Below are 434,594 nucleotides of genomic sequence, written 5' to 3' on the forward strand. Positions count from 1 at the left end.
AAGTTATGTTTTAAGTAGGATTTGTTCTGAAATTAGTTTTTGTATTTTGGCTGTGCATACATGATCAATTATTTGTCAATTCATATTTCAAGATATGGCCTAAAGGCTTTAGAGTTTCAGAATACAGAATATTAGGGGGGGGGGGGAAGAACAGTTAACAATATTCATAGAGTTTAGTAGATCAGATTGGAACATTACAGTACTTGCATTCTTAAAAGGTTTATATATTAATATATTACATAAATTCTGAATATTTATATTACACGGTAGAAATAAAAAAATAAGCTCAAGTGTTCAAATGAGGAAGTACTGTATTTACTTGGGTAATTTTCTCAATCGTGCAATACACATTCACCTGTTTTTTCATTAATTATTGAATTTTTAATTTTGCTTGTAATATTCCAGTTCATTTTACTGATATAAGGCTGTTATGAGAAGTAATGAATTTCTGCAATCCTTTCTTTGAATATAGACTTCAGCAGGCATCATCATATAGTTGATCAGGGCCTTGCAGTTACAAAACATCTCTACTGGGTCCTTTTCCTTGCTCTCTCCCACCATTTGTTTCCAATTTCCAATGCCGATCTGTCTCAGATCTTCAAATTTTTCTTGGGCTGTCCAGTGGCTTCTTCTTGCAAGAGTCAAAATACATCAGTTTCACAAGCTATCTGTGTGTACATTCTAGTGCACAAAAATTGGCTGGTGCAAAATATTTAATTTTATACATTCTGAAAGGAGTTGCCAATGGCCGTAGCTGTGTTGAAACACCGGATCCCATGAGATCTCCGAAGTTAAGCAACATTGAACGTGGTCAAGATTTTAAGGGTTGCCACGCGCTGCTGGTGGGGGGTAAGGGAATGGAGGAACGGAAAGGAACTGGCCACCCTACCGTACGTAAACTCCGGCCCAGGCACACCTCTGCGGAGGTTCGGACCTGCCTTTGGGCAGAATACACCCTTAACTTTTGAAAGGAGTGCGGCAGACTTCAGCAGCCAGCACATTTCCTATCCTCGCTGCTAGATTTTTTTCACATTCTGGAAATGTGAGGATATTCATAAGCAGTAGGTAACCCGTAGGAAAGGAGATAATGTGGAATCTTGACACCTGCAGAATATGTTAATCTCATTTCAAAGAAGAGAATTTTGAAAGGAAGCCATTTTTTGCAATGGCCAGTTTTGCAGTCACACCTTGTTATTTGCAGGCCTTCGAGCTGAGCAGCGGTCGCTTGGTAGGCCAAGGCCTTTCAAGGGTTGTAGTGCCATGGGGTTTGGTTTTTTTAGTTTTTGCAGTCAAGCATACTGTACCTGTTTTTGTGACATGGCCTGCCCACACAGGAGATCTACTTTGGCAGGTTTGATTCTGGTTCAGTCCAGTTGTATTTGAAGGTGCTCAGATATGTCAGCCTCATGTCGGTCGACTTACTGGCATGTAAAAGAACACCTGCAGGACTAATTCCGGCACCTCGTCGTGTCCGTAAACCGTAAATGTAGTTAGTGGGACGTAAAGCCAATAACCTTAAAAACTGTATTAAGACTTTTACTTCTCATGCGGCTAACATGATGCAGCTCATGATTGTATTGTATCCACCACTCCCCAGTTGTTGCATCCTTTATAGCTCTGAAGGTCTCCCTCAAAACTTCCCTTTCAAAAATGGGGTGACAGTTATAATTCTGTTTCTAGACACTCCAGGTCTGACACCTGTACAATGCAGTAGACATAATTAGTGTCCATGCAGCAGAAATGAGGATGTTATGTTGGTCTCTAGATCATACCAGACTTGACTGTATAAGAAACAGATCAGGGAAAAAATTTCTATAGCCCCCATAATGGACAAAATGCGAGAAAATCAACTACAACACTGTGACAGTGTAATTCGGAGTGCTGACATTTTTGTGTTAAAACTACACTGAACATCTCTCCCCCAGGCCTCCGAAGAAACGTGGATGAATGTTGTCAAAGAGGATATGATCAGAGTGACAGATGATGATGCTGAAGATCGTGTGAAGTGGCAAATCATGCTGCGTACGACGAATGATAAGATGGAAACAAGAACGCTTCATATAGCTTGTGTTTGACCTGTCTCAGCGCACTGTGCAACTTCAGAATTGACTGAGGCTGTGGAGGCTTGTTCCATAAAAGCTGTTCCCAAGTATTTGAATTTTTTTTCTTTAAAAAAACTGCTCCTGAGTGACTTTAGTAACGAGAAATTCCTAGTGACCTGTTTGAAGGAAAAGGTTCAGCTTATTCTAGAGTGTTGAGTGTTCTCCTATGCAGTTTACAAGTTTGGAACTTCTTCCGAGCTAGGGCTACTTACTTTGTGGTAGCGAGTTTGGCTTTGTTGCTGGCCCTGCTGTCCTGGAATAGCATGCCTGTTTCTTACGTAGAGGCCCCATGTTCGATTCTTGGCCAGTCTGGGGACTTAACCTATGTTGTGGTAGGTTTAAGGCCCGCTTGAGAACAGTTGAGGAGCTATCTGAGAGTGAGATAGCAAGCCCACTTTAGATAGCCAAGATTAACGGCCAAGGGGATTTGTCACGTCATAATCTGTAGGCTTGACAGTTCTTTGACTTCACAGCAATATCTCCTCTTTAATATCTGAAGCCATCTCTTTTCAGTTTTAACTCAGTTAATGTATAATTGTTACGTTTTATAGTCTGCCGAAACTAATTTTTAATAAATAAGTGTGTAAACTACCTCAAGAAAAAAGAAAACATATGGTAACAGTATTATACGTAAAAAAGAAACAAACTTCGTAAAAATGGAATGACGTTTCATTCCTGAAAGAACATCATCAGATTCTATCAAACCACGCTCAAATAGTTAGAAAAGTATAAATATATCTCTTTAAATACTTATGAACATAAAATCTGAACTTATCGTAATGAATTCTGTGCTAAAGTGGAGAGAAAACAGGAATTTGTTAAGTTCTATATTTCAAGTTGTATTTAAATAGAAAATAAACATAGGTGTAAAAGGGTTGATGATATAGATGTTGATTCCCATAGGGAACCTATATTGGTATTGTAAAAGTTTTGGCAACTGTTTTATTTAATAATTAATGTTATTGGCTCTACGTCCCACTAACTACTTTTACGGCTTTCTGAGATGCCGAGGTGCCGGAATTTAGTCCCGCAGGAGTTCTTTTACGTGCCAGTAAATCTACCGACATGAGGCTGATGTATTTGAGCACCTTCAAATACCACCAGACAGCCAGGATCGAATCTGCCAAGTTGGGGTCAGAAGGCCAGCGCCTCAATCGTCTGAGCCACTCAGCCTGGCGTTTTTTTACTGATACATAGCATACATACATGATTCTAAGTTCCATTGCCCTTCGATATAGTCACCAGCGTTGCATATGTGTTCCCAGCGACTCAAAACCGGTTGGCACTGCCCAGTTTGTCGATGGTGCGAAGAAAGCCGTAGGTGGCCTCCAAAATGTCTTCATTTGTAAGGAAGCACTTCCCACACAGTGGCTCCTTCATCTTAGGGATTAAGTCGAAGTCACAGGGTGGGTTATCAATGAAGTGTTGCTGTTTTCTCCTCAGAGCTGCTCGCAGATTGTTTGGCAAAACTGAACAATAGTATGCTGCATTAACGGTCTGCCGTGGGGGAACCATATGCGTTAAGATCACATCCGATGCATCTCCACTAATGTGGACACAGTCTGTACATGTTCATCACTTACTGGTGGGTGACCAGATCGAGACATGTCCGACACACATTTACATCCTCAGCGCAACCTCTAGCACACTGGATTTTTAACCATCTTCTCTGTTTATGCGTGGAAAATGTGGCAACTGTCTTTTGCAAGCGCTTGCTCACAACTGCTCATCTTCACCTGGCCACTGTAAACCTATGTAGAGGGGGAAGGGTGAGGTCATGTGGCCTGAGGAAGGGGACGCAGGTCAGCAAACTTTGGTAAGAATAACAGAGCCAGGCACTGTTGTGCTGGAGCATGGTTGCGAAAACTTAAAAACCGCCCTATGTATATACTTTTCTTCTAAATATTTGAGTGTGATTTGATAGAATCTGATAATGATCTTGCGGGAATGAAACATGTCATGCTATTTTAATTAAGTTGTTTCTTTTTCAAGTATAATACTCTTACCATATGTTTCTGGTTGTTTATAAATTTGTTACTCAAAATTAGTTTTGACAAACTGAAAAACCAAACATTTTAAGTGTTTCCTTTGAAGCCACTGAAGAAATGTGATCTTGGTTCTTTCAAGTTCCTCTTTGCCATTCACCATTCCAATCCTGACATCCTTTTCCAGGGAGATAATTCTCAATATTTGGCCAAAGTAGGATAACTCTTAGATTTCTAACCCCCCAAGATTGGGCCAAGAAACGTGTAAATTATGCGAGTAAATACAGTATATTAACAAAGAAAAATTCAAGATGATGTAAGATGAACCAGAAAGTAACAAGAATTATATTACTTGTTTGTTGGAAGTGCAACTGCAGTTGAGAAGTTAAGCCTCTGTTTGTATTTCACATTCATGGCCTGGTAGTTCCTTTCAGGTTTTAATATAAAATTTTCACCGTGTTCTAGAAACAAGGATTATCTGATGCACTGCTAGGATCATCCAGCAAAGCTGGAAATTTTCGTAGTGTTTGTTATTGTAGACTTGAAAACAATCTTGCAAATGTCAAATTTTAGATCATAAATCCACTCGCACTTTCTTTTAACAGCCAAGCTGAGGAAATGGAATCGGTTTTGATAGAGTTCATTAGTGAGAAATTCTGCCTTTAACACATGCATTGTGAAAAATTGGCTTTCATAAAAAATTTAAATTTTTTACCTGGGCTGATAATTGTAATCCTTGTTATTTTCTGTTATCAGTAGAGATGTCTTTGGAGGAGTGGAACGCTGTTTATCCAGACTGATTATGTAGGTAATATTTCTACATTAAACCCAAACAATAATTGTTTTAAAGCTGATTTATGAGGATACCATTGAATTAATTTCGAGATGATTATAATGAAGTAATATTCAGTTATATATTGAAATGAATATTCTTACAGGAGTTTTGTTTGTCAATGAACTTACTCACTCTTAATGTAAAACAGTTGTTTTAAGAGTGCGTATTTGTTACGCTTTTCTATGATAAATAGATGTAGGTATGTGATCTGATTCCAGTTGAGCTGGATAAACTGAGTTCTAATGCATTTACATTACTAATTTTTTAAAAATATCACATTTCAGTCGTAATTCATCTGGAAGCAAAACGTTTCATGCACAAAAGGGTCTTTAATTAACTATCTTATCTATATTTTGAAATCTTTTCAAAGGTGCTTTTTTCTGCTTCTAGCAACACTCTTGGTGGTCAGTATTGCATATTGTGGTGCTCACTTATTGTTTCAAGGGTAGGGAAGTGTCATGAATAGTATCTAGAAAAAGGATAAAATTAGAATGATCTCTTGTTAGTTTGTGATCCGTGGCCTAAAGTGACAGGGGAGAAAGGAAAGGACTCGCTGTATTTGTGTGGTGCTTAAGCATCCTTCATTTTTCACCTGTTCAACTTTTTTCCTTCAGCCCTTTCCTGGATATCATCCTGTTAGTGTTGTAATCTACTGGTGATTATTCAGTTATCATTACCTTTTTAGGCGCTCCTCCTTAATAGCACTCGCATTGCGAGAATGTCTGTGGAATGACCACTCTGAGATGACTTTATCTCGTGCCATTTTGAATGCTTTGTCCTTATCTTGGTAGTCATGCAGTATTGGAACTAAATTAATTATATGTACATATTGTGTAATATTTGTCTAACACACTAATGGAAATTCTAGAAGTACAGGTTTCCACCCCAAAGTTGGAACGCAGGAACGAAATGGTATGTTATTGAAACATAAAGGCTGTGGGACATACAGAATATCAAATGCAGCACGTACATCGTACACCTTATTGTTCGTGCAGACATGGGGGACCATAGTGACCTGTGGTTGCTGTCAGGGGTGGCCCAAATGATTTTTCTGTCCAGGTGCTCATTAGTGCACCACTGAAGACACAACCCAAGTAATTGGCAATTCTGTGGGAAGTTGCAAATTTACTCCGTGACACAGACGGAATGGAATCGCACAGCTAACTGCACTTGTGTTATTAGACAACCTGCAAAAAGACATTTTGTCTCTGGTGGAGGCGAGTGTTGCACTTCCTCATACAATCCGTGTCCCCGCTACACATGAACAGTTTGTGTTCTGAAACGCGTTTGGCTTGGATGATGTTTACTACTTGTTCCTCAGTGCTTTTCCACTAGTGTATTATGTAATAATCTAAACAGTATCTTTCTCTGTGATGTTAAATAAGTGAAACTGTTGATGAAGTTCAGTAGCAAAATTATCAAGTGTTGTGTGAAAACAAAATCAACATGCATATGATAGAGGGACATTACAATTAAATTAATAATATATTGTGTTCCACCTATTAGCCAGTGAATTTTTACCTTGAACCTTCTGAACGACAGGCTGAAGATGACCCTGACTAAAGGTCGAAACCTGTCCCAATTGTGATTGACTTATAATGTGACCTTGCATTATTAAGTTTTCTTGTATTGAATAGGTGGAACCACAATATATTATCAGTTGTAATCTCGGTTCAATATGGACCAAATGAAATTCTTATCATCAGTGGGACATGGTTCAGAAACTTTTTGATGCTTCAACACTTACAGGGATGGACAAAAATATCGCCATAATAAACATCTATGGTAGCATTCTCAATGTCCACTAGACAGAACTTAATACTACTTATCCTGAGAATCAGTCCAGGAGTTCAGGGAGTTGCATTTTGTGTTATTATTGCTGGCCCTGCAGTCTAGACCCTAATTTTGATTCCTAGCCAGATCGGGGTTTTTTACCTATGGCTGAGGGCTGGTTCAAAGTCCAGTCAGGCTATATGAGAATAATTGAGGGACTAAATAATAATAATAATAATAATAATAATAATAATAATAATAATAATAATAATAATAATAATATGGCCTCAGCTACCATGTGCAGACATTTCAATTTGACGCCATCTGGCTGTCTTCTCGTCAGTTTCGACGTTCTGTTTTACTCTAGGCCCACTAGATGGCAGACCGAGTAAACCAAACCCCAGTTTAGAAAACCAAGAATAATGGCCAGTAGGAACTGCCGAGCTGAGCAGTGGTCACTTGGCTGGCAAAGGCCTGTCAGAGCCGTAGCACAATGTGATTTGCATGTCAGGCCAGCCAGGCCGAGTAGTTCAGGCAAAGAGCACTGGCCTTCCGAGCTCATATTGAAATACAGACACTCTACTCAGCTGATACAATGAACGTTCAGAAACAACTGTGATATGGTGAAATTATTTGAAGGGAAACAAGAATCAAATTCAGTGGTCAACAGGGTCTCTCTTATAAACCCAGATCGTCCAGCGGTGTTTCTACTCTTGGAAACCTAAACAGTTGTACGGGAGTCGCGCGCATAGTTCTTGACCTTGCAAGAAGCATGCACGTGTTCGACCTAGCATCCATAGCCAGTCTCAGTCTCAGCTGTTAACATGGTGAGACAGTTATCACTGCAGCACCGTATTTACGTAAGTAAAAGTTATTTTAAGTACGAGTCGGCGCGACGGGTACTCGATGCATTTGTTCAGCAATTACCTGAAGAAGTCCCACCTCCATGAGCACAGATTCACGTAATTGTAAATTAATTTGAAACTACTGGCTTAGTGCTCAATAAAAATTAAAAAAATGCGTGTACACGAACAGTTTTAACAGAGGAAAAGCTAGAAGACATTGGTGCGAATTTTGAACGGTCACCGAATAAATCACTCACAAAATTAGCACAAGTAGGGGTTTCGGTTTCTTCTGCTCACAGCGCTACAAAGCTGTTACACATAAAACCTTTCAGGTTTACACGGGCCCATTGTTTAAAACCTGCTGATCCAGCCACAAGAGTGAGATACTGTGAGTGGTATCTTGCATCTTTGAATGGCCGTTTGTATTCTGGAGATAGTGGGTTCGAACCCCACTCTCGGCAGCCCTGAAGATGGTTTTCCGTGGTTTCCCATTTTCACACCAAGCAAATGCTGGGCTGTACCTTCATTAAGGCCCCGGGCGCTTCCTTCCCACTCCTAGCCCTTTCCTGTCCCATCGTCGCCATAAGACCTATCTGTGTCGGTGCAACGTAAAGCCACTAGCAAAAAAAAAATTTTTTTTTTAAATAAATGGCCGTTTATTCGACCCACAGCTTGTGTTCTTTTCTGATGAGGCTTGGTTTCATCTTAATGGCTGTGTGAACAGTTATAACTCTCGCTATTGGTGTTTATAAAGTCCCTCATTATGAACGACAACACTTCCAGCATCTTTTATAAAATGATTTCATATAACATTGTATACGCACTTAAAGCAGGGCGGCCGCACCTGATGCAAGTTCAGCTGAGGCGGCTGCTGTAGTGCGAAGTACAAACAGTGTGCGCTCAGTCTGGGTTTATAAGAGAGAAGAAGACTCCTGTAGTTGAAGGATTTGATTCATTTCCCTAAGTGGTTTTTATTTTTTTCTAGAAAGCTGTTGTTTTTCTATTCAACACTTGACAATCTTGTTGCTAATCATCCTTAAATCACAAAGGAACTTACTTGTTTTGGACAGAGCAAATATATTGTTAGTTAAATGGTGTCTGATCACAGGACTTAACCATTGTTTAGTGAAGTATTATGCACTGTGTTACTGATAGTTCAGTTTGTAGTGAAACTTTGAAACTGAAATTATCCGACACTGCAGAGAAGGACGGAACCTTGTATATTTTGAAGTCAGACTGGTTCCTTCAGCTGGCAACAGTGTACTTACTCTTTTTGGATGTGACTGGAAGATCAGTCTCCTACTTTTGACAGGTTAGTGTACGTCTAAAAGATTTTTACCGTCAAGGACGAATGTAATATTTTGATTTTTCCTCGACATGTAAATGTGACTCTGGCAGGCACATCTTACACAGCAGTGGGCGGAGAGAAACAGAGGAAGCTCATCAAACACAGCCACCCTGTATAAAGACAGGAAATGCTGGAAGAAGTGTTTGAATAGTTGCACAGTTTTGAAAGTTAGGCATTTGCCCTGTTACACGCAAACTGTAGAATGGAGCACTGGCATTGCAGAGCTACTGTTTATATTCTCTGTATGTGTATAATTCACTTGTTATTACACAACAAGAAACGAAATAGACACGAGTGTTTATTTCTTTTAAATACATGCATATAGCCAGGTATCAGAAGGTTAGTACATAGGTATTATGTTAAATTATTGTCACAGTCATGAAAACCTTTATTTTATAGAAAGGAGTAATTTTGTAATTCATTGCTAATTCAAAGCAGCAAAGTTTATGGAAATGACAAGGCTTGACATAGTGTTTTGGACTTGTTTTGGATTTATTCTTTTTCTTCTTGTCCTTATTTGCTCCGCATGTAGGCAACCGTTGTAGCTGTGTCTTTCGTGTCGACCACTAACCTGTGTAACTTGTAGACAAGCACTACTTGTAAAACCTTTGTATCACATTTACTGCAAATGGTGAAATTCTTGTACTCTTTGTTCATTTCATTAACTTTTGCCAGGCTGGGTAGTTCAGGCGGTAGAGCAATGGCCTTCTGAGCTGAAGTTGGTGGGTTCGAACCTGGCTCAGTCTGGTGGTGTTTGAAGATGTTGAAATACATCAGCCCCATGTTGGTAGATTTACCGTCACATAAAAGAACTCCTGTGAGACAAAATTCAAGCACGTTGAGATCCCTGAAAACCGTAAAAATAGTTAGTGGGATGTGAAAAACATTATTCATTTCATCTTCAGTAGCTCCTCAACTGAAGTGGGCATCTGGCCATAAAACAGGTCATATACATTCATTTTGCCTCATCCCAGACACCATAACAAGAAATGAGACTAAGGGTAGACAAACAACATTGTTGTTATTGTTATTTCAAAAATTAAATTCCCGAAGGAAACCATAATTTAATTTCATCAATTGCGAATTCAAGCTCTTTCTGCCTTTTCAATTGTGAAATTACCAGTGTTTTGCCCCAGTGTAACAGTTGACTCATCAGTTGGATTGCTACACCTTTCCAAGATGCTGGTGACTAGTGTGCCTTAAGACATCACTGCAAGCCTCCTATGTAGGATTACTATTACTATTTAGCTTTATATTTTGTAGTACCAAGCAAATTGGCTACACATTTTGGAACAAGTAACTGTTAGTTTGCTTTTAGGAGATTGTACGTTCGAATCACACTGTTGGCAGCCCCGAACTACACTTTTGGCAGTCCTGTAAATGGTTTTCTCTGGCTTCCCATTTTCACACCAGCCTAATGCTGACGTAACTGTATTAATTAGAGCAAACAAAATCTAAACTGCATGTATAAATGCAAAGCACAAGAAAGTGGATTTCAGTTTGAAATATTCTAGAATGTATCGCTAACGACCTGTCTAAATTTTATATCCTGAGATGGTAATTGTCAGCTATAAATGCAGTAATACTGTACAGAACTAACCTCTGGACTCTTTAACTACTGAGAAAAAAAAAAGCTGTACACTCACCAGGCAATATGGACATTAATTTGCACCCAGATGGCACTGTAATTAAGATACTCAGCTATGTTTTAACTTCCATGGAAGAACAAACAAATCTCGCACAGTGCACACACTGTCTTAAGGATACTGTGGAAACTGCAGAGAAGCAGTACTGACAAGTGCCATCAGACTTCAAAGCCTGAGTTGCATTCGTGGTGTACTTCCTTGGTACTTTCAGGTACCATCAGTAGGGAAGGGGTTCCAGTGAGTTTTGAATCACAGGTCACCGTCGAACGTAAGATGTTCTAATTTCAGAAAAACGCTGCAATGCCAGTTCTGGTTTTAGTACGTAAAGGATAAATTGTAAATTTCCAGAAAACAAGTCCTGTGATCAGTAAATGATAATTTATTGTAGAGATGTATATATTTTATCCATACTTATAATATACTTTTATTTTGAAATGGTTTACATTAATAGGGCATTTATGGTTTAAATGACCATTGAAGTTGTACACAAGATAGAATCAAGCTTTGCTTGATGCATATCTTAAGCCTTCTCCATTCTTCCAGAATAAAAGAGAAATAAGAGAGAATGTTGATGTGCGTGTGCATGTTTATCCTAGATAAATGTTTGTGATAAAAGACGAGTGCCATGTCGTCGGGTTTTTTTTTTTTTTTCTGCTTCCTCATCATATTTGGAAAGAGAGTAATTTTTGTGTATTAATGAAAGTGTGCCAGTGGAGATTTTCTGCCTTTAGTTTGAATTGTTTCAGATAATACTAACATCGCTACAAAAGGAGGATTAAGAGCTTCTCTTATTTGCATGTTTCAAATTAAAGAAGATAGGAAAATTAGTAGTCTTTTGCTTCACAAATCTGTTTCATTTGCAGGAAGCTTTCAGCTGATAAAAAAAAATGTTATCTAAACAAATTACATTATTTGCATTAACTATCTCCATCGTCAACTAAATCTATTAAACAGACTAATTAATTTGTTGCAGTAGGAGCTGCTAAACTAATTCATTCATTGCTGAAGGAGCATAGGAGCTGAGTGACATTGTAATTGGCTTGTCACCAAAGCGACTGCTGTTTGGATCGTGGCCAGGAAATTTGGGCTTTTTGAAATGTTGTGCCCCTGTAGTGGAGATCTCGTGACTGTGACACAGTATCAACAGTCCTATAAAACTACAACTTTGCTCTTTTTTTTTTTTTTTTACATTGGTCATAAAAACATTCTTGTTCGTGAAATTTGTCAGAAATACAATTTGACCTGCAATTACCTTGATCAAATAATGAGAAAAATTGTATTTATTTTTATTAGAGGCTACATTCCAGCTGCAGGTGAAGAAACTGTCTATTGTATTATGGCATAACTAGCCCTGAGAATTATATACCCTATGTATGCAAATATGTTCTAAAAAGCCTTGAAATATGAAATTAAACCTAGAACTTTCCAGTGCAACATTGAATTACTTTGCACTGTATAATTATATATTTATTTTACTAATGTAACATTGCATTGCTACTTCTTATACTTGAAACAGTAATGGTATATAGGAAAAAATATTTACAAAGATTATTTTTATCTGCAAACATCCAACATGAATTAAATACTGTTGAGAAATATGAAAATATTTATAAAGAAATAAGTAGGCCCTTGTACTTGGCCAAAAACACAAAAAAAAAAACCTTTATCATCATTTGCAAGGCAGGTGTATCCTGAAATCCACTGTGAAATGAGCGTTTTTCAATTATACAACGTATCTTTTGACATCTTCACTTCACTTCTTGAGTGATGTGGTAAGTTTGCAGGTATCGCAAGCTGGTAGCCTGAACGACAATGATGCATTCTTAAATGTGGCTTTTCCTTTATTCTCTGAATGATGTAATGGGAGGGTTGGGGGCATTTAATGAGGAAGGAACTATAGTATAATGAGGAAGGAACTATAGTATTTGTCAGTATGGCTCCTGTAGGAACACTACAGATATCTCTGGCCTTTCCAAACTTGGCTTGCTCTATATCAGAAGTGCTCAGCTGGGTGCCCGTTGAGGCTAGCCTGATGTAAATGCGGGCAGCCTACGCAGCAAGCGTACGTCACAGTGAAGCGAGAGAGCGAACACACTTCACAGAAAACTGGAACAGTAATGTTCGATTGTGACTACGAAGCTCTCCTTCTCTACGCAGCGAAATGTTGATTCGGGTACAGCATTGTTTTTTTAAAAAGACACTATAATCCCAGAAAACAAACCTTTTCACGATATTCTGGTTTGATTTATACTTCACTAGACATAAACAGTCGGTTTTATTTTCTTATATTTATTCATTCAAAAAAACTGACATATTATAATTTTTGTGATACAGTTTACTAAGATACAGGGTTAAGCATACAAGCTGTGATTTACAATCCTTTGGATGGGATTGACAGTATTTCCATTTAAAAAAGTAAAAATTCATGTTATTCATTAAGCAAAAAGTAATATATTTACTTAAATCAAACACGTTTACTACTTGATTTTGTACAGTGTTTCATCACATAGATATTTGCTATCCAATATTAAAGTAAAACATTGTAAATGCATCTACCAGATAGATGTACAAATAAATAACCTAACTGATGTTATTCCCAGTAAGCTGAATTGGATTATTGATGAGTTCATCAGCTAATTTAAACCCAAACAACCACAAGCCACAGCTTATCCACCTTAACTCCATATTATATTAGAGATGTTTCTAAAGCACCTCTTAAAATATTATAGTGAAAATAGTAATTCATTACATACAGTACAAAAATATTTGAAGTTGTAGGTTTAACTCTTAGTCAAAATATATGAACTGCAATGAAAAGAAATAACTTACTTCTTACAGCGTAAATTGAAAATGACGTGTTTCTGCCCTCTTTCTTTCATTATTTCTGCCATCATTTCAAACTCGGGCATCGCCACGGTGATTGACACAGACTGGGAGAACTTTGCTCAACCTTCACGGCCTGTGATGGTCACTGTGGCTGAATAGCATACGCTCATCGCCTGCCTTCCAGCCCAGTGTGAACACCTCTGCTCTATATGGATCAAAAATAAAAAGAATGCAAATAAGATAGATGTGCACAAGTATTCACCAAGGTCATCCAGATATTATCAGTTTGTACTACAACCTTCTGCCTTATACTTTTCATTCCATGAGATTTGTCAAATCCCAACATTTAGTTGAGATATACTACCTCAGCAAAGACATGCATTTGCATACTATTCTCAGGTCTAGTCATGCTTGAAAGGATATAGATTGATAAAAAATTTTGTTATAAGTTTTGCATTGCAAATATAAGTTCAGTTGATCTCTTCAAGAAAACGTATAGTTTGCATGCTGCAAATGTGTTAAATGGCAATGTGCACTCGGCTTTATATGTCAGAAATGAAACTTCACCCTCATTATATATTTTTTTTCTCTGTGTTTCTGTTGAACATGATCATCATTTGCTGGATAGGTCACTGTTAAAGTACGATGTGAAAATATGAGATACAGAACTTTTGGAGCACCATTTAAAATATCTGTTATTTTAAATATTTTTGTTTTGATAAAAATTTTAAACAAACTACTGCTATAGTTCTTTTATTACAGCATTTTAGTTCATAACGTCATATACATTAAGAGCAACAACTTGGTGTAATTTGAAAATTAGTTTTTAAAGTTGATTCCTGGTAGAAATAACTACCCTAATTGTGCGTTATAGAAATCTTATTTTATATGTTTACGCATAGGAAATAGATGAAGAGCAGAAAATCATAAGTTAGCATACAAGAAAGATAAAAAGTCCAAAATTTTCAGCTGCAGACTTCAACAATGGAGGAGTTAGAATGGAGGTGATCATTGTTAACTTTTCAAAAAATATATTTTTACTTTTCTTTTATGGACTTCTTATGTATTCTCTACCTACGTGTGCTTACCTATTTAAATTCCTCCTTTACTCTTGTTACCTTTCTCACCTGAATATTTATATTTTCAAATACGAGGCCTGTTCAAAAAATTACAGAACTTTGAAGATAACTCTTTAGGAGACTTTTTCGAAGCACTCCCCTCCTATATTAATGCAATGTTCCCAGCGCCGTTTCCTCTTTTAGAAGCAGTCCTGGTAGGCAATGAGGAGGATCACGCATATCATTTCAGTTCAGATTTCAGGTTAACGACTGAAACCTTCAACCTTACTGGATGAAATTGGGGAGTAGAAAAAATGTTCTCACTTCTCCAGGAGAATTTCTCCACATGTTTAATATTTTCCCCCCAATATATGAGGGTAATTAAGTATCTGCAATTTTGCTCTAATTGTCTTTAGGTTGGTTCTATGGCGTTGTGTGTTCACCAGCCACTAGATGGCATCATTGTCTACATCTGTGGTAGGTTTCAGTGTTATCAGATCAGTACAGCTTGCGTTGTTATGATGTAAAGATGGCCGCGCCACACTCTGTTTGCACCAAGGAAGAACAGTGTTCCATAATCCGTTTTTTTGTGGACTGAGGGTGTACCACAAGTGGAAATTCATAGAACAGTCACTCGTCTGTTATTCAGGGCATCAGTTACGCCTGCAGATGGACGCCCAGATCTTTCCTCATCCTTCACGCTCGTGCGACCCCTTTTGAACTGTTCAGTCCACTGGTAAGCACTTCACTGTGGCAAAACATTGTCCCTGTATTGATGTCAAAAAAAGACTTGGCATTGCTTTTATGTTTGAACTGACCTGCTGCACTTTCTTCGGTCTTGATGAACTTTCTGTACACCCTGTGTGTCTCAAAAGTTTTCCCTAGTTTGAAGCAGAAGCATACGTTGATATATTGGTCGTACCATTCAGAAATCCGACTCGTTGGCTGAATGGTCAGCGTACTGGCCTTCGGTTCAGAGGGTCCCGAGTTCGATTCCCGGCCGGGTCGGAGATTTTAACCTTCCTTGGTTAATTCTAATGGCTCGGGGGCTGGGTGTTTGTGCTGTCCCCAACATCCCTGCAACTCACACACCACACACAACACTATGCTCCACCACAATAACACGCAGCTACCTACACATGGCAGATGCTGCCCACCCTCATCGGAGGGTCTGCCTTACAAGGGCTGCACCCGGCTAGAAATAGCCACATGAAATTTATTATTTTTATCCCTATAATTCCAGCTTATACTCAACACATTTGCGAACGGAGAGCTGCTGCTGAGTTACAGCTAATTCTTTCAGAAATATGCAGGAAATGGCTCCACTTACTGAAAACTGGTAACACTTTGCAAGTGGGTGATATTTTCAAAATTCAGTTATTTTCTGAACATGCCTCAAACATGTATGTTACAAAAAGTTCTTTGAGAATATTAATACATCCCTTAAGGGATGGAAGTTAAATTTATAAGTTTCATTACATTTTTGTGTATGGAATGCTTGTACGGTCTGTAGATTGAGATAAGTGAAAAGAATGACAATATTTAAATGTTTACAAAATGTTATGAATGTTATGAATGTTACACAAGTTAGTTTCCAATCTGAAAATGAAATACAATGTTATTATGGTTTAGAAGTATTTGATGATGTTACAAGAGAAATATCTATATTGAGAATGGTGGACAGGTTATATAAAACAGCAATCGTAAGCTTCTCCTCTTAGCATTTTTTCTTGTACTGCTCAGTAGTAGTGTATCTTTAGAGAGCTACATTACATTCTGATAATTTTTAATGGAACGCTTATACTGGCATTGCCATAAATCAACTCATTTGTGATATTTTTGTTTGTTTATAATGATTTTTTTTGGTGAATCACGGAAGTGTATATTTCAATATTGTTCTAATGTAATTTACAACAAATAATAATGATATATTTAAAGACTTTTTCCATCAGTGATGTGTACCCTCTGCCATTGTACGTTCCTCGTTCATCAGATACGACAAAAACAATGACAGGTCAGCATGGGAACAGGGAGTAATACAAAGGAAAAGCCGGACAAGGATAATCTCCATACACTGTAGTGATGGGTACATCGTGAATTGAGTCATTCAGAATGGTCATAGGTAATAAGTTTCATATTAATCCGTATTGAAGAGCAATATCGTGTAAAACAAAGCTAAAGGTTTCCATCTATTAATACTATTTGTTGTAACCTTAAAAAAAAAAAAAATAGTTACATGTATTTGTTGAAACTAGTCAAAATCAAAGTTAAGGCAAAATAATAATATAGATAAAATTTATGAATCAAGCATGAAAATCATCATCATTCTGTTCACACTTGTTTCAGCTGAGCTGAGTTCTAAAAGATTCTTGAAATGCTGGTATTTTAAGTGTTTTACTGGTCTTCTGTGAGGTGCATTCTTCGAATTGGAGGAAGGCTGAGAGCTTGAACAGGACATGTGATAGCGATGCGTGTTTTTAAAATCTTTACTTGTCTCTAGTATTGAATAGGTGGAAAACTTTATTAAAAAAAAAAAAAATGTTATTACACTATCGTTTAGAATGAATGCTTCACTCCTGTGAACGGTGAACTAACCACTCAATTTCAATGAACTGGTAATTCAAACACTTCATAACATTCACAACTCATTCGATTCGTCTGTCGCTTGCTCGCTTCCCTCCTCCATTATCTGCATCATTCATTACTCCTTCACTCCCAGGCCCACCCTACCTGTCAACTGTGTTCTTACATGTATTTCCGTCTTTATATGAGACAGGCTTCTCTGTTTATCTTTTCCTTGTCCCTATCAACCATCATCTAGATGCTGTAAGCGGGTAAGCTACTGGGTGTCCATAATTACAGTAGGTATATAGCTCCGCCATCTGTTGGTAATATTATTAAGTATTATGAAGCTTCATTAAGTGAGACACTGTGAACGAAGTCGCTGCTGAATGATATAGCGAGCAGCTTCGTCAGGCTTCATTACTTCATTTGAACGATTCACAGTAAAGAGTGTGAATGAGTGAAGTAGTTCATACAAATGAACTGGTTCGACCAATCGCTAAAACACTGCCATTGTCAAATAGACTTTTCTCCTCATCGAACCCACATTGTCCTCACTCCTTAGTGTTTGTCCTCGTAGTCGCTTTTGATTGCTTCCTCTTTCCACAGTGACCTTTCTTTTTGATTTTTCCTATTGTGTATTTCTTTTCATGTTCTTTCTATGTATGATTTAACACTTGTTTGTTCCTTTCCAGTTACTCTTATTGCCCCATGTGGATCCTTTTTTATCATGTGTATTCATCCAGATTTCTTCTTACCCTACACTCCTCACATCAAGATTGAAAATATGGCAAGATGGCCCTTTAACAAGTGTTGGATAAGAACTGGTTCTACCATCTACTAGTAGAGGAGCAGGTAGCTTACTTGCCAAATAAAAGGTTACAGCATTTCCATTCGGCAAATTTCCAGGAGCTTAAACCTCAGTTATCGGACGGTCACCTTGAGGGTCATATAAAACTTTATCCACTAACACCCTTGAACAGTGGTGCCAGTTAGAGCCCCCCCCCCCGCCACTTCGTGGAGAAATAATTAAATTTGTATTTTATTTTTATTCCATTTTAGCCGCCTGAAACTATGAATTATAAAAAAAAGCCATTTGTATAAACACTGTTATCTTTTCAGCTAATTCTTTTCTTTCATCGCCATCATAATCATTTTACAGTTCCAGTTTCCCAGGTACCGTTGGCGAGCCTCTTGTTGAGATACATTCTCTTATTAATGACGTCCTCCAGTGTCTTTCCCCGATCTGCAATGTCCATCCAGTGGGTTCTTGGTCTTTCCACCATCCGGTTTCCTGCCACGTCTCTCCAAGTTAACATAAGCTGTCCTTGATGGCTCCATCCTCTATCTGGACACGCTGATCCGATCTAACAATGATGTCTCAATCACAGCTTCCTTTCTAACCACATCATTTCTTAACTTATCCAGTTTTTTTTTTTTTTTTGAATACTTTTGTTTAATTATTAAGAAAAATACTTAAGAGGAAATACACAAAAAATGTTGTTCGTCGTGGCTAACCCAACTTAACAGAGCCACAGCAAGTAATGGAGACATACAAAGCAATCTGTAGCATGTTCTGCGACGAAGGGTATAATTTTTCCAATGTCACCCGTTTGTCGCATGCATTCGTCAGTCTCACTCAGTCAATGTGTCTGTGTAGTTCTATTTAGTGTGTTACTTTTTTAGTGTGCAGCCGAATACTAAATGACTTTTTAATTGTACTATCACGCCATACTTCAATATAATTCTAATACGTGCGTAATTATTGTTCCTTTGGCGAATATTTTATTGGATAGTACTGTTATTACCGCACTTAAGTTGGTAGAGTGTCAACCTTTACGCCTCTATCGTAATTCACTCAGAGAGCATCAAAAACTTACCATTTTAGAGCTAATTTTTTTCAATTTCAATTCTCTTCGGCCATTTTCTCGTGATACACGTACGTACATACTGACAGACAGCAAAAGAAATTGCATAAGAAATGTCTAAGAATGATTTTCAGGAAGACATTAGCCTTATTTACAAAATAGCGATAAGTAACGGTTATACAAAAAATTACATTGATAGATTAATATACAAAATAAAAAATAAACCTCAAACACAGCTGAAAAGAGAGCATAAAAAGAAAAACTTTGCCAGCTTCACCTATAATAACGGAAATATTTATCAGATCACTAACATCTTCAAGAGAATTTCAATATAGCCTTTCGTACCAGTAATAATAACAGTCTAATATTTAACTACCAAAGTGTTGCGAGTAATAATGCATGTTTAAATTCAGGGATATAATAACGGAAATATTTATCAGATAACTAACATCTTCAAGAGACTTAATTTCAATATAGCCTTTCGTAGCAGTAATAATAACCGTCTAATATTTAACCACCAAAGTGTTGTGAGTAATAATAGATTTTTAAATTCAGGTATACATAAACTCGAGTGTGTAAACTGTGCCATTTCTTATGTTAGGCAAATAGGACGAAATTTCCTAGTGAGATACAAGGAACATGTAAATGCCGAAAAATACAAGAGAGATTTGGCCATGAGTTTACACATGACCGAATATAATCTTAGTTTTACTGCAATAGAAAGAGACTTAACAGTTTTAAATAAGGGTAAATTGATGAGTATTTTAGAAAACATTTATATTGAGATTGATCAAAAACAAAACCCTAATCAGAGTGTAAACGAAATAACCGATAATATAAATATGCTGTTGGAAGAGGCTTCCAGCCTAGATTGATGTAGGAAGGCCATCAAAAAGGATCCGGAGAAACGTCCCTCCCATCGGCTTCACTCCCCACAATTCCCCTACTTTCCCCACTTTTGCTTCATGCCCCTCGCGCAGCCATACACATACACATACACATTCAGTCAGCTGACTGCGTAAGGGAAGAAGTAAACATAGCGGGATCGGCTGGGAGGTAAGCATGTTCGTTGTTCCTTAGACACTTCACCACTGTATATTTACAAGGTTTTTTCTTTATTTCCTTTTTAAAAACAAATTTTCATTTCTTTCGTTACAGGCTCCCTTCAACATATTAAAACTTTAAAACAAAAAAATCAGCCTCAACTTAGGTTATTCTTTAGGAGTTTCCCCCCAATCATCGTATTTTAAAATTTTATATTTTAAGTCTATATCCTCAAGATATTGAAAATACATACTTCTTCAGCTTTTGAAGAACAAAGATCCCTTACGTCAGAATTTTTATCTCAAACTCGAACATTGACTTGTTGAGGTTTTAACCTGACATGAAGGAATATTTTATCTTATTATCATCATCGTCATCATAAGTGTTTTTTATTTCAATTTTTGTATCTCTTTTAGCTGAAGATGTTCCACATTGGGAATAAAACATGTACTTTTTAAATAATGTAATTAGATTTTAAGCTGGATTATGTTACATAATTGCATAGAATAGCAGTAAAATACAAACAAGTATTGGAAGGTGGGATTCTCCATTCAACCTAACCTTGGTTGAGTTGATACCAATACGGGACAAAAAATGAGATTTATAAACCAGAATACCTTGAAGCAAATACAGTGTTCGGAGATCTAGTTTGTAGTTTATTTTTAGAGGGGGTAAAGAAAGATATTGATGCGATTGCTATTCTTCTGTCCCTGAAATCAGAATATGGGCATCCTGTGGCAACTGGTGTGGAGGCATTGTAAATCCGGGTCAATTGACAGTGAGAGGTCATTTTCAACGTATCGTCATAACATTTCTGACAAGGGAACAGTTCTGACTCCCTGTAATATGGAACTTAGGGTATCTCTTGTCTTTTACTGACTGATGTGAAAATTATATACGTAGGCCAGGCCCTACTTGTCAAAGTGTCAGGATGAATCGGTAATCACTGTTGATGGTTTATGGAATACCTTCTCTGTCAGCAACAGAATTGGGTACATACATAATTTGCTGGGTGCATCCAACTTTTTAAGAAAATGAGGTGTAATAGGTCTCATTAGTAGTTCATTTTTCTAAATATCCGTGCTTTGATATATGCTATCAACTATGTTTTGGTTTAGCTTTTACTGCTGAAAAGTGGAAATAAAATTTAGCAAAATTAATAATAAAATAAAAATAGCAAAAAATATACTGAAATAACTTTTTTTTAAATGATGAAATTAGGCATAAATTTTCACCACAATCAGATGTATCCACTTAAGGCATATGTACATATAACATATTTGCTTGTGGATTACTACAGCGTGATTTCACTTCAGTCTAACAAGTAATAACAAATTTCAAGAAGAGAGCCGAATTATTTACACCATGTATAATAATAACTATTTATAATAGTTTATTTAAATCCGCCTTGATCAATACACTCATTAAATGAAAGAAACATTATTAATTAAACCATACATGTTTCGGGAAATCTCAACCGTTCCCTTCATCAGTGGTTAGATCAAAGAATAACACAATATGACACTGATGAAGGGAATAGTTGAGATTTCCCGAAACATGTATGGTTTAATTAATAATGTTTCTTTCATTTAATGAGTGTATTGATCAAGGCGGATTTAAATAAACTATTATAAATAGTTATATTATACATTCAGACCAGTCAATACGGACCAAACACAATATTAACCTATCATGGTTAAGTTTATTATTTACACCACGCAAACACCGAAGAATACAGTTATAGTAATATCAAAATAAAGACAGTAATATACATCATATTGAGTGAGGGTGAGATTGTTTATTTCCTTAATTCTTCATTGAGCTAGAAAACCGGCTTAATTATGAATATCACCGAGCTCGATAGCTGCAATAGCTTAAGTGCGGCCAGTATCCAGTAATCGGGAGATAGTGGGTTCGAGTCCCACTGTCGGCAGCCTTGAAGATGGTTTTCCGTGGTTTCCCATTTTCACACCAGGCAAATGCCGGGGCTGTACCATAATTAAGGCCACGGCCGCTTTCTTCCTTCCGTCTCCTAGGCCTTTCCTATCCCATCGTCGCCATAAGACCTATCTGTGTCAGTGCGACATAAAGCAAATAGCAAAAAAAAATAATAATTTAAAAAAATGAATATCTTGACTGATCATTTACCTGGGTAAGGGAACCTCCATTATTTTCACTTCCATTGGGGTTAGTTTGTTGATGGTTATGTCTCGTGATTTCAACATGTAACTAGTCAAGCTGGTAGCAATGATGAGCCATTCAAAAAAAGACAATAGGGTGGCGATATTTGCTCTTTAGTGTATAGCCTTACATGCTGAGTATATTTTAGAATGTTTTATTTCACGTGTGTCATCTTCAGCTAAAAAAATGCATACAAAAAATGACACAGACGATGAAAATGACTTGAAGCAATTTGAGATCCTTGCTCCGAGCCACTCAGCTGCTTTTCAGCAATTAATTATAACTAGAGCCCGATTTCCATGCACTATCAAATCTCAAAATATGCATGCATTCATGCGCTATCAAATGACGGAACATGCACAATAAACTGGAAAATATGCACTACGAAAATTCAGTTCAACATTGTTATATTTTCACTTCCTTTTGAAACATTGTACAACAAATTATTTCTCCACATTTTCTTCATTTAAGTTCATTCATTTATCTGACAGAACATTCCTGAACACAGAAAATAATCTTTTTACATCACAAGAAGCAACAGGTTCATACTTAGTGAAGACATTTGGGACAATGTATATCTGAAGCTATCTCTTTTCAAAAATTAACTTAGAAATTCCTTTCCTCAATCCATTTAGACAAGAGGTCTCTTCGTAGACTTTTAATAGGTGCATGACACCAACACATCACACCACAGTCCAACACTAAATTACAATTTGAAGCGTGCAAGCGTGCTACTTTCTAACTACATTCTTTTCTCAATTATTTTGGCCTCAGATGTGTGAACAGTGAGAGTTTGGAGTAGGAAATTCCAGGAAAACTAAACAGGATTCAGGGCAAAACCAAGGTTTGTAAGCTGCTATCTCAATAACGCGGCGTCACAGTAGTGTGATTCAAGTTTTGATTTCTACGTCTAACATAGACGAAAAAAATAGGCAAAATTTAGGGTTCAGTTTTTACTGGAACACCATATTTCTAAGGATTAGAGCGGTTGACGCGGGGTTTTCCCGCTTATGTCAATGTTTACTCCAGCAACAGACAAGAAAATACTTGGCTAACTGGATTTCAGGACCTCTATGCATCTAACTTTGGTTGCCGAGTAAGTATACCAGAAATACACTTTCTTTCTCTCTCAGTAATAGACAAATAACGTGGATGTACGGTCCCAAATTCTACAAACCCATGTTAAAAAAAAGGCACAATCATGCAAGTTAATATAATATATGCATCAAAGTCAGAAGAAATGTCATATATTTCAAAATAATAGTCCAATTATTTGCTAATAAATCCAAAATTTTCAAATTATTACACATGAATTTTCTCCAAAAAGGCCTAAACATGCACGGTAAAAGTATGTTTGTTTGGAACTGATTAGTCATGAAACGAATATTTGCAAAGTTTCAGAAGTGTAACCAGCTTGTTTAGGAACATGCATTTGTATGGAAATCCGGGCTCTAATAATAACACTACGATTGGTTTTACTTAAGTCAGCCTGGTCCAACCCGAACAGTTTTCCTGCAAGAGAAATCTCATTAACAGTTGTTAGACTGACAGATGTGCAAGCTACTAACTAATCCATTAGCAGCAAAAGAGCATCAGGCCTGCAGTGCAAAGAGTGCAGTTCTCCCTAGGGCTGGTTTCACAGACTGCCTGGCTAACATAACCAAGATATGTGCTAGTTACATAATATTATAGGCCTACTATATATTGAGTCAATGGATGCTCCAAATTAAAATGTAAATACTTAAAATTGTTTATTTAACACTAGAACCGCCGGAGCAGTCAAAATGACCGCTACACATTTTCCATACTCAATTTTGACTACAGTTTTTATTGTAGGATATTGAGCTGCATTGAATTTTCCTGATTAGGAATCAAATGATTGTTGGAAACACCTGGTTTAGGAAGAAGAACAGTCAGAAGATTACAAGGTATGGCTGGGGAGACAGACGAACAAAGACCATGATTGATTATATAATCATAGAGAAAGAACACCGGAAGAACCTTGTAGATGTAACAGCCATGCCTGAAGAAGCCTTTGGTGGAGATCATAGAGTTGTGATAGGAAAATTGAAAGTTGGAAAGATTGAAAAACCCCAATTAAGAAGAGAGAGAAGAATTAAAGTATGGAAGTTGAAGGAGAAAAGCGTACAAGAAGAATTTCAAAGGGAAATAATACCCTTGGTACCCAGGACAGAGGTGGGGAATGTTGAAGAGGAATGGAAAAGATTTAAGGAAGCACTAGTTGGATGTGCAGAAAAGGTGTGTGGTAGAACATCAGGAAATGTGAAAGACAAAGAAACACACTGGTGGAATGATAGGGTAAAGATTAAAGTGAAGGAAAAGAAAATGGCATGGAAGGCATGGAAAACATCTAAGACTGAAGAAAGTAGAAGAAAATATGTGGAGGCAAAGAATTTGGCCAAGAAAGTAGTGGAGGAAGAAAAGAGGAAAAGCTGGGCCTTATTCACACAGAAATTGAGAGATGATACGCAGGGCAGCAAGAAATTACTGTATGGTATCTTAAGAAACAAAAAGAGAGATCAAGTAAACACCAGATTTGTGAAGGATGAAGGTGGCATAATTTTAACAAAGCCAGAAGAAATAAGAAATAGATGGAGAGAGTATTTTCAGAAGCTGCTGAACATAAGAACGGATGACAGTCATTCAATGGACGACCAGGAAAGACAATTAGTTGACGAAGAAATGGATAAAGAAATTACAATGAATGAAATTGAAATGGCAGTAAGAAAGATGAAGAATGGAAAAACTGCTGGAATAGATGAAATTTCAGTGGAGATGATAAAGGCAGCTGGAGCTGTAGGCCTGCAGTGGACATATCGGGTTCTCAGGAATGTCTGGGAGAATAAGGAGGTCCCTGAGGATTGGCAAAAAGGAATAATCATCCCAATTTTCAAGAAAGGTGATAAGAAAGTTTTGAAGAACTACAGGGGAATTACTCTAATATCCCATGTTGCTAAGATAATGGAAAGAATACTGGAAAGTAGAATAAGGTTGAGGGTTGAGAAGCAGATACAGGAAAATCAGTTTGGTTTCAGAAGTGGAAGATCAACAATAGAGCCCATTTTCATTATGAGACAACTAATGGAAAAGCATTGGGAGTACGGGAATGATATGGTGATGACATTCATTGATATTGAAAAGGCATATGACAGTGTCCCTAGGACAAAAGTTTGGGACAGTCTGGTGCAAAAAGGAATTGGACAGGGATTAATAAAAATGATCATGGCATTGTATAAGGAATGTTGTAGTTGCGTGCAAACACAAGTTGGCAGGACAAGTTGGTTCAAAATAACTAGTGGGCTGAGACAGGGAAGCGTTCTATCACCAATCCTGTTTACAATAGTAATGGATGACATCATGAGAACAGCAAAAGCAGCATATGGAGGAAGAGAAATGAACACGATGTTATTTGCAGATGATATTGTGATTTGGGGAGAAGACGACAGGAAGGTTCAAGAACAGTTGAATGTGGTGAATGGGAAGATTGAAGAATGTGGATTGAAAATAAGTGTAGAAAAGAGTAAAACCCTTGTTATGACGAGAGGGGAGAAAGAAGGGAAAGGTCAGATTAGACTTGCAGACAAGCCCCTGGAAGTAGTGGAAACTTTTAAATACCTGGGGAGTGAATTAATGGAGAATGCTCGACTGGATGCTGAGATTAGTAAAAGGATTCAAGCTGGAAGTTGTTTCTATCATAGTGTAAGAAATATGTTATGGGACAAAGATGTGCCAATGGAAGCAAAGGATACTATGTACAAAATGTATTACGTACCCATAACAACTTACGGAGCAGAAACTTGGACAATGACAAAGAAGGATGAGAGTCGAATACAGGCAGCTGAAATGAAATTCTTGAGGAGTATGATACAGAAGAGTAGACGAGACAAAATAAGGAATGAGAAAATCCGGGAAGAAATTGGAGTGGAAAAAATGAATGATAGAATAGAGAAGAGCCGACTAAGATGGTTTGGGCACATAAAGCGAATGAGCGACGAAAGAATGCCAAAAAAGGTGATGGAAATGCAAGTCCAAGGAAGGAGAGGCCGTGGACGACCACGATTGAGATGGAAGGATACCATCCAACGCAGCATTATAGAAAGAAACCTGGACTGGGACACAGTGTTGGAGGAGGAGTGGTGGAAAGACCGAAGAAAGTGGAGAGGAACCATATTTGCCCCTACCCGGCTACAGCTGGATAAAGGGAAATGATGATGATGATGATGAGTGGTCAAGAAAATCCATATTAAATATAATTAATTTTGCATCAATGGATGGGGCGTTAGTAACGGGTATACCTACTACCGCCAGAGCGGACATTTTGACCGCTGCATTCATTATCGTAATGTATTGTAACACATACATATCGTTGAGATATAATCATCTGCTCATAATTATGCTATCAACAACGGTAATATTCAAAAAATAAAAAATGGAACTGGGATATATTACAAATTGTACGAATATTATTTTTGCGGCGTCCCCGGTAGGGTTGTCTTTCGTCAGCTTGTCACAGTACAGTAACAAAGTCTCGTAAACCATCAGTTGCCGAGTCTATTCCATGAAATTTCTGAAGATATGTCTGATGTAAAATGTGGTCCAGATATAAAGGACCTAAGAAGAGAAAATGCATACGAAGATTACTACCAATCAAATGGAAACTGGGAAAGGGAACTCCACTTATGGCTGTGACGGTGTGGAAGCTGCGGAATAATGACGTTCGGAGACCGACTGACTAGTGTGTCTGGGTATTATGAAAGGTGCTATTCAACCGGCCAGTATTGCTACAATAGCACTTTCTGGTCCAATGATTAAAACAATGGAAAACAATTTCACTCCCCATCATGCCTTCCGTTCTTCAAATCACGCTGAAAACCGGATTTTTCAGACCGAAGGTAAGTTGATATTAGTGTTATTATAACTATCAGCATAACTTTGGGGAAATTCCTTGATTTGTACCGTACTCAAATTATAATATTGCCTCACATCGGCTGAGTACTGACGAGTTTTCAATTATTGTATTACAGCCGTAGAAACAGTAACCCACGGCCTCCCAAACGCCCAAAATCTCACGCATGCAAACTGAGGCGCAGAGGTCCTGTGCACAGTGCATCAGTCCCATTCGGCTTGGACCAGCGCGTTGTCTTGGGGCGACTCGCGTAAGCTTGGCTCGGATTTGGAGCGCTACGAAGCAATTGAGGAAGAGGGAGACAGGCGGGGCGAGCGGGACAGGCGTGGGGAAAGAGGGAAAGAGCGCGCTATTGCTCCAAATCGAGGAGTGAGGGTCTGCCACTCTGGTCAACCAAGCGAAGTTGTCTTTTGCACCATGAACTGCGCAATGCACCCTGAGAGGCCCTGCAGTAACCTGTAAAGCATGGTATCATAGGGGATGCGACAACCAAGGTAAAAGCCTCCCATGGCCAGATAATGTGTCATTAGGTAGTGACGGCATCACGGAGTGGATTGTAGCAGACTTTGGGAAGTCTACACCAGGCAGAATTGCTCATCCCCTCGAAAGAAAAACCAGGACTTCCAAAACGGTATGTTTCTGAAGACAGTGTAACGAGTGCGTGGCGTCTTTTTATTGATAAATCAATATTGAAACTCGTAAATCAATGTACAGCAACAGAGGCAAAATGATAATAATGAGAAACTGTGCGTACCGAGAACGAAAATATAATAATTTCAGTAACTGTCAAAATGACCGGATCGGCGGTTCAAGGTATATATTCCGGCGGTTCTAGTGTTAAATGATAAATTTTCGTTATGTGAGAACTCTATTCCCCACAATGTCACAAACCTGTACAGCACTCCACAGCAACCGACCGGTAAACCCTGGTGTTACACGATTATGAATGAGCAATAGAACACTCGAAGTTCAAAATACTCCGTTACGTCTTGTTTGTGATAACACTGAACTATTGAAATTTTATCATGTTCATTTCTTTACATAGTATATCTCGTCCGGCTACTCGTTCCTGCCACCCGGCTGATGAAAATTCCTGGGGAGAACACTGTAAAACTAAATACTTCTGGAGTAAAAGACTGTTATTGCATCACTTGTTAAATAACAAAGCTCCAGTTGTTGAAGCTTGGAAATAATACTTTATTTTATTCACAAGAGAATAGTGTTCAAAATTACATCTTTTACTAATCATAATATCCTAAAATTTTTACTAGCATTTCATATTTTCATCCAACACTGTGATGGTGGTTACTGTTTTAAAGTGAGCTACAACTGGTCAACCATTCTCTATCACTGAGTACAATATTGTTTGTTAGGTCAATGTCTTTCCACTAAAATCAACCAACTCAGCAGAATCATGGGTTTAGACAAATTCTTTTTCAACATCTGGTGATCTTGTGCCAATTGTCCTCTTTTGCCATCAATCATCCACAGAAGTACAACAGTGTCTAAGAGTTGTTCACACATATATCTGCAAACAGAATGAAAACAATTATACTGATCTATCTTGCAAGTAATTTCTGTTATATCACTTTGCACTACCTGATGCAAGAAATGGGTAGATTGAAAGTAAAATTTAAAACAGAAAGAAAAATCTATTAAAATAAACAAGTAATCGGGCATGTAAAGCCGAGAGCAAACGTAATAAGAGGAATAATGATGGAGTAAAAACATAACACTTGTGAGATGCGGAAAAATGACATGAATCTAAGCAGTCAATCCACACAAATGCATGCACAGCGTAGAGACCAGAATGTGCAAGACCAAATAGGTAGTGGTTGTCAAGACATGTTACGAGACAATCCGTACAGCATGACGAGCAAAATCACAGGCTTGCGAGCTTGATTCAAATATCCAGATCGTAACCCTGGATCACCACATAGTAGGCCAGGCTCATACAGTTACAATCGTGACCGTCAAACAGTATGCACGCTATACGACATATTCATATCGCCTCGCCCAAGGCGAACAAGAAATGCATAGCATTAGTGTTAAACAATATCATTACCAAACAAGCTTGGCCAGTAGTAGACACGAAGAAAAATAATAAAAAGGTCTCAAATCAAAACCACAGGCAAGCAACTCATTCACACAGATCGATGTTATCCTCCGCCCTCACGTATGAATAAATGTACAAAAAACAGACGCACAAAACGAAAGACATATCATGACCTTTGAATAACAAGGTTCTATCTGCCATTTCTATTATTTGGAGAAACTTGCATTTGAAAATTCAAACCATCATAATTTTGTTCAGTTTTAACAAAAACACTTCAAATTGCATTGTGTCAGAAAATCAATATCGTTTCAATTTTACCATAAATTGAAAGCGTATAAATGCAGTTAGAACCTTGTCTGCTCAAGATAACGTTAAATCGTAAGTTGACAGGGTTCTATGTGCTCTTAGAACCTTGTCTTGTTACATTTCACAGGATTAATACCTTATAATGCCTTGTTTGCTATCGTATACAATGGAATATTTCAGATAAAATTTGCATCTTTACCTGTTATTACATTTTATACGTTAAATATTTCAATTTTTCATTGGGATGAAGTAATTAAAACGAGAAAACTGGTTAATTAATGTCAGAAATTTCAACTTATTATATTTATTACAAAAACTATACAATATACCCATGTTGTTGTTGTTGTTGTTTGAGTCATCAGTCCACAGACTGGTTTGATCCAGCTCTCCATGCCACCCTATTGTGTGCTAACCTTTTCATTTCAGCGTAACTATTGCATCCTACATCTGCTCTAATCTGCTTGTCATATTCATACCTTGGTCTACCCCTACCTTTCTTACCGCCTACACTTCCTACAAAAACCAAGTGAACAAGTCCTGGGTGTCTTAATTAAGATGTGTCCTACCATTCTATCTCTTCTTCTCGTCAAATTTAGCCAAATCGATCTCCTCTCACCGATTCAATTCAGTATCTCTTCATTCGTGATTCGATCTATCCATCTCACCTTCAGCATTCTTCTGTAACACCACATTTCAGAAATATCTTTCTCATTCCTATATCAATGTTTGAAATAAGCAAATTGCTTTTCTTAAGGAAGCTCTTCCTTGCTTGTGTTAGTCTGCATTTTATGTCCTCGTTACTTCTGCCATCATTAGTTATTTTACTACCCAAGTAACAATATTCATTTCCTTTAAGACTTCATTTCCTAATCTAATATTTCCTGCATCACTTGCCTTCGTTTGACTGCACTCCATTACTTCTGTTTTGGACTTATTTATTTTCATCTTGTACTCCTTACACAAGACTTCGTCCGTACCATTCAGCAGCTTCTCGAGATCTTCTGCAGTCTCAGATAAAATAACAATATCATCGGCAAATCTCAAGGTTTTGATTTCCTCTCCTTGGATTGTGATTCCCTTTCAAATTCCTTTTTGATTTCCTTTACTGCCTGTTTTATGTAAACACTGAAAAGGAGGGGGGACAAACTACAGCCTTGCATCACTCCTTTCTGTATTGCTGCTTCTTTTTCAAAGCCCTCGATTCTTATGACTGCAGACTGAGTTTTATACAGATTGTAGATAATTCTTCGTTCTCGGTATCTGATCCCAATCACCTTCAGGATCTTAAATAGTTTGGTCCAATCAACATTATCTAATGCAAACACTGAATGCCTCTTGAGTTGAGTGCATTAAATTATGTATGGTAACTGTTGTTATCCATTCGTGTGGTATTTCTTTCGATTCTAAGGCAAAAATATTCTGCACGTATACAACAGGAGTGATGTTCTTAGCTACTCTTAACTAGTTTACAGATAACCCATGCAACTATATAGTACAAAGTGGTGGTGGTGATTATTGTTTTAAGAGGAAGTACAACTGGACAACCATCCTCTATAAACACTAATCAGAATAAAACAAATGGAAGGGGACCAAAACTTCGAAAAATGAAGGTATCGGCAAAAGAAAGATGAAGGCTACAAAGTGCGTGGAAATGAAAAAACTTCCTAGGCCTCGAATGTGCTAATGCCGTCGAGGTCGGAAAAGAACAAGTGTTGACCAGGGGAGGTCGGATGGGCTAGAATAGTGAAAGCAATATCAAGACTCAGCTAAGGGCCTCGTAGTCACAACCCAAAATAGATTTCCCCCGTGGGTGGGGGCAGTAGAACAACAACCACGGTATCCCCTGCCTGTCATAAGAGGCGACTGAAAGGGGCGTCAGGCTCTTCTAACCAGGGACCGTGAGTTGGCGACCACGGGGCTCTTAGCTGAGTCCTAATATCCGTACATATAATAATAATAATAATAATAATAATAATAATGGTTAAGAAATTTAAAGCCATTGGTAGACATGATTTCATAAGAAATAGGAATTCAATCACTGTTAAGTTGCGTTAACCTAGGTTAGGCTATTTTAGGGATTACATTAGGATATTATGTTAGGCTACGGTACATTAAATTACAGAAGTTGGTTAGTGCGAGTGTTGTGATCTTTAAGTACTTGTCCAGCCATATAATGTACTCTATAAAGCATTTAAGATGAATGAAATTTAGCTGTAAATAATAACTGCAGTACAGTGTAAAACCGCTATTATCAATACAATAGGGGCTGCCTGGCCGAGGCGGTAAAGGCGTGCTCGGTTCGCCCGGAAGGACGTGGGTTCGAATCCCCGTCAGGAAATCGACAATTTAAGAAACGAGATTTCCACTTCCGGAGGTGCATATGGCCTTGAGGTTCACTCAGCCTACACCAAAAATGAGAACCAGGTTAATTCCTGGGGGCAAAGGCGGCCGGGCGTAGAGCTAACCACTCTACCCCATTACGTACCGCGGTTAACAATGGTGGAAGCCTTTACCTTGCACTCCTCCAAGGGCGTTCATGGCCTGTACGGAGGTGTCTTTGTCTTTTATTATCAATAAAACGTATCAATACGATCGTTGTAATGATGGCCAGCTGGACATAAATTGTTGTTTTGAAGTGATAGGCCTATTGTTTGTTGTGATTATAATTGGTAACTGAACAGGAACACGCATTTCAAATATCTGTGAAACATTTCTACGTTGCATGTAGGGTTAGAATGATACTGTCTCTAGTTTACATGAAAAGGAATGGAATGAAATGGCGTTTGGCTTTTAGTGCCAGGAGCGTCTGAGGACAAGTTCGGCTCGCCAGGTGCAGGTCTTTTGATCTGACTCCCGTAGGCGACCTGCGCGTCGTGATGAGGATGAAATGAAGATGAAAACGACACATACACCCAGCTCCCGTGCCAGCGAAATTGACCAATTATCGTTAAAATTCCTGAACCTCCCGAGAATCGAACCTGGGACCCCTGTGACTAAAGGCCAGCACACTAACCATTTAGCCATGGAGCCAGACACATGAAAAGGAAATTTTCATAAACATCAATACCACTATTTTACATTTCCTGTTACTTTTCTTGCTTGTTATGAAAGACAATTCCCTTTCTTTGGGAGGTTTCCTATTATATGTCAAAGACTTAGGTGGATTAGGGACTTTGAAAATTGTTGGGATGGAATTCCACTTGAGTAGTTTCCGTCCATCTACCCTCTAGTTCAAATTGCGATTCCTCAAAATGATGCTAGAAGAAAATACACCGGGCAAGTTGGCCGTGCGGTTAGAGGCGCGCGGCTGTGAGCTTGCATCCTGGAGTTAGTGGGTTCGAACCCCACTGTCGGCAGCCTTGAATATAGTTTTCCGTGGTTTCCCCATTTTCACACCAGGTAAATGCTGGGGCTGTACTTTTAATTAAGGTCACGGCCGCTTACTTCCAACTCCTAAGCCTTCCCTCTCCCATCGTCGCCATAAGACCTATCTGTGTCGGTGCGACGTAAAGCCACTAGCAAAAAAAGAAGTATATATACATAATAAGACCTATAAATATAAAACATCGTTTTCATATAAACATACTGTTATTCAGGAATAATACGAATGTATAATTTCACTAACCTCACACAAGAAGCAATTATCTGTAAGTTGCCATTTGTCACGCCTACAGTTTTGTACCCACTGAGCTCTCCTTTGTTTATCTCTCGGGAAGCGAAACACTCTAATTCCGTCAGTTGTCTTATTTTGACAATTTGGTGCGGCACAGTATCCCGTTTTCCTTCAAAACACAAGTAATAACTCACATTATTACATCGGGCACACCCACGTAAAGGGTCCCATACACGCGCAGACTTCTGGAATACTTACCTGCACAGACTTGCCTCTGGGAGGTAAGTCGGAAGTATGCAATTGCCCACACACGCTCAGACTAAATGATTATTTACCGAGGAGGTTGAATCAACACCTCCTAGGTGTTGCCGTAACAAAGATACGCCTATACAAGCTCTGCTTCGTGGATTGCGATTTTGCAGATGTGATTGGATGAGAATATTATAAACTGTGTTTCTATTGGATAGCTGGCTAACGAACAGCCAATCACTTAGTGATGGGTCGAACTGGATTTACTGCACATGAACAGGAAGTTCAGTTACGTGTTGGAACAAAACATATTATAATTGCGTTTGCTTACAGTTCCGTAGGAACTTCAAAAATTATGGAAACCAGTGTGGTCTCATATCACCCGTTACACGAGCAACATGCGAACCTGCACTGGTCAACGTTCAACGAACGATCCACCCCTGAGATTAAGGTTCTGTGGGCATCCCATTCAGAATTTAAAACATACTATTTGTTATAATACTAGGTGTGTGTGCTATGTTTATGGGGCAATTCCGTAAAAATGTGTATCTGAAATCCAACATTTGTACACTTGGCTGCATAGAAAGAAATTTTCTTCATCAACTAATATGTTCAATAGTGAATTTAGTTCAATCTGGTCGAAGAACGTATAGATATTTTAAAATGCCACATCAGGAGGGTTTTTGGTACTTCCATGGAATCACGTAACGTAGTCGTTGTCACTTGTTGCAAATACAGTAGAGACCTCTACTGTATTTGCTTGTTGAAACACTCTGAAGGTCGCTAGTAGACTTCACAACGTGCAGATAGTTGAAGACAAGTTCTATAGATGACAAGCAAGTAGGAGAGGAGAGATTTGAGAGATTTGCGAGATTTGTAATGAGAGGCTATTGATTCTAAGTAGCGTATTTCAAAGTCGAACCTCAGCTGATAGGGTCTTCTGTCGAAGAACTGGGCATATACGTTAAGTCAAAGCCTCCGTGGCTCATGCGGCGCGCCGGCCTCTCACCGCTGGGTTCCGTGGTTCAAATCCCGGTTACTCCATGTGAGATTTGTGCTGGAAGAAGCGGAGGCGGGACAGGTTTTTTCTCCGGGTACTCCGGTTTTCCCTGTCATATCTCATTCCAGCAACACTCCAATTTCATCTGTCATTAACCATTGCCACAGAGGAGTGCGATAGTCTTCGGCAGCCGGCACAATCCCTAGATGGGGGCTTCATTCATCCATTCCTGGCCCGGTCAAATGACTGGAAACAGGCTATGGATTTTCATTCATTCACGTTAAGCCACTTCAACAAGTGTAAAGAAAGAACTAAATCACTCCTGAAATTTAGTAAAAATTAGATTAAGCCGATCATACTTGTGTCATTTTATGCCCTTTCGGCTGAAATAAATTATTATTATATAACATTAAGCCAGGGGCTGGGAACTAAATGATTCTATTTCTGACTATATTTCTCTGTTCCAATGATTTGTAATTTTGCCGGCCAGATCAGGAATTTTTACCTGAACCTGAGGGCTGGTTCGAGGTCCACTCAGCCTACGTGATTAGAATTGAGGAGCTATCTGACGGTGAGATAGCGGCCCCGGGCCAGAAAGCCAAGAATAACGCCCGAGAGGATTCGTCATGCTGACCACGCGACACCTCGTAATCTGCAGGCCTTCGGGCTGAGCAGCGGTCGCTTGGTAGGCCAAGGCCCTTCAAGGGCTGTAGTGCCATGGGGTTTGATTTGTAATTTTGTAATTTTTATGCTCATGTATAAAATATGGGTATTGGATATTGATGAGATACCCGTTATCTTGTGTGTGCTGTGTTCCGCTGTCTTGCTTGTAAAGAGTGTATTATTTCTCATATCAACTTTTTGCTAATGTTTCCAGTTCATTTTAACGTAAACATACTTTATGCTATAAGGTTGTGGTTGAGCGTAGCTTTTAAAAGTAGGAAGGATCATAATATGAAGATAAAATTGGAATTCAAGAGGACAAATTGGGACAAATATTCATTTGTAGGACGAGGAGTAAGGGATTGGAATAACTTAGGCCTATGTAGGGAAATGTTTGATAAATGTCCAAGTACTTTGAAAACATATAAGAAAAGGCTTGGTAAACAACTGTTAGTGAATCTGCCACTACTACTACTGAAATGTTTCCATTCTTACCCTGAAAGGGGAGGCGGGTCTCTTAGACGGTGACACCGTCTCTCAGGCCGGGAGATTTGTTACAGTGAAGGAGGTGCTTGGAGAAGGCGAGGGGGTTGGTAGCCTTGGCCTATACTAGGAACTGTCCCGGCATTCGCTTTAGTGCAGGAGAGTGGAAAACCACGAAAAATCATTCTCAGGACAGCTGACGGTTGGGGCCAGTCGTGAGGTCCAGCCCTGTCCTGTCTCCCTAATGCAGAGGTGTAGAGCCATGGTAGAGTCATGGCCACCCCTCCTCTGCTTGGTTGGCCGGTCAGAGTGCACAGCTGTTGGACCACGAACCAGCCGGGGCCACGTGTGGGCCAAGACCCACTCTGCATCTATTGACCCTGCCACCAATTCCAGTTGAGAGGTTTTCATTCCCCTCCTCGATGGGGGACGAGGGGCGTGCCACTCAGAAGGTGACGCCTTCTCTCTGGCCGGGAGATTTGTGAGGATTTGGTGGTTGTGGGAGTAGGTTGCAGAGGGGTGTAGATTGACTTTGTTGAGGAGGGAAGGGAGGGAATTTTTACCTCATTTATTTTCTCATTCGTTATTTACAGTTGATAGTACACAGTTTAAATTGGTATCGGAGAGGTACATCAGTAGGTTAACAAAACGTTATTACAATATATTACAGTACAGTGTGCTATTATCATATTTACAATACAATTACAATTAATAGTACACAGTTTAAATTGGTGTTTGGGGGGTTCATTATAGCAGGAACAAAATGCTATTACAATATTTATGGACTGATATAAAATTAGTACGGTACTTAATTGTTTAAAGGGTAGATAAATAAAGTGATTACGTGGAAATTAAATACAATACTATGTGATCATAAGGGTTCATTATAATACATATTAAACTATGTACAGATGTTGGTTGTTTTTATTACAGATTAATACAAAATCAATACTTAATGGTTTATAGGTTAGAAAAATAAAATGATTACATAGACACAGGGTTTTTTCTTTTGTTACAGTGTGGTAAATCAAATAAAATAAATAGATAGGTAACAAATATTTAGCTATGATGTGGATTCTGCACACAGGGCAGGAGGACATCGGATTAAAGGAGTGGTGAGGACACGTGTGCGTGCTCCCCAGTGTGTCATGTATTGTATTATTACTATTGGGGGATGGGGGTTATTTTGGTTGGTGAGGTGGGGTTGGAGAGTAGGATGTGGTGTAGTGTGGTCACAGTCCTCAGGGTGGGGGCAGGGAGCGGTACAAGTGGAAAGGTGTTTGGATGAAATGTGGGGAGAGGGGAGGTGGGCCATTGAACAGATGGTTTAGGAAGGGGTGGTCGCGGTTGAGGGCGCTGGAATTGGGTGAGGACGTAGGAGTCAAGTTTGGGGAATGGGAATATGTCGTAGAGGTCCGAGGTGGGATAGCGGAATGGGAGACGGAGGGCGTGGCGTACAGTGTGTCGTTCTATGGAAAGGAGGTTAGGTTTGGATTTAGCTATGGCTGCCCAGGTGGTGAGTCCGTAGGTAATGGGAGGTCGGACAAATGTCTTGTATGTGTGGAGGAGGAGGGAAGATTGGAGACCCTACCGTGTGCCGGCCAGGCGGCGCACCAGTTGGGCACAGGAGGCCGTCTTAGCCTTGAGGTGTTGGAAGTGGAGGCGAAAGGTTAGGTGCTGGTCAAAGAGGATGCCGAGGTATCTTAAGGTGGGTTCGGATGCGGGTGTCCTGGACTTTGAGGTTAAGGTGGTCGGGTTTGCGAGTGGTGCTGGATTTGCCACAGTTGCAGCAGAAGAGGATGGCTTGGGTTTTATCGGGGTTTATTTTAAGGTGCCACCGGTTGCACCAGGAGATGAAATTGTCAAGGTAAGTTTGGATGGTCTGCAAATTGTAGGAGTTGGGTGGGGGCGTGGGGTTACGGGATATCAGCTGCAAAGAGGATAAAGAGTAATGGGGAGAGGGGCAATCATTAGGGGTCTCCTAGAGTGAGAGGAAAGGGTGGGGAGAGTTGTTTGTTTATGGATATCTGGGTAATGCTGTTGGTTAGGTATGAGGATATCAGACGGATGTAGGAGATGGGGAAGGCGAAGAACCTTAGTTTAAAGAGGAGCACGGGGTGCCAGACAGAGTCAAAAGCCAATTGGAAGTCAAAGGAGCTTGGGAAAACCTCGGTTAAAGTTTTTGGATGTAGTTTGGATGAGACGGAAGAGTTGGTCTTCAGTGGAAAGTTTGGGTTGGAAACCGAATTGTGATGGGGGTAGGAGATGGTTGGATTGCAGGTGGGAGTGGAGGCGGTGGACTAGGGTTTTGTCCAGGATTTTTGGCTAGGACTGTGATCAAAGTAATTGGGCGGTAGGAATCAAGTTCGGAGGGGGGTTTACCAGATTTAGGGAACAGGAGCATTGTGGTATGTTTCCAGGGAGTGGGATAGAATCCTGTGGGAAGGATGAAGGTGTAGAGGTCGGCCATTAGGGTGAGGATGGATAGTGGGGCATGTCGGATGTGGAGGTAGCAGGTTTTGTCGGGTCCGGGGGCTGTGTTCCGGGATTTGGACAGGACTGATTGGATTTTGGTAGATGGGTATCAAGGGCATTGGGGGAGAGGGTGTGGTTGTTCGAAGGGATGAGTGAGGGGAGGAGGCAGGGAAAGATATAGTGGGGTATCGGTTTTGTCGAAGTTGGAGTCGAGGTGGGTATTAAAGTGGTGGGAGAAATGCTCAGCGATGATTTCCAGTTTCTCCTGGGTGTTGGCTGGAGCTGCTCCAAAATGGGTCATGGGGATTGAGGGATGGATTTAGCCCCGAGGAGGCTATTGAGGTTTCGCCAGAATTTGGTGGGATGGACGTGGAGGGAGATAAGTTTAATGCGGCGGGAGTGGGCTGTGAGGTAGTTTTTGATGGTTCTAAGGGTTTTTTGGTGTAGGCGAAAGAAGTATCGGTCACAGCGGTGGTGAATTCTCGAAGGTAGGATTGGGAGAGTTTCTGTAGGTAGAGAAAGCGGGGGGCAGTCGGGGCTGTGAAAGGGAATGTAGGGTGGTGGGGATGCTGGATTCTGAGGCGGAGTTTATGGCAGAGAGGATGAACGTGTTGAGGGTATTGATGGAAGTTTGGTCAGTGAGAGGTAGAGGAGGGTTCTCTAGGGCTTTGTTTAGGACAGTTTGGTTGGAGGACCAGTCGGCTTTGGAGAAATTAGCAATGGGGATTGGGGGAAGGGGTGTTGGCTGGGTGTTTGAGGATGGAATTTGGAGAAGGACTGGGAGGTGGTCGCTTCCTATGCTAGGGAGTAGTTGGATGTTGAGGATGTGGGCTAGGGAGTTGTGGGCTATTATAGCATCTGGAGTGGTATTGGGGGTGAGATGGGTGTGGCCAGGTATAGGGATTAGGGAGCAGTCTCTATCACTTAGGAGGGTTAAGAGATTATTCATTTCACTGCGGTTTCTAAAAGTGAGGTTTGGCTAGTAGTAGGAAGTGGGGAAAGGTATCACTCAGGTAGGTTACGAAGTCTAGGGGAAGGGGGACATGAGACCGGTGGTATATGGTGACTAGGTGTAGGATCCGGGAACGGAAGTAGACTGTGATGGCTAGGGATTTGGGGAAAGAGAGCAGGTGGGGTTGTGTGGGATGTGGATGCGGATGGGGAGAGATGTGTCGGTGGCTATTGCGGCTCCTGCTTGGCCCATGTCAAGGGGGTGGTCTGCTCTCTGAACAGTGAAGCCGGGAAGGTGGGCAGACTGGTGGGGGTGTAACATGGTTTTGTTGAAGAGGATTACGTGGGAGGGATATTGAGTGGTGAGGGCTTTGAGGTGTAGGCGTTTGGACTGGAAGGACTGGATATTAAGGAAGATGTTGGAGATGGGTTCTGGAGGCTGGGATCTTCTTGTAGGGATAGGGTCCATGGTTAAATGAGGGTTTCAAGGTGGGTGAAGTGGAAGTGGGTGTTGAGGCCTGAGTGGGAGGTCTGGAAGTGGACGTTTAGGGTTTGGTTGGCGGCATCCTGCAGTTGGGATAGGACTAGGGGGCGGTGGTAGGGATGAATATTGAGGAGGGAGATAGTTAGGAATCGGATAATATCTTCAAGGGTAGGGGGTGTAAAGAGGGATTGAGAGGGTTGTGTTGGGGCATCGATGGTTCGGACAGGGGCGACCAGTTCAGAGCGGTTCTCGGGTGGTTGGGGGTGGGCTTTGCACTTAAAGTAGTAGGTGGGGTGAGATTCTCCGCAGGTGTTGCATTTGGGCGGGAGCTGGCCATTGGAGCATCAGGAGGTGGTTGGGACTGCGAGCAGTGGCTGCACACTGGATGTTCGGCGGTACAGTGCGCAGTATAATGTTTGTTATAAGATAGGCAGTGCTCTCATCGAATAGGTTGGGGGTGGGGGCACGGGAGGGTTCCACCCGGTGGTGATGCATGAATACAGATACCCTGCTTTCCAGGACACGATCCACGTCCTGGGAGGTGGGGAGGAGGATTCAGTGGGGCCTGAGTTGTTTCTTAATCCGGAAGGCCTTCCTTACCAGAATGCCCTCCGCTTTTAATTCTTGGATTATAGTTTCCTCAGAAATGTCAGGGTCTACCCCATGGATAACACAGCTTAAGAGGCTGTGTCGCGGGGGTGGGGGTCGGGGTTTTGGTTGCGGGGGTGAGTAAGAGGGGTTTTAAGTGGGAAGCTGAGCCGAGTTGGGAAGCGCCGACTGAGTTGGTAAGTCGACAGGCTGCGTCCTCACCATTAATCTTACTAACTACCCCAGTATCAATGGGGCGAATATCTGCAATGTCTTCCCGCTTGAAGTTGAATTGTAATAATTTTGTGAAAATTGTCCTGGGATTGCGATATTTGGGGGCTGGTTGGAGGAGTAGGAAAGAATGGGTCCCGAGGGGGACTTTCTGGAGGGTTTCGGGGTTGGAAATGGTTCTTCAGGCTCCTGAGAAGGGGGCGAGGAATTCAGTGGTGGAGGAGGTGTTAGGTGTGGGGGGATGGGGGTTGTCTGGTCCAGCAAAGGCAGGTGTCTGTTCAGTTGCTGGGATCTTCATCCTGTGAGTATTATTCTCTGCAAGGCAGGTGATGGATCGCTTAGGTACCACTCGTGAGGAATCCCGAGTTGGTGCTTGGGGTTACTAGCAGTTGATGTGAGGTTCGTGAGGTTTGTGTGGGCTCGGTGTTGGTGCACATCACTGACCTGAAGTGGGCCATGCTATATAGCATGAAGTCTGTATTGGCCAGGGTTGCTGAGGTGGTAGTGGTGGTAGTAGTGGAGCTGGTGTTAGCAGCTCTTATGGGGTACATTGTGGTCCAGGTGTCACGTCACTATTTTGGGCACTAGCACTTCACTATACTACACTACTCCAATGTTCACTTTAACTTGTGAAATTATATAGGGGTTGGTTCCCCCGAAAGTCCAGGAGTCAGCCCAAGCGATTTCCTTGTCTTGCCCACAATACACACACGCGCACAGATAGAGAAAACAGTCCAGGAGTGAAACCCCATGCGGAGCACTCCGTCCACCTACCTGTATACCTTTTCAAGCAACCTTCAATTTCCGTGGCAGCTTGTGGTGTAGGGCTCCCGTTGGACATGACAAAATAAAAACAAGCATTACTCACCGGTCGATGAAGTTCCTCTAGCAGGCCAGCAGACGATAATCGATGCCCTGCCACGTGGGCAACAGTCCTATATGCAGATCATTGATGATTGATTGCAGTTGGTGGTTGTGATTATTGTTTTATGAGGAAGTACAACAAGGCAACCATCCTCTATTAACACTGATTGGAAGGAAAAATTGGAAGGGATCTGACGCTTCAAAAACATGAAGGTACAGGCCGAAGAAAGACAAGGGTATGAAAATGAAAGAATCCCTAGACCACCATACGTAATACTGTTGGGGACGGAAAAGAACAAGAGTTGACCAGGGGTGGTTGGACAGAATAGATGAAAGTGAGGTGCCTGGCACAAGTAACTAGAAGCAAATTCAGGACTCTACCAAGGGCCCTGTGGTCGCCAGCACCCCTCCAAAGTTAAAGAGCCCCAGGGGTCTCTTTTAGTCACCTCTTATCACGGGCAAGGGAAATCGCGGGTAATATTCCACCACCCCCACTCCTAGGGAGATAATGCTGTTAGATTGAATCAGATATCGACCACTCCATGAACTTTGTTTAGACTCATTCGTATCAATTTCAAGTGATAGTTCTCATTATGCCGTTCATGTTGATTTCATTCCATACTCTTTGATTCCATGCAGCCACATGCTAAAGGTTATTTAAATCTTGACAATTTCAGTAAAGTTTTACCTTGTGGTACACAATGTTAGTACCATGAGTCATCACTTGCAATCTACGTGCAGTATCACTATCGTTCGTTACTTCTTTTAAGTGTCTTACATTCCACTTTGTCTTATTTTACAGTGCCTACCCCCGTCATTTTTATATTGCCTCTTCAAACTGATATTGTGTGGACTTGACCATTAACCTCTTTCTTACTTATGCATTGTTTTTCGAGTTATAATCGGCTGATGATGACCCAGACTGAGGTCGAAACCGGTACCATTTCCACTTTTAATTAAATAAGAATGTAATCCCTACATCTCTTATTTACTTGTATTGAATAGGTTGAACTACCATATTTATTATTTCAATTTAACTGTGATACTTTTCAATATGGCAGGTAGCAGGTAGGGACCCTCTTTGGAGGCAGCCCTACCCAGGGAGTGGCACCCCTGCCTATGTGAGTCCCAGAGCACACTGACCCGGTGTGTAACATCTGGTATGGGTCCCAGCTCAGGGTTACGAGTGAAGACCTCAACGGCATCTACGGCAGAGAAGGTGGACTTCGGTACGGCGGAGATGGCGGAAGGGGCATACCTGTAGCGTCTGTACTCCAGAGGACCGGCTACGAAAGGCGTCTGTCTCCATGTTAGGGGCGGCCTAATTTTGAACCTGGCAGTAGGTATAAGATGCCTTTGGGTGTGGCGAGCCCATCGTAACAATAGCCTACATGGACAAAGCAGATATGGTGCCTCGGAAAAGGTTAGGGCGTCCCCTGCTAAAAGCAACGCGCAGCTCTTCAGGTGCTGGGGGAACTGTGAAAAATGGGCAACCAGTACCAAACTACATCAAAATTGCAACAGTAAATGTACTGACACTGACGGGAAAGACAGAAGAACTAGTTGACTTCATGATAGAAAAAGATGTAGCCATACTTGGACTGTGCAAGACCAAGAAGAGGGGTACAGGGGAGATCCCTCTGAGAGAAGGATACAGGCTGTATTACAGCGGAGGACCTGAAGCAAAAAGTGGAGTGGCCATCATACTTAGAAGAGAAATCCAAGAATATGTGGAATATACTAAGTACGTCAGCGATAGGATGATGACGATGAGACTCCAGTTTGAAAATGGCGTGAAAGATCTATTTCAGTTGTATGCCCCACAAACTGGTTGCATAGATTAACATGTAGAGGACTTCTTAGAGGAAGTGGAGAGATAGAAGATAAGGAAGTACTATTGATGGGAGATCTAAATGCACAAGTTGGAATGGAAAGACAAGGAAAGGAAGATGTTGTAGGGCCCTTTGGATATGGAAATGTAAATCCAGACGGCGAGTTGTTGGTGGATTTTTGCATGAGGAATCAAATGATTGTTGGAAACACCTGGTTTAGGAAGAAGAACAGTCAGAAGATTACAAGGTATGGCTGGGGAGACAGACGAACAAAGACCATGATTGATTATATAATCATAGAGAAAGAACACCGGAAGAACCTTGTAGATGTAACAGCCATGCCTGAAGAAGCCTTTGGTGGAGATCATAGAGTTGTGATAGGAAAATTGAAAGTTGGAAAGATTGAAAAACCCCAATTAAGAAGATAGAAAAGAATTAAAGTATGGAAGTTGAAGGAGAAAATTATACAAGAAGAATTTCAAAGGGAAATAACACCCTTGGTACCCAGGACAGAGGTGGGGAATGTTGAAGAGAAATGGAAAAGATTTAAGGAAGCACTGGTTGGATGTGCAGAAAAGGTGTGTGGTAGAACATCAGGAAATGTGAAAGACAAAGAAACACACTGGTGGAATGATAGGGTAGAGATTAAAGTGAAGGAAAAGAAAATGGCATGGAAAGCATGGAAAACATCTAAGACTGAAGAAAGTAGAAGAAAATATGTGGAGGCAAAGAATTTGGCCAAGAAATTAGTGGAGGAAGAAAAGCTGGGCCTTATTCACACAGAAATTGAGAGATGATACGCAGGGCAGCAAGAAATTAGTGTATGGTATCTTAAGAAACAAAAAGAGAGATCAAGTAAACACCAGATTTGTGAAGGATGAAGGTGGCATAATTTTAACAAAGCCAGAAGAAATAAGAAATAGATGGAGAGAGTATTTTCAGAAGCTGCTGAACATAAGAACGGATGATAGTCATTCAATGGACGACCAGGAAAGGCAATTAGTTGATGAAGAAATGGATAAAGAAATTACAATGAATTAAATTGAAATGGCAGTAAGAAAGATGAAGAATGGAAAAACTGCTGGAATAGATGAAATTTCAGTGGAGATGATAAAGGCAGCTGGAGCTGTAGGCCTGCAGTGGACATATCGGGTTCTCAGGAATGTCTGGGAGAATAAGGAGGTCCCTGAGGATTGGCAAAAAGGAATAATCATCCCAATTTTCAAGAAAGGTGATAAGAAAGTTTTGAAGAACTACAGGGGAATTACTCTAATATCCCATGTTGCTGAGATAATGGAAAGGATACTGGAAAGTAGAATAAGGTTGAGGGTTGAGAATCAGATACAGGAAAATCAGTTTGGTTTCAGAAGTGGAAGGTCAACAATAGAGCCCATTTTCATTATGAGACAACTAATGGAAAAGCATTGGGAGTACGGTAATGATATGGTGATGACATTCATTGATATTGAAAAGGCATATGACAGTGTCCCCAGGACGAAAGTTTGGGACAGTCTGGTGCAAAAAGGAATTGGACAGGAATTAATAAAAATGATCATGGCATTGTATAAGGAATGTTGTAGTTGCGTGCAAACACAAGTTGACAGGACAAGTTGGTTCAAAATAACTAGTGGGTTGAGACAGGGAAGTGTTCTATCACCAATCCTGTTTACAATAGTAATGGATGACATCATGAGAACAGCAAAAGCAGCATATGGAGGAAGAGAAATGAACATGATGTTATTTGCAGATGATATTGTGATTTGGGGAGAAGATGGCAGGAAGGTTCAAGAACAGTTGAATGTGGTGAATGGGAAGATTGAAGAATGTGGATTGAAAATAAGTGTAGAAAAGAGTAAAACTTTTTATAATAAAATTCTTCCGGGCTGTTATGCCGTGGTCCACTCCTCTCGCTTCTCCCAGACGTTTCGACTACTGCTGCGGTAGTCATCTTCTGTGGCGTCGTGTAGATACGCTCTCCTGTATCCCGCTGGCGACTGCAAAAGTTGTTTGGGAAGCAGCTGTATTTATATGTAAGTGTGTGGCCTCCAATTGGTTCGCGCTGTGCAAACCGACATCTGATATAAACAGCTCCACAGCTATATTGGCACGACTCGCAGAAGTGTCAATACTCGCCTGACGGAGCACAAAAGGAATTGTCGCTTGGGACAATACGACAAATCAGCAGTAGCGGAGCATGCACTGCTTGACGGAAATCATGAGATCCGTTACGAGGATACTGACATACTGGCCACAACATCCCACTTTCACGCCCGTCTCTACAGGGAAGCAATCGAAATACATAAACATCCGGATAACTTTAATAGAAAGGAGGAAGGAATGAAACTCAGCAAGGCCTGGTACACCCCTTTATATAACGTACGGCCGAAGTTTACTAAGATCAGGGACATTACAGTCAACCAACCAGAGGTTCCATTGCTGGGCACGACCCAATCGGAGGTCGTGCACTCCGAGATCCAATCAGACGACAGACTTCTCGGAGCGACCCAGTCAGAATCCATGCCCGGCGCGAACCATTCAGAGGTCGCGTGCTTAGATAGCCAACCAAACGTCAAGCTGCTCGGCGCGACCCAATCGGAGGTCGTGCTTTCAGATAGTCAATCAGATGTCGGTTTGCACAGCGCGAACCAATTGGAGGCCACACACTTACATATAAATACAGCTGCTTCCCAAACAACTTTTGCAGTCGCCAGCGGGATACAGGAGAGCGTATATACACGATGCCACAGAAGATGACTACCGCAGCAGTAGTCGAAACGTCTGGGAGAAGCGAGAGGAGTGGACCACGGCATAACAGCCTGGAAGAATTTTATTATATTGACACCGGCCGTGAAAGCCTTCATACTTTAATTAGTAAAACTCTTGTTATGACTAGAGGGAAGAAAGAAGGGAAAGGTCAGATTAGACTTGCATACAAGCCCCTGGAAGTAGTGGAAACGTTAAAATACCTGGGGAGTGAATTAATGGAGAATGCTCGACTGGATGCTGAGATTAGTAAAAGGATTCAAGCTGGAAGTTGTTTCTATCATAGTGTAAGAAACATGTTATGGGACAAAGATGTGCCAACGGAAGCAAAGGATAGTATGTACAAGATGTATTATGTACCCATAACAACTTACGGAGCAGAAACTTGGACAATGACAAAGAAGGATGAGAGTCGAATACAGGCAGCCGAAATGAAGTTCTTTAGGAGTATGATACAGAAGAGTAAAAGAGACAAAATAAGGAATGAGAAAATCCGGGAAGAAATTGGAGTGGAAAAAATGAATGATAGAATAGAGAAGAGCCGACTAAGATGGTTTGGGCACATAAAGCGAATGAGCGACGAAAGAATGCCAAAAAAGGTGATGGAAATGCAAATCCAAGGAAGGAGAGGCCGTGGACGACCACAATTGAGATGGAAGGATACTATCCAACGCAGCATTATAGAAAGAAACCTGGACTGGGACACAGTGATGGAGGAGGAGTGGTGGAAAGACCGAAGAAAGTGGAGAGGAACCATATTTGCCCCTACCCGGCTACAGCTGGATAAAGGGAAATGATGATGATGAATGATGATGATAATGATGACAAAAGTTGAAAACTAGAAAATTAGCTGGAATTGATAAGGTTTTGGGGGATATACTAAAGACAATGGGTTAGGATGTAGTACCATATCTGAAGTACTTATTTGATTATTGTTTGCATGAAGGAGCTATACCAAATGAATGGAGAGTTGCTGTAGTAGCCTCTGTGTATGAAGGAAAGGGTGATAGACATAAAACTGAAAATTACAGGCCAGTCAGTTTGACATGCATTGCATGTAAACATTGGGAAAGCATTCTTTCTGATTATATAAGATATGTTTGTGAAATTATTAACTGGTTCGATAGAAGGCAGTTTGGGTTTAGGAAAGGTCATTCCACTGAAGCTCAACTTGTAGGATTACAGCAAGATATACCGAGCTCGATAGCTGCAGTCGCTTAAGTGCGGCCAGTATCCAGTAATCGGGAGATAGTGGGTTCGAACCCCACTGTTGGCAGCCCTGAAGATGGTTTTCCGTGTTTTCCCATTTTCACACCAGGCAAATGCTGGGGCTGTACCTTAATTAAGGCCACGGCCAATTCCTACCGATTCCTAGGCCTTTCCTATCCCGTCGTCGCCATAAGACATATCTGTGTCAGTGCGACGTAAAGCAAAAAAAAAAAAAAACAGGAAATATAACAGATATCCTGGATTCAGGGGGTCAGTTGGACTGTATCGCAATTGACCTATCTGAAACATTTTATAGGGTAGATCATGGGTGACTACTGGCAAAAATGAGTGCAATTGGACTTGACAAAAGAGTGACTGAATGGGTCGCTATGTTTCTAGAAAATAGATCTCAGAGAATTAGAGAAGGCAAAGCTTTATCTGTCCTTGTAATAATTAAGAGGGAAATTCCTCAAGGCAGTATTATTGGACCTTTATGTTTTCTTATATATATCAATGATATTTGTAAAGAAGTGGAATCAGAGATGAGGCTGTTTGCAGATGATGTTATTCTGTACAGAGTAATAAATAAGTTACAAGATTGTGAGCAATTGCAAAATAACCTCGATAATATTGTGAGATGGACAGTATGCAATGGTATGATGATAAACAGTGTTAAAAGTTAGGTTGTGAGTTTCACAAATAGGAAAAGTCCTCTCAGTTTTAATTACTGCGTTGATGGGGTGGAAGTTCCCTTTGGGGATCATTGTAAATACCTAGGTGTTTATATAAGGAAAGATCTTCATTGGGGTAATCACATAAATGTGATTGTAAATAGAGGGTACAGATCTCTGCACATGGTTATGAGGGTATTTGGGGGTTGTAGTAAGGGTGTAAAGGAGAGGGCATATAAGTCTCTGGTAAGACCCTAACTAGAGTATGGTTCCAGTGTATGGGACCCTCACCAGGATTTCCTGATTCAAGAACTGGAAAAATTATAAAGAAAAGCAGCTCGATTTGTTCTGGGTGATATCCAACAAAAGAGCAGCGTTACAAAAATGCTGCGAAGTTTGGGCTGGGAAGACTTTGGAGAAAGGAGATGAGCTGCTCGACTAAGTGGTATCTTACATGTGATAAATATAATTTTTGATCCGTATTGATGATATTTGATTGGAATAATAATAATAAGTTAATTTATTAATTTGACCTCGTAATCAATACAGTAAGTCTTGTCTTTGTTGATTTATATTGACATGTTAACTAATGGTACATGTTTCGCCTTGTATATAGGCATCATCAGCCATTGCCTTAACCTTGAAATAAAATCAGGCACCTGATTTACATATAAATAAAATAAAACTAATTTATAAAAAGCCTTGAAGAGACTTGAACTACAATTAACATATGCTAAAATATTAGTACAATGTTGGTTTTAAAGATATTACAATGAGTGAGGAGTTTACAATTGGTGAAAGTATTTGCAATATTGACATTAGAAGGCTACTATTATAAGCAAAATGAACAAAGCACAGTCTGTTATAAACAAGTGGTAAGATTGCTATAAAATTAAGTTGATCGACCAGCGGTTACAATTAGACAATGACGAGAATGACGATCAAAATCGTTTTTATTCAAAAAATAATGTTAATTTTAGTTATATGTAAATCAGGTGCCTGATGTTATTTCAAGGTTAAGGCAATGGCTGATGATGCCTATATACAAGGCGAAACATGTACCATTAGTTAACATGTCAATGTAAATCAACAAAGACAAGACTTATTGTATTGATTACGTGGTCAAATTAATAAATTAACTTATTGTTATTATTTCAGTTAAGTGGTATGTTCCGAGCTGTCAGTGGAGAGATGCTGTGGGAGGACATCAGTAGACAAATAAGTTTGAGTGGTGTCTTTAAAAGTAGGAAAGATCACAATATGAAGATAAAGTTGTAATTCAAGAGGACAAATTGGGGCAAATATTCGTTTGTAGGAAGGGGAGTTAGGGATTAGAATAACTTACCAAGGGAGATATTCAATAAATTTCCAATTTCTTTGCAATCGTTTAAGAAAAGGCTAGGAAAACAACAGATAGAGGATCTGCCACCTGGGTAACTGCCCTAAATGCAGATCAGTAGTGATTGACAATGAAATGGATAAAGAATGTTGGCAGCAATCAGCTCAAATTTAATGGTATGGCAACAGAAAGAGGATGGACTTTGTTTTTAACATCACATCATCAAAATGCGATTATTAGCACTTTTTTTAAAATTGTGATGCCTTCTCATGTGATAACCTTATACAGGATGGTGCACGAATAGTTGACACATTTACTTTTGGAATAACAACTTCATTTTTCACAGAACACTAATGAAATTTTAGACACAGGTAGCTTGGACTCTGGAAATACATTTCACTATATCACATGTTCAATATGGCCTCCACTGCGGATGACAACCTCTTCGAGACGAGTACGCATGTTTCTGACGACTTTGCGGCTCAGGTCATGAATTTCACTGCAGAGCTGCACAATCCGAGCACGCATTTGCATTTGCATTTGCATGCAGCTTTGAGGTCTTGAAGCGAAGAGTTTTTCTTTCAACTAGCCCCATTAAAAGAAATCACAAGGATTTAAATTTGGGCTTAAAGGAGGCCAGAAGAATCCGCTATTATTGTTGTACTGTGGGTAACGATGAGGCATTATACGATGCCCAAATACTCCCCTCAAACCTCAAGAACATCGTTAGCTGTGTGAGGTGTTGCATCATCTTGAATAAACCACTGTGTATGAACAGGGAGTTCTGTAGCGAGAAGTTGAGACATGAATTTATTCTCCAGCATTTCCTTGTATTGCTGTGCATTAACTGTCTGATTGAAGAAAAAATGGTCCAGTTAACCCATGACTTGGCAGAGCTACCCACACACTCAGTTTTTCCCCATACATGTTTTTTTTTTAATGAATAATGTCTGGTTTTTCTGTAGCCCAAAATTGCAATTTCGTTTACTAACTGCCCCGTTGAGATGAAAATAGGCTTAATCAGAGAACCAAGTGTTAAACAGTACTTCATCTTTATCTTGAGTCCATAAGGCGTACTGCAGTCTCTTCTGCCTCTGAAGATCTGTTAACGAGTGTAGTACAGTCATTTTGTACGGGTATAAATGAAGGTCACTGTGTAACATTCTTTGAACTGAACGGCATGACATTCCACTTCCTCCTGAAGTTCCCCACGTTGACTTGTTTGGGCTGCGCTGCATGGCGACCCTCAGCGCAGCGACGTTTTCAGGAGACCGAACTGCCAATGGTCGCTTTTCTTCCTTCACACTGCCTTGTTCTTCGAAGTTTCTGTATAAGAGAGGGATGGTGTTTCTTGCTGGTGCCCACCTAGTCTGAAATACAGCTCGAAATTTCCTTTGTGTCGCCGTAACACTTTCTGATTCGCAATAAATGATAACTCCTTTAGCGCGCTGCTGAGCTGAGAGTCGGCCGTGGTCGGTCATGGCAGAAAGCTCATAGGAATGGAGGCACTCGGATACAAAGCAGCAGTGTTACCTCTACAGTTATTTCCATGAAACAGAGAAGGTGTGAGCAAAATTTGAACAACATGGTAAATAAGTTGCATTTTATATTTGCTTTTCAAATGTGTCAACTATTCATGGCCACCCTGTATAACTACCGGTTGCCTGAACATATTGTCACTACTGGGGCCAGCCATTTTTAAGAAGCCATCTACAGTGAGTTTTTCTCATTGGTTGTCCGTCAGGCACACCAAGCTTATCTGCCTCCCGTTGACTCATCACTACCCGCTCCACAGCATAGCAATAAGGATAGCACTTCCCTCACTTTATCCGTGCATAATAATAATAATAATAATAATCGTATGGCCTCAGCTACCGTTTGCAGACATTTCGATTTGACGCCATCTGGCTGTCTGCTCGTCAATTTCGACGTTCCGTTTTACTCTAGGCCCCCACTAGATGGCAGACCGAGTAAACCGAAACTCTCTTGGGCGTCTATGGCTGAGATTTAATTAATTTTGTCGGGTAAATACCAAATGTGTCACCAGAGATCTTTTACATGCCGACATCGTACGACATGGAGTGTCGACTGGACTTTTTTCCGCCCTTCAAAAATCCGACTACCTCTGCCGGGTTTGAACCCGCTATCTTGGGATCCGGAGGCCGACACTCTACCACTGATCCACAGAGGCAGCATATCCGTGCATGACATGAGATAACAATTAAAATTAAGTTATCTAGTAATTACGGAAGTATGCTTGTACCTTATGACAGAAGACATTTTTGTAGCCCACCATGCTGAGCTCTTCGAAACCCCGGCTTCTTGTCCTAGTTGTCTAATGGATTTTGTATGCGTATATTCTGATCTTTCTGAAATTTCATTTACTTTTTCCTCGATAAGTACACGGTTTTTAACACTCCGCTTCTTATCGAGTAAAGAACCAATTCCTATCAATTTGTTTACGAGTTTCTGCATGCTCTCTCTATGTGGAAGGTGTGCACCTGGAAATTGTGTTACAAATCGCCTAACGACATCCCTGCTAGACTATGTTCTCACATACGGAGTGACAGATCAACACTTGATACACGTTCTAAGCACGGACACGAACTGCAAAGTGCGGGCATTCCTGTGCTGTCGCTGCTCTGTGTAATGGGAAGTGATGATTCAACGGGAGGCAGATAAGCTGGGCGCACCTGCTGGTCAACCAATGAGAGAAACTCACTGCACTTGAAAGCTGAGTTCTACATTAGTGCACATTAATGAAATCATTATTATAAAAAAATTAATTAAAACATAACTTCATTTTCCTCACTGTTTTTATTTACACCTGTTCATACTATTAAAATTATAAAATCCTTTTAATCACAACCACCTACTCAATACATTATATTACTCATTGAATTATAAAATAATCATGAGGTGTCTTAAATAAAGGAACATGTTTCGTTCGACATAGCGAACATCATCAGCCTTAATTTACAAGGATTAGGTCAGGGCCCTGAGCTGAATGATAAAAATTGTTAAAAGAGTGACAATACCATAATAAAAAGTAAAATGATAACATTAAACATGAAATTATAACAATATGTACAGATTAACAGCAAGTATGCAGAGGAATACTTTGAATGATGGCAGTCTATAGAGTTAAAACAAACATGAGGTTGTAAAAGTAAAAAGATACAGATATAGTAGATCCCAAATTATAAGTCAATGCGTGAAGCGTGGACCAATCGCCGACCATGGAGCTCCTAATTGAGCAAACCAAAAGTTAAAACAGAGTCTACTGAACAGCGCGAGCCAAGCTGAGTCAGTCAAAAGGCGCAAAGCGACGAAGCTAAGGTTGAAATGACGTAAACTTCAGTAGTTAGGAATTCTGTAGGAGAGCCAACACAATGCCAGAAGGAAATACAGGTTGAACTAGTCCGTATTTACACGCTAGCAGTAGAATTAAACTTATACAACGTAGGACACCAATGTGGACTCGTTAAGTAACTATAACTTGAAAGTAGGGAGAGTTCCAGCAAACCAGAATGGATGGAGCAGACTATGGCACAATTGGAGTTAGAAATCCTTGGGACTAGTGTGAGGTGTTCACTAACGTTGGCTGCGCGAATCAAACTAATTAATTACATGTAACCTGTTCGTACGTCAAATACTGGAGCCAATGGAAAGGAAACTGTGTCATTGTTCCTCTCCAGATTACTATTCACCATTCCAGCACTTTCACTCTATACATAATCACACTGACTTACACTATCTGCAGCTGTCAGATCATCACTTGAATTTTTGTCCACTACACAGCCGCAGTGACTTGCTATTTGACTCAGTTTGAGTCGCGCCAAGGCTTGTAAACAACGAGCAAAAGAACACAAAGAGAGGCTTGTACAGAGTCAAGAAACGAGCACACTTGAGCCTTCTACAGGAAGAAAAAGAAACTTCGATGTAGAACTCTTCTGGTCTCCGAATACACAAGCATATCTGAACGCGCTACACTGGACGACTTAACTACTCTACGGACTACAGAAGACGGCATGCTGCTCTGTGTGAGCGAAGGTGTTGAAATGTTCTGGAAAAGAGCAAAAGCATTACAAGGATGACTTAGAAGAATTTTTGAGTGATGAGGTTGTTCGTTTTAAAGAAAGTGTAAAAAGCAACAAAATAAAAACATCCTCCTTAAATGCATTGCATAGAGTGTTGATTGAAAACCACATTCAAGAACTGTTTCCTAACTTAGAGATTTCATTAACAATATTTTTGTCAATCATAGCAACCAATTGTTTGGCCGAGAGCTTTCTTATTTCTCAAAAGTCTTGTTTACGATCATCCGTGTTGTAATATCGAGTCAACAGTCTCTTGCTGTCCCCTCCATGAACTCGGACATATTACAGCAACTAGAATACACTGTGAATGATGAATTTGTAACAAAGGAACCACTTGATGCCTGACTTGAGTTTTGTGAGTTCATTGTGCATGTCATCATCCTCCTCCTTTTCCCTTATCCAGTTCCTGCCGGGTTGGGGCATTTATGGCCCTTCCTCCACCTTCCTCTCTCCTTCCACCACTTTATCCCAGACCAGATTTGTTCTTGCACTTCTCTTTATTAAATCGATCCACCTTGTTCTAGGTCTCTCTCAAGCTTCCTTTTCCTCGAACTCCATCTCCTTCATCTGTTTTGGTATTCTTTTCTGCTCCATCCTCTTTACATGTCCAAATTAGTTTATTCCTGTCAGTTTTCTCATTTGGGCTTACTATTCTGACTTCGTTTTTAAAATCAAATACAGTAGAAACAATACGCGACACTCAGCAAGATATCGAGGGACAGCTCTCTCTAGCGGGTAGACCTGAGAACTACTGATTCTTTCATAAGAGCACGTGTAATTGTGTGTGAAGTTTTTGGTGTTATTTATGCGTTTTCGGTGAGTTAACATAATTAAATAGTATCGTGTGTCATTGTTTGATATCTCATCTCAACATGAGGGGAAAGGTATGTGCTGTTTTTGGCTGCAGTAACTATGAAGTAGAGAAGGATTCGCGGTCTATCTTTTGCTACCCTCGTGACAAGAAAATGTAAGTAATATTGTGTTTGCATATATATTCTTCCAGTGACAAAGACATTTTTATAGTACTTCATAATCTTCTGACCTGCTCGACCCATATTTTAACTGGCTTAAAATATAATACGCATATTTTATTGTTACATTTTTACTCTAATTGTACGTAAATATTCCTCAAAGCATCACTATCAACAACATTTTCATACTTTTCTTTCTTTTATCCCTCTTCTCAGATTAAAGCCAGGATTTTATAGATTTTCTTTCTGTTAGTAGGCTTCATGTTAAGAGGAAAATTGTTCAGCTTTTAAATTTTAATTCAATGCATCATATGTGTAAGGAATGTGCCGATATTTTTATTGACATGTGTCTTAATGTGATAATAATAATAATTTCGTATGGCTATTTCTAGCCGAGTGCAGCCCTTGTAAGGCAGACCCTCCGAGGAAGGTGGGCGGCATCTGCCATGTGTAGGTAACTGCGTGTTATTGTGGTGGAGAATAGTGTTATGTGTGGTATGTGAGTTGCAGGGTTGTTGGGGACAGCACAGACACCCAGCCTCCGGGCCATTGAAATTAACCAATGAAGATTAAAATCCCCGACCCGGCCGGGAATCGAACCCAGGACCCTCTGAGCTGAAGGCCAGTACACTGACCATTCAGCCAACGAGTGGGACTCTTAATGTGATGATACAATGTTTTTTAAATGAGAAAAAAGACAAATCTAACCTTAAAAGTTCAGGCAGGAGTAATGCATAAATGGAAGATCAACCCATTTCACAGCAGTCCATTTTACATCTTGTTTATATGTCTAATTTCAGTCTTTAAATAATAACCTTTTAAATAATTCTTCATTCATTTATCCAGAATTGCTTTAGCAACTTCAAAGTTAATATCTCAATAATACTTTCCTTCTAGACGTAATTTATTTATCCATTTTCGTACATGCATTTCTATTGATATTTGAATTTAGCGCGACTTTTCAGGTCAAGTCGCTAGGAGCACCACCGTCGAATTGTCTCCCATTTTAACAAGGCTAAATCCGTAAGTGTCGCGTGTTGTCTCTACTGTATTTGCTAAAATCTTCATCTTCATGTCTTTCCTACCATACTTCTTTGGTATTTAATTTCAATGGCTTGAGTCCTACTCTCATCCCTACTTGTCATGGTCCAGGTCTTGATGTTTCCACAAAGACGCACGCAAAATGTTGTCAGTTGTGTACACTGTTTAGTTACAAATTGTATTTACATCTTCACATGCACGCACTAATTCATTCATTCATTCATTCATTTATTTCAATTAATTCCAACGAGCCTGCAGGCTCATACATAGGAATTGTACAGGACATTACATACTGGCGGGCACTTACACATCAAAATATAGTTTGTGTATATAAGATAATTAGTAAATGGTTGAACATATAAACACATACAATATATAAAATATGTACATCATCAATATGAGGATTACAGAGAATTATTTCTGACTGTATTTACATTTACGTAACATGAAAGTTGCAAAAGTACAAGAATGGATTATGGAATATTTTCATTTACATAAGAGTTGCTGAAGTACAAGAATAGATTTCAGATTATTTACAATTACATAACACAAAAGTTGCAGATGTACAGGAATTGATTACAGAGTATTTATAGTATATATACATAACACAGAGTTGCAGAGGTACAAGAACAGATTACAGAGTATTTACATTTACATAACATAAAAGTTGTAGAGGTACACGAATAGTTCCGGACAGTTTGCAAGATTGTTTGGGAGAATGCCTTAAATGACATCTGATATTTTGATTTAAACAGCACTGTACCTTTCCCAAAAATAATGCTTGACTCTTTGTTTGAATTTTGCCAAAGTTGGTGCTGTTTTTATCTCCACAGGGATGTTATTAAATAACTGGATCGCAGAGAACTTCAAGCTGTTTATACCATATTTATAAGAGCAAACATTGTATAAGGCAAAGTCATTTGCATGCCTAGTACTATATGGATGGTTGTCAGAATTCAGAGTATATGTAGTGTTGTGTTGTATAAATTTATGTTTTATTTTATACATGAGTACAGCTGTATTGAATTCTGCACTCATGCTTAGGGGTGGTATTTTAGCACTTAGGTATAGATATTTTATTGGTGTTAAGTAGGGAAGATTAAGTATATTTCTAACAGCTCTATTTTGTACTACCATTAGCTCATTCAAGTCGGACTTCTTACAGCGCATCCTGATTACATTCAAATATTGTAGGTGACTGTTGTATGTCCGGCGCTTCCTTCTCGCTCCGCAAGCCAGCTGCACGCGCGCCTGTGTATCATTCTGCTAGCTTCGACGCGCAGCCCTCAGTGCGCGTGCCTGACCATCGAGTGTACTATAAATAGGAGCTCCCTTCCTGCTCACTTGCCCACTTGCCCCGGTGTCCAGCTCCAGAATACACCCTACGTCGAGCACGGAGGCTACTCCTCTTGAAAATGTGCTTCGACCAGGTGGACTGAATTTCTGGCAGTACGAGGTTTCACCTCTGGTCACCGCTCCCTTACCTGTTTCCGCTGCCTATGTTCCGTAATTCTTTTACAAGCCATTTTCATTCCCTAATTTATGCAAGCTCCCTTAGTTTCGCTAGGTGGAATTTCTTCAATCAATTGAACTTGCTTTTTAGGAATTCAGGCACTTCAACAAACAAGGACTCTCAAAGACATTTATATTAGTGTGCCAGATAGTTCTCGACTATCAACGTGTCAATTCACAAAGACTATCTTTTCAAGATAGAAGTGTATATAAAGACTGTAAACCTGTACATATTGTATAAAGACAGACTTTTCTCAAGATTCAATATTCTTTTTTGCTTCAAAATAAATTTCAGTTATTTGTGTAAATATCATAAAGTGAAGCAATAAAAGTTGTGATTTGTAAACTTCAACCTTGGTTACAACACAACTCTATGGCGACGAGGATGGGATAGCAACAACCTACAATTCTTCGACACCAGTTGCCAACTCTATAGCGACGAGGTACAAAGCAACAAACTACACGTCATCAGCCCCAATCGCCAACTCTATAGCAACGAGGTACACACGACAGTACAATTCCACCGGCCCAGTTGTCAACTCTACGACGACGTGCTAAACTACAACGACACTCCAACCACTTCTGACACACAGCTTACCTTACTCTTTCTTGCACGCATCTCGCAATGGCTACTGCGGAACAACTCGCTACGGTCTTCCAAGCCTTACAGCAGCAACAACAACAGTTTATGCAACAACAACAGGCAGCATTACTTCAGGCTATTCAAGCTATTTCTGTCTCTACACAGCCATCAGCTATTCCTCCGTTCTCTGCTTTTGATCCGGCTAAGGAAGAATGGTCAGTTTATTTAGCCCGTTTACAACAGCATTTCATCTGCCATTCTGTCACAGATGATCAACGCCGCCGCGCACTATTTCTTAGTTCGGTTGGCAATGCTACGTGTGAATTACTACGTAAATTAAGTCCGGAAGAACACTTATCTGAAGTACCCTTCACGCAGCTCTTGGCCCGTCTCACGGAACACTATGCCAAAGCTCCTCACATAGTGGCTGCTCGCTATAAATTTTTTCAAAGCAGAAAGCAACCCCATCAGACACATACTGAATGGATAACTGAGTTGCGTGGTCTAGCTAAACCCTGCCAGTTCATCTGCTCCAAGGACGGTTGTGGTTCATCCTACACTGATTCTCTCATTCGGGACATGATAATTTTACATACTCCTGAAGACAAAATACGTTCTGACGCTGTCAAGCAGAGTAACCCTTCTTTAGAAGACGTCCAGCGTATTGCTACGGTTTATGAGATTACTACCAAGACTGCCGCAGCCATAGCTTCTCCACACGAAGTTGCACAAGTCTCGCCTCAGGCCCGCAAGTCCTCTGCTACAGTGAACCGTACGGATAAGGCGCTCTCCACCAAGCATTCTCGCCAGGTTCCCTCTCGTAATGCTACACGGAAGCCCAATTCTAAAAGCACCTCGAAACTCCTGCCTTCCTGCCGAGGTTGTTTCAAGCATCATGAACGTCGTGACTGTCGTTTTTTCAAAGCTACTTGTGAACGATGTAATAAACTTGGACACATTAAGACTGTCTGTCAAAGTTCGTTTCGCCCTGCTAAGACTACTGCAGCACGCCGGAAGCATATACAGCCCCGCCAAGACATGGAAGTTGATCAGATCAATCTTATTCTTCCCACAAAGGATTCTCACAAAATCATCATTCCTCTCTCATTCTCTGATCGATCTGTCGATTTTCAATTAGACACTGGATCACCGGTCTCTATTATTAACCTGACTACCTACCACAACTTAGGTTCACCTTCATGCTCTCCAGCTGACATCCAGCTCGTGACATTTAACAAGAAGAAAATTGACATCAAAGGTCAAATCCAGCTTCAGGCTAGTTATAAAGGAATTCAGAAGGCCATTCCTCTTCTCGTAGTTAACAACTACACTGCATCAAACATTATGGGCATGGATCTATTTAACTTCTTTGGTTTCCAGATACATGACAACATTAACGTCGTCTCTACATTGCATCCTACTTCTGACGTTACCGCTCTCCTAGCGCAGTTTCCTGAAGTCTTCGACTCTCAGCTCGGAACAGCCAAAGACTATACAGCTCACATACAGCTGAAATCCGGAGCTAAGCCTCGCTTCCTCAAGGCTCGTCCAGTACCCCTAGCACTTCAAGACCAGGTCACGAAAGAATTAGAAAGATGGATACAAACTGGAATTGTTGTACCAGTTACTTATAGTCAATGGGCTACTCCACTCGTGGTAATCAAGAAACCTGATGGTAATGTTCGACTTTGTGGCGATTTTCGATCTACAGTCAACGCACAACTCGACACAGATATCTTTCCTATTCCACGTCCAGAAGACTTATTCCGTCGTCTCTCTGGTGGACAATTCTTCTCTCGAGTTGATCTTAAAGAAGCATATCTCCAGCTACTTTTAGACGAAGAATCTAAGAAATTTCTCACACTCAACACTCCTCTCGGACTGCTCCAGCTCCAGCGGCTCCCATTCGGTGTTTCATCCTCAGCGGCTATTTTTCAGCGCTATTTGGCTCAACTCACCGCCTCCATTCCCGGTTGTGCTAACTACCTGGATGATATTATTGTTACTGGAAAAGATCATCAGGAACATCTAACCAATCTACGCCTCCTTCTCCAGAAATTGAAAGACAATGGCTTACGAGCGAATCTCGCTAAATGTACCTTCTTTCAGCCTCAAGTTCACTACCTAGGACATATACTTGATAAGAATGGAATTCGTCCTAGTACACAGAATGTCTCAGCGATAGTAAACATGCCAGCACCTCAGAACCTCAAGCAGCTTCAGTCCTTCATAGGCAAAGCGAACTATTATAATAAGTTCATTCCACGCTTCGCTACAGTGGCAGCTCCATTAAACGCTCTACGTAAAAAAGGTGTTAAGTTTCAGTGGACTCCGCGATGCCAACAGGCATGGAAAACAATCAACAACGCCTTAATTCAAGCTATACAACTCACTCATTTTCAGCCCGACAAGATCATCACGCTAGCTACTGACGCTTCAGACTACGGTGTCGGTGCCGTTCTCTCCCAGAAGGATCGTCATGGACAAGAACGCCCCATCGCCTTCGCTTCGAAAACACTTAATGACCATCAACGTCGATACTCACAGATAGCGAAAGAAGCTTTAGCCATCATCTTTGGTATTCGCCGTTTCAATGAATATCTCTATGGCAACCATTTCCTGATCATTACCGATCATAAGCCTCTCGTACACTTATTCCATCCTGGTAATAAGATCCCAGAGAATTCCCTCCGAAAGCTTCAAAGATGGTCCATGTTCCTTTCTGATTATTCCTATCAGATTGTATATCGAGCCACATCCCAGCATTGTAATGCTGATGCCCTCTCCCGCTTACCCGTTGGTCCTGATACTGCCTTCGATTCTCAAGAATCGGAATGTCTTCAGTTGGACATAGAACTTGAAGATACTGTATCCAGTTTTCCTATTGATGCTACCTGCATAGCTAAAGCTACGGATAAGGACAGTACACTTGCTACTGTACGTACTTACATCCGCAACGGTTGGCCTCTTCAGAGCACACTTCCTGCCCACCTGGCACCTTATCATCGTATGCAGCATCGTCTCACGACTCGTGCCGGAGTTGTATTACTAGAAGCAGGCACCATCTTCCGAGTGGGTATCCCACTTAGCCTACAGAAACAAGTTCTCGGATTATTACACCAAAGCCATTGGGGTATCTCCAGAACAAAGCAACTCGCCCGTCAACACTGCTACTGGCCCGGTATTGATGCCGCCATCGAAAAGCTAATACGTCATTGTGAGCAATGTCAAACGAATCAGAACGCCCCGTCTTCTGATCTTGCTTCATGGCCTCCTGCTACTACTCCATGGGAACGAGTTCACATCGATTTCGCAGGTCCTTTCCTCAATTCCATGTGGTTAATAGTCATCGATTCACTGTCAAACTTTCCATATGTTGTGGATATGCATTCGACTACTACAACCGAAGCTACCATTCGTGCTCTCCAGAAAATCTTTACTACAGAAGGTTTACCGCAAGTACTCATTTCGGACAACGGACCTCAATTTACAGCTACTGCTTTTCAGAACTTTTGTACACATAATGGCATTCGTCATATCCTAACACCACCTTTTCACCCTCAATCTAATGGTGAAGCTGAACGCTTCGTACAAACATTTAAAAGAAGTATGAAGAAAGCTGTCTCTTCAGGCTTAACTAAAGACCAAGCCTTGCTCCAACTCTTAAACAACTACAGAACTCTACCAGGCGCTGATAATATCACTCCTGCACAGAAGCTTCATGGACGACCTCACAGAACTTTACTTTCTCTGTTACAGCCTCTTCCGGCCCAGCATAAGACATCACCAACGAAGTTCTCCCTCAACGACAAGGTCTACACCAGGACATTCAAATCCAACCCACTCTGGATACCTGGAGTCATCTGCAGATCTTTGGGTCATCGTCTATACGAGATACAGACTACGGAGAAACGTATCTGCCGCCATCAAGATCAGATACGTCTGCGCTACCGCCCCTGTCCAGCTATTGATGCTATTGCTAAACCTGATAAATCTATTGCTGAACGCGCTTTAGATCATTTAATAACAATGGGTTCCTTTCAGGACGAGACAGCGCCACTCCGCCCAGTTCCAGCCCCGGACAATACAACAGAGAAATCAGCAGCTCCGCCCCAGCATCGCAGTCGCCGCCAGCGCCGCCGCCGTTTCACGCCGTACCGGCGTATTTAGGAGGGGAGGGTGTTGTATGTCCGGCGCTTCCTTCTCGCTCCGCAAGCCAGCTGCACGCGCGCCTGTGTATCATTCTGCTAGCTTCGACGCGCAGCCCTCAGTGCGCGTGCCTGACCATCGAGTGTACTATAAATAGGAGCTCCCTTCCTGCTCACTTGCCCACTTGCCCCGGTGTCCAGCTCCAGAATACACCCTACGTCGAGCACGGAGGCTACTCCTCTTGAAAATGTGCTTCGACCAGGTGGACTGAATTTCTGGCAGTACGAGGTTTCACCTCTGGTCACCGCTCCCTTACCTGTTTCCGCTGCCTATGTTCCGTAATTCTTTTACAAGCCATTTTCATTCCCTAATTTATGCAAGCTCCCTTAGTTTCGCTAGGTGGAATTTCTTCAATCAATTGAACTTGCTTTTTAGGAATTCAGGCACTTCAACAAACAAGGACTCTCAAAGACATTTATATTAGTGTGCCAGATAGTTCTCGACTATCAACGTGTCAATTCACAAAGACTATCTTTTCAAGATAGAAGTGTATATAAAGACTGTAAACCTGTACATATTGTATAAAGACAGACTTTTCTCAAGATTCAATATTCTTTTTTGCTTCAAAATAAATTTCAGTTATTTGTGTAAATATCATAAAGTGAAGCAATAAAAGTTGTGATTTGTAAACTTCAACCTTGGTTACAACAGTGACTATGAATTAAAGAGTAGTAGATGTGTTTTAGAAGATGTTGTGGGACAAGATAACTAAGTTTCTTTAAAATTCCTGCAACAGGTGTGATCTTTTTAGTAATGTATTCAACATGGTCTGTCCAGTTCAAGTTCCTATCAATCACCAACCCAAGATATTTGACAGTTCTAACTAGTTTTATTTCAGTATTCTGCATATATATTTTACTGAGTGGGATTTCATTCTGACCTTGTTTTGTCATTATCATATAATTAGTCTTTTGCACATTAATAGTTAATTTATTTGCTTGAAACCAAAAGCACAGAGTATTGAGGTCTTCCTGCATATCCTTAACAATGGAGTCTATATTACTACCAGTATAGAACAAGTTTGTGTCGTCGGCATACAGTGTTATACGTCCTTTCAAGCGGCAAGTTGCAATATCATTGATGTAGACTAGGAAGAGAATCGGCCCTAATACTGACCCCTGTGGAACACCATGGTATGAACTGCCATCTTGATAAACAAAACACTACTACAAAGAATAAGGAGAGAATGCAACAAACGCATGTCAACTACCAACCCAACAAATCCAATTGACATACTTGACTTCAAACATTTGGTTAACACGACTTCCACACTAGTCTTGTTAAAACAACTCGACTCTCACTCACAAGACTGCCTCTTTATATATGTTGCCTGGCCAGGCTTCTAGAAGGATATGACATAATGTTTTTCTTGTAAATTCAAGAGTCTCCAATAGCTTATTTACAATGTAAAGAATTCTCTATACAATTCTAGTTACACCATGCATTGTTATGGACTTATTACAGTGTATTGCACACTGTTACATCGGATTATCATATATACAGGTAACAATAAATTATATACTATTAATTACATGTTCTTACATGAAATAAATGCATATTAATATGTATATATAGCAGATGTTTCATGACATAACCTCACAAATAATACGGTAGTGATTTTACAAATTAAGGTTCGTACACAACTACGCATATAAGAATAATAATAATTGTACCGGGCGGTACACCTCCACACCGTTTATTTAAAAGTTGCGCCAGTTGAAACTCCTCTTCTGGAGGAAGTCTGAACTTTATCTACGGTCTTAATTTCCAAATTTCTCAGAAGATGTCACTACCTGGAAATTTTTGAGTTTGTGAACTGTGTCATTTTCGACGTACTTTTGTCTTGCTTGTATTAAGAAGTGTGAACTTTCTCTTCTAGAGGACACTACTGAAGATCAACAATAGTGCACCCTAGTGCGGAGTCAAAGAACTATTTTGTTGGAGAAAATTTAATTTCAGGAGTTTGTTCTTTGTTAAATTTCTTTCTGTCATTGTTTAAGTTGGCAATATTTACCCCTTTCTTCCCCTTGTTTTGAATGTATCCAATCACGAATTTTTTCAATTAATTTCTGACCAATCTGGTGTATCTTTCCCCAACTTGAATCTGTTGCGGGGTCCTACCCAATAAAATCTTTGTGGGAGGGTGTTTTCTTTCCCCTAACGCCTAGAACTTTCTGCGAGAGTATTTAAACTGCTGATTTTAGGGTCTCCGGGCCACTTCTGTTCCATCTTTCAGTGTATTAAGTACATAGCAGGAGGCGGGAAGCGCCTCTTTCCTCGGCAGCGGTCAACAATAAGGTAATGGCCGATTAATAAATTTTTTCTTTGCCAGCTCAGCAGTTTAACTTTCGGGGCAGGTTCTAAGCGTTCCCCTATGTAACCTTTTCCTAAAATGTAACTTCTCTTTTCTTCTATTCTCTTGTAAAGCGACATACTGGGATAGAGAGTGTTAACCCTCTCGAGCTCCCACTCACATTGTTTGAGGTGAACTTATTTTTCGCAACCTATTCGTCAGTAATGTAAGTTAGTAGTTTCTTAAGTCACCTCTGTAGTATGGGATTAGCCCTTGCATCAGTGGCCTTAGAGCCAAAATAGGTCTTAAAGACAAAGTGTATTAGGAGTGCAAGTTCGCCTCCTCTCAAATTGTGATTTTAGAGGTCATGTATTAACTTTCTTGTCATTTAACAGACCTCAGTAGATTGGGTATTTTGCCCCTGTGTATATGTCCTTTGAGGACGGCTTAAAGGTGGAGTTCGGAGTGGCCTATGATAGGCTTGTATTTTAAGGGGAAGTTGCCCTTTTTGAAAATTGTGTTTCTGCCTCAAGGAGGCTTTTGGATGTAATTGGAAGCCGGTGTTTCTGGCCTGTTTGGGGGTTTTCGGCCCCTTTGTTGTATGGTGTTCATTGTAAGGTTGGGCTCATGGCTCAAGAATTATGTTTCTGACTTTTTGAAGCCCCAAATGGGGTACCTATGTAAATGTATTTGTCAATCGTGTTTCGGCTACTAAGTACCTGTTCTATTTGTTGTTACCTAATTTTGAAAAGAAAATATAACCTTGTTAAATTTTAAAATTAATTTCACTTTAGTAGCTTGAGACCCCTTCACCACCCAGCACCTTCTTTCATGCATAACTACCACCAAAACACGGTAACAAGTGGTAGCAGAGCGTGGTTGAATGGGTCTCAATTTAGCCCCTTTTGACGGCTAAACTCTGTTTTGATCCGAACTCTAACCATTTTCTCAGTTGCTGGAAATTTTTTATTGAGGTTTTTCAAAATTTTCCTGTTATCATGCCCGGCCCTCGCGATGTTCTCCTCCTTAACTACTTGCGCAAAGAGGAGTTGATCTACGAATTAACTATTAGAAACGTGCAATCTGGAGGCACGGTTGCTATCGACACTAACAAGCTTAGAGACTCCCTTGATTTGCCCATTTCCATCCCCAATTTGGGAGAGAAAGAAATTGATGACTCTCTTTCCACGATCATCGAGAACATTACTGGGCTAGCATCGGTCGTTAGTTTTTTTGATGAAAATGATCCGTCTCCTAATCAAATTAAGCGTGTGCAAGGCAGGCTATATCATTTTTCAAATAGAGTTAATGATCTGTTGTCTCTAAAGGTGAATGACGTTCAGAGGAAGGAAGCTAATACGCTCCTTGAAACTATTTCTGAATTGTCTAGTAAAGTCACTCAATTGTTAACTGGGGAAATTCCTCCCAAATCTGATCAACCCACCATAGTGAATGTAGGTAGTGAGGAAGAGTCTCCTAAGGGAGAAGTAAATAGGAAAACCCCCACTGCTCAAACTATCTCTGCCCCATTGGACAACGAGTCTGAACACCGTGCATCGTTGAGTAACATCCGTTCTGAATTAACTTCTTTGCCCCTGAAACCTCTACCTACTATGTCACCCGGGTTTAGCAGCTTGCCTCATCCATTGGCAATGTTGCTAAGAGGTATCTCTAAGTTTTCTGTCAACACCACCAGTGAAGTTATTTCATTTTTAAGATTTTTAGTTGAATTTCAGGATCACGCCCTTGTGTTTTCTCTTTCACCTTGTCAAATTTTACAAATAATCTATCCTTATGCTATTGGTGTTCTCTCAGATAAAATAGTAAGAGCTATTGCTGAACAGTCATCTATTGAAGATTTTCACGCACACTTGCTTGCAAATTTCATTCCTGCCCGCGCGAGGTCATCTCTGATTCAGAAATACTATTATCGGGTACAGCGCTTGGATGAAAACTTGGCTGATTTCATACAGGACATTAAGTTTTATACTAGGGTGTTTGCCCTTCATTTTCCTGAAGATCAGATTGTGCAGGCTATTGTAGAGGGAATTTCACCTCCCTATAGGTCATATTTGTGTTTCGCGGCGTGCCCGCAAACCTTCTCGGAACTTGAAGCGTTGGCCGTCTCGGCGGAAGGAGTTAGATACGCCGATTCTTTGCGTGTCGCGAAAGAACCCCCGCCTTCCTTTAGTAACACTCGGCCTCCACCTCGCCGACCAGTCAATCCCCGTAAATGTTATGCGTGCGGGGCGCCTGACCATCTGCGCAATAAGTGTCCTCTGATCAAGTCTAGTAGGGCAAATAATGGAGCTGGTTCATCACAAGGCTGTTTTAAATGTGGGGCTTTCTCACATATCGCCAAGAATTGTCCCAATTCGAATAGCACCCCCTCCTGCTCATCTTCTGGGGTAACTTCCAACAACAATCAAAAGTGACTAGTGGCTTCGGCTGAGTCAACTAATTCATCTTCCCGAGGCTCAGCCCCTGGTAAGCAGATCGAAAATTCTGGGAACGTTCAATCTGCTAATCTGTCCTTTGAATGCCCCAAAGAGTGTCTTAAGATTGCGGCGGATACCCCCGCACCTATTCCTTTCCTTAAGATTGAGGTAAATAACGAACCTATAACAGCTCTGTTAGATTCAGGCAGTGTTTGTTCCATTATTTCGGCTGAATGGTACTCGAAATTGAAGTCTGTTTGTAACCTACCTGTCTATGACTCTTCTCCTGTGAAATGTGTCTCTGCTAATACATCTCCATTAGAAATTCTAGGTTCCTTACTGGTCAAAATCCGTATTTTTAATTTTACATGGAAAATTAAATTGTTTTTGGCCAAGCAATTGTCTTGCCCCATTATATTGGGAGCTGACTTTATTTCTCACACTGGTCTTGTGCTCGATCTCCAGTCTAGGTCGTGCACATTCAAATTTGCTTCTAGTTGTAAAATTCCACTATTAAAGTGTAATTCTGTGTCATGTTCTTCTATTTCGCCTACCCAGGATGAGATGTTGTTAGACCTTAGACATCTACCTGAGGAGCAGGCTGATAGTATTCGCAAACTGTGTCAGTCGTTTCCCGAGGTATTCTCTGATACTCTTGGCGTTACTGACCTGATCGAATACAAAATTGAGGTCACGGATTCGATTCCTGTCCGTTTTCCACCGTATAGGCTATCTCCACCTAAAATGAAGGCTCTGAAAGAAATCATCGATCAGATGTTGAAGGATGGTATTATTAGGCCCTCTAAGTCAGCGTATTCTTCGCCTATTTTTCTAGTCCCGAAACCCCAAGGGGGCTTCAGGCCTGTAATTGACTACAGGGCTCTCAATCGGAAGGTGGTGTTACAATCTGTGCCCCTTCCCGACCTTCATTCTTGCTTTTCATGGTTTCGTAAGGCCAAGTTCTTTACTATCTTGGACTTGAATCAGGCCTATAATCAAATTCCCCTTGCTGAAGAGTCTAAACACCTTACAGCGTTTGCCACGGACTGGAATTTATACGAATACAACCGCGTGCCTTTCGGGCTCCCCACGGGGGCAGCTGTGCTCACTAGGCTACTAGATAGGGTCTTCTCCGACATCAAATTCGAGTACTTATATCACTACTTGGATGATGTCGTTGTGTTTTCGGAGACCTTCAAAGAACATCTAGATCATCTGCGAGAAGTTCTGAATCGCCTTCGTAAGGCTGGGTTAACTGTCAAGTTGTCCAAGGTCGCTTTTGCTAAGCCCTCTATGTCATTCCTAGGGCATATTGTGTCACCTGATGGTGTAGCAGTCGATCATTCTAGAACACAGGCCATCCGTGATTTTAAACCTCCCAAGGACATTAAAGGTATCGCCAGGTTCATTGGTATGGTGAATTTCTTCAGAAAGTTCATTCCTAACTTTGCTAATAGAGCGGCGCCATTGAACCTTCTTCGTAGGAAAGGCATCAAATTCGAGTGGGGACCTTCTCAACAAGCCGCTTTTGAAGATCTGAAATTAGCTCTCTGTAATGCCCCTGTCCTTGCTATGCCTGATTTCTCAAAGAAATTCATCGTCCAAACGGACGCGTCGTCGTCGTCGGTAGCGGCAGTCCTTCTTCAAGAGACTGAACTAGGGAGGCGACCCATCGCCTATGCATCTAGGACTCTATCGGCTCAAGAAGCCAAGTATTCCATCTATGAGCTCGAAGGGTTGGCAGTCTTATTTGCCTTAGAAAAGTTCCGTCTCTATCTGGAACATGTCAAATTCGACCTGGAGACAGATAATCAAGCATTAAGCTGGGTCTTAGGTAGGCCGCGTCGTACTGGTCGTATGGCCCGTTGGGCCATCCGTATTTCTGCCTTCCAATTCAATGTCAGGCATATCCGAGGTACCGAAAATGTTGTCGCTGATGGACTCAGCCGTATGTTTTCAGACGACGTTGAGAAGCATGAACAGGTCGACAGTCCATCACCTCCCGAGTCCATGCTATCTGAGGTTAATGCCATCCTAACAGATGTTCCCATGCTGTTTAGGGATATCGAGAAATACCAACGTGAAGATCCGACGCTGGCTCCGATAATGGAAACCCTTTCTTCTGGGGAACATGTTGTCCCTTATGTTCTGAGGAATGGAGTTCTATGTTGCCCTTCGAGGCATGATAAGATGATGAAAGTTGTTGTTCCAGCGGTTCTTGTACCTATGATCTTCAAGTATTATCATGAGACCCCATTAGGAGGGCATCTTGGTATCTTTAAAACTCGTGAAAAGATTCGTGATATGTTCATCTGGAAAGGTATGGACGGTGAAATCCGTGAATTAGTAAAGGCATGTAAATCCTGTTTGCTTAGTAAACCGACCATGTCCACTAAGGTAGGTCTTTTGTCGTCTCATCAAGCGTCGCGCCCCATGGAGCGCCTGTATATTGATTATGTGGGACCCTTCCCCCAGTCAAAGGGGAATGCCAACAAGTTCATCTTTGTATGTGTAGATGGTTTTACTAGATTTTCCTGGTTATTTCCGACTAAGCTGGCTACCGCTCAGTCCACCATTTCTTGTCTTAATACTATCTTTGCTTCTTTTGGTCCTTGTCAATACATAGTTTCCGATAATGCTAAGGCTTTTACATCTAATTTATTTCGTAAATTCTGTTTTGACTTATCCATCTCTCATGTAACTACTTCTGCTTATTACCCTCAACCATCTCTGGCTGAACGGGTTAACCGTAATCTCAGGTCCGCACTCATTGCCTATCATCATGAAGATCCTTCCAGGTGGGACACGTCCCTGCATTGGATAGCTTTTGCTTTGAATTCGGCGGTTCATGAATCTCACAAGTTCACTCCAGCTTCATTAATGTTCAAGTTTGTTCCCAACTCGCCGCTCTCTAACCTCTGGTCTCTGAATGACATTCTACCCGAGATAATAGATCCGGACAACATTAAAGATCTTTGGAAGAAGGCTAAAGCCAATCTTAAAGTGTCTCATGAAAAGGTTAGGGAAAGGTATGATCGTGGACGGAGACCAACCCCTTTGAAGGTAGGTGACCAGGTTATGGTCAAAAATTTTGTTCCCGCGGGCAAGCTTGCCCCCAGATTTCATGGGCCTTGTATCATTCTCGATTTTCTTACGCCGGTTACCTTATTGTTAAGTAATCCAGCCACCGAGAGGATATTTAGGGTTCACCTGTCCCAGGTGAAACCGGTGTAATTTTGTGTTAACTTGCTTCATATTATTTTGAAAGGATATGAAGGTTATATTTTTTTTTTTTTTGAGTTTCACTTTTATGGCATTCTGCCCCTTCTATAATATTTTGGTTTTAGATGTAAGCCTTTTGTAACACCCGCCCCGATCCGTTAAACTGCCACCCTGTTCTTGCCACGGCCATTACCACGCTCCCGTCCCCTGCTCCACCTTACACTGTGGCTTCATAAGATTAAATGCCACGGATATCTACACGCCGCTGGCCCCTCAACCTCTCCATAATGCCTGTGCCTTCAAAAAGACGATGGTCCAACACAATTCTGCCGCCTAGCCTTAATGTTTCAGTGCCCCCGCAGCCGCGCAGCGCCGTGCAGCAACTGGGGAGGGGGATGGGCCCCCTCCTCTCCAGCGAGGACGACATGTGCACGGCGAGCCGGAGCTCTCCTCCCGGCCAAGCTGATGTGCGGCGCACGACCTGCTACTGGCCCGCAGCCTGTATATGTTCACCGCGGGCGCGGCGTGTTTCAACACTCTGCTCCCCTCATAGTGCGGGCGAGCGGTATCTCAGGGTACTTAAGGGGTCCGAGCGGCCTCCTTTTGGACGCAAGCTGCAACGGCCGGTCCGGCCATCCAACTTCATCAACATCAACTACATGGACAGTTACTATAAGAGATAACTACATTTGGGAATTCAACAGCAATATCTGATGGACATTGCAAATTTTTCCTTCACTTTTAAGTAGTAAAAGCTTACCTTCAGAAATTCAACTTCTATAAACCTAAAGACTTCACTTCACCTCCAACAACAAAATTTTGGAACCGAATTAAGAAATTTCTCAAATACTTCTGCAAGTTATCTTAATATCAACATCAAAACTTGGAACTTATTTTCAAACTAAAATTTATGTTCTTCTGTGTTACCCCGTGGAGGAACGTTTGGGGCGGGAGGTCTGTACCGGGCGGTACACCTCCACACCGTTTATTTAAAAGTTGCGCCAGTTGAAACTCCTCTTCTGGAGGAAGTCTGAACTTTATCTACGGTCTTAATTTCCAAATTTCTCAGAAGATGTCACTACCTGGAAATTTTTGAGTTTGTGAACTGTGTCATTTTCGACGTACTTTTGTCTTGCTTGTATTAAGAAGTGTGAACTTTCTCTTCTAGAGGACACTACTGAAGATCAACAATAGTGCACCCTAGTGCGGAGTCAAAGAACTATTTTGTTGGAGAAAATTTAATTTCAGGAGTTTGTTCTTTGTTAAATTTCTTTCTGTCATTGTTTAAGTTGGCAATATTTACCCCTTTCTTCCCCTTGTTTTGAATGTATCCAATCACGAATTTTTTCAATTAATTTCTGACCAATCTGGTGTATCTTTCCCCAACTTGAATCTGTTGCGGGGTCCTACCCAATAAAATCTTTGTGGGAGGGTGTTTTCTTTCCCCTAACGCCTAGAACTTTCTGCGAGAGTATTTAAACTGCTGATTTTAGGGTCTCCGGGCCACTTCTGTTCCATCTTTCAGTGTATTAAGTACATAGCAGGAGGCGGGAAGCGCCTCTTTCCTCGGCAGCGGTCAACAATAAGGTAATGGCCGATTAATAAATTTTTTCTTTGCCAGCTCAGCAGTTTAACTTTCGGGGCAGGTTCTAAGCGTTCCCCTATGTAACCTTTTCCTAAAATGTAACTTCTCTTTTCTTCTATTCTCTTGTAAAGCGACATACTGGGATAGAGAGTGTTAACCCTCTCGAGCTCCCACTCACATTGTTTGAGGTGAACTTATTTTTCGCAACCTATTCGTCAGTAATGTAAGTTAGTAGTTTCTTAAGTCACCTCTGTAGTATGGGATTAGCCCTTGCATCAGTGGCCTTAGAGCCAAAATAGGTCTTAAAGACAAAGTGTATTAGGAGTGCAAGTTCGCCTCCTCTCAAATTGTGATTTTAGAGGTCATGTATTAACTTTCTTGTCATTTAACAGACCTCAGTAGATTGGGTATTTTGCCCCTGTGTATATGTCCTTTGAGGACGGCTTAAAGGTGGAGTTCGGAGTGGCCTATGATAGGCTTGTATTTTAAGGGGAAGTTGCCCTTTTTGAAAATTGTGTTTCTGCCTCAAGGAGGCTTTTGGATGTAATTGGAAGCCGGTGTTTCTGGCATGTTTGGGGGTTTTCGGCCCCTTTGTTGTATGGTGTTCATTGTAAGGTTGGGCTCATGGCTCAAGAATTATGTTTCTGACTTTTTGAAGCCCCAAATGGGGTACCTATGTAAATGTATTTGTCAATCGTGTTTCGGCTACTAAGTACCTGTTCTATTTGTTGTTACCTAATTTTGAAAAGAAAATATAACCTTGTTAAATTTTAAAATTAATTTCACTTTAGTAGCTTGAGACCCCTTCACCACCCAGCACCTTCTTACATGCATAACTACCACCAAAACACGGTAACAATAATAATAAATGGATGAAATGAAATGTCATATGGCTTTTAGTGCTGGGATATCCCAGGATGGGTTCGGCTCACCAGGTGCAGGTCTTTCTATTTGACTCCTGTAGGCAACCTGTGCATCGTGATGAGGATGAAATGATGATGAAGACAACACATACACCCAGCCCCCGTGCCATTGGAATTAACCAATTAAGGTTAAAATCCCCGATCCGGCCGGTAAGCGAACCCGGGACCCTCTGAACCGAAGGCCAGTACGCTGACCGTTCAGCCAACGAGTCGGACACTAAATGGATGTAAACACTTCATAGCCATACCTCATAAATAATAATAATAATAATAATAATAATAATAATAATAATAATAATATTTTTTACCCATGGGTTAAAGAATATTGTTTCCAAGTTATATTAGTCTATTATACTTGCATCAGTCTCAGCCATATAATTAGGTGCATAATAAATTTTGTACATTATCTCTTTACACTTCCCTATTCCAGACAAGGTTTGTTACACTCTAGTAGAATCCACTGCCCTATTGCACCCTGTTGCTAATCTCCATATCCAACCTTATATTCTGCATTGTTTAATCCCTGTGGGTGGGGAACACAGACGAAGGATACACCCAAAGTATCCCATACCTCTTGTAAGAGGCAACTAAAATGGGCTACCAATGGATGATGAGATTACTTGCGATTAGTACCATTATGTGAGGAACACTATGAGTTTGGTCACTGTGTGTATTCCACCAAGGCTGGGGGGGGGGGGGGGGCGGGTGCGCTTGACTGCATAGATTGTCAGTGTGTGACAAGTTGCTTTGTGCTGCACTAAATTGTTTTGGTTTCCCTCCATTCAGAATAGGTCTGCATTACACATGAGTTGTACCACTAAATGAGGAACACCATGGGTCTACATTACCATTAATTAGTACCAATATACTTGTATGAGGAACACCTCTGGATTGTGTATTGCCTGTGATTAGTACCACTGTGTGGAACACCATAGGTCTGTGTTTCCTGTGAGTAGTACCATTATGTGACGAATGCCATGGCTCTACATTACCTGTGATTAGTATCACTATGTAAGGAACACTACGGGATTGTGCGTTGCCCATGATTAGTACCACTATGTGAGGAACACCATAGGTCTGCGTTTCCTGTGAGTAGTACCATTATGTGAGGAACACCATAGGTCTGTGTTTCCTGTGAGTAGTACCATTATGTGAGGAACACCATAGGTCTGTGTTTCCTGTGAGTAGTACCATTATGTGAGGAACACCATAGGTCTGTGTTTCCTGTGAGTAGTACCATTATGTGTGGAACACCATAGGTCTGTGTTTCCTGTGAGTAGTACCATTATGTGACGAATGCCATGGCTCTACATTACCTGTGATTAGTATCACTATGTAAGGAACACTACGGGATTGTGCGTTGCCCATGATTAGTACCACTATGTGAGGAACGCCATAGGTCTGTGTTTCCTGTGAGTAGTACCATTATGTGAGGAACACCATAGGTCTGTGTTTCCTGTGAGTAGTACCATTATGTGAGGAACACCATAGGTCTGTGTTTCCTGTGAGTAGTACCATTATGTGAGGAACACCATAGGTCTGTGTTTCCTGTGAGTAGTACCATTATGTGTGGAACACCATAGGTCTGTGTTTCCTGTGAGTAGTACCATTATGTGACGAATGCCATGGCTCTACATTACCTGTGATTAGTATCACTATGTAAGGAACACTACGGGATTGTGCGTTGCCCATGATTAGTACCACTATGTGAGGAACACCATAGGTCTGTGTTTCCTGTGAGTAGTACCATTATGTGAGGAACACCATAGGTCTGTGTTTCCTGTGAGTAGTACCATTATGTGAGGAACACCATAGGTCTGTGTTTCCTGTGAGTAGTACCATTATGTGACGAACGCCATGGCTCTACATTACCTGTTATTAGTATCACTATGTAAGGAACACTACAGGATTGTGCGTTGCCCATGATTAGTACCACTATGTGAGGAACACCATAGGTCTGTGTTTCCTGTGAGTAGTACCATTATGTGAGGAACACCATAGGTCTGTGTTTCCTGTGAGTAGTACCATTATGTGAGGAACACCATAGGTCTGTGTTTCCTGTGAGTAGTACCATTATGTGACGAACGCCATGGCTCTACATTACCTGTTATTAGTATCACTATGTAAGGAACACTACAGGATTGTGCGTTGCCCATGATTAGTACCACTGTGTGGTACACCATGGGTCTACATTACCATTAATTAGTACCAATATACTTGTATGAGGAACACCTCTGGATTGTGTATTGCCTGTGATTAGTACCACTGTGTGGAACACCATAGGTCTGTGTTTCCTGTGAGTAGTACCATTATGTGACGAATGCCATGGCTCTACATTACCTGTGATTAGTATCACTATGTAAGGAACACTACGGGATTGTGCGTTGCCCATGATTAGTACCACTAAATGAGGAACACCATGGGTCTACATTACCATTAATTAGTACCAATATACTTGTATGAGGAACACCTCTGGATTGTGTATTGCCTGTGATTAGTACCACTGTGTGGAACACCATAGGTCTGTGTTTCCTGTGAGTAGTACCATTATGTGACGAATGCCATGGCTCTACATTACCTGTGATTAGTATCACTATGTAAGGAACACTACGGGATTGTGCGTTGCCCATGATTAGTACCACTATGTGAGGAACACCATCGGTCTGCGTTTCCTGTGAGTAGTACCATTATGTGAGGAACACCATAGGTCTGTGTTTCCTGTGAGTAGTACCATTATGTGACGAACGCCATGGCTCTACATTACCTGTGATTAGTATCACTATGTAAGGAACACTACAGGATTGTGCGTTGCCCATGATTAGTACCACTATGTGAGGAACACCATAGGTCTGTGTTTCCTGTGAGTAGTACCATTATGTGATGAACGCCATGGCTCTACATTACCTGTGATTAGTATCACTATGTAAGGAACACTACGGAATTGTGCGTTGCCCATGATTAGTACCACTATGTGAGGAACACCATAGGTCTGTGTTTCCTGTGAGTAGTACCATTATGTGACGAACGCCATGGCTCTACATTACCTGTGATTAGTATCACTATGTAAGGAACACTACGGGATTGTGCGTTGCCCATGATTAGAACCACTATGTGAGGAACACCATAGGTCTGTGTTTCCTGTGAGTAGTACCATTATGTGAGGAACACCATGGAGATTTGTTAGCTGTGGGTGGTGCCATAATGTGTGCTACACCATGGGTCTGCATTGCCTATGATTAGTTCCACTATGTGAGGAACACCATCAGTCTGTATTACCTGTGAGTAATATCCTTATGTGTGAAATACCATGGGTCTATATTACCTGTGATTAGTACCACCAAGCAAGGAACATGATGAGTTTACGCTACCTATGATTAGTACCACTGTATGAGGAACACCATGGTTCTGCTTTACCAGTGATTAGCACCATTATGAAGGGCCAGTGACCTGGATTTTGGACCCCTTTGGACAACAAGCATCATCTCAGAAAATAAGGTATTGTGAATTGGATCCACTTAATGTTTTCGATTCATGGTCAATTTTCATCATTTGTTTTAGATTCTAGTCAGTGGATACATTTTGAAGTTTGAATTATCACTTTCTTTCATTGCACCTTGTATCATTAGCAGCTGATGACATAGCTGATAGGCCCCTTTAAACAACAAACATCATCATCATCATCATCATCATCATCATCATCATCATCATCATACTCTGCATTATTCACTCCCTACGTATTTGAAACTGTCCACAATTTCAAGGCTTTTATCACTAATTTTCACAATGCCTCTCCCTTGTCTCTCTCCTCTTGGTATCGCCATGGTCTTGCTTTACCGTGCTATGCTGTTCATTCCCCAGGCCACAATATCATCTACAAATGGTAATAACTTCCTCTCGCTATTCCAATATGCTTCCTGCAGTGTGCACATATTTATTATTATTATTATTATTATTATTATTATTATTATTATTATTATTATTATTATTATTATTATTATTATTATTATTCAGTTACACACATTTGTAAGTGGCAGAAATATTTTTCTCCTTTTTCCTGCCAGGAGGCATCAAGTAGCTAAATTTGCCCCTGTACCAACCACCAAAAAAACATGCAATTCTGATTGGAGCCCTCCACATAGGGTTGATGCCAGGAGGTGCATCCAGCCGTATAACTGGACCTACTTCACACAAAGTAAGAAATTGGGAGAAAGACTTCTTGCCAAGGCAGCTGCAACTCTAACCCCACTGGGCTGAGTGGCTCAGACGGTTGAGGCGCTGGCTTTCTGACCCCAACTTGGTAGGTTCGATCTTGGCTCAGTGCGTGGTATTTGAAGGTGCTCAAATATGTCAACGTCGTATAATTAGATTTACTGGCACATAAAAGAACTCCTGAGGGACTAAATTCCGGCACCTCAGCATCTACAAAAACCGTTTAAAAAAAAGTAGTTAGTGGGACATACTCTAATTCCAGCAACACATGACTATGATCATGAAATGAACAGACACATCATCTGGAGCAGTTGCCAGTCACAGGTTGGGTCTGCTTGGAATATAAGCCTCTCCATTGTTTTTTGTCCATCCACCATTTCTCTTCTCTCACTGTCATCCAGTTCTGTCCTCTTGCCTCGATGCTCTTTCTTACACCTTTCAGTTATTTGTCCCCGGTCTTCCTCTAGGTCTCCTTCCCTTCAACTCCATTTCTAACATCCTTCTTGGTATCCTTTCCCCTCCCACTCTCTTAACATGCCCATACCACTGCAGCCTTGATTTTTCTATCTTTCCCTGTTGGAGTACCTCATTTACCATCTCCCAAACTCTTACATTTCTTACTCTGTCCATTCTTGTCAAATCTACTCGACACCTTTGAAACTTCATTTCCACTGCTTGTATTCTACTTTTGTTCCTCTCCTTCATCACCCATGTTTCTGATCCATACATAAAACTTACAATCTTGCTAGCTTCAAAGTCATATTTTCTCAAAGAACGGTGCCTGAGGTAAGGATAGAAAAGAACAACATGGAAGAAATTTGATTGATTCAAATTCACTTTATTTTTTAGAAAATTTTTATAAATGATATTTTCTTAATTTTTTCTTCATAACAAATACATATATGTCATTCATAATTTGTGGTTTTTCAGCTTCATTTATCACCAAGTGTTGTCTTTACCCACTAAAGCCCACCAAGTTACCAAAGGGGGGTTTCACAATTTTAGGCGGTTGCAGCAGACCTGTGGCCCTGGAGGCAGTGTTATCTGTCTTGGCCCACACACCACTGAGAGGAGCCAGTCCTACCACACCTGTTGTTATCGGCACCAACGTTTCCACAGTCTTACACATGACAGCGTGAAGTCCTGTAGCGGCCAACGCACCAGTCCACAGGCTCATCTGACACGAGCGGAAATCATTTGAAACTTCAGGTTCTCCCTTCACTTGAAGGAAGTTGTTGCTGGCACGAGAGAACGATGGCCACAACATCTTCTGTCCTTGACTCGTGAACGTAGGAACCCTAGAACAAAAAACTCATTATGAGTAATCAAATGGAGGAAGCAAGTGTCAAATCATGTCAGATTTATCTCTTTTAACTTTTTTCCATCAGTCCAAGTGAGAAAAGAACTCTTAATCCTTCACCTCTCGTGCTGAATATTCCAAAGCGCTTGTCACACAAGCGGTCATTCCAAGTATGTTAGTGCTAGTGAATGCCTTTGAATGACAGGAGTGTCGGGACTAAGAGAGGCTGAGAAATTTCAGAAGAAGATCCTTCACAAGGTAATGGGTCAAAAATCGTGGATGGCTAGTATAGGTTACGAGGAAGGGAAGAAATATACCAAGAAAGTGAAAGCTTGATTGAGTCAATGAAGAAAAGAAGACTCAAATTTTATGGACATCTGTTTAGAATAGACGAAAAGAGGCTGACAAAACAGATTTTTAAAACACTTGACCTAAGGTTTCCAACAAATGGTTCAGGAAGGTAAGAAAGGATCTTGAGCAATCTAGATTAAATTGGGAAGAACAAAGTGTAGATCAGTGGTCAACAGCTTCAGAGCCTTCCATGACGAACAGATTTTGGGTTGCAAAGAAGGCTTCCAGTAATATGCGATTATTGCTTAACATGGTCTCAAATGGGCGTAAACGAATATAATAATGATAATAATAATTGAATAAAAATCTTACCCACTCCTTGCAAACTCAGCAATGAAGTCTGTTACTTGACCTTGGACATTGAAGTCCTGAGGATCTTCCAGGCTGAAGATATTCTCATCTTTTGCTCCATCCAGTGGCTGAGCATCAAAAATATAAGGCAGATCATCACCATGACCCACACCTAGAAAGTACATAGAACATGCGTAGGTTGGAAATGGATTTAGAAGACTGCTTTTAAAAAGACTTGAACATTATAAACAGAACAAAATCAAGATGATCATTTGGTTGCAATTCAATTCAATAAGTGACAAGCATACAGAGTTCATGCGCAAATTATAAAAAGAAAAATATTTAATTTTAAAACTTATATTCTCAGTTAAATACTAATTTGTGTACCTATGCAACAAATGTTGTTGTTTGAGTCATTAATCCATAGACTGGTTTGATGCAGCATTCCATGCCACCCTACCCTGTTCTAATCTTTTCTTTTCTACATTACTACATCCTATACCTGGTCTAATCTGCTTGTCATATTCACACGTTGGTCTACGTCTACCTTTCTTACCGCCTACACTTCCCTCAAAAAGTAACTGTATAAGCCCTGGGTGTCTTCAGATATGTCCTAAAATTCTCTCTTGTCTTCTCATCAGATTTAGCCAAATCGATCACCTCTCACCAATTCACTTCAGTATCTCTTCATTCGTGAAACCATCTCACCTTCAGCATTCTTCTGTAACACCACATTTCAAAAGCTTCTATTCTTTTTTCTTTCTGAACTAAACATCATCCATGTTTCACTTCCATACAATGCCACACTCCATGTGAAAGTCTTCAGAAACATCTTTTTAATTCCCATATCAGTGTTCGAAGTGAGCAAATTTATTTTCTTAAGAAACAAATCCTTCCTTGCTTGTGTTAGGGATTGGAATAACTTACCAAGGGAGATGTTCAATAAATTTCCAATTTCTTTGAAATCATTTAGGAAAAGGCTAGGAAAACAACAGATAGGGAATCTGCCACCTGGACGACTGCCTTAAATGCAGATCAGTATTGATTGATTGATTGATTGATTGATTGATTGATTGATTTCCTTAATTCTGCCATTGTTGATTATTGTACTACACAAGTAACAATATTCATGCTGGGCTGAGTGGCCCAGACAGTCGAAGTGCTGGCCTTCTGATCCCAACTTGGCGGGTTCGATCCTGGCTCAGTTTGGTGACGTCAGCTTCGTGTCGATAGATTTACTGACGTGTAGAAGACCTTGTGCGGGACTAAATTCTGGCACCTTGGCGTCTCCCAAAACTGTAAAACTAGTTACTGGGACGTAAAGCCAATAACATTATTAACAATATTAATCTACTTCCTTTAAGACTTAATTTCCTAATCTAATATTTCCTGCATCACCTGACTTTTTGTTTGGCTGTATTCCATTACTTTTGTTTTGGACTTATTTATTTTCATCTTGTACTCCTTCCATACCGTTCATTAACTTCTCTAGATCTTCTTCAGTCTCAGATAAAATAACAATATCATCAGCAAATTTCAGAATTTTGATTTCCTCACCTTCAGTTGTGATTCCCTTTCCAAGTGCCTCTTTGATTTCCTTTACTGCCTGTTCTATATAAACACTGAAAAGGAGGGGGACAAACTGTAGCCTTGCCTGACTAGTTTCTGGATTGCTGCTTCTTTTTCAAAGCCCTCGATTCTTATCACCGCAGACTGATTTTTATCTAGATTGAGATAATTCTTCGTTCTTGATATCTGATCCTGATCACCTTCAGAATCTCAAATAGCTCGGTCCAATCAACTTGACTGAATGCCTTTTCTACATCTACAAATGCTATGCACGTGGGCTTGTCCTTCTTAATTTAGTCCTCTAAGATCAGACATATAGTCACGATTGCTTCACTTGTTTGTACATTTCTTCTGAAACCAAATTGATCTTTACCCAACTCATTTTCAACTTATCTTTCCATTCTGCAAATAATGTGTGTTAAAATTTTGCACGTGCAAGATCCTAAGCAGTGCAGTATTTTTCACATTTGTCAGCCCTGGCTTTCTTGGGTATAACAACACTCTATCTCAAATCGGATGATACTTTGGCTGTATCATACATCTTGCACAATAAATGGAATAACCTCACCATGCTCGTTTCTCCTAAGACAGTCAGTAATTCAGAGGCAAATTTATTAATTACAGCTGCTAACTAAGCACAGCGCCTTAACAATCATGGCCACGAGGAAAAGACTGGGGACACAAAAGCAGGGAACCCAACGAGTGAATATAAATAACAGAAAGGAACCAACAACTGTCATAGCAGAAACTAGCTCACTGGGGACTGAGAAAAGATGGTGGCAGTGGTGGTGGTGGTGTTGATTCGATGTAGAAGAACTGGGGTTAATGAGATCCTATCTATTTTAAGATCTGGAGATTGCCCTTGTCCTTTTGTGTTTGTTCGTAGTCTCCTATTTCTGTTGCTTCCACTTTCCATACTGACCTGTCATTGAGTCTATCATATTATGTGTGTTCCTTTCTTATTGCCCACCCCCCACTTCTCTCTCTGACATGATTTGACACTTATATGTTCCTTTCTTATATAAGAGGCAATCAAAAAGAGTCCACTCAACGGTCGCACAGTCTTGAATCCAGATGCCTATCAGGCAAAATCGCCGTGAGCATGGAGGCACTCATTGCACCGCCGCACCAGGTTTAATATCCCCGTGTGATAAAACACCGTGTCCTGCTGCACATCCTCGTCTGACAGGAACGTCAAAATTTCAAGGCGTGATAATTGCATGGGGAGAGATCAGGACTATAGGGCGGGTGCTCGATTGTCTCCCACTTGAGTTGGCTGGATGATGCTGGCTTCCCAGATGGACTGGCTTCTTGTGTCAAAGCGCGACCTGCACAGAACATGGTGCACCATTCCGCAACAGTGGTTTTCGACAGACATGTTGCCCCATACACAGTCTTTATTCTCTGATGGATGTCAACCAGTATTTGTCCTTTGGCAGCTAAGAACAGAATAACAGCACGTTGGTCCTGTTTGGACGCATTTGTTAACACCTCACCATAGTTCACATGGCAACATTTAGCGCACGCTCCTCGGCACGACACAACTGCCACACTAATCCCTTTGCATCCAAGTCCGTGCTTATATACCCATGTCAGAGTCACGCTACCTTGCATGTCTGCTGCAGCAAAGCCCTCAAATGGAAAGTTTTTAATCATGCCGTATAGATAATTTTCATATCCTACTCAGTTCAGTTCACTTCTTTTCTTTTCAACCTCCAGGATATTGGACAGCAAATTCAGCAATTCAGCCATTAAGACCGAGTCATTGACTCAGAGTTTATGTATAGAAAATCAGTGGTGTGCAGTGAAAATGTTCATTACCCCCGGCTGCAAAAACAATTAAGTAATCGCAGCCCCACCACAATGCCATTTCCAAATTGGTATTCATGACACCGTTATAACGGAAGCCACTGCATACTTTAAACAATATGTTTACAGTTTCAGACGGTGATGCTTCATAATGGTTTTCAGAGAAATTTATTGGGACATACTTGGTGTTAACTTAAAAATTTTAACATGACTGAGCAAAACTTAGCAGGTATTTTACTGAAGCCGAAGCTATACATTACAAGATATTAGAATCATTCCATATTGACGGTTTTCACTTTTACATTTAATTTTTACTTTGTAAAGTGAAGTTATACATTTTCACTAGCTTACTGCACGTACGTAGAGCGACAACAATGAATAACATTCACTATTGCAGGCTGAGCCACACCCCCTCCCATCGCGGAAACAATCCCAGCACAAAACAATACCGTGAGAGATCTGAGGCGTAGATCGCAACTAGGAAAGGCCAAAGAAAACAGCCTTGAACTGGACAGGAGCCTCATTACCAATTAAAAATAGTAAGAGACTAATAGGGAACATGCATGATCCGGGGTTTTAATTAAAAATATGCTAATCTGATTCAAAATTTCGTGCAGAATTCAAAAATGTGATCAGAATGTACAAATAATAACTCCAAACATGATAAAAATCTACGAAAATGTCACGTCACGCAAGTACGCGATCTCATTGGTCTGACGTCATCGTACAGGTTGACTGAATTAGCAGACGAAATAACGCATAGTGCGCTGTGAGAAGCAGGATACACTTCGCGTATTTCTACTTTACGTTAGTGTCTAGTATGATTAAATTCGAGGTCTATACATCGGATAATAATCTGAGTGGTATATTTTAGACTTAAAATGAATCCTGCGCAGACAGTGAGGCAGAAAACTTATAAATGGTGTAGAGTTCCGATGTGCAATAGCACATCGCATACCATACCAAACAAATTTTTATACATGTTCCAAAGACGCTAAAACTAGGGAGAAATGGATTTTGGCGAGCCGGAAAAATGCTGGTGATATATCGGAAAAGTCTACAGTTTATTTTTTTGAAGATTTTAACGTAAGATGAATTTGTTTGAATTTTCAAATCATTTTTCCATGTCAGCTGTTCTAGTGGTAAAACTTTACATTTTAATGTATGATGCTTTATTTAAATGCTTCAATTACATCTTGGAATATGAAAGTAATAAACAGTGCATTAAATAATGCTTATTATTAAAGTATTCTCCAAACCTAACCTATGTTTTGGGTGATTCATGTCAAGATAATAAATCAAAGGGGTTATGAACCATTTTGACAGCTCTAATTCTACCAATATATCTTGGCATGGGACAGTTATGTATGTCTTTATTGAAGAGCTTAATTGGTAAAGAAATTTAGGCTATATCTAAATAGTCTATAATGTAACAAAGAATAGGCGTGTACATCACGAAAGGAAACAACGTGAATTTAACAAATGTATAACTCTACACACAACCAATGCTTGTTTGTTGGGGTCTTATAAGTTAACAATGCTCAATTATAATAATTATCATAATATTAATGAAATAAATAACATAATTGCACACAGGTGAAAATAGTGATGTAGGTGTTTAAAATATTATCCAACTTAGCCTAAGTTTTAGGTTATACAAGCCAAGTCAATAAACCGAAGGGTAAAAATACTGCGCGAGTTGGCCGTGCGGTTAGGAGCGCGCAGCTGTGAGCTCGCATCCGGGAGATAGAAGGTTTTGAACCCCACTGCTGGCAGCCCTGAAGATGGTTTTCCGTGGTTTCCCATTTTCACACCAGGCAAATGCTGAGGCTGTACCTAAGGCCACGGCCGCTTTGTTCCCATTCCTAGGCCTTTCCTGTCCCATCGTTGCCATAAGACCTATATGTGACGGTGTGACGTAAAGCAAACAGCAAAAACAAAAAAAAAAAAAAGTAAAAGTCACAGCACTCAAAGACATTCCTGTATTGAGCGACTAAAATGTCACCAGGACACTTTTCTTTCCTGATATGCTCAGCTTGTTAAAAGCCAAATGTAATTAATGTTATTGGCTTCACGCCCCGCTAACTACTTCTACGATTTTCGGAGACGCCGATGTGCAGGAATTTAGTCCTGCAGGAGTTCTTTTACGTGCCAGTAAATCTACCGACACGAGGCTGACGTATTTGAGCACCTTCAACTACCACCGGACTGAACCAGGATCGAACCTGCCAAGTTGGGGTCAGAAGGCCAGCACCTCAACCGTCTGAACCACTCAGCCCAACTTGTGAAAACTAGATGAAGTCATATTTATCTTTATCATGTTTAACTTTTTCCCTCCACCAAGATATTTAATTCTCTTTCATGGGCCCCGGAAGTGGGTAGGCCAGTTGCCCCAACCATAAATATATATATTTTTTTAGAAATGATAGGTTATAGACCTACAGTACTATGATCTTTCTTTCTTTCTTTCTTTCTTTCTTTCTTAATCAGTTTATCCTTCAGGGTTGGTTTTCTCTCGGACTCAGCGAGGGATTTCACCTCTACCACTTCAAGGGCAGTGTCCTGGAACGTGAGAATTTGAGTATGGTGATGAAACTGGTGAGGAGGGCCATTACCTCGCCCAGGCGGCCTCACCTGTTATGCTCAACAGGGGCCTTGTTGGAGGATGGGAGGATCGGAAGGGATAGACAAGGAAGAGGGAAGGAAACGGCCGTGGCCTTAGGTGCCTGGAGGAGAAGTAGGAAAATACGAAAAACCACTTCGAGGATGGCTGAGGTGGGATTCGAAACCCTTCTACTCAGTTGACCTCCCGAGGCTGAGTAGACCCCGTTCCAGCCCTCGTACTATTTGTTTTCAACTTTCATGGCAGAGCCGGGAATCGAAACCGGGCCTCCGGAAGTGGCACACATTAACCACTACACCACAGAAGCGGACTAGTACTATAATGCTACCTATATGTTTATGTTAGTGCTGAAATCTGATTTCTTACTTTACTAATGCTGAAAGCCCGAAAATGTAATGTTATTCTTTAATAGGGGAATCAGTCCAGAAGGAAATATTGAAAGTCATGTGATATCTATCCAGGTTCGTTGTTATCCTAATACTATGGGTTACAGTACATTGCACATATATAAAAGACGCCACTTACAAACTTGCTTGTTATCCGCTAATTTCTGCGGCCACAAAAGTCACATTTTTCAAGAATGATGACATCTACACATGGTAGATTGACTGTGCTGTTTTGAACCTTTCTTCTGTCATTTCGAAGTTATTCGCGATCATGAATAATAAACAATCGGCTTTTAGCAACGGCTGATGCACAACGGCTGGTAGAGCTCCATGCGGTACTGGATCGTGACGTCACAGCGCGCCGCTTACGTCAGAGGCCGTTTCACTCGCCTTGCGGAAAGGCACTATTAAATATTTTTTTAATGGTAGAAAACAAGGCAACATACCACAATGTAATACGTTTACGTACTATTTCATTGGTGTACTTTTCGAAAAAAATATTTTTGAAAATGATGCATGTTCCCAATTCTACAAATAATAAAATCCAAGTACACGTAATGAGGGTTTATTAATATGGTAAAATAAAGGTAGAAGGAAAGAATAAAAGAAATCAATAAAAAGGACTGGAACGGGTACATACATGAGTAGACTTGGTCCAGTTGATGGCTTAACATTGCTATGTGAGCATGACGTTATCCAACCCCTACATAAAATTAAACTATCGGCGAGCTCACACTCAGTTAAATACAACATCATTATTGAACATGCCAGTATTAATATTAGTGTCACTGATCAAGCAGATCGTTCTTTCCACGAGTTTAATATTGTATCATCTTTCACACACATCGTTTCAACTCCACCCTCATACCAACAACCACCATAGATTGTCAAACTCCCACGCATCAAGGAGAAAAAACCCCGAGCCGGAAAAATAAAATGGCACAAAGAGAAACATTTTTGGACCGAGGAAACAAAATAAATAACCAAAGGGTAAATCCCAGGCATGCGCATAGCCTAAATATAAGAAACATAAACAAGGCGGCCCCATGGGTAAGCGAGCGGCCGAGACAGGTGCAAAGGCAAAAGACATAGCACCGTACAAAAAAGCAAAAATAAGATACAGAAACAAGATTAAAATGTAAATTTATCTGACCGATATGTCGTTCTTTCACTCCCCTCTCGCACCAACATACGTGCACACATTCAGACACATCCAGGATAGGCAACGAATACGAGTACAGCACCGGTTAAAAGGCGAACTCAATTTCATATAGCATGACTCCGAGGTCACAAACGAGATATCATTAATATCAGAAGTCGCATGCACAGCACAAAGGAATTTAGCTGTGGGATCAGAGAAATCTGGTAGTCATGCACAAACCCATCAGGATTCGCACTTCGTACGACACAAGTGGAAGCTCGCGCCGACACGAAGGCAAACAGTCATTAGATGGCGAATTACATAAGAATGCACTGCACATGAAAAGAAAGTAATATGAGACCCAAGTATCAATATATCATAATCACAATAACCACAAGAAAACATGCAGCCCATTCATACTACGGACCAAAAAGACGCATATCAGTCAGCTATGAATAATAGAACAAATATTACAAAAGAAGAGTAGAACAAAGAATAATATGAGAGAATTACCATACCTGGAATTCTCTTATGAATTAAACTGCCCTATTGTTAAGGCAAAAAGAGTAACAGGAAGTTTCAAGTGGAATAGTTATCTTGAACACCTGAGGAGAAATACACGAAGGCTCTGTAATAAATACAGGGAACTTCAGGATCAAGAAAGCCTAGATTCTTACAAAGAATCACAAAGAAGGTACAAGTCAGAAGACAAAAAGGCTTCTAGGAAATCTTGGAGACAGTTTTGTGACTCCATTGAAAGTCAACATGAAGCGGCAAGGCTTCATAAAATTTTAACCTTGGATAGAAGGGCAAGGCTGGGCTCACTGGAGTCTCCTTCGGGTGGATATACATCCACAGAGAGGATGTACTTACTGCTTGATGCCCACTTTCCAGGTTCAGTAGTCACGAATAGTGAGGTAGAATCGAGCGGATCCTTCAGACCCGATAAAAGTGGCTGGAAGGAAGCCGCAGAGATTGTTACCCCAAGAAGGGTCAAGTGGGCATTAGAATCCTTTGCCCCTTACAAAAGCCCAGGGGTGAATGGGATCTTCCCGGCACTTCTTCAAGAAGCGGGGGGGGGGGGGGTGGTCCTCATACCATACCTGGTCAGAATATTTAGAGCCTGTCTCACTATGGGGTACGTGTACTCCTTGTGGCGTCAGGCGAAGGTGGTGTATATACCTAAACCCGGAAGGTCTTCATATACTAGACCTAAGGATTATAGACCCATTAGTCTAACGTCTTTTCTACTTAAGACCTTGGAAAGACTGGTGGATAGACACATCAGGGAGAAAGTATTAAGAGACTTTCCCCTGCATTCTCATCAACATGCATATCAACCAGGGAAGTCGGTTGAGACGGCACTACACCAGCTAGTTTCTAGGCTGGAGAGTGCCTTGGATCAGCAACAACTTGCTATGGTTGTATTCCTAGATATAGAAGGGGCCTTTAATTATACATCTTTGGGCTCCATCGAACGTAGTCTAGAGAGAAGAGGAGTGACCAGTATGCTCATAAAATGGATTATGGCCTCAGTGCAGGGCCGTCAAGTTCTGTTTACCCTCAACGCTGTAATGTTGAGAGCTAATATAGACAGGGGGTGTCCACAGGGAGGAGTATTATCACCAACATTATGGTGTCTGGTAGTGGATGAACTACTTACCAGGTTAAATGTTGGAGGAATATACGCCCAAGGCTATGCAGACGACATAAGCCTGATGGCGGTAGGAAATTTCCCCAGCACGGTTTCCAAGCTCGTACAGAGCTCTCTACGTAGGGTGGAAAAATGGTGCCACGAGACAGACTTGTCGGTTAACCCCGATAAGACGGAGCTCGTGGTATTTACCAAGAGGAGGAGGCTAGACGGACTGTCAGAGCCTTTCCTATTTGGGAAAAAACTAGCTAAGACAACCTCAGTTAAGTACCTAGGGGTAATCCTTGGGGCAAGACTGAGCTGGAAGAAACATATAGATTATAAGGTGGATAAGGCTCGCAAGATTATGTGGGCCTGTCGCAGGGCCGTCGGGAAGACTTGGGGCCTAAGACCTAAGGTGGTCCAGTGGCTCTATATCTCTATTCTACGGCCCACGATCACCTATGCATCTTTAGTCTGGTGGCCAGGTTCGGAGAGTAAAACTGTGACCACCAAGTTAAACAGTGTCCAAAGACTTGCGTGTCTAGGAATAACAGGGGCACTGGATACTACACCATTATGTGCAATGGAGGCCATCCTAGGTTTTCCCCCCTTACATTTATATGTTAAGGCAATAGCGGGAATGAGTGCTTATCGCCTCTGGTCACTCGGAGGATGGTCCTTCAAAAACCCGAATAGAGGTCATGCCTCTATTCTTAAAAGGCTTCACCAGACTTGCCCTATGACAATGATGGTTGGGGATCTGACGAAGCCTAGCTTTAATTTGGATTATAAATTTACAGTGGTGATACCCACAAGGGAGGAGTGGGCCGCGGATGCTGGGGCCCGTCTTAAGTCTGGGGGCTGTAGATGGTACACAGATGGCTCGCGGACGGAGACGGGCACAGGCGCCGGGGTCTGGGGGCCTAAGACAAGGCTCTCCCTTCCTATGGGTAAATATGCTACTGTTTTCCAGGCTGAAGTATACGCAATACTGGCCTGTGCTGTATATATATGGAATATGCCTGGACACAGAAGACACATCACTATTTGTAGTGATAGCCAGGCAGCACTAAAAGCACTTTGTGCAGTTAAAACAACATCAAAACTGGTATGGGAATGCCAAAGGATGTTAGATCAGCTGTGTGAATTTAGCTCAGTTACCCTTTTATGGGTCCCTGGGCACACAGGTATTAGTGGAAATGAAGAAGCTGACAAACTAGCGAAACAAGGCTCAAAAGGTTCTTTCACAGGACCAGAGCCTTTCCTGGGAGTGTCACTCTGAAGCGTGAGACTGGTAATATCCCAATGGACAAACCAGTCTCACTTAGATATTTGGAAGAGGTTAACTATAGCAAGGCAGGCACGTGAACTTATAAAAAGGCCTAGCCAAAGTTATAAAAAGGTCCTAATGAATTTGAATAGGACCAGAATGAGAATGGTAGTTGAACTGTTAACAGGCCACAATACCTTACAGAGACACCTACACATCATGAAAATCACTCAGGATCCGATGTTTAGAAGATGCGGTAAGGAGGAAGAGACCTCCGCGCATGTGTTATGTCAGTGCGAGGCTCTTGCTAGCACTAGACATCGATACCTTGGCTCACATTTTGTGAGCCTGGAAGACATCAGGAATGCCAATATCCGGACACTGGTATCCTTTATAGGAGTACTAGGGCTGGACTAGGCAAACCTGTTTAAGGGGCACAAAGGGTCTTCATAGACCTACATGTGGAGCTCTACGAAGACAGGGCTCACCCATTTCTTATCTATCTATCTATCATACCTGGAATATATTAGCCAGCAAAGTAAGAAGAAGGATGGTAGAATAGGCTAAGTTTGAATCATTTAAAAACCCTTCTGTAAGTCAAAAACGCTACTCCGATCTGCGTTGGGTCCATTTTTATTCTTCTCTCTAGACCAAAACAAAGATTCGAGTCAAAGGAATAAAATTAGTATCTCGTCGGAAAGATCGACCATCCGTGTTCATAATTGAGGGAGCTGCCCTCTCTAGTACAATCATGGAAACAGTTAAGTCATTCAAGGTGAGGCCAGAAGAGGCCATTAGCAATAACAGAATAGTTACATTTATGAACTTGCCATGCAGACATGGCTCAAGGCAAACCCACACATCCACAGCAACAAAACACAAAATTCTTGTACTTTGCGCTCGGCTCTGTGTTCATGCTGTGCAACCTAAATGTTTTTCCACGTGTATTGAAAAACATCCTCTACACGTGCATTGAATAGACCCGATAAACATTATAAATGCTGAAATCCAAAAATAAAATAAATACGTTTCCTTCTCTATTTCTTCTGCTTTTAGGGCCTCATTGGAGCACTTAAATCAATAATTTTCTGGTCATCTTCTTTGATAAGTTTTCTTTCTGAATTCCTCAGTAGCTTTTTCATTTGTTTTTATTTTTTCTGTCTTTCCTCATCTGTAAATACCCTTTTCATTGTTTGTCTATTTTTGGTTTAGCCTACAGTAAATATTATTTTTATGCTTTTCAGTTTCTTTAAATTTTGGTTTTCAAATCATCCCGAGTTATTTTTATTTCTTCCATATCCTCTCTAACTTCCTTAATCCATCTTACTTGTTGCTTCAGATTCCAAGTTTCTCCTATAAGTTTTCTTGGTAATCTGGTTTCTGTTGTCCTCATAATGTCACCAAAAAAATTGATTCTCCTCTTCCACATAGTATCTGTGATGGGTTCCAGTTCTCTGTACACCACTTCATTTGCCACTATCCACCATTGTCCATCTTTTTTACATTTTTTATTTATGCATGTTCTAGCTATTCTTCTTTTGACTTTTAGGATTTTACTTTTATATACTTCACGATTGATTTCATAAAATGGCTGTATCTTTACTAACAAGACGATGTGTAATAAGTGGCTATATCGTTAACATATTAATCTTTTTTTCTTGTAGCCTGTCGTGTGTGGCGCTAAACATTTTGAGTGTTAACTGTTATACTAATTTGTGGCGTGACAGTACCTTACCCTAGCTGGCTGGCTGGTCTGTCGTTATAAGCAGAGCCCTGCACGGATATACAAAATAATCCGCCTCCGCACTTTGTTCATCCGCATCCACAAATGGTTATCCACGGATTAGTTATTGAAACGGATACATCTAATAACATAATACAATAGGCCTGACACCTGGCACCAGAACCCCTACAGTTGCAGGCTTATGAGGGTTTTTCTCTCGCGACAATGTATGATGTATTGACCTTTGTTCAGGGTGCGAAATCAGAAAGAAATGGTGGGGGGAGAAGGAACATAGGGTTTAATTACTAGTGTTTACTTCAGGCAATAACCGCAGGGGAGGGGGTATAAAATTCCCCTTTAAGTTAATTACCCCCTCCCCAGGAAAAATGTACATTTAATAACTTTTTGTTTCAATTTTTTTATAACAAGAATGATAAACATTAGAAATTCCAATCAGCTGAGACGTTTGTGAGAGTCTGTTCAGTTCTTAAGAAACGCCAGACCGCACGCGATTTGTCCTGATTTATTGTTTTAATAGTGGAACCTTTCTCTGCTGACTGAACGAATTTGTCAGCTTGTACACTTCTGAAGTCAATATGTCCTATTGGCTACTTACTGGAAATATACGCTCCTCAAGAAGTACAGGAGTGGTGTAATCTCGAGCTACTTAGAGCAACGACAAGAGAGGAGAGCTTCAAGTAAGTTACATTTTGGCCGGGTTTCAGATGGCCTTGCCAGAGTAAAACAGGAGCATTGGGCTGTAGGTCCGGATTGCCACTGGTGTGTTGTTTTATTGCTCAAGGTCTGGCAGTCGTTTTTAATTATTGCTGATGTTTTTATGAAAATATGCGCAGTAAAAATCATTCATTTCAGTAATAAATTATGTGTGATCTGCATTTTCCTAGTTATTTTATAATGAAATATCCCCCCCCCCCTGGGAAATTTTAGTGGGTGGGAACCTTTGAGATAAAATCGTCGGTGGGGGGGAATCCCTCCCTCGCCCCCCCCCCCCCCCCCCCCGCGATTTCGCACCCTGCCTTTGTTCCTTCCTTCCATTAACTGCGGGCAGGAGTCAGTTAGGCTTAGGTCAGATTTATGGCTTTATGGTTTCAAGGCTCTTTTTAAATCACTATTCTCTCATGCCAGTCTCAAGGATCACCTAACCACAAGCAGAAACAAGAGTATAGCTGAATGAAAACCAATAAACATCATTATTTAGAAATTATTAGCAAAATTATCCGCACTGCCATACATTTTGTATCCGCCAAGACACTAACTTCGTGGATATCCACATCCGTGCAGGACTCTAACTATAAGACACTGTGAAACTAGAGGTAGGCCCAGAGCCCACATACACATTGTGCCTCGCGAGGATGAGGTGGATTAAAACGTATGCATCAACTCAGAAACTTGAATTCCGCTAGAGCTCTTTTGCACCTACAAGGAAACTCCAGCTCTCTGGAGAGAACTGGACACCGAGCTCGATAGCTACAGTCGCTAAGTACGGCCAGTATCCAGTATTCGGGAGATAGTGAGTTCAAACTCCACTGTCGGCAGCCCTGAAGAGGTTTTTCTGTGGTTTCTCGTTTTCACACCAGGAAAATGCTGTGGCTGTAACTTAATTAAGGTCACGGCCGCTTCCTTTGCACCCCTAGCCCTTTCCTGTCCCATAGTCTCCGTAAGACCTATCTGTGTCGGTGCGACGTAAAGCAACTTGCAACAAAAAAAAAAGTCAGAGAGAGCTGGACTGTAGAATGAGCAATCGTTGAAACACCTGTAATCAGCATGACTCAACTGTTTGCAGTTTTTTAAACTTGATTCAAAATATTCTAAGATATAACATGAAAATGTAAGTGTAAAATTCTTTGCCCCAGCAGCGCTGGTGTAGAAGGGGTTCAGTGCATGCCACTGTAGAAAATACAGTTAAACTTCTATATCTCGAAAGTCTGGAACTCAAATTTTCTATATCTCAAAGAAATTTTCATTCCCCACCAGAACACTATATAATTCACGTGTTATATATTTTTGATAACTCAAAGTTCTAGTACTGGAATCCTTCAATATCTTAAAGGATATTTCAATCCCAGGCGTGACATTTTTTTCTGTACTCGAAGTGTATGCAGAACATTACACTTGCAGAGGTGCCAACTCTTATGGATTGTCCGTAAGTATTACCAATTTCACCTCATGATTACAGAATTGCAGTCAAAGGGGAAATTATTACAGAAAAGCTGACATTATCAGGAAAATAATTTTCTATGGAAAAAAGAAAAGAAGGAAAAAGGCTCAAAAGGATTGAACATTTCTCCTAAATCGTTCTCATTCCAATGTTTGTGAGTTGGCAACGATACTTATTCGATTGTGACTTCCTTTTGCTACCCATAAGCGTTGTAAAATTCACTGTGAATGAAGCAGCTCAGGCGCTGCTCTTCTCCACTATAAATCCTTCAGTAATGTTGTATTTGCTGTGACATTTGACAAAAATATTGAGAAAGAAGTGAGGCCTATATTAAGCACATCTGCACTGGAATCGCTTATGATTCAGAAGATGAAAATGTCATCACAGTGGGAAGGATACTTCAAGAAAAGCTACGTTGAAAAGCAGCAGCTGCTGTGAGAAACAAGCTACAAGGAATGTTTTATCACAGAACTAATAGGTTATGTGCAAATGTTATTATGTAATATGATATACTTTTGAATAGATTGCTAGAGGGAAGGGCAAAAAGGGTGTCATTATCAAGACGGAAGAAGCGCGCTTTGGACTTGACTCAATGTTTCTCAGGGGCGGAGGGTGATTGCTGATAATCCACTTCAAAGGTTGGCACCTCTGCGCTTGTGTATAATTGATTATTTCCAGTTAAAATTAGTTCCTATTGGAGAAATCTAAATTTAAATTTTCTCCTGCCTGAGAAAAAAGAGTGTGCCAGAGAGACTGGTGAGCATAAAATGAATTTCACCTTCAGTCAGCCATCAACTGTAACACACACGTATTGAGCCTAACCTCTCTTGGGCAGACAAGGACGAATATTCAACCACGACACAATTTTTCTCCACGTGTGCACTCGCAGTCAAATATTCCGCCTGCCTCATAACCTGATCAAGAATCATCAACAATACATCATCACGCCAAGAAGAAGAGCTTGCTCATTCAAACTCTAATGGAACTGTAACGTATGTTAAGCAATTTTATCTTCTATTTAACAGAACTACAAAAGCAATTGTGCTCCAGAATTTTAAGAACATTCTTCAAATTTTATTACGCATTTTAACTTGACGTATTTGGTAACCCAAATCGTATTTTAATGTGCGTTTGTCTTCGTTTATTTTACTTACCTTACAAGTATTTCAGCTGATGATGCCCACCAAGAAGGATGAAACATGTCCCGACATATGTTAACTGCTAATTAATTAACAAAAAAATGTTTAGTGTTGTAAAGGTGGAACCTTTGACTGTTCCTTTAAAAAAGGGACTCGTGAGGAAAGTTCAGATGCTGTGTGGACCAGTTGTGTGCGATTGGGTGACGGACATTCATCCTGGTTCCAGACCAAAATAGGAGTCCAGCAAGACAGTGCACTATCCCCATTATTCTTTATCACCATAATGGATTTCAATGAAGAACATCAAGAAAACCTCTCGTGAACTAAATGCAATGGTTTTTGATGATGATGTTATAATCTGGGGAGTAAATGAGGAACAAGTACGGTTGAGACTCAATGAATGGAAGGTTAAGTTCTAGGAGTTCAACCTCAAGATAAGTAAACCCAAAACAGTAGTGATGGCAATAATCAGAGAGGGATGACTAGCGAACATCATGATAGGAAACAATCCACTAGAAAGTGTGGAGAGCTTTACATACCTCAGCAGTGTAATATCTCGAGATACACTAGCCACAAAGGAGGTGGCAAATAGAGTGCACAAGAGCTCTGACTTTTACCACCAAGTACAAACACTCCTCTGGGATCCCAAAGTACCAACAAAATCAAAGCTGGTGATGTTCAATCAGTACTTCATACCAGTTTTAATCTATGGTATCGAAACCTGCACCCTCACTAAGAATGACTTGCCAAGGTTGCAGGCATCTGAGATGAATCAATCAATCAATACCGATCTGCATTTAGGGCAGTTGCCCAGGTGGCAGATTCCCCATCTGTTGTTTTCCTAGGCTTTTCTTAAATGATTTCAAAGAAATTGAGATTTATGGAACATCTCCCTTGGTAAGTTATTCCAATCCCTAACTCCCCTTCCTATAAATGAATATTTGCCCCAATTTGGTCTCTTGAATTCCAACTTTATCTTCATATTGTGATCTTTCCTACTTTTAAAGACGCCACTCAAACTTATTCGTCTACTAACGTCATTCCACGTCATCTGTCCGCTGACAGTTTGGAACACACCACTTAGTCGAGCAGCTCGTCTTCTTTCTCTCAGTTCTCCCTAGAAAAAACAAACTGAACAAGTTAAGGAATGATTGTTAGGAAGGAAGCTGGGATTGAGACATCATTGTTAGATCGGGTTAGCATGTCCAGACTGAGGTGGTTTGGGCGAGTAAGAGGGGTGGAGCCAACAAGGACAGCATTTGTTAACTTGGAGAGACATGTGGCACGAAAACAGATGGTGGTAAGACCAAGAACCCACTGGATGGACATCGTAAAGATAGACATTACAGATTGGGGAAGGACAATACAGGAATTCGTTAACAACAGAACGTATCTCAGTAAGATAGAATGGAAGAGGCTGGTCAACAGTACCTGGGAAACTGGAACTGTAAATTGATGATAATACAAAATTAACATGTTCCCTGCGGCAGTGAATTTTGTTTACTTAATTTTATGTCGTATCGGTCCACCGGTGACCCAATGCTGCCTTTAGTTATTATCACTTCGGGTCTCCGGTGACCTGACGAATTTGAATTTGGTTAGTCCCTACTATGAAATCCAAAACCATGCTGGAGCACTTATTGTGTGCGTTAAAGTTGAAGAGACATTCCGATCTATTTACCTCAGCAACAGTTTTACAATTCAACAGGCGCATGACCCAGAAATGACCCTGGAAATAAATGTTAGTTTCTTGTTCATTGATCTGTTTTTTATGGGAATATGATAGGCCTATTTTAATTATTTTCAGATTATGCTTAGTAACAAAATAATATCACAGACGACAAGGCTGTACGTAGGGTTACCATCAGAGAAAAACCGTCACTGTCATCACTTTGTTCCAAATAATGAGCCATTCATCCAGGATCTAGTACCGTCCTGAACCTCTTTCTTTTCTGTGCCACTGTTGTGTCAAAATATGAAGGCTCCGTGCAAGAAGAAAAATAAAGGGACGTGAACTTGCTTGTAAATATTATCAACAGAAGATGATAAACATATCAATAACTACTCGAATAAATAGAAATCTGATCACTTATATGCGCTTACCTGAGAGCAATGTAGAAAAGAATAGGTTACACGAGATGTGAGAAGGGTGGTACTCCTCGTATTAAATAACAATCTGCCATCTGAAGGCAGCAACATTGTAGGCTTCATTCAGCGTAACCACGCAAGCGATTTTTGCAAAAAGAAAATATAGGTTAGATAACAATCCGAACACAGGATGACCCTAAGCGATAAGAATGGAAGATGCAAAAAAAATCCTTCAGGTCACTGGTGAGCCAATCGAAACTAGCAGTATGTCTCGATCCTTTACTTCAATAGGAACACTATGTTGCCATTAGTTATTGGAAATTTGTAACTAGGATGTAGTTACTTACTCCGCAGTTTTGGGAAGTTCGTACCAATGGATAAGAGTAACATGCTTCGGGACACATTGTGTCAGAGTGTATTGTTCGACTAGCCTTATGAAGTTTGCAACCATGATTAGCTACATACTGGAGTAGCTTAAAGCAAGACTTTGCAATCCCCAGCAAGGGTTTTACAGAATGGGGTGGCAGTCCTCAGTTGGCGAGGAGGCACATGTTGCTGTCAGTCTGTTAGAGAAGTTTATAGAGAGCATACAGTTACAGAGATAACAACACAGGAAAAGAAGAGATTTTTTTTTTAAAACATAACTTGGTAAGTATTCTAAAATGAGAATGTTGCTTCTTATGATAAAAGAAAACTTTTAATTTGATTTTGAATAATACTGTATTAAATTTTTAGATGATAGAAAAAAAGAACAGTGTTAAAAATTAGGAAGTGGAACCATAGTGGTTTTTACGTTTCTCTATATGTCGAAATTTCAATACCTCGAAGGACTAGGTGCATCAAATATAAACTGGAATTTAAAATTAGCTGCTCCGGTAGTGAACGGAAATGGGCGGGGCTTTGAGAGGATGTTGGTGGGGATGTCTGTAGCAGGGGTCTTGATGTGTCGCACACCACAGAGCGACCACTCGCTTCAATACGCCATGAGCGAGCAAGAGGTACACACATCCATTGCGCGGCACATCACCATCAACTTTCTAGCGAAAGAAGGCACCAAAGCTTCGGAAATTTTGAGAAGGTTCCGTGCACAGTTACGGTACGCAACTCTTTCAAAGACCCAGGTGTATGAATGGCACAAACAATTTTTGGTAGGACGGGAAGAAGTGGAAAACGAGCCACAGCAAAGACGACTGCGGACAAACATCACTGCAGACAACATCGTGCCGTAAGTGACCTTACTGAAGAAGATCAGCGCATAAACATGTCTGAAATTGCTTCACTCATAGGAATAAGCTTTGAAAGTGGGTTCAAGCCATCATAAATGATGAACTCGACCTTCAAAATTGCCCATCTTGTGGACTCCTCGTCTCCTCACCCAACAAAATTTCCGCCAGGATCTTTGTCGGAGGCATCCGAATCGCTGCGAGGAGGAAAGATATGATTTTTTTACTTCTGATGAAACTTGGGTTCATCATTACACCCCGGAGTCAAAACCAGCAAGCATGGAGTGGTGGGAACAAGGTGCAGCTGGCCCAGTCAAGCCCAAAACACGCCTTTCTGCTGGAAAGTTCCTTGCAACTGTTTTTGGGAACTATGCAGGCATTTTGCTTGTGGATTTCTTGCATGTATCAAGGACAGTGAATGGACAAGACAAACATTGCCGGTAACTGATCCGAGATGTTCTTCTTCTGCAAGACAATGCAAGGTCACCCAAGGCTCTTGAAACATGGGAAAAACTGGAGGAAATGCACTGGATACCTCTGGAACTTCCTCCTTACAGTCTTGTCACTTGTTTGGACCACTGAAAGAAGAACTGAAAGGAAAGTGATTCCATGACAATGCAGCGGTGGCGGAGTATGTGCGCAACTGGCTGCACACACGTTCTTCTTTTCTCGAGGATGGCATAAAAAGTTGCCAATTCGGTGGCAAAAATGTGTGTCAAATTCGGGAGACTATGGAGAATGCTCTTGTGCTTGTGTATTGGTTGGTGGATTCAGTAAAATTGTAAAAAATAATTCCATTTTATATTTGATTTATCTAGTATTTTCAGCCTCTGCAGGCACTTTGAAATATTGAAGTTCAACTGTATATCTTTCTTTTTCACCTGTATTTTGAGTTGTTCCTGATGTGTTGCCCTGCTCTACCAGAGGTAGTCCCTCTAGAAAGACAGGTCCTCCCTTCTTGTCACTGAAATGTTCAAAGCTGTAGAGGTAGAGGGGTGCCTTCTCCGACCACCACTGGGCCGTCTGGAATGCAGGCAGATGGAACAAAGCATCACCGGTCACCTGTAGAAATACATTTCTGTCAAAATGTTGGTGCGGTAAGAAGGGCATTGGAAAGTGGTACAGACAAAGAGTCAGTATCAGCTGTTCATACAGTGGGCACTTTTAAATTCAAACTCAAGGGGAATCAGAAAAAATTAGAATTAACCAACAATGACTATTTTAACGAAAATATAGCTCAGTATTGTATACATACATAAAATTTAATAAAGTCATTGTAATGGGTAATTATTACAGTATTATGCATTCTACCATACGTTAACAGCTGCCATGTAGTCCTCTACTGTAGATGAAAGTTTTCACATGAAAATGTATGGTATGAATGCTTATATTCTACCTCCTATCCACAGTATTACAGGTATAAAAATTGTGTAGAAATTTCCACAAAAGTTTTAGTGATCATAGTATATCATAATTTCATTAAATTACACTCAGTAGTGTTAGTCATCAATTAATATTCATCAGCCAGAAAACAATACAACACAAATAAAAATCATTCATTTATGAATTCTTACTTTGTTTTGTGACAAAACGATCTTTATTATTACCTGCTTGTTACCGATCATGTTTCCCAGATCGGTCTACATAATCTGTTGCTCTAGAATTCGTACAATGGCGCCTTTCACAAAGACTAGGTTGGTGGTAGTTTTACTGTTCGGGGCTATATAAGTCTTTTCGATTGAGTTGTTGATTACTTTGTATCCTTCATCATTGTCTTTTGATCCGGTTTATCAACTCTGCAACTTAGGTCATCTCCCAGAACCACACACATTCCTTTTTTCATTATATTGATGGCTTTCATTGTGCTGAACCACACTGTCCAATCTTCATTTAGAGGAGGGTTTGAAGTTGGGAGTTCTGGTGGTCGGTGATCTATGTTTACTTGGTGTCTGCACTGGTGACCCTGGGGGAGCTTGGAGTGACCAGGTTGGCCAAGGAGAGGCAAACCAGGGGGGAGGGAGGGGGGGAAATTCTTAACATTTCAATGTACCATTTTTAATTTTTGTCCAACTTTCTCTCAGCATTTAGGAGATCTTTTGGAGTCAGTGAATATCAAATTTGCAATTACAATAAGATTTTCTTCATTAATTTCAACCAAAAATGAATGAAGCAAAAACAGTTGTATAACATCTCTCAATATTAATGTTATTGTATTCAAATGCTTAACGAATTTACGTGGACAATGTGCTCAATGTAATTTTATTCCATTTTTTTCTATCTTAAGAAACATACAGAGACCATAAGAACCATTAATGTTTATGGATGAATGAATGAATGAATGAATGAATGAATGAATGAATGAATGAATGATGTTATGAGATTTGAAAATCAGTACCCTGCATTCAGTGTAGTAAAGGAGGAAAAAAATTATACCATTCTTAGTGTTATTTTTTTCATATAGGTGTGCCTCGACATGAGTCTGGTCCTCGGCCAGGTCCTTCAGCTGCTACGACTGCTGCTCCCACCACCTGCACTCCTACTGTTACTACTACCACCGGTGCTGCTGCTGTCATCACCACCTCCACTCCTGCTGCTACTACTTCTGCTGTTACTTCCACTGATAGTGTGGGGTGTTTTTTTGGTGTGTGTTTGGTAGGGGAAAATCTTTCAAAGACATAACTCTGTGTGGGAGTTGGATTTCCACCAACTAAAAACCCCTGCCCTCTTCACTCAGCCCATTCTGGAACTGCTTGACTGCATGACATCAGAATGGAGTGATTTATACTATTATGCTCTTCCTTTCCCTTCTTTTTCCTTCGTCCCCATAATGCATATCGCCATTGTCTTTACTGTGTTCCAGGCAAGCGGACTCTCCGACATGATCTGGACCAGATTCACTGGCGTGACTCGTCGGCCAAGTTGTTGGCAGGCTTTTCTTCATTCTTCTTCCCATCGAACACAGTAGAAACAAGTGTGTTCTACTGTATACCTTTCAGAACAGTACCAACAACCATCTCCCTGCGTCTTTCCAATCTTCATGGTGTATACACCAAATCTTTCATGTCCTATCAGGATCTGCGACAGAAATTAATCTACCTGCCAAAGTCTACATTTAAGCCAGCCTCCTGTGTCGGGTATTAGTTTTTATGTATTGGCCAACATCGGTTGTGCCATCCCATCGGCCTTGCCAGTCTAGTAAGAGCTAGTTCCTCAAGGCTTTCTTTTCTTCAGCAGATATAGCCGCACCCCTTGCATGCCAAAGTTTTCTCTCCACCATGAGCAGGTCAATGGAAATACTTGCAGCTACAACTTGTAAAGCTGCTGTTGAAACAGTTCGATAAGCAAAGATAACGTAATCTATAATCTTCATTTCTGTATTGACGAACTACACAATTAGAAATAGGAAAGGATTTCCACCTATCAATACTTGTTTATTGCACTTATTATGCTACAGGACCGGTTTTGACCCTTTACATAAGGTCATCCTCAGCTGAATCATGCATACATATCTATGTGATGAAGCTATGATTAAGATAGTATTGTCAAAGGAATGTCATACGATAATAAACATTAGGTCACATCCAAATGGGGCATGTCGTAACGTGAACTGGCATATATGTCGCTATGTACAACAATGCATTGTATGTCTAAAATAGTATGTTTAAGATCTTAAAATTAGTTGATAAAACATATCTCACTTAAAACTAACTTATATATATATGTACAAGATGAATACAATATATGGGAGCACTTCATGCACATGAACGTTCGTGTCTTGCTTGTTGGCTGAATCCCGTGTTCAAGTCTTACTTACACAGCTGTACACTCAGCTGCTGTTCCTGGAGTTTAAATGATATGGTTTGCTTGTAAAATTGTATAAGTAAAAGATTTTGTCTTCATGAATGTACATAGAGTAAAACACTTTCCAATTTTAAAAAGGTGCCAGACGTATGATAAAAATTAGTACACAACAAGCTCGCATATCAAACACATCTCAGCCACACCTACAACAATAAATATAACATCACTGCATAGCTACAAATGGGAAAGGAGCCACTGCATTGAACCCAATGTCACTCAAATTTTATGGACGTCACAGGACAACATGATTTGATTTTAACATAAGGCAACATACACACACAGCAGAGCTGAACATATTTTAGCCTAATTTTAATCATACGTCTGGCACCTTTTTAAAATTGGAAAGTGTTTTACTCTATGTACATACATGAAGACAAAATCTTTTACTTATACAATTTTACAAGCAAACCATATCATTTAAACTCCAGAAACAGCAGCTGAGTGTACAGCTGTGTAAATAAGACTTGAACACGGGAGTCAGCTAACAAGCAAGACACGAACGTTCATGTGCATGAAGTGCTCCCATATATTGTATTCATCTTGTACATATATATATAAGTTAGTTTTAAGTGAGATATGTTTTATCAACTAATTTTAAGATCTTAAACATACTATTTAGACATACAATGCATTGTTGTACATAGTGACATATATGCCAGTTCACGTTACGACATGCCCCATTTGGATGTGACCTAATGTTTATTATCGTATGACATTCCTTTGCCAATACTTAATCATAGCTTCATCACATAGATATGTATGCATGGTTCAGCTGAGGATGACCTTATGTAAAGGGTCGAAATCCGTCCTGTAGCATAATAAGTGCAATAAACAAGTATTGATAGGTGGAAATCCTTTCCTATTTCTAATTAAGCAAAGATGACTCTGAGCCGCATTTTCCTCTGTACTCTTTCCATAGCTCTTCGGTGAATCTTCTTCCTGAGTGCATTGTGCCAAATAGGTGCAGCATAGAGTAAAATGGAATATACTGCAGAGCACATAATCTGTCTTATAACTGTTCTGGGTCCCCTGATGTTAGGCATAAGTCTAGCTAATGCCGATGCCTTCTTCTCTGCCTGTTGAGTTACTGCCTTCACATGTGCACCAAATGTACAATTCCTGTCAATAAGAACCCCAAGGTATCGTACAGACTTCCCTCGGACAATCTCTGTATCATTTAATAAAAAGCGGACATTCTTCCAATTCCTGGAACCTTTCAAAATTACAGCCTGTCTTATGTGGTGCCAGTCTCAAGTTATTATTTACCATCCACAGATTAACTCGTCTCAATGATTTGTTTACTCAGAAGGTCAGTTCCTCCACATTCTCTGCTATTACTACTATTGCAAGGTCATCTGCATAACCGATAGATATTGTCCTTTTCATCAGCTGCAGACGTAGGATGCTATCATATAGAATGTTCCACAAGGTGGGTTCTAGGACAGATCCCTGTGGAACGCCAGTACTCATTTCAAGGTCTTCAAAATCATCAAGTCGTATTCTTCGTCCTTTGAAGTATTTAGCAATTACTTGTTGTAGATACCGAGAAATGTTCTTCCTATGAAGTTCTGTCAAAATAATGCTCCAAGAGGCAGTGTTAAAAGCATTTTTGACACCTAGCATTATCAAAACAGCCCATTTCTCACTGCTTTCTGCCTATATTTTAATCACCCTCTCAATAACTTGGGTTGTGGTTCTGCCCTCTCTAGATCCAAACTGGTTCAAAGCAAGTCCTCCCTGTTGTTCAAATTCTTTCTCCAGTCTTGTTTTAATCAGTCCTTCATAAAGCTTGCCCAGGGTGTTTAGTAAGCAAAGTGCCCTGTACGCTGATGGATCTAATGATAGTTTCCCTGCCTTCAATAACAGCACTAGCTTGGCTACTTTCCACTCATCGGGGAATCAACGCTTTCTCAGTAATTCATTGAAGACTGATAAGATCCAACCAGGTGCCACCTCAACTGCATACTTGACGGCTTCTGGTGCAATGTCATCTACACCAGGTGCCTTTCCAGTCTTCATATTGTGTGCTACCTCTTGTAACTCAACCACAGTAAATGGTTCTGCAGCACTAAAATCTGGTTCCATTTCAAGTCTGATTCTAGTACAAGGAAACAACTCCATCACTATGGCTTTCCTTCTATCAGCTGAGAGCTGAACTGGTACCCTGTTGATTAATCGACCTGTCACTATCTTACATTGCATAAAATGAATTTCATTATAAAGCCTGTATTGTCGTACGTATACTTAAAAGGTATCGTCAAATGTTCTGCCTTTACAATACTAATTTTTAAAATTTAATTATTTAAATTACATTTTAAAAATAACGGAACATATTTCATCTATCTTGTAGACATCATCAGCCAAAAAGTTTTAAGATTAAACACAAAGGACATGGACAAAAACACATTAAAAAAGTTCAGACTGCCGAATGCGTCAGTTAAAATGTTGAAGAATGTGCTGGAATGTTCTTACCACAACACTTGAATACCATTAAAAGTGAAAATTAAAATTTTGTATACACGAGTTGGTTCAATAAAATTGGTAATAGAGTCCTTCTTAACGTGATGATGCTGTGTTGACATAGAGTTTGCTGATGCATCGGTAGAAACTTGTTGATATGGAGCACTATGTTTAGTTCAAGTAGAATGAAGATGATCAATAAACATATGTTAAACATAAGTGGGGTTTTCAGTAAAATGGTATTGAATTCGTCTTGTTGGCGTGATGATGTTAACAATTCTTGATAAAAAAAGTAGGCGGAATATCTGATCATGAATTCATAAGTGGAATGTGCAGTGGAATGCCCTAGAACGAGAATGACGGCTATTGTTAGCGTTAAAAGTAGGCAAGTTTTTGAAGCATCTTGGCCAGGGGAGGTGACGGGGTTGTGAAGATTTGATGGAGTTGGGAGATGGGTGAAGGAGACGATATTATTCAGGAAATGTGAAGATGTGGCCTCTTGGCTAAGGGGTGTTGTTTTTATTGAGATATTGTTACAGATACATATACAGTCATTACAGATACATATACAGACATGATTACATATACAGTGCAGCTACAAATTGTGGGTTCGGTGTGTAGGTTAGCAGATAGTTCCAGGATAGGGTTGCAATGTAAGAAAGTGGAGAGTTGCTGTGATATTGGAGATGGAGGTGGTTAGAACGCGAAGCAGGTCGAGTATCGGGAGGGTTGGTAGGAAGAAGCTGGTTTGGGGAGCGGGTGGGACGGGTGGAGGGTCTGGCCGGGGGCGACGGTGGAAATTGTTGGGAGGGGAGCGCACGGTACAGGGTGGAGAGCGAGAGTGCTCAACTCTGTAGTGCTGCCTGTAGATGCGGGCGCCAGTGCTAATCAAGTGTTGAACATCCTCTGCAGTGGGAAGTTGTAGCTGCAACATGAACGTGGGCCGTTGGTGTTGTGGATTAGAAACGTGCGGCGGGCGGGGATGCCTGCTGCTTGGAGTTCCCGTAGGATGTCCCTTTCTGAGATGGAAGGTTCGATGCCACGAAGAACACAGCTCAACAGTGCGTAATGCGATGGTGGAGGCTGCTGAGGCAATGGTGGTGTAGCAGCGGCTGCGTCTCATTGTGAGGCTGGTAGTGGCGATGGCTGTGCTGCGGTGGTTGAATCTATGGGGTTGGCAGGGAGTTGCTGGGGACTAGGTTGTGTGGAATTCGAAGAAGTGATGGATGGTGACATTCTAGGCGAAGGGTGGCTAGTCGTGGTAGTAATGGCGGGATTATGGGAAGGAGTACAGGCCGAAGTAGTGATGGTGGTAGTAGTAGTTGTGGAGAAAATGGAGGTGGGCGGCAGTGGGGGGCTGCTGGGTTATTTGGGGTTGATGTTCGTTGACAGTGAGAATAGTGGAAGGGTTATCGAAGAGCAGCTCTAGTATGTACGCAAGAGTCTGCAGTTGATGGTCGCGCCGCTGGCTTGGAGCCATAACGTTTTGTCTTCACTGCCAGAATCTGCATTGATGGCAAGGAAGTGGAGCGATCCAGGAGCTTGAAAACATTGTGGACTGGGACGCAGGTGTTGCGAAGTTCGTTGAGAATGTCTTTTTCAGAGAGGGCAGTGTCCACGCCTGTAATGAGGCAGGAGTACATGTCGTTGGGGAGGCGATTGCCAACTAGGCGTCTGCCTGTATATGCTTTATTGGGCTCAGCTAGGTTCCAATTAAAGTTGAGGGCCACCCGGCCGAAAAAAGTTTGAGGCGTGTATTTAGTGAGACTTCAGAGTTTGAAGAGATGTCCTATAGATAAGATGCTTTACGTTATATAGGTACCAATTGTATAAGAAGGAGATGGAGGAGAGTGATTATAATATTGTTGTTGCTGGTGATGAGTTGTGAGCTTTTACCGAGGTAATTTCACCCATTCTACAATCCTTTACTTGCTGAATAACACGAATACAATTGAACACTGCAGTCCATAACAAGTCATCATTTTGAAGGGACTCACACCACCATATTCCACTAAATCACTATCACTGAATACTCCAAAAATATGATGAACCACTCCAATGGAATCAGAAGTATATGAATATGATCCACCATACACCACATAGAGATTTATAACACAATATTTGCGTCTTCCAAAAACGTATTTAGAACTTTGATGATCTCAGCAGAAGGATTACATAGCAAACAAGAAACACTGGTTGGAAAAGCTGCTTAAGTCGCGTTAGACTACTAATAAGCTTCCTACGAAAAGTGACATATAGAGGACACTGAAAAAGTAGGTGATTCGCATCTCCATCACGAAAACCACACAAACAGTTTGGCTTCTGCGTCAAATGGAACCGAAATTTATATTAGGGCGTAAGGGCAGGATTAAAACGCAACCAAATGATGTTTGTAATATGTCTTCTGGAATATGATCCTCTCATATACCATGGGTTTGGATAGTTGTTTGTAGTTGATAATTAAAAGGCACCTTTGACTTGTGCAGTCTGTTGCCATTCATTAAGGGTAGAGTGTTTAATTAGAGCTACATAATCTGACGTAGGAACGATATTATTAGAAAGCGGAACAGGGAGGCAAGAAGCTTGTTTTGCGAGGAAATCCGCTTGTTCATTACCCAAAATACCCATATGTCCGGGCAACCAGACTAATGTTATATAAATACTGGAATTATAAAGCATGTAAATAAGACTTTTAACGTTATGTACATAACAGTTATAAGATAGAGCATAAGAGGTCAGGGACTGCAACGTGCTCAGCGCATCCGTATATATCGTAACTCGATTATTGTCAGGCTGCTGAATAAAGAGTAAAGCTTGTTGGATAGCGAATAATTCTGCGGTAAAGATAGAACAATCACTAGGTAAACCATATTGTTTCTTGATATTTATAGAAGGTATACAGAATGCGGCTCCAACTCCAGTGGTATTCTTGGCATATATCTATGCTTGGAGAGATACAGGAAAGTTTCAAGCTTTTAGTGGGCAACTGATCTGGCTCCTGTACACGAATAACAGCAGAATAGCTACTGCGGGTAGGCCAGATTACCTGTGGCCAATAATGGAGAACAGAATAGGTAAAGTGTAGGGTATTAAAGTTACACTCTGTAGTACTGTATCTTGGAATGACTTTAAAGCATCGAAGGCATGATATAAAGCAGGCAGTCTTTGCAAACCTTGACGCCGTATGGAATAATACTCATGGAGGAGTTTCAATTTCGGGATTAAAGGGTGCCTCGTAAGAGAAATTTTTTAAAGTAAATATTGCATAGAAGGCATTTTTCTACGAACATGTAAGGGAGGTTCGCAGGATTCCACCAAAAGTGCATTAGTAGGTGTTTATTTCAGAGCTCCTATACATGTGCGCAGTGCTTTATATTGACATATATTAAGAGTATTCAAATTCGTACTCGCTGCCATGTCAAAGATATATGCTCCATAGTCCAGGAGCGATCTTATAGTGGACTTGTACAGTGATATTGCCACACACGGGTCAGCTCCCCAGTGTCTACGGGTGACAGATTTTAGTATCTGTACATAATGATCACTTTTCGAGCGTAAGTAGAGAAAATGCTGCTTCCATGTAAGCTTATGATCTATAAATAATCCTAGATATTTATATTGATTAACGATGGAGATTTCATACGCATAAAAAAAAATCGGTGAGCAATCAGAGGAACGATGGTGTGTGAAGATCATCGCTCGATATTTGGCTATAGAAAGATGCAGTCCGTGAGCATCCAACCATGCAATGGCCTCTCTAAGCGTGTGTATGATATGCTGTCTACAAACCTGTAAATTCTCGTGCGTATAATGAATCAAAAAATCATCTGCGAACGCCTGTATACGAGCATAGCGGAGAATGACTGTTTCAAAATCCTTCATAATTATAGCAAAAAGAATGCCGCTCAGGATATCTCCCTGAGGCAAACCTGTACTCTTTCTTTCTTTCTTTCTTTCTTGAGGAGATTGGTTGGGATTGAGTGTTCTGTTTCCCAGTCTCAAGCCATACATAATATTTCACTTAATTCACTTTACGATACACACGCATCACGAGTAAACTTTATGTGCACAAGTATTCCAGGTAATATAAAATATTAGGAAACACTACAAGACCTTCAAATAAGAAAAGATGTGGGTGAAGCCCTTGGAACCTATAGAAGTGTCACTTCCATGCACGCAGGGAACGATGGTGTGTGAAGATCATCGCTCGATATTTGGCTATAGAAAGATGCAGTCCGTGAGCATCCAACCATGCAATGGCCTCTCTAAGCGTGTGTATGATATGCTGTCTACAACTGGATTTGAGTAGAGTCAAGAAAATGGTTCTTGATTGTGATTATCTGTTGTGATGTTTGGAATAACAAGACTGAAACTCGCGTAGGCAAAGGTACGCGAATACTTACTAATTTCCTAATTAAGAGTCGTTGTTGAGGTGCATATCGTGGACAATGAAAAAATAAATGATCACTATCGCCATTAATATATCCACAAGTACAAGATGGACTGTTATCGATATGGAAACGATGTATGTAAGAGATTACAACGTAATCGTATAATATTGATAATATGTCGACGCATGTACATACCTTTGAAAAACCTGTACTCACCTGACGAGGCGGAATTGCACATTGCGACGTTTTAAAGGACAATGTTCGATATGTAAGTAGGTGTCTAAGAATGGTAATAATCCCCACAGGTATTTTAAGAGATGCAAGTTTATCCCATAGGATATTCAGTGGTAGAGTCGTAGGCCCGTTGGATATCTAGAAAAACCGCAATCGTGCAGTGTTTCCTATGACGAGCTAGTAAGAAGTCAATGACGAACATATTAAACGCATCATATGAACTTGATCCCTTGAAAAAGGCATATTGATATTGCGGCGTTAAACTATAATACTCTAATGCCCATATAAGCCTCCGAAGTAAAATCTTTAAAAGGACTTTGCGAATACAAGAACCTAACACTATACCGCGGGTATTTGCCTATTTTTAAGAATAGGAATAAGAAAAAAATCATTCCACATAGGAGGCGTAATAAAAGTTCGAAAGATGTCATTATACATCTCTCATAATGCTTTCTTAGCTCTAAGCGCTAATAATTTAAGCATCTGATACGATATATTATCAGGACCGGGAGATGAATTCGAACAAGATTAAAAAAACGTTCTAATTCCTGGTGGTCGCACGGCTGTAATAACACCGAAAAACGTGTATCATGCGCGTCTTGTAAGGGGACATTAATTACATACGACATAATCTGGAGTCTCACGGACAAGAAAATCTGATAACACCTGTCATGGAATTGTCATGATAGGGGAATGTTGCGTAACTCTTGTTAACGCCCGGATAGCATTCCACAAAGTTGTGATAGAAACTTGACGAGTAAGGGAAGAGATGTACTCTCACCAAGCTAAACGACGTTTTTTGTGCAAAATTTTTCGAGTGTATGCTATATGATGTTTAAGCCGGAAATAATTGTGAGGTGTGGAGTGTTGCCTACATTGGTGGAACAAACATTTGCGAGCTTGTATCAATAAATGGCATTCCTCGTCCCACCATTTAACTTTCGGAGGTCGCCTATAAGTGTGAGGTGGGGTTGCTATTATGGGATGATGCAAATTAATATAATCTTGTAAAATCTGAAGTAACGATTGATAAGAGAACCGGTTTTCAGGTATTCGTCGTAATCTATCCTCAAGGTATGTGGTATATAACTGCGAATTAAATCTCCGTAACGAACGAACAGCGTTATCGGCAAGTGAATGCGAAGGTGAGGAACTAGGTCGGCCTAAGCCATATGAAATAACAATGGGAAAATGATCACTTCAGTAAGTGTCAGCTAAGGTATGCCATGTGGTAATAGACAACATACGTCGCTTACATATAGTTAGATCCACTGCGCTGGGAGGGGCAGAGGGCGCAGTAAGACGTGTTGGGGAACCGTCGTTCAATATTACTAAAGAATGCTTGTTAACAGCAATGAGAAAATAATTACCTTGAGGTGTATCCATACTTCCTCCCCACACCGTATGGTGAATATTATAGTCACCACAAAAAAAAAAAAAAAAAAGATATGGCTCTGTGACAAATTGCTGAAAAAATTGATCCCATTGCCTTTCGGTGATGGAAACATCTGGTGGACAATATATTCGCAAGCAGGATGTGCGTATAATAAATTCCTATAACATACGTAGAGGGTATTGTCTGAAGATTTGAACCAACTCTATATGTCATGGAAGAGTGAACTAAAAGGCAACTCCTCCATATCCTGGTCCGTCATTACGAACAACATTATACGCAATGCGCTGTGAAGGGTCAAACCAAGTTTCTTGTATTGCTAAAAAATGCGGTACGGTTTCCTGAATCAGTGTAAATAGCTCATGACGTTTAATCATGATACTCCTAGAGTTTCATTGTGTGATTCTGATCATAGTACTGTATAAAATTGTAAACCTTGTCCCTTAACTGATAAATAGTATGGGCTAGTGTTGGGTTATCACCCAATAATTGCACCAGATATGTTATGGTTTGGTAGATTCCACTTTGAAGGTGGTCTCTTTGCCTTTGAATACAAGATATCGGTTGCGTCATCGGGGCGCTACTAGTGGAGGCAGGTACGTCTATTGGAGCCTCGGCCATCTGGCTAGGAATATTATTATTATTATTATTATTATTATTATTATTATTATTATTATTATTATTATTATTATTTATCGTATGGTTGACAATCACATCACAATAAAAGTATTTTAAAATTATTTTCTCGTCTGAACACATTAAGTCAAAATATCAGATTGGTATCTCTAATATAATTTATACCGTTTTGAGTAGCCATCAAACCGGGCGAGTTGGCCGTGCGCGTGGAGGCGCGCGGCTGTGAGCTTGCATCCGGGAGATAGTTGGTTCGAATCCCACTATCGGCAGCCCTGAAAATGGTTTTCCGTGGTTTACCATTTTCACACCAGGCAAATGCTGGGGTTGTACCTTAATTAAGGCCACGGCCGCTTCCTTCCAACTCCTAAGCCTTTCCTATCCCATCGTCGCCATAAGACCTATCTGTGTCGGTGCGACGTAAAGCCCGTAGCAAAAAAAAAAAAAAAAGTAGCCATCAAGAACTCGGCTGGATCTCCTAAGAAGGCTGATAGAGGGCATTCTTGGATAATATGCTGAACAGTTTGTCTTTCAGCACCACAACTACACTCGGGAGATGGAATTTTCTTCCATTTATAAAGGGAGTCTGCACATCTACCACAATTAGTTCTGATTCCGTTTAGAGTACACCAAATTTTTCTGGCGAGCTCAAAACCTGGTGGCTTAGATGTGATGCATGGCATAGCTTGCTGTTCTGGTGTTGCAGAGGTCTTCCATAACTGCTTCCAGCTGTCAATCATGTTGAAATTACTTTCAGCAAGCTTCCTTGCAGTATTCAATGGAGGGTGGCGAGAGCGAAGTATCTTCCTGTTAATAACAGGAAGGTCAAGATGTACAGGAAGATATCAATGGAAATGTATATACGGAAATGGATAAATAAATTACGTCTAGAAAGAAAGTGTTATTGAGATATTAACTTCGAAGTTGCTAAAGCAATTCTGGATAAATGAATGAAGAATTATTTAAAAGGTTATTATTCAAAGACTGAAATTAGACATATAAACAAGAAGTGAAATGGACTGGTGTGAAATGGCTTGATCTTTTATTTATGCATTACTTTTTTAGCTTTAGCATTCCTGCCTGAACTCTTACGGTTGGATTTGTCATCACATTAAGACACCTGTCAATAAAAATATCAGCACATTCCTTACACATATGATGCAATGAATTAACATTTTTAATAGCTGGTCAATTTTCCCCTTAACATGAAGCCTATTAACAGAAAGATATCCCTTACACATATGATGCAATGAATTAACATTTAATAATGTTTTTTGTTTTACGTCCCACTAACTACTCTTTTACGGTTTTCGGAGACGCCGAGGTGCCGGAATTTCGTCCCGCAGGAGTTCTTTTACGTGCCAGTAAACCTACCGACACCAGGCTGACGTATTTGAGCACCTTCAAATACCACCGGACTGAGCTGGGAGCGAACCTGCCAAGTTGGGGTCAGAAGACCAGCGCCTCAACCGTCTAAGCCACTCAGCCCGGCACGTCCGACTTGAAAGGCACATCAAGCGAAATACAGAATGAACTGAGTCTCTAATTACCAAAATTCAGGAGACGATCAAAGCAGAGTTAGAATCTTGTGATTTTATTGGTATTCAGGCAGATGAGACCTTAGATGTATCAAATAGATCTCAAGATGGCGTACGTAATATTCCGGTTCTGCTTAAAACAGGATCCCACAGAAGGATTCATAGCCTGTTATGGTGTTATGATGTTACGATTGATAAGACTGCATCGAGCTTATCAGAATTAGTTGTCGACATTCTGCGAAAGTGAGGAGTAATTGGTAAAATCGTATGTCGAACGTATGACGCGTGTTCCAGAATGGCAGTAAAGCATCACGTTAAACACGGACAATATTTCTGCACTGTTATGCCCACCAATTAAACCTTATTCTTCTCCATTGCTCCAAAACAATAAAAGCAGTCAGGCTCTTCATTCATAAGTTGACAGCGTTTCATTCATTGTTAGTGGATCCTCAAAGAGAGCTCAACTTGTGAAATCCAAAGGATTCAGACTTCAACAAGCATATACTACGCGTTGGAGATTTCATTCCAGAGCAGTCCACGCAACATTTTCACACTATGATGATTTAAGACAGGTTTTTGAAGATACTGCACAGAATAGTGAGGGTTGGGACAGTGAGTCATACAAAATTATGCTATCGGGTTGCTTAACATAGTCAGGAAGGTCCATTTCATTGATTGATTTGCTCTGTCTCTATATAGATTTTTTTATTTATACAGACCATCTCCTTGTTCTACAGCATCATAAAAGCACACCTGATGTAATTCTGTGCAATACCAGTGCTGAAATTAGGAAAACCACTGGTATCCTCAAGGACATGCGATCAGAAAACACAGTAACCTCTTACGCTGAAATGCTTTTTTTTTTTCAAATGCTTGGGTGATAGTGGAGAATGATTTCTTTAGTTGAAAATTGGCGTCACTGTCAGCGTTACTTTATGATTGTCAGAAGGATAAATCCCTGAAGTGGATGATGATAAAGATAACGAATGTTCATTTTGACTTTGTAAGAAGTACAATGCCACCGTTTGTACTGTCTGTTTTGCACAACCTGGCCAAAGCTGGGCGATGATAATATAGGTACTTGAACAAGGTTCTCGTATTTCCACAGAATTTTACGTGTTTAGAACATTGTTTATGTTGTAAGACTATAATGTCTATTTCTTGATACATCCACACTGTAGGCCTAATGGTCGGTGGAGCCATCTCCACAATTGAAAGTAACTTTCACGGGAAAACCACAAATGTAGAAACGTTGCGTGCGATTACAAATTCACGTTATTTGCAAAGTACAAAATGTCAACAATATGCAACAGACCAACAGTACGAACGCAAGATACACGCAGAACATTGATAAATGAATGGATACCCAACAATATAAAGAGAATATCCTTGTTACCGGCCACTACCTACCTCTTTTCCGTATTAAAATACGGTACTTCAGGTTTTCCTATTAGGTCATTAGACTACTCATGAAATGTACTCTCCATTATAATTTTGTACCTGTTGTTCGATTAATACAACTATTTCTTAATTTTTAATCATCATTTCAATATCAGTAAAATATTCGTTGCCTACGCTATAATACAAGGCCTTGAAATGCACTAATGAAAACGGGTGTCATCTTAGTTCACCATTCAGCCACTAGGATCGCGTTCTTGCCCCCTTGTGTTCGCATGACCGTTAATGTCTATAAGTAAATTATATCCTAAATAGAGAGCTGAAAGTTGTTTTGAGTATTCTCAGTACCTTATTTATACAGTTGTGCTTCATTGGCTTGGACAGGTGTCTAAAGTTTTAAAACTTTCCTACTCAGGGGCTTCTTATCAAATTTCAAAACTGTCTCACTTCTACTTGAGTGGCTAGAAGCAATGTTGTCTAATAGAGGTCTCAGAAATTTTTGGAGTAGAAAAAGAGGTAATTTGTCGTCTTTACCCTCTCTACACTTAATTTCACTGATGACAGGGGCGTATATAAGGGGGGGGCAGGGGGCCTGGGCCACCGCCCCCCGAAATAATGAATAAGCCTTGAAGAACTGGACCAAAATGATGAGAATTTTCGATTGTTGTTGAGATACCGAGCCAACAGTGGAGATAACATTCTTAAAGACCAATTAATGACCAGTGGTGGGAAGATGATGTACACAAGTTCTTTCATTCAAAACGAACTTATTAACACATTCGGTCACTTAATGCAATCAAAAACTGTAGAAAATGTCAGAAAGTCTGTTTTTGATTCCGTTTTAGTAGATGGAACCACTGACATCAGCCAAATCGAACAGTTTTCTCTCTGTGTACGTTAGGTAGAGGACCAAACCTTCAAAATCAGAGAAGATTTTCTGACATTTGTCCCCGTTTTTTACGCCACTGGAGCAGGTTTGGCCAACACAATATTAGAGACCTTGTCAACATTAGGGTTTGACCTAAACAAAATGAGAGGCTAAGGGTACGATGGTGCTGCCACGATGAGCGGGCAATTCAGAGGAGTACAAGCTTCCATCAGAGAAAAGCTACCGTTAGCCCTGTATACACATTGTTCTTCACACACTCTAAATTTATGTTTGTCAGATGCGAGCAAAATACCTTCTAAAAGAAACTGTGTGGGTGTCATAAAAGAAGTCTGTAGATTCTTTCATATGTCAGCCAAAAGAACCAAAATATTTAAATCAATGATTTCTGAATGTTGTCCAGAACAAAAGAAAAATAAACTTATTTCAACGAGCTAGAAAGAGGACTCTTTCTAGCTCGTTGACTTATTTCAATGTGCGAAACCCGATGGGTAGAAAGGCACGACTCAGTAATTTTATTTAAAGACATTTTGGAGCCTATCTTTCTCTCCCTTTGCAATATAGAAGAGGAATTAAGTGATTCAGCAACTAAGGCTCACACTCTAAGTAGTGCTATTAGTCAATTTGCATTTCTTGTTAATCTTTTTGTTTTGAGGCGGATGTTATCAACCACGCGTAACTTATCTGAGCAGTTTCAAAACAAAAATATAGATATTCCACAAGCCTTGACTAACGTCACAAATGTCTTCCACCTTCCATCGAAGGAGAGGGCAAATGCTGATGACTCATTTAAAGTCTTTTATAATCAAGTAAAGTCATTTGCTGCCAAACCTAACATTAAGGAAGAGATTCCAAGAATTTGCCGCCTTCAAACAGCACGCAGAAACGTCCTTTACACCACAGAAGAAGAAGAATATCGAGTGCCATACCTGGACGATTTTTGTAACTCACTAAAAGAACGCTTTGAATCTCACAAGGAAACAGTTGCATCCTAACAAAACATCCTTCCACAAGTGTATCATAACAGATTTCGGTTCACTGGAGGTTGCTTTTAGTTTCTACGAAGAAAATCTGTCACATAAAGAGATTGTGCAAAGTGAGTTTATGTTGGGGAAAGAAAAGTGGGGTCAGGAAAATCCTTCAAATCTTCCAAAAACGGCTGTAAGTTCTCTAGAAAAATGTGACAAGACTTTCTTCCCCAACATGTATACCCTTCTCAAATTACTCGCAGTTCTACCTGTTTCTATCGCAACCGTAGAAAGAACTTTATCTAGCCTAAGGAGACTGAAGACTTACTTTAAGGAAGAGCAGATCTGAAAGTAGGCTTAACGGGCTTCCTTTACTCTCTATCCACAGAGACATTATAGTTAGTGGCGAAGAAGTTCTTGATAAGTTTTAAGTACCTATACCAAGAAACCTGGACTTCGTTTTGTAACCATTGCTGTATTGTATGTATGTATGTATGTATGTATGTATGTATGTATGTATGTATGTATGTATGTATGTATGTATGTATGTATGTATGTATGTATGTATGTATGTATGTATGTATGTATGTATGTATGTATGTATGTATGTATGTATGTATGTAAGTATGTATGTATGTATGTATGTATGTATGTATGTATGTATGTATGTATGTATGTATGTATGTACATTAATCTTGCCTCCTCCCCAAAAAAATTCTATATTCGCCACTGACTGATGAACCTGGCTTTCAGAAAAAAAGTACACATTTTTAGTATCTGTCGTCGGGATAAATACTGCACAGGAGAGGTGGCAAATTCCGTCACGCACTGCAGGAGAGCCACAAACAATTTCGGGTATCTGAGTGCTCCCCGATCTTGAAAGCGAATAGGACACAATGTTGGACTTTCACTAGCTCGAGAAGAGATACGTTTTAAACCGCCTTCACAGTCTGTTTGTTCTTCTGCCACACGCACTAAGTATCGTGCTACCATAGCTAGAGAAAGACCTGGCATTGTAGCTGTTGAATCTGAAACAAATTAATCATATTTATATACTAGCGAACACTTAACAATAAAGTTTTGTTCACACAGATCTGATGTAATTTGCCTTGCAAGGGTTTTGTAATGACAGATGTTATGTGTCCAGGAAGCTGCGGAATTTGTACATCATAGCGACTTTCATTCTTTCCATATTTTTCTTCCATCTGGAATATTCTTGATGGTAGTAAACTGGTTCGTACATTGCGGATTTTATCATCATCCTTCAGCTCCACATTGGAATGTTTTAATGCCGCAATAATTCCTGTATGGAGCGCCGATTTCATTAAGGCATGACCTTGCGTCCATTCTGTCATTGTTTCCCGCTTTGCGTCGTAGGTGGCTAAAGAAAAGCTCGATATCATCGCTTGTTAGGTTCCTCGTCAAGACATAATAAAAATGAATACTTATGAGGTATTTTACGCAGGCCACAGTGGATTGGGTAGTCAAGACCAACGCCTGATACGTTTCCCTCGTGAATCTTTTCTCTTTCTCTGGATGCATTTGAATGTTCTTGATATATGACAGGAAATCATATTAACCAACTGAGGCGTTCATCTTCAATGTTGATAAATACCAGTTTGTTCTCATTCCTGGAATATGTCCCTACGAGGTGTTGCAGACATCATCCGCATAGAACTAGTTCATAAAATGCTCCATAAAGAAATTGTTTCTTTTGAACTGTCCCTGTCTTTAATGCTCTCGGGACAAATTACCTCCATACTCTTCAAACCAGCGACTATTTCAGGGGAAAATACACTGCTGTTTGTAGAAAGTGAAACACTAAGACCGAGAGCTGTGATCATAATGCAATTTATTCCACACATTAGGGACATGACAAGACACAAATGATTACAATTACAGAACTGTACATGCACGGTGACCGTGGAAATTCAGTACGGCGTAGCGCCATCACGCGCTGCAATCAGAGCCGCTAGCCGTCGTGGCATGGAATCGAAGAGCGCCTGAATATGCTGCTGGGGAATACTCTGCCCCGCGGTTTGTAGACGCGTCCATAAATCATCAACTGTGGCTGGAGGAGGACCTGAACGAACAAGGTGCCGACCGACCATATCCCAGACATGTTCAATGGGTGACATCCGGCGAACGGGCAGGCTAGGCAAGCAGTGGTGTCCGTCGTTCTTCGAAGAAGACTGGCACATACCTTGCCATATGCGGCCGGGCATTGTCCTGCTGGAATATGGCGTCTGGAACGGCCTGCAGGAGGGGCAGGGCCTCGGGCTGTGAAACCTCCCTGATGTAGCGGTAGCTGTTCAGATTGCCCGCAAGACGTAGGAGGCGAGATCGCATGTTATAGGCGATTGCGCCTCAAACCATCACACTTGGCGTTTGTCCGCTATGCCGCTCAACAATACGGTGTGCCCGACGGCGCTCACCACGGCGCGTTTGCGGCCATCACTGTAGGACAAGTTGAAGCGGGTCTCGTCCAAAAACACCACATTTTGCCACTCAGCACGCCAGTGTCGTTATTCACGTGCCCATTGCAGTCTGCGGCGTTGGTGGTTGCCGGTCAATGGAAGCCGGCGCAATGGCATGCGTGCCACCAGTCCGGCCCTCAGAAGACGGCGTCGAACCGTCTATGCAGACATCCCCACACCCGTTGCAGTGCTCCAACATCGAGCCAACACCGTGGACGAAGCTGTTTTGTCCGTTACGACCAAGCGGACAAGATGGCGGTCATCTCGCGCTGTGGACACATTGTGTCGTCCAGTACCCTGTCGGCGCTGTGTATGGCCCTTTTCTCTCCACTGGTTCCATATACGCCTGACGAAGCAGCGTACCCTGTACGAGCCGCAATGTTATGGAACGACAGACCCATCTCCCGGAGCCCTATCATTCTGCCCCGTTCGAACGCACTCACCTGCTGCTATCCCCTCCTGTGATATCGGCGGGGCATAGTGGCACTTAGGTACATGTTTCTACTTCGTATGACGGCTCCGCACTGACTGAGCGTTGCGTAACACTGCCCTGGCCGGTCACACACAGAAGGGCACTGCTGGACCTACGTGCGCGCCATCTCTCTGCAATTTAAATCACTTAATATTGTTCCAGTGTTCTACACGTCCACTGATTTTGGCGTGTTTCAGACCATTGCTTCTAAGTGTTTCACTTTCTGCAAACAGCAGTGTACAATTTTGGCTCATGCTATATTCATTTTCTCCAAATTTGTCGGGTAACTACTTTTCTGGTTAGTTTACTCACCGGCTTCATAACTGAAGATTTCTGAAGTTTGAAAAGACCTCTCAAATGATCGCCGGTCACGGTAGCATTGTTTACAAAAAAAGTCGCGTGACAAATGTTGGGATCGTTTTTTTTTTGTGTGTGTGTGTGACCGGGATCAAAACTTAGGAACAGAGACCTAGATTCATCAGCTGGATGTCTTATCTCATGCGTAATGGTTCCTCCGCATAATCTTTCGAACATCGAAACACTTACCTGGGAATTGTCAGTCACAATTCTGATCACTCTGAAAACACACTCTTCAACAGCATTTAACGCATCCACGGTTAATTTTGCAAGTTGTGAGCCCGTAACGGATGAAGTGAAATAGAAAGACATCGGTATTCTGTAATATGTAGAACAAGATGCACAGCAGTTTATTGGCCAACCTATCTTCGATTCCAAGAGCGTCAATTGCAATATCATTAGTCCAATAAACAGATCTAATGTCCTGTCATACATTGGTCTCGGCTTTATGGGCATTTCATCTCTTATAAGAGAACCAATATTTTCGTTATCGTTCATTAACGACAGTTTTTCTGCCAGTAATCGGGCTTTAGATAGCGAAGTTATACCCGTTTCCCCTTTCGAGTATCAACATACGATTTCAACGTTCTTGGATGAGGAAGATGGAAAATATCGAGTGTTCTGAGAAGCCGATAACCCGTTGGCGTCCTTGAAGATAACAGCACACAAATTTTAACTGTAGTCTCCTGGTATTAACATTTCTTTTTTCCAAAGCTCTGAAGATGCTCTAACAAAAAGTTTGCTATCATATTACCTCCCTCAGCTTCCTTCTGAATTTTAGAAACTTGACTTGCAAGATTCTGTAATATGTACCTTACTAAGTTCTGCTTCCAAGTCACGGATTTTTACGCGTAACTTCTTAATAATGGTCACGTGCTTCTATTTTTTCTGATCTCCTTCCTCAATTTTCTGGTGATGTATTTTGGTTTTAGAACGGGAGAAAACTGTGTACCTGCTGTTGTGGTGCCTACATTTATCAGGTCAGATTCTCTAGTGTTATCAGGCACAGGAGAATCCGATTGTTCCGAACATTTTCTCTTATTTCTTATATACTAATTTTCACTTTCCGGTTTTTCAAACTGTCTTTTCTTGGGAGCTTTCCCACATTTTAAAGTGACTTGCTTGTGTTTGGGAATCTCTGTAAAAACAGATGGGACTTTATTAGGCAGGAGTGTCTTTTTAGATGTACTTATTCTATAGTCTTCTTCTCTGAAGTGTTTACTGCACACTCTCGATTTTTCTGTAGGAATCCAGATAGATCCCTGTTTGTCTCCTCCGCGAGATATACCAACAAGCCACCGTTCTTTTAAAGCACTATTCACTGGAACTTGTGAAATTAAATTCTACTACATTTAATTTTTCGTGAATGACAATAAGGAACACAGCAATAAACCATGATTGAAACTGCGAGTGCTTATTGTCACAAGAATACACACATTCACAATTAACTCAACAAACACGTTTAAAGGCACGAACCTGGTAAACAGGGGGCAAGAAAGCGATCCTAGCGGCCTGGCATTCAACTACAGTGTAACCACTTCGATAGCGTTCTACGGGCTCTATTTCCAGAATATTATAACGGAGGCAACGAAAATCGCAGCGAGAGATCCGGTGGGCCGTGGAAAATATCACAGAACAATTTCGATACCACAAAATATCGATACTGAAATATCGAATATCGGGGGAAAAGTATCTATATTTATCGATATCGCAACATCCCTATATTAGGCAATCAGTGCATTATATTGGCGGTCGGTAGATGCAGAGTGGGTTGTTGTCTCATAAGCTCTGTACTCTGACCGGCCAACCGAGCAGAGGAGAGGTGGTCACGGTTCTACCGTGGCTCTACGCCTCTGTATTCGGGAGACGGACCTGGGGCACAGTGCTGCATTTTTCGCCTGGCCTCACCCGTCGGCTGTCCTGAGAATTGTTCTCCGTGGTTTCCATTCACCTGCACTAAGGCGAATGCCGGGACAGTTCGTAGTACAGGCCACGGCCGCCTACCCCCTCACCTTCTCCGCACATCTCCTTCTCCGTAACAAATCTCCCGGCCTGAGAGACGGCGTAACCGTTTAAGAGGCCCGCCTCCCCCTTCAGGGGAGGAATGAAAATGCTTAGTAGTAGTAGTTATATTGGCAATATTAGTGACAATCCGTAACAATATATTGGTCTTCTGTGTTGACAATTCAGACAAGGAAACAACCAATTCAAATTCTGAGTTTCTGTTGTGTAAAACAAGACTGACATCATCTGGTTAAAACTCGCATTAAATAATGAGTGAAGCACGCCCCTTCGGGAGCTTTTGAACTTATTAAGATGAAGTTACGAAGAGAAGTGTGAAGCCAAAAAAAAAAAAAAAAAAATGGAGAAGAAGATGTATGCCGAAATTAGATATTATTTTCACTGTAAAGTAGCTAGAAAATTTCAATTTTCTTGGTTATATAAGATATTTGTGGTTTTGTTATAAGGTCTACGTGTGTTTTGTGTCGTGGTAAAAAAGAATGGATAATGGGATAATTGTCATAAAATCGTTCTTAGAAAAGTGGAGGGACACAAAATTGAAATAAAGATATTCAGAACGAAGAAAAATACCGTTTACTGGGGCGCGAGGTGATACAACGTTCTTTAACTGAATGTGCAAGAATTCAAGCCGTTAAACATAACGAAGTCCTAAAACAAAATTGTCTTCTTGTTGAGAGACTTGATATAGTGTGTTTTCTTGGGAAACAGGAGCTTGGACTTCCTCAACCACCACGCTCCCTAATCAAAGCTGGCGAAACGCAAACAAAACAAAAAGTTCTCCATGGTCCTGGGTGAGTAAGTTATTTCCCGCCTCCCTGTCAGAACAAGTACGGTAGTTCGCCATTACCATATAGCGGGCGATCAGCGAAGCACATAGCCTGCTGTCAACCATGTAATGCATATTAAACAGAGATTATTGTAGTTTTAGCGCCATAACCCTCCTCTGCGAACCATGTGACCTTGCCGCGGTGGGGAGGCTTGCGTGTCCCAATGATGCAGATAGCCGAGCCGCAGGTGCAACCATATCGGATGGGTATCTGTTGAGAGACCAGACTAACGAATGGTTCGTCGAAAAGGGGGTAGCAGCCTTTCGGTAGTTGCAAGGGCGGCAGTCTAGATGATTGACTGATACGGCCTTGTAATAATACTCAACATGGCTTAGCTGTGTTGATACTGCTACACGGCTGAAAGCAACGGGAAACTACAGCCGTAACTACCTCCCGAGGACACGCAGCTCTCTCTGTATGAATGATGTAATGATGATGGCTTCCTCCCGGGTAAAATATTCCGGAGGTAAACTAGTCCCCCATTCGGATCTCCGGGTGGGGACTACACGAGAGGGGGCGGTCATCAGGAAGATGGATACTGACATTCTGCGAGTCGGAGCGTGGAATGATAGAAGTTTGAATCGTTGTGGTAGGTTAGAGAATCTGAAAAGTGAGATGGATAGGCTAAAGTTAGATGTAGTTGGTATAAGTGAAGTACGTTGGCAGGAAGAACAGGATTTTTGGTCAGGCGACTACCGAATTATCAACACGAAATCAAACAGGGGAAATGCAGGAGTTGGTTTAATAATGAATAAGAAAATAGGGCAGCGGATAAGCTACTACGACCAGCATAGTGAAGGAATTATTGTCGTCAAGATAGACACCAAACCAATGCCCACCAAAATAGTGCAGGTCTATATGCCTACTAGTTCAGCGGATGATGAAGAAATTGAAAGAATATATGAGGAGATAGAAGATTTAATACAATATGTAAAAGGTGACGAGAATCTAATTGTGATGGGAGACTGGAATGCAGTGGTAGGCCAAGGAAGAGAAGGTAGTACAGTAGGAGAATTTGGATTGGGACTGTTACCGTGTTTTTGTGGTAGTTATGCGTGAAAGAAGGTGCGGGGTGGTGAACAGGTCTCAAGCTACGAAAGTAAAATTAATTTAAAATTTAACAAGGTTATATTTTCTTTTCAACATAAAGAAATAACAAGCATGGCAGGTACAGAGTAGCAAGTCACAAAGGTAGTTAGAATATTTACAGGATTCGGGCTTCGCGCCCCGACTTCACAATGCTTGGGCAATCAGCCCAACCTTACTTCAAAATAAGAATTAACAGAGGGGCAGAAAACCCCATTCATGCTCAGGAACACTTGCTCCAAATTACACCGAAAAGCCTCCACGAGGCATACAACACTCAATTTTCGAAAAAGAGCCACTCGCTCTCAACTTTAAGCCTCTCAAAAGGCCACACCAAACTCCACCTTCAAGTTGTCCTCTCTGGACATAGACACAGGGGTAACATACCCAACCTACTGAGGTCTATTAAATGAAAAAGGGTAATTACATGACCTCTAAAATAACAATTTGAGAGGAGGCGATCTGCACTCCTAATGTATTTGTTTCAAAACCTAATTTGGCTCTAGGCCACTGATGCAAGGGCTAATCCCATACTACGGAGGTGACTTTAGAAAAGAAACAAATTTACATAATGTTAAAGAAGAATAGGTTGAGAAAATAAGTTCACCTCAAAACAATATGAGTGGGAGCTCGAGAGGGTTAAGCACTCTCTATCCCAATATGTAGTTTAAAAGATAGAATAAATACAAGTTTCTTTACATTTTAAGGAAGGTTACATAATGGAAAAACTTCGGACCCGCCCCGAGAGTTAAACTGCTGAGCAAGCAAGAAAAGAAGTAATTAATCGGCCATTACCTGGTTGTTGACCGCTGCCGGAGAAAGAGGCGCTTCCCGCCCCCTGGTATGTACTTTACACACTGAAAGATGGAACAGAAGTGGCCCGGAGACCCTAAAATCAGCAGTTTATATCCTCTCGCGGAAAGTTCGAGGCGTTAGGGGAATGAGAACACCCTCCCACAAACTCTTTATTGGGTAGGATACAGCAACATATTCAAGTTGGGGGAAGATACCTCTGATTTGTCAGAAATTAATAAAAGAAATTCGGGATTGGCTAAATACAAACCAAGGGGAAAGAGAGGGGTATACAGCCAACTTAAACAATAACAGAAAGAAATTTAACAAGAAACAAACTTTTGAAATAAAAATTTCTCCAAAAAACCAGTTCTTTCACTCCGCACTAGGGTGCACTATTGTTGATCTTCAGTAGTGTCCTCTAGAAGAGAAAGTTCACACTTCTTACTACAAGCAAAACAAAAATACGTCGAAAATGACACAGTTCAAAAACTCCAAATTTTCCACGTAGTGACATCTTCTGAGAAACTTGAAAATTAATACCGTCAATAAAGTTCAGAGTTCCTCCAGCAGAGGAGTTTCAATTGGCGCACATTTTAAATTAGCGGCGTGGAGGTGTACCGCCCGGTACAGACCTCCCCCCCCCCCAAAGTTCCTCCAGGGGTGACACATGAAATTTGTTTGAAAACAAGGTCCAAGTTTTGATGTAGATATGGAGATTAATTGCCGAAGAATTTATAAGATTTTCTTAATGTGGTTTGATTCAGTTTCAAAATTTTTGTTGTAACTGGAGAAGTAAAGATTTTATGTTTGTAGAAGTTGAATTCAGAAGGAAAACTTTAGTTTTTAAAGTTGAGGAAAATTTTCTAAGTCCACCAAATATTGCAGTAGAATACCCAAGAAAAGGTAGTAAAGTTGATCTGGAATGTCCATATAGTTGATGTTGGTTAAGTTGGATGGCCAGACCGGCCGTTGCAGCTTGCGTCCAGAGGAGGCCGCTCGGACCCCTTAAGTACCCTGAGATACCGCTCGCCCGCACTATGAGGGGAGCAGTGGTGTTGAAGCACGCCGCGCCCGCGGTGAACATATACAGGCTGCGGGTAAGTAGTAGGTCGTGCGCCGCACATCAGCCTTGGCCAGGAGGAGAGCTCCGGCTCGCCGTGCACATGTGGTCCTCGCTGGGGAAGAGGGGGCCCTTCCTCTAACCCAATCGCAGCACGGCGCCGCGCGGCTGCGGGGGCACTGAAACATTAAAGCTAGGCGGCAGAATTGTTGGACCATCATCATTTTTTTGAGGGCACAGGCTTTGTGGAGAGGTTGAGGGGCCAGCGGCGTGCAAATATCCATGGCATTAATAAAGCCACTGTGTAGAGTGGAGCAGGAGACGGGAGCGTGGTAATGGCCGTGGCAAGGATAGGACAGCAGTTTAACCGCGCGGGGAAGGTTTACAAAACTTACATATGAAACAAAATATTATAGAAGGGGCAGAATGCCTTCAACGTGAAAACTCAAAATATATATATATATATATATATATATATATATATATATATATATATATATATATATAACCTTCATATTCCTTTCACGATTATATGAAGCAAGTTAGCACAGAATTTATACAGGTTTCACCTGCGACAAGTGAACCCTAAATATCCTCTCGGTGGCTGGATTGCTTAATAACAACGTAACCGGCGTAAGGAAATCGAGAATGACGCACGGCCCATGGAATCTGGGGGCAAGCTTGCCCGCGGGAACAAAATTCTTGACCATTACTTGGTCACCTACCTTCAAAGGGGTGGGTCTCCGTCCACGATCATATCTTTCCCTAACCTTTTCATGAGAGACTTTAAGATTGGCTTTAGCCTTCTTCCAAATATCTTTAATATTATCCGGATCTATTGTCTCGGGTAGAATGTCACTCAGAGACCAAAGGTTAGAGAGCGGCGTGTTGGGAACGAACTTGAACATCAAAGAAGCTGGAGTAAACTTGTGAGATTCATGAACCGCCGAATTCAAAGCAAAAGCTAACCAATGCAGGGACGTGTCCCACCTGGAATGATCTTCATGGTGATAGGCAATAAGCGCGGACCTGAGATTACGGTTAACCCGTTCAGCCAGAGATGGTTGAGGGTAATAAGCAGAAGTAGTTACATGAGAGATGGACAAGTCAAAGCAGAATTTACGAAATAAATTAGATGTAAAAGCCTTAGCATTATCAGATACAATATATTGGCACGGACCAAAAGAAGCAAAAATAGAATTTAAGCAAGTAATGTTGGACTGAGCGGTAGCCAGCTTAGTCGGAAATAACCAGGAAAATCTAGTAAAGCCATCTACGCATACAAAGATGAACTTGTTGGCATTTCCCTTTGACTGGGGGAAGGGTCCTACATAATCAATATACAGGCGTTCCATGGGGCGCGACGCTTGATGCGAAGACAAAAGGCCTACCTTGGTGGACATGGTGGGTTTACTGAGCAAACAAGATTTACAAGCTTTTACTAGTTCACGGATTTCACCGTCCATACCTTTCCAGATGAACATTTCACGAATCTTCTCACGAGTTTTAAAGATTCCAAGATGCCCTCCTAATGGGGTCTCATGATAATATTTGAAGATCATAGGTACAAGAACAGCTGGAACGACAACCTTCATCATCTTATCATGCTTCGAAGTGCAACATAGAACACCGTTCCTCAGAACATAAGGGACAACATGTTCCCCAGAAGAAAGGGTTTCCATTATCGGAGCCAGCGTCGGATCTTCACGTTGGTATTTCTCGATATCCCTAAAGAGCATGGGAGCATCTGTTAAGATGGCATTAACATCAGATAGTATGGACTCGGAAGGTGATGAACTGTCGACCGGTTCACGGGTCTCGACGTCGTTGGAAAACATACGGCTGAGTCCATCAGCAACAACATTTTCGGTACCTCTGATATGCCTGACATCGAATTGGAAGGCAGAAATACGGATGGCCCAACGGGCTATACGACCAGTACGACGCGGCCTACCTAAGACCCAGCTTAAGGCTTGATTATCTGTCTCCAAGTCGAATTTGACATGTTCCAGATAGAGACGGAACTTTTTTAAGTCAAATAAGACTGCCAAACCTTCGAGCTCATAGATGGAATACTTGGCTTCTTGAGCCGACAGAATCCTAGATGCATAGGCGATGGGTCGCCTCCCTAGTTCAGTCTCTTGAAGAAGGACTGCAACTACTGGTGACGACGACGCGTCGGTTTGGACGATGAATTTCTTTGAGATATCAGGCATAGCAAGTACAGGGGCATTACAGAGAGCTAATTTAAGATCTTCAAAAGCGGCTTGTTGAGAAGGTCCCCACTCGAACTTGATGCCTTTCCTACGAAGAAGGTTTAAGGGCGCCGCTCTATTAGCGAAGTTAGGAATAAACTTCCTGAAGAAATTCACCATACCAATGAACCTGGCGATACCTTTAATGTCCTTGGGAGGTTTAAAATCACGGATGGCCTGTGTTCTAGAATGATCGACTGCTACACCATCAGGTGACACAATATGCCCTAGGAATGACATAGAGGGCTTAGCAAAGGCAACCTTGGACAACTTGACAGTTAACCCAGCCTTACGAAGGCGATCGAGAACTTCTCGCAGATGATCTAGATGTTCTTCAAAAGTCTCTGAAAATACGACGACATCATCCAAGTAGTGATATAAGTACTCAAATTTGATGTCGGAGAAGACCCTATCTAGCAGCCTAGTGAGCACAGCTGCTCCCGTGGGGAGCCCGAAAGGCACGCGGTTGTGTTCGTATAAGTTCCAGTCCGTGGCAAACGCTGTAAGATGTTCAGACTCTTCGGCAAGGGGAATTTGATTATAGGCCTGATTCAAGTCCAAGCTAGTAAAGAACTTGGCCTTACGAAACCATGAAAAACAAGAATGAAAGTCACGAAGGGGCACGGATTGCAACACCACCTTCCGATTGAGAGCCCTATAATCAATGACAGGCCTGAAGCCTCCTTGGGGTTTCGGGACTAGAAAAATAGGCGAAGAATACGCCGACTTAGAGGGCCTAATAATACCATCCTTCAACATTTGATCGATGATTTCTTTCAGAGCCTTCATTTTAGGTGGAGATAGCCTATATGGTGGAAAACGGACAGGAATCGAATCCGTGACCTCAATTTTGTATTCAATAAAGTCAGTAACACCAAGAGTATCAGAGAACACCTCTGGAAACGACTGACACAACTTACGAATACTATCCGCCTGCTCCTCAGGTAGATGTCTAAGGTCTAACAGCATCTCATCCTGGGTAGGCGAAATAGATGAACATGATACAGAATTACAGTTTAACAAGGGAATTTTACAATTGGACGCAAATTTGAATGTGCACGACTTACTCTGAAGATCGAGCACAAGACCAGTGTGAGAAATGAAGTCTGCTCCCAGTATGATGGGGCAAGACAAGTGCTTAGCCACAAACAGTTTGATTTTCCATGTAAATTTAAAAATACGAATTTTGGCATTTACAGAACCTAGAATTTCTAATGGGGAAGAATTAGCCGAAACATATTGAACAGGAGATGAGTCATAGTCAGGTAATTTACAAACAGACTTCAATTTTGAATACCATTGTTCCGAAATAATTGAACAAACACTGCCTGAATCTAATAGAGCGGTTATAGGCTCGTTATTTAACTCAATCTTAAGAAAAGGAACAGGTGCGGGGGTACCCACCGCAATCCTAAGACACTCGTTAGGGCATTCAAAAGACAAATTTGAAGACTGATCGTTCCCTGAATTTACAACCTGTTTACCCAGGGCTGAGTCTCGGGAAGATGGATTAGTTGACTCAGCCGAAGCCACTAGTCACTTTTGATTCTTGTTGGAAGTTGCACCAGAAGTTGAGCAGGAGGGGGTGCTATTTGAATTTGGGCAATTTTTGGCGATATGTGAGAAAGCCCCACATTTAAAACAGCCTTGTGATGAACCCGCCCCATTCCTTGTCCCACTCGACTTGATCAGTGGACACTTATTGCGAAGATGGTCAAGCGACCCGCAAGCATAACATTTACGGGGATTGACTGGTCGGCGAGGTGGAGGCCGAGGATTACTAAAAGAAGGCGGGGGTTCTTTCGCGACACGCAAGGAATCGGCGTATCTCACTCCTTCCGCTAAGACGGCCAAAGCTTCAAGTTCAGAGAAAGTTTGCGGGCACGCCGCGAAACACAAATATGACCTATAGGGTGGTGAAATTCCTTCTACAATAGCCTGTACAATCTGGTCTTCAGGAAAATGAAGAGCAAACACCCTAGTATAGAATTTAATGTCTTGTATGAAATCAGCCAAATTCTCATCCAAACGCTGTACACGATAATAGTACTTCTGAATCAGAGATGACCTCGCGCGAGCAGGAATAAAATTTGCAAGCAAGTGTCCGTGAAAATCTTCAATAGATGACTGTTCAGCTATGGCTCTTACTATTTTGTCTGAGAGAATACCAATAGCATAGGGATAGATGATTTGCAAAATCTGACATGGGGAAAGAGAAAAAACAAGGGCATGATCCTGAAATTCGACTAAAAATCTTAAAAATGAAATTACGTCACTGGTGGTATTAACGGAAAACTTAGAGATACCTCTGAGCAACATTGCCAATGGATGAGGCAAGCTGCTAAACCCTGGTGACATAGTAGGTAAAGGTTTCAATGGCAAGGAAGTTAATTCCGAACGTGTATTATTCAACGATGCACGGCGTTCAGACTCGTCCAATGGGGCAGAGGTTGTTTGAGCAGCGATGGTTTTCCTATTGACTTCTCCCTTAGGAGGCTCTTCCTCGCTACCTACATTCATCGTGACGGGTTGATCAGTTTTGGGAGGAACCTCCCCAGTTAACAATTGAGTGACGTTGCTAGATAATTCAGAAATATTTTCAACCTTCTTCTGAACGTCATTCAGCTTTAGAGACAACAGATCGTTAACTCTATTTGAAAAATGATATAGCCTGGCTTGCACACGCTTAATTTGATTAGGAGAAGGATCATTTTCATCAAAAAAACTAACTACAGATGCTAGCCCAGTAATATTCTCGACGATCGTGGAAAGAGAGTCGTCAATTTCTTTCTCTCCCAAGGTAGGGATGGAAATGGGCAAATCAAGGGACTCTCTAAGCTTGTTTGTGTCTACCGCAACCGTGCCTCCAGATTGCACATTTCTAATAGTCAATTCATAGATCAACTCCTCCTTGCGCAAGTAGTTAAGATGGAGAACATCGCGAGGGCCGGGCATGATGACAGAACAATTTTGAAAAAATCAGAAGATTCCAGCAACTGAGAAAATTGTTAGAGTTTGAATCAAAGCAAAGTTTAGCCGTCAAAAGGGGCTAAATTGAGACCCATTCAACCACGCTCTGCTACCACTTGTTACCGTGTTTTTGTGGTAGTTATGCGTGAAAGAAGGTGCGGGGTGGTGAACAGGTCTCAAGCTACGAAAGTAAAATTAATTTAAAATTTAACAAGGTTATATTTTCTTTTCAACATAAAGAAATAACAAGCATGGCAGGTACAGAGTAGCAAGTCACAAAGGTAGTTAGAATATTTACAGGATTCGGACTTCGCGCCCCGACTTCACAATGCTTGGGCAATCAGCCCAACCTTACTTCAAAATAAGAATTAACAGAGGGGCAGAAAACCCCATTCATGCTCAGGAACACTTGCTCCAAATTACACCGAAAAGCCTCCACGAGGCATACAACACTCAATTTTCGAAAAAGAGCCACTCGCTCTCAACTTTAAGCCTCTCAAAAGGCCACACCAAACTCCACCTTCAAGTTGTCCTCTCTGGACATAGACACAGGGGTAACATACCCAACCTACTGAGGTCTATTAAATGAAAAAGGGTAATTACATGACCTCTAAAATAACAATTTGAGAGGAGGCGATCTGCACTCCTAATGTATTTGTTTCAAAACCTAATTTGGCTCTAGGCCACTGATGCAAGGGCTAATCCCATACTACGGAGGTGACTTCAGAAAAAAAAAACAAATTTACATAATGTTAAAGAAGAATAGGTTGAGAAAATAAGTTCACCTCAAAACAATATGAGTGGGAGCTCGAGAGGGTTAAGCACTCTCTATCCCAATATGTAGTTTAAAAGATAGAATAAATACAAGTTTCTTTACATTTTAAGGAAGGTTACATAATGGAAAACTTCGGACCCGCCCCGAGAGTTAAACTGCTGAGCAAGCAAGAAAAGAAGTAATTAATCGGCCATTACCTGGTTGTTGACCGCTGCCGGAGAAAGAGGCGCTTCCCGCCCCCTGGTATGTACTTTACACACTGAAAGATGGAACAGAAATGGCCCGGAGACCCTAAAATCAGCAGTTTATATCCTCTCGCGGAAAGTTCGAGGCGTTAGGGGAATGAGAACACCCTCCCACAAACTCTTTATTGGGTAGGATACAGCAACATATTCAAGTTGGGGGAAGATACATCCAATTGGTCAGAAATTAATAAAAGAAATTCGGGATTGGCTAAATACAAACCAAGGGGAAAGAGAGGGGTATACAGCCAACTTAAACAATAACAGAAAGAAATTTAACAAGAAACAAACTTTTGAAATACAAATTTCTCCAAAAAACCAGTTCTTTCACTCCGCACTAGGGTGCACTATTGTTGATCTTCAGTAGTGTCCTCTAGAAGAGAAAGTTCACACTTCTTACTACAAGCAAAACAAAAATACGTCGAAAATGACACAGTTCAAAAACTCCAAATTTTCCACGTAGTGACATCTTCTGAGAAACTTGAAAATTAATACCGTCAATAAAGTTCAGAGTTCCTCCAGCAGAGGAGTTTCAATTGGCGCACATTTTAAATTAGCGGCGTGGAGGTGTACCGCCCGGTACAGGGACAAAGCAACAAAAGAGGAAGCCGGCTGGTTGAATTCTGCACTGATCATAATTTAGTCCTTGCCAATACTTGGTTCAAACACCACAAACGACGGCTGTATACGTGGACGAGACCTGGAGACACTGGAAGGTATCAAATAGACTTCATTATGATTAGGTAGAGATTCAGAAACCAGGTGTTGGATTGCAAAACATTCCCAGGAGCAGACGTGGACTCTGACCACAACTTGTTGGTCTTGAAATGCCATCTGAAGTTGAAGAAATTGAAGAAAGGAAAGAATGCAAAAAGATGGGATCTAGACAAGTTGAAAGAAAAGAGTGTGAGGGTTTGTTTCAAGGAACATGTTGCACAAGGACTAAATGAAAAGGCTGAAGGAAACACAATAGAGGAAGAGTGGAGAGTCATGAAAAATGAAGTCAGTAGGGCTGCTGAAGAAATGTTAGGAAGGAAGAAAAGATCAACTAAGAATCAGTGGATAACTCAGGAGATACTAGACCTGATTGATGAACGACGAAAATACAAGAATGCTAGAAATGAAGAGGGCAGAAAAGAATACAGGCGATTAAAGAATCAAGTGGATAGAAAGTGCAAGGTAGCTAAGGAAGAATGGCTGAAGGAGAAGTGCAAGGATATCGAAGGCTGTATGGTCCTGCGAAAGGTAGATGCTGCATACAGGAAAATCAAGGAAACCTTTGAAGAAAGGAAATCTAGGTGCATGAATATTAAGAGCTCAGATGGAAAACCACTTCTAGGGAAAGAAGACAAAGCAGAAAGATGGCAGGAGCATATCCAACAGTTGTATCAAGGTAACGATGTAGATAATTTGGTTCTGGAACATGAAGAGGCTGTTGATGCTGATAAAATTGGAGACCCAATTTTGAGGTCAGAGTTTGACAGAGCTGTGAGTGACCTAAATAGGAACAAGGCACCTGGAATTGATGATATTCCCTCTGAATTACTGACTGCCTTAGGAGAAACCAGCATTGTAAGGTTATTTCATTTAGTGTGCAGGATGTATGAGACAGGAGAAGTCCCATCCGATTTTCGGCAGAATGTTGTTATACCTATTCCCAAGAAAGCCGGTGCTGACAGGTATGAAAACTACCGCACCATTAGTTTAGTATCTCATGCCTGCAAAATTTTAACACGTATTATTTAAAGAAGAATGGAAAAACAAGTTGAAGCTGAGTTGGGAGAAGATCAATTTGGCTTCAGAAGAAATGTAGGAACACGTGAAGCAATCCTGACTTTACGTCTGATCTTAGAGGATCGAATCAAGAAGGACAAGCCCACGTATATGGCATTCGTAGATCTAGAAAAGGCATTCGATAATATTGATTGGAACAAGCTATTTATGATTCTGAAGATGATGGGGATCAGATACCGAGAACGAAGAATTATATACAACCTGTATAAAAATCAGTCTGCAGTGATAAGAATCGAGGGCTTTGAAAAAGAAGCATCAATCCAGAAAGGAGTGAGGCAAGGCTGCAGTTTGTCCCCTCTCCTTTTCAATGTTTACATAGAACAGGCAGTAAAGGAGATCAAAGAGAAATTTGGAAAGGGAATCACAGTCCAAGTAGAGGAAATCAAAACCTTGACATTTGCCGATGATATTGTTATTTTATCTGAGACTGCAGAAGATCTCGAGAAGTTCCTGAATGGTATGGATGAAGTCTTGGGTAAGGAGTACAAGATGAAAATAAATAAGCCCAAAACAAAAGTAATGGTGTGCAGTCGAACGAAGGCAGGTGATGTAGGAAATATTAGATTAGGAAACGAAGTCTTAAAGGAAGTAGATGAATATTGTTACTTGGGTAGTAAAATAACTAACGATGGCAGAAGTAAGCTTTCTTAAGAAAAGAAATTTGCTCACTTCAAACATTGATATCAGAATTAGAAAGGTGTTTTTGAAGACTTTCGTGTGGAGCGTGGCATTGTATGGAAGTGAAACATGGACAATAACTAGCTCAGAAAGAAAGATAATAGAAGCTTTTAAAATGTGGTGTTACAGAAGAATGCTGAAGGTAAGATGGATAGATCGAATCACGAATGAAGAGATACTGACTCGAATTGGTGAGAGGAGATCGATTTGGCTAAATTTGACGAGAAGAAGAGATAGAATGATAGGACACATCTTAAGACACCCAGGACTTGTTCAGTTGGTTTTTGAAGGAAGTGTAGGTGGTAAGAACGGTAGGGGTAGACCAAGGTATGAATATGACAAACAGATTAGAGCAGATGTAGGATGCAATAGTTACGTAGAAATGAAAAGGTTAGCACAGGATAGGGTGGCATGGAGGGCTGCATCAAACCAGTCTATGGACTGATGACTCAAACAACAACAGCGCCATAACAGCAGGAGATAAATTTGTTACGATATTTATATCATTTGATCGTATTCCTTACGTTGGCATTGCCTCAAATGACTCCACATAATTTCGCCACTAGCTAGATGTTCTCATGTTCAAATTATGTAATAGTTCCAGGGGAACTTCCAAAAATTGTATAACCAGTGTGGTCTCACGCCACTCGCTGGACGAGTTGCATGCGAACCTGCACTGGTTATTTCGAACGATCCACGCCCTGAGATTTGAGCTAGCCGGGATTGTTCAAAATTTCTAGCCTATAATATTTAAAACATATTATTTGTTATAATACTACGTGCGTGTCAGTTTTATGGAACAAGTCCATAAAGTTATATATCTGAAATCCAACGTATGTTCTAATGGCTGTACAGAAAGAAATTTCCTTCATCAATAAATATGTTCAAAATAGTCGAAGAACATATAGAAATTGTAAAATGCCATAACCGGAGGGTTTTTGTTACATGTAGTTGTTACATTACGTACCGGTAGTTGTTGTCACACTTTTTGGATCGCGCTGAAGGTCGCTGGTACCAGTGCTACCAACCCAGAAATCTTTGCTCCTCTACACTTTAGTTGAAAATCCGCTAAATTCCGAATTGAAGCAAAATACCTTAGCTTACATCATCATTTGTGTAGAGAAAATTAATTCAACACCGTCTTCTCTTCCTCTGAAGCTGATATGCGGGGTTGGGATCCTGTAGTTTCAGAACTCTTGTAGAAAATGAGGGGCATTACTAGCCTCGCGTGATGAATAATGACTGAGCAAAGCCAGATTGCTGGGTTATCATATTTTTCTTGAGTGTAGTATGCAGGATAAGTTCAATTAACAAACTAATTAGTAATTTTCTCCATATGAATAAAGATGATATTGTTACAGAACCAGGTATAGGTTCCGCACCCGGTGTGCGAAAGCAAATACAGTAGAGATAATACGCGACACTCACGGATTTCGCCTTGCTAAAATGGGAGACAATTCAATAGTGGCGCTCCTAGTGACTTGACCTGAACAAATCGCGCTAAATTCAAATATCAATGGAAACGTATATACGGAAATGGATAAATAAATTAAGTCTAGAAAGAAGGTGTTATTGAGATATTAACTTCGAAGTTGCTAAAGCAATTCTGGATAAATGAATGAAGAATTATTTAAAAGGTTATAATTCAAAGACTGAAATTAGACATATAAACAAGAAGTGAAATGGACTGGTGGGAAAGAGCTTGATCTTTCATTTATGCATTACTTTTTTAGCTTTAGCATTCCTGCCTGAACTCTTACGGTTGGCTCTGCCTTTTTTCTCATTTAAAAGCATTGTATCATCACATTAAGACACTTGTCAATAAAAATATCGGCACATTCCTTACACATATGATGCAAAGAATTAACATTTAATAATAATAATAATAATAATAATAATAATAATAATAATAATAATAATAATAATAATAATGTTTTATGTTTTACATCCCTCTAACTACTCTTTTACGGTTTTCGGAGACGCCGAGGTGCCGGAATTTAGTCCCGCAGGAGGTCTTTTACGTGCCAATAAATCTACCGACACGAGGCTGACGTATTTGAGCACCTTCAAATACCACCGGACTGAGCCATGATCGAACCTGCCAAGTTAGGGTCAGAAGGTCAGCACCTTAACCGTCTGAGCCACTCAGCCTGGCGAATTAACTTTTAATAGCTGGACAATCTTCCTCTTAACATGAAGCCTACTAAAGATAATCTATAAAATCCGGGCTTTAATCTGAGAAGAGGGATAAAGAAAGAAAAGTATGAAAATGTTGTCGATAGTGATCCTTTAAGGAATATTTACGTACAATTAGAGAAAAAATGTAACATACCCTTGGCTGTATTGTCGAGGATTTCTAAAGTTGCTGCCCTGGAAATGATCTGAACAGATCTTATAATTCTTATATAAGCGTAACGTCCCTTCTTTCTTGTACACCTTATCCAAATTGCTTCTGTGACATTTTAAAACCCACAGGTCACACCTACAACAACACATCAGTATTGAACCGGGAAACGATCACGCCTATTTTTATTATGGCAGGGGATCTTCTCATCTTTAACTTCTGTACCCTGCCGTGCTAACTAGCATAATTAGGCCAGACACCAAAAGGAAATCGGCCTCCCCATAATGCCTAACATCATACTCAAAGGCGTTGATCTCAGTCTCACGGACGAATCACTTCTCCGTTCCCTCTGTAACAGCGGCGTTCCAGCCACTAATGCCTCCAGGATACTGGAAAACAACCTGCCAACTGACAAGTTCCTGGTACAACTAGCCACCCCACACGACGTCCATCAGTCGCTGATATATGGAATATACATTCATGGACGGCAGTTCATCACGGATCCATGCCCGAAACATCTGGAACAAGTTTTTGAACTGAAACCGGGAACCCGGCCACCTACTTACACTCCTCCTCCACCATCACCGAAACCTTGCACACAGCCACCTCCCTACATCCCGCCACACCAGCTCCTGTCCTATACGTATAAAAAACCAAGGACAACCATTACCACTGCTACCTATCTAACCCCCACCTCCTGCAAAACCCCTATAACCACCACAGTCCCGTCACATACCTCCCCTATAATGATGTCTCCCATCTCCACCTCCCCAATCAGCTCTCCCAACCCAGCAGCTCAGCCACCCACACCCACCAAGGAAGCATCGGAAACAGCAAGACCAGCAACACCACCACCACCACCACCGCCCGAATCCAATAGAAGATCACCACCACCAGAAGGCAACCCCAGCTGCGTTGTGAGGGGCGTAAACCCAGGAATACCAACAAAACTCATCAGCCAGGAACTGCGCCTCGCCGGACTCCACTTAAAAAGAGCAACCAGAATCCACAACGAAACCGGGCCCACCTTCATGCTGTGACTCCAACTCCAAACTACAGAGGAAGTCCAGCGACTTATACAGCAGGGGATAAAACTTTACGGCCGCCACCACCGAATGGAGCCATCTCGATCTCCCCCGCAACCCTCCTCCCACCCCACCACTCCGTGAAACCGTGCTCGGCTTCCCAACCCGCAATCCCACCCGTCCAACCTACAAAACCGCTCCTACCTTATCCAGGTACTCCTCATATCCTTACTAAACTTCTCTTCACTTTACCAGCAAACCTTCAACCTTCTTTTCCCAACCTCCCAATGGTGACTAATTATATCTGTACTGTAACTCTATGTAACCATATTGTAAATCATAATATAATAACCTTTGTAACCAAAATTCAATAAAAAGCAAAAGAGCAGATCTACACCCTTAGCCAAGAGGCCCCATCATCTCATCACCAAACAAAAACACCCCTCTTTTATCATCAAACCCCACCAAATCCCCAAACCCCGCCAAATCTCCTGGCCAGAGAGAAGGCGTAACCTTCTAGGTGGCCCGCCCCTTCCCTTTGGGAAGGGGAATGAAAACATCCCCCTTGGTCCTTGGAAGGTTAACTGCTGCACTATAGAATAAAATAGGCGTATTACATTTTATGCCAGTTAAAATATGGGTCGAGCAGGTCAGAAGATTATGAAGTACTATAAAAATCTCTGTCACTGGAAGAATATATATGCAAACACAATATTACTTACATGTTCTTGTCACGAGGGAACCTGAAGAACGACCGCGCATTTTTCTCTACTTCGTAATTACTGCAGCCAAACACAGCACATACGGTACCTTTCGCCTCATGTTGAGAGGAGATATCAAGGAATGACACACACTACTATTTATTTATGTCAACTCACTGAAAACGCATAAATAACACCAAAAACTTCAAACAAAAATACACGTGCTCTTATGAGAGAATCAGTACTGTTCAGGTCTATCCGCTAGAGTGAGCTCCAGTAGCTGTCCCTCGATATCTCGCTCAGTGTCGCGTATTATCTCTACTGTATTTGGCGAAAGTGACGTTAAAGACCCAATATGGCGCGGCTCGGGCGATGACACGTTACGACGTTACACTCGGCAGGCTTGCCAAATTATGCTTTCTTAGTTACAAGACCATTGTGATGGATGGGTTAGGGTAGGTTAGTGACAAGACAATTGGTCTGGATACGTTAGGGTAGGTTAGTGACGAGACCATTGGCCTGGGGAAAAGCAAAGGGGGATTGGGGGCATAAGCTCCCAGGTTAAAAGCCGCGAAGCAGCCTTTACGCCTATAGTACCCCGTGTGACACCTCCATTGGTTTGGATGAATTAGGGTAGGTTAGTGACAAAACAATTGATCTGGATACGTTAGGGTAGGTTAGTGACAAAACCATTCATCTGGTATGTTTGAAATTCATGGATCCCTTACTTTTAGAGAATACCGGTATGGCAGCCCTGTACTTGCACAAGATGCGAGCTCTGTTGGAGACATTAGGAAGTTTGTCCGCCGAATAGGAACATATCGCGAACATTGGCCGACCAATAGGAACAAAGCACATGGTCACAATCTGCTGATTTACACAGACTCGGTTTTAATTCTCGTATATAAGTAAGGATACTTCTTAGGGCGGGGGTCGGTAGATGCAGAGTGGGCGTCGGCCCATCGGTGGCCACCGCTGGTCTGTGGTCCATCAGCTCTGCACTCTGGCTGGCCAACCGAGCAGAGGAGGGGTGGCCACGGCTCTACCGTGTTTCTACGCCTCGGCATTTGGGAGACGGGACAGGACTGGACCAACCATCGGCTGTCCTGAGAATGGTTTTCCGTAGTTTTCCATTCTCCTGCACTAAGGCGAATGCTAGGCCACAGCCGCCAACCCCGTAACCTTCACCATAAAAAATCTCCTGGCCTGAGAGACGGCGTCACCACCTAAGAGGCCCACCTCCCCCTTCAGGGAGGGAATGAAAACATTTGGATAGTGGGTTTCTGGCAAGCATAAAGAAAGTATTTCACCTTTCTGCTACTTAAGGTATTGCACATCATTTTTATTTGATTTTTATCATGCCTAAGTCTGTACACCGGGTACGGAAGCGGGACACAGAACCATACTGCTTAAAACAGTTCATAGAAGTTTGAAAGTCCGCTGTCCGCTAAATGGAAAATGTATCCACTGTCAACGTAAAAGGTCGTTAAATTGAGCAGAAAATCCTCGGAGTTGAAAACACGGCTGGTACAGATAGATGTAGAGAAGTTCTGAAGATGGCAAGCCCGTAGGAGTGAAATTAAGATTTTTTAATGAGAGGTTGTTTGATGTGATTCAAAGTATTTAAAACCTCAACTTATAGGTCCTTCTGGCCTTCTGTCAAAAAATTGGGCATATTACATTATGTCAGGGGCTCGGAACTGAATTATTTCATTTTTAAGGGGTTGTGTTTTTTCTTATGAACAGCCATATGTTAATGTTTTAATGTAAGTCTACTTTGTGCTGTTAGGTTATGGTTGAGTGGAGATTTAAAAGTGAGAAAGATCATGAAAATGAAAACCCACAACCTGTTTTCCAGTCAATAACCGGGTCAGGGATGGAATAAATGAAGCCCCCATCTTGCGGCGAGGATAGGAATTGTGTCGGGTGTCAAAGCCTGTCGCACTCCTCTGGGGCAATGATTAATGACTGGCAGATGAAATGAAATGGTAGGGGAGAGTGTTGCTGGAATGAAAGATAACAGGAAAAACTGGAGTACCCGGAGAAAATCATGTCCCGCCTCCGCTTTCTCCAGCACAAATCTTGCATGGAGTTACCGGGATTTGAACCACGGAACCCAGCGGTGAGAGGTCGACGCGATACCATGGAGGCTAGCTAGGAAATATCATGATATGAAGGTAAAGTTCTAATTCAAGCGGACAGACTGGGGCAAATGTTCATTTATAGGACAAGGAGTAACTGATTGGAATAATTTAAGTAAGGAAACCAAACCCCATGGTGCCACAGTCCCGCCTAGCAAGCGACCGTTGCTCAACCCGAAGGCCTGCAGATTACGAGGTGTCATGTTGTCAGCACGACGAATCCTCATGGCTGTTATTCTTGGCTTTCTAGACCGGGGCCACCATCACACCGTCAGATAGCTCCTCAGTTGTTATCACGTAGGCTGAGTGGACCTCAAACCAGCCCTCAGGTCTAGGTAAAAATCCCTGTCCTGTCTGGGAATCGAATCCGAGGAGTGCAGGTTAAGAGGCAGGTGAGCTACCCCGCAGCTTATGTAGGAAAATATTCAATAAATATCCGCCAGCTGGATGACAGCCCTAAATGCAGATCACTGTTGTAGAGTGGTCGGTGGTTGTGATTATTGTTTTAACAGGAAGTACAACTAGGAACCATCCTCTATTAACACTAATTAGAGAGAAAGAATGGAAGGGACTCGGCATTTCGAAAAAAGAAGGTATCTGCCAAGGAAAGATAAGAACTACGAAGGGCGTGTAAAAATGGAAGACTCCCTGGGCCTTGAATACTCTTTATACGGTTGGTGTCAGAAAACAAGAAGAGTCAACCAAGGGAGTTCAGATAGCAGAGATGAAAGTGAGGAGCCTGGCACAAGTAAGTGGAAGCAATGCCAGGACTCTACTAAGTACCCTGTGGTTGCCAGCCACGCTCCAAAGTTACTGTAAGAGCTGATTGTAGGGTAGAGTAGTTCACAAGGATATCAGGAGAATCGTCACACAGTGACATAGGCTACAGTAAGATCTTAATTAAGGTAAGCCTTATGTGAAAATGGTAAAATATGGAAAACCATCTTCTGAACTGCTCCCAAATGCAAGCTCACATCTGCACTACCCTAACTATATGGCCAACTTGATCAGTAAAAATATTTATTCTACTGTAGGGAACATTATTTTTACTTTTACCATATTCCACTGGGATTAATAGCCGAAGGTAACCTTGAAAATTGTCCATTATGAAGTAATTTTTCACATCAATGTGACTATCATCTATCACAATCAGTCTTTAATAAATTTAAAAAATTGATTTACGTCACACCGACACTGTTAAGTCCTACAATGGGATAGGGAAGGGCTAGGAGTGGAAAGAAAGCAGCCATGGTCTTAATTACGGTTTAGCCACTGCATTTGCCTGGCGTGAAAATGGGAAACCACGGAAAATTATCTTCAGAGCTGTCAACAGTGGGGTTCGAACCCACTATCTCCCAAATGCAAGCTGATAGCTAAGCGAACCTAACCGCATGGCCAACTCGCTCAGTGCACAATAAATGCTTCATAAATTTCACGAACACCAGTAAAATAGTGTATTTACCATGCCTGGCGTATGTTTGACTCAAAGGCCTACATTAATCCAATGCCCAAGCACAAGACAAGACTTCAGACCATTATGGAGAGAAAAAAGAACCTGAGTATCAAACTTCAATGAATCATACACCAACACCAGATGGCAACAAAAATGAACTTTTCAGGGCAAAGATAAACAGGTACCAAGAAATCATCACTAATGATAAGTATTTAAAAAGGGAACATTATCAATCACCTTAATCTGATTAGTGCAGCCGTACAGCTGGTGACATTCTTGAAGGCGAGAATCTAAACATTTCACTTCTTAAAACTCACAATGTTCAATTGCCACGCACCTTCTCCAAGTCACCTCATCATATGTTCTCGCCAAATACTTTAATATTACTCACGCCAAGTCGATTGTTTTGATAACTCGAAACAGGCTGCCCTTTATGAACTTGCCTCAGCGAGCGCTGTTGTCTGGCATGCAGCCTCTGTATGTTATTCTAGCTTGTTGCACCAAATTCTTTCTTCGAGGTACCCAATGTCAGTACAATGAGTCACCACTTGCAGTGCTGAGGTCGTCTTGTGGTACTACTGTCTTTTGTTTCTTTCTCGCGGATGATGTTATTGGTCGGTGGACAAGGCTGCTACTTGCCGTGTTAAGGACTATTGACAAGACATAGGCGATTGCTGTACTGGTGTAGGTATTGACATAACCATTCACAGTCAGCCGTGTGCTCTTGAAGTAGATACAAGTGATCAAGAAGCATCTCACTCAACTATATTGGAATGTGTCAGGTGTATGAGAAGTGGTTTGTGGTATCATATGTGGTAGATCTTAATCAAAAACTCACCAGCAGAGGTACTGCTGTTTGTTGTTCAAATGTCGCTTGGGGCGTACTTAGTTCCTTGTGACTGTTACCAACTGAAATTTACGGGCGTTGGGTGGGCGCGCTTGTTAATTGATTCGTTGCTATGGCAATGAGCAATTTGTTGTTAATTTTGGATGTTTGCAAAGGTTCCTACCTAACGTAAATCACAGGCTAATAACCAGCCAAACAGAAAGTGCAAAATGCAGGCAAAGCACAAACCTGAGTATTGATAATGATGCTTCTTGTTTAAAGGGGCCTAACATCTAGGTCGCTGGACCTTAAATTCAATTTTACCCCCCTCTTCATTATTGTGAATAATAATAATAATAATAATAATAATAATAATAATAATAATAATAATAATAATAATAATAATAATAATAATAAAAGAATGGGAATGCACCCAATGTGCATAGGAGTACATTACAAATTATTCTAAATTGAACTATTTGAGCGATACTGTAGTGTTAGTGCACTTCATGATGTGATACTTTTCGTATTTTTTTCTGCGTAAATCACAAATGCACTCATCTGTTGTCTCATGGAAAGGTTTCAGTTTGTTAATGTGATGGTGGAAACTATATGGTTGCAAGACGTGTCCCTAAGAGCTTCAGTTCGTATTCTGCTCCCATCCAATCTTTGGTTTGCAAAGCCGTGGTGGTGTAAAAATCTTCCTCTGTGTTATTCTGTTTTGTTTGCAATTCTTGCAGCAGTTTCGCGCATGCAGCCGTACATGACAGGAACAAATGCAACCTCAGGTCCTCTACTAGAAATGTTTCCTTCACCGGTACATAACTTCCCCCTGTTCATGGGGGCAGTAGAATAACACCCATGGTATCCTCTGCCTGCCATAAGAGGCAACTAAAAGGGTCCTCGGGGGCTCCGGACTTAGAAGCATGGGTTGGTGAGCACAGAGCCCTGAGCTGAGTCCTGACATTGCTTCCACTTACTTATGCCAGGCTCCTCATTTTCATTTATCCTATCTGACTTCCCTTGGTCAACTCTTGTTCTTTTTCGACCCCGAAGGTAGTAGGTATCGAGGCCTAAGGAGCCTTTCATTTTCACGCCTTTTGTGGCCCTTGTCTTTCTTTGAACGATACCTTCATTTTTTGAGTTTTGGATCCCTTCCATTTTTCTCTCTGATTAGTGTTATATAGAGGATGACTGCATAGTTGTAATTCCTCTTAAAACAAATTCCACCACCACCCATACATAAGTGTAGCGAGACCGTGTATATTTTGAGAGCCCTTGAACCCTTTTCAGGTATCTCACTTTTAGATTTCCAGCCTCCCGTAACATGTTGACGACGGCGTATTGTTTTCCGAGTTTACTCATTAGGAACGAAGTGAAAAATTAGACATACTTGAACTCTAATGGATATATTACATACTATTACTTAAGTACAGCCTATAGGCGTTAGGGTGTGTGTGCTGAGACCCCCGGCAGGTCTCATCGTCCACAAGCAACGCAAGGGGTTCACGCGCCCTCTGTGACCCGCCAGTGACCTCACTGAAATTGGCGGTCTTTATGCAGCATTGTTTGTTTTGATCGAACATAGTGTTGTGAAGCAATATGTTAAGTGTGTATGCACTTCTGCTGATATAATTCTCACAATGACTCAGTAAGTGAGCTAAATTTCTTACTTTCTTACGTTTCAAATGAATCAAAGATATGTATTAGTTATATTTTGAGACATAACGTACATTATATCACTGCTTGGGGTATCTTGTGAACAATATTGTTTTTTTCCAGAATTAATGGCATGGATGTGGAAAATATTTCTAAATTACTCCAAGAGATTATTTTGGAGGATGAAGAGGAATTCGAAATTGAAGTTAACTCTTGCAAATTAAGCACGTGCATTCCAGATCCCCTTCCGTCAACTTCTCATGAGACTCCAAACCAACTGCGGGAAACCTGTTCATCAGCCGCAATTCTTTCCGTAAGCTATGATGATGCAGAAGATGCAAATGACAGCAGTTCATCATATGTGGCTTTATCTGAAAGTACTTCAGATGATTCATACGTTGAAGACTCGGAGGAAGAAGATCGGCCTCGTCCACGTAAAATACAAAAGAGGGACAACCTTCAGTGTCAAGTTAATGGACAACCATCTGGGGATCAGCTGTGACAACGAACACAACACACAGGGCAGATATCTGCAAATGTACAACCAGGCCTTTAAACACCAGTGATTCAGGTAGATCAGAAAATAAATCTTTCATGGTTGAAACATGCACAAAAAGTGTCAGATCTGTGGCATTTACCCAGATAGTGAAGAGGTCCAGCAACAGAGAATCTTATTCCATCATTTCCCTGTTGCTAGACTTGATATTTGCAGAGAATGGTTTGCTGTTTTGGGGTCGAAAGGTTGCAGCAGCTGAGTGACCGTTTTGTGTGTTCGAGGCACTTTCGTCGCTCCAGCTATCCAGGACCGCTATCAAGGATGCTGTCCCGGAAGGAAGTAAGTAATTGTAGTTGTTGTTGTTGTTATTATTATTATTATTATTATTAATGTTCACAGTACTGTGACCTATCAAATTTTCCTGCGATTCATTTCGAATTGCTCTCCAGAGGTAATTATATTAAATTCATGAGTGGCAGATGAGGGGGAACCTCGCTTCTCATAATGAAATTTACTATAATGCCTGTCTTACCTAGTCTTGCCTTAGCTGTAAGTTGAAATTTGTACACATCTTAGAGGCAGAGTGTAGCTGAAATTTCTAACATAACAGAATAGTGCACAGATGTGCAAATTTTATTACTTGTTATAATCCATCAATGGCTTTACTCTTTTTGTGCAATTGCTGAAATGATATCATTCACACTGTTTACTGCAAAGGATGCACATACAGTCTACAGAGGGCTCATGGAAACCTTTTTGTGTGCATGATTTATGATGGAAAACTATAAATCACCAGTCTGTTTATTGGGCTCTTTAAATCGTTGTTCGGTCCAGTCCAACTCCTGTTGATCATGGCTTCAGTGGAGTGGAAGCTTAGACCCATTATCTCTCTTTGCCTTGTTCTGAATTGTAGGAATTCTGCTTCCTGTTTGGAACAGGGCAGCTGCAGTCTAAATTCCTCAATATGAAAAGGCTCTGTGCCATTACATATGCCATTCTAGATTGTGTCATTTTTGAAGTACCTTACATTCATTTGAGAAATCTGGCTCACACATTCTCTATGACAATGCATACATCATTTTAACAAATCATTTTTCATAAGATAATCCCAGTGCATACATCATTTTACATAAGATAATCCCAGATTAGTTCCAAACCATAAGTGATTAATGGAACAACCATAGTTTGGAAGATTAACATTGCTGTGGTTAAAGACAGTTTTGTAAGGTCATGTATGTCATAAATACTCCTAATGGCTGCCAAAGTCTTTTCCCATTATATGGATGCTAAATGACTTTGACGTTGGCTGAATTGTGATGGTGAGGTATTTAAAGGAGCTCGCTATCCTCAACTCCCTCTCCAACTGAAAACCATTTGAACTGTTTTGTCCAGGTTAATTTTAAGTTTATTGTCTTCAGAATATTTTTCATGGCTGACCATAGTTGCTTGAAGATCATCTTTGCTGTTAGAACCTATATGTAGGTCATCAGCATGTAAGTACAATTTGGTTGAGTTAAGAATTATTTCTGTAACGTCTGCTGTGGCGACACTGAATGATAGATCACCCTGTAATACTCCACTGCACTGTTTAATAGGATCTGAAGTTGTTTTGCCATCGTGAATTCTTACTTTGTTTTGTGACAAAATGCTCTTTATTATTACCTCCAAGATACCAGTCATGTTTCCCAGTGTACATAATCTATTGCTCTAGAATTCGTACAATCGCGCCTTTCACAAAGACTAGGTCGGTGGTACTGTAATGTTCGGGGGCTATATAAGTATTTTCCATTGAGTTGTTGATTACTTTGTATCTTTCATCATTTAGTAATTCTAGTATAATCATTGTCTTTTGATTCAGTTTATCAACTCTGCAACTTAGGTCACCTCCCAGAACTACAGACTTTTCATTTTTCACTATATTGATGGCTTTCATTGTGCTGAACCACATTGTCCACTCTTCGTTTAGAGGATGGTTTGAGGTCGGGAGTTCTGGTGGTCAGTGACCTATGTTTACTTGGTGTCTGCACTGGTGACTCTGGGGGAGCTTGGAGTGACCAGGTTGACTAAGAAGATGTTGGACCAGGCCCGGAGGGTAGCGGGGGATTTCCTAACATTTCAATCTACCAATTTTAATTTTTGTTGAACTTCCTCTCAGCATGTAGAGGATCTTTTGGAGTTGGTGAATATCAAATTTGCAATTACAATAAGATTTTCTTCATTAATTTCAACCAAACATGAAGCAAAAACAGTTGTATAACAACTCTCAACAGAGTTAATATTACTGTGTTCAAATGCTTAATGAATTTAGGTGGACAATGTGCTGAATGTAAATTTATTCCTGTTTTTCCTACCTTAAGAACCATAGGGGGACCATAAGAACCATAAATGTTTATGAATGAATGACGTAATGAGGTTTGAAAATCAATACCCTGCATTCATTGTAGTAGAGGAGGAAAAAAAATAATACCATTCTTAGTGGTTTTTTTTTTTTTTTTACAATATAGGTGTGTCTCGATATGACTCTGGTCCTTGGCTGGGTCCTTCAGCTGTTATGACTGCTGCTGCTGCCACTACCACGCCTGCTACTACTACTACTACTACTACTACTACTACTACTACTACTACTACTACTACTACTACTACTACTACTACTACTACTACTACTACTACTACTGCTACTACTACTACTACTAATACTACTACTTGCTCTACAACAATTGTTGTTGCTTCTTCATGTTTTCCTTTTTCTTCATCTTCTTCTTATTCCTCTTCTGATGTTATTGTTAGTACTAATAGCACTCCCATCATTGCCATAAGACCTATCTGTGTCGGTGCAACATAAATCAACTAGCAAAAAAAAAAAAAAAGCACTCCACAGGCAGTTGAGATTCCTGCATTTCTGATGCAGATATGATTTATTCGGATTAAATTTTCCACCTATTCAATAAGTTTTTTCAATGCAGATGTTCACATTACATTATAATATGGTACTAGTTTCGAACCTGCTCGGGGTCATTATCAGCCGTGAACACTCATTTACAAAATTAAGTCAAATTGTCCTAAAACAACATATACTAATAAAACATTAAAATAAGTGATATTACATAATCTAGCCTAAAAATTAATAATGCAGATACAAAGATGATAAAACAATATAATCTAATTGGCCGTTGTGAGATGGTTACAGTCAAGATCAAGTGCTAAAGTTATGCTTCTCGTATCGATTCTTAAAGTATTAATTTTTACATAGTAATGAATAAATTGAGCACAATTGTGATAAAAAGATCATAAAATAATACTATAGAATGTGCTTTATAATATATTTCTAGGAACTAATGTTCTCGAAGTGAATTTTTCTCGTGGATTCTTTTGATAATATGGCCTTAATTCGCCAATGTTGAGTCATACACTAATACGAACTGATGGCGTACGTAAGTTCGTAAGAATAATTACGACACCTAAAAACTAATGGTGAAGTTTTATCCCTCGTAGATTCTATTGATAATATGGCCTTATTTTGGCACAAATTAAGTTATACAGTATTACAAAGTGTTGGCATATATAAACCATTGGAGTGAATTTGACATTTTAGATGCTGGAAGTTTCCCATTAGAGTTTTGATAGTAATGTAGCCTTGCTGATATTATAGTGTAGAAAATAATGTGCTTGATGCCAGTGGAACTGTAGTTGAATAACTTCCAGCAGAATTGTGAGGAATTGTGAGGAACGGAATTCAAGTACTGCATGTGGTGGTTGAATGAGTATTTGTGAGAAGATTGAAGTCTCAGTTCATTACGGAACAAATGGACCTTTCAAAATAATAAAGGTGTTCTTTAATCCATCTATTCAATACTTTAATTTCCACTTATAGTGGTTACATAAACAGACTATCGGTTAAACGGGACATGTTTCGCCCTCAATTTAGGGCATCTTCAGCCTAAAAACAATCTTCAAGAGTACACCTTATATTAATATGGAAGCTAAAAGTTTAGCCAGTTACTAAAATTCAGTACATAAAAATGTGAAAAATGATACATTATACAAACAAAACACTGTCAATGATTAAACCATAAACTATTTTGTCAGAGACTAAAACTTATTCCGTTAAAAATTCTAATTAAAATGGTTCATTTAAAATTGTTAGTGGAATACCAAAGTGGCAATGACATAATGCCAACGACATGAGGGCGTGAAACACAAGCACAAAAATGAATGTCATAAACACAACATGTTCAAGGCCGCTGATGAAATCGTGAGCATAAGGTGAAACTGAAGCAACAGTTGAAATATTGCAGAAGGGGTCCTTAGCACCGGTAGGTAGTATTATTGTCTGAGACCTTGTCAGGAAATGTCAGTAGATACTGGAAAATGTTCTATGTTTGTTGAAAGCTGTCATTTGCTATCTACTGTTGCGTTGGTAGCCGCCCTTCTGTCGGCTCTGAGTCTCATATTATAACTGTGCTGCAGAAGCGGTATTTCTTGTTTTAAAACACAACAGCAAGATACCAGCCATAGCAAGTGGTTTTCGTCTGCTTGGAGCCACATTGGAAACTGTACTCTTATACGAGTAAGTGCCATAAATGTAAACGCGTTTCCTACTCAGATACGAGCGCTCGTATACGAGTTACTCGTAAATGTAAAGCCGGCTTAAGGTTACAAGACAAATCTACGTTGTGTATGTATGTTTAGTCATCAGCCCGAAGGCTGGTTGGAGCCTCAACAGCTCCACCATCAGCTATCATAGATGGCCTAGGTATCACTGAAGAGGCGTACTATAGAAATGAGGAGTGAGATAGTTTCTCGTTGCTTTCCTCACTGAGCCAGAAGTTGCTATTACATATCAGTCTGCCAAGCCCACTGAAATGCATGCACCAACTGACCCTATAAGCAATAGTTTCACACCATTGATAGCAGGGACTGGCTGCATAAGGAATGGAATTACTAGCATTGTTCATACCTCAATCACTTTCATATTGTCAAAGCCAAGTATAAGACAGTTCAATGAAAGTAACAAAATTGCTCTAGCCTGTACCAGAAGACATAGTGCACTGTAAACACTAGGTCCTGCCAGCAAAGGCACAAATCTACGTTATAAACCCAAATCTATTATCTCGGAAGATGAGAGGAAACTAAGATAAGAAAGAATGAAGAAATACTGGGCACCAAGATAAGAAGAACACGAAGCAATGGTTGATGAGGGTTAAACGAAAGAAGAAAATACCCCTGCTACGCTACGCTCCTCACAGCACGTGAAAGGTATCCACTACCGTTGCCTACGAGGCAACGCCACTACTTGCTGTGGCTCTATACAAACTAGTGATGTGCGCGAGTGATGCCTGGAATCGCGGTACTCGATTCTTTCGAGTCCAGGCTCGGACTCGCTTCACTTGCGAAGGCTCGATGATAGGATGACGTCACACGTTCGCTCACTCGCCGGCTCGTAGATGGATGAAGCATGCGTACAAGCGGTCGCCGAGGGTTTATGGGATTGCGACAGCGCGGTACGATATGAAAAAACTGAATGAATGCGCAAAAGGAATAACCTAAATTTGATAATTACTTGAGAACGATAATAATGCCACTTAATACGCATAATAAGATATGAAAATATCCGTTTACGGCGTCTCGCACACACTTCACTGAATATGCCATCTATTCTAATATTGATAATATAGCTTATCTGGCCTTCATAGCCCAACTTGGCCGGTTCGATACTGGTTTATTCCGCTAGTATTTGGAGGTGCTCAAATACGTCAACCTACTGTCGGTAGAATTATTGGGACGTAAAAAATCTCATGGGGACTAAATGCGGTACCTCGGCATCCCCGAAAACCATACAAATGTATGTACTTGGACGTAAAAGTTATATTATTATTATTATTATTATTATTATTATTATTATTATTATTATTATTATTATTATTATTTCAAATCCCTGTCACGGTATGTATGTTGTAATTAGTGTATTTTAAACATGTGCTATTTGTATAGACGGTATTTCTGCACACATTGTATTGCTTCGCTACTGGTAGCCATTATGCATATACACGGGCGTAGATATGCTAATATAATCGGTAGTATGACAGATTTATTGTAACCATAGCCTATTGCTAACCGCGCCAAAGCCTACAATCGTCCGGGGGAACAGGTGAATTACAGCAGTTTATATGTACATCATACTTTCGGCAGATATAATGTCGGGTATTAAGATGAGGCGTCCAGAATGTGACGTACGTTCACGCAGCAAATCAGCGGACAGAACGTCATTCTGTTCTAGCTAAACAGCTGACAGTTTGTTAGTAAGTCACAACCTTTAGTGCCTATGATGATGATAATAATAATCATCATAACAATCGAATTATTGACGACCGATGACTGAACAACATCAATCATCAGCAGCAAACATATTGCACTCCACACCACAAAAATATTCTGTGGGTGACCCTGAATGCCGTGCACTCCAGTACAGTAGATTTTAGTTCTAAGGCATGTCCACAGATAGCGAAACCAGTATGCTTGGACTCGAGTCTGGAGTCGAGTAATACCGATTCTAAGAGCAAATTACTCGATTCCGTCGCTAGCCCATCACTAATACAAACTGATTAGCCATAACGAGCGACATTTTGAACGTATTTCCGCTAGCAATTTTGTTGATAATTAACGAAAATAAAGGAAAAAATTAGCTGTTAAGACAACGGGCCTTACGCAAATTGCTTTGTTAAATAAATCATATCATTCCTAGTTTCACGGGGCTAAAATGTGAACAAAAATTTAATATTTTCTACAAAAAGTGGGCCTCGCTAATCGCGCTACTGTAAAAAGCGATCTTACCCTGCGCACATACGGAATACATATATACCAAAGAGAATATGTCATATATCCGTTTAAATCAGCTGACGGGACATTTCGCACAATTAGAACAAGTAGTCCGCTGTTACCATCTAGCGGGCGATCAGCGAAGCACATAGCCTTGCTGTCAACCATGCAGTACACATAATAAATAGAGATTATTGTAGTTTTAGCACAATAACAGCCGCAGATAAATGTGTATTTATAGAATTTGATCGTATCCTTAGGGTAAGGATTGCCTCAAATGACTTCCAAGTAGTTTCGCCATCGGCATTTGAATTTTCTAATAGTTCCACAGGAACTTCCAAAAATTATAGGAACCAGTGTAGTCTCACGCCACTCGTCGAACGAGTTGCATGCGAACCTACACTGATTCATTCGAAGGAGCTACGGTACTTTTTCAAGTACTAGCCAGGCTGTCCTAAATTTATTGCACAGAAAATTTAAAACATATTATTTGTTATAAAATTACGTGTGTGCCGGTTTTATAGAACAAGTCCATAAAGTTGTATATTTGAAATCCAATGTCTGTTCTAATGGCTGTACAGAAAAAAATTTCATTCATCGATAAATATGTTCAAACTAATCCATGAATCTACAGAATTTGTAAAATGCCATAATCGGAGGGCTTTTGTTACAAGATGAATCTAGCATCACGTAGTTGTTGTCACACTTGTGGGATCGCGCTGAAAGTCGCTGGTACCAGTGCTACCAACCAAGAAATCTTTGCTCCGCTACATTTTAGTTGGAAATCCGATAAATTCCGAGCTGAAGCAAAATACTTTAGCTTCCATACCCGGTGTGCCAACGTGAGGTTAGAGATCTAACATGGCGCGGTTGGGGCAAATACAGTAGAGATAATACTCGACACTTACGGATTTAGCCTTGCTAAAATGGGAGACAATTCGACGGTAGCGCTCTTAGTGACTTGACCTGAAAAAAATTGCGCTAAATTCAAATATCAATGGAAATGTATATACGGAAATGGATAAATAAATTACGTCTAGAAAGAAAGTGTTATTGATATATTAACTTCGAAGTTGCTAAAGCAATTCTAGATAAATGAATGAAGAATTATTTAAAAGGTTATTATTCAAACACTGAAATTAGACATATAAACAAGATGTGAAATGGCTTGATCTTGCATTTATACATTACTTTTTTAGCTTTAGCATTCCTGCCTGAGCTCTTACGGTTGGATTTGTCTTTTTTTCTCATTTAAAAACAATGTATCATCACATTAAGACACTTGTGAATAAAAGTATCGGCACATTCCTTACATGATGTAATGAATTAACATTTAATAGCTGGACAATTTTCCTCTTAACATGAAGCCTACTAACAGAAAGAAAATCTATAAAATCCTGGCTTTAATCTGAGAAGAGGGATAAAAGAAAGAAAAGTATGAAAATGTTGTTGATAGTAATGCTTTGAGGAATATTTACGTACAATTAGAGAAAAATATAACATACCCTTGGCTGTATAGTTGAGGAATTTTAAAGTCGTTGGCCTGGAAATGATCTGAACAGATCTTATAATTCTTATATAAGCGTAACGTCCCTTCTTTCTTGTACACCTTATCCAAATGACTTCTGTGACATTTCAAAACCCACAGATCACACCTACAACAACACATCGGTATTGATGGTTAACTGCTGCACTATACAATAAAATATGCATATTGCATTTTAAGCCAGTTAAAATATGGGTCGAGCAGGTCAGAAAATTATGAAGTACTATAAAGCTGTCTGTCACTGGAAGAATATATATGCAAACACAATATTACTTACATTTTCTTGTCACGAGGGAACCTGAAGAACGACCGCGCATTTTTCTCTACTTCATAGTTACTGCAGCCAAACACAGCACATACCTTTCCCCTCATGTTGAGAGGAGATATCAAGGAATGACACACGCTACTATTTTATTATGTCAACTCACTGTAAACGCATAAATAACACCAAAAACTTCACACAAAAATACATGTGCTCTTATGACAGAATCAGTAGTTTTCAGGTCTACTCGCTAGAGAGAGCTCCAATAGCTGTCCCTCGATATCTCGCTCAGTGTCGCGTATTGTCTCTAATGTATTTGGTTCGGGCAATGACACGTTACACTCGGCAGGTTTGCTAACTTATGCATTCTTAGTGACAAAACCATTGGGCTGGATTGGTTAGCTCCGGGGAGTGACAAGACCATTGGGCTGGATGGGTTAGGGTAGGTTAGTGACAAAATAATTGGTCTGGATACGTTAGAGTAGGTTAGTGACTAGACCATTGGCCTGGGGGCAAGCAAAGGTGGTCTGGAGGCATAAGGCCCCGAGGTTGGAAGCCGCGAAGCAGCCTTTACGCCTCTAGTACCCCGTGCGACACCTCCATTGGTCTGGATAGGTTAGGGTAGGTTAGTGACAAAACAATTGGTCTGGATATGTTAGGGTAGGTTAGTGACAAAACCATTGGTCTGGAATGTTTGAAATTCGTGGATCCCTTACTTTTAGAGAATATGGCAGCCCTGTACTTGCACATGAGACATTACGAAGCTTTTCCGGCGAATAGGAACACATCGCGAACATTGGCTGGCCAATAGGAACACAGCACATGGTCGCAATCGGCTGATTTACACTGACTCGGTTTTAATTCTCCTATACAAGTAAGGATATTTCTTGGGGCGGGGGTCGGTAGATGCACAGTGGGTCTCGGCCCATAGGTGGCCACCGCTGGTCCGTGGTCCAACGGATCTGCACTCTGACCGGCCAACCGAGCAGAGGAGGGGTGGCCACAGCTCTACGCCTCTGCATTCGGGAGACGGGACAGGGCTGGCCCCAACCGTCGGCTGTCCTGAGAATGGTTTTCCATGGTTCTCCATTCTCCTGCACTAAGGCAAACGCTGGGACAGTTCCTAGTATAGGCCACGGCCGCCAACGTCCTAACCTCCTCCGAACATCTCCTTCACCGTAACAAATCTCCCGGCCTGAGTGACGGCGTCACAGCCTACGGGCCCTCCCCCCTCCCCCCCCCCGCCCCCCCTTTCAGGGGGAAAATGAAAAACATTTTAGTAGTAGTTGGGGTGGGATAGTGGGTTTCTGACAAGCATAAAGGAAGGATCTCTCCTTTCTGCTACTTAAGGTATCGTTGCACAACATTTTAATATGATTTTTATCGTCCCTAAGTCTGCACACCGAGTACACCCAAAACCATTCTGCTTAAAACTGTTTAAAAGAAGTTTGAAAGTCCACTGTCTGCTAAATGGAAAAAATAACCCCTGTTCAATTTAAAAATCTGTTAAAAAGAGCAGAAAATCCGCTGAGTTGAATACACGGCTGTACAGATAGTTGTAGAGAAGTAAAGCCGATGGCAACCCCGCAGGAGTGAAATGAAGATTTCTAATGAGAGGCTCTTTGATTTGATTCAAAATATTTAAAACTTCAATTTATAGGTCCTTCTGGCCTTCTGTCAAATAACTGGGCATATTACGTTAAGTCAGGGCCTCGGAACTGAATGATTTCATTTCTAAGGGGAAGGGTTATTTCTTATGTTCATGTTTTAATGTACGTCTACTTTGTGCTGTTAGGTTATGGCTGAGCGGAGCTTTAAAAAATAGGAAAGATCATGAAAATGAAATCCTACAACCTGTTTTCCAGTCAATGACCGGGTCAGGGATGGAATGAATGAAGCTCCCATTTTGCAGCGGGGATAGGAATTGTGCTGCGTGCCGAAGCCTGTCGCACTCTTCTGGGGCAATGATTAATGACTGATGGATGAAATGAAATGATAGTGGAGAGTACTGCTGGAATGAAAGATGACAGGGAAAACTGGAGTACCCGGAGAAAAACCTGTCCCGCCTCTGCTTTGTCTAGCACAAATTTCACATGCAGTGACGGGGATTAGAACCATGGAACCCAGCGGTGAGAGGTCGACGCACTGCCACGGAGGCTACCTAGGAAAGGTCATAATATGAAGATAAAGTTCTAATTCAAGCACACAAACTGAGACAAATATTGATTTATAGGACAAGGAGTGAGTAATTGGAATAATTTATGTAAGGAAACTAAACCCCATGGTCCCACAGTCCCGCCTACAAAGCGACCGTTGCTCAGCCTGAAGGCCTGCAGATTATGAGGTGTCATGTTGTCAGCACGACAATTCCTCACGGCCGTTATTCTTGGCTTTCTCGACCGGGGCCACCATCTCACCATCAGATAGGTCCTCAGTTGTTATGACATAGGCTGAGTGGACGTCGAACCAGCCCTCAGATCTAGGTATAAATCCCTGTCCTGTCCGGGAATCGAATCCGAGGACTGCAGGTTAAGAAGCTGGCGCTCTACCCCACAGCTTATGCAGGGAAATGTTTGATAATTGTCCAAGTACTTTGAAAACGTACAAGAAAAGGCTTGTTAAACAATTGATAGTGAATCCGCCAGCTGGGTGACAGCCCTAAATGCAGATCATTGTTGTAGAGTGGTCGGTGGTTGTGATTATTGTTTTACCAGGAAGTACAACTAGGAACCATCCTCTATTAACACTAATTAGAGAGAAAGAATGGAAGGGACTCGGCATTTCGAAAAAAGAAGGTATCTGCCAAGGAAAGATAAGAACTACGAAGGGCGTGTAAAAATGGAAGACTCCCTGGGCCTTGAATACTCTTTATACGGTTGGTGTCAGAAAACAAGAAGAGTCAACCAAGGGAGTTCAGACAGCATAGATGAAAGTGAGGAGCCTGGCACAAGTAAGTGGAAGCAATGCCAGGACTCTACTAAGGACCCTGTGGTTGCCAGCCACGCTCCAAAGTTAGGAGTTGATTGTAGGGTAGGGTAGTTAGACAAGGATATAAGGAGAATCGTCACACAGGGAAGGTAGCGGCTGTGACCTTAATTAAGGTAATACTTGTGTGAAAATGGGAAATCACAGAAAACCGTCTTCACAACTGCTGACGGAGAGATTCGAACCCACTATCTCCCAAATGCAAGCTCACATCTGCACGAACCTAACTATACAGCCCACTTGCTCAGTAAAAATATCTATTCTACTATAGGGGACATTATTTTTCGTTTTCCTGTATCACACTGGGATTACCAGCCGAAGAGTAACCTTGAAAATTGTCCATTATGTAGTGTACGTTAATTTATAATATTAATGTGACTGACGTCTACAATCGTTCTTTTTTTTTTTAAATACAGTTTGTTTTACGTCACGCTGACATAGTTAAGTTTTACAGCAACGATGGGATAGGAAAGGGCTAGAAGTGGAAAGAAAGCGGCCGTGGTTTTAATTAAGGTTCAGCCCCAGCATTTGCCTAGTGTGAAAGTGGGAAACCATGGAAAATCATCTTCAGAGCTGTCGTCAGTGGGGTTCAAACTCACTATCTCCCAAATGCAAGCAGATAGCTGCAAACCTCTAACCGCACGGCCAACTCGCTCGGTGTACAATAAAAGCTTCATTAATTTCACAAACACCAGTAAAATAGTGTATTTATCATGCCTTGTGTACGTTTGTCTGAAATAGGCCTACATTAAAGTAATGCACAAGCACAAGACAAATCTTCAGGACCATTATGGAGAGAAAAAAATGAATCTGAGTGTCAAACTTCAATGAATCATACACCAACACCAGATGGCAACAAAAATGAACTTTCAAGGGCAAAGATAAACAGGTACCAAGAAATCATCACTAATGATAAGTATGAAAAAAGGGAACATTATCAATCACTTTACTCCGATTAGTGCAGTCGTACGCTGACCATACGGCTGGCTGACATTCATGAAGGTGAGAATCTAAAATTTTCACTTCTTAAAACTCATGATCTTCAATCGCCACGCACAAACTCCATGTCACCTCATCATATGTTCTCGCCAAAGACTTTAATATTACTCACGTCAGTTTGCTTTGTGATATAGATGTGGGGAATCTGAAACATTTGTTCCGAATGAGTAAATTTATAATACCAATTTAAATGGTCCATTATTGGACATTATAAATTTCCCAGCTAACTCATTCCTGGTTAGCAGCACTTCGCCCCCGTGTGCTAGGTAGCAACTGATGAGCCCAGCCTAGCACATGGGGGCAAAACCAGAGAAACAAGGAAATGCCATTTGGTCCTTGTTTCAATGACGGTGAAATCCTGACATTCACCTCCCCGCGGTAGAGAGGGGGCAACGACTTTTGTATGCAGGCGGCTTAACGAATGAAGGGACCGATTATCTCCCGGTATAAAGAGATCCCCTATACCAAGTGCCAACAGTCTCTTTGAGAGTGGATGAGCGGGTATGGGTTAGGGCACTCTATTGTCCTAGGGACAAGAAATTGTTCCCAAAGGCGGAGGAACCAGTTTGGTCAACGGCATTAGGATGCAGAAGGCAACGGGAAACCACTGCATTAAAGATCCTGAGAGATATTCCAATAAATCCACATGGCATGGCTGCAATGTCAAGATCGGAGCTGGCCGTGTGGATCGTCTACCTCCGTTCGGAGACGATGTCTTAAGAAGAAGAAGAGAAGTTTTTTTTTTCTACAACTCGAAACATGGCTGCCCTTTATGAACTTGCCTCAGCGAGCGCTGATGTCTGGCATACAGCCCCTGTATGTTATTCTAGATCGATGCACCAAATTCTCTCTTTATGGTAGGCAATGTCAGTACCACGAGTCACCACTTGCAGTGTTGAGGTCGTCTTGAGGTATTACTGTCTTTTGTTTCTTTCTCGCGGACGATGTGATTGGGGGTGAACAAGGCCGCAACTTGTCACCTTAGGAACTATTGACAAGGCATAAACGATTGCTGTACTGGTGCGGCTATTGACATAACAATTCACAGTTGGCTGTGTGCTCTTGCAGTGGATACAAGTGATCAAGAAGCATCTCACTCAACTACAGTATATTGGGACGTAACAGATGTACGAGTAGTGACGTGGTAATAATAATAATAACTTAAATGTTTCCACCTTTTCAATACAATATATTCACAAATTTACAAAATTATACGGTACTAGTTTTGACCCATCTAGGGGTCATCATCAGCCGTATTGAAGCAAAGATCATTTGTGGCGAAATCCTAAGACAATATTATTTTAAAGAATAACAAGTGAAATGAGATGTTATGGTAATAGTTAATAATACAAGGAATATACATAATAAGAGGTTTTTAACAAAGAATAAAGTATAAATGGGGTGTTGTAAAAATTATAATCATGGAAATCAGTAAGTTCTTGTATTGAAATGAAATATGGCTTAGGAAGAGGGCTTAAGGTGGGGCTGAAGGGTGCGGGAGAAAGTGTAATTGTCTTGGAAAAGTACCTTTGATTAAATTTAGGATTGAGTTTAGGTTGGCTGCATTATTGTTTCTGAGGAAAGTGATAAATAGATCGAAGAGTATGTTGGGTTTCTCTGAGATTTCATTGAGATTGTGACTGGCATTAAAGTATTGGTCTAGGTGTATGTAGTAATTTTCCATTATGTTCAGTAAAGGGCCCTTGTTTGCTAATACGAGGATGTCCATGTCTTGTTCAATATTGGTGAAATTATGGTTATAATCTTGCATGTGTTGGCCGATGGCTGAAAACTTGTTGTATTTTATTGCGTTAGTGTGCTCGTGGTATCTGATAATGAAGTTTCTCCCGGTTTGCCCGATGTAGGTTTTTTTACAGGTGGTACATTTGATCCTATAAACTCCTGATTTTAAAAAACTGCTGGTCTTGTTGATGTGTGAAGTATTGTATAAAACATTCATGTTCTTATTGTTGGTTTTGAAGGCTATTTTAACGCCTTGTTTCTTAAAGATGTTGGTTAACTTGTAGATGTGACGTGGTATCAAATGTGGTAAATCTTTACCAAACACTCACCAGCTGAGTGCCTTGTGACTATTACCAACTGAGGTTGACGGGCATTGGGTGAGCACGCCTGTTAATTGATTCGTTGCCATGGTAATGAACAATTTATTGTAATATTTGGATGTTTGCAAAGGTTGCTACCTAATGTAAATCACAGGCTAATTGCCAACCAAAGAGAAAGTGCAAAATGCAGGCAGACCATGAATCTGAGTATTGATAATGAAGCTTCTTGTTTAAAGAGGACTAACATCTAGGTTGCTGGCCCTTAACCTGGCACTAGTGGCGCTCCTACTGCATACAAAAATGGTGGCACCGGGTCACCATGACCCAGTGTTCTGAATGTGGATGTTTTTATGTCTCATTTTGTTTTACACATTGACATACAATTTACAGACATTCACAAATTAAAATCAAAATGAAACTGTTTCGTTAACCAATCTACAACAACATTATTAAATCAGAAGGAAATGGATTGCAAAGTTACATCTGTTAGAACTAGCTCATTAAAAATACAAAAATGCTTGGTGTTCAGGAATACTGTCCTTTCTAGTTGTCTTATTTAGACAACAAACCGTCCATTTGTGTGCATTACATGCAGTCATTACATACCAGCTACTTGTTACAAACTAGACAGGAATGATATGATTTGTGTCCTTGTTGCTGGGAAAAATCTCACATCTCTTCCTTTTCCAAGGGCCTTCCTGATGGACTGTTGCCTTTGTGCGAGTTCCCTCATTTTCTCTGAGCATAAATAAGATGTGAGACCTCAGTCTCTTTGGCAGACTTGTCTGCTATAGTCTCGATCTCATAAAATCCACAAACAGTTCTTGTACTAATAACTTCAGGAAATTCCTGCGAACCATACGCCTGTTCCCACATTTGTTATTACAAGAAAACACTGTATGAGCATTGACTGCATTGTTTGCAGCTAAATTAAGGACAAAATGTTGACGAAATACAAATATACGAACAAATTAAATGTATGTCAGCAAATACAAACTCCACGCGAAACTAGTGGCAATGGGTCACTGTGACCCGGACATGTCAACAGTGCACGAGGAATGGGAGCGAACTGAGACATTGTGGCCGGGTTGTGTAGAGAGGGAGGCGCCAGGAAGGTACTACAAGGGGGAAGTGCAATTACTGGCCGGTTGAGGAATTAAAAACAGAAATGTGTGGTGTTGGGTCATGGTGACCCAGGTTAAATTAAGTTAAATTAAGTATTTTATGCCCCTCTACATTATCATGAATAATAATGATACTAAAAGCAGGGGAATGTGCCCAATATGCATAAGAGTACATTCCAAGTTATTCTAAATGGAATTGTTTAAGTGATACTGTTGTGTTAGTGCACTTCATGATGTGATACTTGTGTGTGTGTGTGTGTGCGCGTGCGTGTGTGTGTGTGTGTGAATCACAAATGCACCCATCTGTTGTCTCATGGAAAGATTTCAGTTTGCAAATTCGATGGTGGAAACCATGTGGTTGCAAAACGTGTCTCTAAGAGCTTCAGCTCGTATTCTGCTTCCATCCAATCTTTGGTTTGCATAGCCGTGGTGGTGTAAAAATCTTCCTCTATGTTATTCTGTTATGAATGCAATTTATTCTTGCAGGAGTTTCATGCATGCAGCTGTAGATGGCAGGAACAACTGCAACCTCAGGTCCTCTACTAGAAATATTTCCTTCACCAGGAAGTAAGTTCCCCCTGTCGATGGGGGTGGTAGAATAACACCCACGGTATCCTCTACCTGTTGTAAGAGGCGACTAAAAGGGTCCTCAGGGGATCTGAACTTAGAAGCGTGGGTTAGCGACCATAAAGTCCTGAGCTGAGTCCTGACATTGCTTCCACTTATGCCATGCTCCTCACTTCCATCTATCCTATCTTACCTCCCTTGGTCATCCCTTGTTCTTTTCTGACCCTGATGGTATTCGGTATCGAGGCCTAAGGAGTCTTTTGTTTTCACGCCTTCTGTGGCCCTGATCTTTCTTTGACCAATACCTTCATTTTTTCAAGTATTGGATTCCTTCCTTTTTTTCTCTGATTAGTGTTATATTAGAGGATGGTTGCATAGTTGTAATTCCTCTTAAAACAATCACCACCACCACCCATACATAAGTGTAGCAAGACCGTGTATATTTTGAGAGCCCATGAACTCTTTTTGAAGGGGCTGCCTGGTCGAGGCGATAAAGGCGTATTCGGTTCGCCTGGAAGGACGTGGGTTCGAATCCCCGTCAGGAAGTCATAAAATTTAAGAAATGAGATTTCCACTTCCGGAGGTGCATATGGCCCTGAGGTTCATTCAGCCTACACCAAAAATGAGTACCAGGTTAATTCCTGGGGGCAAAGGCGGCCGGGCGTAGACCTAACCACTCTGCCCCATCAAGTGCCGAGGTTACAAATAGTGGAAGCCTCTACCTTCCACCACTCGCAGGGCCTTCATGGCCTGTACGGAGATGACTGACTTTGAACTCTCTTCAAGTATCTAGCTTTTAGATTTTTAGCCTCCCTTAATTGTTATTTCGATAGCTGTTCCCAGATTAATTCTAGTCCATAAGTGTGAATGGATATAACTTTTCTTATATATATATATATATATAAATTATATGAGTAAAGAAGTGGAATAAGTGATAGGGCATTTTGCAGATGATGTTATTCGTATAGAGCAATAAATAAGTTTCAAGTTGTGAGCAACTGCAAAATGACCTCCATAATGTTGTGAGATGGGCAGTAGGCAACATTATAATGATAAACAGGATTAAAAGTCAGGTTTTGAGTTTCACAAATAGGATAAATCCTCTCAGTTCATGGGGTGAAAATTCCTTATGGGGATCATTGTGAGTACCTACGTGTTAATATAAGGAAAATCTTCATTGGGGTAATCACATAAATGGGATTGTAAATAAAGGTTACAGATCTCTTCGAATGATTATGAGGGAATTTAGGGGTTCTAGTAAGGATGTAAAAGAGAGAACATGTAAGTCTCCGGTAAGACCCCAACTAGAGTATGGTTTCAGTGTATGGGACACTCACCAAGATTATTTGATTTAAGCACTGGAAAAAAAAATCCAAAGAAAAGCAGCTAGATTTGTTCTGGTTGATTACCAACAAAACAGTAGCATTATGAAAATGTTGCAAAGTATTGGCTGGGAAGACTTGGAAGAAAGGAGACGACCTGCTCGACTAAGTGGTCTGTTGATAAAGATTTGATTCCCATAGGGAATTATAAGTGGTCTGTTCCGACATGACAGTGGACAGATGGCGTGGAATGACATCAGTAGACGAATAAGTTTGAGTGGTGTCTTTAAAAGTAGGGAAGATCACAATATGAAGATAAAGTTGGAATTCAAGAGGACAAAGGGAAATAAATGTTTATAGGAAGGGGAGTTAGGGATTGGAAGAACTTACCAAGGAAGATGGTATTCAATAGATTTCCAATTTCTTTGCAATCATTTAAGAAAAGGCTACGAAAACAACACGGGGGTAGGGGTTATTTACATCAAAACCGAAGAAGCAAGCTACAAAATTATAAGTTTTGAGTGCTCTCTGAGCGAATTTCGACAGAGAGGTAAAGGTTGACAATTTACCAATTTAAGCGTGGTAAAAATAGTTTTTTGAAGATTTTTGATTCAATACTACACAATAAAACAATTATACAATTAAAATCATTTAGTATTTGACTACACACTAAGAAATCAAGAGAAACTAAAGAGACTGCCAGACTGACGAATGCGCGCGCAAGCGGGTGGATCATCCCTCAGTGACTTCAGTGTCTATGACCTTGGCAAAAATATATATTATATACCCCTGATACTTTTAATTTTTCTGTAACCGTAAAACAAAACCCAACTGGTTTAAAGAAACTGAAAAAGACCTAGTAGAATTAAAAATTACAGAAAATTCACCAGTCGATCGAACAGCTAAAGTACGGTAATAACTATAGACGAAAACATAAGGTTACAAGACAAATCTACGTTATAAACCCAAATCTATTATCTCGGAAGATAAGAGGAAACTATGATAAGAAAGAATGAAATAATGGCCACTAAGAAAAGAAAAGCACAGCAATGATTGATTCAACGTACATCAGAGAGGGTCAAACGAAAAAAGAAAATATCCCTGCTATGCTCCTCACAGCACATGAAAAGTGTCCACTGCTTGCTACGGCGCTATACAAATTGATTAGCCGATTTCCGCTAACAATTTTGTTGATAATTAACGAAAATAAAGGGGAAAAATTAGCTGGTGAGACAACAGGCCTTGCACAAATTGTTTTTTTTAAAATAAATCCTATCATTCCTAGTTTCACCTGGCTAAAATGTGAACAAAAATGTAATATTTTCTACAAAGAGTGGGGCCCCCTCGCCCCCTACCCCCCTAATCACGATACTGTAAAGAGTGATCTTAACAAATACAGTAGAGACAATACGCGACACTCTTGCGAGATATTGAGGGGCAGCGGTTAGAGCTCTATCTAGCGGAGTGACCTGACCAAGGACCAAGGGGGAAGTTTTCATTCCCCTTCCCGCCAGGAGATTTGGCGGGGTTTGGGGATTTGGAGAGGTTTGATGTTAAAGGGAAGATGCTTTGGATTTTAGTGGAGTAGGTGTGTTTGGCCTCTTGGCTAAGGTGCAGTGTCCGTCCTTTTGCTTTTTATTGATTTTTAGTGTTGCATACATTACATGGTTTTTACATTGGTTTACAATCATTAATTGGTTTGCATATATAGGCTTAGCGTCTAATGGTGGTGCGGTTGTTGGGGAGGAATAGTGGGGCGATTTGTTGAGAGAAGAAGGTGATGTTGGCTAAGGCGGTGAGAAGGAGTAGAAGGAGCTGGGAGTTTTGATGTGAGTTAGGTGGGTGGGTGGGGAAGGTATGGTTTTGGGTTGGGTTAGGTTGGGAGCGGATGGGTTGTTGAGGGGGATATCGTGAAGGTTCCACCCGGTGGTGCTTCCCGAAGAGTTGTATCCCTTGTTGGATGAGACGTTGGGTTTCTTCGGGAAGCTGGGGTTGGAGGCGTATCATGAAGGTTGGCCCGCCTGTGCTGTGGATCCTGGTGGCTTTGTTCAGCTGAAGGCCCGTTCGCCGTAGTTCTTGGATTACCAGTTCTGTTGGAATGGCTGGGTTCACGCCTCTGATGACGCAGCTGGGGTTGTTATTGTTGGTGCTGGGGTCTGGTGCTGGTGGCGGTGCTTCGTTGGTCTCGGACTCGGGAGCTGGTGTATTTGGTCTGCTTGTTTCCATGGTCTTGTTGTGGATTTCTTCATTAGTCGTTGGCCGGGTAGGGCTGGGGAGGGTGGTTGGGGACATCATGATGGGAGTGGAGTAGGCCATAGTGGTGATGGTTATAGGGGTATAGGGAGAGCTGCGGGCGGGAGTGGTAGCCATTGTGGTGGTAATGGTAGTGACTGAGGTGGTAAGCGGATAGGTTGAAGGTTGGGGAGGTGGGATGTACGGCGGTGTTCTTGGTGGTGGCTGGCGAGGTGGCTGGGTTCCCGGTTTCCGTTCTCGTTCGAACTCTTTTTCCAGATGAGCTGGGCATGGATCTGTGGTGAAATATTTCCCGGAGATGAATATTCCGTTGATCAGTGCCTGGTGGACTTCTTGTGGCGTGGCTAGTTCAATTAGGAATTTATCCGTTGGTAGGCCGTTCTCCAATAGTCTGGTGGCGTTGGTGGCTGCTACTCCGTGTCTGCGGAGCAGACGAAGGATTATCTCGTCTGTGGCTGTGGGATCTACGTCATTGAGAATTATGTTGGGCATTGTGAGGGAGGCCGACTTCCGGTTTGGTGTCAGGCCCAGTTTTTCTTTGTTGTCACGGCTAGGGCACTGAGTTAGAGCTGGAGTGTTCCCTAGCCGTACCCAGTGACGTAGATCGGTTCTCAACTTGGAGAGGCGATGGAGTGACCTGAGAGTTCAGTCTCGTTTACTCCGTTGGGTAGCGAGATTGCGAGGAGCGTGCGGTTGTGTAGTATCGTGTCTGTTCTCAAACTTTTCTACTTCGTTCTTGACGATTTTTAGTGTGCACAGGTGTGATAGCATGTATACTAAAAGTGGAGGAGAAGATAATCCCGATCCTGCATCTAATGACAACGTAGAACGTGAAGAAATCGTGAATATGGATCTAAATTCGTCAAATAGCCTCAAGCATAACTCTGTGTCAAATAATACAAGCCCCAGTAGCGCTAATGCTTCACCTTCTAAAACCAATAACACTACTGTAAGTATGACTCCTACAGGCGCGGTTCTGCCTTTAGGTCACATGGTCACGTGCCCCTCCACCGATTAAAACTATTATAAAAATCAGAACAACATTATGCACGATTGCTGTCACGACCACCTTCAGTAAGTTCAAGAGGCTATTATTCACCATGGTGGTTCTTGTTCTAGCAGCCCTGGACTAAACTAGGCAACATAGTAAAGGTCTAATCCCGGATGGGACCGACTCTTTCTTATACCTGAACATCATCCCCTCATTCTGTGAGCTGTGAGGAGTGAAAGGGGTAATGGCAAATTCCATTGACCCGGTCACAGTATTTCTACGACGTGACACTTAAGCGCTAGTTCGTATTTTGAACTTACTTCTCCTACAGCCAACTAGATAGCACCCAGCTACACTTTCTTGTCGGCACATGTATTAAATTATTAACGCGCGCAAAAGTAGTGTTTGTAGCAAACCTGTTATTTGATTAATCGTGTCCATCGGTGTCGATGTTCATTGTAAGTCTGAAAAGTGTGTAAAGATTAGTGAGATCTACTGGAGTGTGTTCCTCTGCGAGCATAAGTGTTTTTAAAATGAATCAAGTGAGCTACTTACAAACGAAATCTCTTAGTTACGAAAACAGATTATTAGCTAAAGAAATGGGCCGACCAAGACCAGAGCTTAGCATAAATCGTTCAAAGATAAAAATAGAACCTACAATCGCAGTTTTATATACCGGTACAAGAAATAAAAAGGGAAGATTAATTTAATTGATTTTTTTTTTTGCTAGGGGCTTTACGTCGCACCGACACAGATAGGTCTTATGGCGACGAATTTAATTGATTAAATTGATTCCTAGTGTTCCTAGTATGTTGAATGTGCCCCACCCATTTTTATCATCACGAGCCGCCACTGGACTCCTATCACTACCCAACTAACCACCCAGGTCCATACATCATATTTGTATCAGCCAAAAGCCCTAATAACATTGGTAACTTGAATCCAATGGCCCTCGGCAGACTTATGTATGAAAGTAACTTTCATGTCCAATCGATTCAACTCAAAGGTAGAAATAGAATTCAGATCACTTTTCAATCTGCTATATATGCCAATATATTTTTGCAGAGCACGTTTCTTGCCTCACACAAACTCCAGTCATTCATGCTGCATTCCAACGTCTTTCGTATCGGTATAATTAGAGGTGTTGATAATTATCTTACTGAAGCTGACATACTAGCCCTAATCAAAAGTGATATAAAGGTACATTCTGTACAGAGAGTAACTCGAAAGACTCTACAAGATGGCAAAGTAGTATATGTGCCTTCCGGATCAGTGAAAGTTGTTCTTTGTGCAAAGCACCTCCCAAAATATGTCTCTACTTTTCAAGTGGTATTAGAGGTTACCCCTTTCATTTTTTATCCTATTATTTGTGCGAAATGCCAAAGATATGGACACACTCTACGAAATTCCCAGTCTTCCCCATTTAGATGCCGGAATTGTGCATTGAACCACACTACAGCCGACTGTATGTCTAATGTACCATACTACAATGTTTGCTTTGCAATCAACAACATGTAACGGGTTCTGCCGAGTGCGAGGTACATAAACGACAAGTAGACATAAAGAAATTAATGTGTCTCGAGAATATCTCCTCTTCTGAGGCTGCTTATCGTCTACATCCCCCGCAAATTGCTCCAAATGATACTCTTCAAAATCCCCCCCCCCCTTCCCAACACATGCATCTCCAAATGTTGTTGAAGCTCCGCGTAAGCGGAAGTTTACTCAAGTTATTGTTAAAGATCTGCCTCCCAAACCAACTCCAGGTTATGATCGAATGGGACATATGCAACTTCTTCAACACTATCATCTTCTTCGGCAAGTACTGATTCCGTCTCAGCAAAAAAACCATTCCCCTACTCAGCCACTCCCATCTACGTCTCGACAACTCATACCACAGCAATCGGCACAACAAGCCGTCTTGCCAGTTCCACACAATACACAAAAGGAACATGTCCTACATTGTCTTCATACGCTCATGTTGCTTCTATCACCTTTACTTAATGATCAACCCAATATGTTAACTATGATTGGCCAATTCCGTGACAGCCTCCAGCTCTTTTTCGCTCAAGACAATGAAAATTCTTCAATGGAATGCTAGGAGTATACGTAATTAAATATCATGAATTGCGAATCTTAATAAAAGAAACAACACCGTCCATAGCAGTAGTACAAGAAACTTGGCTTGCACCCGATAATGGTCTTTCTATGCCTTCTTTCCATATTGAACGGAAAGACGGCATTGGGTATGATTGAGTAGCCTTCCTCATACATCAGTCATTATCATAACAGCTATTTCATTCCCAATACCACATACATATATCCTTGAAATCATATCCCACAATACATATGTCATAAATATATATTGCCAACCAGATCACTATAGGCTATATCATATATGCAATGGCAACAATTTTTTCAACAATTCCCCGATATAAGTCACCTATTTATTCTAGGAGACATGAATATTCACCATACCCAATGGGATTCCCGGGTTGATACATCAAGGGGAATTCACTTCCTGAATGCCCTGCATCAAAGTAACCTAGTCATTCTCAATGATGGTTCACCGACTAGACTCACCCCACCTGGCGCACCTCCAAGTGCAGTGGATATCTCACTCTGAAGTTATAATATCGCCTTGAGAATTATATTCGTCTGAAACGTCATATTGCTACACTCCATCGCATATTTCACCAAAAACGCCGTCAAGCTTGGCAAACGTTCATCAATTCATTTAATAAACATCTATCCGTATCACGTTTGTGGAACGCGGTCAGAGTTCTGACGCGCGTTTATACCAGGGAATTCCGCAGGTTGATATTTTTAGTGGCATATTATTTGCATTATATCTCTCAGAACTAGAACAACGTGTACTACAACTTAGCCATATTAAGTGACAACAGTGAACCTTTTCCAATATTCATCACATATGGTTCAGGATCATTATTGCAACCCCCACGGTCCAATAAAGTAACGAGTATCACACGTCCTTACACAAGTTCGATCCTGCGGAGTTGAAAACACTCATGCTCAAACAATTCGAGATGCATCCTGCCGACGAGTTTAATTTTAATACTATGTATCACACGATGTATCATTATCTGGAATGTTATCACCCATTTAAACCAACATCTAACACAGCCGCACAATATCGGTGGCCTCAGATGGTGGGATGATGAATGTCACCAATTAATCCTTAAACGGAAGAGACTTTTTAAAATCTATCGAAAAACATTAACCCTTGCGAATTATATTCGTCTGAAACATCATATTGCTACACTCCATCGCATATTTAATCAAAAACGCCGTCAAGCTTGGCAAACGTTCATCAGTTCATTTAATAAACATCTATCCGTATCACGTTTGTGGAACGCGATCAGAGCTCTGACGCGCGTCTCCACACATATCCCTCGTCCTTTTATTCAACCTGATATATCAGAACAATTCCTTAATTCATTAATTCCGAATACGGTGATTCCACCGTTTATACCAGGATACAACTCTTCTGCACGCTCATTTACAGTATTCCTACGTCCAATCACCCTGAGTGAACTCACAGCTACCTTACAAAAATGTACATCATCCACACCGGGTCCAGACTACATTAATTACAACATGCTAAAAGCCCTACCAAATGAGGCCTTACAAGAACTTGTTAACCTCTACAACGATGTCCTACAAACTTCCACCCCTCCAGAAGAATGGAATATCTTTTTCTTAGTACCTGTTCCCAAACCACGTTTATCGTTAAACGATCCCAAGAATATTCGAGGAATAGTATTAGCATCTTGTATACGCAAAACATTTTAAAAATAATTCTTCAGCGATTTGTATGGTACTTAGAATATTATGCATTAGTCCCCAAACACCAATATGCATATTTTAAAGGTCGCAGTTCACATGATGCCATTAATATCCTTTTAACAGATATATTGCTTGCGAAAACACGCAAATACCATACTGTTGCCATTTTCCTTGATATACGTGGGGCGTTTGATTCAGTCCCGTTAAATATGTTATGGGCCTCCTTATCATGCAAAGGCATTCCTACTTCTTTCATTAAGCTACTACGATACCTTCTTGCATATAGAACGCTCATAGTCAAACACCCCTGGTCTCCACTCCTTTCACGTCAGGCTACTGATGGTATTCCGCAGGGTGATATTTTTAGCGGCATATTATTTGCATTATATCTCTCAGAACTAGAACAACGTGTAGTACAAGATGCCCGTATCCTTCTCTATGCTGACGATGTAGTCATTTATGCACCAGAGAGTGAAATTGATAGTGCCCGTAACTCTATTACTAAAATAATGCTTGAAGTACAGAACTGGCTTTGTGCCCATGGTTTATCCCTATCCCCATGTAAGTCTTCAGCACTATTTTTTACTCATAAACGTATCTACAACGCTTCATATGAAATACACATCATAAATATCTAGGTATCATCCTAGATAACAAATTAAATTTACCCCGACATATCAATTATCTCAGAAATACGGTTGCTAATTATATAAAACTGCTCAAAGCTATTACTCGACGATCATGGGGGACGATCCTAAAACGGTCAAGTCAGTGTACTGCGCTACAATACGTGCACGCCTAGATTATTGCGCACATATCATTGATCTTGCCAATCCCTCAGCACTTAACAAACTAAACACTATCCAACACCAAGCTCTTCGTACTTGTTTTGGTGCATTACCATCTACACCGACGAATGCTTTGCAAATTGAAACGGGGGAACCACCCCTACATATTCGACGACAATACCTTGCTTCCAAGTACCTACTACGGCGTTTTATAAAATTATCTAATTATATTGTCCCGAAACTGCAACTACTGTATGAACGATACATTTCTTCTCATTTGCGAGATAAACGAACCCCTTGCCTAATAGGTACATTTCAACACGTATCAGCACTACAAACAAATTTCATATCGGATGCAGCCCTCCCCCACCAAACAGTATCGCATGACGTAGTCCAATACTCCCCAACAACTTCACAGGATACCTCTGCTAGTATTGATATGCTCCCATTTAGATTATCTACTTTTTCATCAACCTTTAAAAAATGTAAATCATATTCCAATATTGGCCTTAATTTCTATATCGATGGCTCAAAGAATGCCTGTGGAGTAGGTGCTGCGTTTTATTATGATCGACCTCAGCACATTGAACTATATAAACTTAACTCATATATTTCCATCTTCATAGCAGACAACATTGCCGTAAGACAAACACTGGTGTATATAAAAACCGAATCACTTCCAAATGCCAATATCTTCACAGATTCCCTATCAGCGCTACAATCTCTCAAGTCCTCTAAATTCACGCTTAACTGGTATGTTTATAATGTTAAGCAGCCACTGTATGACTTACATACATCTGGCGTATATATTACGCTTATATGGATTCCGGCTCAAAAAAAAAAAACATTCCAGGTAACGAAAAAGCAGATAAATCCGCCAAAGAAGCTTCACTGCTCACCACCCCTCCCATGACATTTATGGCTCCAGTAACTGATTTAATTCCAATACTCAAGAGAAATCAAACACCATCGTGGCAACAGTTCTGGAATGAAACCGCTTGTATAAAAGGGAAATTCTGCAGACTCCAACCCTCTCTGCCTACTACACACTGGTATCAACAAACAACATACACACGGCGTCATATAATCAATATCATTCGTCTACGTTTCAACCATGCCCTTACACAACTTTATAAATATCGCTTCAACATTGTCAACCAGCCTATATGTCCATGTGGTTCAACTGATGTGGACTCAAATCATCTAATTTTACAATGTCCGTTATATAATCCTGCTCGAACACGGTTGTTTACAAGCCTAATACATTTACAACTCCCGCTTCCAACAAGTGTTGACTGTATTGTTTGTAAGCCTACCCCGGAGATACTATATATATTAAACAGATTTCTGGATGAAGCTAAAATTATGCTATAAATAATTCCAAAGTGTTAACTTTCTCATTAATAGTCGTGTCTTTTAAAACTTATCACTTCTCATTTGTATTCTCCGCCAATTCTGGATTCGTTTCGGTCCATTTTTTGCTAAACTACTGCAGCTACTGCGACCCTCGTTGCACTGCTACCGTCCTTTGTCATTCCTATCACATGTGTTTTGGTGCGTCATTCTTTTGTTAGCCAGACCTAAATTCATTCGTTACAGGTTTAGGGTATCACGTCGATCGAAATTACACACTTTTCCGGTATTTTTCACATATTCCTGGATCACTACCTACATCTCAACCCTCTGATTCGTGTTCTTCCCTCCCCAAAATTATCTCCTTTAAATTTGATGATTCATTTCCTATTGTTATTCCCAATTGTAGATCCGGTCATGTTCGCGTGGTATCAAGACGCCAAGATGGATCACTTCGGCGTGAAGAATTAGAACATTGTGTCCACGTGCTTTCTCCTTTGTCTATTCACCCTTATACCCATGTTGATTCTCACTCCTGCTGGAGATTATCGGGTTAGCGTACTTTCTGCATAGTTGCCTTAATCCCACATACTAATGTGAGACCTTTTACAGTATTTACCAAGACGTTTACAATTTTTGTCAGCTATGGAAATTGTGGTACAAAGTTTTTATTAACCATCATAAATTGTGGTTAAGAGTGTTGTGAAGAGTTTAATTCTTTAAAGTATTGGAACTGGGTGTCAAATATGAAGCCCATTCAAATATCAAGAACAAAAAAGAAAAGACCTGAGAGTTACTGATTCTGTCATAAGAGCATGAGTATTTGTTTGTGAAGTTTTTGGCGTTATTTATGCGTTTGCATTAAGCTGACATAAGTAAATAGTAGCGTGTGTCATTCCTTGATATCTCCTCTCAGTATGAGTGCAAAGATATGTGCTGTGTTTGGCTGCAATAACTATGAAGTGCTAAAGTATTCACGGTCTTACTTCCGTTTCCCTCGTGACAAGAAAATGTAAGTAAATATTGTGCTTGCATATACTGTATATCAGTGGAGGCTCGTGGATATCAGCCTTAGTTTCATAATTCCTCAAATATATCAAGTTCTTCAAACCATGTTATCAAGATACACACTTCGAACACTATACGGTGCAATGCATATGCAATTATTTTGATTACTATTATTATTATTATTATTATTATTATTATTATTATTATTATTATTATTATTATTATTATTATTTGCCTGTTCTTGACCACTGTCGAATTATGTTTACTAATAGTTTCACTGTAGTGATCACTTAAACAAGACACGACATTGACTTTACTAAGCATTTCAAAGTCCATGGTACTATTGATATCACCCCTGTGGTGATCCATTTATCTCCTTTCCTAGAACGGGAGAATAGCAGGCAAGGAAAGCAGTAAAAGGTTTCTGAGATATCACTTCCACATATCCGCGGGTTCTTGTTATATACCGTACGTCACGAGAATTAATTTGTCTTTGGAAAGCCCTATTTTTATTTTCATTTTTCTTGGTCTCCGGTTTTTTCAACAAGAAATCTAACACTCCTTCAGTTCGACTTTCTACTCGATAGAAAGAGAAGAAAACGTTAGTTATTTAATATGTTCGACGGAAATCATACTGTACGAAGTGCAAACATAACACCACGCCTACATATAAATCACAACCTTTCTCCTAATTTATCCTTGTCACCATCACCTCACGAGGTCATTCATCAACACAAAGCTAAACATCGCGCTCTCCAGTGAGTATGGCCAACATGAGTCAAGTGCAAGGAGACAGTAATTACTCTCGTTACTCGTTTCGTTAGTTAATAATCCTAAAAATTACAAGACTATTTTAAATATATACCGGCACATTTAACTCAAGTAAGTGCCTCAGTAATATAGTTCCTAGTTTTAGGAGAGAAATGGCACAAACTGACCCCTGTTAAATAGAAATCAAATCACCAATGTTTCAGGTAGGTTGGCTGCAACGATAGGCCGCGGCAGAAACGCGCCGGAATCTCCGCTAGAACAGCACATCTCTACTCTGCCTCCGATTGGCTCCCTCAAGGCCAGTTAAGCGAGACTCGGAGTATTTGGTCCGCAATGAGAGAGCGCACTCCTGCGCAGGACCAACAGCATATCGGGCCGCACTACAGTACAACTCGGGCCCTTGTTAAGAATCTTAGAGTAAAATATAAAATATTTCCCTTGTTAACATTTAAGATTAAAATTCCCTAATTTAATGGGGGGCGCGCGCCTTAGCGCCTCCCAAACGAGCCGCCACTGATGTATATTCTTCCAGTTACAAAGAGATTTTTATAGTACTTCTTAAATTTCTGACTTGCGCGACCCACATTTTAATTGGTTTAAAATATAATAAGCTTATTTTATTGTATAGTGCAGCAGTTAACCTTCAATACCGATGTGTTGTTGTAGGTGTGATCTGTGGGTTTCATTTAATACAGGAAAATACATATGCATATGAGTGTGGCTGGTTGTGTTCCAAGTTACCCCACTTGGAATGTTGTAATGCGTTGTCAAGCACGGAAGAAAATATGGGTGATTTAAGAAATGTACATATTTTGTTGAAACATGATGGTGATGTAAATTTGCTTCATTCTAATGTAATGGCGTTATGGCAAGTATTGCTTATAGGTAAAGTTTGAATGTTTTTGTTGCTAAATTTATAGATTTTCTTTCTTTAGTAGGCTTCAAGTTAATAGGAAAATTGCCCAGCTCTTAAATGTAAATTCATTTAATCATGTGTGTAAGGAATGTGCCGATATTATTGTTGACAAGTGTTTTAATATGATGATACAACGCTTTTAAATGAGAAAAAAGGAAAAACTAGCCGTGAACGTTCAGGCAGGAATTCTATAGCTAAAAATGTAATGCATAAATGAAAGATCAAGCCCTTTCACAGCAGTCCATTTCACATCTTGATTATATGTCTAATTTCAGTCTTTAAATACTAACCTGTTAAATAATTCTTCATTCATTTATCCAGAATTGCTTTAGCAACTATGAAGTTAACATCTTAGGAACACTTTCTTTCTAGACGTAATTTATTTTTCCATTTCCGTATATACATTTCCATTGATATTTGAATTTAGCGCGAATTTTCAGGTCAAGCCACTAGGAGCGCCAATTGCGATTTGTCTCCCATTTTTACAAGGCTAAATCCGGAAGTATCGCGTATTGTCTCTACTGTATTTGATCTTACCCTGTGCGGAATGCATACGTTTAAACAAATACAGTAGAAACAAAACGCTACACTCAGCGAGATATTGAGGGACAGCTATTAGAGCTCTCTCTAGCGGGTAGACCTAAGAACTACTGATTCTGTCATAAGAGCACGTATATTTGTGTGTTAAGTTTTTGGTGTTATTTATGCGTTTTCATTGAGTTGACATAATTAAATTGTAGCGTGTGTCATTCCTTGATATCTCCTCTCAACATGAGGGGAAAGGTATGTGCTGTGTTTGGCTACAGTAACTGTGAAGTAGAGAAGAATGCGCGGTCTTTCTTTCGCTTCTCTCGTGACAAGAAAATGTAAGTAATATTGTGTTTGCATATATATTCTCCCAGTGACAAAGAGATTTTTATAGTACTTCATAATCTTCTGACCTGCTCGACCCATATTTTAACTGGCTTAAAATATAATACGCATACTTTATTGTATAGTGCAGCAGCTAACCTTCAATACCAATGTGTTGTTGTAGGTGTGATCTGTGGGTTTTGAAATGTCACAGAAGTGATTTGGATAAGGTGTACAAGAAAGAAGAGACGTTACGCTTATATAAGAATTATAAGATCTGTTCACATCATTTCCAGGCCAGTGACTTTAGAAATCCTCGACTATACAGCCAAGGGTATGTTACATTTTTACTCTAATTGTACATAAATATTCCTCAAAGCATCACTATCGACAACATTTTCATACTTTTCTTTCTTTTATCCCTCTTCTCAGATTAAAGCCGGGATTTTATAGATTTTCTTTCTGTTAGTAGGCTTCATGTTAAGAGGAAAATTGTCCAGCTCTTAAATGTTAATTACCGGGCGAGTTGGCCGTGCGCGTAGAGGCGCGCGGCTGTGAGCTTGCATCCGGGAGATAGTAGGTTCGAATCCCACTATCAGCAGCCCTGAAAATGGTTTTCCGTGGTTTCCCATTTTCACACCAGGCAAATGCTGGGGCTGTACCTTAATTAAGGCCACGGTCGCTTCCTTCCAACTCCTAGGCCTTTCCTATCCCATCGTCGCCATAAGACCTATCTGTGTCAGTGCGACGTAAAGCCCATAGCAAAAAAAAATTAATTAATTGCATCATGTGTGTAAGGAATGTGCCGATATTTTTATTGACAAGTGTCTTAATGTAATGATACAATGTTTTAAAATGAGAAAAAAGACAAATCTAACCGTAAAAGTTCAGGCAGGAATGCTAAAACAAAAAAAGTAATGCATAAATGAAAGATCAAGCCATTTCACAGCAGTCCACTTCACATCTTGTTTATATGTCTAACTTCAGTCTTTAAATAATAACCTTTTAAATAATTCTTCATTCATTTATGCAGAATTGCTTTAGCAACTTCGAAGTTAATATATCAATAACACTTTCTTTCTAGACATAATTTATTTATCCATTTTCGTATATGCATTTCCATTGATATTTGAATTTATGATTTAGCGCGACTTTTCATGTCAAGTCACTAAGAGCGCCACCGTCGATTTGTCTCCCATTTTAACAAGGCTAAATGCGGAAGTGTCGCGTATTGTCTCTACTGTATTTGGTTTAAATCAGCTGACGGGATATTTGGCAAAAAATAGGCAGTGTCAATGATATCAGCGAAGCACACAGCCTGCTGTCAACCCTGTATTAGTACCGTTGCCTACGAGATACATAAGGCCGGGAAATACAGCACACTAGACTCGTCCTCGAGATACATCTGGCAAGTGCCGCTAGAGTTCTCTTTACTGTTCTGTCTCGCCCGCTCATTTACAACACGTTCGAATACGAAAAACTATAAAAATTCATTAAAACTAGTAATTTCAGAAGGCAGTAAACAGATATGAGATTAAAGATAGACCAAGAGCAATTGTTTGACTTATTTTCTACAACGTATTTCTTACAATATGCTTAACGAAATAAGTAATTCACGAAAGAAGCAGAGAAATCTGATAGCGAGTTTGTCACTTCTTACTGATTACTTTAATTGTGCCTCAGAGTATTCGATAAGCGGATCGAGATTGCGGTCATAAATTACTTAGGGTTTAATCGTCCTTTCACCAATCATCAGCGATCCAATCATTTCCTCCGCACATCTGATATTTTGACATTCGTATTGGTGCCGCTGTTTGGTGAGCGATGTTATGCCCGTTACGCTAATATTTAGCGTCGTTTCAAAGTATTTCTTTTTTTTTCTTCTCGTAAAATTAAATTTGTGTCCGCCTCTGTGATGTAGTGGTTAGTGTGATTAGCTCTCTCCCCCGGAGGGCCGGGTACGATTCCCGGCTCTGCCACGAAATTTGAAAAGTGGTACGAGGGTTGGAACGGGGTCCACTCAGCCTCGGGAGGTCAACTCCTCCAGGCAAATGCCAGGAGAGTACCTAACTTAAGGCCACGGCCGCTTCCTTCCCTCTTCCCTGCCTGTCCTTTCCAATCTTTCCATCTCCACAAGGCCCCTGTTCAGCATAGCAGGTGAGGCTGCCTGGGCGAGGTACTGGTCATCCTCTACAGCTGTATCCCCCGACCCAAAGTCTGGAGCTCCAGGACACTACCCTTGAGGTAGTAGAGGTGGGATCCCTCGCTGAGTCCGAGGGAAAAACAGACCCTGGAGGGTAAACGGATGAAGAAAGAAGAAGAAAATTAAATTCGTTCTAACAGGAATAAAGCTCCTAAATGACCAATGTTAGCATGCTTTTTAATTTGGTTTGCTTTTTGGTCAAGTTCAGATACCGTAAAACTTTTTTCTGATTTCATTACCCGTATCCTACTCAATTTACAGATTATTTTATGTAATCTAGTATTTAATTTTCTCATCCGTATATTTTTTAGATTTAACAAAGATACTCGTAGACTTTCCTTGATATAGAAACGAGACTTTTACTCCCTTTTCGTTTGTGGCTGACGTATGAATATATGGTATGTTCATCGTTATCTGAATCGGAATGTTTACTAAATTTTGATGACACATCATTTTTGGGAGCTGGACGCTTCCTGCGTTTGACATTTTCCTGTTTGTGAACATGACACACAATGAAAACAGAAGGAAGTTTAATTGATGTGCTTACACTGAAATATGTTTTATGAGAAGAATTGCTAGGTACCTAAAGAGATCCTACTATATCACCTTGCGTAGAAATAGTTTGCTTCCATTTTTCCTTAAACCGCACTCGGAAGGGAAACTATGGAACGTCAATTTTCATGCTTTTTTTAGTGTCACCCGAAATACAGAGAGGTACACAACAGTGCACCTTCTTCTCAACCTCACAGGCACTCACCGACAGAAACAATATTCACAATAAATTGCACAAAATCAACACAGCATCACAATTACTCCGTATATCACAATGTTAAAACTCAGCCAAGAACAGAACAGAAACCTGACATCTAGCGGCCAAACCGTGAACATGGTCGGGCCGCTTTTTCAGCGACAAATTAGTAGCTATGTCCCGGCCTTGTATATCTCGTAAGCAACGGTAGTACATATTCAATAGAGATTATTGTAGTTTTAGCACAATAACAGCAGCAGATAAAGTTGTTACGATGTTCATATACAGTTGAACCAGACTTATACGTATATCAAGGAGAAGAGAAAAAACTACTTGTAACTCAGAATTACTTAGAAATCAGACTTACGCAATACATCACATATTTATTGAAAAACCAGTGGAATAAATCTATATGTGTAAATCCTTGCAAATATTATTATTATTATTATTAGGTTCGTTACGACCCCTGAGGATCACGAGTGACTTGTTCGGCATGTCTTCTTTCTTCCCAATACCTCTTCATTCTCTCACTCCTCCTCTTTCTCTCGGCTTCCGTGATCTGAATCTGGATCCTGGTGTCTGTCCATCTGTGACCTTCCACGAGCTTTTTGTATTTGGACCTATCCTGTACTGTCATCAGTGGATATTTTTCCTTTATGCCAATAGTCTCCCAATCTTCTCTGACTTCCTTCGTCCACTTATTTCCAGTTAAGCAGGTTGCATTCCATATCTTCTTCGTCAGCCTACTGTCATCCATCCTCATGAGATGTCCAACAAATCCTAACCTTCTCTTTCTTATCACACTCGAGATTGGTTCTATACTCGCATAGAGTTCCTGCCTTGATCTGTGTACCCAAATTTCACCTTGCTTTTTGGTGCCCCATATATGTCTCAAGATTCTTCTTTCCTCCTTCTCCAATTGTATGCAAGTTCTCTTGCCTAATGTCAGCGTTTCAGTTGCATATAATGCAGCATTCCTGATGGTTATCATGTAGTGTCGGAGTTTGGCGTTCCTCGAGAGGTTCTTCTTTCCATATGTAGTCATGGCTGCATATCGTAGTTTCAGCAGCAGTTGAGCTCTGTATGTGGTACTTTTGTTGCTTTGTACTTTACCCGTGATGTTCTCACCTAGGTACCGGAAGCTGTCGACTCTCTCTACCACTTGGCCTTTTACATTCCAATCAGTCTTCGTATTCAGTACCTTCGTCTTGTTGTAGGCTATTTTCAGACCAATCCTTGCAAATAATATATACATTAGGACAGAAAATATTATTTTGAACTTGGTCCAGCCTTAAAGAAATCAGATAGTTTGGCTTGTTTCACCTTTCTTGCATTAAGAGTATAAATCTCCTTTAGCAAACTTGGTAATGAATTCAAAGCATTTTTACTACAACTTTTCGCACTGATGTAACGCCTAAACACTTCGATTGCACTTAACATTTCACTCAGTTTAGGTGTCAAGATTCAAGTCATCTCCGTCTCCAATGACACTATCGTTTGTAGCTGGTCCATCACCGCCGTGTTGTTGGCATACATCAGCAATAATCTCTTCATCCCGTAGTTCACCACATACAGCCAGAATGTCATCGAAATGCACAAAAGTATAGAATTCTACACCTTCCGGTAGCGTTAGCTCATTGCCAGACAAAACTTTGTCACCATAATCATCATTAGAGGCAGCCTCTTCTAGTAAGACAACAGCTTTGCGGAAACAGTTGCTGATTCTGGAGGATGACACCTGCTTCCAGGCAGCCGAAATAAAGTCCATGGCTTGTAGCAAATTAATGGAGAAAGGTTCATTTCCTGCATCACTCAGTGTTATTAAATTTTGAACCAGCATTTTTCCATAATGCACTATGAAATTTGCAATGATGCCCAAATCAAGCGGTTGTAGAACACTGGCACAGTTAGGTGGGGAAAATTCCATTCGGACGTTTTCCAGAACGATTTGAGGTGGATGTACTGCACATCGATCCATAAGAAGAAGGATCTTCTTCTGTTTCTTTTTCATTTTTCAACCATTGTTCCAATGGATTCATATTCCTTAGGTTTTGTTTTCCCACCCTTAAAACACCTGGATTCTTTGATTTTCCTATCACAAGTTGGGGAAGTTTTTCAGATCCATCTGCATTAGCTGCGAGAAGTACTGTTACACGATTTTTACTTTTCTTCCCTCCATGGCATGAGTCACCTTTTTCAGCTATTGTTTTATTGGGTAGGAGATTGTAGAATAGACCGGTCTCATCACAGTTGTAGATGTTTGGAGGCTGATAATCGCTTACAATATCCGGCAGAACCTCTTCTTTCCAGTGTTGCACCGTGACGTCGTCTGCAGATTTTGAGTCACCGCAAATTGTTCTCCCTGTGATTCCAGGACGATCTTTAAATCCTTGCAACCATCCTGATGAAGCCTTGAAATCAGCAGTGATACTCATAATTTTATCTAAATCTATCGCCTTTGCCTTCAGCATGTCTCCACTAATTGGTAGAGCTGCAGCCCGCTTTTGCTGGAATCATGTGAAAATTGCTTTCTCCAAATCTACGTACCATCCTTCTTGCTGACGGCTGCACTTTGCTGTTTTGAATCCAGATTTAAGAACTCATCCAAAATAGCATTTCTTTTACTGATGACTGTACATAGTGTGATATAAGCAATCCCTAAGTCTGAAGCGATTTCAGTTTTCGTTTTGTGTGGATTAGCGTCCACTTCTCGTATAACTTTTCCTTTTTCTGATCTCCAAGTAACTGAATGACAAAACTACTGTTCAAGAGTAAACACCAGACACCGGCATCGTGGACGTTTTACTTCTCCGTTGTTCCCACGAAAGAAATTCTCATATTTAAACAAATTTACTGTACTTTTTTTCCGCACCGAAACCGCCCACTTTGCTTATAATGTATCTCAATCTTTGGCGGCGTGTCAAAATTGACGATGACAGAGGAGGAGCGAAGGGGACTCTCCTTTGTTAAGCCGCAAGTAAGTAAGGGTCAACAATGTCACTCGGCGAAACTCTTGTGTTCTGTTTCAGCACCGAAACCCGATCGCTCTAATTCCGCCTACGCCGACAAAGAGGAAACTTCGTAAATACAGTAGTTTCTTTTTTAAAAAGCACATTCTCATTACAATTATATACGCAAAACTGAGTTATATTTCACTGGCACTTAATACGTTTAACAGCGAATTATGTTTAAACGGTTTACGTGTAAATAAGGTTTAATTAACACGCTTTTAAATTATGTTTTGCCAGGACCTGAAGGAAATTACATACAAATACGAATTACGTAGAACAGAGTTACGTGAAAGGCAGGTTCAACTATTTCTTAGGGTAAGCATTGCCTCAACTGACTCCAAGTAGTTTCGCCACTGGCCCACTAGGAAGATGTTCTTATGTTTGAAATTTTAAATAGTTCCATAGGAACTTCCAAAAATTACAGAAACCAGTGTAGTCCCACGGCACTCGTTGGACGAGATGCATGAGAACCGACACTGGTTAATTCGAAGGACGCTGACCAGAATTAAACAAAATTTCTTGCATATAAAATTTAAAACATATTATTCGTTATAATACTACGTGTGTATCAGTTTTATGGAACAAGTCCATAAAGTTATATATCTGAAATCCAACTTCTGTTCTAATGGCTGTACAGAAACAAATTTCCTTCATCAATAAATGTGTTCAAAATAGTCAATGAATGTATAGAATTTGTAAATTGCCATAACCGGTGGGTTTTTGTTACAAGATCTAGCTAGCTTCACGTAGTTGTCAGACAAGTTGGTTCGCGCTGAAGGTCACTGCACTGGTACCAGTGATACCAACACAGACATCCTTGCTCCGCTATGTTTTAGTTGAAAATCCGCGAAATTCCGAGTTGAAGCAAAGCCTACTAGATACTAGAAAGCCTGGACAGAAAGCCAATTTCTTGCATTAAAAGCGGGTTAATAGTTTTTCTCTTTTCCACCGCTAGGTTCGCGTTTATGTTCTATTGTTTGGCGGGAATTCTATGATGATGTGTGTTACTGCAATATGTTTTATAAGAAGAAATAATATATTAAACTTTATTTTATACGGTAAGGCCTTATCTAACGTGAAATATGAAGAGTTTTGTCGTTTTTAATTTATTTGGTCTCACGATTTGCAATATATGGATGGTTGCTGAGATGCATTTACAGTAACATTTGTTTAGTTATGTGCTTCCAAATTATCGTCAAGGTGGTGGTGGTGATTATTGTTTTAAGAGGAAGTACAACTAGGTAACCATCCTCTATATAACACTAATCAGAGAGGAAAACTGGAAGGGGTCCGACACTTCGAAAAATGAAAGTATCGGCCAAAGGAAGACAAGGGCCACGAAGGGCGTGAAAATAAAAGACTCCCTAGCCCTCGGAAACCTAATAGCGTAGGGGTCGGCAAAGAACTAGAGTTGACCAAGGAAGGTCGGATAGGATATATGAAAGTCAGGAGCCTGGCACAAGTAAGTGGAAGAAATGCCAGGACTCAGTTAAGGGCCCCGTGGTTGCCAACACACGTTCAAAATTTCAGAGTCCCTGGGGCCAATTACCGTCAAGTTTCTCTTTCCATTCTGTAGGTTAAGATGGTTTATTGCCGGGCTGAGTGAGTCAGACGGTTGAGGCGCTGGCCTTCCGACCCCAACTTGGCAGGTTCGATCCTGGCTCAATCCGGTGGTATTTGAAGGTGCTCAAATACGTCAGCCTCCTGCCGATAGATTTACTGGCACGTAAAAAGAACTCCTGCGGGACAAAATTCCGGCACCTCGGCGTCTCCGAAAACCGAAAAAGTAGTTAGTGGGACGTAAAGCCAATAACATTATTTATTATTAACATTATTATGATGGTTAATTTTGCGTGCCTAACTGCACATCTGACACAGCGAAGAAATATACACAAATATAAATTTTCATCTTTTTCCTCAAGATCCGAGTTTACGGGAGAAATGGAGGCCTGCTATTTCTGGACAGGGCAGCAGAAAAGTATCTCTTCCGGCTCCTAATGATAACTCCAGAACATGTAGCTTGCACTTTGTCGAATCAGATTACGGTGTAAGTACTGTGAGGGGAATTCTGCCTCCCCGACAAAGTGCTGTTGCAAATTCTTCTTATTAAAAATGTATTAATATTTACAACGCGGGCGTTAGGATATCTCGGAAAATGTAAACTTGTCCGAAAGCTGAAATTCCTTACCGCTCCAAAGTTTAAAAAGACGTTTCAGTGCCGCGACTGTGATCAAGCACACATCACATACGTTATACTTACATTTTTCAGGTCTGTTCTTGATAATAACGCAAAGAAAGTGACTAATGACTGTGATTTATTAAACAAATTCAAGAGCAAGCCTCTGAGCAGAAAAGTGTTGAAATTATAGAATTAGGGAAAAATCGGGTCAGTACTTCTATTTAGGCCTATTTCCCCGTTCTTTACTCCTTTGTGATAAACAAGTGCAAAATGAAAGAACTCTATGAAGTGTAATGTGTTCTAAGTTGTTTTGTATATTTATATCTCATTCACACGGGACATAATGATAATAAAAATGTATTATTTCGCGTTATTGTATGAATATTCAATATAAGGATATAGACAGAACATGAGAACAATAGAACATAAACGCGATCCAAGCGGCCATTGCCTGAACTACATCGTTCGCCCAGAAATGTGTCGGCTTGTCCAGGCCTTCTATTATAGCGTAGGCAACGGTTGAAGCAAAATACTTTAGTTTACATCATCAGTTTCAGTGGTGCGCGAGAAGATGGCTTCCTCCCATCATGCTGAAAGTAAGTATATATTTCCCATTAAATAACTCAGAATCTTGCTAAGCTGATTTTTTTCAGTGTTGTGTAGTATTTGTAGAGTCTGTGAATTATTTCAGTTTATCAATATTGTTAAGTGGTACAGATATTTATCGCATAATGTGATGGTCCTCATACGTGGACCTCAGTTGAGTGTTGTATTATTTTTTCTGTAGGTTTTGATATGGGAGTGATAAGTAATGGCATCACAATTACCGAATGATGCTACAGGAAATACGTTGTTTTATGGCAAAATAACTTACTTTATGTTTATTCCTTTTTTTTACAGAAGGAAAGAGATATATGGGCTTTTCTGGATGAAAGTGATGCGGATAGTCTCGTCCGCGACATTGTACCGTACGGTTCGTTGTGTTCGAGGTTTCGTGTTCGGTGTCTGAAGTTTCTAGAACTTACTCCTGCGTTCGAGTGCTAGCTTGCGTGTGATTGTGCAGTGGTGGCATGAGTTCTGATAGTGGAGGTACTCGGGACATTCATCCCGCGTCAAATAGTAATGTTGAACGGGAAGAAGAAGTGCAAATGGATACAAACGTGAATGATAGTTCTCCTCCTACCCCTTCGTTGAAAACTTCAACTCAATGCAATACTAACCCTCCCCCTCCTGTTCAACCTCCTAATACTAGTGCATGTAATTTATACCCATTACACCACCCAGGACCGTATCTTGTTTTTGTTTCATCCAAACAAGGTACCGGTAATAACATTGGCAACCTACACCCTATGGCTATAGGGCGTTTACTCCATGAAAGGAACTTTCCTGTTAAATCCATCCAGTATAAAGGCCGTAACAGGATTCAGGTAAACTTTCACTCTCCTAATCATGCTAATGACTTTCTGCAGAATAAGTTCCTTGATACACACAAGTTGCATGCCTTTATTCCTCACTCCAATATCTTCCGCGTAGGCATTATACGCGGTGTTGAGAAAGATCTAACTGAATCCGATATTCTTACTTTACTTCAGAGTGACGTCAAAGTTCATTCAGTTCATCGCCTACGCCGTAAATCCCTCCAAGATGGTCAGGCAGTATATCTACCAACCGGCTCCGTAAAGATTGTCTTTTGCTCCAAAACGTTGCCCAAATATGTTTCAATCTATCATGTAATGTTAGAAGTCAATCCCTTTATATTTTACCCCATTATTTGTTCCAAATGCCAGCGTTATGGCCACACCGTACGCAATTGCCAGTCCACTAACTTTCGCTGTCGCAACTGTGGTTTGAATCATCCTACCTCAGACTGCCTTGCTAATGTCAAATTATGTGTACATTGCAATCGGGAACACGAAACCGGTTCATCAGATTGTGCTGTTCATCAGAAGCAAGTGGAAATCAAAAAACTCATGTGCACTGATAACATCTCCTTCTCAGAAGCTTCTGCTCGACTATTTCCACCTACTTATTCTGAGTATAATAACATTCAACAATTTCCTCCCCTACCCTCACAACATCCTTCTCCTATACCAGACGCCCCTCGCAAACGCAAATTCACACAAGTGATTGTTAAGGATTTGCCACCTAAACCTTCTCCCGGCTATGATAGAGCTGCGTATCTCCAGCTAGTGCAATCCACTACATCCTCTCGCCCCTCTCAATCTCTGAGTTATCAATGCCCCATTCAACCCAGTCAGCCCACTCCCTCAACATCGAGCCCGTCAATGCCTCTGCAACCCGCACAGCATCCTCAAACAGGTACTACACTCCCTCAGCGGGAACATGTCCATCAGTGTGTTCTCAATCTTCTCCTGCAGCTTACTCAACTAATTGGAGATCACCCCAATATCTTACCCGTTATTAGTCAACTTCGCGAAAGTTTACACCTTATCTTTAATAATGGTAGTACGCATCCTTCAATGGAATGCTAGGAGCCTACAAAATAAACAATACGAATTCAAAATTCTCATGCACGAAACGTCTCCTCATATAGTCGCTTTGCAAGAAACTTGGTTTTCTCATACAACTCACTTTTATTTTCCAGGATATTCTATCGAACGCCATGACGGACCACGATTTGATGGTGTCGCACTTATGATACATACTTCGTTATCGTACACTCCATTACATCTCCAATACTTAATACCAAATACCTATTCCCTAGGTATTATATATCAGAACACGTATGTTATAAACTTGTATAATCCCCCTGGTAACTACATCTCTTTTGCCCAATGGTTCAAATTTTTTAATCAGTTTCCACCTGATACCCAACTGTTGTTTTTGGGAGATGTCAATATTCATCATACTCAGTGGGGAGCCCCGATCAACACCTCCAAAGGTACACAGTTCTTACATGCTGTAACTCAACATAATCTCTTGCTTCTGAACGATGGTTCCCCTACCAGGCTCACTCCTCCTGGTTCGTTGCCTAGTGCAGTCGATCTATCACTTTGCCGCAACTCCATTGCCTCTATAACCACGTGGCGGGTACTCAGTGACACTCATACAAGTGATCACTTTCCTATCCTCATTACTTTTGGCCACGGGTATATTACTAAAAACCCACTTAACGACCATTATATCGCTCCGCTACGTTCCCTGAAACAGTTCAATGCTTCGTGCTTTAACTCCTACATGGTAACCCAATTGGAGACCTTCCCTGTAACAGAATTATCCTATCACTCACTGCTCAAAATAATAACACAGTATCTGGACCTATACCATCCTTTTACACCGCCATCAAACTCCATGACAACTGGTGCCTCTCAATTAAAGTGGTGGGACAGTGAATGTCACCACTTAATCCTTAAACGCAAGAGACTCTTCAAAATTTATCGTAAAACTCTAACCCCTTCACACTACTTTCACCTCAAACATCATATTGCTCATATCAAACGTGTATTCAATCAAAAACGGCGACAGGCCTGGAAAAAATTTATATCCTCTTTCCATAACCATATTTCTGCATCTCAATTATGGAATGCTATCCGTGCTCTCACCCGAGCTTCCACTCACGTCCCACGCCCTCAAATCCCGCCGACTATTCTGAATGACTTTCTAAGGTCCCTCACTCCAGATCATGCACTTCCACCTTATACTCCAGCTATCTCTGCTTCCACTCGTCAGTGTTCAGTGCTTTCACGTCCCATCACTCTCCCTGAGCTCACGTCCGTTCTTAATTCCTGCAAATCATCCACTCCCGGTCCTGATTATATCTCTTATGCCATGTTACAACAGTTGCCGACCAAAGCCCTACACGTGCTTGTTCAGTACTTTAATTTTGTGTTACATACTACGACTCCTCCTCCCGAGTGGAACACTTTTTTCCTAGTTCCGGTTCCAAAGCCTCGACGTCCAATGACCTCCCCTCACAATATTAGGGGAATAATTTTGCCGTCTTGTGTACGCAAACTATTTCTTAAACTCCTGCTCCAAAGGTTTCTCTGGTACTTAGAATATTATTCCCTCCTTCCCAAGTATCAGTATGCTTACTGTAAGGGTCGAAATGCTCAGGATGCGATCAATATGCTTATAATAGACATCTTATTAGCTAAATCTCGAAAAGAACACACTATTGCTGTCTTCCTCGATATACGAGGTGCCTTTGATTCCGTCCCCCTGAATATGTTATGGGATGTGTTATCACAGAAAGGCATCCCAACCACTTCCATCACTCTTCTACGTCATCTGTTAACGTCTCGCACTCTAATCTTCAAACCTCCTCTCACTACGCCATCCCCTCGTCAAGCTACTGTCGGCGTCCCTCAAGGTGATGTCTTCAGTGGAATACTGTTTGCTTTATATTTATCCGGCCTCGAACAACTTGCCCTCCAATCTGCCCGAATTCTTATGTATGCCGACGACATAGTTCTCTACTTTTCCCATAAAGACGTAGATGTTGCTCGCAAATGCATAACACGGCTGCTCATTCAAGTTCAGTCCTGGTTACACACTCATGGGTTCTCTTTATCACCCGATAAATGCTCTGCAGTAATCTTTACTACCAAGCGGGTTTACAACTCCGAGCCTTTACTGTTCGATACTTATGAAATTCCCATACGTTCGCACCATAAATATCTTGGCATTATCCTTGACCGTAAATTACAATTTTCCCAACATATACAACACCTACGCAACTGTACTACCACGTATATTAATCTCCTACAATCCATTACACGTCGTTCGTGGGGAGCTGATCCTGCTACAGCAAAATTAGTCTACTGCTCCACCATCCGTGCACGTTTCGACTACTGCGCACATATAATTGATCTTGCATCACCATCTGCCCTTCAATCCCTCAACACAATTCAAAACCAAGCACTACGAGTTTGTTTTGGTGCGTTGTCTACCACGCCTACTAATGCCTTATTAGTTGAAACTGGTGACCCTCCTCTTCTCCTTCGACGCAGATTTCTAGCATCTAAGTATCTCCTCAAACGACTTCTCCTGCTCTCCAATAACCTTCTCCCCAAAATACAATTACTCGCTCAATCATTCTCAACACCTATCACCCCTCCTTGCCGAGCCCCTGCCTTAATTTGGGCATTCGAGTCTGTCTCCCCTTTTAAATCTACTATTATTCGTAGTCATGTGCTACCATACTATTCTGTGGCATACGACGTGATTCAATATACTCCTACTATTATTCATTCTAAAGAATCTTCTTTTGCTATGCTCCCTTACCGGCTTTCATTTTTTCCTCTACATTCTAAAAAAGTTCGCATTTCATCCACTAATGCCTGTCCCAACTTTTATACTGATGGATCAAAAAATTCTTGTGGTGTCGGCGCTGCTTTTTATTACGAACAGACTCAGTATGCTGAATTGTTTCACTTATCGTCCCACTTTTCTATTTTTTCGGCTGAACTCCTTGCAATACGACAAACATTGCTGTACATCAACCATTTATCCATACAATCTGCTAATATATTCACTGACTCTCTCTCCGTGCTCCAAACACTAAAATCTAACAAGTTTACGCTGAACTGGTATGTTTATAATGTCAAACACATCCTCTTCAATTTACACCAATCAGGTATCCAAATAACCCTCATTTGGATACCTGCACATAAGAACATACCAGGCAATGAACGAGCCGATCGCTTAGCGAAAGAGGCTTCCCTCTTATCTACAACCCCAGCTACATTTTCTGTTCCAGCCACAGATTTCATATCTCTCCTCAAATCACAACAACGACAACTATGGCAAGACACATGGACAACATCTGCATGTCAGAAGGGCAAATTCTATCATAGTCTCCAACCCATACTACCAACTACTTTCTGGTATCAACACGCCACCTACACTCGTCGTCATATCATCAATATCATACGTCTTCGCTTTAATCATTCCCTTACACCTCTCTATAAATTTCGATTTCGCTTACAACCGCATCCCCTATGCCATTGTGGATCTGTAGATGCTGATATCAATCATCTCTTTTTTCAATGCCCATTGTACAACTCTCCTCGCCGCTGCCTGTACTCCAACCAGGGGGGTGACACTTCATAGGGAGCGTCCGAAGCAGTTCTGAGATGGGCCAATCGATCTCCGCCAACTAATGAAAACTAAAATTCTCTTTTAGAGGGTTAATTTAGAGGCAGAGGTTGGCATTACACATTCAGTTGCGTGGTACAGCAAATTCAAAACACAACACAGTTATCGTTGCGCGCGAAGGGACCTTGGTCGTACGGTATGTAATAGTGCTTGTTAGACGAAAATTTGTTGAGAATCTTTCGCATTGAACGAGATTTTTGATCCAGTTTTTTGAGAGTATGGTGTGAAATTATAATTATGCGCGTTTTTAGTGTGAAGAAATAGTATTATGATCATGAACGTACTTCACATTGAACTACCTAGCTGTTGCGAGTAAACGTCTGTGTGATTGTTCTTCTTACCTGCTGTTTGGAATAAATAAATTCAAAATATAAACTGTGTGCATTATGCTGTGTTTTACTTTCATCCTTTCCTTCTCGCATTTTCCATTCCCATACATAAAAGTCGTGGGAAGGGTTCAACGAAAGAATGAGGTTATGTTAAATCGTGATTTAGGCAAGTATGAGCGTTTTGGGGTTTTATATGAATTGCATTAACATTTTCAGTAATCAATGTTGTATTTATCACTTAATAGATGTAAATTTACATTAAAATGCGAACGGTGAAACAACGATACAAACTAGCGTTATAACAGTATTGCCAACATACAAATACGGTAATTGCAATTTACTTTTCAAGTAAAAGACACGAGAGAAGCTTTAGATACAACTTTCCTACCGAAATACAATCATTATCTCTATCACAATTAAAATTTTAACAAAGTAACAACTATCATCATCGTGTTTACTACGAGGTACTATCGCGGGATTTATTTCCTTATGTTGGCAGAGAGAAAGTGGCCACTGTAGCTTCCATGACCTGTTTTCTCAGCCAACTTTATTATACAGGAGTGACGGATCTATTTCTCTTATATGATCCTTGACTCCAACTTAATACAATACAATTATACACTCCCCTCGTCAATTGCATGTCTCGTCTACAAGCCCTCTCCCACAATCATACGTATCTTAAATCAGTTCTTAGATCACTCTAATTTACAACTCTAACCCCACTTTCCCACAATACATTGACACTACTTACATATTTCATCATATTCTCATTTGCCTCCCGCCCTCCCTAACGCTTCCTCTTCACACAAGACACATAGCTACCGTTTATTCTCAACTCCCCCTCCTCCGATCGCGTGTACATTTTCATTGATGTTCATATCAACACACTGTCGCCCCTCTTCATCTTTTGTTTACGATTTCACTGACACTTTGCCCCCTCTACATCCCCCCATATACGTTGCTCAGATATTTCTTTCCATCTGTCCAAAGTCCTACACTCTCACATATATCCACCCCTCCGTAGTTCCCCTGCCCTCTCCTGCTTGTCCCTTATATGTTGGCCCGGTGTGTATGTTTTGTAGAAGTCGCTGAGACGGCCACTCTAGCGTGAAGATTAGTATACCTTGTGTCCCTGTGCTTTTCCTATATCTCCTCGTCTTGTATACGTATTTCCTCACTCTCAATTGTCTAGGTGATACGTCTTTTCCTGAACTACTTTGAAGTGCTTTGAACCCATATTGTGAGTCTGCTGCATGGTCTACTTCCCTCAATCTACTTCTTCTCTTTGCCTCAATCTTCAAGTACTTCGTACTCAGAAAACATTGTCGACTGCAGTGGTGTACTACTTTGTTGAAATTGTGTGCGTGTGTAGAACTAGTACAAATATAATACAGTATTGTGTCTGGGTGAAATAACGAGCCCAACTCAACTTCACGAACAGAACAGAACTGATGCGGATCTGTCCGAGGGCGGGCTTGACGAATTCTCGGTTACTGATGTTACTAACTTTGACTCATCTTCTGTGTACGATAATGACGGTGATGTAAATGAAGGTGAAGGTCTTGGAAATGAATGTGTCCTAAATAGAGAAAATGATGTGCTTGGCAACAACGAAGACGAAGGAAACAGATCTATGGAATCGGTGGTATCTCAGGCGCTCACACCTTCAACTACTAAGACCCGCGATATGAAATGGAGAAAGAAATCTATGACTTTACAGGACCCCTGCAATGATGAAGTATTTTTAACAGACTATGACAATGAAAAGGGAATTTTAGATTCATTCTTGGAATACCTACCTCTTAGTTTCTGGGAACAACACGCGGAACAAACTAACCTCTATTCAGTTCAAAAGCGCGACTTGAAATCCGTAAATACTACTAAGGAAGAAATGATGCATTTGGCTGGTGTGCATGTGATGATGGGTGTGCTGGGTTATCCACAAACCAAAATGTACTGGCAACGTGATACTGAGGTGCCGATAATTTCTAAGTGTATGTCCAGGGATCGTTTTTTCGAACTGAGGAATTTTATGCATTTTGTTGACAATCAAGGGGAACATGAGGGACCACTCTGGAAGGTGAAACCATTTCGTGACTGCGTGAAACAAAAATGCATATCTCTCCCACGGTCAAAGCATGTATCACTTGATGAACAGATGGTGCCTTTCTCAGGCAAGTGTGGCTTTAGGCAGTTTGTCCCTTCAAAACCCAACCCATTAGGATTGGAGAATTTCATTTTGGCAGCACCAGATGGATTAGTTTTAGATTTTATGTTTTACACAGGGGCAGGTACAGTATCGATTGAGGACCAAAAAGAATATGGTCTTGGCGGTGCTATTGTCAAAGTTTTGACAGAAAGTATTCCACAAGATAAAACTCATTGTGTTTACACTGATAGGTTTTTTACCAGTGTAAAATCAGTAGACATGCTACTGCAGAGAAATATATACCAAACAGGGACTGTCATGAAAAACAGGGTGGGATCAGTGTCACAAAAACTGAAAACCGATAAGGAACTGAAAAGGGGAGAATGGGAGGAGTGGGTAAGGGAAGATGAAAAAATGTGCATTGTAAAGTGGAAGGACAACAGAAGTGTTCTTTTTCTGTCTTCATGTGTTGGCAGTGAGCCACCTACAACATACAAAAGATGGTCGAAGGAGGAAAAGAAAAAGGTTGTTATTCCTCAGCCATTGATTGTTAAATACTACAATGAAAAAATGGGTGGAGTAGACCTTTGTGATAGATTCATGTCATACTATAGGTGTTACATTCGTACCAACAAATGGCCAGTGCGTATGTTCAACCACTTTGTTGATCTTATAATTGTTAATTGTTGGATAATGTATCACAAATGGTGTGCAGGTAGTGGTATTATTAGACAAAAACGACTCTCATTAATGGATTACAAAATGCACGTAGGAAAGGCATTGATAAATTTTAAGGACATTGGTTACATAAACATTAGGAAACGAGGACGGCCTCCCTCAGCATCCACCAACCCTGTTGACGAAGATGATGACTCCGAGGATGACATGGACAAACAAGGTACGGTGAAAGTGCGAAGAGTTCAGAGCCAACCCATTCCAGAGGTTCGTTTTGACAATATAGGCCACTTACCAAAATTTGTTGATGCAAAGAATGCCTCGAAATGCAGAAGGCCTGGATGTCGTTCCAAAACGAGGGTAGTCTGTACAAAATGTGGTATGTGCCTTTGCGCTCTAAAAAACAACTGCTTTTGGCATTATCACACCAAGTAATGAGTAGAATGACTTGTGTAGTGAGAAATTGTTCAATTATGTGTATATTTAGTTTCTATGTATGCATAGAGTTCCTATATTATGATGAGTGTGATTTAGAATAGGTTTTGGTTATTTTACGTTAGTAATACACAGTTTCCATGTTATGAGAGTGTTTTAAAATAGGTTTTGGGTTTTTTAAGTAATTAAAGTACATAATTGGAATAAAAACGCATATTGTTTCCAAAAAAACCCATCTGCTAAATCAAGAGAAGTGTAATCCATAATGTGTTAACAAAGAACTGAGGTCCACATATGAGGACCCTCAGTTATGCCCTTTGGGCACGTTACGAAGAAAAATTTTATTGCATGGTTTGCTTACTAGTGACCCATATTCTCAGAAATGGCATGTATAAAAATTCTGTTTCCGGAGTATTCAGTCCGGGATTGAAGAGGTTAGGGTAGGTTAGTGACTAGACCATTGGCCTGGGGGCAAGCAAAGGGCGGTCAGGGGGCATAAGCCCCCCAGGTTAGCAGCCGCGAAGCAGCCTTTACACTTCTAGTATCCCGTGTGACACTTTCATTGGTCTGGATGGGTTACGGTAGTTAGTGACAAAACAATTGGTCTGGATACGTTAGGTAGGTAGATTACTGACAAAACAATTGGTCTGGATAAGTTAGGGTAGGTTAGTGACAAAACCATTGGTCTGCTATGTTTGAAATTCGTAGATCCCTTACTTTTAGCGAATATGGCAACCCTGTACTTGCACACAATGCAATCTCTTTAGGAGACATTAGGAAGCTTGACTGGCGAATAGGAATACATTGCGAATATTGGCCGGCCAATAGTAACACAGCACATGATCGCAAGCAACTGATTTACACAGACTCAGTTTTAATTCTCCTATATAAGTAAGGATACTTCTTGGGGCGGGAGTCAGAGTGGGTCTCGGCCCATTCGTGGCCACTGCTGGTCCGTAGTCCAACAGCTCTGCACTCTGACTGGCCAACCGAGCAGAGGAGGGGTTGCCACGGCTCTACCGTGTTTCTACACCACTGCATTCGGGAGACGGTACAGGGCTGGACCTCATGGCTGGCCCAAACCTTCGGCTGTCCTGAGAAAGGTTTTCCGTAGTTTTCCATTCTCCTGCACTAAGCTGAATGCTGGGACAGTTCCTAGGATAGGCCACGGCACCAACCCCCTAACCTTCTCCGAGCATCTCCTTCACCGTAACAAATCTCCCGGCCTGAGAGACGGCGTCACCACCTAAGAATGCCGGCTCCATGGCTAAATGGTTAGCGTGCTGGCCTTTGGCCACAGGGGTCCTGGGTTCGATTCCCAGCAGGGTCGGGAATTTTAACCATAATTGGTTAATTTCGCTGGCACGAAGGCTGGGTGTATGTGACGTCTTCATCATCATTTCAACCTAATCACGATCCGCAGGTCGCCTAAGGCATAAAATCAAAAGGCCTTCATATGGCGAGCCGAACTTTTCCTCGGACACTCCCGGAACTAAAAGCCATACGCCATTTCATTTTTTCACCGCCTAAGAGGCCCACTTCCCTCTTCAGTGTGTAAATGAAAACATTTTTGTAATAGTAGTAGTTGGGGCGGAATAGTGGGTATCTGGCAAGCATAAAGGAAAGATCTCCCTTTTCTGCTACTTAAGGTATCGTCACACATCATTTTTATTTGATTTTATTATCCCTAAGTCTGCACACTGGGTACGGAAGCGGGACCAAGAATCAGTCTGCTTAAAACAGTTAAGATAAGTTTGAAAGTCTGCTGTCCGCTAAATGGTAAACGTATCTGCTGTTCAACTTAGAAAGCCATTAAAGTGAGCAGAAATTCCGCTGAGTTGAAAACGGGGCTGGTATAGATAGCTGTAGAAAAGTTCTGTAGTTGGCAAGCCCAGAGGAGTGAAAAGAAGATTTTAAATGAGAGGCTGTTTGATTTGATTCAAAGTATTTAAATCCTCAACTTATAGGTCCTTTTTGCCTTCTGTCAAAAAACTGGGCATATTACGTCAAGTCAGGGGCTCGGAACTGAATGATTTCATTTTTAAGGGGATGTGTTATTTCTTATGATCAGCCGGATGTTCATGTTTTAACGTAAGTCTACTTTGTGCTGTTAGGTTATGTTTGAGCGGAGCTTTAAAAGTCGGAATTATCGTGAAAATGAAATCCTTCAACCTGTTTTCCAGTCAATGACCAGGTCAGGGATGGAATGAATGAAGCCCCCATCTTGCGGCGAGGATAGGAATTGTGCTGGGTGCAGAAGCCTGTCGCACTCCTCTGGGGCAATGATTAATGACTTACGGATGAAATGATAGTGGAGAGTATTGCTGGAATGAAAGATGACAGGGAAAACTGAAGTACCCGGAGGAAAACCTGCCCTGCCCCTGCTTTGTCCAGCATAAATCTCACATAAAGTTACCGGGATTTGAACCACGGTACCCAGCGTTGAGATGCCGATGCAATGCTATGGAGGCTACCTAGGAAATATTATGATATGAAGATAAAGTTCTAATTCAAGCGGACAAATTGGGACAAATATTCATTTATAGGACGAGGAGTAAGGGATTGCAATATTTTACGTAAGGAAACCAAACCCCATGGCGCAACAGTCCTGCCTACCAAGCGACCATTGCTCAGCCCTAAGGCCTGCAGATTATGAGGTGTCACGTTGTCAGCACGACGATTCCTCACGGCCGTTATTCTTGGCTTTCTAGACCGGGGCTGCCATCTCGCCTTGCTATAGCTCCTCAGTTGCAGGCTGAGTGGAACTCGAACCAGCCCTCAGATCCAGGTAAAAATCCCTGCCCTGTCAGGGAATCAAATCCAAGGACTGCGGGATAAGAGGCAGGCATGTTACCCCGCCAGCTTATATAGGGCAATGTTCCATAAATGTCCAAGTTCTTTGAAAATATATAAGAAATGGCTTGGTAAACAATTGATACTGAATCTGCCATCTGGGTGATAGCCCTAAATGAAGTTCATTGATTGTAGAGAGTGGTCGGTGGTTGTGATCATTGTTTTCAAAGGAAGTACAACTAGAAACCATCTTCTATTAACACTAATCAGAGGGAAAGAATGGAACGGATCCAGCATTTTGAAAAATGAAGGTATCTGCCAACGAAAGATAAGAGCATACGGCCGGCTGACATTCTTAAAGGCGAGAATCTAAAATTTTCACTTCTTAAAACTCATGATGATCAATCGCCACGCACAATCTCCATGTCACCTCATCATATGTTCTCGCCAAAGACTTTGATATTGCTCACGCCACCTCGCTTTGTTTTGACAACTCAAAACATGGCTGCCCTTTATGAACGTGCCTCAATGAGCCCTGATGTCTGGCATACAGACCCTGTATGTTCTTCTAGCACGTTGCGCCAAATTCTTTCTTTGTGGTACCCATACCATGAGTCGCCACTTGCAGTGCTGAGGTCGTCTCATGGTACTACTGTCTTTTGTTTCTTTCCCGCGGACGGTGTGATTGGGTGGTGGACAAGGTCACAACCTGTCACGATGGGGACTATTGACCAGACATAGACAATTGCTGTACAGGTTCGACTATTAACATAACCATTCGCAGTTGGCTGTGTGCTCATGAAGTAGATACAACTGATCAAGAAGCATCTCACTCAACTATACTGGGACGTGTCAGGTGTATGAGAAGTGGTTTGTGGTATGTGGTAAATCTTTACAAAAAACTCACCAGCGGAGATACTGCTGTTTGAAGTTCAATTGTCGCTAGGGACGTACTTAGTTAATTGTGACTGTTACGAACTGAAATTGAAGGGCGTTGGGTGGGCGCGCTTGTTAATTGATTCTTTGCTATGGTAATGCGCAATTTGTTGTTAATTTTGGATGTTTGCAAAGGTTCCTAACTAACGTAAATCACAGGCTAATATCCAGCCAAACAGGAACTGCAAAATGCAGGCAAAGCACGAACCTGAGTACTGATAATGATGCTTCTTGTTTAAAGGGGCCTAACAACTATGTCGCTGGCCCTTAAATTAAGTACAGTATAATACCCCCCCCCCTTCATTATTATGAATAATAATGATAGTAAAAGAAGGGGAATGCACCTAATGTGCATGTGTGTACATTAGAAATTATTCTAAATGATATTATTTGAGTGATACTGTAGTGTTAGTGCACTTCATGATGTGACCCTTTTTATTTTTTTTCTGCTTAAATCACAAGTGCACTTACACGTTGTCTTATGGAAAGATTTCAGTTTGTTAATTCAATGGTGGAAACTATGTGGCTGCAAAATGTGTCCCTAAGAGCTTCAGCTCGTATTCTGCTGCCATCCAATCTTTGTTTTGCAAAGCCGTGGTGATGTAAAAGTCTTCCTCTATGTTATTCTGTTTTGTTTGCAATTCTTACAGGAGTTTCGTGTATGCAGCTGTAGATGGCAGGAACAACTGCAACCTCAGGTCCTCAACAAGGAATGTTTCCTTCACCAGTACATAAATTCCCCTTGTCATTGGGATTGGTAGAATTACACCCACAGTATCCTCTGCCTGTCGTAAGAGGCAACTAAAAGGGTCGCCCGGGGCTCTGGACTTAGAAGGATGGGTTGGTGAACACAGAGCCCTGAGGTGAGTCCTGACATTGCTTCCACTTACTTATGCCCTGCTCTTCACTTTCATCTATCCTATCTGACCTCCCTTGGTCAACTTTTGTTCTTTTCTGACCCGAAGGTATTAGGTATCGAGGCCTAAGGAGTCTTTCGTTTATTCATTCCTTTTGTGGCCCTTGTCCTTTTTTTACCAATACCTTAATTTTTTTTCGAGTTTTGGATCCCTTCCATTTTTTCTCTCTGATTAGAGGATGATTGCATAGTTGTAATTCCTCTTAAAACAATCACCACCGGCCGAGTTGGCCATGCGGTTAGAGGCATGCGACTGTGAGTTTGCATAGTGGGTTCGAGCCCCACTGTCGGCAGCCCTGAAGGTGGTTTTCTGTGGTTTCCCATTTTCACACCAGGCAAATGCTGGCGCTGTACTTTAATTAAGGCCACGGCCACTTCCTTCTAACTCCTAGCCATTTCCTATCCCATCATCACCATAAGGCCTATCTGTGTCGGTGAGACGTAAAATGAATAGAAAAGAAACAAAACAATCACCACCACCACTCGTACATAAGTGTACTGAGACCGTGTATATTTTGAGAGCCCTTGAACCCTTTTCAGGTACAGCAGAATTCCATTAGTCTGGCATCCAACAGTCCAGAACGCCCGATGGTGCGGCACCATTCCAGGATTTTTTAATGTTATTTTTAAATTATTTTTACGTTTGTGAGATTTAAAGCGCACTGTTTGTTTCAAAACCACCTGTAAGTATCCGCTACGTGTCTGCTATTGTTAGACACAATCAGCATTGTTGGCTGTCACCACACACAGGTTCAGTTCATTGTTTTGACTGCGAGCACTTTTCGCTACAGTATTTTTTCTTGCGATCTAGGATCTGTATTACAGTAGTGCAGTAGTGTAGTGAACATACATATCAAAGTGTCCTGTGGAAGTTTTCTTGGTATTTAAGCAATGGCATTGTTCTCGAATCCAAAACCTTCTAAAAGTTCCAAATCAGCAGAGAAACGTAAGCACGTAACTCTGACCATCATCCAGAAACTGAAAATCATCAAACGCCTGAAGAAAGGTGAGAATAGAAATATTTTGTTGAATGAATTTAATACTGGCTCCTCAACCATATACAACATAAAAAAAACAAAAAGATGAACTAATGAAATTTGCTTATCAATCGGTAACAACTGAAAAATTGGTTTCCAGACAAACATTTAAGAAACCCAAACTGGAACAATTAGATAGTTTATTGTACAAATGGTTCAGTGCAGTATGCTCCAAAGGAAAGCCGATAATGGGGCCAATGGTTATTGAAAAGACAAAGAAATTTGGACAAGAAAGTGAATGCAATTTTTCTGATAGTTGGCTCAGAAACTTTAAGTTTCGGCATGGAATTCCAAGACTTCCTGTAACCGGAAAGACACTTTCAGCAAACCAAGATTCAGCAGAAAATTACAAAGACAAGTTTGAAGAAATAATCACAGTTAATAATCTAACAGCTGATCAGATTTACAATGCTGATGAAATAGGCCTGCTATGGCAGTGCTTACCAAAATCTACACTAGCTGCGGGAGGTGAAAATGCGGCTAAAAAAAAAAAAAAAAAAAAAGCACAGATTCACAGTTTTGCTATGTGCTAATGCGTCTGGAAGCCACTGAATAAGTCCTTTTGTAATTGGTAAATCTAGAAAACCTTGGGCGTTTAAAAAGTTATGAACTTGCTAATTCATTATGACGCTCAATCAAATGCGTGGATGACCACCACCCTATTCAAAGACTGGTTCTTTCATCGTTTTGTGCCACAAGTCAAAGAAAGCTTCAAAAACCTTGGTCTAGCAGAAGACAAGCAAAGCCAATACTTCTTTTGGACAACTAAAGCACATCTACCAGTACTGAGTTACTTTCTGGAAATATATTTGCTACACTTCTGCCGCCTAATGTTACGTCACTGATTCAGCCAGTGGATCAAGGGATAATTCCGAGGTTTAAATGTTTTCTATAGGAGTTCTTTCGTTTGCAGCCTGTTAAATGCTGAGTGTGATGTAACTGAATTTCAAAAAAAAGTTATTGTACAAGATGCCGTCTACGCTGTCGCACTGTCCTGGGCTCAAAACTTTGGCGAATTGAGGATCCTACATTTGATTCACTACCACAGACTGTTGAGGAAGAACAACATCCCGAATCAGTGTCTGAAGTTTTGGATTTGTAAGAAGTGTAACCAACAACAATCATTTGGATAACATATCTGAAGAGGAACTTGCGGAGTGGATTCAAATGGATAACAATGAATCTACCAAGCAGGAGCTAACCAATGAGGACATTATCCAAAGTGTATTAAACCCTCAACCTATACACAATCTTGAAGAGAGTGACTTAGATGAGGAAACTGAAGAAAAGGAGAGAATCAGCTTGGCAGAAGCCACAGAGTCCCTAAATAGATTCATCACTTTTGCTGAGTGTAATACTAATTATAATGCCACTGAAATTATTGATCTACATATCATCAGAAATAACTTTTATGCCAAGCGACAACGATTTCGAAAACAAAAAGATATTCAAGATTTTTTAAATCACACTAAAATATTGCACAGTACATGTGTGTAAACTGAATGTGTTGAATGAAAATTTGCTGCTGCCCTAATTTTGAGCTAAAGTTATTAAAGTAATGATTCTGTTGATGAAAATTTTACTGCAAAACACCATGTTACAGCTGTTTTCAGTGTACGCCTTAACCTATATCGTAGTAATAATAATAATAATAATAATAATGTTATTAGTTTTACGTCCCACTAACTACTATTTAAGGTCTTCGGAGACGCCGAGGTGCCAGAATTTAGTCCCGCAGGAGTTCTTTAACGTGCCAGTAAATCTACCGACACGGGGCTGTCGTATTTGAGCACCTTCAAATACCACCAGACTGAGCCAGGATCGAACCTGCCAAGTTGGGGTTAGAAGGCCAGCGCCTTAACCGTCTGAGCCACTCAGCCCGGCATATCGTAGTAAGAGGTACCGCCCTATAGTCTGGCATTTTCAGTAATCCGGCACCGGGCTGATCCAGAACGTACCGGACTATCGGAATTCTACTGTATATCACTTTTAGACTTTCAGCCTCCCTTACACATTGACGACGGCGTATTGTTTTCCGAGTTTACTCACTAGGAACGAAGTGAAAAAAAATCAGAGATTATTTAACTCTAATGGATATATTACATACTGTTACATATCTTGAGTACGGCCTATAGGCGTTAGGGTGCACTGTGTGCAATGTGTGCTGAGACTGCCCAGCGGGTCTCATCGTCCACTAGTAACACACGGGGTTCGCGGGCCCTCAGTGTCCCGGTGGCAACCTCACTGAAATTGGCGGTCTTTATGCAGCATTGTTTGTTTTGATCGAACGTAGTGTTGTGAAGCAACATGTTAAGTGTGTATGCACTTCTGCTGATATAATTCTCACAATGACTCGGTAAGTGAGCTGAATTTCTTACTTTCTTACGTTTCAAATGAATCAAAGATATGTATTAGTTAAATTTTGAGACATATCGTACATTATATCACTGCTTGGGGTATCTCGTGAACAATATCATTTTTTTTCCAGAATTAATGGCATGGATGTGGAAAATATTTCTAAATTACTCCAAGAGATTATTTTGGAGGATGATGAGGAATCCAAAATTGAAGTTAACTCTTGCGAATTAAGCACATGCATTCCAGATCCCCTTCCGTCAACTTCTCATGAGACTCCAAACCGACTGCGGGAAACCCATTCATCAGCCGCAAATCTTTCTGTAAGCGATGATGATGCAGAAGACACAAATGATAGCGGTTCATCATAAGTAGCTTCATCTAAAAGTACTTCAGATGATTCATACGTTGAAGACTCGGAGGAAGAAGATTGGCCTCGTCCACGTAAAATACAAAAGAGGGACAACCTTCAGTGTCAAGTTAATGGACAACCATCTGGTGATCAGCTGCGACAACGAATACAACACACAGGGCAGATATCTGCAAATGTACAACCAGGCCTTCAAACACCAGTGATTCAGGTAGGACAGAAAATAAATCTTTCATGGTTCAATGTCACTGGGCAACATCTACATCCACCAACAGAGAAAATTCAGAATTTATGTAACAGGGATACACCAATAGAGATATACTCAAAGGTCTAATTAGTAATGCCATTATTAACTTGATACTTGTGGAAACAAACCACAATGGAAAAAACACAAAACAAAATAAATTGTCAGATGTAACTGAGCCCGAGTTGTGGAACTTCTTTGCACTCATTATTTATATGGGGCTAGTAAGGTACCCTAAAATATCATACTAGTGGTCAAAGCATTTTTTATAACGCAGCCCTTCTGTATCGTTAGTAATGACATGTGACTGATTTAAGGATATTTTGAGATTTCATCATTTTGCAGATAATGCCACACTAGATAATTCAGACAAGTTCGGTAAAATTAGATCTTTGCTTGACCTTCTTGTGCGTAATTTCAAAAGTTTCAATGTTTCTGTGGAAACTGTAATAATTGATGAAACAGTGGGGCCTTTTCGCGGTTGTCCTTCAGACAATACATCCCTGGTAAAGATTCAAAATATGGTGTTTAATTGTTCAAGTTGTGCTATTAGAAAGGATACACTTACGAGGTAATTGTTTATCGGGAAAAGGTGACCCATGTTCCTTCTACATCTTGTTGTTAAAAAGTTAATGCAGGATTATATTGGCCAAGGTCGTACTTGGGTAACAGACAACTTCTATAATAATTTGTCGATTGCCCAGTATTTGATAGAAAATAACACACACACAGTAGGAACTCTAAGAAAAATGTGAAAGGTATAACAAAAAATGTAATGCTATGTCCATCAATGAAGAAGGGAGAGAGAGTTGGCAAAGAAAGTAACTGTGGAATTTTTGTTGCAAACTGGAAAGATAAACGTAATGTGAGATTCATCTCTACGAGACATAAATTAGATCTGATTGATACAGGAAAAAAGAATAGGAAACGCAAAAACGTAGTGAAACCTGAAGCAATTTTATACAACCCAAAGACGCAAGGTATTGCCTTATCTGACCAACTGAGCAGTTATTTCACTGTACTGAAGAAAACAATTAGGTGGTATCATAAAGTTGCGCTGGAACTTCTGCAGGGAACGGCTATTGTGAATGCGCTCATTTTACATAATGAAGTAATGGGGAAGAAACTGCAAATTGGAAAATTTAGAGAGGAGTTGGTCGTTGGAATTTTGGGGAACAGCGTGAGAAAAGCAGCTGCTCTCTCCACTTCTCCTAAACGCCATCATATGGTGAAGGAAACAGAAGTAAAAATGGCCGAAATAGAAAAGTAGGTAAACGTTGCGTCAGTTGTTACACAGAACTAGTGAGCATCCATGACAGAGCTTATGCTCGGAAGCACTGCAAGAAAGTGTCCACGTACTGTGAGGACTGTCCCAAGAAGCCATCGTTGTGCCTGCTTTGTTTTCATAAGGAACACTGAAGTGGTGCCTTACATTAATAATAATAATAATAATAATAATAATAATAATAATAATAATAATAATACTTTATTAATGGTAATACCATTGTTACATTCATTTCCTTTTCTTACCATCAGTGTATCAGTTTAACAAAATATTAACTGTTTTAATAATCCATGGTAACGATATAATTTTCTTTCTATTATTACTATTATTAATAATAATAATAACGATGCTGTTAAATATTAAACTTAAATACAACTGATAGTTATGATTTTCTGAACAGTGTTAACCTGAATGTCTCTATTCTTATATTTGTACATATTTTCTTGATAGAAAATTATTTAAGTAATGGAACAAGCATATTGAATAATTTCTTAATTATCCTAGCTCCTATGTACTCCCTGCATGTCCCACTGTATACGAAGTTAGTTTGCCTTATCTGGAGACGAACCAGAAAGAACGAAAGCATAATCTGTGAACGGCGCGCGCTACTGCTCCAGGTGTCATGAGACCGCTGGCGGGTCTCACCGTCCAGAAGTAAAGGTGTTCCAAGATTAATTCTAGTCCATAGGCGAGCAAGGATATAACTTTTACCTCAAATAATTTCATTGTCATGGTCATGAACATTCTCGATATATGTCTGATGTCGCTTATACTTTTCTGGCAATAGCTAGTGTTTCCCTTATACGATTTGTAAAGGCTGATGCAGTTACATGGATGATGATGATGCCTATTTACTTAAAATGGTTCTGTGGTGTAACTTCGCAAATTATAGCTTTCTCTTCTGTGTAGTCTATTTTCCGTTTTTAAAAACTACAAATTCTGACTTTCTTTCATTTATTACCAGCGCCAATTACTCCTCTTCTGCCCACTCTGTAATGAGGTCCATCACTTTCTGCAGATCATCTATGTTTTATGAGACAAGCCAAATTGCATGCTTATATTCACTGCATCTTCCTTGACTTTCTTGACTACATCCACTTGTAGGATTCCAGCAAGATATGGACTGTATAGCGATTCACTTATCCAAGGCTAGATCATTGGGAGACTTCTGGCAAAAATGAGGGCTATTGGACTAGACAAAAGAGTGACTGAATTGGTGGCTATATTTTTAGAAAATAGAACTCAGAGAATTAGAGTAGGCAAAGCTTTATCTGACCCTGTAATAATTAAGAGGTGAATTCCTCAAGGTAGTATTATTGGACCTTTATGTTCTCTTATTTATATAAATGATATGAGCAAAAAAGTGGAATCAGAGATAAGGCTTTTTTGCAGATGATGTTATTCTGTACAGAGTAATAAATTACAAGATTATGAGCAACTGAAAAATTACTTCGATAATGTTGTGAGATGGACAGTAGGCAACAGTACGATGATAAACAGGCTTAAAAGTCAAGTTCTGAGGGCCATTTTCTCCAAATTGAGTTAAATCTGGTATAAATTAAACCCGTTTAACTTTAGTACCTAGTTTAAACTTGCGTCCATTTTCTCCACCAATTTCTGACACTCGTTTAGTTTAAACGGGCGAGGTGTCGTTGGTGCTAACATTGGCTGCACTGAAGGAATAGTCGAAGGCATGGTCGATTGGAATTGGCCAATCAGAGCCAAGTAATTCAATGACCGACATTTTTGTAATAATATCAGCTGTTTGTGACGAATTAATGCTATCGTACGTAGTGAATAAGGAACAAATTCGGCGGGACATTAGCTTTACTGATAAATAAATTGTTTACATTTGTGCAAAGTGTTGTGTCATATAATTTTACCTATTGCTGTCTACAATTTCTTGGAACGCACTTTTATTTCTTATTTTTCTCTGTCATGCTTTACCATGTCCGCCTCTGTGGTGTAGTGGTTAGCGTGATTAGCTGCCACCCCCGGAGGTCCGGGTTCGATTCCCGGATACCCGGCTCTGCCACGAAAATTTGAAAAGTGGTACGAAGGCTGGAACGGGGTCCACTCAGCCTCGAGAGGTCAAATGAGTAGAGGTGGGTTCGATTCCCACCTCAGCCATCCTCGAAGTGGTTTTCCGTGGTTTCCCACTTCTCCTCCAGGCGAATGCCGGGATGGTACCTAACTTAAGGCCACGGCCGCTTCCTTCCCTCTTCCTTGTCTATCCCTTCCAATCTTTCCATCCCTCCACAAGGCCCCTGTTCAGCATAGCAGGTGAGGCCGCCTGGACGAGGTACTGGTCATTCTCCCCAGTTGTATCCCCCGACCAAGAGTCTGAAGCTCCAGGACACTGCCCTTGAGGTGGTAGAGGTGGGATCCCTCGCTGAGTCCGAGGGAAAAACCGAACCTGGAGGGTAAACAGATGATGATGATGATGATGATGATGATGCTTTACCACAAACAAGTACCGTGGGCCTAATACGTGTCTTTTGATGTCTGTATTGCCTTACGGAACACACGGGAAATATTAAAATCCTGGTCTTTCAGCAATAGGCCTACGGTATTCCTTTCCTCAGAAAACCAAGATTTATGTGAATTTCAAGTAAACAAATTCCAAGCATGCTCGGGATCTATCTCCTATTAAAATCCATCGCCCTCGGCCGGGATCAATCTCACAAACCTTGGATCCAGCAGACAGACCACTGAGGATTTATTATTTGGAGATGTAGCCTATGACTTGATTCCATATTCGTTTATAACACATCCAAGTTCGCGATATGTCGTACTGTATGCATAATACTCTTCTCCCTATAGCATTAATATTTCTATTGCTGGTATGCTGGCAATAGTTACGATGAAACATTCTTAACTATAATCTATTCTATTACAAGTTTACTAGCAAGCATGAAACACTTTATTGTTTTTCTGATCCTATAAATATATAATCTAGCGATTAGAAATTGTATACTACCGCCTCTCCGACCGTGCCGGTCAACATTCTGATGGTAAAAATACTTTTGGCAAACTGGATTCGAACCGTCTACTCACGGATTCGGACGAGGCTGACCTACCGCTTTAGCGACCACAGCCATCCGGCACCAAATGAAGGGCGGAAGTATTACACGCGTTATGTAGGAATATTTTTATGCTTCACGTTACAGTATTCATACCTTCTTCTTCTTCTTCATAGTACCGTATCAGGTCCCCCTGACGTTGGCGATCACTGTGGCGAATGCAGAACGATCTCTAGCTAGGTGGAAAAGTCTTTCAACACTGTGAATTCCAGTCCATTCTTTGATGTTTCCAAGCCATGATGTTCGCCTCCTCCCGACACCTCTTCGACCCTGTATTTTGCCTTGTACAATCCGCTGTAAGATGAGGTAACGGTCATTTCTAAGGATGTGGCCAACGTAAGAGATCTTCCGGAGTTTTATTGTTTGAACGAGTTCCCGACTTGCTCTTGCCCTTCTGAGTACTTCTTGGTTCGTTAGTCGTGCAACCCACGAAATCCTGAGCATCCTACGGTGGATCCACACTTCAAAGGCTTCCAAGCGTTTCACTGATATGTTCTTGAGAGTCCATGTTTCCACACCATATAGCAAGGCTGACCATATATAGCACTTGACCATCCTCTGTCTAAGTTTTAAATTTAAGTAGTCATTGCATAAGAAAGATTTCATTTTTGTAAATATTTTTCGTGCTATTGCTATCCTCTGTTTCACTTCTTTCTCAGGATCAAGTTGTTCAGTGACAATGGCACCCAGATATTTAAAAGTGGTTACTCTCTCAATCTGTCGGTTGTTTAGTTGTAAGATTGCCTCAGCATTGGCACGTCTGCTGAAGATCATGAACTTGGTCTTGTTTACATTTATTTTTAGTCCCATGTCCTCACTTACTGCACTGATATTATTGAGCAGGAGCTGGAGACCTTCAAAATTGTCACACAGGATGACTGTACCATCCGCATATCTTATGTTGTTAATTATGCCGCCATTTACTTTTATTCCATATTGTTGATTTTCTAAAGCTGTTTTGAAAATTTTATCCGAGTAAAGGTTGAATAACAATGGAGACAAAACACAACCTTGTCTAACTAACTCCTCTTTGGATGGCTATCTCGTTTTTAGTTTGATTTCCGATTCAGACAACGGCCTTTTGTCTCCAGTAAAGGTTTTCAATAATGCGGATATCTTTGCTGTCAACTCCTATATCCTTTAGGAGTTCTACAAGTTTTGGATGTTGTACTCTGTCAAATGCCTTTTCAAAATCAATGAAACAAGCAAACACTTCTTGCTGTTGATCTAGACTGTTCTGAATTAGGATATTTAGCGCAAACAATGCTTCCCTTGTACCAAACGAATTTCTGAACCCAAACTGTGTTTCGTCGAGGTCTTGTTCACACTTTAGTCTTGATTCTGTTATGTATTACACGAAGGAATACTTTAAGTGTGTGGCTCATGAGGCTTATTAGCCTATAATCATTACACTTGCATGCCTTTTGCTTCTTTGGCAACGTGATGAATGTAGATAACAGCCAGTCAGATGGGATGTCTCCAGTATTATATATAGTATTGAACAACTTTACCAAGAATTGGATATTGTCTTCGTCAATCATTTTAAGAAGTTCTACAGGGATGTTATCTGGACCTGGTGATTTCTTGCTTTTTGAAACTTTCACAGCATATAGCACTTCTGATTTAAGAATGTCAGGGCCTTCACAATTAGCTCGTTGGTTAGATTCCTCACCTCTCTGATCACAGAAAAGTTCTATCAGATAATTTTCCCAAGTATTTAAAACTTCTTCTTCATTAATAATAGGCCTGTTTGTAACATCAACCAGTACAGAAAGGTTACGTTTTCTGTACATGCCAGCTATTTCCTTTAATTTTCGATGTATATTGAACAGATCATGTTTAGACTGAAAGATTTCCATTTCCACACATTGTTCTTTCATCCAGTTCTCTTTCGCAGCACGTATTTCTTTCCTTATGTGGCGTTGTAATTTTTTGTATTCCTCTGCATCATTTTTTACTAATCTTCGTTGTTCCATTAGTTCAAGAATATCACCTATCATCCATTTCTTTTTCTTCATTGGATGTATCTTTTGATCTTTGTTTTGAAGAAGTATCTCTACCCGACTTTTAAACTGATTCCATAAATCATTTGCTGTTTCACAGTTATTGGTATTGATTTCTTTTAAATGCCTATTCAAATCCTGAGCAATTTTCTGCCAAGCTTCACAATTTTGCAGATTAGGTGTATTTAGTACCTTTCTTCTAGGCTTATTCTTCATGATTTTCGGACGAACTCTTACGTTAGCTATCAATGGATTATGATCCGAGGAAATATCTGCACCTGGATATGCTGCGACTCTTTTGATGGAATTTCTGAAACGCTTGTTTATCAGAATGTAATCAATTTGGTTCCTTGTTGAGTCAGGATTCTGAGGATCATCTTTAGGAGCTTTCCATGTGTATAAACGACGTTTCGGAAGTTTGAACCATGTATTGGTGAGAACCATTTGATGCTCTACACAAAATTCATACAGCTTTTCTCCCCGGTCATTGCATTTACCAAGCCCAAATTCGCCTACCAAGTCGGAACGAAGCCCTTGACCAATTTTTGCGTTGAAATCACCCATTATGACAGTTATTTCATCCTTCTTCAAGTCTTTAAGAACAGTTCCAAGTTGTTCATAGAATGTTTCTACTTCGTCATCGTACTTTTTGTCCGCTGTTGGTGCATATATCTGCAAGATGTTTACGTTAAAAGGTGAGCATGAAAGCTGTAATAACATGATTCGATCAGAGACTGGTACAAAGTTGCTGACATACTTCGTAAGTTCAGAATTTATAAAGATTCCGACTCCATTTCTATGATCTTTATCATTATCTTCGCTACCAGAGTAATAGAATGTACCATCATCACGATGACATTTACCTGCACCCGGCCAGCGAACTTCACTAATTCCCATTAATGGTGTTCTTAATCTAACCATTTCCTTGATAAGATTGTCAAGCTTGCCAGCTGCATAGAGACTTCTGACGTTCCAAGTCCCCATTCTTATTGCGGAATTCACTAATTTGAGCCGGGAGATTCTTAGCACCCCTCGCCCATTTAAGGGCTGCCCGGGACTAGGGGCCGTTTCTTTCTGATTCCTCGCCATAGTGATTTCCTGGGAATTTATACCAGTGTGGTTTCCCCTTGCCTTCACTGGTGTAGACTCAGCCGCCGCTAACATGGAGAACAGACGCTGTTGGTAGCCGCTCCTAACATGAAGTACAGACGCTACCTGATGGATTCTAGTGACATTTCCTCCACTAAGGGACCATCACCCTCCTAAGGGAGCTCCTCCGCCATAAGCCGTTGGCTCCTTTAGGGTGTCAGGTTATTTCCCGCCGCCCAACACTCGGCGTTGAGTCGCTGGCTGTACGGTTTACTCCATACCGTAGCAGGATAACCACCAACAGTATTTTACAGCATATAATATTATAAGGAGACTGCAATCTAAGGTCTGTGGTCCCCGTTGTTAATAAGAAAAATGCCTGCTGCATCATATCTTAAAGCAACCAGAATCATTCCTTCTAGCGAAATAGCATTATTTCGTGCAGTTGACGTTTTAAATGAATCCTTCTACGATACTAGACAATCCTTGCTGTTCGCTTATGAATTATAAATCCATCAAAAATACTCCGTTACATCCGATTTTCCAAGATTGTAAACTTTTGTTGGAATGCGGCTTCTTAACCTCACTTGCACATCAAAATTATTTCCTATTTAACCAAAGACTTCAGTAAATTCTCCCATTTTTCTAATGCTAATACTAGGTTATAATTCTAGTACGTTTTCTATTAAAGTGCTGCAGTACTGGTAGTCAAAACTAACCCTTCTACTAGGAAAATCACAGAGACGTTAATAAAATGTCAAGAAGGTTGAATATAAACATCAGTTTAAACCAACAATATAGAAGGTTTAACTTTGAACCAGGTTTAAACTTGATACAAAGTTTAAACCAATATGGGGAAAATGAATGTTAGTTTAAACTCAGACTTAAACCAGATTAAAATAAACCTAGTTTAAACTCATTTGGGGAAAACGGCTCTGAGTTTCACAAATAGGATAAGTCCCACTCAGTTCATGGAGTGAAAGTTCCTTTTGGGGATCATTGTAAGTACCTACGCGTTAAGATAAGGAAAGATTGTCATTGGGCTAATCACATAATTGGGATTTTAAATAAAGGTACAGAACTCTTCACATGATTATGAGGGGTATTTAGGGGTTCTAGTAAGGATGTAAACGAGAGGACATGTAAGTCTCTGGTAAGACCCCAACTAGAGTATGATTCCAGTGTATGGGACCCTCACCAGGATTATTTGATCAAGAACTGGAAAAAAATCCAAGGAAAACCAGCTAGATTTGTTCTGGGTGATTATCAACAAAACAGTAGCGTTAGGAAAAATGTTGCAAAGTTTTGGCTGGGAAGACTTGGGAGAAAGGAGACGAGCTACTCGACTAAGTGGTCTGTTGATAAAGATGTTGATTGCTATAGGGAATTATACGTGGTCTGTTACACGCTGACAGTGGAGGGATGGCATGGAATGACATCAGTAGATGAATAAGTTTGAGTGGTGTGTTTAAAAGTAAGGAAGATCATAATATGAAGATAAAGTTGGAATTCAAGAGGACAAATTGGTAAAATAAATGTTTACAGGAAGGGGAGTTAGGGATTGGAATAACTTACCAAGGAAGATGTGCAATAAATTTCCAGTTTCTTCGCAGTCATTTAAAAAAAGGCTAGGAAAACAACAGAAAGGAAATCTTCCACCTGGACGATTCCCCTCAATGCAGATCAAGATTGATTGATTGATTGATTGATTGATTGATTGATTGATTGATTGATTGATGAGTGTGTCACCCTGCAGCACACCAACCATTTGACCCAATTTGATTTGATAAGACCATTACACACCTGTGTAAAAATTCCTCTCCTTTAAGGTACAATATTTTTTTCTATGTAAATTTTTAAAAAATGCTAATTGTTTGGGGTGTCGACCCATATGGATCTTTTGCCCCTACTGGCACCATATTGTATGAACCTGCGTGTAATTGGATTGGTGGTAGTGTGGAATGTTTTGTGTGTGGAATAGAAAATTAAGGACACCAACAACACCCAGTCCCCAGGCCAGGGATATTAATCGTTACAATTAAATCTCCTGACCCAGCCAGGAATCGGGCTTGGGGCCGTCGGGTGACAGGCGGACGCGTTGCGCCGTACACCGCGGGACCGGACCCTATATACTTTAGATTTTTAATTAGGTGTGTATGAAATTATTTTCAGAATTTGTTTCCACTGGACAAATACTACTGGTTATTAAAAAAAATATGGCTAGTCCTGGATCAACTGTAGGAGAAATGAATAATCTTAAAAGCGATAGCACCGGGCGAGTTGGCCGTGCGCGTAGAGGCGCGCGGCTGTGAGCTTGCATCCCGGAGATATAGAGCGTTCCAACCTTAAATTGCAGTACAGCAGTAATGGGATAATTCCGTCTCTTTCCTTCTCCCATGTTTTGCGGGTAGCGCTGTCCTACTCTAATGCAGCGGGTTTGCCAAATATCCGTAAATCAGAATGTTATCGGTTAAAATGGGTGAATATCGTGTTATGTACAGAATTTCAAGGCGCATTTGATGCCGTTAACAAAAAAGTGTAAAAAAATAATTTAGTGTGAAAATGGTAATATAATGGAAAGTTTCGCCAAATGAAAAATCTTCATTGCGTAGAACTTATCATGTCATAACTCCTATTTTATATTCATTATTTTCCTAATTTTTTCACTGCTGGTAAAGCAACATTTCAGCTCGATGTGAATAAGTTTATTTTTAAATGTAAATGAAAACAAAATGCAGTATATGCGTTTATTTTCAGTCATGTTCAGGGAATTTTATGTGCAGGCACGAAAAATTCAGTCGCTGGACAGCGTCTTTCCTACTGAATTTGCATGGGGGGTCAAAGCGAGGCAAATGGTCTTCAGATATGGTAGTTATTTTTAAAACAATCCCGAAGTTCTTATCTTGCTTAGTTCTTAATTTGTAACAGGAAGAATATCTCCTTGAATTTTGGTTTCGCGCGTGACTCGGCTGGCTGTCTGGCTGGCTGGCTGAAGTACCGGTGGTGATCTCCCAAACATGCGCTTTTAGCATTTCCAGACAGTCGCATGCAGTGCAGTACAGTGCTCATTTCGTCAGTAGTATGTATAATAGTGATTAAATACATATCAGTGACATATGTACAATTCTTGAGGAAAAGTGAATTTCGTTTGTGTTGTTCGTTAGGTCGTGCTCGTGCGTGGGGATCTAATTTCGAAGAAAATGTGCAGAATGATCATGGCGTGGTTAAAGCAAAGCGAACGGTCTTCGGATATGGAAGTTATATTTAAATCATACCTCAAGTCCTTATCCCGTTATCTCTTAATTTATGACAGGGAGAACGTCCCGTGTGTTTACGTTTCAGGAGTGACTCGGCTGGCTGAGCTTTTAAATACTCTGACAGCCGTGCGCAATGGTGTTTATTTAATCAGTATTATAAGATTGATTAAATAAAGATCAGTGATATATAATATTTCATGGCGTGTGGCCTCCGAAGAGGCCGAGTGCAGGTCTTCGAGTTGACGCCGCATAGGCGACCTGCACGTCTGTAAGAATGGGGCCCTACCTGTGATGAATTCTAATGCTGAAGACGGCACACACACCCAGCCCCCGAGACATTCGAATTAACCAATGAAGGTTAAAATCCCCAACCCGGCCGGGAATCGAACCCGGGGCCCTCTGGACCAAACGCCAGCACGCTAACCATTTAGCGATGGAGCTGGGCAAAGTCAGAGATAAATGTATAGTTCTTGAGGACAAGTGGATTATGTTTGTTGTGTTTGTGTAGTCTGTGTAGTTGTCAGTTCGTGATCGTGCGGGGGGTTCTTAGTTCGAAGAAAAAGTGCAGAAGGATGTACAGTGGATCGTCAAATTAAAAAGAAACGTTCCGTAGGTAAACTCAGGGGAAATGAACGCAATATTATAATGAGTGTCCTGGATTAGTTTTTTAAGAATATGAATATGAGCAGTGCAGTCAGTGAAACAGCTAAAGCTACAGGTTGTTCCGAAAGAACAATCTATGCTATAAGTAAGGAACACACACATGGTCCTTTGCGAACTCCCGCAAAAAAAGCAAAAAAGGGAAGGCAGGAAAATGTAAGGAAAATTAAATATGATGAAATTGTGCGAAGTAGAGTGCGTCGGGTGGTTCACTCTTTTATTTGCTAACATACTACCGACATTGAACGTGATTTTGAGTCGGGTAAATGGAGAAGATTCTTTGCCACGATTTTCCAAAACTACGTTGTATCGCTGTATCGCTTCTTACATGATATAGGCTTCCGTTATTTAAGACGGGGTAATAAAGCAGCTTTCATTGAAACCGATGAAATTATTAATTGGAGGCACAGATATCTCACGGAGATAAAACGTTTGAGGGCACAAAATAAAGCTATAATTTACACAGATGAATCGTGGGTAAATATTGGGCAGACAGTGACAAAATAATGGAAGGATACTGTTGTATGTCCGTCGCTCCCTTCTCGATCCGCCAGCCAGCTACACGCGTGCCAGTGTGTTATTCTTCGAGCCTCGACGCGCAGCTCTCAGTGCGCGTGCCTGGAACGTCGTGTGTGCTATAAAAAGGAGCTCCTAGTCTGTCCAGACGCCCACTGACCCCGGTGTCCAGCTCCAGAATACACCCTACGTCGAGCACGGAGGCTACTCCTCTTGAAAATGTGCTTCGGCCAGGTGGACTGAATTTCTGGCAGTAAGAGGTCTCACCTCGGGTCACCGTTCCTCTTGTCTGTTCCGCTGTCCATGCCCAGTCTTACCATTATATGCCACTATCATTCCCTAGCTAATGCAAGCTCCCATTATCAACTTAGTTTTGCTAAGTAGGAACTCTTCAGTCATTGAACTTACGTTAATGAACTCAGACACTTCAACAAGGAAGGACTCTCTGAGATATTTACGTCAGTGCTTCTGATAGTTTTCGACTATCAAGAACTTTTCATGCCACAAGGACTATCTTTCCCAAATAGTAGTGAACGTGAATACTCCAACATGTATATAGTGTACAAAGACAGACTCTTTCTCCAAATTCACAGTTCATTTTGCTTCGAGATAACTTTCAGTTTTGTTAGTATAAATATTGTAATTTTACATGTGAAGTAAATAAAGAAGTTGTGTTTTTGTAAACCCAACCTTGTTTACAACAGATACGACAGTGAAAAGTGCACGGCACGCCGTCATTGAAGGGGTAAATTCGGGACTTAGGCCACCGAAAAGCCGAGGACCGTGATTTGCCTTAGTCCACGCGGATAATGAACATGGTTTTATTCCAAATGTTGAACTAACATTTTTATGTCATAAAAACATGAGACATTTGGGCAAATTACGTGAACGAAGTAAAGAAAAATGAAAGAGATTTGTGGAAAGCAGACGAATTACAGGACGATGTCGACGATGAAAAGTTTTAATACGACTTTCTTCATCGTCCGGATCATCCTCAAGTTCATCTCCCGAACCCGGTTCATTCAAAGGGGGAACATCAGGCCTTGCAGAAATGATAGAATGTGTACGACCAATGTCTGAGAGCAACGCCCGCGATTAAGGTATGTTCTTTTATTTTACCATCCTACAAATATTAATTTATGAATGAATGAACTTAAAATTACAAAATTAAAAACGAAAAATGTGTAACTGTGACGCCCTGTTTGAGTCACACTCGAGCGTGATCTTCACGAGTCGCGCTGTACTGCAATTTAAGGTTGGAACGCTCTATAGTAGGTTCGAATCCCACTATCGGCAGCCCTGAAGATGGTTTTCCGTGGTTACCCATTTTCACACCAGGCAAATGCTGGGGCTGTACCTTAATTAAGGCCACGGCCGCTTCCTTCCAACTCCTAGGCCTTTCCTATCCCATCGTCGCCATAAGACCTATCTGTGTCGGTGCGACGTAAAGCCCTTAGCAAAAAAAAGCGATAGCAGTGCAATCTGTGTTACACAGTGACATTTCTAATAAACCATTTAAGACATTGTCAAGTCTTTCTCACTTTTGTCCAGATTCTTAATGAATGAAGTAAAAAATGGATCTTGTTTTATCAGTGTATATATAATAATATATCACATGATTAATATTTTTATTATTTATCCCATAAAAATTACAATAAGAGGGAAGTAGGTCATACATCTTGTTTCCCCTGGAGCAATACTACTACTGAAATAACGATAAACCCGGGTACAGGAATATTTTATATTGGTCCCGGCAGATTTCCTATATTTGCTATGCTAATTACGCCTCATTAGAATGATGAAGTAATTTTAGTAACACCCTGTTATAACAAAGACAAAGTTTGGAGGATCTTACTATTTTCTGCTTCTAAGAATCTGACCATAACAGTCCATATTGTTTGTTAAGCCTCTCGACCTTCAGCGCTGTATTCTTAGACGCTTCCTTACATACTTTGCTGGCAGTAAGCAGTTAGCGAATCGCTGCGGCAAGCTGTGCTCAGCGGCAAGTAGCAAGAGTCAAAGGGCTCCTGTATAGTCTGTACATTATTGAGTTTGAGTTGCTGTCAGGAGTGTTGTGTTGAGCTCTTACGAAGTCTATTTATGTGATCTGTGCCATCTGTAACTTAAATGTTTTTAAGGCGATAAATACGTTTTTTTACTTGGCTAATGAGATTTGGACAACGGCTTGAACTCGGAAGCAGGTAAGCTTAGAGACTAAACTGGAAATTTTCAAAGACATTGAAAACAGGATGAAACAGGTAGATGTGGTGAGGAAGTATGGACTTGCACAATCGACGTTGGCTACGTTCTTTAAAAAAACGGAAAGAAATTGAAGAAAGTTTTCAAGGTGGCAAATTTAACCTTTCAAGAAAAAGAATGAAGACGACTGCTGCTGACAATGTGGACAGTGCTACACTGCGGTGGTTTAATGAGATGTGTGCGCAGAACATTCCAATTAATGGCCGCTTGATATGTCAAAAAGCCTTCGATTTCGCTAAGTTGCTCGGCGATTCTAACTCTCAGGCATGGAACGGATGGCTGCGGAGGTTTAAGGAGTGTATGGGATCATTTTTAAAGTGGTTTCAGGCGAAGAAAAATCTGCACTTTTTTAGGTGATGCAGAATGTTGGCAGGAAAACACCATGTAAAAACTGCTAGAAAAGTACGGTCCTGAAAACATGTACAATTCAGATGAGGCGGGATTGTTTTACTAGCTGATGCCGGAGAAGGCGATGGCCTTTAGAGGAGAAAAATGTAAAGGAGAGAAACAATCTAAATGTAAATGTGTTTCATTAATTGTATTTTAATTATCTTTTTCGTCAGAAGAGTACTGTATATATTGCACTTTTTGGTACAGTAGGTACAGTACTTCAGTAGTCACTATTTAAAAACCCCTGCTATAACAATGTAAACTTTAAGGTCCCCTGGATATTGTTCTATCAAGGTTTAACTGTATTTTAGCGTTTTAACTGTTAATTAATGTTTATGAAGGCATTTAAGTAAAATATTACTTATCCCACTCTTCGGTTTTTCCGTGGTTAAGTAATGTAAGACGCACCTGAGACAGTCAACATCTCAGAGAGAGGAGAGAGAATGAATATTAAATCATTCTGAATTGCAAGTGACTAATCTCATGTTCTAATTCGGTATTGAAATCTGTTGATTTACAATAACAAAGTTTTATTATGATCCACCTGTTCAATACATTATAATGTTGACACATTTAAAATATCTTCATTAGTTAAACAGTTATATGTGGGGCATGATTCGCTTCCTTGTAGAGCAACATCAGCCAAATCTGAAAATCGAAGAATGGTTATGTTCGTAACCACTTCAGATGACTTGCGTGAACGTATTTTTTTAAGCAGCAGAGGATATTCTGAACAACACTAATGTCTTGGCTCGAATGCGTCGCAACTGGATTCGGAGAAGTGAAACCTGTAGGGAAGCCCAGGGTAGTCACTGTGAACAAGTGCTCTGAATTTCACGTTGTCAGATGTTACGCCATTTCTGCAGTGTATTTACTTGGGAAGCACAGTACAAAATCGATATAGTATTTTGTGACACGATCCGATATTCTCATAAATCCGAGCAGAGAAATTGATGTATCGGTAACAAAAATTATAAATCGAGAGTTTCAGTGCGCGATTACCTTGTACGTGGCGAGAGCTGAACACAACAGGCGGAAGACGTGCTTGTTAAAACGCTAGACATTGACCTTGAACGCATTTTGGCAGTTCCTCATTCCTACCCTTCACGTGGTTTGGGTGCATTGAGTGTGTTCGAGCAGTTTATATATTTTTTTATTCATTATGAATTTTTATTCACTATGCGTTTTTAAGGGCCGATGACCTAAAAACAGCAATAATCATCATTATTTTCACATTTTAAAAATTCAATGAAATGCTTGTTTTACATCCATCACTACTGAAATAGGAACTATAAGTTAACATGTAACTGAAGAAGGTTGCCTAGAGTGTTCTTTTTATTTACAAAAGACAATTTAAAATTTCTTTTAGTTTAAGGCCATCTGTATATTTTTGTTTTCTAAACTGTTGTGCTGTAATGTTTAACTTAGGTAAATTTTTTGTGTACACAGGCGTTTTCGTGTTCGTTCGTAAATCCGCGCTTTTCTATGCGAGATATTCTTGTTACTGTCCACCTGGAATTACGGAGTCCCTACTGTATGTTAGTTCATACTTTTCTATAACAGAGTGTTACTATAATGGCTGTAAAATTGCTACGACCACGACACTCATATGACTGTGTCACTACTGTGAGCCTTGTTCGGCTAAGTCCTGCTTGACTATGTGGCTCTCGTTACCATCTTGTTCTTCTTATTTTTATCCTTCTGCTGAAGCGTTATGTCTTAACAGGTATACTGTATTCCACCGGCATCATCTTAACACGCAGTAGCGTAATCTGCTGCGATCTTTTATTAGCATCATCACAGTAAAAGGTAGGATGTAGTTGCGGCGGAATCCTCTTAGATTTGTTCAACATCTGTGAATTGTGTATAATTTGATAACTCATCTTGTACTCATGAAAGCGACCGTCGGCCTGGCGTTCAAGTTAATAGCTACATGTCTCCCACGTGTAAACTTGTTGATGTGTATGTTTGATGTTTGTACACACTTCGTCCTCCCGTGCTAACCACAATACGAGGTTACAGCTGACTCATCCCCAAGATCTGTACCTGGTTCTCGTCTTACGCATAGTAATTTTTAGTTAACTACTGCGACCGATATTACCTCATGCGACGTACATTTCATCGTGTTTCCTCCTAAACCACACATATTCACTATTTTCTTCCACGTTTGCAGCTCTTAACGATCTGATAATAATAATAATAATAATAATAATAATAATAATAATAATAATAATGTAACCGGGAGGTACACCTCAACTCCGCACATTTAAATGAAGCGCCTTAATGAACTCCTCTATCGACCAAAATATGAAATTGCTACTACATAAAGTTGGAACTTTAATCAGAAGATGTCACTACTGAAAAATTAAGTAATTGTGTTGTTGTGAAGTTGCCTAAACTGAGAGAATTTATTTGATTTGGGTTTGTTTACTTCAAGAAGTTCGAACTTTTCTACATAGATGTCATTACAAAACTAAAGTCACGCACTCTGGTGCAAGGAAGAACAATTTGTTATTGAAAGAAGTTTTGTGTTTCTAGGTTTTCTTAACTGAATCTATATTCATTTATTTTTGCGTTGGCAACACTTCATTTTCATTCCGCCAGTTTTTAATCCGGCCTATCATTAATTTTTGTAATTAATTTTCAACCAATCCCGCATTTCTTGTTCATTTTTGAATTAGCCAATAAAAACTGTGAGGGTGTGTGCGGATTAGTCCACAATCTTCTCGAACCTTCCCTGAGGGTATATAAGCTGCGGCTTTTCTGGCTACCTTGCCTATTGATCGTCGTCTTTCTGAGTGTGTGTTTGTGTTAAGGCAGGAGGCAGGGCGCCTCTTTCTTCAGCAGGCAGAACATCTACCAGGTAATGGCCACGTAAATTCTATCTTTCTTGCTGTCTCCATCAATTTATCCAAGGGGAAGGTCTGAATTTTTAATTATGTAACAAACCTTTCCAAAATGTAAAGTTACTTTCAGCTAATGTAAAATTTCTCAAAGTCTTTAACTGCAAATCGGGGATAGAGAGTGAAGTACCCTCTCGAGCTCCCCTTCATCTTGGTTTGAGGTTTTGTAACCGTTTTCTTCCCTGTAATGTTTTAAAGTTATTTCCATGCGAGCCACCTCAGTAGCTTTGGACTAGCCTCTGTTTCATCGGCCTGAGAGCCCTGTTAGGTTTTATATTCCATTATCTAGGAGTGCAACTGTACACCTCCATTCTGTTTTGTGTGGGCCAGTCATTTAACCTGGTTTTTTTTTTCTTCGCAAAAGCCCAGTAGGTTGGGTAATAGATACCCCTATATAAAATATATTTTGTGAAACTTGCCTTGAGAGGCCAGAGATTGTGAGATTCTGGATGTTGCCTTGAGTAGGCTGTAAGAAACTGAGAGCATGTAAGCTCTTTCCTAAGTTTTCGATACTAATGTGGTGTGCCTCTGGAAGGCTATAATATGTTGGAGCAAAGTGCTCTTAAAATTGGGATATTTCTGTCCGTGTACAAACATTGAGATTGTGCAAAATCTTGTAAACTGGATCCGGTATCTCTGAATTTGTAACTCTGGGGCTCGAAGCCCAACACTGTTAAATTCCCTCTTCTGGGATGTTCCACCACTGTAACTGAATTGGCACTGTACCTGAGATTTCTTTGTTATTTCAACTAGTGTAAAGTTATCAAATTTGTTTTCCTTTGCAAGAAATATAACCTTCGATAAAGTTTGAATTCAATTTCTGATATCGTAGTTAGATCCATTCAACACCCGCACCTTCATTCACCTCTTTCTTCTCCACGGAGATCTCCGTAACAAATAATAAGAATACACTAAAGAAAATGGAAATTGCAACACCATGAAGGCATTCGTCGTTTGTGTTGATTTTCAAGATATGGAACGATGCCATGTAGGTACGTAAACGATCAAAGTTTCAGACCCATTGGATTGTTGCTACAGGTCTCACCACGTGATTGGTCGGGGAGGAATCAACTCCATTATACGGACTCTGGTGTAGCGTAGTTGACTTGCAGTCTGTGCACTGAAGTGTTCCCCGTCAAACATGCCTCGACGACAGAGAAGAGCACGCTATCAACCACTGTTGCCGTTTGAGAGGGCTCGGATAATTGGGCTGTGTGAGGCGGGATTATCGCTAACGACTGTCGCTGCACGTGTTGGCCGACAGGCATCTACGGTACAGTGTGTATGGCAGCAGTGGTCAAATGAAGGTGCCCACACTCGTAGACCTGGCACAGGCCCAGCGCGACAGACAACTGTGACAGAGGATCGCCGCAACATTCGGATGGCCCGGATGGAACCCCATGTAATGGCAGCGCAAATTCGAGCAGCTGTGGCACCCCACGTTACACAACAAACAGTTGGTAATCGCCTGGATGCAGCTGGCTTATGAGCCCGTGTCCCTGCAGAAGGTGTTCCATTGACCCCACAACAGCAACGTGTAAGGCTGGCCTGGTGTCGAGAAAGATCGACCTGGGTCGACGAATGGCAAACGGTCGTCTTTAGTGATGAATCGCGCTTCTGTCTTGCCCGCAGTGATCGTCGGAATCGTGTGCGCCGACGAACTGGGGAGAGGGGCCGCCCAGATCTTATTGTCGAGAGGCACACAGGGCCAACACCAAGCATTATGGTCTGGGGAGCTATTGGCTTTAATGTGAAATCACAATTAGTGCTTGTTGAGGGCATTATGACTGCTCGACAGTACGTTGATAGGGTACTCAATCCATAGGTTGTCCCTATGAAGGCGAACATTGCTAATGGGTTGTTTCAGCAGGACAATGCCCGGGTTCACACTGCACGCATCTCCAGAGAAGCTCTCCACGATATCACAACCTTAGAATGGCCGGCCAGATCCCCGGACCTCAGTCCTATTGAGCATGTGTGGGACATGATGGGTCGACAACGGGCCAACCGTCCTCAGCCACCCACAACTCTGGAACAACTGACCCGCGCAGTGCAGCAAGCATGGGCCACAATTCCTCAGGAAGCGATCCAGTGCCTTATTGACTCCATGCCTCGACGAATTCATCAATGTATTGCAGCTCGTGGTGGGCACATCCTGTATTGATTGTTGTCCAAACTTGCGGTCAGAGCGACCTGAAAGTGCAACCATCGAATCACAACCGAACACTCGTCCTGCATGTTCAATCGCAGCAATGTAGCACCACTCCTTTTTGGGTGTTGCAATTCTCATTTTCTTCAGTGTAATAATAATAATAATAATAATAATAATAATAATAATAATAATAATAATAAGGGAATATCCGGCACACAAAAGAACAAACAAAAATGGCATGAGACTAATTCATCTCTGTAAATTCTTTCACCTAAAATTAATGTCGACCTCCTTTAAGAAACTTCCAAGAAAGGCTAAAACATGGATGTCCCCAACCCCGATGTTAGGTGAGTTTCAACTGGACCATGTAGCTATTTCTCAAAAAAGTATTAAGGAAATTATGAATGTTAAAGTAAAAAGAAGTGGGGAGTTTGACTCCGATCACTCTCTAAAATTAAGCTAAAGCTTCTACCTCGCAGGAATCAAAGAAGCCCGAGAAAACTAAAGAAATACAAGATAGATAGGATCAACATTACACAAGCAAATATAGAAAACTTTCAGGAAGAAATTAAAATAATTCAGCATGGCAAATGGCCAGAATTATCTAAACAGATTAATAGTGCAGCGAAGAAAGTATTTGGATCAGTTGAAACTAAAAAGGAAGTATGGTGGAATAACGTACACTGACTGACAGAGCAAATGCAACACCAAGAAGGAGTGGTCAGAACTTTATGCCAATTGCAGGGTAGACTGACGTCACTGAGGTATGCTCATGATGTGAAATGCGCCGCTGTGCTGCGCACGTAGCGAACGATAAATGGGACACGGCGTTGGCGAATGGCCCACTTCGTACCGTGATTTCTCAGCCGACAGTCATTGTAGAACGTGTTGTCGTGTGCCACAGGACACGAGTATAGCTAAGAATGCCAGGCCGCCGTCAACGGAGGCATTTCCAGCAGACAGACGACTTTACGAGGGGTATGGTGATCGGGCTGAGAAGGGCAGGTTGGTCGCTTCGTCAAATCGCAGCCGATACCCATAGGGATGTGTCCACGGTGCAGCGCCTGTGGCGAAGATGGTTGGCGCAGGGACATGTGGCACGTGCGAGGGGTCCAGGCGCAGCCCGAGTGACGTCAGCACGCGAGGATCGGCGCAGCCCCGCACGCCACGTCAACCGCCATTCTTCAGCATGTGCAAGACACCCTGGCTGTTCCAATATCGACCAGAACAATTTCCCGTCGATTGGTTGAAGGAGGCCTGCACTCCCGGCGTCCGCTCAGAAGACTACCATTGACTCCACAGCATAGACGTGCACGCCTGGCATAGTGCCGGGCTAGAGCGACTTGGATGAGGGAATGGCGGAACGTCGTGTTCTCCGATGAGTCACGCTTCTGTTCTGTCAGTGATAGTCACCGCAGACGAGTGTGGCGTCGGCGTGGAGAAAGGTCAAATCCGGCAGTAACTGTGGAGCGCCCTACCGCTAGACAACGCGGCATCATGGTTTGGGGCGCTATTGCGTATGATTCCACGTCACCTCTAGTGCGTATTCAAGGCACGTTAAATGCCAACCGCTACGTGCAGCATGTGCTGCGGCCGGTGGCACTCCCGTACCTTCAGGGGCTGCCCAATGCTCTGTTTCAGCAGGATAATGCCCGCCCACACACTGCTCGCATCTCCCAACAGGCTCTACGAGGTGTACAGATGCTTCCGTGGCCAGCGTACTCTCCGGATCTCTCACCAATCGAACACGTGTGGGATCTCATTGGACGCCGTTTGCAAACTCTGCCCCAGCCTCGTACGGACGACCAACTGTGGCAAATGGTTGACAGAGAATGGAGAACCATCCCTCAGGACACCATCCGCACTCTTATTGACTCTGTACCTCGACGTGTTTCTGCGTGCATCGCCGCTCGCGGTTGTCCTACATCCTACTGAGTCGATGCCGTGCGCATTGTGTAACCTGCATATCGGTTTGAAATAAACATCAAATATTCGTCCGTGCCGTCTCTGTTTTTTTCACAACTTTCATCCCTTTCGAACCACTCCTTCTTGGCGTTGCATTTGCTCTGTCAGTCAGTGTATGTGAGGAAGCACTTATGGAAAGAACGAAAAAGTGGAAAAAATGGAAATGTTCCAGAAAGAATGAACACCAGTGGCGGCTCGTGGGTTGAAAATTTGGTGCAGCCCAGCACTCGCATCTGCAGTAAATGTGTAGCCTACATTTTGAATAGGTGTGTTGGATAATCTAGCTAGGAGGAAATAAGGGATCGGGGAGATCTTTTGGTATGATAATGGTCTACAAATATCCGCTGCGTAATTTTCATGCAATTACTTTAAAAAGCACAATGTAACTATAACATTAACTAAAAAACAAATATTACATTCGGTAACGTCTATTGCTTGTACGTTAAAGCAACGAACTTATCAATGATGTCATCGTAAAAGAGCACTGTATCCATCAAGTCGCTGAGCAGTGACTTCTCCAGGGATATGGTTGCCAGCGCAATCAACCGCTCCTGCGATGCTGAATTCCTTAAGTAGGTTTTTATCCGCTTAAGGCACGAAAAGCTTCTTTCTACTGAGGAGCTGGTAGACGGTATGGTAAGTATTAATTAAAATAATTTATACGCTTCTTTGAAAACGTCCGTGAGTTCATTTTTATTGAGCGACAGAATTATTTCCTCCAAACTGGTATTTTTGTAGGTGAAATCAGAATAGATAAACTGAAGTTCATTTTTTAACCTGTGTGTGTCAAATGTCGTGGGATAAGACATTTTAAAGTTCTTTAGACCATCAAGAGAGAGGATTTTAGAAAATTCTTCAAACTTAGAGCTATCCCCTAAGCAAAGAAATTGGAGCTTCTGCATATCTTGAAATCTTGTATCAGTCTCTACGGAGACTAAAATCCAGTATCTGAAAATAAAGTACTCGATACTTTAGAAAAATTTCACTTTCTGTTTTTAAACCAGAATGTCTTTTTAGTTCAATTTTGGTTTTCTTCTCAGCCGTACGAAAACTGGTTTTAAATGTTTCTTCATTCCTTTTACCTGGTATCAGTTGCCGTGTGGGTCTTACTTTTGAGAGGCAGAACTAAACGTCCAGATACTTCTTTTGGAGCACGTTAAATAATATATTAGCAAGCTCAAAAATGTCATTGAATACTATTGATAAAAATGTGAACTTAAAGTTATTAAACAACCCCTCTGATTGGCGAATGTTTTTTTTCGTCTGACTGAGGATCGTACATGAGTCTTTCAAAAATTTATTTCAATCCCTCCCACTCCTCGACAACCACGCTCAAAAGTTTCCCATGTGACGACCAACGTGTATCCACACCAGATGGTATTCGCTTCGCAATTACTGAATCAACGACGAAAGTTCTTTTGGCTGATGAATGAATAAATGAAAGAATACTACCAAGACTCGCAAAAAAAAAAATACGGCATTCTGATATGTTGGTAATACTTTGCTGTACCACTAGATTTAATCAGTGTGCCGAACAATGTACAAATAATGCTTGAGGGGCATCCTCCTTGACCTAAGTTTGAAAACCATTTAGATGATCTGCCATGACACTAGCTCCGTCATAACACTGGGCAATCAATTTAGTTTTGTAGGAAATTTCACTCAATACAGTCTGCAGCAAGCTGAATAAAGTACTCGCCGTACGGTCCGAACTAACTTCAAAAAACCAAGAAAGCGTTCAACTAGCGCACCTTTGTGGATAATATACCGACGTATCACCGAACACTGCGATTTCTTTGTGATATCAGTTGTATCGTCGATTTGAACTGTGAAAGGAAAGAGGTTTCTAAAAGTTCTTCTTTCACAGCATCCCTAATGAAGCTATAGATGCAGTCTATTAACTCACATTGTATAGTTTTCGATTCTGCGCTAAAAACTTTCTTTATAGAAGCATAATGCTGCTGCACTTCTAATGAGCTGTTGGAAACTAGAAGTTTCAATAGTTCTTTGAAATTCCCTCTATTTAACGAGTCGCCGCTCTCATCATGGCCTCTAAATGTCATTTCCTGCTTAGAAAGAAATAAAACTACATCGATTTGCAATCGCATGAAAAGTCTGTTAAGCCTCACATTCTCATTAAATTGTGTGATGTATAGACGAGCATTTTTCTTAAAGCGCCAGCAATTTGATTCTGATTCTTCTTAAGTTCTTTAAATCCCACGGCATTTTTATATGCTCCGAGGAATCTTCGTGCTTTTGGAAAGACCTAGTAGCACAGGACATATTTTCAAATCCTGTGTGATTCCAGACTCCCTGTTTCACTCCAGCAATAAGACAAGGCCAACAAAAGTGTTTCTGCAAATAATGACTACCGCATAACCACGGGTAACTACTATACCAAGATACTTGGAAAGTTCGTGTGTGCATCTTTCCGGAGGCAGTACCTGTTATTTTCTGATATGTCAAATCTGGCTGGGGACGATTGATAAAATTTCTCTTTTATCCTCCTCCTTCCATTTCGAAAACGGAGTTTCTCTTAAAATACGAACTAAATCCACGGAGGGTTCCATGTTAAAGCACGCTTTGGAGGGAACACTATTATTTCACACTATAAGAAAAGATTTAAATACTATAATACTACATATTTATATCCCTAATGAATTTCAAACGCACTTCCTCTCCAAACATCCATACGATAATAATTATTCTACGCTTCACATAGTAACTATGAAAACGCCAAGAACTCACCGTGTGAGCTGTGCTATTAAATGCTCTTCAAATGCGCTTATGTTATTTACAGTTCACTCACAATTAATCCGCCACACGGCCACGATTCACATTATAACAACGGACATTTATTTGCACTATGAAAGAATACTCCGTGCACCACACGTTCAAATTTATAACAAGCTTCTTGTTACAGCTGGTGTAACAGTAGCCACAACTCTCGCGACAAAATATACTAGTAAATGTGTCTTTGTTTGATTGTGTTTTAGCGTGAGATTGAGATACCAATATTGGCAGCAATGCTGTAGGAGCACGCATGTGTTCAACTTCAACCTAAGCAGAGAGGGCGGGTTACACGTTCGGTTGGGTTCGGATAATATCGTCCCAGCTCGGGCCAAGCAGCCGAATATCCCAGAGACTCGCTGGGCTGCACCACGCAAAATACAACCGTATGCGTACTCATGACAGTCTTGAGCGTTGTCATGGCAACCGTTGTGTTACACGTCACAAGTCAGCCCGCGAGGCCAACACTGCTTTGAGCATTGAAAGGGCTGCACTCAGACCGCAGCACTCGTAAGTGAAGCGAACAGCGGTGGTTGCTTAACTATGAGCGCTACGCATGTTGAGTAATCACATCATATAGAGCACACTCTTCGGTTTTTTCACCGAATATGTTTTAAACAGAAAATGTAGGGATACAGAAAATGATAAACAATTGTTTTGAGAAATGTTAGTGCAGCCGGGCTGTACCTGATGCACCTGAAAAGCCGCTACTGATGAACACTATGAGTTATTTAAACAACAAAGAAAAGAAACAACAAGAATAGTAAGGCAGGTTAAAAGGTCTTTTGAAAAATCGCAGCTAGTAGAAATTGAGAATAATTCTGTAAGAAATAACTCCCGAAATTTCTATCAGACATTTAAGAATAACCTGAAAGCTTATCAATCAGAGATGCTTCAGAGATGCAAATGGTAAAGTTGGCCTTAACAATGCCGAGAATTGTGAGATTCTGGCAAAACACTTCGAACATCTGCTGAACTGCCCTGAGCTAAATCATAAATTAGAATTTTCAAAAATTCACGAAAACCAAGAATCTGATTCACCTCCAACAACGGAAGAAATTAAGGAAGCATTAAAAAATCTTAAAAATAACAAAGCTAGTGGGGAAGACTATATAACAGCTGAACTTTTAAAATGGACTGAACCCAAAATTATAGAAGATCTACAAATAATATTCGAAGAAAATTGGGAAACAGAAAAGATCCCAGAGGATTGGAAAGTGGCTCTAATACACCCATTACACAAGAAGGGTAACAAGCAAGATGTCAACAACTACAGAGGTATATCTCTCTTGCCACTTGCTTACAAGATATTCTCGACAATACTACTAAACAGAGTAAAATCGACACTGGACAGTCAATTGGGTGAATATCACGGTGGTTCTATTAATGTAGTTCTATATATTTCATGTCTCTGTGTATTTAATTCTGTCATTTTTATTTTCATGTGGTACTTGAATATTGATGTGATACCCAATTCTCTTGCATATGGTGTTCCGTAATAATAAATTTGGAGCTGAATCTATAAGGAAAATAATTTAAACAACATTATTGAAAAAAACTTCCAAATAGACCAAAAAAACCTTGCGCACTTCACGACTGTCATCTTTTTGAAACAAAAATTAAGGGAGGGCTGTCGTGATACCAACCACCACAAACACATACCAGGATAGAAATCAAAATTCTCTTTACATCTGGTGTGCTCTGCTGTCTTGCGTTCGAAGGGATTTCTAATTTTTTATAATATCAGCTTTGTGTTAATGTGTCAGTCATTCATTTGAAGTTAAAGCTGCTTTCAGGCAAATACAGCAAAGACAATACGCGACACACAGCGAGATATCGAGGGACAGATATTAGAGCTCTCTCTAGCGGGTAGACCTGAGAACTACTGATACTGTCATAAGAGCACGTATATTTGTGTGTGAAGTTTTCGGTGTTATTTATGCGTTTTCAGTGAGTTCACATAATTAAATAGTAGCGTGTGTCATTCGTTGATATCTCCTCTCAACGTGAGGGGAAAGGTATGTGCTGTGTTTGGCTGCAGTAACTATGAAGTAGAGATGAATGCGCTGTCTTTCTTTCGCTACCCTCGTGACAAGAAAATGTAAGTAATATTGTTTTTGTATATATTTTCTTCCAGTGACAAAGAGATTTTTATAGTACCTCATAATTTTCTGACCTGCTCGCCCCATATTTTAACTGGCTTAAAATATAATACGCATATTTTACTGTATAGTGCAGCAGTTAACCTTCAATAACGATGTGTTGTTGTAGGTGTGATCTGTGGGTTTTGAAATGTCACGGAAGTGATTTGGATAAGATGTACAAGAAAGAAGGGACGTTACGCTTATATAAGAATTATAAGATCTGTTCAGATCTTTTCCAGGCCAGCGACTTTAGAAATCCTCGTCTATATAGCCAAGGGTATGTTACATTTTTACTCTAATTGTACGTAAATATTCCTCAAACATCACTATCGACAACGTTTTCATACTTTTCTTCCTTTTATCCCTCTTCTCATATTAAAGACGGGATTTTATAGATTTTCTTTCTGTTAGTAGACTTCATGTTAAGAGGAAAATTGTCCAGCTTTTAAATGTTAATTCATGGCATCATGTGTGTAAGGAATGTGCCGATATTTTTATTGAGAAGTGTCTTAATGTAATGATGCAATGTTTTTTAAATGAGAAAAAAGTCAAATCTAACCGTAAAAGTTCAGGCAGGAATGCTAAAGCAAAAAAAAGTAAGGCATAAATGAAGGATCAAGGCATTTCACATTTTGTTTATATGTCTAATTTCAGTCTTTGAATAATAACCTTTTAAATAATTCTTCATTCATTTATCCAGAATTGCTTTAGCAACTTCGAAGTTAATATCTCGTAGCAGTAAGATGGTGCGCAAAATGCTCACGCCGCACTGTAGCGCTGTCTGTGATCGGGGACTGAAACTACTCGCGCCGAGTGGCTTTGCACCGAAATTTATCATTGAGTTCCATCTCTATTCTGTTATATTCTCTTTGCATTAGATAGAGATTATTGTAGTTTTAGCACAGTAGGAGATAAATTTGTCACGATATTTATATAATTTGATCGTATTTCTTAGGGTAGGCATTGCTTCAAATGACTCCAAGTAAGTTCACCACTGGCCCACTAGCAAGAAGTTTTTATGTTTGAATTTTCTGATAGTTCCAGAGGAACTTCCAAAAATTCAAGATCCAGTGTGGTCTCACGCCACTCGTTGGACGAGTTGCATGCGAGCCTGCACTGGTCGAATTACCCGCAACGACCCTGAGATTAGATAATCATTTGTTAAATATGGCATTTAAAATGAATTATTTGTTATAATACTACGTGTGTGTCGGTTTTATAAAACATGTCCATAAAGTTATATATCTGAAATCCAATGTATGTTATAACGGCTGTACAGAAATAAATTTATTTCATCAATAAATATGTTCAAACTAGTCGATGATCTTATAGAACTTGCAAAATGCCACAATGGGAGGGTTTTTGTTATGAGGCTAGCATCACGTAGTTGGTGTCGCTCTTGTTGGATCACGCTGAAGATCGCTGGTACCAATGATACCAACCCAGAAATCTTTGCTCCGCTATATTATATTTGAAAATACGCTAAATTGCGAGTTGAAACAGAATAATTTAGCTTACATCATCAGTTTTGTAGAGAAAATTAATTCAACACCATCTTCAGCATAGCCCTGGTGTAGGCACTCCAGTCACACCGCTTAAGGGCCCCATACACGCGCAGACTTCTGGAATACTTACCTGCACTGTATGCCTATTTACCGAGGAAGTTGAATACGTCACGCTCAGCTGTTTTCTGTTTAAGATTATGGGCGTCGGATGGTTGAAAAATGTATACGGATCGAAATTAATTAGATAGTCGGTATAGAAGATGAGTTATTATTTGGACACAATTTAGCGCTCTGCACGAAAAAGACGCGCAAAAAATACATTTCAGTTTTCATATTTGTAGGTTACCACATTTACATTTTCTGCCGCAACTCTGAGATGGCGCCTTTGTCGCAAAGTCTCCGGCTGAATTCAAGCAGCGCTAGAATGTCAGAGACTTGCCTGCAGACTTTTTGTCGGCAGACTTATCGGCCATACACACAGAGACATGTCTGAAGAGACTGGTTTGTGCAGACTTACCTCCGACTAAGTCTGCGCGTGTATGGGGCCCTTTACATAGTATACGGAAACTCGGCGGCCGGTGATGCTCTTTTATTTTTAGTCCCCGGGATCGCCCATAGGAGCGTCCTTTATGAACTGCCAGCGATCTGCAAACTGTTGCCAACATTACAGGAAATGTCAGGCGAACTGTTGTTGCGAAATTTGTCATAGACTACAACCACTAAATTACTATTTTTGTTGCCGTGCGGGCAGTATGCGCCGCGGCGATAGTTAAGAGCCTCTCGAAGGGAGTGTGACCCCAGAAAGTGGCCATTGTTCTCATGACAAAGCTTGGTCCGGATTTCCAACGATTGGTTACAGCTACTAAATCAATTTTTAATTTTTTTCCTGCCGTGCTAACCAGCATAAATAGGCCTGACACCAAACAGGAAGTCGGCCTCCCCAAAATGCCTAACTGCATAATCAAAGGCGTAGATCTCTCCCTCACAGATGGTGAACTAATAATAATGTTATTTGTTTTACGTCCCACTAACTACTTTTTAAGGTCTTCGGAGACGCCGAGGTGCCGGAATTTAGTCCCGCAGGAGTTCTTTAACGTGCCAGTAAATCTACCGACACGGGGCTGTCGTATTTGAGCACCTTCAAATACCACCGGACTGAGCTAGGATCGAACCTGCCAAGTTGGGGTTAGAAGGCCAGCGCCTTAACCGTCTGAGCCACTCAGCCCGGCGGATGGTGAACTGCTCCGATCTCTACAAAACAGTGGGGTTCCAGATGTAACACTCTCCAGAATTCTCCTAAACTTCAACCCAACAGACAGAATACTGGTACAACTAACCATGGAGTCCGAAGTGCAGAAAGCCCTGAAGCACGGTATCTACATACAAGGATGGCCGCATATAGTGGAACCATGTCCAAAACATATGGAGAACGACTTTGAACCAAAACCGGGAATCCAGCCACCCTTATACATCCCTCCTCCAGCTCGCACCCGGCCACCTCACTACACTCCACCACCACAGCAGCCGTCCTATGTACTACTACTACCTTAACCACCACCATCGCTACCTATCCCACTCTCACCTCACCCAATACTCCCATAACCACCACAGTCATGACCCATCCCTCCCCAATTATGATGTCCCCCATCTCCACCTCTCCAATCAGCTCACCTAACCCAACAGCCCGGCCACTCGCCAAGGAAACATCTTTAACTGAAACAGCCAGACCAGCAACACCACCACCAGCGCCCGAATCCAATAGAACACCACCACCACCACCACCACAGGAATGCAACCCCTGCTGCGTCGTGAGGGGAGTTAATCCAGGAAACCCGATAAACCTCATCAGCCAGGAACTGCGCCTCGCCGGACTCCACTTAAAACGAGCCTCCAGAATCCACAACGAAGCCGGGCCCACCTTCATGCTGCGACTCCAGCTCCAAACAACCAAGGAAGTCCAGCGACTTATACAGCAGGGGTAAAACTCTTCAGCCGCCACCACCGAGTGGAGTCATCCCGATCTCCCCCGCAACCCTCCTCCCGCCCTACTTCTTCTCGAAACCGCGCCCGGCTCCCCAACCCGCAATCCCACCCATCAAACCTACACAACCGCTCCTACCTTCTCCAGGTACTCCTCACATCCTTACTAAACTTTCCTTCCCTCTACCAACAAATCTTCAACCTACTTCTCCCAACCGCCCAACAATAACTACTTACAACTGTATTGTAACACATTATTGTATCTCATTATAACCATGTAAATCATAATTGTAAAACCTATGTAATAAAAGCTCAATAAAAAGCATGAGAGCAGATTGCGCCACTTAGCCAAGAGGCCCCATCTTCAAATCCCCAAATCACAGCTCCTCCTTTTTAACTTCCAACAATACAAATCCCCTAACCCCGCCAAATCTCCTGGCCAGGGAGAAGGCGTAACCTTCTAGGTGGCCCGCCCCTTCCCTTCCCTTGGTACTTAAGAGCCTGTCGAAGGAAGTGGGGCCCCCCTCGGGGCCACAAATCTTTATCAAAAACTCACCAGCGGAGGTACTGCTGTTTGATATTCAATTGTCCCTAGGGACGTACTTAGTTATTTGCGACTGTTACCAACAGAAATTGAAGGGCGTTTGGTGGGCGCGCTTGTTAGTTGATTCTTTGCTATGGCAATGAGCAATTTGTTGCTAATTTTGGATGTTTGCAAAGGTTGCTACCTAACGTAAATCAGAGTATTGATAATGATGCTTCTTGTTTAAAGGGGCCTAACATCTAGGTCCCTGGCCCTTAAATTAAGTGTTTTATACCCTTCTTCATTATCATGAATACTAATTATACTAAAAGACGGGGAATGCTCCCAATGTGCATATGAATACATTACAAATTATTCTAAATGTAACTATTTGAGTGATACTGTAGTGTTAGTGCACTCCATGATGTGAAACTTTTCATTTTTCTCTGCGTAAATCACAAGTGCACTCATCCGTTGTCTAGTGGAAAGATTTTAGTTTGTTAATTCGATGGTGGAAACCATGTGGTTGCAAAACGTGTCTCTAAGAACTTCAGATCGTATTCCGCTTCCATCAAATCTTTGGTTTGCATAGGCGTGGTGATGTAAAAATCTGGCTCTGTGATATGCTGTTTTGTTTGCCATTCTTGCAGGAGTTTCGATCATGCAGCCGTACATGACAGGAGCAAATGCAACCTCAGGTCCTCTACTAGAAAAATTTCCTTCACCAGTACATAAGTTCCCCCTGTCAATGGGATTGGTAGAATAACACCCACGGTATCCTCTGCCTGTCATAAGAGGCAACTAAAAGGGTCATCCGGGGCTCTGAACTTGGGTTGGTGAGCACAGAGCCCTGAGCTGAGTCTTGACATTGCTTCCACTTACTTATGCCCACCTCTTCACTTTAATCTATCCTCTCTGACCTCCCTTGGTCAACGCTTGTTCTCTTCTGACCCCGAATGTATTAGGTATCAAGGCCTAAGGGGCCTTTCATTTTCATGCCTTTTGTGGCCCTTGTCTTTCTTTGACTGATACCTTCATTTATCGAAGTATGTGATCCCTTCCATTTTTGTCTCTGATTAGTGTTATATAGAGGATGACTGCATAGTTGTAATTCCTCTTAAAACAATCACCACCACCACCTGTACGTAAGTGTAGCGAGACCGAGTATATTTTGAGAGCCCTTGAACCCCTTTCAGGTATCTTGCCTTTAGATTTTTAGCCTCTTTTACCGTAACTGTTTTTCCAATAGGTTTCCCCAGTTTAATTCTAGTCCATAGGCGAGCAACAATATAACATCTACCTCAATTAATTTAATTGTCATGGTCATTAACATTCTCGATATATCTCTGATGTTGCTTATACTTTTCTGGCAATTGCTAGTCTTTCCCTTATATGGTCTGTAAAGGCTGATGCAGTTACGTGGATGATGATGCCCATTTACCTACTTAAAATGGTTCTTTGGTGTTCTTTGCAAGTTATAGGTTTCTCTTCTGTGTAGTCTACCTTCTGTTTTTAAAAACTACAAATTCTGACTTTCTTTCATTTACTACCGGTGCCAATTAATTCTCCTCCGCCCACTGTGTAACGAGGTCATCGCTTTCTGCAGATCATCTATGTTTTCCGAGGCAAGCCAAATTGTATGCATAAATGTTAATGCTTATATTCACTGCATCTTCCTTGACTTTGTTGACTACATCAACTTGTAGGATTCCAGCAAGATATAGCAGATATCTTGGATTCAGGAGGCCAAAGGGACTGTATCGTGATTCACCTATCCAACGGTAGATAATGGGATACTACTGGCAAAAATGAGGGTACTGGACTAGACTGTAATAGAATGAATGAATGGGTAGCTATGTTTTTAGAAAATAGAACTCAGAGAATTAGAGCAGACAAAGCTTTATCTGACCCTGTAATAATTAGGAGAGGAATTCCTCAAGGCAGTATTATTGGACCTTTATATTTTCTTATTTATATAAATGAAATGAGTAAAGAAGTGGAATCATAGATAAGGCTTTTTTGCAGATGATGTTATTCTGTACAGAGTAATAAATAAGTTACAAGATTGTGAGCAACTGCAAAATTACGTTGATAATGTTGTAAGATGGACAGTAGGTAACGGTATGATGATAAACGGGGTTAAAAGTCTTGTTCCGAGTTTCACAAACAGGATAAGTCCTCTCGCTTCATGGAGTTGAAGCTCCTTATGGGGATCATTGTAAGTATCTAGGTGTTAATATGAGGAAAGAGCTTCATTGGTGTAAACACAAAAATGGGATTCTAAATAAAGAAGTATTTAGGGGTTGTAGTAAGGATGTAAAGGAGAGGTCACGTAAGTTTCTGGTAAGACCCCAACTAGAGTATGGTTCCAGTGTATGGGACCCTCACCAGGATTAATTGATCAAGAATTGGGGAAAAAATCCCCAAGGAAAACCAGCTAGATTTGTTCTGGGTGATTATCAACAAAACAGTAGCGTTAGGAAAAATGCTGCAAAGTTTTGGCTGCGAAGACTTGGGAGAAAGGAGACGAGCTGCTCAACTAAGTGGTCTGTATATAAAGATGTTGATTCCTATAGGGAATTATAAGTGGTTTGTTCCCAGCTGACAGTGGAGAGATGGCATGGAATGACATCATTAGATGAATAAGTTTGAGTGGTATCTTTAAAGTAGGGAAGATCACAATATGATTATAAAGTTGGAATTCAAGAGGACAAATTGGGGAAATAATGTTTTTAGGAAGGGGAGTTAGGAACTGGAATAACTTACCAAGGGAGATGTTCAATAAATTTCTAGTTTCTTCGCAATCATTTAAGAAAAGGCTAGGAAAATAACAGGTAGGAAATCTTCCACATGGATGTTTCCCCTAAATGCAGATCAATAGTGCTTGATTGATGAGTGTGTCACCCTGCAGCCCACAAACTGTTTGACTTAGCCAATTTGATTTGATAAGACCATCACACACCTGTATAACAATAATTCTTCTCCTTTAAGGTACATTGATATTTTCCTATGTACTTTAGATATTTAATTACGTGTGTGTATGAAATAATTTTCAGAAATTGTTTCCCCTGCACAAATACTACTAGTTATTAAACAATTATAGCTAGTGCTGGATCAATTGCAGGAGAAATAAATAGTCTTATAAGCAATAACAGTGCAATCTGTGTTACACAGTGTTCACATTTCTAATTAACCAAGTAAGAGATTGTCAAGTCTTTCTCACCTTTGTCCAGATTCTTAATGAATGAAGTAAGAAATGGCTCTTGTTTTATCAGCATATATATATATATATTACATGATTAATATTTTTATTATTTCTCCCATGAAAATTACAATAAGACTGGAAGTACGTCATACACCTTGTTTTCCCTGGAGCAATACTACTATTTAAAAATCATGGCTGGCCCTGAACCATTTAAAAATCCAAGCAACTCATGTTGAAAACATCCTAGGGATACGAGCTATGAATTTTAGGTAAATAAAATATAATAAAGTATGAGAATATATTCTTTATTTATAAAAATTACAATCCTTTCCTTAATCATCATTATCTGGTCAGTTCGATTAACAGTTTGCTTTTTTTTTTTTTTTTTTTTTTTTTTTTACCACTGCAAGTGCTAATGTGAACCAATGCAGAGTTTTACTTAAGCCCTTATAACTACATTTGGTGTGGACGTTCTTCAGAATATCAAAAGACACTTGAGGGTATTAAACCAAGGAACATTTTACAGAAAGAATTATGTAATACATTAATTCAGTTATGATCTGAACGAAAATGAAACTAGTAAGATTTTGGGCTGTTTTTCCGGAACTGCATTTTATCCAGAAGGGATTTTTGTTTCTTAGTTTGATAGAGCTATCCAAGAGTCACAATTTTAAAATTTTCCAGGCCCTTTAGTCCTTCAACTTTTGGCATAATTGAGGAGATTGCTCAATTTTACGTTTTTCGTAGTATGGGAACCCATACTATGTCTGTTAAGAAATATTTTCAACACAAAAATTACAGCAGCGCACTCTGTGCTTAACAGTGTTGACATTTTCAATTAATGAAGTAAGAACTGTGTCCCATTTACCTTCTCATATGCTTATTCTTTCCATTCTGAAAATTTTCTGCCAATGGGGGAACCTATTGGCATGAGTCATAATTATTACGTTATTCATACCGATGAGAGGATCATAGAGTTTTACCCTCAATGGAAAATATGCATATTCTCATAGATAGTGATATGGAAAAGGATAACACCAGATTGCAGGGAAATAACTTAGATGAAAGAGGACACAGTCTCAATACCAACAAGGAGCAATACCTAAAATGGTCAAAATATGGCCTGTGCACACCAATCTTAGTAGTAATATTATGAAGTAGAACTTATACAAATCTTACTTAGAACACCTTTTAGAGGAGAGAGGTGTACATTGCGATGTCATGGAACCCAGCCCCAGAAGTACATGTACTTTTATAACCTAATATAGAGCAGCACTCACCATTGTCCATTCAGCTTTCCACCATTAGATCCTATAGAATGTGCTGTAATCGCCCCACTTCAATCTCAATTATGAAAAAAGCATTATGGTTCTATAATTCAACTTTCCACCACTAGCCCACACGAAATGTGTTACTATAACCCTAACCCTACCCTAACCAGTAAAGACCAAGGGGAAACTAGAAGCCTAAGGACACACAGCTCTAAACTGGGGGCTTACGCCCACAGACCCCCTTTGTTTGTCCCCAGATCACAGGATATGTCCACCCCTACCCTAACCTATCCAGGCTAATGGTGTTTATACAGGAAACGGTTTTGTATTGCTTTAACTTCCATTCTTTCCTCTCCTCATGGGCGTTTACACCTTAGTTCCTTACTAGAGAGGTTGGCAGCTTTGTCGACCGTCCCAACCACATCCTCGTCAAGAAGGCCGTGAGAAGTAAACAAAAGCCAGTCACTCCGCGTAGAGCCGGGGCACTAATATTGGTGAGCACTGTCTGTAGTATTTATAAAATGAAAATGGTAAAATAGGTCATATGCAGCCAGTGACTTTAGGGAAAATATATACCAAAATAGAATCCCTGGGATAACATCAATTATAATTATTTTCACAAGAGTTTAATCGTGATCTAAACATGGTATGTCTATGCCTCCGCCAAAGAAAGAGTTGTGATTTGCTGCGCGTGTAGTACTGACCTCCACCCCGTCAACGTCTCGTGTTTGGACGTACAGTGCTACGTATTGCATACGACAACAATACGAAGATCTGAACTTCTGAATAAAGGACTAAACCTGGATTCTATTCACTTAGTTTACTGAACACATTCACAGTGCACTGCCTATGGTCACTTCTGAGCAGTTTTCCTCTTTTGTGCTTCACTACACCTCATGCTCCACTTTTCTCACTATAGATACTGACTCCTCTCTAAAGAACCAGAGAAACAAGGAAATGCCATTTGGTCCTTGTTTCAATGACGGTGAAATCCTGACATTCACCTCCCCGTGGTAGAGAGGGGGCAACGACTGCATATAAAAATGATACTTTATATGCAGGCGGCTAATGAATGAAGGAACCGATTATCTCCCGGTATAAGGAGATCCCCTAAAGCAAGTGCCAACAGTCTGTTTGAGAGTGGATAAGCGGGTATGGGTAAGGGCACTCTATTGTCCCGGGGACAAGAAATTGTTCCCAAAGGCAGAGGAACCAGTTTGGTCAAAGGCATTAGGATGCAGAAGGCAAAGGGAAACCACTGCATTAAAGATCCTGAGAGATATTCCAATAATTTCACATGGCATGGCTGCAAGGTCAAGATCAGAGCTGGCCGTGTGTATCATCCACCTTCGTTTGGAGACGACTTCCTAAGGAGAAGAAGAAGAAGATACTGACTCATTGACTGCTGCAAGATGCAACGCCTTTTCTCCATGCCGTACAGCTTGGGACTTTCCCCTACTAGGAGAATACTTCCTGTATTACACCATGCCTTGTGCCTTCATTTCTCATTATATAATTTCACAAATTTTTATTTTACAAAGTTTTCTTATCTTTTCATCTGTTAAATATTTATGGAAAATAGAAGCTGTGGAAATAAGGTTCTGGAGAAGAGTGACAGGGAAGAGTTGGACAGAAAAAAGACTAATATCTAAATCTTGAATGACGTTAATGAGAAATGGACCTTAATTTCTTCAATAGAGCAGAGGAAAGCTAAATTTTTTGGACACTTCCTACGATATAACACCTTTCTCCAGAATATCTTTGAAGGAGAGATCCTAGGGAAGAAGACGAGGGGAAGACCATGACTCTCATACCTTAGGAAAATAATCATTCACCTGGGTTTTGCTTCCTATGTCATGATCATGATGAAAAGGACTGCTGAAGACCGTGGGATGTCGCTGCAGCGACTAGGCTTAGCCTGTAGATAATGGATGGTGGCGTGTTCAAATATTTTTCTTCTGTGTTGCCCCTATGTTTTCATTTAATTTGGCCGTGAATGGCCCTATGCCTCAGGTTATATTTTGGGTGGGATTTACCTCCACTAGGAATTGATACAAACCTCCACGTTGTTTTTTTTTTAACATTGTATTTTGTCCCACACTTAAATTAGTTATGAACTTAATATCTTGTTAAACATTACTCATGTTAGTGCACCAACCATTCTACCATTAATTTAGGAATTTATTTTAAAATATTATATTCATTTTAGATTCACAAATTTTTATTTTACAAAGTTTTCTTATATTTTCATCTGTTAAATATTTATGGAAAATCATCTTCTAAATCTAATTATAAGTTTAATTTAAAGTAAACTGGCGTTATCCTTTAGTAGTTTGGCTGAGTATTATCCTGGGTTCCCTGACATATTTTTTACATGGGGTGGGCTTTCAGCATATGTTCAATTTCATCTGCTTGTGTCTGGATAAATTAATTTATTTTGGTTTTGTGTATTGTATATTTTGATTGTTCACCGTTCCTTTTTTGTGTGAATGTAACCCTATGGCATTTGTTGAGCGTAACGTCATTCCTTTCCTCCTTGGGTTTACGTTGCAGTGTTAGCGGAGCGCGGTTTCGACTCGCGGACCTCTGGATTATGGGCCCAGCACGCTCAGTCAAATGAAGCCGCTTAAGCTGGTATTTAATGTAATATGCAATGGTAAACACATGTTTACTGGTTAATAATTATGTATGTCATTTAATGTAAATTTTTCATGAAGGTTAATTACTTCAATGTAAGTAAGAGAATGTTATGTACTCTTTATCACACCTTGTGATACTTTAAATGTCAGTATCTGTTATGGTAACCCTTGGTAAATTTAAAGTAACTTACTGTGCCGAGTGCACGATCTTCCCATGGAAAACTTAGAGATTATATCTCATGTCACTGTAAGTGTATTACACTTTTACTATTGACCCTTGAATTTTTTAAAACATTGTTATAAAAGGGTCTTGGAAACCCGTTTTGAGATTAACGAAATCCCTAATGTGTGTGATAAGACCATTTTTGTTCCTGATTATCTACTGGACAGTACTTGTTCCCTCACTTTCTGCTTTCTTGTTCATGCTGCAGCTCTGTACACACCTCTCTTGATGCTGCCATTGCAAGAAGAAGTGCTGGACTAGTACATCTAAAAACTGTGCCATTGGAGCTCATCATTTGGTGCTGGATTCTCGCACGTCATGTTTTTCTCTACCATCTACTGTGTTGTGCGCTGTACTTACTGGCCCTTTGTACTCTGTCTTCTCTGCACATTGAACTGTACATGCTATGCCCAGTGTTTGTGTTTTCAATGACATAATTAATGAACAGGGGGAGTGTATATGTGTAAGGATCTTCAAAAGGCAGAAGTATTCAGTCAGCAGTATGTAAAGATTATTGGTTACAAGAATAATGTCGAGATAGAGGAGGAGACTAAGGCCAAAGAAGTAATAAAATTTACATATGATAACAATGACATTTACAGTAAGATACAAAAGTTGAAAACTAGAAAAGCGACTGGAATTGATCAGATTTCTGGGGATATACTAAAGACAAAGGGTTGGAATATAGTACCATATCTGAAGTACTTATTTGATTATTGTTTGGTCGTAGGAGCTATACCAGATGAATGGAGAGTTGCTATTGTAGCCCCTGTGTATAAAGGAAAGGGTGATAGACATAAAGATGAAAATTACAGACCAGTAAGTTTGACATACATTGGAAGGCATTCTTTCTGATTATATTAGACATGTTTGTGAAATTAATAACTGATTCGATAGAAGGCAGTTCGGTTTTAGGAAAGATTATTCCACTGAAGCTCAACTTGTAGGATTCCAGCAAGATATAGCGGATATCTTGGATTCTGGAGGTCAAATGGACTGTATTCGCGATTGACCTGTCTAAAGCATTTGATAGGGTGGATCATGGGAGACTACTGGCAAAAATGAGTGAAATTGGACTAGATAAAAGAGTGACCAAATGGGTTGCTATATTTCTAGAAAATAGATCTCAGAGAATTAGAGTAGGTGAAGCTTTATCTGACCCTGTAATAATTAAGAGAGGAATTCCTCAAGGCAGTATTATCGGACCTTTATGTTTTCTTATATATATATAAATGATATATGTAAAGGAGTGGAATCGGAGGTAAGGCTTTTTGCGGATGATGTTATTCTCTATAGAGTGATAAATAAGTTACAAGATTGTGAGCAACTGCAACGTGACCTCGAAAATGTTGTGAGATGGACAGCAGGCAATGGCATGTTGAAAAACGGGGTTAAAAGTCAGGTTGTGAGTTTCACAAATAGGAAAAGTCCTCACAGTTTTAATTACTGCGTTGATGGGGGGAAAGTTACTTTTGGGGATCATTGTAGGTATCTGGGTGTTAATATACGGAAAGATCTGCATTGGGGTAATCACATAAATGGGATTGTAAATAAAGGGTACAGATCTCTGCACATGGTTATGAGGGTGTTTAGGGGTTGTAGTAAGGATGTAAAGGAGAGTGCATATAAGTCTCTGGTAAGACCCCAATTAGAGTATGGTTACAGTGTATGGGACCCTCACCAGGATTACCTGATTCAAGAACTGGAAAAAATCCAAAGAAAAGCAGCTCGATTTGTTCTGGGTGATTTCCGACAGAAGAGTAGCATTACAAAAATGTTGCAAAGTTTGGGTTGGGAAGAATTGAGAGAAAGAAGAAGAGCTGCTCGACTAAGTGGTATGTTCAACAATGATAAAGGTGTTTTAATTTATTCCACCTATTCAATACTTATATTATCACGTATAGTTGTTACATAATTAAATTCTTAGTTACATGGGACATGTTTCGCCCTCAATTAAGGGCATCTTCAGCCTAAATACAATAATCAAAAATACAACTAAATTAAAAGTGGACGTTAAATACAATCATCAAAAATACAACTAAAATAAAAAGTGGAAGTTAAAAGTTTAGTCTGTTCTTAAAATTCAGAACAATAAAATTGTGAAAAATGATAAAATAAAAAGATGCTAATGGAAAACTGTCTTATGATTAAACTATAATCTTGTCAGAGACTAAAACTTCTATTAAAATTCGAATTAAAACAGTTCATATAAAATATTGGAAAATCAAAGTGGTAGTAATAAAAAGCCAATGACATGAGGGCGTGTACACAAGCATAAACTTGATTGTCATGAATACAATCTTTTCAAGGCCGTTGATGAAATTCGTAGTAAGTAAGGCAGAAGCATCTATTGAAAAATTGTAAGAGGCCGTTAGCACCGGTAGGTAATAAAATGGCTGAATCCTTGCCAGAAAATGTCAACAGATGCAGAAATAAGTTTTCTGTAAGAAAAGGAAAAGAAGAAATAAGAAATGGAACGTAAGGAGAGAATTCAGTCTTACATAATTTTGAAACAGATGAGGACTTACATGTAAGTGGAAGTTGTTATTTCTTAACTACTGTTGAGTTGGTTGCTGCCCGTCTGTTGGCTCTAAGTCTGGTGTTATAACTGTGCTGCAGAGGCGGTAGCGAACTCGGAGGGGAAGGAATAGGGGAGTGCGGAAGGGAGGAGAGGATGGGTGGAGTCAAATGTGACGAGGCTGACAAAGGGGCGGAGTCAACTGCATTGCTGGAAGTAGGCCTAATATCTGTAGGTATGGGAGGAGTATTAGGGTTTGAAGAATTAAATATATTAGGTATCCTAAATTTATTCGAACTAACTGACTTTAATAATTTCGGCATTAATTCATGTAACATACTTTTATTGTCCGTGGTTTCATTGAGATTCTTTTGCTTATTGTACGTCTGATCTAAATAGATGTATAAACTTTCTAATTCATTCAGCATTCTTCCTTTTTGTATGTTTCTAATTATCGTTAAGTCTTTCTCTATGGATTCAAATCTGTGGCCAGTCTCCCTCATATGCAAACTCATCGCTGAGTATTTCCTATGTTTTTCCGCGTTAACATGTTCCATGTATCTTGTCATAAAATTTCTCCCAGTCTGTCTAACATATGAAAAATTACACTGAGTACATTTAAGTCTGTATACTCCCGATCCTAAATAACGATTCTTATCATAATTAACTTTTTTATGATTAAAGAATATGGACTGGTTAGTATTAGTAGTTTTAAAAGCTATATTAAAATTATGTTTCTTGAATACGCTAGTAATCTGGTGTATAGCTGGATTATTAAAAGTGAATGTAGCATACTCAGTTTTTTTGGTCTTTTCTGGTATCAGATTCGTAGATAATTTGTTCTTAATTTTATTGATTAATTTGTTGATCATTTCTATTTTGAAACCATTTTGTTTAGCGAGGTATCTAATATAATTCAATTCTTTCTTCAAATTCATGGGAGATAGAGGGATTCTAAATGCTCTATAAATTAGACTGTGAAAAGATGCTTGTTTATGTGAACTCGGGTGTAAAGAGGAATTGTTTATAGTTGTAGATGATTGTGTCGGTTTTCTAAATATTTGGAAATCAAAAGTGTTAACCTTACGCGTAACTGTTATATCTAGAAAATTCAATGAGTTATCGACTTCGTCCTCTTTCGTGAATTTCAAATTAGGTTCGATTTCATTTAATTTATTTAAGATTTCTTGACTATTAGTGACATCTTTGTTTATGATTACAAATGTATCATCTACATATCTCAACCATAAATCTATTCCTTTAATTTTTGCTATTATTTCATTGTGTTCGATTGAATCCATAAATATGTCGGCAAGGATGCCCGATATTGGGTCACCCATTGCTAATCCACTCTGTTTATAAATATTATTGTTAAATGTGAAGTAGTTATTGTCTAATACGAACTTTAACAATCTAGTGAATTCTTCTACTTCCATTTTACTAAGATTACTGTGTTTACAAATATTATCATGAATGATATTAACAGTTTTATCTGTCGGAATATTCGGGAACATATTCACTACGTCATACGAACACATCATCTGGTTTGGAAGTACGCCAAATCCAAGCAAAATGTCACACAAGTCAATGGAATTTCTTAATGGTTGTTTATTATTAAAAGTGTAATGTCTTTTCAAAAAATTGTGAATGTATTTGGAGACTTTATACGTGGGAGAATTACGGCAATTGATAATCGGACGAATCGGAATATCTTTTTTATGTATTTTGGGCATAGCTCTAGTTTCCGGGAGCCTAGGATTCATATTGACAAGTTTTAATTGTTCTTGTTCAGTAAAGAGAGATGTGGATCTTTTAAGTAAGGCTTTTAAGTTGCGTTGAATTTTAGTTAGCGGATTTTTTGTTACTAATGTGTATTTATTATTATCAAAAAAATCTTCAGTTTTTTTGATATATGTATCTTTATCCATCAAAACGATCGCACCCCCCTTGTCAGCCTTGGTTACTATAATATTGTTATCTTCAATTTTCGATTTCATGTTTTTTATTGTTTTCTGTTGTTTGGGATCAAAATTGGAATAAATTTCTTTAGCCAGTCTGGGTAATTTCTTCTTTAACTCCAATCTTACTTCATCTTGTACATCGCGTGGGAGTTTTGATATGTTCGCCTCCGCTTCTGCAACTGTGTTAATGATATCTATTTCTCTATCTTTATTAGGCCAATTGTATTTTGGACCCTTTTTAAGTAGGTCATTCTCTCCTTCCGTAAATTTTACCTTGGTCAAGTTAACTACCGTGGGAGTGACATTGTCCGATGGGCCCTTAATTTGTTCTTGTTTCGTTTGTTTACTACGACGTATTTGTGTGTCTATTAAATGATTCAATTTCTTATTCAATGTATCCTGTTTCTTACTAAGTGCGTATGTTAATTTGTGTTCCATGTGTTGATAAAAAGACTGCCATTCTAATGGGGCTAAATCCTGTGTCACCGCTAAGTGAACGTTATATAATTGCAAATTCAATTTGGACTTCTTCCTGTAATATGCCTTGATTTCATTTTTAAGCCATAATTCATTTACCTTATTTTGGGTTACATTATGGCTTGGATTGCTTATGTTCTTACGTTGTGTTGATTTTAGAAAAGTAGGTACAAGTTTTAGTCTCAGACATTGTTTAAGAAAAGCTAAATCTTTTCCTAACTTACAAATCTTCATTTTCAGATTGAGAAACTTATTTAATCTACATTTTGCCTGGTTGGCTGTCACATTACATGTTATAAACCTCATTTTAGGTCCGTATTGAAAATTTAACAGTTCAACAATGATAAAGGTGTTTTAATTTATTCCACCTATTCAATACTTATATTATCACGTATAGTTGTTACATAATTAAATTCTTAGTTACATGGGACATGTTTCGCCCTCAATTAAGGGCATCTTCAGCCTAAATACAATAATCAAAAATACAACTAAATTAAAAGTGGACGTTAAATACAATCATCAAAAATACAACTAAAATAAAAAGTGGAAGTTAAAAGTTTAGTCTGTTCTTAAAATTCAGAACAATAAAATTGTGAAAAATGATAAAATAAAAAGATGCTAATGGAAAACTGTCTTATGATTAAACTATAATCTTGTCAGAGACTAAAACTTCTATTAAAATTCGAATTAAAACAGTTCATATAAAATATTGGAAAATCAAAGTGGTAGTAATAAAAAGCCAATGACATGAGGGCGTGTACACAAGCATAAACTTGATTGTCATGAATACAATCTTTTCAAGGCCGTTGATGAAATTCGTAGTAAGTAAGGCAGAAGCATCTATTGAAAAATTGTAAGAGGCCGTTAGCACCGGTAGGTAATAAAATGGCTGAATCCTTGCCAGAAAATGTCAACAGATGCAGAAATAAGTTTTATGTAAGTGGAAGTTGTTATTTCTTAACTACTGTTGAGTTGGTTGCTGCCCGTCTGTTGGCTCTAAGTCTGGTGTTATAACTGTCACTTAGCGGTGACACAGGATTTAGCCCCATTAGAATGGCAGTCTTTTTATCAACACATGGAACACAAATTAACATACGCACTTAGTAAGAAACAGGATACATTGAATAAGAAATTGAATCATTTAATAGACACACAAATACGTCGTAGTAAACAAACGAAACAAGAACAAATTAAGGGCCCATCGGACAATGTCACTCCCACGGTAGTTAACTTGACCAAGGTAAAATTTACGGAAGGAGAGAATGACCTACTTAAAAAGGGTCCAAAATACAATTGGCCTAATAAAGATAGAGAAATAGATATCATTAACACAGTTGCAGAAGCGGAGGCGAACATATCAAAACTCCCACGCGATGTACAAGATGAAGTAAGATTGGAGTTAAAGAAGAAATTACCCAGACTGGCTAAAGAAATTTATTCCAATTTTGATCCCAAACAACAGAAAACAATAAAAAACATGAAATCGAAAATTGAAGATAACAATATTATAGTAACCAAGGCTGACAAGGGGGGTGCGATCGTTTTGATGGATAAAGATACATATATCAAAAAAAACTGAAGATTTTTTTGATAATAATAAATACACATTAGTAACAAAAAATCCGCTAACTAAAATTCAACGCAACTTAAAAGCCTTACTTAAAAGATCCACATCTCTCTTTACTGAACAAGAACAATTAAAACTTGTCAATATGAATCCTAGGCTCCCGGAAACTAGAGCTATGCCCAAAATACATAAAAAAGATATTCCGATTCGTCCGATTATCAATTGCCGTAATTCTCCCACGTATAAAGTCTCCAAATACATTCACAATTTTTTGAAAAGACATTACACTTTTAATAATAAACAACCATTAAGAAATTCCATTGACTTGTGTGACATTTTGCTTGGATTTGGCGTACTTCCAAACCAGATGATGTGTTCGTATGACGTAGTGAATATGTTCCCGAATATTCCGACAGATAAAACTGTTAATATCATTCATGATAATATTTGTAAACACAGTAATCTTAGTAAAATGGAAGTAGAAGAATTCACTAGATTGTTAAAGTTCGTATTAGACAATAACTACTTCACATTTAACAATAATATTTATAAACAGAGTGGATTAGCAATGGGTGACCCAATATCGGGCATCCTTGCCGACATATTTATGGATTCAATCGAACACAATGAAATAATAGCAAAAATTAAAGGAATAGATTTATGGTTGAGATATGTAGATGATACATTTGTAATCATAAACAAAGATGTCACTAATAGTCAAGAAATCTTAAATAAATTAAATGAAATCGAACCTAATTTGAAATTCACGAAAGAGGACGAAGTCGATAACTCATTGAATTTTCTAGATATAACAGTTACGCGTAAGGTTAACACTTTTGATTTCCAAATATTTAGAAAACCGACACAATCATCTACAACTATAAACAATTCCTCTTTACACCCGAGTTCACATAAACAAGCATCTTTTCACAGTCTAATTTATAGAGCATTTAGAATCCCTCTATCTCCCATGAATTTGAAGAAAGAATTGAATTATATTAGATACCTCGCTAAACAAAATGGTTTCAAAATAGAAATGATCAACAAATTAATCAATAAAATTAAGAACAAATTATCTACGAATCTGATACCAGAAAAGACCAAAAAAACTGAGTATGCTACATTCACTTTTAATAATCCAGCTATACACCAGATTACTAGCGTATTCAAGAAACATAATTTTAATATAGCTTTTAAAACTACTAATACTAACCAGTCCATATTCTTTAATCATAAAAAAGTTAATTATGATAAGAATCGTTATTTAGGATCGGGAGTATACAGACTTAAATGTACTCAGTGTAATTTTTCATATGTTGGACAGACTGGGAGAAATTTTATGACAAGATACATGGAACATGTTAACGCGGAAAAACATAGGAAATACTCAGCGATGAGTTTGCATATGAGGGAGACTGGCCACAGATTTGAATCCATAGAGAAAGACTTAACGATAATTAGAAACATACAAAAAGGAAGAATGCTGAATGAATTAGAAAGTTTATACATCTATTTAGATCAGACGTACAATAAGCAAAAGAATCTCAATGAAACCACGGACAATAAAAGTATGTTACATGAATTAATGCCGAAATTATTAAAGTCAGTTAGTTCGAATAAATTTAGGATACCTAATATATTTAATTCTTCAAACCCTAATACTCCTCCCATACCTACAGATATTAGGCCTACTTCCAGCAATGCAGTTGACTCCGCCCCTTTGTCAGCCTCGTCACATTTGACTCCACCCATCCTCTCCTCCCTTCCGCACTCCCCTATTCCTTCCCCTCCGAGTTCGCTACCGCCTCTGCAGCACAGTTATAACACCAGACTTAGAGCCAACAGACGGGCAGCAACCAACTCAACAGTAGTTAAGAAATAACAACTTCCACTTACATGTAAGTCCTCATCTGTTTCAAAATTATGTAAGACTGAATTCTCTCCTTACGTTCCATTTCTTATTTCTTCTTTTCCTTTTCTTACAGAAAACTTATTTCTGCATCTGTTGACATTTTCTGGCAAGGATTCAGCCATTTTATTACCTACCGGTGCTAACGGCCTCTTACAATTTTTCAATAGATGCTTCTGCCTTACTTACTACGAATTTCATCAACGGCCTTGAAAAGATTGTATTCATGACAATCAAGTTTATGCTTGTGTACACGCCCTCATGTCATTGGCTTTTTATTACTACCACTTTGATTTTCCAATATTTTATATGAACTGTTTTAATTCGAATTTTAATAGAAGTTTTAGTCTCTGACAAGATTATAGTTTAATCATAAGACAGTTTTCCATTAGCATCTTTTTATTTTATCATTTTTCACAATTTTATTGTTCTGAATTTTAAGAACAGACTAAACTTTTAACTTCCACTTTTTATTTTAGTTGTATTTTTGATGATTGTATTTAACGTCCACTTTTAATTTAGTTGTATTTTTGATTATTGTATTTAGGCTGAAGATGCCCTTAATTGAGGGCGAAACATGTCCCATGTAACTAAGAATTTAATTATGTAACAACTATACGTGATAATATAAGTATTGAATAGGTGGAATAAATTAAAACACCTTTATCATTGTTGAACTGTTAAATTTTCAATACGGACCTAAAATGAGGTTTATAACATGTAAGTGGTATGTTTCGAGCTGTCAGCGGAGAGATGGCGTGGAATGACAGTAGAAGAATAAGTTTGAGTGGTGTTTATAAAAGTAGGAAAGATCACAATATGAAGATGAAGTTGGAATTCAAGAGGACAAACTGGGGCAAATATTCATTTATATGAAGGGGAGTTAGGGATTGGAATAACTTACCAAGGGAGACGTTCAATAAATTTCCAATTTCTTTGAAATCATTTAGGAAAAGGCTAGGAAAGCAACAGATAGGGAATCTGCCACCTGGGCGACTGCCCTAAATGCAGATCAGTATTCATTCATTCATTCATTCATTCATTCATTCATTCATTCATTCATCTACAGATCAAGTAAGACTGTTCCTAAAAGTTATTTCTGGTTGCATGGAAAGAAAGAACTGTGCATGGTGGGTAAACATTTTAGCCAGTACAGTGTAGCTGCGTGCAAACACAAGTTGGCAGGACAAGTTGATTCAAAATAACTAGTGGGCTGAGACAGGGAACTGTTCTGTCACCAATCCTGTTTACAATAGTAATGGATGACATCATGAGAACAGCAAAAGCAGCACATGGAGGAAGAGAAATGAACATGATGTTATTTGCAGATGATATTGTGATTTGGGGAGAAGGCGACAGGAAGGTTCAAGAACAGTTGAATGTGGTGAATGGGAAGATCGAAGAATGTGGATTGAAAATAAGTGTAGAAAAGAGTAAAACCACAGTCTAATATACACAGTCGCGAAGCTCGGCTTATTTTTTTCATCCATGCGACTGCAGCGCTCCACGTGGCCAGCAAGCTGCTGGTCTTCTGGGATGTGTAAGTTGTATACGTTTTGCGAGGTAAGCGTGAGGTAATTACATTATAGATGATCGGTTTTCTATTAAATTGACATGGTGTGCACGAAAGGAGGTGTGTGTGGCTCAATAAATTGTTCAGTTACAAGAAGACACCACAGCTATCATTCTTTAGGCTTTCTAAAGATCCTGTACATTAAAGCCTTAATTACTGTTTACATTTTCGGATAAGAGAACAATATTGTGAAGATTCAGAAATTTAACTTCAGATAAGTAGGCATTTCGTTCATCACTGATTCGGGAATGTAACTCATAGTGAAATCCATCCAATTATATGAACTTAAATAACGTTTCAACACAACCGTAACCTCTAACACGTAGCAGTGTTTTGATTTTCAATGTGTAGAAAATTGCTGTAGTGGTTAGTGTGATTAGCTACCACCACCCGGAGGCCCGAGTTTGATTCCCGGCTCTACCACGAAATTTGAAAAAGTGGTTCGAGGGCTGGAACGGTCCACTCATCCTCGGGAGGTTAACTGAGTAGAAGGGAGTTCGATTCCCACCTCAGCCACCTTCGAAGTCGTTTTCCGTGGTTTCCCACTTGTCCAGGCAAATGCCGGGATGGTACGTAAGTTAAGGCCATGGTCGCTTCCTTCCATCTCGCTTGTCTAGCCCGTCCAATCTTTCCACCCCCCACAAAGCCCCTCTTCAGCATAGCTGGTGAGGCCGCCTGGGCGAGCTACTGGCCCTCCTCCCCAGTTGTATCCCAAAAACCAAGGTCTCACGCTCCAGGACACTGCCCTAGAGGCGGTACAGGTGGGATCCCTCACTCAGTTCGAAGGAAAAACCAACCCTGGAGGGTAAATGGATTAAGAAAGGAAGAAAGGCAAGAAAATTGCTTGTAAATAGTAGGGGGGGGGATGATTTATTGAAGAAAAATGTGAACTATTTGTACAATAACATCACATTATGTTCCAATCATTTTGGAGATAGCCAGTTTATGTCAGCAGAGAAGAAGTAATTAGTATGGAAACTCCGCAGATTTCTTCGAACGAAAGTTATTGATAAGAGATGATTAGCCCGACTCAAAGGTGCACAACACACAGTCATACGTTGCACCGACTCAGATAGGTCTTTTGGCAACAGTGGGATAGGAAAGGGCTTGGAGCGAGAAGGAAGAAACCATGGCCTTAATTTAGGTACAGACTGTTTTGACAATGGGAAACCACGGAAACCCATCTTCAGGGCTGGCGACAGTGGAGTTCGAACCCACTATCTCCGAAATGTAAGCTGATAAGCACTTGCACGTTTGTCAGAGGAGCCGAGAGAACATGGGCTGTATGCTCACTAACTTCGATGTAGTATACTATTAATTCCCTAATGTTAATACCTAATTTCCCACATTAATGCTGTGAAGGTACTAAGTTATTAGTGATGAAATTATTTGTGAAACTAAGATTAGATTACCTTGTGATATTTTGCAATGAATGTTTTCAGTGTCATCAAGCAAAAACGCTCAAAATCCAGCCATTTAGGTTCCTGAGATGTTTGAATATTATTTGAATTGTTTTTTAGATCATTACTATTTTTATGATTTATGTGAAATTACCAAATTCAGTTCAATAATAGGATTTCGAAAATGGCTAAGACCTTAATTACAGTGGTATGATAAGCTGTTCCTTCGAAAATAAACTATTGTTGTTTTCCTTCGGTATTATTACCACGCTGTAGTCTAGTGTATCAACGTATTTTATTAAAATGTACGATTAATATAGTTGTCGAGGTGGTTACAGTTTATAATTTACGTGGAAAAGTGCATTCAGCTGTTGAGTAAAGAATTGTTCCGGACAGTTAGAGCTTGCTGGCCGCTACGAGCGCTAGTGTCGTTCCGCCTGACAACAGGATGCCATTTCATTACTAAGGAGCTTCGCGACTGTGTATATTAGACTGTGGTAAAACTCTTATGACTAGAGGGGAGAAAAAAGGGAAAGGTCAGATTAGACTTGCAGACAAGTCCCTGGAAGTAGTGGAAACGTTTAAATACCTGGGGAGTGAATTAATGGAGAATGCTCGACTGGATGCTGAGATTAGTAAAAGGATTCAAGCTGGAAGTTGTTTCTATCATAGTGTAAGAAACATGTTATGGGACGAAGATGTGCCAATGGAGGCAAAGGATAGTATGTACAAGATGTATTACGTACCCATAACAACTTACGGAGCAGAAACTTGGACAATGACAAAGAAGGATGAGAGTCGAATACAGGCAGCCGAAATGTAATTCTTGAGGAGTATGATACAGAAGAGTAGAAGAGACAAAATAAGGAATGAGAAAATCCGGGAACAAATTGGAGTGGAAAAAATGTATGATAGAATAGAGAAGAGCCGACTAAGATGGTTTGGGCACATAAAGCGAATGAGCGACGAAAGAATGCCAAAAAAGGTGATGGAAATGCAAATCCAAGGAAGGAGAGGCCGTGGACGACCACGATTGAGATGGAAGGATACCATCCAACGCAGCCTTATAGAAAGAAACCTGGACTGGGACACAGTGTTGGAGGAGGTGTTGAGGGATATGAGGGAGGAGTTGGAAAGTTTGAGGGAGATAATTAGGATTCTCACAGAAGACAGGAAGGAAGATAGGACTCCCTCAAACAATGTACAGGTTACAGTAGGTGTACAAGAGGGAGGGGAAGGAAAGGGAGGAGTTGTAGAAGACAGGTGGTCTAATGTTCTAAGGGGAAGGAGATTGCAGGCCAAGGGCTCTATTCAGGATCAGAATGCAGGACAGGTGTCTGTGCGAAATCGGTACGAGTCACTCCAGGTAGAACAACAGAGGGAAGATGAGGAACAGGGAACTGTTGCTGAGATGCGTGGAAGTAGGAGGAAGGGAAAAGGTAGGAAAGGGAAATGTAGAGTAGAGGATAGGAAAAGACAGGTGGAACAGGGTCATGGGAAGGAGAAAAGGGAGGAGGAAGTAGCTTCTGCAGCTATCAGGAAAGATAGGGCTGACCAGGAGGGGAGGGGATCAAATGAGGTGGGTAGGGTTGAGGCTCTGGTCATGGGGGATTCCATCGTTAGACACGTGGGGAAAGTGTGTGGAGGAAAGGGAACCAGGGTAGAATGTTATCCAGGAATTAGATTGAGGCAGATGTTGAGGAAGGTAGAAGAGAGGGAGGAGGGGAAGGAGAAGGTGGTAGTGTTTCACGTTGGTACCAACAACGTAAGGCAAGCTGATATAAGTACCAACATAGTTGGAGATGTGTGGGATCTGGTAAATGCAGCACGGGTGAAGTTTAAGAAAGCGGAGATTGTTATTAGTGGAATACTGTGTAGGAGGGATACTGACTGGAGGGTGATTGGGGATTTAAATGAGACTATGGAGTGGGTATGTGGGAAACTGGGAGTGAAATTTCTAGATCCTAATGGGTGGGTAGGAGATAGGGATCTGCGCTCGGATGGCCTTCATTTAAACCGCAGTGGTACGTATAAGTTAGGAAATTTGTTTGGAAGGGTAATAGGGAGGTACATTCAGGGAAACGGGATGGCCTAGGGAGCGGTGATAAGGGAACAGGGAACTGGAAATCAAGTAGGGATGACATAAAATTGTTAGTGTTGAACTGTAGAAGTATTGTAAAGAAAGGAATAGAATTAAGTAATTTAATAGATATATATTTACCAGATATTGTAATAGGAGTTGAATCATGGCTGAGAAATGATATAATGGATGCAGAAATTTTCTCACGGCACTGGAGTGTGTATCGTAGAGATAGGATAGGAAAGGTGGGAGGGGGAGTTTTCATTCTGGTGAAAGAAGAATTTGTAAGCTACGAAAAAGTTAAAGATGAGACACATGAAATTCTAGGTGTAAGGCTCATTTCTAAAGATAACAGGCAACTTGATATATTTGGAGTGTACAGATCGGGAAAGGGTAGCACTGATGCGGATTCGGAATTATTTGATAGGATAGTCAGCTATGTGGGAAATGACATGGAAAGAAATGTGATTGTAGCGGGAGATCTGAATTTGCCAGATGTAAATTGGGAAGGAAATGCGAACGACAGGAAGCATGTCCAACAAATGGCAAATAAGTTAATATGGGAAGGACAGCTGATTCAGAAAGTGATGGAACCAACCAGAGGGAAAAATATTTTGGATGTGGTGCTGATAAAACCAGATGAGCTCTATAGGGAAACTGAAGTAATAGATGGTATTAGTGATCATGAAGCTGTTTTTGTGGTAGTTAAAAATAAATGTGATAGAAAGGAAGGTCTTAAAAGTAGGACTGTTAGGCAGTACCATATGGCTGATAAAGCAGGTATGAGGCAGTTTCTAAAAAGTAACTATGATCGGTGGAAAACGGTAAATAAGAATGTAAACAGACTCTGGGATGGGTTTAAAGAAATTGTTGAGGAATGCGAAAACAGGTTTGTACCTTTAAGGGTGGTAAGGAATGGTAAAGACCCACCTTATTATAATAGAGAAATAAAGAGACTAAGAAGGAGGTGCAGACTGGAAAGAAATAGAGTTAGAAATGGCTGTGGAAGTAAGGAGAAATTGAAGGAACTTACTAGAAAATTGAATCTAGCAAAGAAGGCAGCTAAGGATAACATGATGGCAAGCATAATTGGCAGTCATACAAATTTTAGTGAAAAATGGAAGGGTATGTATAGGTATTTTAAGGCAGAAACAGGTTCCAAGAAGGACATTCCAGGAATAATTAATGAACAAGGGGAGTGTGTATGTGAGGATCTTCAAAAGGCAGAAGTATTCAGTCAGCAGTATGTAAAGATTGTTGGTTACAAGGATAATGTTGAGATAGAGGAAGAGACTAAGGCCAAAGAAGTAATAAAATTTACATATGATAACAATGACATTTACAATAAGATACAAAAGTTGAAAACTAGAAAAGCGGCCGGAATTGATCAGATTTCTGGGGATATACTAAAGACAATGGGTTGGGATATAGTACCATATCTGAAGTACTTATTTGATTATTGTTTGACCGAAAGAGCTATACCAGATGAATGGAGAGTTGCTATAGTAGCTCCTGTATATAAAGGAAAGGGTGATAGACATAAAGCTGAAAATTACAGGCCAGTAAGTTTGACATGCATTGTATGTAAGCTTTGGGAAGGCATTCTTTCTGATTATATTAGACATGTTTGTGAAATTAATAACTGGTTCGATAGAAGGCAATTCGGTTTTAGGAAAGGTTATTCCACTGAAGCTCAACTTGTAGGATTCCAGCAAGATATAGCAGATATCTTGGATTCTGGAGGTCAAATGGACTGTATCGCGATTGACATGTCTAAAGCATTTGATAGGGTGGATCATGGGAGACTACTGGCAAAAATGAGTGCAATTGGACTAGACAAAAGAGTGACTGAATGGGTTGCTATATTTCTAGAAAATAGATCTCAGAGAGTTAGAGTAGGTGAAGCTTTGTCTGACCCTGTAATAGTTGAGAGGGGAGTTCCTCAGGGCAGTGTTATCGGACCTTTATGTTTTCTTATATATATAAATGATATGAGTAAAGGAGTGGAATCGGAGGTAAGGCTTTTTGCGGATGATGTTATTCTCTATAGAGTGATAAATAAGTTACAAGATTGTGAGCAACTGCAACGTGACCTCGAAAATATTGTGAGATGGACAGCAGGCAATGGTATGTTGATAAACGGGGCTAAAAGTCAGGTTGTGAGTTTCACAAATAGGAAAAGTCCTCTCAGTTTTAATTACTGCGTTGATGGGGTGAAAGTTCCTTTTGGGGATCATTGTAAGTATCTAGGTGTTAATATAAGGAAAGATCTTCACTGGGGTAATCACATAAATGGGATTGTAAATAAAGGGTACCGATCTCTGCACATGGTTATGAGGGTGTTTAGGGGTTGTAGTAAGGATGTAAAGGAGAGTGCATATAAGTCTCTGGTAAGACCCCAACTAGAGTATGGTTCCAGTGTATGGGACCCTCACCAGGATTACCTGATTCAAGAACTGGAAAAAAATCCAAAGAAAAGCAGCTCGATTTGTTCTGGGTGATTTCCGACAAAAGAGTAGCGTTACAAAAATGTTGCAATGTTTGGGTTGGGAAGAATTGAGAGAAAGAAGAAGAGCTGCTCGACTAAGTGGTATGTTCCGAGCTGTCAGCGGAGAGATGGCGTGGAATGACATTAGTAGACGAATAGGTTTGAATGGCGTCTATAAAAGTAGGAAAGATCACAATATGAAGATAAAGTTGGAATTCAAGAGGACAAACTGGGGCAAATATTCATTTATAGGAAGGGGAGTTAGGGATTGGAATAACTTACCAAGGGAGATGTTCAATAAATTTCCAATTTCTTTGAAATCATTTCGGATAAGGCTAGGAAAGCAACAGATAGGGAATCTGCCACCTGGGCGACTGCCCTAAATGCAGATCAGTATTGATTGATTGATTGATTGATTGATTGATTGAGGAGTGGTGGAAAGACCGAAGAAAGTAGAGAGGAACCATATTTGCCCCTACCCGGCTACAGCTGGATAAAGGGAAATGATGATGATGATGATGATGATGATGATGATGATGATGATGATGACAGTGATCCCTATGTGATCAAATTTACCTTGTAAATAATACGAGGCACTTTGGACACTACTTCATTCAGCATAATACTGTGTTAACTTCAATGGCATTTTACTGACTCCATATACTAACCTTAAGACCCAGTGGTGTCTTATTTCAGGCGGGAAGGAATGTAACGTTATTACATTAACAAAAATATTATTGGAAGTCAGACACTCTCCACTAAAAGCCTGTGTATTCTAAATTATGTGTCTACGGCAGATCTAACTTAAATCCTAAAATGGATTGAACATTGTCAACATATTCTTCTGCTTATTTTAAAAGAGACTATATTGGGATGTCGTCGTCATGTTTATTGTGAAAGATTCCTTCGTGGCAGCCTGCCTATGCTGTATGTGGACTCTGACGCAATCTGTCTGTGAATTAACTTACTAATTTTGTGTACGGACTCTTTCACCAGAGTGCACGTTATTTGCCAGACACTAATGCTTGTGTGGTCACCATCTGAATACAACTGTCTCCCATTAGACTGAGCTTAGCGAGCACGTGTCTAGGCATGTCTGTGTGTTCATCTGCTGAGATGAAGGAAACTCCTACCAGGATTGGTTAAGTCCAATTTAAGAATCCTGTTTAGGGATTAAATTATTGTTTTGGTGTAATAATGTGATCTTAGAATGTAAGATTTAATAGTTTATTTAAATTGTTTATTTGTCGGTGGCTTACCAGTGGATAGGTCAGCACCAGTCACAACTCATGTAAGTACTACATTTTAATATATTTCATTTGGTCATTTATTTTTTCCTTTATTGGTCATTTATTTTTTTATGTGCTCCTTGTGGTGAGATATCAGGGTCCCTGACCTATTTTTAAAATGGGGTGGGCTTTCAGCATATGTTCAATTTCTTTCGCTTGTGTCTGGGTAAGTTAATTTATTTTGGTTTTTGTGTGTTGCATATTTTGATTGCTCACCATTCCTTTCTGCTGTTAACGTAACCCTATCATGTTTGATGAGCGTAATGTCATTCCATTTCTCCTTCAGGTTATGTTGCAAGCTCAAACTGTACTAAAATATGTTTCAATATTTAATGTGTACCTAGAGGTTCAGGCCTCCTTTGATCCATTAAGATGACATAAATGTAAATGATACGAATATTTAAGTAACAATTTGGGAGTTAGATGCGATAACAGCCTAAGTAGACTTTAGCTGTTATTGCATGATACCGTTTTGAATTTCCCAGTCCCTTCACTATAACCCCATGCAGGTCTTAATTTGCTAGAATGCTGTTAGAGATCAGTACCTCACTAAAACTGGCACCGTGCGCTACGCTATTATTGCATGACACATGGTTTACAGATGGCCAGTTCAGTTGCTGCCAGTTCTATGGTTGTATAATATGTTGGCAAGCGGAAGGGAAGGATTTGTGACCATTCAGTGCAGTAATGGCATCACAGTTCGTAAAAGACTGGGTTTCAGCTCTTCGACCTATGTTTCTAAGAATGCAATCTGCTAAGGGCAATAGATTCATGATGAAGAAATTTGTATTACCTTTTTAACATGATCATGATAGTATTGTATCAGGGTTACAATTCTACCAGGTGTATGCATAAGTTTTTCCAGTTTTTGTGGTAAGGAAAACACTTTCACTGGTTTTGCTGTGTTAGACGGTGCAATGTCGTGTAACAAAATCACTTTGCCGTGTCTTCTGGCCCATTCTGGTCATCTTTCGATCAATGTGTGATTTAAATGTATACTTTTTTGGTGGTAGCATTGTGCATTAACGGTTTTGCCGGGATTTAAGAGTTCATAATACATAATACCACTCTGGTCCCACCAGACACAAAGCATGGTCTTCTTCCCGAAGCGATTTGGCTTTGTCAGGTGACAGCCATAATTTTCTCCACTTCAGGCTTTCAAAATTAATCCATTTTTTCTCACCCGTCACAATTTGATACAGAAATGATTTTCTTCACCGAGTTTACTGATCTTCCCCATTGCTCGTAAACATCTGCTGATAGTTTCATGTGACACATATAATGCTTGAGCCAATTGCTGTTGAGAGTGAGTTGGGTCATCATCCAGTAACGCCTGCAATCGCTTGTCTTTGCACTATTGTGGTCTACCAGAGTGCAAACTGTCTTTCACATTAAAATCATCATGTTTAAATTGTCGAATCCATGTCTCAATGCTCTGATCGATGGAGAGTGTTCACCATGTTTTTCTACCAGTAAACAATGACTTTCCACAGCATTTTTCTTTTGATTAAATAAGAAAAGCAATGTGTACCGCAAATGTTCTGTTTCGGGCACAAACGTTGACATAATCACTGAACGATACAACACAGACACTAGCGTTTGGCGCACTCAATTTGTGTGTTTTGGTAGGTTAATGTCAGACCTGAACAAACTGACGTATGTGTCAAATTCAAAAGCTTATGAATCTCATGTTAAATCCGTATTGAAGGTTGAACTTCTTACAAAATTGTACAAAAACTATTTTAATCCTCCTAGTCAATACTATATATTTGACGTCCACGTAAGACGAAACTTCATACATAAATAGACATGTTTCGACCTGGCATTGGTTCCTCCTCAGTAAGACATGTATGATGAATTAAAAACATAGGAAACACAAAATGAAATCTTAGATAAAAAGTTTCTTATAAAGCATGATGAAAGTTAAAAAACTGTGTAATGTTGATCGTTAAAACAGTCTTGAGCTGGAGGACTTTCTGTTTCAGTGTTTTTATTGTCCTTTGGTGTCATTTGACTGGTATGTCTATACTGTTGGCTTAGTTTTTGTGTTCCAACATGGGTTGATATACATAAGCATTATTGACAGACACGGGGTCTCGGCCATAGCGATCCACTCCAGAACATTCATTCCTACCATCGCCCACTTGTCTAAGCCCAACTCCAGGCTGCTGCTAACCAAACCCTTAACGCAGATTACCAAACCACCCACTCCGGCCTAAACACCCACTTCCACTTCACTAGCCTAGAGACCCTAGATTAACCATGGCCCAAAATCCCCCGCCGCAGTCTCTTCAGCTGCGTGGTCCGGGGGATAGACCCTGATATCCCGGATGACGTCATCGCCCAGGAACTAAATGAGGAAAGCATCTCAATAAAGAAGGATTTTTATATCAGAAACTCCTCAGGGCCTACCTTCATGGTGAGGATTCCCCTTCCCACTCCCCAGTACATAGACCGCGCCCTGGCCAGAGGGGTCTCCATGTTCCGTCATCACCAACATGTAGAATCCTCCCATGCCCCAGCTCCCCAACCCATCAGGTGTGAGCAATGCCTCATACACAACCAACACGACACCACACACTGCACTGCAGAACATCCAGTGTGCAGTCACTGCTCCCAATCCAACACTACCTCCCGATGTCCCAATGTACAACTCCCACCAAAGTGTAACACCTGCAGTGAACCACACCTCACCTACTCAATTAAATGCAAGGCCCTCGCCCAACCACCTGAAAACCGCCCCGAACTATCGCCGCAGTACGAACCATCAATAACCCTACCCAGCCCACACAATCCCTCTTCCCGCCCCCCTCCCTGGAAGACATAATCCGCTTCGTAACAATCTCCCCCCTGAACATCCACTCCTACCACTGCATACTCATCCTAGCCCAACTCCAGGCTGCCGCTAACCAAACCATTAAAGCACATTTTCAAACCAACCACTACCACTTCACCCGCCTAGAAACCCTAGATTAACCATGGCCCAAATCCATCAAGATGTCCCCGGCCTCCCAATCCCATCTCCATCATATTCCTCAATATTCAATCCTTCCAATCCAAATGCCTACACCTCAAACATCTCACCCACCAACACCCCACCCATGCCATCCTCCTTAATGAGACAATGCTCCGTCCCAATCAGTCCGCCCATCTCCCCAGGTTTACCATTATCCAAGCCGACCACGCAGATGACACATGCCATGGGGGCTCAGTCATAGCCATCCCCTCCTTACTCTCCATCCGACCACACAACCCACCCCACCCCCATACCTTCCCAAAGCTGTAATCACCACAGTCTACTTCCCGAGTCCCCCTTCCCTTTGAGTTCTTTACCTTTCTCAGTGAAACCTTCCCACACTTCATAATCCTAGTCGTGCAAAGAATGAACTCCAAACCCTGCTGAGTGACCGAAACTGTTCCCTGATCCCCTTTCCCAGCTCCACCCGCCACGCTTCTAACACCACACCAAATGTCCTTATAGCTCACAACTCACTAATCCACCTCCTAACTCTTAAGCTACTCCCCAATATAGGAAGTGACCACCTCCCGGTCCTCCTTAATATCCCGTCCACCAACCCCCATTCGTGCCAACGGCCGGAGCCGTGTTGAAACACCGGATCCCGTGAGATCTCCGAAGTTAAGCAACATTGGGCGTGGTCAGGAGTTGGATGGGTTGCCACGTGCTGTTGGTGGGGGGTAAGGGAATGGAAGAGCGGAAAAGTACTGGCCACCCCACCGCACGTAAACTCCGGCTCAGGAACACCTCTGCGGAGGTTCGGACCTGCCTTCGGGCAGAATAACCCTTACCTTAACCCTCATTCCTCCTGTTCCTCCCCCCTATGTGAATCCTCAATTTTGCCAAAACCGACTGGCCCTCCTACTAAGCCAAGTCTGCAAGACTACCTCCCCTAATCTCCAACCAGACATCCGTAGACAACCTAAACACATTCATATTTTCTGCCATAACATCTGCCTCAGATTCCAGCATGCCCACCACCCTTCACTCCACATCCCAACCACGTTTTCCCCCACGATTCTTCCACCTCCAAAAATTATCCAACTCCTACCTCCGCGAATTTACCCGTTCCTGCGACCCCTACTTCCTACGTCTCCACTGTGCACAAGCCATGCACCTTGGTGGGTGTGCTATGTTCCAACTGTTGAGCCCAACTAACACACGGGAGTGAAACGCTTGCAACCAGGAATGAGTTCGCTGGAAAATTTAAATGTCCAATAACAGACCATTTATATTGGTATTATAAATTTACTCATTCAAGACAAATTTTTCAGATTCTCTATGGGAATCAACATATCATCTGATGACCAGGCAGGCATCAGTTTCTGGTAATGAGACAAAATCTCTCATAGTGCATTGGCACTGCTGGTGGCTCCAAGTAGCCTATGCAGTGGCCTCAACGGTATGCACTAGACATGCGTGTTGGTGGGTGTGCTATGTACCAACTGATGAGCCCAACTTAGCACACCGGGGCGAAACGCTGGCAACCAGGAATGACTAAGCTGGAAAATTTATCATGTCCATTTATATTAGTATTATAAACTTACTCATTCAGGACAAATATTTCAGATTCCCTATGGGAATCAATATCTATATCGTTTGTTATGTTTAATGGCTTTAAATCTTGCACCTTCAGTTAAAGAACGTTCTATCACCCTGAGCCCAGTAAACAGAATTTCTCTTCATTCTGAATACCTTTATTTCAATTTTGTGCCTCTCCGCTTTTCTAAGAACGTTTTTATAACAATTATCCCACTTTAAGTTCATTCCTTCTCACCACCAAACAAAACACACGTAGACCCTATAACTAAACAACGAACATTTTGTGTACCAAGAAAATTGAAATTTTCTAGCTACTTTGTCATCAATTAGTCATACATGTTTTGTTTTTGCTTCACACTTCTCTTTGTAACTCCAGCTTAAAGAGTTCAAAAGACTTGTAAAGCTCCCAAAGGGGCCTGCTTTACTTATTATTTAAACGCGAGTTTCAACCAGATGATGGCAGTCTTGTTTTACAAAACAGAAACTTAGAATTTGTATTGGATGTTTCCTTGTCTGAACTGTCACCACAGAACACCAATATATTGTCACCGATTGTCACTAATATTGCCAATAATGCACTGATCGCCTACTATAGGGATACGGATAGGGATATCGATATGGATAAATATCAAATTTTTCCCCCTGATATTCGATATTTCAGTATCGATATTTTCTTTCAATTTTTCTGTGGTATCTATATTGTTCTGTAATATTTTACTGATATCGAAGTGTTGATTAAAAAACTAAGAAATAGTGGTATTAATCGAACAACAGGTACAAAATTATAATGCAGAGTACATTTCATGAGTAGTCTAATGACCTAATGGGAAAACCGAAGTATTTTAATAGGGAAAATAGGAAGTAGTGACCGGCAACAAGGATATTCTCCTTATATTGTTGGGTATCCATTCATTTATCAATGTTCTGCATGTATGCTGTATTGGTACTGTTCGCCTATTGCATATTGTTGATATTTTGTACTTTGCAAATAATGTGAATTTTTAATCGCACGTAACGTTTCTGCATTGGTGGTTTTCCCGTGAAAATTACTTTCAATTGTGGAGATGGCCCCACCAACCAGTACAATGTGGATGTATTTTTAAAAAATAGACAGAAAAGTGTTACAACATAAACAACGTTCTAAACACGTAAAATTCGGTGGAAATACGAAAATCTTGTACAAGCACCTATCTTATCGCTCAGCTTTGGCCAGGTTGTACAAAACAGACAGTAAAAAGGGTGGCATTGTACTTCAAACAAAGTCAAATAATAATTCGTTATCTTTATCATCATCCACTTCAAGAATTTATCCTTCTGACAATCATAAAAGTAACGCTCACAGTGACGCCGATCTTCAACTAAAGAAATTGTTCTCCATGATCACCCAAGAAAAGCATTTCAGTGTTCTGGAGGAGGGCTCCGACATGCTGCACTAGTAGGTCACATACTTTATTTCATCTGTAAAGATAATCGGCCTTTTGCTGTTATTGAGGGAAAGGGTTCAAACGATTAATGAAAGTTTCGGCTCCTTCATTCAAAGTTCCATGTGTTTCTTATGTCAAAAAGCAATTAAATTTGAAATATGAACTTCTCTCAAACAATTTCAAGTTAAGGATCGCAGGCGGCCTCTAATCTGTGCCTAATGCATAACTTGTAGAAAGAAACCATAGCCGATAGAAGTTTCCTTTGTGTTACTGAGCATTTTTTAGAGGCTACTCAGTTTCTATCCATTGATATTTCAATACAACACATGCAGTCACCGCATACCACTGGGAATATAAACAATGCTCTTTTGTCTGTGTTGAAGGACGGGGTAAAGTCATGAGTGTTGTGAGAGATAACCAGTGGCGTGCGGTGAACACATTGGTTACCCCAGCTGCAAAAATAATTTTTAAATGTAAGCAATCGTAGCCCCCACTACACTCCGCATTTTTCGTGGAAAGGTCTACCTAAGAAAGGTCTTAAAGAATATTTTCAACTTCACACTCGCACATATTTTCAAATTGATATTCATGGCAGTGACGATACCATCATAACTTAATCTACAGCAGATTTTAAACAATGTACTTACAGTTTCACTCGGTGACTTTTCGTGATAGTACAGTCATGGTTTTCTCAAAAATACACTGGGACTATTGGTTTTTAACTTAAAAAGCCTAACTTAAACTGAATTCTCAAAATTTAACTGGTATTTTACCGTCGCCAAAGTTTTATATTTTCACTCGCTTACTGAGTGTACGCGCATCAACAGCAAACGAGGTAAAATATTTGTCACAACATATAACACACGTTATATTAATGAAGAATGCCACAGAACTCGCAAAATGTTCATCTGTAATCCAAGAGGAAAACTAAAAAAAGTTCACTATATATCACCATCGCAAACAACCAAACACATAATTATTTCACTTCGCGCTTAATTCTGTGTTCATATTGGGCAACCCAAATATTTTTCTGTGGTTATCAGCAGACATATTCTACACGTGCCATCAATGAATTGCTCAATTTTTTTTTTTTATACATTCCAAAATCCAAAAATAAAATATATTCTTCTGTATTAGAATTGTTATCATAAACTGGCTCTATTTTTATTAGCAAACCGATGTGCAAGTGGCTATACTGTTAACATGTTGATATTTTTCTTGTAGCCTGTAGCATGTGGCGCTGAACACTGTGAGTGTCAAGTATTAAAACTAGCATGCCTTACCTAAGCTAGCTGGCCTGTCGCCATAAAATGCTGTCGGGGTGGGCCCACACCCTGCCCCGCTCCCACGACAAGGAAGCTTCAAGTGCATGGGACTTCCAAGAGACTTAAATTCACTGGGGGTAGCTCTCCTACACGCCGGCAAGGAAACCCAGCTCGCTGGAGAAGCTGAACTGCGGTAGTGTGAGTGGATTGTCGAGACAGCTGTACTTGGCTTGGCTTAGATGTTCGCAGTTTTTTAGACATTATAAAAAGCGTTCTAAGGAATAATAAGAAAATGTTAATACAAAGTTATTTACCCCAGCAGCACTGAGGTAGATGAAGGTTCAGTGCACACCACTGAAGATAACGGTTCTAATATGGTAACAGCTATGAAGAAGTCGTTCGAAATCATCGGCTTCCATGTTTAGCTCATACCCCAAAATTTGGTTACAGAAGGCGCTGCATTCATGATGTGCATTAGCGAGCGAGATGGAACTCAAGATTCTACATGATTGAGCGATTTTTGGAACTTCAAACAATCATTGCTGAAGACTTAACTGATGATGCTTCGAGTTCTGAAATGCCATTGTCATCGGAGATAGAAATTTTAAAACAACTGCATCACCTTAAACCGTTTGAGTTAATAACCAGGTAAATTTCAGGGCAGCAGTACCTATTAACCCTTTCGAAGGTCACTTCTATGCTCAATTGTTTATCATCACATCGATTCCAAGCTGGGTTGGGGATATTAACCTCCATAGGTTAATTGCAATGGCTTGGGGGCTGGGTTTATGCGCCCCCTTCATCACTAGAATTCATGTTAAGTAGGGCCCTGTCCTCATAGACGCGCAGGTCGCCTGTACGGCGTCAACTCGAAAGACCTGCAGCAGGCCTCTTCGGAGGCCACACACCATTTTCATCACAGATTAATGACTATTCCACTAAAATACCAGCTATCCAATCCATGAAAGTCTATTTCCTAAAGGGAAAACGATTCGGTCAAATTGAACATTTGTCCATTGTTGTGATCTCCACTATCTTGGATTCTAGATTCAAAAACATACATTTCCAAGATCCTGCTGTAAGTGCCAAAGCCATGGCGAAAATTCGAGCTGCTATAAAGGAAGACAATCTTTCTCCTGCAGGCTCATGTTCAAGTGAATCAAAAGAAGACACAACAAATACCACTGGTTATGACTTCTGGAATGTTCATAAACAATTAGCTCACGGTACAAAAAGGCAGAAAACATTGCAGTTGTTGAGTGATGGACAGTCAGTTTGAATGTGTCTGCTAGAATTTGTGTGTTATCTTTATTATTTTATGCCATCTCTCCGTTCTTATCTTTTAGCATAAGTGTTGGCGGTTCATATTTTTGAAGTTGTTTACTAAATATTTTATAGTAATATCTAGAATTGGTCTTTTTGTGATGTATTTCTATTTGTTGAATAATGCTTTTTTGATGTTGTATTTTAATATTTCTGATGGTTTTTTTTTTTTTTTTTTTTTGGGTTAGTTTCCTTTGCTAGTTAAATTCTTCATACAATATCTCTGTTTCCTGACTTTGATGATTTAACCATGCCTGTTTTGTCTACTTTCAAATGCTTTATCGCATACCTCATTTCACCATTGATGCTTTACTTTTTCCTTGGACTTGGCAAGGCTATTTTCTCAGCTTCCTCTTTTAGTTTTGGGATGATCTCTTCTAATTTATCTGCTTTATCAATATCTCAAGTTAGTTCTTTATACTGTTCATTGTGTATTAGTTTATGGGGATCATAAACTTTTGTCAATTCACATTTTGATTTAGGTTTCTTTACTGGTGTGAATTTAATTTTGATTTTCAACATGTTATGGTCAGACCCTATGTCTATTTCTCCAAGTACTTTAACATTTTGGATTTCCTTATGATAATTCCTTTCCATACAAACATGATCTAATTGTTATTATCCTTTTCTTCAATCTGGGTGTTTTCATGTCTTAACTTTATTAGGTTTTCTCATAAAATACGTAGATTTTGATATCATATTATGGTTTCTAATATCAATCTTATGCTTTTTTTATTGGTCTGTTTTTGAGCTGGCCATTTTCCTATTATGTCCCTGTATACCGGTACTTTATAATATAAAAGGTTTTTTTGTTTTGGAAAATATATCAATTGATATCCAGAGATATCAATATTTTCTTTTGGTAGTATTGGCATATCGATAACTTTATTCAATATCGATCTCGAACAAAATATCAATATTTCAGTGTATCGGAACGTCCCTAGTCTACTAAAACTCAAAAGAATAGCGTGCGCACTTCCACAAATCACAATACGTACTCCACGGTCGCCTTTGCACTAGGAATTTCTACACACTCGAATAGCAGAAGAGGCATGCTTCAAAGCCTTGACCATGTGGAGCGAGGGAAGCGGGCGGTAACCTAACTTTCCTCCACCACCCCGCTCCCTAAGCCCAAGCTGGCGAAACGCAAACCAAACCAAAATTACTCTTTGGTCCTGGGTGAGTCAACCGTTTAAGCACACCACTTCAACGCCTCCCAACCCCACCAATTAAATCTCCACCTACTCCTGCATGCTATCGACTCCTCAGTTGCGTAATACGAGGTGTAGACCCCTCTATTACTGAAGATAACAGCCTCGCCGAAATCAAAGCAGAAGGCATCCCAGTGAAAAAGTTATTCAGGATAAAGAAAACTCAACAGGACCCACCTACATGGTTCGAATCCTACTGCCGACACCTGAAGACGTGGACCAAGTACTGGACAGCGGAGTTTCAATCTATAGACACCATCACAAAATGGAGCCATCCCGAGCCACTCCACTACAATCCATCAGGTGTGAGTGATGCCTCGCATACAATAACCAAACTACCACTCAGTCCACAGCAAAACATCCTGTATGCGGTCATTGCAGCCAACAGCATTCTACATCAAGGTGCCCCAACACCCGTCATCCTCCCCTGTGTCACACTTGTGGAGGCAATCGTCCAGCATATTCACGCCGTTGCAGAAGCCGCCCTGCACCTCCCCAAAACCGACCTGAGCTCATAGCTCCTATACGAACCATCAACATGCCCACACCACCCAACCGTTCCCTCTCCCCACCACCTACAGTTGAAGATCTTCTACACTTCTTAATCATTTCGCTACTGAATATTTATCCCTACCACAGATTGTTAGTCCTCACTCATCTACAAGCCGCAGCAAACCAAACATTCAACCTCCATTTTTCAACCACTTACTCGGGCTTAAACTCCCACTTCAGATTCACACCTCTTGAAACTCTCGTCTAAAAGCACTCCACATTCTCTAACTCCAGCCAATAAGCTCCATCTTTTATTCATTTCTTCACTCATAAATGTCCCCACTCAAAATTATGATACAAACTTGTTGGTTTGTCGATGTGCTAGGAAACGAATATTTTTATACGGTATTTAAATTCAGTTTTCTATTTTCATACATGTCCTTCCAGGCGTAGGATGGCGAGACATTTCCTAGTATATAATTTGTTCAAACTGTAGATTGTATGTACGTTCTATAAAAAAAAAAGAAAAGAAAAGATGAAATAAATAAATTGTAAAATACTTCCAATCTCCTGCTTCACATCCTTTACCCACCTTACAGATAGATAGATAGTGAGTGAAGTTATTTCCTGCCTCCCTTTCAGAACATGTAGTCCGCTGTTATCATCTAGCGGCGATCAGCAAAGCACATAGCCTGCTGTCAATCATGTAGTACATATTAAATTGAGAATATTGCAGTTTCAGCACAATAACAGCAGCAAATAAATTTGTTACGATATTTATATAATTTGATCGTATTTCTTATGACAGGCCAAAGTAGTTTCGCTTCTGACAAAACGTTCTTATGTTTGAATTTTCCAACAGTTCCATAAATAGGAACTTCCAAAAATTATACAAACCAATGTGGTCTCACGCCACTCGTTGAACAAGGTGCATGCGAACCTGCACTGGTTAGGACCGATCACGCCCTGAGAAGAGTCTCATGCTTATGGAGCTCAACTTACATATAACATTTAAAATGCATTAATTGTTATAATACTACATGTGTCTCAGATTTATAAAAAAATTCAATAAAATTATATATCCGAAATCCAACGTGTGTTCTAATGGCTGTACAGAAAAAAAATTATTTCATCAATAAATGTATTCAAACAAATCAATTAACCTATAGATTTTGTAAAATGCCATATTCGTAGGATCTTTGTTACAAGAAGTAGCTAGCATCACGTATTTATTGTGACACTTGTTAGATCGCGCTGAAGGTCGCTGGTACCAGTGATACCAATCCAAAAGTCTTTGTTCCGCTACATTTTAGTTGAAAATACCCTAAATTCCGAGTTGAAGCAAAATAGCTTACATCATTTTTGTAGAGAAACTTAATTCAACACCATCTTCTCCTCCCAGTAGTATAACCTCTGAAGTTAATGTGAGGGGTTGAGAACTTGTAGTTTCAGAATTCGTGTAGAAATTGAGGGGCATTACCGGCCTCACGTGATAATGACTGAGCAAAGCCAGTTTGCTGGGTCATCATATTTTTCTTCAGTGCAGTCTGCAGTATAAGTACAATGAACAATTGGATTAGTAATTTTCTCCATATGAATAAAGATGAGAATGTTACAGAACCAGTCTGCTTAAAACCGTTAATAGAAGTTAGAAAGTCCGCTGTCCGCTAAATGGAAAAAGTATCTGCTGATCCACTTTCCGGGAGGGGGGGGGGGGGGAGGTGGCGGCGACGGTTGACACTTCATAGGGAGCGACCCAAGAAGTTCCGAGACGGGTCCCTCAATCTCCGCCAACAAGGGAAAACTAAAATTCCCTTTCGGAGGGTTAATTTATGAGGCAGTAGTTGGCATTACACATTAAGTTGCGCGGTACAGCCAAATAGGTACAGCAAATTCAAAACCCAATACCCTTATTGTTGAGAACTTGGTCGTACGGCGAGTAATAGTTCTTGTTTGACGAACATTTGTTCAGATTCTTTCGCATTGAACGAGATTTTTCATCCAGGTTTTTGAGAGTATGGAGTGAAATTATAATTATACGCGTTGTTAGTGTGAAGAAATAGTGTTATGATCATGAACTTACTTCACACTGAACTACCTAGCTGTTGCGAGTAAACGCGTGTGTGTTTGTGCTTCTTACCTGTTGTTTGGAATAAATAAATTCAAAACATTAACTGTGTGCATTATGCTGTAATTTACTTCTTCCTTTCCTTCTCCTGTTTTCCATTCCTATACATAAAAGTCGTGGGAAGCGTTCAACCAAATACAGTAGAGACAATACACGACACTGAGCGAGATATCGAGGGACAGCTATTGGAGCACACTCTAGCGGATAGACCTGAACAGTACTGTTTCTCTCATAAGAGCACGTGTATTTTTGTGTGAAGTTTTTGGTGTTATTTATGCGTTTTCAGTGAGTTGACATAATTAAATAGTAGCGTGTGTCATTCCTTGATATCTCCTCTCAACATGAGGGGAAAGGTATGTGCTGTGTTTGTCTGCAGTAATTACGAAGTAGAGAAAAATGCGCGCTCGTTCTTCAGGTTCCCTCGTGACAAGAACATGTATTAATAAGTAATATTGTGTTTGCATATATATATTCTTCCAGTGACAGAGATTTTTATAGTACTTCATAATCTTCTGACCTGCTCGACCCATGTTTTAACGGGCTTAAAATATAATACGCATATTTTATTGTATAGTGCAGCAGTTAACCTTCAATACCGATGTGTTGTTGTAAGTGTGATCTGTGGGTTTTGAAATGTCACAGAAGCGATTTGGATAAAGTGTACAAGAAAGAAGGGACGTTACGCTTGTATAAGAATTATAAGATCTGTTCAGATCATTTCCAGGCCAGCGACTTTAAAAATCCTCGACTATACAGCCAAGGGCATGTTACATTTTTACTCTAATTGCACGTAAATATTCCTCAAAGCATCACTATCGACAACATTTTCAAACTTTTCTTTCTTTTATCCCTCTTCTCAGATTAAAGCCGGGATTTTGTAGATTTTCTTTCTGTTAGTAGGTTTCATGTTAAGAAGAAAATTGTCCAGCTATTGAATGTTAATTCATTGCATCATATGTGTAAGGAATGTGCCGATATTTTTATTGACAAATGTCTTAATGTGATGATACATTGTTTTTAAATGTGAAAAAAAGACCAATCCAACCGTAAGATTTCAGGCAGGTATGCTAAAGCTAAAAAAGTAATGCATAAATGAAAGATCAAGCCATTTCACACCTTGTTTATATGTCTAATTTCATTCTTTGAATAATAACCTTTTAAATAATTCTTCATTCATTTATCCAGAATTGCTTTAGCAACTTCGAAGTTAATATCTCAATACCACTTTCTTTCTAGACGTAATTTATTTATCCATTTCCGTATATACATTTCCATTGATATTTGAATTTTGCGCGATTTGTTCAGGTCAAGTCACTAGGAGCGCCACCGTCGAATTGTCTCCCATTTTAGCAAGGCGAAATCCGTAAGTGTCATGTATTGTCTCTACTGTATTTGGTTCAACGAAAGAATGAGGTTATGTGAGATCGTGATTTAGGCAAGTATGGGCGTTTTGGGGTTTTATATGAAATGCATTAACATTTTCAGTAATCAATGTTGCATTTATTATTTAATAGATGTAAATTTATATTAAACTGGGAACTGTGAAAGAACGATACAAGCTAGCGTTATAACAGAATTGCCAACATACATATACGGTTATTGCAATTTACTTTTCAAGTAAAAGACACGAGAGAAGCGTGTGATACAACTTTCCTACCGAAATGCAATCATTATCTTCATCACAATTTTAATTTTAACAAAGTAACAACTGTCACTATCAAGTTATTACGAGGTACTATCGTGGTAGGTATTTATTTGCTTATGTTGGCAGAGAAAAAGGGGCCACCACAGCTTCCATGACCTGTTTTCTCAGTGAACGTTATTACTACTAGCCTACTAACAATGCTTTCATTCCCCACCCTGAAGGGGTGGGGCGGGCCACCTAGAGGGTAACGCCCTCTCTCTTGCCAAGAGATGCGGGCAGGTTGGGGAGATGTGATGGAAGAAGCAGGTGGGTAAAGGATGTGAAGAAGTAGGAGATGGGATAGGAATTATGTCTTTGCCTAGGGATTGAACAAACGATTTATTTAATTCATAAGTACATAGTAAAGCACATACATGATTTACGGACGGGTATGAGGGAAAAGGTGTTGTGCAAGGGGGAGAGATGAAGTTTGGAAGGAAGTGCCAGGGTAAAGGTGCAAGGTGAGGAGATGGAGGATGGCTGTCATATGATTGAGGGAAGCGATGAGAAGACGAAGGAGTTCAAATGTAGGGAGGGGTGGAGGGATGAAACCAGTTGGAGAAAGGGGTGGACACACTGGTGGAGATAGGTAAACAGGAGGACGAACTGGCTGGGGGCGACGAGACATTTGATCATGGGTTTGGCGACCGGGTGAGGGTGGGGAATGAGAGGTTTCCACTCAATATAATGTTGGCCGTGGACACTGGCACCGGTGGTGATGAGCTGGAAGATGGCCTCAGATGTAGACAGTTGGAGCCGAACCAGAGATGTTGGGCCATGGGCGTTCCGAATCCGGATTGCACGTCGGATCGGAATGCCCACTGCACGAAGTTCTTGTAGAATGTCCCTGTCGGAAATTTCAGGTGGAATTCCACGTAGTACACAGCTATAGACAGCTGGAGGGGACTGTGAAGATGACTGGGTCGATGATGTCTGGACGGCGGCTGCTGCGGTGTTGGCTGGTGAAGATATCGATGGCGAAGCGGCGATAGTTGAGTCCGGCGTGCTAGCAGGGAGTTGCTGAAAGGCAGTGGACGAAGAAATTGGGAGAGATGACGACATAACAGGTGATGGGTGACAAGTGGTAACTGTTGTGACAGGAAGAGAACAAAGGATACTAGCAGACGTCGTGGTGGTGGTGGTTGTTGGGAAGGTGGGTGTTGGTGGCTGAAGTGTCGTCCAGGATGAGGGCTCGTGAACAACTGGGACAAGTGTTGGTGATTCGAAGAGTTGGGCTTGAATGTCCGGAGGGGTTGGCACCACTGCATAGTTCTTACAATGGATCGTCGCGCCGGAAGCGAAGAGGCGGAGGGCGTCCTCTCCGCTGAGATGCACTAGAATCTGCGTAGAGGGTGTAGAGGTGTGGCCAACCGTCAGTCTGTAGGCGTTATGTACCGGGAAATCAGCGGCGAGTAGGTCATCGATGATATCTTCTTCGGAGATATCTGGATCCACTCCGGGGATGATACAATAGGCCATGGTCGAGGGGAGATCAACAGCCAACGAGGCATCAACCTATATGCTGATTAGGCCGCCTGGCCGAGCAAAAACTGGAAGTTGCGACGGCAGAGAGTATGTCCACATTTGTGTATGTGGTCAAGTGAATTGGAACTTTATTGTATAGGAGTGACGGATCTATTTCTCTTAAATGATCCTTGCGTAGGAGTGAAATGTGAGATTTTAATGAGAGGTTGTTTGTTGATTTGATTCGAAGTATTTAAAACCTCAACTTAGGCCTTCTGTAAAAAATTGGGCTTATTATATTACGTCAGGGGCTCGGAACTAAATGATTTCAATTTTAAGGGGGTGTGTTATTTCTCATGGTCATATTTATGTTCATGTTTTAACATAAGCCTACTTTGTGCTGTTAGGTTATGGTTGAGCGCAGATTTCAAAGTTGGAAAGATCATGAAAATGAAAACCGGTCAATGAGCAGTTCAGGGATGGAATGAATGAAACCCCCATCTTGCGGCGAGGATAGGAATTGTGCCAAAGTCTGTCGCACTCCTCTGGGGTAATGATTAATGACTGACAGATGAAATGAAATGATAGTGGAGAGTGTTGCTAGAATGAAAGATGACAGTAGCCTACCCGGAGAAAAACCAGTCCCGCCTCCGCTTTATCCAGCACAAATCTCACACGGAGTTACCGAGATTTGAACCACACAACCCAACGGTGAGAGGCCGACGCGATGCCGCGGAACTATCTAGGAAAGATCATGACATGAGGATAAAGTTCTAATTCAAGCGGACAAATTGGGCCAAATATTCATTTATAGGACGAGGAATAAGTGATTGGAATAATGTATGTAAGGAAACCAAACCCCATGGCGCAACAGTCCCGCCTACCAAGCGACCGTTGCTCAGCCCGAAGGCCTGCAGATTACGAGGTGTCGTTTGGTCAGCACGACGAATATTCACGGCCTTTGTAGACCAGGGCCGCCATCTCACCATCTCAGTTGCTATCACGTAGCCTGAGTGGACCCCGAACCAGCCCTCAGATCTAGCTAAAAATCCCTGTCCTGTCCGGGAATCGAACCCGAGGACTGCGGGTTAAGAGGAAGGCGCGCTACCCCGCAGCTTATGTAGGGAAATGTTTGATACATTTCCATGTTCTTTGAAAACGTACAAGAAAAGGCTTGGTAAACAATTGATAGTGATCCGCCATCTGGACAACAGCCCTAAATGCAGATCATTGTTGTAGAGTGGTTGGTGGTTGTGATTATTGTTTTAACAGGAAGTACAGCTAGGAACCATCCTTTACTAACACAAATCAGAGGGAAAGAATGGAAGGGATCCAGCCAGCACTTCGAAAAATGAAGGTGTCTGCCAAGGAAACACAAGGGCCACGAAGGGCGTGTAAAACAGGAAGACTGCTGGGGTTGTACCTTAATTAAGGCAACGGCCGCTTCCTTCCAACTCCCAGGCCTCTCGTATCCCATCGTCGTAAGACCTATCGTTGTCGGTGTGACGTAAAGCCCCTAGCAAAAAAAAAACCAAAAAAACGGAAGACCCCCTGGGCCTCGAGTACTCTTAATACCGTCAGTGTCAGAAAAGAACCAGAGTCGACCAAGGGAGTCTGGACAGGATAGATGAAAGTGAGAAGCCCGGCACAAGAAAGTGGAAGCAATGCCAGGACTCTACTAAGGTCCCTGTGGTTGCCAGCCATGCTCCAAAGTTAAGAGCTGATTCTAGGGTAGGGTAGTTCGACAAGGATATAAGGAGAATCGTCACACAGTGACATACAGTAGGTAGGGAAAGTAGCGGCCATGACCTTAATTAAGGTAAGCTTTGTGTGAAAATGGGAAACCATGAAAAACCAGCTTCAGAACTGCTGACGGAGAGATTCAAACCCACTATCTCCCAAATGCAAGCTCACATCTGCACGACCCCATCCATACGGCCAACTTGCTCAGTAAAAATAATGATTCTACTTTAGGAGACATTATTTTTCCTTTTACAGTACAAAACTGGGATTTCTAGCTGAAAGGTAAAGCAAAGGAAGCAAAGGAAAGTCATCAACCTACAGGCCACGAAGGCCCTTGAAGGGGTGGAAAGTAAAGGCTTCCACTATCCGTCACCTCGGCACTTGATGGGGTAGAGTGGTTAGCTCTATGCAAGGCCGCCTTTGCCCCCAGGAATTACACTGGTACTCATTTTTGGAGTAGGCTGAGTGAATCTCAGGGCCATATGCACCTCCGGAAGTGGAAATCTCATTTCTTAAATTTTACGACTTCCTGACGGGGATTCGAACTCACGTCCTTCCTGGCGAGCCGAGAACGCCTTTACCGCCTCGGCCAGGCAGCCCCTTCGAGCTGAAAGGTAACCTTGAAAATTCTCCATTATGAAGTGTAGCATAATTTTTAATATTAATGTGACTGACGCCTACAGTATACATTCTTTTAAAAAAATACAATTTGCTCTACGTCACACCGACACAGTTAAGTCTTACGGAGACTATGGGATAGGGAAGGGCTAGGAGTGGAAAGAAAGTGGTCGTGGTCTTTATTACGGTTCAGCCCCAGCATTTATCTGGTGTGAGAATGGAAAACCACGGAAATTCATCTTCAGAGCTGTCGACAGTGGAGTTCGAACCCACTATCTCCCAAATGCAAACGGATAACTGGGCGCCCTTAACCGCACGGCCAACTTGCTCAGTGTAACAATAAACGCTTCATAAATTTCACAAACACCAGTAAAACAGTGTATTTACCATGCCTGGCATATTTGCCCGAAACAGGCCTACATTAAACTAATACCCAAGCATAAGACAAGTCTTCAGGACTTTTATGGAGAGAAAAAAAGAACCTGAGTATCAAACTTGAATGAATCATACACCAACACCAGATGGCAACAAAAATGAACTTTCAAGGGCAAAGATAAACAGGTACCAAGAAATCATCGCTAATCATAAGTATGAAAAAAGGGAACATTATCAATCACCTTACTCTGATTAGTGCAGTCGTATGCAGAGCATACAGCTGGCTGACATTCTTGAACTTTTCACTTCTTAAAACTCGCAACGTTCAATCGCCACGCACTTTCTCCATATCACCTCATCACATGTTCTCACCAAAGACTTTAATATTACTCCAGCCAACTCACTTTGTTTTCACAACTCGAAACATGGCTGCCCTCTATAAACTTGCCTCAGTGAGCACTGATGTCTGGCATAAAGCCCCTGCATGTTATTCTAGCTCGTTGCACCGAATTCTTTCTTTGTGGTACGCAATGTCAGTACCATGAGTTACCACTTGCAGTGCTGAGGTTGTCTCGCTGTATTACTGTATTTTGTTTCTTTCTCGTGGACAATGTGATTGTCTTGATTAATAAATTAATATGATTAATATGACAGACAATGTGATTGGGCGGTGGACAAGGCTGCAATTTGTCACTTTAGGAACTATTGACAAGACATAGACGATTGCTGTAGAGGTGCGGTAATGACATAACCATTCACAGTCTGCCGTGTGCTCTTGAAGTAGATACAAGTGATCAAGAAGCATCTCACTCAACTATATTGGTACGTGTCAGGTGTATGAGTAGTGGTTTGTGGTATCATATGAGGTAAATCTTTACCAAAAACTCACCAGTGGAGGTACTGCTGTTTGATGTTCATCTGTCGCTAGGGATGTACTTAGTTCCTTGTGACTGTTACCAACTGAAATTGACGGGCATTGGGTGGGGATGCTTGTTAATTGATTCGTTGCTAAGGTAATGAGCAATTTACTGTTAAATTTGGATGTTTGAAAAGGTTGCTACCTAACGTAAATCACAGGCTAATAACCAGCCAAACAGAAAGTGCAAAATGCAGGCATAGCACAAAGCTGAGTATTGATAATGATGCTTCTTGTTTAAAGGGGCCTAACATCTGGGTCGCTGGTCCTTAAATTAAGTATTTTACCCCCCCTCTTCATTATTAAGTATTCTAAATAATAATGATACTAAAAGAAGGGGAATGCGCTCAATGTGCATAAGAGTATATTACAAATTATTCTAAATTAAATTGTTTGAGTGATACAGCTGTGTAATTGCACTTCATGATGTTATATTTTTTCATATTTTTTCCTGTGTAAATCACAAATGCCCACATCCCTTGTCTCATGGAAATTCGATGGTGGAAACCATGTGGTTGCAATATGTGCCTCTAAGAGCTTCAGCTCATATTCTGCTTCCATCCAATCTTTGGTTTGCATAGCCGTGGTGGTGTAAAAATCTCCTCTATATTATTCTGTTTTGTTTGCAATTCTTGCAGGAGTTTCGTGCATGCAGCTATAGATGGCAGGAGCAACTGCAACCTCAGGTCCTCTATTAGAAATATTTCCTTCACCAGTATGTAAGTTCGCCCTGACAAGTAAATTTCTTACTTTTATCATGGAGGCAGTAGAATAACACCCACTGTGTCCCCTGCCTGTTGTAAGAGGCGACTAAAAGGGTCCTCAGGGGCTCTGAACTTAAAAGCGTGGGTTGGCGACCACAGAGTCCTGACATTGCTTCCACTTACTAATGCTAGGCTCCTCACTTTCATCTATCCTATCTGACATCTCTTGGTCAACTCTTGTTCTTTCTGATCCCGATGGTATCACGTATCGAGGCCTAATGAGTCTTTCACTTTCACGCCTTTCGTGGCCCTCGTCTTTATTTTACCAACTTTTTTTTTTAGCATCGGATACCTTCCATTTTTTCTCTGTGATTAGTGACTTACAGAGGATGATTACATAGTTGTAATTCATCTTAAGATAATCACCACCACCACCCGTACATAAGTGTAGCGAGACCGTGTATATTTTGAGAGCCCTTGAACCACTTTCAGGTACCTCGCTTTTAGATTTTCAGCCTCCCTTAATTGCTTTTTCAATAGGTGTTCCCAGATTAATTCTAGTCCATAGGCGAGCATGGATATAACTTTTACCTCAAATAATTTCATTGTCGTGGTCATGAACTTTCTCGATATGTGTCTGATGTTGCTTATACTTTTTGTGGCATTAGCTTGTATTTCCTTTATGGTTCTTTGGTGTCCTTTGCAAGTTATGCAGGGCTGAGTGGCTTAGATAGTTGAGGCGCTGGCCTTCTGACCCCAACTTGGCAGGTTCGATCCTGGCTCAGTCCGGTGGTATTTGAAGGTGCTCAAATACTTCAGCCTTATTATTATTATTATCTTTGCAAGTTATAGCTTTCTCCTCTGTGTAGTCTACTTTCTGTTTTTAAAAACTACAAATTCTGACTTTCTTTCATTTATTACCGGTGCCAATTACTTCTCCTCCCAAAGGGCAAAGATAAACAGGTACCAAGAAATAATCGCTAATGAGGTCCATCGCTTTCTGCAGATCATCTATGTTTTCTCAGGTTAACCAAATTGTATGCATAAATGTACATGCTTATATTCACTGCATCTTCCTTAACTTTGTTGACTACATCGCTTGTCAGATACTGAACAATATTGAGCTCAACTTGTAGGATTCCAGCAAGATGTAGCAGATATCTTGGATTCAGGAGGTGAAATGGACTGTATTGAGATTCGCCTATCCAAAGGTAGATAATGGGAGACTACTGGCAAAAATGAGGGCTATTGGACTAGACAAAAGAATGAGTGAATGTGTAGCTGCAGTTTTAGAAAATAGAACTTGGAGAATTAGAGTAGGCAAAGCTTTATCTGACCCTGTAAGACATCATCACAAAATGGAGCCATCCCGAGCCCCGCCACTACAATCCATCAGGTGTGAGTGATGCCTCGCATACAATAACCAAACTACCACTCAGTCCACAGCAAAACATCCTGTAAGCGGTCATTGCAGCCAACAGCATTCTACTTCAAGGTGCCCCAACACCACCCTCCCCTGTGTCACACTTGTGGAGGCAATCGTCCAGCATATTCACGCCGTTGCAGAAGCTGCACTCCACCTCCCCAAAACCGACCTGAGGTCATAGCTCCTATACGAACCATCAACATGCCCACACCACCCAACCGTTCCCTCTCCCCACCACCTACAGTTGAAGATCTTCTACACTTCTTAATCATTTCCCTACTGAATATTTATTCCTACCGCAAATTGTTAGTCCTCACTCATCTACAAGCCTCGGCAAACCAAACATTCAACCTCCATATTTCAACCACTTACTCGGGCTTAAACTCCCACTTCAGATTCACACCTCTTGAAACTCTCGTCTAAAAGCACTCCACATTCTCTAACTCCAATCAATAAGCTCCAACTTTTATTCATTTCTTCACTCATAAATGTCCCCACTCAAAATTATGATACAAACTTGTTGGTTTGTCGATGTGCTAGGAAACGAATATTTTTATACGGTATTTAAATTTAGTTTTCTATTTTCATACATGTCGTTCCAGGCGTAGGATGGTAAGACAATTCCTAATATATATTTGTTCAAACTGTAGATTGTATGTACGTTCTATAAAATAAAAAAAAAAAAAAAAAAAAAAGATGAAATAAATAAATTGTAAAACACTTCCAATCTCCTCCTTCACATCCTTTACCCACCTTATAGATAGATAGATAGTGAGTGAAGTTATTTCCTGCCTCCCTTTCAGAACATGTAGTCCGCTGTTATCATCTAGCGGCGATAAGCAAAGCACATAGCCTGCTGTCGAGACAAGAGTCTAGCTCCTGAGGGAGCAGTAGTTTCGTGTTTTGCCGCATAGCGGTGTACGAAAATAATCGGAAGACATCGGTAACTTTCGTGAGGGAGCTTTTGTTTCAAGCTATTGCACGTTACGTCGGGAGCGCGCTGGTGTAGTGGATCTTGCGAACCAGCTATGAAACGGGTCGTTGTCTACGAGGCCTCTGCATGCGCTGTCTTTTCAAGCAGGCCTACTAAATTGACAGAGAAGCAACAGTTAAAGCAGTGCCGCTAAGTATACGGCTATCGCTCCATTCCTGAGCGTGATTCCAATTGGCAGTGCGAGAATGACTTGCACACAAAAGCAAATTATTTTTCATCACCTTTTTATCATCATCATCATCATCATTTCAATGGTTTCTTCGAAGATGCAGGCGACTCTGAGTGCCTGTGTTGTTGTAGAGACGAAGTCTCGGTTCGCTCCAGTGTCCTGGTCTCCCCATAAAAACACATTAGAAAGGTTTTTTAAAATGCGTTTTGAATAGAAAAGTGATATTCCTATGACGATTAATGAAGAAGAGTAAATGTATCACACAATAATTCAAGAAGAGCCCATACGAATCAGGTCGTTGCGACTGCAAAGTTCACGTCCTGGTAGAAATTAAAATACTACATAGTGTATATATATTTACAATTGGCTTTACGTCGCACCGACACAGATAGATTTTATGGTGACGATGCGATAGGAAAGGGCTAGGAGTTAGGAGGCGGTCGTGGCCTTAATTAAGGTAGAGCCCCAGGTTGTGGTGGTGATAATTGTTTTAAGAGGAAATACAATTAGGCAACCATCCTCTATATAACACTTATCAGAAAGAAAAAATGGAAGGGATCCGACACTTCGAAAAATGAAGGTATCGGCCAAAGGAAGTTAAGGGCCACGAAGGGCGTGAAAATGAAAGACTCCCGAGGCCTCGAATGCTCTAATACCGTCGGGGTCGGGAAAGAACATGTGTTGACCAAGGGAGATCATAGGATACATAAAAGTGAGGAGCTTGGCACAAGTAAGAGGAAGCAGTGCTAGTACTCAGCTCAGCGCCCCGTGGCCGCCAATCCACACTTCAAAGGTATGAGCCCCTGGGGCCCCTTTTAGTCGCCTCTTACGGCAGGCAGGGGATACGTGAGTGTTATTCTAAAGCCCCCATAGCATTTGCCTGGTGTGTAAATGGGAAACCACGCAAAACCATCTTCAGGGCTGCCGACAGTGGAATTCGAACTCCCGAATGCAAGCTCACAGCTGTGTGCCCCTAACCACATTGTTCCCACAACGAATTACTTTTTCTTGGTCGTTATTGGAATCCGCATCTACGGCATAACCACAGTCCAGCCACAGAAACTCTTATGTTATACTGTTAGTTTGCTTTCGTGAAGGAAATGAACGATCGAATTTGCTAGTTGAACTGTAGGTTTATATAACAGGCAAGAGACATTCAAGGGCAGTTGCAAACCCAAATTCATTCATTTTGAAAGAAATTTGTTCCGTGAATTTGAATTTTTCAGACTGGAAAAGAATCTGTGTATTTGCCGCCACGAAGTGCCGTAGGAAAATAAATGCCATTCTTCGGGAGAGCCATAGTTTTGTGTTTCACCGCATAGCGCTGGAGGAAAATAGTAATCGTAGCCCTTCGGAAAACTTTGGTGAGTTTGGCGCCGCGTAGCACTGTAGAAAAATAAAAGTAATTCGGGTGACAGATTAAATAGTATTTTCATTCTGTTTTCGTTCTTCATTAGTCAGCACTCATTAGCTAGAGTAGTACCATGTAAATGTGTGTTACAATTTAGGAAGTGCATATAACGCGTCTAATTTAAAGTGATTATACATCAGGCGATAGATTATCTGTTTGTCCGCGCTTGTGTTTGAAGGAATGTTGCGGTGATTAGCCAGCACTGTAACATGTAAATAGATGGGTGTTACTGTTCTATAAGTGTATAAATTTATGTGGATAATTTCAGGTGACTTTTTACAATGTTCAAGTGTAGTGACTGTGGTTTATTATACAGGCATAGACAAAGTTTAAATAGACACATTAATAGTACACATAAGAAAATTAACTCAAGTGGCCCTAACGCTACTAATGCCAGTAATTTTACATGCAGTGTATGTTCACATACATATTCTAAAAAGTCAGATATATAGTTACATTTCCGAAATATTCATGATATTGTTGTGATAAGTGAAAGCAAGTCATTTAATTCTTTTGAAGAGTTTAAGGAATGGAAAAGAAATTATGAAGCAAAAAACCTTGTGAAATATGTTTTAATGTTTGGTTCTGAGGACATTGCAAAACGTGGAACAGTATATTACAATTGTCATCGTTCAGGACACTTTAAATCAAAGGGGTCGGGTGCCCGTCATTTAAAGAGCCAAGGCACCAAAAAGACTGATGGTTTCTGCCCTTCGACAATAAAAGTTTCTTTAGTTGAAGAGGGAAGGTGTGAGGCAGTGTTTTCACCTACTCATGTGGGGCATCAAAATGATTTAGAGCATTTATTTTTAACTCAGGATGAAAAGAGTTCTTTGCCAGCTAAAATAGCATTAAAACTTCCTTTTGATGTCATATTAGATGACATTCGAAGCAGTCTAAAAACCCCAGAAGAACGGCAAAGAATTCATCGCCTCACAAGAAAAGACTTGCATAACATTGAGAAGTCTTACAATTTGAGCTCCGAAGCTGTGAAGCATTCTAATGATGCAGTGAGTGTTGATGCCTGGGTGAATGAGGTGAGAGCAGGAAGTGGGGATTGCATGTTATTCTATAAGCCTCAGGGGAAGGTTTCTGAAGAGTATCCTTTCTTGGCAAAAAATGACTTTGTGTTAGCATTAATGAATGATGCACAAGCCTCTATGCTGGAGAAATACGGAGGGGATGCTGTATGCATTGATGGTACCCATGGACACAATGCATATGATTTTGAATTCATAACTCTCATAATTATTGATGATATGCGTTAGGGTTTCCCATGTTCATTTTTATTTACAAACAGAACTGATAAAGAAGTCTTAAAGATTCTATTTTCAAAAATCAAAGACCAGCTTGGCAATTTGTCTCCAAAGATTTTTATGTCAGATATGGCAGATTCATTTTTTAATACTTGGATTGAAGTTATGGGGGAACCAAATCAAAGGCTGTATTGCTCCTGGCACATTGACAGGGCATGGCGTAAGAACCTTGGCAAAATCAAATCTAGAGACAAACAAGCAGAAGTGTACAAAATGATAAGATCACTTATGCAAGAGCGAGATGTGAATACATTCAGTATTATTTTTGAGCCAGCTGTTCAGAAATTAATTGATGACCCTGACATCCATGATTTTGGTAAATATTTTTTAGAAAATTATGTTCCCACAGCCAGACAGTGGGCATATAGCTATCGGATGCACTGTGGTTTCAACACAAATATGCACATTGAGAACCTGCACAAGTGCATAAAACATATATACTTGCAAGGCAAGAAAATAAAGCGCCTGGACAAATCCATTTGTGCAATAATGAGATTCCTCAAAGATAAGATGTTTGACAGGGTCATCACTATGCATAAAGTGACAAGTAAGCTGAGGGACCTTAGGCAAAGACACAAAACTAGTCTGACATTAAGAAAAGATTTAGTTATACAGGAAGGCAACATATGGACTATTCCATCAACGTCCAGTTCTGATATATACACAGTTGTCCCCCTGAAACAAAACTGTGAGTGCCAGTTAGTATGTAATGACTGCAAGTCATGCATTCACAGCTACTCTTGCACGTGCATCGATTCTGCCATACGATTCAACATGTGCAAACATATTCATCTTGTATGCCAGATTATCTCAAAGGTAGAGGTCCAGCCTAAAGAATACCAAGAACACCTTCAAATATGTTCTGAAAAAGAGTTACAAGTTGTTGAAAAAGAAGTATTATTGAAACAAATCTCTACCAATGCCTTTCAAAGCACCAGTACTACAGAAACCAATAATCAACCATGGTTAGATATCAAAAAACAAAAATTATTATCTCAGTTAAATGAAATCAAGGAATTGGTGCAAAATTTTACAACCATTCAAGAAGCAGATGCTTTAGAGAAGTTATTGTTACCAATTAAGCCTACATTAGCAACAGTTCAAAGTTTTAACATGCCCTATAATCAAACAGACACATCTCAGAAAAGAAAAATTGAACCTCAACGGGGACTCATCTCAACCAAGAAGAAAAGATCGACAAAAAGTAGTACAGTGACCAAATCATCTCCAGCGGAGCAACAAGCTATTACGTTGGATTTAATCAGCTCTGTTGACAATGAGGGACATTCTGCATGGAACCAATAAATGCCCTATGAACAATACCTACTGCTTCTGAATGCTCATGTTTAGATCAATTCATTCAAGTGCATTATTAACCATCCTACATCTAAGTTAAGACTGACTGAGACACACACCTCAGTAAAAAGTATTTTATAGGTTAAGAAACTGTCTTATGGTACCACAGTGAACTAATATTTTTTAGTACAGTAGCATTAGGGCATCTAGTAAGCTTAGATATTTGACAGTTATCCGAACTTAATTTTCGGACAATGGCAAGTGTTTTATTGCCTATAGTGTGTGCGCGTTTGTAATGTGATACGACAAGTGACAAAACGACAAGTCGCCGTTCTCCCATACGCTAGTCGTCAATGGTGAGTATTATATTTTTATTATAATTTCTTCTTGTTCTGTTGACAAAAGTCCTTACTTGGTGACTTCACTGTAGTTTCATTCGGTATATGCGTTTACGAAGTTATTTTATAGGCCTAGTATTATACATAGTAACGACGACTGAATCGCACTCCGTATCATAGAGGTGGGGACGGAGCGAGTAATACCGATGAGTAATCCGGTTGTAGCGGTAGAGCGCACCACCGATCCCCTCCGCTTACAACTGTAAGTACTCGCGGAGGACCAGAGCACAGTGTAGCGCACGACAAGTGTTTAACAAGGGCAGACCACGACGTTGAGATCACGGATCATCTTCAAATTTTGTAAACTTTTAGTAGTCTATTAGGACAAGATAATGTGCAAATAGTAAGGCGTACTATTAAAGCGTTTTCAAGAAAATAGCAAGAGAATTTTCGCGTCTAATGTGTACCGGTGTGTTGCAATCACGAGCACGAGGTGGCGATGGTCGAGTGGTTAGCGTTCAAGCTCCGTAATCGCTGGATCACTGGATCGAGTCTCGCTTTTCACTTTTTGTTTTTCAACACTGGTCATATTCTTTCATATATATTGCAGGTCAGAGCGTCCAGGTGCAAAGCAGTTCCGGGTACCTTACTCGATTTCACTGTCAGGTATGAGGGATTTCACAAATCGCGACAGGCATACATTTTCAGGAATACTTTATGCATTGGGCCGTTTACTTGTTGATAATTATAAATGATATATTTGTTTTGTAGTCCACCTCTGTCGTGGAGTGGTTCGTGTGATTGGCTGCCACCCCCAGATGCCCGGGTTTGATTCCCGGCTCTGCCACGAAATTTGAAAAATGGTACAAGGGCAGGAACGGGGTCCACTCAGCCTCGGGAGGTCACCTGAGTAGATGGGGGTTCGATTCCCTCCTCAGCCATCCTCGAAGTGTTTTTCCGTAGATTCCCATTTATTTCTCCTCCGGGTAAATGCCGGAATGTAGGCCCCTACCTAATGTAAGGCCACGGCCACTTCCTTCCCTCTTCCTTGCCTATCCCTTCCAATCTTCCCATCTCTCCACAAGGCTCCTGTTCAGCATAGCAGGTGAGGTCACCTGGGTGAGGTACTGGTCATCCTACCCAGTTGTATACTCGACCCAAACTCTCGCGCTCCAGGACACCGCCCTTGAGGCGGTAGAGGTGGGATTCCTCGCTGAGTCCGAGGGAAAAACCGACCCTGGAGGGTAAACAGATGAAGAAAGAAAGAAAGAAAGAAAGAAGGATATTTTTTGTAATGATAAACAATAGTAAAGAGCCAAATAACATTGGAAATCCAATAAAGTTCATGCAAATATACCTTTTTTTTAAGTATATTACCTTTGAATTGTAATGTATATGAAAGAATTTGACCAGTGTTGAAAAACAAAACAACACGCGGGACTCGATCCAGCGAGCACGGAGCTTGAACGCTAACCACTCGACCACCACCGTTTCACGCAATGATCGCAACGCACCGGTACATATTCGACGCGAAAACTTATCTTGAGATTTTCTCGAGAACGCCTTAGTAGTACACCTTACTACTTGCACATTATCTTGTCCTAATGGACTACTAAATGTGTACAAAGTTTGAAGATACTCCGTGATCCGAACGTCGTGGCCACCCCTTGTAAGAGTATTATGCCTGTATTCAGTCTGTGTTTCTTAATTTGCGTCTATATTTCCTCCGCTTGTTGTGATTTGTAGATAATACAAAGCATAGTAGATAATAATTGTGGCATTAGTTTGATATTTAATCCCATTTTGAGATGGTATTCATGTTTTAGAAAATTTAAGGAATTGCATAAATTTTTACAGAAATTTGTACCACAAATGCCACGAAAACCGTCTGATGCATGGCATTTCTTTGAAATTACTGGTGATAAAAATAAGCAAAATGCAAATTTTGCGGCCGCATTTACTTGACGGGTGGTGGCGTATCAAATTTGTGGGATTATATCAAGAGGCATCACAAGGATGAAATGAGCAGGTCGGCTTCTCCAGCAGAAAGCAACATTGCTGTATTCAGCGAAATGGTTATGTTGTGAGAAAAGGGCATTGAATTTGCGTTGCCATACCAATAACGTATTTAAACGTGCCGCCACATTACATTCACTCGGTAGTTTACTCGGTACTACCGGGTGATGACGTCACAACAACTGCTCCGCTCCGCTCCGCTCCGTCCCCACCACTACCGTATCAGCTGTCTTGTCTTGTCTTGTCTTGTCGACCTTATTTAATGGGCTTCGCTTGAGAGCGGTATACCCAGCCACGTAACCGAACAAAGAAACCAAAGTATGGAGGAGGTGGACACCTAACGTCAAAAGTGTAAAAAAGGTGGGGAATTAAGGAATGAAACAACATGACTACACAGGAAAACACAAGGACACAAAGGGACTAATCTTCACGCCAAAGCGACCGATACTTGGCGACTTCTACTAATCACAAACAGACCGGGTCAACACCGAGGGGAGAAAGAAAGGTATCGAAACTACTAGACCAGTTGGGAGAGAGAAAAGAAATGTATAAGGTAACTACGGTTAGATATCGAAAAGCGAACACGTCTATATTGTGGTACCGCGAAATTGGGAATGATATTGTAAGAGGTAGATAGACAACCATTATCAGAGGGAATACGTGTTATTTGGTTACATTACTACCGGCATTCCTGGTAGACCTATTCTGTGAAGCAAACGAAGATTCGAGGTTACGTAAAAGAGCCACAACTTCCTCCTGTAGAGTAATAAGCCTTTTTGACCATGTGGCATCGTGCTCAGCTGCCTTAGCATACGCCCCAAGTTTATCGGAAATTGCTGGAATTAATTTCGAAACCGGGTTCGAAGCCCGGGATGTTTCTGGCTGTACGGTCGCAGGCGACACAGCCTGTGGAGAAGGAAAGGGAGTGCTCGACCCTGATACAGAGGCAGTGGAAGATATGGCAGGTGTAACCGAGGGAGGTATTTTGAGGAGTTCACGGTATCCCTGGACATCATACCCTGGTGACCTATCCGGACTCGGAGTGGGGGATGAGACAACCGCCGTAAATTTACGTTTTCTGGCCTGCTGATTCTGTAGAACAGGCGCAGATTTCTGGAGTGGAGGAAATTGTTGTAGGGTCAAAAGGGGGCTGAATCTATTGGACACTGGGGTAAAAAAGGACTCGGAGGATGAAGGAGAAACTTCCAAAGCCTGTTGTTTTTTCACAGCCTGTTGTCGTTTATGTTCTGGGCATTGTAGGGATCCCACGGCATGCTCCCCGGAACAATTTAGACAAAGTCTGGTAGGATTCTTACAGACTGTAGTTTCATGATCTTGTGCGCAATTGGCGCATCGAGGGTGTTGAGCCCGACAGTTTTTTCTGGTATGGCCATATCGCTGGCATCGCCGACAGATAGTCGGTTGAAAGACAAACGGGTCGACCTGGGTTCGAACCCGATAAATGGAGACGAAGGCAGGTAAAGTCTGGCTACGAAATGTGAGTTTAATGGTGCCAGTGGGAATATAACTGACACGACCATCCTGAACGGAGCGGCGGTTCATTCTCTGAGCTCCAACGATAGGGGCGGTCGATTCAGCAACCTGACAAATTTCCTCTACGGACAAATCTTTATCAACCCCTCGAATAACTCCGATCTTATATAGTGACGCGGAAGGAATAAAAGCTTTAAGATTTTTTTCCTTTAAGAGAGGATTGGTGAGAAAGTTATTAGCTTTTGTGCTTGTCTGAAACTCAATTTGAATCCTATGGCGACCTCGGCGAGCAATTTGAGTAACCCCTGAAAATTTACGGTCATAAAAAAGTTTTCCCAAAGCCATGGGATGTATACTGCCCAAGTTCTTACTTACATCAATGGCCTCCACAAATACTAGATAGGGGCCTTTATGGGTATCATCGTATGTCTGCGTTTCAGGTTTAAGAGCATACACATCAACCTTAGTAGAGGAAGCACGGTTACGATCCGATGGGGGTGGGTCATTTAACACAAGTGTATTGTCCATAGAGTACTCACGAGTATCAACTTCTACAGACTCCTCCTCCATACGCTGACCCCCACTCGACTCCGCCATAATGTGGGGAGTGAATTAGAATTTAAGACATAGAATACAAAACCTCGTACCGCTCCCAAGGAAGCTAAGTAAGACGAAACCCTGAACACACGAACCTACTCGCACCACACGGAGTAATATGCTAGCACCGATAGCACACGTCCACTCTCCAACGCGCACCACAGGCGACTGCGTATCAGCTGTTTGTGTTTACGTTGTACCACCGCCGTCTCGATCCTCCTATACTGCCTGCTCTATGCGAGCCTTTTTGCGACTACGCTGCGACAAAATTTCTCCGCTAGATGGCAGACATAGACGCACAATGTTCTAAACTTATTCTAATGACGACAGCCTACAAAACACTATGCAGTATGGTCATATGTTCACTGAAGCTCGTAAATTACATCAGTAATATTAAATATCGGCAAAATTACCTGTATGAAGTTGCAGTTGGCCTCTTCATGCACAATTTAAAGATTTCCCTGGACGAAGGCTTGGAGTGGTACCGTACTTTTTGTGTTCTTGCCTACGCAATATTAACAAATAGAGGTCTTACGAACTTGATTAGGATAATATCACTAACAGTTTGCTGATATTATTTGACCTCACACTGTAAAAAGCACATTCTGAAAGGCTTTCTTTGCTGGTTGTTTTACGTCGCATCGGCACAGATAGGTCTTATGGCGGCGATGGGATAGCAAAGGCCTAGGAATGGGAAGGAAGCGGTCTTGTCCTTAATTAAGGTACAGCCCCAGAATTTGCCTGGTGTGAAAATGGGAAACCACGGAAAACCATCTTCAGGGCTGCCAACAGTGGGATTCGAACCCACTATCTTCCGGACGAAGGCTCACAGCTGCGTGCTCTTAACCGCACGGCCAACTCGCCCGGTATTCTGAAAGGGAAGACGTCGCAAGTTGTCGTATTAAGCTCGAACGTTTGAAGGACGTCGACAATAGGGCACAGCAGCTTCAGCGAACTCCTGCATATGCTTCACCAGAGCAACAAAACAAGGTTTTGAATATCGAACTTCTACTCTGTCCTGATGCATAATCAGTTCCATTTAGCGGTTTCGAAGCTCTAGGCAATGAGATGTTGCTGACACAAATGCACACTCCATCCTCTCTTCATCAACATGAACCTAGTACCCGCAAATTAGGAATGATTTCCTGTTTTTAGTTTGATTGGAATATTATCGACTGGATATCTGAGGTTGTCCAAAATGTCTACACATGAAGACGTTTGCTTTGTGATTGTCCGTCACAATTCTTATCACAAGGAATCCACTATCCTCCACGGCTTGAATCACCTTCTGAAAAAAAATCTGCAGCCTGTTTCCAGTCATTCGACCGGGTCAGGAATGGAATGAATAAAGCCCCCATCTAGCAGCGAGGATAGGAATTGTGCCGGCTGCCCAAGCCTGTCGCACTCCTCCGGGGTAATGATTAATGAATGACAGATGAAATGATATTCGAGAGTGGTGCTGGAATGAAATATGACAGGGAAAACCAGAGTATCCGGAGAAAAACCTGTCCCGCCTCCGCTTTTTCCAGCACAAATCTCACATGGCCAGGGTTTGAACCACTGAACCCAGCGGTGAGATGCCGGCGCGCTGCCGCCTGAGCCGCGGAGGCTCCATCATCTTCTGAAATAAGGTGTAAAGGCACAGATGCGAGAGTAATCTGAGGATAACCAATTACTTCCTTTATTAGGTCCTTGCCTAGATAAAGCCGACAGCCACTTTTCTCTTAATTCCTTTCTAGACGGTATTTCATGGAGTCGTATCTTTTCTGGCTGTGAACCACCTTGCCGAGATTGGCAAAATGGTACACAACAGTTGAATATTTCGGGGAAAGAATCTGAAGTTTCAGTTCTACGAAAAATAGGACTTACACAAACGAAACACCTTACAATCACTTTTGAAATATCTATTAGCATAACATGATTAATTCATTTCACAGTTCTATACAAAATATCTCTTGTACGAACGAAAGTGACCAGACACGTTTACTTATTGTACGAAATAACTCAAGTTTACACACACATTCATGCACCAATAACACAGTGCTACACCCACACTAACAGCGAAGATTGTGCGTCTACTGCTGCACTCTTACGGCGACTTGGAGAAATGTCGGTAGTCGCGCCTTCCTGTGTTAAAATAGTGGCATAGAGCAGGCAGTATAAGAGGATCGAGACGGCTGTGCGTTGTACAAGTATGTCTCTCAGGTGCTCCCGCTTCACCAGCGCGCTCGCAACATTACGTGCCATAGCTTGAAACTAAAGTTCACTCACCGAACTTTCCCGAAGTTGTCCGATTATTTTCTTACAGCGCTATGTGGCGAAACATGAAACTATTGCTCCCTCAAGAGCCAGACTCTTGTGCTGTAGAGCATGTAGTACATATTGAATTGAGAATATTGTAGTTTCAGCACAATAACAGCAACAAATAAATTTGTTACGACATTTATATAATTTAATCGTATTTCTTAGGACAGGCCAATGTAGTTTCCCTTCTGACAAGACAGTCCTTATGTTTGAATTTTACTAAGAGTTCCATAAAATAGGAACTTCCAAAAATTATACAAACCAATGTGGTTTCACGCCACTCGTTGGACGAGTTGCATGCAAACCTGCAATGGTTAAAACTTTTCACGCCCGAGATTAAGAATCATGCTTATGGAGTGCAACTTACATCTAATATTTAAAATGCATTAATTGTTTTAATACTACATGTGTTTCATATTTATAGAAAAATTCGATAAAGTTATATATCTTAAATATAATGTGTGTTCTAATGGCTGTACAGAAATAAATTTATTTAATCAATAAATGCATTCAAACAAATCAATTAACCTATAGATTTTGTAAAATGCCATAATCGTAGGATTTTTGTTACAAGAAGTAGCTAGCATCACGTAGTTATTGTGACACCTGTTAGATCGCGCTGAAGGTCGCTGGTACGAGTGATACCAACCCAAAAATCTTTGTTCCGCTACATTTTAGTTGAAAATACCCTAAATTCCGAGTTGAAGCAAAATAGCTTACATCATTTTTGTAGAGAAACTTAATTCAACAGCATCTTCGCCTCCCAGTAGTATAACCTCTGAAGCTGATATGCGGGGTTGAGAACTTGTAGTTTCAGAACTCGTGTAGAAATTGAGGGGCATTACCAGCCTCACGTGATAATAACTGAGCAAAGCCAGTTTGCTGGGTCATCATATTTTTCTGAAGTGCAGTCTGCTTAAAACCGATAATAGAAGTTTGAAAGTCCGCTGTCCGCTAAATGGAAAAAGTATCTGCTGATCCATTTTAAAATCCTTCAAATTAAGCAGAAAATCCGGTGAGTTGGCAACAGTCGCTGGTACAGATAAGCTCTGTACTAGGCAAACCAGATGGAGCAAAATGGGGGGGGGCAACCCAAACAGTTCCGAGATGGGTCCCTCAATCTCCGCCAACAAGGGAAAACTAAAATTCCCTTTCGGAGGGTTAATTTATGAGGCAGTAGTTGGCATTACACATTAAGTTGCGCGGTACAGCTAATTCAAAACACAACACCGTTATTGTTGCGCGCGAAGCGAACTTGGTCGTACGGCGAGGAATAGTGCTTGTTTGACGAACATTTGTTCAGATTCTTTCGCATTGGACGAGATTTTTGATCCAGGTTTTTTAGAGTATGGAGTGAAATTATAATTATACGCGTTGTTAGTGTGAAGAAATAGTGTTATGATCATTCATTTACTTCACATTGAAATACCTAGCTGTTTCTAGTAAACGCGTGTGTGTTAGTGCTTCTTACCTGTTGTTTGGAATAAATAAATTCAAAACATAAACTGTGTGCATTATGCTGTGTTTTACTTCTTCCTTTCCTTCTCCTGTTTTCCATTCAGTCGTGGGAATGGTTCAACGAAAGAACGAGCGAAAGAATGAGGTTATGTGAGATCGTGATTTAGGCAAGTATGGGCGTTTTGGGGTTTTATATGAAATGCATTAACATTTTCAGTAATCAATGTTGAATTTATTATTTAATAGATGTAAATTTATATTAAAATGCGAACTGTGAAAGAACGATACTAGCTAGCGTTATAACAGGATTGCCAACATACATGTACGGTTATTGCAGTTTACTTTTCAAGTAAAAGACACGAGAGAAGCTTGTGATACAACTTTCTTACCGAAATGCAATCATTATCTCCATCACAATTTAAATTTTAACAAAGTAACAACTGTCATTATCAAGCTTATTACGAGGTACTATCGTGGTAGGTATTTATTTCCTTATGTTGGCGGAGAAAAAAGGGCCACCACAGCTTCCATGGCCTGTTTTCTCAGTGAATTTTGTTGTATAGGAGTGACGGATATATTTCTCTAAAATGATCCTTGCGTAGGAGTGAAATGTGAAGTTTTAATGAGAGGTTGTTTGTTTGATTCGAAGTATTTAAAACCTCATCTTATAGGTCCTTTAGGACTTCTGTAAAAAAATTGGGCTTATTACGTTACGTCAGGGGCTCGGAACTGAATGATTTCAATTTTAAGGGGATGTGTTATTTCTCGTGGTCATATTTATGTTCATGTTTTAACGTAAGCCTACTTTGTGCTGTTAGGTTATGGTTGTGCGCAGCTTTTAAAAGTCGGAAAGATCATGAAAATGAAAACCTACAACCTGTTTTCCGGTCAATGAGCGGATCAGGGATGGAATGAACGAAGCCCCCATCTTGCGGCGAGGATAGGAATTGTGCCAAAGTCTGTCGCACTCATCTGGGGTAATGATTAATGACTGACAGATGAAATTAAATGATAGTGGAGAGTGTTGCTAGAATGAAAGATGACAGGGAAAACTGGAGTAGCCTACCCGGAGAAAAACCAGTCCCGCCTCCGCTTTATCCAGCAGAAATCTCACACGGAGTTACCGGAATTTGAACCACACAACCCAAGGCTGAGAGGCCGACGCGATGCCACGGAACTACCTAGGAAAGATTATGGTATGAGGATATAAAGTTCTAATTCAAGCGGACAAATTGGGCCAAATATTCATTTATAGGACGAGGAGTAAGGGATTGGAATAATGTATGTAAGAAAACCAAACCCCATGGCGCAACAGTCCCGCCAACCAAGCGACCGTTGCTCAGCCCCAAGGCCTGCAGATTACGAGGTGTCGTTTTGTCAGCGCGACGAATCTTCACGGCCTTTGTAGACCGGGGCCGCCATCTCACCGTCAGATAGCTCCTCATTTGTTATCACATAGCCTGAGTGGACCCCGAACCAGCCCTCAGATCTAGGTAAAAATCCCTGTCCTGTTCGGGAATCGAACCCGAGGACTGCGGGTTAAGAGGCAGGCGCGCTACCCCACAGCTTATGTAGGGAAATGTTCGATACATTTCCAAGTTCTTTGAAAACGTACAAGAAAAGGCTTGGTAAACAATTGATAGTGATCCGCCATCTGGACAACAGCCCTAAATGCAGATCATTGTTGTAGAGTGGTTGGTGGTTGTGATTATTGTTTTAACAGGAAGTACAGCTAGGAACCATCCTCTACTAACACAAATCAGAGGGAAAGAATGAAGGGGTCCAGCAAGCACTTTGAAAAATGAGGGTATCTGCCAAGGAAACACAAGGGCCACGAAGGGCTTGTAAAACCGGAAGACTGCTGGGGTTGTACCTTAATTAAGGCAACAGCCGCTTCCTTCCAACTCCTAGGCCTCTCCTATCCCATCGTCTCCGTAAGACCTATCGTTGTCGGTGTGACGTAAAGCCCCTAGCAAAAAAAACAAAAAACGGAAGACCCCCTGGGCCTCGAGTACTCTTAATACCGTCAGTGTCAGAAAAGAACCAGAGTTGACCAAGGGAGTCTGGACAGGATAGATGAAAGTGAGAAGCCCGGCACAAGAAAGTGGAAGCAATGCCAGGACTCTACTAAGGTCCCTGTGGTTGCCAGCCATGCTCCAAAGTTAAGAGCTGATTCTAGGGTAGGTTAGTTCGACAAGGATATAAGGAGAATCGTCACACAGTGACATACAGTAGGTAGGGAAGGTAGCGGCCATGACCTTAATTAAGGTAAGCTTTGTGTGAAAATGGGAAACCATGAAAAACCAGCTTCAGAACTGCTGACGGAGAGATTCAAACCCACTATCTCCCAAATGTAAGCTCACATCTGCACGACCCTATCCATACGGCCAACTTGCTCAGTAAAAATAATGATTTTACTGTAGGAGACATTATTTTTCCTTTACCGGGCGAGTTGGCCGTGCGCGTAGAGGCGCGCGGCTGTGAGCTTGCATCCGGGAGATAGTAGGTTCGATTCCCACTATCGGCAGCCCTGAAGATGGTTTTCCGTGGTTTCCGATTTTCACACCAGGCAAATGCTGGGGCTGTACCTTAATTATGACCATGGCCGCTTCCTTCCAACTCCTAAACCTTTCCTATCCCATCGTCGCCATAAGATCTATCTGTGTCGGTGCGACGTAAAGCCCCTAGCAAAAAAAAAAAAAAAAAATATTTTCCCTTTTACAGTACAAAACTGGGATTTCTAGCTGAAAGGTAACCTTGAAAATTCTCCATTATGAAGTGTAGCGTAATTTTTAATATTAATGTGACTGACGCCTACAATAATCATTCTTTTAAAAAAATTCAATTTGCTCTACGTCACACTGGCACAGTTAAGTCTTACGGCGACCATGGGATAGGGAAGGGCTAGAAGTGGAAAGAAAGTGGCCGTGGTCTTTATTACGGTTCAGCCCCGGCATTTATCTGGTGTGAAAATGGAAAACCACGGAAATTCATCTTCAGAGCTGTCGACAGTGGAGTTCGAACCCACTATCTCCCAAATGCAAACGGATAACTGGGCGCCCTTAACCGCACGGCCAACTTGCTCAGTGTAACAAGAAACGCTTCATAAATTTCACAAACACCAGTAAAACAGTGTATTTACCATGCCTGGCATATTTGCCCGAAATAGGCCTACATTAAACTAATACCCAAGCACAAGACAAGTCTTCGGGACTTTTATGGAGAGAAAAAAAGAACCTGAGTATCAAACTTGAATGAATCATACACCAACACCAGATGGCAACAAAAATGAACTTTCAAGGGCAAAGATAAACAGGTACCAAGAAATCATCGCTCATCATAAGTATGAAAAAAGGGAACATTATCAATCACCTTACTCTGATCAGTGCAGTCGTATGCAGAGCATACAGCTGGCTGACATTCTTGAACTTTTCACTTCTTAAAACTCACAACGTTCAATCGCCACGCACAATCTCCATATCACCTCATCACATGTTCTCGCCAAAGACTTTAATATTACTCCAGCCAACTCACTTTGTTTTGACAACTCGAAACATGGCTGCCCTCTATAAACTTGCCTCAGTGAGCACTGATGTCTGGCATAAAGCCCCTGCATGTTATTCTAGCTCGTTGCACCGAATTCTTTCTTTGTGGTACGCAATGTCAGTACCATGAGTTACCACTTGCAGTGCTGAGGTTGTCTCGCTGTATTACTGTATTTTGTTTCTTTCTCGTGGACAATGTGATTGGGCGGTGGACAAGGCTGCAATTTGTCACTTTAGGAACTATTGACAAGACATAGACGATTGCTGTAGAGGTGCGGTAATGACATAACCATTCACAGTCAGCCGTGTGCTCTTGAAGTAGATACAAGTGATCAAGAAGCATCTCACTCAACTATATTGGTACGTGTCAGGTGTATGAGTAGTGGTTTGTGGTATCATATGAGGTAAATCTTTACCAAAAACTCACCAGTGGAGGTACTGCTGTTTGATGTTCATCTGTCGCTAGGGATGTACTTAGTTCCTTGTGACTGTTACCAACTGAAATTGACGGGCATTGGGTGGGGATGCTTGTTAATTGATTCGTTGCTAAGGTAATGAGCAATTTACTGTTAAATTTGGATGTTTGAAAAGGTTGCTACCTAACGTAAATCACAGGCTAATAACCAGCCAAACAGAAAGTGCAAAATGCAGGCATAGCACAAAGCTGAGTATTGATAATGATGCTTCTTGTTTAAAGGGGCCTAACATCTGGGTCGCTGGTCCTTAAATTAAGTATTTTACCCCCCTCTTCATTATTAAGTATTCTAAATAATAATGATACTAAAAGAAGGGGAATGCGCTCAATGTGCATAAGAGTATATTACAAATTATTCTAAATTAAATTGTTTGAGTGATACAGCTGTGTTAGTGCACTTCATGATGTTATATTTTTTCATATTTTTTCCTGTGTAAATCACAAATGCCCTCATCCCTTGTCTCATGGAAATTCGATGGTGAAAACCATGTGGTTGCAATATGTGCCTCTAAGAGCTTCAGCTCATATTCTGCTTCCATCCAATCTTTGGTTTGCATAGCCGTGGTGGTGTAAAAATCTCCTCTATATTATTCTGTTTTGTTTGCAATTCTTGCAGGGGTTTCGTGCATGCAGCTATAGATGGCAGGAGCAACTGCAACCTCAGGTCCTCTATTAGAAATATTTCCTTCACCAGTATGTAAGTTCGCCCTGACAAGTAAATTTCTTACTTTTATCATGGAGGCAGTAGAATAACACCCACTGTGTCCCCTGCCTGTTGTAAGAGGCAACTAAAAGGGTCCTCAGGGGCTCTGAACTTAAATGCGTGGGTTGGCGACCACAGAGTCCTGAGCTGAGTCCTGACATTGCTTCCACTTACTAATGCTAGGCTCCTCACTTTCATCTATCCTATCTGACATCTCTTGGTCAACTCTTGTTCTTTCTGATCTCGATGGTATCACGTATCGAGGCCTAATGAGTCTTTCACTTTCACGCCTTTCGTGGCCCTCGTCTTTATTTTACCAACTTTTATTTTTATTTTTGGAGTATCGGATACCTTCCATTTTTTCTCTGTGATTATGATTTATAGAGGATGATTACGTAGTTGTAATTCATCTTAAGATAATCACCACCACCAGTACGTAAGTATAGCGAGACCATGTATATTTTGAGAGCCCTTGAACCACTTTCAGGTACCTCGCTTTTAGATTTTCAGCCTCCCTTAATTGCTTTTTCAATAGGTGTTCCCAGATTAATTCTAGTCCATAGGCGAGCATGGATATAACTTTTACCTCAAATAATTTCATTGTCGTGGTCATGAACTTTCTCGATATGTGTCTGATGTTGCTTATACTTTTTGTGGCATTAGCTTGTATTTCCTTTATGGTTCTTTGGTGTCCTTTACAAGTTATGCGGGGCTGAGTGGCTTAGACAGTTGAAGCGCTGGCCTTCTGACCCCAACTTGGCAGGTTCGATCCTGGCTCAGTCCGGTGGTATTTGAAGGTGCTCAAATACTTCAGCCTTGTGTTGGTAGATTTACTGGCACGTAAAAGAACTCCTGCAGGACAAAATTCCGGCACCTCGGCGTCTCCGAAAACCGTAAAAGAGTAGTTAGTGGGACGTAAAGCAAATAACATTATTATTATCTTTGCAAGTTATAGCTTTCTCCTCTGTGTAGTCTACTTTCTGTTTTTAAAAACTACAAATTCTGACTTTCTTTCATTTATTACCGGTGCCAATTACTTCTCCTCCCAAAGGGCAAAGATAAACAGGTACCAAGAAATAATCGCTAATGAGGTCCATCGCTTTCTGCAGATCATCTATGTTTTCTCAGGTTAACCAAATTGTATGCATAAATGTACATGCTTATATTCACTGCACCTTCCTTAACTTTGTTGACTACATCGCTTGTCAGATACTGAACAATATTGAGCTCAACTTGTAGGATTCCAGCAAGATGTAGCAGATATCTTGGATTCAGGAGGTGAAATGGACTGTATTGAGATTCGCCTATCCAAAGGTAGATAATGGGAGACTACTGGCAAAAATGAGGGCTATTGGACTAGACAAAAGAATGAGTGAATGTGTAGCTGCAGTTTTAGAAAATAGAACTTGGAGAATTAGAGTAGGCAAAGCTTTATCTGACCCTGTAATAATTAAGAGGGGAATTCCTCAAGGCAGTATTATTGACCGTTTATGTTTTCTTATTTATATAAATGATAGGAGTAAAGAAGTGGAATCAGAGATATGGCTTTTTGCAGATATTATTCTGTACAGAGTAATAAATAAGTTACAAGGTTGTGAGCAACTGCAAAATTACCTTGATAATGTTTTGAGATGGACAGTAGGCAACGGTATGATAATAAACGGGGTTAAAAGTCAGGTTCTGAGTTTCACAAATTAGATAAGTCCTCTCTGTTCATTATCATCATCATTTTACAGTACCAGTTTTCCGGGTACTGTTGGTGAGCCCCTTCCATTCTGTCTTATTGAGATACGTTCTGTTTTTAATGACGTCCTCCAGTGTCCTTCCCTGATCTGCAATGTCCATCCAGTGGGTTCTTTGTCTTCCCATCATTCGTTTCCCTGCCACATAAGTAACAGAGTAATTTGTACTGAAAAGGTGGACACAATAATTTTAATCTTGAAAGAGTTTACTTATTGTATCTTCAATACGGAACAAAATGAGATTAGTTACTTGTCCCTGCCACATGTCGCTCCAATTTAACACAGGCTGTCCTTGTTGGCTCCATCCTCATTACATGCCCAAATCACCTCAGTCTGGACATGCTGATCCGATCTAACAATCATGTAACAATCCAAGCTTCCTTCCTAACCACATCATTCCTCAACTTGTCCAGTTTGGTTTTTTGAATTGTGGATCTAAGGAACTTCATCTCGGATGCCTATAACCTTGATGAGTCTTTCTTATTGAGGGTGCAGGTTTCAATATCAAGGTTAAGATTGGTATGAAGTACTGACTGAACATCACCAGCTTTGATTTTGTTGGTACTTTGGGATCCCAGACGAGTGTTCGTACCTGCTGGTAAAAATGAGAGATCTTGTGCACTCTATTTGCCACCTCCTTTGTGGCTAGTGTACCTCGAGATATTACAATGCCGAGGTATGTAAAGCTTTCCACGCTTTCTAGTAGATGGTTTCCTGGCATGATGTTTGCTGGTCGTCCCTCTCTGTTTATTGCCATCACTACTGTTTTGAGTTCGCTTATCTTGAGATTGAACTCCTGGAACTTAACCTTCCATTCATTCAGTCTCGACTATATTGTTCCTCAGTTTCTCCCCCGATCATAACATCATCAGCAAAGGCCATTGCATTTAGTTCACTAGAGGTTTTCTTGATGTTCTTCATTACGTCATCTATGATACCGTTTTTTAATTTCCCAGTCCTTTTACTATAACCCCATGCAGGTCTTATTTTGCTAGGTTGCTGTTAGAGATCAGTACCTCACTAAAACTGGCACCATGTGCTATGCTGTTATTGCATGACACATGGCTCACAAGTGGCCAGTTCAGTTGCTGCCAGTTCTATGTTTGTATAATATGTAGATAAGCAGAAGGGAAGGATTTGTTACCATTCAGTGCAGTAATGGCACAGAAGGGAAGGATTTGTTACCATTCAGTGCAGTAATGGCATCACAGTTCATAAAAGACTGGGTATCAGCTCATCGACCTATGTTTCTAAGAATGCCATCTGCTAAGGGCAATAGATTCATGATGAGGAAATTTGTATGACCTTTTTAACATGATAGTATTGCAAGGATGTAAGGATGTAAAGGAGAGGGCATATAAGTCTCTGGTAAGACCCCAACTTGAGTATGGTTCCAGTGTATGGGACCATCACCAGGATTACTTCATTCAAGAACTGGAAAAAATCCAAAGAAAAGCAGCTCGATTTGTTCTGGGTGATTTCCGACAAAAGAGTAGCGTTACAAAAATGTTGCAAAGTTTGGGCTGGGAAGACTTGGGAGAAATGAGACGAGCTGCTTGATTAAGTGGTATGTTCCGAGTGGTCAGTGGAGAGATGGTGTGGGAGGACATCATTAGACAAATAAGTTTGAGTGGTGTCTTTAAAAGTAGGAAAGATCACAATATGAAGATAAAGTTGAAGTTCAAGAGGACAAATTGGGGCAAATATTCATTTATAGGAAAGGGAATTAGGGATTGGAATAACTTACCAAGGGAGATGTTCAATAAATTTCCGATTTCTTTGCAGTCATTTAAGAAAAGGCTAGGAAAACAACAGATAGGGAATCTGCCACCTGGGCGACTGCCGTAAATGCAGATCAGTAGTGATTGATTGATTAGGGTCACAGTTCTATCAGGTATATGCATAAGTTTTTCCGGCTTTTGTGGCAAGGAAAACACGTAAATTTCAAGGGAAATTCATTTTTTGTTTATTCAAAATATTGGCCTTTGGCTTCTACACACATCGCCCATCTTTCAGGTAAGTAATGAATAGCATCCCAGAAAAACTGCTTGTGTTTGGGGGCAAACCATTCGTCGTGCCATTTTCCAGCTTCCTCGAAATTACTGAAATCCTGCTCTGGCGCCAGGTCGGGGAAGTATGACAGGTGCGGAAGTATGTCCCATCGAAGCAATTTCACGGTGCCTTTCACTGGTTTTGCTGTGTTAGACGGTGCATTGTCGTGTAACAAAATCACCTTGTCTTGTCTTCTGGCCCATTCTGGTCATTTTTGGATCAATGCGTGATTTAAATGAATACATTTTTGGTGATGGCATTGTGCATTAACGGTTTTGCCGGGCTTCAAGAGTTCATAATACACAATACCACTCTGGTCCCACCAGACACAAAGCATAGCCTTCTTGCCGAAGTGATTTGGCTTCGCCACGTGACAGCCATAATTTTCTCTGCTTCGGGCTTTCAAAATAAATCCATTTTATCTCACCCGTCACAATTTGGTACAGAAATGATTTTCTTTACCGAGTTTACTGATCTTCCCCATTGCTCGTAAACATCTGCTGATCGTTTGATGTGACACGTGTAATGCTTGTGCCAATTGCTGTTGAGTTTGAGTAGGGTCGTCATCCAGTAACATCTGCAATTGCTTATCTTCGCACTTTTGTGGTCTACCAGAGCGCGAACTGACTTTCACATTAAAATCATGTTTAAATTGTCGAATCCATGTCTCAATGCTCTAATCGATGGTGAGTATTCACCATGTGTTTCTACTAGTAAACGATGACTTTCCACAGCACATTTTTTTTAATTAAATACAGACGTGGCCAAATTATTAGAATAAAATTGGATTTTCAGAATTTATTGATTTAAATTTTTGTTACATTGACAAAAGAGGAAGATTGTTGTTTCAGTACTTTGTATGCCACCCTTTAGACTGAATGAGGGCCTTGATTTGCCTTTGCATCCCATTAATTAGTGTTTGGCATGTATTTCTGACGTCATCGTCCTTAAACCAGATTTCTTGGACTTTAGCAATGAGCTCATCCCATGTTGTTATTTTGGTCTTTCTCAATTTTTTCTTGACAATAGCCCTTAGATTTTCAATGGGGTTAATGTCTGGGCTATTTCCAGGCCAATCCAGTAACTCTATGCCCTTCTGGTCAAAAAACCATGACTTTTTTTTTTTTTGCTATGTGGCATGGGGCACCATCCTGCATAAAGATGCAGTCTTCTCCCCCATACCATCGGTCCATTTGCGGTATCAGCTTGTTTTTCATCACTTTTATGTACTGATCGTGTTTCACTGTCCCTTCAACAATGTATATTTTCCCGCAACTATGCCATGACATGACATTCCACACCACAATTGCCTTGGGATGTTTCACGGTTTGCTGTATAAAGTCGACCTTGACCGCCTCTCCCTCCCTTCGTCTCACATATTGGCTGGTCTCTTTTTCGATGGAGAAGATACTTTCATCGCTGAAGCATACCTAATGAAAGAAATAAAGCTTCCTCTAATAACTGGCCCGTTACAGTGTTGCAAAATGTAGCAAACAATGGCAGGTATTTTTGTATTCCATATAATCATAAAAGTAAATCAAATATATTAGCAGGATTTAGCTCACAAAATGATTAAAACCTTTGAAATACTACATACTTTCTTTCATTCATCCGCTGACCAGTTTTGATGCATCTTGGCCCATTGAAGTCGCCAGGAAGCCATGGAAGGTATAATCTTAGCCTTTTTTCGTGGTCTCTTTGCTTTCAAGCCGCTGTTGAACAGCTCCCTTCGCACAGATCTGGGGGATATATTAACCTCACACTGCTCCATTGTCTTGCTCAGGTCAGTACTTGTAAGTTTGCGATTAGTAATCACAAGATTCTTAAGTTTTCTCGTGCTTCTGGGACTCAAAATCTTGCTCCGTCCACACTTGCCTGCACGGTCCTGAGCATATATTTGTCCACCATTTTCATGTTTTTAATTCTCTTCACTGAAGTTTGTGAAATAACTAATTTCTGGGCTATTGCTTGTTGTGTGTAAATCTTTTCAGCAAGTAAGGTCCTTATTATGCCAATTTTTCTTGGGGAAAGGTCACACTTTTTCCCCATAACCTCAAAATATTTCACTCACACAATAATGGAACGCCACTGTCTCATCAGGGTTAGAACATACTTTGAATACTTCAATATACCTTTTAGTTGAACTGTATTACACAAAAACAATGATTAAATTGCAGTACAAAACAACAGGAACACAAAAGCTATGAACACTCGGCAGTAGTCACAGGGCGGGAAATCTCAGCTGAACAACATGTGCACTTCATCATTCACTTGTTCTTTATTCTTGCCAACTGTTGTCGAGCAAAAGTATCCCAGAGGTACAAAATATATCAGTTCCATTATGCCTATCAGAATTAATCCACCACTTATCTACTTACAGGCATATTCAGCCATTTTATGCATCATTAGACTGAAACTGAACTTTATTCTAATAATTTGGCCACGTCTGTAAGTAAAGCAATGCGTACTGCAAATGTTCTTTTTCAGGCACAAACGTTGACATAATCACTGAACGATACAACACAGACACTAGCGTTTGGCGGACTCAATTTGTGTGTTTTGGTAGGTTAATGTCAGATGAACAAACTGATGTATATGTCAAATTCATAAGCTTATGAATCTCATGCTAAATCCGTATTGACGGTTGAACTTCTTACAAAAATGCACAAAAACTATTTTAATCCTCCTCGTCAATACTATATATTTGATGTCCAATTAAGACGAAACTTCACACATAAATAGACATGTTTCGACCTGGCATTGGTTCATCCTCAGTAAGACATGTATGATGAATTAAAAACATAGGAAACGCATAAAATGGAATGTTAGTTAAAACGTTCGTTATAAAGCATGATGAAAGTTAAAAAAACTGTGTAATTTTGATCGGTAAAACGGTCTTGAGCTGGAGGTCTTTCTGTTTCAGTGTTTTTATTGTCCTTTGGTGTCATTTGACTGGTATGTCTATATTGTTGGCTTAGTTTTTGTATTCCAACATGGGTTGATATACATAAGCATTATTGACAGACACGAGGTCTCAGCCATAGCGATCCGCTCCAGAACATTCACTCCTACCACCGCCCACTCGTCTAAGCCCAACTCCAGGCTGCCACTAACCAAACCCTTATGCACATTTTCAAACCACCCACTCTGGCCTAAACACCCACTTCCACTTCACCCGCCTAGAGAACCTAGATTAACCATGGCCAAAACTCCCCACCGAAGTCTCTAGACCTCAATATCCCGGATGACGTCATCGCCCAGGAACTAAATGAGGAAAGCACCCCAGTGAAGAAGGTTTTTTATATCAGAAACTCCTCGGGGCCTACCTTCATGGTGAGAATTCCCCTCCCCACTCCCCAGGACGTAGACCACGTCCTGGCCAGTGGGGTCTCCATGTTCCGTCATTACCAACGTGTAGAACCCTCCCAAGCCCCAGCTCCCCAACCCATCAGTAGTGAGCAATGACTCATACACAAACAGCACAACACATCACACTGCACCACAGAACATCCGGTGTGCAGTCATTATTCCAAATGCCACACTACCTCCCGATGCCCCAATGTACCACTCCCACCAAAGTGTAATACCTGCGGTGAACCACACCTCACCTACTCACTTAAATGCAAGGCCCTCGCCCAACCACCTGAAAACCGCCCCAAACTCGTCACCCCAGTATGAACCATCAATACCCCTACCCAGCCCACACAATCCCTCTTCCCCCCCCCCCCCCCCCTGGAAGACATAATCCGCTTCGTAACAATCTCCCCCCTGAACATCCACTCCTACCACTGCACACTCGTCCTAGCCCAACTCCAGGCTGCTGCTAACCAAACCATTAAAGCACATTTTCAAACCAACCACTACCACTTCACCCGCCTAGAAACCCTAGATTAACCATGGCCCAAAATCCATCAAGACGTCCCCGGCCTCCCAATCCCATCTCCATCATATTCCTCAATTTTCAGTCCTTCCAGTTAAAACGCCTACACCTCAAAGCTCCACCTACACCATCCTCCTTAATGAGACAATGCTAAGTCCCAACCAGTCAGCCCACCTCCCCGGGTTTACCATTATTCGAGCCGACCACCCAGACGACACATGCCATGGGGGCTCAGTCATAGTCATCTGCTCCTCACTCCGCATCTGACCCCACAACCTTCCCCACCCGCACACCTACCCACAAGCCGTAATCACCACAATCTACTTCCCTTGGACTTCATTACCTATCTCAGTGACACCTTCCCACGCTTCATACTCCTAGTCGATCTAATCCTACCTTCCTATCCCACCGTGCAATGAACGAACTCCAAACCCTCCTGAGTGACCAAAACTGTTCCCTGATCCCCTTCCCCGGCTCCACCTGCCTCGCTTCTAACACCACACCAGATGCCCTTATAGATCACAACTCGCTAATCCACCTCCTAACAGTTCAGCTAGTCCCCAATATAGGAAGTGACCACCTCCCGGTCCCCCTCCATATCCCATCCACCAACCCTCGCCCACCCCCCTCCCCCCCTCTCTTCCTCCTCTATGCGAATCCCAAATTTTTCCAAAGCCGACTGGCCCTCCTACCAAACCATACTAAACCAAGCCTGCAAGACTACCTCCCCTAATCTCCGACCAGACATCCGTAGACAACCTAAACACATTCATATTTTCTGCCATAACATTTGCCTCAGATTCCAGCATCCCCACCACCCTTCACTCCACATCCCAACCACGTTTTCCCCCACTATTCTTCCACCTCCAAAAATTATCCGACTCCTACCTCTGCGAATTTACCCGTTCCTGCGAGCCCTACTTCCTACGTCTCCACTGTGCACTAGCCATGCACCTTGGTGGGTGTGCTATGTTCCAACTGTTGAGTCCAACTTAGCACATGGGAGTGAAACGCTTGCAACCAGGAATGAGTTCGCTGGAAAATTTAAATGTCCAATAACAGACCATTTATATTGGTATTATAAATTTACTCATTCAAGACAAGTTTTTCAGATTCTCTATGGGAATCAACATTATATCATCTGATAGCCAAGCAGGCATCAGTTTTTGGTAATGAGACAAAGTCTCTCATAGTGCATTGGCACTGCCGGTGGCCCCAAGTAGCCTATGCAGTGGCCTCAACGGCACATCTCTCACCTAACTCGGGATCAACCAAACACACCTGTATTTTTTCGGATGGGGTGCCATCACCTCTAATTGCAACTCAGTCGGCCCAAGAAAGCACAAATAGGCAGACGCCTAGTTGGCTGTTGCCTCCCAAAATCACCATGTATTCCTGTCTCATATCAGGTGTGGACACCACCATCGCAGAACACACCATCCGGACAAAACTTCGCAAGTCCGGCTACCGAGTCCACGATGTCCGCCGTCTCATGGATCGAGCAATCTCCCAGCCATCAACACAGCTCCTGATATATCTACCTGATAGAGAAGACAAGCTGACCCTGGAAGCCCGTGGAGCAGAGATCGGCAACAGACGATATACAGTGGTAACAACCCCTGATTATATTCTCCAACAAATGATTGATAATCCCTATACTCTCCCTACCGTCAATTAATATCAACCTAAAACAGCCCATGAGCCTCCACCACCTCCCACTTCCCTATCATCCACATCAACTACTACTACTACTACTACTACTACTACTACTACTACTACTACTACTACTACTACTACTACTACTACCACCACCATCACTACCTCGGCTTATACCCCCACCCATACTCCCACTATCACTACCACGACAACCCACCCCTCCCCAATAATGTCAATACCCATCACCTCCCCAGCCCCTCACCACTCAGCCATCAGCAAACCCCTACCAATCAAGGAAACGCAACCAGCACAGCGCAGCCAGCCCCACAAGAACAAGTAACCACCGCAACTCCAGCACACCAGCAGCCACCAGCTCCAGTGCCGAGCTGTGTCATTAGGGGAATCGAACCCACCATAACAACAAGCGACATCCAGGAAGAACTCCAATCAGCAGGCATCCCAGTACTCCGAGCGTATTGCATATACAGCAGGAACGGCCTGACTTACATGGTACGAATCCAACTCCCCACAGAAGAAGAAGTACAACAGTTCATAACCACCGGTGTCCGAATTCATAGCCAGCATCACAGAGTAGAATACTCCCGCTCCCCACCCCAAACTGCACGCTCCCCTTCTAATATCTCGCACTGCCGCCCCCACCCTCCCCACCACAGCAAGCCATACACCTACCCATTCCCCAAACCAACTTGCTCCTACCACCACTCCCAATACTAGATCTTCTCCGCCTCCTAGCCACGTCCATCACCAACATTACAACAACCCTCCATTTTCTTACATCCCAACTCTACCACAATACCCTCTACCCAACCCACATCTAACTGGCAATCGATCACCACTATATGTACTTGTAAACCGATTAAACTCATTGTATTTGTAAAATCATTGTAAGCAACCTTATGTATGTAACTCATGTATGTAACCCATGTAAAATCTCAATAAAAAGCACGAGAGCAGAACTGCACCCTTAGCCAAAAGGCCAAACCCCTCAAATCTCCATTAAATTCATCACCGTTTTTCTCCCTCATACAATTCCTACAAATCTCCAAAACCCCGCCAAATCTCCTGGCCAGAGAGAAAGCGTTACCTTCTAGGTGGCCCGCCTCTTCCCTCCGGGAATGGGAATGAAAACTTCCCCCTTGGCCTCAACGGTATGCACTAGCCATGCGTTTTGGTGGGTGTGCTATGTACCAACTGATGAGCCCAACTTAGCACACCGGGGCGAAATACTGGCAACCAGGAATGACTAAGGTGGAAAATTTATCATGTCCAATAACGGACCATTTATATTAGTATTATAAACTTACTCATTCGGGACAAATATTTCAGATTCCCTATGGGAGTCAATATCTATATCATTTGTTATGTTTAACGGCTTTAAATCTTGCACCTTCAGTTAAAGAATGTTCTATCAGCCTGAGCTCAGTAAACGGAATTTCTCTTCATTCTGAATATCTTTATTTCAATTTTGTGCCTCTCCGCTTTTCTAAGAACGTTTTTTATAACAATTATCCCACTTTAAGTCCATTCCTTTTCACCACAAAACAAAACACACGTAGACCCTATAACAAAACAACGAACATCTTGTGTACCAAGAAAACTGAAATTTTCTAGCTACTTTGTCATCAAAATAGTATTTTAATTAGTCATACATGTTTTGTTTTTGCTTCACACTTCTCTTCGTAACTCCAGCTTAAAGAGTTCAAAAGACTTGTAAAGCTCCCAAAGGGGCCTGCTTTACTTATTATTTAAACGCAAGTTTCAACCAGATGATGTCAGTCTTGTTTTACAAAACAGAAACTCGGAATTTGTATTGGATGTTTCCTTGTCTGAATTGTCACCACAGAACACCAATATATTGTCACGGATTGTCACTAATATTGCCAATAATGCACTGATCGCCTACTATAGGGATGTTGCGATATCGATACGGATAAATATCAAATTTTCCCCCCCGATATTCGATATTTCAGTATCGATATTTTCTTTCAATTTTTCTGTGGTATCGATATTGTTCTGTAATATTTTACTGATATCGAAGTGTTGATTAAAAAACTAAGAAATAGTGGTATTAATCGAACAACAGGTACAAAATTATAATGCAGAGTACATTTCATGAGTAGTCTAATGAGCTAATGGGAAAACCCAAAGTATTTTAATACGGAAAATAGGAAGTAGTGACCGGTAACAAGGATATTCTCCTTATATTATTGGGTATCCGTTCACTTATCAATGTTTTGCATGTATGCTGTATTGGTACTGTTCGCCTATTGCATATTGTTGATATTTTGTACTTTGCAAATAATGTGAATTTTTAATCGCACATAACGTTTCTGCATTGGTGGTTTTCCCGTGAAAGTTACTTTCAATTGTGGAGATGGCTCCACCAACCAGTACAGTGTGGATGTATTTTTAAAAAATAGACAGTAAAGTGTTACAACATAAAAAACGTTCTAAACACGTAAAATTCGGTGGAAATATGAAAAACTTGTATAAGCACCTATCTTATCGCTCAGCTTTGGCCAGGTTGTACAAAACAGACAGTAAAAAGGGTGGCATTGTACTTCAAACAAAGTCAAATAATAATTCGTTATCTTTATCATCATCCACTTCAAGGATTTATCCTTCTGACAATCATAAAAGTAACGCTCACAGTGACGCCGATCTTCAACTAAAGAAATTGTTCTCCATGATCACCCAAGAAAAGCATTTCAGTGTTCTGGAGGAGGGCTCCGACATGCTGCACTAGTAGGTCACATACTTTATTTCATCTGTAAAGATAATCGGCCTTTTGCTGTTATTGAGGGAAAGGGTTCAAACGATTAATGAAAGTTTCGGCTCCTTCATTCAAAGTTCCATGTGTTTCTTATGTCAAAAAGCAATTAAATTTGAAATATGAACTTCTCTCAAACAATTTCAAGTTAAGGATCGCAGGCAGCCTCTAATCTGTGCCTAATGTATAACTTGTAGAAAGAAACCATAGCCGATAGAAGTTTCCTTTGTGTTACTGAGCATTTTTTAGAGGCTACTCAGTTTCTATCCATTGATATTTCAATACAACACATGCAGTCACCGCATACCACTGGGAATATAAATAATGCTCTTTTGTCTGTGTTGAAGGACGGGGTAAAGTCATGAGTGTTGTGAGAGATAACCAGTGGCGTGCGGTGAACACATTCGTTACCCCAGCTGCAAAAATAATTTTTAAATGTAAGCAATCGTAGCCCCCACTACACTCCGCATTTTTCGTGGAAAGGTCTACCTGAGAAAGGTCTTAAAGAATATTTTCAACCTCATACTCGCACATATTTTCAAATTGATATTCATGGCAGTGACGACACCATCATAACTTAATCTACAGCAGATTTTAAACAATGTACTTACAGTTTCACCCGGTGACTTTTCGTGATAGTACAGTCATGGTTTTCTCAAAAATACACTGGGACTATTGGTTTTTAACTTAAAAAGCCTAACTTAAACTGAATTCTCAAAATTTAACTGGTATTTTACCGTCGCCAAAGTTTTATATTTTCACTCGCTTACTGAGTGTACGCGCATCAACAGCAAACGAAGGAAAATATTTGTCACAACATATAACGCACGTTATATTAATGAAGAATGCCACAGAACTCGCAAAATGTTCATCTGTAATCCAAGAGGAAAACTACAAAAGTTCACTATATACCACCATCGCAGACAACCAAACACATAATTATTTCACTTCGCGCTTAATTCTGTGTTCATATTGGGCAACCCAAATATTTTTCTGTGGTTATCAGCAGACATATTCTACACGTGCCATCAATGAATTGCTCAAATTTTTTTTAATACATTCCAAAATCCAAAAATAAAATATATTCTTCTGTGTTACAATAGTTTTCATAAACTGGCTCTATTTTTATTAGCAAACCGATGTGCAAGTGGCTATACTGTTAACATGTTGATATTTCCTCTAGCATGAGGCGTTGAACACTGTGAGTGTCAAGTATTAAAACTAGCATGCCTTACCTAAGCTAGCTGGCCTGTCGCCATAAAATGCTGTCGGGGTGGGCCCACACCCTGCCCCGCTCCCACGACAAGGAAGCTTCAAGTGCATGCGACATCCAAGAGACTTAAATTCACTGGGGGTAGCTCTCCTACACGCCGGCAAGGAAACCCAGCTTGCTGGAGAAGCTGAACTGCGGTAGTATGAGTGGATTGTCGAGACAGCTGTACTTGGCTTGGCTTAGATGTTCGCAGTTTTTTAGACATTATAAAAAGCGTTCTAAGGAATAATAAGAAAATGTTAATACAAAGTTATTTACCCCAGCAGCACTGGGGTAGATGAAGGTTCAGTGCACACCACTGAAGATAACGGTTCTAATATGGTAACAGCTATGAAGAAGTCGTTCGAAATCATCGGCTTCCATGTTTAGCTCATATCCTAAATTTGGTTACAGAAGGCGCTGCATTCATGATGTGCATTAGCGAGCGAGATGGAACTCAAGATTCTACATGATTGAGCGATTTTTGGAACTTCAAACAATCATTGCTGAAGACTTAACTGATGATGCTTCGAGTTCTGAAATGCCATTGTCATCGGAGATAGAAATTTTAAAACAACTGCATCACCTTAAACCGTTTGAGTTAATAACCAGGTAAATTTCAGGGCAGCAGTACCTATTAACCCTTTCGAAGGTCACTTCTATGCTCAATTGTTTATCATCACATCGATTCCAAGCTGGGTTGGGGATATTAACCTCCATAGGTTAATTGCAATGGCTTGGGGGCTGGGTTTATGCGCCCCCTTCATCACTAGAATTCATGTTAAGTAGGGCCCTGTCCTCATAGACGCGCAGGTCGCCTGTACGGCGTCAACTCGAAAGACCTGCAGCAGGCCTCTTCGGAGGCCACACACCATTTTCATCACAGATTAATGACTATTCCACTAAAATACCAGCTATCCAATCCATGAAAGTCTATTTCCTAAAGGGAAAACGATTCGGTCAAATTGAACATTTGTCCATTGTTGTGATCTCCACTATCTTGGATTCTAGATTCAAAAACATACATTTCCAAGATCCTGCTGTAAGTGCCAAAGCCATGGCGAAAATTCGAGCTGCTATAAAGGAAGACAATCTTTCTCCTGCAGGCTCATGTTCAAGTGAATCAAAAGAAGACACAACAAATACCACTGGTTATGACTTCTGGAATGTTCATAAACAATTAGCTCACGGTACAAAAAGGCAGAAAACATTGCAGTTGTTGAGTGATGGACAGTCAGTTTGAATGTGTCTGCTAGAATTTGTGTGTTATCTTTATTATTTTATGCCATCTCTCCGTTCTTATCTTTTAGCATAAGTGTTGGCGGTTCATATTTTTGAAGTTGTTTACTAAATATTTTATAGTAATATCTAGAATTGGTCTTTTTGTGATGTATTTCTATTTGTTGAATAATGCTTTTTTGATGTTGTATTTTAATATTTCTGATGGGTTTTTTTTTTTTTTTTGGGTTAGTTTCCTTTGCTAGTTAAATTCTTCATACAATATCTCTGTTTCCTGACTTTGATAATTTAACCATGCCTGTTTTGTCTACTTTCAAATGCTTTATCGCATACCTCATTTCACCATTGATGCTTTACTTTTTCCTTGGACTTGGCAAGGCTATTTTCTCAGCTTCCTCTTTTAGTTTTGGGATGATCTCTTCTAATTTATCTGCTTTATCAATATCTCAAGTTAGTTCTTTATACTGTTCATTGTGTATTAGTTTATGGGGATCATAAACTTTTGTCAATTCACATTTTGATTTAGGTTTCTTTACTGGTGTGAATTTAATTTTGATTTTCAACATGTTATGGTCAGACCCTATGTCTATTTCTCCAAGTACTTTAACATTTTGGATTTCCTTATGATAATTCCTTTCCATACAAACATGATCTAATTGTTATTATCCTTTTCTTCAATCTGGGTGTTTTCATGTCTTAACTTTATTAGGTTTTCTCATAAAATACGTAGATTTTGATATCATATTATGGTTTCTAATATCAATCTTATGCTTTTTTTATTGGTCTGTTTTTGAGCTGGCCATTTTCCTATTATGTCCCTGTATACCGGTACTTTATAATATAAAAGGTTTTTTTGTTTTGGAAAATATATCAATTGATATCCAGAGATATCAATATTTTCTTTTGGTAGTATTGGCATATCGATAACTTTATTCAATATCGATCTCGAACGAAATATCAATATTTCAGTGTATCGGAACGTCCCTAGTCTACTAAAACTCAAAAGAATAGCGTGCGCACTTCCACAAATCACAATACGTACTCCACGGTCGCCTTTGCACTAGGAATTTCTACACACTCGAATAGCAGAAGAGGCATGCTTCAAAGCCTTGACCATGTGGAGCGAGGGAAGCGGGCGGTAACCTAACTTTCCTCCACCACCCCGCTCCCTAAGCCCAAGCTGGCGAAACGCAAACCAAACCAAAATTACTCTTTGGTCCTGGGTGAGTCAACCGTTTAAGCACACCACTTTAACGCCTCCCAACCCCACCAATTAAATCTCCACCTACTCCTGCATGCTATCGACTCCTCAGTTGCGTAATACGAGGTGTAGACCCCTCTATTACTGAAGATAACAGCCTCGCCGAAATCAAAGCAGAAGGCATCCCAGTGAAAAAGTTATTCAGGATAAAGAAAACTCAACAGGACCCACCTACATGGTTCGAATCCTACTGCCGACACCTGAAGACGTGGACCAAGTACTGGACAGCGGAGTTTCAATCTATAGACACCATCACAAAATGGAGCCATCCCGAGCCACTCCACTACAATCCATCAGGTGTGAGTGATGCCTCGCATACAATAACCAAACTACCACTCAGTCCACAGCAAAACATCCTGTATGCGGTCATTGCAGCCAACAGCATTCTACATCAAGGTGCCCCAACACCCGTCATCCTCCCCTGTGTCACACTTGTGGAGGCAATCGTCCAGCATATTCACGCCGTTGCAGAAGCCGCCCTGCACCTCCCCAAAACCGACCTGAGCTCATAGCTCCTATACGAACCATCAACATGCCCACACCACCCAACCGTTCCCTCTCCCCACCACCTACAGTTGAAGATCTTCTACACTTCTTAATCATTTCCCTACTGAATATTTATCCCTACCACAGATTGTTAGTCCTCACTCATCTACAAGCCGCAGCAAACCAAACATTCAACCTCCATTTTTCAACCACTTACTCGGGCTTAAACTCCCACTTCAGATTCACACCTCTTGAAACTCTCGTCTAAAAGCACTCCACATTCTCTAACTCCAGCCAATAAGCTCCATCTTTTATTCATTTCTTCACTCATAAATGTCCCCACTCAAAATTATGATACAAACTTGTTGGTTTGTCGATGTGCTAGGAAACGAATATTTTTATACGGTATTTAAATTCAGTTTTCTATTTTCATACATGTCCTTCCAGGCGTAGGATGGCGAGACATTTCCTAGTATATAATTTGTTCAAACTGTAGATTGTATGTACGTTCTATAAAAAAAAAAGAAAAGAAAAGATGAAATAAATAAATTGTAAAATACTTCCAATCTCCTGCTTCACATCCTTTACCCACCTTACAGATAGATAGATAGTGAGTGAAGTTATTTCCTGCCTCCCTTTCAGAACATGTAGTCCGCTGTTATCATCTAGCGGCGATCAGCAAAGCACATAGCCTGCTGTCAATCATGTAGTACATATTAAATTGAGAATATTGCAGTTTCAGCACAATAACAGCAGCAAATAAATTTGTTACGATATTTATATAATTTGATCGTATTTCTTATGACAGGCCAAAGTAGTTTCGCTTCTGACAAAACGTTCTTATGTTTGAATTTTCCAACAGTTCCATAAATAGGAACTTCCAAAAATTATACAAACCAATGTGGTCTCACGCCACTCGTTGAACGAGGTGCATGCGAACCTGCACTGGTTAGAACCGATCACGCCCTGAGAAGAGTCTCATGCTTATGGAGCTCAACTTACATATAACATTTAAAATGCATTAATTGTTATAATACTAAATGTGTCTCAGATTTATAGAAAAATTCAATAAAATTATATATCCGAAATCCAACGTGTGTTCTAATGGCTGTACAGAAAAAAATTTATTTCATCAATAAATGTATTCAAACAAATCAATTAACCTATAGATTTTGTAAAATGCCATATTCGTAGGATCTTTGTTACAAGAAGTAGCTAGCATCACGTATTTATTGTGGCACTTGTTAGATCGCGCTGAAGGTCGCTGGTACCAGTGATACCAACCCAAAAGTCTTTGTTCCGCTACATTTTAGTTGAAAATACCCTAAATTCCGAGTTGAAGCAAAATAGCTTACATCATTTTTGTAGAGAAACTTAATTCAACACCATCTTCTCCTCCCAGTAGTATAACCTCTGAAGTTAATGTGAGGGGTTGAGAACTTGTAGTTTCAGAATTCGTGTAGAAATTGAGGGGCATTACCGGCCTCACGTGATAATGACTGAGCAAAGCCAGTTTGCTGGGTCATCATATTTTTCTTCAGTGCAGTCTGCAGTATAAGTACAATGAACAATTGGATTAGTAATTTTCTCCATATGAATAAAGATGAGAATGTTACAGAACCAGTCTGCTTAAAACCGTTAAGAGAAGTTAGAAAGTCCGCTGTCCGCTAAATGGAAAAAGTATCTGCTGATCCACTTTCCGGGAGGGGGGGGGGGGGGGGAGGTGGCGGCGACGGTTGACACTTCATAGGGAGCGACCCAAGAAGTTCCGAGATGGGTCCCTCAATCTCCGCCAACAAGGGAAAACTAAAATTCCCTTTCGGAGGGTTAATTTATGAGGCAGTAGTTGGCATTACACATTAAGTTGCGCGGTACAGCCAAATAGGTACAGCAAATTCAAAACCCAATACCCTTATTGTTGAGAACTTAGTCGTACGGCGAGTAATAGTTCTTGTTTGACGAACATTTGTTCAGATTCTTTCGCATTGAACGAGATTTTTCATCCAGGTTTTTGAGAGTATGGAGTGAAATTATAATTATACGCGTTGTTAGTGTGAAGAAATAGTGTTATGATCATGAACTTACTTCACACTGAACTAAAGTAGGGCCCACGAGAGTTGAAGTCTGACGTTTAGCGCCACCGGCGAGAAAAAGTTGACTAACGCTGCTCGAAAATGGCTTGTTACTATGGCAACGATAACAGAGTTGCAACGTTTTAGGACGCTATCACCACGTGGGTTGGCTTGCTCTCAGTCGCTTTTGTCATTCATATTCTGACTGATTTCTTTTCTCGATGAAGTATCGTCTTCCTATTGTGTTTATTATACCGTATATTATTTTTGAATTGTACAGGTACCGTTAACAATCGGAGTTAAATAATAAAAATCTATCAACGTGGGTAGTGTTGTTCTATTCTGTGATTAACATGTGAATTTGTTGAGGTTATTGTCAGAAACTGATGATTTTGTTAGTGATTATGAAATCTTTTATATATATCGATAATGTCGTGTTCTGTCTTAAATGCTGGAATTATTAACACGAGCTTAGGAACCGGTCAAGGTAAATGAATTGTATTAGGCCTAGGCGTACATGTTTTATTAAACACTCAGCCTGTCTGAAAGGGTGGTAGGCTGCAAATATAGGTAACTATGACAACGCAGCGTACTTCGTAGTTACAGCTTTCGCCGCTCACCTGTCAGACTTCAACTCTCGTGGGCCCTACTATACCTAGCTGTTGCGAGTAAACGCGTGTGTGTTTGTGCTTCTTACCTGTTGTTTGGAATAAATAAATTCAAAACATTAACTGTGTGCATTATGCTGTAATTTACTTCTTCCTTTCCTTCTCCTGTTTTCCATTCCTATACATAAAAGTCGTAGGAAGGGTTCAACCAAATACAGTAGAGACAATACACGACACTGAGCGAGATATCGAGGGACAGCTATTGGAGCACACTCTAGCGGATAGACCTGAACAGTACTGTTTCTCTCATAAGAGCACGTGTATTTTTGTGTGAAGTTTTTGGTGTTATTTATGCGTTTTCAGTGAGTTGACATAATTAAATAGTAGCGTGTGTCATTCCTTGATATCTCCTCTCAACATGAGGGGAAAGGTATGTGCTGTGTTTGTCTGCAGTAATTACGAAGTAGAGAAAAATGCGCGCTCGTTCTTCAGGTTCCCTCGTGACAAGAACATGTATTAATAAGTAATATTGTGTTTGCATATATATATTCTTCCAGTGACAGAGATTTTTATAGTACTTCATAATCTTCTGACCTGCTCGACCCATGTTTTAACGGGCTTAAAATATAATACGCATATTTTATTGTATAGTGCAGCAGTTAACCTTCAATACCGATGTGTTGTTGTAAGTGTGATCTGTGGGTTTTGAAATGTCACAGAAGCGATTTGGATAGTGTACAAGAAAGAAGGGACGTTACGCTTGTATAAGAATTATAAGATCTGTTCAGATCTTTTCCAGGCCAGCGACTTTAAAAATCCTCGACTATACAGCCAAGGGCATGTTACATTTTTACTCTAATTGCACGTAAATATTCCTCAAAGCATCACTATCGACAACATTTTCAAACTTTTCTTTCTTTTATCCCTCTTCTCAGATTAAAGCCGGGATTTTGTAGATTTTCTTTCTGTTAGTAGGTTTCATGTTAAGAAGAAAATTGTCCAGCTATTGAATGTTAATTCATTGCATCATATGTGTAAGGAATGTGCCGATATTTTTATTGACAAATGTCTTAATGTGATGATACATTGTTTTTAAATGTGAAAAAAAGACCAATCCAACCGTAAGATTTCAGGCAGGTATGCTAAAGCTAAAAAAGTAATGCATAAATGAAAGATCAAGCCATTTCACACCTTGTTTATATGTCTAATTTCATTCTTTGAATAATAACCTTTTAAATAATTCTTCATTCATTTATCCAGAATTGCTTTAGCAACTTCGAAGTTAATATCTCAATACCACTTTCTTTCTAGACGTAATTTATTTATCCATTTCCGTATATACATTTCCATTGATATTTGAATTTTGCGCGATTTGTTCAGGTCAAGTCACTAGGAGCGCCACCGTCGAATTGTCTCCCATTTTAGCAAGGCGAAATCCGTGTCATGTATTGTCTCTACTGTATTTGGTTCAACGAAAGAATGAGGTTATGTGAGATCGTGATTTAGGCAAGTATGGGCGTTTTGGGGTTTTATATGAAATGCATTAACATTTTCAGTAATCAATGTTGCATTTATTATTTAATAGATATAAATTTATATTAAACTGGGAACTGTGAAAGAACGATACAAGCTAGCGTTATAACAGAATTGCCAACATACATATACGGTTATTGCAATTTACTTTTCAAGTAAAAGACACGAGAGAAGCGTGTGATACAACTTTCCTACCGAAATGCAATCATTATCTTCATCACAATTTTAATTTTAACAAAGTAACAACTGTCACTATCAAGTTATTACGAGGTACTATCGTGGTAGGTATTTATTTGCTTATGTTGGCAGAGAAAAAGGGGCCACCACAGCTTCCATGACCTGTTTTCTCAGTGAACGTTATTACTACTAGCCTACTAACAATGCTTTCATTCCCCACCCTGAAGGGGTGGGGCGGGCCACCTAGAGGGTAACGCCCTCTCTCTTGCCAAGAGATGCGGGCAGGTTGGGGAGATGTGATGGAAGAAGCAGGTGGGTAAAGGATGTGAAGAAGTAGGAGATGGGATAGGAATTATGTCTTTGCCTAGGGATTGAACAAACGATTTATTTAATTCATAAGTACATAGTAAAGCACATACATGATTTACGGACGGGTATGAGGGAAAAGGTGTTGTGCAAGGGGGAGAGATGAAGTTTGGAAGGAAGTGCCAGGGTAAAGGTGCAAGGTGAGGAGATGGAGGATGGCTGTCATATGATTGAGGGAAGCGATGAGAAGACGAAGGAGTTCAAATGTAGGGAGGGGTGGAGGGATGAAACCAGTTGGAGAAAGGGGTGGACACACTGGTGGAGATAGGTAAACAGGAGGACGAACTGGCTGGGGGCGACGAGACATTTGATCATGGGTTTGGCGACCGGGTGAGGGTGGGGAATGAGAGGTTTCCACTCAATATAATGTTGGCCGTGGACACTGGCACCGGTGGTGATGAGCTGGAGGATGGCCTCAGATGTAGACAGTTGGAGCCGAACCAGAGATGTTGGGCCATGGGCGTTCCGAATCCGGATTGCACGTCGGATCGGAATGCCCACTGCACGAAGTTCTTGTAGAATGTCCCTGTCGGAAATTTCAGGTGGAATTCCACGTAGTACACAGCTATAGACAGCTGGAGGGGACTGTGAAGATGACTGGGTCGATGATGTCTGGACGGCGGCTGCTGCGGTGTTGGCTGGTGAAGATATCGATGGCGAAGCGGCGATAGTTGAGTCCGGCGTGCTAGCAGGGAGTTGCTGAAAGGCAGTGGACGAAGAAATTGGGAGAGATGACGACATAACAGGTGATGGGTGACAAGTGGTAACTGTTGTGACAGGAAGAGAACAAAGGATACTAGCAGACGTCGTGGTGGTGGTGGTTGTTGGGAAGGAGGGTGTTGGTGGCTGAAGTGTCGTCCAGGATGAGGGCTCGTGAACAACTGGGACAAGTGTTGGTGATTCGAAGAGTTGGGCTTGAATGTCCGGAGGGGTTGGCACCACTGCATAGTTCTTACAATGGATCGTCCCGCCGGAAGCGAAGAGGCGGAGGGCGTCCTCTCCGCTGAGATGCACTAGAATCTGCGTAGAGGGTGTAGAGGTGTGGCCAACCGTCAGTCTGTAGGCGTTATGTACCGGGAAATCAGCGGCGAGTAGGTCATCGATGATATCTTCTTTGGAGATGTCTGGATCCACTCCGGGGATGATACAATAGGCCATGGTCGAGGGGAGATCAACAGCCAACGAGGCATCAACCTATATGCTGATTAGGCCGCCTGGCCGAGCAAAAACTGGAAGTTGCGACGGCAGAGAGTATGTCCACATTTGTGTATGTGGTCAAGTGAATTGGAACTTTATTGTATAGGAGTGACGGATCTATTTCTCTTAAATGATCCTTGCGTAGGAGTGAAATGTGAGATTTTAATGAGAGGTTGTTTGTTGATTTGATTCGAAGTATTTAAAACCTCAACTTAGGCCTTCTGTAAAAAATTGGGCTTATTATATTACGTCAGGGGCTCGGAACTAAATGATTTCAATTTTAAGGGGATGTGTTATTTCTCATGGTCATATTTATGTTCATGTTTTAACATAAGCCTACTTTGTGCTGTTAGGTTATGGTTGAGCGCAGATTTCAAAGTTGGAAAGATCATGAAAATGAAAACCGGTCAATGAGCAGTTCAGGGATGGAATGAATGAAACCCCCATCTTGCGGCGAGGATAGGAATTGTGCCAAAGTCTGTCGCACTCCTCTGGGGTAATGATTAATGACTGACAGATGAAATGAAATGATAGTGGAGAGTGTTGCTAGAATGAAAGATGACAGTAGCCTACCCGGAGAAAAACCAGTCCCGCCTCCGCTTTATCCAGCACAAATCTCACACGGAGTTACCGAGATTTGAACCACACAACCCAACGGTGAGAGGCCGACGCGATGCCGCGGAACTATCTAGGAAAGATCATGACATGAGGATAAAGTTCTAATTCAAGCGGACAAATTGGGCCAAATATTCATTTATAGGACGAGGAATAAGTGATTGGAATAATGTATGTAAGGAAACCAAACCCCATGGCGCAACAGTCCCGCCTACCAAGCGACCGTTGCTCAGCCCGAAGGCCTGCAGATTACGAGGTGTCGTTTGGTCAGCACGGCCTTTGTAGACCAGGGCCGCCATCTCACCATCTCAGTTGCTATCACGTAGCCTGAGTGGACCCCGAACCAGCCCTCAGATCTAGCTAAAAATCCCTGTCCTGTCCGGGAATCGAACCCGAGGACTGCGGGTTAAGAGGCAGGCGCGCTACCCCGCAGCTTATGTAGGGAAATGTTTGATACATTTCCATGTTCTTTGAAAACGTACAAGAAAAGGCTTGGTAAACAATTGATATTGATCCGCCATCTGGACAACAGCCCTAAATGCAGATCATTGTTGTAGAGTGGTTGGTGGTTGTGATTATTGTTTTAACAGGAAGTACAGCTAGGAACCATCCTTTACTAACACAAATCAGAGGGAAAGAATGGAAGGGATCCAGCCAGCACTTCGAAAAATGAAGGTGTCTGCCAAGGAAACACAAGGGCCACGAAGGGCGTGTAAAACAGGAAGACTGCTGGGGTTGTACCTTAATTAAGGCAACGGCCGCTTCCTTCCAACTCCTAGGCCTCTCGTATCCCATCGTCGTAAGACCTATCGTTGTCGGTGTGACGTAAAGCCCCTAGCAAAAAAAAAACCAAAAAAACGGAAGACCCCCTGGGCCTCGAGTACTCTTAATACCGTCAGTGTCAGAAAAGAACCAGAGTCGACCAAGGGAGTCTGGACAGGATAGATGAAAGTGAGAAGCCCGGCACAAGAAAGTGGAAGCAATGCCAGGACTCTACTAAGGTCCCTGTGGTTGCCAGCCATGCTCCAAAATTAAGAGCTGATTCTAGGGTAGGGTAGTTCGACAAGGATATAAGGAGAATCGTCACACAGTGACATACAGTAGGTAGGGAAAGTAGCGGCCATGACCTTAATTAAGGTAAGCTTTGTGTGAAAATGGGAAACCATGAAAAACCAGCTTCAGAACTGCTGACGGAGAGATTCAAACGCACTATCTCCCAAATGCAAGCTCACATCTGCACGACCCCATCCATACGGCCAACTTGCTCAGTAAAAATAATGATTCTACTGTAGGAGACATTATTTTTCCTTTTACAGTACAAAACTGGGATTTCTAGCTGAAAGGTAAAGCAAAGGAAGCAAAGGAAAGTCATCAACCTACAGGCCACGAAGGCCCTTGAAGGGGTGGAAAGTAAAGGCTTCCACTATCCGTCACCTCGGCACTTGATGGGGTAGAGTGGTTAGCTCTATGCAAGGCTGCCTTTGCCCCCAGGAATTACACTGGTACTCATTTTTGGAGTAGGCTGAGTGAATCTCAGGGCCATATGCACCTCCGGAAGTGGAAATCTCATTTCTTAAATTTTACGACTTCCTGACGGGGATTCGAACTCACGTCCTTCCTGGCGAGCCGAGAACGCCTTTACCGCCTCGGCCAGGCAGCCCCTTCGAGCTGAAAGGTAACCTTGAAAATTCTCCATTATGAAGTGTAGCGTAATTTTTAATATTAATGTGACTGACGCCTACAGTATACATTCTTTAAAAAAAATACAATTTGCTCTACGTCACACCGACACAGTTAAGTCTTACGGAGACTATGGGATAGGGAAGGGCTAGGAGTGGAAAGAAAGTGGTCGTGGTCTTTATTACGGTTCAGCCCCAGCATTTATCTGGTGTGAGAATGGAAAACCACGGAAATTCATCTTCAGAGCTGTCGACAGTGGAGTTCGAACCCACTATCTCCCAAATGCAAACGGATAACTGGGCGCCCTTAACCGCACGGCCAACTTGCTCAGTGTAACAATAAACGCTTCATAAATTTCACAAACACCAGTAAAACAGTGTATTTACCATGCCTGGCATATTTGCCCGAAATAGGCCTACATTAAACTAATACCCAAGCATAAGACAAGTCTTCAGGACTTTTATGGAGAGAAAAAAAAAACCTGAGTATCAAACTTGAATGAATCATACACCAACACCAGATGGCAACAAAAATGAACTTTCTAGGGCAAAGATAAACAGGTACCAAGAAATCATCGCTAATCATAAGTATGAAAAAAGGGAACATTATCAATCACCTTACTCTGATTAGTGCAGTCGTATGCAGAGCATACAGCTGGCTGACATTCTTGAACTTTTCACTTCTTAAAACTCGCAACGTTCAATCGCCACGCACAATCTCCATATCACCTCATCACATGTTCTCACCAAAGACTTTAATATTACTCCAGCCAACTCACTTTGTTTTGACAACTCGAAACATGGCTGCCCTCTATAAACTTGCCTCAGTGAGCACTGATGTCTGGCATAAAGCCCCTGCATGTTATTCTAGCTCGTTGCACCGAATTCTTTCTTTGTGGTACGCAATGTCAGTACCATGAGTTACCACTTGCAGTGCTGAGGTTGTCTCGCTGTATTACTGTATTTTGTTTCTTTCTCGTGGACAATGTGATTGGGCGGTGGACAAGGCTGCAATTTGTCACTTTAGGAACTATTGACAAGACATAGACGATTGCTGTAGAGGTGCGGTAATGACATAACCATTCACAGTCTGCCGTGTGCTCTTGAAGTAGATACAAGTGATCAAGAAGCATCTCACTCAACTATATTGGTACGTGTCAGGTGTATGAGTAGTGGTTTGTGGTATCATATGAGGTAAATCTTTACCAAAAACTCACCAGTGGAGGTACTGCTGTTTGATGTTCATCTGTCGCTAGGGATGTACTTAGTTCCTTGTGACTGTTACCAACTGAAATTGACGGGCATTGGGTGGGGATGCTTGTTAATTGATTCGTTGCTAAGGTAATGAGCAATTTACTGTTAAATTTGGATGTTTGAAAAGGTTGCTACCTAACGTAAATCACAGGCTAATAACCAGCCAAACAGAAAGTGCAAAATGCAGGCATAGCACAAAGCTGAGTATTGATAATGATGCTTCTTGTTTAAAGGGGCCTAACATCTGGGTCGCTGGTCCTTAAATTAAGTATTTTACCCCCCTCTTCATTATTAAGTATTCTAAATAATAATGATACTAAAAGAAGGGGAATGCGCTCAATGTGCATAAGAGTATATTACAAATTATTCTAAATTAAATTGTTTGAGTGATACAGCTGTGTAATTGCACTTCATGATGTTATATTTTTTCATATTTTTTCCTGTGTAAATCACAAATGCCCACATCCCTTGTCTCATGGAAATTCGATGGTGGAAACCATGTGGTTGCAATATGTGCCTCTAAGAGCTTCAGCTCATATTCTGCTTCCATCCAATCTTTGGTTTGCATAGCCGTGGTGGTGTAAAAATCTCCTCTATATTATTCTGTTTTGTTTGCAATTCTTGCAGGAGTTTCGTGCATGCAGCTATAGATGGCAGGAGCAACTGCAACCTCAGGTCCTCTATTAGAAATATTTCCTTCACCAGTATGTAAGTTCGCCCTGACAAGTAAATTTCTTACTTTTATCATGGAGGCAGTAGAATAACACCCACTGTGTCCCCTGCCTGTTGTAAGAGGCGACTAAAAGGGTCCTCAGGGGCTCTGAACTTAAAAGCGTGGGTTGGCGACCACAGAGTCCTGACATTGCTTCCACTTACTAATGCTAGGCTCCTCACTTTCATCTATCCTATCTGACATCTCTTGGTCAACTCTTGTTCTTTCTGATCCCGATGGTATCACGTATCGAGGCCTAATGAGTCTTTCACTTTCACGCCTTTCGTGGCCCTCGTCTTTATTTTACCAACTTTTTTTTTTAGCATCGGATACCTTCCATTTTTTCTCTGTGATTAGTGACTTACAGAGGATGATTACATAGTTGTAATTCATCTTAAGATAATCACCACCACCACCCGTACATAAGTGTAGCGAGACCGTGTATATTTTGAGAGCCCTTGAACCACTTTCAGGTACCTCGCTTTTAGATTTTCAGCCTCCCTTAATTGCTTTTTCAATAGGTGTTCCCAGATTAATTCTAGTCCATAGGCGAGCATGGATATAACTTTTACCTCAAATAATTTCATTGTCGTGGTCATGAACTTTCTCGATATGTGTCTGATGTTGCTTATACTTTTTGTGGCATTAGCTTGTATTTCCTTTATGTTTCTTTGGTGTCCTTTGCAAGTTATGCAGGGCTGAGTGGCTTAGATAGTTGAGGCGCTGGCCTTCTGACCCCAACTTGGCAGGTTCGATCCTGGCTCAGTCCGGTGGTATTTGAAGGTGCTCAAATACTTCAGCCTTATTATTATTATTATCTTTGCAAGTTATAGCTTTCTCCTCTGTGTAGTCTACTTTCTGTTTTTAAAAACTACAAATTCTGACTTTCTTTCATTTATTACCGGTGCCAATTACTTCTCCTCCCAAAGGGCAAAGATAAACAGGTACCAAGAAATAATCGCTAATGAGGTCCATCGCTTTCTGCAGATCATCTATGTTTTCTCAGGTTAACCAAATTGTATGCATAAATGTACATGCTTATATTCACTGCATCTTCCTTAACTTTGTTGACTACATCGCTTGTCAGATACTGAACAATATTGAGCTCAACTTGTAGGATTCCAGCAAGATGTAGCAGATATCTTGGATTCAGGAGGTGAAATGGACTGTATTGAGATTCGCCTATCCAAAGGTAGATAATGGGAGACTACTGGCAAAAATGAGGGCTATTGGACTAGACAAAAGAATGAGTGAATGTGTAGCTGCAGTTTTAGAAAATAGAACTTGGAGAATTAGAGTAGGCAAAGCTTTATCTGACCCTGTAAGACATCATCACAAAATGGAGCCATCCCGAGCCCCGCCACTACAATCCATCAGGTGTGAGTGATGCCTCGCATACAATAACCAAACTACCACTCAGTCCACAGCAAAACATCCTGTAAGCGGTCATTGCAGCCAACAGCATTCTACTTCAAGGTGCCCCAACACCACCCTCCCCTGTGTCACACTTGTGGAGGCAATCGTCCAGCATATTCACGCCGTTGCAGAAGCTGCACTCCACCTCCCCAAAACCGACCTGAGGTCACAGCTCCTATACGAACCATCAACATGCCCACACCACCCAACCGTTCCCTCTCCCCACCACCTACAGTTGAAGATCTTCTACACTTCTTAATCATTTCCCTACTGAATATTTATTCCTACCGCAAATTGTTAGTCCTCACTCATCTACAAGCCTCGGCAAACCAAACATTCAACCTCCATATTTCAACCACTTACTCGGGCTTAAACTCCCACTTCAGATTCACACCTCTTGAAACTCTCGTCTAAAAGCACTCCACATTCTCTAACTCCAATCAATAAGCTCCAACTTTTATTCATTTCTTCACTCATAAATGTCCCCACTCAAAATTATGATACAAACTTGTTGGTTTGTCGATGTGCTAGGAAACGAATATTTTTATACGGTATTTAAATTTAGTTTTCTATTTTCATACATGTCGTTCCAGGCGTAGGATGGTGAGACAATTCCTAGTATATATTTGTTCAAACTGTAGATTGTATGTACGTTCTATAAAAAAAAAAAAAAAAAAAAGATGAAATAAATAAATTGTAAAACACTTCCAATCTCCTCCTTCACATCCTTTACCCACCTTATAGATAGATAGATAGTGAGTGAAGTTATTTCCTGCCTCCCTTTCAGAACATGTAGTCCGCTGTTATCATCTAGCGGCGATAAGCAAAGCACATAGCCTGCTGTCGAGACAAGAGTCTAGCTCCTGAGGGAGCAGTAGTTTCGTGTTTTGCCGCATAGCGGTGTACGAAAATAATCGGAAGACATCGGTAACTTTCGTGAGGGAGCTTTTGTTTCAAGCTATTGCACGTTACGTCGGGAGCGCGCTGGTGTAGTGGATCTTGCGAACCAGCTATGAAACGGGTCGTTGTCTACGAGGCCTCTGCATGCGCTGTCTTTTCAAGCAGGCCTACTAAATTGACAGAGAAGCAACAGTTAAAGCAGTGCCGCTAAGTATACGGCTATCGCTCCATTCCTGAGCGTGATTCCAATTGGCAGTGCGAGAATGACTTGCACACAAAAGCAAATTATTTTTCATCACCTTTTTATCATCATCATCATCATCATCATTTCAATGGTTTCTTCGAAGATGCAGGCGACTCTGAGTGCCTGTGTTGTTGTAGAGACGAAGTCTCGGTTCGCTCCAGTGTCCTGGTCTCCCCATAAAAGCACATTAGAAAGGTTTTTTAAAATGCATTTTGAATAGAAAAGTGATATTCCTATGACGATTAATGAAGAAGAGTAAATGTATCACACAATAATTCAAGAAGAGCCCATACGAATCAGGTCGTTGCGACTGCAAAGTTCACGTCCTGGTAGAAATTAAAATACTACATAGTGTATATATATTTACAATTGGCTTTACGTCGCACCGACACAGATAGATTTTATGGTGACGATGCGATAGGAAAGGGCTAGGAGTTAGGAGGCGGTCGTGGCCTTAATTAAGGTAGAGCCCCAGGTTGTGGTGGTGATAATTGTTTTAAGAGGAAATACAATTAGGCAACCATCCTCTATATAACACTTATCAGAAAGAAAAAATGGAAGGGATCCGACACTTCGAAAAATGAAGGTATCGGCCAAAGGAAGTTAAGGGCCACGAAGGGCGTGAAAATGAAAGACTCCCGAGGCCTCGAATGCTCTAATACCGTCGGGGTCGGGAAAGAACATGTGTTGACCAAGGGAGATCATAGGATACATAAAAGTGAGGAGCTTGGCACAAGTAAGAGGAAGCAGTGCTAGTACTCAGCTCAGCGCCCCGTGGCCGCCAATCCACACTTCAAAGGTATGAGCCCCTGGGGCCCCTTTTAGTCGCCTCTTACGGCAGGCAGGGGATACGTGAGTGTTATTCTAAAGCCCCCATAGCATTTGCCTGGTGTGTAAATGGGAAACCACGCAAAACCATCTTCAGGGCTGCCGACAGTGGAATTCGAACTCCCGAATGCAAGCTCACAGCTGTGTGCCCCTAACCACATTGTTCCCACAATGAATTACTTTTTCTTGGTCGTTATTGGAATCCGCATCTACGGCATAACCACAGTCCAGCCACAGAAACTCTTATGTTATACTGTTAGTTTGCTTTCGTGAAGGAAATGAACGATCGAATTTGCTAGTTGAACTGTAGGTTTATATAACAGGCAAGAGACATTCAAGGGCAGTTGCAAACCCAAATTCATTCATTTTGAAAGAAATTTGTTCCGTGAATTTGAATTTTTCAGACTGGAAAAGAATCTGTGTATTTGCCGCCACGAAGTGCCGTAGGAAAATGAATGCCATTCTTCGGGAGAGCCATAGTTTTGTGTTTCACCGCATAGCGCTGGAGGAAAATAGTAATCGTAGCCCTTCGGAAAACTTTGGTGAGTTTGGCGCCGCGTAGCACTGTAGAAAAATAAAAGTAATTCGGGTGACAGATTAAATAGTATTTTCATTCTGTTTTCGTTCTTCATTAGTCAGCACTCATTAGCTAGAGTAGTACCATGTAAATGTGTGTTACAATTTAGGAAGTGCATATAACGCGTCTAATTTAAAGTGATTATACATCAGGCGATAGATTATCTGTTTGTCCGCGCTTGTGTTTGAAGGAATGTTGCGGTGATTAGCCAGCACTGTAACATGTAAATAGATGGGTGTTACTGTTCTATAAGTGTATAAATTTATGTGGATAATTTCAGGTGACTTTTTACAATGTTCAAGTGTAGTGACTGTGGTTTATTATACAGGCATAGACAAAGTTTAAATAGACACATTAATAGTACACATAAGAAAATTAACTCAAGTGGCCCTAACGCTACTAATGCCAGTAATTTTACATGCAGTGTATGTTCACATACATATTCTAAAAAGTCAGATATATAGTTACATTTCCGAAATATTCATGATATTGTTGTGATAAGTGAAAGCAAGTCATTTAATTCTTTTGAAGAGTTTAAGGAATGGAAAAGAAATTATGAAGCAAAAAACCTTGTGAAATATGTTTTAATGTTTGGTTCTGAGGACATTGCAAAACGTGGAACAGTATATTACAATTGTCATCGTTCAGGACACTTTAAATCAAAGGGGTCGGGTGCCCGTCATTTAAAGAGCCAAGGCACCAAAAAGACTGATGGTTTCTGCCCTTCGACAATAAAAGTTTCTTTAGTTGAAGAGGGAAGGTGTGAGGCAGTGTTTTCACCTACTCATGTGGGGCATCAAAATGATTTAGAGCATTTATTTTTAACTCAGGATGAAAAGAGTTCTTTGCCAGCTAAAATAGCATTAAAAATTCCTTTTGATGTCATATTAGATGACATTCGAAGCAGTCTAAAAACCCCAGAAGAACGGCAAAGAATTCATCGCCTCACAAGAAAAGACTTGCATAACATTGAGAAGTCTTACAATTTGAGCTCCGAAGCTGTGAAGCATTCTAATGATGCAGTGAGTGTTGATGCCTGGGTGAATGAGGTGAGAGCAGGAAGTGGGGATTGCATGTTATTCTATAAGCCTCAGGGGAAGGTTTCTGAAGAGTATCCTTTCTTGGCTAAAAATGACTTTGTGTTAGCATTAATGAATGATGCACAAGCTTCTATGCTGGAGAAATACGGAGGGGATGCTGTATGCATTGATGGTACCCATGGACACAATGCATATGATTTTGAATTCATAACTCTCATAATTATTGATGATATGCGTTAGGGTTTCCCATGTTCATTTTTATTTACAAACAGAACTGATAAAGAAGTCTTAAAGATTCTATTTTCAAAAATCAAAGACCAGCTTGGCAATTTGTCTCCAAAGATTTTTATGTCAGATATGGCAGATTCATTTTTTAATACTTGGATTGAAGTTATGGGGGAACCAAATCAAAGGCTGTATTGCTCCTGGCACATTGACAGGGCATGGCGTAAGAACCTTGGCAAAATCAAATCTAGAGACAAACAAGCAGAAGTGTACAAAATGATAAGATCACTTATGCAAGAGCGAGATGTGAATACGTTCAGTATTATTTTTGAGCCAGCTGTTCAGAAATTAATTGATGACCCTGACACCCATGATTTTGGTAAATATTTTTTAGAAAATTATGTTCCCACAGCCAGACAGTGGGCATATAGCTATCGGATGCACTGTGGTTTGAACACAAATATGCACATTGAGAACCTGCACAAGTGCATAAAACGTATATACTTGCAAGGCAAGAAAATAAAGCGCCTGGACAAATCCATTTGTGCAATAATGAGATTCCTCAAAGATAAGATGTTTGACAGGGTCATCACTATGCATAAAGTGACAAGTAAGCTGAGGGACCTTAGGCAAAGACACAAAACTAGTCTGACATTAAGAAAAGATTTAGTTATACAGGAAGGCAACATATGGACTATTCCATCAACGTCCAGTTCTGATATATACACAGTTGTCCCCCTGAAACAAAACTGTGAGTGCCAGTTAGTATGTAATGACTGCAAGTCATGCATTCACAGCTACTCTTGCACGTGCATCGATTCTGCCATACGATTCAACATGTGCAAACATATTCATCTTGTATGCCAGATTATCTCAAAGGTAGAGGTCCAGCCTAAAGAATACCAAGAACACCTTCAAATATGTTCTGAAAAAGAGTTACAAGTTGTTGAAAAAGAAGTATTATTGAAACAAATCTCTACCAATGCCTTTCAAAGCACCAGTACTACAGAAACCAATAATCAACCATGGTTAGATATCAAAAAACAAAAATTATTACCTCAGTTAAATGAAATCAAGGAATTGGTGCAAAATTTTACAACCATTCAAGAAGCAGATGCTTTAGAGAAGTTATTGTTACCAATTAAGCCTACATTAGCAGCAGTTCAAAGTTTTAACATGCCCTATAATCAAACAGACACATCTCAGAAAAGAAAAATTGAACCTCAACGGGGACTCATCTCAACCAAGAAGAAAAGATCGACAAAAAGTAGTACAGTGACCAAACCATCTCCAGCGGAGCAACAAGCTATTACGTTGGATTTAATCAGTTCTGTTGACACTGAGGGACATTCTGCATGGAACCAATAAATGCCCTATGAACAATACCTACTGCTTCTGAATGCTCATGTTTAGATCAATTCATTCAAGTGCATTATTAACCATCCTACATCTAAGTTAAGACTGACTGAGACACACACCTCAGTAAAAAGTATTTTATAGGTTAAGAAACTGTCTTATGGTACCACACTGGACTAATATTTTTTAGTACAGTAGCATTAGGGCATCTAGTAAGCTTAGAAATGCATATTTGACAGTTATCCGAACTTAATTTTCGGACAATGACAAGTGTTTTATTGCCTATAGTGTGCGCGCGTTTGTAATGTGCTACGACAAGTGACAAAATGACAAGTCGCCGTTCTCCCATACGCTAGTCGTCAATGGTGAGTATTATATTTTTATTATAATTTCTTCTTGTTCTGTTGACAAAAGTCCTTACTTGGTGACTTCACTGTAGTTTCATTCGGTATATGCGTTTACGAAGTTATTTTATAGGCCTAGTATTAAATATAGTAACGACGACCGAATCGCACTCCGTATCAGCTTGCTTGCTTGCTGATGCTTAGAGGTGAGTCGGTAGGGTACTGCTGTACCGGTACGCGTCACCTATTCTCCGAATGGAGCAGTGACAACCTGCTCCAGGAGCCTCTTCTCTACCGGTCCACTGCTACTGTGACAGTCTTGCGCTGCGACTCACAGTTGGCTGCTACCGGTCCACTGCAACTGTGACAGTCTTGCGCTCCGACTCGCAGTTTGCTGCTACCGGTCCACTGCTACTGTGACAGTCTTGCGCTGCGACTCGCAGTTTGCTGCTACCGGTCCACTGCTCCTGTGACAGTCTTGCGCTGCGACTCACAGCGTCCTGTACCGGTCCACTGTGTGACAGTGTTGCTACTGCTATCCGCAAACGGTCCAGCGACACAGCCGTCGTCGTCCCGTACCGTTAGGGAGGATGTGACAAGAACAGGACGGAGACATACCGGTACGGTGTTCATTATTTAATGTGAACGAAAGAAATCCACAGTAATCTACTTCATCACTAAAACATTTCTACAAATAATAATAATAATAATAATAATAATATATTGTGATTACTATTAATTGGCTCTTTTTCTTAACAAAGAAAAAATATAGTCAAACGCCACTTTTGATACTATATGTAATAATTTAATCTGGCGAATATCATCAATAAACATTTTAAATTCACAACACTGAACACTTTTTAAAACTTCAGATATTTCAAAATGATCATCGGCGATTTCTAAACATATTAAAGGTCATTCACATGTCAGAATCCTAGGGAAGAATTGCACACAAAATGTTCTCTTTTCCGAGTTGGGAAGTAACTGGGTAAAAGTAAGGATAACTTGTAACTATTACATTTAAAAAAGTACTTGTAATCGTTACTTTTTCCAAACAGTAATTCTACTTGTAATTTAGGCCTACTTCTTGAAATAAAATTGTGCCGGGCGGAGTAGCTTGGTCGGTACAGCACTTGCCTTCTGAGCCGAACTGAGCAAAGCCAGTTTGCTGGGTCATCATATTTTTCTTAAGTGCGGTCTGCTTAAAACCGATAATAGAAGTTTGAAAGTCCGCTGTCCGCTAAATGGAAAAAGTATCTGCTGATCCATTTTAAAATCCTTCAAATTAAGCAGAAAATCCGGTGAATTGGCAACAGTCGCTGGTACAGATAAGCTCTGTACTAGGCAAACCAGTTGGTCCAAAAAAAGGAGGGGGGGGGGGGAGCAACCCAAACAGTTCCGAGATGGGTCCCTCAATCTCCGCCAACAAGGGAAAACTAAAATTCCCTTTCGGAGGGTTAATTTATGAGGCAGTAGTTGGCATTACACATTAAGTTGCGCGGTACAGCAAATTCAAAACACAACACCGTTATTGTTGCGCGCGAAGCGAACTTGGTCGTACGGCGAGGAATAGTGCTTGTTTGACGAACATTTGTTCAGATTCTTTCGCATTGGACGAGATTTTTGATCCAGGTTTTTTAGAGTATGGAGTGAAATTATAATTATACGCGTTGTTAGTGTGAAGAAATAGTGTTATGATCATGAATTTACTTCACATTGAAATACCTAGCTGTTTCTAGTAAACGCGTGTGTGTTAGTGCTTCTTACCTGTTGTTTGGAATAAATAAATTCAAAACATTAACTGTGTGCATTATGCTGTGTTTTACTTCTTCCTTTCCTTCTCCTGTTTTCCATTCAGTCGTGGGAATGGTTCAACGAAAGAACGAGCGAAAGAATGAGGTTATGTGAGATCGTGATTTAGGCAAGTATGGGCGTTTTGGGGTTTTATATGAAATGCATTAACATTTTCAGTAATCATTGTTGCATTTATTATTTAATAGATGTAAATTTATATTAAAATGCGAACTGTGAAAGAACGATACAAGCTAGCGTTATAACAGGATTGCCAACATACATGTACGGTTATTGCAGTTTACTTTTCAAGTAGAAGACACGAGAGAAGCTTGTGATACGACTTTCCTACCGAAATGCAATCATTATCTCCATCACAATTTAAATTTTAACAAAGTAACAACTGTCATTATCAAGTTTATTACGAGGTACTATCGTGGTAGGTATTTATTTCCTTATGTTGGCGGAGAAAAAGGGGCCACCACAGCTTCCATGACTTGTTTTCTCAGTGAACTTTATTATATAGGAGTGACGGATCTATTTCTCTTAAATGATCCTTGCGTAGGAGTGAAATGTGAAGTTTTAATGAGAGGTTGTTTGTTTTGATTCGAAGTATTTAAAACCTCAACTTATAGCTCCTTTAGGCCTTCTGTCAAAAAATTGGGCTATTACGTTACGTCAGGGGCTCGGAACTGAATGATTTCATTTTTAAGGGGATGTGTTATTTCTCATGGTCATATTTATGTTCATGTTTTAACGTAAGCCTACTTTGTGCTGTTAGGTTATGGTTGAGCGCAGCTTTTAAAAGTCGGAAAGATCTTGAAAATGAAAACCTACAACCTGTTTTCCGGTCAATGAGCGGATCAAGGATGGAATGAATGAAGCCCCCATCTTGCGGCGAGGATAGGAATTGTGCCAAAGTCTGTCGCACTCCTCTGGGGTAATGATTAATGACTGACAGATGAAATTAAATGATAGTGGAGAGTGTTGCTGGAATGAAAGATGACAGGGAAAACCAGAGTAGCCTACCCGGAGAAAAACCAGTCCCGCCTCCGCTTTGTCCAGCACAAATCTCACACAGAGTTACCGGGATTTGAACCACACAACCTAACGGTGAGAGGCCGACGTGATGCCATGGAACTACCTAGGAAAGATCATGATATGAGGATAAAGTTCTCATTCGAGCGGACAAAATGGGCCAAATATTCATTTATAGGACGAGGAGTAAGGGATTGGAATAATGTATGTAAGGAAATCAAACCCCATGGCACAACAGTCCCGCCTACCAAGCGACCGTTGCTCAGCCTGAAGGCCTGCAGATTACAAGGTGTCGTTTGGTCAGCACAACGAATCTTCACGGCCTTTGTAGACCGGGGCCGCCATCTCACGATCAGATAGCTCCTCAGTTGTTATCACGTAGCCAGAGTGGACCCCGAACCAGCCCTCAGATCTAGGTAAAAATCCCTGTCCTGTCCGGGAGTCGAACCCGAGGACTGCGGGTTAAGAGGCAGGCACGCTACCCCGCAGCTCATGTATGGAAATGTTTGATACATTTCCAAGTTCTTTGAAAACATACAAGAAAAGTCTTAGTAAACAATTGATAGTGAATCCGCCAGCTGGGCAACAGCCCTAAATGCAGATCATTGTTGTAGAGTGGTTGGTGGTTGTGATTATTGTTTTAACAGGAAGTACAACTAGGAACCATCCTCTACTAACACAAATCAGAGGAAAGGAATGGAAGGGTTCCTGCCAGCACTTCGAAAAATGAAGGTATCTGCCAAGGAAAGACAAGGGCCACGAAGGGCGTGTAAAACTGGAAGACTGCTGGGGTTGTACTTTAATTAAGGCAACGGCCGCTTCCTTCCAACTCCTAGGCCTCTCCTATCCCATCGTCGCTGTAAGACCTATCTGTGTCGGTGTGACGTAAAGCCCCTAGCAAAAAAAAAAAAAAAAAAAAACCGGAAGACCCCCTGGGCCTTGAATACTCTTAATACCATCAGTGTCAGAAAAGAACCAGTACGTGGAAGCGATGCCAGGACTCTACTATGGACCCTGTGGTTTCCAGCCATGCTCCAAAGTTAAGAGCTGATTGTAGGGTAGTGTACTTCGACAAGGATATAAGGAGAATCATCACACAGTCGGTAGGGAAGGTAGCGGCCGTGATCTTAATTAAGGTAAGCCTTGTGTGAAAATGGGAAACCACGAAAAACCATCTTCAGAACTGCTGACGGAGAGATTCGAACCCACTATCTCCCAAATACAAGCTCACATCTACACGACCCTAAGTATACGGCCAAATTGCTCAGTAAAAATATTTATTCTATTGTAGGGGACACTATTTTTCCTCTTACCGGATCACACTGGGATTACTAGCTGAAAGGTAACCTTGAAAATTGTCCATTATAATGTGTAGCTTAATTTTTAATATTAATGTGACTGATGTCTACAATAATCACTCTTTTTAAAAAAAATACTATTTGCTTTATGTCACACTTGCGCAGTTAAGTCTTACAGCGACAATGGGAAAGGGAAGGGCTAGAGTGGAAAGAAAGCAGGCATGGTCTTAATTACGGTTCAGCCCCAGCATTTGCCTTGTGTGAAAATGGGAAACCACAGAAAATCATCTTCAGAGCTGTCGATTGTGAGGTTCGAACCCACTATCTCCCAAATGCAAGCTGATAGCTGTGCGCACCTAACCTCATGGCCAACTCGCTCGGTGTACAATAGACGCTTCATAAATTTCACAAACACCAGTAAAATGGTGTATTTACCATGCCTGGTGTAAGTTTGACTCAAATAGGCCTACATTAAACCAATGCCCAAAAACAAGACAAGTCTTCAGACCATTATGGAGAGAAAAAAGAACCTGAGTATCAAACCTCAATGAATCATACACCAACACCAGACGGCAACAAAAATGAACTTTCAAGGGCAAAGATAAACAGGTACCAAGAAATCATCACTAATGATTAGTGCAGCCGTATGCTGAACATACATACATACATACATATGGTTGGCTGACATTCTTGAGAATCTAAAATTTCACTTCTTAAAACTCACGATGTTCAGTCGCCACGCACAATCTCCATGTCACCTCATCATATGTTCTCGCCACACACTTTAATATAATTCACGCCACCTCGCTTTGTTTTGACAACTCGAAACATGACTGCCCTTTATGAACTTGCCTCAGCAAGGAGTGCTGATGTCTGGCATACAGCCCCTGTATGTTATTCTAGCTTATTGCGGCAAATTCTCTCTTTGTGGTACGCAATGACAGTACCTCTTGCAGTGCTGAGGTCGTCTCGCGGTATTACTGTCCTTTTCTTTTTCATTCTCGCGGATGACGTGATTGGGCGGTGGACAAGGCCGCAACTTGTCATCTTAAGAACTATTGACAAGACATAGACGATTGCTGTAGAGGTGCAGCTATTGACATAACCATTCGCAGTTGGCTGTGTGCTCTTAAAGTAAATACAAGTAATCAAGAAGCATCTCACTCAACTATATTGGAATGTGTCAGGTGTATGAGTAGTGGTTTGTGGTATCATATGTGGTAAATCTTTACCAAACACTCACCTGCTGTTTGATGTTCAATTGTTGCTTCGGGCGTACTTAGTTCCTTGTGACTGTTACCAACTGAGGGTGAGGGGCATTGGGTGGGCGCGCTTGTTAATTGATTCGTTGCTATGATAATGAACAATTTATTGCTAAATTTGGATGTTTGCAAATGTTGCTACATAACTTCGGCGGCTGTAACTCAATCCGAGTATATATAACTTCTTCCTGCATACATTGACCAGTTCAACTCAGTTTATGGATGTGTTTACGATGACTAAACAGACCAATCCTGGCATAAAACATGCTAACGTAAATCACAGACTAATAACCAGCCAATGAGAAAGTGCAAAATGCAGGCATAGCATGAATCTGTGTATTGATAATGATGCTTCTTGTTTAAAGGAGCCCTACATCTAGGTCGCTGGACCTTAAATTAAATATTTTGCACCCCTCTTCATTATTGTGAATAATAATGATACTAAAAGAAGACGAATGTGCCCAATGTGCATAAGAGTACATTACAAATTATTCTTATTCTAAATGGAATTGTTTGAGTGGTACTGTTGTGTTAGAGCACTTCATGATGTGATAGTTCTCATATTTTTTTCTGTGTAAATCACAATTGCACCCATCCGTTGTCTCGTGGAAAGATTTCAGATCGCAAATTCAATGGTGGAAACCATGTGGTTGCAAAATGTGTCTCTAAGGGCTTCAGCTCGTAGTTTGCTTCCATCCAATCTTTGGTTTGCAAAGCCGTGGTGGTGTAAAAATCTTCCTCTATGTTATTCTGATTTGTTTGCAATTCTTGGAGGAGTTCCATGCATGCAGCCGTGGATGGCAGGAGTAACTGCAACCTCAGGTTCTCTATTAGAAATGTTTCCTTCACCGGTACATAAGTTCCCCCTGTCAATGGGGGCGGTAGAATAACTCCCACGGTATCCTGTGCCTGTCGTAAGAGGTAACTAAAAGGATCCTCAGGTGTTCTGAACTTAGAAGCGTGGGTTGGCGACCACAGAGTCCTGAGCTGAGTCTTGATATTGCTTCCACTTATAATACTTATGCCAGGCTCCTCACTTTCATCTATCCTAGCTGACCTCCCTTGGTATCGTTCTTTTATGACCCCGATGGTATTACGTATCGAGACCTAAGGAGTCTTTCATTTTCACGCCCTTCATGGCTCTCATCTTTATTTGACCGATACCTTCATTTTTCGAAGTATCGGATCCCTTCCATTTTTTCTCTCTGATTAGTGTTATATAAAGGATGATTGCATAGTTGTAATTCCTCTTAAAATAATCACCACCACCACCCGTACATAACTGTAGCGAGACTGTGTATATTTTGACAGCCCTTGAACCCTTTTCAGGTATCTCGCTTTTAGATTTTCAGCCTCCCTTAATTTCTTTTTAATAGGTGTTCCCAGATTAATTCTAGTCCATAGGCAAGCATAGATATAAATTTTACCTCAAATAATTTCATTGTCGGGGTCATGAACAGTCTCTATATATGTCTGATGTCGCTTATATTTTCTGGCAATAGCTAGTCTTTCCCTTATACAATTTGTAAAGGCTGATGCAGTTACATGGATGATGGTGCCCATTTACTTAAAATGATTCTTTGGTGTCCTTTGCAAGTTATAGCTTTCAATTCTGTATAGTCTACTTTCCAGTTTAAAAACTACAAATTCTGACTTTCTTTTGTTTATTACCGGTGCCAATTACTTCTCCTCCACCCACTTTGTAACGAGGTCCACCACTTTCGGCAGATCATCTATGTCTTCTGAGGCAAGCCAAATTGTATGCATAAATGTAAATGCTTACATTCACTGCATCTTCCTTGACTTTATTGAATATATCAGCTTGTAGGATCCCAGCAAGATATAGCAGATATCTTGGATTCAGGAAGTCAAATGGACTGTGTCACGATTCACCTATCCAAGGGTAGAATGGGAAACTGCTGGCAAAAGTGAGAGTTATTGGACTGGACAAAAGAGTGACTGAATGGGTGGCTATAGTTTTAGAAAACAGAACTCAGAGAATTAGAGTTGGCAAAGCTTTATCTGACCCTGTAATAATTCAGAAGGTAATTTCTCTAGGCAGTATTATTGAACGTTTATGTTTTCTTATTTATATAAATGATATGAGTAAAGAAGTGGAATCAGAGGTAAGGCTTTTTGTAGATGATGTTATTCTGTATAGAGTAATAAATAAGTTACAATATTGTGAGCAACTGCAAAATGACCTCCATAATGTTGTGAGATGGGTAGTATACAACAGAATGATGATAAACAGGGTTGAAAGTCAGCTTCTGAGTTTCACAAATAGGATAAGTTCTCTCAGTTCATGGGGTGAAAGCTCCTTATGGGGATCATTGTAAGTACCTACGTGTTAATATAAGGAAAGATCTTTATTGGGGTAATCACATAAATGGGATTGTAAATAGAGGTTACAGATGTCTTCACATGATTATTAGGGTATTTAGGGGTTATAGGAAGGATGTAAAGGAGAGAGCATGTAAGTTCCTGGTAAGACCCCAATACTAGAGTATGGTTCCAGTGTATGGGGCACTCACCGGGATTATTTTATTTAAGAACTGGAAAAATTCCAAAGAAATGGACCTAGATTTGTTCTGGGTGATTACCAGCAAAACAGTAGCGTAATGAAAATGTTGCAAAGTTTTGGCTGGGAAGACTTGGTAGAAGGAGATGAGCTGCTCGACTAACTAAACTGTTGATAAAAATGATGATTCCCATAGGGAAGTGTGGAAGTAGAAGGACGGGAAATGGTAGGAAAGGGAAATGTGGAGTAGTGGATAGGAAAAGACAGGTGGAACAGGGTCATGAGATGGAGAAAAGGAGGAGGAAGTATCTTCTGCAGCTGTCAGGAAAGATAGGACAGACCAGGATGGGAGGGGATCAAATGAGTTGGGTAGGGTTGAGGCTCTCGTCATGGGGGATTCCATTGTTAGACGTGTGGAGGAAAGGGAACCAGGGTAGAGTGCTGTCCAGGAATTAGGTTAAGGCAGATGTTGAGAAAGTAGAAGAGAAGGAGGGAAAGGAGAAGGTGGTAGTGTTTCACGTTGGTATTAACAATGTAAGACAAGCAGGTATAAGTAACAACGTAGTTGGGGATGTGTGGGATCTGGTAAATGCAGTACGGGTGGAGTTTAAGGAAGCGGAGATTGTTATCGGTGGAATACTGTGTAGAAGGTATACTAACTGGAAGGTGATTGGGGATATAAATGAGACTATGGAGTGGGTATGTGGGACACTGGGAGTGAGATTTCTAGATCCTAATGGATGGGTAGGAGATAGGGATCTGCGCTCTGATGGCCTTCACTTAAACTGCAGTGGTACGTATAAGTTAGGAAATTTGTTTATAAGGGTTATAGGGTTATGGAATTTAGAGTTAATGAAGTTTTATTTGTTGGTGTCGGGATATTATATAAAAAGATGTAATAATTTGTAATGGCGAATAAGGTGAGATAAGTCGTAACATAGTAGATGTACTGGAAAGTGTATCTAGAATGCAAAATAAAGCTTAAAGTGAAGCATTTGTTTATAGGAAATAATACAGTTCGATTTGAGATTATACTTTCTCAAATAATGAAAATAAGGAAGATAATTCCAATAAAAGAGATAGTTGACCCTAGTCTTGAAACAACATTTCAGGATGTGTAACTGTCTGGGTGCCGTGCAGGTAAACGGCGTGGCCTAGGGAGCGGTGATAACGGAACAGGAAACTGGAAGTCAAGTAGCAAACTGTAGAAGTATTGTAAAGAAAGGAATAGAATTAAGTAATTTAATAGATATATACTTACCAGATATTGTAATAGGAGTTGAATCATGGCTGAGAAATGATATAATGAATGCAGAAATTTTCTCAGCGAACTGGAGTGTGTATCGTGGAGATAGGATAGGAATGGTAGGAGGGTGAGAACTCATTCTGGTGAAAGAAGAATTTGTAAGCTGAAAAAGTTAGTGACAAACATGAAATTTTAGGTGTAAGGCTCATCACTAAAGATAATAGGCAACTTGATGTCTTTGGAATGTACAGACCGGGAAAGGGTAGAGCTGATGCAGATTCAGAATTATTTGGTAAGATAATCAGCTATGTGGGAAATGATAAGGAAATGAACGTGATTGTAGTGGGTGATCTCAAATTACCACATGTCAATTGGGAAGGTAATGCGAATGACAGGAAGTGTGACCAACAAATGGTAAATAAGCTAATATGGGAAGGGCATCTGATTCAGAAAGTGATGGAACCGACTAGAGGGAAGAATATTCTGGATGGGGTGCTAGTAAAACCAAATGAGCTCTATAGAGAAACCAAAGTAATAGATGGTATTAGTGATCACGAATGTGTTTTTGTCGTAGACGAAAATAAATGTGAAAGAAAGGAAGGTATTAAATTTAGAACTATTAGGCAGTACCATATAGCTGATAAAACAGGCATGAGGGAGTTTAAAAAAAGTAACTATGATCGGTGGAAAACAGTAAATGTAAACAGACTCTGGGATGGGTTTATAGCAATTGTTGAGGAATGTGAAAATAAGTTGGTACCTTTAAAGGTGGTAAGGAATGGTACAGAACCACTATATTATAACTTGAATAAAACGATTCAGAAGCCTTCGGAATTTAGAAGACTTGGAGAAATTGATAGGAGAAGAAGTATGAAAATTATGTTATAGAATGTAGAAGGATTAAAAAGTGCAGCACGCATAGCTCCACCAGACTTTCTTGAAAGATACGACACAGCTATATTCACGAAAACCTTTCTCACAGACCATTGGCAACACCCGGAATAATAGCATACAGCTGCTAGTGAAACAAGGAGAAATAGGAAGACCCCAAGGAGGAATAGCAGTCATTCTTACACCACGGATAACACCAATTCTATCGACATCTGAGCAGAACCACTCCATTCTAATAGAGACAAAATACATCACAATATTAGCAATCTACTTTCAGCCAAATGCAACGGCTATAGACATAATAGACGAATTGGACCAACAAATAACACAGAGCAAGAAAGACATCCCTTTAGTTATTGCAGGGGATTTAAATTGTCAGTTGGACATACCAAATCACAAAACAAAATTAGTAATAGATTCACTGCAAGAAGGAGGTTTCATCCTGCTAAATGACACAAATGTCCCTACATATTTTTGCCACAACGGCAAAAGCACTATAGACATCGCCCTCATAAGAGGAGAAATAAAAGGGGATATCAACCCACTTTGGAACGCGAACAACACACCAACAAGAAAACACATTCCAATGAGCATTAACGTACAATGTGAATGGAAGGCAACAAACAATCAAGAAAGAAGAACACTCTCAAGGAGACTGGATGTCAGGAAAGTGGAAGAATGCCAAGAACAGATGGAACAAATCAAAACACTAATTGACAACTCAAATGTAGAGGAAGCAGTACATGAATTGGAGAAACTCTTAACACAAGCAGCCAGCTCCAGGAAAGTGTGAAAAGCAAAAGCATGGTTCGATCAAGAGTGCTTCCTACTAAGGAAAGAGGTGCTTCAAGCTCTAAACCAACTAAAATCGGACATCAAGAATCATACACTCCTTCAGACATACACCGAGAAAAGAAGATGATACAAAACACTAACACGGGAGAAAACAGCATATGGGGAAGAAGAATAGATGAGGAAGCCAGGAGAGATCCATTCATAGCAATCCGTCCTCGAAAGCAGGCTCAGACCCACTATATCAGCATGGAAGAATGGACGAGACATTTCAAAGACACCCTCAACAAAGAAGGAAGGGAAGGAACACTGGAAACCAACCAAGAGCATACAACGCATGAGACGGCAGCATGGTCTCCACTTACTACAAATGAGGTTCAAAACATTATTGAATCCACAAAAAGGAAAAAAGCTGCAGGACCGGATATGATATACAATGAATACCTTAAAGACAGGGCTTATCTACTAGCTCCAATTTGGACGAAACTTTATAATAAGTGCATAGAAACAGCCAAAACTCCAGATCAGTGGAGACAATCAATAGTAAAGGTAATGTTCAAAGGGAAAGTAGATCCGAAGGACACAAATAAATATAGAGGAATAGCAATGGAAAACAATCCTTTTAAGATATTCACAAAACTAATCACAGAAAGAATAAGGGACACAGTAGAAGAGCACCTCCCAGAATCTAAATTCGGGTTTAGGAGAGGAAGATCCACTGTTGCAGCGGGGAACTACTGCTAAACAACATATGGGAAGCCATCGAAAGGAAGGAAAAATACTATACAATCTTTATAGACTTCACAAAAGCCTTTGATCTCCTGGACCGAGCATTAGTACAAAGGAAGCTCGAGGAAACTCTAGGAAGAGACAGCGCCTGGACAACAATTATGAACTCCATAAATGAATGGAACAAGATAAGGATCTTGGACAGCCTAGATCTTTCAGAACCAATAATTCAAACAAACGGTGTACTCCAAGGGGACCCACTAAACCCTCTGCTGTTCATCCTGGCAGCGAAGGACATTATGGAAATTGCGCAAAATGAAGATGTAGTAACATACGCCTACGCGGATGATAGCGTGATCGGCTCAAAAAGCTTAAAGAAACTGCAGAACACTATTGATGAGGTGGGAAAAGGGTGCATTGAACACAAGTTTGTAATTAACACTGAGAAGACGGAAATGATGGTGTTCAGATCAGGAGGGCAAATACCAAAATCGATAAGAATCACCTTGGAAGGAAAAATAATACCTATCACCAAAGAATACAAATATCTAGGGATAACACTTCAGCCATCTGCAAAATGCTTCACTAAGCACAAAACAGAGAAAGCGACACAAGCCATTAGAGTGATAAACGAAATAAGCTTCATCAGATCACTAAATCTAGATACAGCAATGGCGCTCTTCAAATCGAAAATCGTCCCAATACTTGCATATGGTATTGAAATTATATGGACACACCTGAATGAAAAGAACTTAGCAAATCTGGAAATAGTTAAAGCAACATACATCAAAAGAGCAATCAGAGTGGTAAAAACAACAAGATGCAGATTAGTTTACCTTCTTGATTAATTAATTTCATGATGTTCCGTATTGATATCTATAGTAAGTCATAGAAAGAAAAAGATCCACCTTATCAATACTAATTCATTAAATTTTTTTTTTGAACTTGGCATGTACGCGTAATGAAAGAACAGCACTTCATATAAACTCTACAAAAACTTGCATGATTGCCTTATACCTTTTAACATTTGCATATTGAAGTGTACTATTGTCTTATGTTGCATGTAGTGTATTTTACACAGTATACAATTGATGAGATCATTCAACACAGGTTTTAATTACCTGGCTTACTGTTATTTTAAAACGCATTTCACTTTGTTAATGTAAATTCAAATTCAGATTCACATTACTTATTTTGACAAAGTATAAGCCTAATATAAAATATATTATAAGAGCATACGCAGTTACATTTAAGCACATTTTATAGACCTTACGACTAAAAACAACACAATATGACAAAGTCATTCCAGGAACTTTTACTGGTAAAAACTTGAATGTTAATGATATATTCAAGGTCAGATGTACATAGCAAATTTTATCATATGTTATGATCCTTTTAATGTGTTCAAAAAGAGGTATCTTTTTAATATACTATTGATCTTCTAAACTTAGACGTAAAAAACAGAATTTCACTCTGAAACATATTACCTAATATCAGATGTTTATTAGCAAGATACACCTGTTAAAACATGTTTTCTAATGTGTATGTATATGACAGCTGAGGATGACTTGTGAAGAGTCGAAACCGGTCCTGTTACAACAATTTTTAAAATAAATTAGTATTGATAAGGTGGATCTTTTTCTTTCTATGACTTACTTACTTTACCTTCTTGCGCGGAAAACTTTCCTCATACAGGATCTAAGGACAATGTATCCCCTACCCAACACAACGGTATCGGAGAACTTACAAAGAATACTAACTAGGGAAAGAGAAGAAGTACCCATGGAATTCTATGGAACTGGGGCCATGATCGATCGTATATGGACAGCAGCAAATTTTGAGACGAGGCACGTGCTTACAAGACTTGCAGTACGTGGATTCCACCATGCTATTTGCGAAAACCCAACATACCACGAACCGTCAAACTCAAGGAAGTGTACATTATGTGAACGATATCACTTAGAATTGTGCAACAAGAGCATTAGATCAATCAGAGACTATGCGACCAATGGTGCAAGTGTTAAACTGTTATAACACCTTTCAATAATGTATGGCTATTTAGCTGCAATAAATCTTTTAATTTATAACAGAGAGGTAAAGAGACTAAGAAGGAGGTGCAGGTTGGAAAGAAATAGGAATGGCTGTGGAAGTAAGGAGAAAATGAAGGAACTTCCTAGGAGATTGAATCTAACAAAGAAGTCAGCTAAGGATAACATGATGGCAGGCATAATTGGCAGTCATACAAATTTTAGTGAAGAATGGAAGAGTATGTATAGGTACTATAAGGCAGAAATAGGTTCCAAAAGGGACATTCCAGGAATCATTAATGAACAAGGAGAGTGCGTATGCAAGGATCTTCAAAAGGCAGAAGTAATCAGTCAGCAGTATGTAAAGATTGTTGGTTACTAGGATAATGTCCAGACAGAGGAGGTGGCTAATACTAAAGAAGTATGGCAAAAATGACATTAAATTTACAGTAAGATACAAAAGTTGAAAACTAGAAAAGCAGCTGGAATTGATAAGGTTTTGGGGATGTACTAAAGACAATGGGTTGGGATATAGTACCATATCTGAAGTACTTATTCGATTATTGTTTGCCTGAAGGAACTTTACCAAATGAATGGAGAGTTGCTATAGTAGTCCTTGTGTATAAAGGAAAGCGTGATAGACATAAAGCTGAAAATTACAGGCCAGTCAGTTTGACATGCATTGTATGTAAGCTTTGGGAAAACATTCTTTCTGATTATATTAGACGTTTGCAAAATATGTAACTGAGTTGATAGAAGGCAGTTTGGGTTTAGGAAAAGTTATTCCGCTGAAGCTCAACTTATAGGATTCCAGCAAGATATAGCAGATATCCTGGATTCAGGAGGTCAAATGGACTGTATTGCGATTGACCTATCTAAGGCATTTGATAGGGTAGATCATGGGAGACTACTGGCAAAAATAAGTGCAATTGGACTAGACAAAAGAGTGACTGAATGGGTGGTTATGTTTCTAGAAAAATAAAACTCAGACCGAGCGAGTTGGCCGTGCGCGTAGAGGCGCGCGGCTGTGAGCTTGCATCCGGCAGCCCTGAAGATGGTTTTCCATGGTTTCCCATTTTCACACCAGGCAAATGCTGGGGCTGTACCTTAATTAAGGCCACGGCCGCTTCCTTCCAACTCCTAGGCCTTCCCTATCCTATCGTCGCCATAAGACCTATCTGTGTCGGTGCGATGTAAAGCCCCTAGCAAAAAAAAAATCTCAGAGAATCAGAGTAGGCAAAGGTTTATCGATCCATGTAATAATTAAGAGGGGAATTCCTCAAGGCAGTATTATTGGACCATTATGTTTTCTTATATACGAGGGCAGATCAGAAAATAAGTTGCACTTCCCAGTTATGGCAATTTATTACACCACCTGAACAACAGCAACACGACTAGAACGACGTAACGTCTCTTTTCCACATAGTTTCCAAGAGACTCCAAACATTTCTGAGAACGCACAATCAACTTGTCGATGCCGGATGCATAGAAATTTCCTCCAGCATTCTGCAACCACTCGGAGACAGCGCCCTTCACCTCCTCATCGGTCTGGAAACGTCGACCATCGAGATTCCGTTTCAAGCTTACCGAACAGATGAAAGTCACATGGCGCTAGGTCGGGACTGTAGTGTGGATGTTGCCAGACCTCCCACTTGAAACGCTGCAGCAGTTCTCTTGTTTGGCAGGCCTTGTGAGGTGTTGCATTATCGTGCAACAAAATCACACTGGTGCTCAATTTCCCCCGGCGCTTCTCTTTAATCGCTTTTTGCAACCAGTGCAACGTTTGACAATATGACGACGCGTTGATCGTCGTTCCTTTCGACATGAATTCCACGTGCAGCAAACCCTTCATGTCAAAGAACACTGTCGCCATAACCTTACTGGCTGAAGGTTGAACCTTGGCCTTCTTTCGTTGTGGTGATGAGGGGTACACCCATTCCAGTGATGTTCGCTTCCTTTCGGGGGTGAAGTGGTGGACCCACGTTTCATCGCCTGTGATGATTCGCCGCAGAAACCCGTTGCCGTCTGCGGAATAGCGTTGCAAAAATGCCAGGGAGGATTGGAAACGTTGTCCCTTGTTCTTTTCAGTGAGAAGACGTGGGACCCATCTTTGACACAGCTTATGATATCCAAGGTCCTCGTGAACAATGGCGAACACACTGCCATACGACATGTTCAGCTGCGTCGCGATTTCTCTCAGTTTAATGCGCCAGTTCTGTCTAATGATTGCATTTACACTGTTGACCTTTGCACGGGTCCTGGACGTTGCGGGCCTGCCTTCGCGATGGTTGTCCGTGATATCCGTGCATCCGGCTTCGAATTGCTGACACCACTTTACGATACCTTGCCGGGAAATGGCCCGCTCCCCATACACAGCACTAATTTCACGATGAATGTCCGTGCAATTCTTCCTTTTGGCCCATAGGAATCGGACTGTCGCACGCACCTCAGATTTGGAGTGAACGTCCAGTTGACGTGCCATTGCATTTGGCCGCTATTCACACAATACAAGACGAGACACCACAGCGACCTGCCTAACAGACGTGTGGGCAGTGTCTGTCCCTTTCTCCGCTGTGCCCACGTTTGCGACACACAGCGCGCTGCTGCGGCGCGTTAGTGCAACTAACCTTTTGATCCACCTATGTATATATCAATGATATGTGTAAAGACATGGAATCAGAGATAAGGCTGTTTGTAGATGATGTTATTCTGTACAGAGTAATAAATAAGTTACAAGACTGTGAGAAATTACAAGATGACCTCGATAATGTTGTGAGGTGGACAGTAGGCAATGGTATAATGATAAACAGGGTTAAAAGTCAGGTAGTGAGTTTCACATATAGCAAAAGTCCTTTCAGTTTTAATTACTGCATTGATGGGGTGAAAGTTCCTTTTGGTGATCATTGTAAGTACCTAGGTGCTAACATAAGGAAAGATCTTCATTAGGGTAGTCACATAAATATGATTGTAAATTAAGGGTACAGATCTCTGCACATGGTTATGAAGGTATTTAGGGGTTATAGTAAGGATGTAAAGAAGAGGGCATATAAGTCTCTGGTAAGACCCTAACTAGAGTATGGTTCCAGTGTATGGGACCCTCACCAGGATTAGTTGATTCAAGAACTGGAAAAAATCCAAAGAAAAGCAGCTTGATTTATTTGGGGTGATTTCCGACAAAAGCATTAAAAAATGTTGCAAAGTTTTGGCTGGGAAAACTTGGAAGAAAGGAACGAGCTGCTCGACAAAGTATTTATGCATAATGTCATTTTCAATACAGAACAAGAATGAGAATTGTTACTTGTAAGTGATATGTTCCGAGCTGTCAGTGGAGAGATGGCGTGGAATGACATCAGTAGACAAATAAGTTTGAGTGGTGTCTTTAAAAGTAGGGAAGATCACAATCTGAAGATAAAGTTGGAATTCAAGAGGACAAATGGGGGAAATAAATGTTTATAGGAAGGTGAGTTAGAGATTTGAATAACTTACAAAGGGAAATGTTCAATAAATTTCCAGTTTCTTTGCAATCATTTAAGAAAAGGCTAGGAAAATAACAGATAGGAAATCTTCCATCTGGTTTGACTGCCCTAAATGCAGATTAATAGTGCTTGCCTGATTGATTGATTGATTGATTGATTGATTGATTGATTGATTGATTGATTGATTGATTGATTGATTGATTGATTGATTGATTGATTGATTGATTGATTGATTGATGAATGTGTCACCCTGCAGCACACCAACCGTTTGACTTAGCCAATTTGATTTGATAAGACGATCACACACCTGTTGTTGCTATAAGATCTACCTGTGTCAGTGCAACATAAAGCTGTAACACTGCCAACTCACCTTCACTGCATTCATCATTTTCCACTGCTTTTTTCCGACGTTTGACATCCGCACACTACCACAGCTATGGGACTTTTGTAAGCCGATTACCTGCGTCAAACCTGGATGACGTCATCGACTCTACACTCTTCAATTGGAAAGCCTTCTTGTTCTATCTGTATGTTCTTAAAGGTAGAATATGACGTTGTAAATTCTGCTACTATAGTTTCAATGATCCTAAAGTTGGCTTAAACATTGTCTTGTTTTATGTTAGAATGCTTTGAGTCAGTGTTTTTCTAATGTCTTCTCTAATTAACTCTTGTTAATCTTTTAATCAATCCTAATATGCTCTTAGCTAGAATATGACGTCGTAAATTCTGCTACTATAGTTTCAATGATCCTAAAGTTGGCTTAAACATTGTCTTGTTTTATGTTAGAATGCTTTGAGTCAGTGTTTTTCTAATGTCTTCTCTAATTAACTCTTGTTAATCTTTTAATCAATCCTAATATGCTCTTAGCTATATCTCCTTTTGAATATTCCACTTAGGATTTTATACATATATGTGAAGTACGGTATAGCATTACGACTTTATATTCTAACTGATTTTCTCGATAATTTTGGAATTATTTTCTTAAAATCAGCTATTTTCTTCGCGTAGGTAACTTTTTGAAAATCTTTGAGTCGTATTCCAATGCAATGTTCGATTGTTCCTATTGTTCGTTTAACAATTTGAAATTGGTGCATTTATCTTAACCACGGCCACTTGGATTCCGTTTGTATATTTTATCTCATATTTACGGCCTCTTTGATTCCACTTGTCTTTATACTCAAACTCATATTTTCTGCCGCTTGATTTAGGAAACCTTATCGTTATTCATGGCAAAAATGACGATTTTAATACTCTGTTCTAAAATAATCAGGGCAATGAAATGGTACAACAATAATAATAATAATAATAATAATAATAATAATAATAATAATAATAATAATAATAATAATCGTCAAAAAAATTAGAAAACTGATTAATTACCCATCAAGGAAGGAGGTACATTAACATAATACAAAAAGAAGAAATTATATAGATACTCCTCATATTAGATTAAAGAAAATACAAAAGTATCATAACCACACAGGAGTGATACTCTTTAAAGTGCTCCCATTGGAATTAAGGGACATGTCTGTAAAATCCTCTCAAATGTCTAAAACGTTGGCTGATGGGAAACAGCATTTACAGTACACAGGAATTTGAAGAAAAATGAGTAAAGATGTATAAATTAGTATGGCATAAAATAGTTAGTACAATATATATTCCAATGGAATGAATGATGTTTAATAGTATAGAAAACTATGAATAGCATCAACATAAATGCTAACAGCCGGGCAACAACTGCACAAAACCAGTGTTCTTTGGCCCAAAGTTACTCCAGAAGGTGTCTCACTGTTTGAGCAGGCACGTTGCAGACAAGAAATTGAAACCCATGAAAAGCGGAAACTATGTCAGATCCAACCATGTCCTCCACCCACCTTTAGATGTGACCTGTGTGGCGGCATGTTTCATGCAAAGATTGGCTTGATCAGACATCAGCGGCATCTCCACAGAGCCAACAGACTTTAAGAAGAATTGCAGGAGATAAAAGTACTCTCAGAAACGAGTAGCGGCTGACGACGGCGATATGTATAGTCTTGATTTTTAAGAGCATATTCTTTTATGGATTGTTAGACATTTGTCTCTTGCAGTGTCTAATGTTTATTGACAGTAAATACTATTGTGTTCTAAAATGAGGTTAGAATCTGTATTGGTATATGAAAGTCATAGCATATGCAGATGATGTGATGATGTGGGAAGTAAACGAACAAAAAATGGAAGAACAACTTAATACCTGGCAGAGGGCAACTGAAGAAGGAGGCATGGAAACAAATTTAACAAAAAGTGAGGTAATGAAAATCAATAGAGTAAATAGAAAATTAAGGATGTTAGGTGTATTAGAATTTTTTTTTCAAGAATTAGATCTTTTAAATACCTAGGAAGTAAGCTGACTGGGAAAGGAAACATCAAGGAAGAAACTTCGGAGAGGATAGGAAATTTCTCAAAATTTTATTACTGTGTAGTAGACATAATTAGAAATTGGAACTTACCTACCAAAGCAAAAATCATGATATATAAATCATATTATTTGTCAATATTGACCTATGGATCTGAATGGTGGACTTGGACAAAAAAAAAAATCTGAGTAGATTACAAGCGACAGAGATGCACTTTCTGCGAGGGATCTTGGGTAAAACGAGGAGAGACAAGATAAGAAATTAAACAATACAAAACACGCTACATATTAACCCCCTAAAAAAAACTATGGAGAGAAATGGGCTGAAATGGTTCGGCCATGTCAGAAGAATGGGACAAGAAAAGCTCTGGAATGGACAGAATCTGGAAGAAGATGAATTGGAAGACCACGAACAAGATGGAGGGATCGAGTGGAGGCGGACGTAAATTGGAGAGGACTGCAATGGGAGTCAATGATGAATGATAGACTGTGGGAAAAAAGAGAAGATTGGAAGAGGCTCTGTGAATAAGGAGAAATGTATCAGGAGGAGGAGGAAGAAGAAGAAGAAGAAGATGATGATGAAGTGGCGTATGGCTTTTAGTGCCAGGAGTGTCCGAGGACATGTTCGGCTCGCCAGTTGCAGGTCTTTTGATTTGACGACCGTAGGCGACCTGCGCTTCGTGATGAAGATGAAATTATGATGAAGACAACACATACACCCAGCCCCCGCGTCAGAGAAATTAACCAATGGTGGTTAAAATTTCCGACCCTGCCGGGAATCGAACCCGGGACCCCTATGACCAAAGGCTAACACGCTAACCATTTAGCCATGCAGCCGGACAAGAAGAAGATTAATATGTTTTGTAGATGGGTCCTCAATATTTGTCAAATTTTAAAATAGTAACCTAACTGGTGTCCATATCTGCATCATATTGTAATGGGTGATGTGATTGTGATGTGATGGGTTTCCACTAGGATGATTTTGACAGCAATTTCAAACTGTTTTGTCATTTTTATAAACCAATAATTTGTAAACTATGAGGTCCACAACCTCACCATGTGCTACTATTATTCATTTCCATCTGCATCATTTGTTTTCTCATTCCCTTGTTTCTTAGGTTAACGCAGTTTTTAGTATCAATTACTATTTCAAATTAACACCTGTTTCACTGAATTTTGTCGCAATAAGTTGTTTTTTGCTCTGCATATTGATGTAAATATTGTATATTTGTGCTAATTTTGTTTCCGTCTAGGTTCTCTTTTGTTTGTTTTTCATTTGCGCTTTCATTATGTTTTTTAGCATTTTTTCAACTCATATTATGTAAATTATTCCAACCCCCCTAATTTTTTCACTGAAGATGGCTCAAACGAGCCGAAACATGTCTGAACTTGTTTACTCCGTCTAATGACGGAATATATGATGTATTGAATAGGAGGATACTTTCATTTTTCGCCATTGTAAAGTAAATTATGATGAAGACAACACATACAACCAGCCCCCGTGTCAGAGAAATTAACCAATGGTGGTTAAAATTCCTGACCCTGCCGGGAATCGAACCCAGGACCCCTGTGACCAAAGGCTAACACGCTAACCATTTAGCCATGGAGCCGGACAAGAAGAAGATTAATATGTTTTGTGGATGGGTCCTCAATATTTATCAAATTTTAAAGTAGTAACCTAACTGGTGTCCATAGCTGCATTATATTTTTTTATTTGTTTGTAGAACATATCTTCATAAATTTATATTTAAAAATTACTGCAATAGTATGATAATTAAAACTCATTTTTGTGAAGAAGAAAGTGTAATCATTCTAACCATTCCAAAAGTTATTACAATCATTGCTTCTTCCTAGCATTGAAAAAATTTCAAAAGCCATTAAAATTCCTGCTGATTTCTGGAGGGTATTATATTCAAATATGGCTGTCTCCAGTGTGTTAAATATGTTTTTCATATTTTATCTAACTTACCTAATTGCACTCTCAAGGTGATATTATTTGGCACGTTTAGATCTGGGGTGCTGTGAACTGAACAGTTTGGCAACCAATGCTTACAGTCATACATTATACCATTTACTTTTGTTCTTATTCACAGTCACCAAATTAATTCACATTTGATTTCAAGATTACTCTATTTTCTTACAAAAGGACACTTACCTCCACAAGTCTATCAAATGCAGCTTCAGTATCTTTCACGGTGAGGAGGCTGAAGTAGTTTGTGGCCAGCATCTGAAGAAATGTGTCAGTGACGTTCCCTATCAAAAATGCTGGAACAAGAGGTAGTAGAAGTAGAATATAGTCTTTGACAAAAAGAATTAAAGAAGTTACTATGAATCATCAACCTGAAAGGAAGAGAGACATACACTTGAGAGAGATAGAGACCGAAAAGTCTGTTAACATTTGACACAGCAATACCTCACGGATCGTCGCCATAAGACCTATCTATGTCGGTGCGACGTAAAGCAACTAGCAAAAAAAAAAAAAACCTCACGGAATATTGGAGGTAGAAAGGTATAATACCATACTGCTACACTATGATACGGTAGGCAACTGAAAAGAATACCGGTATAATACCAATATAATGGTCCGTTATTGGACATTATAAATTTTCCAGCCAACTCATTCTTGGTTGCCTGCGTTTCGCCCTCGTGTGCTAAGTTAGGCTCGTCAGTTGGGACTTAGCACACCACCCAAGACGCAAGGCTAGTGCATACCGTGGAGGCCACTGCATAGGCTATTTAAAGCCACCAGCAGTGCCAATGCACTATGAGAGCTATGTCTCATTTTCAAAAATAGATGCCTGCCTGGCCATCAAATGATGTAGATGTTGATTCCCGTAGGGAACCTAAAATATTTGTCCTGAATGAGTAAATGCCAGGTAGGCATCTATTTTTGAAAATGAGACATAGCTCTCATAGTGCATTGGCACTGCTGGTGGCTTCAAATAGCCTATGCAGTGGCCTCCACGGTATGCACTAGCCTTGCGTCTTGGGTGGTGTGATAAGTCCCAACTGACGAGCCTAACTTAGCACACGAGGGCGAAACGCAGGCAACCAAGAATGAGTTGGCTGGAAAATTTATAATGTCCAATAACGGACCATTATATTGGTATTATAAATTTACTCATTCAGGACAAATATTTTAGGTTCCCTATAGGAATCTACATCTACATCACAAGAATACCGGTATGCGATGTGCACTCACCACAGACAGCAATTAAGGGATTTAAGTTGGTGGAACGGGCAGGCCAGTCCATTCGCTGAATATCCTCTTGTTCCAAGAGCTCTTCCACCTGCAATGTTCGATGCAATCGTGCACTGTCATCCATTAAAAATGAAGTCAGGGCCAAATGCACCCCTGAAAAGGCGCACATGGAGAAGGAGTACACAGTCACAATAACATTAACTAGTGAGTGTACCCTGTACAAAAATTTGGAGGTTGGTACGCCCATGCAACATTACGCCTCCCCATACCATACGACTTGGACCACCAAAATAATCATGTTCGACAATGTTCCTGGGTGCATTAGATGTTCCCATCTCTCATCAGATGAGGGTACATCTAGAATCACTACTCAGACTGAATCTGCTCTCATCTGAGAAGAACACGTGGCCCCACTCCTCTTCGGTCCAGACCTGATGCTCTTGGCATCATCACAAACGGTGCCACCGATGTGCAGGTGTCAATGGAACATAATCTCATGGTTATCAGGCAAACAGACCACCCGCATGCAGTCACCGTGCCACTGTGAAGTGTGTGATCGAGTACCTTGCAGTCCTGTTAAATGTGGTAGCAATTGCATCCGCTGTTAAACGTGAATTTCTTCTTGCCTGTTGCACAATGTAGCGGTCATCTGCTGCTGTAGATGACCATGGTCGACCCCCTCCTGTTCTTCGGGCAGCAGTACCTTTGGTTCAGAAAGCTCTCCATGTATGTGAGACAATGCTGTGAGCAATACCAAACTTCTGGGCTACATTCGTCACACTTCGTCCTTACTTCATGTTTCCCTATGATTCTTCCCAATGTGAAGTCATCCAGATGTTGTCTTCGGGCTATGTTGTAATGAATAACACCACCACAGTGCACCATAACAGGTCGCTGATTGACTCACATTGTCTTGTCCCGTTCCTTCAATTGCCTCGTTCCGTGGGGCCAGACACATTTGGCGCTATAGTCGCACTGACATCATGCTGGGTTTCTATGCATGTCTTGGAGACCTCTGGTAACATGTTACCATACTTTCATTCATTTTCACTGAGTAGTTGTTATGTTATGTGGCTTTACCTATTTCGTCCTTAAGTTTTGCACAGCCGTGTATATAGATATACGAGGATTGGGGCAAAAGTCATGTCAACTATTTTTTTTTTTTCTTGTAGATATGTGAACGGATCCCAAACGTATATGTGCCATGTGAAAGTTCTGCAGGCATAGTGTGTATGCAGAACAACAGATGGCTCTGTGATAGCTGGTAGTAGTGCAGCGAGGGCTGTGAAATCAGTCAGTTGGTGAGTGTCGTGTGAGATGGAAGTACCCCGTGTTGAGCAGCGCGCTTATATCAAAACAGCCGTTCTCCGAGGCAGAAATGCGATGGAATGTCACAGTGAATTAGTGGAAGCCCTTGGGAATAATGCCCTACCATACCGTACAGTAGCATGGTGGGTAGGAAAGTTTCAGCAAGGACGTGTTTCAACCAGTGATGAGCAACATTCGGGACGACCTATCAGTGTGCGGACTGACGTGGCACGTGCCATCATCGAGCAGCTCATGGATGAAGACAGATGAAGGACTCTACTGGAGTTAAAGAGGGCAAGTGGCATTGAGAAACGCACCGTCCATAGGATATTGTGTAATGAGCTGCAACTGTGCAAAATTGCATCGCGGTGGATACCACATGCACTGACGGAAGTTCAAAGGTGGGTGCGCTATGCAGTATACTCTGACCACCTTGCATGCTGGCAACAGGACGGCGATCAATTCTTGTCACGAATAATTGCCATCGATGAATTTTGGGCCAGAGCAAACGCACCAGAACTGAAACGTCAGTCCGCGGAGTGGCGACATGCTGGATCACCAAGGAAGCAGAAGGTCCGTCAGAATCCTTCTCCAGTCACATTGATGGTGATCGTTGCGTATGACATCAGGGGTGTCACTGTTTGCCACTTTGTTCCACATGGCAGAACAGTGACCGCACAGTACTACAGGGACTTCCTGGTGCGATAGGTACAATGTGGCATTCGGGAGAAACGTTCGGATCTTGTGGACAGTGCAATAATTCTGCACGACAATGCAAAACCGTATAAAGCAGAATGTGTAGGGCAGCTACTGTGACGCTGGGGACATTTTGCCCTGTGACTTTGATCTCATTCGAAAGATTAAGGAACCACTATGTGGTAGGCGGTTTGCAACACGAGAGGACATTGCTAATGCTGTGCGCCAACAGGTGACCCGATTCACACATGGTGCGGCGAATGCTGAGGCAAATGGTATTCAGTGTCTCCCACATCGTTGGCAGTGTGTGGTGTCAGTAGCAGGGGACTACTTTGAGGGTCTTTAGGCCCAGGTTTGTCATGTCAACTTTATGTGTACTTTTGCACCGGGAAGGCCATATTGCCCTGTATACTACCGTAATAAATTAGTGTGTTACGATATTTCAGTGCTATTCATTGTCCACACAGGTAGTTAACACCTTGTCCTTTCGTCTGTATATGTCACATTTTCCAACCGAACTGGTATCTTCAAGGAAAAATGTAGTTGTCCCAACCCTCGTGTTTATGTTGATGTGTACAATCAAGGAAAGAAAGTCAGCCTACCTTGGGCATAGTATGAGGAATGAAAAGTACAACCCACTTAAATTGACCATGCAGGATAAAATTGATGGTCAATGGAAACACTCTTGGATGAGGAACTTACAAGACTAGACTGGACTAGATTCTAGTAGACTAATGAGGACAGACTTTGCTGCAGTTGTGGCCAACCTTCAGTAATGGAGAAGGCACTACAAGAACAAGATACATTTCTAAATATTTTTGAGTGTGATTTATTCTTTCAAGACCAAAACATTACAAGTTATAAATCTCATTTGTGATTGTGATTAAATAGTTTCATCCTAAATATAAGGATTTTGTGTATTGGAAAGCTGGTTCATTAATTATAATAATTTGATAGACGAAAACATGTCCTTCTATTTTCAATTAAGTTGTTTCATTTTCAGATATAATTTTGTTACCATATGTTTTCTTTTTCTGGTAGTTTATAAATGTATTTAGGGCTGGCAGAACAGACTGAAGAAATTTCTTCTTCTTTATTTCCCGTTTCCAGTCTTCTGGGTCGGGTCATGAATCAAGGACCTCCACAGCTGTCTATCTCTCCACCACTCATTCCCTTCCTTCCTCCAATATTTCTTCTACTTTTATTCCTTTCTTTTCTATACTCTCCTTCACCATATCCCTTCTCCTCTTTCAGTGCCTTCCCCCTTTGTTTTCCTCCTATTAATTTCTCCATAATACTCGCTTTGGAACAGTTATACATAGCAAAGTGGAACTGGGAAATGCTGTAAGTGCCCAAAACAAAAATCGTGGGAAAGTAAAGAAAACAATATGACTTTGAAAGTAATATTTTTTATTACATTTTGACACTTTCCAGCAGTCATTTACTTCAAAAGAAAGGTAATGATATTGAACAGTGTAGTACAGTCTTATACATTTAGACACAGAAGCGCAAAAATGTACAGTTTTCGAGAACGATAAAAGAGCCATGCGAATTGTTTTTAGAAAGTGATACAAGTGTGAGGAACAGGGAGCATGATATCAACAATAAACAATATTATTATGTTTGAGAATCATTTACAAAAGAACGACAACATACTAAGCTATGCAACTGATGACAGAAAACAAATGAGATGTATTTGCCAAATAAATCTAACACTGTTTAATTATAACATTTTGTAAAAAGGTTTTTCTCTTGTTCCACCATTTGTAGCTTGCATTTTGCTAACCTTTCTGCAAGTAAAAAACTTATGTGAAATGAATTTCATTTTGGTCTGTATTGATGATTTATCAATAGATTATTCAATGGGTGATCCAATACAAGGGTCAAAACTAGTCCCGATATAATTAATATATTATATACAGTATTGAATATGTAGACCTTCGCATCCTTGTCGATTGTAGAGAACTTGTTGGCGCACAAACAGTTCCGCAGAGCGCGCTGGCATGTTTATCACTCCCTACAGAAAAGCTGTTGGACTAGTATTGGGCTCAATCTATCAGAAAGGGTTTGACATTTTTCTTCGGCCGGGTGGCGCCACAGCTCTAATTACGCGCCCAGCCGACCCAAAAAAGCAAAATTGGCCAGACACCAAGAGGAAGTCGGCCCCCCCCATCATGTACTATACTTGCATTGCCCACGATATTGACCCAGCAATTCCAGCAGATGACATCCTTACGGAACTTCGCCCCACAGGCGTCTACGCCGCCACTCGACTTTATCATCTCGACACACCCACAAGAGAAGTACTATTATATTATCTAGTGCTAGAGGACGTCTACAACGCTCTAGACAGTGGGGTATATATCCAAGGACAACTACATCGAGTGCAAGATACCCCAGGGAAATTACTCGACCGGCTAATGAAGGAGTAGGCCACAGCCACCCCCACTACTGGCACATCACACCCACAGCAGTTGCTCTCTCCTTACACCTCCCAGACCACCACCACCACCGTCACCACCATTACTTCCACCTCCTCACATTTTACCTCCAACACCCCTACCACCACCACAACTACTACCCACCCCTCTCCCATAATGGCATACCACCCCCCACCTTCCCACGCTCAGGGCCCGCAGGAAGAAGTAACAATGCCGCCAAATGAAGCAATAGCAATTCAAGCAGACAATACACAACCGCCAACACCAGATAATGTACGACCGCTAACTTCACCGCCCAGCCAGAACAACCTATACAGCTGTGTTGCCTGTGGCGTGGAACCTAACCTACCACCAATAGCTATCCTCCAAGAACTCCAAAAAGCAGGAATCCCGGTGAAGAAAGCCATTAGGATCCACAATGATGATGGCCCTACATATTTAGTACGCCTGCAACTACCAACGCCCGAAGACGTCCAGCGCCTCATCACCCAAGGGATATACCTCAATGGCCGACATCTCAGGATAGAACCGTCCCGCTCTCCGCCCCCAACTCCTAACCAACATAAATCACCCCGCCACCGCACACGCCCCCGGCCTGCACCCCCTCAGCAACCTCCCAGTCCACACTTCCGTTTTCCACCATTTTCACCCAGCAACTATCCACCACTCCCATCTGCAATCTTCCCACTACCCCCTCCTCCATCTAACCTCCTAAGTCTCCTACTCACCTCCCTGGTAAACTTCTCATCCCTGTATCACATCCTAGCACTTCACATCCTCCCTCCACCTCACGAAACCCGTCACTTCATCACATCACCATACGCAACCTGGTTGTAAAATCGCTCATGTAACTCTCATAAACATCCATAAAGCTCTGTATATATGTATGCAACTTTGTCAATAAACACAGACCATGTAAATCTGTCAATAAAGCGCTAGAGAACCTACTCTTCCTTTATCCCATCTCCTTTACTTATTCAACCCACCTTTTCCCCATCTCCCTCTTTTTTCACTCCTTCTCAACCCCGTCATCTCTCCTGGCCAGAGAGAGGGCGACACCCTCTAGGTGGCCCGCCCCACCCCATCAGGGTGGGGAATGAAAACTTGCAAAGAAAGAAGAGGGTTTGAACTACAAAGAGAGGTTCGTTCGACTTATATCCTTTTCCATATTATTGGTACCATAGCTCACTTTCAATGATGAAAACAAATTTTGTGGCACTTATATTGTTTCCCAGTTCCACTTCACAATTAACTGAGTCAAAATTGAGAAGAAATGGCTTTAAATATCTCCACAACAACTTAAAATTGGATGGTTGGATCAATAATGAAGCCTTTCTTGTCATTAACTTTAAAAACCATTATATCATTTTTCCTCATACTAGCTGTCACAGTCAAATCATCAAACATGTTCATAAATGGGAAACATTGATGGAGAAGATTATCCAGGGTATGCAACCTTGAACAGTGGTTCATTGTCTACTACATGGCAACTCTAATACAGGAACAGTGTTGCCAATCTTCAAAAATTGAAAAAAAAAATGTACAGAAGTTTAAAATAAACTGTGTTCTTTATCATAAAACTGTACAATAGTGATCATGTCAGCGTTTTCCGGGTTTGTAGGCCGTGGTCCAGGAGCGAGTGAATGTTCCGACGTTTCACCGAAGGCTGCGTTCGACATTGTCAAGGGTTACAAGTTTCATTCACAACGTTTTTGACCAGTCTACCTACAACAATCGGCTTTTAAATCTCCACTTGTGCATGACAACACATTTAAATATTAGTTACGTCAAGAACATGAAAATGAAAATCGTGGGTCAAACAAGCTCCAGTTTTAATACAACCCCTTCTCAAAAAAGAAGATCCGTTTCATTTTATTTTTAGTTTTGAACATTTTAAGTTAACCAGAATAGAACTGCCAAGTTAAAACACATTTAAATTTATATTTTCAATCTTGACCAACCTACAATCAGTTCAAATCTCCACTTATTGTTGACGACACATCCTGTCACCAGACACGATACGTCAAGAACTTAATATGTTACAGGGGTCACATAAACCCCGATATGCAATCCTCTTCACCGAAAAGAAGATCCATTTTAGTTTTGGACATTTTCCATATTAGATAGATTAGGACCAAAAAACTTAACTATATTAACTTCTGTTTGTATATATTGTATATAGTGTATATATAGGTATGTTTATGTTGGTTAAAAAGGTCCCAAACCTTGACCTAAAGGTTGTTTACAGGCTGAAGATGCCCAAAATAATGGGTGAAACATGTACCTGACCAAATAAGTCTACATAAAATCATGTAGATAATAACCACATTAAACGTGGAAAGTATTGAATAGGTGGGTTTTTATTAAATTATCCTTGATATCTATGCCTATTGTCAAGGGTTTCGACTGACTTCGATAGCAGATAGGATGTTATGGTAGCCGTTTTTACTCAGTGTTCCTTGAAGTCGGTGCAGCATACCAACTCCACTGAATTGAAACAACTCCAAATCATCACAGAGCCCCCTCTGCTGCTATCAAAGTCAGTCGGAACCCTTGACAATGCCGAACGCAGTCTTCGGTGAAACGTCGGGACATTCACTCGCTCCTGGGCCACGGCCTACAAGCCCGGAAAATGCTGACATGATTTGTAACGCCGGCCGTGAAAGCCTCAATTACTACATGTACAATACTGATATTTGCCCAAATACACTAAAATTCAATAGAATGCATACAATAATAGCAAGTAGCAACAATAGCAGATAGGAATACTTAACTTAAATATATTACAAAAAGTAAGAAAATGCAAAATATACACTTTGCCCTTTCTTTGCATGTTGGATCAGGGCGCAGCCACTTTCTATACTGTCTCTACTCTCCCATGGCAGCCTGTACTTTTGTTTCCTTCTGGGTGTTTTAAACGAAAGTTGTAGAAGGACCTACTTTATTTTTGGAATCACAAGTTAACCGCATCTTTACTTATTTAATATTTGAAATAAATGCAAAAGAAAATAATACACACTGCCAGCCCAAAGTTTCCAGACAAAACATATGTACCCGCACGAATATCTTTAATGACAGATTATATTACTGTAACCAAGTTTCGAAGGTTTTTGGGAAACGGCGATGAGGTTATGTTTGATGTTCAGCATCGGAAAAAATAAAAGTATCCTCACTGAAGGGGGCTTTGTGATGATTTGGGGTTGTTTCAATTCAGTGGAGTTGGTATGCTGCACCAACTTCAAGGAACACTGGGTAAAACCGGCTACCATTCCATCCTATCTCGTTACACTTTTACCGTCTGGACAGTATCTTCTTGGACGTTTGTTTGTCCTCCAACAAGACAATGACTGCAAACACACATCTCGCTACTGCAAGAATTATCTGCTAAACAAACAAAACTCTGGAGAATTGTTTTTAGGGGAATTCCCCCCACCAATCCCTGGACTTAAATCCAATTGAGCTCCTGTGGAAGGAGTTGGATCGGCAAGTTCGAAAAGAGGGTCCTCCTTCATTGGAAAAGCTCGGGACATCTTGCAGAATGCCTGGCAAAGTATACCTGCATCAGTGTTAGAAAAATTTGTTCTGAGAATGCCGAGAATAGTTAAAAGTGTACTTGTAGTAAAGCGGGGTTTCTTTGATGAGAAGAGAGGGTGATGTGTTCTGGTGACCTGTGGGAGTAAATGTGTACATATTGTCTATTTCTTGCTCCATTGTAATGTAGAAACATAGTTTTATTGTGAAATATTAGTTTTAGAATGTATATTTGTCAATTCCTTGCATAGGTATGTTGTTTTCTTTTAATCTCAGTCCATTCTCTAACAGTTCAATGCTGGTCCAGAAATTTTTGGCCAGCAGTGTATACTTAATTAATATATAGTAAGCTAACCAACAAGAAATTAAAGCACTGCACTGTTACGCAAAAGAATCTGAAAGTACATCACACTACTATTCATAAGTTTGACGATATCACATTATCCACAAGATTTACAACTAAACGCTGCACTGTTACATGTTTGATGTTACACCACATTTCACACTGGTTAAGAAATGATTGATACAAGAGAGTGACTGTGAATAAATAAACTGTACAACTACAAGATTCACAGTTGATAAAGTTTGAAGTAGGGTAATCCCAGCTGCAGAGCGAGACAGAAAAATCCCACGTGTTAGACTATTCAGGCACTTTGTTGATTGATATGAAACCAGCTCAAAGGTGAACCACAACATTCAAAGCTTAGGAGTCCCCTGGAGAAATGGAGGCCATGGCATACATGTCCAGGAAATGAGGTGTGGTCAAACAGGAAAAAAAAAAAAAAAAAAAAAAAAAAAAAAAAAAAAAAAAATTCCATACAAAATCTGAACATTTCCGATAATGAAATGAAACAATGTGTGGCCTCCAGAGAGGCCTGGTGCAGGTCTTTTTATTTGACTCTCGTAGGCGACCTGCGCATGGTGATGAGGATGAAATGATGATGAAGACGGCATATACACCCAATCCCCGTGCCAGGGGTATTAACCAATTATGGTTAAATCTCCCGACCCTGCCAGGAATTGAACCCAAGACTCCTGTGGCCAAAGGCCAACACACTAACCATTTAGCCATGGAGCCGGACATTCCCAATAATAAAAAATGTTCATTTAAATATTTCGCAGAACCGTGTATAACACGTATGGTTTGACATTCAAAATGTACACCATACATAGAGGACTGAAAACCGTAAATGTACGGTTGACAATGCTGTACAGGAAACACAATGTGGGAACATTTACTTGAGGATGGTTGACAGCCTTCAGCAAGGAAACAGCACCAGGAAAAGGTTGATGATGATGATAATGATGCTTGTTGTTTAAAGGGGCCTAACTTCTAAGGTCATCGGCCCAACCAGAAAGAAAAAAAAAATAGAAGAAGGAGGAAGGAGGAGGCTGAAGTACCGACCTGTATTTTTAAGGAGTCCGCCAAGTACATTGTCCACATATCCTGGAATGTGAGCAATGTTTTTAAGAATTTCTTTCTTGTAGCTGCCACGGATTGCTGTAGATGTCTCGTCTTTTGTTATTCCGGTGAGAAGAGGTATTGGTGGAAAACCTCCCAGCTTTAGGATGTCTACTGGTGACTGAGTGAGGAAGTTGGGTAGTCCACGATCATCGTCTGGTCCCTCTACCACCGGAGCTACTCCCAGTAGTCCTGAGAGTCCAGCAACCAAACCCTGAGCTTTCAGTCTTAATGCCTGAAACAGAAATAGTACTATCACAGACTGCACATATAAATATACAGTAGAACTGTCTATTATTATCATCCTCCGACCCCATCGCCCACTGCAGTCAGCCACCTGAGGATTGGGAGAAAAACAATTAGAGAAGGTCGAACACCAACAGGCTGGTAATGAAGCATCACCGTACCCACCTACAAAAAGAAGGGGAGCCCAGGTGAATGCGCTGATTACCCCCCAATCCAACTTTTGATCATGGAATGAAGGTTTCTGAATGTTCTTTATAAACGGAATTGGGAGATCATTGAGATTTCCGATGTGTAGCATGTGCTGTGCGGAAGGATAGCAAGGGTATATTTTTTTCCAGTGAGGTTATACTAGGGGACAAAACATGACGACCTCACCCTACACCACTACACTCCCGGTGTCTATTAGCGGCTTATAGTATTTACTACGTCTACTGTAGCCAGAGTTGCTAAATTGTCAACTGTACTCAACATGAAGAAAGGGTAAAGACTCAAGAGAGTTTGGAAGAAAGTAGTGTAGTTTGGCAACCTCTCCACAGCAAACAAGGATCTTTTACAAGTCGTTAACTCAGTAAGGTGCAGGGTGCAATTCACTGTTGGCTTCCAGCTCTCTTCCGGGAACTGAGGCCATCATGTTTTGTCCTCAGAGTATATGAATTACCTGCTTGCCGCGCACATTCATCGGTCTGGTAGCCTCACTGATTCAGTGTGTCTGTGTAGTTGTATCAAGTGTCTGTTACTTAGTTTCTGTGTAGCCAAACACTCAATTATTTTTAACTGTATAATCATGCCAATGATCAAGCAACAATGGTAGTCAGAGTGGACGAAGACCTCATCACCAATAAAATCTCAGTTGGCAAAGGAGTTCGACAAGGTGACACAATTTCTCCAAAGCTGTTTACCCTTGCCTTGGAAGATGTATTCAAAACCCTTCATTGGGATAATAAAGGAATAAAAATCAATGGGGTATATTTGAACCACCTGCGTTTTGCCGATGACATTGTGCTCATAAGTGAAAATATAGATGAGCTAGAAAGCATGATCCAAGAATTAAAAACTGCTTCTGCTAAGATTGGTTTGGAAATGAACATTAATAAAACAAAAGTACTAAGCCCAGAGAGTCGACCACTTAAAATGGGAAACCAATATATAGAAGCTGTCGATGAGTACATCTATCTTGGACACAAGATAAAACTTGGAAAAGACAACCAACGTGCAGAAATTCCTCGCAGAATAGGTATGAGTTGGACTGCATTCCGAAAACTAAGATTCATCCTCACCAACAAGGATGTTCCAATTAACCTGAAGACCAAGGTTATAATACGTGCGTGCTGCCAGTTACAACTTACGGTCTGGAAACGATGACTCTGACGAAGGAAAGCGCTCGCAAGCTTCAGCGAACACAACGAGCTATGGAGCGACAGATGCTAGGGATCAGCCTTAGGGATAAGATCCGTTCAGAGGACATCAGGAGAAGAACTAATGTAACAGACATCCTAGAGAGAGTAGCAAGACTAAAATGGCAATGGGTAGGACACGTAGCTCGACAAGACTACAACAGGTGGACCTCTAGGATTGTTCACTGGAGACCATGGGGACACAAGAGAGGCATTGGAAGACCCCAGAAGAGATGGCTCGATGACGTAAAGCTGTTGGCTGGAACACGCTGGTTCCAAGTGGCTCAAGACCGAAGACGATGGAAACATATGGAAGAGGCCTATATCCAGCAGTGGATTGAAATAGGCTAGAAAAGAAGAAGAAGAAGAATCATGCCATACTTCTATTTAATTCTAATACTTGTGTAAATATTGTTCTTTTGGCAAAACTTTTATTCTATAGGTAGTATTGAATCGAAATCTTATCACTCTGTTGAAATTCGCTAAGAGAGCATAAAGCATTTACCATTTTGTAGCATTCTAAATTTTCAATCCTGATGTGCTCCCTTCCCGGCCCATTATATCTGTCAAACCCAGGTACCTTTCGTTGTCTATACATTTTTGTGCCCCCCCTCCTAATTCCCCAATCCCACTACTGAGGATACGAATGTTCAGAAAATATGTGTTTCCCACACTGTTGTATGGTATGGAAGGGTAGACTTATGGTAGAAGATGACATGCAAAAAGAAGAACTGGATGGTGTTATGTATCACTTGACCAAGTCAAAAGTAGATTTACCAAGTGTATGCATAAGTATGCAGCGCATGAATTTGAAGCATACATCAGTTTGTTCGCCTGACATTAACCCACCAACACACACAAGTTGAGTCCGCCAAAGACTAGCGTCTGTGTTGTATTGTTCAGTGATTATGTTGACGTTTGTGCCTGAAAAAGAACAGTTGCGGCACACATCGCTTTTCTTATTTAATTAGAAGAAAAAGGCTGTGGAAAGTCATCATTTGCTGGTAGAAAGGTATGGTGAACATGCTCCATCAATTAGAACAGTGAGACATGGTTTAAACATGGTGATTTCAATGTGAAAGGCATTGCGCATTTTGGTAGACCACAAAAGCAGTATTGTGTATTATGAACTCTCGAAGCCTGGCAAAACTGTTAACGCACAACGCTATCACCAACAAATAATTAATTTAAATCACACATTGATTGAAAAACGACCGGAATGGACCAAAAGACATGGCAAAGTGGTTTTGTTACACGACAATGCGCCGTCTCACACAGCAAAACCAGTGAAAGACACTTTGAAATCGCTTGGATGGGACATGCTTCCTCACCCGCCGTACTGCCCTGACCTTGCGCCATCTGACTATCACCCCTTCATATCAATGGGGCTTGAGCTCGCAGAGCAGCACTTCAGCAATTTCAAGGAAGTTGGAACACGGCTCAATGAATGGCTTGCTGTAAAAGACAGGCAACTTTTCTGGTATGGTATTCATAACTTTCCTCAAAGATGGGTGAAGTGTGTAGAAGCCAATGGCCAATATTTTGAATAAACAAACAATTAATTTCCCTTGAAAATGACATGTTTTCTTTACCACAAAAACCGGCAAAAAATTATGCATACATCTGGTAGAGATTTGTACAAGCAAAAAAATCCTTTGTATTGATTCATCTTTCCTGTGAAATGTAAGGTATTATACACAAAAATGAAGATAAAAAATATAAAAAGAATTTTCTTGTTAATGTATCAAAATGAGCGTTGATTTGAATATATTGTCATCATCTGGGATAAATGTCCACCTCTGTGGTGCAATGATTAGTGTGATTAACTTCCACCCCCGGAGGCCCAGGTTCGATATCCCGCTCTACCACGAAATTTGAAAAGTGGTACAATGACTGGAACGGGGTCCACTCAGCCTGATGAGGTCAACTGAGTAGAGGTGGGTTCGATTCCCACCTCAGTCATCCTTGAAGTGGTTTTCTACTTCTCCTACAGGCAAATGCTAGGATGATACCTAACTTAGGGTTACGTCCGCTTCCTTCACTCTTCCTTCTCTATCCCTTCCAATCCTGCCATCCCCCCATAAGGTCTCTGTTCAGCATAGCACGTGAGCCGCTTGGGCCACCTCCCCAGGTGTACATCCTCAACCAAATGTCTCATACTCCAGGACACTGCCCTTGAGGCAGTAGAGGTGGGATGCCCTACTGAGGCCAGCAGAATAACCAACAATGGAAGGTAAACTGATAATGATTAATCTGAGATAATGGTGCTTGGTCTTTGATGCTTTAATGCAGTTCTCTTTTATTTTAATTTTTTAAATTTTGCATCACATACTAACCAATACAATTGTCCTTTAGTGATTCAATTTAACTTTAAAAATTCAGTGCAGTCTAGAATAAGGTACTTTGAAAACAAGTTTTATTGCTTTTTTTAAGTTCAGGGTTATATTCTATCAAATACCACATTATGTGTTACACTGATCATATTTGCCTATGGACATCTTTCACAAACATTCAATATTATGGCTAAAGGGAACAGAAGGTTTCAGATGTTAGTATTACAGGATAAATTGCTCATATAAAATGTTCCAAAATAATGTTCTACATAACAACAGCATCCAGCATAAAATGATGCGTAATTCAGACCCAGAAATGGTAGTTACTCACTTGATGCAAAACTTTAATTTAACAATTGAGTGGTTGGCGTTTGGTCCAAATTCATTTTCCATAAAACCACATTGAGAACAAAAGTCTGAACAATAACCTATATAAAGTTGATAGTTTTAGCTCCCAGATGAAGAGTAATCAAAAGAAGAAAAAATTGTGCTTGGCCAAGGGATACATAGTGCCATCCAATTGTATTAAGTAACTTGATGCATTATTAATAGAATTTAAACAAATTCAAGAAAACAATGAGAACATAAAGCAAGAAAAATGAAGATTAAATGATAACATGAAGAAAGCATAGAAAACTTCTGGAATAGAATACAAAATTTGGATATTAATATGACATCCATTGGAAGTTTAGAATTGAAATAGCTCATACCTGTAAACCAGAGTCAGCCTCGATGAGTTTCTCAGCCGGCAGCTGCTGCAGACATCGCACCAACTCAATCGTGGGGCTCACAGGACAGTTGTTGAGGGCTGCTAAGTCTCGAGCAGTACCGAGAGGATCGTTATCTATGGCAAATGTGGAGAGGGCATTCCCGCTGAATGCCAGTACTCCACCCAGCAAACCTGAAAAAAAATTACATTCTTCATTTTCCCGAAATAAAAGTAATTATTATTCCCATATCCTATGGCAAAAGTAAGACAAAATTCTATGGCATTTTTCTCTTAAGAACCCAGTGGTGAGAGGATGACATTCTTCTGCCTGAACCATAAAGCTTCCAGTAATTTTCCTTGAAGCCATGTTGAGGACAAAAGTCTGAACAATAAACTATGTAAAGTTGACAGCTTTAGCTCCCAGATAGAGTGATAATCGAGAAAAAGGAAACTGACACTGGGCTAATAATTATAACATGCACCATTGATCCAACAACTGTACCACGTGAATTTTTGTAAGTATTTTTGGAGATCCAGACTGTGGTGCGTTTTACAAGCGTAATCACCCGAAGATCAGCCTCAACATTAGTTCATTTTCTGTACTTCATTTTCACTTTTCTGAGAGCAGAAAAGGTACCCTCACACAGGTATGTTGTCACAAAAAGCACTAAACGCAGTTTTTTCTTTCTAGAAAATGTAGGGCATAGGGGATGTCATGGACCCAAAAGTTGATCAGAGACGTATAGTTGTGATACAAGATCTTCACAAGATACTACAATTTATCGGCCAAGAATTACAAAATATACTGTATGTAAGTTATACAACAGTGAAGACATATGTTCCTAAATTTAGTATAATGATCTATGAATTGTGTGTGTGTGTGTGTGTGTGTGTGTGTGTGTGTGTGTGTGTGTGTGTGTGTGTGTGTACCTGTAACTTACATTATTATTGCAGACCCCTTAGATTATCGATGTGTCGTTGCTGCCCCCCAGGTGTCTGTGGACCACAATTTGGGATTGGCTGAGTCAGGTTATGTGTAAATATCTATTATTCACACATGTTAGTGGCTTGAAGAGCTTCGGTCGATCTGTCTGTCTCTGATCCTCTAACGATTAACCTGAAGAGTGCTACGCCCACTTATAGACGGGCTGACAGGGCTGGTCCAGCATGGCTACGTCTGTCTATAGATGGTGCGCGAGAACTTTAAATTTTGAGTTTCCAGGTTCACTCTCGAGTGCAGATTCGATCTCTGGCATGTTCTGCCATCTGTTGGACATTCTGTAGAACTAATTGATCACTGGTTAGAGCTCTAGGAAGTAACTTACAGAGCTCTTTATAGACTTTTGTGGAGTTCATCTGTGATATAATAAACAAGCATGGCAGAACAACAAGCTAGTTGCTCTCACAGAGATTTTATTTTTGATCAAAGAATCTTTTAGTTATTAACCATAGCGGAAAATGATGATGAAGATAATGATTTTAATGAATCATTAAGCAATTTTCCAAGTGACAGTGATATGGAGTGTGCTTAAAATATTGTAAACTGAGCCTCTTTTTAAACAAAAGAAGAAAAACACTGGTTTCAAAAGTTATTTCATCACAATTTTCATTGCGGACGGATGACTTTTCTTCACCAGACTTTTAAGTAACGGTAACAGACTCTGGGAGCCAAGTAGTGTTTTATGACAACCCCAAAATCAATGATTAAAAAAAAACACACGTTTGAGCCAATGGAGTTGGTGCAGCTGGTTGTTGATGAAACAAATTGATATCACAAAAAACTGATGGAAAACAATGAGCTGCCACCACATTCCAGGTTTAGAAAGTGCCTTAAAATATCAACTTATGTACTTGTAAGGAGTTACATGTATTAGTTGCCTACAGATCTTAAGAAATAATTTTATTGTGGGCTCTTTACTTTGTATAAAGTAAAGTGGGTACAATTGTGTAATTTTGTTTTCTCTCAAAATAACATTGAATATAAGTGAAGGATTTTCCATTTGCATTTATATTTATTAAAAACCAACATTTGTAAACATTTTAAGCTAATCACAACACTGATAAGTTAAAAATTGAGGCTTCTACAAAACTTTTTACATAAAAATGAAAAAACTGAGCACTTAGGTGCCAAACAATCAACTGATAACTCAGCACTTAAAAGGTTAAGAAGGGGGTCCAGTAAACTTTAGATTGTAAAAATTGTGAACATTTCAATTTGTTGTTTAAAAGTGTGTCTCCACTTATGTGATGCCATCAACGCTTGATGTAAGTTTAAGGCATCAGCATGTGTCGACAGATTAACTCTCATTCACAGTTATGGTCGATACCATAAAGGATATGATATCGATCCTGTTCAATAGGACTACTCTTTCGACTGTACATGATTGACTCTTAAAATATGGGAACTGATCAGCTGTACCACATTGGAAGAATTCTAAATACTTGTTGGGTAGCTTCCAGTTGCAGAAGTGTTTCATTTTGGATGAGCAAAACAGGATGAATGTGAAAGACTTATTATCTGCGCACTTTTTATCGATAGATTTGTGTACGGGTTTGAGGAGTAAGGAGGGAGCAATTCTGGTTCCAGTAGTACTGCCAACTAAATAGAAATAAAATCTGAATTGAATTGATAATATGATCGATCGATATGAATTTTGCTAAACCTTTATTATCTTAAGCCAACAACTGTGTCACACACACATTATATAACATTTCTCGATGCAAATCTTATTCCTAGAGTGAATTCTTTGCTGTGTAAATAACAACAATACTAGTACGTAAAGTGTACGCCAGATGTCACACAGCGATGCATAAGCGATTCATAGTTTGTGTTTCAAAGGTTGCCAGTACGAATCTCAAAGATTGCCGAGGTCGACCAATTCAGCACTAGGGTGTAAATCTATCCAGAAAAGGTGTGCAGATAATATGTATGATGGTCTCTTAAAAAAGTATGAATGTTGATTTTATTCTTGATCATGATCTTCAACATTTGTCAGAATGCAGTGTTGAACTACAAGCATGCAATATGACTTTATAAGCCTCATAAAGTAATATCCGGGCAAATTCTTCTGTTCGAAGATAGGAAATTTTAATAGTGGGTCCTCCTATCATGAAGCTCGAAGGGTAGCTGAAGATTTGAAATTCAAGGGAGTTACCCTGGAGAAGAGAGAAAATGGCGATTTGCCAATGCAAAAAGTTCTCTTGATCCTGAAATGTTCTATGACAGCTTAAGAAGATGGATGGAAAATCGTCTGTTAACAAAAGAAGAGACACAAGTACCAGAATAGACAAAAGTACTGTATCCTGAATGTTGGCCAGATAATGTTCAGAAGAGTGTCACTTTTGGTAAAGTTGAAGTACAAAATCTGTGTAGGCGATTAAGGATTCAAGACAGGCAAGTTCTAAGAGTTTATCGTGTATTCCTTGTTGAGAAGAAAATGTCATCGTCACTACTACCACTTGTAAACACTATCGACAGCGTTCTCATTTCTACCTCTGAATGTGAACGTAGTTTCTCGCAAATGAACTTAATTTGACACTAATGGTATCTGAAAGGAAGACAACTTGCGACCGACACGAAGAGCAATACAGCATCATGGTCCAATTGAGTAGTTACTGTAATGGAGAAGGTACTAATGTCATGTCTTTATTTTTACCAACATTTTAGTTACCTATGTTAAAGACTGAAAGTTAATGTGAAGATCAGACTGAGTTGTGTTTTAGCCTATACATTGGGTTAGACATTACAGTGCACTTTTAAATTAATTTTTAACCCTTAATCGGGCGCGTAGCGGTCTAAACGACCGACCTCTCAAAGTTTTAGTCAAGGAATCCGTCTGAAGGTCAGCTATGCCCCCCCTCCTCCAGACTATCTCCCCCATGGGATCATCTAGCCACCTGATAGGGTAGTCCCTCCTCAGACACCCTGTAGACAGGAAGGTAGAAGTTTGAGTCAGTCTGCGGTCTTTTACACTGATGCGCCCGTTAGTGTAACTTGTGTCTCGGTCATTGTGACCAGTACGCGCCCGGCTGTGTTTTACTACATTCGTTTAGTTTCGTGTGCATATACATCTCAATATGGATCCTGCGGAAGAGGAAAGGATCCATTTATTGATAGAGAGTGTTGAAAAGGAAAAAAGTGAAAGAATAACTACATTTTTGAAAGACAGAGACAAAGCGGTAGCATGTCTATTGGAAGAAGTTGATGAGGTAGCAGAAGATACTTCCAGACAGCAGCCACAAAGTGTTGATGAAGGTGAAACTATTACAAGTTGTCCATTTCATGACCGTATCGATGTTTAATCAAGAAGTAAGTATAAATAACCACCTAATCGATACTTTATTAATGCCTCAGGCAAATGGAATAAAATTGAAACTTACAGGACATGTTTCGACCACTTAGTGGTCCTCTTCAGCTGTATAAATAAAGAACTGGAAAGAAAAACATTATGACAATAAGCACAAATAAAAGTTCTTTGGAGACTCCTTTGATAAAAATGGAGGTCATAAGAATAGGTCATCTTGCCTCTCGTTCTTGTTTGGAAAAGATGTTTATTCTGCGCTGTCTAGAGGGTCTGACTTTGAGCGCGACCTGGTGAAGTAACGATGTGATACAGTTTGACAGTTCATGGAAAGCTCTGGAGAGAAGGGAAGTAGAGTTTTATCGTCATCTAAAATAACATGTGAGGGAGGAGGGAGATTGGGCTGTGCTTCTGCGATGTCGTGTTTGATTATATCTCTTGTTCGTCTAGTCTGTTTCATGTCATATTCTAAGTATTTGCTAATATTCTCATATGACATGAAACAGACTAGACGAACAAGAGATATAATCAAACACGACATCGCAGAAGCACAGCCCAATCTCCCTCCTCCCTCACATGTTATTTTAGATGACGATAAAACTCTACTTCCCTTCTCTCCAGAGCTTTCCATGAACTGTCAAACTGTATCACATCGTTACTTCACCAGGTCGCGCTCAAAGTCAGACCCTCTAGACAGCGCAGAATAAACATCTTTTCCAAACAAGAACGAGAGGCAAGATGACCTATTCTGATGAACTCCATTTTTATCAAAGGAGTCTCCAAAGAACTTTTATTTGTGCTTATTGTCATAATGTTTTTCTTTCCAGTTCTTTATTTATACAGCTGAAGAGGACCACTAAGTGGTCGAAACATGTCCTGTAAGTTTTAATTTTATTCATTTTGCCTGAGGCATTAATAAAGTATCGATTAGGTGGTTATACTTACTTCTTGAAGGTGAAACTGACAATCTTCAGGTTAGTGACCATGATACAAATAGTGAGCTATCTGGTGATGACGGATGCGGTGCTGGTGTTTCTGAAGTGAATTTGACAGACAAGGACGGTAAGACAGAATGGTGTACGGACACAACATTCGCAAGGACTGGTCGTGGACCAGGTCATAATATTGTAACACGCCTTTCAGGGCCTAAAGGTTTAGCCAGGAATGTTAAAACTCCAATTCAAACCTGTGAGCTATTTTTTCCAGACGATATTGTACAAGAGATTGTCGACTATACCAATATTTGGTTAAAACAATGACAATAATTCTTCAGTGTGTTCACATAAAGAAAATAGTGCAAAACTGAACTTGGATATGAACTCAAATATACGTAAAATAATGTATAACTCTCTCATATACATGTTTTTCACAAAGGTGGTAGTTATGCTGTAAAATTAGAAGTTTTTATCATTTGAAATACAAATATTTCTGAAAAAAACGTGTTTTAATTTATGATTACTCATGCCAGAAATATTACAGTGACAATGGATGAAGGGGAGGATAAATATATATCTAGTTCAAACAGCTTCCATTTTACAAACCAGACAAAATAAATAGAACGGAAAGTTATTTTTCAAAGCCTTCAAAATTTATTTGTGAATCAACTCAATTTTCAACAAGTTTTTATTTTTCTAATGCGGTCATTGAGTACGTAAACCTGTTTTAAATATTATCTAAATAAACGTAAACTTACTTTCAACAGTATTAAACTTCAACATTTTTATTAGATTCCAAGGCCGTACAATAAATTATGAAAATAATCGCTGCGGTCTAAAAGACCGCGCGCGCCCGAGAGTGTTCGTCGGAAGAGCGCGCCCGATTGAGGGTTAACTAATTTAATGCAACCAGTTACGTGGTAGTATAATACATGACACCATAGAAACTGTAGCCTTTAACTCCAGTATTCTATGCTTGGAATGGGTTGAGTGAGTACCGGTTAACTTTTTTCCAGAAAAAAAGTGCTGTGCTTAAATAAGATACAGCATTTTGCAGATGATGTTATACTTCATAGAGTAGCAAATAAATGTTATGAGATGGATGGCAGGTGATGGTATGATGGTTAAAGATGTGAAAAGTCAGGTAGTATGTTTCACAAAGAGGAGAAGTCCTTTCAATTTTAATTACTGTGTTACGTGCCGGCCTCGTGGAAGTCCCTTTCGGTACTTCCAGGAAGGTGCTAATGACTCGGTCGACTGGCGGATCTCCCAGCTGGCTTGTGGGGTGGGGCCAGACTTTCCGTGTATTGTTCTCATCGGCTGGCTTACCTGTGAGTTTCTTGGAGATTCAACGGGAATATTCTGCCTCTAACCACCTCGTGAATGCTCTGGTTCCCATCACCCGAGCTATAAAAAGGGAGGCTAGCCGCGGACAGTCGGTCAGTGTTGGTGCCGGACTTGGAGTCAGTGTTGAGCTCCGTGGTGGAGTCGGTGTGAGATTCAGTGTGTTGAGGTTCGGTGACTGGGCTGGGGGCGACAGAGGTGTTGGACGACGAGCTGTGGTTGTTTGTATCAGAGTGTTCAGAGAGTGGCTGGACTGAAGATGCGTGGAATGGAAGACTGTGTACTATCTGAAAGAGTACCGCGTATTTGTGTATTTCTGTGGACTGATGATCGCCGCGGTCAGCGAGGGAAGCCGCTATTATGAGTGTGAGGGTAAATGGACCTGTGTTAATATTTGCTGTTGTGAGTTGTTGAATACTGTTGAGCTGTTTAGTTGTTCACTGCATGTGACTGTGTGAATTACTGGCCTGTCTCTGGAGTCGAACCAAGGAATAGTCATCCTGTGTTGTATAGCCCGTAGCCCTGTTTTCAAATCCAGCTGCTGTGTGAGGTGACTGGACTTGGGGAAGTGAAAGTAAGGATTAGTGTCCCCAGATAATAGCAAGGGTCAGACTGCCTACTGAGCCATAAGGAAGAGAGACTTGTAAATAGACAGCAATTGGGAAGAGTGGTCATTCATGGTTAATTAGCACTGTGAGAGTACATTTATTGGGTCATCCTGGATATAAATTAGTGTAATGGAACAGACAGAGTTTTATTCTTAGGAGAAATTTCAAATTATCACACCAGGCAAATGCTGGGGCTATACCTTAATTAAGGCCACGGTCTCTTCCTTCCTACTCCTAGTCATATCCTATCCCATCATCGCCATAAGACCTATCTATGCCGGTGCAACATAAAGCAAATTGTAAAAAACAAAAAGAAACAAATGAGAAGATGGGGGCATAAGAGGTTCTCCTCTTCAACAAGCTTCAGGAATTATTATTATTATTATTATTATTATTATTATTATTATTATTATTATTATTATTATTATTATTATTATTATTATTATTATTATTATTATCCCAGTGGCAATGATCACTTACAGTGGTGTGATAATAAAGTAAAGTTAAAATATAATTACCCAACAACAAGAGTACAACAAGCAATACCATGGCAAGAAAATATACAAGAATTACTACTAGATTTCACATTCTAAATCCAGCATCATCAGATAGAAATTCACACACAACTTAAGTATTTCCAGTGCTTAACACTATGGCTTACAATACTGTAGGTAGAGCTTACTACTAGCTTAAATTTACAACACCCTCTTTTATACAAATTCACACGTACCTTAAGAATTCAGATGCATTAATACTACAGTTTACAGTTTGGATTCATGAAGAGGATGCTAGCAAACATTACTGCAAGGAGGGAATTTAAAAGGAAGGTGGAAGGAAGAGACCTATGGCAAAACCAAGAAAGAAGTGCTGCAGAGAGGTCATGATCAGGACAGCATAGAGGTGCCTTATACTCCATACCGAGTCAACTGGAGGTGATTCAAGATAATGAAGAAAATCCACAGCCTGTTTCCAGTCATTCAACCAGGTCAGGAACGGAGGATAGAAATTGTGCCGGCTGCCGAAGCCTGTCGCTCTCCTCTGTGGCAATGATTAATGAATGACAGATGAAATTATACTGGAGAGTGATGCAGGAATGAAAGATGACAGGGAAAACCAGAGTACCCAGAGAAAAACCTGTCCTGCCTCCGCTTTGTCCAGCACAAATCTTACATGGAATAACTGGGATTTGAACCACGGAACCCAATGGTGTGAGGCCGACGCGTTGCCACCTGAGCCATGGAGGCTCTGTGATTCAAGATGATGGTGAATATGAAGTGGATTAAACCTTCTTACCTTTTGTAATTGTTGACAGACACAGTAGTATAGCACTGGCAGCCCCAGATCCTTGTCCAAAGGTCTTCACGAGCAGAGGATTACCTCCAAAGTACTTGATGTAGTCTCGAACCCAATCCAGGGCTAACACCATGTCAAACATTCCTGCATTACCGGGTAATTCTCGCATAGCAGCACTCAAAAAACCTGCAAGGAAAAGATGCATGATTAAAAAGATATACAGTATGTACATTTCTCCGCTACAGAGAAAAGCATAGAACAATAGGTATGTTTTGGGGCTTACAAGACGAGAGTGAGTACAGATTCTCTTACGACATGCCGGGGGAACTCTCCACTCACGGGAGATGAAGAGTTCCGGTAAATCGAAAGAAGTATGTAGCAACATGACCTATGTCCAACAATATGGCAGCTGATCCACCAGACAACATTCCCATGTCATGTTACAAGATAGCCTCACCTATAAAGATCTACTTCAACATCATCTTCATTTCCCATTTCCAGCTTCCTGGGTCAGGTTGTAAATCAAGGACCTCCATCGCTGCCTGTCTCTTCACCACTCTTCTCCTTTTTAAAGTACATCTTCTGGTTTTCCTCCCCTCTTCTCTATGCACTCCCATACTGAATCGACCTTCCTCGTGGTCTCTTTCCTGTTAACTTCTCTGAAAAAGCTTATTTTTGGCACTCTCTTTTCTCCCATTCTCATCACATGGCCATACCACTTTAGATCTGTTGTTTCTATCCTGTCTTGAAGTTTCAAGTTTGCTGACCTTTTCCTTATCTCTTCATTTCTAATTCTATCCTTCTTGCCCTTGATACCTCTTAGGAATTTCATCTCCGCTGCCTGTATTCTACTCTCCTCTCATTTTGTTGTAGTCTACGATCCAGCTGCGTAGATTAGTATGGGTTCATACTAAGTTGAATATAATAAAGTACTTTCTTACATTTCTGTGGGACATCTTGGTTCCACAAAATACCCCTTACACTCTGGTAGAAGCTGTTTGCTTGTTGTATTCTTTTCCCAATTTCCTTGTTTATCTTTCCATCTTCTGTGATCACACTTCCCAAGTACTTGGAACTTTTAACCACTTCCAGAATTTTACTATTCAGTTTTATCTTTCTTCTTCCTTCCTTCCTCCCTTTGCCATCACTTACTTATAAGCTATAAATTTCATTTTTGTTCTGTATTGAAGTACAATTATAAGAAATAAATTGACAAGAGGGTCCACATTTTTAATGCAATATATCAAGTAAATAAGTAAGGGGTCTGCTCAAGGCTTAATGTCATGTTCTGACAGGCAAACCATCCTTTTTTTTTTGCTAGTGGCTTCACGTCGCACCGACACAGATAGTTCTTATGGCAACAATGGGATAGGAAAGACCTAGGAGTTGGAAAGAAGTGGCCGTGGTCTTAATTAAGGTACAGCCCCATTTAACTGATGTGAAAAGGGGAAACCATGGAAAATCATCTTCAGGGCTGCCGACAGTGGGATTCAAACCCACTATCTCCCGGATGCAAGTTCACAGCCACGCACCCCTAACCGCACGGCCAACTCGCCCGGTGGGAAAACCATCAGCAGCATCATATACCCTCACTCCATATGAACAAATGGAGAGAGTTGGAAGTGAATCTAGGCTTTTGACATGCAATCTAGTGACTTCCTGTTGTCTTTATGCCCTGAAATTTTACATTCTTCAAATAATTGGTAAAATATGTAATGTTAATAAGAAAATGAAAATCCACAGTCATTCGACCAGGTCAGGAATGGAATGAATGAAGCCCCTACCTAGTGGCGAGGAAATGTACCGGCTGCCGAAGCCTGTCGCACTCCTCTGGGGCAATGATAAATGACTGACAGATGAAATGAAATGTTAGTGGAGAGTGTTTTTGACATGAAAGATGACAGGGAAAACCGGAGTACCCAGAGAAAAACGTGTCTCGCCTCCACTTTGTCCAGCACAAATCTCACATGGAATGACCGGGATTTGAACCAAGGTATCCAATGGTGAGAGGCCGGCGCGCTGCTGCCTGAGCCACGGAGGCTCCAATACAATAAGGATATAGAAAAATATGTAAAATGAAACACAGGTATAACCATATCAGAACCACAATTCTTCGACACTTCATTTACCATACCAATATAGTTGGTCCGGGGCAAAACACTGGCAACCAGGAATAAGTTAGCTGGAAAATGTATAATGTCCAATAACGGACCAACTATATTGGTATTATAAATTTACCCATTCGGGACAAATATTTCAGGTTCCGTATGGGAATCAGCATCTTTATCAACTTAATTTTCAGTTGTCCACAAGTAAAAGAATGGAATAAATGTAATTACATAAGAATCCAGGCCCTAATTATGATGTTCCCTTCCTACAAATAACAGCTTGAGATTTACTCCGCTTACCAAGAGAGCCTAGCCTGTACTGTATGGTAACCACTACCAGATTCTTGCTGACAAGTGGCCCCACTCCGTATTGATTGGCTGAACCTCGACGAAACCCTCCTCCATGGATCCAAACCAGGACAGGAAGACCTTCGCCATCTCCAGGGAGCTGCAAAACAAATTGGGAAGAATGATTAATTTACTTTAACTACTTAGTTCATGAATCAGAAACTAAATCAGTATAATGCCTAAATCAAAAAAATTGTTCCTAAATGTTTTTAACATTATGCAATCGATGAAATGAAATGATTTCCTTCTAGGAACCTTATTTTTTTATATAGACCAAAGGCAGGCATGTATATTAGTGGAGGCACATGCTTCCCCTAGCGCACTGTCACTGCATTGTCCTACATAGGAGGCTTGCATTGGTGTCTCAACGGCGCACTAGTGCCGGCGTCTTGGAAAGGTGTAGCATTTCAACTGATGAGCCCACTGCTACACTGGGGCAAAACGCTGGTAATTTCACGATTGAAAATGCCTAAAGGCTTTGATGAGCTTAAATGTTTTGTGACATAAGTTTGGCCGAAAACAAGCCAGGCTGATGTGAAGGAGAAGATAAACTGGCTTCAAACTCTATTCTTGGCAGCATGTACACATCTTGGTTCAGAATTTAGTTCATAGATGGCCATCCTGATGCTTCCACGGATTTTATAAAATAATTTTACCATGAACATTACAACCCGTTTTGTCATATTTTTATAAAATTAGTTGTACAATAAATTTTACGAAACATTTTACTGTGAGCAATGGGCATACGAAAATGAGGAATTTTAACAAATCTACAGCTGTCTCTCATCACAATTTCATAATTTTCATTTTTTCAATTTCATTTTATTGCACCTATGTAAGTTTATACTTGTTTCAATGTAAATTCATTAGAACAGTGCAATGAAATTTTTTATAATCACTGGCATATGCAGAATTCTGTTAAGGGGTCATTATTGAATTGTTTATACAATTGACATTATTGGTATTTTAAATTGTATGTATCATTATTATGCTATGTATACAGAGCATCCCGGGAGGAAAGGGGCATACACAAGAGGTGACAGTATTGGTTCTTCTAAAGTGAGAACATTATATGAACATATGTTTTATTTTCAGTAGTTTCCGAGATACAGACCGTATTGTGGCCATGGTAGCCAAGCCGGTTGCCATGGTGACGTTTCTTGATAAAATTGTATGTTTAACGTAGCTGGCTTAGCAGAAAGTATTGTATTTCATAGTTTGTGGACTTCGTTTGTTGCAGTGGTACAGTATCTCAGTCTAATTTATCTTGGAGCTTGTGTCGGATGTGATGCTGCATGGCCACCAAGGTCACATTGCTAGATTATTGCTTCTGGGGTTGGTTAAACAACGAAGTCTACAGGGTAAAGTGCAAACAAGGGAGGACTTGCTTGCTCGCATTTTAAATGCTTGTGCGCGCATTAAAGAAGAGAGACATCAGCTCCAATTAGCAACACAGCATCTGTCTAAAAGAGCTGAAAAGTGCATTGAACTTGGTGGGGGTATTTTTGAGAATAATTTTAACCGGAAATAGACAATTACACAATAATTACACTTAAGTTGCAAAGGGAAACTGACAATTACATAATACGGTCTGTATCTTGGAAACTACTGAAAATAAAACATATGTTTACGATGTCACTGCCAGGATAAAACCTCCTATGTGAAATATTTTAGCTTAGAACTTTGGCCGTAAGGTTCTGTCCTCTAAGGAGCATTGTCGTTTGAATATTGTCAAGGCATTCTCGCTCTTCATAAAGTATGTGCTACGGGTCAGTATATCTCCAAATATATTATCACATAGGAGATTTGCCCCGGCAACGATGATATAATGTTTTCACTTCAGAACGACCAATACTATCACCTCGTAATGTATGGTCCCTTCGTCCTGGGACACCCCGTATTCAGTGCTTCTGTACGGTGCTGAAACATGGACTCTGAAATGTAACACCATTAAGAGAATATATGAGTAAAGAAGTGGAATCAGAGATAAGGCATTTTGCAGATGATGTTATTCTGCACAGAGTAATAAATAAGTTAGAAGATTGTGAGCAACTGCAAAATGACTTTGATAATGTTGTGACATGGACAGTAGGCAAAGAATGGTATGATGATAAACGGGGTTAAAAGTCAGGCTGTGAGTTTCACAAACAGAAAATGTCCTCTCAATTTTAATTACTGCGTTGATGGGGTGTGAGTTCCTTACGGATATCACTGTAAGTATCTAGGTGTTAATACCGTATAAGGAAAGATCTTCATTGGGGTAATCACAGAAATGGGATAGAAAATAAAGGGTACAGATCTCTGTACATGGTTATGAGGGTGTTTAGGGTCATAGTAAAGATGTAAAGGAGAGGGCATATAAGTCTCTTGTAAGACCCTAACTAGAGTATGGTTCCAGTGTATGGGACCCTCACCAGGATTACTTGATTCAAGAACTAGACAAAATCCAAAGAAAAGCAGCTCGATTTGTTTGGGGTGATTTCCAACAAAAGAGTAGTGTTACAAAAATGTTGCAAAGTTTGGGCTGGGAAGACTTGGGAGAAAGAAGATGAGCTGCTTGTCTAAGTGGTATGTTCTGAACTGTGAATGGAGAGATGGCATGGAATGATATTAGTAGATGAATAAGTTTGAGTGGTATCTTTAAAAGTAGGAAAGATCACAATATGAAAATAAAGTTAGAATTCAAGACGACAAACTGGGGCAAATATTGGTTTATAGGAAGGGGAGTTAGGGATTGGAACAACTTACCAAGGGAGATGTTCAATAAATATCCAATTTCTTTGAAATCATTTACGAAAAAGATAGGAAAACAACAGATAGGGAATCTGCCACCTGGATGACTGCCCTAAATGCTGATCAGTATTGATTGATTTATCAAATAAATGTCTTTGAGAAGTGGGTGTTCCGAAGGATGTTATGGATCTCGTGGACTGACCACGTCTCCAATGGTGTTGTACTCAGACGTATGAGGAGAGAACGAATGTTGATGTGTACAATCAAGGAAAAAAAAAAGTCAGCCTACCTTTGGGCATAGTATGAGGAATGAAAAGTACATCCTACTTAAATTGACTATGCAGGGTAAAATTGATAGTCAAAGGAAACACTCTTGGATGAGGAACTTATGGGATTGGACAGGACTAGATTCTAGTAGACTGATGAGGACAGACTTTGCTGCGATTGTGGCCAACCTTCAGTAATGGAGAAGGCACTCAAGAAGAAGAACTATTATTATTATTTTCATTTTTGTCACAATGTTGTGCCCAGCTAACTTACAACCTGTGACAATAAAGTTTGGTGAATGAAGTCAGAACGGTCGATCCGGCAACACTGGTGACAAACAACGCTGCACCTGTGTAGCAGCAGCTTTTGACCACCTGCTCCCAACGTTGTTCAGTTTAGCATTTGTGTGTGCTGTGTAAGACTTGCTTGACACAGTGTGTGTTTAGTGCATTGGTTCTGAACTGCAAACAGGAACATGAACAACCAAAAATCAATGTACAGTTTTGTTTTAAGCTTGGCAAGGAACGCATGCAATGCTGGTACGTGTTTATCAAGCACTGTCCTTGAAGTGTGTGTACGAGTGGTTTTCCCCGTTTTTGAGGAGGCCGGGAAAGTGTTTCTGACAACCCTCTTAGCGGAAGACCGGCGACTGCCGCCAGTGACAAAAACACCGAGAAGGTGAGGGTATTAATCATGAACGATCGGCGATTAACTGTGCGCATGATAGCGGATGAACTATGAATCCGTGTGACAAATGGTTACCCAGAAGTTAGGGAAGAGGAAAACGTGTTCTCGTCTTGTGCCACATCACTTAACTGACGATCAGAAGCAGGAACATTTAGAGGCTTCACAGGATTTTGTCAAAACGGCGGATGTGACACCAAATTTCTTGAACTGTATTGTTACTGAGGATGAAACCTGGTGTCTCAGGTATGACCATGAAACAAAACGGCAAAGCATGGAATTTTCATGCACATTTTTATTTTTTTTAAATTTTCTATTCCACCTTTTCAATACAATTGATTGTGTGTTGTTAGAAGTTCACATTGCTACAACACTACATTAAAAGGGACATGTTTCGCTTGGTTTCAAGCAACCTCAGCCTTTGTAATTTATCTCAAGGTTAAGACCTCTCATTGTTTATTTGCTTATAATTAATTTGTACTTAATTATGATTCTAAAGACTAAGTGGTAAAATATGTAAACATAGGCATTTGTGAACACAATGGACAGTTTAACAATTTAAATGACAGTGCTAAAATTGGGATATTCGTTGATACTAATAACATTGACGCCCAAAACACAGTAATATCTTCACAATAACGCTATTTAGCTAAAATTCTCAAGTTCTTTGTTTTTAAAAACAATTGTTACTTAATTTATTGTATTAAAATTTGAGTCGTAAATTCTGTTAAAACTCAGTAGTGTCTAAAGCTTAAAATCTTAACTGCATTGGAAATATTCTGCTTCATGTGTTGATTTGAGGCATGCTTCTGTAATCTATTAGTTGTAGATGGTGAAATGCCACTATTGGTTGTTTTCTCGAACTAGTCTCGATTTGATGAGCAGATTTTACATTTGAAGTAGTTTGTTTTTATGAGAGCTTATTCAAAATGGACGTCAATCCAAGAATCTTGAGGTGTTGATATGTTTTGTTTTTACAATATTTAAATGTGGTGCGTCCCTTTGACTGCTACTACAATGCCTCGTGGTACTTGTTACATTACGGTAACTGCTTGCTTTTGTGTTTCTACACAGAACTTGAGAATTTTAGCCAAATCTTGTTATTGTGAAGATATTACTGTGTTTTGGACATCAATGTTATTAGTATCAACGAATATCCCAATTTTAGCACTGTCATTTAAATTGTTAAACTATCCATTGTGTTCATAAATGCCTATGTTTACGTATTTTACCACTTAGTCTTTAGAATCATAATTAAGTACAAATTAGTTATAAGCAAATTAACAATGACAGGTCTTAACCTTGAGATAAATTACAAAGGCTGAGGTTGCTTGAAACCAAGCGAAACATGTCCCTTTTAATGTAGTATTGTAGCAATGTGAACTTCTAACACAGAATCAATTGTATTGAAAAGGTGGAATAGAAAAATATAAATTTGTATGCAAATTATAGCAAATTTCAATACTGGTCTAAACATGAGATTAGTTACATGTAATAAAGCATGGAATGGCGTTCTCCGGGATCCCCTCGTCGGGAAAAGGTCAGAGCCGAAAAGTCAAGCATCAAAATGATGCTCATTACCTTTTTCGATAGTCAAGCCATTATCCACAAGGAATTTCTACCTGAGGGAATGACGTTGAATGCTGCACGGTACATTGAAATTTTGACTCGTTTCATGAAACATCTACTCAGAGTACGACCCCAGTACGTTCAACAAGGTTCATGGTTTTTTGTCCATGACAATGCTCGCTCCACACACAGCCAATATCGTCAAACAGTTCATGGCAAAATAAGGGGTGGTGCAACTTGAACATCTCCCATACTCGCCAGATCTCAATCCTCCAGTCTTCTTCCTATTCCCATGACTCAAACTCAGTATTCCTGACAACCAACGAAACGTGATGAGGCTTTTGAACACCATCCCAAAGGAAGCCTTCTTGCAATGTTTCCAGGACATGTATCGCCGGTCTCAGCAGTGCATAGTTATGGGAGGGGAGTATTTCGAAGGACAGTAATGTCACTGTCGTGCATTGTTCATCTATGTTGATAGTACAGGACTATTCACCAAACTTTATTGTCACAGGTTGTATTTAGCAGATGAATTTGGTTTCTTCTCTTCCCAGCATGTCTTCATCCTCTCGCTGTGCCTTTTTTCTTCCGTCCATGCAGTGGTGCTTCTCATCTTGGGTTTTTCAGCAAAATGGCGATTGTTCCCCAACATTCTAAAACTAGGCGTGTCCCATTTAATTTCACCAGTTATGCTTACTTCTTGAAGATAGCCCACCTGATGGCCATGAATGTTAAGGCATGAAGTCTGTATGGCCTGACTCCGTGGTTAGTCGGTTTGAGTCCCATTGGTCAAAAAAAAAAAGTTTCACCATCAGAATTGTTCAGCAGGGTAGGAGAGGTGGTGGTATACAATTTCTAATCACTAGATTATGTGCCAAAAGCTGGGATTCAATTCCAAACCTCTCCGCAGTGTTGGTATGGAGTTAGTGCATACGACACTGTTGATGGTGATTTGTCCGTCGGATGGGGATGTTAAGACACCTTGGTACTATTCGATAGAAGTAGGCTATCTGCCAGCTCCGGGTTTCATCCTCTCCCTTCCTACTGTCATATCACGTCATTTATTTCATCACATTAACTCCTCTGATGAGATTGATGTCAGGAAGGGCATCCGGCTGTAGAAGTCCGCTACGAAAAATTTATCTCATTTCATACTCGACTCAACAGAGGAACAGGAGAACGGTTGGACATGCAAACATGCTAATTTCTTGAAGGTATTATTATTATTATTATTATTATTATTATTATTATTATTATTATTATTATTATTATTTATTCACTGGGGCCATCAAGGACCACGTTAAGTCTCATTACATCTGGCAGTGAACTTTGCCTTCTTTTGAACCCAGAATTCCCGCATTCTTTCTAAGTGGGCCTGCTCGTGTTTTCTCTGTCCAAGGTACACCGTTGTGTTCTTTTTTGTTGTTCGTCTCGGTTTAGCCTGTATGTCACTATCTTCTTTCGGAAAAGTCCTCTGTCAGAGGCATTTACTGGTTTGATCTGTAACACCTGAAGGTCTTCTAATCCAAGGCTTTGAGGTTTTAGGTTTAGAATCAAATAGGTGAAAGATCAGTTTGGTCAGCCTGTTTCCGTTCATTCGTTTGAGGTGACCGTAGAATCGCGTCCATCTTTTGCGGATCGTGGCTGTAATTTTCTTTATTTTGTTATACACTTCCTTATTGGATCTTCTTTGGTGGATGCCATTCTTGTAGTTGGATCCCATGTTTCTCCTAATTATTCTGCGCTCCGTTTTCTCCAGTTCTTCGAGGTGTCCATTATTATTATTGTCCAGCTTCTTGGCTGAATGGTCAGCATAGTGCCCTTCAGTTCAGAGGGCCCCAGGTTCGATTCCCAGCCAGGTCGGAGATTAATGGTTAATTCCCTTGGCTTGGGGACTGGGTGCTTGTGCTGTCCCCAACATCCCTCCAACTCACACACCACACATAACACTATCCTCCACCACAATAACACACAGTTACCTACACATGGCAGATGCCACCCACCCTCATCGGAGGGTCTGCCTTACAAGGGCTGCACCAGGCTAGAAATAGCACACAAAATTCTTCTTCTTCTCTTCATATTATTATTATGTCTTTTCTTTTAGATGTTTACGGCTAATAGAGACCAAAATAAGCAACATTCACACATTTTTAAAAGCTTTATTTGCAGCCCAGTATCGTTGCATTCTCTCTCTGGTAGTCTATCTCCTTTCCGCTGTCCACCCACTGTTCTGCTGTCAGATGCATTTACCGGTTTGATCTGTAGCACCTGAAGGTCTTCTTTGGTGTTTCAAAACCAAGACTTCAAGGTTTTAGGTTTAGAATCAAATAGGTGAAAGATCAGTTTGGTCAGCCAGTTTCTGTTCATTCGTTTGAGGTGACCGAAAGCTTCACGGAAGCCCTTGAAGTTATTGATCGCATGTTGGTACTTGGTTCCGTTAACAGTGTCTTCACAATTTACTCCAACTTTTTTCAGATCCTTCCTAACCTCCCTGAATTACTTATCACATGTATTAGGTCTACTGTCGAGTCCGGTAAAGATGTTCCTAGTCAACCGCCTGTCTTCCATTCTAAATAGTTGGCCATAGAACACGAGTCGTCGCTTCTTGATGGATTCTATCAGTTGTTCAGTTTTCTGATATACCTCCTCTCATCTTCGGAACCTGTATTTTCCAGTCATGATCTTTGGGCCCATTATCTTTCAAAGGATCTTCCTCTCACATTTCTCAGCTTATCTCAGACCAGCCTTTCCAGTAATTCGGAGGCATTCACTCCCATAGAGACATTAACCCCATGGGACTACAGCCCTTGAAGAGCCTTGGCCTAGCAAGTGATCGCTGCTCAGCCCGAAGGCCTGCAGATTGTGAGGCGTCGTGTGGTCAGAATGATGAATCCTCCTGGCCGTTATTCTTGGCTTTCTAGACCACATTTGGAGTTTACCCACCAAAATTCATTAAAACTCAGCCATAGACATCCAAGAGAGATTCGATTTACTCTGCCATCTAGTGGGCTTACAGTAAAACAGAACATTGAAATTGATGAGCAGGCAACCAGATGGCGCCAAATTGAAATTCGTGCACACAGTAGCTTTCACCATGGAATTATTATTGTTATTATTATTATTATGTTACTGTACGTAGATGGTTTGAAAAGTTCTCGGAATGTACTAGAATTAAGTATCTTACCTAGGTGGAACTGCTTTTATTTTTCAACATAGTCTCCCTGTAGACTAATGCATTTGGTCCAGCGATGTTCCAATGCCTTGATCCCATCTCGAAAATGAGATTCCTCCAGGCCTGCAAAGTACCTCTCCAATTCGGCTGTCAGTTCTTCCCATGTAGAAAATCTCCATCCACCGAGGAAAATTTTCAGCTTGGGGAATAGATGAAAGTCTGATGGTGCCAAATCAGGTGAATAAGGTGGATGTGGCAATAATTTGTACCCCAGTTCATGAAGTTTTGCCATGGCAATAACACTTGTGTGCAGTGGAGCGTTGTCCTGATGAAAGATGACCCTTTTCCTTGCCAAACCAGGCCTTGTTTCGCGTATCTTTTCCTGTAGTTGGTCTAGGAGGTTTGCATAGTATTGCCCCGTAATTGTTTGGCCAGTAGGAAGATAATCTATTAGCAGAATGCCATTTTCATCCCAGAAAACTGAGGCCATGACCTTTCCGGCCGAACGCATTGCCTTTGCTTTCTTTGGTGGTGGTGAATCAGCATGTTTCCACTGCTTTGACTGCTGTTTTGTCTCTGGGGTATAGTAGTGGACCCAAGTTTCATCTGTAGTCACAAACCGGCGCAAAAAATCTTGTTGGTTGCACTGAAAACGGGCCGGACTTTGTTAGGACATTTCCAATGTGGTGCGTTTATTGTCCAATGTCAAGAGCCGCGGCACCCATCTTGCGGATAATTTTTTCATACCCAATTCTTCGGTTAAAATATAATATACCCATTCAGAAGACATCCCTACAGCTTCAGCAATCTGCCGCACTTTCAGCCGACGAACATCCATGACCATTTTATGCACTTTTGAGATAAATTCTGGGGTCGTAACACTTTTTGGCTGTCCACTACGCGGATCATCTTCCAAGCTCTCCAGACCAAATTTAAACTCGCTAGTCCACTTGGCAACAGTTGAAAATGAAGGAGCAGAGTCCCCCAGTGTGTTCTGAAATTCGGCATGAATTTCCTTTGCTTTCATACCTTTCTTTACAACGTATGTAATCACTGCTCGAATCTCAGTTTTTCCATTGTCACAAATCACTACACGGGAACAGCAGCAAAGAGTCGTCACTACCACACTCCTGCAGCTAGAGCACTGACGCGCCACGTGTTCACTCACAAAGGATGTGTGATTATTGCGCGGGAACCTCGTTGCTCTAGCACTGACATCTAGCGGTGATTCCGAGAACTTTTCAAACCGTCCTCCTATATTTATTATACTATGTTCAAATAGAACATATTTATAAATACACTTATAACACCAAAATGTTTGTGTAATGCAAATTTGTGAAAACTTAGTTTTAACATTTTTGTAACTGGCCTTGTTCTTGTTTGAAAAAAAAAAAAAAAGATAATAAGGAATGTGGATATCCAACAGTATATTGGATTGGGAACAAGCTTGCTGGAGAGCCTCGATGCGATGGTATTGTCACATGAAAAGGATGGATCCCCACAAGGCTCCTCGAGCATACTTCGATGTTTGAGAGAAGCAGATTTTCAAGGATATTGAAATTAGAGATATAAACTGGCGTCGTAAATATGAACATCATCTGTGGATGGACAGGGCAAACTAGAGGAGGTTCGAACACAACCGCACCCGGCTTGCTGGAGCAAAGTAAATATAATGATAAATCATTTCTTACAATGTTATTTAAATACATCTAAAGCCATTTGAATTTCCCTCTACATTATATTACTGTTGCATTACACAAACTTTTTTGGGGCATTATCTGAATCTTAATTTTCAAGAATGGACATCTAATAATTTGGTAAATTATATTCAGAAAACTTCAATATTAAGAAGATTGTTATTTTAAAGCCAAGTTTTTAGGTATGTAATATAATAATATGTTGACTAATTGTAATTTTGCCTGTATTTGAAGAAAGTAAGGATGTTTATGGGTGGGCTGGCGCAAGGTTGCACATGACAGCTGCGCACAATGGTGGTCACACTGCAATGGCGCACAAAGCAATGTTGCCGGCGCACCAACAGCTGATTGCACGACACGTGAGTTTTTAAAAGCATGGGAAAATTTCTTTTAATGTCCTCGCGATGATACACAATACAAATGAAATCGGCCGACAAAAATCGAACTTTCAAAACACCGATGAAGTTTACAATAAAATATTTCATCACAAAATTATACGAGATACATATACTACGTTCTTATTATCGCGATGTTAGATAATACTGAAGAAATTGCCCGACAAGAATCTCACTTTAAATGCGCCAGTAAATGTTAGAATAATATACACTGGTGCTAACACAAAAGGTTTCAAGTAAAATCTATAACATTTATGAAAATTCAGAAACCTTAATTTCATACGTACCTGTTTCATACAGGTAAGAGGCTCGATTCCCTCCAGATCACTGCTATCACTATCATGGCCTTCGTTGTTATTGTAATCGTCGTCTAGGCAGATCATCAACTCCTGACAGTCGCTGTTGATGCCATGTGTTGCCATTGCCGAGTTAATGAATGTTGCATTCTTCTACAAAGCCGCATCCATTCGAACAATACTCTCTCGGAACAGTCCTTCCACTTCAGTAATTATGAAGGACTTGTTATTAGTGCATACGTAATGTTTAACTTCACCCCATACTGTACCGGTACCAACTCAATGAGGTTGAAGTGACAGTGGTACGGCGGCAACCTAATAACCTCGTGTCCTTGTTTCTTCGCTACCTCGTTGACTAATTTAGTCATACACATGCGCTGGGATATTTCTTTCCTGCAGCCATTCCACTAACAGTTCTTTACGGGCGCTCGAAGTAGGGTTCTTATCCATTATTACGGAGTAGTAAGGTGCATTGTCCATAACAATGACAGAAGGGACTTTGAGCTGTAATATTCGTACACGTGTCTTTGTATTGCATCAGCCTGGAAAGAATTAACTCCTGTTACAGAAGATAGCTTAATTTGTTTCTTTCCTGGAGTGCTGTGAAACAAGTCCCTATGATCAGCCCCGTTTCCGCTACTACAGTCCCTTTTTCCATCTGTTGTTAGACGCGCACACCTGTCTGAATAGCCATAATTAAAATTGAAATACTGTAATTGATAAGGAGATTCCACCTATTCAATACCAAAGAATAAGAAATGTAGTGAATTACATTCTCAATTAATAATAATTAGAAATTGTACCGGTTTTGACCCTAGTCCAGGTCATCATCAGCCAATTAAGAAATGGAAAACAATGCATAGGATCAGTAGAAGAGGCAATATGAAAAGGAAATGAACGGGGGTAGACACTGTAAAACTTAGAAGAAGTAAAATACAAGTCATTTAAAAGAAAAACAGTGCGCAATTCTCTTAGCGGCAGCAAGGCACACGTAGCGCTAGGCAAAGTCGCACAATGATTATGAATAGCGGAGAACTGTTCAAAGCCAGTTATTTTAATTGTGATATTCTTCAATACGGAACAATGAAATTTTTAACTTTAAATGAATAGCCGTATGCTTTGAAAGCCCTAATGTTTGACATATGCGTTCCACAACTTGATCTGCAGGAACAGAGAGACAGCTATACAAGCGTTCGAATTTCCTCTCCCTCTCGTAAAACTCACGAGTTCTCCACATTCATTCTAATGCCTGACTATTAAGGGCCACTCTACGGAGCAAAGGATTACCACTTCGCGGTTCATAACTATGTTGTCGTTTCCATGACATCGCACTGCATTCGTTAAAATAAAATTTCACAATTATCTCACAAAGAACACAAAACTTTCACAGACGCGCAAATCACACCTGACCACGTGCTAGCGATGACAGATGAAATGGCAACACTCCAACATGGTAGTCAAGCGAGATATAGATGATACCACTATACTACCCATATCGCCAACAACAATCAACTGAAAATAGTTCGTATTTATTTTGTGGCTCGCTTAAACTTTATAATATTTTTTAAATGCTCATATTTGTGTAAAGAAATAAAATATTATAAGCACTGCACAGAATGAAATACGAATTAACATGAATAAAATGCGTAACTGTAATTGACATAAAAAGTAGTAGATTGGTTATTCTGATTGACGGGTGACGTTCTTCATTTCATTTTGTAATGGTGCCAACATGAATTATAACTGTCAAGTTTATAAATAATTTTTTAAATCGCTGATGAGGAGAATGGATTCATATTTTTCAAAACATGTACAAACAATGTAGATCAACTTTATTTTAAAAAGGGGAACCCGCTAGGTGTAACGACTCAATTTTCCAGAAAATTCACTCAATGAAAGAAGAGTCGAAATAAGCGAAAACATGTTTTGATTTATCCGTAGACACTCCAACATTTCCAAGAAAATGACAGTTGAATTTTCCAACGTGGTTATGTGCCTTTTAGCGTGTAATAAGTTTAAGGGGCACAGCGTGTTTTTTTTTCAATGATATTTGTTCGTGGTGTCGACCTCTAGAGATGACCATATGATAGGACCTGCGTGTAAGTGGAATTGCGGAAGTGTAGAATGTTGAATGTGAGGAAAGGAACGTTAAGGACGACACAAACACCCAGTCCCTGGATGTTAATCATTTACAATTAAAAACCCCTGACCCGGCTGGGAATCGAACCCAGGGCCACCGGGTGACAGGCGGACATGTTTCCCCCTACACCGTGGGGCCGGACGGCACAGCGGTTATTACCGCAGCGTTACACTTTTGCGTCTCATGTTGAAATCCCAATTAAATGTGTATATTCTTTTCATTTATCTACTTATGTCCACAGACAATTTTTACACGAATGTTTCTTATCAAGTTCGTGGATACAAAGTCATTACGTTGATTGTAAAATTACAACCGGCTTTCTCAAAAAGTGTTACGTATTTATTATATATAGCCTAAACAGGGTGCCCCAAAAAAACACCGACAACACTTAGTATGTTGTGCGGGAAGGTAAACTGATCCATTTTCAAGAAGGAACTCCTGTCCAGAAACACACGGCTTGAACGCTGTAGCGCTTCGAAGTGTGATGGGTGCGCGTTCCGCATGTTGTCAATAAATCCAAAATGAGTAGCACATTGGGCTCATTACAAACTGTGTACCTCCTACGTCATTGCAGAACCTACATTGGCGGTGCTGAGACTCTGCACATGAACCAATACGTGCTGTCATCTTTAAAGTATTTCAATTGTTCTGTGGACTTGAGGAATAAGGTCCTCTGCTGACATTTCACGAGTGTCGTATACCATACTCTTCACACTACCTACGTGGAACTATCTGGCTTCTGTCAGTCATCTCTCGATGGCCGCGAATGTGAAATTATGTGGGGTACATCTGTTTGGAAAACGTTACGCATACAATCTTGCAGCAGCTCTACTATTGCAATCCGCTTTGCCTTATGCAATCACCACGTCGGTCATTTCTGCAGCTGTATACTGGTACATGTTGCACTGCCGTTAAAAACATTACTGCACTGGCAGACTACAGTACACAAGTAACGCAGTAGGAAGCGCATCAAGGACTATATGGAGGATGGAGCGCATGCACAGGAATGTTATTAGCCTGAAATCGTCCATCCTCAGTACACAGAAGGCTAAAGGATTGCATACCATCCCTATTAAGACACCAAATCGGAGCAGATTGTTACAACCATTCTCAGAATTTGAGACGCTCTTCAGCACCCAAACTGTGCATTTCCAGACAGGGGCTCCTTCTTGAAAATTGATCAGTCCGTAATCCCGCACAACATACTAAGCCTTGTCAGTGCTTTTTGGGACAGACCTCGATAGCTGCAGTTGCTTAAGTGCGGCCAGTATCCAGTATTCGGGAGATAGTGGGTTCGAACCCCACTGTCGGCAGCCCTGAAAATGGTTTTCCGTGGTTTTCCATTTTTACACCAGGCAAATGCTCGAGCTGTACCTTAATTAAGGCCACGGCCGCTTCCTTCCCATTCCTAGGCCTTTCTTGTCCCATCGTCGCCGTAAGACCTGTCTGTATCAGTGCGATGTAAAGAAACTTGCCATTACCATCATTGATTTTTGGGGACACTCTGTATATATGAGTGTTATTTTTTTAGGGATTACAATGTTTTGTAAGTTCATTCTTATATTAACACTTCAGGGAGATATGGTGCATTCCCCCGGATGATACCAATCATAGAAACAATCAAAGCATATAAATTTTGCACACCGTGAACATCACGCAGAGGCAGCTTTGCCACAGTTACATTTCTGGGTGGGAATATCACTCGGGAAAGAAACCGAAGATTTCACATGTTGGCAATACGTTTTTGACAAACCACACATAACGGATCATTTTTTCAAAAACAATTTCAAATAAATGGTTTCATTCATTTATTGATGTGTCAAAATTCGTCTAACAGACAGAACATAGGCGAATAAGGACAATGATATTTTAAAATACATTGAACGAAACCATTTGTGCAGTAATCGAATATGGACAAAAGTAAATAAATGAAACAAAATAAGGATCATCGTGATTTGAACATGGGTCAATGTTCCTGGAAAATCAGATTGTTACACTTGGCGGGTCCCCATTATTAGTGTAAAGAATAAATATTGTCTGGCTGGACCCACTAAGAACCAATTGTGTTATCATAGTTGCTGGGTAGGCCAAGCCCTTTCAAGGGCATTAAGTGCCGTGTGGGGGTTCCTTTATCATAGTCTGTGATTACAATTAGACAGAATTTTTCTCATATCCTGTATAAACCAACTTCAGCTTGACTTGGAATAATGTACTTACCTCTGGTGTGAAAACATTGAGGTAGAGGCAGTCCTCGCTGCCGGTGACACCTCCACGGGAACTGGGCTGTATACACGGAGGACCAGGCCTGGTAGCATTGATGTCTCCCATCAGATTCAGCCTTTGGGGTCTCTGGATAATCACATAATGAACTGAACTTAGAGTATTGAAGGAAATATTTGCATGTGTATTAATGAGAGAACAGCAAATTCATCTGAACTAATTAGTGTAATCTATATATAGTTGTATGGGTCCACTGTCTGTAATTTTGTTTGCTTTGCCAATTTTTCAGATATTTATCTGTTTTAGGTCAATTCAAGACCAAATCAGTGGTTTTGTGTCTGTCTGTTTGTTCCACCATCACGGCGAAACGGCTGGATAGATCTCAACCAAACTTCATATTTAGAGTATACTCATCCCGGGAAAGGTTTTGATGTATGCATATGATATTGAAATCTCTGAATAGACGGGAGTTTATAGAAAAACCAGAACAGTTTACTTCCATTTTCTCCTATGCTACTGATTTTCTGTAAAATACGTGGACTATATGTGAAACGCCCCTTCATTATAAACAACATTTGTTATGTTGCCTCCGCTTTGAACGCTAGCGTTGTGCCACATCCTGGGGGCCATCTGGTGGTGAATGAACGTACCATTTCCACTTCTATTATAACGTTCCGAAATTCAATGTGTCATTGTTTAAGAAGCCTTTCTCGTGGACAGTCGAGATTTCTTCTGAGGATGCAGAGCACAGTTTTCTGCAAAATGTTAAGAATTTCACCTTATTTTCTTGACACGGCATAAGCCCAATAACTTTTGTTATGTACATAATTTCGCTTACTCTTTAAATGACGGAGGAAATTACTATTTTCTGTGGGATTCATGCTCTGCATTGAGTAGGTTACCATGCCACCGTCTCTAACTGCTTGCCAGCAGGGAAGTAACGTATTGCCATTTTCGTCATCACTCCTGTAAACTCGTGGTTGTTCCTTGGATTGAAAGCAAGAGAGACATCAATCGGCCATTCTGTATACGAGTGCTAATCCCAAAACCTGGACGCTCTTTTCTTTGAGGAAAAATTCTAAGCTGTTCAAATGCATAAATTTGGCTTCGGAAAATATATGAAATATGGATGCATTTTAATGACGGTGCAGACCTTGCTTTCTGTGTAGTTGGTGGCTAAATGATAAGTTGTTTTACGAAACAGACAGCACAATCACCGTTCAATTTGGAGAGATCTACAACTTTGATCCTATGATTTATTGTCGTGTCTCAATTGTTGAAACGTTAGTTAGCACTGCATTTCTTGATTATAATCAAATCTCTCCAACTGGATTGTGACTGACATTAGGAAATGGGGCTTGTTTTTATAATGAAAACTCTCCATCTCTACTGTGAATGGCAGTTGCCAAGTGAGCCTGCCGTTATAGTAGAAACTCCCGAAATCGACTGTGAGTGGCAGTAGGAAATGTGGCCTGCCATTTCCACCAATGTCTACCTTACATCGGAAACAACGTATTGCGTCCTCCCTGTTTTGTTTCTCGGATATCGCTAAGAGACATGCAATTTAGGTAATATCTTAATCACTGCCTTTATAGTAATTTACGGTAAAATCTGTATACAATATAGAATACTGTAGCAAGGCATGGGTTTATTTGCTAGCATTAAATAAAAGTTAACATTCAATCAGGTAATTAATACTACCATATTTACTCCACATTATTTACCCTTAATTGTAGGGTGTATATATCAATAATACAACCTGTGACAATAAAGTTTGGTGAATAGTCCTGTACTATCAACACAGATGAACAATGCACGACAGTGACCGTACTGTCCTTCAAAATAGTCCCCTCCCATAACTATGCACTGCTGAAGTCAGCGATACATGCCCTGGAAACTTTGCAAGAAGGATTCATTTGGGATGCTGTTCAAAAGAATCGTCACGTTTTGGTGGATGACAGGAATATAGTCAAATCTCTTTCCTTTCAAAGCGAGCTTGATGCGTGACTTTTCGGCTCTGACCTTTTTACGACGAGGGGATCCTGGAGAATGCCATTCCATGCTTTGCCGTTTCATTTCAGGGTCGTACCTGAGACACCAGGTTTCATCCTCAGTGACAATACAATTCAAGAAATTTGGTGTCACAGTTAATTGCCGATTGTTCGTGATTAATGTTCTCACCTTCTCAATGATTTCGTCAGTGACAGCGGTCGCCGGTCTTCCGCTACAGGAGTTGTCAGAAACACTTTCCAGGCCTCCTTGAAAACAGGCGAACCACTCGTACAGACACTTCAAGGACAGTGCTTGATCTTCATAAACACGTACCAGCATCACATGCATTTCTTTCGGTGTCTTGCCAAGCTTAAAACAAAACTGTACATTGATCTTTTGGTCGTTCATGTTCCTGTTTGCAGTTCAGAACCAATACACTAAACATGCACTGTGTCAAACAGGTCTTACACAGCACACACACGATGCTCAACTGAACAACGTTGGGAGCAGGTGGTCAAAATCTGCTGTTACATGGATGCAGCATTGTGTGTCGCCAGTGTTGCTGGATCGAACGTTCTGACTTCATTCACCGAACTTTATTGTCACAGGTTGTGCAAAGGACTTAACAGATTGAAATATTGAACACTAGGCATGTAACCTACTTTATACCAGTTATTTTCTAATACTTAACTGGAGGCATGATTACCTCAGCGGATTAGCTGCTAACTTCCCACTCGGAAGAATAAGGTTCAAATGCCAGTCAATTCTGGGTTGAGTTTTTCATATAAAAAATAAAATTAAAAATGTCACGTGGCATCAGGAAGGGCATCCGGCCAAAACCAAAATGCGCCTGGGTGGCTCCAGGAGCCCTAGAAATAACTGGGATAAGCTGAAGACAGTTCTTTAATTTTTGAATACTTAACAGCAATCATCTACAGACTGTCCGCGTCCGTAGCGTAATGGTTAGTGTTATTAGCTGCTGTCCTCGGGGACCCGCGTTCGATTCCCGGCACTGCCAAAAATTTAAGAATAACAGGAGGGCTGGTATGTAGTTGAAATTAGTGATGGGATAATCAAATACTTAATAATCGAATAACCTCAATCCGATTATTTAAATAATCGAAGCCGGGCTGAGTGGCTCAGACGGTTAAGGCGCTGGCCTTCTAACCCCAACTTGGCAGGTTCGATCCTGGCTCAGTCTGGTGGTATTTGAAGGTGCTCAAATACGACAGGCCCGTGTCGGTAGATTTACTGGCACGTAAAAGAACTCCTGTGGGACTTAATTCCGGCACCTCGGCGTCTCAGAAGACCGTAAAAGTAGTTAGTGGGACATAAAGCAAATAGCATTATTATTATTATTATTATTATTAAATAATCGAATGAAATAATAGAATGAGTTTCAAATATCATTCAGTTGTAGCAATCTATCCGATTACTTAGATAGAATGAAATAATCAAATGAATTTCAAATATCATTCAGTTGTATCTCATAGAATATTCGGATGCGTCATGAACCAATTTTTCGATTTAAGTGTGTCGGATGGCTAATCGATTGAAATAAGCGAATAGATGAACTCTTATGAAAAATAGAAATATGCCTTTTTCCAAACGTATCCCCAAATGTTGGAACTAAATGAGTGAATTAACTGTCTTAATAACATCACTTTTCGTTCAATTATTTCAAAAACATTCACTATTCAATTGCCTCATTCATTTGAATGCAGTTTTGAATGAATAATCGAAAAAAAATCATATGAAAAAAATATTCACTATTTGATGGCCTCATTCATTCAGATGAATAATCGAAAAACAATCAATCAAGAAATATAATCGAATAATCAAATAAAATGAAATAATCAAATAAGCGATTATTTTGAATTCGATTATCCCATCACTAGTTGAAATGGTACATGCAGCTCACCTCCAATGGGGGTGTGCCTGAAAAGAGCTGCATCACCTCGGCATGAGGACATGAGTTTACTTGTCCCACTCGTTGGCCGAATGGTCAGCGTCCTGGCCTTCGGTTCAGAGGGTCCCGGGTTCGATTCCCGGCCAGGTTGGGGATTTTAATCTTCATTGGTTAATTCCAATGGCCCGGGGGATGGGTGTTTGTGCTGTCCCCAACATCTCTGCAACTGACACACCACACATAACAATATCCTCCACCACAACAACACAGAGTTACGTACACATGGCACATGCCGCCCCCCTCTTCGGAGGGTCTGTCTTACAAGGGCTGCACTCAGCTAGAAATAGTCACACGGAATTTAAAACAAAAATATACCGACCCTCTTGCACTCTATGATGGCTAGTAATGTCATTATAGTGAAGTGATATCACTGCTGAGAAATTATTGAAAGAACTTCTTGTAGCTAACTTTTGTATTGCATTTACAGGCTATCCCAATTTTACTTTTTTTTTTTTTTTTTTTTTACCTGAAGTTTCTTAGACAAAATCTTCCATTACTCATGGGAGGACAGTTTGTGAAGTCAGAGGTAAGGCTTTTTGCGGATGATGTTATAACGTATAGACTAATAAATAAGTTACAAGATTGTGACCGCAAAAAGACATCGACAATGTTGTTAGACGGATAGCAGGCAATGGTATGGCAATAAACGGGGTTGAAATTCAGGTTGTGAGTTTCACAAATAGGAAAAGTCCTCTCAGTTTTAATAACTGCATTGATGGGGTGAAAGTTCCTTCTGGGGATCACTGTAAGTACCTAGGTGTTAATATAAGGAAAGATCTTCATTGGGGTAATCACATAAACAGGACTATAAGTACAGGAGAGGGCACATGAGTAATAAACAATTATTGAGAGATTACACTGTTTTCACAAAGAGCCAAAATACTGGAGAGAATAATAGAAAGGAGGAAGGGTGGAAAGAAATTTAGAAGGAGAGCAGTATGGATTTCGACAGGGCAGGTCAAAGATAGACCCTATATTAACCATGGGATTACTGATTGGAAAACAGTGGTAATATGGAAAAGATCTGGTGATGGTATTCCTTAATCTAGAGAAGACATACAATAGTATTAATGGAGAAAAGGTGTAGGAAATCCTGGAAAGAAAAGGATTTGGAAGGCAATCAAAGGAACTAGCGAAAGCAATAAGAATTGTTCTAGTTGTGTCCAGACTCCATTGTGGAAAACAGACTGGTTTAGAAACCAGACTGGACTGAGAAGGGAAGTGTATTGTCTCCACTTATGTGTATAATGGTTATGGATGAAATTCTAAAGGAAACAAAGGCAAAATATGCAAGAGATATGAAAATGTTTTTTTGCGTATGACATAGTGATCTGGGGAGTCAACAATACAGAAGTGCAAATCCAACTAGAGGCTTTAAATGACAATTTTGAGAAATATGGTTTGAACAGAAGTGTGGAGAAGAGCAAAACAGTGGTGATGACAAGAGGAGAAAGAGAAGGAACAGTAATTGTTAGTATCAGGGGACGAAAACTTGAGGTTGTTGAACACCACAGATCTAGCCAGCACCTGTGATTAGTACCTCTATGTGAGGAACACCATGGGTCTTCGTTACTTGTGAGTAGTACCCTTCTGTGAGGAAGCTCATGGGTCTGCGTTCTAAATGGAACAACTGATAAGAGTTTCAGATGTAGGTGTCAAAATAATCGTTGTCCATTTTGCAAATAGAGGAGAAAGATAGTGATCTTGATATTGGTGTTTGGCTGACAGACATGTTTCCCGATGCTAAGGTCAAGGCCAATTATGTTTACTGCATGTATGATAACAGCGTATTCAACTTAGTTTGGAATGAAGAACTATAACTCTAGGAATTTTCCAGAACAGACAGAAATACCAGGAAAATTTAAATGACATGATCTCTGAAGTGGAAGATTTTGTAAAAGTTTGAGATGCTGATTTTAATAAATTGATTGTATTCTTAGATAACAGATGAGGAGGACATTAAAAAAATGTAAATACAATAGCATAGTTTTAGTGTTCTTATATGACATTTGGGATATATTTTACTATAATTATGACACATATTAGATTTCTGTTAGGAGATGTTTAGAACTTTGGTGTTTAATGTGTAATATTAAGTAAAGAGGTCCAAGAAATAATTGGTAGTGAGAAAAATAACACTGAGGAAGAGGACAGTATGGTCCTTGAAACACGTACAGAGTATGAGGTGTTACAAAATAATTAAGTAAAAAAACTCTATGTACTGACGAGGCTAACTTTTAATTATCAAAGGTGTATTTACTGGAGTAGAGACTGAAGTCAAATGGACCATTATAAAAATCAAACCACAATGGTTTTAAGTTAATATACCGGTCTGCATTGCCTGTGATTAGTATCACCATGCGAGGAACACCATGATTATTTTGTTGCCTGTGATTAGTCGTACTATAGGAGAAACGTCATGGTTCTGCTTAACCAGTGATTAGTACTATTTTGAAGGGCCGGTGACCTGGATTTTGGACCCCTTTGAATGACAAGCATCATCCCAGAAAATAAGATATTGTGAATTGGATCCACTGATTGTTTTAGCTCACGGTCATTTTTTCATCATCATTCATTTTAAATTCTAGCCAGTGGACTATCGTTTCATTTCGTTGCAACTCGTATCATTAGGGGCCGATGACCTAGCTATTAGGCCCCTTTAAACAACAAATATCATCCTATCTCTGTATGACCTGAGGAAAAGACTTGCAGTGTGGAGAATTGCGCTGTATGGTGCAGAGACTTGGTCAGTACGGAAGAAAGATGAAAGAAGATTGGAGACACTAGAGATGTAGATATGGAGGTGAATAGAACAAGTGAAATGTCGCCGGGTAAGGAACGACGAGGTATTACGAAGAGCTGGAGAAGAACAAACTATGTAGCAAATCATTAGAAGGAGAAAAATGAACTGAATCGGACATTGTTTGAGGAGGGACTGTTAACTGAAAGAAGGAATGGTGAAAGAAAAAAGAAGATAAGGAAGCAAAAGATAAAAGATATCAAATGCTGGACAACAAAAAAGGAAAGAAATATTCGGAGATGAAAAACTTTGCTATGGACAGGCAAAAGTCATTCATTTCCGTGTCTGGTCAGCATTTCCAAAAAAAGAAAAACTGCAGCTGCGATGGCCTTGTTGTTTCCTCTAAAAACACCTTGTGATGTGCAAGGGTGGTCCAGGAGGGGACAGATAAGTAGGTGATCTGCGTCTTGTTCAGCACCACATTCACGCAAAGTGTTTGCTTGAAGATCCCCCATTTCTTCAGGTTGGTCTTGCATTGAGGGACGTCCACTCTTAAGCGGCTGAGGAACCTCCATGCAGGGTAAGGTAGGTCGGCACCAGGATCTAGTTCTTTCTTTGGTGACATGTCTGTGGGCAGTGAGCTCCTCCATCTGTTAACACGAATTGTCTTTGGTGTTCCCTCCAGGGGCAGAGTCCTAGCAAGGAAGCTCTTACGGGATCTGAGGCAAGACCTTGCAACTTCGTGACCATGGAGTGGATGTCGGTGGTCATTCTTCCTCTTTCTTCTCTCAGAGTCTGCAGCAGTGGCCCTCCGGATGTTGAGTGGGGCTTTTTCAACAATTGGGTACAGTTTCTGCACTGGCATTGGTTTTAGGTGTCCTGAGATTATCCTTGCAGTATCGTTAACTGCAGTATCAAACTGCTTAGCATGTGCTGAAGTTTTCTACATAGGAGTGGCATACTCGGTGGCTGACAGGCACAGCTCAAATGCAGAAGTCTCCAGGATGTGCAGGCTGGCTCCCCAGGTGCTGCCGATCGGCTTCTTAAGTATGCCATCACAAGCACTGACCTTCTGTTTCATTTTTCAGACATTGCTGCCTGTACGTTAGAGCGCAGTCTAGTGTGACACCTACATAAACTGGTGTTGGGCAATGTTTCAGTTGCTCCCCTCACCGCCTGATGTTCAGCTGTCGCCTTGCTTCCTTGTTTTGTAGATGAAACACACACACTTGTGTCTTACTGGGGTTTGGCATCATAGAACTTGGAAAGTTCATCCACCGCTGAAGACAGCATTCCTTCTACTTCTTCAAAAGATGATCCTTGAACAGCTACCGCTGTGTCATCATCATAGATGAAGAGCCTGGTGCTTGTTGCTGATCATTTGTGTAGATGTTGTACAGCACTGGATCTAGCACGCTGCCATGGAGGAGACCATTCTTCTGGGTTTGCCATCTGCTCCTCTTACCCTGTAGTGAGACATGTAATCTTCTGTTCTGAAGGAAGGTGCTGATAAGGGATGCAAGTTGGTGGTCCTTGGTAAGATCATACACATTCTTCAACAGCTTTCTATGATTCACAGAGTCACATGCAGCTGTTAAGTCAACGAAGGTGACTCCAGTTATCTCACCACGCTCAGAACCATTCTCAATAAGTTGGGTGAGATTCAAGATCTGGCTACAACATGATTTGCCAGCACAACTTCTTGTTGTGGGATGAAATTCTCTTCAAGGATGATACTGATTCGGTTAAGTGCCAGACATTCCAGTATCTTGAAGGTATAGCATAGCAGGGAAATAGGCCAAAAAAATTTCAGGTCATTTGGATCTTTCCCAGGCTTGATTAGTGCGAAGACTTGAGATTTCTGCCACATTTTAGGGATGTGTAACTTGGCAACACAAAGTTCCTTATCTGTTCAACTCATAGGTCATCGACACCAGCAGCCTTGTACATCTTCAAGTTGGAGATGGCAGCTTCAAATTCAACCATGGAAAAGGGATCTCGAAAGAAGAGATTCTCTGTTTCCAAATCACGCTGAAGAGCCTCTTTGTTCGCCCTTCCTTTTGTTTTACCATTCAGGAGGAGCTGGTTCGCCACTTGATTAGGTGTCACTCTGGCAAATTTCTCCTGTGGATTTACAGGGTTGCCGCTAAGGTTATTAACCAGTTTCCAGGCCTGTCGACTATTCAACTTCATGTTGAGGTTCTCAACCAGATTGCTCTATTTGGTTTTACGAGTTGGTGTGATGGTTTGCAACAGTGCTTTACCAGCTTATATAGTTTCTTCAGTAAATGGATCCTCTTCATAAAGGGTCTGATATATTTCTAATAGCAGTCTGCCATCACCGGACAAGCCTGGAACATATTGAGTTCTGCAACCTCTCGGAACAGTTTTCCTTGAAACTTGCTGGATGCATTCTAAGGCAAAAGTGAAAGAGGTTTATCCCATGACAAAACCTGCCATAAGACAGAATGTATGTATGTATGTTTAGTCCTCAGCCTGAAGGCTGGTTTGATCCTCTACAGCTCCACCATTAGCTGTCATAGATAGCCTAGGTGTCACTGAAGAGTCATACTAGGGAGATGAGGGGCGTGGTAGTTTCTTGTTGCTTTCATCACTGAACCAGAAGTTGCTATTACATATCAGTCTGCCAGTGGCATATACTGAGGGCTACCAAGGTTATCAGTGAAGCCCAAACCTCAATACTGAGAATGATGGAAGTCTAAACCACATTATACAGTAATGTAAGCATCTGACACATTGTTCAATTTACAAAACTTGAAAGCAGTGAGAAAACACGTCGTACGTATTTCTAAGAGCAAGGCATCAGAGACCGATATTGCAGCCCAGGCTCTTGTCCCTCTCCCTTTGACTCGCTGCAAGTGGCTTGCGGCTGTATAACGGTTAGGAGCAGGGCCCGGGGGGGTTAGGTGTGCCAGGCTTCTGTCCGTCAGATCGCCACTGCTAACAATCAATCATGCGTTACTCATCGTATATACTTCCTCACCTCATACTTCTGACTTAATTATATAGATACCAGAGTGCTGGTATTTCACTCCCATTTACTTCTACATCCTTGTAGGAAGACACGGCAGGGCTGCTGTTATAGGAGCAATATAGTTTTCTTTTAATGGCTAGATCTGCTAAAATGAAATGCAGTCTTTCAGGTTTAGTGTCCTCTTGTGTTGGTTGGAATCGAACTCGTGATCATGGGTCACACACCACCACTGATCTCCCGAGGAAGCTAATTAACCAGTGAACGATGGGTAGGACCACTGTAAAATTCAACATTCTATTTATTATTATTATGATTATTATTATTATTATTATTATTATTATTATTATTATTATTATTATTGTGCATGGCATCTGTATAGGCTTGGTGGTGACCTAATGAGGATAAAATGAATGGCAAAGACGTCATAACATCCAGTCCCCAAGCCAAGGGAATTAACAGCATGAGGGGGTTGATTCTATTAATAATAATAATAATAATAATAATAATAATAATAATGGTGCATGGCATCTGTATAGGCTTGGTGGTGACCTAATGAGGATAAAATGAATGGCGAAGACGTCATAACATCCAGTCCCCAAGCCAGGGGAATTAACAGTATGAGGGGTTGATTCTGAAAATTAAACCGGGGCCATCGGACCAAAGCCTAGCATTCTATCCATTTAGCCACAGAACCGGACTTTAATTTGCTAAACCTTATGCTACCTTCTCCACTGATCAGGGGTTGAGCATTGGTAGTACCAGAGGCCAGGGAAGTATCTTGTGAAGCAGCCTTGATAACACAGCGGGATACTTCGTTGACTGTTGACTGCAGCTCAAAACACTTAAGGCTTGACGTTCACTAAACCAACCATCGAAAAGGGGTAACCTAAGTCTAGTGGTAGCCCATGTCTTGATCCCAGCATACGCCACTGCAGTCTGCCATTGAAATGTACCCACCAACCAACCCTATGAGCAATATTTTCACACCATTCATAGCAGGGACTGGCTGCATAAGGAATGGCATTACTAGCATCGCTCATACATCAGTCACTTTGACATTGTTAAAGCCAATGATGAGATTGCGACAGGTCAACGAAAGTAACAAATTTATTCTGGTCCATTACAGAAGACACAGTTGCACCGCAAAGACAGAATATCTGAATGAATGTGACCTGTCACTGTGTTTGTCCAATCAACTCCCTGTCTGAAACAAATTTCTAAATAAATGCCTCAACACCCTTGAAATAATTTCAGTGAGAGTACAGGGAATTATTTTGTGACAGAGGATAAGAGGAGATACTTAGCTATTGCTGTTAACTGCACACATCCGGCTGATGATAAGTCGGAGCTGCATCTGAAGATAACAGCTTGTGAAGGGGGATGTGCTACTTGATAAAAGCCAAGCACAAGCTTTGAGGAACACCACTCATACTGCTTATTAGCAGGGCCAACATTAAAATAAAATGAAAATTCATGTTAATGAACATAGGTTTATGTGGCTCAATGTCATTTTTTTTTTTTTACATAGTTTATGCCCCCATTGGAGCATTTTAATCAGTCATATACATTAAAGTCTAATAATATTAAATAGTCAGCTTTTTAGCTTCTTCTTACGCTCCCAGAACTTCTTCATCCTGTCAGACCTTGTTGCCCTTTAGCTGTCAGTAATGGTGTACTCTTTACAACCTCATTAATCACCAATTCACACCTTACCAATCGCCTTTCCAGATCATATCTGGAATTGTAATGATCAGACAATCAGCCAATCATGAAGTTTCTAACGAATGAATCCACCGGCTCGGACATAGAACGTTGCGGATCCGAGCAAAGGCACCATTCGGATACGGTGGGGTGTCACATAGAAGATCAAGGCGAGTCCTGGAAACTCATTGTCATTTATTAAAATAAATAAATAAATATTCAGGAAAGGATTCTTGGACAGGCTGGAGGTCCAGGAGTGGAAGATCTTGGGAAAGATACTAGGACCGATCAAAGCAGATGGCGAGTTCAGAAGGCGACCAAATCAGGAGCTATACAGTTTTACTGAGAGAAAAAAAATAAAAATCCTCAAACGTAGCCCGGAAAAGGTGTCTGACTTTCTGTGGACATGTCATGAGGATGAACCCAACTAGGATGACCTACTGGCTTCTCAACTACTGGAAGAACAGGAAGATACACCATGGCTAACAGAGGTGAAGAAAGACATACAGGAACTAAGAGTAACTGAAAATGACATCAGAAACCAGGAACCTCTCAGAAGAAATATCAAACAAAAGAGGTTTCAGGACAGACCACCTTGTAAGAAAACAGGCACCCTCTGGACAAAGGAAAAAAAGGGAGAAACATAGACAGAGAATGTGCGAATACCAGGCAAACATCAAGTCCCTCTCTAAGCGGAAAAGTTGAACATCAGGGTCCTCAGGTGGCTGATTCGAAAGAAGTGTCTATATATTAAAAGAGTTTACTAAAAACAGCTTTGGCAAATCTGTCTGTCAGTTCTACTGGAGCGATTTGGTTCATTTTTGTTGTGTTCTCTCCAGCATTACCTGCCAGTGAATCATGAGACATTGATAGATATCCAATTTCAGTTAACTTTGAGTAATTAAATGATCACTCCAGTAAGGCAACACATTCTGTACTTAGCGACTAACACTTTCATTAATATTCTGATGTATGTGATTTTCGTTCTAAGTAATGTCATTGCATGCAGCCATGTTTGATTACTACCTTTCATGCCAGAGAGTATACACTTCCTCTGATGATGGAAGAATACTATTTTCTACTAGATACTCTTTGTTTCTCTGTCCTTTCCCAGCATCAGACAGTTCCTAATAACTTACATGCTGCTAAGAGAAAAAAAATGATGTACGCCTTAGACATCATCTGGGAACACCCATCGAAGGATAATCTAGCTACACTAGAAAGAGTGAAGGCCATGTATCTTTAAAAAGTTCTCTGCCTGGCAAAACACACTCCTTCGAGACTAACCTACTAGCTCACAAGACAACCGTTCTATATAGAAGAACTGCGATTAAATATACCATTGCCTTCTACGACACAATGCTAAGCAGATGTACAATATTATAGGGAAGGATCCACCTTTCAATACATCGTAGTAAGTTGAACTAAAAAGTAGTTACAACCTGTTTATTGGGACCGGTTTCAACACATTTCAAGTGTCATCATCAGCCAATTAGCGAAGATCTTAAAACAACTAATATATTGAACACAGGCAAAAAATTAACATTGTATCATATCGTAGCAATTCAGTTAATGTTCAAAACACAATAATCACAGTCAAGAGAGTAAACAGAACATCACTATCTTGCGCCGAAAACAAATATAGTTGAAGTTCATAAGCAGATCAAGTATGCACTTATGTAAAGTCGTTGCTCTTGACTGTGATTATTGTGTTTTGAACATTAACTGAATTGCTATGATATGATACAATGTTAATTTTTTGCCTGTGTTCAATATATTAGTTGTTTTAAGATCTTCGCTAATTGGCTGATGATGACACTTGAAATGTGTTGAAACCGGTCCCAATAAACAGGTTGTAACTACTTTTTAGTTCAACTTACTACGATGTATTGAAAGGTGAATCCTTCCCTATAATATTGTACATCTTCTTATTTCTCTATTCAATACGGAACAATCATGAAGTTTTTATCTTTACAATGCTAAGCTTTACATCAAGAACTGCAGGATGAAAAAGTAAATACATGGATAGATTTTTACCAAACAGACGGCATGATGACTTATGGCAGGCATATTAAGACAAGTTATCTGACCTATTTATAATGAATGCTGTAGAGCTGCACAGGTCCACTAGTGATTAAGTCAATATTAACTGGATTAAATCCACTTTAAATTAATGAGTTATACTAAAAAATAAGCTGAGTTTTATGCAAATTTCATTGGCTTACATCAGGGCAAAGCATGTGAAGGTCTGCTGCTGACTTGAAGCAGAGAAATTCTTCATGGAACATGGGAGTTATGACCATATTATGCATGGTCCCCTACGAACTGGACTAGGGGATCATCGTGATGTGCTGTGCTATGGTAGTCAGGAGGGAAATTATTGCCATGTACTGCCGACACTGAGAAAACCAGCCGTACTGTAAACAAACATGAGCACCATGTTTATTGGTTGATGCTACCACAAAACGCCTGCGCGGAGACATCAAAGTAGTTCGTTAGCCAGGTCATGGCATAATGCAATTCTATAATTTCTCAAATAATTTCAGTCAGAATAATATGCAAGAACCGAATGATTGTCACTGATATAAGCAAGGAATTCAAACTGAAGCATGTCGGTGACATGTTCCCTCATGCTTGACCCGCCATGTTGAATCTCTAGCCTCTGTGACATCATCCGTTCATGCCACATTGGACCTTTAACTACAATTATATTGTCCGTTCGGGAAGGCTCGATGGAAGCTTTACCTCTGCTCACCTCCACTGAGTTTGTGTAAAGCGAGGTAAGCAGATATGTTACATGTTATAATTCTCATATTTTGGTCCGTATTGAATTGTACAATAAAGTCAAAGAAACATTAATGTTTATTTATTCCACCTATTCAATACATAAAAAGTGATTTTAATTAAGAATTAAAACCTGTGAAGAAAATTATTGGGACATGTTTCGCCCCTTATTTAAGGGCATCTTCAGCCTTAATCTCAAACCTGAAAGATAATAATTTATAAACTTTCTTGAATGTACTTGTCTCAAAAATGTGGTAAGAAGTTGCATTCATGAAAGTTTATAAATTATAAATCACAACTATTTGTTTGTAAGACTTTAATAAGGCTTGAATATCTTAACTACTGTCAGCATATTCCCTACATCATCCTCACATTTATTCTTTTGTAATTTATTTTTAAAAAAATCAACCACAATTAAGAACAAACAGGATCCTGATTTATTATCTTTCAGCTCTGAGATTAAGGCTGAAGATGCCCTTAAATAAAGGGCGAAACATGTCCCTATAATTTTCTTCACAGGTTTTAATTCTTAATTAAAATAACTTTTTATGTATTGAATAGGTGGAATAAATAAACATTAATATTTCTTTGACTTTAAGCAGATATGTTGCGCGCAATAATTAAACGTGTAGAAGTCGGGACATTAACGAGGCTCTGGTGAGTGTAACAGCTGAGATGTGTCATGCTTTTTTTCACATTGTGGCAGAATAGCTGAAATTCTGGGAATTGGACAGTCTATGGGTTATGACTGTCGACCGTCTTGTCATTAATCCGAATGATACGAGCAGCAGTGAGAAAGAGGGGAGAGAGGAATCTGACTCGGAAGGAGTTTGTCATTTATCAGATTATAAGAAATAAATTGAAATTATTGATATTATTATATTATATTATTAATATTATTTACTTGTTATACTGTATTGAAAAGGTGAAACCTCTAGTCAATTTCTTTCTTATAATTGCACTTCAATAAGGAACAAAAAAGAAACTTATAGCTTATAATTTATCAGATTCTAATTAGCTAAGCTAACTTTTTTTCAATTTTATTCAATATTACCTTTTTAAAACTGTATTGCGCTTCTAGAATTTAATTTTATTGGAATATAAAAGTGAGACTTTGTCCTTATATGTGCTGTTGCGAATGATTTATTATGTATTTACATTTTGGGCATAACCTCAAATCCATCAACCTTCCGTAATTTATTTTCTGAGACGTTAAATATCCAGGTGAAATATGTCATTCACTTGCTTCTTGTTTATTCGTTATTGACAGTCAATATAATTTACATCGTATTCCATCCATGTCATCATTGCATTTCATCTACATGTTGACATCAGAGGTATCCGGCAACAGTCTGATGTAATTGTGGCAATCAGCCAAGGTAATGACAGTTCCTAGACAACCACATATGGCTCTTGCCATGTGCTCACAAGTAGCCTGGTGATTCTCCAATCAATGTGGAGACCGCGGATGGATACATGATGTTCTTTGTTTACATCCGTTTCGGTTCTGTTGGTGACGGCAGAATAGCACAATACTTCTACAGTACAGAGCATCAAATCCTCTTTGACTAGGCGAGGGTCTCTGCACCTATAAAAGACTTCTATGCTCGACTTGCAGGGAAACCACAATAACTTTAACAAGTTATCAAATACACGGAGACCTGTACTCCAGAAATTCATCTATAACACCACTGCAGCACAGTACAGTGATCCCTGAGTTCAGTTAGTAGGGAGTCTTTGATAATGTGTCCATTACTTCCATTTACTTGAAGCATTTCACAAAGCACGAAGAGGATTCTGGCCTGGCTACCGATGGGAGTAACAGACGTATTGACATGATAGCCTTTTAACCAGCTAACAAGCAAAGAGTTATCTTAGATCCCACAGTACGCTTAGTCCCACGTTCGCCAGCCTGAAGAGGTGGACAACGAGAAGAAGTTGATTTATCAGCCAACCGTAAACTATTATAAAAGCAAATATCACCTAGACAACATCTCCGTCCATGTACTCATGTTTTTATGAAAGAATGTCTCTTGAGAGTCCACCTTTTCAATACTTTATGTGATTTTATTAATTACATATACTCTATAATATTACAATGTCTAATTGCAGAACATGTTTTGCCTAACTTTTATAGGTGCCTTCAGTCGCTTTCCTTTATCTAAGATTAAAATTGCTAACAAAATCCTAGGCTGATAATATACTTGTATGTCACTGATAAAATTTTATGAATTAACATAGGTTGTTTTGTCTGTAATGTGTCTTAAGAGCCTAGGATTCTGTTACCAATTTTAATCTTAGATATAGAAAAGCGGCTGAAGATGCCTATAAAAGTTAGGCAAAACATGTCCTGCAATTAGACATTGTAATATTATATATGTAACTCGCTTTTGCTTGTTGGGGCCTCCGCCTCCAAACCTCCAGTTACTCTTTATTAGAAATGGTGATTTGAAAAATATTAATGTAGCAAAACTGTATGTCGTATCAACAAACGGATTGTGCCACTAGATGGCTCTTGGTGTTTAGTCCTTTGACATTTTCTCGTATATTGGTGATTTATAGCATAGATACAGATAACGCTTTCAATCTGGGTTACATTTTGTACATTTTTCACAAGATGAAAAATTATTTTTCTCACCTAATGGACAGCAAAAGTCTTCAAACTTGGGAGGTGTATGAAGGATGAAATAATATACAATTCTGGTTCATTGAGGGGCTGCCTGGGCGAGGCGGTAAAGGCGTGCTCGGATCGCCCTGAAGGACGTGGATTCGAATCCCCATCAGGAAGTCGTAACATTTAAGAAACGAGATTTCCACTTCCGGAGGTGCATATGGCCCTGAGGTTCACTCAGCCTACACCAAAAATGAGTACCAGGTTAATCCCTGAGGGCAAAGGCAGCCGGGCGCTAACCACTCTACCCCATTACGTGCCACGGTTAACAATGTTGGAAGCCTTTACCTTCGACAGTTTCGCTACAGTAATATTTCTAATAAAGAGTAACAGGCTTTCATGGCCTGTATGGAAGTGTCTTTGTCTTTTGTCTTTTTTGGTTCATTGACGTTTTGTCGTATCTCCATCGGGTACAACTTAAATTAGTTTAGAATCTTAGATTAGGCTGAAATCTGCGTACAATTTCCACATATTCGACCCATTTGTCCATACTTACACAGCAGCTGGACTTGTGCAACTTGTCTTGCATATAGCCCATGAATGTGCCAATGAGCCTGCCAAATTTCATGATTCTGTCAGTCATAGGAAGTATACCAAAGAATAAAATTAATTTTGGAAAATGTACAAAATTGACGTAAAATCGGAAAATGCAACTCTGTCTAAGGCATAAGGGACCAAGATATGACAAAACATCATAGGACCAAAGTTGTAGATGAGTAGATTTCTTCATGATGGTTGGCAAACATGTTGTCCATTTTGTGATACGAATTACTGTTTAGCCACAAAACATCTCGAAGTGATGGTCTGCACCATCATGAAAATTGCCTCAGCATTTTGATATTTTTTGGAGGTAAAAAGTTAAATAATGGAACTTTTTTAAATTTCTCCATCGGTTACAGGCTAAAAGCTATAATTTTGCAAATTTCAATTTTCTAGCACACCTGGAAGTTTGCGTCCGTCATTTTGTTTGTAGGATGGGGGGGGGGGGGGGTAAATTTAAAATGTGAAAGTTTTGGAAATTTTCCTTAATAGCCCAGTTTGCCAAATTTCAAGTCTCTAGCTCATCTGGAAGTGGGTAAACATAAATGTCAGTGAGTGAATGAGTGAATCAGTTAGCCTTCTGGTTTTATGTGGTTTTTATTAAACACATGGCACTACAGCCCTTGAAGGGCCTTGGCCTACCAAGCGACCGCTGCTCAACATGTAGGCCTGCAGATCACGAGGTGTCGTGTGGAGCAGCACGAGAATCCTCTCGGCCGTTATTCTTGTCTTTCTAGAATGGGGCCGCTACCTCACCGTCAGATAGCTCCTCAATTCTAATCACGTAGGCTGAGTGGACCTCGAAACAGCCCTCAGGTCCAGGTAAAAATCCCTGAACTGGCTGGGAATCAAACCCGGGGCCTCCGGGTAAGAGGCAGGCACTCTACCCCTACACCACGGGACCGGCTATGTGGTTTATATTAATCTCTATTATATAAAGTATTGAAAAGGTGGAGTCTCAAGAGACATTCTTTCATAAAAACATAAATTGTTCGATACAGACCTAATTATGAGATTTATAACTTGTAACATGGACTCATGATCAGTACTCTAGTCACAATCCCGAAATTTCTTGTGCAGTTATAGGATTCTCTTGATCTCAACCGGACCTGACTTCACAACATCGCTATCGCTTCAGTATGAGGTTCAATAACCATTTTCCACAATATACAATTTGATAATAATAATAATAATAATAATAATAATAATAATAATAAACACTTTATTAATCATCATAATTAATAAAGATACAGCACACAAATTGTGCATTGTATAAACAAAATTTGTCATATGTACTGTCACTTCTCACTATTACAAAAGTTCACAATGGATAAACCCCGGTTTTTGCATGTGATTACGTGATATTGACTGCAATGCTCACTGTACAGCTTGTAAACACAGGTTTCGTTGGGGTCATGGAAGTACTTGGTGTTGCACAGTTTATGGTGATACCCATGGACCGCCATCGAGTTAACGAAATGTCGCAAGTCTTGATTAGTCTTTGTCCATGTTCTATTCATCATCGCCTCCGTTGAGTAGAAATCGAGCCAGATTTCTTCCCTCTTCTTCACTCTGCCCTGCATTAATTTTTCACAAGCATCTGTGGATGGAAACCCTCGCTTCATTCGGAGGTCCTCGATGAAGAAGGTTTTCTTTGCAAGCTCATATGCAAGCCTTGATTTTGTGTATTTTGATATTCCCAGTGTAGCTTTCAGGAAGCGCGGCTTGACTGCTTCAATTGTCTTCAGCTCAGCCAGACCCAGTTTATCCCATATAATGTCCAGTCCGTATATGGCAATTGGCGCAATTTTTGCATCGAATAGTTTCATAGCAGTTTCTAGTGAAAGCTTGGTAATTGTTTTAATATCATATATTGCTTTGGTGGCCGCCGTTGCTCTAGACTTTATGTGAATTCTATAGGTTGTTGCTGTTGTTTGCATGGTCAGTCCTAGATACTTAAATGTACTTGTTATCTTGTTATCTTTTACCCATCTGTCTAGATTGTCTACAGCTTTTTGCACATCATGTAGGTAACTTGATCCAATGACCATGTTGTCTGCATATAAGTATATTTTCAAATCCTCTATTCCTTGCTGAGTAACCTTTACCACATCGTACGTCGCAATGTTAAACATCAAAGGGCTTAGTGGGTCTCCTTAGAGTACTCCGTTGGTCTGCATGATCAGTTTCGAATTCGTGACTTGGTCATCAATTTGTATGTAATTTGTCGTCAGTATGTTACTTATCAGAGTCGTGAGCTTGTCTTTCCCCATTATTGCTTCCAGCTTCGCGATTATTAGGGGTCTGCTTAACGTGTCGAAAGCTTTTGCACAATCAACAAATACTGCATGGAATTTGTCTCTTGGATGTCTGTGGGCTTCTTCAATGTCATTGATGAGGTTGTTAATGGCATGCAGGGTGCTCCTTCCTTTACGGAATCCAAACTGTTCGTCTGGGAGTTTGTGTTCTACTGCGCCTCCAACTCTTTTTGTGAGAAGCTTTGTCATTATTTTCAGCATGCATTTTTCCATAGCGATTCCTCTATATGAGTTAGGGTCTGACTGGTCGCCTTTTCCCTTGTACAACATTTTCATAGTCAAGGTTCTCCAAATGTTGGGATGTTGCATACTTGAAGACAGAGGTTCATTACGTTTGAAATCACCGGTAATAGTGTTTCTGATGAGTCTTTTATGTGTTCGATGTATATGCCATCGGGCCCTATGGCCTTCTTATTTTTAAGTGACATAATAGCTTCATACACCTCTTCCTTTGTGAACGGGTCAGTTACTTCTTGGTATGATCCTGTTATCGCAGCCTCAGTATTGGCGTCCTCATCAACATTTAGTATATTCCTAAAGTGATCTTCCCACGTATCCATTTCTATCATTCCACTGCTTTGCATTTTCCTAGGCTTTAATGCTGCAAACGGGTCCTTGATGGCATCCTTCACGATTTTTATCGCTTTATTTTTCATATGTTCATTGCGTTTTACCAACAGGAGTTTCTTGTATTCCTTCCTGATGATGATATATTGCCTTATTGTCTCAATGCTCTTGTTGTTCTTTGCTGGATGCATGGCCTTAATAGTGCTCTTTCTCTTCTTATAGCAATCTTTATCAAACCACATATGCGATCTTCTCTTACGCTTATACACAAGTGCTGATTTGATTGTCTTCTCCAGGGATAGTGCAGCTGCATCTATGTCATTATTCTTTATGTTCTTTTCAAGTTCTTTCCATTGTTGTTTGAGTACATTTTTATTTATCCATCTTGAGGGTTTGGCATCAGCATAGTTCTCTCTCTTCTCTGTTCTTGAGACATAAAAATGCGTCGAGACAGGACTGTGTTTCCTTATCATCGTCTGTTCTGTAGTGAAACACACAGAGTAATTTATTAGCTTGATGAGCATTTGATTTCTAAATTTATTGCTGAGCCTTGTGTTCTTTGCTATCTTTTCCATCTGGCACATTCTAGCAAATTCACCAATGACTTGGAAGACATAATAATTGAGGACCATTTTTGCAAAACTCAACAACTACAAAATTTCCAAAAAATGAGTCATGTATGAGGTTATGTACTTTAATAAGAGGGGAATCAATTGCACTCATCAGAATTTAGCTAAACTGAACATCTACCACTGTAACAGGGCTTCAAATATTTAGGAGTTTTGCAACACTCCACATCTTCGGGAATAAAAATTTATCAACCTCAGCATCTACATACTATTCTGGAGTTTGTCTATATTTACAACTTTTTTTTTTTTACTTTTGTCAACCAGGTAAGTTTTTGGTAATATTTAGAAACAACTGAAAAAAGTGGAAACTATATCAGTCCTGACTCAATATTACAAAATAATGAATCAGCACGGGTGATGCCTTGTTCTTGGGAAGAGCTGGGAAGTGACAGAAGTGCTGTTTTTAATGTATGTGAAATCAAAAAATCGAGTTCAGTGCAAAGTTCTAACAAATTATTTTGGTGATCCTATTGTTGTTGAGGAGTTGAAAAGTGGTACAGCCAACTTAAATAAATAAATAAATAAATAAATAAATAAATAAATAAATAAATAAATAAATAAATAAATAAATAAATAAATAAATAAATAAATAAATAAATAAATAAATAAATGTGTATATATGTTCAGTCTTCAGCCCTAAGGCTGGTTGGATCCTCAACAGCTCTGCCATCAGCTGTCATAGAAGGCCAAGGCATCACTGAAGAGACGTACTAGGGAAATGAGGAGTGAGGTAGTTTCCCATTGTTTTCCTCAGCGAGCCAGACGTTGCTATTACATATCAGTCTGCCGAGCTCACTAAAATGCATACACCAACTGACCCCATGAGCAACATTTTCACACCATTCATAGCAGGGACTGGCTGCATAAGTAATGGCATTACTAGCATCGCTCATACCTCAGTCACTTTCATATCGTCAAAGCCAAGGACAAGACAGAGACAGATCAATGAAAGTAACAAAATTGCTCTAGCCCATACCAGAAGACATAGTGCACTGTAAACACTAGGTCCTGCCAGCAAATAAATAAATAAATAAATAAATAAATAAATAAATAAATAAATAAATAAATAAATAAATAAATAAATAAATATGTGTTTCTTTTACAGGTAGTTTATAAATTGATTATTCAAAATTAGTTTTGATGGAGTGAAGAACCCAACAGTTAAAAATTTACTGAGTCAAATCTGAAAAGAAATGGCTTCAGATATTAAAAAAAAAAAAAAAAAAAAAAAAATTCTAATACAGCTGAACCTACATTTTTCAAACCTCCATTAGTCAAATTTTCAGTATCTCGAAGTAACTTCAACTTCCTGGAACTCTGTCCTAATCTTCACGTGTATTTATTTCTCTATTACCCAAAATTTGATTACACAAATTTCTCAAATTTCCCCAAAGGCTGAAAATATTCTGTAACTCAAATTTTGTACAACATTAACTATGTTCAGGTAGGCAATGGATGATCGAAATGGTTTGAGACACCACTCTTGTTGTTAGTAGTAGTAGTAATAATAATAATAATAATAATAATAATAATAATAATAATAATAATAATGGACAAGATCATCAAGAAAATGGACAGCAGACCAAATGCCCTGGTATTTGCCGATGAAGTGTTGTTTTGGGGAGAAAAAGAAGAAGCTGAAGTACAGAAAAAAACTGACTGAGTGGAATAAATGTTCAATACATTTGAGATTAAGATAAGTAAAACAAAGACTGTAGAAATGACCATCAACAGGAAAGGAACAAGCTCAAACCTCTTTTTGGAAGGAACAAAACTAGAAGCATTTTGCTCCACTAAACAACCACAGCAGAATTCAGGTAACAGAAATGAGATTCATTAGACTATGAATCAAACTAGATTCACAATTAAGTATTTATTTATTTTCCACCTAGTCGATACAATGATTGCTTAAGGCAATTTTTAATGGTCAAAAGTGGTACATATTTCATATATTATCAACATCTTCAGCCACATAACACTGTTTAGATGAAATATATATAAAATTGACAAAGTAATGCTTTAGAGGAAGTGTCCTTATTAATTTTAAGTGTCCTTATTAATTTTAAGGACACTTCCTCTAAAGCATTACTTTGTCAATTTTATATATTTTTCATCTAAACAGTGTTATGTGGCTGAAGATGTTGATAATATACGAAACATGTACCACTTTTGACCATTAAAAATTGCCTTAAGCAATCATTGTATCGACTAGGTGGAAAATAAATAAATACTTAATTGTGAATCTATTGAAGTGCGATGCGGACCATGAAGCCGATTTTATGTAATGAATCAAACTACTCGAAAGGACAAAATCAGAAATGAAGTAAACAGGAGGGTAGCTGGCATTGAGGTCCTTATTACCAGTGTAATAAAGAAGTGTAAACTTAAGTGGTATGGGCACATTATGAGAATGAAGACCAGGTAAGTTGGCCATGCGGTTAGTGGCGCGCAGCTGTGAGCTTACATCCAGGAGATAGTGGGTTCGAGTCCCACTGTCGGCAGCCCTGCAGATGGTTTTCCGTGGTCTCCCATTTTCACATGAGGAAAATGCTGGGGCTGTACCTTCACTAAGGCCAAGGCTGCTTCCTTCCCACTCCTATCCCATCATCACCATAAGACCTAAGATCAAATTCTAAAAGAATTTAATTGTATCAAGTCCACCTGTTCAATACAAGTTTGCCATTTGATAAATGCTCTGTTCAAAAAGCTACATAGGACATGTTTCAACCTAGCCTAGAGGTCATCATCAGCTAAAATAACATGTCTTTGCCGATTTTTAGCAACATGATTTTAAGTTCATTACTTGTAATAATATAATGCTAACCAGGCATATAAAAATGCAAATTTGTTTTTAAATATAATATTTAAATTTGCTAAAATCTGCAAAGATGTCTTATTTTAGCTGATGATGACTTCTAGGCTAAATCGAAACATGACCTATGTAGCTTTTTAGACAGACCATTTATCAAATAAAAATAAGAAATGCTTTTAACACCATATTTGGTAGTGTTAGTGGAATTTTTGTTAAGTAGTTTGCTGATCTTGTGTTATGGGTGTGAATATCTTTGCTGTATCGTAGTTCTGTAATAACAGAAAACATATTTTTTTAATACCTGAACATAAATAAAGCTTGAGAGTATTTAATCTGGCATTGTACTGGTAATATGTTTGTTTCCTGAAAAACTTCCACAGATTGTTTTAGAAAATCATATCCATACATAATTTTTAAAGCTCTCTTTTGGAGTATTTCTAGTTCCTTTACAGCTTCCTGTGTACAACTTCCCTGTATTATATTCATGTACATAAGGTGTGAATGTATGAGGGAGGTATATATGTTTCTTAAGTGTTGGCTGTATATTCCATAGTCCTTCGATCTTTTTTAGTAGGTACACCAATTACACGAATAATTTTTTCTTTATATTTGAGATAATATGCTCATTCCAACTTAAGTTATGGTCCAAAGCCAAGCCTAAATATAAAAATTGCTTTACTCTTTCAATGGGCTCATTGTCAATTTTTACTACATTACAGGTATTGATAATTTGTGTTGGTTTATGGAATATCATGTATTTTGTTTTTGAGGTGCTTATTACTAGCTTATTTTTGTTCAGCCATGATGTTAGTATGTCCACATCTTTTTGCACATAATCTATAATCTTTTGTTCGCAGCTGCTGTTATAAAATATAAATATATCATCTGCAAACAGGATATCTTACCAGTAAATTCAAGATAACTTATATCATTAATAAATATTAGTAACAGTAATGGTCCCAGCACTGACCCTTGTGGGACACCAGGTTTAACATTGTAGATGTCCGGCTCCATGGCTAAATGGTTAGCGTGCTGGCCTTTGGCCACAGGGGTCCCGAGTTTGATTCCCGGCAGGGTCGGGAATTTTAACCTTAATTGGTTAATTTTGTTGGCACCGGGGCTGGGTGTATGTGTCGTCTTCATCATCATTTCATCCTCATCACGACACGCAGGTCGCCTACGGGAGTCAAATCAAAAGACCTGCATCTGGCGAGCCAAACTTGTCCTCGGACACTCCCGGCACTAAAAAGCCATATGCCATTTCATTTTTTATGTTGTAGATGGGCCCTTTAGTTTCAATGATATTAACATATTGCTTCCTGTCAGTTAAGTGATTTTTAAACCACTTAAAGACTATTCCTCTAATTCCTGCATTTGGTACTTTATTAAGTAGTAGGATATGGTTAACTGTGTCAAATGCCTTTGCAAGATCTATGAAAATTCCAGCTGCTATTTTATTATTATCTAACACATTCTGTATAATGGACACTATGTCAAAAGCAAGTGAAAGTGTACTATGTTTGGGTAGGAAGCCATACTGAAATTTGAAGAAGAAATGTGTTTTTATTAGGAAATTCAAGACTTGTTTATTTATTCTTCAAGTACTTTTGCTAGTGAAGATACTCTACATAGTGGCCTGTAATTACTGGGGTCAGATTGTGATCCTTTCATAAGAACTGGCACCACTCTTGAAATTTTACATTTATCTGGTATTATTCCTGTTTGCAATGACAAATGAATGATCTCAGTGAGCAAGGGGGCCAGATGATTTACACACCTGTTGAGGAGTATGATATTTATTCCATCATCTGTGTAGTTATTCTTGTTTGCTAGTGCTTCTATAATTTGTGTACAGGGCGAGTTGGCCGTGCGCGTAGAGGCGCGCGGCTGTGAGCTTGCATCCGGGAGATAGTAGGTTCGAATCCCACTATAGGCAGCCCTGAAAATGGTTTTCCGTGGTTTCCCATTTTCACACCAGGCAAATGCTGGGGCTGTACCTTAATTAAGGCCATGGCCACTTCCTTCCAACTCCTAGGCCTTTCCTATCCCATCGTCGCCATAAGACCTATCTGTGTCGGCGCGACATAAAGCCCCTAGCAAAAAGAAAAAAATAATAATTTGTGTAACTTCCTTAACATTTGTTGGCCTAAAGTACAGAGAGTTGCAAATTGTATGATCAGATAACAAAGATGGGTTACATGGACCAAGATCTTTAACCATGTTTTCAACTACATTAATGAAAAATGTGTTAAAAGCTTTACAAATATCTTGACTAGAAGTGTGTTGAATATTTTCATACACAAGTTCTATAACTTTGGGTTTATTATTAGTTCTACCAAGTATCTGGTTTTCTGCCTTCCGCATTTCTTTAATAGTATCCCCCTTTTCTAATTACTTGATTATAATATGACCTTTTTAGCAATCTTTTGATAAGATAAGATAACTCTTTATTGCCCACCCTAGTTTACACCATCGGTTACAGGCAATAAAGACTATGAAATACACATAAACCAAAAACCAAACAGAACAATATAAACTAACATACTATTATATCATGTACAACTCTTACTATCTACACTAAAACTATTTACTATCTACTCTAATTAGTGGTGCCCGTGTCGGCGGAATCCAGCCTTGCACTGCACCACCTTGTCTAAAACTACTGAGATGCCTCTGATATGCGAGGAACACCAACCGCATGATGGGGCATCCCCAACCTTAATTCTAATGTACTAACACATATTCTACTATCTACAGCTAACTAAACAAAAAGAGAAAGAAACATTGGCTGCACGTGGAACCCTAGTAAGGAGAGAACCTTCCCACCCAGCACCGCTATCAGCCACTCCTCCCGGGTTAGATATTACCCCCACCTATAACTCGTACTTCTCTCCTCTTTTACGTGGCGAATCGTAGAGGCGGTTACCAGTCCATCATACGATCCGTCACACATTTATCTACTGCTCCGCCTATAACCAGGTCGTCTTACTTCATTCCTGCCACCATCTTGATTCACTTGTTATTCTGTGAGCGGACATGCTTCATCTTTCACCTTGGGATGGGACTGTACCATCCCACCCGTCTGGCTCTTATACCCCTCCCCCCCTTCCATCCCCAATCTTCCCCACTTCTTCCTTGCCTCTGTTTATCTCTCTTATAATACTTATTCGCTAATTTTTACACATGATCATCTACTAAACCCTATAGTTAATATTTAAACACTATTTACAAACGTACTTGTTTACAATTTTCCAGTTCCTTATTCATCACATTTCTTTCTTATTCTTCCGCCTCTTACACTAAAACTACTACCTAATTACTTTTTTTTTTTTTTAGTTGAACTTACATATTAATCACCGAATTGCCACAAATCAGATCTGTCTTCTCCTTATTCCTCACATCACTTATCACTCATTTACATCTCTAAACAGTCCAACAGTTCCTCTTCCTCACGGCCACTCATTACTTATTAAAATTTTAAACTAGAGTTTAAAGTTTTCTTCTATTATGTTATCAACTCATCCCGACTCTTTCGCGCTGTTACCAGTTCGGTACTTAATACTATTTTCTTCCCTTTCTTCTTTTGATCACTACCTTAACTGCCACCTACGTTCTCTCACATATGCAATCCTCTCCCAATATATACAAATTTTCTTTTCATCATACAATCTTATCTGTTTATATTCCAAACTCCTTTTCTTGTCCACTAACCCTATAGTTAATATTCAAACACTGTTTACAAATGTGCTTGTTGATAATTCTCTAGCTCCTTATTTAGACTAAAACTAGAAACTACTCTCTAATTACTTTTCTTTTTTTAGTTGAACTTACATATTAATCTATCGATTTGCCAACAATCAAACCTGTCTTTTCCTTATTCCTCCCATTTCTTCCGCTTATTTCCGTTTCTAAACAGTCCAACAGTTCCTCTTACTCACAGCCACTCATTACTTACTAGAATCTTAATTAATGTTTAAAGTTTTTCTTCTATTGTGTTATCAACTCATCCCGACTCTTTCCTGCTATTACCACTCGATACTTTATACTATTATCGTCCTTTTTTTTTTCTAACTACATTAGCTGCCTCCTACGTTCTCTCACGTATGCCTCCTCTCCCAGTATATACAAATCTTCTTTTCATCACCCAATCTCCTCAGTTATATTCCAAACTCCTCTAAATGTAATAAAAGTTTTTTATAACCTAGCAGTTTCGTCTACCTCTTTCCTCTCTTTCCTCTGTAACCCTTTTCTACCCCTTATTCTCTTAATTTATTTATAAATCTAATTCTAACCATATTTAAATATTTGGAAATATTTGTTCCTCTTCCCCATTCTCTGGCTAGCCATACCGTCATCCTTTCAATTTTTTCTACTTTTTCTATCTCTTTTTTACTCAACACTTTCTTTTTCAACTCCTCTAACTCCCTACATTCAATAAATATATGTAGGTCCGACCATCTTTCTCCACACAGAATACATCTACCCGCATTTTCTCTACCTATCCACCCTCTATTTCTTGGAATTCCAAAAATCCACCAGTATAGACCTCTTTTGCCCTTCCTGTCCTCAACTTCGATTTTCGGGTTCATGGTTTCTAACAATTTGTTTAATACTGATAGTGAGGCTCTTTCTCTACATTCCATTATTAAACTCTGTCACTCTATATCGGCAACTCTCCTTATAACCCTTCTCCATACCCATTCTTTCTTCTCACTCCATCTCTCATATCCTATATCTCCTAACCCTAGTTTTCGTAATTTATTTTTGCACTTATTCACCCAATACCTCTTGTTCTCTATATTTTTCTGGAATCTATACGTCTATTGAATTATATTCCCTCCTTTCCCTTCTTCCAATCTCATCCAATACTTCATCACCCTCTTGGCTATAGTAATGTCTATTGATTCTTTACATACTAATCTAGCCCCCACATTTGCAGTACAGTTTGGGACCCCCATAATAATCTTGCTAAATTTTGCCACCACCTGGTTTAGTTCTTTTCTACTTTCCTCCAATCCCCATATTTCTACCCCATATAACATTTTTCCTTTAACCATTGATTGGAACACCAATCTCTGTATTTTGTACTTTATATCCGGGAATTTATTTTCTAATATCCCCACTACTGCCAGTGCTCCCCTCCCTTTATATTTGGCTATTCTACACTGTTTTCCCACGAACCGTTACTACTAATTTTAACTCCTAAATACTCCATTCTTTTTTCTGGTCTGATTTCTTGCTGCTCGACTGTCCAGAATTTCTTTTCTTTTTTGGCTTTCCTCTTCCTACATATCATTATCTGCGTCTTCCGTACATTTATTTTGAGTACCCATCTTCTAGTATATTCCATTACCTCATTTAGCCCTTCTTGCAATCCCTTTGCTGTTAATGCCAAGATCAATAAATCGTCTGCAAATAGCAGCCCCGGTATCTCCCTCTTCCCAATCCAAGGGCATTGCCATCTCTCACCTCCATGTCTATCTATTATATTATTTATAAACAATAGAAATAATATCGGTGACAGCTTACAACCCTGCCTCACACCCCTCTTCGATTCCATACACTTACTCAACCCACCCCCTTGTAGTTTAATCATCACCAATACTTTCTCATATATTCCATCTATTGCCAGTCTCATTTTCTTCGATAACCCAACCTCTCTTAATCTAGTAAATAACGCCTCCCTATTCACTGCATCGAAGGCTTTCTCTAAATCTATTGCTGCTATATATAATCTCTTCCCTGCTATTTTCACATACTTCGTAATTAAAGTATCCAGAATCCATACATTATCCACAGTATTTTTCTCTTTTCGAAACCCATTTTGATAGTCCGAAATCCTTCCATAATTCTCTGCCCAATTTATAATCCTATTAGCTAGAATTCCTGTATATACCTTCGACAGTGAGTCCAGGAGTGTTATTCCTCTATAGTTGTTTGGATCACTTCGACTTCCTTTATTCTTGTATATAGGACAAAGTACTCCTTTTCTCCACTCGCTAGGGAATTCATTAGTTTCCCATATCTTGTTAAAAAATTTCACCATCACTTTCAGCATTACTTAATTTGCTCCTACTTCCTTCCATATCCTGTTGGTAATACCATTTGCCCCACCCGCTGTTTTGGTTTTTATTTTACTTAACACCCTGGCTATTTCCTGACTTGTTATCTCCTCATCTAGTAACTGTACTCCTATTTGTACTTCTTTTACAATATACGTCTTTTCCATACCCCCCCCCCCCCCCGTCCTTCTCCCCTCCCACCCAAAAGCTCTGCAAAATATCCTATCCACTCATTTTCTGCTATCATTGTTCCTCCCCCTGTCGATCTAGTTCTCTTTATCTTATTTATTGTTTCCCAAACCCTATCAAATCTTTTCTCTTTACAATATCTGTTCACTCTCTCAGCTTCCGCCTCTTTCCAACATTTTTTTTTCTCATTTAGTAACTTCTTGTAATCTCTTCTTAATTTACAATATTCCTCTCTTTTCCCTTGTTCCCCTCCTTTCTTAAAATCCGCTAGAGCTGACATTACAACCTCTCGTTTCCTCTTACACTCTTCATCAAACCACCCCGTGCCTATGTTCCTGTCTTTCTCTTCTCTTATCCTCACTTTCTTACCCACCTTCCATACTGGGCGTTCTATTAGTTTTAAAACTTCATCCACATCCCCTACTTCCAACATCCTTTCACTTTCAACCCTTATACTTTCTTCACTCACTTTTAACTCTGTTCTCAAACTCTCAATCATAGTATCATTCCAAATGTACTTCCAACCCTCCTTATATCTGTCTCTTTTTCCTACCCTTCTCTTCACTCCATCATACTCCCCTCTTAATTTTATCTTGATGGGCATATGTTCTGTTATCACACATTCTGTCACCTCAAAACTTATTATTTTCTTTAGAGCTGTTTCCGTGCTTGCTCCTATATCTACTACACTCCCACCCTTTGATGTGATGAATGTCAGTTCCCCATTACTATCTCCCTTCATCCATCCATTTAAAATATATAATTTTTCTATAGCACATAACTCTAATAGCCTTACACCATATCTATTTATATCTTTGTCTTTACTATTTCTTCTGTACTCTCTCACTTCATTATCCTCTCTCCCATAATCAGGTACCCTATTACTCACTCTTGCATTCCAATCCCCTAACAATATCATTCCATCTTCTACATACAATCCTTTAATTTTGTTTATTTCTTCAAAAATTTTTATTCGCATAAGTTGAGTCTTTAGGATGGTTGTACAATAGAGCCAGGCAAATTGCCTCCTTCGCATCATTTCCCATTTTAATTCTCAGCCACACCACCCCTTCTACCTCATTCTGTATTCTCTCTACTCTCTCTTCTATCTCATTTTTTATTAAAACTGTTATCCCGCCTGGGTTTCTTCCCATTTTCCCCCTTTTTTTCTTTATCACGTTGACTACTCTATACCCATTCCATTCAATTTCTATCCCTTTCCCTAACCACGTCTCTACTAGGGCAATAATCTCATACTCCTTTACTATTTTCTCCAATTCTGTATTCCCTATCTTCCCCATCAACCCCTCAATATTCCACAACCCAATCGCCACATCTAGTTATTTATTCCCTCCCACTCTCTGCATCTGTGCTTCTCCACTTCCATCTCTACTCCTTGTCACTCTTCCCTGTGCGTCCTCTCCAGATCCCTCCTCATCCTCTTTTCTCCCGTCTTCCTTCCCCTTCTCCATACCTGCGCCTTTTTTCTTTCCCCATAAATCTTTCAAACTTAATGATCTTTCCTTATTTAGCGTCTGTCTTTTTTCCATTTTATTTTCTGTGTTCTTTTTACTCGGAGAGGATGCAACCTTACCCTGTCTACTGTTACCTTCATTCACAATTGCTTCCTTCTTCTCTGTGTTGTGCTGACTCTTCAAGGTCTCTGCATTTCCGCCCACCTGGTTGCTGGCACTGCTGTTCAGTATATCCCTACTTCCTGCACCTGATGTGATGTGGACTTCGCTCACTTCCGTAATATCACTCCTTTCTACGTCACTGCCTTTCTTTTCTACTTGCACTGTTGCCAAGGACACGTTCTGCTGCTGTTGGTGTTCTTCATCGAGTTTTTTCAGCCTTCCCAACCCCCACACTCGATTCCACCTTCCGTTTCCAACCACCAGCTGCTGCCCTCTAATATATGCCTTAAGACCTTGTTTTCTTGCCTCTCTTAAATGTCTATTCAGAATTTTGTTCTTCTCTCTCGCTTCCCTGTCCATCTCCCGTTTTATCCACACCTTCTCTCCTTTTAGATTACTCGAATTTCTTATTACAGTGTCCGCCATCAGTGTCGATAATAATTTCACTCTAATTGGTCTCTTTCCTTTCACTCTCCCCACACGCTGCACATCGTCAATATCAACTTCAGTGAAGTTGATCTTCATCCTGTTCTGGATCACTTCTACCACTTTGTACACTAGTTCAACTTTAGACTCTCTCTCCTCTTCTTGGACACCATATATGAAGATATTTTTCTTACGCTTTCTTGTATTCTCTTCTCGACTACTCTCTTCGTTTCTCTTAGGTCCCACTCCAGACTTCTTACCTGCTGCTTCAATAGGTCTAATTCATCTTTATTACACCCTTCCTCTTTCAATATCTTCTTTACATCTTCCTTAACACTCAATTTTAGGACCATAAATTCCTTGGATAACTCTTGGAACATTTCTTTTATTTGCTCCGTCTGACAAGCCTCTCTTATTATCTCTCTAATCGCCTCGTATTCTTCCCATCCAATGGAACCTACTGGACCTGGGCCGGGATTAATCTCTACTCCTCCTATTATCAGCAACACCATCACCACCGCCGCCACCAGTAACATAGCCACCATCCTCCTTTTTTCACCCTTTAACTCCATCCTTGTTTCCATACTACATCCCTTTTTACAGTTCCATCTGCCGATCGCTATCCTATATTGTGTCAACGTGATACCCATTGCTCCGCGCTCCACTCAGCACATCCGCTCGGCTCACTGTCTCACAGACGACTCTTTAGCAATCTTTTAATTTTAATTACGTCCTTGCAACATCTCATGTACTCTTTGATTGTTTCAGTTGAAGGGTTAATAGCTTTAGTTTTTGCATATAGGATATTTTTTCTTTTTACCACTTCTAGGAATTTTTGTGTTACTCATGGCTTATGTGTACCTTTTTGTGGTTTTTGCCCAATATTTGAACTAATTACTCTAAGTCCCTCACTAATCAAAGCACAGAGCTGGTTGTATGCTTCGTTCACGTCAGTAGATAGATTTGTACATGTACTTTTTGTGAAAAAAATCATTTAGCTTAGTGTACTTTATTTTCATGTTTGTACTTTTGCATCACTATTGGAAGATGACTCTGTATAAGTCATACTTTGTGCCCATCCTCATATACAGTCTAGAAACATATAAATTGAAAGAGAAGTTAGTAAACTGCAAGCATGTGAAATGGAGTTTCTACGAACTATTCTCCGAAAAACACACAAGAACCATGTAAGGAATGATGACATCAGAATGGAACTGGAAGTGAACTCGACAGAAGAGAAGCTAAGGAGTTCGAGACTAACACGGTATGGACATGTGAAGTGAATGCCTGGCACAAGAACACCATGAGCATGCCTAGGAAGAAGGCCAGTGGGAAGACCTAGGAAGAGATGGCTACACCAACTGAGAGAGGATGTGGAGAGAAAAGAAGGGTGAGTGTCTGTGGTGAGAGAGAAGGCATTTCTGGACAGGCAACAATGGCAAAAACTCATTCAACACCATCCTACCTGGCACATTGGAATGGTTCTATGATGATGATAGTGATGATGGTTAAATAACACTGCATACACGAACAACCCATAGATATGTATGATTTAATTATGTGCTATATCTGCTCAAAAACAGGAACTCTCTGTATTTCAAAATTTCGATACTTTGAAATAAAATTTAGCTCCTGAAGTGATATGAGATATCGAGGTTCAACTGTACGCCTACTCATTACAGTTACAGTCTTCAGATCCCTCCGAACAAAGGTTGTACACATTTCACATTGTTTAGGCATCAATTTACAGATGGCGAAACAGAATGAATGATCTCTATTGATTTTCTTAAACGACATGTCTGCGGATGCAGAGTGGGTCTCGGCCCACAAGTGAACATGGCTGGTCCGTGGTCCAAGAGCTATGCAGTCCGACCGGCCTACAGAGCAGAGGAGGGGTGAACACAGCTCTGCTGTGGTTCTATGCTTCTGTATTCAGGAGATGGAGAGGGCTGGCCCCCACTGTCGGCTGTCCTGAGAATGGTTTTCCCGTGGTTTTCCATTCTCCTGCATGAAGGCAAATGCCAGGAGAGTTTCTCGTATAGGCCATGGCCGCTTCTCCTTTCATGGGAGGAATAAGAGCATTTAGTAGTAGTTAAAAGAGTAATTATACAGAGAGCTGTGATTAGAATACATTCAAGTGAAATTAAATTTTTGAGAAATGGGATAGGAGTGACAAGAATGGATAAGAAGAGAAATGAGAAGGTTAGAGATATACAAGTAAAAGAAGAGTCACTTCAGAACAGGGTAGAGGCATCTAGACTTAGATGGTATGGACACATGAAGAGAATGACAGAGGAAAGGATACCGAGAAGGATGCACGAGATGGAGATAACAGGAATAGAGGAAGACCAAGAAACAGGTGGATAAAAGGAGTGGAAGAGAGTGTACAGAAGAGGAGAGGACTGGGCAGCAGTGACGAGGGAGAAGTGGTGGGAAGACAAAAGGAGATGGAGAGGATGTTCCAAGCAGACCTGGCCAACAGCTGGAAACTGCATATGATGATGATGATGAGTTAAACAAGTATGAAAACTTGGAACTTATTCTTGGGGGGGTTAATGCCCTTCGATGTTAGGCCCCTTAAAACAACAAGCATCATCAATATTTGGGGAAAGTGACATTTATCCCACCCTATATTTTTCTAGTGATATTCCTTGTAAAAAAAACCTGGCATTTTTCATTAAGGAAAAATTTAATATAAGTAAATATAAATAAATTGCAATAATCACCTGAAATCTTAGTCTCCCAACAGGAGGTTCAGCAAATCTTATTCCCAGGAATGCATAATAGTTCTTCTCCCTCTTGCCATAAACACGAGCATCTTGATCATTGTTGTACACAAATACCACAGGGTCATCTTCGGGAGGAATAGCAGCCTCTTTTCCCCCCACAATTCTCTTCTGGCGACTAAGCCCAGTGCGGAGGATAGCTCCACATAAGCTCACCAGGAGCAGACAGACAAACACTACTGAGCTGGCTGAATACATCTTGGCAAGTGACAGGAGCTGTCAGACATGCAGCAGATAATGAGGAAGGGAAGTGCAGATTATCAGCTGGTTCTTGATAAAGAGGTCATAACTGTAACGAAGGCTCGTAACTAACACAGGAAACATCAAAGAGTTAGGAACAAGAGTTTAGACATAATTTTTGTTGATTTTAAAAAGGCGTATGATAGTACGCATCGTGATTCATTATTAAATATCCTTAAGGAATTTCGTTGACATCAAAAACTTATTAGCTTTATCGGAATCACCCTTAAATGATCATGAATTACATGATCCATATCTGGGCATGTTGCAATAAAGCAGTGGTTCTCAACATTTGTAGGCCTGCACCTCCTTTGTATCCGTAAATAATTTCATGCTCCCTAATGAATGATTTGCTCAAGTTCTACTTTTCTGTTGGATTAATACCTCAAAAAATATTTTATAATGATTTTGTTTTAATTATGAGTGGTTAATATATTATATTACATGTTTCAAAGTAATAATTATAATGCCATCACTTGAGAAAGAAAGTCATGAATAACACAAATAATAATATAAGTAGAGAATAAAACACATTACAGTAAATATATTACAGAGGATTCTACACTCACTGCAATTAACATTTCAAACTACATCATTTGATCTGATTTTGTAAGAACAGAATTAATGATTAATGGGAGGGCTGGCACTGTTTTTCTTTCACAAGTTTTTTTAATGTTTGTTTCCAAATGTGATAGTGAGCACCTCGGATCACTTTCAACATCTAGCCCTCCTCATTATTTTGATTTGATGTAAGCCAGCATAGAAAACCCAGATTCACGTAGATATTTTGAGGGAAACTACACCAACAACCTTGCAGCTTCCATAACAACTTGTAGGTACATTGAAAAACATTTCAACCAAAATTCTTCAACAGTCAAATGTAGAAACTCAGCTTTTGCTTCAGTATCACATTTTAGGTTGACCGGCTGCTTCTGAAGGAAATCAGGAATCAAAACTAGTTCTATTTTGAACGGATTTTGTGTCAACTGAAATTGCCAGCTATTGGAAAGTAGTGTCCAACTTCGGTTTTCAAGGATGACAAATGTTCTAAAATCAAGCTCTTCAATTCACTTTTCAACTTTAATGGAAGATGATGTGTCATCAAGAAGCTCATTAAGTAAAAACCTTTTTCTACGTGTACGATTTAATGGTGATGAAGATAAATTTTTGTAGTAAGTTCTTTTCTTTGTCATAACTTTTTACTGTTTAGCAAATTCGTGTGAGTTTTTCATTGTTCAGCACACCTCCCCTGAAATTCTCAAACGCCTCCCCAGGGGGACGCACACCCCAGGTTGAGAACCATTGTAATAAAGAACAATTTGAAAAGGCCAGTCTCTTGCAGAAAAGAGCACTCAAAATACTCTTCAACTTATCCACCTTTACACCAATCATACAGCTCTACCAGGCAGCTATTATGTGATATAAATTGAAAAATGGACAAGCTCCCTCCAACACTCTCTGCAACTTTCCAATGGAACAAACATGAGCTAGATAGCTCAATTGGTAGAGCTACCAACGTGAAATCGGGAGGTTATGGGTTCGGATCCCACTGGTGTCCGGTCGGCCATTTTTGTTGTGCTTAACATCTCTTCTACACGTAGTAAATGTACGTAAAACTAATAGCAAATACAGTAGAGACAATATGTGACACTTCCGGATTTAGCCTTGTTAAAATGGGAGACAATTCGCAAGTGGCGTGACCTGGAAATTCACGCTAAATTCAAATATCAATGGAAATGTATATACGAAAATCGATAAATAAATTACGTCTAGAAAAAAGAAAGTGTTGCTAAAATATCAACTTCAAAGTTGCTAAAGCAATTCTGGATACATGAATGAAGAATTATTAAAATAGTTATTATTTAAAGACTGAAATTAGACATATAATCAAGATATGAAATGGACTGCTGTGAAAGGGATTGATCTTTCATTTATGCATTACGTTTTTAGCTTTTAGCATACCTGCCTAAACTTTAACGGCTAGATTTGTCTTTTTTTTTCTGATTTAAAAGCATGGTACATCACATTAGGACACTTGTCAATAAAAATATCGGCACATTCCTTACACACATTCAATGAATTTACATTTAAGAGCTGGGCAATTTTCCTTTTAACTTGAAGCCTACTAACAGAAAGAAAATCTATAAATTTAGCCTCAAAAACATTCAAACTTTCCCTATAAGCAATACTGCCATTACATTAGGGTAAAGCAAATTTGCATCATCATCATATTTTTTATATCACCTATATTTTCTTCAGTGCTTGACAACGCATTACGGCATTCCAAATGGGGTAACTTGGAACACAATCAGCCACACACATATGCATTTTTCTGAATTAAATCAAAACCCACAGATCACACCTACAACAACACATCAGTATTGAAAGTTAACTGCTGCACTAATACAATAAAATAAGCTTAATAAGCCAGTTAAAATATGGGTCGGCAGGTCAGAAGTTTAGGAAGTAGGCCTTCTATAAAAATATCTTTGTAACTGGGAGAATATATATGCAAACACAGTATTTACTTACATTTTCTTGCCACGAGGGAAACGGAAGAAAAACCGCGAATCCTTCTGCACTTCATAGTTATTGCAGCCAAACACAGCACATATCTTTCCACTCATATTGACAGGAGATATAAAGGAATGACACACGCTACTATTTACTTATGTCAACTTAATGCAAATGCATAAATAACCCCAAAAACTTCACAAACAAATACACGTGCTCTATGACAGAATCAGTAACTCTCAGGTCACTCCTCTAGACAGAGCTCTAATCAATGTCCCTCGATATCACGCAGAGTGTCGCGTATTGTCTCTACTGTATTTGCTAATAGGTTGAAAGTCTATTTCGATTACAATGCGGTTGTGAAAATTCAATATTCATCGACTCTTAAGTGAACTTGCCCTTGCTTACCTTAGCTTATCTGCTACATCTGTGCCCGCATAGGAGGTGTTTTCATGTGCTGGACAAATTCTTTCAGACCGTAGGTCATCACTTTCTGCAAAACGAGCTGAAACTCTGATATTTCTGAATAAAAATTCCTCCTATGTAACACCTGTTCCATGCAATACACAATAATAATGGTACTTCCCATACTGTCTGTGTACAACATGTTGTGTCTGATTTTAATTGAGTTCATCTGTATATTTTACTTATTTCCATTACTGATATCATTTAACTCCTTACAACATCGTTATCAATGAAATGTTTGACATTATACGAGTTCAAAGAACTAGTTTGTTTCGTAAATTATCACATTATGGAATACGGTACGTTTATCCATATGCATTCATATTTATTTCATTTGTTCATTTGTATGTTTATTTATGTCTACTTGATATGCCTCATATTCAGCACAGATTTGTAATTACACTGTTTGCTATGTTACGTGTTAAATTTATATTACATTATAAAAACTGTGCAAATAACCAACAATAGAACGTACGGAGCATAGTACCACTGACAGTAATTGATAATTTTCTTAATAAATGTAAACTGTAGCTTAGAAGGCCAACATAAAGTTTAAATTTACCGCTATAAAGTTTTACTCGGTTTAACCGAATAATGACGTCATAGTACTAACTCCGAACCGCTCCGTCCCCACCACTACTACTGATGCTAGGCCAAACATGTGACGCTCCTTGCACGGTCGAACACTATGAGCGCGCCTGCCGTACAGCTGCTTAGGTCTCGGAGAGTAGAAACGCCGCAGAACAGTCTAGGTTTATATGAGAGGCCCTGTACATGGGATTCTGATACACCGAATCAATTCTTTACAAGGTAAAGGAAGTTGTGCGTGCGTTGGACACAGTAATGCTGTAAACTTACCCGGTACCTCCAATTCTTTAAAGCACCAAACGAGATACACTATGGGATCATAGACAAATTTGTATGAAGAATGGACATGGACCGCTTAATGGAACGAAGGAGAGTTAAGCGAAATCTCTCCAAGAGACAAGTGGGATTTTCCAGTGACATAATCAAACATCCAGGTTCCTTAGCGTTGTAGTGTGAGCGCCTGGTGTGTTATCATTGTTTATGGCATTTTCCTCTCCCCTCAGTATCGTATCAGCATCGGAATATTGTCTTCACTAAAAATGCTGCAATCAGGAACACTGCCTAAAGGAAGTTTTAAGAGATTCCTTATCTTGTCTTCATCCGTACGATTCTTAACTTATCAACGCTTATGATGACAACTGATATCAGAAAATTATGTGAAAAAGGGGAGACAAATGGCGCTATTAGATTGAATGCGTTTCATCAGTGTGACTTTGAACCTTCCCCACACAGAATCAATCCTTATCTTTCGTGAGCAATTAGGATGATTGGATTTTTATAGCAAGTGCCCACAGACACACAAATTTGTCAGCATTAACGCATTAAGTCCCCAGAGCAATATGTAGTAAGTGTTAGGGCCTATTGGATTTTGTGAAGGCCTTTAACATTTCACTTACAAGAGTGTATTCAGGTTCCTGATTCCATGGACAGGAGCCTCTTAGGTGCGAAATATAAACGATTGTTGTGTTTTAAAAACTATAGCTTTCTCAGAAAACCGTCAAAGTAGTTAGTGGGACGTAAAAACAACAGCATTATTATTAATACTGTAGCTTTACAAATAATGGAAGTAGTGGAGCTAAAAATAAAACTTGTGATGTGTAATTTGCTTATGACCCATACAAATGAACCAGAAAATTGAATGTTAAATTTGAGTTCTCAGTTCTTTATGTGATCTTACCTTTCTGGAAGAAAATGAAAGATGTTGATTTGCCAAAAGGAAAGGTCATAAATTATCTTCAATTTTGTGAACTAACAATCGATCATCATCTTAGAGAAATATAATAATTACACACCAAACTTCGGTGCTTTGTTAGAAGTGTCCCATCACTTGTGTATAAAACTTGACAAATTAGTCTGATTCAGCAGAGATCTTTTAAATTATCAAAGTAAGGAATAAATTATAAAGAAAGGCTCATTAAGTGGCCCATACTGAAAATACCCTGAAAGAAAAGACTGTGTTGTGATCTCTTTGAGATAAACATTTCAATTTACTCATATTTCTACTCATAATAGAAAAGGCAATGTGACAAGTACTGTATTTCAGCCCTGCAGACTAACTATTTAGGTGTTTATCTGCCGTGAAAAAAAATAAAAATAAAAATGGACATCTGCACAAATATGAAACCAAACTTCATTGTTCCCAAGATTCTTGGAATCGCTCCCTTTGAATGCACCCTTGACAAAATTCGTGGGACTCTCATGGTGAAGGTTCACCAATCTAAAGCTAGTTTATGGTACAGTGTCTTAGTACAGATAATCCTCTTCTGTGTTTATAGTTGTCTCATCATGTTTACCGACTTCTCATTCAAGTTCTTAACGGCCATCGCTATTCCATACTGTTGTGCTCTAGCCAGCTCTTATCTGGCAGTTGTAGTAACCATTTTTAGTTCTGCTTGAATCACTGGGAATTTACAGGGATTGAAGACATCGAGTATGCTTTGAACAGTCAAACGCATACGTTCTACAAGAAGTTACAATTATTCTCTGTCATGTACATCGGGGTCCTTTTCATTCTTCTCAGTCTGGAAGCACTCTTTATAATTTGTATGTATAAGTACTTCCTTACTCTATTTATATATAATACAATCTATATATTACATATTACAACAATACAGTACATAAGCTTTGTCCTCGTAAAAATGAAGTTCACTTTCTTAAATGAGCGTATTCTGGAAAACTTTAATATCAACAATATGCCATATTTTAACCTTGGTCTAACTCAAAAGTCTCTGTTGTATTATAATGCTCACTTAGAACATGGCAATGCCGGATACAGAAATGAAAAGCGGAAGCTGGATTTTTACTACAGTTCGACAGAGATGCAATAATTTAATTGATTTTAAAGATTTAGATGTGCTTGTCAAGACTTGAACTTGTTTTACTCTGTGGATTTTATCAACGAAACGTATGGCGTTCCCTTGGTGATGAATCTGACTCAGATTGTAATAAATATATGCTCTCAAACGGACTTGACAATATTTAACACAGTGGGAATTAACAACGCAGTGACTTACGATATAATATTTTTGTCAACGTTACTGTTTCCCCTCTTCCAGCTGCTAATTCTTGTAGGATCTTGTCATCGTACAGTGACTGAGTCATCTCGAACAGCGGTAATAGTGCAACAGTTGTTAGTACTGTGTCCTAAAAAGGAGAAACTGAAAGAGTTTTTATCTCTCTTACAGAACGTGAAGGTTGATTTCACTGCCTGTGGGTACTTCTCTGTCAACTGCTCCCTTCTGGTTACAATTCTTACTTTCTGAGCAGTAAGTCATTGACACAAGTCGTTTATCTCTGCTTAATTACTTTTGGTCAAAGAATCGACACGAACATGGTGGCTGAATGAAAAAACCGATAATAAGGAGTACCTGCACAGTGTGTATTAACTGGTGTCACCAATAAACCCGATTAAGTAATAGAGAGCGTTAATTACTCAGCACAGTAAGGGTTTGCAAGGAATGTGCGGTCGACCTGGGCAGGGCTAGCAAGGTACGGAGGGTGGTGTGTAGAAAAGTGGTACCAAAAAAAGGGTGTATACAGTTTAAACAGATGCATGGAGTGGACTCGCAATAAGTGTACAAGACATGAACCAAGATACAGTGCACCAAAATCAACCTCATTAACTGCCATCAACGACCCCTCATCAGACAGCATGAAAAAATGAGGCAAATGAATGAAGACGAGGAAACTCAAAAGACTGATTTAAGTAATTCCTTTGAAACATGTCAAGAGAAATTAAATGGCACGGAACGTCTGACCTCCAAAGAACAAAAATAAATGGAACAATGTTTTCAAGATATAGAAAAGCCTACCCAGGAAAACCAACATCTGAAGGATAAGTTAAAATTCTTGAGCAAACATGCTGGGGAAGCTAAACAGTATACCATACCATCGAAATACATGGGATTCCGGATATGCTGATTGAATTTGTTCTTGACACAGTAAAAGATGTCGGATGTACGTTGGACATAGAACTAATTCATTCTTTAAAGAAACCTTGGACTAGAGATCTGATTAACAGGCTGCTCCTAATCTCTGACCCTTTCGTGACAAGCATGAGACACACACCAAGAAACAAATCAAAACCATTCTTGAAAGAAACTTTGGACATGCTACTTCCTACTGCAACCACCTTCCATGGCTCAGAGAATAGGGAAGAGTTATCTGCAGATGAAAGGACTCTTCAGATGAGGTAATATTTCCTCTTCAGTTTAAGTGAGCAATGCTCCAAGGGTTTATACAGGACGTCCGAGAAGTCCCCGTACACCTAGTTTTATATTATTATTATTTATATTATGACATGGAGTATTGAGTTTGTATAATTGGGGAATTAAATAGTCGCTGCTGTGACGCTCTCAAAAAGTGTTGTTGTCAGTCTTATTTCAGCTGTGAAGCCATGGCTGATGTGAGCAGACACACTCACACTGTTGAGGAGCGATTAGTGGCGTGAGGGCCATGAACGACTACAGACAAGGCAAACAATGACAGAGATAATGAGTGCATTTAGAGATCGCATTGGCAATACCCCGCCTCATGAAGTTACTGTGCTTGATTGGGAGAACGTGGTTTTGCTGCAGGCAGTGTCAAAGACTGGCCTCATAGTGGATGTAAAAAAACACAGGAAGAAATGTGTGCCGCTATCGCTCAATCGAGCAGTCTTCAACTAAATCCATTCGCAAAAGAGCAGCTGAACTTCGAGTATTGCGTTCACAATGCATGACCACATTAAAAGAGATTTGAAAATGAAAGGATTTAGAACGATGCATGTGAATGAATTATGTGACAATGACATGAAACAGCGAATTGCAGCCTGCCGTGCTTTGTTGACACAATTTCCAAATGCCGTGTCTCATTCAAGTGTTATTTTTTTATGAACGTGCGATATATCGCAGTTCACAGAGGAATGTGGTTTTCTGGTTTAAGCAAAATGCCCATTATGTAAAGAGAGTTGGAAAGGAACCCTCGTCATGTTAAGGTATGGGCCGGGATGTCATTACGTCACCTGTTTGGACCATATTATTTTGAAAACCACGTGAGTGGAAATTCTTATTTGCCCTTGTTACAAATTTGGTTAATACCGCAGCTCCAAGACAAGGGAATCATGGATCATGTGTGATAACAGCAGGACGGGGCTCCTGCACAATTTGTTATTCAGGTACGGGAGTTACCTGATGAACAATTTCGAGACCTGGATTGGGCGAGGATCACCAATACCTCCAGCCCCATTGAAATGGCCACCATGAAGCCTGGATTTTACCATGCAAGACAATTCATTATGGGGAGTAATCAAGTTCCATGTGGCTCACGTTGACATATGAATAATGAAGAATTGCGCCCAAGTGTGGAGGAAGCCTTTCAAAACATAACTCCTGAGATGCTCCACAAGATGTCAATGAGGACTTGGAGATGGACAGAACTCTGTGTAAGTCTACATGGTGCACATACAGGTCCCTGGATATATAGGTTTTGTATGTAAGTACTCCAGTACACAATATAATGTTCTGACATAGGGGTATGTGGATTTCTTGGACACTCTGTATATTGATCTTATTAAATACTTTTACAGCTGACTATTGAGGAGTCATGTTCCACTGACTAAGAACTGACCTGTATTGTTATAAAACATACAGAGTTGTTTGTCTCAAAGGAGTTTATTTAAAAAAAAAAGTACCGTGTGGCAATGTTACATATATAAGTAGATTTTAAACAATATTGACTGCTATTATAAAGAAAATAAATCTGCAGTTATAGAGGCAGCAAAAATAATAATTGGTAATGACTAAAGTAAGAGTTA

General features: G+C 40.4%; 2 protein-coding genes and 1 long non-coding RNA gene across 3 annotated transcripts; 1 reads left to right on the top strand and 2 right to left on the bottom strand.

Annotated features, from left to right (window-relative positions):
• Positions 1 to 9,252: 9,252 nt before the first annotated feature.
• Positions 9,253 to 16,359, bottom strand: LOC137503034 (uncharacterized). The gene is made up of 2 exons (XR_011019007.1): positions 13,364 to 16,359; positions 9,253 to 9,703 (listed from the first exon to the last, which is right to left on the bottom strand). It is a non-coding gene; the product is annotated as an uncharacterized lncRNA (long non-coding RNA).
• Positions 16,360 to 76,687: 60,328 nt separating this feature from the next.
• LOC136885333 (pyrethroid hydrolase Ces2a) lies at positions 76,688 to 425,692 on the bottom strand. The gene is made up of 10 exons (XM_067157845.2): positions 425,435 to 425,692; positions 390,674 to 390,805; positions 375,456 to 375,603; positions 373,048 to 373,233; positions 364,568 to 364,758; positions 359,828 to 360,119; positions 349,400 to 349,509; positions 97,473 to 97,653; positions 77,827 to 77,977; positions 76,688 to 77,161 (listed from the first exon to the last, which is right to left on the bottom strand). Exons 1-10 carry the CDS (start codon positions 425,690 to 425,692, stop codon positions 76,819 to 76,821), a joined length of 1,992 nt encoding a protein of 663 aa, XP_067013946.2. The 3' UTR covers positions 76,688 to 76,818.
• LOC136885629 (piggyBac transposable element-derived protein 3-like) lies at positions 189,710 to 191,077 on the top strand. Its single transcript, XM_067158326.2, has one exon. The coding sequence runs from the start codon at positions 189,710 to 189,712 to the stop codon at positions 191,075 to 191,077; it is 1,368 nt and encodes a 455-aa protein (XP_067014427.2).
• Positions 425,693 to 434,594: the final 8,902 nt, after the last annotated feature.

Source organism: Anabrus simplex, chromosome 14 (genome assembly GCF_040414725.1).
Source record: "Anabrus simplex isolate iqAnaSimp1 chromosome 14, ASM4041472v1, whole genome shotgun sequence".
NCBI classification, from domain to species: Eukaryota; Metazoa; Arthropoda; class Insecta; order Orthoptera; family Tettigoniidae; genus Anabrus; species Anabrus simplex.

Coding starts and splice junctions, on each gene's coding strand:
- LOC136885629 (XM_067158326.2), top strand. CDS start 189,710: ATGATGCATTTGGCTGGTGTGCATGTGATGATGGGTGTGCTGGGTTAT.
- LOC136885333 (XM_067157845.2), bottom strand. CDS start 425,692: ATGTATTCAGCCAGCTCAGTAGTGTTTGTCTGTCTGCTCCTGGTGAGC. Junction 373,234..375,455: donor GTACAGGCTAGGCTCTCTTG/GTAAGCGGAGTA, acceptor TTTTCCTTGCAG/GTTTTTTGAGTGCTGCTATG. Junction 77,978..97,472: donor AGGAACAACTCAAAATACAG/GTGAAAAAGAAA, acceptor TGTACTTTCTAG/GTGTGGGTCATGGTGATGAT.